Genomic DNA, 510,088 nt, shown 5'->3' on the forward strand with positions numbered 1-510,088 from the left:
ATTCAAATATCCGTCTGCAATCCAAATATATTTAATATATTTCGGTGGCCTGCGGTGCAGTCATCCGAAGTTCGCTATAAACACGGATAAGTTATATATCCGTGGCTTATTTGGGGTAATCTCATACCGCACATCCGCTTGGAGAAACTCGGTTATCGGTTTTCGCCTGAAGTTAATAAACTATATCGAAATATGTGAAACCTAAGGTATCTATTTCTTATTTGGGCATTCTCTTTTAAGCTGCAGACTTTTAACTAATTTAGCGATATTAACGTATTTGATTTTATCAAGCTAAATGAGTCTTATAGATGAACTTTTATTTATTATTTGTATTTTTCAATAAAAATATGGTTTCATTTAAAATATACATTAAAGTGGGTCCTATCAAACTCAGTCAACTTGGATCTAATTTAATACTGCTATCATTAATGTTATTCTAGGACTTGAATTTGAAACCAACTTGAAGATCTCACAACAATCCCATCCCAATCCAGTTCCTTTTTTATGGAGCTTATCTTGAAACATTTCCGATGTTTTACAAGCGTTTCTGAGCTTTTATGTTTCCGTTGCGCTGGTAATATATATCCAAAATATATAGTAACTCCGACAGGTGTTTCCCTAGACGCGGTTCATTAAATGTCATTAATGAAATCGTTTTTATCACTCATCGGCCCAGAGGCTCTTTTGCCATATGCTTAATTGTCAGCGAGATAAAGCTTTGATCCCAATTAACGAATTTCGAATGCAAATGAGTGGAGGAAAACACCCCACCAAAACTCACCCAACCGAACTAAATCTAAGCTGAACTGAAGATTTTACTGCGCCATTTTTAATAAGTTTTCAATTTGATTATATATTTTTGTTATACACCCAAATTGAGTCATAAAACTAAACCCGGCCCCAACGGTTAATTAACTGTATTTGAATTTCGATTCGAACCGTTTTGGGGATTTGTTGGGGATTCTAGATCGCGGACAGCCAACGACCAACACCCAATTAGCCCGATTTTATATGTACTAAAGTTTTTTTTGTAGATTTTAATGTGAGTTATCAAATGGTAACTGTTACAAAAGAGACAGGCTACTTAAAAATTATATCAATTTTTCACCTTTTGTTTTGTTTTGATTTTCCATTTGAAAATTAATGTTTATGGATTTTGATTTTGATTTCGATTTTTGTGTTTTACGAGCACCGAGAGTGTGGGAAAACGAGGCGCCGCCTCTGGGCGCAGTTAATAAATATTCATTGCCAGCGATCATCAAAGAGGTTAATCAAGTCGATTTCGAAAGGATATTAGATGAGACATGTGAAGTGCCCACAAGAAGATCGCCGATCGCCAGTTCCACTCGGGTGGGGGCACACCACGCATCGAAAACGGGGCTCTGGAAAAAAGAGTTCCCACAATGAAGAAGCGCGCTTGTGGCACTTGTGATTTCTACGAATGTTACAACAACCACTGGGGCTTCCTCTTCTCGATGTTGCCCGTTGTGGCTGTGGTTGTTGTTGTGACATTGAGGGCGAATGCGTTTGGTAAACGACGTCGGCGACGTCGAAATCAGGTAAAAACAAAAGGTTAACACAAAAGAACAAACAACGAAAACAACTGACAACAGCAACAACGATTTCGCTTTTGGCCTGGTCCACAAAAAAAGGCAAGCAAGGAGGGCAGACTCATAGCCGGATTGTTTAATACCCTACCGGATTCCATGTTAAGCAAAAATATCTTTTTAATATAACTAACCAATTACAATAATTCTGTGAAATACGATAAGTATTATTAAGCTTGGAATAATATTATTAAATAAAGTAAAAAGCTTGGCCGTTAGGCTGTACGTTTAAGAGAGATTCGACTTATTTTAGATGGCAGAACCTTATATTTATTTGGAAATTTCTTCCCATTATTCAGTACTCTTTTCTGGTGCTTATTCAGAAGAAAAAGACACCCAGGCGAATAAACTACCGAAAAGCCAAACACCATGACATGGACACCAGGCGGATTCTCGCAGTCGAAGCACCGCTGTTCAAATCGCCTCAACTCCGCTCTGACTGCGACTCCAGCTCGAACTCCTCCAACTTCCTCCCCCAAGACCCCGTAGTGCCAGGGCTAACCTGCCAAAAACCCCGCCTCCTACATCTCAAGTGTGTGGAGGAGAACCAACCATCGCATTTTGTAACTCATGTGCGACATTAAGTGCTTTGGTTTTTTGACGACGTCGGCGGTGGAGAGTTGAAAAACAAAAGGAAAAACTGACCCGTAAGTCATCATAAATGCAAGTTTATGGCCACAATGAAATGATGACGGGACTCGCGGCTCGGAATCGGACTTGGACTTGGAAATGGAAATGGAATAGAGCTTGTCCGCCGGAGGTCGTCGGAGCAATCCGCTTTACCTACCGACCTACCGCTCACCGAGCAGCCACAACACCGCCGCTTCTACGAAATCACATCAAGAGTGTTCCCGGACCCTCGGAGTTCGACTTTGCCGGCCAGGCGGGCGTAACTCTTTATAGACTCGCATTTGTAGATCTATCTATTCCGCGGAAATCACAAAATGCTACAAATACTCGTACCCCAACTCTGTTTGCTTTTATTTCGTTTTCGGTTTCCCTTGAATAACGCCAACGCATTTTCCCGGCTTGCGGTTGGATATGGTATAAATATATTATGTTGTGAATCCATAAGCGATTCCTTGTCAATCATTTGCCATATTAAGGCGCCTCTGCCCAGTGGCTGATTCGCCGCCCACTTTTCTTGATCCTCCTCCTTGGCGGAGTTTTGAACGCTCGTTAACCAATTATAGCGCTAGGAGATCGATTTGATGGGACATCAGTAGTGGTCTGGATAGGATACAGTGGGTAAAGCGCCAGTAAATCTATCATTCCCAAACAAAATCATTCTATAAATCCAATTTTTAACATAGTAGTTAGTCATTAAGAAAACTGAGGTAGCAACTGCATATTGAAAGGCACAATTTATAAACATTTTATTTTGTTCCACTAATCTGTTGACTATCTAAACCACTGCCACTGTTAAAGATGATTTGGGCTTGTTAGTGTCCGAGCTCGAAGTCTTCCAGCGGACTGCAGTGACTGCAATGATGATGAATTGTGTGAATTTAGCACATTAGTCGCATCATCCGAGCAGAAGGACAAATGCAGCCGGTCTTGCCGATTCTGCACCGGATTCCCCTGGCTACACCCCGATACCAACCCGATTCCATTCCGACTGCATCCCGATGCCCCCAGATTTCCGGGGAGGGTAATCATATCGCTGGACTGTCGCTCCGCAAAGGTGGGCAGCAACTAGATCGATGGCCAGTCAGGGTCTCATACTCAAAGTCGTAGTCGCAGTCATAGTCGCGGATTTATGGAGGTAAATGCATTCATTGTGAGTTGTAATTGCAATTGATCTTGATTATGGAGCCTGTGCGATAATTGAGCAGCTTCAAGTCGGGCTTACTGCTCAGCGGTCAGCGGCAATGTTGCGATGTTGCTGCTGCGATGCGATTCAATTGTTGCACTTGACGTGGGACAAGCAGCGCGCATGTTGCACAGAACCGAACGTGCCTCAATGTGTTTTCCTCCATTGATCATTGATCATCCAGCCCAAGTGGGCGTCGCTCACAGAGAGCTGGGGTGGGTTGAAAAGGGGGGCCGATCCAGTCGGTCCGTTTAATTGATATACAGTACCTGATCTACTCACCCTTTACTTTCAAAGTTTCGTTTTCAATCAGAGAGAGAAATAACATAAGCTTACTGCAAACATTCATAACAGCGTTGATTTCAACTCAATTAAAAATGCTTTACATTTGTATGTTTTTTTTTTTAACACACCTTGCATGTGTTAAAATTTTGTATTTTGTGTTTATTACCTACTTATAAGTGTAATTGATGGCTTCTTAATGTCAACACAAATGTTAAATACTTTTTAAATGTATAATTCTGAGACGTAGTATGCCGAACGTAAGCAAAATTTCCAGGGTCAGCATTTCAATAAAAGTACCATCCGATTAACAATACATTTATTATAACAAAAGGAATGCAAATTTCGTCGCCAGAGTCATAACTATAAAATAATTCTTAAATATTCTATTTTTTCGCTGTGCACCGTCTCGGCGAATCGAATTCAGCTAAATTCACACAAGAGTTCATTAGAGTTGACGCTTGCCTTAAAACTGACACACGTTACATTCGAGCCTGACTGGCGATCGTCGTGGAATTGGGTCCCTAGTGCAATTTAGTGCGGCTAATAAGCAGCCGAGATGTCGCTGCAACTCAGTTGCGGCTAAAATGCAACCAGCCGACATTTAAAAGTCGGGCTCAATCTGCTGCCGATCGATGGCGAATCAAACTAATCATTCAAAATTCAACATAGGCCCCGACTTTGACTCCTTTTGCCTCTTAGCTCTAAGCCAACTAAACTCCGCGCTGTTCGGCTCAAATTGTCATCATTAGGAAAAGGCAATCGCTACCGCTCAGAGCCACCGTACCGTTGAGCCACCGCGCCACTGAACCCACCGAATCCACCGATTCCGCCGATGAGCCACCGCTCCCTGCCTAAATTTGATTTCTTCCTGCTCCTTTGTGCGCGCTTTTTGCGCCATCAAACGCCGGCGACAGTTTGTCAGATTATTATCAGATTGCACTGGCTCACTTTTGACTTTCGAGCAGCGGCGGTCTAGGAGGAGCTCATTCGGGCAACAGAGGCGTCGCCACGAAGGGATCTGCTCAGCTGACCCAGTTCACCCGCAGGATGACGCCCATGTACGGCGCGCACAGAGAATAACATTAATATACTATATTAAAAAGTAGCAAAGTTATTCCTTTGAGCTACTAAGCTTGTTCCAAATATATTGGCAAATTAGTTCGTTGCAAGTTATGATCTTCAGATACAAAAACAGCTTAAATTCGAATTAACCCAGCAAGTATTTCTCCAAGTGTACCCAGTTCAGTCCGCCTGAAAGTCGCCGCTGACTGTCAGCGATTGTTTTGCTCCCGCGCATGCGCGCGGCTCTCTTCAAACGAAATCACATCGAATGTCGTCGCATGCGCGTGATCAACGTTGTTGATCTCTACCTGTGTCCCGCCCCCTTTATTGGGTGCTCCCCCTTACCCACCGCCCCTGATTGTCGTGGCATGTCGATTTTGGATTTTGGGTGCACTGAGTCCACACAAGACTCTGAGTCCCTCGCTTCAGGTCGCTTTCGTTTTAGGGCTTTTCAATACATTTTTATGGATCTCTTTGTTGACTCTTGTCAATAATACCCTCCTTAGATTTCGGGTGGGTGGGCTCTGCTTGCTCTCGAAATGCTGCGTTTTGAAATGTTTACAGTGCTGATGGAAAATCAACCTGTTGGAAAAACGTCAAGGGGAGGAGAACGATTTCCCAAAAAAGGCTGATAGATTTTTTTAAACATACTACCTTCGAAACTGGGTAAAGTTTTTATATTATCTAACGCATTGATTTATTTTCAATTTGGAACTACGCAAACTGTGAAACTGAATCCGCTTACAACATCAATCTCTATCAATATCACTCTACAAAATGTAGTCACACTTTCCTGTAAGAGCATTTTTCATTCGGCCACTCATCGCAAAGGAATTTCGAATTCTTTTCGGTTTTTCGGCTTTTACGAGCTTTTTTCAAGTGAATTTCAGCGCCTGACGCGAGAGACAATGGTTTCGGTATTGTTCAGAATCCGCTGCTTTATGTGGGTGGCTTCTGTCTGGCGGTACATCTTTCCCGCTCTCTGTGGGTTTTCCAGTTAACTGCCCATTTTGGCCCCAGCCCCGGTTGGCGGCGTATGGGAATCGTTAAATTAAATCGCTGTCGTTTATGAGGCTGGTTTTCCTTTTGGGCGCCTCCACTGCCGCCTGATGAGGCTCGACCTCTTTTGGGCCTCAAATTTGTCAACTTGTAGTTAGTATATTTCTCCGCCGCTTTTTAGTTGACCCCCTGCGACTGCGTCTGTTGTTGCTGGGCCATAAAATACTTATGTTTTAAGAATTTTACGATGCCGACATCGTCTTGTGTGTTTTTCTTGTACTTTACCTTTACCTTACCTTTTTTATACTTTTTTTGTGTTTTTAGTGAAACCGAAATCTGACCAGATTGCCACCGGTTTTTGTGGAGAGATTTTTATGCCTACTTGTGACCGATTTTAACTGATATTGTCAGTAGTTGCTTCCGCTCGATTTTCCCTTTCTGTTTTCGCTGGCCGCTTTTAATTAAAATTTCATAAAAATGCCTCGCACTTAGCACTTGTCTAAGCGCTGGACTTTCCAAGTGCCCTCGGCTCCTTGAGGTCCTCCACCTCCGGCGATTCCCGCTCCTCCACCAGCAATGCCTCTTTGGAACAATGGCGGTTCGGGGCTTTGATCTTCGTGCCAGGCCTGATCGGTAGCCAGCACCACCAACAACAGGAACAGCACCACCAGCACCACCGCCGCCATCAAGACCAAAATCCACAAAAGGTTTATTATTTATTGTTGGCCCAGAATGGGCGAAGCAGGGGCGGCGAACAGAGGGCGTTGGCGGCAGGAGGCTGGCCAAGGAGGAGGCATCGACAAGTGCAGTCCATGCTGCAGCTGCAACTCGCAAGTTGCAAGTTGCACGTTGCCAGTTTGCCAATTGCACCACGAGCCATGGCTACTGGAAACTACGCACGGCAAGAAAAACTTATGCGATTCTTTGGCTTATTAAAAAGGAATAACCACAGTAAAAGGAACATTCTTATAAATTGTGCATTCATAATCAAAATGATAACAAATGTAGGCCTGTTTCCTAATAACAGTAGTACTTAAGTTAAAATATGTTCTTTATATAGCTATTATTTTAAGTGCACAACGCTCGAAGAAAAACGGGAGCCAAACGAAAGAAGCCAGCAAAAATCTCGGCGTGCACTGGATCGTAACGCCAGAGAAGGGGGCCAAATAGTGGAAAAGGAGGCGTAACCAAGGGGGGAGATCAGACAAAACGTTTTACAAAACGTTCGGCTTGAGGACGTTCAAATAAATGCACTCAAAAATGCCCAAATGCCCGCAAACAAAATAAATAAAAATGTTATTGATATTTAGCGAGTGGTCTGCTGAACCCGAGCCCCCCTGGTCCCCACCGTCATTCCCACAGCGCGTTCTGTTGCATCCCGCAGCCATCGATGGTCCCCTCTTTTTTTTGCTGATTTTTCTTTTTCATGGCGCCCAACGTGGGGCTGCCTTTTTGTCCATGATTTGCTAGATAAACACGACTGCAAGCGAATGCCGCTTTGTTTTCGGCTTTCCATTTTTTATGCGCTTGCGGAATTCAGGTAGTAATTCCCATTTTAATGCATCCCCCTTGCTGCAGTTGGCCTAAAAATTTACTTTTATTCCACTTGGACGTAATCAATTCCTGGCCCACGAATGGGTTAGTCTCGTTTAGTGGCGATTTTGGGGCAATTATGGCTTTATTAAACATCGCGGTGAAAGTACTCTACTCCATGGTTAATAGTCCGTTGTTATTAGTACCCCAAATCATTATTTTAATGTTTATGTTCTCTGATCTGTAAGGCTATTAAATTTATGTGCTCTAAATCAACGACAATTATGATGATAATTTACGTCTTACTATATTTCTTTCGAAAAGTCATACTTTTATGGCACCTAAAGTGTAAGACAAAGAATTTACTACAAAATAGTCTGTATAAAGCACCGTATAAAACATCTCAATCTGGGATTTATCTAATCTAAAATGTAAGCCCGGCTTAGGCAATTAATTTGCCTGCCCGCTGAGCTTGCAAGACTTCACCAAACGTAGAACAGAAGACTTCCTTTGAGCCAGGTTTTTATTGCCATATCGGGAGGAACACACGATCTCGTGTCATCTATGGCATTTCCGAGGAACTCAGTGGAGGAGCAGACCTCTTGAGATGCACAACATGCGCAGTCAACAAATTTGCAGCAACATCAACGCCATCTACGGTGGGTGTTGCCGCCTCATAAACATCTATCATCGCACAAAGACCTGCGGATCCCTGACGGTGAGGGGGAAGAGAATCTTCTTAGAGTGAGGCACAGAGACGGAGAATTGCTGCCCGCCTTAACTGTCAACGACGATTAAATATACATTTGCATAAATTAGCCAAAGTATTCTTCTTCGTGTTTCCAGGTCGAAAAAAGGGTGAAAATAAAAGAGCAGCCAAGTAAGCCAGCCAGTCAGTCCGAAGAAAAGAAATCAAATCGAATGGAATGGAATGGTATGGTATGGAATAGATCGGAATCCACTCAAATGAAATGCGTCGAAATCAAATGCCGTAAGAAATGCTCCCCAACAAAACGCGAGACCCCGAAAAGCCCGAGCTCCATTGTTGAGCCTCGGCAGCAGCTGTCACATAATTCCGCTATAAATTCTTATTCAGTTTGGACTAGCTGTTGATTTCAACACCTTAGATAAGCGCTCAGCGTTGGAGCGCCTCTTATTTCGATTTTTCTCGTTTTCCTATGCCATCCACACCGCTCCACGTGGCTCCGTCACCCCCGCGTCGGCGGACTCCTACGCCTGCGCATATAAACTGCTTGTAATACGCGGCTATTAATTTAAAATTACAGTTTTACAAACCCCGCAGCATTCAAAAGCCGCAGAGGGGCGAAACGAGGCGAAGCGGAGCCAAAATATATATGAAATAAAAAATGCTTATGGGAGTTTTGAGCAAAGCTTAAGCGACGATTATATACCCTAACAAATATGGCATGGTATGGCATAAAGTTATGAATTCCTGTCAATGAAAGTTATCTAAAAATTACAATTCCATCGCAGTCATTACTTTGCGCAATCTAGAAACGGAATCAGAACTAAGCAGATAAATTTCATGGCATGACAGATTGAAAGTACCTGCTGAAAGGGTATAAATAAAAAGAATTAATGGCTTACGCACAGATTTACAAGGCCCCGGAATCGATATGCATAAATGCATGGAAGTGAGTGGCGATTGGACCAGGTCTGCAGACCGAAAGACCGGAGTTTGAAGAAACTGTAGAGGCCGAAGGGCAGGGAGCGGAGGCTTGAAAGAGCTGCCCGAATCTGCATCTGAATCTGAATCCGAATCCGAATCCGAGTCGGTGTCTCGGCCACTTAGATGTTTGGGCCGCGATAAGAGGGCTCGCACAACTGGAGGGAGTTAACCGAACAAAACACAGCAAAACATACGCTTAAAAATGCATTTACAGTTAAACTCAATCAATTTTCAATCAATTTCATTCAACGACTCGAAATTTATGAGCGGACATAAAAGCGGTGCGCCTAGGATGCTCTGGGTATTTTCTCCCATTTGGCTCGGCATTGAGAGGATGGGACAAGTGGATCCTTATCGATGGCCATTAAAGGTCCTTGGGCTTCCTGTGTGTGGCATCTGCCGAGGGCTACCTGTTGTCACCCGCTGTGCGTGGGAATGCCAATTAAGCGGGGAAGGAGAAGGAAGCAGGGTCACCAGGATGAGGTCACCACAGGCAGCTGCGGCTCATTGAGGCAGGGTCAATTAAACGGCAGCTCTTTCACTCAATGCGGATGCCAACGTGACCTGAAACCGCTAACTGTTGGCCAAAGTCAATTGGCCAATTGCTTGATTGGCTACACTAAGCCACATGATAAGTAAACTTTCAGTTGCAGCACTTTGAATATTAAACTTATTAAAAAATTAGATACATATTTTTAATATAATTTGTTTATTACTTATTTGTTTTTTCAATTTTATTGTACCTATTGCCATCCATCATCCACGTTGGCCAGTGTAATTGGCAGTTGATTTTAGCCACGCACTTGGCGGCTGCTTCAGAAGATCTTAAGATCTTTCTCTTTCCGACTCATTTTTCGAGGCATTTCAATTGGCCGTTCTATGAAATTAGCACCTGTCTCTCCGCTGCACAGCGACTGTGGCCCAATCCATTTGGAATTCCGCAAAATCATTATGCCCCGCCACATTCGATCCGATTCGCTTCGATTCGGGCTGGTTGGGGCTGATTCCGAAAACCCTAATAGAGCAATAGCCGATCCTCGTCCACTATATAGTACGGTATAGTATAGTATAGCATACTCTGGCTCATTGTTCGCGTGTAATAACTCCTTCAATCGATCGATGGCGATCGCAGCCAGATCAATTGTTGCCGCCTATCGACGCCATGGTCATGGCATGAAAATTGCATGCTTTCTATTTCAGATGAAATCAACTGACAATGGGCCAGCGTTCTGCAGCCGAGAACGTGGAGAAGCGAGGATCGGGAGACGGGAATCAGGAATCTGGAATCCGGAGACCTCAGCCATGGCAAACACTTCAATTGAGTGCGCCTGGCCATTGTTCTGCAGTCTCTCACCGAACTGACGAACTTTCGCAAACGCTGCCTTTGTGCAATATTATTAACAGCAGCAGCAGTGGCTGCAGCAACTGCAACATCAGCAGCAGCAGCAGCAACACGGCGGCAACAGCAGCAACTTTGAGCTCTCAATCGAGCGTTACAATTTTCACAATCTCGCAGCGATTGGACATGCAAGTGGGGCCAAGGAGTTGCATAAGCTAGAGGCCAGCGGGGCTCAAGACGGGCCAAGATACCCACCAACCCACCATGCCACCATCCTACCATCCCATCTCCTCATCCTCAAAATACTTCTTTGCTTTCTGGATACTCTTCAATGCAGATACAGTCAGATTTTAATGCCTTTCAAATTGGCGACATTCTGCTTTCTTAATAAGATATATTGAAGTTAAAGTTGCGATAGCTTTCTTTAAGCAATATATATATTTTAATAATGTTTTTGATTTAAGTGTTATATGACAAATAAAAGACCATTATCCCATCTTTGTCGTAACTCTCATCTATAATATCCCAAAACTGATACGTGATATTAAACAAATGATTTCATTTATTTATAGAGTATTACGCGTATCGTTCAACTAAGCTCTCCATGTCCTCTTGTTATATGATCATGTATGAAGATCCGAATCAGAGTGCAGACTGCAACGGAGACTGAGACAATCGCAGCCTGGCTAAAGTTCGCAACTCTCGCCTGAATCTCGAGTCTGATCTTTGCCGCCATTCAAGGTGTCTGCTCCTCCCCAATCTCCTGCGATTTCTAGAGCCCCCCGAAACCCAGTTTCCCGGCTCTGAAGATCTGCATTTGTATGCGGGCATTAAGACAATTTATAGCCGCTAATGTGCCAAGCAAAACCCACCACACAATTGGCCAGAAGGGTATGTGTATGTACTGACGAAAATTATAATAAAATGTACAAAATAAAACACATTAACAAAATTGATATGGTTTCCAAGAACATTTAACGCAAAATAAGTTAGTATAATCCAAAAACATTTTTGACAAGCTAAATAAAAGAGGGTTGGACGATTGGACGCTTTCGCAGCTCATATCTTAAAGATCAAAGACTGTTCCCATAATTTTTTCCAGTGCATCGAATGAGTGGCCCGCGGAGGAGTATATGAAGTAAAAGCTAAGAGATCAGAGATGGAAACTGAGGAGAGAGGCTGTCTGGAGCAGCTTCCGTTCCGTATCATTTGTCTATTTAGTTGCGGGGCCTGCGCTTTTCCGATTAACTTTTTGTTGAACTTCATTACCTGGCGAAAATGCAATAATCGAGAGGGGGAGAATGAGCTAATGGCATATCGCTGGAGCTGTGTTGCTCTGATGCTGTGGGGGAAATGGACTGGGCTACCAACTCTCTAGCTGGGCAATTTGTATCGGCAATCGGGGGCCGTGGAGCAGACATGGACTCATATGAAGATCGCCTCCGTAATGATTAAAAATCGTGCACTGGACCCAATCGAAAACAATATTCGCTTACAAATTGGAACAGTGCCACGTGAAACACCTGCGAAGCCAGCGATGAGGATCTGGATGTGGATGTGGCTGGGCAGGAAGTTGGCCAGCTACTGGGCCTACTCTTGATGAGGCTTCCCTGGAAGGGTAATCAAGGTAGCAGCCATTGATGCGATTATCCATATTGTTGTCTACCCCATACTCCCATTGATGATTGCGAAATTAATTTCACAGGGAGTATGGGAATTCCATTTAGGAGATGGGTGTAAAATGATATATGAGCAATCAGAAAGGGGCTAGTTTTTAGTTTAAATTCTCTTAAATATACATAGGTAAATTGCATTGTTTATTTTTATTATGCTTTGCAGATTAAAATCTTAAATACTAGTTAACAGAGGTCAAGTTTATATATCCCATCAATTGATATGATGCTTTGTTTAGCCATAATTTATTCACATACCCCGCTACCCAGCGGTCTGATGGAAATCCCCTTTGATCTCTTCCCTCGATCCCGGCCACTTTGATTGCCATCCCCAGCTGAAGTGCTCCAATTGTCTAAAGCACTCTCATGCATTTTTCCTTTGTGTGTGCGTGTGCAGTGTCGCATTGCCATTAATTTCGCTTACAATATTAATTACCATCAAATTTCTCATTCCGCTTATTTGTGGTCGCGGCGAGGCGAATGTGTGGCAAAAATGATTTTAGCCGCAGATTCATAAAATATCTGTCCACAATGGGGTGGTGGTGGGCTGGCTAGTGGTGCTGCTGGCCAGACATTAAGTATGCGCCGTGTATGGCCCCCCGATATGCATATATCTATACATATATATATATATATATAGAAACCCCCCTTTTTTTGCAACCCACTCATCCTTGGTCAGGCGTTGCTGTTGACATGTTGCCGTCGCTTGTTGTTGCTGCCGCTGGCATTAAATTAGTTGTTGGCATCGGCGGTGGCAGCTAATGCAGAACACCGCCCCCTGGGTCCACATTCCCCACCTGCCAGCCCCACCCCCCTTGACCCACTATGCGCTCCATCAACCGACTAACGATGCACTCAATTACAGCGACCAGTGCGGTGACGTCGCATAAATTATAGTTTATTTATTTTTATTTTCATTTTTAATTCCGATGCGGCGCTGCTCTGCTTTTGTTGTCGATTGCCAACAGCGGTGTGTATAATAGCTATATGATAATTGCTACGATTTTCTCCCTAAAACTATTTATTTTCTATTAAACAATTAACAAAAAGCTATAATTTTTAGTGGCATTCAATTCTGAACCCATTCAGACCACTTAAATCGCAAAACAAAATTTTAAATTCTGCCTAAGAGCTCATAGCCATTTGCCATATTGTGTAAAATAAATAATTTGTCCAAATCGGAATGATGTTTTGGTTTACAAAAGCTTTTTAAGTAAGCCTGAAATCACTTATTTTCTGCTTCATTTTTCACTTCATTTATTTAAATATGCAACGCAACATCACAACTCGAGTAGCTACCAATAAATTAGTATTTAATTAATTTTATGTACACACCAACACTTATCTGCTTTGTTTGTCATTTTCGCAGCCAAAAGAGATAAATTGGCTAACATTATTGGTCAGTTATAGAAACCAACGTTCTTGCTAGAACTTATCAGTTTTATTTTGACCATTAGTCAGCTGTGCGCAAATTGCGATCGCGCTTTTGAACCGAAAAACCAACTCGCACCGCCGACTTACAAACACTTTATGAGGAACGACAACTGTCTGGGGTTTCAAGCTGTTGGCACGTAGCACGTGGGTTCAGTTCGCCGATTCCCCTTCGATAAGCCACCGCCCCCCTGGGGCACCATTAAGCACCACCACCACCCTGCTCCACCCGCACCACCACCTGTTGAGCACCACCAAGTTCGGCGGAGTTGGTCGAAGTGTCACCTGCATACAGTGCGGCTCATTAACACGGCGTCGTTTGATTGACCAAATTATTATGTAATTAGCCGCCGACTGACCCACATCCTAGCAGGTGTTGCGGTGGTGCGGTGGTGCTGGTGGTACTAGTGGTGCTGGCTCTTATCAGTCTGATTTATTCATGTTTCTTGGAACGTGTTTTTTGTCGGCACGTCGGTGACAGGAAGCCAGCAGTACAGGGACTCGAATTGGGAAAATCGCCGGCTGATTGGCAAATCCATATACTAAAAGTGAATAAAAGTGAATTATTCCAGCGGGTGAATGTGTGGCAATAGTAACTCAATCTATGGGTGTCTACAACTGAGTGTCGCGCATTTGTTCATGCTCATAAACAAATCAGCGACTTATGAGCGGATTAATAAAATGTTATACTTACATGTTTTTATTACAAGCTGCATACTGGTAAATCAAGATAATTGAAATTTAATTGTGATTTTATGTTCTCTGTTCATGTTTATTTGAATTTTATGGCAGACTTTATTAAAAGAATTCTTGAGTTAATGAGTGCATGTTGAATATTTACAAATGTAAGTTATCTGGTTATTAATAATTGTATTATTAATTAATACAGCAAAATGAATTAAATGTATAAATCTTTGAAAATGATCAACGTTCCTCTCCTTTAAAAGCGTATATGCCCTTATAAGCCTATCATCATTCCCTAAGTGCTCAATTTGTCATTTTCAATGAATGCCCTATGAATAATGTCCATAATAAACTCCCCAACCCATTTTAATGAGTTCAGTTTGCTTCGTTTATTTACTTTGCAAGTTCTCATCAGCCAGTCTCTAGGTTAGGATGTCTCTAATTGGCATCTTGTGGGAGTGATCTATTCAATTAGCATCCAATTGATTCTTTACGCGTCGCCCACCTCAACGCGCCTGTTGATCCTCCAACAAAGCGGTTCCAGCTATTTCTGGCACCTCTTCTATTTGCTATCGCCACCAGCACCCACACATCGCGATTTTGTAGCACTGATTTTCGAGTTGTGCGACTTGCGTCGATCGAATTTTCGCACCTCTATTCGAGATTCGAGATTTTTGCCAAATATTTGGACTGCTCACGTCCAATTTGATTGAAGCCCGGCGAAATGTTGGTCACTCACCGGGGCTTTCACTACGCGGATTGCCAAATGGCCAGGCCAGTGGTGGTGGGAGTACTGATTAACCATTGCACTGGGGCTGTGGGCCATAAAATTATGACACGATCGGCGGGCACCTACTTAGGGTTTGTTGACAGTGGCCCCGGCACACTCCCCTTACATAATGAGGGAAGACCGCTTATTCATACGATTTGACATTAATTCAAATCACGTCCTTACCCACTATTTTCGATTTCGTTTGAATTTTCTTTGGGCCGAGCCTCCTATAAAATGATTGAGTTCCATTCGCTGAAGGCACAGTCAATCGACAACAGTTCAGCAGACAAAGAGTAAGCTTAGCAATTGGATAACCCCTCAACTCAAGCAAGGAATCTCTCAGAATGAAGGTAAAGATGGAAGGAATTTTTAAAATATTATAAAATACGAAAAATATAACTTGAAATATTCAGTTCTTCGTGTGCATCTTGGCTGTGCTGGCTGTGGCCCAGGCTGCCCCAGGTCTCCTGCCCCATGTGGATAGCCACCATGGTTACCACCATGAGGAACTGCCTCATCTGCTGGACGCTGAGATCCATCATTCGGATGGCATCCATCTGGGACACAGTGCCGCTTTGGTGCACGATGATCACCATCTGAACCACCATCTGGATCATCATTTGGATCACCACCTGGTGGAGTCGCTGCCAACCACAGTGTACCATCATGAGCCGCTCCACTACCACTACGCTCGCCTGCACTCCGCTCCGGTGGTGCACCACCATCACCATGACACCCATGCCGCCGTGGTGCATCACAGTATTCCGGCTCACTTCGATGTCCACAGCCACTCGAACCTGCTGTCCTTCGCCAAGCACGCCCTGCACGGAAAGTACGGAAAGGTCAGGATCACCGAGACCCATTATTGAGAGATTCCAAAAACATCCATTGTCCATAAAACCTCTGACTAGCCAAACGCTCCCTCATGACTCATAATTTATTAGGTCAATAGTTAAGCTAACGACAAATAACTCGATTAAACGGGTGACAAGTTGAACAAATAAGCTCAGGATTTTTGTAAAAATAAATATCTAAGTCAATTGTTAATACAGATTTATTTTGACTAACGTTGTTTTAATGTGAACCTCCTTTCTGATTTGACTGATTTGAAAGGAATCTTAGGTATTTAATCGTTTAAAACCAATGCACATAAATAATTTTAGCGTTCCTGGCATTTTGGCGTAATGAATATTTATTAAGTAGCCAGTAAAAGGTTTTCGCCCACCAACTTCTCACCTTTCTATTAATACTTAAACGCAACCCACCGGCTGGTTAGTGGTTAGTCACCCCCTTGCGAGATTTTCTAATATGATTTTGAATTTATTAAGCGTTAAAGTTGCTCACGAAATGTTTGGATAAACGGGTGAGAATCTGTGAATTCATCCAGCGAATAATTGGCCTAGCTACTGATACTTTCCCATTTTCCCCCGCAACACATCCCCCTTCAGCCGCAACCATTTGGGATTCATTGCATCCGTCAGAGCCTTCAACGCGGCCCAGACAATTTATCATCCACTGTGCGAGCCGAAAGTAATTTACTTGCAATTTAAAGATAAACAGGCGCGATAATGTCTACAAAGCATAAACGTGAGTTGACGCCTACAATCCGAGCAAGTCCCCTCTCCACCGAAAGGGGGCCTTGAAAGGGGGGATGTCCGGGGCAGCCATGGTCATACATCATCGCGATATCGCTGCCAAAGAGAGTGAAGGTGTTGCTGGTGCGGCTAGTGTTGCTGCGGTGTCGGTGGTGTTGCTGCGGTGTTGCGGCGGTGTTGCTGCTGCGCCTGTGTGCCTGCCTCACGCCATCCATTTGCCGGGGGAAGAACAATTGCAACGGCCGCTGCACGATGCGGCAGTTTCGAGTTGCAACTGGGAAACTGGCAAGCCGGCAAACTGGGAAACTGGCAACCTGCAACAGGTAACTTGCAACCTGGCCACTTGCGACGCAGTCGACCCTGACAAACAAACGCTGAGGGCGTCGTGCTCATGTCCAGAGCTCTCGACTTGGACCCCGGAGTCAAAGGCAGTGGCAAAGTGAAGCGCATGCGCAACACGTGGCCGAAACACCACTGAAATGTGGCTAAAAAAAGCTAAAGAGGAACCCTCCGACCCAAAACGCTTCCCCTTTTTCGCAGCCGAGTGCAGCCAAGCGGCTTCTGCAATTTTCCAGTCGTGCGCCATGGCAACGCGTGCCGAGCTCATTTTCATTTTCATTGAGCCGCCGGAGAACGAGGAGATCGGAGCTACTTAACTGGCTATGAGGAAATTAGCCTCGTAGCCAGGAGCTGAACTTTTCTGGCCTTTTCCCCTTTGCAACAAACTAAGCCCATCCTTAGATGGGAAAACCAACACAGAGAGCTATATTTCGGTAGGTTGTGGGACTAAGTTTAATATTTACATGCTTAAGTACTGTATTAATGTATATTAATAAGATATAAGGACTGCAAAACTTCGAAGAATACAAAACAACTTTAAATTAAAAGTAAAATAAGTTTGAGGCCGTTCAAGCATTTCCAACATTCCAATCTTAAAAGAAACTGATGTACTGATGCAATTCAATGTTTAAGTTTCTTAACAAGTTTTGCTAGAAATAAAAGAGGAATTTTTGAGTTGTTAAGTTATCTCTTACCTGAATGCATTTGTTGTCTGATGGAAAAATCACAACATGTTGCACTTGAGATTTAGCTGCAATTTGTTCTCTCAGTGCCGCGTTGACAAATATTTTGTACAAATGGCCCGGCTGTTGGCGCATTCGAGCACATATTCACCGTATTCACGGCAATCTGAATGGAGACCCTGCGAGGCAGAGGCAAAAAGTCGTGCCACACGAAGCCCCAAAACTGAATCAAATGCGGCACGACTCTTTTTGCAGTTAGTCGTGCGTTGAATGGGGCAACATTGTATACACGGCGATGGATGCGTCCGAGTGTTGCACCTTGCAACAGCTCAATGCCCACAGCTCAACACCTGCCGAAGTATCATAAATTCGATAAATCACACAATCTCACAGGGAATCAGCGTAGATGAGTGTCTAGGCTTCGAAAAAAGCTGTCAAAAAACAGTGATGCGTGTACACCCGCCTGGCTTTGGACTTGTGTACTTGTGTATTTCCGTTGACTCTGAGCTGCGATGCGGTCGCCTCGCTACGATTAAAGCCAGCCTAGTGTGGTAGCGCTAATGGCTAAGACACACAAGTCGCTGGGTGTTCGCCAACGGGGGGAATCCAAGGGGCACAGTCAGCTCCAGACAATGCCACAGTTTATATTGCAGCCTGTGCCTGGTCATTAGCAGCATTGCAGCTGCAACAGCAGCAACAGCAGCAACAGTTGCTGCAGCGGCGTTGCTGCGGTGTAAGTGAGGTAGCTGCAACTCCAACTCCATCGTCGTCTCTTTGGCAGCGTAATTGTGTTAAAAATTACTCAGGCATCTTAATCACTTTGGTAAATATTTTGCCAGAGTCGGAGAAGAAGGAGTTTTCGGATTCGGATTCGGACTCTTACAGACGAGAGACGCAACGAACGAGGTTAATGCGCTGCAGCTGCAGCAACAGACGCAGAATGTTGCTAGTTCACAAATCCCCCCATTTTTTTTCTTTAAATCGAGGCATGTGGGTGTGCGTGTATATCGGAAAGCCGAAACATGCAAACTCCACAAACGAGCCAAGTTTTCATTCATGAAATTGCCCAGATTGGCAAGGAAAAAAAGAAGGTAGAATCAGGGGAGTGCGAGGGCAACTCAAGTTGATTGCATGTTCGGGCTCAGTTCATTTTCAACAGCATCAAGGATCAAATGCATTAAATACGAGAACGAGGCCAAGTCGCTGCCATCGGATGTTGCTGCAGCAACATCAGCAACATCAAACAGCAACAACACATCTACTTACGTGCAGTTCGCCGCCTTATCGGCACTGCTCATCTGGCGTCCTCCGTCCAGGGTCCCAGCTACATCCCCAATCCCCCGGTACCCAGTGCCCAATAGCCAATACCCAATCCCCAGCCACATCCACATCCACATCCTATATACATTCACATCCAGGGCGGGTGGCGCACCTGCGGCAAACTGCTTTGCAATTATGAGATTTTTTGCGCTTCCTCTGCTTCGCTGCGAGGCCAGCGGCATGAAGTTATGCTAAACAAACCAGGAGCGGATTTAAGAAAATCTTAAAAATATCTTACGAGATAATAATGCACTAAGTAGTACGCCAAAACACGAGTGTATTCAATTCAAACAAATATAAGGCAATAAGGATAGTCGTTGTCTAATACCTCATACCACTTTAATTGCTAAGAGCTATTAGTAAAAACTTTTAATATGAAGAACGTTTAATTAAACTTTAAGCTACCTTTCATACTTATTAAATGATACTAAGGCACTCCAGCCCTGACCGTCGAAGGAAGAGGAGGAGTAGCCGATTGCCAGGTCGATGATGTTGCAGGCAGCTTCTGTTGCTGCTGCTGCCGTTGATGCGGCTGATGATGCTGATGCTGCTGCTGCTGCTGATGCTGATGCTACACTTTCTCTCTGTACAGCAGCGCGGCATCATAATTTAGACTGCAATCATCATTATCGTTCGAGACCAGCGACCCGAGAGCATTCTTGAGCAAAACGCCCGCACGTAGACATTTTGGAGGAGGAGTGCTGGACCAGGGAGCTGGGGGTGCTCGGAAGTTGGGTAGCCACTGGAGAATGGCCAGAGTTGGGGCCCAGCCTTGGCAACTGTCAGTCAGTGAGGATCGGACTCAAAAGTTGGACTCCGGAGCAGTCAGTGAGTCTATCATTCAGTCAGTCAGTCAGTCAGTCAGCGCAAAGTTGCCAGCAATTTGCTCAAATAAAAACGTAAAAACGAAATGCAGCAGCAACCCAGGAAGCTGCGCATGCGTCTCTGGCAGCATATAATTGTCTCTTGGGCAGGGACTCGAAAATCGAGGATGAGGATGAGGATCCACTGACGGAGCCACACAGCTGTGCCTGCCACTGTGCAACTCGCTTTCGGTGGTGCGGTGGCCGGTGGTGCAGTGGTGCCGCTTCTGCCATCCATGTCCGGCGGCAATTGTAATTACCGCAGTTGCGCCTCCCGTCCGTCGGGGCCAACGCCTTCGCCAATTTCACAGTGAGAACAATAACTTATTTACTAAGGCAACAGATATATATATACTATATATATACTAAACTAAATAGAAATCAATGAAAAAATGGTTAGGACAAGGTTTACTTATATTGTCTTTGATTCTGAAGACAAGAATATAAATATAGTGCTGTTTCTTAATTGTTGTAATATTCGGAATGTACTTACTTTTTTTCTGAGTGCATCACTGGACATATGCGCAGTAGCCTGGCATTTCAGTTACGCCTGCAGTTTGTTATTACGCGCATTATTTCTGCCGCAGCCCTTCGGTGTCCCATCCCATCCCATTGCATCGCATCGCATCCTCATTTTCATCCACCCATCCCCATCCGAGGTGGAGCCCCCATCCCATCCCCTCCTGATTGCGTTCAGTTAAGACTGGAGGGCAGAAGACATTTTACATTAGCTGCGCATTCCAAAAATCCGCTCCTCTAAAGCATTCAGCTTTCAGTTTTCGTTTTCGTTTCGTTTTGTTTATTTATTTTTCGTATTTTTGCGATGGAAGAGAAACTAATTAGAGTAGACTTAATGGAAATACTCGTAGTTATTCATAATTTAGTTAAACGTTAGCGTACAATGGTGGAACTACCAGGAGAGTTCCTAAAGACTTTTAGTACAATAATGGATTATGTTGTTGGGCAGCTAAGGATTGTCAGAGTGTTGAGGGAATTTTGGGGATTCGATGGAGGAGTTAAGGAAACTTAAACTAAACAAGCGTTTTTCACTGTACATAGCACCGTAAGATAAGATCGAACTTAATAGCACCTTAATCAAATTGGAAGATCGGATTGGGCTTGGGGTCATGGGCTCGGATTTTGGGCATCCACAGGGACCCAAAATGATAGCGTAACTAGCATTTGGAAGTGATTCGATTTGGTTCTCAACTAATATCACAATGTTGCTCGCTGATTCTCTCCACTTTCAATGCAATTTCAATAAAATTCTTTTATTATATACCATAGTTTATCTTTGATTTCGCAGTTCTTAGGACTAGAAGGCAAATGTAAGCTAAGAGTTGAAAAGTCTTTTGATCGATTAGCTGTCATAGTTATTGCTTTACTTTACATAGTTTGATTTAAAATTCGAAAAGCGCTATAAAAATACTTCTGAAAGCGATTCGTAAAATTTACTTGAGTTTAGTTAAGTGAGAAGATTTTTTTTAGTAATTTCAATAGTTTTATTTATTTAGGCGATTTTTCAAGTCTATTAAATGGAGTTTTATTTAAAAATACTTGACTGTACGCGATTAGCATTTAATGCTTAAAATTTTTAACTTCTTAGAAGCGTTAAGTTGAAAAACCTTATGACTACATTTTCTGTTCGTTAAAACGTACGTATTTCTGGTAAATATACTTTATTCATATATATGTATGTATATACGCCCTCGTTTGGGCTAACCTATGTCCTTATTGTTTATCATTAGTCAAAAAGTTGATTAGGCCTGGCAAAAGTCGCTCAATGTACAAGGCATAAGTTCTATCTTACAATATCGCAATTTTAGTTGTTGCTTAGATCTTACATTTGTTATTGTTGAGTATCAAAAATGTTTTTGTTTTGTTTGTTTGTTGTTGTTGTTGTTAAGGCACTTCCGTGTGACGGAAATATATAGCACTATATCTAAGTATAAATCTAGATCTATTTTCCCATGTATGGGTGCCTGCCTATATACATACAATATCGTTCCTGGTTTTTGTCAGCGGTCCCAGCTTAGTGCCCGTAAATCTCCGCCAGGCGAAACAATCACTTGGAGCTGATCCAAAGCCAAACTGAATTATGTTGATGGAAACAATGCATAAACCGGCGAACGGCGACAACCCTGCCCCGCTCGCAAGCGCCTGCACAGCACCCCTGACCACCCTGGCCAAACTTCAAACTCAAACTCGAACTCAATTTTCGCGCTACAATTACAAATGACGGCGATAAATTTCGCGAGCGGAGACAAAAGGAAAGTTGGATGGCAGCCATACCCCCTGAATCTGTATCCCTGCGCCGCCCCCTTGCAGACCCCCTCCACCCCATCCCCTGGACTTGTGGAGAGGAAGTGATAATAAACGCACGACACGCGCGCCTTGTTTAGAGATTTATGCGTGCCACAGAATAGAGCCGAGTGAAAATAGAGGAGACGCATAAAAATAGTATAGTCCCAATATCCGACCACTTGATGTCCACTTCAACAGGGTAAAGGAGACGTCTAGGACATTCATTTAACAAGGCGACTAAGACACTCTTCTGGCCTAATTTCTTAAGTTTTGATAACATCTAATAAAAATAATAAAAAACTTCTACCAGGAGGACCAGAAATTAACATTGGAGGTATGCATTTTGAAAGATGCAAAAGATCCAAGGCTTCTATGTTCTAAACGAAACCAATATACCTTCCCAAAAAAGAGGGTATATTAAAAAGGAGAAAAATGCGCTGCAAGCTGCAAATAATGTCGGGCGATGGCGAGTTGACCAAAATGATGCACGACCCTAGCGGATTATGCAATGCGGCATCATCACATCTAGGCCCGGCTAATACAGTTTGGGCCATAAGTCACCCTCCACGTAAACCCCCTCCGTCGCCCGTGAAAAGTGATGGAGTGCAACATGCTAGCTGCAACAACACGAGTTGGCTACTTAGCCGCAGTTTGTGGCTGCCCCTCGCCCTGATTTATTGCCCCAGAGATGCGAGACTCCTCCATTTTCCGCAGCCAACACAATGACTGTCAATTGGGGCATTTTCACTGCTTAATTACACCAACCGAGGGCGGTGCTGAATTCACGAGGGGGGAAGTGGGAGTGCCAACTGTGCCACGTCTGCAGTTTCGTGTTTGTTTTGCAACCGCACTTATTAAGGAATTAATTTAGTCATTGCAAAACAAGGTCAGACATTAGCCGCAAACTGCAATGCAGCAAGTTCCACCGACCCCAAGCCACCACCCATGGAACTCCCACGCCTGGACGGCCTTCTTCGTGTTTCGAGGCCATTAGGCCCCAAGAAAATTTCCATGCCAAGAACAAGGACTTGAATCGGTGTGGAGGTGTGGACTGCTGCTCCACCACCGCAGCACACCCGCATCCTCAGCGTGGGAAAAAGCAGCCGAAAAGCGAGAAGTGGGTGGGAAAAGTGGGAAAAGCGGGGGCTGCGTGCCAAAATGCAGTTTCGTGACCGGCGAAAGGAGCTGACTGCGCCTTGTAAGCGATTCCCATTGCCTAAAAGCTTGTAAGCCAGTTTCCGGCTCCGGCTGCGACTACGGCTAAAACAACGACTTCGTCTCCGGCTCAGCCACAAAAACTGTGGCGAAAGTATAGGGTTTTGGCTCGTAAAAAATATATGTCTGAAAAATCCACACCGCTAATCAGTGAAATAATAACCAAATTAGGTGGGCAGTCGCTGAGGGGATATGCTTGAATAATTTTAAGTTCCTGTAGAAATGCAAGAAAAACTAAATTTATAGAATGTACGACTCAATTATAATAAGGAAGTTAAGTTCAGTCAGCTTTATATAACAAATAGAAAGAAACAAATCCGCATTGAGAAAACCATAAATTATCCAGCTGAAAATAATATATATAACCAATGGAAATAATAACAAATTGCGTTGGCTTTAAATTCTGTTTTGTATGACATTGTCCATCATGTATAGACTTTGTTTTGTTTTATTTTGTGAAAAACGTTTTTAACTAAGTGCTAATCATAACCAACTAGAATAACATAAATTAATAATTTATTTAAACGTTTAGCTAAGAACTAATAATCAATAAGCGGGAGTCGGGGCTTTGTTTCATTTCTTTTTATAATAAATAACGAAAAACTTTAACTTGAAACATGTAAACGACCACGAAAGGTGAGGTGATTCCCACCCCTGGGGGCAGAAACGGGTTAACGAGTCCCCACTTGTGGGAGCGGGAAGGGGTGAGGTGTTTCCAATCCACAGATGGTTTATAAACTAAAGAAAACTTAAAAGTTTTTATTTCATTTCATGAAAACAAAAAGTAGTAAGGTAATAGAAGAGCAAGCATTAAATCAATTACAAAGGTAATGTAAATTTAACAGTGTTTTTGTTGAACAAAAAAAGGAATTGTTTCTTTTTGTCTTTCTTTTCCATTAAAGATTTAAGATTTCCATAGAAATGAGTTTGTGTTGCGTTCGTTTCTTTTTCTTTTTGAGCCCTAGGGAGAATTCTTTGTCTTTTGTTTGTGTTCTTGTGTAGGCATCCCCTAAACTAAGTTAAATTAAATATTAAATAAGGTAAAATTAAATTAATACAAATCGTTGTGGTATAAGTTTACATTCTGCTGAGTAATGTTACAAATAAATTAAGAGTTAATTAAAATTAGGAGTACAAAAGTAATGCCTTATCCAATGCGGCGTGCCTATGTAGCCTAAGTAGCGAGTCTAGCCTAGTAATTTCAACGTTGCTCAAAATGCTGAGAGATCAGATCATCGGGACGATGGATCTGACCCATATCTATATATGTATAGTGTAGTATAGCCTAGGTGTGGAACATGGAATTGCTAGCTGTATCGAAGATCCTGGCTATCTAAACTCCTGGGGGTTCAACGCGAAAGGATCTAGCAACTAGAACTAGTTAAACTTCTAATACGTTGGGTGGTCATGAGTGCTGCCCTCTAACTCCTTTTTTACAAAATTAGTTGATGGTTCTTTAGCCTATTTAAACTGTAGGTAGTATTAAGGTTCCTCAGTCTTCGCAGAGATTTCCGGTACAAGTACAAACTGCTCTAGTTAATATGTTTTCATTTCTTTTCCTTTTTTTCAGATATTTTTCTGTAGCACTAAGTTGGGCCTGTCAAATGGAGATTGGATAGTGGTTACCTAACAGGTCATAAATGGTCTGGATGCTGCTGCATACAGACACCGTTAGGCGCTCTCCGTCTTGACCACCAGTGGCATGGGTCCACCCAGGGTCAGACCCGGCTGGGACTTCTGCAGCAGCTCCTCCTGCAGCAGACTCATCGGATTCATGGGCAGGCCCATATTGAGGCCCATTCCCATGCCCATGTTCATGTTCATCTTCATATCCAGCAGCGAATGGGAACCGGGCGAGTTGGGCTCCTCGAGTCGTTCGTTGCTCCTGCGCGAATCGCGGCTCTCCTTGCCCTCACGTCCCTCGCGTCCTTCCCTGCCCTCTCGAGATCCTCCCCTGGAATCGTACCGCGTGTGGGTCCGCATGTGCCTGGTGATCATGTCGCGACGACAGGCGGCATACGGGCACTGCGGACACTTGTAGGGCTTCTCGCCGGTGTGTGTCCTCTGGTGGGTGGACAGGTGATCCGAGCGGGAGAAGACCTGACCGCACACCTTGCACGTGTACGGCTTGACTCCGGTGTGGAGGCGCATGTGGCGGGTCAGCATGTCGGAGCGGGCAAAGGATCGCCGGCACACATCGCAGGAATAGGCTTTGGCAATATCATTGGCAGGATTGCGGGACTTGTGACGCGAGGCCATGTGCTTGGCCAGGCGGTCGTGCAGCGAGAACATCTGTCCGCAGGTGGGGCATACATAGGCCACATCCGAACCGGGCGGCATCTCCTCAACCACGGGCGACACGTCCAGATTGTAACGCCAGGCCACCGTTTCCTTTGTTGTGGGCGAGGCCACATCGCCCTTGATTACCGGCACACCCACTGTGGTGGTGGGCACTTGCGAGTGATGCATCTGCTGGTGGTGCAGCGGATGCAAAGGCATCTCCATCTTGATCATGGCTGCCGCCGCCGCTGCTGCCGCTGCATGGGCAGCGTTCATGGCATTGGCATAGGGGGAATTGGGCGGTGGCTGGTGGTTGGGCGTGGCAGCGCTGGTGATGGGCATGTGACCCGAGTGGCTACTCGATGCCGGGGACAGGGCACTCATGCTCTCCAAACTGCTGGACGCACTCAGAGCCGGCGGCGGCGGCATCATACCGGCGGAACGGGACTCTTGAGAGGATTTCGAGCCGGACTTTTTGTACTTCTTGGGCTCCACTTCGTTGCGCATGCACAGATCCAAGGGTCGCTCTTGCGGCGGTGGCATGGGCTTCTTCTCGCCCTTCTTGCCCTTGGGCTTGGGACTGCTGCGCTTCTTGGTGGTGCTGGTAGTGGTGGTGGTGGCCACATTGTTGGTCACTGAGGATTCGCTGCGCGGTGGCGATGGCAGCGATGGCGGAGGTGAATTATTGGCCAACAGAGCGTGGGGCAAGACGTGGTTGGAGCTACTCTTGCGCTCCTGAGAAGTGGGTGAAGTCTCCGTTTCGGAGGCTATGGAAGATGGAGTGTGCTGCAGAGGCGAGGGATAGAGATCATGACGCCGGCGGAACACCTCATTCAGATATTTGGTGTGCAGGTAATAGCCGAACAGAGGAGATGGTATGGGGAAATACCTATCGTAGGGGCTGGGGATCTCAGTCTTGATGTCCACATGAAGCGGATTCTCCTTGTTCATCGGCTGGTTCTGGTCTTGGGGCATATTGCTCTGGGCGGCCTGCAGCTGCAGAGGACTCATGCTGATCCTGGGGCTGTCCTGGTCATTATCATCGCTGTGCGACAGCTCGAGATCCTCGCCGGAAATGTCCTCGATGTCTTGGTCCATTTCCTGTTCGTTCTCCTCGTCCTCGCTGACGGGCTGCTCGCTCTTGATGTACTTGCCAGCATCCCCATCACGATCTACGGAATCATCTTCCTCATCGGGCACGGACCCATCATGATCTTCATCCTGTTCGGCATCTTCGGCTAGATCCCCCTTCATATCCATGGGTTCCGCCTTGCAGGCCATGCCATTGGAGTGGGTCTCATTATTGTTGTTATTATTATTATTATTATTGTGGTGCAGCTTGTCCAGTACCGCTGAGAGCCTCTTGCGCTTGCGCTGCTTCCATGGAACCACTATGTTATTGTTGGCCACGCTGGCCTGATTGTTGTTGTTTGAGTGGTTGGTGGCCACCGCTGCAGCCACTGCGGCCGCAGCAGCCGCCTGCTGATGGAGGCTCAAGGCCAGCGGCAAGTGGTGCTGGTGCTGGTGGGGATGATGCTGGTGCTGCAGCGCATGAGGATGGGGATACTGCAGGCCACCGTAGTGGGAGTGAGATTGAGCCGCAGCCGCTGCCGCAGGATACATGTGGGGAAGATACTGCTGCTGGTGGTGGTTGAAATTGAGTAGCTGCGGCGGGGGTGCCGGCGGGGGGTGGGGCAGGGGCAGGTGGTGCGGGTGGTGCTGCGGCGGCTGCTGGGGCGGATTGTGCGGATTCGTGTGGTGACCATGCCCCATGGGGTCGGTGCCTTCTGCCATCGTCATGAGGTCAACTTTTTGCGGCTTTAGCGGCGGCTTCTCCTGCGGATTGGAGGCTCCTGGTTGGGATTGGGCTGGCTGCTCTTGCAGCTGCGAAGGCCTCGGCACCCCTGGCCACAAGATATCCAGCCTGCGTGGCCTGGGATTCTTCCTCGCTACCTGGCGGGACTTTTGGGACTGCAAATAAATAAAATGAACATATCTAAGATTAGTCATAGAAATAAAAACAAATGAAAACAAAAATGGTGTTAAAAATTAGTTGAATGAAATGGAAAATTATGAATTAGTCGTGCGGATTCAGGAGAGATGTGGTAGTTTGAAGTACAAATTTCAGATCGCCAAACACTCACGCGTGGAATAAGTAATTCTTCACCAAGAATAACTTTTCTGGGACACCTAACCTAAAAACCATTTTTACTTTGGTTAATTCCATACTTTTATGGACACTTTTTTGGGCACTTCTTGGACACGCTTGCCAAGAATAAGACACTAGAACCTGAAACCAATTAAAATCGTTGCAATTGCAACACTTTGTGCATTAATTTTTCAAGCTCATAAATTTCAATATTTATTTTTCCTTTTTTTTCTATACACCCACCACCATATCTTATTCAGATCTTTTTCACTAAATACAAGACACAATTGGCTGTAGTTTGGCAAACACTAAAACTTTTTTGGGTGCAGGATGCTTTTGGATTATAGACTTTTTGCGGAGCGGCAACGTTCTTCGGAGCGAAGAATGAAAGAATGATATTTTGCACGCCTACAATAGTCATCTCCTTCGCACCCGATACTTTTGGCACATTTCACGCAGAGCGTTGCCAGATCGATTTGGCTCCCTACGCTGGTCTGGTAAGAATTGGGTTACGTATTGCGTTAGAAACTATTGTGAAGGAGGGGAATTAAATTAAAGATATATGTTTTGTGGGGACAATCAGTCAAGCATCAAAATGCAGCAATTTCGCCGGCATCCGTTTGTGTGTTGGCTTTCAGTCAAACAAATAAATAAGATAAATTTTCTGCTGAAGCTGCCAAAAAGAAATAACGTAACGGGAAGACAGATGACAACAACGGCGGCGTTTACGCTGCGTTAGTTTTATGCGTTTGTCGCTACGAGTGGGAAAGGGACGGCTGTCTAACCATGGTGGCAGCGGAGTGGGTACAGTATGGCCAAAAAGGGTCTTTGGTGGGTACAGTCTCCAACTCCCGCTGTGGGAATTTTTTATGGCGCTGCCAGCAGATTTTATGGCGCTCAAAGTTTATGGGGCCTTTGGATTTTGGCGCTGCCTTCGCCTTGACCGGCGAACACCCCCTTTTTGTTACCCATCCCCACCCCGCTCCTAAGCTACTGGCACTGCTGGTCAGCGGAATCAATGAAGGAAAGGAGACAGGATGGCACGGGCGACAGTCCTGGACAGGATCGCATCGCATCGCATCTCGCCGTCTGGCGCCAACATTCGCAAATAATTAAAAGTTACCACACACAACTGGTGGCGGGGTGAAGGGGGTGTTGGAGCTATTGAATCCAAAGCAGTTGGCTCGGGAAAAGGACAAGGCACCACACAAACAGCAGGAACAACAACAACAACGAACGGCACGTCTGGAAGGACGTTTGCTGCATTGCGCTTATCCTTGTGATATATGAATATTGTGCACACACGCACGTAGCTGCGATGTGAGGTGGTGCTAGGGGGCGGGGAGAGTTGGATGTGGAGGGGTGGTGCAGCAGGGGGCGAACGGAGCGAAGCTTTGTGCAGTGTCTGCCATAAGCCGTCAGTTTACGGTGGGGTCTCTCAGTTGCACACTGAGAAAAATTATGTATGCCAAGAGCTATATTTTCAAAATACACATTTTTAGAATATTTAAATCTTTAAATTTATATTTTGCCAATAATGTGAAAACAAATTTTCTAATATTAATGGTTTTTACGTTTTTTGGTAAAGTCTTGAGTAATTCTTCGGCAATTTGAAAAGGTTTACGGTCTAATTTTATTTATTTTATATTACTCCCTGTTTTTTTCAGTGCACTCGCTGTCGTTGTCCTTCTGTTGGCAATTTGCGCCTACAACCAAGCGGAGTGGGCCGAGGAGCTTTGGCTAAGAGCAAGGGGCAGCAGGAGTCCGTGTCCTTAACGGTCACGTGTTTGCTTTACGTGTTGAGAAAATGAAAAGAGCCGGACCCGTCTGCTATCGAGTGTGTGTGTTGGTGTGCTGGCCAGCCGAGGAGAGGTGTTGATGTGCCAGCGACAGGACACCTGTGTCCATCTGCTCATCCTTCGGCTGACGCTGCAACAGTCCCCCTTTCACCTCTCACCTCCTGCCAGTTAGTGGCTTGCAATTGCTGTTGTTATTGTTGTCGCATATGTATGTCTGCCCCTTTTGGTTTAATGGAGTGCGTGTCCTTTGTCCAGAGCCAAGGACCCCGTATCCTCTCATTGGCGGCCCCTTTAAAGTTGTGTGAACTTTTTCGATTTCGCAACTTAAATGGAAAACGCTGTGAAAGTTTTGTACATATCATAATTCATGTTCTATTTCCGGGAATAGGGTCACCGCCACACTGTTTTCCTCCCCCTCCTCGCACTTTTATTACTATTATCCACCCGAAGGGCAATTAATATTCTTAATTAGGGTAATTAAACAGCGCAATGCTGACAACTATGCGAAAAACTTTACACCAGCAAATGTGGCCAACGGCATTGGCTCTTTTCCTGCTTTTCCTCACCGCCTCCTCAACTTTTTCCCACTTCTTTCGCACTGTCCCCCATATAACAGAATATATATATATATATATATATGCAGATGTATATATTCATGAAATAAAGTGAACAAAAAGCTGAAAAAAACATAAATTTTCACGCCAGTCGAGCTCTCTTCTGGGTTCTCCAAGGTTCCGCCGCTTTGGGGCCTTGTTAGCACGCGAAATCGGGGACCCGATTCATGGAGGAGGTGCAGCCGGGTGAGTGTCGAGATTTTTGATTTATGGTGGCAGAGTTTGGATAAACACAAGTGTACATATATCCGCATAAGTGGTCATACCCTTGCCAAGTGTTAATTAACTAGCCAAAGAAAATGGCACTTTAAATTGATAAAGTTGTATTCGAATGCAGAATTGATATGAAAACCGATCAGATAAGAATATGACTGAAAATGTTTTGCTGGTTCACCATAATCAACTTAAAATGAGTTGTACTTTAAGCCATTCATTCTTAAAAAGGTCAGTTTCAACTTCGCTATGAACTACCCCACAAATCTCAACTTAAATTCTCCCTTCATTTGTGCAACTTTTTTTTTTGGCCAAGCGCGAAAGATTACATAATGGTAGAATGGCAAAGACAAAGTGGATTTGTCAGGCGATGAAAGAGGTGGTGTGAAATTATGCTAAATGAAGTGCTAATTTTTGGCCACGGGTGGAATGACTTTGAAAGTGGCCGAAAAAAAATACATACAACGGGCATGGAAATGGAAATGGGAATGAAAATGCTGGGGGCCATCTCAGATTTAATTAAGCTTTTTCTGGAGTGTAAACATGGCGCTAACAAGTCGCAAGCCAAAAGACCAAAACGAGCGGACAGCGAAACATGGCTTGTAAGCAAATGTTTGGCAAAGTGGAACGGCGAATGCCAAGTGCGCGCTCGTAAATGATCTGAAAACTGAAAAGCTGAGGCGCTGAAAACCGAAAGCTGGAAAAGTGCAAGCCAAGTGCAAAAGTGGCTGCGAGTGAAGACGGGGAAAAGCGCTGCTTAATTGCGCCAAACAACGAACAATGAACAACCGTCGAACAACGACGGCAAACAACTAGGAAGCGTATTAAATGGCGCTCATTTGTTGTCAACAATGGCAAAAACGAGAACCCAGATTTGCCAACTCGGCTTTGTCATTATTTTGCTCGGCAAAACTGCGCCAACTGCCAACTGCGAAACTGACGGCGGGAAAACTGAAAATGTGCAATGCCATGGAAATATGATTCACGGCCCCGGTTTTTCAGGCAGTCGTCCAACAAGCATATAGGTGACCATTAAAATTTTATAATTAAGCGACGCACTTTGGCAATCGAAAAAGGGGTAACTTTATAACACTTAAGAAAAGGAATACGAAATGGGGTTCGAGAATGAAGTCCAAGAAAGGGTTGCAAATTGATTACTTAAGATAAATTATACCTTTTAAGAACATAAAACATTGCAATTCGACTGTCTGATAACATTTGAATTCATGGTCTTATTATAAGAGCCACTTTTAAGCATATAATTACTAAAATATTCCAGCAAATGGGGCTATCAGAATTAAGCTAGTAATTGCTTTACAATTTGTGCCAATTGCGTGGTATCAATTTTACTGTCCGACATCGTTTATGACTTGTTTATTATGCCAACAATCGCCAGCGGTATTCCCCGCTGAGTGACCACTGTATTTGCCTGGCATTTGTCACGCTTATTACACACAGCGAAACTTGATGAAGTTTTGCAGTAGCAGCCGTCAAACACATTTATACCCCCCACCTTTTGGGACCCAGAGACGCCGCGATAAGCCGCGTGCCATGTGCCTCCTTTTTAGACCCTCCCCCTCCTTCTCCTCTTGGATCCCCTTTGGAAACCCCTTTTTCAATCCAACGACAGTTCGCAGAGCTAAGCAAATAAAATTGCAGAAATTAAAATGTAAACAATTTGTTGGTGTGCGATTGCAGTTGTTGCTGTTGGTGGCTATTGCCACGCCTCCGTCGGGCTCCCCCGCCCCAAAAAAACAGCGGGCAACTGTGGCCATTAATCTGGCAAATGTCTCTGACGCCATTTAAGCCACACTTCACTGGAGTTTACTTCACTTGTCTTTGGTCATAATAAACGACATCATAAACATCAGCATTCAACGTGATATGCATTGATAATGGACGGCTCTTTGGGCTGTTGCAAGGGGGGTAGGGGGAGCACAGTGGGTACAGTGGGGGCTTCAATGGAGTCGCAACTTCAATCACAAGTGCAAAGACAACACCGGCCAACAGCAACAACTCGCTGCGCCGAAGGCAAACAAAGCATGACGGCGCAGAAATATGGCTAATAAAATAAAACGCCATTTGCTTAGCCACGACAAGGAACTCAACTGCTCATCAAACGAGAAAGGAAAAATAAAAAAAAAACAGCAAAAAAAGCTGGGGAAAACTCTTTGTACGCCTACAACAATCGCCGCTGTTGCTGGTAGCCAATGACAGCAGCAACATGTTGCTAAGACCGCCCCCCGCGGCAACACGAGCTCGCAACTGGCTGAAAAAGCTGCGATTGGATTGTTTTCATTTCGGAAAAACGCAGTGGAAAAGTGAAGGAGCTAATGAAGCGGAAAAACATGAACAACAATACTAAATTTGCCAGTGCTATTATAACCTGTTTATTTGTTCGTTATAGCTAATCTATTTGATTAAGAAACCAGACCTATTTATAGCAAATATATCAATTAAATGAGAATACCATTTGCATTGCTATAGTATCACCAACAGATCTTTGATCTCCATTGATCTAAATGTTCTCCATTCTGACTGTATTTCTGTAATTCCCCTCCATTCTGAACCCTGATCCGTAGATCTTCCATTATATTTCAACCTATTTCATTATCGCCTGGCTCCCCCGCCTTTTGCATTGCCCATGATGCGAACTCATTTATTATAACTAGCTTGGCTGGCTACTGTTGCTCGTTTGTTTTCAATTGGTGGCTCAATCTTTGTGTACGATTGTGAATCTGAATCTGAGTCCGCGCTTGGCGCACTGCAATTAAAATGATCACTGTAATTGGAAAACGACTGCGAATTGGCCCGGACCAAATTTGACGTCAATATGTGAGCTAACGATATGCTAATTAGTTGCCACTGCTACCGAGCGCAAGAGCCATGGACTCGGATCATTAATTAAGAGGGGCTCTGATCTGCGGATTGACGTGCTTGCAGGTTGCAGTTTTCAGTTTTCAGTCTGCAGGTTGCAGGTTGCAGCCTACGCCACCAAGTTGGCCAAGTGGATAATGCCAGATAATGGCAATTTCCTGCCACCAGGCCAATTGTTGCTGCCGTGCCAAGGAGCCACTGCAGCAGCAGCAACACCCCAGCAACATGCTGCCCCTGGCTGATCGCAGCTTAAATAAAATTACATTCAAATTCAATTGTAAATGCATTTTATCTGTTGGTTTTGCTGCTGCTGCCGTTGTTGTTGCTTTTGCTGCTGCTGGGGCTGTAAACTGCAATCATGTTGCACATTTTTCTCTGGCAGGCCGAGGTCCGATCTCGAGTCCCCAGCCTAGAGACGCTGGCCTTTTACAATCAAATGTAATTATTTTTGCAATATACACCTTCAGCTGCTTTTGCTGCCTGTGCCTTTGCGGCAGCAACAAGTTGCTTAGCATACTTCCGTTTGTGCCACAAAAGGCCGCGCCCGAGAACCTGGAGCCTGCAACCTGGAATCGGCCATATAACTCGGGCCAAAAGGGGGGATTCGGGATCGCGTGATCAAAGTCAATTTAGCTGCGATATACAGACACATTTGTTTTGCTGTTGCTGTTGCTGCGGCTGCTGTTGCTTCTGCCGGCGCAGCAACTTCTGTTGCACGTAGACCGGCCCAACGATCCTGTCGTCATCTGCTGCTGCCGCTGGTGCAGCTAAATTAAACCATTGCCGCCTTATCGTTGCCGACTAACTGAGGCGCCTAAAAGGGCCACAGAAATTGGGAAGGGGCCCCAGGAAATAAAAATAAATATTCAAACTGGTTTCAACACGAAACTGCAAAACCGCCTGGTCACACTTCGTATTGCTTAACTTTAAAGTCGTAGCTCTACAAATATATATCTATCCTCTGTTCACTGACATTAAAAGATCTTAACGACTTAAGATTATTTTTGCCTATAATACATTAACTGGTCAGACGGCGTAACTGCAATAAAGTGCACATTGGTCACACTTTTTAATTGTGTACCGCCTAGAAACACCCTCTAACGCGGCACTTCCTCTATCTGTTTTCTATTCTTGGCTTTGGCAAATGTTTATCATAATTAGGCGCACGATTTGCTGCTTAATCGCTGCATTAACATAAATAGCAGAAAAGAGCTGAAAACGAAATGAAACGTAGAGGAACTAGCAAGCTAAAAAAAAAAGACCGAAAAAATCGCCACAAGCGAAAAATGGTTTCTTTGACCAAACTAAAGATCCCTGGCTTATTTCATGCTAATTATATATGACCGGGCTCAAAATGAATGGCTGGAACGCCCGCCATTTTAGCCTAGACTAGAGAAGCGCGCTTCGCCTTCATTTGGAGTCGGAAATTATTTAATTTTAACCTCTGGGGGCCAGCAATCATCATTAAGCACGAGCTTCGAATGCCGCGTATTTGTTTTTTCTCTCCCATTTCAGTTGATTTTTGTTTCTCGTATTTTCTTTTACTTAAGATTTGAAGCAAAAGGGTTTTGGGTCACCGCCAAGGGGGCAAACCCACCGAGTCCGCCCACTCCACCTTCTCCTCATATCCGTTCGGACCCTCTCCACTTCGTTTATCAGTCAAAAGCGATCTTTGCAATTAGCCTTAAACGCTTTTTGGCTCAACACGAAGCCCGCCCAAGCCCCTAAAACCCCGAAAACCCCGAAAACGCCGAAAAACGGGCTGAAAACCCCTCAACTGGGTCACAGGTCCAGCCTGTCTCATCCTCCGTCCGTCACATTATCAGAACGAAATTATCGTATATCAACCTTCGGTCGTCGAGAATTGCAGCGCCTGCATATTTATTTTTAATCATCTTTGTGAAAGCAGGTGAAATTTTTGGCATTTATGAAAGTGCAGCAGCGTGACTCGGTTCAGTTCGGTTCGGTTTCGTATAAAAATTAATATAGATTGCAAGTGGGGATACGCAACGGCAACACAACCACATACAGCAACAAGTTGAAAGTTTCCTGAGCGTTTTGCGGCACATATTTCCCGTTTCTTTTTCGCTTTGTGTAAAATTTATTATGCCAAAGGCCGATCATTATCGGGTAGCCAAATTATATATGCGCGCGCGCACATGATGCGCATTAAGGGTTCCCAGTTCGCAGTTCGCAGTTCCCACATCGATCTGCTCGATCCGGTGGATCTGGTGGAGCTGGTGGATCCTCGCAGGTATCGCTCGGTTAACCGCAGGCTCTCCGGGGCCAAAACTATAAAATGTCGCAGACTATAAATCCACTTGGAGCAATAAATTTCTCAAAATGTCAGCGCAGGCTCCCGCATTAATTACAGACTCTGTTCGATGTTGCTGCTGCAACAGCCCAGCAGCGGCAGCAGCAACATATCGCCGCATGTTGCATGTGGCACACCAGCAACACCCGCATCTGGGGTCTGCTGCTCCGGTAATGTGAGCCGTTCCTTGGCATGTAATCAATAGTTGTAACCACCAAAAGTGCACCACCAATATCTCGGAGTTTTGCTGCATTTTTCTCAGTTTTCTTAGTGCTGTTTTGTGACCGCAAAGGCAAGTGCAAAGCATTCAATTTTTGCCCCGTTGACTGCAACAAGTTCTTTCAATTTGCGTTGCCAGGTGGAGTCGACAACAACAATAAAAACAACGAGAATAATATTAACAACAACACACCAAGCAACAGCAACAACCATACACAATTGCAAACTTGCGCGTGTTTTGGCTCGCATTTTGATTGCCTACAAGCCGTTGCTGTCACTTTGCATTATACGAGTCCAAGATTCCAGAAAGGGGGTTTCGAATGCGAGACTAAGGGGGTCTCCCGAGGGGATTTGGGGGAGCTTGGGGGTCGGCAGGCCTTTCGACGAACGTCAGGCGTTCAAAAACGCGCTCAAGTCTTGTGGAAAACGTAGCAAATGAAATAAATTTTTTAGATCGATAAGAAAACTAAAAGGGAATGGATAAAACAATTTTGTTTGAATTTAGAATCTTTTTAACTTTTAAGCTTCGATATGAACCAAGGTTTTTACAACGAGTCTGTTGCTCATTGGGAATTATTTTTCATGATTTTTCAAATCCAATCGCTTCATCATATCAATTCCTTTTCATTTAAACAAAAAGCATTTTTCCCTACTCCAAAGAAGTATTTCCCTAACAAAGTGCTGTCTTTTGAGTCCCATTTAAAATAATCTTTGTTGTCACAGAAGATTTCAAACAGAAGAAATGACCTTAAGCTTCCTTGACTATTTTTCTATTCAGTCTGCACGACGGGGAGCCCTTGAAAGTCATTAATTTTCAGCGAGCGATCAGAGTTTCAGGCTTTAATTTTCTCACTTTTTTTTTGGTTTAAGTTTTAGTTTTGGGGGGGAACCTGGCGCGATTAAAGCGCAATTATGCTGTGTTTGATATGTTAATTTCGCTGGATCGCTTGAAAGAACACACAATTATGCTGCTGGACCACTAATTTATGCAGCTCGTGTGTGCGAGATCGATTGATCGATGGCGAGGAGTCATCAGCGGCAGGTGTTAATTGATTTCATTCGCTTGTAATTTGACTCGTTTGTTTATGGCCCGTGTGTGTATTTACCGTTTGCGTACCGTTCCGTTTTCTCGAGCTCAATCCCGCATCCGTATCTCAACTCAATTATGGAGATATTGTGGTGACAAATTTCGGGCGCACAAATAAGACCAAAAACGAAAAACCAAAAGACTCCGCCGTTGTTCAATGGACGATTGAATGAATGGAACTGCGCCACCGCTGCGTGCGGCTGCGGCTTTTCTCCCAGCTTTTTGTTAATTAAGCTGTATTTCATGCAGCTGACGGATTTTATGAATTAAGCGCCGCCACCGACGAGACGCAAAAATCCAAAAAATCAAATAATCAAAAACAAAAACCAAAAACGCTCCGAAAAAATCGCGAAAAGCCAGCGAAAAAGTTCAACTGGCTGTATAAAAAATGGAAAAGCGAATGTGATGACACCCAGAGAAAAACGCGGGGCGTGTCAAAAGAAATCTCTCGCCAGTCGATGGATTACTTAGCCAGAGATTGGAACATTCGGACATGTGGAACGCTTTTCTGGCCTTAATCGCCACTGGACAACTCGACAGGCCAAATCGCAAAGGTCGCACTCGTCTGCTGCTGGCCAATTGAGCTGTTGTTGTGCGCTTGTCGTTGACGTCATGTTAATTTTTTTGTATGTTTTTTTTTCTTGTGTGTGCTCTGTGTTGCCAACAAATGCCGATTTTTATGGTCAGGTTGCCAGCTTTTGGAGGCAGCTTCGAAATCAGCAGCAACTTCAGGGGGCAGCCTCGCCAGCTTGTGACTTGCGACTGTCGCGAGCAATTAATCTTCAAAAGTGGCCAGGTCCAGCTGCACTGGCTTGTATCGTTTTATTTTCTCATTTCATGTTTTTTATTCGGACTCGTACGAGACGAAACTTGGCAATCCGTCTAGAGTGCTCAGCTTCACTCGCTTTCAATGGCAGCCGGCGATTCCTTTGGCGGGGAAGGTCGTCGTGACAACGCCCCCACCAGTGGTGCACCTGCAGAACGAAACACGAAGCCGCTCACGAAGGAGCCGATAGCTGAGATACAAGGATGCGATAGTTGGGATCTCACGATCTTGGAGTATCCCCTGCGTAATTCTGTACAATTTTGGTTTTAAGCTGCAAATCTATTATTTGTTATATATTTGTTCTACACTCCCGATATTTCCAGAGTTTTTCTTTCTATGATTTAAAAATCATTTTTAAGCTCAATTAAATGCGCAATTGAATGCGTTAATAAGCAATCGTGTGTTTAACGTGCCTTACATGGAAGACACTTTTCTAAGAACTGAATTTTAAAATTTTTGAGCTTTAAGATAAGTTTCTTAATCATCTTGGAGTTCCTATAAGTGTGAGCTTATCAATACTGGAATTTCTCAATATTTTATTTGTAAATTATTATATTCGGAAAGTATCGGATACTCGGATCTGATTCCACCACTGAATTCGGCTGAAAGCGAGCTCACCAAGAGACGACACTGGCTTGTGGCAAAGTTGGACAGCCCCACAGACGAACATGATCGATCCGAGGGGGATCTACCCCCTGGCCACCCCCTTCAGCCCCCTGCACACCCCCACCCCTGGGCTGTCCTCGTCGCACGCATTAAATTCAAAATGCGTTTCAGCTTTTTGTGAAGGTTGCCTGGCCAGGTGGAGTTGCGATCGCAAAATAAAGCGGCCAGGCCAGGGTTGTCATTCGCCGCCAAAAAAAAAATAAACTAAAAAAAAGAGCAAACTGCAGCAGCAGCAGCTGGTGTGGCAAACTTACCTCTTTGATTTAGACGGTGGCCGAGTCCAATCGCTGCAGATCTGGCATAGTCTGGAAAGAAAAAATAGCGAAGAGCAGGTTAGAGATTGGAGATTTTTCGGCGATGATGATGCAGCCGCCATGTGCTATGACAAATTGTGGCAGCTTGCTGGCAGAGCGGATTTTTCAGCTGCTAATTGCTGTGGTAATTAAAGCAGAACACAGACGAGCGCGGAGATCATTAATCAAGCTGGAAATAGTTGGCAGGCTGGACAAAACTCTCGGACCGGCAAGCTCATAAATATTTAATGGTCTAGGCAAATACCGATCGCTTGGTTCTCAGACTGCTTGGCGATTTAATGAAAATTTTAGCCAACTTTTAGTGGAGCTACCTATGTATATTGAATGGGTTTCCCCTCCCCAGCACCCAAACGACATTGATTGATTGAAGTGTTTTAATATTAGTTACAAAATTAGCCCCCCCGAAAAAGAGCGGTTACCACCCACAAACACGGCCAAATTAAGTGGGCGTGTCGGCCACCGTAAAAATTGGCTAGGGAAAGAGATATCAAACAGGAGGAGGTAAATGCCGCCGTCTGATTGGCAATCGAAGGCAATCTCCACGGCAGCTGATTGATGGGGGAAGCGTTTGCGATTGCCTTCAGTAAATTATAATTTCTACCGTTTTCTCCAGTTCTGCTCATTAATACAGTAGCTCAAAACAACGGCGATAAAAAACAAACAAATGTCAGGCTGCAATTGTGGCTACTGCCTTTTTTGGATCTGACAATTGCAGCTATTATTTGCTAATTTTGCAAGCAATTTAAGCAATTTATAACAAGTATTGTCAACATGATTTGCATCGAAGTGAGGGGCTTACAAAGTGCGGGTGCTTTGTTTTGGCCGCTAATTGGCATGTTGCTGGCGTAGCTGCGACATGTTGCAGGCGGGTGCAGCCGAGTCGATTGCCACCTGTTGGAATTAGGCATGCAGCACGACGTGTTGCGGTTGCATGCGCCATATGACCAGCAGCAATGTGACCAGTTTCCAACATCCAGCAGCTGTGCCGACCTTAACAAATATGCGGCCCAAAACCATAACCAAATCCAAAATCGAAAACTTGTTGGCACAATACGAGTGTTGAGTATATCTGTGCCACAGCTGCGCCACAACTGGAATCGCTGATAAACTCTGGCTCCGCCTTATCGCACCCCCACAACAGCAGCCAGAAGCCACTCTTATCTCACGAACCTTGGCCTCTTCAATCTTAAATCTGAATCTTTGTGCGTGAACTGGACCAGGGCACTCTAAACTATTCGACAACGCCTACTCAAAAAAAACCAAACCGAACCGAACTGAAACCCCAGATAAACATCGTTTTGTGTGCGTTATTGAAATTCGAATTTCAAATGAGCCACGCAACAGGGAAAATGTATTTCAGTTTTTTTTTCTTCTTTATTTTTTAGAGCTGCGGTGGGAATTTTTATATTCGAAGCTTTTTGGGTTATGGCATGCACATATCTGGAAACCGTTTGACTTTTGCAGTTTAACTTTCAAATGCAATTAGTTGCGGGCATAAATTACATAGAACCTCGGACTGACCAGCGAAAGAGCTGCTATTAAAATGATTGCCAGCGATGTGGCGAGGGTGACCACCTACTACAATCAACGAGGCGTGCATGCAACGTAGAAATTGATGCCTGGCAGCAACATCAGTAGCTGCAGCAACAATACAGCAGCGGCGCAAAATTAGCAGCGCGTGCTAAACAATTGCCCCAAGCAACAGTAGCTGCCACACAGCACAAAACACTAGAAAAAAGGCACACACCCACTCTGGCACACACCAAAGGCGAGTTTGCATATTGTTTTACCAGCAATATGGCGGCGTTGCAGCAGCAGCATCGGTGGCACGGCAGCAACATCGCAATGGTAATTGCAACAATTTAACGGTCTGTCGCTTGGCACTGCGCTTAAGTGTACCTTGGGTGCAGTGTCTCTGGCGAATCTCCACTTTTTTTGGCAGCCTACAACTTAATCAAAAACTAATTGCATTTGCATAGAGATGCAAGAGTTGCTGCTGCTGCTGATTCTGTTGCTGCTGTTGCTGATGTTGCTGCTGCTGCTTCTGCGTAGGCCCCTTCCACGGATGTGGTTTTCAACGCTTGGCTGTGTCAACTTTCAATCAAAGTCAACAAAAAAGTAAGACTGAAAAAGTGGCAGCCCACTGTGGTTTACTTTAACCAAGCCCAAAGTCAGCTTCCTGGCAGCAACCGCAAAAAGCACTGGCAACAACTTCTGGCTAGCGGGTGCTGGCCATCTCAGGTGGTCAAGTTCTGCTCACTCCGCTCAACCGTGGGAGCCTGGCCATAAAGAGTAAATTAAAAACACACACACAAATAATGCACACACGCGGAGTGGTATTCCTCAGATACTAAGATACTCAGATACCTGAGCATACGCAGCACACATTCTAATTTATAAGGCGGACGCCCGCGCAGGCTACGCATTTCCTCTGCGGATCTGCATTTCTGCACGAAAGCCAAAAGGCTGGACGGGATCTCAGACTGCAGACTGCAAGCTGTAGACTGCAGACTGCGTCTGATGGATCACCGTAGATAAGCGAATCTTGCAGATAATCGCATCACTCACTGGGAGTCGTCTCCTTTGCAGTCTGCTCCTCTGGCAGGTTGCAGTTTGCTGGCCCCGGAGACATGCAATAATTTTCAAACAGCAGACTCCGAGTAACTCCGCCACGATGATGATGCATGACAGTGACAGTGCGTTGTTGTTGCTGCTGCCGCTGCTGCTGTTGTTGCATGACATTAAGCATGTTGCAAACAGACGCTGCCACGCCAAACTGACAATGAGTCCTGCTGCAGCGAATTGTGGGTGCCTCGAAAATTAGCCACAAAGGTAGAACAGATAGAAAGGGGAGAGGAAAACGAATACACTGAACAAAATAAAGCCATGGTAGCTTTTAAGGTTATCTGACTGAAGAAACATCAAAATCAAATAGTATACAAGATATATATTTCAAGAAATGATTCTTTTATTAAATTATCTGTTCCTTGGTTAGCTGCAGAAAGATACCTAAATAGACCCACATTTCCTCTCTCTGCAGCTCGAAACTTATTTTCATGCTTCATCTGTAGCAGCAGCAGTCGGAGAGCAGTAAAAATAAGTTAAAAGCAAAAAAAAGGGATTCTTTACAAGCGCAACGAAAGCTGAAATGAATTACAACTTCTACGGCATTCCCGCGCTTTGTTTAGAGCGAAAAAAATCAATTAAAATTCATAGCTTTATTCACTCTTCCATTCGAATTTTGTTATTTATTTATTCTTTACTCTTTACTTTTTGCTGGGTTGGGGAGCCATGGCTTCTGCTGCCCAAAAAACGAAGGGACAGCGGCTGGCTGAAAATGAAGCTGGCGCCAGTCGAGTTGAGCTGATAAAAATCACGCCGATGCAGCATCAACAAAACTGGCCAAGATTTTCACTCGGCCTTACCTGTTTATTTCTCTGTGGAGAATGTGTGGGGGGGATAGAGGGGCTTTATGTCTAGCCACCGACGCAGTTGCAGGGGCAACGTCAACGGGGCCTCATCATTATCATCATTAAAATGTCAGTTAATAATTTCTACCTACCTCAAAACCCCCTGGCTGCCCCGTCTGAACTTTTTCGAGTGCCTTTACAGCATTCAAAAGGGTTTTCTGATGTTTTTTTTTGGCTACCTGGTGGAGTGAAGATGGTGTCTGTGGGTGGCCAGACAGCACCGCCACCTCCAACCCCTTTGACCTTATTTGGGGCATTAAGGCAGTGGCAGAGAAGGATAGAAGAAGAGAGACAGAGAAAGAGAATGAAAAAGAGTGCTGTTGGTCCTGTCGAGTTCGTTGCTTAAGTCTTTTGTTTTTGGCGGGCGCAGCGAGGAAATGTGAAAAATGCTCAAATTGCAGTGTGCAATTCGAGTGGCCCAAGCAGGTTGCTACTGCCGATGCCACTTCCAGCCCCAAGTTGCAAGTTGCTGTTGCACCTGCAGACAATTGCTAATAATTATTTATGCGGCCCAGGGGCAGCTTGCTGCAAGTATCTCCTAGAGAAGAGTGGCTGCCACTTTGGCATTGGCTACTGTGCCACTCCCCAGCCCCTTTTTTCTTGGCTCATCAGGCAGTTAATGACCAGTCGACGTGGTCATCGCCATACCCTGGCCAATCCATAATTATGCTGCCGTACATATAAGCACGTATACATATGCTGAAACACAGATAGCTGAGCCGATGCTTTGGTGTTTTTGGTGGGTGGAGTCACGCCTTCAGCCTCACGCTACCACTCCCCACTGCTTTCAGTTTTAATTTAATAATATTTTGTTACTTTATAGGCCGAAGCGACAAGCTTGTTTACAAGCTCCAAACATGCAACAACTTTAATAGTTGTTGGCCCAAACAGCAAACGGCAAACAGTAAATGCAGCGAAACAAGCGAAACGCAAGGAAATCAAACGTGAAAGAGATAGCTTAAGAGGCCAGAACTCCTTAGCACACTGGCAGCACAATGCGGTCGTAAGTTGTGGCATTTTGCGCACTTCCTGTCGCCTGTCGACCAAAGTTCCTTCTGTATCCTTTTCCAACTGCATGTGTGTATGTACAATATGGCTCCGCCAGTTAGCTCCCCCACTTTTGTGAAACTTTTTTGCCACACGCACGCACTGCAGTTGTTTTGCATAACGCCTTTAACTGCGCCAGTTTCCCCCGGATTTTCCATTTTTCATGCCATTTTGCATTTCACTTTCTTGCCAGCGGAGAACACTCCCCCAAAAGTAATCCCCACATACACACATTTAACTTGTTTCGCCTTTTTTGCATGCGATTAGTTTGGTAATTTGATTGCGCCAGTATCTGTATCGCTCTCCTTTGAGTTAAGCTGTTAAACTTTGTCCTTGCACTCGGTTTTTGGCTTTGCGTGCTTGCTAATTGAAAGGATTTTGTGGGAAATTAGTTACCCCCTCCCCCACCGACTGACACTCGTTTTTCCAGCACTCCTCCCATTTTTCCTACACTTCCTGCTTAGTTTTCTCGTGCCTGGGAAAAGACCTTCGGGTGCAATTAGTCGACTGGAAGAAAGGGAAAATCTGCAGCATCATCTAATCTAATAAAATCAGCTTGCGTAATAACTTCCGTTTTAGGTTCTGCTGTTTCTTCAATTAAATCAATAACCGGCTAATCAGTTTCGGGCCCCTTTTCATGCTGCATATCCGTTTTGGGGGCACACGGCCTGAAAATCACGATCATCATCATTGTCATCATATGGGCTATATGGAATTGGGATCCATCCTTTGCCAAGTCATTATCCCCAGTCTTCCCCGAGTTTCTGTTTCAGTTGTTTTCTGTTTCGCCCCTCGCAGTTTGTTCTTTTGGACCAGTTTGACAGGTGTTTTCTTGCCGCTGACTGAAGCCCGATTCTATGCGACGTCTGCGCTTCTTTGGCTGTTTATTTGTTTTGTTTAACCGTCGGTTTTTAGCCTGGCTTTTCGACTTGGCCCAGAGATTCGGTTTTTGATTTGGTTTGGCTTTGGTTTTGGGTTTCGGGTCGTGTGGCGGCGTCGGCGTCGTCGGCGTTTTGATTGCAAGCGGTTCTACTCGTATTTTAAATACGCTCTGACATCAGAGCCCCAGCAAACCCAAACCCCTCCCCACCATCCATGCGTCTTCTGGCATGTCTTCTCCTTTTCTTCGTCTGCTTTAATTATAATTTATCTGACTTGTGCCTTAGTCGGCATCGACGACATCCAGCGTGAGCGTATCTCAAAGTTTTTGACTTTTATCTGCTGCTGAATTGATGAGTATATAATAAGACTTTATTGGTCGGAAAGCGGCTTTCAGGAATTTCTTTCAGTCAAGTGGAATGGTTGTCTCCGTGCGATTCTCCATCTCCATCTCTGGATCCGTGGATCTCTGGACCTTAGTCCTCCTGTCGCCTGTCGTGGGTGTCGTTTCCCTGCGAGATCCTTTCCCGTTCTTTTTAAGCGAGCGTGAGAAACAATTGCTTGTGGTTTCTGTGGCAATGCATTGCTCTTGTTGCCGCTGCCACAAATTCTCCAAGTGAATTCAGCGAAAAAAAATACATATGAACAGGGAAGGTAAAACGCCTTGGAATTTCGAGACCTCAGCCCTTTGCGTTCCTGGGTCTCTGCGTTCTTTTTCTTCACGTTGTTGTCGAATAAATTACAAGCGGAAATCATCCCAAAGAACTCAACAGGCTTCCCTTTTTCCTGTGGTCAAGCGTAGTCACTTAAAAATTCAACGGGGGAAATGTATACTAGTCTAACTTAAGCACACACGTGCCAGCAAAAAATAAGACACAACCAAAAAAAAAAAAAAAAAATACAGCGAAATAAATAGAAAACAAATAAACAAACAAGAAACACATTTGTTAGACGAAAGCCGCTGGAAATATGCATAAACATAATAATAACAAGTCATTTACATATTCATCCAACATCGGATTGAAGCCTAAAACCATAAGTCAGGCATTGAGACCTAAACTTATTGGACTCACTCGCCAGATACTTAATATTTGTAGATAGACGAAAACTGTAAAAATAATCGCGCGACAAATTTATGATTAAATGTGTGTTATGCGGCAGACACTCCCCCTGCATTTTTTTTCACCTGCCAGCCCCATTGTGATTGTCATCGATTGGTTTGCATTGTTTTCGCTCGGGAGAAAAATCCGATTTGAAAAATGCCTTAGTGACAGTTTTTCTACAGACTTTTTTAGAGTGAGAGATGGGGGGTTTTGGGAGGTGTCGTTGTTGCCAGAGGCAACAACAAAGCGGCTTACACTTTGTTTACAATGTTGCCTGGCTATTTTACAGATATTTTTCTCCCCGCCGCCCGCCTTCTGCTGCTGCGTCAATATTGATCCATAAATAACAGATCCCCCGGACCAAGGCTTAAAAACTCCGGGGCCCAAGAGCGAATACCAAAAAAAAACCCAAGACCAACTTCGAACATTAGACGGCCAAAAGAAGAAGAAGAAGAAGATCTGGCCGAGCGGTCACGTCTCAAGTGAAAATGGTTTTTAAGTGGGCAATGTCTAGTGAAAATTAAACTGTCCCCTGGGCACGTCAACGCCATCATCACAACTAAGCCTTGGCCAAAAACTGACCAGAGTTGACTTGAGCGGAGATGAGCTGGACCAGCGGACATCATCATTTGGACCCTTGGATACCAGGGTCCCGAGAAGTCGCTAAAATCCAAATGGAAGAACAAGAATGTGTTGTGAGAATACTCTGATACCCTGTAGTGTGAAATTTATAATATAAATAAGGGATATATCATATTTAAAAAGTGTCTATAAATCAAAAACGTTTGTTTTTGCAAAAAGTTATCTACTATAATATGGAACCTAATCGAGCCCAGCTAGCTACTATTAGAAACGTTGCCATAAATCTACATTTATTCGAAAAGATAGAAACGACTTATCTATTGTTGTGAATTCCGAGTAGCCAATAAATAATATTACTTATAAAAGTAAATGCCGAATGTTATTCTAAAGAAATGTATGTGGGAGTGTAAGTAGAATTTATATACCATAAAGTTAAACTGGTTATTTCATCATTCAAGCAAAGTTTTAGACAGTTTGCTAATAAAGTAATTAATTTATGTATTTATATTTAAATTATCGGAATAAAACAATATATATACTGAGCACCACAAGACTGCCAGGTATCGTCAGAGGGAAAAATAAGAAAAGACCGAAAATCCCAAAGTGTCAACTCTAATTGCCTTTTGCTTGGCTTGAGCGCTGGGCTCGCTGGACCAGGTTCAATTCTTCCCGCCAGAAGAGAGTCTGCGGGAATGCAGATGCCTCACCACCACCATCAACACCACCGCCCCCGCCCCCAAAAAGTCGGGCTCTTTTGGTCAACGCTGGTCGTCAAATATTTGAGGTTGACTTTGGCTTGCGCTTGCGCAAATACTAATAAAATTTCGGTTAATTTTTTTAACTCGACACGCACACACACTCATCGCTCTGTCTGTCCGTCCGTACACACATACATATGTACATGCACACACTCGTATATTTTTATTTATTTGCTGTTGCTGTTGTCGCGCACTTGAGTGTAATGGATTTGTTGGCATGAAGATATTTCTTTATTATTATTATTCCGCTTTTTTTTCTTAACGCTGTCGCTTACTTAAAACAATTTGGAGGAACTTTCCTCCGACCAAGTGAAATGACAAACAGCAGGGGGTATTACATAAATTAGGCACTCGCCGCGATCCGAGATCCGAAATTAAAGTGCAATTCATATTTGAGATACTCGCTGGATTTATGGACGCCATTAGTTTGGGGGTGGGTGGTTTCGGGTCTTATTCGAAAATCCGGCATGTGGAGCTCGTAAACAAACATTACAATTAAGTTTTATGTGACAGACATTTGCGCTTATAAACTCAGCGAAAATATTGAACTGGCCCAGGCAAAAGCGAATTGCAAATTTTCAGCTGGAAAACTGGCTGTCCAGCAACAAACGGGTTTTCCACTTCATGAGTTGGCCTAATCAAAAAACTGCGACAACAATCGAAAGATCCGCACGTTGCGAGTGTCTTTTAGACTGACTCAGAAATAATCAGCTTTATGCAACGACCCGTAAATTTCCTAACTCGATCCCACCCACCCACTGACCACTCCAAGTGCTTATCAAACGCGCCTTATCATCCACCGCACCCAACCCATCAGCCACCCACTCAAAAGTGGGCGTCCGGTAAATAGAATTGGGTTCGCTTTATTTTTTTTCGAGGCGAGAAATTCATGAATTGCGACGTGAGCTGTGACGTAAATCGAAGGACAGATAGCCCCACCGGATCGGGGGGCTATATGTGCGTATATGGTGTATATATATATATAGCTTTTTCCCCGATAATGGACGACCATGTGCGGTGGGTGGCCGCAATCGCGCAATCTTCGCTCACGATTTTAACTTTGTTTTCGTTTATATTTTCAATAGTCATAGCTCATACCAAACACTCCGCACTTATTCATATTTACTTTTAATGCTCATTCAATCCGTAATCAGCGATCTATGTAGTCCAATGACGTTAATTGAAACTACTCGAGATTAAAAGTTGTTTTCAAGTACGTGCTGCGGCGGTGGCCATACCGAAAAAATAATTCACTTCATTGAGGACTGCGTGCGTTTGTCTGATATGCCAAAAAAAATGAAAATATAAAACAAAAATGCCCGCGGTGGGAACTCGGCTATCTAAAGAAACCCGCAGACTATCAAAACCACCGAGAATGTGGCGGTTAGTCTGGAATAATTCAAGGTCCGGAGAGATAAAATGTTCTTTAAAATTTAATGTCAAAAAGTGACATCCCATTGTAGTTGTAGGAATTTAGATTGAAAGCATTTCCACTTTCTGTTTATCGAAATTTCCAAAGCTCGATTAAGTAATCAATATATCCAGGAAGATGATTCTTCATGTTTCACATATTTGCCAGGTGTTTCGCAATCTAAAGTTTACATGAAATACATTTGTTTGAATTTTCAATAAATTGTATTCAGGCTTCAAGTTATGAATGGTAATTTCCTAATAGTTGACCAAACCAAACACAATAGTTCGACTTGAAATAAGTCTAGTAATATTTAGATCGAATTGGCCAGTCTTGGGTTCCGAGGAATTGAAGCTGAACTCCCTGCTAATCAAAGGGGTGTGATCGGATCGGAGCGCATCTTTGATATCTCCTCCTCCGCGGCGAGGCTCTAATGAAAAACAAAACGTTTATCAAATGCATGATAACGACGCATGTCCAGGGTTCCCAATCCGATGTGGCCCTATCAGATGTCGAAGTATCCACATCGATGTCGGAGATCGGCATTAACCGCAGATCCCAAAGGTGTTAAGTCACTTGGCAACTGTGGCAGACATGGCCGTCTTTGTTTTATTGTTTAACGCATTCCAATTAACATCTCCAATGATCTGTCTGATTGTGAGATGGCGATGGTGTGTCTCTTTTAACGCACACGTGATGATTGAATTTTAATTTTAGCCCGGCTTGGCAACTCAACTCTCGGCCAAAAGCTGTGACCCCTTTGAGCTGGGGGTCCACCTCCACGATCTCTGTGGCATTTTCTGAATCGGGCACGACTAATCCAAATCAAATGGCTTCTCCAAATCAATTCGTTTTCAATCGTTTAAAGTTAATTAACGCGCCAGAATTTTATTTCACTTTACACATTCCTCTTTCACTGCTCCCCAAAATCGCCTCCTTTGTTCTGTAACACGCTTTTGTTTTGCTGTAAATTTATTTTATGTTTTTTCCTTTTAAGCTTTTTGTTTTTTTCCCGTATTGTGTGCATTTTCTCTGTTTTTTATTTTATTTTGTATTTTTTTTTTTTTTTGTATTTCGCTCAACGTCTCAATTTCAATGCGCGCTCTTTTGTTGTTTGTATTAAAATTGTTAATTTAAGGCTGTGTCAGAAATAAATTAACCACTGAACCAGGGACCTTAAGTCGACCAAACACAGTATATATGGCGTTATTTTCTTTTTTTTTTTATTCCGCCCTGTTTCTAGGGAAGGGAGCCACCAGGAGCACCACCTAGGTGCTTTTGTGTGGAAAATGCAAATTGCCGTTGACATCGGGGTCTGAGAAATGGCGTCGTGCGGGTGAGACTCCAACCAGCGAACCACCTGAGACACCTTTGCCACCATCGCCCCCAACTGCACCACCGGCTGCACCACCGATGGCAACCATCGAGTGGCTCCGGCTGTTTTATATGCCAAATGCAGTGGGACAGCGGCAGACGTCGCCGTTCGTCATATAAGGTGCGGTGCGTATAAGTCAGCCGCGTTGGAGGAGCAGAGAAAAAATCACTCGACATATTGAGAAATGTGCAATAGCCTAATGCCCATTTAAGGCAGCACTTTTCATGGCAAGTTGCATTTATCGCCGCTCCGATCCGATCGGATCGGAATCGGAATCGGTTTAGAGCGATCGATCAAGCGTTTGGCTATTGGCGTTTGCCGTTTGCCAGACAGGTCAAAAGCAAACGGATTTTGGTCCAGCACTTGATGCAGTAATCTATGCTAATGGGCAAGTGTAAAACATCGCGGAGCTATTATCCCAGAACTGTTGTTTAAGGAACCCCCCGTTCCAGCCAACCGCATCGAGAAGATGCCTGTAAATGGTATAAATTACCAATGAATGACATACGATTTAATTGCCTCGACTAAGTAGCAACTGCCAGCAGCTAGCAGCAACCAGCAACCAGCAACCAGCAACTTGCAACTAGCAACTAGCAACTTCTGTTGCATACAGATCAGTTGATGTTGTTGCTGCCCGTGTCTCGAGTTGCTGGAATTAATTAATATTGCACTTTTGAAGCGCGTGCATACAAATTTGTCAGCCAGACGGCCAGTTCTTCGGCTCAGGTGTAGACAATTGGCATAGTTCACATAAAGAGAAAGAGGGAGTGCGCAGGCCAGCTCTGCTTTTGGCCAAGATGGGCAATTAAAATTCCCCGAGTCTGGCTAAAACTGGAAGTGGGAATCTGGAGCTGCATGCAACTGGAAGTGGGGAAACTGGGGCTAAGGGTCCTAGCACTATCTTTCCACCAGGCTCTATCTCACTCGCTTTTGTGTGCGTCAATTTGCCAGGCACACGATCTGCAGATCGGCGATGTCAAGTTGCTGCTGCGATTGACGTCAATATAGATAGAGTCAATATGGCATGGGAGTGAGATGAGATTGGGATGATGATGATGATGATGATGTGGATGATGCCACTGGAGGGGGCCCGTGCTGATATGGACTCATCATCAGTCCATCATTCATGGGTGCAATCGATTGCAGCACACATACATGCATATATAACATATAGCCGCCGATCTGATATTACGCTGAGTGTTATGGTAAACCGATCCTATTCGTAACTGGAGCTCAGCTTTTGACACATTTTGACCAACCAACCAACAACACAGCTGAGATGGCAGTTTATAGTGATTTTTTTTCGGCCAAATGACTAAGCCGTCGGCAAATTGAGCGATCTCGCGAACTCACCTTTAATTTTTTTGTAGGAGGGGAATTATCCAAGCATTATCCAATTTGTAGCTTTTGCCTTCGGGGTGGCAAACACATTTAACAAATATTTTTTAGGTTGCGTTGTGTAAACTCTAATTGCTAATATCAAAATATCACACTTCTTTTTATTTCATGTATTATTTGTGCTTATGCTGCGTTTGCGTGTTTGGCTTATTGTGTGTTTTGCGGCTTTAATTGATTTATATTACTTAATGGGCTGGTAAGACACACACTTTTCACTTGGTTTTAACTGATTTGGCGAGTTTAGTTTAGGGATTTCTAGGCGTTTAGATACTTTGCGGCTTGCCACTATTCGATTTCGAATTGCTGTTGTTGCACGCGCGATCGTTATTGTTGCAGTTGCAGTTGCAATTTGGACTGCAGTTTCGTGCTGTCGTGTTTCGCGGTCTCGTCGCGTCAACGTGCGAATAACAAATAACGAAAACGTACGAAAAGATTTTCACTGCAAGAGGTTGGTTTTCCCGACGTGGCGTCGTCGTCGGCGTCGGCAGAGCTTCGGCAGCAGAGACGGCACCACCGAACCACCAAGACCTATCCAAACCAACCACTGAAACTCTCTTCGCGGAGAGAGAGAAAGAGAGTTATTGTGTGGCGGGTTGGAGGGGGAGTCTGCAAGCGCACTGCGAAGATTACGTTGCGTTCGGTATTATTTTCTATATATTTCTTTTTTTTGGGTCCGAAAAAGACGCGTCTTGGTTTTTCAGCACTGAAGAATTCGCGGCAGCGCGTGCGGAGCGTCGATGAACCTGAACCGACACTGCCCAGCAAGAAACTGACTTCTGAGTAGAATCGCCACTCGTTCAGCGGCGATACCAGGCACCAATACCAGCGCACCGAGAGACACCCACACCGAGGCAAACAGGCGGCGGTATCTGTGTGTTGGTGCCGAGTGTTGGCCTCTCATTCGCCGGATAAAGTCGCGAGAGAGCGAGAAAGAGCAGCACGTGCAGTGGAGATTTCTCTAGTTTTTTTTTGTTCCGCTTTTCTCGGTGGGAGCTGCTCGAAGAGCTTCTCCTCCCACTCTCCGCCCGTCGAGCAGTTGTTGTTTATGGCTGCGTGGGCTTCTAATTGCTCAAAACTCTATGCCAATGGGGGCACTCGGCTGCATTTGGCGCTTTTGGGTCGCCAGTTGCGAGTTGAGCTCCGAATAGGCACCTCCCACTTCCACCGACTGGCGTTATATAACACCGAATGCGAAGATAAGCTAACGAAATCCGAATCCAAGCGGGTGTCTTTTCCACTGTCTTGCAGAAGGCGAAGGCAAATAGAAGCGGCGCTCGTTGAATCCTTTGGGGAGTTGGCCCGCTTTTAGGGCACTTCCGCATCCTTCGAGCAATATATGTCACTTAGGGGAGCGGATCTTAGCATTTCAATTTCATTAGAGTTTTAAAGTAGTTAGCAAATTAAGATACTAATTTAAAATAAGAACCTTTATTATTAGATATTACTTTGCTCAGCAAACTAATAAATTTGATTTCTGCGTTTAGTCCTTGATCGACATTAAGGATCTTCTAAGCTAATTCAGAATTAAAAAAGAGATCACACAACTATTTTAGTTTACAAAACAATTTCTAATATATAATTTATTAAAATGCTTGAATATTTGAAATAGTAACTTCAGCGTGTTTAGTTACAGTTTAAAACTCAAACATTCCCTAAATCAAAAATGTAAATTAAATAGATACTTTTTGATTGAAATTTAATTACTCTGGTTTTTTATAATTCTTGACTTTATAGTTATTTATTTACTTTTTGAAATAATATACTATGTTTTTTGTTTAATTTCGCAAAAAATTAAAGCGATATATATATTTTAAATATATATTTATTTAATTTTGGAGTTATGGAGTTATTTTTGTCTAACATGCATATAAGCCAACTTGCATTATAAGAAAATAGCAGTTGACTGATTTTGAGCCGCATTGAAGGCCCGGATAAAATCGCCGGATAAACTCTCTCACCTACACCACACACACATATCGCTCGCACACAAATACAGTTTCAGTCACTACTCTCTCTGCTCTCGCGAGAAACGAAATGCCGGCAAAACAACTTCACAGATACAATATCTGAACTTGAAATGCCGATGCACGAGAGAGAGAGAGAGAGCGCGCTCTCTCTTTGCACACCGTGTGTGCGGTTGTGTGTGTGGCGCAGCTGCCGAGGTGTCAGTGTATCTGTATGCGCCTCCATCCAGGTGTGTGCGTGCGTATGTGTGTGTTTACAAAACAAAACTGAATTGAGAAAAAACCAAAAAAAAAAAACAAAGCAAAAGCATGCCAAGGCAGCAACAACACAATTTGTGAATGAACGAATAGTGGCGCACTCACACACACACGCACACAGATACCCAACCCACACCACTATCTCTAAGTGTGTGTGTGATTGTGGGCAGGGAAAATAAACGTGGTTACGCGATTCGTACAAAATTCGTGGGTCTTTCGAAAAAGAGAAGCACTGCAAAGAGCCAAAAGTGAACGTAGGTGTTTGGCTATAAGTTATATGCCACATGCTTATAGGTATTATACATATGCACGTACATATATTTCATATGCTGATGTATCTGTGAGTTATTAAAATGAGACGGCGACAAAAGAAACGAAACCAAAATGGTGTAGGCCAAGTGATCGGAGATCGGCGATCGTCGAGATATATCCATAGCGATAGCGAAGGTGTTTTTTCATGGGGCATTGGAGGGGAAAAAAGGGAAAATGGGAAGCCAGCTGCCAACACAATCCGCAGGTTGACACCGCTGATTTGTTGATTAAGTCGTTCGTCGAGCTGGCGGCATTTTTTATACACCCGGTATTTTAGTGGCCAACAGGGCGTATTATTTTTCAAGCTGTTGTAAGCTGTTTGTAGATGAAATATTATATGTTTGGATTAGGCCCTATTAACAAATAGGTATAATAAAATTATTGTGCTAGAGTTACCTATCTACAGCATATAAAAAAAGGTTTGCATTTAGCTTAAAATGCTAATAAAATTGCTAGTCTTTGATGATACCTAAATTAGTATATTAATGAGACAGCTAATAATAACTCTTGTAGAGATATTTTAAGTACATTTTGAGTAAGCCTTTTGTACAATAAATTTATCGTATTACTTTAATTTAGTTGATAGATTCTCGTAGAATAGATTTCCATCAAATCCTTGGGTGTTTTAATATCTATAAAGTGAATCTAGTGGATAACATTAGGTCGTTATAATATACACATAATGCTTTGTATGTACTATTAGTACGCTAAGTACACTTCAGTGTCGCGAATGCCTACGCCCGAAAACGAAATAATAGTGTTCAGAAGCCCCTCAAAACGGCAATCAAGGTAAAAGTTCTCGGCAAAGATCTGCTATTTTTTCGCATTCAATGCGATTTGAGTGCAGCTGCAGGGGAATTTCGCAGCGAGATTCCTTCGCCTTTTGTGCTGGAAATCTTCCCACGGTTTGGCCCAGTCACCGTCGTTATTTTCGCCCTCTCAGAATTCAGCCTCCTCATTGTTGTCCTTGAGCCACCCCAGCAGCACCGCCGCCACCACCAACCCACCACCGCCGACCCACCCGATCGCAACCCACCACCACCACCATCCAAGTCCATCCGGGATCACAGACCCCGTTGTGCAACCCCCGTAACTTTTTGGCGGGAAATCTCCGTCTAACGTCTTTTCGCTTGAAAGGCGGCCCAGTCAAGATCTTAGCGAGATTTTGTGTTTTTTTCTGTGGCCTGCGGCAAAGGAAACACACCGCCGAACGGGAGTCCTCCATCCAGCCAAAGGAACGAGATCCACCCCGTCGGACGGCGGAAGTTCTTCTTGGACTCCTGCTGCTCCTTTTTGCTATCCAACGTGAGTCGGCGTTTGATTTGGCTTTAATTGGAAAAGATCGCGATGGGAGGGCACACAGGGGAGAAGCAGGAGGTCCGAAATATAGTTGACAATTTTAAGTTGAATACAAAGGGTACTGAAAAGCCATATAAAATTTGTGATTACTATTTTGACTAAAGCTAATCTCAATCTGCTCTTAAAATATATATTTCATATTTTATATATTTCTTATATATATTTTTCCCTGTGCATCCAGTATGATCGTCTGTGACTTTTCCATTCATTAGATGCACCGAAACACAATTTTCAATTAAGCACGCAAAAAACGCCAACATCCCGAGCAGTGCGACCAATGTCAGTCGCAATTTGCATTTGCAGCAGCAACTTGCGATGCGGCAACTACGCAGCAGCAACATCATAGTCGCAACAGCAGCAACACAAATGCAACAGCTGCCGGCGCAATAACCATAAAAGCGAATGACATCTCAGCACCTTGAGGTGACGCCAACGGCAGGAGATCAGAGGAGATCTGAAAATGAAGCCCAGATCGGGCCAGATACTTTAGTTGGGCGTTATTCTGGGGGTCAGACGGAGATGTCGCCGCTTATGCGCCAATTAAAAAAATCTAATTTGCATGCGAATGCGCGGTTTCTCACCTGTGAGATTCCCACGGATAAGCGAGCTCAGGAAAATTTCGTGCGGAAAGGCGGAAGAGTCTCATGATTTAGACCGAACAGCTGTTTGGATTTTAATCTGGAAAACATATAATATTTCTGCCAAGAAACGGAACAAAAACAGTTACAGTAAGCAGAAAATATAAATATTTACCTAAAAATGTATTTATATTAATATCGAGGTTACTAAACGTTGTTAAAAATATCAAAACGAATGGCTGTACCTTCACTTTGCGTTTGAAATCTTATTGGTTCCAGGTCTTTTAAAATTCCTAGAATTACTTAAAATAAAGAAATGATTTAATGACCTTTCTCCAGTTGAAACTGAAACAAATCTGCTTAAATCAGACGTATTTATTTAATATTATTGTTTTACTCGAAGGGAATTCCCCTACTTTTGTCCCCGAATTACTAAGCTTTCTGGGAAAGTTTCTTTGGCTCACATGGTGTGATTGATGATGCCACTGATGATGGCAAATTAAACTCAATCAAACGATTATAGATCCAATGGATGATTTACTATTTATTGTGGCTTCATTAATACTCAGATATCCTATAAAAAAATCAATAATATAGTTTCTTGGCTGCACACCAAAAGTAAGCTCAAAAGCATTTCAATATTTTCGCAAATTCCGCTCCTCTCTATAAGCATTTTTTGCGATCTATCATAACCTGTCCCGTCTGTTCGGCTTTTTAAGCAATTAAACCTTTCTTGCTTACCATTTTTCTAAAGTCTCTTTTTTTTGGCAACTTGGAGATCTTATCACGGCACTTTGCACTTCCTCCAACACACGAGTGCCTATTGTTGTAGTTGTTTTGGATGTTTTTCAAATTTTTTTTGTTGTGTTTTTGGTTTTGCTACCAACATGAGCTTAAATCACGCGCACGCCCCGAAATCTTGGCCAAGATCTCGCTTGGAAGACAAATTCGAAATGATTTACCTACAGCGATGAGATGAGTTAACCTTTACTTCTCTGATGAGGTGAGGGAAGTTGGCGGCTTGCGGGTGCGTCTCCATTTCATTCACAAAAGTTTTTGTCTTAATGAAAATCTCTTGAGTCTTGAGGCTTGAGTCTGTGGTGGAAGTGGGAAGGTCGCCTGGGATTAGTCTTAAAAAAAGAAGTTTAAACAAAGTTTAACGACATGAGTGGAAGGCGTACACAGAAGCCAATTCTGTGTTCTTGGAGCATATGGCCCTTGGTATTGCTTGTCTCAGTTTGTTTAATTGATTTTGTTGTTTGTTGAACGCAGATAAATGTTTAGTGGAGTCATTAAATCAAAGTGATTCCAGCAGTGTTCCTTTTACCTTCGCTAGAAACCCATGGTTACACGCAGCAAAAATCTTGTCATTGTTGGAAAAATATTTCTTTAGTGCATTAGTTAGGGTTCTTTTACTTCCCAAAAAATATAGAAATTTCGAAATTTTGATAAATTTGCATAAATTTTAAATCAATTTTTATTGAGGGTTGAAATTCTTTTTAGCTGATAAGCCCTTTTTGGATTGTTTTTCGAAACTTAGGACTACCTACTCTCTGAATCTATTATTTAAGAAAATATTATTTTCTTTAAAAAGGTATTTACAAAAAAGGAATTACATATTTTGAACATTCTGACAAGGGTTAGCAGCCTCAATCGATGAATAATCTTTATCCCAAAAAGAGCTACCATTATTTTCATTTTTTATTTCCATATTTATATATTGGGAAATAGCGCAAATTGAAATTAATTTAAAATTTTTATATATTTTAGAAATGTTTCGTTTTTACTTGTTTCTTATGTTTCTTAATGTGTCAGTGCGTATTCATTTTTTCTTTCGCGTGTACTTCAACAAAGTTTTCCCAATCGATAGCAGCATTTTCTCACGTCGCTTAAATGACTTAATAACCCAATCCGAATGCAACATTTTGTGGCCGAGCTTTAAGTTGTTGGTAATCGCTGGACTCCCCCCTCGCTGCCCGTTTTTGCCCCCCTCCTGCGGGACAGTAACTCGCTTCCGGTCTGCGGTCCTCCAATCATCAATGAATGAGTGAATGAATGAGTGAATGGGGCTATCGTGTGGTTTGTGTGTTAGAAATGCCATAAAAAATGCAACAGCGGCATAAAATTGATTTGATTGCCAAGAAGATGATCAAGCAGAAGCAGGAGCCGAAGCATCTGGTGGTAGGGGTATCTTCGAAGAGCCGGATCCGGAGGAGAATCCTACACCCGCCTCCAAGTCTAACTGATTTCGCCCATGGGCCATGGCAGGCAGGTTGCAGATCATAAAAACACCGGACCCCAAGTCAAAGTCCCAGATGTAGGCCGAACCACTTGGATGAGCTTGGATCTGAGATGAGTAGAGTGGAGTGGCTTCCTCAGATCGAAACTGGCAGTGAGATAGAGGCGAAGAAAGAGACAGGGATTCCGTCTACGACTGAGCTCGGCACATTTAGAGATTAACTGGTTTTATTGCCCGATTGGCTATAATATCTTTTATTTACGAGTCTCGGGCTAATTTGAATTTTCAACGTTTTCTTTTTTGGGCTCTTTGCCTTTTGGCGCGCTCTCTTATTTCTATGGTTTCCCACACTTTTACAGGTGAATGGGGGACGGGGCCCAAGTATTTTGTGAAAGATTTTTTGATCGCATGATTGTTATATTTTATTGATCGGCTTTATACATATATTGAAACGCTTCAGTTTTGGGGGCCGTCGTGTGTGTTTTTTGTGCGCGCCCCTTGGCCAGCTTCTTGTGTATGTTAATCGTTTATGCGTCCGAAGGTCCATTTCTTTGCTCTCCCATCGCATTTAATAGTTTAATTTTTATTTGAATGAACAGTTCATTTTATGCCAAGTGGCAAATGGTAGCCAACAGTATGCTTCTGCTTGTGGGAGTCTTTAAAAGCGTGTGTAATCCCCTGTCTCTTTTTCTATGTTTGGGCTCCCAAAATAAACATTATTTATGCTGAGAGCTGCCAAACGAAAGACTTAGGCAGCGAACTCGAATTGAAGTTTATTCATTGATGATGATGATGTATCAGTGTTTATGCTAAGATTAAGATAGTTTCAAAGATAGGCCAAAATGGAAGGGAGTGCTGTGTAACACTTGGATAGGCATAGATATTCTCCTCGCCCTTCGATACAATGGAAATTAGTTCCGCTCACTCGCAAAGCTCATCAACGTGGAAGTCCCGAGCCAGCTGGCAAGCTTTTTTTTCCATTCCCATTTCTGATTCCCAAACTGCGCAACAGCAAAGACTGAAAGAGATTGTTAAATTGTTCATTAGCAGGCGCAGCTGCGTTGTCTGTCTACCCTCCTTCTAGTTTTTTGTGTCCTTTGCGCAGCGAAAATCCCAAGGGAATCTAAAGAGGGAGGAAGATTGGTTCTTTTGCGTTCGGGTTGGGTGGTATGGGGTGGAAGGAAGGAGGAGGAGGACCTTCGGCAGTCAAAGACGCAGCCGGTCCTTGGTCTTTTTGTGTCCTAGTCCCGCCTCACGGGGTGGCGTTGGCGAGCCTCAGGATAGGTCCTTGAAACGGGATCTCTGACAGCCCCTTAAGTGCGCAATAAGCAATTTCCACGAAGGGTGGTGGCGGTTCGCCCGAGCGCCCCATAAATCTTGCCACACCTTTTCCCACTCGCAACTCGTTTTCCCTAAATGGGCAGCTGCCTGTTTGGCTGATCCTCAGCGACGGGGCTTTCGGTCCGTGACAGATTGATAAATATTTTCAAGATTTTCTCCAGATGAGCAGCATTTTCCTCGGGAAAAGGGGAGTCTCAGGGATAACCACCCGCCCAGCTGATGAGATCTGTGCACAGTAAAAATTGCTTCTATTTTAAAAATAAAAATATATATATAAATTTAATAATAATGCGAGTTAATTATAGAAATTAATATCTAAGTAATATACATAATTTATAGCTTCCTAAGCGTCTATTTCACTTTTAATTTTATCATTGCGAAAAACCACAATTCAATATTGGGCAAACTAATTAGACCACTCTAAACAGTGACTTTTCGATTATAATTGAATTAAATCGAGGTAAGCCGCACTGCTAAACAAGTACAATAACGACTTTTTTCACCGTGCCAAACCGCTCAGCGTATATATTTATGTCATTAAATTTAAGCATTTTCGTTTAGGCCATTCAGCTGGCCAACCTGTGATTAAGTTGGGCCCTGACTTGGCTTGGCTCGCTGTCTGTATTCTGTATTCCTCCTCCTGCCTTCCCTGCTCTCTTTTGGCCAATTGCATGTCCCGGCTAATAGTTGCAAGCTCCGCCACAAGAAATTCATATGAAATTATAAACGTTTTAGTTTTATTGTGCGTTTCGCGTCGACTCGGACTGGCCATTTGAGTTTGAGCCAAGTTGAGCCGAAATGGTAGAATGGTGGCGGTGGCGGAGGTGGAGTCCCCACATAGCAGTGATAAATGTTTCCTACGCCAAGGTATTTCACCCGCGGCATTCACAACGGCAGGAAAAAATCATACAAATGCAAATTTAATTGTAGTTCGCCGCATCCCAGTGGCACATAAACGCACAAATATCTCTCGGGGATTCAGTCTGGCTGGCTGCAAATGAATGCTTTCAACGTGGCACGCAATTTAAGTGGGCGGGGGGCCCGAGGGCATGGTCCAGAGTCAGTGGCAACACAGGCGGATATATATCCCACATATATGTTGTTATGTGCCAAAAACCGAAACTCAAACGAATTCATTTGAATTTCTTTAAATGTTGCCTCTGCGGCGATGTCTCTGTTTATGATTTGCCTAACGGTTTGCCAAATCAACTTTCTGCAACTCCACCTACTGATCTTTTTACCTTTCTTCCGAAACTTTTTCAGCGTCTAGTCGTTGGTCGATTAATTTTCGTTTTTTATTAATCTTTGCAGGACCATCCTGCATATGACTGTTTAATAGGTACTTCAGTTTTTATGAGAGTTGCCCATTTTTTTGTACCATCAAAAAGCACTAAACAAATTTTTATTTCAATATTAGAAAGGCACATCAACTTTACACATAATATAATTACAAGGAATTATAAAACTTTTTTTTTTAATAGCTATTAATTACTAACATTAAAGCCACTCTCGACTTTTCTACTGGCGTCTCCCACATGTTACTTGAAAATAGAACACTTGTTTCATTCGTAGCTCCTCGTAATTGCATTTACAATTAAAACCAAAATTACCTTCACAGCTGCTTGCTACAATTCCGACACCTTTTCCGCTCCAACCGCAAAAAGGATCAGATGCAATTTGGTTTCCGTGTGGCTCGTGTGTTTCCCTGTCAGCTGTTCTTTCTCAGATTTTCCTCGGCACGACTTCTGTTCCGGCGGCTTCGTCAACTACTTCAGCTTCTGCAGCATTATTCGCCCTCTGCGCGCCAATAACTTCTTAAGTCGGATCCTGATCCCACCAGCAGCTGGCCTGGAATTCTTCGGCGGCTCCTGCTGCCCGAACAAAGGATACCCTGCGGGGTCGCAGGACTCGCATGTTTGTCAAGAGGTCAATAATCTCAGATGGGGTGACTGCTGATTTCGGTTAGGGGAAGGCGGAGTTCATGCAGAAATCTTAGCTAAATCTAATTTGGAATTTTGCTAGAGGGGCATTTGCAAAATAAAATGTAAGTTCAGACGTTACTTTAACAATTTTATTAGTTCAATAACTATTTGTAAAATATCTTCCAAAATCATTTCATTTAGATGTCTTATGTTTATATATAACTTACCGTTTATATCATTACTGAACTTTTTACTATACTATAATTTCTTTCATTTTACATGGCAGATATTCTATTCATTGTTGTCCTTGTTGTCATGCATTAAATCTAAAGATTCTTCACCTCCTAATGCCGATATCCTTTGTTACCTTACACAATTGTATCTAGTATCTCACCGATTTTATCGCCCCATTCCGTGGATCCTGCCCCGATGTCATTAGCGCAGAATACAAATATGCAACATTTATCGATCAAGGATGTAATGCGGGTGAGATACCCCGCCCCGTCCCCCTTCCTTTGCGCTACTTGCAAGGGATGGGTGAGTGTCCTGGAGAAAACTGAAGAAATCACAGACAAAGTGTAGGTAGAAATCTAGGTAGTCCTGCGAAAGGTAGGAAATTAGATGTTATTGTATAAGGACACACCGGGCCGTAGATAATAACAATAATGAACAGGAGTAGCGCGCGCCAATGTGAACTGGGAACAGCTGATGATCCAGAGGGAAACCCTGGATGGATCATCTGACTGAGAGGATTCAGGTGCGGGGGAGTTGGGATTTTGTCTCAGTTCCTTTTTTCTTCCTGCTTTCTCTGATGATTTTTTCTTTAGCCCTGCAGCACGTGACTGCCTTTGGCGCCCTTTTTTTGTGCTGCCCCCGACAAATTATTTGAATGAGTTGTGCTGAAAGCGGAGATCGATCGGGTATTGGGTTTCGAAATCTGTTATACTTTGTTGCGCCCACACCGGAAGCAGAGTGGAACCTCCTTGCGGGGCTTCGCAGGAAAGGAAACCCGTCGATATCTGCATGCAAAGCCTTGCAACATCGGCAACATGATCAGTGCAATTTGGCGGAAGGGGGTTGTCAGATTGCCAGATTGCCGGCTATAGACTATCATCGGCCATAGGCTATCTGCTATATTCAGCCAGGCCCAAAGACGGTTATAATTGGCCCAAGGCAGCAACAATTTATCAACGCCGATTGCCATTTGTGTTGACAACTAACATTGTGGACACTGTGGACATTTGAGCAGTGGATCAGGAAAGGAATGGGGCACGAGTACTAGTACGAGTATGTAGTACTCCCTGGCTTCTTGCAATCTGTAGTTGGCATGAAGCGTGTTGATTTCGCACTTTACAGCTTGTAAAACCAGCAAAGGCAGTGGCCACTAGCCACATACTAGCCACGCTATGAAATTATTTATTTAATAATCGGACGGCGAGTCATGGAAAATGGAAATGGTCAGCAATTGTCGTTAGTTGCTACTATATGTTGCAGCCGCTAATTGTGCACGAAAACGCCGCAACATCACAGAATTTATTACGTTTCAATTATGTACATGGGCAAAATACGTTGGCACTGCCAATTGGCAAGGCATAAATCTCCAAAGAAGTCACTCTCTCCCTCGCTGAAAACTTGGCCCGGCTGTCAAATTAGCACGCCAACAACTTGGCCATTAGCAATAGGCAACTCTTTGGCCTGGCAGCTCTGATCTGGCTAATCAGCTGCCTGGCTCTTCGTTGCCTGTTTTCTGGTTGCCACAGCAGCCACACGTTGCATTTAGGCTGCCAATTGCAACATTGCGGAATATGGCAGCACTGATTGATTCCAAGTGGTCCAATTAGTTCTTATCAGCTTCTAATATTATCCAGTTTGTCATATCAACTTATTGATGCATGGAAATTGAACAATAGGAATATTATCGTGTTAAGCTGCATCAGGAGCACTTGCAGCTCCTCAGCAACTTTTAAACGTTCTGTACTACTAGAAAACTGAAGTAGACCTCATCTTCCAAACGGTTTTCCTGGGAGTCCAAATTAAGTTGAACAAATGGAGGGTTGCTTTCGGGTTGCGTATTTCATATTCAGCCAGCAGCGGCAACTTAAGCTGCCCCACCGGCAACATGCAACTTGTGTGGTCTGCTGCTGCTCCTGCCGCTTTTGCTGTTGTTGCTGCCCCTTGCAGTTGCAACTTTTGTCGTTGTCCGTGCATAAATCGTGTGAAATATCGCATTTCGCGCATTTTCGCTTCGTGTTAACGAGTGTCACATACGCACACATGAAAAACAATCGCCTGCAACAAGCATTTATTTGTCTTTTTGCTGTCGAATGTTGTTGCAGCAGTTGTTGTTGCAGTTGTTGTTGCTGTTGGTGTTGCTACTTGGTCTGGCAAGTGCTTGTTGCTGTTGTCGCTGGGCTTGCTCTGGGCATTTGCATATTGACAGCGTAGTGTGATAATGCTGTTGACATTGATATAGCTTCAAAAGTCTGGCTATAGACTGTGGGACAGTCTATGTTGCTGCTGCTGCCCCGACTATTGTTGCTAGTTGCTGGTTGCTGCTGCTGCAACTGATGCTGCTGCTGCTGCAACGCCCACCAAACAATTGACAGTCGACAACATGCCGGCGAGGCAGGCGAAAAAACTTACAGAAATAATGCTAAAACGAGCGCAGAATCTGATAAAGTTGCGGCTGTTGCGCATGCGCATGTTGCACGCCTACAAAATCATGTTGCACGTCAGTTGAGCGCGCTTTTTGCCCTCAAAATATTTGTGGCCAACTGTGTGTGTGTGCTGCGCTCATTTAAATTCTGCAATGATTTTTGCCAAGTACTTTGGCTTTTACTCCGTTCAAGGCCGCCTTTTCGAACCGCTTGTGTGGCATCCGGCTGGCTTGGTCTCGTCTGGTCCATAAGCTATATATGCTATATCCTATGTATATGCTGACAGACGGCAGCCGAGAAGGCGGAGTCCAGCCAGATCGGATTTCTAGTACTATGTTGTTGTATACTACTATACTACTGCTGGGCGGCAATTGATTCTTAAAAAACGTTGACAACTTACATGTTGCAGCAACATGCTGCCGCCGCGTTGACAAATTGGCTGCATGTAGATGCAACATTGCAGCGGAAATTGGAAATTACTTAAAAGAATACTGTCGAAAACAGAAAGCAGAGCAAACGCCCACCAAAAAATGGCCTTGCGGGTAATCCCCGCCAAATGGAAGATGAAGTAAGAGAGCCGAACACCCAACTAATAATCGCATAATACACGTACCAGGCTAATGATTAACCTGCATCATTATCGCTCCAAGATCTCAGATGCTTCTCTCCTGTTTTTTTTGGTTTTTCGTTTTTTTCGGTTTTTGCCCATCGAAAATTAGCTGCCGTATCTGCAGAAGCGCTTCCGAGTGGAGTTTGGGCTCTTGGATGGGCTGCGTCCAGGGGCAGGACAACAAAGCATCCTGCACTTTTACTCGCCCCATTCAAGCCAAACCAGGAGGATGATGGCCCCGAGGCAGAGACCTGCAATCTGGCTTTATTTTATGCGCGGAGCGCGCTTAAAAATGCAGTCAACGTCGCTTTGGATGGGGCAGACAGGAACCTGCCGCTTAGGCGAATGCCTCACGGGCCCCAAAAAGGCAAACGGCCCGACAACAACAGCAGCAGCACAGCAGCAGCAACAGCAACATCTACTGCGGCAGCAACAAATGGCATTAAAGAAAAAAAAAACATCACTGCGGGGCGAGGGAAAATTCACTGCATCCTCCCACTTTTTGCTGGTACGCGAATGTTGCCTCTAGATGGGCCTATTATGTTGCTGTTGCTGCTGCTGCGGCTGCTGCTGCTGCTCTCGATGTTGCTGCTGTTCGCCAATCATTAAATGCGTTTTTCATACTGCTGTTGATTTGGGTTTTTTACGTTTTATGCGGGAGTTGCCGCTGCTGCCGCTGCGATTTTTGATTTATGAACCAGCAAATGAGTTTGCGAAAGGAGAACAGGCAACACGAACGGACCGCGAATGTATATCAAATAAGTATACACCCACACTTCCGGCTGTAAATTGAATTGGGGGCGTGGCGGTGGAATTTTGCACCCCATGCTGCCAGCGGGCATTCGGATAATTATGCGCATGTTGCATGCTGTCCGCTCGATAGTTTTGGTTTGGCCAACATCAAAGTGGCAGTGCCAGGAGAACGACAGCGACAACGACGACAAATCGCTGAAAGTTACAGTTTAAGTTGCTGCCAATCACCGCAACAGCAACAGCTACAGCAACAACAGCAGCAACTGCAGCTGCAGCATCGGTGGAAAATCAGAATTCCAGCATTTTCACCTGTTGCTAAAGCTTGTGCAGCCTGACATGTGCCGCACATGCCGCGCTGCCATTTGTCTGCACTTTAATGATGCGCCACATCTAACTGCAACTGCAACAGCCACATCAACCATCTACTGTCTGCACGCAGAAAAAATCAAGCAGCCACTTAGTTTTCGATAAATTAATAAGCCAAAAGTATAATAGAGCAATAATTAAAAAAAAAATAAGACTACAGTTACTAAATGTAAATTATTATTTAAAAAAATATATTATAATATGTAAAAAAACAAACATAAAACATTATAAAACATAGATACTTTTGGATATTTTTGAACTGAATTGAATATTGAAGATTTATGGGGACTGGAGGTAATGGACAAAGTAGGAAGTAATCTGATGTACCAATAAAAATAACGCCTTAAATACCAGGAAATTTATAAAATTGTACGATTCAGAAACTCATTCGATCGCCATTCGAATTGGTAAAACCGAAAATGCATAGCTTTCCAGGAGTGCTACAATGTATATGCCAGAATTCATGTCATTCATCAATATTTCAGAATGCTTTCGTAGCACTTCGATTTAAAGCGAATTTTCGCGATAACATGCTAATGCTCCGATTGCAAATTAATGCGAACTTCTATCACTCATTTGCGTAATTAGCGATGCAGACAGCGATAAATAGAAGCGCAGTCAAAAAGCAGAAACAGTATCAAACATAGAGCAACATGCCACCCAATACCAAGGACACTACCGGAGTGCTTTACGAATCTGATGCGCAAGTAGACAGTGGATTGTCGACGGAGCTGAGCAATACGAAGACCACCGATGGCAGGAAACTGGAGCTGGTATGGTTCAATATAGTGTTGTTCCTGATCCTTCACATATCTTCGCTATATGGAGTGTGGCTGTTATTCACTTCGGCCACGTGGACAACTTTCGTGCTCTTTTCGCCAGCGGTTGTGGTGACCATTTTGGGAGTTTCCGGCGGTGCCCATCGTTTATGGGCTCATCGTACCTTCAAGGCGAATACACCGCTCAAGCTGATCTTTTTGTTCCTGAACACTTTGGCCTTCCAGGATGCGGTCTACTATTGGGCCCGGGATCATCGTGTGCACCACAAGTATACGGAAACTGATGCGGATCCGTACAATTCCAAACGTGGCTGGTTCTTTGCCCACATAGGATGGTTGTGCTGCCGAAAGCATCCGGAGGTTGTGGAGAAGGGCAAGCAAATAGATCTATCCGATCTGGAGGCAGATCCACTGATCATGTTCCAGAAGAAGTACTATCTGCTGCTGATGCCAATCATATGCTTTGTCCTGCCCACCGTTGTGCCCATGTATCTGTGGGGCGAATCACTCAATGTGTCCTGGCACGTGATGACCCTGCTTCGATGGTGCATCAGTCTGAATCTCATCTGGACGGTCAATAGCTCGGCCCACATGCACGGCATGCGGCCCTACGACAAGAACATATGTCCAGTGGATCAGAGCTTCCTCATATTCTTTCATGTGGGTGAGGGATACCACAACTACCACCATGTCTTTCCCTGGGACTACAAGAGCGCCGAGCTGGGCAAGTATTCGCAGGATGTGACCACCAAGTTCATCGAATTCATGGCCTATTTGGGTTGGGCCTACGATCTCAAGAGTGTCTCACTGGATTCGGTTAAGCAGCGAGCCCAGCGCACTGGCGATGGATCACATCCTGTTTGGGGATGGGGCGATAAGGATCAACTAAAGGAGGACGTGGGCGTGACCACCATTAGTCACCACCGAAATGGAAAGTAAACGACGGACTACCTGAAGACATCTTGACACCTAAGGCACTAACAGGCATAATGAAAACGAATGGTTGCCTTTCAATTGAATTTCGAATTAGGAATTTGATTATTGCTCGAGTTTCTCGACTTGAATATAACCCACTGACATTGATTCTTAATTGTATACAGCTTATTCTTAGTACTAAAATGTAAAAAAAAAACAAATGGTATACAGTACTGTTTTTCCGATAAAAAATAAAATAATAAAATTTACAAAAAGAAAAAAAAAAAAAAATTCGGATATAAATGAGATAACTTTCTTTAAAATAAACTGTATTAGTCTTCACCCTGTGACAAACTTAAATGAAAGGAAGACTAACAAAGACTACTTATGATATGGGAAAATAGCGAATGGAAAGTAAAATAAACAAATCCGCTTAGTTGACTTCTGGCCCCTCGAGAATACTTACTTTTCTCCTGGGGGACGGGACATTTGCATTTCCGATTCGGCACCGCAAAGATTGGAGGAGGTGGTGCCTCACAGCGGGCAGTTGGCCCCACACAATGCGAAAGGGGATTGCAAGGTGGGCAGACTTAACTAGAAACTGTAGATTGTCCGTCCCAAGGCCGGTTGAATTTATGGCCAGGTGCCAATTGAGGTGGGGGCCTATTGAAAAATGCCCCGTACTGGACACACTAATTAGTTTGCCCAAGACCCCGAGGCGAGTGCATAATTTAGGTAGCGAATTCCTTGGCCAGGCCTAAAACGCCCACACATCGGAGGAACTGGATCTTTCCTGGAAAGCATATCGGCTTGGGGCTATGCTAATACCTCCACCCTTCCTGGAAGCTGGCATCTTGCCAAGACACTCCTACTCCATATCCAAGAGATCGTAACCCGAGGTGGATCTGCTGTGATCCACATTTGCATAATTGCAGACCAAAGTCGGCGCTGACTTTCCGTCTGATTAATAATAATAATAATTCCCTTAAAAGTGATTTCCCTTTCCTGAAATGTGGAATACGAGGAGGATACGCTTAGACCAGAAGCTGCCCTTCCACCACAGACTCCTCGGCGGGGTCCAAAACAGTTTCGGGTAAGTCAACTTGGGAATGAGTGATTGCTGTTCGTAATATGATATCTTTTATAGATCACCGCTGGCGAATGAGGCTCGCTTGTCCTCAAAAAAGGATAATGGCATGTCGTAAGTAAATATCTTTACTGGTGAGGCACCTTATATAATACTTTACTTGCTACTCATAGCGACTTGGAAGCCTTCATCAATGTTTTAAAATGTGGGTTTGGTACTGGTTGCTTGGCCATGCCATATGCTTTTCTAAATTCAGGTTGGTTAGTTGGTCTTATATGCACTTTTGCCCTGGGCTTCTTTGTGCTATATGCCATGCATATTCTGGTATATTACTAACTCAAATATTTTAATAACTCCTTGGCTAAAAAGTTTTCTTTGCAGCTTCATCATATCAATAATTTGGGTGTCCAACATAATATGCCAATGATCAGTTATCGAAAGGCAGTGGAACTGTCTATCAGAAAAGGACCATCAATGTTTCATTACCTGAGCAAGCCCTTTGGGTCGGTTTAAATCAGCTATTAAACTAAACTAATTAGTCTAAACTTTATTCTTAAGGTATTTAGTGGATGTCCTGCTATGTGTCTATCATTTTGGCGTGGACTGTGTCTATGTGGTTTTCATTGCCAAGAGTTTAAAGCATCTGGGGGATATGTATTTGTGGGTATGGGATGAGAGGCTCTACATGGCATTGATAGCCTCTCCACTGATCCTAACATTTTTGATTCGGGATCTAAAAAGCCTTGTGCCGTTTGCAATAATATCCAACTTTCTTCTAATAACAGGTTTGTTATACCCCTTATATGCTAGTTATCTATTACTTAACTTATTCAATTGTCACCGTAGGCTATTTTGTCATTTTAAACTACCTATTTCGGGATCTCCCTGAGTTTGAACATCTTCATGCCATTCAGCCGCTGAGAAACTTTCCCATATTTTTTGGCACTGTACTTTTTTCCATTGAATCTGTTGGAGTGGTGGGTTTGTGTACTTCTAAGATCTCCTTGAAAATCTCACTCTCTGCAGATCCTTTCCCTCGGTCGAAGTATGCGAAACCCGAAAAACTTGATGGGAACCTGGGGAGTTCTAAATCAAGGCATGATCGTAGTAATTAGCTTCTATGCTATCTTCGGCTTCTTTGGATATTGGCGATACGGCGAAAACACATCCAATTCGATTCTGCAGAATATACCTCAAAACGATTTGTGGGTATTTATAATTTATGATTTTTGAAGTTGAACTAGAATCCCCTCTCTCTTTTGTAAGCTTTCCAAAATTCGCGACTGGCATGTTTGCTCTCGCAATATTTTTTAGTTATGCCCTCCAAGGTTACGTAACTGTGGACATTATCTGGCGGAATTACTTGGAACCGGAATTGGAGGACAGATATTTACAAACGGTGGAGTTCCTTCTGAGAATTGCGCTGGTTATCGCCTCCGTGCTGGTGGCCATCCAGTATCCGGACTTTGGCCTTTTGCTATCCTTCGTGGGATCCTTTTGCTTGGCCCAACTGGGTCTGATCCTGCCGGGAGTCGTGGACATCTGCCTTCGCTATGAGGAGGACTACGGTCCTGGCAGGATCTTTCTCATCCGATCCATGCTATTCATTTGTATGGGCTTGGCTGGCGGAGTGGCTGGTACAGTGGTAACCCTACAAACCCTCTACGCTCGCTATCCTGTTGTAAAAAGATAGTTATAGCTGCTGTATATTTTCAAAAATAAGTTGTTAACTAGTGCAGATAAAATTGTATATATTAATAAAAAAAAATTTGTATAAATTTATTAAAATTTCTCAAAGCTCTTAAGTTCTTTCTAGTATTTAAAGACGGTCATTTATTATAAGCGGGTTTTCGAGTATTTAACAACTTTTTTTTTTTTTTAATTTTTTTTATTATTTATTGAATCTTCCCTTTGTGTTAAGAGACTAACAATAAGTGTTCAAATCTTAATCTAACTTAATTAACTTTCACTTAGTGATAGTTTTTTTTTTTTTTTTTTTTTTTTTTTTTTCATTAATGCCCTAATAAGTTTATTGCTGGGCTGGGAGGTCGTTGCGGTGCAGCCGGCTTTGACTGCATACTCGGATTAGTTTTCTTGCGAGGGGATTTGTATGGGTGGTCAGCTTTTCGTTATACTTCGTTTTTTTCTCAGCTATTACTTCGATTACTAATTTGATTTTTAGGTCTCTGTGTATGTTTTCGTTTCGAAGGTACCACGGCGCTCCAGTGATAATTCTCAGAATTCTTGTCTGTGCTCGCTGAATAATGTCTATGTTACTTCTGGATGCGTTGCCCCACAGCTCGGAGCCATAAGTCCAGATAGGTTTTAAGACGGAGTTGTATAGAAGAGCTTTGAACTCCAGACTAAGTGGAGAGCGAGCATTTATGAGCCAGTGGAGGTTCCTTGCTTTAAGTTTAAGATGTTTCGATTTGGCTTCTATATGTTTGCGCCAAGTGAGCCGCCTGTCCAGATGAACTCCCAGATATGTTACCTCGTCGGCTTGTGGAATGCATATGTTATTCAAGACCAGTGGTGGGCATGTTTGTTTGTTTAAGGTAAAGGTAACCTGCTTGCATTTTTGAACATTTATTGAAATTCTCCAGTCGGCAAGCCATCGTTCTACAGATGTTAAGTGTCGGGATAGGAGTGCCGTGGCTTTTATTGGGCATTTCGAGCGACTGAGTATCGCGGTATCATCAGCGAACGTGGAGGTTGTTAGATTGTAGTCTATGGGGAAATCCGCCGTATACAGGGTGTATAAGATTGGACCCAGTACACTGCCTTGCGGCACTCCAGCTTCGATTGCGCAATCGCGTGAAGTGCTTGTATCGCATCTTATTGCAAACACTCTGTTATATAGGTATGACTTCAGTAGCTTATGTGTGTTTTGGGGCAACAGCTTGATTATTTTAAACAAAAGTCCATCGAGCCACACTCTGTCAAATGCCTGCGCGACGTCTAGAAAAATGGCTGTGCAGTATTCTCGATGTTCAAAAGCAGTACGAATTTCTGACGTGATTCGGTTGACCTGTTCGATGGTTCCATGTTTTTCTCTAAAGCCAAATTGATGTGTTGGAAGTGTGTTGTTTATTCTAAGATGAGGGCTAATCCGAAGGAGTAGCATTTTTTCAAACAGCTTTGAAAGACATGTTAATAAGCTTATCGGTCTATATGATGATGGCTGCGTTTTATCTTTTCCTGGCTTTGGAATCATTACTATGGTCGACTTTTTCCATTTTTGAGGGAAGTATCCAAGCTTGGCGATTGCGTTGAACAACAGGCAGATGTGAAGAATAGCACACTTTGGGAGTTCGATGAGCATTCTTGGAGTTATTAGGTCGTAGCCAGGCGATTTTCTTGGGTTCAGTTGCTCTTTGATAACCTTTGCTAGTTCACATGGTCGGAATTCAAAGGGTTCTTGAGGATCTAGATTGGCTGCTATTAAAGGAGGGAGAATAAATGTGTTGGTAGAGGGATTTGGTCGGAATACATTTTGTAAATGGTCAGCGAAAGCACTGGCTCTTTCTTCATCACTTCGAAACCAAGTGCCAGAGGGACTTCGGAGTGGCATAATTGGCGCTATTGGAGTCTTTAGGTTTCTGTGAGCTCTCCAAAGAGGGTACTTAGTGCTGGTGGGAGAGAGTTGCTCGATATATGAACGTTGGCTGTTTTTTTCCTCTTGTTTGAGAGCATTGGTAAGCCTGCGTGTGGCTATCTTAAGCATGTGCTTAGTAATTGGTGATCTATTAGACTGCCAATCCCTTCGTAGGCGTCGTTTATCTAATACCAGCCGCTCGATTTCGCGATTAGTTTTGATGTAGTTTGGTTTTGCATACGTCACTGGCGGGGTTGAAGCCTTTGCAGCCGAGACTAAAATGTTTTCAAGAGTTTCCGTTGACTTGTCTATATCCTCCTTTGAAGATAATGCCGTCGTTAGTTCTATGTGTGAACAGACATACTTTTGATACCTTGGCCAGTTTGTTCTAAAATTTGTGAGTCTATACGGTGGGTCGACGATGTGGGGGCGAGTTAGCATATTTAGAAAAACAGGTGAGTGATCTGATGATAAATCTGCTAGTGCTTCGGCGGTGACCATGTTGCGGGGGACATGTTTAGTAATTGCAAAATCGATCAGGTCTGGGATTTTTCTTGGGTCTGCTGGCCAGTATGTAGGCTTACCCGGGGATACATAGTCTAGCTTGTTTTCTGGCTTCGTAAGCGCATTGTACAATTGCTTACCCTTTGGCGACACAAGTCGAGATCCCCAATGGGTGTGCTTGGCGTTATAGTCACCCGCTGCGATGAACCTGTCACCTAGTGTGTTAAAGAATTCCATGAATTGATCCTCAGAGATTGGAAAGCGCGGTGGGCAGTAGACTGCGGCTAGAGTCGTTGAACCATTGTTGAGTTGTAAGGCTATGGACGTAGATTGTAAGTAGTTTTTGTCAAAATTGTTTAAGTGGTGGTGTTTTATGCGATTTCTGATGAGTATTCCAGTGCCTCCATGAGCTTTACCATCTGGATGATTTGTACCATAGAACAAGTATCCTGGTATATGAAAATTGTTTTTATTTGTGAGGTGCGTTTCTGATAGTAGCATTACGTCGATGTTTTTTTCGTAAATGAACTGTGTGAGCTCTTGTGTATGCCGTGAAACGCCATTTGCGTTCCACAGAGATATCCGTAGGGAAGCCATTATGGGGATTTTGAAGATACAAGAAGTTGAATCAGGATATTTTGGTTTTTCATGAGCTCTTGCAAAGTATTTTGCATGAACGTCATGAAGTCTTTCATGCTTTGCTGTAGGGATAGCATCATAGCTTCGATGCCACTTTGTTGTGTTTGTTGGATGTTTGTCGGTGTATGTTCGGAATGAGCAGTTCTTGTCGGTGGGGCGGGCACTTCTAGTCCGGATTTTAGGGCGCTAGCGAAGGAAATTGTTGGAGTAGTGTTTGGGACAGTTAGGGGTGGTTGAAGAATCGGTTGCGGTGAGTAGAAATTGACTTTGTTGTATGTATGTGCTGTGGCAATACGTTTGTTTAGGCGGCTCTTCAATTCTTTGTACACCACACAGCCTCTGTAGTTTGCAGTATGTTTTTCCCCGCAGTTACTGCATTTCTTCACAGACTTATCGTCCTTGTTTTTGGGGCAGTTTGCGGTAGTATGAGGTTCGCTACAGACAACACATACGGACTTAAGGGTGCAGTATGCCTTGGTGTGGCCGTATTCTTGGCAATTAGTACATTGAACTGGATTGATACGTTTGTGCGGCTCCTCCACGGTGATCCTCCGATGTAGCAAGTACTGTAAATTGTATATTGGGTGCACTTCGTTTTTCTTTAGTGCCTGGAGCTCTGGTTCGAGTTCTATTTTGAATAGTGGCTGCGGAACTTTGTCTTTGTTTAAAATATTAATAACTGTCTTTGCAGAAAAGTTTTTGGCCTTCAGAGCCTCAATTATCTCAGCTGGTGTCACTGTTGCTTCAATGCCCTTAAGTACTACCTGTAGCCCTTTGCAACTTTTTAATTGGTATGTGTAGTAGTTTTTACCAGCATCATTTAGGTATTTAGTCACTATACGGTGGTCTGCTTCTGTTTGGATCTGTAGTTTTATTTCATGAATATTTCCTTTTTTAAGTGGGATAATGTGGAACTTGCTGTCACCAATCAAAGCAACGAGTTTATTTACAAGTGCATTTGTACTTTGTTCTCGTATGAAAATTGGTGGAGGCCTGGTCTTTTTTGGCTCCCCTACCGTTTTTTCGTTGGGTTGTTCGGTCGCAGAATCAGCCAAGATAGCATATCGGTTTGAATTATTTACTGCAGAGTTTTCATTGCCGTTGTTGGTTCGATTGATTTTGGGTTGATTACCTGCCTTATTGTTTTGAGGGCTGAGCTTTCTCTTGATTTGGATGTAGCGATCCATGCCAGTCTGCACAGTCGAAATCGACTTCTGCTTTTGTTTTGATTCTTCTTTACGTGCATTATTGTTGTTGCAAACGGTCAGTGCTGCTGAATTATTTACAGCTGGCACAGCGATAATTAGTTGGGCCGCTGACGAAGTTGATGTTGTGGCAGTTGCCAGTGAGGTCACTGCACTCGTTATTGCAGTGTTACAGTTACCCGGGACGGTCGTTTGGCGCTGCGAGAGGAGCGGGGTAGGAGAGGCGGTCTCTTCGCTCCACGACTTGTGAGCCGAAGCAGGCAGAGAGGGAGAGCAAGAACGCGGTCTGTCGTTCGCTGAGGGCAAAAGTTTCGAGTTAGTTGAAAGTGAGGGTGCTCGATCACCGATTTGCGGTGAGACGAAAGAAAAGTATGCATTGTTGCGTTGTAAAGAGCGCCGGCGCTCGTCTTGTTCACATTGTCGCTGAGAACGTATGTCGTTTTGATTCATTGTTCTAAGTCCACATATAACAATTACCAGAACAATATGGAATAATTATTTATTTTAGTAAATAATTACTATAGTCAATAATTGTTAGTTGTGCAAACTGCACTTTACACTTTGTGTTTAACTTTCACTATACTGTTGTAGTTTTTAGAACTTGCTATTCGTAGCTTGAAAGAAACACGTCTCCACCCGAAGACTGTGGAATGTCTACTGTATTTAACAACTAATCAGGTTTATTTTCTTAAAATCCAGTCACTTTGTGAAAGACGTCATGTCTTTACGATATTCATTTTTGGTTTTTCCAACAATACAGACACAACATTCGAACATGGGCGATAAAGGGTAATATTATTTAATCACTCTTGACAATTGATAAAACAATTTTCTTTCACAGAGGTTTTGATCCTTATGAAAATCGAAATGTGGCTCATCCGATATCGTAAGTTAACCATTTAACAATCATTTGGCGCTTATATATGATATTTGTTCTACAGTGATATTGGGGCGTTTTTTTCGCTTCTTAAATGTGTCGTTGGAACGGGAGTAATGGCCATTCCACTATCCTTTAATTATGCTGGCATCGTCACTGGCATTATCCTTCTAGTTTCGGTATGCTTTATGCTCATCCATGGAATGCAGATGCTGGTGAGTCTTACTTAGTTACTCTTAAAACAAGTTATATTTTTGCTGTTTTTCATGCTTGAAGATTATTTGCATGATTGAGTGCTCGCGTCGAATGCAAATTGGATATGCCACTTATCCAGTCGCGATGGTATACTCATTTGACCAGGGACCCCGGTTCTTTAAGTATATCTCAAAGGCCGGAACATATATAGTCGATGGAGTATTGGCATTCTCCCAATTCGGAGTCTGTGTCGTGTACAATGTCTTTGTGGCTGCCACCTTAAAGCAACTCATCGACGTTAACTGGGGAGTGGCAGACTTGCGAATCTATATAGCCGTGATCGCACTCTGCCTCATACCACCGTTTCAAATACGCAAACTAAAGTACCTAGTACCATTCAACATTTTGGCCTCCATACTCATCTACACCGGATTCTCCTTGATGATGTACTATCTGTTCGTCGGCCTGCCTCCGATAACGGAACGCAACATTTTCTTTGGTCGCATCGATAAGTTACCTTTATTTTTTGGTATTGCCCTCTTCTCCATCACATCGGTGGGCGTGGTGAGTTCTTTTAAATTATTCTTTATTATTATTTTTCTAAGTGCTGCAAACGCTCGTAAACGCTTTCCCAGATGCTGGCCGTAGAAGCTGAGATGGCCAAACCACGGCACTACCTCGGCTGGTTTGGAATACTCGATCGGGCAATTTTGTTGGTTATAATTTCATATGTGACTTTTGGTCTCATGGGATACTGGCGTTATGGCGACGATACTGCTGGTAGTATTGCACTAAATATTCCCACAGACGAAGTGTAAGTTAAGCTCTAACTACATCCACATGATTCCTCAATATTGTGTAATCCGCAGACTTTCGCAAGTTGCCAAAGGGTTTATTGCCTCGGCCATTTTTCTGACCTATCCGTTGGCGGGATTCGTGATCATTGACATTATAATGAATCACTTTTGGAACAAAAATGGAGATCTCCCCAACGCGGCTTTAAAGGAGTCTATCCTTCGTGTATGTACTGTGGCTCTAATCTGCATAACCGCGATAATTGCTCCCAATCTGGGTCCTCTACTGTCGCTGGTTGGAGCGCTTACCATATCGCTGTTGAACCTGGTATTTCCCGCACTAATCGAGATCTGTCTGTACTATCCGCCGGAGTATAACTATGGCAAGCTAAAATGGGTACTTGTGAAGGACATATTTTATGTGATTATTGGCATTCTCATCTTGGTGCAAGGCACCGTCTTCTCCATCAAGGACATGATTTCGGAGTGGGGTGGTGGTGACACCACAACTGAAGGACCTGAAACTACTGCGGAGGCCACTACTGCTAACATGTCCGCTCTTACCACGGCGTTAACCGCCGCTCCCCCAGATGCACCCGGTTTCAGATTTCTCTAAAAAGATAGACTTCTTCAACCATGTTCATCAGAAATTTGCAGTAAGCTCGAAGCTTCGAGCGCGTTTTACAATTATAAATAGTTTATTTTAAATCTATTTTCTAAAAAGTTTACTTATTCGGTGTATGTATTCTAGCCCGGCCTATTAATGTTCACAAGTCGGCTTGACGGATCAAAACGCTGGCCTTGTGTCTGCAGTTGCCTGAATCTTTAAAGACCTGAGCTCGAATTCTTGGCGTGGCATGTTAAAGCCACCTCTCTGGCTCTCTGGGCAGCGGGCGCCAGCCTCGCAAAGGTCAGGCCCACCGCCCACTGATTTAACCCCCACCTGAGGCCAGGCACAAGCCATTATCGATGGTGATGACGATATGGCGTTGGCAGTGCGGGTAATTCCCTCATTAGCTGTGGGAGTTTGGCGGCGGCAGCCTGGCATGCGGCATGTGGCAAGTGTGCAGTAAGCGTCGGCAGCCGGCAACCTGCAACATGCAACACACGACGACGGACAACCTGTTCCAGCTGCAGCACACGTCTTCTCGGATGCCGGCCACTCGTCAGCCCACTTAACGATGTGCTCCGGAATTTATGCCGATATGGTAATGCATCCACGCTGCGACTGCGACTGGGATTGGGATTGGGATTGCGATTGGGACTGGGACTGAGACTGGGACTCTGAATCTCGAGACTGCCTCATTATGCCATTGATGGACTGCAGTTGAGCATTTGGATTGCGTAATTTATTGTTTTGGGTCGTTTCGGCCCGATAAACTGGTGTTTTGCTGTTGGCCGCCGCGTCCCGTTGCCACTTCGATTTCCAATCCAAAAACGGTCAACGGGTCCGCTCGTCATTTGTGTGGCATTTTTTGCCAACGCCTGGCTGGCCGGTCTCACTTTCCGCCGGGGGATTGCCTTGCTTTGGCCATTTAAGGATCTAATTAGCTACGCAGTCGGCATGCAAAGCCAGGATGATGATGATATCTACGGCGGTTTTCCAAGGAAATCCCCAACGAGAGCCACACGTGTGCGCAGGCAGTTTCAAAGTTTCAAAGTTCCTATTCCTATTTATGTTTATTTCAGACCATCGAATCCCTCCCAGCGAGGAGGTCACAAGGTTAAGCAGTTGCCCCAAAGAGTTCTGCGTATACGCAACCAAGCGTCTCTTCTGTGATTGCAGCCAAAGTGCAACAAATCATTTCCCATAGCCAGTTTGCAGGAACAACAAATCCAACAAAAAAAAAATACGAATCAAAATAATAGCTAGGAGTATAGAAGAGAGATCTTCGAGGCAGCCAATTTGTGTTCCGTTGCTTTGCCGTTTGTATAAATCAATTGGCAATGAGGCAAGTACTGGGATGATGCTCCTCGGGACTCGGAACTCGCGACTGCCCGCTGTGCGTTGTCTATCCTATAAATTGCACCCCCATCCACCGACCGACCAAGTGCATCGAGTGCATCGCGTCTTCCTCCTTCTGCGCCTCTAATGCGTTATGTGTGTTTGGACTATGATTTTTTCACTTGTTCGCGGTGCGTGCACTGCGTCTGTGATTGGTCTATAAATTACTGGGTTTATTGCGCTGCAAGGTCCACGCCCCCACCCCCGCATGACACTGATCGATTACCCCAAAAAAAAAAAGAAAAAAAGGAAAAATAAGAGAGAGCCCTTATCGCCGGCTCGCAAATATTTGCCCATCGAAACGCCCGTTTCCTTTCGGATATCTCGAGGCGAGCGAATGATGTATTTGCCGCCTGACGACTTTACTTTCGATTTCAATTTGATTTTCGGTTACCGGATCGACGGCCACTTCGATTTGTGGTAAAATATTTGCACAACTTCGAGGGTCATTGCTGGGGATAATGGGCGATAAAGAAGTGTACAAGTTTGTGACACATCCTTATATTAATAAAATTATATATGTAGTGATTCATTACTGAAATGTTTACTACCCATGAAATCCAGGCTAATCTTTCCAATTCCAACTTATTGTTAACGATATGATTAACTTAAGAATTAATAAGACATTTAAGGCTTCCTTTCTAAAATCGAAATCATGACTAGGTTACCGAGTTAACAATCCGTTCAATTGACAATCTTCAACAGGACTGCTCTGACCCAAAAATCTATGCCAAAATGCAACACAACACAACAGCAACATGTAATGTGGCAGCAGCAGCACGCCGCAAGAGCGGCTGCCGCATTAATATTAATTAAATAAACGTTAATTCAGCGCATTAATGCGTAATAAATAATGCTCTTTTGAGCTGAAATTAATGCATAAAACGCTACTTATCGCCGCCGCCACGCACTTATCTGTGTCAACACAGAGTGCCACAAGATGTGGCAAGGGGGTGGAGTGGTGAATGGGGCGAAGGGGGGGTGCAGGATGAGGGTGAGCAGAGCTGCAGCAGCGGCCATCGCGCCTGACAAACATATTGTCAATAGCCTCTAGATCCGCATGCACAGGAAGAAATAAGGAGTATAAATAGTAGCAATATTTAAACAATTATAATAAAATTAAAAATCTATTACATTAAAAATATCTATTATAAAAATATGAAATTAATCTATAGTTGCGGTATTGAAATTTTCAAAGCATCTTCTTGATTTCTAAAACGTTTCTGAGGCACTGAAAATTCAAAATGTCATTGCCCTATGGTGTCAATGGTGTCATGTTTTTAAAAGTAAAACAACTAGGCTTTTTTTCCCAGTGCACCTGGCTGGCCCACAGCGATGGAGTCATGGAGTCGGATCGAAGTTGGAGCTGGAATCGACGATGTCGTTGGCGCGTTGCAATTACATGTCTGTGACAAGAATTTTAAATGAAAATCGCTGCGTAGTGCGCTGGACAAATGATTCAAACTTTCGCGTTACGTGTGGAAAATGTTTAAAACTGAGCCGAGGCCACAGACCGAGCTGCGATCTCAATGGAGGCGCCATGCCAGGATTGGAGCTTTGCTTTTTTGTCCGCTTTGCATGCCCAATGGCAATGGCAAGGAGTCGCCAATGGAGCGGAGTCGATTCGCTGGCGACGCATGAAATTAGAAAGGCATTATTGCAAATCTCTCGCTTTATTTATCAGCAATTTGTCAGCAAGTGTGCCGCGGCTCAGATTAAAGTGCCAGCCGCCTGTCTGTCCACCTGTCCATCTGTCCGACGATTCCGTCCGCGACTTTCTAATGCAATTCACCTGACACACGCACAAATCGCCGCAGGACTGGCCAGGTGGAGAAGGTCCGGTCGCGTCCCGATCCCAATGGGGTCAAGTGCGTCCGCCAGTGAATTCCATCATCGATTAGCGCAAGTTCAAAAGGAGGCAACTAAAGTTAGGATAATAATTACTTCAAGTGGAATATTTAATATTTAACATTTAAGATAATGATTTAGTTGAGTATGGTTTTGTATTTCTTAAAAAACAAAAGAAAAATATTAAAAACAAATTTTAGTACCATGCTAAACTTGTATCCTTAAATGATTTTGACAATGTTTTTGTTTAAAAAACATGTTGTAGTAATCCAACAACTTTGAGCAAGAGCAGCCGAATGAAATATTGACATAGGCAGGTCGAACTGCGTTTCACAAGTCCTGTTTTTCTGCCAAGCCACATAACTCAGTTGAGCTCTCGAAGCGCCCTTCGCGCAGTTAACAAATAACATCAACTTATTAAATAAAGTTTCAATTCGGATTCGGCGAGAGGAGCCGCAGCTACCGTGCTGGGTTCGCCAAAGGAGCAACGAGGGACCCAGGGTAGCCAGGGAACCCAGGGATCTGCAATAAATCATCACATCGGCGGGAAATGGAGGGGAGGGGAGCGTGCATAGTGGCCATGGGTAACAGACGGTAACTGCGGCCAAGTTATGTGGCTTCATTGTGGACAGAATGAGCGCTTTTAAGCAGACAATTGCAGCCTGGGGCGCAGCCACAACAGGTAGGAGAACCAGCAGAGTGGCATGTTCTCGGTGATAGGGGATGTGGTAGTGGTAGTGGCAGAGGCGGAGGCGGAGGCGAAGGCGGTGGCCTTTCCGAGGCAACGGAGTGGGGCAAAACACTCTCGCCCGGCGCACAGTGCCTCCCACTACCCCTTGCTATTGTGGCAACTCCCGTTCCCGTCCTTGTCCACTACACATTTTCGTAGGCCGCACTGCGGGCATAAATCATTCGGGCCTCTCGAGCTGAGGCTGCTCCTGCTCCTATGCACTCAGAGAAATATACTAGTACTAAGTAAGTATAATAAACACAATTATAATATAACAATGTTGCTCTTGATTTCCTATATATACATACGTACAGAATATCTCCAAAAGCTTCTTCATCAGTTACTTAAACATGGATAATACCAAGCTATTAACACATTTCTTTCAGTGTAATATCCCCCCGCTCTTTCCACCTCAATCGAAATCACCCATAGCCACCGACTTGCAATATGAGTTAATTTTTGCAGGCCGGGCTCAGTAAGGAGTTTTGCGTATTTGTCAACTGCAAATTACAGCGTTTTTATGCCTATTTCCCACACAAAAAGGCTCCTTGGCCTGCCATCTATCGTTGCATGTGGGTGGATGTTTTGCAAATTTATGGCAAGCTGGCATTATAAATTTTCTATTAACCCGAACGCAGGAATGGCCCAAACCAAGCCATGTAAACTAACCAGCGGCAGCTCGATTCGTGAGCAGAGATTTGCATTGAATACCGGCGGGCAAAGTCGGAAAGTGCGTTGATGGGGCATTATCTGTTTAAGGCTTTAATTTTATTTCTTTTGCCAAAAATGTACGCAAAATAAGTGCTGGGGGAGCGCCTTCTATGGATTATGGGTCCTCCTCCAGTACTTCGAGAGTCGCATGGTCGAGTACCGCTTTGCATCCAATTGACTTGAAAGGAGCCTGCATCTCATTGAACCCGACAAATTGGTCATAATTTCAGCCAACTAATCCCAATAAACATGGCCCAAACATTGTGCCACATGACATTAAGCTGCCAGCCATTGGCCATTGGCGACTTACGTTGCCTGTGCCAGTGAGCCAGGTAAGTAGCCAACTAATAAAATGCCATTTATCTGGCCATCGATCGGGCAGGTGGATTGGCTAGCTGAAACTCCTGCTAACTTGGAGTCCGGAGAAATGGAAGTGCGCCCAGTCGCACAGAATGAACAGAAGTGCAATTCGAAAAACGAACCTGCGATTTATGCGACGAGTAAATGACGAGACAAAAGGTTAATCAGTTGCTCATCAAAGCGATTTACTCCCATGAAATTTGCCATATTCAATAAATTCAATATAAATGAAAAAGCGAGAGGCTTAAAGTCATATTACTCAGCCATTATTAGTTAATTTCTCAATAGTTATATTATCTCATTTGTTAAAGGCACTTGCCGAACTGCTCCTGATTTGCATACATTCCTACCACACCGCCTAGTGGGAAAGTGAGTGGGAAAACCAAGATCCGAGAGTCCAAGAGTCGTGGAGTTGGCACACACACGCAGAGTCGTGGGTCATTCTCGGCTCAATCAACGGGTTTCTGATTGGTTTCACACGCTGCCCCTTATCGATGAGTCCGACGGGCACTGTGTGTGCGTATCCGCCAGATACGAGATACTTCGACTCCGGCATGGGCACGAACTTTAAACTCTTGCTGGGTAAATAGTAATTTTTCAATTGTGCACACACACACACACACACACACATGTGTGTACCCCTTCGCACTTTGAAATCGATTGCGTCACAATGCAAAACGCTTATCGCTGCAGTTGGAGTGCGAGTATCTTGTGGATACGAATATCGCCCGGTTATCTTCAGTGGGTGTAATTTTCTCACGGTTCTGTTTCTGTTTCGGTTGCTCGGACCTCTGCTCGAATTGAATTGCGTTTGCACATTTGCCTTTTCGTGTGTGTGTGTTTTCTTTTTTATGGCCACTCTGCTCTGCCTTTTTGCCAACACACTTTTTTGTGGGTGATTGCGATTACGACGCTCGAGAGGAGGAAGAGCTCTCATTTGTGGAGTTCCAGCACCTGGATAAATATCTTATCTGGCCATGGGTTAAGTTTCCCTCGCTGCGAAGCGAAGCGCTTCGCCTTTCAGCGCCTCATATCACATATTAATTTGATTTCAGCTCTCGCCGCTCAAGTAGCGTGGGAAAGCTCATCGCCCGGGGCGTTTCAAATGCGAATTGCTGTTCTGTCCGATCGCCAAAACACCGCTATCAAGTGCTGAATTGTTTGTCCCCCGCAAAAAGATAAAGAAAAGCAGTCAACCACCAACGCCGCAAATCTAGGCGATGGGAAAAGTCAACAGGACCAAGGTTGCGTCGATCCAAGGCCCTAATTTAGGTCAAAGTATTGGGAAGTTCTCAAGACTTGATAATTTAAATATATTGGAGCATCTTAGTGCAGATTTTAATGAATCACTGTATGTTATTTATTTAATTATGTTGTTGTGCTTATAGTACTTAGAAGAACCACCACAAAACTTATAACAGAGCTCCTAAATGTTATGCACTGCAAATGATTGCTATTATATCAAAAGAATTATACCTAAGCCAAGAAATAAAATATTTAAAAAATAAAATATCTTTTTGTAACATTTTCCTAATTTCAATGTTCTGAATTGTGTTTTAATAGCAAACTGCATGGTGATTGTTTATTGAAAAGTCCAATAAGCAAATCAATATGTGCCCAAAAGTATGCAAACTTTTCTTTCAATTTCGTTATATCGCAAACTTATCATAAACGACCTTGATTAAATATTTCAAAATGTGCCCGACATAAACCCACCCATTTAAATGTTGCATTGCAAAAGATAACCCAGTAAGGTAAGTAAGTAATAAAAGTTGATTGTTTCAAAAAGTTTTATTATTTTTTTTAATGCCATTTTTTTGCTGCCCCTTTAAAGGTGGCAGCGGATCTTTGTGTAATTGGTAATATGTCATGATTATTGAATTAGGGCGTCGATAATGTACAGAGTAAATCAATGATAAAACAAAATAATTGAAGAACGAAAACAAACTTCCGCTGCGTCCGTCTATCTTGGCTTAGTTCGAGCAGGAACTAATTACGACTAAGTTGTTGTCAAAATCACTACGATACAAAATCACTTCTACAAGAATTCTCTAAGTAACCTTAATGCCACGCCCCCTCGCACCAACGCAACTCCTCGGGGGCGTGGCACCGACTAAATCGAAATACTTTTGTTGTTTGATTGCTGATACCCGCTATGGGGTTTATGGATGTGAATATATATAGATATATATATATATATATCAGGGATCGAAGCGGATCGAGTTGGATCGGTGGAGGGAAAGGACGGGGCGGGATAGGATAACCAGAGGGCGAGGCGGGAAGTTTCGGAGTCCTAGAAAACTTGGGTTAGCCCTAAAATTAGTTAAAAACTTAACTTAGACATCCCTGTGCTTAGAAGAGTTTCATTAAAGACTACGTTAAATTAAATTAGCTCAGTGACCGTTGCTGAACTCGGTGTGGAATTCGATGATGCTGACATAGGTTCCGGCCACGAAACCCACCACGCCGAACAGTATCAGTCCGGAGTTCTTCCACAGCCGCCAGTTGAAGCGCCCGTATCCGGGATCCTCATGGTACACGGCCAGCTCAATGGTCGCCGGAACGATCATGCCCAGCGTACTCAGGCACACCGCTCCAATTAGCGAGATGAAGGGTCCCAAGTTGGGCAGAGCCACTGCGATTCCGCAGCACAGGAGCTGGAAAGGAAAAGGTTTTCGGTTAGAAATGAGGTCTCTTAACTTGAGATGAATTTTCAAAGCAGTTAGTCGATTCAAATTCATATTTAAAATCTACTGAGAAAGTAGAAAGCTAAAAAGTTGTTCGATCAACTTACCACCAGAAAGACACGAAGTCCGTATTCACAGATGTTCTGCTTCTCCGGACGGATCTTGTGCTCCAGACCCTTCCACAAAATCGTGACGGGCACGTAGAACTGCAGGGTGAAGGTGAAGAAGATGGCGATGGCAATCATCAACTTGACGGATTGGGCCAACCTGGAAAACAAATGAAAGAGGAGTAAATACCCTCGATCTTCTTATAAGGAATAGTAAGAAACCTACTTATCATCCAGGGGCAGATTCAGCGTAATGCTGGCTTCGGTGGCCGAGCCGTACTTCAGAAAGCCAAAGAATCCAACCAGGGTGTAGAGGGCAATCACCAGACCCATGCCGAAGTTCAGTACAGATGGGCAACCGATGAAGTGGCTGGGGTTCTTCATGTCGTTCTCCAGGGACATAACTACACCGATGCCCTCCAGCGCAAAGATCACGGTGCCGAAGAACAATGGCCATTCGGTTACACTCACAATTCCAGGACGTTCCACGGGTGCAGGAAGATCGGAGAACATATAGATGAAGGTGATCACGATGCCCACGAACATCAGGATGTTGGCTAACATCGAGAAGGGCGTGAGGAACTTCAGGTTTCGTATCAGGCACATGAAGATCAGCGGTGCCGACACGATCATGATCCAAACTCTAATGCCCAGAACCGTTTCCATATACACCCGCACGACCTGCTCCACATTGTTGGCGACGAACACCAGATAGATGCAGCAGCAGCCCAGCAAATCGATTACCAGAAACGTATTGACCATGAACCGGATGAAGCGTGACCAGCGATTCAGGGCGGGTGGTCCGTCGAGGAAGGCCTGTTCCGCCACATCGGCGAATCCCATCATCGGAATTTTGCGACGGCGGCACAGGATGTGGGCGCATTTGACCAGGATGTGAACGCAGTAGGTGCACAAGGTGCCCACCGCGAAGGTGGCCACCAATCCGAACCACAATCCAGCGTGGGAGAAGGCCATAGGCATGGCCAATATCCCAGAGCCCAGCGATCCCTTTAGCAAGTGTACAAATGTCTCGAGATCCCTGGAAAAATTATGATTAATTTGTTTGGGATCTTATTGAAATAATAATCTACTTTCAAGACTTCCGTACTAAGACTATATATAGGAACACCACTTTCCACTTATCCTATATCTGTGTATTATGATTTTTTCGGATTTAGACTAGCTAGATAGTTAGTGAAATAGGTATATACAAAAAGTATACGCTTTTATTATCTAAAATCAGACAGAGTTCTCGACATATACTGAAATAAAAATAGATCACTTTTGCGTTGCCAAAAAAACTATTTCAATTAAATTATTGGATGCATGATGGCGTGATGCACTGCTGCACATCTGATTGTGGTGGAAATTAGGGATTTTCCCGCAAGCCACGTCAATGACGTAGTTATTCAATTAATCACTCATCTGTATACTTTAAAGTATATCGCACCGAATATTTTTGTATATTTTGGTAAATAATTATTCTAGTGAGCTGTTGAAAAACTGCAGTTCACAGTTCTCGGCATTTTCCTCTCACGCAATTGCGAAATGCAAGGCCTGGCGGATGCGTTTTTCTCTATCAGATGAAAAATCGGAGGGCGGAAGGCTGGGTGGATTCCTCATTCCACTTGCTAAACGAGTCGAGCAAAACATTTGTCGGCGCTTTCGTTTTATTAGCTCGTTCGCCCGAGATTTTCATCTGCGATTTTACTTATTTTTAGTTTGGAAAAAGTAGTTTGCCAAAAACGTCCAAGGCCAATGTCAATACAGTTGCATTTCCGTTCTTTTCGCTTTAGATCGATGCTAAGTCAAAGTCATTAGATCGGTTAAAGGTCAATGACGCGAATGGTGGTTTGTAATTAAGGGAATTAGTCATCGAGCATTTAACGACTTGGATCAGCTGCTTAACGGGGGTGCCAACAAAAATTGTGTACGTTAAGGTTTTGAATACTAAGTAAGGCATGATATTACAGCATATGTTTTAGGTGCCAGCAAAAATCGTTTAGCAAAGTATGTTTCTTGCTCACATGTTAAATTAAACCTCTTAAAAACTGTTTAAAATTTAAGTAATATTTTCAACAATTACAAGAATATTTAACGGACAGATTACAAAGTCAGGAATTCTCCCCAATATATCTCTATAAATTAAAAATTCCCTTTTAATTTAAATAGAGTGTAAAAACACCGAGTACTTACGATGTGGGATGCTCCACCTTGCGGTGCTCGAACGGATTGTAGTTGCCATCCTCGGAGTCGTCGCCTTTTTTCCGAGAGATTACCAACGGAAGCGTCGATCCTGCCGCCTGCTGGACGGGTACGTCGGCCATGTCCGAACGGATGAACCTATCCGAGGAGGAGTACATTTCAAACATGGTCGTGGAGGACTCGTTGTCGATGTTCTTGTACATCGCGATCGGGTTTCTTTAGCCGTAACGCAATCGAAATCGGATTCAAAGACAACGTGGCCGATGGCTGTGGCATCGACCAGACGAATGAATCGATTCGTCCCGGCCGTAGAATCTCGATCTCTATGGGATCTACTCTCGTAAGAGTCGGAAATAAGAGGTGATACTCACTTGGATTGCCCGCCTTTGCCGCCTTTGGGCTTCTCGTTTTCTCCGTAGCCCGCAGTGACCGTCGGGATTTTCTGCAACGAGAGGAAAAGCGGCCAGAAAGAAAACCAAAAATGAGTACGGATCGTGAAAAGCGTATAGAAAAATCATAGAGAGCGAGCTGTCATTTTCGAACAGCAGCTAAAGTTATGTAAAAGCTCTTCGCAGCTGCAGTGCGCAAAAAGGAGGAACCAATGAATTGTGGCCCAAAGGCGGAAAGCAAAAAAAATACGCAAAAACAAGATCAATGAACAAGTTCAATGCAGTTTTATGACACAAACGAAATAGATAATCTATTGCTTTAACTACGGAATAAGATTTGTAACAGGTGGCGTATGCGCGATATTTAGGCTTTGGCTGATTTAGCACGGTTCGTTGACTTTGCCACCTGCTGGTCCAACGAGGTGGTCATGACGCCGGATCCGCTGGTGGCCACCGGTGGCGGTCCGCCTCGTTTCAAGGACATCTTCAGCTTATGGCGTGACAGGGCTGCGCCCGAAAGATGCTGCTTCCGACCGGAACCGGAAATAGTGCCTGCGGAGCCACCAAAGCTGGAGAGACCCAAACTCTGTCCCTTCTCCGTCAGCTGCTCGCGACGCGGCGGCAGCGGCGGCTTTCCAGCGGGGGCGTTCAGCTTGAGGTCTTCCAAGGTCAGGCTGGAGGATGGACGTTCTTTTCCAGTTGGGCGGTGGGCGTCACTGGGTGTGTGTGTGTGTGTGTGTCCGAGTCGCGGGAGAAATCTCAGCGCGTGACTCGTGCAAATGGCGACAAGCAACTGAATCAAGGCGGACAGCCAGCGATGCAATGACGGCGACAAACAAAACACCGCCCCATCGCCACACCACCGTCAAAAACAGCAAAACCCAACCAACCAACCCAACCAGCCACCCACCTTTCAGCGGATTCTCTCTATAAATGCTCTTGAGTGGGATCATACATTCGAGTATTCCCAGACAGCCAGCAAGTTCACAATTTGCATTATTTTCCTTTAGTTTTTGGGTGCAGTCGCCGCATGACGTCACAGCATAATTAAATACCTCTCTCCCACACGTGACGCAGTGCGAAAAATCGTGGAAAATCAGCGGGTCGAGGGTGAGAGTTTTTTGAATAAATTGTTTTTCAACGCTTTCAAAATAAAACGACCGCTGGGCAGCGTTGAGACTAATGAGGAAACTGCGAATTTGTGCAACAAATACGTGCTAAAAGGCACAAAAAATGAGCACAAAACAAAGCATTTGCTTAATTGTCCGCTTAATAGAAAACGCGATTTGACAAACTTTTTTTACTTATTTTAAATTTTTCAAATCAAATTTAATAGTGGCGCCACCTAGGGGATGTTAGCAGAAGTTAAGGCTCTGGCTGTTAACTAGCACACTGCTAACAGAAGAATGATAACATGACAACGGTTAACAGTGAACGGGTAACATTGTGACTTAAGATCAAAATGCTAAATGTCAAATATAATGTAAGTAATGTAAAATACATGTAAGTAATGTTGCAGAAGTAAAGCAATTTCCGATTAAATAAATTATCATTTTTAATTTTCTGTAAATTTTCTCATTTAAGAGGAACTTTGAATGTTCGAAAAATTTATATTAAAAGTCCAGGTAATAAAGCATAAATACCACCAGACTTTAACCACAAAACTTGAATATTCAAAACATTTTGGGACTTTTCTACGCTCATTCATGCTTGATTGATTACCGCCCGCCGAGTCTTAAATCTGCCCAAACAAATTTTAAGAGACCGATTTGCGCACATTTGCTAACAATTTGTACATGCAGCCTCTTTCCGCTTCGAAAAACATTGAACCCATATATTACTCGCAGAAAATCGAGTGCGCAAATGCAAAGGCAAACAAAAACGCGGTCTTTGGATTACGGAAAGTTCGAACTTGAAATAGATAGCAAAATAATTAGACAGCTGCAGTGCCAACTAATTGCGACAAAGCGCCATTCAGTCAGTCAGTTAGTCAATCATTCAATCGCACACATTGTACTTTAAGTTAATGTTCAATTTATCTCAGTACAGAGAGCAAAAAAATGTAAATACAGGTGACAATCTAGGAAACTAAATATATCTAAAAGCCTCAAATCTGCTAAAATGATTGAGATATGCAAAAAATAAAAAATTAATTGTAAACTTTTTGTTCAAATTTATAATTTGGGTTACTAAATCCTTGAATATCAATGTTATCCATTTTTCCATTGATAACGATTATTTAACAAATATAATAAATTAATAAATGCCCAATAAAATGACAAATTTGAAATTAATTGTTTAAATTTGAAGAAATGGTAGGTTTCAACGAAAAAGAACACCCTTAATGCATTAATATATACCCGTTTAAGTTACTAGATCTATTTTGTGACTGCATCGATAGTGGACCAATTTGCTTATTGCGTTGCACTTTTTTATTGCATTCTAATATCGTGAGTTTAGCAAACTGCAGCAAAAATAAACAGAAACGTGTCGAAGGCAAAAAAAAAGTAAACATAGTTGGGCGTGGGGCATTTTTTTGGGGGGGAAAAAAGGGGCAAAAAAGGGAGGAGCCGCCCCAGAAGCACGACACGTGTCACTGCATCGACTCAAGTTCAGCAAAATGGAGTCAAGTGTAGTTAACATTGCAAAGTGTGTGACGAATGGGCGCAGAAATAAGGGGCGCTGAATTGATAATGAGCGATTGATAAGAGCACGGGGCAAAACAGAAGGCTTGCTAGCCCAATTTCTATTAGCACATTTCATATATACTGTATTAATGATCTTAAGTCAGTTATATTCGTCTTATGCTGTCTGAAATCCATTTTTATTCAATGTCAAATATAACCGAAAGCAATATAGACTCAAAGCGAGCGGGTTAATTATAAAATTCACCTTATTAGACGCCCATAAAGCCCCACCCACAACTAGTTTCGCACGCAGAAAGATAATGCCCCCAAATACCAACAAATCGATTCGCTGCTTTGCATTGCCGCCCAACACGAAATAGTTATCTCTTCCAATTAGCCACAGGCAAATAATGCAATCATGAATGTTAGGCTTATTTAATAATAGATAATAGTGATTTCTGGAACTGCGCAAAACACTTGTGTAACCTGAATAGTTTGTATGCTGAACAAAAAAAATTTTACAAAAAAAATATACAAAAGTGCATCAGTCACTGTCATTCAGCAAAAAAATCGCTTAATTTACGGCAGGTATTTCCCGATTTCCACGCTTCTCCCAACCGATAATGATACGGTTGGGAAGCCTATTAATTAGGCTCTTCTTATCTGGCCGAGAATCTCAGCGGCACTTACAGCACTCGCGAATTCGCCGAGATTGGGTGACTAATCTGGCTAGGGTGACGCCTTCTTCCGGACATGACAACCTGTGGCATTTGAACCACCCTTCCCCTCCTAATAACCCTTTATTTCTACCTGTGCAACTGAGCCATTTCGTGTGCTTTCCTAATTAAAACTGTCAATTGGGAGGGATGTAATGGCGAATGTAGTAGCCCCCAACGAACTCCAAATGCGCTGCCCCAACCTGGCGTGCCATTGAACTTATGTAAGCGAAAAAAGTGGAAAAGTGGATGTGGAAAAAATGGAGAACAGAGCCGAAACAGAAACGCAATAAAACGAAACTGAAAATGGCAAACGACAACAAATTTCAGTGGAAAATTTTTGTTAGCAAAATGTGAAGCACAAAAAAAATGCATTGTGCAGTATGCAGTTTGCAGTTTGTGGTATGCAAACTGCGAGAATTTAAGCGCTGAACTCGACATCACGGGAAATTCACGTGTCCGAGGGTTCAGTTCCCTTGAAAATGTCGCCAGATCTATTTATTCCCCCACATTTCCTGCTAAATGGGTGAAACACCCCTGGACTGCAACCATGGCGCCTGCAATTTCCGATATTTGCCGATAAGAAACGGTATATGGGTCATGCTGCACGGATCTCAACGAATCACGAGTGCCCTACCAAGTTAGGTCGATCAGTCCCATGATCGCGATGGGGATACAAATGTCACTGGCGAATTAAATGCCTTGCGTTTCATGACATTTCCAATTTGCAAGTACAATCAGAAGATTGATTGCACGCTTTCGACTGACCGATAAATGCAAAATTAAATTAAGTTGGGCACTTTAAAAAGTATCAAAGTTCAGAGAGAGGTTTTATTAGTTTCTATTTGGCTTTACGTTTTTAAGATGTAAAGATGTAGCAAATTAGAAATAGTAATAACTTTAATGACCCATCAAAGTAAAAGATACAAATTGAATTTGCTATTAGATTTTAAGCCTACAACACACATATATTATAAGAATGACTATTATATGCAACTGAAATATAGGTTTTTGACATTTAAGCCTAGCTTACAATAAAACTGGTTACCTCAAATTTATGAAACATATTATGGAAATTTCTGGAAATATATTATATAATTTCGCCTCTTATCTAAGAGGCTATCTTATCCAAGTATTTGATCATCATTATCACTATAATGAATTTCTATTATAAAACCCACTTATAAGCAACTATTTCTAGATGCCAACTCAGTTAGTTACTTAAAATTGCATTAGAGCTTGAAATCTATAATTATCATTCATTGCGAAATGTTCCTCTTGAAAGTTCCACATAGTTCTACAATTTCAATTGATTCCAACGCCAATCCAGTTGGATAGGCACAATTACAGATCGATCCAAATAGCCCGTAGGTGTTCGAATCGAAATCGGATCAGACCAATCGGTTGTCGATTTTTGGAACAAAGCCCAGCGATTGTTATTACCTGAAATGTTCAGGTTTCGGTTCGGGTTTCAAGTGCAGTTCTGCCGCAAAATGCAAGTGGTGGGGTGACACGGAGCGAGCAGTTTTATGCTATATTGTATATAGAATGTATGGTTGTAGCTACAGAAGCTTACCCCTTCATTGCAGTGGAAAGTTACCGAGTGCGAAACTAAAAACCCAGAGCTCGAATCGGTGCCAAAACCAAAGTGTCAAATCAGCGAATTCCGCGCAGTACGATTTTTTTAACTTTGGCGCTTGCGCAGCAGCCGAAAAAAAGAAATATTACACGAACTCAAAATTCGCTGACACAATGTAGGTAGGGGCTATGTGTTCCAGTCATAACCGGTCGCCCGAATGCCCTACACTCAACGCAACAATGTCCATTGTTATTATGCCCAAGTCCCGGCACACATAAAAGTGCAGCTCGGCGAGTGGAAAATTCCACTGGGTGCCCTGAAAATAGGCAGCAACCGGAGGCACAACAACAACAACAAATTGTTAGGAAAAGCGGGTGGAAAACTGTTTGGCCTGTTACTCATAACAACAACAACAGAGGCGATAAATAAGCAAGCGGCCAAAAAGGAAAGTACAAAGAAATGAAATGGAGGAATCACCGAAATCATCCCCGAAATTAGACTTTACTTTGTTATCAATCCAAACAAAACATTAGCCCACAAATTTGCATAAACAATCATTCAAATGTAAAGCGCGGCGAGCAACGATCGATCAATAAATAAACAAGGCATTAGTGGGTTAAGTCCCGGGACTTTCGAGCCAAGTGCGGGAGAAAAGGTGTCACATCACATGTCCGTGATAAAAGCCTTTATGCCAAATTAATCAACGGAAAGTTTCATAGTCTACCGATGATATGCAAAAATCGAAATGCGCAAGAATCTAAGAGATTTAACTTAGGGGATTTTAATCTTTAACGTGCTTAAAGACAGGAAGTGGGAAATTTAAAATTCATATTATAATTTATCCTTTTGAGATCATTTAGACAGTTTCTTGGTAGAACTTAAAGTCTTGTCTACAGATCTAAAAAAGCAAAAAGCAGGATAACAAAGGACCTTCTCTTCAACTTTCCAGAACATTCTATTATGCTAAAGTTATGCGCCCTGAACCCTCAAATTGCAAAACATAGATACACAGCTATTTATTTCTATAAAAATCAGAAAGGACTCATAACTTAAGATTTTAAAAGAATGGTTTATATACCAATTAGAGGGAAAGAACAAAAGTTTAAAAATCAATTCAACCATTTGAGGTAATTTTCGAAGTTAATCCCCAACCTATTTGATTTATTTAGAAGAATTACTTACAGTGTACTCGGTGGGCGCCAGCGGCGTCCGCGAGTCGCTCTTATGGAAACTCATATTGATGGTAATCCTTGATTAGCCGATATCTCTGCGGATGCAGGATGGGGCCGTTGGGGGTTAAGATCCTTGGGCGCGTAACGAGAGCACCGCTCGAAAAGCGAGGCTGGCTTCCAAGCACTTATTACAGATACAAAACAGAATTGAATGACAGATTTAATAGCAATGATCGGGACACGTCTCAAAAGTGTGGTATTGGAGTTAGATTTGGATTTTGAGTTTGAATTTGAGTTGGAGAATAGAAAATGCAATATTACTAATGCAACTTGCGAGAGAGACCGTGACCGCAACTGATAATCAAATCGCCGATTTTTACTAGCTTCGAATTCGATCAATTCTTTCTATTCTTTCCGGAGTTCAGAAGTTCCGACAATCAACCGCACGGTTTGACAAACAGAACAAGAATGCCAAACCTTAGCGCTATAGCGACGAGTAATACCCCCGATTCCCAGACCGATTTTCCCGAAGCACACGCTGAGCGAAAGAGAGAGAGTGAGGGAGTGGGAGAGAGAGAAAGAGCTCGGGAAAAAAGAGAGAGAGAGAGCACTCGTCAGCGGGCATTTTCCGCTATAACGCTACCGCTGTCGATTTGAATCGAAGTTTCCCCCCTGATTTCACTGATATACCACCACTTTGCTGTTTTCCTTGAGGACAGAAAAGGGAAATCTGGTGATTTTATGGCGCACAGGTCGGCTACAGAATCGGTTCCGGTCGAGTTATTGGCGCGGACTTATAAGGCTCAAACATATACCTACATGCCATACATCACATGTGGCAACCGATAACGCGTATTAATTCTATGATAAAGCCGCAAAGGTAAAACGGCATAACTTCGAATTTAATGACTCATTTCAGAACTAAACCGATTTTTATTAACGAAAAATGATTTGCTTATCAATGCTGAAATAATTGGTGCCCAGCAAGCTTAACAACTAAAACTGTACTTTTTGAATTACATATTATTTAATTCCAAGCTATTTATAAACCTTTTTTGATATGTACAAAATGTTTTCTTTTTGTAATTTTTCATTAGGAGCATTTTATAAGCTTACTAACAAAACCTGCCAAAAATGCAAATGGCGAGAAAAAGGAAGTATTTTTTTCAGCGCTGCAATCTGGTGAATCAGTTTTCCTATGCAGATAAGAGCAGATAACCGATGGCCGGAAAAACTGGAATCGCTAATTAATTGGCGATGCGACAATTCCATGTGGACTGCCTCAATTGGCCGCCAATTGAAACGTGCGACCCCCACGAGAGTTTCGATAAATTATTTATTGGCTCCCGAAATTGATTGCCAAAAATAAGTGGCCAAGGGCTCAAGAACAGCCAGAAAGAAGTGTGGATCAGTCATTTGCTGAAATTAAAATCAATTTGATTTCTGCGTCGCATTTATTTATGGTAACTCGAAACGTGCGCCAACTGCATGTATGATATGTACTTCTCGTCAACGGTCGCTCCAGTCGCACTGAAACCAGTTCAAAGCGGTTGAATTCCTTGCGAATTATGGTCGTGGAAAATTTTGCAATATATCTGCAATTGTTTGAATCGCTTGTCGAATTCACTCAAACTTGACCGAGTTCTGGGCGAAATTGTATCTGGCGACGGATTCGATTGAGTCCACCTTGGATTTGGGCTCAAGGCGAGCAGTGGCCGTGCACCTCGATGCGAAACATAATTGAGATGTGATTTATTCATGCGTCAATTGAGGTATTCCAATTAGAAAGCCATGTCGCATTTCTTAAGGGATTGTTTTCGTTTTATTCAAATTGTAACTGACAGGAGTATTTGTTGCGCGAAAATGGTTGCCTACTTTTAGGACCTCTCGAAAGTGGCGCCACCTTTCGTCTGCTTGCGAAACCGCTTCGCTCCTCAGCCACAACCACACAACAGGTGGCGCATATGTGCTTCTCCTGCTGCTGACATTGCTCATACGCCCCCCTAAACAAACTGAAATTAGCGCAAATCTTAGCTCGTTTTTCGCGTGAAAAAAAAACACAACTTAATTTGTGCGACCTCTGCTGCCGATCACCACGGATTTAGCTACTTAACTTATAGAAAAACATATAAATAACAAGTGCAGCTTTCTCGGCAAATTCAGAATCAAGTCGTACTTGAGCGCTAATTTAAGCCAATATGAATCTGTGGCCGTTGTCGGGCGTGTTATTTAAGCAATTTGCATATGCAAAACTCAAAACGCACCCTGAAATTGGATTACCAGACGGGTTTCAGTCAAGACAAAGGTACATTGGCCATAATTACCTGAAATAAATACACTATAAAAACGCAAGCAAAATGCAAGCTCATTCGAAAGCGGAACGCGATGAAAAAGTTGGGTATTACCTAAGCAGCGCACTCCTTCCTTCCAATTGATATGCAAAGCACACACATACTCCATATATATAAAGCACACACAGTTCATCACTCACAACGCGTACATCCTTGGTCCATTCACAAAAAAACACTTGCGGCAAAAAACCCCCAATTAAGTCAGTTTATAATGCGATCAAGCTCAGGTTGTTGACTTTGAAGCCGACTCGCTGTCGATCCATTAATTTTCAGCAGCAGTTGATGAAGATGCATCGCTGGCACAATTCTCACAGCACTTTGTATTTCACACATAATATTTTTCAAAAGCTCACCTCTTGAGGATATAAATTTCCTTGATTTTAGGCACTAGTAATCATATGCAGCACAACCAACGCACTTAGTTTCCGACTTCAAACTAATTGTCTTGACTAATGCGAGCTACCAAGAAAGCAACTGACAATGCCGAATGGATAAGACTTCCCTATCTGGATGGGTGTATCCACAAAAAAGATTGAAAAATCCCAGGGCCAGGGTACAAAGTATCCATCCACCTGTGCGCTCAATGACGCTATTATTTATTAACTCCTGCAGATAGAAAGATGTGAGGACCCGCTTCCGACTAAAAGTGCTAGCATGTTAATTTAATTAAAAATCCATGTATTCCCCGCCTGATTAGGCCATGCAAAAATAGCCAATTGCCAGATAAAGCCAATAAGTAGCTGGAACAATTTTAGATATTTCTATAAATACAGGGCGCTCTAGAATCACCCTCTTAGTGATTCATAGACCCCGCCCTTTTATCACAATTCCGCGAAGCTAACTGCTTATTCAAAGCGCTCCGAGCTGGGTAAGTGTATAACCGATGTATAACAATGTGGCAGCCAGTTGGCTATCTCCACGCGCTTAACTAATGAGCACTTATGTCTAAGTACACTTGCTGCCAATGTCGATTCTATCATTCTGCGCTGATCCGCTCCATAGACCAGTCACTCTTAGGTAACATTCACTTAATGACAGCCCATCCTAAACTACTATGTTCCGAATCCGTAAGCAAACAGGGGAGCACCCACCCACCCGATAAGGCTGTCCTAATATCACCCGCCTTGTTTACACCCACCTAATTGCAATCTCAAGTGATATACGGTGGCAGTGCTGCAAATAAAAAACCCATTTCCTCTCTTATTCTAACATTCAACCAGCAAACCACTGAACTTGAAGTGATATCCTGATTTCCTATGATTTATCATCTATCTGAGATTTATCTGTGATTTACAATTCGCAAGCGAATTCGGTTTTAATCGACAGAATGATATCAATAAAAATATTGATGTGAGTGGTAAACATTTCTATAAAAAAGAAATCAATATGGATAGTTTTGAAAGCTAACAATTAATCAATCAATCTTTTGAGCTCCATAACATTTTGAAGTGGCAGAGTTTAAAGTTTAATTTAAGCTAAGAATATTTTTATTTAGTTTGCTTAAATAAGATAAATCAACTGTGCAGGTTATTTTGCTACATATAACCAATGACCATGACTTTTCCACCTAAGTTAATTGATTTCTGACTTATCCACGATTAGCACACGATTTCGAAAGAACATTTTGAATGACCGTAACCGAATTCCATAATAATCTGAATCCGAATCGATTGCGCCAATTGGGTAATCAGTTTGGAAACACTCTCGGATATATAACGCTTACGAGGCACTTACAGTATCACAGGCTGTGCCCGATCCGCTAATCACGGCTAACGTCATTGTTTCAATAAAAACGGAAACGCGTTCAATTAAATCGAGTATACGCCGCGTATGGCGACGGAGTTGTTTGTAGAGCGATTGGCGGACACAGAATAAAAGCGCGAATCTGGCCAGACATTCAATTTAAAACAAAAGTTAACAGTCGGACAGTGAGGCTCTATCTCGATCCCAAAGCTCTCGGAACTTGCTCGCAACAGCCCCGCCGATCTGCACCGATCTCCCCGTGAAACAATCGCACTTGGCAATGGCACTGGTTAAGCATGAGCATTAGCATTGAGTCAGTTGCTCGCCTGAACAGCTCGGGCTGAATGGGGGTCAGGGGTTCAGGAGTTGGTGGGTGGGTGTAGTACTATGTTTAGACTCTTTTTTATTGCAATTCCATAGCCAGACAGCAGAACGTGAGAATCAACTGAACACCGGAGACAGACGACATATGTCGGCCGATAAAGATGTCAGCGATCTTGTAGGCCAGTGCACACGCAGTACTTGGATCGCTCTTATCGGCCAGATAAACCCAGCATAAGGGGGAGTTATATTTCGTTAACGCTTTTCAGCTGATGGCTGATAATACGGCTAAAAGCTTAGTGCTTATTTTTGGCCACTTAATGCGGCTTATACCGGAACCGTACGCAGACGCATTCTTGTTTCTCTAGTTTGCTAGATTATATTTTTGAATAAATGAAGGAAATAGTTAAATGGAGAATGCAATTTATATTATGAGCTTTAGACATCTATGAGTTTAATAATAAATTACACAGAAGAAGTAAACATCACGAACAGCAATATATGTATTTTTCTCTTAATATTTTATATAATTGATCTTGAAGATATTTTGTTAAGGCCACGTTGAAGATATATGGCCGAAAGCTATTTGAAACTTGAACCCACACTTACGTTCTCTGGCGTCGACATGGCAGTTTGCGGATTTGTCGAGGAAACCGGCAGACCTTGCACCTTAAACCACCACCACGACGAACCTTTCACCCTGGCTAAGTCGGGACCAACTAAACCGATCGCATCCACGGATTATCCCATGGTAAGCTCTTTTCACGCAGCACTGGAAACTGTGTCACCCTCAATTCAAACTTCCTTCGCCGGGGCAAACGAGCTGAGCCGAGCTATAATGCCAACCCCAATATAATAATAATAATAATAAATCAGCACTCATCAGTGGCGCAGAGAGGTGTCCCAAATGGGATTATGGGATTCGCTCTTTGGTGCGCAATTCTTCGTGATTAAGCCAACGCATAGTGCCTAAAACTGTTTAGAGCCGCAAATTGAGAATAACAAAGCAATTTTTCAATTGAGCTGCCACAAATTTACACGCCGCTGCGATCCGTGATATATGGGTGGGCACAGTATGCCATATTCCAATCTGAAAGTAAAAGTTGGGGAAATTGGCGAGGCCAAAGGGCAGTCGACCACCTGACCCATTCGAGGGTGACATCGGCTCAACAGGGAAATGGAATTGTGATGTGAGTGGTGAGGAGATCTCTGGACGCGCGGCACGTGTTCTTTGTTGAGTGACACCACGCGGGGCAGCGCAAGTTCAGGGCGAAATCAATTTTCCCTTGCCCGTATTATGTGATTGTTACCCCTGGTGATGCTCTGCAATGCACTGGAAAAAAATTATAAGCCTTAGCACAATTTTCAAGAATTTATTTTTAAGCAAACAATGTAGTGCATGAAAAGTGCAGCAAAACTAGCTGTTCCATTGTTTTTTAACTAAGAGAAATATATAATATAAACATATAAAAAGATCCCTATACAATAAAGCATTCCACACGTAAATTTGAGCCCCAAATCATAAACCAATACATAAGTTTAAGTACTTTAAAATTATTTAACCCTAAAAAATGGTAACAATAAAAGCTTCTATAAAATACTTCCAGCTTAGCAAGATTTTTATCACACATTATAATATTTAAATAAGGTGCGTATATAATTTGACTCCCACTGTAAGCGTCAATATTCAACAAATTAAATATAATTTCAGTCAAACAGAGTGCTTTTGTTTATTTCGTGTATTTTTACACCTTATTAAATGAATTTCGCATGCAATTATCACACCGCATCGCTATATTTATCCACAAATGCGTTTGCCTTGCCTGGCCAGATTGGAAATATGTCATTTTCATAATGATGGCTAAATACAAATGCTTAAATCTAAAAGCTTTTTTTCAGGCACTCAATCAAATTAGTTTTTTCACCTCGAAAACATTGAAAACGTCATGGGAGATTTTCCTTGGTCATATCAGAATCAATGCTCGGCCATATAACTCATATTTTATGGCTATTTAGGTGCGAATTGCCAGCAATTCGGCTCGAAAATTAACACAAATGACTAAATTGCCGCTATCCATTGATCGAAATTAGTTAACCAACAATCTGTTAACCATTAGAGTGGATTCTCCAACGTCATTCCAAAGAAGAAATGCTGAAACCCAATTGGCAAACGGCCAACCAGATTACCTCTGACTTAGCCGAGCGTCATAGCCAAAGTCAAGATTGGCTAGACTAACGACTACGTCAGAGCCCGTCCATATGGCAACCGGTTTTATTGATATCCAATATATATATGTATATATCGGGTTACCGATCTCTGCGCAGCTATGCTCCGCTCTGCTTCACCGAGGGATAACTGGGTAATTCCCAGGCACATGCGGCGTATGCGCAATGCTGGCGAACTAATAAAACGCAGGAAGGCACGCGGCCACCGATCGAAATTTCATTTGGCCAAGTTAACAGGCTGTCGCAGAATGCTCCGCTCCTCCCCTGAAATCGGCGAAAAACCAGTTAACTGGCGCTGAGAAAGTGCATTAAGCCATCGATTCGTGTCCCCCGCGCTTGCAACAAAAAAATGAAAAAAAAATGAAAAAAAAACTGAAAAAAAAACATGTTAATTGCCAGTCGATCGAAGTGTCTTGCACTGCCTGCAATGGACATAGTAGTTGTTACTGGTTACTGGTTCTTTTGCCGTCTTGCCATAAGCCAGAGAATGTCCCGGCCAAATATTTGGCAACGTCTCTTAACCAAGGCAGAAAAAGTGGCCCACAGATCATGGAGATCGCTGGAGGGGACTGGGAAGGGGGGAACTGGGGGGTCTTGGCGGTATTGGAGACAGAAAGGAGCATCTCGATGGCGATGGTTACATGAGAAACACGTCGAGTGACAATCATAAAACGCTCAAAAACGGTTAACCACTGATGTTTGGGAACAGGGAAAGCTGGTTAAGGAAGAGCAGATTCCAACTCCCAACAGAGCAATCTTGCTCCAATCAAAAGGGTTAGGCCATAGATCTTACTCAAATTTGTATTTCAAATTTGAAAAGTAGAATGCACGGGCAATAAACCACATAGTTCGTTACTAAGCAAAATGACTAGCACAAATATTAGTTGAGCACGTTGGTCAAGTAATTAGTGAGGACTTCGATTAAACAAAAACAGTCTGGAGTTCCAGGGACAGTAAGATAAGATATATATATAAGATATATAGTATATATACTGGAAATTAATTTGTATATTTATCCTTTGATTTAGTTGAAGATTGAAGCATGAAACTTAAAGAACTAAAAGAGTCTTCAAATGTTAGTAACAAAGTGATGTAATCCTACAAATTAAACTATATAAAAGCATTTAATTAATCTTTGCTAATTCCAGGTGATTCCTAGAGATCCAAATGATGCACAATGGCTAACCCAGCATCCCTTAACCATCCTGATAGCCCCTTTCCACCGATTTCAGATGGCACTCTGCAAGTGTGCAAGAGGTTTCCCTGTGTGCCGCTAAATGTTGTCTGTGTGAAAATCGCTGTATGAGTATCGTTCAGCGTTTCGCGCGATGCTTAAAACTGGTGACCCACGTTGGGTCTGAGTTAGTCGTTAACGCGCGGCCAACACGATCACATCGCAGACCCAAACACAACCACACCGGACCCAAACTATACACCATATAGCATATGCATAGGCATAGTATAGTGTGCATAGTGTATAGTGTACATATTATTTAGTCTGGTATAACAAGTGCGCGGCGTTGCGAGATCGGCGTTGATTTAGATTTATGTTTTGATTCTTTCAACGAGTGTTTCGGCTAATTGCCAGTTGCTCAAAGTTTGATCAGCCGTCATATTCGATTATTCAACAATTTTGCTGGTTGGAGTTTGGATATTAAACACAAAGAATTGCAGTTACTATTGCTGAATTGAAATAAAATTGTGTTTTATTTTTACAACCACCGGTAAGTGAGTGATACATATTTTGGGGTTAATTAGTCAGCGGAAGTCGCTAAGCGCAACTTTTGCAAATTAGTAAGTCGGGCACGAGTGCACAGATCGTTGAGTTCACTTTAGCTAAGTTAAGTGATCTAAGACCCAATTAATTGCAGTTAAATTTAGCCATCAAATGCCTGACGCAAATTATTGATCGAGTTGCCAAAATTTGCTCGCGAAAGTTTAAATTGCCGTCAGCTATTCAAGATATGAGACTCAGCTCATTTTGAATATTTGCACAGTAGATACACTTCTTGGCAATCATAAAGTCTATATATATATCTTAAGATAAGTTGAATACACAACTTTGTGTCAACAATTTCAAGTCCTTTCACAGCGCTTAAGGAAAAATGTAATGCTACAACCTATCTATATCTTAATCTATATAATCATCAGTGGTCATTGCCAACAACCAACCATTGATATTTTACAGATAATAATCATAAGTGATCAAGTCTTTGAACAATATTAACAATGCATAGCTATAAGTCCACCTACTTTTGTTTGATTTGCAAGTTTGTTTTCTGATATGCGGCATAAGAGTGTGATAAGGAACATGGCTTTCAAGCCACATCACTCATACGTCCAGTTGGTCAAGCTGATGTGTGGCAACACACAAAGATCACTGACTTCACTGACATTTGCACTCCGCTGATATTAAATTATTTAGCTGGCTATTCTTGAAGAAGATTACCAACTACAAGTTAAGTGAATGGCACATGGATGTTAAGAAAATTACTGGTTTGAAAAACTACTCTTTCAATTTCAAAGCGTAAAAAGGCTAGTTATGGAGCTTTACTCAATTAATTAATAAATTATTTGATTTTTTTTTTAAGTACTTTATAGAGAGATAAATATTCAACAGTTGCATTTGATAGCCCATTTTCCTCACTATAATTTTCTCTTTAAAAATCGTATTATTTCAAACTCTACTCGTTTTCCTCTCTCTTTCGCTCACGCAAAATTAATTATCGCCTTGCGTGGAAAATTTCATTAAAAAACTGGCACTTGCAGTTGTTGCGCTACCACATTGCGATCTTTAAAAAACAGTTGGCTGACAAAACTTTTCCAGCTGCTCGGAATGTAGCTATTGCCAAGAACTTTTCCTTTCCCAAATTCACTGCCAGACGGGCCAAGACGGTGGAAAACTGTAGTTTCGAAAACGAAATGATAAAGCGGAGCAAGGCCGACGTCTTTTGGTTAAAGCCAGCCAGTTAGAAGTCGTTTGGGCCAAGTCAAGAGATTCCAAATCCACGAACAAAGCGGCTAACCAGAAAGTCGCTGATGCTGACAATTGAAATTTGTATTCCGCTGGGGAGCAGCTAAGGCCAAATACACTGGCCTGGCTCATTGAACTTGGCTAACTCTCGCGAGTCTAGACGGCTAAAAGCCCACAACACAACAGTGAGTAAATAAAAGCACAATAAAGCCCAAAATAACAAAATAAAAACAAAACAGAGAGCTGGGAGAGTCGCGTGCCGCTTTTTTAATTGATATTCCACAAGCGATTTATCGTGGGGAATTCTTGGCTCAGTAAAATTTTCAAAACTATAAATTTTTAGGCAGCTGCAATAGAAAGGTCTAAATCATTTTGCGGCCAAGTCAAAACAAATTGACAAATTGCAAATCGGCACAGTCACAAAATTAATTTATTAACATGATGCGAATCCAGTTAAAACCGCCTGCACTTCATTAGTAAAACAAACTAAGGGGATTTGTTTTATTTTAGCATAGTTGGAAATAAATTATGGAAATTATTTCGGCGAATTCGGTTTTGCGTCTAGTCTAGACTTTGTCTATTTTTGGTGGTGATACCACCAATAACGCGTAAGCCGGAATTAGACTATTAGAAAGTTATCTGAATAATGACATAATTAGTAAAGAATTTCCCCAACAAATATATGAAATAATTGAAATTATATATATTTCCTAAAATTTCATAGTTTTTCCTATGAGCACATTGCGCATACGCCCAGTTGTGCTCATTGATGAATACTATTGTTTTTGAAATCTTTTCTATAGGATTTTCAGAATTTCCCACTAAATCATTAGCTATGCAATGCAGCAATTATTCCATTCATAAATAAATTATTTAGCATAGTTTTCCCATGTAGAGCCATTACTCATGTGTTCCCAAAAGTCAATTTAGTGTAATCAACGTCAAGAGCTGCCCATGGATCGGTTAATGACTTCCGCATATCTGAGACTTTGTCAGAGTTACGGAGAAAAAGCTGCCGTACTTAAGATTATGCAGAGAGTCATTCAGGTTATAGACCAGATCTGGGTGGCCTATAAGGCAGATGGGGAGTCAACTCGACTCGGACTTGCATATCATGTTATATGTCGTCCGATTGCAGATATTATCAATGAAAGGCAATTGCCAGAGGCACGCTCGTTAAACGACCCATTGAGAACCGGAAAAGTTGGCGTAATGTGCCAAAATTTCCATATCTTTTGGACAGATGAGATTATCTTAACTGGAAGCCGTAAAGTCTCAAATTGTCCGTTGTCACACGAATACATATTTTTTCCAATTAAGCGAGGGGCGGTGGGCGGTGGCGAACAACAAAGTCCGATTCTACAGACAAGTGACACTAAAATTGGCCTTTGTTGTTCGCTTCTATTCTATTTTAGCACGTCTCAGAACGCCGCACGATACTTGTAATGCCCAGGTACTCGTAATACCCGTAATACCCTAACATCCGAAAGGGGGCAGAACGCGGAATTGAGGCAGTCGGATTCGAAAATCGGGGCAATGATTCGCTGGCACTGAACTTGACATTTGCCGCAGTCTGCTTTCAATTTAGAAATATGTCAGCGGCGCAAACTATTTTCAGAGCAACGCGCAGCGTGCACATCACGCACTTGTTGCGCCACAAATGCAGATACAGATACAAATGCAAAACGGATATAGATAAAGATACAGATACAGCTGTAGATATGCGGTAGATTTCGAAGGAGTCACTATTCTTTAAGGGAGTGGGCTTTCGAGCTTAATTTATTCTAAAGAACTTATACTCCATTAATTAATAAATATTTTTGCTTAAAAGTCATGACCAAGAATGGACACAGCAATTCGGCTTACGTCGGCGATCATCCGGAGAAATTGGAGCTGGCGGAGAAGGGTCAGAAGAACAAGGCCGTAGTTACCAAGGATCCCGACTACAATCCCTATCACCATCGCGATGTGGAGCATCCCACCACGTAAGCGAGGATCTGAAGATAATTCCTGAAAATATACAATATAAAATATGATATTTTTAAGGAACTCGGAAACCCTGTTCCATTTGCTAAAGGGTTCGCTGGGCACAGGAATTCTGGCCATGCCGAATGCCTTTCGTAACTCCGGTTATATTACTGGATCCATTGGTACGATTGTCATTGGTTTCATTTGCACCTTCTGCATTCACCAGCTGGTCAAGGCTCAGTATGAACTGTGCCGCAGGAAGAAGGTGGGTTACGCACAGATCCTGAAGTTAGTTAATCCAGATTAATACCTACGCTATCTCCATGACAGATGCCCAGCATGAATTATCCAATGGTGGCGGAGACGGCAATGGGTGAAGGCCCAAAATGCTTCCGGGTTTTTGCTCCCTACATTGGCACAGTGGTTAACACCTTCCTGCTAATCTATCAACTGGGCACCTGTTGCGTTTACGTGGTCTTCGTGGCGTCCAACATTAAGGCCATTGTGGATGCAGTGGCCGATACCAGCATCGATGTGCGACTCTGCATGATCATCATACTGCTGCCCCTGATCCTCATCAACTGGGTGCGGAATCTTAAGTATCTGGCTCCGTTCTCCACGCTGGCCAACGCCATTACGATGGTATCCTTCGGCATCATCTGCTACTACATCTTCCGCGAGCCAGTCACCACAGAGGGCAAGGATGCCTTTGGAAAACCCTCGAACTTCCCGCTATTCTTCGGCACCGTCTTGTTTGCGCTGGAAGCCATCGGTGTAATCCTGCCCCTGGAGAACGAGATGAAGACCCCGCAGAAGTTCGGCGGCAGCTGTGGAGTCCTCAACGTATCCATGGTGCTCATTGTGTTCCTCTACGTGGGCATGGGTCTCTTTGGTTATCTCAACTATGGATCTGCGGTGCTGGGTTCCATCACACTAAACATGCCGGAGCACGAAGTGTAAGCTACAAACTAACAAGTTATATCCTAATTATACTGACTATTAAATGTGTCTCCTTTAAGGCTTTCCATGTGCGTCAAGGGCATGCTGGCCTTTGCCATTTACATAACCCATGGATTGGCCTGCTATGTGGCCATTGATATCACCTGGAATGACTATGTGGCCAAGCGCCTGGGCGCCCAACGGAATGCCCTGTTTTGGGAGTACGCAGTGCGAACTGGCCTCGTCCTGATCACCTGTAAGTCTGATATTCCCTAAATATATTCTTTGACAGTAATATTCATGGCTTTCTTCTCCGCAGTCCTCCTGGCAGTGGCCATTCCCAACCTGGAACTGTTCATCTCCCTCTTTGGAGCACTGTGCCTCTCCGCTTTGGGTCTGGCTTTCCCGGCACTCATCCAGATCTGCACACATTGGTACAATACGAAGGGTTTCGCAAAGGTCTGGCTGGTGTTAAGTGAGTGTGCTGATTAAATAGCCATAGACATCTATTTACTAACCAAAAATCCTTGCAGGCAACTTTGTGCTGATCATTGTGGGCATCCTGGGCTTGGTTATCGGCACGTATACCTCACTCAAGGAGATCGTGCTGACCTTTTCCGAGTAGTTTGCTTATGCGAGAACCTAAATCCGCCAGCGGGCATTCCAATTCAAGCGAAAGTATTATGAGCAATCGAAAGATATTGAAATCTGTAAACACTTGCAGCGCAGCACACATGACAAGATGCAGATGCAGATACAACTAGGGATATAGTTACAGTTGAGCTGAGATCCACTGTTTATGTGTAAAGTTATACTCTGAACTAATTGTTGTGTATTTGTATAGAATTTAACAGATTTGTGATATTTTAAGCGTCATGCCCAAGAATCTGTACAACAAACGTGTGTATATCATATATCTCTTTATATAGTAGATAGCTTCTTGATAAGTAGTTTAGTGCACAGTCACATCTTTTTAAGTCATATTTAAAGTACGATAGCAGATAACCACAATAATAAACACATTTTGCCATATTAAGATACGCCATGAGGAATCTATTGCAGGGCTATGTAATCCTTAAGTGCGTTGCAAAGTCTTCTAGCACCATCCACCAACTTTGCCTTCGGATAGAAGGCGATGGACAGGCGGAAGAACTGTTTGCCACTTTGGCCATCCGCAGAGAAGCGTGTTCCTCCTATAAAGTAGATCTTATGATTCTCCACGCAGTACTGGAGAAACTCTCGGCAGTCCAATCGATCCGGTAGCCGCACCCAGATGAAGTATCCGCCCGTGGGGCTGACCAACTTGCAGCAGTCGGGCAACTCCTCTCGAAGCACCTGCGTGGTGGCCAGCATTCGCTCCTTATAAGCCTCAGAGAACACAGCTATTTGCTTTTGGGCCAGCTTCAGCTCAAAGAGACTGCCCACAATCCCTGACGTGTAGTTGTTAAAGCATCCACCACTATTGGCAAATCCACTTCCATCTATAATAGGTTTCAGCCGCGGAGGAACCTCAAGCCAGCCCAGGCGAACTCCAGGACCCAAAATCTTGGAGAAACTACCATTGGAGATAACATGTCCTGCGAAGTCGGCATCTTTTCTGTCATCATAAGACAACAGGCGGCTGTGTTTGGGCTTTTCGCCATAGCTAAGAATATTATAAACATCATCGCAAACGACAAGGAAATCATAATTCCTAGCAAGTTTCACGATTCCACGACAGACCTCTATAAAAATCATACATAAAATGATGAAAATAGTTTAAAAGTACATAAAATACTCAGGAACCTACCTGGCGAGAATAGAATCCCCGTGGGATTATGATACGTTGGTATCGTATAGTAGATTCCCCAGAACTCCTTCTTCTTCGATTGAAAGCGTCGCTTGGAGACCTGCTCTTCAAGATCCTTCAGATCCACGCCATCATCGTTCAGCTTTACGGGAACTATGGTCAGAGTGCTAAAGTGTTTTATACTATCTAAAGCAATCATATAGGTGTACTCATCCACGAATACGAAACCCTCAAAGTCCAACATTGTGGACAAAAGTAGGTGAAGGCCATGTGTTGCTCCTGTGGTTACAATCAAATCCTCACTGAAAATCGAAACCACGATATTAATAAGATATAGAATAAGATCGGAAAATCATATAAGACTACCAATTGACGGGACTTTGAAACATTTCGGTGAAATAGGTGGAGATCTCGCGTCGCACCTCGAATGTTCCACTTGTTGGTCCATATTGGAAAATCAGCGACTGATTTTCCCGCTTTTCGCGTTCCTGCAAAGGGAACCAACCAACAACGGTCGTTATTAAGAGGGTATTGCGTAAGAGTCGTACCCACCAGACAATGATCTGTGGCCGTCCGGAAGCTATCACAGTTAGCGATCAGGAGATCTGTTCCTGGAGCACCCACTCCGAGATTTAGGATGTCCGGAGCATACACATTCCAATCACCGCCATCGAAAAGGTGCTTTAGCTTGCGATCTTGACTGGATTTCAACATGTTTAACGTTCTGTTCTTGGCATACTTATGCCTTATCTAAGCGATGTGTACTTGCATTTATTGTACAAAATGTGAATAGATCTAACATTTTAGTGCTCGTCATTTCATACCTATTAGTTGTAGCATATGGAGGCACGATGTTTTCCAGATTAAAGAAAAGCTATCGGATGTTAGCACTTGCCCCAATATTAATATGATTCAGTAACTATTGTAATCTATTATGTCTTTTACGTCATAACTAATACATATATTTGTTTTAAGATATGTATAAATGAATAGAATCATTACAACAAAAGTCTTCTCAGAATAGTAATCTTGTCTATTCTAAGTTATTTTTTAAAAGTTTAATATAGGGTATTTTACGTTCGAGTGTCGATAGACTAAGTTTATTTATACGCGTTTCGATGCGAATGTCAAGCAATCCACTTGCTATTTCCATTCCCATCGAAACGCAAGCATCAGCTGATTGCAAACATTACTTTGTTTTTGGAAAACTCGGAAAATCGTATTGTAACTTCATTGGAAAGACTATGGATAAACCCACAACTAGCGCTGCTGCCGCTGTGGCTCAAGATTCCAACCTTCTTCCGGACTCCCCACAACACGGACCTACGTTGTCCAGCGCCTCCAGTTTCGAGGCACTGACGCGACACGACCCCAATCTCAGTCGTTTGGCCACGAAAATGTTCAACAAAACGGAGGAGTACATCACCCACGAACTGAACGCTCCGCTGGAGGATTACAAGCTGCTGGAGGAGATGAACAAGGCTACGATTGCCAAGTACAAGGATATGCGGCAGATTGCCGAGAATCTGAATACTTCGACCAGTGAATTGAGTCTCAAGTTTCAGCAATTAGCTCCGATGATGCAGCAAATCGATGAGATTTCCGACACCGTCGACAAGTTGGAGGCAGCGGCCTATAAACTGGACGCATACAGCATAGCCCTAGAAAATCGCGTCAAGTGCGTGCTGCAAAGGAAATCCGGAGGCGGTCATGTGGCACAATAAGACTTCTCCATTAAAAGGGCTTTATGGTACACATTTATTATATTAGATTCTATGTCAACCAAGTAATAGTTTAAATATAATCGCAATTATGTTAAGGAATATCAAGGGAACTGAAAGAATGGGAAATGGTGAACCAATCATGTTTATAGAAACTAAGTAATATGGTACTCACTCTTGGCCACTGTGCGTATGGAACGAATGAGGTTTAGCACCTGATCCTTGGCCGTAGGTGCTCCAAAGTCCTGCTGGCCCGCCTGTCGTCCCCAGCCAACTGAAAAGTGTGCCAAAAAATTGAACATCGTGGCATTGGAAGCAAAAAATTTATATGGGAACTTACACTTGGCCAGAAAGCGCTCCTCGTGCAGAATGCACACCGCATTCAGGCACAAGAGTGAGGATTCAATCAGTGTCCACAAAGTAAACATATTTGCGCCGAGTTATTACTATTTACATCAAAATAAACCAAAATCACCAATAATTGTTGACGTCAGTGATGCCGACTGCCATTCACTACGAACGCAGAAACAGCTGATTGTTGATGCTCGGTGTGAATGGTAAATGGTTATATGAAAAAAATATGCGCGCCAAATAAAAATTCAAATCTGGATCTAGTACTGATTTAATTATTTACTTTATTTAATATTAATCTGCGAATTTATTGAACCCAAGGCAGCACACCCAATGCACACTTGGGCCAATCGGTATCTGGAAATAGCAATTACAGTAAGAGCGACAATTAATTAATTTTCAAAACTCATAACTGTTACGTCAAATTAAAACTTACGTTTGTCTAATTTCCAAACTCCCCATTCTGATGTATGCTCCTTGCCTTGAGCTGCTTGTCCCAAAAATTGTTCCAAATAGTCTTGATTGTTGCTCTCCTCTTCTTCCATGGCTTCCTCCCCATAAAATTCTTCCAGCGGTGCATCGCAGAGTTTGGTTAAATCCTCAGCTTGCGTCTTGGTGTATGGAGGATCTGCGAGCGGTATTAATCTAAGAAAATGTTTATCTTATTATTCCAAAACAATAAATATCCAAAACAAATGTATGCCTACCCTTTTAGAATGGGCGCTGAGAAATTGCTAAATGCAGCGACACGCTGCTTAATAAAATCGCGATCAAAAACCAAAGACCTGGACTTTTTGGGATTATCGCCAAAAATAAGGGTAACCGAGAGATCCGCATTTGAGTGTACTAACAGACTGCGCATTGTCTTTGAAATTTGATCCGTGTTTAGGGTGGCAAAGACCGCTGGTTTCAGTTTATCGTTCTGGAAAATAAAGAATATTTAGTGGTCATCGTTTATTTATAATTATTTATACCAACCAAATCCAGTTCGGCTTTGTACATGCGCTTCATGCGGAACAGCATCCCAAAAGTTTCCAACATTTTCTTTGCCCAGTAGCTGGCTCCCAATCGCCTTTGGTCCGACTCGTTTTGGTTTTCAGCCAGTTGAACTAGGGCCAAAAAAACCTTTTCGGTATATCCCTGCACGGCCAATAGACGGAAGAGTCCCTGTGTGGCTGCAATGATGGCATCCTCGTCGTCGTCGATTTGCAGGCCAACGCCAAGGAAGTATTCCATTTTAAGCAGGCATTTCGTATATATGTCCAGCAGATCCTTCATCGATGAGGATTCCTTTTTGACCAGCGCACTTAGATCACCTAACACAGCACTCAGAATTTCTTTCGATGTTTTCGCCTTCTTTCTGGAGGAGTAGACTCGAATCTTATTGAATTCAACACTGGATTTTAACTTGCTGATGGCCTTTAGTTTCTCAGCTCCCTTGATATGGCACTCAAGGGTCAGATCGTAGATCTCCAGTAGATCTGTCACAGCCTTTTCAAACTTAAGCTTGTCCTTGCGGTGCAGCTTGCCAGCATCCAAATTGGACATGGTTTCCATGTGTGGCAACCAGTAGTAGTTGCGCAGCCACTCCAGACAATGAAGCGAGGTGTTTCTCAGCACCTCCACAGGCGGCAGCTCCTGTCCATGGGCGCACAAGTGGCGCAGATCAACGATGAACGACTGGAGGCCCAGTTCCTTAGCCGTTTCGTACATGCTGGTCATGTTGTGTCCCTGGATAATGGAGGACATAAAGTTGTAGAATCGTGTAAAGGCACTGGCATAGGTGTCCTGTATCTTGGCGCTGCCCTCCTTGTCCTCCAATTGCGCCTGAACGAGCACCGATGTGGCCAAAACCGCTGCCGGGCAGAGATTTCCTCTTCGCAGACACCAAATGCGGATTTTACTGAGTGCTTGACGCCATGTGGCTGGTGTGTTGGACTTGCCAAACAACCATTTGTACGTTGTATTAAACTCCAGCCTAAAAATTTAATGTTTTTAGCAACAATTTTGGTTTGTTTCTACTTTTGGTCTACGCACGTGTCTCGCCAAGGAGTGACCACAGTTCGTTGTTTTACATTTGGAGGCGGTGTGACAGGAACAACTTTGGCTTTCTCCGGTTTTCCCTTTCCAGGGCTTTTCTTTTTTGCCTCAGACTTTTCCTTCTTTGCAACAACCATGGCAATTTAGTCTGAATAAATTTATACAAATTCCGTGCGGAACAAACCGCAAACAAAATCCCAACAGTTGCAACAGTGATGAGCTAAATGTAGCTATACAAATGAATCCCTTGCACAAGCCTTGAGTTGGCGGACAAATAATTTAATTAAGAAACATTTTACTCGTCAAGGGTTTCCAACCTGATGTATTTTACTAATCCTTGTTAGCTCAGTAAGTTTCTATAATATTTTTCTATTTATCCAAAGAAGCCTCTCTTTTGGCTATTTCTAGCCATTGCTTCGTTTGCCAACACTATCGACGTCCAACAGCTGATCGCGCCAACAAGACGCAGCCGGTTCTGTGTGAATGGTGAAATAAAATTGGAGCCAAAAATAATATTTTCTTCTTGTTCGATTGTTAAGCTTTTTCCCGCGCCCACGCCATGACCAACAGCGCTTGATCCAATTTACCAAAAGGGACGATAATTATCCTCCGAAAACACTGAAGTTTACCCAGTTTCAACCCATGTACGAGATCCATCATCCTGTCATCATCAACAACAACTACAACGTGGTGGACATACTGCATCCGGAGAATATCGAATTCGATGGGCCGTCTGCGGCGCGAAAGATGATAATTGGTTCATTCTCGATGTTCGTGATCTTCTCGTACCTGCAACTATTCTACATCCTGGTGGCCATCTATCTGGCCCTGCATCACGCACACCATTGATTTGAAATCTCTGAAGGATCATGTATCACTTTGTATCCGAGCAAACGCCGGAGTTGCGGCTCTCGGAGGAGGCACTAGTCACAGGCCACGTGACGCAGTACCTCAAGAGCTTCCAACTGGATGCTGTCCGTTTCGTATACGATCGTCTGTCCAAGCATGAATTCTGCATCCTGAATGATGAGAGTGGCCTAGGAAAAGTCGCCACGGTGGCGGCACTTCTAAGTGCCCTGCCACCCGCCAAAAAAACACTTGTCGTGCTCCAGAACGATGAGCAACTGCTCACCGGTTGGCGATTTCATTTGGACACTCTCACTGACCTCCAGGTGTACATCATTCAGGGGGTGAAAGGTAAAGCCTAATATTTAAGTTGATTTGCTTTGTGATAAGTTCTAAAGAATGTTACTTAAAATAAATTTTGTATGCATTATTTGTAAATGAATCACATTTAAGATTAATTCTTAATTCGTCTTATCGTAATTTCACATTATTACGAAATAAGGCAGTTCCATTTAAAACCTATTCAACCTATTCAATAAGATTACTTCACTAACCCCTTCACTTTCTGCCTTTACAGATACCACCGACTCCCCGCACAGCGTTTACCTGGCGAAATGGAGCCAACTACGGAGCATTGGAGATCTCAGTCGCCTCAAGTTCGACTACATTATGGTGGATAATCGGGGGCACTCGCTGAACAACAACTTTTGCACTTCCATGCTGCTGAAGCAATTCGAGGGACGGGTAAACGTTCTTATCTCCAGTGTTGACATTACGGTGAGGCATTGCATTCATAATTCAGTTTATATAATTTTAGCTTATGTGGTTTCTCTCTCTGCAGTCTGACGTAAGGTTGCTCTACAATGTTCTACGTTTGGGCGGCCGATTGGAGCATCAGTACAAAAGCTTTGCGAGCTTCGATCGCAAATTCCACCTGCCAGATCCGAAGGAAGTATTCAGCAAGCGTATAGATCTCGAGGAATACTACAAGCAGCGGGGATTCCTCAGCGAGTACATCAAGTAGGTGACCCAGCAACGATCAGTTTCACTGTTGCATAAGACCGGAATAGTCAGTTGCATATTAAATTAACTTATATAATTTGTAGGGACTTTCGTCTGCGTCGTTTCCGCCATCAATTCGACAAGTCGCTGCCTCTTGTCGCACCGGAGCAATACAAACACAATCTGAATCTCTGGTTGGCCTCAAAAAACAGCCAGAGCACAATAAGCGGCTCAGAGGTTTGCTCTACAATCGCTTCCATAGAACACAATCCGGCTCAGCAAAATAAAACTGGTCTATTTGAAGAATCGGACAGTGTAGATGATGTGGCAATGTCACCGCTGATATTCGAGTCCTCCGAATCTGACGATGAACCCCTAACAGTAGAACCTGGTGCAGATCAAAACCCGGTATTAGTTGTATCCAGCGATGATTGTGAGATTGTAACACCTCCAAATACTCCGCCAAATCGAACGCCGTCATTAAATGAATCGCCAAGGACGAAATCAAAGAAACAATATAGCAAGAAAATGTCGCCGCGCAAAAAAGCTGATCTCACCGATTCCGAAGAGGATGATAAAGCGATGGATAATATGCCGCCAAAAAAGAGAACTCGTGCGGCCACCGTTCATCTAACACCCAAGACAAGGAGACTCAATGTTCGAATTTTGAGGTGTTCCCTAGATAATCTAAGCACCCCACCACCGTCTAGAACCACTACTGCGATCGTAACACCGAAAACAGAGCCCTCAGCTAGAAGAAAAAATCTGAAAAAGCGCACGGTGAGCCCAGTGGATGTGGGTCGTCCAGCCACAAGGGGAATGCAGCGCCTAACACGATCCGCTGAAACAAAACTAAACAGCAAGTACTTGAAACACCGCGCATTGGATGATGTCAAGCGTAGCGCTCCAAGGAGAGTCAAGATTGGATGTACCCAAAAGCTCAGGAGTAGCAAACGAATAGTGAAGCAGGAGCCTATGTCTAAAGCCGAGCAGGAAAACAAAGAGAAGACGGTGAACGAACCTGCTCAAGAAACTCCGAAACGAAAGCCTGGACGTCCGAGAAAATGCAAAACTATGACTGAAGATTTGGGGAAGACAACGACTAAGCCGGATTCAAACTCCTTGCCATCTACTCCTCAAGTTCTCAGTGGCAGCTCCTTGTCCTGGGAGTACATGCAATGTGCTCAGCGAATACCAGACAATTTGGACGCCATTGAGTCGCCTGCTTTCCGTGTGCCCTTTACACCTCAACAAACTCCAGTGCTTCTAACGCTGCCGTCTACTCACAACTTGCTCAACGACTCTGAGGTGGTGGCAATTCCGCTTCACAAAGAGCAAGTTGAGACAGTGGTGATCAACAGCTCCCACGATGAGAGTTCGCCGCAGGATCCATCGCAGAGTCGTCGCACCAAGGCTTTGAAAAGAAAACGCAAACCAGTGACGTCTGTCAATTCAAGTTTTGGCGGGGGATTGGGTCTACCACCGGCCAAGAGGAGTGCCAACAAATCTCCAGATCTGTTTAGCATATCCTCGGATCACTCCCAGATTCCGCTGGCGCAACCGCGACCTTCGTCGCCCTTCGAAGGCTTTAAGATCTTTGGCTCTGAGGTGAAGCAGTTTCAGCAGCAACACGCGAATGTAAATATATCAGTGCCAAAAAAGAAACGAGATCGCTCGTGTTTGGATATACTAGAGCAAATGTTCGAGCCACGACAACAGCAGTCGACGAAAACTAGTCCCAAAGTCTTGCCAACCTTGCCACTGACCCAGAAGGATGATGCAACGCCCACCATAACGCAGAGGAGAAGAACCCTGCTGGAAGATGACTTTTTCGAGATAACGAACAATGGCCAATTTGGCAGTCGCATGCGGTTGAATTCCTCTGGCGAGGTCTCGCCCGTGCAACCGGATCAGCCGTCCGTCAGGTCGTCGCAGGCCAATAAAATCACCAATTACTTGATAGGTTCCGGAATTACCCAGGAGCGAACGCAGCCCTCCAATGGTAATCGCAACTCCATTGTCGCATCGCTGCGCAAGTCACCCAAATCTCCGAGACAGGCTGCTAAATCCACGCAGGCCACGAAGCTCACACGCTGGTTTGGCTCGGTCTTCGGCGGAGTAATCTCACAGACCAGCTCCGTAGAATCGGTCAGTGCACCAAGTACGCCGGTCAATTCATCCACAAGTGCAGCTGCGTGTCAAACGCGATCGGCGAGAAGTGGTGGAGCATCAGGACCGACCAAAAGAAAGCGACTGGAACTGTTCAAGTGATGATCAGCAATCAACTAAAATGACAAAATCCAATTCAAATCAAATCCAATCATTGGAACATGAATATATAACGTATAGTACGAAATCAAAAGCCAAGCAAAAGTTAACAGCATCCAAAAAATGGACGAATGACTATTTAGTAGGTTGTAAAAACAGTCTGAGCCATTAACTAGCCAATTTAGTTAGAATTCTACGTCGTGTGCCCATTTTGAATTGTACTTTACCATAAAATTAAAAAGACACTGCATAATAGCGTATGCGTATCTTGTAAGTAGTTATAATTGGTAAATTATTAGTTCAGAAGTTTATCTAGTTTCTCATTGATGCCAATAGTTAGGCGTGTTTTTTTTGTTAAATTATTTCAATACGCATTCAGAGTGTATTCAACAATTTTAAAGCAACGAAAGATATCGTTTTTGGAAGCAAGTACCATGTAATTTTGTATCATCATTAAATAAACGAATGATTAACATTTAAAAATGAAGTGTTGTGTGTTTTATTAGCAATTAAGATATTTGTTAGGTAAGTCAATTAGGTCCTTCTATGCTATCCTCTCTGTTTTCCGAATATTATCGTTAAGTTGTGCATCACCGCCTGGCGCTGGAACTCCAGTTCCCGCCTGCACATGCCGCCCAAGAGTGGTGGACACTGATACTGTATGTTCTCCTGGGCCAGGGTATCACCATTCGAGTTCCTGAACGTGAACTCACTTATTGATTGTACTGCAATAGAGATTTATTTACGATTAGCGAGGGCAACCATATTCACTTCCGCCTAATCTTACGGCAGTAGAATCCGGCAAAGAAGCAGGTCTGATGCGTGGACTTGATGGCATAGGCCACGGGCGATACTCCGGGCATTGACTTGGTGACCACGTACTTTGCCGTGGCCGTATTCAGCCAGTATGGCCAATGGGATAGTCTCTCTGTGTATTGCACCGTGTAGCGCCAGTCGTGGGCGTGGCCATGATCAGCGAGGATCTTGAAGTTTAAACTGTGTGTGATGGGGGGAAATACTTGATTATCGTATAAACTAAAGAATGCAGAACTTGTAGCTGCTCTAGTAACTCCGTTTGTATGGATCGCAAGTTTGAAGAAAGAGTTTTCCTTACATGGTGGGATTGAGCAGCCGCATCTTGTTAAAATCCGCCACATACTCCCAGACCTTTTCCGGTTGACTCCGCTTGATAATGCCCTCGATCTGGTACTTCTGATAGCCACTGGAGAAGACGAAGACATAGAGCAGCAGGGCGGCGACGAGGAGCACCGATGCCCGCTTAATATTCGACAGGCGGGGTGTGTGCATCATGGATTTCAGACGTCGACTGGCGATTATTGTGTGTATATGGTGGACTATTCGAATTTCAAATGAACAACATGTGCCACAGAATTCACCACAAAGATTCTGATAAACAAAAAGGGATCTTAAGTACAGTGGCGGCTGGAAAAGGGTATATATGTATATACTACTTCTTTCGTGGGGAGTTTTGTTGGTAAGAGGGGTATACACTATAGGGTTAAGACTTTCGATGGATTAATAGTTTATTATGATTAAAACGAACTGGATTTACGCCATACGAGTATAGCCTTAAACTAAAACATTATATGGTTTATATGGTCTTGATATCTCGTATTTGAACATTTCTTATGTTTAAGTTTGGGTAAAATTTAAAAAAAAAAATTAAAAAGCAAACTAAGAATGTTCCATTGAACCGAAAATATTTGAATTCAAAATTTAGATGCTTGAATTTTTATAACACTTGATTTAGATCAATACCTAAACTCTTGGCAAGGCATTACTTCTGTATTATTATAATTATTATTATATTATATTATTATTTATAATTAATTGTATACTTTACTATAATAAATGAAATGAAACTTCATTTATTTATAAGTTAACTGCTGTCACAGAACCTCCATTTCAGCTGTTTTTTGCAGGTCAAAGCTCTGGAGCGCAGTCCCTGGTGCCCCCCTCCCCCACACACCAATTAACCGGCAAAAAATTTCAAATGCTGCCTAACACTGGCACTAGAACAAAAGCTTTGGCGAATGGCGAAAGCTGCGCTGGCAGCTCGTCCATATGATCGCCACTCTCGATTCAGTTTATAAACAACGCTCGACGGCTGCAGTTGCAAACGGAGAGCGCGAAATCGACACGTGTATAGCATACCCATAGGACCACCGTCAGCATTAGTAATTGCTTATCACAGTGTGGCAGATCCCTCAACAACTCGTGCCACCCCCCGCAAATTGCCGGCTTACGTAAGCCAATTGTATTCGTTTTAGCTGAGAGAACATCAATCAAAATACAAAAAAAAAAAAAACATGCGGCTACTGGCCAGACACGCGATTCGATTGCTGGGTCAGGAGAATCCCGCGGGCGAGGTGGCTTCAATTTCGAGAGGAGCAATCCGGCTGAAGGCCACAACCGGTTACCTCAATCTGGCCACGGCAAGTGTTCAGCCATTGGAGCCGGAGAAACAGGTGCAGAGAAAGGTGAGTACTCCATTTGGTGGGCACAAAGTTTCCATATCGATTTCGCTAATCGGAAATTCAATCAGAATTCGCCACTCACGGATTCCTTTGGCCGACATCATACCTATTTGAGAATTTCTCTAACGGAACGCTGCAACCTGCGATGTAAGTACAGCCAACCTATGTTTTCGACCCTTATCAGTTTGCCCTGTTATTGTTTTACCTATTTGATAATACTCGTTGTGAAGTGGATCCCAGCCTTGATTGAATAATGTGGCGAAATTCGTGTCTTACACACCCACAACTGCGGTCAACATAATAGTTATGGAGTCCACTCATATCACCAATTTGTTGCCAAATTAGAGCATATGTTCTAATTTCATTTGGGGATTGTATTGTAATCAGCTAATTTTGGCGACATTAACTACGTTTCTGATTTCGATTACTGATAGCAAACTTAACTTAGATAACTTAATGTTCTTAACTTGAATTCGAGAAACTTCCATGCTACTCTACTTATATTAAATTCCAATTTGAAAATTCGATTATAACTATAATGATGTCATATTTTCAGGCGACTACTGCATGCCCGCTGACGGCGTTCCGCTACAGCCCAAAAACAAACTCCTGACCACCGAGGAAATCCTTCGTCTAGCTCGAATTTTCGTGGAGCAGGGTGTACGAAAGATCCGCTTGACCGGCGGAGAGCCCACTGTGCGCAGGGATATCGTGGAGATTGTGGCACAAATGAAAGCTCTACCCGAACTGGAGCAAGTCGGAATTACCACCAATGGCCTGGTGCTGACCCGCCTGCTGTTGCCGCTCCAGAGAGCTGGTCTGGATAACCTGAACATCAGTCTGGACACGCTGAAAAGGGATCGCTTTGAGAAGATCACAAGGCGAAAAGGATGGGAGCGAGTGATAGCCGGCATTGATTTAGCAGTCCAATTGGGCTATCGTCCCAAGGTGAACTGCGTCCTTATGCGGGATTTCAACGAGGATGAAATCTGCGATTTCGTTGAGTTCACCAGGGATCGTCCGGTAGATGTGCGGTTCATAGAGTACATGCCTTTCTCCGGAAACAAGTGGCATACAGAGAGGCTCATTTCGTACAAAGATACCCTGCAAATCATTCGACAAAGTTGGCCAGACTTCAAGGCCCTTCCCAATGGACCCAATGACACCTCTAAAGCCTATGCTGTTCCGGGATTCAAGGGTCAGGTCGGCTTCATCACCTCCATGACGGAACACTTTTGTGGAACCTGCAATAGATTGCGACTCACTGCGGATGGCAACATAAAGGTGTGCTTGTTTGGCAACAAAGAGTTCTCGTTGAGAGATGCCATGCGAGATGAGAGTGTTAGCGAGGAACAGTTGGTGGATCTCATTGGAGCAGCAGTCCAGCGTAAGAAGAAACAGCATGCAGGTGAGTTGCGAACCCGAATCAAAAGTAGAAAGTCTTCAGACCTTGGTACTCCTTCGCAGGCATGCTCAACCTGTCGCAGATGGAGAACCGGCCCATGATACTCATTGGCGGCTAGTAGACACACCACACTCTCTCCCCTCTCCCGTTGCAGATGCTGCGCCAAGACTCCATCATCATCTTCATTCTTATTCGTATCACCACGCATATCATTCTTCAAGGCTGCAGCTCCAGGCCCGAAATTACAGCCGACTCACCCATGTCGATGGCCAGGGCAAGGCCCAAATGGTGGATGTGGGCGCAAAACCGTCGACCACAAGATTAGCTCGTGCAGAGGCCACTGTCCAGGTGGGTGAGAAACTCACCCAACTTATTTCTGACAATCAAGTGGCCAAGGGAGATGTTCTGACCGTAGCCCAGATTGCTGGCATAATGGGCGCTAAGCGAACTGCCGAACTGATACCTCTGTGTCACAACATCAGCTTGTCCTCCGTTAAAGTGCAGGCCACTCTTCTCAAAACCGAACAATCTGTGCGGCTGGAAGCATCCGTTCGCTGCTCCGGCCAAACTGGAGTCGAGATGGAGGCACTAACCGCAGTTTCAGTGGCCGCGTTAACTGTGTACGACATGTGCAAGGCTGTTTCTCACGATATCTGCATCACAAATGTCCGCCTGCTAAGCAAATCCGGCGGAAAAAGGGACTTCCAGAGGGAGGAGTCCAAAAATGGAATAGTTACAGAGGTCGAATGAGGTGTTCCTCGACTGACCGGATTAACCACGCTACGGGGAATGGAAAATAAACTACTGCTTACTTGATTTAGCCACAAATATTAAATTAAAAGACTTATGAAGCAAGAATACATAAGTGTAAAAATGTAAATGAAATCACTTACTTATAGGAAACTAATTTGAAAAAGGGTAGTCATATAGTTTATATAGTTTTTGTTTCCAGTCAATTGCCAGATCTTGAATGAATCACAAGACACATGACTAATTTCAATCTGAAGTTTAAGGTCTCTTTAATTCGTGGCCAGAGTGGGTTAATTTTAAATGAGGGAATTGATGGATAGTGTTGGTGTGAAGGTGCGATTGGAGGCGTGTCGCGAACTGCGCCTTACAGCTAGAAGTACATACAACATTAGAAGTGTTCAATAAACGCGGATTATCGCTCGCAAATCCTGGCAGAGTTCCCTCTCAACATAGACAAAATAAATACGGTGTGGTGAGGTAATAAATCGCTCCTAGTTGAACACCAGGACATTACGGTTCTCCGCCTTGTCCTCCGCATCGTCGCCCTTGGCTCCTTCGGCGACCAGGTGTTCGCCGCGAATCTTGATGTTGTGCTCCTCCTTGAACTTGTTCAGCTCACTGCCCTTTTTGCTCAGGTCATTGGTGACCATGTTTATGGTCTTGGCGATGAAATCCTTGTTCTCCACCAGCTGTGGCAGCACCTCCTTCACGGTCCTTTCGCACAGCACACCGCCAATTTGACGAAAGCATTTCCGATCGGGATCCGCCGCCTCCAGAGTTTCTATCACAGTTCTAGGGATGATAAGGGGCTATAGCATTGTGTCTGCAGGGATTCTCCCACTTGCCCAGAACCACAAACAGACGGGTCATCCATCTTTGGGCCCCTGGTGACTCACTTGTGTTCCCTCAAATCCATTTCGAGCGTATTTAAACTGTTGACCAAATTGCGCTGCTCATTGCGCAGCTGTTGGAACTGGGCCACAATGGCCTCCTGGCTGAGTGCCGGCTTCGCCGATTCGGTGCTCATTGCAATGCTCGCTACCCAAAAGGACCCCTTCGAAATCTAGGCCGGGATAATCGCTATAAATTTGCGATAATCTGCGATTTTCCTCCAAAATACGAGACCGAACACGAGGACTATGCGATAAACGTCCTAAAAAATCCCAAGCGCGTAATGACAGTAAGACCGTAAATGTATTGTGGAAAAATGGCGTAACTGTAAAAGTAAATATAGCACATACAATACAATAAAGACAATGAAATTCGTCACTACTTAGACGACATATGTTGCTTACGTTTCGCGGTGAATGTCATATTTGAACACACGTGCGAGTTGTTTCTAACGTCGTTTATTTTATTTAATGATTTTTATCTGATATATAGCTATATAAAATCATGCCGGCAGCAGTGGCCACAGGTGTGCAATTCGGTGGACCGTCCAAAAACAAGAAAATAGTGTTCGACGACGCCGGCGAGGCGGTAGTTAAACAAAACAAAAAGCAGCACCCACAAAGGCAAAAATTTCAAGGCAAGGAACAGGTGAAAAAGCCGCAGAAAACTAAGTTTGGTGAAGATGGAAAAGCGGAAGGTGCTAAATCCTTCAATAAGAACCACCAAAAGCCGGATTTTGCAAATAAACCACAGAGAATAAAGTTCGGTGACGATGATGAACAAGTAGCTTCCAAGTCCTTCAACCAAAATCATAAAACTGGACCAAAACCCCAGAAAATCAAATTTGGAGAGGATGGAGAAACAGTACATCAAAAACCTTTCAACAAAAAGAACCATAAACATAATGGTCAAAAGTCGGACTTCGCCAATAAACCTCAAAAAATCAAGTTTACTGATGATGGAGAAGATGAAGTAATTCCTTCTTCTTCCAACACAAAGACGAAACCGGCCAAGAAGTCACAAAAAATCATGTTTGGAGATGACGGAGAGTCCAAGGAGAACTTTAAAAAGCCTCAACGAATCAAGTTTGATGAGGATGGAGCTGGGAAAAATGTATCCGACAGCGATGGAGACAGCGATGAGGAACTGGGTGACTCCATTTCCAAAAAGCACAACAAATATCAGTCAAAAATAGATGAAGACGAGGAGTCCCAAAAGAAGTGGTACCATGTGGTATGTTAAAGCTAAACTGAAATCGTCGAAATAAATCATTTATAGTTATCACTATCGTATCTTAGCATCCCGACTATCCGTCCACCGACGAGGTGCTGGACATGAAGGAGAACGATCAGCTGGAGCTGTACAATCTCTGCAAAAATTCCTTCGAGGCGGAGAAGATAACTTTTAATAAGCGTAAGACTTTTTCGACTCGGTAATTTGAACACCTGTTAATGCTTTTATCTTATCTTTAGGTAATCCCTCGGATGCTCGCTGGTTGCAAACCGCTCTGCACAAGGGTACTGCAAAGGATCGGGCCAATGCGGGCGCCCTTCTGGTGACAAGCAATCCACTGGGCAATTTGGAAGCATTGAGCACTTTAATTGGCTTTTGCAAGATCTCCAACAAGGCCAGCAATGATGTGATTGCAGTGCTCACGGATTTGTGGCAGGAGGTGCTGCTCCCGCCAAACAGAAAACTCCTGGCGGTGCACACACGTGGTGCTGATTGGAAAAAGCTGAAGAAGGATGAGAATTTGCGCAACGAACAGAAGCGCCGCATTTACGCGTACTGGCATTTCGAGAGCGAACTGAAGGACCAGTACCACGAGTTCTTGAAGAACGTTATGCAGGGCCTGCAGACTGGGCAGGAACACAATAAGAACTCCTCTATTGTGTCAGCAGCCAGGTTGCTGGCCTATGCTCCCGAAAAGGAGCAGCTGCTGCTAACCATGCTGGTGAACAAACTGGGCGATCCCATCGCCAAGATTGCCTCCAAGGCGTTGCATCACCTCAGCGAGGTGGCCCAGAAACATCCGAACATGTGCGGTGTTATTGTTGCCGAAGCGGAGAAGCTACTTTTCCGTAACAACATTTCAGAGCGAGCGCAGCACTTTGCACTGTGCTTCCTCTCCAGCATCGCACCCTCTGGCCGGCCCGAAGTCTGCACCAAGTTGGTCAACATATGCTTTGCCCTCTTCAAGGTTCTCGTCCAGAAGGGAGCCGTAAATAATAGGACCATGCAGGCCATCCTGCGATGCTTGCAAAAGGCTATCGTGGAGGCTAAGCCAGCAAAGGATAGCAACGGGGAATTACTCACCAAGGAAATGCAGGACACCATCTACCGATTGGTCCACTTGGCAGACATCAGGGTCGCCGTACAGACTCTTGGCCTGCTGCTGCAACTGGTTGCAGTGAAAACTGAGAAATCGGATCGGTTCTATAATGCTTTGTATGTGAAGCTGCTGGATCTGAACCTAATTAATGTGGGTAGTAAAACGGCGGCTCATCTACTGCATATTGTACATCGTGCTATCCACATCGACAACCATGTGGCCAGGGCCCAGGCATTCGTGAAGCGTCTGCTGCAGTTGACTCTATACGCTCCTCCCCACATTGCAGCTGGTTGTTTAATCGTCATCCACAAGTTGCTGCGCATGCGCCGTGAGCTAATTGGAGGCATTGGAACTTCTGAGGAAGTGGAGGAAGGTTCCAAAGTGGCTCTACCAATCAGTGCGGATCTGGACAAGTTCGGTAGCGACGATGATGAGGTCTACGAGGATGTCAAAGATGAGGCGGATGATACTAAAGACTCCAATCCATTGGAAGAGAAGGCAGAAAATGATGTTAAGTCAAGTGCATCCTCCTGGCATCATGCCAGTGTGGCTGCCACAGAGGCCAAGGTGCGGGATATTGATTCCTGCAAGTACGATCCGTACCATCGAGTGCCCGCTTTTGCAGGAGCTGCATATGCGCTCCGCCACGAACTGTTGTTGCTGCGGCAACACTACCATCCCACCGTTCAGGTCTTTGCGGAACAGATTCTTCAGCGTGAGTATTCCATGCGGTTTCTCTTTATATCCTTTTGTAAACCCACTTCACTTTCATTAGAATCACGCATTGATTACTATGGTGATCCGCTCAGAGATTTCGGACTGCCACACTTTTTGGAGCGTTTCGCTTTCAAGAATCCGAAAAAGCTGGAAGCTTCACAAGCAGCAGAAAATGCTACCGTGGCACACAAGCGATACATGGCTCACGGAGCGCGAGGAAGACCAGTGAAATCGCTGACCAAGGCCAACTGCACCGAGGACGAGATGTTCATCTTCAACTTCTTGGAGCATAAACGCAAACAAGCGGAAATTGTGGCGCAGAACAAAAAGCAGAAGGAGGTCAAGAAGGACGGCCCAGAAGAAGGAGATGATGGCGAGGCTGGAGAGGAATACCTGAAAGAGGGCGAAGTAGATGACGATGAGTTCGAGGCCTATTTGGATGGGTATTTCGGCAAGAAGTTCAAGGAGGGTGTCGACGAAGAGCAGAATGAAGAGGAGCTGAACTTCCTGCAGGAGCTGGGCGGCGAGATGAAGAAGGATAAGTCCAAGGATAAGAAAAAGAAGAAGCAGTCCGACAAGGCGGAAGATGAGATGGACGATATTGATGACGACTGGGGTGATGACGACTTGGCAGAAGACGAAGATGATGAAATGCAGGGCGAAGATCAGTCCGATGATGAAACGGGCTCGATTGATTTGCAGCCACTTGATGACGACGACGATGGTGATGATGACGATGATGTGGGCTCGATTTCAGAAGGCGGCCCTGATGACAGTGATTCAAGCGATGATCCTGAGAGTCCAGACGAAGAGGATGACGACGAAGATGCACCACCGAGATCCAAAAAATCCCGCAAAGACTCCAACGACATGGTGGGAGGACGGAGCTTTGCCAAAACACTCAAACAGAGTCACGGTAAGATATCGATTTGAAATTCAATGGAGGTCATAAGGTTATTAATATGTACTTTTTCAACATCCTTTAGATATGTCCTCTCTGTTTGCTGCCGCCGATGACTTCTCTTCGCTGCTGGAGGAGACGGCCAAGGTAAAGGGTCAGGGAACCAGCAATGCCGTCTTCAACAAGGACAAGTCCTCCGACAAACAATTGAAATGGGAAGAAAACCGACGATCGAACTCGAAATCCTACAAGGGCAAAAAGTTTGCCGGCAAACCAGCGGCCAAAGGCGGTAGACCGCAGAAAGCGGGCAAGAAGCGGAAACACTAAACTAAACTCGATTATCAAACTCTATTCCATTTAAGTGGTTAGATTTGTAAATATCTAAAGGAAAGATTAAACCCAATTTTTATTAAGTTAAAGAAAGTGCCCTTTGCTTATCCATTTGAAATGCTTTATTTTAACTGCATTTTGATATTGGTTTTATGTACAGACTTTGGTGACTTAACCACTAGCAACTTGATCTTCATCCACTGATCTTCAAAGTTTATCAAACGCCTTCGATTGTTTGGATAACATAACTATCCCTATATAGTATATAACGCAAAAATCGAGTTCAATACGATTTGATGATTGCTTTGTTCTTACATTTAACTAGTTGTCCCCCATCGGTTGTTGCGTCCATTGTAAGTAGATTGGGCAGATTCTATGGTCATTGATAGTTCCAGTGATCTTAAACTACGACGGATTGCCAATGATCGCACCCATAAAAACTAACTCATGCCGAATGAGTTTGCTTATAAAATGTAGGGTATGTTTAACTTTTCATATTGCGACTTTTTGGAGTTATTGGGCTTTACATTTGTGTGTGTGTTCTAAGGCAACTTGTTAGAAGGCAACTTTAATATAAATGTTATTTGTTTTATACTAAAATTTACACCATGACCTCAACCATCAATTTGCTTCTTTATCCAGCTCTAACGCAAATTTATACAGTTCGATATGTGAATTGGGTTAGGGGTTAAGGGGTTAGGTTTATGTCAGCGGAGGGTTTAGTGGGTGCTCTTAAAAACTGATCAAATGCGGGCATTTATTTAATACAAAATTAAAACAATACAAATCAAGCGAGTTTAAAATAATGTAATTGTTTTAGTTTTATTTAGATTTCATCGCTATCCATTGCTTTATCTTATCTAGATACAGGTTTCGCAAAAAATTAAAAAATATACAATCAAAAATACTTAACAAAACAATTAAATCTTGGTTTGCCATTAACAAATGTCTACGACTATTCACGATTCCCAATAGTTGAGTTTTCTGTGCGAAAAACGCTTTATTTTCGAACACGATCTCAAAAAGAACTTCGCAATTTCATGTGGAAATGGCTTTTCGGGCGATCCTTCTTTATCCCGATAGTTTTAACTGAAATGATTTGAATGCAATTAGGTAACATTGCCAAGCACAATTCAAATTAAATGGGTTAGCTAATTCCTATTGAATTTGGCAATACATGCTTGGAAGTATTTTTTAGTTAGTTCAGGGACAGTTTAGAATAAAGTATATAACTTAACATAAAGCACAACTTAAAGGAAACTGTGAGTGTGTGTGTGTATATAGGGAATCGTAATATCTTTCTCAATTTTGTCTTAAGCCTAATTTTGCACTAAACTAATTGCAAATCTTATTATCATATTAGTTGGTTGTTGTCGGTATTTGTTTTTGTATATCTTAATCGCACTAAGATCAATGCAAAAGTTGCCTTTGTTATATTCCCGTTTTTGTGTCTGACTTTTTACATTTAAGCTATTCAAATAATTAACTAGCACAACAAAATTGCATATTGAATACACCGACCGCCCTTCTAAAGATGTACACGTTAAGTTGATTTTCGTTTTTCGTGATTGAAAAAACAATAAGCGAAATGAGTTCTGAATCTTAACCTAATGAATAACAAACTTGAAAAACTTTATTGACAGGATCTTTGGTGCGTCTTGCGGATCCTTCCCCCTCATGCTCCCGATTGTTGGTGAGGGGGGCTAGTGGGTTTCTTGCGGGTCGCTGAAACCCGCTGGTTCTTCACCCTCTGTTTTGGCCGGCGTCTGGTTGTCGTTGTCCTGAATGGGCCATTGGGTCGATGTGTGTGGTCAGCTGTACATACGTGGCCTCCTGAAGTCGCCCTCCCACTGCAGCACCGCTCGCAGTTGCTCCTTTCCCTCGTTTAGCGGCTCCTCCTTGATTTCCACCACCTCCACATCATCGCCGTCGTCATCCTCATGTCATTGGAACTGATAAAGTTGGCGCAGCGCCCGCGCCCTCTCCGGCTGCACTCGTGTTGGTGGCCGCGGCACCTTGGGCTCCCGCTTGGTGCGCTTCAGTTGCGCCTTGGGTCGCGGGAACGTCAGCGGTTTTTCGTACGCATGATCAAGTTTTTCCTCTTTTATATGGGGCAGGCAGTAGACGCGACGCGCCTTTTTGAACCGAATCTTAAGCACCTGCTGCACACCATTGATTAGCAGACAGAAGTGACGCCAGCTGGCCCGAGTCTTTCGCCACGATATTGCTGTCTTACTAAATCCATTGAAATTCTCATCTCGCTTGGTGGTTCCAAAGGACGGAGGCAATGTACGTACGACTCGCTGGGTTCGCTTCGGAATGCGTGCTACCGTATTGACCGTATTGTCACCTGGCGGCGGCAGCTGCTGCATTAGTACGCGCAGGGACGCCTTGCTGTCCTCATGCGTAGCGAGGGAAACAGGTTGTATTAGCTGGCTCTCAGTGCGACGTTGCTGGCGCGTTCTTGGCCGTCGGAAGGTCGTTTCTGGTTCAACAGGAATCGGAGCTGCTGGAGGTGGCATGTACTGCCGGTCCTCCTCAGGCAGAGGTAGTTCGGAGTAGTACTCCTCGGGAAGAGGCAGAGGCGGCTCATACTCGTCGAAACCGTAGAAGTCCGCTTGGACCTCAAATGCCGGGTCAAATCGTTCGTGCACTATCTCGTCGTCGGTTGGAGCAACTGTCGACGAAAACGCGGCTGCATTTTTCCAAGATTCTTGAGTCGCGACAGTCGCTTCCATGGGCTCGCTGACTAGGGTTATGCCCTCATCCTCCGTCGACTTATCGTGCGTGAATTCCATTTGTTGCTGATCGTCTAACATACCTGCCGTCGGTTGCTCCATAGTGTCTTCGCTGAGGTCCACAACCATCTGTTGCGGCATTATGATATCCACGTCCGGATCATTTGAGCCGTACTGCAGCCACTCGCTGTCGAGAATATCTAACACTGTGGGCCGATCAGCCGGATCCCGCTGCAGACACCAGCTAACCAAATGTCGGAACGCAGGACTTGCACTTTCCCAGCGCACAGAACGCTGATTAAACGTTTCCCGGCGCATTCGCTTGCGAAGCTCGTGATGGGCCGCAGCGGAGTGATCCACATCGTCTTCGTTCTGTCTGTACGGCCGATGACCCACCAGCATGGTATACAGCGTGGCCCCAAGACCATATACATCCACGGCTGGCGAATAAGTGACGAGATTCGCATCCGCGAGCATTTCAGGCGGAGCATAGTCCAGCGTGTAACGCGGCTTGTCCTTCCAGCTCTTAAAGCGATTATTGTAACTATTGGTAAAGAATACAAATTAAATAGGGGAAAAATGAGATTTAGGCCAATAGCATTACCAGGCGCTGCCAAAATCGATCACTTTGACAGTCCTATCCTCTCCGTTCTCGAACATTATGTTCTCCGGCTTCAGGTCACCGTGTATAAAGTTCTTGGAGTGTATGTGCCGCACAGCCATGACCAGCTGCAGAAAGATCTCCCGACACGAATCCTCATCCATGCCGAGGGATGCGGTCAGCTCCGGGCCGGACAGGTACTCCATAACGATCCATGTCTCGCACTTTTCCCTGAACGTTCCATGGTAGCTTACGATGTTCTTGTGATTGGTCGTGTCGAGAGCGCACGAGATCAGCGCGTCGACCTCGGAGGGACGGAACTTGGATAGCGGTATTATTTTGGCCAAGAACACCAAATCCGTAGAGCTGTCCACCACAAAATGGCAAGTGCCATAGGCTCCGCTTGAAGTGCGGGTACCCAGTTCAAGATCATCTGGCCGACAGGGTATATTCTACAAGGACAAGGTCTTGGTATTAGTAGTTGACTATCAGATAATATTGCAATTAAACCAACCTGAAGTCCTGTATTACAGTATTGGATCTGACAGTGGTTATCCCGTCGCATCTGCTCCAAATGCTCTGGCGCCACATATGTGTAGCCGCGAAATAGTCGTATCCGGCTGGGCGGGGCATCGCATTCGGGATCCTCGGGCACTTGGTCGGTAAACTCGTTGCTGAAGTTCTGCACATCATCCTCGGCGGTGAGGGTGGGCTTATAGGGAGCCTTGCGACGCTTTGTCCGCAGCTCCTGCCAGTTAATGCCGTTGAAGAAGGGGTGCTCCTTGATTTCGCTGGCGTCGCGATGGTTGCCACCTAAGCGCCGCTTTGGATTCTTTTCCAACATCTTTAGCACAAAGTCGCGGGCGTTGGCACTGAACGATGAGGGGATCAACGGCTGCTCCTTCTGAATCCGCCGCGATATTTCCGACTGCTGGGCCTGGCCGTCGGACGTTGCGAATGGCGAAGCGCCGGTGAGCAGCTCAAAAGTGAGCACACCCACCGACCACCAGTCTACGGCACTGTCGTGTCCCGGCGGCCCCGTACGGATTATCTCAGGTGCCATATACTCCAGAGTGCCGCAGAAGCTATGCGCACGGTATTCATTCTCCGCGGTAAGGATCTTTGACAGTCCAAAGTCGGACAAAACAATGTGCCCCTCGCCATCAAGCAAAATATTCTCCAACTTAATATCTCGATAGATGATTCCCAACTGATGCAGTTGCTCCAGGGCCAGCACCACCTCGGCTATGTACACACGCACCCGGGACTCCTCAAAGTTCTCAGAGTGGTAGAGATGCGTGAAGAGCTCACCTCCATTGGCAAAGTCTGTAAATTTATAAGATTTAATTCGTTTTGTTCAGATTCCGATAGATGGTATTATCTTACCTAGCACGAGGTAAAGCTTCGAGGAGGATTGGAAGGCGTAGTGCAGACTCACGAGGAAGGGATTACGTTGAATGGCTTCCAGTACCTAGAAACAAAAAACAAATATTTTTTTCAAAATGTAAAGAAATATTTAAAAATACATTTAATTTGTTGCAATCCTGTATCCTCTTAAAATAAATGTACATATATTAATTCAATATATCCCCATATAACTATTTTATTTTACCCTTTACTTATAAGGTGTTCATAAAACATTGATAATTAACGTTTCCTTAAAAATCGCCTATCTCTTTCCCACGGCTTTCGCTCACTCGCTTATCACAGATCTTGTTGTTTTTTTTTCTATTTTGTTTTGAGTTTTATTTACGCCAATACAGTTTGAATGCATCAGTATGAGTATAAGTTATTTACGTGTTGTTGCCGATTAATGTTCCGCGTAAGAACGAAAGAGAATGGCATGTGAGAGGAAAAGTGAAATCAAGCATTTTGAAAATGAATTAATGAAGTGAATTCGTCTCTTGCTCATTTCTTTCAGATAAAAACGTTCACATTTCTCGTTCGTTTTAATAAACACCACGATGGCATTAAAAAAGAAAGAAATTAATTTTAAGTAGTTATCAAGTTTTAACGGAATAAAATTATTAAATATAATTGGAACCTGAATAGTAAGAAATTATTCATTAACATTTTTAAAACTAATAGTAACTAATATGCTTTAAATGTTATTAGAATTTGTATAAATTAAAATTTGTATTTTTGTAATATATTTTCTAAATTAGCAAAAATTTCCTCAATATTGGTGGCTACTGTTTATTCCTTTCTATTTTGGCGACTGCCAGACAAATTATAGACTTGTCGAATCGCAGATACCGGCAACGTTTGATAACTGGGTTAGTAGCACAACTATTACACCTTGAAACATTCAAGTGGGTGGCATTGGAGGAGAGAGAGAAAAGGGTAACAGAGAGACTCGAAAATAGCGCATGAAAACAACGTTAAAGCAGGGCGCCCCAATTGTAAATTTGTTTAAGTTATCTGCGGCTATGGCGCCTACACCTGTTTGCAGTTATTTAACGCCGTTTTGATCTTTCTCCCTTTTCCATTTCTATTTTAATTGATTTACTACGACTCTCTCGTTTCCGAAAAGAGAGAAAGAGATAGAAAAAAAATAACAGAAAAACCGGTTGCACTAGCCAGTTTGCAACAACAACTTCCACTATTGATCTGAGCTGGATGCTCTCTTTAGCTCTCCCGATTTCATACACAAGAACAAACATCAATAAAAAAAAATTACATTACATTAATAAAGGCATCTAGAAATTACTATTTTTTGGATAATACATTAATAATAAAAAATGTCATTGAGTTTACACCTTTTCATAATTTTTATCATTTGAAAATTTAAACTTTCGAAATTTTTTTTTGCAGTGTACGTGTGTATCCTCTCTTTGGACTGTGTTGGCTTTTTGCCGGTGCAACAAGAACAAGTTGCTATGTGGGTCACAAGAACATCTCTCTCCCTCTCTCCACCCACTTTCCTCCTTATGCCTTTTCCCGTTTACTGGCTTCTTTTTCTTTTCATCCGATTCGCTACCGTAAACTGTACGTGCGACTTGAAGGTTGTCAAATCGGGTTTAATTTCAATAAGCTGCACTTTATTGTCGTCATTAAAGTGAAGAGCAATTCAAAGTAAAAGAAGCCGCAAAGCGGTGTGATTGCAAAAACATCACGCAGCGGTACAGGTAACGGTAATCGAAAAGTAAAAGAGCTACCGACAAAAAGAAATGGCTTGATTAAACACGTTTGCGGTATTTTTCCTTGTTAAAAAATGAGTAAAAGGGCTTTCTCGCTTTGCAGTTTGCGTCAGTTTGTATTAAGCTTATACACAAAAATAGTATGGTTAGTTTTCAAAAATAGGGCTAATCGTGATAAGAATGATTAAACACTAATGATTTTTTTATTGATTTTAATATAATATATTTAAGTCAAATATTTACCACTCTCTCCACTTACCACTCTCTCCGTTTTGGTGTGTTCCGCGGTTTTTCGCTTCTGGACCACCGTTATCTTATTGAGTACCTTCATTGCATACAATTTTCCGGCATCGTGTCTAGTTAGCTTGCGCACGAGGAAAACCCGCCCATAGGCTATGAAAAATATGAAAACATTGCCAAGTCAATATTTGATACATTTTGTATTTGTATTCCAATAATATTTTACTTACCACCTGTTCCTAGAACGCGTATGATTTTGAAATCATTCAGACTAACGGCCTCATCACTGTACAATTTTACTAAAAAGAAAGAAAATCACGGAGATAAGCATTGTAATCGGGCACCAAAACAACAAATTCATACATATATTTCCAAACTGCACCTGAACTAATCACTGGCTACTACAAACCAAATTATTTTGCTCTCTAAGAATGATAATGAATGAGAATGAATTTGTACTAGTACATACATGTATGTACACACATACATATGTACATAGATAGTGCACTAAGTTTTGTAGGGTGGGCGATAAAAATAGTTCTTCGCATTGTGTACTTAACACATGTGAAACGAATTATCACATTTTATTTTTATCGCCAGCGCAGCACGTGCCAGACACTTGATTCCCTCTTGTTCGTTGCCGAAAGCGGGCAAGTGGAAAATGCTACACATGATTATCAGACTACCTATGTACATACATACATATGTGATATGTAGCATTATGGCCTTATAATTCCATGGGCATGCCGGTCTAACAGAAACTTTGTTGACCACAGCATTTATTTTCAGGGACCAAGGACACGGCACGGAACTCTGCCATTTGGGGGAAGGAGAACTTTTCTCTAGACATACATATATTTCAGGCTTCTTTGGGGGCATGTGCCACAAGCCATAACAGTTCACTGGCCCCAAATGTCTGTCCCAAAGATTGCACTGTTTACGATTATTGCACGAAGCAGACAAAGTTCGAGGGATTTGCAGGCATTAAAAGTGAAGCTACTTAATATCTAATAAGTAAAACAATATAAATTATTGTGCTATTAATAATTATAGGGACAGACAACAGTGTTTATAGCTTTTGCAACCCATAAGTTTAGTTTAGATTAACTTTATTAACTATTCCATTAAACTGTGCAGACGTGTTTGAAAGTGATGCCTTTCCAATTTACCCTCACAAAAGGTTAGTTTGCTCCTTGAAGGCATTCACCTGATCTGCCATTCAATTTAATAACCGCAATTATTCAGCTTCAATCGAAAAGCCTGTGAACGCTGTAATTCAATTAGCTTGACATTAAATAAAACGTTCCCAAATGACCAATTCGTTGAAGCAAACATCATCCTCAACCTGCCGCATTTTGGCAATGAGTCAGTCAACCCGACGTAAGCCCACCCATTCAAACCATTCCAAACCGTCTGAATATGTGACGAATATTAATGTAAAGTTCAGAGCCAGTGTTGCGAAATATTCCTAGCCACAGCAGCTTGCGAAAGTGTCCTTGATCCCCGAAGGACCTTATTCAGAGCGCGTCTGTAACATTTGTACTCTTATTATTATTTCAATATTAGAATCTTGATTCAACCCTCGTGCAATGGAGCCGTCAAAATTTCGCGTTGTTGTGAAATCAAGAAACATTGACACAGAACTTCAGCAGGGGTTATTGGTATCGAGAGTTGTGCCTGCTCAACCGAACCTGTTGTATTATTATTTGGAAATACAACTTGCTAACAGCAAATAAATGTAATTTGCGAAAAACACCAGCCAAACGCACGGAATGACGCGTGCCGAAATTCTTCAAGGGTGCATCGAACCCAGGACTTTTTCCAGTGGGTGGCAACTTTTCGCCGAAATTATTGATTCAACAAGAAAAACTGAAGGAAAAACCCTTTTCCTTGGCACCCTTGTATATTTTGCTATTTTTGTTCTTTTTCATATATCAAATGGAAATATGGAATTTTTTAGTCAGTATTTAAAGCAAGTGCGAATTTTCTTTTGTATTTTTAAACCGTCCTTTTTGAAAGCGTGTGTGACGACGTCGAGCAAATAAATTGGCCTTGATGTGGCATTATATACTCTGGCCAGGTTCTTAAACTTATTAACCGCACAAAAAAAATGACTAGGCAAAGTTTAATGAACGCAGACCGAAAGAATATGAATAATAATACGCAAACCGCAACAAGTGGAGAACATTCTGATAGCAACAATTTCGATTTTCTATTTTTACTTCTCATTGTCAAGTGCAAATTGTCGCATAAGAAATGTTTAACCCACTTAAGAGTAATGTGTATAATGTGCTGGCGGTAACTGTACGAGGATATCGATTTAACTGATAAAAAAAAGTGAAAGGGGTGAAAATTACACAGCTGAAAATGCAACATTTTAATGCATTTTTAAGTAATTCATAATAAGATTAAATGTGGATATAATATTTTATAACATTTTGCTACCGTTACTTGAGATGCATTCTGTATTTTCCTCTGTGCATTGCTAATTATTATTGTTAATTTACAAAAGGGTGGGGTTTATAATACATCCCCCCCTCTCCCACCACTAGTCGGTTGCCGTGACGATGTTCTTGTGATAATTAACAGCAAACAACAAACACTGCTCACGTATCAATTTGCAGGCAATTATCAAGGAGGCTAACTCGTTGCCCTATCTTTATGTACATATGTACATACACACATATGTAAATATGCTCGTTGTTCGGCGAGTTGCATTGCCAAGTTCAAGTATATAAATTGCCTACAAACAACAACCAACCGTTTATGCAAACAAGCATGTTTGTGAGTACAGCAAACGCTCACAAACAGCGATGCACGCACATTTGTACAAACAACTGACATGGTCACGACTGCACGGCGATGACGAAAAGACTGGCACAGTGGTTCCTTATGATATTTTGGAAGATATAAGACAGATATAAGAACTATTCAAGAAATAGTACATCTTAATTATCGAGATAGTTAGAAACTTTTCAACACTAACTTGTATATAGATTTATTTTATTCGATTTATAAACAGCTGTTTTGAAACCTCTCTTGTTACTTTTCACTCCAAAATCGCACTCTTTCAAGTCTAATGTACTCAGTAAATATAATTTATTTAAAAATGCAACCGAAAGGTGTTAAATCTAACAAATAACAAGCAGCAACAATAGGTTTTCGAACCACGGTTGTCAAATTGGACATTTGGTGTGGTGAGAGGTGAGTACGGCGAGGTTGTGCGATTTCAGGGGAGGTCAGTAGTTTTGGATTTGGCCCGAAGAGCGAACAAAGCCGGGTTGAGTTTTCTGGGTAATCGTGTCAAGGTTGAATGCATGTGCTCCACTTTAACAAAGGACGATAGAGACGGCACTCCATCCGGCATTGACCAGCCACCCTCTGCCGACATTTCAATAAAACCTTGAGACATCCACCCGGTTAAAGTTATCAATTATTCCACCACACTACCATATTTGATAAGCTCAGTGGCAGCATGAAATATTCACTGCAACTTGTAACTAATTTTCTTATCTAGCATGTGCTTGCAGTTGGCCCGGTCTTCTTTATCACTATCATTGAGTGGAATGACTCACCGTAGTATTTCAGATCGGTGACCACCTCCAGGTCCCGTTGATGGGCCTCATTGTCCAGATCAAGGGGTGTACTATTGCTGGTGGGCATGGCGTAGGAGGGCGTGGTCGACGAGGAGGCCTTCGAGGCTGCTGCTGCCGCTGCTGCTGCAGCCGCCGCCGCCGCAGCAGCTGCATTGTTGGATTTGGTCTTGGATAAGCTGGAGCTCGATTCATCGATCTCCATCCCGTTCGGCTCATCCTCCTCCATGTCCTGGTCGTAGTACTCCCGCTCGGGGTAGCGCCCATCATCGCTCTCCGCATCCGATATGCAAACAATATCCGCCACATTAGTGGTGGGCGGGGATGGAGGTGTGGGCGGTGATATGGTCTCGCGGTAAGTGTAATCCCTTGCAGATGCTGACGTGGTCTTGCTGTTGCTATTGGTGTACTGACCGTTGGTGGCACTGATGCTGTTGTTGTTATTATTGTTGTTGTTGTAGTTCAAGGACTTTCCAGAACCAGAGCCGGATCCCTCCGTATTCAGTTTGGACTTTCTGCCATTGGTCAACGTTTCTGAATTGCTATTCTTAAGCGTTTTGCCCTTGCCATTGGCTACCAGCTGGCCATTCAGATGATTCCGCACCATTTGATCTGGCTCGTCGTAGGCTAGTGACTCCGATTCACGGGGATGTTGATGATTCTTGAGACGCGACGTACTTGTACCGCTTAAGATTTCGTAGTTTTGTTTTTGCAGGCGACTCATGGCTAGATTCTTCCGTCAAAGATGCCGTTAATAATGCTCTACGTGCTCCTCACGTAATCAATGGATGATATTCCAGCAATTAACAAAAAAAAATAAAAAGGTCCAGGAACTGATCGTGGCGCATCGTTAAGCTGGAAAAACAAAAATCAAAATAAAGACATTTGTTCGAAAATCGATAACAATTTGTAGACAAGCATTAGACTTTTTGACACATTCTAATATGAGCACTGACATAAAGTTGTAATTTTGGCTAGCTAGACTGTTTTATTGTTCTAATATTGTTAATAAGAAACTGAATTATTTATTACTGAATTATATACAACATGTTTATACGATAGAAATTACACAATTTAAATACTAAATATATGAATGCATTTTTTGAAATTTATTCCGCAACATGGTTTGGCTACTATTGCCTTGAACACAGCTGTTTCTTATTGTGTTTCATTTAGGCAATCTTCACCGTACCTTCCGCATGCCCATTGACCATTTCTATTCCCATTTCTTCATCCACAATATGGTACAGTTTCAACGCAGGCGGGAGTAATTTTTCCGCTGTTAGCGGACAATTGGATTGGGAAACTCATTTCTGAATAGAACACTATTTGGGAGTTCGACTCACCTCGCGAAAGAATATAAGCGCAATATTATAATGCAGACGAAGAAATCCGAATTGGAGTGTGTGTGTGGGTGGATCTGGGTGGGGAGGGGGAAGAGTGTTGGATTATGCGTGCGGCGGTAGCGATGTGCAACACTGAACGTTCCAATGATAATGTGCACCGATTTATGCAGCACTGGCGTTGGCTTAAATATTATTCAACCAATTTGGTTGCGGTTTCTTTTCATTCTTCTTTTTTACTTGTTATATTCCGTGATTATCACAATCTTTATCAGTCGCGCATTTTTCACTTCCACAGTTAGTCTTTATTTTTTTCTCAATTTCTTATTCTTCGCCGTTCTCTTTGCCCACAACTACGTACACATATGCACACTCACACGCTGGCACTTTCTGTATCGGCTGCGTTTTTAAAGCGTTTTTGTTTTCGTCCGCTGATTCCGCTCCGGCGACTGTTGCTCTCGATATTCAATGGATTTTCCAATTTCCCTGCGTACGCTTCGTACTTGTTTTTCAATGGACGATATAGTAGCGTTTTGATATTGAGATTATATGTTTTTTATAAGTTGTTTTGTGTTACACGAGATGGTTTTTACCGCCGCTTTCTACTCGTTTACGCACACACACATTGAAACGCGGGACGCTCTCCGCCATCTGCTTTGCTCTCATTCGTGAACACTTATTAGGTACGGACCACCTTGATGGCAATCGCGTCGATTTCCGTTAAACTCGATCGGATCGGTTTAGTTTAATATAATACAATTAAAATCAAGAGAGCCCTAAAACGATTAAGCCGGATAATTGGCTTTTTGTAATTTGAACACACAGCACCGTACGTAGAAATTTTCCCTTTGCTTTTGTGTCACTTACCGTAGCTATCGTTATCGGTAGTGTTGACAAGAGAGCAAAAAGCGTGGTGTTGGACAGCAGCCGTATATCGGTTGGCAGGGATGGTGGAGAGTATCGTTTCATCTAATATTTACGGGATATTATATTTTGATTAACAATAAACATCAATAAATAAATAAATAAATAAATGAATAAATTCAATGAAAATGAGAAAAACTCGTTAATCAACATAAGAAGTTTAAAAATTATCTAGTTTATCATTATATATATATATAGTTAAAACATATATGTTATATATTTTTATAACACCATGAATTTCTGTTTGTTTTTATTGAACTATTCAGTAAGCTGCACGGACGTAAATAAACCTTAAAAAGTAACCATAATATTTGACAAATTCTTCCTCGCCAAGTCGGGAACTGTGCATCCATCTTTCGGATAACCGACGGGCAGTAGGATGAGCAATTTTTCATTGACGGGTCGCCCGAGCAGGGTTCTCAAGGCTGGACCGCAGTTCAAAGGAGTGGTGACCAGCGATGAGAGTCCTGCCGCTTGAAGGGCACACAAAAGGATCCCGGCCGCAATCGATGTGGATATCTCGTTGTAGTAGTGCCTCCTCCTTCGCTTCCCATTCTCCGACAATCCATACGTCTGCTTGAAGACCAGTATGAGGTACGGCGCCTCGGTGAGATACTCCTTGACATGATTGGTTTGCAGGGGTCGCAGATCGGTGACCCACTGCGGATGCATCCTCTGGCTGTAGTTGACCAGCTCCTCCTGCTCCACAATTTGCCGAATGGATCGCTTGAGTTCCGGTTCCTGTAAGACGCAGTACGTCCAGGGTTCTGTGTGTGCGCCACTGGGAGCTGTTCCCGCCGCCCGAATGCAGTCCTCTATCACGCTGAGATCCGGTTTGGGATGGCTACTAAAGGAGCGAATGCTACGGCGTCCACGCATAAGTTCGTAAAAGCGTTTGGCTCCATCAGGGTTGAGATTCTGGCCGGGAACGAAGGTCACATGGGGCTTATCCTCCAGGGATGGCTGCAGTTCATCGTCAAGATCTGCCAAGTCTTCAACTGGAAAATGGAATAGAATAGCTTTATTTTCACCTTGGATTATTTTAAAATTTACCCTCCTCCTCGACTTGTTCATCTAAATTATAGGTTTTTGAACCGCGATTCCCTTTAAAAAACAATTTTTTTAGGATCCATATCAGCGCCAGACTGATGAAAAAACTTGGCCAATGCTTGAGTAGCTTGGAGCTGCTGATTAGTTCGTCCACATCCATGGTGCTACAAAATGTAACTGCTTTTGCGACGGAGAGAAAGAGGCTGCTGTTGCTCTCGGAAGGGCTTATCACTTGGTTAAGTGGGTCAGGGCTATTACTGATAGCGATGGATGCTGGTGGATGGGCTTTGCTTTCCAGTTCAGTTGCTGTTCCGGCAGCAGTAGGCGCAATGGCTGCCCTTGTGATGCTCGCACATCCTCGGTTGTCCCTGTTCGTGGGCACTCCTATCCGACTTGCATTTTGGATTCTTAGGCATCGGATTTGGCTCGCCCGGTTTTCGTTTTTGGGGCGGAATCGGTCGGCGTAAATTATTGAGTGGAATGGCCTTGTGGTGAACCAATTGGCGCTTGTGCACCTCCCTCAGAATCTCGATTATCCGCCACTTGGCATCGAAGAATATGAAATCGGGAGCAGTGGCTAGCTCGGTACGTATCATATCGCAAAGCATCTGCACTTGCTGGCTATTCGCGGACTCCTGACCGAAAGGTTCCTTCTCCACCAAGTGAGCTGGTTGTTTGAGGGATTCAGAAATATCTGAATTTTGCGGGCAGGATACGGAATTTGGACTAGATTGTGGTAGTGTTTCCCGACACTGGGGTTCACAATTCGAATTTTCGGGTATCCAGGGGCAGGTAACTGGGCTTTGAGAGGATTCAACTTCCGGCTTGCAGGGACAGTTAAACTCGGTGGGTCCTAAATCCTTTTCATTGGCGTAGTACGAAGATTGGCTGGACATCTTGGAGTTAGAATGATGATGACTGGTTTTATCCCTAATGTTGTGTATGTTCTTTTGTTCCGATGGCGAGAGTGCGACTTTCTGTTCCTGATCCTCCAACCCGCTGACTTTCTCCTTTAACGGAACTTCCGTATCAGCGACTTTTTCTGCCTCCTGAATTTCCTGCTCCATGCGATTTTCTTTCTTCGGATTTTCTTGATCAGGAATTGGTTTGATCTTCTTGTTTGGCAGATCCTTAGGGTCTTTTTTCGGCCTCTTGGTTAGAAGATTTCCGGGGAAACCGGCCAGAGGAATATCCGTGAAATTGGTCAACTTTTGGCACAACATCTCTGGGCTGGCTATCGGATTTTTCAAAAGTTTTACGGCGGCGAGTGGGGTGGTTCCACTGCCAGGAAGATCCTTGTCGAAGTAAATATTAAGATGTGGCACCAGGAAAAGAAATTCATTGTAGTAGGGGATTGAAGGAGTCATTATCTCTCCACACTTCCTTCGGGCACGTTCGATAATGGTGTATTCCCGCTCAAAGAGCATCCTTAGCTGCTCCAGACAGGATCTCAGTTCCGAGACGCTTCTTCCCGGAAAAGAGCGCACCATTCTGTTGTAGCAGTCCTCGTCGATATCTTTGTTACCATAGTAGCGATTATTTCGGTTGTATAGGCTATTATGCTTGCTGTAGAGACGTATAAGCTTCCTGACATCATGGTCCTCCAATGAGATATGGTTTCCATTTGTCTCACTCTGATTCCTCGCCTTCCTGTCTCGTTTGCCAAACAAAAAAGAGAGGAATCCCCTGGATTTCTTGGTTTTCTCGATGCTATTGGGTGTTTTTGGTGGATCTAGTGATGCCAAAGCGGGCTTAACGCCTCCTGTCGACTGGCGGTCGCTGGAACTGATCCTGGAGGAGTGGAGATGCATTGGCGTCACTAGACAACTCGAAGCGGAACGCTTGAAGTAACAGTGCCTGTGTTTTAGTTCCATCCTCGGCGATCTGGCGCTTCAGTAGCGTCACATTCGGGTTGACCTCGCTTTCAACGATCTTTGGGTTCTTTAAGGGCAACAGCATTATAATTCAAATAAATTTTGTACCATTATCTGGAAATAAAACTTTTGTAATCCTGACTATTTTTTTTGTTTACTTTTTTGAAGTGAATGAAAGTGTCACTGTCAAGTTTTTTCAAATGAAGATTATATCAGTGAACAATTTTCGAAAATTTCATAATAAAAAATATATAAAGTCTGACCAGGATTTTAAAATAAAATAGCAACTAAAATAGGGTCGCATTGCAACTCTATGTACAACAATTTTTTTAATTTGTTCTTGTTTTTAGAACATAAACAAGATAAAAAAATATTAAAGAATTTTACAAAGTTACACAATTGAACAATTCCAAAACAACCAGGCTTTTAACGGTTTTTAACGAAATACTGGATCAGCTGTTCCACGCTGAAAACTTTGCAACACTGCGCAAGAGAAAAAAAGCGAGAGCAAGGCCTTACAGTAAAAGAGCGAGCGAGAGCGGCGAAAACAACCAAAATAAAGTTACGTGAAATTATAAATAAAAAATAAGGAAATACACGTTCAGCTGCCGACCAGCCAAATACAACAAAGCAACGCTGTAAAAACTGACAACACATTTCAGTTTATTTCGCCTCGTGCCATGTGAGCAACTTTAAATTGATGTCGAATCGGAATCAGTGTGCGGGTGGTGCTAATTAGCGGAAGACGGCAATTTATTGAACGCGAAAAAAGCCCCACAATCCAACTTCCATTTCGACACGAAACCAACCGCCCGCCAAATCAAATCGCCGTCGAGTTGTGTGCATCAAACGAATGTGCGAAAAGTGCAGTAAATCAATGTTTTTGTGAGTGTTTGAAGAAGAAGACGGAAGGAGCGCCCACAACAAAAGCAAAGAGAGCAGGGCCTAACGGGACATCCGAAACCAAAATCTATCGGCCCTACGACACTTTCTCAATAGCTATAGTTTTAGATTATATGTTCATATCTCGAAAGATGGACGAGGTCTTTAGCCTGCACATGGAAAAATTGGACGTTTACGACGGTTAGTATCTAATTTGCAGGAAGTTCTACTTAAACGTATTCACATACATACGTAGATGATGGAATCTGGGTTGTATTTCTGATTAATGAGTTCATCAACTTTCAAGGAAATAAAAGTAGTAGTAGTAGTAGTAAAAGCAGCAGAGGCATTCGGTATGAAATCACACTGATATAGGTCAAATCATAAAAGACACTTTATTTGATTCAAGACTCGCATGATTTTAGCTGTATGAATCATGTCGAAAATAATAGAAATCACTACTACTAAATATAGATAAACACAAAATTAAGAGTCATTGCAAGACGGATACAGTGATTAGATGTTACAAAATTGATTACAATAATCTTGGCGACAATAGAGACAAAAATGATAAAAAAAAAGTATGTGTTAAACAAAAGTAAAAGAAAAGTACAACAGAAACAAGTATTTGGTGAGAAATGATAAAAAGTAACCAATAATAAAAACCATTTATGTAGGTTTATAACAAGATATTGTTCTCGTCAGCTCATTTTTGTCGTAAACTGCTTGTCCTTGTAATAGAATTCGAGTGATTACACCAATTTAATCGAAAAACTAAAATAAACATGGTTAACAACCATGGGAAATGGCTTAAAAGTATGAAAATATAAGAAGGTAAATCAGTAGCAGCTCCTCGTTAGTCATTGTCCTTGGGATCTGGTCCAGCAAGAATCTCCTGGATGATACGGTGGCCGTCCTCCGTTTTCTCGCCCTGAATGATCAGGTCTCTTAGCGTAGATATATGTTTTTCACTCGTCTCGATCTGAACCTTAAGAGCATCGTTTTGCTTCCTCAAATCATCGATGCGTTTCTTGCGTTCCTCTGCCGATTTCTTGGTCTTTTCGCGTGTGCGCTGTACAGCCTGTTCCGAGAATAGTAATAAATCAATAGTGGGCATCTATTTTTGGGGACTTCTGGGGGCCACAGCAACATGTTTCCCAATCTTCACTCTCTGTTTACATCCAATTCTTAAACTTACCTCATTGTTTTTCTTTCTTTTTTCCTTGTACACTGGATCGTCTGTGTGCGGACTCAATGACGAATCGCTATTTTTGCTGGTCGACGCGGCAGTTCTCTTTTTGGCCGGCATTATCTCCGTGATAATTCTAATATTTATTTAGTTCAAATTGGATCGCAATCGGACCGAAATGCAGAAGAAAACACAGCGATGCGTTGTTTTGTTGTGAAATTACACGATAAAACAGCTGTTCAATTGCCATCCCAGTGTTGCAAAATGCGCTGCCTACACTGCCCAGCAAACAAACAGTTAGCGGTATTATTTAATTAAATTAATTGCATGTTGAAAATCAATATTAAAACTCACCCAAAACTATAGCCATGGAATGCTATTCAAAAACTGTCAACCAAACACTTTATTTGGTTTGCTCAGACTTTCACTTTTTAATTTCTCAACTGTTTATACAATTTATTTGTAAAGACTGATTGCTTGTACGTAGATGTAGTTTAGTGCAATAAAATTAAATGAAATGTAATACGTAATAGTCAATAAATGTTTTAAATAAGCAACAGTTAAAATTGCCAACGTGTTTTTTCCAACACTCCACCCAATAAACAAAGTGTGTCACAAGTATTGGCTGCCGGAGCTTTACAGTACTGGATTATTTGCAACCGGCTTATTTTTGCACAAAAGTCTAGTAAAATGTCCTCGCCAGCCCCCAAATCACCGGAGCTTTCGGATAAAAGCAAGAAATACGACAGACAAATCAGGTGGGAGCGTTTTAACTGATAAATAAGGAAGCATAGCACTGATGACACCTATTTAGGCTGTGGGGAGAGCATGGACAGACGCTTTTGGAGGCGGCCACAGTATGCTTGGTGAATGTTACGGCCGTCGGCTGTGAAACTTCCAAGGGACTGGTGCTACCCGGTATCGGAGGCTTCACTGTGGCCGATGGCAGCACCGTCAAGGAGGAGGACCTGGGCAACAAGTCGGTAGACCATCACATATTCCCTGACCACCATTATAAAGCCAATTCTTTCGTAGTTTCTTTCTGGATTCCAGCTATCTGGGCAAATCTAAAGCATTGGCTTGCATGCAACTTCTCCAGGAACTCAATCCCGACGTGAATGGCGATTATGTCGAGGAGAGTGCCGACTTTTTATTAGCCAACAGGCCGAACTTTTTTGACAGCTTCGATTTAGTGATTGCCTCCAATCTCAATGAGCATACTTTGCTTCTCTTAGCCGAACGTTTATGGGAGCTTAACGTGCCATTAATCTACTGCCGATCGCTTGGCATGCTGGGCACAATACGCTTGCAAATACGGGAACACTGCATCGTGGAGGCGCATCCGGATAATCGACAGTTTGATCTGCGTCTGGAGCATCCATTCGATGCTTTGCGAGACCATCTCGCCGGCACCGAGGTGACCAGTAAGGTGCCCTGGCTGCTGGTGCTCCACAAATACCTTAATGTGTGGCAGAAACAACAAGCGGATGGGACTCAAACGCCACGAAATTACAAGGAGAAGAATCAGTTGAAGGAGACCATTAGAGAGGAGATGAAGGCGGATGAGGAAAACTACGAAGAGGCCATCAAGGCGGTCAATACAGCCTTTGGAGCGGGACAGGTTCCCAAAAGCCTCAAAGCCATTTTCGAAGATGATGCCTGCGAACAGTTAAACAAGAAGGTTGTTCATATAATATAAATTTATACTTATACTATACTTTACTTTCATGTGCATTTCTTTTTTACAGAGCAACGTCTTTTGGATCATGGCCAAGGCCCTAAAGCACTTTGTGATACATGAGAATGAAGGCCACCTCCCTCTGCCTGGCGTTCTGCCGGACATGACTGCCAATACAGACTCCTACATCGCCTTGCAGCACATCTACCGCCAACAGGCGCTGCAAGACGCCGACCAGGTGTATCACAAGTGCCAGGAGTACCTTAAGCAGTTGGCTTTGCCTGCCGACAGCATTGATGAGAGAAGTGTGCGTCTCATTTGCAAAGAAGCAGCCGGACTTGCGGTCATAAGGGGCACACGCATTGCAGAGGAGTACGAGAAGAGCAGTCGGCTGCTACCACTAGGTAAAGAACTATCGATCAATTTGTGTGGTGGAACAACCATAAATGACTAGCCTTCCTTGCCTTCCAGTTGAGGACAACGAGCTGCAAGGCAACCTCACGGCATACAACTTTGCGCTGCGCGCCTACGAGCGCTTCCTCAGCGAGTGTGGCAACATTCCCGGCGAGTGCATCGTGGAGCAGGACATTGGACGTCTGAAGAGCATTTCCGCCAAGATGTTAGGCGATTTGGGCATGCACGCCACCATCAGCGATGATGTTCTGCACGAGATTTGTCGATACGGCGGAGCTGAGTTGCATGCAGTGTCTGCTTTTATTGGTAAATATTCCACTTGGTTTATGGGTTGACCGATACCATACTTTGCTAATTCCTTTCAGGTGGCTGCGCTGCCCAGGAGGTGATCAAGATCATAACCAAGCAATACAAGCCAATCGATAATACTTTTATATACAATGCTATAACCACAGAAAGTGTCACATTGAAGCTATAAACAAATGGTATTTTCATAGAAATTGTACATTCTTTTTATTCTTTGTCCCTAAATAACTAATTAAATTAGTCAACAAACCTTCTACTACTAACAAATTCGATTGATACATTTACTTGGCTTTCTTTATAACTGAAACATTGTATTTTTGGGCATAGAACCTACCGAACATAAAGAGAAATGGCACCATATAGGCAGCTCCGATTGGGGTTAACCATTTTCCGTACTCACAGCCACGGAATACTAATTGTGATGCCCAAAAGAGGATAATGGTAAACTGGACCAGCTGCAGGCCAGTTAAGTAGCGCTTCCACCAAAGGAACTTCTGGAATCGAGGACCCAGCACACTCAATGCATAATAGCTGTACATAATGACGTGCACGAAGGAGTTTATCATGCTTGGGAAGAAGACTGCATGGAATATGCGATATTACTACTAGGATGATAATATTTTAACGTATGTGAACTCACTGGAACCCGTCGGCAGCCATTTGACATAAATCCAGCAAAACAAGAACATGGTGCTATGGTGGTACACATGAAGGAAGCTCAGCTGGTTCCATTTGTGGCGCAAGATGAAGAAAGCCGTGTCTGCGAATTCCAGTATCTTTGAGATGTAAAACCACCAAAGAGCTGCCGCTATCTGCATCACATTTCACGTTCATAACTTCTCAGTTCTCAGTTGCTTGGCCAACTCACCCGGATTTCATGTGGATCATGGCTCATCCGACACTGCTGACATGCGAAGTTGTAGCCAAGACTTAGTGATGCCGTGAGAAACTCCAGGCAAATATAACCATTGAGGAATATCATTGACAAGCTGTGGCAAAACAAGGGCACTCTCAACTGCAGCGGCTTGAACCTGAGATTCCGAGTGGCCAGTGGTGGTTTGAAATGGCTGTGGAAATGCTTGGGCTCGATCTCACCTGGCTGTCCATTTGGGCGCGTAGCGCACCATAAGTAAATAGATGGCCAGCAGGGCGATAATATTCCATGGCGACTTGACCAGTGGCCAATTCTGCGTCCGTTCGTCCGCCAAATCCGCGAATGGATACGAATAGCTCTTAGTTTTCGTATCATTGCCCACCGACGTCGTCATGGCATATGTGCTCCAAGATTGCATCAGATCCGACTGAGTAGGCTGGTCATCCCAAGCACGACTGTTATATACGGATATTGATCGCTCCGTTGATGCGTTGATATTTTTCCCCAAAATTTAATTAGATGTCGCTGGAGCATAAACTTTGGCTAAGGTCTAGGTTTTACCTATAACATTTTCACTTAGCATTTTACGACTGTATTTTAATTGATATCCAAGGTCGAGCTTTTATTAACTGTGTCAATTTGTTTGGAAATTAGTATAAAAATGCACTTGGTTCGTACAACTAAAACAAACAATAGAATTTAAGCTATTTATAGGAGTGTTATTGCTTTCATATAGGTTTCTTGGCGACTGCTAATACCCTGTACTTTTGCATATAGAATTTCCCGAACATAAATAGGAAAGGCAGGGAGTAGATTCCCATCGACAGGGTTATCCACGTGCCGTACTCGCATCCCCGGATTAACATTTGCAATGTCCAAAAGAAGATAATGGTGAACTGGACCAGCTGGAGGCCAGTTAGGTAGCGCTTCCACCAGAGGAACTTCTGGACTCGAGGACCCAGCACACTCAATGCATAGTAGCTGTACATGACGATGTGCACGAAGGAGTTTATCATGGCCGGCACATAGGCTACATGGAAACGGAACGTATTGGATTAGGGGGATCAAGCCAAGCAGACACTTTTAAGGCACTCACTCGAACCCGTTGGCATCCACTTAATTAAAATCCAACAAAAGACGAACATGGTGCTATGGTGATACACATGGAGGAAGCTCAGCTGGGACCACTTTTGGCGCAGGATGAAGAAAGCCGTATCGGCGAATTCCAGGATTTTCGAAATGTAGAACCACCAAAATGCCTTTGTAAGCTGTATCAGCAATATTATTAAGAATTTGCGATAAGATTACATCATATATTCCCAAATAGGTTGCTCCAACTTACCCGCATTTCGTGCGGGTCAAAGCTAACCCGACATGGCTGACATCCGAAGTTGTAGTCAAGATCCCTGGATGCCGCATAGAGTTCCAGGCAGATATATCCATTTAGGAACACCATGGCCAAGCTGTGGCAGAACAATGGAGCTCTCAGCTGCAGCGGCTTGTGTCTGAGATCCCGGATAGCCAGTGCATATGTGTAGTTGTTCTATGGATGAAGGGTCGATCTCACCTGGTTGTCCACTTGGGCGCGTAGCGCACCATAAGTAAATAAAGTGCCAGCAGGACGGGCACAGTCCAGAATGAATCCACCAGTGGCCAGTTGCGTGTCCGTTCATCCGGCTGATCCGGAAATGGATGAAAGGAGATGCCAAGTGATGCCATCGAATATGTGCTCCGCCGAGAGCTAACAGACTAGACTACCTCATGTGGACTACGGAATTGCGGCTTTATACCTGATCTTTGGTGACTTTTTTTTTTTTTTTACAAAACTGAGTTAGAGCATTAACTTTTGGGAAGAGGTCTGCGGCTTACATCCAAAGGTCAAGACTTCATCCGGTGTGTCAGTTTTAAGCCCCATTTGCGAAACAATAAAAATGTCACACGTGCATAAGCTGCACGAGAAATTTTCTCGTTTGCAGCTTAGAGCCCGCCGCCCAGATCCCAGTTTCCGCAGCCCGGATCCCAAATTCCGCAGCCCAAATCCCACAGCCGAGATCCTGCAACCCGCATCCAGCAGACCAGAAACTCCAGACAAGTGTATGGTTTATGAGAAATATTGACCTGGTTTTTTATTATTGGTAGCGTCTGAAGCGGCGCTCACGAACCACATAACGCCTCACAATGCGGCCACCGTCACTACTGCGATTCCTGAGGCTCCGTTCGCCCCGCTCGTCTCTTCGTTCCCTGCGACTCCGTTCACCACGTTCGTATCTTCGTTCCCTGCAGCGGAAGATGATAATCCTCCTGCGGCGCCTGTGACGCTTCTTCTTCGACTTCTCGGTGGTGGTGGTGGCAGCCGTAGTGGTAGTGGTGGTCGTCGTGGTGGTCGTTGCGGAGCTCGTGGAGGAGGAGCTGTTCGTCGGCGAGGTAGAGGAGCTGCTCGTCGGCGAGGTGGAGCTAGAGGCCTGTGAGGTCAGGACAACCAGCGTGGCCAGGACGACCAGGGATAGCGCAAGAATAGGTCGCATGGTGATTTCTCTCCGTATTCTGGATGCCATCAGTCACCATGCCGACTTATTTATAGCTGGTCCAGATCTCCTGGTGTTTGCTGGCCAAATATGTAACTTTCTCTGGATTTTCCAGCTTCAGTTCAAAGCTGCAGTCGTTTTGTTATTTTGTTATCATTGTTTTAGCACAAGAGAAATATGCAGAATGAGATAATAGTTATATAATAAGCCTGAAAGTACCAATTATAATTAGCTTTAGTACTTGCCCTATTTGTACTAGTTATGAAATATTTTTTCGCACTTTAAAGTTTATGCAAATTTTAAGAACTTTTATTTTATTTATTATTTAGCAATTAACGAAATAAGTATTTTCCAAACACCTTTCACATTTAACTGGGCGTTTGATGTTTTTCCGATTAAGATAGTTTTCTATCAAGGGTATACTTGGTTCGTTAGAAAGTATGTAACAGGTTTCCGACCTTATAAATTATACATATTCTTGATCAGGATCAAGAGCCATGTCGATCTGAACGTGTCCATGACCATGTGCGTCCGTATGAATGTCGAGATATTAGGAACTATCAAACTTGAAAGCTGAGAAAGTCACATTATTCATGCAGATCCCAGAGACAAAGATGCATCGCAAGATTGTTTCTGGATGTTGCCACGCCCAAAAACCGCACAAAACTGTCACGCCCACACTTTTGAAATTTTGAACTTTCTAAAGCGTTCTATATTGTTTTACTTTTTACTTGTTTTTGACGCCCTTTTTTACGCAACAAAATTTATTAGTTGTACTAGTTAAAGCTTTTTTATAGTGGAATAAGTATGCTTTACATATTTATGTTTAAAACTACATATGTGCTGATTGTCTAGAATACTAGTACTACTAATGAAAAAGCTTCAAATATAGTAAATATTTTCAAATATAAGTCAGATAATAACACAAAATTGGTACATCAACAGGATTTATTTTTAGTAAAAAAAAAACAGCAAAACAATGCAAGCCGTTTCTAAACTTTTTTTTAGCTGATCTTGCTTCAAATTCCTGGCGTCCTGGCCACGCTGGTTGCCCTGTCCTCGCAGGCATCAACATCGCCCACGAGCAGCTCGTCCACTTCGCCCACGAGCAGTTCCTCCACTTCGCCCACGAGCAGTTCCTCCACCTCGCCCACGAGCAGCTCCTCATCGGACACAACGGCTACTACCACTACCACGATCACAACCGCCGCGACCACCACCACCACCACAACTGAGGAGACTAAGAAGAGGCATCGCCGCAGGCACCGCCGCCGGAGGATCATCATCATCCGACGCGGTGGCGGTGGACTAAGGCGCCGCAGAGAGCGTGGCGGCGAAGAGGATGGTGGCCGTGTCGTGAGGCGCTTCCGTGTGCGCGAACGAAGATTCAGACGTCGTGATGCCTTCTTCTAACGATACACTACTGATAAATGACTCCAATAGTAATTACTTTCATGCAATACAATAAACAGCATAAATATGTATTTGGATTAGCTTTTGGCCTTGCACAATCCTATCTTTTCGAGAAACCAAGGAACACATAGTATATTGGCTTTGGATATAAAATTTAATACATAAATTTAGTTTTGGTGCTAGAACGGTGGCTTGTCGATGCCGCACTCATCGGGTTTCTTGAAGACCAGCGCATATGTGAGCACCGGATGGACATTGCTATCCTCGGAGGCCGTCGAGAGGAGCGAGTGCGTCGATGGACTCTCCATGAAGAGCATCTCGGCGTCGAACTGACTCCAGCGGCCCCGTTTCAATTCGTTCTTAACGTATTTTAGCTGGGTGTTGATCTACGCAAATTTGGATATTTGAAAACATAAATATTTTAAGATATCTTCGTATAGGTTTAGATATAATTACCATAGGCACTAGCAGCGGATTCTGTGCGCAGTTGAACAAACCAGCCACAAATTTTCGCAGACTTTCCGGCTTCGGTTTTCCATTGAGAGCCTGATGAAGGATAACACGAATTATGGCCCGTATCTGAAAGGATTGAATTATATGAATCGGTAGGTTTGAACAATACGAATCAACTCGAATCAATACCTCTGGATGCTGACAAAGATATTCCCAGTTTCCGAGACGCAGTTGTTTTTGGATTCGCGATATGGAGCTGTAATGCTTTATATCCCGCGATTCCCACTTTCCAAGATCCCAGACCTTGGTGAAATTTTGCTTATTCCGATGCGACATTTTTCAGATTTTTATAATGGTAATGCTTTACAGTAATTTGGATGTAACTAAATAGTTTTATTTAGGAAACTAAAGTCAAAGGAATGTTGTTAAAACATTTAATTCAAAAGCTCATAAAAAACAGTGAAATTAGGCTAAGCTTGAATAAATTGAAAATTTACAAATTTGAAAAAACCGCCAAATTGATTCGAGAAAAGTGAGCCATATTTTATTTCACGTTTTGCAGCAAGCAAAAACGGTCACACTGCCCGCACAAAAGAAAATTTTCAACGAAAATTGTTCGAGATTTCCGTTTTTAATTAACAATGATGAATTAATTAACGCTGGAATTAGCACAAGCTGTAACTTCAGACATTTTCTCGGATCCAGGGCAATAGAAAGCGATGGTAAGATGAGTGTATATGACGGAAAAGTGGACTTTTAATTGGTTACAACTGGCCAACCGGCTTGCCCGGAAAAATGAAAAGTCCGCCGTAATAATGGACCAAAAATAGACCGGAGCGCAGTGACACAAAAATAGCCACGACATGTGCTCCCAATGGTCTTCTTATAAGCTGTCTCCTTAAACCATTGCAGGCTGTTCTGGGCGCCCAATTGGTCATCAGCTTGGTGATGGTCAGTGTTATCCAGAAGTTGAGTCCACACTACTCCTTCGCCAAGTGGATTCTGTGCCGCACCGGGCTCTATCGTTACCTGCATCCCACGGACGATGAGCTGCGGTCCCGCGGCGGTGTGCCCAAGGAGAAGCCGCCGAAAGGCGGTCGAAATAAGCAGGCAAATGGTTCAGGAGGAGCAGCACAGTTCCATATACCGCGCAGCATAGAGGTGGAGCTGTTGACGTCACCGGTGTTGGAACGGGATGTTGTCCACCTGCGGTACTTCACCGAATATCAGTGGCTGCTGGACTTCAGTGTCTACACGGGGATCGTCTACGTGGTCTCCGAGGTGGGTAAAATCCGACTACTGTGGTCCAAGTTCTAGCTAATTTCGGTTTCTCGTCCATAGCTGTTCCACTTCTACTACCCGCTGCGCCACGAGATTAACTTGAGCATGGTGTGGTGCCTGCTGGTCATCTTCTTTGCCCTAAAGCTCCTATCCTCGCTCACGGTGCTCTACTTCCAAAGCGAGGAGTCCATCGGAGAGAGGTCGATGGTGATTGTAGCCTGTTTGGTTTACCTGCTAGTTGCCATGGTCGTGCTGATCGTTGACGAGCGCATTCTGGAGACGGGATTGGAGGATGCGTATGCGAGCTTTAATGCCAGCGCTTCCAAGTTCCTCACCGAGCAGGGCCTGCCATCATCGTGAGTTCGCCCCAGTTCCGAGTATCTCCATTTATTTACACCCTTTTTTTCTTATTTTTTAGTGGTCCCGCTTCCAAGATCGTGGTCAAGTTCTTTTTGGCCATGGGTTGCGGCCTGCTCGGCTCACTGTTCACCTTCCCCGGCTTGCGGATGGCCAAGATGCACTGGGACTCGCTGAAGTACTGTCGCGGCAACCGGTTGCTGCAAGTGCTCCTAAATCTCAGCTTCGTGCTGCCCTTTATTCTGGTTATCCTGTGGATTCGGCCCATTAGCCGCGATTACCTGACGGTGCGCGTCTTTCAGGGCATGCAACAGCCACTGTGAGTAGTTAAGCTACATTAGTTTTAACTTCAAGTTAATCCCGATTATTTTTGCAGGCTGAAGCCACACGTTTTTGAGACACTTCGCCTGCTGCTAGTGATCTTTGTGGTGGTGGTTCGTTTCGCCTTGATGCCCATATATCTGCAATCGTACCTAAATCTGGCCCACGACAAGATCATGGATCTGCGCAAGGAGGCCGGTCGGATCACCAACGTAGAGTTCAAGCAGAAGGTGAGGCAGCCATACTCAATCTTTCATGGAGTAACACCTCAGTTTTTCTCCTTTACAGATCTCGTCAATTTTCTACTATCTATGTGTTGTGACGCTGCAATTTGCTGCCCCACTGATCCTATGCCTTTATCTCACGCTTATGTACAAAAGTCTGGGCGGCTTTAGCTGGGCTGGTATTTTCCGCGAGAGCGTTGTCCTGCAGCACGAGTGTGTGGCTAGCGAAACGGAAGGAGCTGCTGGTGCCCTTTCCCAAGGAGATGGGGACTTTAATATTATTGAGTCGGCGCAATCGCTTCAAGCTTCATTTAGCAGCCTGAAAAACGTAAGAATCCTTGCTCTGCACGTCAATGCCAGTTTTAATCAAAGTTTCTTTCAGGTTTTCTCCACGGAGGTGTACAAGGGTTTCCTGGGCTTTGCCACCTGGTGGAGCTACTTCACCCTGTTCGCCACATCCTCGCTGGGCATTGTCTACCAATCATATTTCAACAAGACCTAGATCCATTTAAATCCCCGTAGTAGTATGACTCTGTTCTTTTGTAGTGAATTTGTGGCGCTCACGAAATTAATATTAGTTTCAACCCCATGTGGCGAGTATCTTGATTTACAATATTTTTTGTAAATAATACTACCTAACTCACGAAATTAATATTAGTTTCAACCCCATGTGGCGAGTATCTTGATTTACAATATTTTTTGTAAATAATACTACCTAACTCATTGTTTATAAAGTGTGTTATAAAGACTTTTAACCAGGCTGCCCGGAGAGTAACCAAAGTAATTACAAAAATAAATAAATAATCTAAAACGGAGATATGTTATCAAAACTTGAAGGAATGAGTGCCTCATCGTGATTTTTTGTTTTGCAATATTTCAAGAAACGTGCGTTGGGTTCTGTTCTCATTTAATATGTAATTCATACAAATCTATAACTCGATTCTACTTGCGAATTCGTCGAGCAACAAATGATATATTCATATATATTGTTTATGGGGCAATTTCAAAACACCAATTTATTGAACCTCAAAGGTTGCGTATCAAGTAACAGGCTATATAATTATATGTAGAAGTATATCGTTTGCATATCTCCAGTGGTAGTGCTAAATAGCACAGTGGCCGACATCGGAATAGATTATCGCTTAGACCTTGGCAATGCCAATAACGCCGCAGCCGATGCGGGCACCAGCGTTGCCCGTTGACTTGCTCAGCTCGTGTCCACCCTGGCCAAGATCATCGGCATCGGCGTGCACGACCACGGTGCGTCCGATGATGCTGTCGGCGCCAAAGAGCGTGATCTTCGAGTCGGTGATGTTGACCTTGGTGGGGCAGTCGCCGGTGGCCTCAATGTTGCCCAGATCGCCCAGGTGACGGTTCTCGTCGACGGGAGCGCCGTGCTCCTTGCCATACGGATTGAAGTGGGGTCCGGATGACATGCAGCCGTTGGTGTTGTCTCCAAACTCGTGCACGTGGAATCCATGCAGACCCTTTGCCAGGCCGCACACCTCACCGGAGACCTTCACGGGCGTACCGCTGCTCTGTGGACGGGATGAAGGGGTTGGGTTACAATTAGGCCAACGCTTCAGATTATACTCGAATACTGATAAGACAAAAGTTGTGTATAGTAGTGAATGATTATGATAACTAGCGTGGCCAACTTCATATGATAATAGGTTATTATAGAAGTTAACATTTGTTAATAGACACACGTCAAATGGAAATATTTATAGGCGGCTTAATAAACATTTGGTTATCTTTATAGATTAAAAACATAAATTTCCTCGACACTAAAACATAACCTGTAATTAAGTTAATAATCGATTAATTGACAATTGACATGGCTGCTTTAACTTGGATGTACAAATTAATGATGAACAGCATCATTCTAATTATTCCAATATTCCTAATGATTATTTTAAAACAAACATTTGTTGATATTTATCGATACTTTACGAACAAGTGATGAAATACCTTTATAACTTAGCCGCTTTTAATGACCAGTACTAATTTCGTGACCTTTGCTGTAGGTACTTGAGGGCACACATATGTATGCGCATTTTTGTGCGGCTTATATAAATATAAAGGTGCAATTGCTGGGTGACTAGGCGTAAACTCAAATCGGACTTAATTCAAATGCTTAAAAGCATTTAAAGCAGCATATTGAAGTGGAAGAGGGAGACGCGGGTGCTGCCGGCTATTTGACCTTTAGAACTTCTGTTTTTCGTATATTTTGACGAGCAGAGAAGTTCAAATGATTTTGGATTCTCACCTCCTGTTCGAAGAAAACCGTGCCCTTGGCATCGCCGTTAATTACGCAGACAGCTTTAACCACCATTTCGAATGAATTAATTAATTTATCAAAACGAAAAATGTTGAGAACTTTCCAGGTATCTTCTATGGTGTGACCGTAGCAGAGCAGCTTAGAAACACCAGGGAAACTTTTACAGTAGTTCAGTTGTGCAAAAGTTCTGTTCACACTATTATCCCGTTACTGGAAGTATAATGCTTTGGAAAATATAAAGCTCATGTGTTTTGCTTTTTTTAAGGCTAAAAGCTACAAATGGCAAAATTTTAAAACGGAACATTTGTAGTTACTGCACAAATGGCGTTCACTTTTTTAAACTGTTCAACGAACTAGTGGTTCACTTGGAAGCTTTCCATTTATTCCAATGACAGTGGCGGGAACTATTCAATTTGCTTCGTTTTGCATAAATAAAAAGCGAATCCGGGAATTCCCCAATAAATTCGTATCAACTACTATTCATTGATCTAATTCACCTATCGAGTGTTGATGCCAGATCAAAACTATTAAATATTAATAAACAAAATAAATAAATAACTTCGCTAAGAAATTGAAACAAGAAAGTTTACATTTGATTTTTGTTTTTTTTTTTTAATACACAATTTGTCCAAACACTTAAATGGGATTTTCTTCATTAATAAGAAATAATGTGCTATCATTTCAATCTTTATATATTGTTATTGTATCCGTAAATTTGTAGATATTACTTATTTATTTTCATCATTTTTGTTTTTGTTTGTATTTTAATAATTTGTATATATATTAATATAGATATACATATATATATATACACATATATATATATATTATATTTAAATCGATATAGGTAAAGGTATGTAGATAGGTAATATTATTCATTCGCCTGTTTGTTTGTTTGTTTGTTACTTGTGTGGTTTGCTTGCTTGTTACTTGATTTTACCCAATTTTTTCACGCTTCTCGCACAATTCGGTCACATAGCTATAACATCTTAAACATCATAATCATCAATCATTACAATAATCAATCGCATATATCTAGATAATTTTGCTTTGTTTGCTGCTTTACCTTGTTGTAAACTTAAAATTTATTATATTACTTAGAGAGTAGCGTCATCGAGCATATTGAATTCGTCAGATCTAGGGAATAAAGTCGTTACTTCGAATCGGTTTTCGAATTTTCAAAAAGTGTGCTTGTGCAGTCGCCGCCGTTGAACGGCTGGCATGGCCAACATTTCAAACACAATCATCTCACAAAAGTTGCTATTTGTAAAATGTTCCATATCAATTTACATATACATTGCTTCGCGTGCGTTCATGTTTCCTAAGTTCTCTGTGTGTTGTTGGGGGTTTCGCTATTTAATTTGATTTGTATTTCGGGGTATTGGTTGGTTTTTGATTGGCAAATTCAATATACAAGATGGAGATACTTTTTGTTTTGCTTTCTAATCGTTTACACCCATGGGCCTCACTATTTGCCCTTGTTCTGCCGGTGCTTCTGGATCCGCACGCATCAGAGCACTTCCGACACATACTTGGGTCGCTTGGCCACGGTGGCATCGGTGGCAGTGGTGACGCACTCCTCCTCGCTGGCCTCAATGTGTCCGCTGTAGTCGGTCGGCAACTCCTCGTAGATAATCTCTGAATGCTGTTGCTGGGCCACGGCCTGCTGCTGATGCAGCGTATGCGATGCCCCGCCGCCCATCACATGGTTCCTCTTTAGCGCTAGCAGAGCTCCAACACCGCCGCCTCCGGTCGCTGCGCTTCCCTCCACATGCGTTTGTGGTGTGGCCACTCCAGAGCTTTGATTGGTTACGTAGTACGGACTGCCACTACTGGAGAATATGAATAAATGATTAAAGAAATGCACTGAATTAACAAGTTCCATGTTGTGCTCACCTGTACTGATTGGAATTGTTTGACAGTGTCTGCTGCTGCTGTTGCTGCTGTTGGTGCTGCTGTTGCTGGTGTGCATTTTGAGAGTTGTAGATAATTTCTGCAAGATAAACACAAAGATTACAATCAGATTGAGTGCAGAAAACTTTCTCAAAGTTCTATTCCCAAGTCGAGTGAGTGAAGAACAATACATTAACAACTCCAGTTTGGAATTGAATGAAACGGATTTAAATTAAGCAAAACAAACCGGCATCAGCAGTGCGCTGTTCCAGCGAAATGCCCGGTGATCCAGGTGCTGATTGCAACACAATATCTTGGAGCGGTGAGCTCTCGCGCGAATTATCTGTGGGGAGAAGACAGAAAGAGGAGTTCATATACGACGCAATGCCTCTGACAAACGATTGTCACTTACCCATGTGACTGGGCGAGACTGGCGCCGAGCGGGGCATCCCGTAGGGAGGGCGGAAGCCCTGGCTGCTGCGCTGGCGACGCTTTTTGTAGCTATGGTCGATCAGCTTGGCACCGCTGTCCGGATCAATACGCCAGAAGGAACCCTTTCCGGGTTCGTCCTGGGAGCGGGCCACCTTGATGAAATACCTGCAGGATTTCGATTGTGTAGTTAAAACTATTTCGGCCAGCAATCCCATCGAGCATCATTACCTATTCAAACTGAGATTATGACGTATGGAATTCTGCCAGCCCTTGTTCGTCTCCTTGCGGTAGTACGGGTAATGCTTGACTATAAACGAATAAATGCCCGAGAGCGTTAGCTGCTTGTCCGGAGCGGCAGATATGGCCTGAACGATGAGCTGGGCATAGCTATACGGCGGCTTCTCGTTGTGATTGTAGCTGGCTGTGGAGGGAGTCTGGAACAGATCCTGCTGCAAATGTTCATTGATCGTTAGTATGCCTGAGTGCATATGGTCTAAAAAGGTTCACTTACTGTATTGTTGTTACCGTAGTTGTTGTAATTATTGGGCTGATTCTGAATGAAACCCTGACGTGGACTAGCCGGACAACTGTTGGCAGCGCTTATTGTACCTGCGATGACAATTAAACAATTCAATTAGAATTAGAATTAGAAAATTCGGTTTTATGCCAGTTTTAGATTGTCTCCGTAATCAATTTAAAACGGCTGAATGTAGTCCACATTAAAAGATTCAAATGGTATATAGGATGAAATTCCACTTGCCAGTTGGTGATAGGTAGGGGCTCTTCTGCTCCTTCTTGGGTATGGATATCTTGAGCGGTGAATATATGCCGGGTCCATCGCCGGCGATTAGGTGGGCAGCTGCTCCAGCTGGAGGGGCCACAACGATGCTGCCACTACGCTGTTGCTGCTGGTGCAGGGCTGTGTGGTGGAGCGGGTGGTGTGGTGTGTGCGGGAGCGGGTGGTGCGCCGGTTGTTGCTGCTGCTGCTGCAACGGCAGGTGGTGCGCTGGCGGGTGGTGTGGATGCTGCTGTTGCTGCAGATGCTGCTGTTGCTGGTGATGATGCAATTGCTGCTGGTGAAGTTCGTCCCTCGGTGGCGGTGTAATAATAACGTGTGCTTCACCACCAGCTACTCCTCCACCACCACCACCACCAACGACCAACGATGGCGAATGACCGGCAATTGCATCCGATGAAGTGGCGGGCACATAGCTCTCGAACTCGATACGAATCTCCGTGCTCGGGAAGCGGAAGTAGCAGCTGCAAATGAATATGGTGAATTCGATTAGAGATAAGTGTGCATAAAACGATATATTGGAAAGAATGATTATAGAAATACGAAGTAATAATAAAAATACTTTAGTCATAACAATAAGTTTTGTGTTTATATTGTTCCGCGATTCACGTGCTATACCTACCGCTGAGGCAGACGAAGCGGATCCACATTGCGGCGCTGCAGGAAATCATCCACAAAGATGCCATTCTTGCTTAAGCACTGGACAAAGAAGGCTCGCAGCTCCACATCGTAGAGCACCTGAAAGTGTTTGCGCGACACAAGGTTGTTCTCGGCGACGTTGAAGTGAACCAGCGACGTGGACGAGTTGCGTCCGATTACTGTCACGGCGTCCGTGATGGGCAGTACCTCCTGGTTGAAGCGTAGCTCTCCATATGGCGGGGAGGATGATGTTAATGTCGATGCCGCATTGGCAGAGGGGTTGCTGGTGTTGGCGGAGGTGGTGGAGGATGAGGAGGAGTTGCTGGTGCTACTGGTGGCAGGTGGGTGGTTTGCTGAATTGTTGCTGTTGCCGGTCAGCTGGTCGGCGCTGTTGTTGTTATTGTTGCTGCTATTGTTGTTGTTATTCAGCGCCGCTGTTGCTGCTGCTGCTGCGCCATGATGCAGCTGCAACATGTCCTTGGCAATGGCAACGGTGGCGGCGTCGGCAACACCACCGCTTGCACTATTGGTGGGTGGGTTGTTCAGTACGGCGTGTACGGTAACAATGTTGTTGTTGTTGTTGTTGTGGCTGCTGGCAATGCTGTTGTTGTTGTTGCTGTTGTTTGTGGAGCTGCTATTGCCGGTGGTTGTTGCTAGTGTTGTGGTTGTTGTTGTGGTAGTGGCGGCCATTGAAAGGTAAGTGCCTAACTTGTCCTATGCTCGCTTAGTGTTGTTGTTGGCCTGTAAAATGATCGAAATGAACGGTTGTTAATAAGTTTGTTTCAAAACTCTTCGATTAAACGATAAAATTGGTACCACGTTTTTCACGCTTTTTCATGTTTATATCGGCATTACATAAATTACTTAAAAATGTTATTCAAATTCGGAGGCTTAGTTGGAAAGTAATTTTTGAAATTAAATGAATATGTAAATATTTATTACATTCCTATCTTTGTTTATTATCTTTTCTTTATGGACACTCAAATTGCACAACCTGATATTAACATCATAATTTTTTGGGTATCTACATTTATTTGTTTTCTTTTAATGCCAGCCTTTGCATGGTCTGCAGTTAAAGTTTTTTACCCATTGACTTTGCACTTTGAGAACTATGTTGCTTTATTCCCGCACTGATTGTGCCTAAATTTTTTCCTGCTTTTTCGTAGCTTTTCACGCGCTTTTCGCTCTCTTTTCGCTTTGGCCCCAAGGTTTCTTCTTTTCGTCAGCCACAAATTATTTTCCAAATATACCCACGCACACACACACACAAAGTCACACCGTTGCTGTTTCGGTTTTTGCTTTACTCTGTTTTGCTACCGCAGCCGCACATACACAATCACACCTTCGCACCGCTGTATTTATGTATGTACATGTATATGTACATACCTCGGTCGGCAACAAAAACAAGCGCCGATTGAAGCAACAACAAAAATAATAATAATAATAACACAACTACTACTACTCGCCGCGGAAACTACGTGAGTAAACACACATACACACACTCTATTTACTGATAAATAGCGGGCTCGCGCTTGCGCTCTCTTTGCTTTCCCGGGAATGGAAAATCTCCGCTCTCCAACTCCACACTTATATCGGTAACTCCTCTCTCCACAAAACCCAAACTGAGCTTGCGGCCAGTGTTGCCAACAGGCGATTACATGCCACAAATAGCGAATAAATCATTCAAAGCTGAAAAGAGCTGCATTAAAAAGTTGTGTCCATGTGACACTCGAAGGAAAAGCGCCCAAAAATGAAACATTGCATATGTATGTACATATGTACATACATGTAACATAAATGTTTCTATAATGGTATTCATTTGTATTGTTTTTTTTTTTTTTGTTACGTTTATTTAATTCGTTTTACTTTTATAAAAATTTTCCGGCTAAACAACTAATTTAATTTAAAATTAGTTTTAAAATTTAAAATAAACAGATCTATTAAAGGGACACGTTTTTCTACTTATAAAGGAAATTATTTATTTTTATTTTGTACTAGTTGATTTTGAAGACGTTTCGATAGAATGTAAACAACAGACTGTTTGCCAGCCACCACTATTAAACTTCTAAAACCCTTTATTATGCACCTGTGCAACAAATGGAGAACGATCTGTATCTTGAGTTTTCACTGGCAAAGGGGCGGTGGGGGGTGGGGGCAAAAAAAGGCGACTTCTTTTTTAATGCGGTTATTAACGAACGTTGGCAACACTGTTCCACTCTCTGACTTGTTTGGCTCCACTTGGCACCAACACACGCATATACACTGGAACTCGCGCAACACACACATGAACGGATTGAGAACTCTCGCACTGGCAGGCCCCACATGGCTCCCCCATCAATCGAAATCGATCGAGCTTTTATGCATAAACATGCAAAACGAAACCAAAATAAAATTAACGAGAACAACAAAAGGCAAACAAACGCCCATACATACAGTCATATATGTAAACACACGCACAACCACAGCCACATATAGATTTGGCGAGTGCATACATACGTACATGCTCACTCGTAACGGCAAAAGACGAAAGAGAAGCACAATAAATAAATAAAAACACCAAAATACACACAACCACACACACACGCGCAAACGACGCACGTATATATGTATGTGGCGTATTGGAAATGCGTAAAAAATGCCGCTCGTTGATTTTTCAGCTAGCAACCGACTCCACCTGCGCATACATACATAGGCACGTAAATACAAACAACGGATGTCTTGTTTGTCTCTTTGTAAACACACACAAAAAGCACACTTTTCACAACGTATAGCTGCTGCTCTTTGCTTTTCGCTCGGCGATTGCGTAAACTTGCCGCCCGCTTTTTTCCCACCTAACATCAAAATATGTACACACACTTGAGGCCACCCATACCTTTACTCCTGTGTGTGTGCGTGCGTGTATGCGCGTGTGCATGTGTGTTGGATGAGCGTGTTCCAAAATAAAAATCTTATATTTATTTATATGCCATTTAGCTGACTAAGCTGATTTTCCGCTCACTCTGCTATTGATTTTTATTACTACTAATTCTCGCTCTCTCCTTTGCTGTTTATATTTTCGCCGTTGGTTATCAAACTCGAACTGTTTTTGTTGTTCTTTTTTTTCAGTCTTTTTTTGCACACAACACGTTTTTCGCTGCATGTTTGTGTGTGTATATTATTTTTCTGTTCGTCTTGTTTATTTTTATTATTTTGCGTACCTTGTTGGAAAAAATCGTTGGCTGTTGCAATTTATGAAATCTCTCGATATGCACGTAACACTAGTAATTGGGCAATAATTTAAAGCCGATTTGTGCACTTTTTCAGCGATTTTAATGCGGTTTTCCCGATTCTTATTGCTTCAGCGCGGTGAAGGAGAAGAAGAAGAGATCAGTTCGAGCAAAACTCTGGTATCGCTGGCGCCTGAAATCAGGCATGGCCCGTTCGTGGTCTGGCAACGCCAACCAACAGCTGTTTTCAGCCGCATTTCGATTTTGTAACAGTTTGCACATATATTTGTTCTATTTAATTTTTCAAATAAAACTATCGAAATGCAAAGTCTAATGCGTTTGCTGAGCACAACGCTGACCTTACAAACGCCTTTTCGCACGGCTCCGGCGGGCGTGGCTCTGCTGCAGTTGCGCGGCAAAACCAAAGTGGTGGAAAAACCAAAACCTGGTGCCGGACAGCAATTCCGACGAACTGTGCACTTTCCGGAGGAGTACACCGTCGAGCCGCTGAAGATCACCCATTTGGCTGGCCGGGATCCCGTCTCCGGGCGCTTGGTGGCCAAGGGCATTGGCGGTGGCATTAAACAGCAGTATCGCTGGGTTAAATGGGTGCGGGATGGTCCCACGGAGGGCGCCCAGGAGGAACTGGTGCTCGAGGTGCTACGCGATGGCTGTCGCACCGCCAAAGTGGCCCTGGTGGCCGTCGGCGATGAGCTGAAGTACATCCTGGCCACCGAGAACATGAAGGCTGGCGATATCCTCAAGACCTCGCGCTTTATTCCTAGGATTCCTGGTAAATTCACTTACTGAAACTCATCGGGAGTATTAAACGTTTTCTAAGTAATCTTTTGAGTATAGTCTTACAGTCCTAAACTGATCAGGGAATCTAGAAATTGTACCAATATATTAAAAATATAATTAATTTTTTTGTATAATCCCATAGTGCGCCCCAACGAAGGCGATGCCTATCCATTGGGCGCCTTGCCCGTGGGCACCCGCATTCACTGTCTGGAGAAGAACCCCGGCCAGATGTGCCATCTGATCCATGCCGCCGGCACCTTCGGCACCATTCTGCGCAAGTTCGACGAAAAGGTGGTGGTGCAACTGCCCTCGAAGCGGGAGTTCGCCTTCCAGCGCACCTGCATGGCAACGGTTGGTCGCCTGTCCAACCCGGAGCACAACAAGGAGCACGTGGGCAGTGCCCAGCGGATGCGGGAGATGGGCAATCGACCACGTTCCGGTCTGTGGAAGCGCAAGGAAGGCAAACATGGACGCAAGATACGCCGACTGCCGCCCATGACCACCATATCGCCACCGGCTCCGCCCAAGGAGGAGGCCATCAAGTTGACGCTGCCCCTGTGAGGTTCTTCCTTTAATTTCTATGTGTCTCACAATATACAACTAGAACTAGAGCTACAGAGCTATTTGCGCGATTTTTTCATGGAGAAACCAGTGCCGTGGAAGCTCTCCGCGTCGGAACCGTCCGCATTGCCAGCTACAGCATCATCTTCCTGGCCCCTATCGCTGATGGGTCGAATGTTGCGGTCGAAACGGATGAGTCCAAACTGGAAATCATAGTCCGGGACGCCGCGGGCTAGCACCTTCTTCACGACCGGCGTTTCCAACTGGCTTTCCTTCTTCTTCTTGCCATCCAGACGTACGCCGGAACCCTTGAAGGTCTCCACAACCTCTTCGAGTATGGCGTTGTTTGCTCCGACAACTTCGCCGCCAACAGTTCCAGCAGCACCCTGCTGGCCAGAGCCCGAGGCCTGCGTTTCGGAGTGATCCTTGTAGCCGACTGGCGCCTCAAACTCCACATTCATGTCGCACTCAATGATGCTGACTGCATTGCCGGGCTTTGTCTCGAGGACGCACAGTTCGTAGACCTTCTTGTTGTACTTAATGGCTATGACATCGCCCTTCGTGAGGCAGGCAAAGTTGCGCAGAGCGTTCTCCAGCACCGCCTTCGGATTGGTGATGTCCAGGAAGTCGGTGCTGTGCGGTTGAAACTTTGAGAAGGTGGCCACCGGCAGCGAGACACTCTCGATGTTTAGTATGTCGCCCTCCCCCAACAGCAGGTTTTCCATCATCCAGTGGGGTAGATAGCATTTGCCCTCGTCGGCCACAAACTCGAGTACGCCGGCGTGCGAGGATCGCGATTTCTTGCCGTTGGTGAGCTTGAACAGCATTGGATACTCCACATTCAGGCGGGTGAGCGTGTCCAGCGCCGAGGGAGGCATAATGACTGTGAATGGAAAGTGCTGTTCACATAATTTCTGGCCAGCCTGCTCACTCGCAACTCACTCTTTCCGCCCTTTTCCACGTCGGTTCGCTCGTTTCCTGGCAACATGGATACGGAAAAGCACTTGTAGTTGGGATGAAAGTTGCGTCCCTCCGGGAACATCATGTTGAAGCCGCTGAAGTGGAACATTCTATGTGCGCTGGCTCTCTGTGCCTATGGATTCTTTTCGATTTTAACTACCTTAAATACCCCTTTATTTTTCAAGGGGGGCAGGCTAGAATTTTAACTTTTGTTTTTATTTTTTTTTTTCTATTTTGTTTGTCACGGCAAGGACAGTGTGACCAGAGCATCGCGTAGCCGTTACGTTTTCGCGCACATCTGGCAGCACTGTGTGGTTGCGGCACAAGCTAAGTTGTGGCATGCACACTCGCTAAAATCCCAAGCGCGTGGCGTACAACAAAAAGTAGCAATTCGGAGCTATCGCAGTGGCGAGTTATCGGCACATCTCTAACAAACCCAGCAAGCCGGTGGTTGCGCGCGACTTCGTCCCGCTTAAAAAAAAAATTGAATAGACGGGGATATTGATTCAAAAAAGTGCTGCTGATCAAGTGAGTACCCATTTCGGGGCAGCAGCTCCAACTGTTCTCGCTGCTCCAAATCGGCTGTCAGCAGCTGCGGATCAACTGCACCACTCAATCCTGGCGAGCTTTTCTGTGCGCGTGTGTGTGTGTGTGCAGGATATGCTGCCTATATCCTTGTGTATCCTTTTAGTCTGGCTGGCGCCGCGTGTTTTTCGCGTGGGTGTGCTCAAAAAGTGTGTATGTCAGTGCCCAAAATGATTGCCAAATACTTTTTTCGAACCAAACACACAATCCAAAAGACCGAAACAAAGCAACGAATGCAAAATGTTCGAATAGAAAAATCAATAAGCTAGCCAATCGATTGGTTGGCGGGTCCAAAGGCGGGGAGGTGGCCAAGTGGCTGGAAAAAGTGTGCTCCAGCTTCCAGGTCGTATGATCTTTTACGCCATAGAGAAATATAGCAAAATTTATTGTTTTTGCCAAGTACAGTTACATTTTAAATTTTGCAAAACAGTTTGACAGTCACTGTTTTCGTGTGCAGCTGTTTTCGAGTCTCTGTTGTGGTTGTTATTGTTGCTTCGCAGCTGCAGCCACACCAAAAACAACAAGAACAACAGAAACACCGAACGGAAGGTGAAAAGAGCGAGAGGATGCGCACTCTCCCGCTCTCTTGTCTCTTCTGGCAGCTTCCAGACACTCCCCTCGCCATCATGCTGCCCACTTTCTCCGCCTCTCTTCGTCTCTCTCCTTAATTTCCCCACAACAAAATCCATCTTTTGTTGTCTTTGTCTTACCTTACCATGTAAAACGTATTAAAATGGAAAGAATATGAAATTCCAGTGACTCACGAGCTGGCTTCGAAAAATGAAGCCTAACTTAAGGCGTCACTTGCATCCTTAAATTTTGTTGGAAATTCATTTAGTGACACAACATATTCCAGTTTCCAAAAGTTTTTACCTATAAGTTGACTTACAACGATTTCTGTTTATCATTTTAAAGATGACCTCTTTGCAAGAATCAAAATGTTGTTTATATTGTACTTCCGCTATAAACTTATCAAAATTATTTATAAAAATTTTTGGGTAAATCCACTTTTTGTTATCATGATACACTGCTTTGCAAAGCTAAAAAATCCTGTAGAATGAAATTAACTGCTCTTTTGAAAATGCAAATTAGAATACCTTCGTTTATAGCCAAGTCGCACTGTGATGAGCAAAGTACTGAGGGTAGGAGAAAAACTCCGGCATCTTGTTGTGTACAGTTTTTGCGTCTGGGAACTAAATTTAACCAGCGAAATAGAGCAGCTTTCCGATAAGCATTTTAACTTTAAAATAGCCCAACGACAAAGCAGCAAAATTCCCAAAAATCTGTGTATACGCATGCTGCAGAATTTCGAAAAAAAAAACATTTCGTTTTTCGTAATTTCCGAATATCAGATCTTTGCGCTTACGTCAAGCAAAGCAATTATACATTTTTTCTCAGCACAACGTGATATCACGACGTGTATTTCGTTTCGGATTGCTCTGGGTCATGAATGAGTTTTGGGTTCAAAGTGGGCGGTGGGTGGCAGCAACCCCGCAAGGTCATAGCGAGTACACACTCGCCGCCGCACGGAGTGATTTCGATTCAGTGCATCTTTCGGTCGGATGGCCATTGGTCGAGTGACTCTCAAACTGCAGTTATGAATTTGAGTTTAGATATTATATGAAATGATGACCTATTTTTAACGAGATTCTATATCTAAATATATCTAAATATCTTCAGAAGTATAAATAAACTTATTCTAGCTACTTTCTTTGATTTAATTATCATAAGTAAGTTATGCCCAATTAAACTGTATAAATAGTTTAAAACAACTGCTTAGCTTTCAATATTATGTATTTTCGAGTGGCTTTCCCAGCCTATTAATACTAAAAAATAGTAATTCAATCGATTTCAGGCAGTTCCCAGAAATATTCAATAGCCATATTTGCCGGTTGCCAAGTGCCCAAAAAAAATGTATTGAATGGGAGTGGAATTTCTATAGGCACACTGCACAAACATATGTATGTATGTATGTACATACATATATGTTCATACATATGTGAAATTCGATGAAGCGTTTTTTTTTTATATTTTTTTTGTGCACACGTTTTGAATATCAGCCGACAAACTCGTGATTCCATTTTCGGATCGCGTGTGATGGAAAAAACCCAATAAAAACAACTCAGCTTCACAGTTTAAACTCTTTTATGAATGCCAAGAAGTTCGAGTGGAAAGAATGAAAGAAGGAGAGCAATAGGTAAAAATTTGCCAAACGAGCTTCGCACTCACATTTGTTTACTTCCAGAACTTGTACAGTCACACGTGCCAGAAACGTTGGCACAAGTACAGTGGTCGCTCTATAATAACGACAGCTAAAAACTTAAAATAAATAAACTTAATGTGTGTGAAGAAAGCACGAAGTTTGAAATAGAAGTCTGCTTAAAGTATGTTTAGATAATTAAATATTATTAATTAAACAATTAAACGCGAATTCTTCAGCCATTATATTATATTGATAAATTATAATGTTTTATCATTGGAATATCTTATGTGCAACGAATGCTTTTTAAGTTATTAATGGCTCTTGTACTTCCTGGAGCTCTAATTTCTCACACATGCACCAGTCAGCGTCGTGTGTTTTTGGGTTATTGCAGGTATTCGTTAATTACCAGAGTGCATCCCCTTTCACACCTGAGCGCATTTCCAATTGGATTGGGCTGCGTCCATTGAATGGGAAACGAGCTGATCCATGCACTGTGGTTTTTTATGCGTTTTGTTTGGCAGAAATTCGAAATGATGGCCTATCTTCACCAAATTTGGTTTGTGTTACTCTTTTCTTCCCCCAAGATAATTCACAAAGTTTCAAGTGATTTGGTCAGCTTTCATATATCTGCCATATAAACGATCTGGCCGATATGCCATAAAAATATTTACCTTACCAAAAAAAAAAAAATGTTGTATCTATATTTAATTATATTATATTAGCATCATATTTAGCATCAAGAATATCTGAATTAAAATCATTCACATTCATTAAATGCGTTGACTTTGCTCCGCAAATCGGGCAACATTGGCAAGAGTTACATCCTGTTAATATGTTTAAGACTTTACCGTCTATTAGTGTCATTTGACCGACATATTTTACAAATATTTTAATTTTGTTTATTTTATGCAAATATATGTGCAGATTACAAATCTGGGTATCCAAGTCTTCTTTTTCTGCTAATATAAGCTCTCGAGTTTTCTTAATAAATTCAATTTTTAAAGGACAACAAAACCGTATAGATTGTGGCGATCTGTTGATCCAAATTATTTTTTTTTCATTGTCTACTAATTTTAATGGCACTAGTCTTTTCATAAACTAGTTTTGGTCGACCAACTTTGTTTGGAGTTTTCCAATCAAAGGACTTAACTTTTTTATTTATCAATGAAATACAACATTCATTTAAATTATTCTGACCAATCCTCAGAGCGACTATTGTTGCTCCAAATGTCTAGCAGCTCTGCATGCCCAAACAAGTATTCATCTACAAAAACGTAATTTTTTCAAAAAGGAACAAAAAGGTGCATATGAAACTAGTTGTATAATATAATACACATGCTAGTTAATAACTTGCCGTTAAAATTCTTTTGAAGTGGTTTGCCATACAAAAGTTATATTCCACGAAACACAGCTACATTTGTTAAGTTGACTGTAAAAAAGGTACATAAACAAAACACGATACAACTACACAAAAACATATAACATACACAAAAATTTTACTGAACTACAAATCTACATACCTGGCCTACTGTTTTCCATGACACCACCTTAAACTTTTTAATTATCTGAGGAAATATTAACCACAAATGTTGCAAAATTATTTGCCGCCAATTTTGTCTTACGCATGCTATCGACAATCACCTGTCTTTGAGAGGTGGACAATAAGCCAGTGTTGCATAAAAAAGTAAAAATCGACTTTTTTATCTAATTAGACTATCCTAAATATAAAGAAACTATAAATTTTTTTATTCCGTTAACAAAATTTTTTGACTTTCTGCCAAAAAAAACACATAAAAAACCAGTGTGCCATGGGCACAGTTTGACACTCACTGGACTGGAGTGGGTGGCGTTAATTTGAAACGAGTTAGCCCGGATTTTTGTAACGGTGGTGCGACCTTGAACTTGCGGCAGCAACCACCCCAAAACTGAAAACGTGGGCCCACTGGCTGGCGGCTTCGGGAAAAACAACAAGTGGGACTCACTGAGCGTGCAGAAAATGTCCGCTTTGAGCCGCGATAATTCGCCCTGTCCGTCGGTTATTTCAACTCATCCGTCCTTGGAATAGTGCGGCAAATTAAATCAATATTAAAGGCAGTTTACTGCTTGCAGAGCCAGTTGCAATTGCAGTTGGTAGGCGGCAATGTCAAGGTCGCCAGTGATGCGTCCGGTGCATTCGTGCAACCAAAAGAAGTGCACATAATCGGTATAAATTGATAAATTGGCACAAGTTTCTATTGGAAAATAATGGAAGAAGTATAATATTGGAAATATTGGAATATAAATATTCCACAGTTAAAGAAATCAAGCGATTTGAACGTTCAAATTCATAAGTAACTTCATTATCTGCAGAAAATTGAAAAGTGCGCTGTGCGAATTTCACCATCGAATGTAAAGCTAAAAAAGCTCCATACTTTTAGACATCTTTATAGTTGCTTTAATTCTAGAGTTTTAAAAGTAGCTTCTATATAAGAAAAGATTTACCATTTCATCATGCTTGCTAGTTGTTTCAAGTGCACTAGACCTGTGCCAGCTGTTGTTGTTTTGCAATTGGCATTCAATCCATTTTAATTCCATTTCCATGTCATGTAATGGCAGTAGAATCCAACCGCCTTCCAGCCACCCACTGCCCCCTGATTCCTTCTATCTGTTCGGCCTTAACGGTTCATTCCAATTACTGCCAGGCAATAACCGTAATTATCCAATGGGCTAAAATGGATTTACTGCCATTGGATGGAAAATTGAAAAGGCGCGCGTTCAAATGATTTAAATTTATGAAATTTAAGAACTAATTCCATTGGTTTTGTTAGTCTTGTGCAAAAGTAATCGTACAAATTTGTATTAACCAATAAAATCACTATAAATTTCCATCTGCGCCTCTGTTCAATCGATTCCACTTATTTCACAATCAACAAAAATTTATTTGCATTTGCAGTGCCCGGCAAACTATGCACAATTGCGTGTTTGCGTATTTATAGCACAAAAGTTCAAAATACGCCGCTAAATTGGAGTGGTGATTACCACAAACCCATGATTGTTTCCTAACCATTTCCATTGTGGGAATGGAAATGTGCACCCGGTGGGTGGTGCTGGGTGGTGGGAGTTTGGGGCTAAAGCGATGACAAAGCACGCAAATATGGAAATTTCGCAACGAAGCGTCGGCATTAAGCGCTGCGACCTTGCCAAGACGCGGTGTCAGCCTTTGTCCTGGTTACTAAACTCAACCCGCTGACCTCTAGCACCACCCACCAGAAACCACCCAGCACCCACCGCCTTTTTGCTCTTGTGGGTGGGTTTTCTTGAGGTTTTCTTTGTTTATTTGCCTTGGTCAAATGTGGGTCTTGGTGTGGGTCTTGGCAAGTGGGAAAGGAATATGCTATTTTCTTGTGTTTAGTCCACAGTTTCTTAAGGACCCCATAGGTCATAGTTAAAAAGTTTACGATGTGTTTGGCACATGTGTAAATATTCACGTGGTTAATAAAAAGCACATATAGTTTCTTTCCCATCTAAAACAAATTTTCCTATATTCCTATGCTTGCTAATAGTAAAACATATATATTAAAACCATCTTAAATATTAAAATCCTTTAGGATTTTATACACTGTAGTGTATTTAAAACAGAAAGTTACATCAGCAAATTACGCAGTCATCTTTATTGCAAACAATGAAAGCGAATTGTTTGCTGCATTTGCATTTGATGACAACAATCTGGACAATAATAACAATAACAATTACAATTTCAATTGCGAATTTTCATTTGAAAAGATCGAACCACGCGGTTCTAGTTGTATCTGGAAAAACCAAATGAATGAAAACTAGAAACACACAAAACAATTGAATTTCAATTGAAAAACTCAACGAATGGCTGTGTGCTGGATTTTACTGGTTTAAAAGTATCTAAAAGTTAAACATATCGAAAGGTATTGAAAATGTTTGGAAATGTAATTGATTTTAGGTACCAAATTTCAGCAGATGAAACTGGATTTCGTTTTGAATTTTTGGGATTGCATCAGTTATTTTACTCAAATCGTTATGTGTGCTTAGTCGAGTAGGTTTAGTTTTTGGCTAGCGGGTTGCTAAAGTTAAAAAACAAGTGCTACTGAATTTTCCTTTTAAGTGCAATAAATATTTTTCGCTTATTTGCAGACATGGTGAATAATTCTCTATGGTTGAAACAACTGTGCTACCCCAAACGTCAGGTAAGAATAACTCCATCTAATTTGTTTGGAATATTAATTTAGAAATATATTTGTTTTACAGTTTACCAACTCGACACCTCTTAACTCCTACTCAACATAACAAGAAACTTATTATAATTAATTATTAACAAACCAACACACAACAACACTATCCACTTACTCCACGACATCAACAGCATTTTCGTTAAATCTCTGAACGAAAACACAACAATTGCTAGAGGAGATAGCCCGGAAGTTAAACTGGACAACAAGTGGAGTTAGTTTGGAGTGTGGAATACCTGTGAATACTTTCCAACATTGAGCATCGAATTCCAGCGGCAGCAGGAATTTGTCAGGAGAAGGATTTTAATTTGGATTATTGTTCGTTTCGTTTCGTTTCGGTGTTTCGTCCAGGATTTGTAGGATTTTATTTATTTATTGCCTAATTTATGTTAGAGCTGATCCTCATATCAGCTTAACAGATAGAGGCTCCAAACCGAAGGGTTTAGTCAGAGAGAGGAGTGTTTATAGTGCAGGGTAATTAGTCACCTAAGTATCGCATCTTCGCAGTTCCAAGCGGCGAGTTGTTGCCCCATTTTCATTATGAAAATAACGACAATGAAGTTTAAGCGCAAATATGGCTGTTTAGAGAATATTTGAAAAGAATTTCTCACTTATTAATCAATTTGGATTTTTGTTTCGACCCTCATTTGTTACGTAGTCTTGTATTTTATAAGTTCCAAACGATTGTTTTGCACAACTCAAGTCATCCACACCCAGTTAAATCCGCACCATCCAGTAAAATACATTTTGAGTTCAGTTTCTCGAGTAGCAAGAGGAGTAATCAGTATTTAGTTAGAGTTGAGAGAGTTTAGTGGCTTGAGCCGAAGGGTTTTGAATAACATTGAACACCGAACCACATTGTCGGCATCATGGAGAGCTTTGCGCCGGAATTACTATGGATGGTAGTCATCGGCTTCCTAATCGCCTTTGTCCTCGCCTTTGGCATCGGTGCCAACGACGTGGCCAACTCATTTGGCACCAGTGTCGGCTCCGGAGTTCTGACCATCCGGCAGGCATGCGTGCTGGCCACAATTTGCGAAATTTCGGGCGCCGTATTGATTGGTAAGAAAATAAATGCAAAATATTATAATTAAACTATAATAATCCTTATTCGTACAGGCTACAAGGTATCGGACACGATGCGGAAGGGAATCCTGGAAGTTGGCCTATACGAGGGCGCCGAGGAGGTACTAATGCTGGGCTGCGTGGCCGCTTTGGCCAGTAGCGCCGTTTGGCTGCTGGTGGCCACCTTTTTGAAGCTGCCCATTTCGGGAACGCACAGTATCGTTGGCTCCACCATTGGATTTTCGCTAGTGGCGCGCGGCGTTCAGGGCTTGAAGTGGTCTACTTTGGGAACAATCGTCGGATCGTGGTTCATCTCACCGGTGCTGAGTGGAGTTGTGAGCATCCTGCTCTTCCTGGCCATTCGTCGCTTCATCCTACGTGCCCAGGAGCCGCTCAAGGCCGGATTCCGATCGCTGCCAATCTTCTATGGTGTGACGTTCTTCATCAACGTTATCAGCGTGGTGTTGGACGGGCCCAAGCTGCTCTACATGGACAACATACCCACTTGGATAGCACTGACCGCTAGTTTTGGTCTATCTTTGCTGGTGGCATTGCTTACGCAGTTGGTAGTGGTGCCTCTGCAGCGGCGCAAGATTGCCAAGCGACTGCGGGCCGAGAATCCTGTCAAGTTTAATTTCGAGGACTCCGTGGGTGAGTTATTTAGTGATAAGTGTGCTCTACGTACAGCGAATGTCGATTCTTATGTAGATATACATAAAAAGTGGGTTTTTCTCGTAAAAATAACATAATATACACACACACAAACATCTATTTCAGTCTATTCAGTTTATAATTTCGTATATATAGTGCTCATCAAAAATATGCTTCATTTGTTGTTTAAACAACCTCGAATTAACAATCGCAAGTAATCAAACAATAATGTAGAAGAATATTTGCTTAAGCAAAACGCGTCTGAAACATCTTTCAACGATTTTGCTATAAATACTCCGGTTTCATCCAGACTACGTGCAATAGTCACGCCAAGCACAGCTACATATAATCCAAGATGCGATCGCAGATAACTATCTTCCTCGCCATCGCGGCTTTCGTTTCGACTGTCTGGGTAGCGTCTGCCCAGACGCCCCCTGATCCTGCTACTCCTCCTGCCACTCCTCCGGCTACTCCTCCTGCCACTCCTCCGGCCACTCCTCCGGCCACTCCTCCGGCCACTCCTCCGGCCACTCCTCCGGCCACTGATCCAACTACTCCCGCTACTCCCCCGGCATCCGATAGCAGCACCACCGCTCCCACCACCCCCACCACCCCCACCAAGAAACCAATTGGGAAGAAGAAGACCACTGTCCACCACAAAAGAAGGATCCACAAGGCGGGCAGACGCCGCACGATCCGCCACTCACATGGAGGCAAGAACAGCGACCGCAAGAAGAGATCCCGACGACACTAAAGTAGAAACCCAATCGCGAATCCCCCAGGCATAACAGATTTGGCCAGACATGTCTTGACTTTTGCTCCCGTGCTCTTCATTTCCTATTATTCTTATTTTTATATTATACCCCCAAGATTAAATGACGCATTGATATTCTCAAAAGAATACCTTTTTTTTGATGCCTAAATTATCGCATAGTGAAAGGAAATTTATGCATACTAGTTTTTGAACATATGTATATAGTATATTCTCGATCTGAATCACTACTAGTCGAAGCTAGACGGACATGTCCGTCTGTCCGTCCGTCCGACTGTCGTATAAACCTCGAGATATTGTGAACTTCAACTGATTTTGATTGATGGATGAAGATTCTAGTCATTCCAAAGATTGAAATGCCCACCGCGACAAAGTGTCGCTTCTAACGGGTATCTGATAGTCGAGGCACTTGGCTTAATGGTTATTGCCTTGCCTTTTTCCTACAAACTATAGTGTCTGCCATTAACTTAATTTTTTGACTTTTTCTGGACTAAAATAGTCAAGCATCAAAAAATATTTGAATGAAGTATTGTTAGTTGAAATAAATAAGATGAAAAGATCAAATTATATTATATAATTATATATATAATTAATTATATATAATATAATATATATATCATATATATATATAATTATATATAACGGGTATACGGGTTAAGATATTTTAAAAAATTAATGTATGAACCTTAGCTTGCATTTAAGTAATTCTACTTTTAAATAACAAAATCTTGAAACTCTTTTTATAAAATAAGCATTTAATTTCTTAATAATATGATAACAACATAATAATAGTAAAGTAGCAGTTGGTTTAAAACGGTTCTTGTGGGTCGTTCTAGTAGATTTTCAGGGTCTGCGGTGTTCGAAATGAGGTGTCCTTCTTAGTCCCGACGCGATCGGTTCTTCCTCTTCCCTTCATGTGAGTGGCGGATCGTGCGGCGTCTGATCGGCTTGTAGGTTTTCTTCTTGTAGTGGATAACGGTCTTCGGCTTCTCACTTGGTTTCTTGGTGGGGGGAGCCACGGTGGTGGGTGCGGTGGTGCTGCTATCGGATGCCGAGGGAGTAGCGGGAGTAGTTGGATCAGTGGCCGGCGGAGTGGCCGGAGGGGTGGCCGGAGGAGTGGCCGGAGGAGTGGCCGGAGGAGTGGCAGGAGGAGTGGCCGGAGGAGTGGCAGGAGGAGTAGCAGGATCAGGGGGCGTCTGGGCAGACGCTACCCAGACAGTCGAAACGAAAGCCGCGATGGCGAGGAAGATAGTTATCTGCGAACGCATCTCTAATGGATTCTTTAGGTGTTGTGCCTAATGTGCTCTTGTTTAGCTGAAGCCTTAGTATTTATAGGCAAATTAGTGGAAGATGTTTCTTTGTTTGCGCAAGCTAACAGTTTATTTGTGCGTGCTAAGTCGCAATTCGCCATGTCATTTGGAAGTTTTTTGAATCTAGGTTATTTATACAAAGGTTGTAGCTAACTTCTGTAGGCTTTTCATAAAATATTATAAACCTTGTTTCACATGCGACTTAAAATTGAACCAAATAATGAGGCCTTTGTTCTTCGAACAAATGTTTGGCTGATAATAATATCAATTTTGAATTCTTCCAGAATCTTCCCCGTCGGGAAGTCCCAAGAAGCAGCGTCGTCCACTGTCGCTGGTCAGCGAAGGAAAGTCACTGCCTGCCATCGCAGAAATAACCGAGCTGGTCTCGTTGAGCGACAACTCGCCGAGGACCTTTAAGTTGGCTCCATTCGGACTGGCGGCCAAGAACAACAACGCGCTTGGAGAGGAGTACAAGATCGATCCGCAGCTGATCAAAAAGGCGGAGGACCTGCTAGGCAAGGCTAGCCTGGACAACACGGATCTCACGATCACCAGTCTGAATTTTATCGACGAGCAGCAGCAACAACAGCAGCAGCAGCAAAATGGACGCAAGTTGCAGGAGTGCTTTAAGCGGATGCAGTCGCCCAAGGAGGAGCAGAAGGTACTACCAGTGCTAGCTGGCTAATTTGATTGCTTTGCCTAATCTCCATTCCTTTCCATTCACAGAGCAAGACGAACCCCATTGGCACGGACTTGGAAACCGTGTCTACCAAAGCCACCAATAACAACCTTCAAGTGGTGGAGAGCGGCGGCAGCCTTGATCTTATGATCAGTTCCACTTTATCGCCCAATTCCAGCAAGGTTCCTCTGATCGAGAGCAAGGAAGCACTGAATGAGCAGGAGGAGGAGCTGAAACGAACGACGGCCGGTGGACGAAGAACCAGTGGCGCGGAGGAGACTCCGGAGATTTCCATGCTCTTCTCGTTTCTGCAGATCCTGACAGCCACATTCGGCAGTTTTGCGCACGGCGGCAATGATGTGAGCAACGCCATCGGCCCACTGATTGCCCTCTATATGATCTATCGCGAGGGATCGGTTATGCAGCAGGCCGAGAGTCCCATCTATATTCTAATCTACGGCGGCATCGGCATCTCTGTGGGTCTCTGGCTGTGGGGACGACGAGTCATCGAGACCATTGGCAATGACCTTACGAAAATTACCTCATCGACGTGAGTGTTCATTTCCTAATTTCTTATATCCTTTCACAATTAAAACCTTAACTTCAATTCTTTTTCAGTGGCTTTACTATTGAAGTCGGAGCTGCCATCACCGTACTGCTGGCCAGCAAAGTTGGCCTGCCCATTTCGACTACTCACTGCAAGGTCGGTTCGGTGGTTTTCGTGGGTCATGTGAGTGCATCGGGTCGCAAGAAGAGTCAGCCGAAGGATCAGAGCGATAAGGAGGCCCAAAACGAAGTTGCGCCCACGGAGGACGGCAGTGTCGATTGGCATCTTTTCCGGAACATTGCCTATGCCTGGATCGTAACGGTGCCGGTAACGGCGCTCCTCAGCGCCGGAATCATGTACGTGCTGTGTGCCATCGCCGTGGACGACATGGGTGGGGCCTAGAGATGGAACAGAGATTGCCATTCAATTATTAATTGTAATTGCAAAACCAAAATAATGTTTCGTAATTGTACAAGTTGAAAAACACAAAACTTAATATTAAACACGCAAAAGGAAACTCAAGAAAAAGTGGTAAAATCTTAACTAAATTACTCGCCTAACTAAAGCATTGTATTTAGCTCATAGAACGTCTCTGAGTCTAACTGATATTAATATTATTTAATATGTCTGTACGCCAAGCAAGTCGTGATTTGATTTTATATCTATTACACCTCGATTAGTTTATACCCGAACTTCACATTACTTAAAATGCATTTGAGACTCATTTGTAAAGTTGATCCCAACCACTCAAGTTATTTTACACCAATTAATAGATCAGAGCAAAACACTTGAATAAAATACAAACTATGTAAGACCAAATTTTATTTTATATTCTCTTATTTTCGTGTCAATTCAAATTGCTGTCTTTATTTACAATTGGTACACTTGGTTCCCAGTTCGGTTCGTAACTATTCAAAACCTTATGTGTAAGGCTCTCCAGTCCGATTTAAATTAACATTCCATTGAGAGCCAGTTCGTAAAGTATTTCACTATGTAGTTATACGGAAAATAAATACGAAGTTATGACACAGAAAAATCTTTTATTTCAATACTTTAAATAACCACCAACATACATCCTTTTCCCTAAAAAATTAGTATTTTAAAAATAAATGGTCTATATTTTAGTGAGCCTCTGTATTAATAGCCTAGTTTTACAGTGCGAAAATGTGGTATTGATCTTTGTTTAAACAACCCAAATTTACTAAGCGGCTGTTTGCTGTTTGCTTTGGGAAAACAAGTCTGAGATCTACCATTGATTTGGCTATATATACGCCAGCTTCGCCCAGAAAGAAGCACATCTGTCATAGCAGTCTAAAACATTGTTAAAGATGCGATTCCAGCTAACTATCTTCCTCGCCATCGCGGCTTTCGTTTCGACTGTCTGGGTAGCGTCTGCCCAGACGCCCCCTGATCCTGCTACTCCTCCTGCCACTCCTCCGGCTACTCCTCCTGCCACTCCTCCGGCCACTCCTCCGGCCACTCCTCCGGCCACCCCTCCGGCCACTCCGCCGGCCACTGATCCAACTACTCCCGCTACTCCCTCGCCATCCGATAGCAGCACCACCGCACCCACCACCGTGGCTCCCCCCACCAAGAAACCAAGTGAGAAGCCGAAGACCGTTATCCACTACAAGAAGAAAACCTACAAGCCGATCAGACGCCGCACGATCCGCCACTCACATGAAGGGAAGAGGAAGAACCGATCCCGCCGGGATTAAGAAGGACATCTCGTTTTGAACACCGCAGGCCAAGTAGATCGAACGACCCACACGCAACTTGTTAATCCTAATGTTACTTTGCTCTTATTAAGTTTGCAATATATAAATTAAAAACATATTTAAAATTTTGTAAAAAAATTATTGGGTTTGGTTTTTTAAAAACTATGTTTAATTTTTGAAATAAGCATGAATCCCAAATAAAATCCATGCAGAAAATAAAGCTAACTTATGGATTATACTTAGAGGATTATTTAGTACTTTAGTAATATGCGGTGGACTAATAGTTATAGTTCAATAGTTATTATTTATTATTGTCATAAGCTTGCACTTTAGCACACTGGCTTTCGAGAAATATATGCTTATGTTTAACATGGCGGATGAGTAATATTATTTCTTATTGCTTGTATATTTCGAATAAAACTTTTTTTAGTCATCTTTTCATTGGATCGGTGAAAGTCTATAAAACGCGAGTAAATACTTAACTTTAAGATTGTTGTTAAATATAAAACATATATCAGCTCATAGCTCGCAGTAACTTCGGGCCAGAAAGATGAAGAAGACTTTTTGGCTTAATCGAAATGGCCAAGAAAGCCCAACAAAAGTTTTGTTTCATGAGCGAAAGCTTTGGTGGGAAGCTTTTTAGCGCGTGGCGCGCGAAGAAATCGGTAGCCGCAACTTGGAATCAGTTGAGTTTTAAGCTTCGATGCGTTCGGTTCGTTATTCGGCGTGATTCTAAAAAAAACCCGGTTTGGTGCACTCTAAACTCGCAACGATCCCAAAAATTCGACATTCGGAGTGCTAAGTGCTCGGATTTTTTGACCAAAACATAATTGTGAGAATTGAGAAACTTGCTTAGTGTCATTTTTGGATTTACACATTCGGATTTGTACTGAACACACATTTCTGGCGATTAAAAGGTAAATGGGTTTGACTTTTGACCTACAAATATATATTCTATATATATTTGTAAAAACTGGGTGGGCGGGCAACTTCCGTTCAATATCCGGCCCTCCTTTCTATTTTCCACTTTTATCTAGGCCCACTTGCAGTTCAATGGATTTCCACAAGTACAAGTATTACTTAATTTCTTTGCTTAATCCGATTTGCGTGCATTGAACTTTTCATCTTTGGGTATTTTTCCCTGTTGATGTTGTAGTCGCTGTTATTGTTTTTTATCTTTTTTTTTTTGCACCAACTTCTTCTTGTGGTTGATTGTTTTTTTTGTTTCTCCATCTCAGTCTGGCGAGCCAAACGGCTTGTTCTCATTTTATTTAATGAGTTCCCCGGCATTTGAGCCTTTGTTTTGCATTGTTCGAAACCCTGTTTGTTCAATAGGTTTAAAACGTTTCAGTAATTCAAGCCGAAGCGAAATTATTAGCAAGTGGATTTGACTTTAATGGGGTATTCTGATATCGTTTTAGTTTTGAATGAAATGTTTGGTAGCCAAAGTGTCTGTATTTAGGTTTTTGTAGTTTCTACAAGAATACAGAAAAAGCACGATTGATTGTTTATAATCCACCAAATGTCACGGCAATAATTTTCTAATATTTTTACTACAAAGGTAATGTTAGAAACCTGTCAATTTCTTACCTCTATTATCATAGTTAATCAAAGATGTATTTTCTCGAAAAAAAAGTAATAAGTAATAGCTTTCTTCCGTTGGAATTCCATGCTGACCACACAATATGATTAACTCTTTAGCCAAATTAGAAACCAGTTAAACTCCAGCCAATCGTAGATCGATGTCAAAATTTCTGAGCCCAGCATGTGTGACCCATTTAGGTGGGTCCATCAGCCACCTGCTCGATCTCCCGGACAGTTGACCGGGCTCATTATCCGACTACCAGCTAGCGGTTTTCCAACTCAAAAGCGATTCGCCGACACCTGAAGTTCGAAGACCCATTGGCAAACCATTTGCGAACCCGAAAAATCCAAAACCAAAGCCCAACCCAAACCCAAACCCAATCGCCGCGAAAGCCACAAAGCCAATTCTGTGCAGAACAAAAGCCAAACGGAGATCGGAGCCATTAAGCCTGGCCAAGAGTTTCCAGTCGGCCAAAAGTCATTAAAGACAAAAATCTATTGAAAACGGCAAACAACACGCCTTAAAAAATACCTTGGCTCTCGATGATGGCGGTAAAAAAAAAGTATTTCTGCAGTTTTCGTGTTGGCCAGGTGGTATGGATGTATAGATGCCATGATGCCCCGTCTCTAAGCCAGCACCATGTTAGCCATGTTAATTACGCGCTTATCAGTTCGTTACAAACGCTGGAGTTTCTCTCCATGCCAGGAGGAGAGTCCAGCACAACCCGCAATTACGGACGTGTAGTGTCCAGCTCATAGGCCAAGTCGAATTCCACAGGCGTTCTAATTTCTTTGCTCTCTTTTCGCTGCGATGAATCAAAATTGTATCTATCGGATGCAAGGCTTCTGTGTATGTATGTACTGTAATTACTGGATTCTGCATATGAGTACATAATGATAACCCTCGAAGCGATCCATTCGCGCTCCATGCCAGTTGGCTCACTTTCTCCTCCTTTTCACGGATGGGGCAGCAATTGGTGGGTGTGGTCACTCCCCCGATCCCCGCAAGCATCGATTCAATTTGACAATCTATAAAAATATTGATGATAATATTCAGATTGTATGAAAGCCAATGGAAGCTACAAGACATGCAGGTAGAGCTTGGTTTTCATACTTCTCCACATTCAGGTATGCATCCAATTTAATTAAGAAAACCATTAACAATATCGATCATAAAGCGAGGTTTGGTTACTTTTTCGTGTCAAAAGTTTTCTTTTTATATTTAATGTACAAACAACATTAAGTAGAGCGGATATTATGTTACTTAATTGTGTATTTCTACATTTAAATAAGTATCAGCTAAAAATCCGGAGCACTTCCAATTGAGTTGAAAATCAATTAATTCCTATGTAATTTGTTTTGAAAATGAAGTAATTTCAACTTTATCTGTTTTTAACTGCCATAAAAAAGGTTATTTATACATATAGTATGTTACTATTATAGGCTATGAAATGTTTTTTAATTCAGTCTGCTTGATATTTTGTTGTTAACAATCTAGAGGTAATTTCATCATGCATAACCAAGCATAACCAAGTCACCTGCATAAGCATTAAAAATCAATAAACTTGTCAACCGAAAATGGAAACTAAATGCACATTTTCCGTTTGCGTAATCTGCCGAAGAAGCCACAAAAAAAAAAAAAAAAATGGCACAAAAAACAAAGACGAATGCTGTGCCGAAAAATTTGATTTTCGAAAACTTTGAAAAAAAGGTATTGGTGAATACGATGCCACCGAATAATGGTTACTTTCTAATGCCGTTTCCTGATGTCCCATGGTTTTACTAGGATTTCCTTTTTTTTCCATTTTTTTCCGCTTTGTTGGTTTGCCATGGACATTATCACCCCGAAAACCAAAAACTCACTTGACAGCCAGACGCCGCTCCGCAGCCCCCTGTACCTGCACCACCCCTTTTTCCACATTGTCATTGAAGTCCATCGACTCTGCGCAGACCAACTGCATTTCCCACTCAAGACAACATTTCATAAAGTTTATTAAACTTTAACCAAATTGTTAAAGCGCCTCCATTCCCCCACCCCTTCCCCCCACCGCATCGCATTCACTTTTAGTGCTGCTGCTGTAGGCGCTCCAAACGAGTCCGTCAACTTTGGCCAGCCTCGGACCAAAACAAACTGCCACATTGGCCGAAGTGGTTGGCTGGAACGCATTGGTAATGGTAATGGTAATGGCTCTAACCACTCGGTATCGTAGTTTTTGTTTTTCCTTGAAGTGGCAAACATTTTCCACGAACACTCCAATCCAATTCACTCCACTCCATACGAATCATATTCCATTCAGGAGCAGTCGGGCGGGATTTTATATGCATTCGTGTCCGGCGAACGAGAATCGCAAATTAATTTTCAAATTGCGTTAAGTGTCAAAAAGTAAAATCTATTAAGCGATCATTTCCTTTAGAGGAAAACGCAATGGGGAAATGCAAGCAAATCCAAACTGCATTATGATGCAATCGAAGAGTTGCAATTTGATATCAAATTTTGGTATTAGTTAGGGGGACTTATTATCCTGCTTTTATAGGTATTCAAAAAATATTAAATGAAGCATTTTAATATTGTTTTTGAGTTCAATTAATGATTAATGTTTTTATTTTGAACAATTCTTTTCTTCTAGCAATCAAATCTAAATACCAATCCATTTTACTTATATGACTTAACTATACAAAGCTAATTATTTATTCATCATAAAGTGCTTAAACTAAAAGGATTCTTAAGAAACCAAATTGTACTTAATGGTAAAAGAAAAGTTCATTACCTGGCACGTAATTTCTTTAATGTCAACTAACCTGACTATCAGTTAAAATCGGCTAAATCAGACAGTTAAAAGAAAGCTATTTTCGTTTCGAAAAGTTAATAGCAATTCAAATTCAATATATATATCTTATTATTCAAACCATTTCTTACCATATTCTCCTTTGACTTAAGTTTAAGCTTGCACCTCTTATTCAAACACATAGATCCCAATCTTTAGCCATATAAATAAGCTGCAGGTTGAACCAACTTACTCTCATGCAAGTAGACAATACCATTCGAACAATAAACAAAACAAACATGCCAGTGCATTTGACTTAATTAGGAAATTGTACAAGTGCATGAGCTGAACCCTCTAACTCCAAAGGCAATTGCCATTAGCCACATTAACCGCATTTTTCCATTCCGCCAGGCAGCGATATGTCACCACTTGACTAGCCGCCATTTCCATTCCATTTCCCGCCCTCAACCACGAAGTAGTTGCTTCAAATGCTGCACTTGCGCATTTGCATTGAAAGTTGTTTTGGTTCGGTTCCAATTGAAATTGAAAATTCCATCAGTGAATCGCGTTTCATTCAAATGGCAGGGAAAAATGTACTGATTTGGTATTGAAATTTTTCAAAGCGGATGACATTGAAGTTGAGTAAAATGTCAGGGGTTAGCAATGGGTTTTTGTGTAACTTTTTGTAAAGTCTACGAAAGAAGTCACTTGTGGCTAGCAATGACTGAGGCAATTTACTCCAAATTTGCTATATTTATTTATTACCTCATTTTTGGCCACTTTGGCTTCGCAGAACAAGTTTAAACATTTCGATTGTGAGATCGAAAAACCTTAGCTATATATATGTACATATATTCGTGGCTAAGAGTGAAAAGAATGCGGCAATAATCGCCAGCAGCCAATAAACATAATTGCTCGACGGTTTTGCCAATCATTTCGTGGGCGTGTCTTAGCATTTTTTCCTGTGAATTTCCATTTGCAACGATTTATTTCATAGAAATGCAATTGAAAACGGCCGAAACTTGCATTAAAAAATGCCGAAATGTCTGGGACAATTGGACATTGCGCATACGCCCGGTTGGCCACAATTTGATTATGGAAGTGCAATTTCAGTCGTTTCCTCATCGAATCTCCTATGCTATTTATAACACACCCACTTTTACCTACACGCGAAATAATAACACGCATATCGACCCAATTTCAATACTATCTTTTATATATATTTTTTTTCCTATTTGAAAAGGCAAGTGGAACGAGTTTTTTGACTTGATCCAATGACCTCAAACCGAACGAATTCAAATTGAGCGGACCAAGTAAAAAAGTTCACACCTAAAAGGCTTTGCTGCAAAAAGTAAAAAGCCACGATTTATTTGGGCCAAAATGCAGGTAAATAGCCGGCGAATAAGCCACATTTCGATCGCACTCCACCTTAGTTTCTGTTTCAATTTCGGTTTCCTGTTCAGTTTTACCTTGCCCAGCCCAGCAAATCGACTCTTGTGCCCATTTTCAATGCAAATCGCATTAAGGCAAATGTTGCAAACGGCAGCCAGCAGCTTTTGCACACACGCCACAGGTAATTTGTAACAATTTCTTAATGACCAACGTGGCAGAGAGGCACAAAAAAGCGAGCAAACCAGACTCGAAAACGGTGAAATTAAATGAAATTAAATGTTATTGATAGCCAAGTTGCAAATGCAGATATGCAGGAGCCATATTGGTAAGCTTATATGGCTTACAAGGCAATTTTTTAAAGGCACCAACAAACATTAAAAACAACATAAATGGTTGATACAGTTTTAAAGCCAAAATCTTCAACAAACTAAATGGCTTTTTTCATCACAAAATTTAAGCAGCGCTTCAAATTTCATAAACTTTGCCTGGCTAAAAATGATTTTTTTAAATTTACAGCGAAATCTTTAATAGCTGAAGCTGATTTTTGAATAAAATTACGGCTGCACTTAATAGTTTAGCCTGTCATATGTATCATAAATATGGTTACTCCATCACACTATTATTAACTGATTAGTGTGGCACTTATTTCATTTTGTCTGCAGTTTGCGCCAATACCATGCATCAGACTAAGTCAGCTATTTTAACTTAATTGCCTATCGGTATTATTAAGTGGCTAATAAGAGAGTCCATATTGGCAGCACGGATGGCTCTGTGAAACTGCTAATATACATTACGGTCAATTTGCGTTGCTAAGCCGCAATTGCCGTAGACTTTCGTCGGATGAAGTTTGTTGGCTTTATGGGATTTTCATTTTGCATACTCCTCACAATCTCTTGCCAAATAAATCGCATAGTTTTGGCCAATCTGAAAGTGAAAGAGGGACTGTTTAACTTTTTCAGGCTGCTGCATTTGCCAAATAATGCTTTTGTTTAAGAATAGTTTATGCTTTTAAAGAGTTATTATCTGCGACTTTTAAATGTAAGAAAAGATGAGCTAAAAAACTTTCCCAAGTTGCTCGTGGGAAAATAAATAAAATTCAGACTTTAAAATCCAAAAATATTATAAACTTATACATATATAAATAGTTTATATTATACATATATATATTTAATACAATTGGTCATTAATAAACTTATTTTGTTGTGCTCTATTACAGGTTTGTAAATCACTTTTTTGGTCTTGAATGAGCTTAGCTCGCGATTTCTCGGCGCAATTTCTATTTTTAATCGAGGCTCAAGTATGTACGTACATATGTGGGTAGGGATTTTAATGCAAATGAGCATCGACAGACAAGCAAACAAATCTAAAATGCTAATTACGCAGGTAGAAATCAAAGTTCGGCCAGCAAATGAGAAAAGGAAAGCCGAAAAATGGCCAAGTCTTCGGGCCAACGCGACTGCCAATCAATGTGACTATTTGCTTAATGGAAATTCAATTTTTGGCCATTGCAGACGGATTGAGATTTATGCCAAGTATCTGCGAGCTTTCAAGTTCAATGCAGTGGGAAATTTCAATTAACGAACCAAAAAAAAAAATGCCCAAAAAATAGAAATTGGCCACTTGAAAGCGATTCACCGCCGTGGGCACACGAAAAATACAGAGGAAGCGACTGATGACCAGATACAAAGATATCTATGTATTTGTATAGATACAAAGATACAACGAGCGGTCTTGTCAACCAACCTACGCTTTTTCTGCACTTGACCGGCTAATGGCTTTTTTGCGTTTCATTGAGCCAAACAAACTTAAAAAAAGAAGAGAAAAACTGTCCAGCATCTTGGCTTTTCACAATTTGGCAGCTTGTTGAAAGTGAAATGTGTGAAAATGGCTAATTAAATGCACGAATGCCCCGCAACAAGTACATCATCTTCATCTTCGCGGCCTGGGATAATGTGATTTGACTAGCTCACGTAGCGGGGTTTCACTATATGGCTAATTATGAAATTTCAGTTTGTTTTTTGTTTTGCCGCCTTCTTTAGTTTTGGAGAGCAAGTCATTTCCGTCGGTTTATTGAGTGATTTTTACGACTGCCGATCCCCGAAAAGCAAAACTTGAAAGCGCCATTTGTTTACTTCTGTTTCACTTTTCTTGTTCTGCTTGTGGATCAACAGCAATGTTTAATAACGCTCAGCACGTAGCTTTAATTACGCTTCAAGTTTGTTGCCTGAGTCTTTTGTTTTACGACTAATTTAAGCCACAAATGGTTATCATAAAAGTGGTCGACCATAATTGGGTTTATGGTTTTGATTCAATGCCCTGTTCATTTGGTACACAAACCTACATATTTTAGAAATGCTTAGAAAGGGCAATATAAACACAAAAAATTGTGTTAGTATGGTAATCTCTTTTGTGTTATTAGAACTTTAAACGCTTTCTTTATGCAATAATCTTTACAGATACCGGATTTCGCAATAAGTGGATTCGCTCTTACAAAATTAAATGGCGAATTCAGTTCGTAATTTATGCAAATCTCTTGAACTCATGCCCCAACCGTTGAACTCGAATAAAAAGAACAAACTGAATAGAAAACCAAACCTCTACAAAATTTGTCAATAATGAAATTGATAGATTGACAGTCGGCAAGAAAGGGAGAAATTCTGTGAATACCAAATGCAAATCACCATTTGCATAATGTAATTTTAGCGAAAATTATAGATTCCTCAACAGGTTATACACAGTCGTTGGAATGCAAGCAAAAACAAAAGCCAGCCAGCAGAAAAATTAAAATCAATTCTAGCACAGATCCAAAATTTTTTCTAATCAAAACTGTGTCAAATCTTCAAGAATGCGCCGCAGAATTACTCAGATATTTCAAAATGCAACAAAAAGAAAAATATTTGCTTTAATCAGTTGTCTCGAATGGCAAATCGAATATTTCACTGCCTTCTTTCGGTTTTTTTCTTTTAGACATTCTCAAAACTAATTGGGCCTCCGACTGCATAAATAAACGCGAAGCGGTCGTTTAGGTTCATTGACTTGGATTTTAATGCGATTTCATGGTTCGGACTTATAACTGTGCCACCTTTCTGAAGTCGATTAAGTTTAGTAACTTGGATTTTTAGAAAAGTATCAACTGTCCGCAGTGGGAAAGTTTCAGGTGAAAGGGCAGTCAGAATCTTTTATATGTGATTTTATATAAAGTATTATGCAAATATCACATAATTTTAAGTGCAACCTTGAATCGCACGAATGTTTAATGGCATATATCTTGGCAAATAAATCACTTTAAATAAATAAATATTCGAAAAATATAAATCTTTGCTTACGCAGCGTATTCATTATGCCCCGCATTTGTTGTCGTATATTTGGATAAATATTTATTTGGGATTACTTGGGATTATTTCGATATACTAGAGAATAATTCCCCCGAAAAGCAGCAATTTGTGTATATTTATTTATTATTTATTTAAGTAATGAGCGAATCGTTTTTTGGCGTGGCAAATTCACGGGGCTTGGTTAGCTTTGCAGTTTATAATGGAATATATAAATTTTAGCCATGGAATGGTACTGACAGATTCAATCTTTTCTGCTGTTGCTTTTGTTCTCAGTCAACTGATCTTTGTTATTTGGGCTTGTTGTGGCGTTGTTGCGGTTAGTAAGTTGCACTGTTGAAAATAAAAGTGAGCGCCGTCTTCTTAGAGGCTTTTGATTGTGGTTTGCCGTCTACGTATTTGTATCTGACAGATATTCAATCTTCATCTTTGCCATCGAATCGTTCGTCAAACGTGTTTTATTGTATGAGATACTTGCGCTATTTTCTGCGTCTTGTCTTCTCATCTCAAGTGGGTTCTGATCCCCCCGCTCCACCCGCTCCTCAACTATACATATACCACGTATTTATGATCGTATTGGGTATGGGTACGTGTATTACCTGGGTCTGGGCCTGGGCAGTCACGACATTTGAACAAGCAACCCCATATTGCCGACGACGACAGCTCAAGGTCGCATTCCTTGCAGGTGACGGAGTCTCGAGTCGTTTGGCGATTTGTTTCACATCGGCACTCGATGTCTGCAGCAGCTCTCCAGGTCTTAGGACTCCACTCCGAGTATCTCTATTTCGATGATGGCTGAGTGGGCGGACAAATGAGTTTGGGTTTCGGCTACCGATCCGCTGCTCAAGCCAAGAAATCCCATGACAAGTGCTTAGGAATCAATCAAACTTTGTCTGCATTCGTTTGGAGCACGTGGAAGTACTTAGCTCGGCTTAGTTCCGCTTGTAGCAATTCAATAGAATATATATTTAGATTTTTTGTATGCTTTTCCTAAGAACCTCGCCTTTCACACATTTTCTATATGGTTTTTATCATAAAATCCTACAATTTTCTTTGGAATTTTCCCTCATTCATTACGATGTGGGTGTAGATCGTACAGACAGTTCCTGTTCAGAGTTATAGGCATTGCCATTAACGCTCCCAGAGAAAAACCGAAGACAAACTAGAGTCGGCAGACTTTGAGATTCCATCTGCACCTAATTTATGATGAAGAGAGCTTCTTTTTTACCCGCCAGCAATGGCAATAAACAGGAGATGCCAGTACGTGAGGAGTACGACTAAATGAAGTCACGACCGTTCAGAGAAGAATTGTATACATGTGTGCAGCATGTATTTATGTGGGGGATGGGTGGTGGAGCTCCAAGTAGGGTGTGTCCGCTGATCAGCCTCCAGGCGGGGGAATCTCGCCGAGAGGCGCAGCTCAGTGGGTTAATGGAACAGCTAAGTGAGACGGAAGAGAAATGAGGATCGCGCTAAATGAGGATCTACTAAAGTCAAATAGCTGATGATTAATTCAAATGTTGAAAATTATTAACCACAACGTGTTTTTAAGCTTTAATAATAAAGATCCATTAGGAGCAGCATAACTATTGCTTTGAACACATTTGACTCAAATCATTATTACTTTAAGTTAATTTATAATTATCTTAATGTGACTACAAGCTGTGCTTTCTTTATTAAGCAACATTTGTAAAGTTAAAAGTTAATTGGAAAAGGCGAATGATTTTGGGTGCGTTCCAGCCAGCGGGAGTTGGTCAGGTTAAGGTGAAGCTGCAGGGGCATTGGGGTGGCTAAGTTGAGGGTGCGAGGTGAAACATGGATCACATCTCTTTATGGCCAGTCGTCGGCTTCTCCTGTCCGATTGAATCGCTTGGCCACGGTTCGGATTTGGTTCGTTTTTGGTCTTGGTTCGACAGCCCAGAGAGTAAAAAATAACTTAAACTTTTACTTTCACTGCCAATTTGACTGAACGAATAGGCCTCGTCTCTCAATTTGCATGGCATGTGGACTGGATGAGATGGGGGGCAGCAACTGAGGTACCCTATGGTATGGTATGGTATGTTATGGTATGGCTGAACAATGTTATTGTGTGCTGTATCTAAGACTTATTTGCAAATGTATCTGGCGGCAATTTAGCGCGCAGATACGAGTGTGCATCTCGAGGGCCCCTTCGCCCAGTGCATTGTCTTCAGTCGTCAGTCTCCAGTCTTCAGTCTTGCGTCTTTAGTTTAATTTCATTTTCACAACAGCACCGGCAAAACAACATCTTCGGCTCACCTCTGCCCAAGTGTTCAGCTCACGTGTATATTCACATGTGCTGCAATCTGATCGTCACGTCGAGATTTCAGCCGCAGCAGGCAGCAAATGTTAATGATGAGCATTTGATAATAGCATTTGGGTTCGCGAACCAATCTTCTACTCTTCTCCAGCTTAACTGATGTTGGACATGCTGCTTTAAGTTGTTTACCCGATTATTCGCATGTATTGCGAATGTCGGGAAAATGGAAATGGTCGTTGACTGCTCATCAGCTCTTCGATTCGGCGAAAGTTTTTCCAAGTGATTTAGGATCGTAAAGAGGAAAAGAGGATGCACTTTGTAACGAGGAGAATACATATTCCACAGAAATAAATTTAAATTTAGTTAGTTAGTAGATGTATGAATGCAATCCAAGATCACAAAAAAGTCAAAGTTAAGGCAGCAATTAAAACTCAATAATCATACAGTAGGGTAATAGCTGAGCAATGTTATTTTCGTTTTTCTCGGGCTAAGTTAGTTGGCTGGCAATTCTGGCCTTGTTCTTAATAGAAAAGCGCTGTTTTTGCATATATTTTCATGGCACATGCATAATTAAGCCGTCGTCCACGGTGCTGTGATATCGGGTTCCACTGCTGACCGCAGTGACGATGATAACCTTGCGTGAAAAGAATACAGCTGCATTGAAGTTCGTTGCCTAAGTCTTTCGTATGCGGGCAGCTCGGAATTCTAATCACGTAGACGAAAGCCTAACGAAATTGAAAAACAAAGCTAACTTTCTTTCCGTTACTCTCACTTTGCCAGCGCTTATCTGGAATGTGTTTATCTTGCATCTGCATAAATATGGAGATGCGACATCGAGCATTTCGTAAGACTTAAATGCGTTTTGGGCCATGTTTTCATTTTCATTCGGCCGTGTTTATGTTGGAAATCTACCGATCGGTTCAACAGATCGGAGTTAAAGACGCGTGTGCCTACGTAATCGCCTTGACACGTCTTCTTTGGCCAGGTGAAAGACCCCAAGATACGAAAGTCACCCGCGGCGGTGTGCTGACATATTGATGTTGCCTCTTCCACGGCAGTTTGATGGTAGCGCACAATAGCAGAATTCAGCTCGAATGGTGTGTCACACTCTTGATACCACAATTAAGTTGGTAAAAGTCACCAATCTGAGCTGATATACGAAGTGAGTTGAAGATGCAAGTGCCTCTATGAATAGAAACAATGAATGGGGAAATAAGATGAGGAAGGGAGATTTGGACCAAAAAGATAATAATTACATATCGGAAGTTGTATCAAGACACTATAGACAATGCAAAGTAATTCCAAACAAACTTCAGACAAAAAAATGGTAGTAAATCAAGGAAAGAGTCTATAGTTTCATACATAAGCATAAAAGTTAAAAATGAATTGCAAATTGCTGCCATATGTGGAAGAATTTCTTAGTACACTTTATGATTTGCGTTCAAGTACTTGTACTTGCAATAAATTGTATCTGTCTGCTTTTTAATTATAACAATGAACATAAAACGCTGTGAATCGTAAGCCAGATCAACATACTCCAATTAGCCGAACAAGCTTTGTTGTAAGAAAATCAAAATCAAATTAAGATTCCGACCAAAACTTCGCCTCGGCCTCCGGCTGCGCCGCCAGGCAATAAATTTGATATTCAAAGTAAATTTTCAATTTCTACGCGAATAGATATTTCCATAAATAAACCGCATAAATCAGAGCTGCGATCGTTGAGCTGACGGAGCTGCAAAGCCAGCTCGGCTCATTAGTAATCAAAAGCTGTGCAGCTCTGCGCCAGACTGAGAATCGCAAAAGTGGAGAATCTGAGACATGGCTATTGAATTCTGGCCGAGAGCAGAGACTTGCACAAATTGTTGCACAAGCCGCGCGGCAGCGATTCGTGGGCTGTAAGTGGCTGCTTGCCACTGGAGCGATGTCGCCAACGCATCCAAGTGGCCTCCGGCGCCGTTTTGTCTATACATCACTCAAAGAAAAAATGTTGGCATATTTTTTATCATATTTCTCAACATTTTTTCAAATATTCCATATTTCTTAACAAATTCGAGATAATTACTAAATGGTTTGTTCGAATGCATACAACATTTGTGAGATAAATCAATCATTTTTGTATAAAGCCACTATATTTGGTTCAGTGTACTTACTCCCTGGGGACCGATAGTCAAGACTCTCCAGACCACCGAGCACAGAACCCCAGTTAACTCGTCGACTTGGTCTTAATGGCCATTCGGTTGTGCTGTGCTCTGTGTCAATTTAAATATTTTAGCCATTTCATTTTGTGCCGCTGACCGGCAAAAACACTCGAGTGTCGCTTGTCGAACGGAAAAAAGCCTTCAAAAATTTCTACTATTTTGCATTTGAGCAATGAACAATGATCACTGTTTCAGTAGTTAACAACATTTTTTACGCTCTTCGCTGACAGTGTTGATGTTAAGTGGATTTCTTAAGATAAAAGCAAAAGTAGTGCTGCCAAAGAAACACATAAAATTTTTTTAAATTTTTGGCAGCAAGAGTGTTGAATATGGTATGTTATTTTAATTTAGATTGATTGGTAGTACAATTATATAAGACCCTAAAAATACTTTCCCAAATTTAGTTTATTTGATGTATTTTCGCAAGTAATTAAGTATAGGCTGTATTTAACACCTTAGCTTTATCAAGTTATAATTATTATTAATTAATTAGCAAAACTATCAAATGCTACACATCGCTTGAAAAGTAATCAAATACAAAATCCAGTAACTAACAAATATGTGAAATATGTTGCACATTGAGCAAAACGTGTTATATTCATTAACAATATAGTAGCAAATAAATACGAGTACAAAAGCTAAGTCAATTTTTGGAAAGTTTGTAAATATTTAGTGTTCAATCGGTTAGTTTAACTGGCTTTGCTTGAGGATTTTTTGACCTTGATCTTGGTTCCGCCCACCGATGACTTTTTGCGGCCATTTAATTTGGCCTTGTTGGAGGACAAAGGCGCCGGCTTGGGCTTAACTACCCTGGCCTCGACCCGAATGTACAGATCGTAATTGAAGTCGCCGCAAGTCTTGCCTGAATGAGAGATCTTGATTAAATTAAGGTTATTGCTATTATAATACCTATACTAACCACAACACATTTCCTCGCCGCAGGACTCGCAGGTCATCAGTCGAGTTTCCACAATTCCGGATTTATTCTTGATTTTCTTGACACAATTGTTGAGTGCAAACTCCCGGCGATCGCGAGCCTCGGTCTTTAGCTCCAGCTTTCCCATCTCGACCATGCGGCTGAAGTACTCCTCCTCCTGCTTATTCTTGGGCCTCAGCGTGGTCAGCATCTTCCAATCGATGGGCACCGCACACAGTTCCATCAGCACCACATCCTTCATTTCGCCGGGCACCGGATCCGCATAGGTGTACATCGCCTCTCGCTCCCCGTTGGCTCGTAGCAGCTTTCGCATCTCCTTTTTGGGCATCTTAAAGGCGTAGTCCTTCTCCCGGATCTTTATCTCCTCGGCGCGCACCTTCACCGGTCGCATCTTGTAGTCGGGCACCTTCTCCAGCAGCCGTTTGAACTCCTCGACGGTCTGGATATTGCTGCGGCTGAGGTCCAAGACGGGCACCACCGTCTTCTTTTTGGACAGCAGGTCGTCTAGTTTGCTCATCTTCACGTGGTTTTGTTAACTAATATTTAATTGAAATTATTCCTTTAATTTTCTGAATATTTATGTACTTGTTTTCCCGTTTAATACCTTGACAAATCCTTTGCTAGCTATCGATTAAACATTGCCGGTTGCCAAGCAATTTGACATGTCAACTTTAAGCCCATTTCTATGCCAGCTGAGTGACTAAACTTCCGTTTCTCTCCTTTCCAGATCCACGAACATCTTTATTCACGTGCCGAAGCCACAAGTTGTTGATAACTCACTGGGCAAACAACAAAGACGACCCGAAGACCCAAGAAACCCGTCGTCGAGCAACCGAAAACTGAAAACAAGAAACAAACAAACCCAAAACTCTTGGCTGGCATTTCATTTGCTTGGATCGCGTTACGTGGTGCGGTTGATGTTGGTCGTCTGCACGCCAAAAAGAAAGTCACGACAGAAACGAGATTTCCAAGATTCTGCAACGAAAGTCAAAGTTACAAGTTTACTCCAAATTCGAGTCTTTTTGGCCCGGTTCAACGTCTTTGCAACACATTTTCGGTGTCTGCCCGTGTGTGTGCCACTTTAGAAAGTGAAAATCGAGTGCAGTCCGCTACTTTGTCTGGAATCGAATCTGAATCTCAACCCATCGGCGGCTGCAGTTGAAAGTGAATTTGTTTCGGGCTGCAAGTGATCACCATTTTCGTGATTTGATTTTTGGTGTTGTGAATTCATCACTATCGATCAGTAGTAGCCCGGGGTTTTCGGCTACTTGAATCCACTTCACATCCATCGACAGGAGATTTGACCGGCAAATCGGAGTGGCAACAATGGAGGCCGAGGAAGTTACAAAACTCGTCGATGGCGTGTATCGGGTAAGTTTTTCAATTATCATTACAACATTTCTTATTTGTTTTATTAATTAAAGCACTCTTTGAGTTGTTAATTGCCAAGGCAAATGGCAGCTAATGAGGGTTTATGCATTCTATTGCTGTTTTATGTCATATTCATTAAACTATCATATATATGAAAGGGAATGCAATAATGAAGATTCTTTTTTTTTATGCCTACTACTTACAAATCGTCTATTAATTCACTTGGGGGTCATATCCAAACTTATGTAACCCGACTGGCGCCTAGGTACTAACGTACCTGTTCCATGAAGGCCATTTCTATTAGCCACTTGAGACTAATTCATAACAATGTTTATGTTTTGGAAAACAATTTACAACGTTAAACGTTTTCTTTTTGTAATCTAAATTTATCGCCACACGCGATCTCCATAAGCGGCAGCAAATGAAAGCAACCAAAATTAATCTACAAAATGAAAACAAAAAGCCGTGACTTGAACGTATTTCTTGCATGCCCTTGAAATGTTACGAATATATACAAAGATTGTGCACTTAAATATCCAATTACTAGAGAGATTAAAATATTTTTATTTGGCTTTAAACCGGTAAAGTGCTAGGATCCGAGATTTTATTGGCAAGCTTTAACTACCACTAAAAAAAAGGGTGCTTAAATCATAACCAGAAACGGAGAACCACAAATATTTGCAGATAAAAATGGCAAGCAGCATTTGAAAGTGAGGTTTTTCTTGTCGGCTGTAAATTTGTAGCCAAATTTGGTCACGACATACGGTGGCTGTGTTATGCCTTTCGGCATACATTTTTGGCCATAACATATATAAGCCCGTATAACCAACGGAGCAAACCAGTTCAATTTTGGGTTTTGATTTGTTTGTTTGCGAACCAACTGAAATCTAACGCAAATCCTCCCAAGTCGACGACAGACGCGACGACTCCGCCTCGAGAGTTTGCCAAGTTTTGGCTTCTCTTTTTCTTGTGTTTTTTTGCATCGGTTGCATCTGCCCGCAGTTGAGGTGTATTGCACATTTCGCGCATCTATTTCATTATGTAACTTTTGGTCTTTTTTTTTGTTTTTTTTTTTGTTTTCTTTCTAGCAAAACTAGCTGTTGCTGTTTTCTGCGGTTTCTGCCGCTTGAAATTGCGGAAATTTTGTTTTTGGGCTCGTTTCCTTGGCTTGTTGCACATGGCTGAATTTTCGCGACCACCATTTGCATTTTTCCCCAGCCTTGTTTTTTTTTTGTATTTTTTCGCACTGTTATTGTCGCAGCTATGCAATGTGAATCGAGTAAATAGGTGCCGCTGGCTGCTTTTAATTAGTAGGCTTGCAAACGGGCTAGTGCAAACGAAAGACTCAGGAAACGAACTTGCTCTGTCAATGGCAGGAAAAAATCGGAATCGGAATCTCAATGGCCGCGCATCAATCAACTAAAGACACTTCCTCAACACACACACACACGCACACACACCGACCAGATTATGACTTAATTCCCGGTGATTTATGCGCAATTGTCTGGGCTGAACTGGTCTTTCAATCGATTTATTATCTCAACATTTGATTTTCACATTTTTTACTGTTTTATTGCATTCATTTTGCCTCGTTTGTGTGTTAATAGATCGCCTGTCTTTCGGCCTGGGACTCTGTGTGAATTCACTTCTGGTTTGGTCTGTGCAAGTTCTTGAACGGGTGTCTTAATTAATTCGATACCATTCGGTTTTCGACTGGCTATTCTAGACTCATTAGCAGACCTCCTATGCTTATCGTTATATAAAGTCGTTTTTGGCCTTTCTAAAATTGGCACACTTAAACAGTTTTAATGGGGGGTTTCTCACATGCGGGTTTGCAAATGGAGCAGGAATGTTTGCTTTTACTAAACTGTGTTTTATAACTACATTTAAAGAACTATCCTCCCCTCATAAATGTTCTGAGTAAAAGAATGCAAAACATGTAAAAACACCTAAAATTATATGTTTCGAAAATTTATCGTTGTCTTCGTTACATTTTTATGTTCAAAATGATTAATTAGATCTCTCATGTGCTTAAATCCGTATATATTTCACCAGATTTATTGTAATTTTTGCAACTTGTTCAATTTTTTGCCGGCAACCGTAATAAATCTTTTGCTCCGTTCAGCCATAAATCTTGAATGGCAAACGAGTAAGTTGGTTGAGAAATTTAATCAAGATATGATTGCTCAATACATTATGCTTTTAAAAAACAACACACTGTTGAACTAACATATTTAATCATGAGTAATAGAAATGAACTTATGTTGTTTTATTCTGATTTTTTGGCTGCGAAATTATCCCACACACAGAACTCGTCGAAAAACCCCGAAAAACAACTCGTTCTCCTCTCACGCGAATCCATTATTATTTTTTCGAGTGAATAAAACCGCAAGTTGGGGCTGTCAAGTCGATGTTCAAAACGCATATCATTCCAACAGCTGCCAGCGAATTTGCCAGTGGCGATGAATGCCTTCGGATTGTTTGTCATTCGCTTAGATTTATGGCACATTCCCCGCAACATAAATCGAAACTGAAGCCGCTCCAAGAGCCTGCTGCCATGATGATCGGATCAGAATGACATCCAGCTGACCACACAGCAAAAGCCAACCTGCTGGGGGGGCGATAAAAAGTGGCAAGGAGGCGAAGCCCCTCAAGAGTTTGGCACCCAGTCCCACTATGGTGCCCATGTACATATGGTGGGACGTTGGTGTCCGATGTGCCCATGCCGATGCTGAAGCTCCGGCAAGAAATGCAGAAACAAATTAAAATTGCAGCCACCTAATGCCCACAGACAGTTGGTGGTGGGGGTATGGGCATGGGGATTGGAGCTGTAAAAAAAGGTGGCAAGTGTGCACTTCGGACCTGAGAATGGCCAACTGGGAACTGGGAACGATTCACTGCAGCTGATTGCCATGCTTGAAAGGCATTTCTAAGGCTGCTGCTGCTGTTGCATTAGAGGGGGCGCCGCCACTTGGAACGATGTCACATCGTCTGGATACAGGAGGGGATCGGGGGCCCACAGTGGGATGTGACCATGGCAAATGGAACTGGGTTAACGTTCGACTCGTCGGAAAGAAGCCCTAGCAAAGCCAGCTGGGTCCATTTCTCATGCAGCTCAACTGAAGGGATTGATTTGGTTCTTTCATTAAAAAGATTCAAATAAATTAGATCGTTGTTTTATAACTTAATTAAATGTATTTTATAGATAGTATGAATAACCTGTGGCTATATTTTTAAGCCCAACCTATGTCAACACTTGTTTTTTCCGTTGCTCAGGAAGTACCACTTGTCATGTCCTGCGGCCATATAGCCATTGCTATCATCAAGGACATCAAGTCTTCGCTACATTTTCATTTAAGCTGTTTTTTTTTTTCCAAGTGCCTGGGAAGAAGTCACGCAAGCGAGAATTACGTTCGTTTAGCATTTTTCACGCACTTTGCGTTCATCTGTCAGTGGAGTGGAGGGTTTTTCTAAAGGGGGGATGGGGGTTACCTACAGTTGGGGCTACCACTCCCCCGAAAACTTGCCCCTACCGCCCAGAAAGAAGGCGTGACTGGTTGCGCCTTGACGCCTTAGTTGAGGTTTTGTCAACAGTTAACTTGGCTTGCTGGCAAACCTGTTGCGTGTTGCCTTTTGCATTTGTTGGTTTCTAATTGGCATAATTGCGGCTTACTGTTGTTGTTGTTTTTTTGGGCTGGAACTGCATTCTCGCATGCTCTGAAGTGGGTGTGTCGTTAAATTATGGCCTAACCCGTAAGAGGCTCTCCACAAATCCCCCCATTTCCCTGATCCGCGCTATTAATACGACACCGGAAGAAATTTGTGCAGAGAAAGTACCGACTAGAAAGTATATATGCTTAACCTATAATAAGTGATAATATATATCTTAAAAAACCTACAATTCCTTAACTATATCTTAACTGTATTTATACATATATGATTTTTACAATATATTTTATGTGAGTTCTGCTAGTTTTCTCGCCGTGTACCGCCCAACATTCCGCCTCGTTGGCGTTGTTAAGCACTGGCGAGGCTTTCGTGTTATGCTTTGCATTTAGTATCTGTTTTAATTAAAAAAATTATACATGTGTGGCGCTCACTGCTGGCGATTTATGTTAAGCGACGATTAAAGACCAAGTCACTCGGGTTTTGGGTCTGGGTTTTCAACAGGGTATTCGGAGTACTAAGTACTGAGTATGCTGGGCAACTAGCGACTACCTCAATTAATTTTGGGTTAAGTGTTGTCGGTGGGTCGCAGATTCGCGGGCGTGATAACCGATTGCGTCATCTTTGGGCCAAGAGTGGGTGAGCAAGATGAAATGTTAATTGCTGGATCGAACGAGCCGGAATTTGTTAAGCAGTTTGGACAATTACACGGCCAGATAGCCATCGCATTTAAAGGAAACCTGATTTGTACTTCGGCAATTTAAATTGCGAGTTGTACAGGGTTTGAAATAGGACTTCAAAGACTTGTGTAAACTTTTAAGGAAATGTAAAGCCGTCACAACATTCATAAATTCAAATAGTTGTTAAAAAATCCTAACTTGAAAATAACAAAACAAAAATAATTACTATAAAATTACTATAAACTATATAAACACTTTACTTTGCTCACTGATTTTATAATCTGTTGTCATAATTTCATTCAAGGGTATAATTATTTTACGAAACCCTAAGGTAAATCCCAAATAAGTATTACAAAAATCAATCCGTAGGCATTGATTGCATTAACCGCAAAATGTGCACACCACAAATTATAGGAAAACGAAACAATTAACATTGATAAACCCATAATCTTCGAAAACGCACTTGAATCCACGAAATTGCTTGGCTATCTGTATCTGTGCGTGTTATTAAGGTATCCGTATCCAAATTAAACAAACTACGCTGAGGTCAGCAGAGTCAAGTGCACACTTGGCTAAAATAAACATTAGAAGATACAGCAAAATGCAGCTTTACGTGCAGCAGATATCTGTATCATCGAGTAATGCTTTAAACTAATTCAGCCAGCTAGTAGATCATAAAAGCAAAACCTCAGCACACCAAGTTGAATCGTTAAAAGCAGACGACCTTGCAGCTAAGTATCTGAATATCTAAGTATCTCGAGCGCGAGTGCTGACTCGTTTCGATTCCCATGCCTTGCTGCCACATTTGTGGGCAATAAATTTGAAAAAAGTAAATACATTTGGCAATAACCAAATAACCAAATGACACACATGGCACAAGCGAAGCGAATTGTTCCGCACAGAATGCGTTGTTTACAAGTCGGTTTTTGACATTTTCTTGCTAATTACTTTGGGGGCCATGGAATTCGGTAGTCAATGGTGGACGGAAGTGATTCGAATGTATCTCTCCGCTATCACGAGAACAACAATCAATTATACTTATCCCTAGCATTGGATAATGATAGTTCCTAGCGAACATTTCAAAAGAGTGACTTTCGAACAATGCGAATGCTTTGTGCCCAAAGAGAATTCAAATTTTTTGTCGGTTTCGTATTTCTTTGGGCTTGCGTGTTAAGTGTTTGGCATTGTCTGCTCGCCAAACTCGACTTTTGGCCAAGCCCAGGACCAAAGTGTTTTCTTTGTCATTATTTATGGTGTTTTATGGTGTCAACAGACCGGTGATGTCAACTTCCCTTCCACATGGCAATCCATACACGTCATCTGGCCGTTGTAATGCAGCTTCATCCCAAAGTTCACATCACGAATTGTATGCAAAATCTGTGCTCAAGTGCTAAGTTGTTAATTAATTGTTCATCGTTTTGCATCTACCGACTGATAAATTGATTGATAAAACAAATGACTCATGTACAGATATAGATTCTTATGTAAATAGGCTTTGCTGTTGGGAAGTTTTGCGAATGATAAATCACAAGATGAAATCTGGCAGTAATTGTTTTCTTCTTTGTAAACTTTTTACTATTAGACACTAAACTGCAATCAATAAAGTGCAATTTTATTATTTTTCAAGTCAAACAATTAGAGAGTTAAATAATAACTTAGTTTTGAAAACTAAGATAGTACTTTAAGATTTATCTACCAGCAATATTTGGCGATCCAACAGATAACTTTCATTTTGTACATATTCACCGCTACTAAATCATAGATGAGAGATTACTAAACGAGCAATTAGCATTACGAGTGTGTTTAGTTGGCTACACGGAACTAATGATGTCGCTGTGCCTGACCACAACATTGTCTCAAATCAACTTATACAACCCGACTTTTACTGCCAGCGGCCAACCGAGGAAAACCATTAAGCCAACTTATCGTTAGGAAAAATGTTTATACCTAATGAAATTGAAATGTTGGTGCATGCCGACCAGTAAATTGCATTTAATTAATCATATGATAAGCTAGTACACACTATATATACTATATACTATATCCATCGATCTCTTTTTATGAATTGCAGAACATACTGGATAGATTCAATCCGGGTGCCAGGCAGCTGATCGCAGCGGGCAAAAGTTACCTCAAGGCGTTGCACGGTGAGTTCCAGAGCCATGTGCTGGTGCTGGTCTATAGATACCCCATTGTAAAGTAACACCATAATCGACTGCCGCAAGTGCAGTACAGTTAACTAATTTGCAATGCATTCCGTGCCATTTCATGCAACAGGTGCCGCAACCGCCTCGCGTCTATTCAATGAAGCATTGGCCAAGATTGCGATGAACGCCCAGCAAAGCGGAACGGGCGATATTGGTAAGACAAGCCCCACATTAGACCCGCAAAATCGCCAAAAATAATAGATATCACATATTCTGTACAGGTTCAGCTTTGATGAGCGTTGTGAATGTGAACAAGGAGATACAGGATCAGCAGATGAATATTGTAAGTTAACTTAAGTTAGTTTCAACTTAACAAAGCCTGTAAACATCACTTCTCTGTAGCTGAAAGCCTTCTACGTGGATCTATTGGTGCCATTGGAGACAAATCTGGAGAAGGACACAAAGGTGGTGCAGCATGAGCAGAAGAAGTTCCTGCAGCAGCACAAGGTGCGAATGGAGAGCTATCAGAAGGCCGTCTCCACGATGAAGAAGCAGCGCAAGAAAAAGGCCACGCCCGAGAACACCGAAAAGGAGCTTAGGGTGAGTGGATACCATATATGGATATAATTGATCTCAAGAGCCACCAAAAAACCTTACTTTCCCACAGAGCCTTCAATTGCTCGAGGATCAGAAGAAAAAGCTGGATGTGTTCTGCGATCAGAGCTACAAGAATGTGAGTTCATTGGCTGTCGGACGAATCTTGATCCACCCATTCGCGGAAAAGAATTTTGTACTTGAAAAAGTGACGGATCGATTACACTGATAAAAAAAGTAGTGGAAGTTGTCAGAAAACTAGCTGGCTTTAAATGTATTATAATTCCAAATTTGTTCATGATATCTATCTTAAAGTTCTGATTTTACAATGCACTGCAAAAGACTTATATAATTTTAGAAATGATCTATGATTTGTTACCGTGTATAACTCTACCACTCTTTCCCACTTCCGTTCCGGACGAAAAGGCCATGACACAGGAGCGACGACGGTACGGATTCGTCTTGGAGCGCCAGTGCTCGATCGCCAAGCACTGGATGGTCTACCACACCACCGGCAAGACGGTAATTGATAATAATTTCGAAAATTGGCAAGAGATTGCCGCTTCTCGTGAGATCATTCCACCGGCCGCCTATGAAAGTGGATACAGTACCAGCAACGGACACAACAACAACAGCAGCAGCAGCGGCGGCAACAACAACACCAGCGGCAACATGCGACGCCTGGTGAGTCATCACACTGCCCATCCACGCCCATTGTATTCCCAAAACGATCCCGATCGCCGATTGGGCGCTAACCACTCTGTTAACAAACCATGAGGTTATTCTGGATGCCATACAAACAAATATAAACGCTTTATAGAATTTAGAAGTGGTTAATATATTTCAATAATCCTTACATGATTCCTTTGAACAGGAACGAATTAAGGACGGCGAGGATGACCACCTCCAGGGACACGGAGCTCAGCTAAAGAAGTCGCGCAGCATCGATGCCCCCTATGGGGATATGCGCACCCTGCACGAACGGGAGAACCTTTCCGGATTGGCCGGAAATGGACCAGCGCACTATGCCCAGAACTCGTTGCCACGCGCCAAATCTGATTTCAATCTGGCTTTAGTGGGCACTGGACAGAGCTCAGGTGGGCATATAAGCATTTGAACATTTTTTGAATTCCATTTAATATCTCTTCCATTGACAGCCAACAAACACAAGATCATTGAGGAGCAGCTAGCCACTCTGGGCGACGATCAGCGCGGTGACCAGCGTCCATTGGTGAAGGCCCTCTACGCCTACATGCCCTCCGGCGAGAATCAGTTGTCCTTCGAGGAGGGCGACCGCATTGCTCTCGTGGGCGGAAAGGCCAAGGGCTGGCAGTTCGGTGAGAATCTAAGGACACAGCACTTCGGCTGGTTTCCGGTGGCCTACACCAATGCGGAAGTTGCAGAGGCGACCACTTCCGGCGGCCGGCGATACGAAAACATGCTGATGAGCTATGAGCGAAATGGAGGCGGATCAGGATCCGGTTCTGGTGGAGGCGGTCTGCGCAGCTATCAGCAGCAGCAGGATTACGAGGCGCAGCTGGAGCTAATGGAGAGCCATGAGGCAACGTACCGCAGGCGAAGGAACCACAGTGCCGAGGAGTCATCACCCACGCGAATGTTCGGCGACACAATCAAGCAGCAAAAGAAGTACCGCCCCGGATCCGGGGCCAATCCACGCCCGGGTCCGCCACCCACACTGCCCGCTCCGGTGCCCAATGGTCCGCAGAGCCAGTCTTCCAGGATGCTGAACAGCTCGCAAAGCTTCTGTGCCTCCAACGGAGGAGTGAATGCGGCGGTGGAAAGACGCAAACAAAAGCTACTAAATGGTGTTCAGGTGGGAATATTTTCGACTTTATAATACATTATGTAATTGGTTTTAATGGCAGAGCTCTAAACATCCATCGGGCAAGTCCGGAGTGGCGGCCAAGACCTCACTGCACAGCAGCAATGACAGTGGATTCGCCAACGAGCCTCCACCACAGCCGGAAGTTGACTATTCGGATGAGGAGCCAGCCACACAAAGAGTGGCCATTCGGTAGGTTTTTAATGGAACTTTGCGTGATACCTTATAAGACGGACCTTATATCTTGTAATCTATTTTGAAAGATAACGTCCGTTCCATAAAGTATCATCAAATTAAATATAATATAAATGGAGCGGCTTGGAGAGCAAGACTTTAAGTTAATTGTAAATATCAAAAATTCATCAGACTTTCGTTCTCCAAGCCACCAAGCTACCTGTCACTAATCCCTATCAACATGGCCCATTAAACTAAAGTCCTTGTCATGCTATTTCATTACGTTTTATGCCTGATTTATTTAGAGTGCCTTATTTGATTGACTTTATTTATTTTCGTTTGCTTTTCTTCCGCTCTTGTTTGATTCCATGTATCGCCATTATGCCCTGTTGTCATCCCTTGTGTTAACCAACCAAATATGCACCCACAACACACACTCAAACACTTCGAAACCACACCCTCCAAAACACACACTTCAAACTATGCCACACGAATCCGAAATATAATAAATAAATAAAAAGACGCCGGGCGGACACCAATTCGCATACCAACACGGTGCCGAGGGATGTGGCCTCGTGGACGTTGAACCGGAACTTCCGGAATAGCGTCGATAGTCAGATCGACGACAAGAGCCTGCACCGGCTGAGCCGGCAGAGCGGAGGAGTGGGAAAGATGCGATACGATCTTATTGCCTCCGATGACGAGATTCTGCAGGCATCCAGCGCCGGTCTGAAGCGCACCAAATCGTTCTGGAAATTTGGCGGCGGACGCAATGGCGAGGATATACTGGCCGGCATGTCTTTGTGGCAACACCGCGACCTGGTGGCGGCACCAAATCTGGAGGAGATGCGCGATCGTGATGACTTGGAGCGGCGTTTGGAGGAGGATCGCAATGGCACACTGACCAAGTCGCATAACTCCAGTTCCTCGCAGGAGAAGCGCGAACGAAAGGACAGCCTGACCAGCACCGAATTGTATGGCGATGAGGATGAGAATATCTACGGAGTGAGTCCACAGCAACCGCCACTGCAGCAACAGCCGCAGCAGCATCAGCAGCAACAGCCGCAGCAGCACAGGAGCAGCTATACTCCCAAATCCCGCATGAAGATCATGAAGACCATTGAGATTGACATTGAGGAGCCAACGGAGGCGGAGCGTATGAGCACCATGCGACGCGGTCAGTCGCAGGATCAGCAGCAACATCGAAAGTTGGACAAACAGGTTTCCGGCACCGGATCCCAGCACAAATCCCTGACTTTGAGTCGCACCAAAAGCAACCAGCAGCAGCAGCAGCAGTTTCCACACTCCACGGATGAGGGTGAAAGCGATGAGCACGGAACCCTGAAGCTCAGCGATGTGAACAACTTCTTCGACGCCGAGGGCAAGAACAACAGCCATGGCCATGGGCTGGTCATGAAGACGGTGAAGCGACAGGACATACTCAAGCAGTATTATACCAGCGAGGATGAGGAGGATTCCGATGCGGAACTCAAGTCGACTAGCTCCGATCCGTACGATTGCATCGTAATCAATGATCACCTGGTGCGCAAGGACGACAAGATGCGGCGCCATCACCAGCAGCAGCATCAGCAAATGGAGTTCCACACCTTCCGCTCCTCCACATCAACGACGGCGGCCAATACGCTGAAAAAGAGCTCCTCCAAGGATCAGGACAGCACACTGACCCGCAATTCGACGGCCAGTTCGGGAGCTCCGACGGCTACCATCCTGCCGCGAACACGTCTGCTCAAGTCCTCCGCCGGTAATAACATCGGCAACAGCAGCGCCACCTTGGAGCGGAACTCAAAGGGCCTGGCCGGAAACAAGAGCTACGGACCATGGTACGACTTCTGGGATCAAGAACAGCATGGCCAGAAGTCGGCGAGTGCCAAGCTGAAGTAAAGAAAGGGTTAGGGATCGATGCGTGTATAAAATAATACAATAATTTCGCCGTCTTCTTACCGGATAAGAAAATGCGCAGAGAGAGAGAGAGAGTGTGAAAGTGGAGGGAAAGTGCGGCTGGGGAAAGGATAAGTTCCGTAAGAGTGATCCCCAGCATCCCAAACCTTTTCCAGTTCGCCTTGTCTCCTCCTTCCTTCGAATTAAGCATTATTAACCCTGTATAATTTCTTAGTTTAGCCTAAGGCAAGTTCTGTTTTGTTTGTTTTATGTACATATCTTATATATTACTCTTAAAAGCTATTGCAATTTTGTGTTTTTGCCAACGATGGCAATGGAAAAATGCCAATCAATTTCTGTACATGCCAGAGGAAACTTTCTAGAACAAGGACCTCTCCATTGAACATTCAATCCTTTGAGCTTCGGTGCCTGCATGCATATCATTAAATGTATTTTGTTTGAGACTAAGCTCACGCCCTATTTCGCCATTGATTAGCCGGAATAATGCAAAAATGTCAATTGGTTTTTAGCAGGCGCGGTATATATCGCAACTATTCCATAGATTACTGACCTGTAGCGAGCCCGTGTATCCCAGCTAGCCCCACCATTCCCCGTATTAGGTTGTTTTTCCAGCCGTAAGTAGAGGTCCCAAGGATTGGGGATCGCATTCCTCATCTGGACACGTCATTGATCTTTTGCAGAGCCTCCCAGTTCGCCACGGTCAAGTTGCGACACACCAAGACCAACGACCGATCGGCACCGATGATCTATCGGAGTGTGAACAAGTAGCAACGACAGCGGAAGGTGGAGTTTTCCCTGTGACCAATCGACGGTTGCCGGATGAACCGGAAGCTCCAGCTCCAGCCACACCACACCACACTCTTAATCACACCAAACACAAACGAACGCAATCTATACAAATCACACTTTTATATAGCGCATATATGTACCATTCCATACCACTTAAAGGCATTGTCACTTAGATCCTCCAGTTGCTTCTTGGCCTGGATATTTGGTAGTCATTAAGTCGTACTGTTTGTTAAACATTCTGTTTGTATGTACTTATATGTTAAAGTTCGAAATGTATATTCCGATACCTAATGATTAATAAACCTTATATAGTTAACTATTGTACTGGAATCTGTGTGGGACATTGAACTGAAGGTTTTAGCGCGCATTTGTGTTGGAATAGATTTTATTGGTTTTTATAGTTTTGAAGTATTAGATAAGTTGGAAACCAAGAATGGTCTATACTTGAATGCCCCTATTTCCATCCGGCACTTGGCCCCTAGCATAAATCCTTGGATGAACAAAGTTTAAGCCAAGACTTAGGGTTCCACGAACTCGATCGATTTCTGTCGCGGATTCATTGGTGAGCAAAAGAATCACCTGTTTGCTGGGGCCTTTGACTGGTTTTACATTAATTACCACCACCCAATCGTGTATCGGGATGGTAGAGGAGGATGGTATCCACATTTGTGCACGAGACCTATTGTAGACGTTGTGGAAAGCATTGTTTTGCATTACTGTGATGCCTCCAAGGCTGGGCAGCTGTTCCAGAGCCAAAAAATGGCTTCTGTGTCGAGTGAACTGTAGGAAAATGGTCAAAGTTTAGAGTAACGTTTTCCAGGTTAGTTAGGCAATCGATGGTTTTGCAAAGCCAATCTGCATGGGCATTCCAGTTCGACGGAGAGCACATATCCTTCACCAGATGCCCAACTACTCGCATTAGGAGTAGCTCCTCCCGAGATCCAGTGAGTTCCACTCTCCTATAAAAAATTCTTCCGCAATCCGTGAAGACATTTCGCAAACGAGTGCAAGTGTGTGCAAAGTGCAAGTGATCCTCTGCGGGTAAGAATCTCAAAATACAGGACAGGCAGTCATTGTTTAGATCCAGCAGTGATAACTGGCGAGGCATTCGAAAAACTTTTATAAATTAAACAAACAATAACCCAGGACCCAGACCGTATTCTTGTACAAACGAAATACTTCCTTCAATGTAATAATATCAGCACGATAAATTTAAACTTGAAACATACTTACAAACATACCTCAATTGAATGTTGTGGTATTTTAGTTCAGTATTTGAGTAGTTTTTAATGTCAGCTCAGGCGTTAGTGCATTTCCACGCATTGCCGGCTGGTTGAGTCCAAAAATAAACAAATTCAATTGGAGCATTCTCGTTTGGAAGGCGTCGGATCAAAAGGATCGCCTACCATGAATGGGTCCTGGAAACTAATCCTGCCCGTGGGCTTTGTGCTGTACTCGCTGCCACTGTTCCTGCGGGTGAATGGCACATCGGACTATGTAATCGACGAGGAGTTCCACATTCCGCAGGGATTGGCCTTTTGCCGCAAGGAATTCGATGTGGTAAACGAGGGATTACTACTAATTTGACCAAGGAGATCGTAACCAGTTTGCTTACAGTGGGATCCTAAGATAACAACATTTCCGGGCCTCTATCTGATCGCCCTGCTTCTGAATCCCCTGAACCTGTGCACAGTGACGAGTCTGAGAATGCTCAGCCTAGCAGGTGCCGGAATCAATATTCTGCTGCTCTACAAGATCAGACGGCGCATCCTGGCCGGGTCGGGTGGCAACTCATATGCCGCTCATGAGGCTATCACGATGTCCGTGCTTCCGCCGCTCTACTTCTTTAGCCACCTTTACTACACGGACACCTTGTCGCTGACCATGGTGCTTCTGTTCTACAACTATTGGCAGCAGGAGGCGCACCTGCCGGCGGCGGTCTTCGGGGCTGCCAGTGTGCTCATGCGCCAGACGAACATCGTGTGGGTCTGCATGGCCACCGGAATGACTGTGCTGGACACGTTGGTCCACCAATGCGTCCGCACTGGGCGCGTTCCCAAGGAAAATGTTCGACTGATGGGCAAAGAGGTGGGTCATTGTCTTGTACATACATGGTATAATGGCATAAGCATCAGAACTTTCTTGATTTTTCAGTTGTGGCTTCAACTCTTTAGCAGCCCCCAATTGCTGTGCAATTGCATCCTAAGTATCTTGGCCAAGTGCTGTTTCTACGCGTCGATCATTCTGCCGTTCGTGGGATTCCTCTTCATCAATGGTTCCATTGTGGTGGGCGATAAGAGTGCCCACGAGGCCAGTTTGCATGTGCCGCAGCTCTTCTACTTCGCCACCTTTGCGGCTGGCTTCGGGATATCCAACACCATACGACAGTTTCGTGCGGCAGCGGAATTAATCCGAAGGAACCGCTTGTTGTCCCTATTGGCGTTGCTGCTCATACTGGTGGTGGTGCACCTAAACACCGAAGTGCATCCCTACCTGCTGGCCGACAACAGACACTATACATTCTATATATGGAGCCGACTTTATGGACGGTTCTGGTGGTTCCGCTACGCCATGGCGCCCGTTTATCTGCTCTCCATTTGCGTACTCTTTTGCGGACTGCGTCACATGCCGGACAGCTTTAAGTTAATGTTTCCACTTAGTCTCTTCCTGGTGCTGTGCTTCCAGCGACTCCTGGAGCTGCGCTACTTTCTGGTGCCGTACATTCTGTTTCGACTGAACACACGGCACACTCGCAAGGGTTACGCCGAGTGGCTGGAGCTCGGAGCTCATCTGCTGCTCAATGTGGCCACGTTCTACGTGTACTTTACCAAGGAGTTCTACTGGAAAAACTATCGCACTCCTCAAAGGATCATCTGGTAGTTCCGTTAAACGGCATTCCTTAACAATTCAATAACGTCTTGGGCATTTATGAAATAAAACAGTTCGACATTTTCAATATTGCTTTTTATTCGATGCATTGCTACTTGAATACAAAATTGCTCTACGTTTTAGTTTTAAAATCTGGGCAGAGTTCTCTGGATAAATATTTTAGGGTAGTAAGTGTAAAATAGTTTATAAATTGTATGTGTTTTTTTTTTTAATCTGTGTACAATTTGGCACTTGAAACTATATGAATAATATCATTTTAAAATACCATTCGAAATCATTAAATATTAAACATATAGTTTCCGAGGCAAGATGTTCAGCAATGAAATGGGACCACCCTTGAACGTAAATACACGTATAAAATGTTATTTGATATATATGTTAAAACTTACAAGCTAGCACAATTGGACATCAATAGATAATACTGCCGAGGCGCATACATAAAAATACATTTGATAAAATCGTACACTTTGAGCATGCTGAGAGAAACTAGACAATCTATAAGTTAATGATAAGTAATAATGCTGGTCGCGTTGTCGAATGCACAGAATGCAAAACTAGGCAAGAATTGCTACTGACTATGGTAATTAAATGAGCACACACTTTAAGCGTTGCGGCTGCAGGCCAAATTGTGATCTCAGTTTGGCACACAACCCTTTAGAAAACAATACTCTTCGAGTCCTCCCGCCTAATCGAAGGCCACCTTGCGTGTGAACGAGGTGAGGGAGGAGATCTCGCTGGGATTGGAGTCCGATGGCAGGTGACTGAACTCGATCTCCTCGCTGGCAGCTGAGGCCACTATATTCTCATTCGACTGCGTGGTCTCGTCACTGTGGTGCATGGCGGGCCATTGCTTGTGACTGGGCGCGTACAGGATGAGCAGGGCAAAGATATAGATGTTCCACATGCCGTAGACGCCGGTCAGGAAGGCGGAAGTTGGCTGAATTGCCACATTGTCGTTCCAGTCCCACTGGCCCTCGGCCATCTGACCCATAATGAAGCCGGCGACGGTCAGAGCAGCACATACAAGGGTGGCCAGCATCAAAAACTTGAAGCGGTAGATGAGACCTGAAATTTAGACATAATTGAGATTTAAACTTATTAAAACTGGATTTCAATATAAGCGTATTAAAAGCTTTAGTTTGTTTTCAATTCAATTTATTGTTTATGCTAATTTACATCGGATGATGTGAATAAATTTGGAACGGCATGAGTTTAGTGTAGCTTCTGGATACAACATTGAATCATAGTTAAAACTTTTTTGTCATACCTTTACTTTCATTTGCCTCACGCTTAAGAAATATTGAGATAAGTGTCATTTTAATAGAACCGCAAAGCAGGGTAAAAGCTTTTGAGTAAAAATATACTATTCCGGCCGAATCTTCAACATGCTGGTCTAAATTCACTGAAAAAACGTTTCAAAATAAACAAGTGTGTCCCGCAAAACTAATTAAGATATGAAATTTAAGTATGGGAGACGCGAAATGTGAGATATTTTTGGTTTTCGAACATGTTTCAATGTCTAAATCATACATGGTTTAATCTGAATATCCATTGGACTTAAAAATGGATATCTTACCTTCATAATGGAGTCGACGCGCCTGGGACATCGAAGGCAGCGAGGTGCGCTTGTCGCCAATATTCCTAAACACCTTCCATATCATGTAGCACAGAAAGAGGAAATAAATGGCTGCCGAAACTCCGGCCAGAACAATGAAGGTCATGGCCACCTTAGCGCCCAGCGGCGTTGTCCAGATCGAGTAAAACGGATTGCGCAGCTGCACGCCCCTTTCGCAGATGTCGAAGACGAACAGCGAGATGCAGCCCACCACGACGGCCGAGAGATGTTTCCAGTAACGCGAGCGAATGGTCGACTTGTTCGGAGCATCCTGAATGAGCATGTGTTCACCCGCGAAGACCAACCAGAACGTGAGCAGCATGGCATAAAAGATGCCTTGGCGAATGTCACTGAGCAACAGCATGTACGGCATCTCGTAGACCAGCGACAAGTACTCCAGCGGTAGGTTGAGGAAGGTCAGAGCGGCTCCCAAATAGATAAGCATATACTCCAGCAGGGCGGGGGATCGCTGCAACAGATGCACCCGCCTCCAGAACCATATCATGATGCCCACTACGAAAGGAAACAGCATTGTCTTGAGCAGCAGCCAAATCTGGGTGAATCCTCCGTTCTGATGAATAGCTGTCAACGTGAGATCGTGCATGTGGCCGAACTGCAGGTTCATCTGGCTCGGTGTGTCCAGCGGGAAACGCAAGTTCAGCAGATAGAAGCTGTGGTGCAATGCCCCCAGTTCGAACAGCGGGATCATGTCGCATGAGTACAGCGTTTCTGTGGGACCCACATGAGAAGTCACACAATCCAAGTAGCGATGCTCCACGCCGTGGGCGTACAACTTCCAGCCGTTGTCGGGGTCCCCCTTATTTCGGTACGCCAGACGCATGTCAATAGTCAACTGAAGTTCCCTGGGCGGCTCCCTTAGCTCCGACGACGAATCATAGCCGAACTCCACCTGTAGCACACCGATCAGATTCTGCTGCCAGCGGGAGTAGTCCAGGTCGCGCAGGTCACGAGGCAGCGGCATCTGGAAAACGTGCACCAACTCATTGGCCATCTTTGTTGAGTCCTGCTCCACCTCCTCTCGTGTCACTGGGATGCAGGCTCCTGCGCCGCGTGAGTACAGCAGGAAACCGGTGTCATTCTGGCGGGCATGATCTTCGCGGCATAGCGATCCCAGCACGGTGACATGGCCGGCGGGCAGGGGGGCATACAGACCGCCCAGCAGGAAGCACAGCACCTGGCAGAGCAGCAAAGTTGCCACCAATATGGACAGCTTGCGGCCACTCAGATTCTCCAGTATGGTGCCCGACATCTTGGTTGCTCGAGGGTTTGGAGCTCACTGGATTAATGCCCTACGCTGGATTTGTTTACACAGTTGGGTGGGCGTAAAGTAAACAATCTGCTGCACTTGAAAACAATACTTCAAACGCGCCGCCGTCGCCGCAAACAGAAAAAATGCACAACCGAATCAAGACTCAACAAAGCAGTGTGACCTTGCGCGGATGATTCAAAAAGATACGATTTTGGTACTTAAACAAAATACCAACATAAGTATTTGTTTGGTATATTTAGTTTTGCCAACAAAAATAACGGTTCAGTGAAATGTTAATGAAATATTGTTAATTTTATAACTTATGGTGCTGTTTTTTGAATATGAACTATTATTTAGACATAAAATTATTCAATTGCAACATATTGGAGCTGAACTGGTGTACAGCGGAAGTTTACAGAAACAAATCCTCTTCTATGAATAGAGTGCTTCGTATTTTTGAATGACACTTTTCAAGCAGTTAGTAAATCGAAAACATTTGAAATTCTCAAACCGCGGAAACCGAAACCAAATGCGCGGGTGACGATGACGTTGCCCCATCATCGCGTTGTTGCTATCATCACGGCGGCTCCACAAACAGCTGTTCCGCCTTTCCAGCTGATATTGCGACAGGTGTCCAAAGAGTAAACATTGGGTGAAATTTGCAGCGGGCGGGCGGAAAATGCGACCTCTTCAGGTGAGTGCTACAAGGCTGAGGTGCATTATCAATCCCAAAGAATACATATTTTCCAAAATCTTAGCGTGTGCGTCAGTTGCTGAGCCTCGGGACACGGATTCGAGGCAAAAGAGCACTCCATGGTCAGCAAGAAGCTAGTGTCCAGAAAGGCGGTCGTCCTGTATTGCGATTGAGTCTTTTGGCAGCCGGCGCAGGCGGCCTGGCTTACGATGGGATAGTAAACGACTTCACCTACTGCGGCGCCTCCGTGCGATTTGTACGATCCTTAAAAACAGCTGGGTTGATAGCCGCTGACTATCTGCGGCTGGACGAGAACGATCCAGAGTACGAAACAAAGGTGAAGTTGCTGCACAAGAAGAGCGCCGAGCGACTTCTGGAGACGTGCCTGCTCAACGGCGGTCTGTACATCAAGGTGGGCCAAGGATTCGCGGCCATCAATCACATACTGCCCGTGGAATACACCAGCACGCTGTCCCTGCTGCAGGATAGATGTCTGCCCACCACCCAAGCGGATGTCCAAAAGGTCTTTCGCAAGGATTTTGGCCAGTTGCCCGAGGATATATACCAGGAGTTCGACTATCAGCCCGTGGCGGCCGCCAGCTTGGCGCAGGTATTCAAAGCCAAGCTGCCCAGCGGCGAGCAGGTGGCCGTCAAGGTGCAATACAATGATCTGCAGAAGCGATTCATCAGCGACCTAGGTACCATTATCTTTCTTCAGGACATTGTCGAGTTCTTCTTCAAGGACTACAACTTCGGGTGGATCTTAAATGACCTGCGTAAGAACCTAGTGCTGGAGCTGAACTTTTTGCAGGAGGGACAAAATGCCGAACGCTGCGCCAAGGACATGAAAAAGTTCAGCTATGTCCACGTGCCCAAGGTGCATTGGTCGTACACTAAAACGGTGAGTTTTCATAAGTTTTAGACATTTGAAAATATTGTAAATTGATTAACTGGATGCTTATCTTAGCGAGTGCTCACTCTTGAGTGGATGGATGGATGCAAGATCAGCGATCTGAAGACGATTGAAAAAGAAAAACTCAGCTTAAAGGACATCGATGTGAAGCTCTTTGAGGCCTTTGCTGAACAGATCTTCTACACTGGCTTCGTGCACGCCGATCCTCATCCAGGAAATAGTGCGTTAACTAGTGAAAACTACCCTTGAAATGTTTTAATTTATATATCCTCACTTTTTTTTAAAGTTTTTGTGAGAAAAAATAGAAAAAACGGGAGTGCGGACATCATCTTGCTGGATCATGGACTTTACGAAGAACTGCCTCAAAATGTGCGAGGTCCACTCTGCGAGTTCTGGGAGGCCACCGTTCTGCGCCACGAGAATCGGATGCAGGCCGCCGCCGAGAAGATCGGTATCGGTGACTACATGCGCTTCGCCGAAGTGCTCTTCCAGCAGCCCATACGGAATCGAGGTGGTCGCATAAGCGGCAAACTGACGCAGGAGGACATCGATCACATGCAGGAGATAGCCAGGAACAACTTCGAGCACATCATGGGCACCCTGAAGGAGATGCCCCGAAGCATGTTGTTCGTGGTAAATTTTGTAGCTATATATACACACTTGTTATCAGCTAAGATACATATTTACCTATTGAACTAGGTGCGTAATCTGAACACAGTGCGTGCCATTAGTCATCAGCATGGGGACGTGGTGAATCGTCCTCGGGTCATGGCGCGATATGCCCAGAAGTGCCTTTATATGCAGCACAATAGAAGGTCTCCCGTGCAATATATCCGTTGGCTGAGTGGACGCATATACTTCGAGTACTGTCTGTTTCTGTCAGCCTTCAAGCTGTATCTCCTCGACTGGTACTTCAACATCCTGTACCTAGTTGGTCGGGCTCCTGCCTCTGCGAGAACCGTGATGAAAGAGATAATGCAGCCTCCGGAGCCTGATATGTTGAAATAACCACGCTAACCGTTTGATTTACGCCTAAATCATAAGTTCAAAATGTACTTTTGTATGTAAATGTATACATCATTTTTATTCCACTAACTTATTCTCAGAAATATGTAACCTTGTAAGTGTTCAACTTGATAGGCGAAAATCCAGTCGAACCATGACAATATGAATGTAATTGTTTTATAATATGACAGAGAATAAGTTGGAGAATATATGTAGTTTTTATAGTGTGTAAAGTATTTATGCCTTTATGATGCTTTACTTTTAATTGGCTATTAAGGTGTAGGATTTCTGAATAAATTTACTAATCACTTGTAATGACTGCCAGTTACCAGCGAGTTTACTGACAGGCGGGAAGATTAGCCTTCAACAGTTTGGCTGCATCTGATCACTTCGGACACCCCGGGGGCATTTTCGATATACCAAGCCATGGAAATGCGGCATTCACCACTGGTGTTAAGCCGTAGTGTGCATGCCAGTTTGGGACTTTAATAAAATTGACGCTGACTTGCCCAAGGTTATAACCAGCCAGACAGCCAATCAGCCGGTTATTGGGCCACTTTCACTTCCATTTAGGCCCTCCCAAAAATTCAACAAATCAATCGGGGGTAGCCTGCCCGAAACATGAGTGCTGTCTAAATTTAAAATGCCTGAGCCATACTGCGGTGGGAACTGGAATGTCTTTCCGGTGTATCAATGGAATATTAACACCCAGTAATGCACACAAACACAACTGCTCCTGGGTACAGGTGTTCCTTTGCCTCGGAATAGGCACAAATGGGCGTCAACTACATATTTCCGGTTGTGTGGAGCGCCCTGACAGGCTGCAACATGCCAGATTCAAGCTAAATGAAACCTCCACCTATGGCCAAGCCCATGTCCTCTGTCCCATGTCTACGCCTTCGTCTCCATCGCGTCCCGCCGTAACACTTTCACTTATTGTGCCACATACATCGAGTTTCGTGTGCCGCACACAGAACTAAATTCAATTCAATTTCATTTAAAGTTACTTTCGCTGACTGACAGACAGCAAACGACCCTCTCAGCCTAAGCCTAAAACCCATCACAGTGGGCCACAAAATAGGTAGAAGCATTCTAAGTTGTGGAAAACATTTTATAAAACGCTGAACTGAAAGAATTCCCTTAGCACTGTTATTTTCTGTTTAGTAACCAATAATGAAATGAAACGAAATGATCCCACTGTAACCAACTGCCACCTTACTGGCTTCTGCTTAGTTGCGCATACGCCCCGTGCGCCCACGGCTAAATATGAAATTAAAAATCCATGTTGAAGTGTGAAATGCCTGGGAGCTGTCTGCCAAAGCCTCCACCTCTGAGGCTCGACTTGGAGCCCGGAACCGTGCTCGACGAGAAATCATTCGCCGACGAGTCGCAGAGTGGAGCAAAGGTCTCTAGCGGAAACGGAAATCAGCAGCTAATTAGAGAAAACGAAAATGAACAAAGAGTTCATCACGCAGGGCGGCACGCCTATAACCGCCGAATTGGCCACGGTAATTAGCAGTCATCCGGACTTGGACGCCATATGATCCTGTAGATTTTGTGCCATCGTTTAGGATCTGCGCAATTTGGTTTTCGGTACCGCAGCAATTCCCATGCGAGCCGAATGGCTACAGACGTCCTTTGTGTTTGGTGCTCCCAAGGAGGAGCTGGCCTACGGCCTTCGTTCGCCCCGGAACGCCACACGTGGTCTGTTGTCCGTCGTCCAGGGATTCGTTCTGAAGTATCTGCTCTTCGCCCGGAAGACCAGTCGCGTGGCTTCGCTTACCGAGTGCGTTTCCATTTCCGTTTCCGGTCTTCGACTTGGTTTTGCAGAGTGCTTGTGTGTGTTTTTGTTTCAGTCCGCTCCTGGCCACCGCCGATATGCAGAGGGAGGCCTTGTTCTGCGCCCTCTTGGAGATACTGCGCACCATCTCGGACAAGGGCAAGGTCACCATGGTGCTGCCGTCGGAGGACGAGGTGTTCGTGGACCACAGCGCCTGCTATTTCCATGATTCCGTCACCGAGAAGGTACGTGCCACAATTGCATAAGTCAACGTTATTGATCTAATAAAAGCAATACGTGCTTAAAATTATAAAAAATATCACATTTAAATTCAGAAATTGAAAGGAATTAAACTTGTAGTAAAAGGATGTTATACGATTTGATGCTTAAGTTATAAAACCATTTGCAGCTCTATGTTTTCACGCTGTCACCCAACGACGAGTTGGAATACTTTTTGAAGCGAAATTTCAAATACGTAAGACCCACAAAGTTAACTTACTTACTTGCCCAGCCATTTGATCAAACAGTTTGCACTTAACCTGCCTAAAAGTTTACAGAAGAGGAGACCCCAGGCACCCTGCTGTTTCTATATAGCGCCGTCCTCACGCGATCCATGGGAAAGTAAGATTGAGCCCAACTGTCCTGTGCATGCAAATGGCATTCTCTGGTTCCAGAGAACCCTTCATAATCCATTTAATTGTACCCCTCGGCGGTGAATACTTTCGAATGTTTTTGCAGGGTTCGAACGGATCTGGACTCGGCCAAATCCTCGCCCCTGACGTCGAGCAATCACGAGGAGGGATCCCTAATGATTGTCACGCTGCTGCTGACGGGACGTGCCACTCCCTATATCCATAATGGTGTTGTAAATGTGGGCGACGAGAGTAGCTATGTGGGTAGCGGATTTTGAAAGATTTTCCTAGGACTGCAATGGGCATACTTTGGTTCTTCCAGGCGGTTCCGCAGTACGGCGTTCTCAAACGATGTATGATTGGTCTCCTGCTTTGGGACATCGAGTCAGCTAGCGTAAGTGGACTTAAACTAGGAATTTCTCAAAAACCTTATTTCAAAATCTCAATTTACATTTCTGGCCTACATATATTATATTCATATAATTATTATTTTCATTTACTATTAAATCTTTTATTGTATATTAAATATAAGGCTGCGGTTAATCAGTCCCGTCAGCCGGGCTCGCGACTCAAGACGCCCAACTATCCCATCTGGATAACCAGCTGCACGGGTCACTTTGGCGTGATCTTCAACAAGAATCCGGATCTGTTGCGCAACTATCATGCGGAGTCGCGTTTCGATGTGAACTACTACAGCTGCTCCGGTCACCAGATTCTGATGACCATCGACAATCGGACGTACAACGAGCAGGCATTGGTCATGTTGGAGCGACAACCAATCACGCCGGAGAGTACCTCGATGTCCGGAAAGGAGGATGGCGCAACGTCGCCAACGACCGTTTCCGGTGGAGGAGGTGCTGCTGCCGGCGGCGGTGTGGGTGGCGCTAGCGGCGGTGTTGGTGGTGCTGCTAGTGGCGCTAGCGGTGGTAACGATGTGGTCGCCAAGGAGGAGTCGACGCTCAACACGCCGTTGCAGCGTCTGATTCGTACCAAGTGGGAAGAGGCAACTATAAGCTTTCACGTGCAGCCATCGATGTTGAGTTATCTTTTTAGTACCACACAGTAGAATGCAGGATCCAAAAAGCTATAGATACTCCTTTGCTAAAGTCAGAACGATTCACATTCAAGCGCAAGAGATATCATCAAAGTGAATAGAAGATCACAAGATCAGATCAATTAAATTAGTTTTTTAAAAAATAAAAATTTATTTGCCTATAAGAGATAAGATACATTTCCAATTGAATTTGAAAGTTAAAAATTAGTTTCAAATTAGTTTTCAAAGCAATTTCATCAGCTCAGATACTTAAGCAAAGAACTATTACTACATTTATTTTAAATATATTTTTGTTTAATTCAATAATTTTGTTAATCATTAAGCATGTAAGCTTGTCATGTTGTCTCTTGGTCTATGATATAAATCGACTTTCTTGGCGAATGACCAATGCAAAAATGAATTTCAACTGCTTGACATATACTCTATTGGATATAAAACGTTTTAATTCGCAAACCAAACAAGTAAGTTCCAAAAATCAGTAAGAACATCAAATAATATAACCAGAAAATTGAGTTTAAATAATTTTAAATATCTCTATTAAATCTTTTTGCATATTACCAATATAATAAGAGAAATCTGATACAATATATCTTTAATTAGTAGAGTTAGGGTTTCGAAAAGGCCCCAAAAATATATTATAGATTTAGTGCCACATATTGTAAGCTTGTTAGACGATGCACCAGTTTATTATTTAACTAGCACAAAGATTAGTAGAATTCTACTGTTGCTGTCTTTCCGATGGAAAAATCCGAATTGGTATTTTAAAAAGATACGAACGGTCGAAATTCCGAACCTCGAACCAAAAACGGCGATGGTAAATACACGTAAAATATTCAAAGTATCTAAACAAATGCCGAAACGAGCAAAGGCAGATTTATGAAATGGGGCCACAGCCTTCAGAAATCTGCCTGGATGAGGCCTCCCTTTACGAGAAGAGCGACTGCAGGACTCTAAACCAGTTGATTGATGCTGCCGCCTGAAGCCACTAGAAGATATAATATTATCCAAATCAATGTAGATCACCAACATGCTTCTATTTTCGATACTAACAAAGATTCTGTCAAAAAATAAACGAACTTGTAAACCTCTAAAAAACCCAAAATGTTACCATTTCTTGATATGAAGGAATAAAACCATTGTGTTGATTACTTTGAAAATTTTTAAGAAAAGTTTATCAATTTATTGAAAGGTATTTGTATTTTGTTAAAAAATGATTGAAGTTCCTTGCTATTTAGCCCTGTCAGGTTTAAACATTTTATGTTGTAGTTTACTTGAATAAGAGAATAGTTTTAGACGTATTTTTCGGTATCTGTAGTATTCATTGAAACATTGTAAGATATTTTTTGAAAAGGTTTAAGTTGCTTAACTCGAGTTAGCATCAAGACTCGGTTGTTATTTTATTTCCGTAAGATTTTGTAAGTACCTAACTAATGTCCTTGCGGCATATCGCATTCCATATTCAATTGTATAAATTGTATAAATCTCGTAATACCATTTGTCAGAGTTTCTTCCCCATCCCTGCGCATCTCCCTGCTTTAGCGGGACTTGTAAAAATTTGGTTACAATATTTGGTGATTAGTATTTACATGTAGGCGATTTCAGTGCAGTTCATAACTTGAATATAAATTTCTATATAAACTTAACTTAGCATACTTATGAGTAGTAAAAAGTGTTGCTTTGGAAACCCGTTTCGGACGAAAAACAAAACGCATATCTTAGGGATACAAAAGTGTACTTCTCATTCGACAAAAAATCGTGCAGCATTTAGGATGAAATTGATTTTGCCAAACTTTTTGAAGCCATTCAGTTCCATTAGAGCAGGATCCATGCCCCTTACATTGTTTAAACATTGTATGTCTCCTTCGTATCCAATTTTTATTCCGTGCAATTTAAGTGAAGCACGCGATTCAGTTTGCTTTCGCCGGGGCAGGAGGCTCATCCGTGCACGACTTATCTGTGCCGCCTCGAACAGCCATCCATATGTCGGCATGAATTATTAGAGCGCTTGCCCCGGTTCCAAAACGATTCGAGGAACAACCATTTTTTGTTGACACCTTGCCCTAATTGATTGTTGATGTGGTTCAGACCCTGACCTCGCACGAATCCAGCTGACGGCCGTTGGAGGTCCTGGCTGGGATTGGGATTGCTGAATGCAGAACTTGAGGGGCTTTTTCTTTGGTCTAGGAACATCTTATCCAATTCGTTGCTGATGTTTGCTTTTATGGCTGAGAATTCCGTTTCAACTTAGAGCGTAAAACATGTTTAATCTTAAATTATTTACAAAGTAGTCATGGACGCTGCGATATGATACAATAGCTTACTTAAGGTTCGATTAGGTGTGCGAACAAACAAAGTCTACGGTGCAAAGAATTATCATAGGTATGCGTGCGCTTAGAGCCTAACTAATCATATGATTATGATAATAATGTACACCGACTAATGATCTGATCAATTCTGATTGGTATCTCCGTGCGCCGGATTGTACCTGTACAATCCGTCTGAGCCACGGTCAAAATGCTAGCGAGCCACCGTGAGTACGGCTAGCTCCTAGCTAAGCCTAACTAGCTAACTACAGTAAATATCCCTATGGGCGCACCAGTAGCCTATCTATGTGCTCCAGGTTCGTGTTCTTGTAGCGCGTCCTGTTCAGCGCCTGAGCGGGTGCGTTCTTCTTCGTCTGCGTGTGCCACGTGAGAATCTGGAATGATAAATTTATAAATAAAAAATGTAGTTTTACTGGAACTACTCACATCTCTGCACTCGTCCGCCAGCAACTCGATTTCCGCATCGTCAAGTGGTGCCAGGCTGCGGAGGAACCCATCCTCCTCGTATCCCGGCTTGAAGGGCATCTGGGCATTGGGTCGCTCCTTCAAGAACTTGACGCTCACTGCAAATCCAGCCATATCCACTGGATACTTGCGTCCTCCGATCCAGCCATCGTAGTAGCCCACCAGCTTGCCCGCCTGAATAATGGGGCTGCTCACTCCGGTCTTTGTGACCAGGCCCACTGGCCACATGGCCACCTTGCTGATGTAGCGCATCTGTACGGAATAGATAGAGTTTATGTAAGAATTTAAATAGTTTCATTCTTTTCTGACTCATATAGTTAAAGTTTCTCTTTGATTGGAGTATGAATACTTGAAGTTGAGCCTGTTTAATTATATTTTTTTAAATGATTTGGTATCTACCTATTTAACTTTAGCACATTCATTTCAATTCTTTAATTTGCTATACAAAAGTGAAAACATTAGCTCGGCTCTAACCCCCATTGATCCGAAATGGGCATCCTTTGACCCCCAGTTCGTGTAAATTGTGGTTTATCCAGCAGGTGGGTCGCCCACCTGCTGCTCCTTGCCATTGGCTTACCTGCTCGAATATGCTAATGTCATAGGTGTTGTCGTCGTCGGCAAAGTAGAGCACTCCCTCGGTGGCATGTTCGCGCAGATACTCGAGGCCCCGATTCCGATTGGAGACGCCACGCGGCTTGGCCTTCTTCGTCTGCTTGTACTTCTCCGGCATGGGCGCTACGGTTACCGAAGTGGCGCAATGGATGTGGAATGGGAAGTGGAAATGGGTGCGATGTAGTGACTCGTAAATATCACTTGAATGTGTCCCGGACATGACACAGCACTAGGGCGGCGATGGGGCAGGGAACTAATACTCACCCACCATGTACTCGTAGGGCACTCCGATGCGGTCCAAAGTGTGGCCCACCAGCGGATTCGTCTTGTTGGCGTCCTCGATGACCAGCCAGAGTAGATTCACCACATGTTTCAGCGTATATCCCAGCCGGGTGAGCTCCGCCAGCTGCTCGGGTCGTCGGTAGGTGGGCGTGATTATGTACAGGGGCGGCTGTGGGTCGAGTTCATTTGAGTTGAGTGTCATTAGGTTATCTAACGCAGCGGACTACGGGGCGTATGTATGTGTGCACTGCACTTAGACTGGTTAGGTAGGTCTAGATGGTAGTTGGATGACTAGGTGGCTGGGAGATTGGGTGCCTGCCTGCCTGGCTGAGTGCCTCGTTAGGTGCCACTGGGTGGTGCGTAATGCGGCGTGAGCAGCTTCTTTTTATGAGCAATTATGCAAATTAATTTACAGCCCAATGACTTGACTAGGCGAAAGCTAGCGAGCCACGTCCGCCCATCATTGCCACAACTCGGGTTGCCTAGGCTCTGGTTAAGCAATATGGGTCGCGTTTCGCTAGTCAAAGGCACTCGGAAAAATAAAGGTGGAGTATAACTTATAACAAAGTTAACAAGTTAAAAACTAAGCAACTAAAAGAGACTTTATTCAACGAAAAGTTCTTTAAGGCAGCTCAAGGCAGAAAAAGTTAAGCTTATAAATTAATTGGTATACACCCCCCTTTTTTCGAGTGTAATTCCCATCGTTCCCGATATGATGTGCCTGTGAACCACTGGCCCATTGAACGAACGACTGACGTTGAAAATAAACAAACTGGCGCATTCACTTCGCAAATTGTCCATTGTTGACACACATGCACCCACAGAACCACACCAACCCATAGCACCCACCCACATGCAAGGGGTTGGAAAATATAAATGCATTCATTTTGCAAAATAAACTCGGATATTCAAATGAAATGACAAGATATAGGGGGAATCAAGGGGCTAGGATGACATGCAAAGTAGCTGGTCTACCACAATATTAGCTTATTTCGAGTAATGGAAACCCTTTTTGATTGATTATACGGAATGTCATATCAAATTAATCAGACATATCATTATATCTTTATGCTTTTGAAGCCACTTGTAAATTGAAAATATTTTCAAGATTATAGTATTATAAAAAATTCTCCTAAGAACCTTTTGAAATATATAAAAACGTTCAATGACGTATTTACTTGTGGCTTATATTTAAGCTATATTATATTGCCACATAAAAAACTATATCTCATTCCTTGATAGGCTTGACCTTTGACATTGAGTGCTGGGCACTGGGAATCGCAGTTAGTGGATGCAACTGGCGCGTGAATATTTTCAATTGGCTTGCATTTTGCATAAATCTGGAATCTAGATCAACAGCCACCCCAGTCGCATTCAATGCTACTCACTTTTCTATATATATATTTTCCATTGCATTCAGCTGCAGCTGCAGAGCAATTTTCAAATTAGGCTCACGCCAAATGGTAAATGAGTATCTTTTTGTTTGCCACCAGTTGCAGTGTGGCACACCCGCAGTTAGCGCCGCTTGTTGGTTAATATAATGCATGTGATTAACCCAGAAATCGTGATACGGATAGCCGGCAACCAATTTGCACATGCTGGCCAACAAAAGTCGGTTAGATAAACAGCGTCATTTGTACGCCACAGCAGCGTCCCTTTGTGTTTGTTAGCGTGGCCAAGTTGGTTGGTAATATATTTCCATTTAGGACTTTAATGAGACCATAATTAACAAACTTGATTTGCAAAATGTGGAGCATATTGCTGCGCAGAATATTTGCATTATTGTTTGCATAGCTACTAGATATACGATCTTAGTTAAGATGCTCAAGCACTAGTTAGTTTTGTTTTTAGTTCTTGCCTTTATATTATATATAAATGATTACAACTAGCCAATTCTAATTTATTTATATTTAGTGCCCCAATGACCAGCGTCCATTTCACTTGTTGTTGGCAATTAGGAAATTGGAAAAACGGTGTGAGGAAAAGCGATAAGAGAGTGAGCTAAGGGTAAACTTTGCAGTTTGCTATTGAATGCGGGGGCAGGCAACAAGTGCAACGTTCAGTTATCGAATAATGAAAAGCAGCCAGACATGCACGCGTCAAGTGAAAATAATATGCAGATAAGATCGAAATGCACTTTCAAAGATTAAAACGGAAAAAAGTGAAATGCGGGAGAAAAAAAAGCGATAAATATGCTAAATTTGACTATTTATGGGTGTTGTGAAGATAAATGTATCTGTAAGTTTAAATACTGCCAATGATGTGGATTGTTAGATACATTACTTTAACTTTTTTTAACTCAGCACTGTACAATTCTTTTCCTTTTTGAAATTTAAAGAGTAATACTATAAATATTCAAGTTACTATTTGTTTCCCGAATTTTGTGTTTAAAGAAATCAATTTAAATATCATTTATAAATTTCAATAAATTCATATCACGGAATGATTTCAAAATATTTTCATATTTTTTTAAAATTTTGTTTTTCATATTTGCTATTAGCTCGATTTTAGGAATTTTTTCTCTCTGTGCATTTTTTACGTGCTCTGCTAGGACTTTGATTGTGTCAATATATTTACGGGCAGGGATGCGGCAACAAATGTTGGTCGAGTCTTATGGCCGTTTTCCATGTGGGAGGCAGTGGGCGTGGTTGCCGCGGACAGTTTGGCGCTTGTTTTGGCCGTAGTTCTTGTTGTCGCTAACAATTTGGTTGTGGCCAAGCCACTGGCTGTCGTTCTTGTTGTTGTGGTTGTGGTGCTTGTTTTCATGGTTGCAGTCTTTTGATGGCCACCCAACGATCCCGATCGCGATTCCGATTTAAATGACGGTATTGTGGCCGCTAATGATACCATGCGAATGGAGGAGGTGGAGGATGCGCCCACTTTTTGGCCCACACTGCCCACTGTGCCGGTTGTTGTGGTTGTTGGTGTTGTTGGAGCTGTTGTTGTTGTGGTGCTTGTTGTTGTGGAATTGTTAATGGTATTGAAGGAACTATTGGCCATTAGCAGGGAAATGGGTGACCACAAATATGAGGCGATGTATGAAGATGATTTCTCCTGATGCTACAGTTTGGTTCACAATAATTGGGTTAGTGAAGATCGAAGGAAATGGAGAAAAGAACACAGAGAAAACATTTCAATAGTATTTGCTCTAGTTTGGGAGGTGGAAAACAACAAAAGAACCAGCTGTCTCAACACAAAGTTTAACCCATTTATAGTTTATTTTAAAAGCACGTTTTACTCTAATCTTAATTCTACTTTACTCTTTTTAGCAGCTGACTTTTTATTTCGTGCTTCTACCTGTTTGCTTTGCTATCCATTTTTTATTGCACTTCAAACAAGTAATATATAAGTATAAATACACAATCTGTAGCTACACATGTTCTTCTTTTATTGTTGCTTTTTTCCTCTTCATTAGATATTTAGTTATCTTTATGGTTTTGTAGCTTATATCGTTCACTTTCTATTGTTATTTTTGAAGCAAAGTAAACAGTACATATTCCCACGATTTATTTTACTGGAGGCATTATATTAACTAGTTGCCAATTAAAAGACTTAAACTTACTTTCAATTTCCCATATCTGATGATATCTGATATCGATATCGTTCAAAGGCAAAAAATCATATTATGTGAAACTGTTATTACGGAATATGTGATGAAGAAACTTGTAGTGGAATATTGTGCAATAGAATACTGGCAACTTTCAATTAAACAAACATTATCCAAGTCACGCAGAGAAAAGGAGAAAACATATCTTAAATCCTATTTAAAGTTCTTCTACATACTCTTTTTTCAAATATTAATAATAATATATTAAATATATGAAGTACACTTTAAAATCAACTAAAAATGTGGTTCATGTCAACATATTGATGGCATGCCCGATTAAATTTCTAATTTAATTTTATAATTTAATGAAAATTAATTTTCTCGCAGTGCAGATATGTGAACTCACCTTGACAACCTCGCTGGCGGCGAAGGGTTCGCGGGATATGTGGTACTGATAGAGCGCCATGTAGATGCAGGTGGTCAGGATGAAAATGGTCAGGTACATTTTGATGGATTTGCCCAGTGACATCTTGCCGGCGACGGCCACGTTGCCACCGGCATTGATGCCACTGTACGTGCCGAGGCTGGTGTAGTTTCCGCCCTTCATCCTGGTCGCCGGATCTGCTCGCTGAATTCTCGTCCTGTTGCGCTTGCAGCCCGTGTTGCAGTTGCAGCCTGTGTTGCAAGTGGTGTTTTGATTTCTTGCGTTATGCTGCTTTGGTTTTTCCGTAGCATTCGTTCGTTTTCGAGTTTTTTATAATATTTTTGCTCTGGCCTTTTTTGTTTGTCAACTCCGCCGTTTCGCTGCCTTTGCGGTTTTGATTTATTTTATTCCATTCCATTTACTGACTATCTGCCTTCAACGCTGTGTCGAGCGGAAGGGGGCGGGACGGAGGCGGGAGCTGGGGGGCGGGGGGCAGCGCAAGGGGGCGGGACGGTCGACGATAGGGCGTGCTGCTCGGTACGCAATGAATTCTGAAATTGTATGGTTATTATGTTTATACTGGCTTTATCGCAATTGCCTCTCCATGTATCCATATGGGCATCTATATGTATGTACACATATATATATATATAAATGTACATAGGCAGCGATATCGGTTTTTGTTAATGGTTTTACTATCGTACTCCAACTTAGCTGAATGGCGAAACTAAAACTTACATTTCATAGAACTATTCGGCGCATGGGAAACCTGAAATGTAGCAAATTAAACAGAAGTTAGTGATGTTAAATAATACCTTATGACAAAGTTAATTTAAAATATATTTTTTATGTAAATAGCACAAGTTTTGTTGAAACCAAAATGGCATTAAAATTATTTAAAAGACTATATAATTTCTTATTATATAATAACGAACACATAATACCCCTATTGAAGTTGTTTATCAATAAACCGAAACATGAAAAAACCACTTAACTTTGATTGTTTTTTTTTTTTAATAAACATGTCCAACATATCCATCATTATCAGCTCTTCGTTTTTCGCAGGGGAATAATTCGTAAAAAAAAAAAATTAATTTCAGAAGAGATAAGACGAAAAGCATTTATCTAAGTCACTGATGTTGTGTTATCATTTCATTGCTGTGCGTTTGAAAAAAATAAGAAATTGTTCGATACGGTTTCGAAGTAAACTTTGATTGATTTGTGTTTTGACTTTAGGGTTTTAATTTAATTAGCTCTTTGCGCAGCATTTAAAGCGCTTAAAAATAAGTTCGGAAAAGCTTACAGCTAATGCAAATGCCAAAGCCAAATTTGTTATCAGCTATTGCTAATTGTATTATGATAGCTTATCTCAAAAACGATTTTTAGTTCGTTTTGAGTGCAATAGCTTGTTAAGTACTGAATTTTAAACATAGTTTAAAAATGGGTGTGAGTGCAGATGGCTTTGTGATAGTTGCAAATTAACCATGAATGCGTACATTACATATGTATGTATGTACCGATTAAAGATATCCATGTTGCATACCTAACAAGTGCATCACTTTAATAGTTTCCATTTTACCTGCTCTTGTGCTAATCTAACTTGTGCCCAAAGCCAGGAACTCCTGCTAACCCTTTCGACTCCACTTGCCACACTACCATTGTAATTTGCGCAAAGTTGTTAACAACAGCCTGGGGAAATGAGTGCAAGGGAAGAGGGGTGCTATCAGCTGGTAGCGGAAGTTGTTTTCCCGGCGACCTACAAGCACATGCACTTATATATATATACATATGTACATACACATATAGTAGTACGTATACGCCTGGGGTACGCGCACTGGCGATTCTTACAGACTTTTCCAATTATGATGGGGCGCGGCTGTTGGGTTCCTCGCGTGTTTAAGCGTTTTTTAAAAACCATTTTCGCCGTTTTTTTTTGTTTTTGATATGAAAGTTCAATGGCCAATTGGAAATGTGCTGCGCTTTGCATGATTCCAACAAAGTTGGGCGCCGTTTTGTTCGTCGCTTTAGTTGCATTTGGTTTCGTTCTCGACTTTGTTCTGTTTTGCATTATTTTTCAATCTGTATGCAATTAAAGTGTGCGGCCGCGGTTACAAAAATCAATTTGCAAATCAGTTGTTAAGCTGTTGTTAATGTTTAAGTGTGTCTATAAGATACATAAATATATATGTATAATAAACTGTTAATTTAAGCTTAAACACAGCCAAATCCAGTTTAATTTGATATAAAGATATTTCCTTTTTTATTTTTATTTTTACTCATGTTTTTTCGAAAAATACTCAGAAGTTAACACGTTAGCACGTAATAATTATTACTAAATTCTCAATAAACCCTATACAGCTTTAATAAGTAAGCAGATGGTTTGCATTAAATCAATTTATCGGACATAGTGTTCCAATTGGAACATATTTTGTTTTTATCTATACAGACTTATGTATGATGTTACAACATAGTAATAATTGCTTATAGGTATACCACTTATTCGACAGAGTTTAGGGAAGTACCCACAATTTCAAATTTATGCTTGCAATAAATTTGATTACTATTATTATCATAGATTATCAACCATGCGTACAATTTTATGAGTTCTTATCGGAGGCATAATATAAATTTAGAATTTGGGGCTAGATATAAGCTATATTAAGTGTTTTCCCTTTTAAACTTTTGTGAGGTGTTTCGGAAATAAATATTCGGTTGCTTGGCTGTCAACATACTCGATAGTATAGTGGTTAGAATAGTTCTTACAAGAAATGTATTTTATTTCACTGTCATAACATTTTCAATGAATTTGTAACATGCTAGAAAATCCTCACAAATTTCAACAGAACAAGCCATTTTAATAAATCTGAATGCATTGTCCAAACAAAACAGAGTCGAAAATGCAATTATCAACAAATACTGCAAATCTCTTTGTGCCCGTTGGCAGAAATTTCAGACATTTTCTCGGCTTTGGTTTTTAATGAATAAACAGGATGACCGAGTGGGGGGAATACGGATATAAGGATGCGGAAACAGGATCACGAACCATGGCCGCTCGCCCGGAAATGGGAAATCATTTTAGCCAAACGTCAAAGCAAGAGCACAAATGAAAAATCTGGACGGGCACAATTTAATGTCAGAACTTAACCCATTTACATGACAATTCCAGCACACCGATACCAACAAATAAAGCCGCAATGGAAATGGAAACAACTGGATGTACATATACATACATACATATATGAATGCATCCCAGCCAGACGGGGCTCATTTAGTGGGCATGGTTAAGTGCACTGCGCAAAATATTCATTTAGTTTTATAGAAAAATTACAAGCAAGTATTGAAGTGGTTAAAAAAGCAGACAAACAAGTGCTTTTTATTACACTTCTTAACAAAACTTCTAACTATTTATGTTCACCTTCATTAAGTTTATTACCTTCATTAAGAATTATATTACACCTAACAATGTGATTGAATATTAAAAAAGTTTTGAAAGTGCTTGCTTTTAATGGTACATTTTCCTGTGTAGTCTGGTGTAGTGGGCGGTGGAGTGCGAAAACAAAATACCGCACAAGTGGGTGCCAAGTGCTGACGCAGGGAAAGCCGGAAAATGGTGGCTGTGGGTGTGGAAGTTACGAAATGGAGCACTCTGCCATGGCCAGGGTTATGGAGAGCGACGTCGAGGAGCTGCAGCGAGCACCAGGCACAGGCTCTGGAGCACCCGGATGCCATTCGAGAGCGGTGCCACGACGTGTCCTTGAATGGACGCAACCACCCACAAACACAGCTCCACAATGGGCGGCACAGTGGGTGGCGAGTGCTCAAACACAATGGGGCACAAATGTCAGAGTGCAATATCACAATATTTTATTATTATTTTTTTTTTTGTAATGCCAGAATTAAAGATGTTGGCATTTGTCACGTATCGTTGACAGCTCATCCTCATCGAGCCTGACTTGTGGCACAAAATGTTGATAATAAACAATTGCCTTTTTGAAATGCTTTAGTACAAAGAGAGCTAAGCCTGAGATTTAATAAAAAAAAATACAGAACACCATATAGATTAATTTTAAATTAAGTATTGAGTAATATCTAAAAGTGTTTCAGTTACCAATAAACAATCTAACAAAAGTAGCCACTTGACTTTTACTAGAAATAAATTATACAAATTTCAAATCTTAAATAACAATAACTTTTTAAGTCCATTTTGAAGAGATATAACCAAAGGACTCTTTAAGGATATACTGAGTAAAACAACATTGCATACTTATACCCCCATCACGCCTTCAATAATTAAAGTGAAAACACGCTATGAACGGCTGAATTGGAATTTTTCTGGCATGGCGGAATTCAAAGTGCTTTTTGAATGTCCGACCACTAGCTCGTTTTGCGGCAAGGACACGCATTTGGGAGTTATTTCGGAAATGAAAGTGCCTCCTCGCCTTTATTTCTATTTTCCATCTCGGGTCATTTTCAATTTCGGCCATAAGCGCCAAATGAAATAGCCCACTGTGGAGAGCCATCAAAATGACGCCGGCAACGCAATTTCTCCTTTTTCATCATTGTATTGGTGCCCAGAGTGTTTGTTGGTGTGCGTGTGCGTCTGTCTGTGTCTGGCTAAAAACAATTGCATAATACTAGGGGCATGTGCATTGGGGAGCCGTGATAACTGACCAGCTATTTCAACCATTTCGGTTAATCGTTTTTTAAAGTAATTCTTACTAAAATTACCTGTTGAGATAACAACTTTGCAGTGTATTTAACTAATTGTTGTTGCTTAAGCAGCGCATTTAAGGTTTTCACATATTTAATGAACATGAGAAAGTATTTTAGGTTTCTCTTATAACTTTAAGAAGAGGAAAACTTTACAGGCATGCAGAAAATGCATATTTCTTTTAATTTAGATGGGAACATTCAGCACACCCTTTTGAGAAATATTTTCTTATTTATTTAAATGAAATATAGCTGTTCTTAGACAGTTCACTTTCCAACAGAAAGAAAGAAAATATCTGGGAAATATTTGCTTCAAAAGGGCAGAGTTGAAGTGGCAAGTTGCTCGCATTTTGATTTGTGTTGCAAGCTTAGGAGGTGCTTCAACTCGGACTTGACACATCGGCATTACCCAAGCGCATGGCATTTATCTAAGTGCGAAAGGGATTTCCAGGATCGAGCAGGATTCTTTCGAGCCAACAGCGACCACCCGCCAGAACATATTTCAAATTTAATGGATTAACGAATGGATGGAGAACGGAGGACGGAGGTGGCCCCCGTATCTGAATGCCTTTATGGTCATGTGAGTTATGGTGCATAGAGCCATTTATATCCGGTTTGGTGGCAGCTCTCAAACGCAATCAATGGAAACGTGCCACAAATTCTTAAGAGCCGCGCTCCGTTGCTTCTATATATACATATATATATATATATATACTTTTTTGGAGTTCCCTGCACTTCGTGCTTGATGAAGTGGGAAAGTAAGTGCATGTATGCCATCCATCAAAATTGATGTATTGCATGTGCATACGAATATAGAGTCTGCGCTTTTAAAATTCACATTTTCAACACATTATTTTTTTTAAATATTATACAAAATTCAACACACTAACTAATAATCACCGAACAAATACAAGTACCAACCGCGTTTAATAGTCGACTAAATGGTTGCTTACTAAAAATGATTCTGGTTATTCTAAAATAACCCACCAGAATATGATACGATCTTATTTGGTTTTCGCTAACATGTGTCAAATCCATTGTTCACACTGAATATACCATGAAAATTAGCACAATTTTAACACTTTTATTTAGTATCTGCTATATTTAGCTTTGCCTCAGAGCCCAAATGGCAAAATTATCAGTAAACCCATTTCTCAAAGTTTATTTAAACTTCACACAAGGTGTGTGCGCTACTTCGTACAGTGGTTTCCATGAACTGAACAAAAAAAAAAGAAAAGGGAAACCTCTATAGATAAGCTTCGTTGCAAATTACCCATCAAATTGATTAATAACCACATATGCTACATATCGCATAACGGTATGACAGAGATTTTCAACCATAAATGAGTCAAACAGTGGGGCATTTATCAAATCATAGCTGCCACACAACCATATACATATACACCTATTCAGATCCAATTTTCCCGAATAAAAGGAAAAGTGTGCCTCGCATAAAATCAACTTTACAGCACATCCATAAAATTTATGACAACAAATTAGTGAGCTGCGACTAATGGCACATCCAGGCATGTCTGGGTTGGGCTCGATTCGATGAGCTATTAGGCTAATGCCAATAAAGGACACAGTGGAGAGAATAAAGGACATTCGGAAATACTTATAAACATTTCCGTAGGAAATTCGTATTAAAAACTGCAGAAAAAGAAGTAAGTGGTATACAATTTTGATATTAACTTCAATTCAACAGTGTATATTAAGTTGTCAGTTAATTTCCTTAGCATTAGCATTCACTAGTTTTTAGTTGTATCATCAATTAACAACTAAACAATTAACAACAACTTAACTACAAGGTCTAATATAATTGATATATACACAGCTGTTCAAACTTTCGAATATTTTCCTAGAACTTTGAGCAACTTTAGAACCACTGTGGCCACCAGGTACTCCCAAATTCTAGGCCTATCCGCCGGGAATCATCAATCGTTACCGTCATCAATCGAACTTTGTGGGTGGTGAATGGGTGGTCATAAGTTGGGAAAACTGTTGCGTGAATTTGGGTGCGCCTTTGGTTCTTTTGTTTTTGTGGGCGCAACAGCTGATATAGTAAGTTGAAGTTCGTCCCACAAGAATTCTTTTGTTGGTTAAACTATTTAAAAGTTATAATCAATGGTGTGACTAGAACTTTCTTCGTGATTTGCATGTTAAATCACATTCACCTTTCTTTATCAGCAGCGACAAAAAAAACACTTAAGGCAATTAATTAGCGAACAAGCCAATTTGTGGTTTGATTCCCACATCAATTAGTAATCAGTTTTTCAGTTTGATTTTATGGAAGAAAATCACGAGAAATATTCTCGAAACTTAATGAAAATAAACGACCCAATAAATATATATATGGAAATCGAAAGCGGTGACTACATCATACATACGTGCTCTTTTTTTATCATGCAAATATAATTGATGACTTTTATATAATTTTACGCTTACTCATTACGAAATAGATTTTTATGGGTAATAATTAAACAAAACTAGCAGAACATATGATTATTAATGTTCTTTTGCACTGGCGTACAGTTCACACTAATTAAAACTACTGATAAGAGTTGAATTTCCTCAAGATAAAACACATTAATTTTGTGTATGCGATAACAAAGGAAAAATTGACCTTCTAATTTCGAGTTCAAAATCTATACATTAAAGTCACTTCGTCACTATTCAGATTCTTCGTTTTCTAAATACCCTAAAAAGTCGCTACTACTTGTCTGTCTTTTTTTATGTTCCCTGTAATTTCTCTCGAACAGAGAAAATAGAATAAAATGCAATAAATCAAACCAGCTCATGTTTGTCCATTACCTGGCAAAAAGTGCCAGTGCCTTATCATACTTTCAAAATGATATCCTTTGAAAGGGGAGCAGACATGGCTGGCAATCCTGGGATGTGTCCAGTGTATAATCAAATTGAGTTTACAAAAGATTTTATTCTGGCTAAAATTGCTAAATGGAAAGCGAATAAAAAAAGCACTGTTTTCATTCGGTCTTGCTCGAATTGAGATTGCTCCAGAGGACTTGGGTGAAGTTCATGGCTCTTGGCCAAAAGGAAGGAGGAAAGTGAAAAACTGTCCAAATTGCTAATTAAATTACAAGGCAGGGCCAGAAAACAATGTGAGAAATGGCAATGCGGACACGGGCCCAATAAAATTCCAAAACCAAAAATGGGTTGCAGTTAAAATAGCATTTTCCCAGGGGGGTGGGGGGTGGTGGGTGGTAGTGACAACAGCTGAGCTGCGAAAGTCGCAAGCAAAACAGAGTAAAAAGCGCATTTCAGGATTCGGAACCGGGGGAAAATGGATGGAAAATGGGGGAAAACACATGAGTTGGCTGAAAACGAAAAAGTAGCCGCAGAGGCGCCGGCACTTGGCGCCGGATTTCCTCGATGATGACACACACAAACACAAAAAAAAGAAAAAAAAAACTTAAGAAAACACACACAAACTTGTAGCAACTTTCTTTTCAGTTTGTTTTCCTACTTTTGGGCGATTTTGTGCTGCTCGGCCGCACAAAACTTGCCATTCTTGGCCGCAAATTCAATTTACGTTTATTTGCGAAAATATTGCCGCTGTCCTTGGTGTCCTGGCTATAGCCACGCCCCTCTCCACCGCCCCTTTACTCCTGTGAAGCTCCTTTTCACGCTCTGTTTTCTATTTTGCAGCACACTCACACACACATACGCATGCACAGTTGGCATTTTTAATTTCCATTGCCGTTCGAAATTGCTTTTGAAATGGAATTTTAAAAATTTAATTGCCAACAACCCAAGGAAGATGCCTTCCAGCAGCGTCTGCGAGTCCTGTCCATTAGAGCAACTGCTTCGCCAAATTGCCAGTCACCGGCTGCACAGGGAGAAAAACTTTAACGAAATTTGAAACTATTTCTAGAAGAATTCACTTATTGGAAAGCACAAAGGCAAGCAATAAGAATGAGTAGCATTATTTAAATTTTTACCTTATGTGGTTATATTTCATTAATAAGGATATTATTTGCTATAAGTGACTAAAAGATAGTTTCTTTTTAAGTTTTAATACAATTTTTCACCGTGCAAAAGATGGCGTTCTCGTTTTCGTTTCTGTGTCATGTTTGTCAAATTGACTGAAGTGAAGTCCTTTCGCCTACAAGCCCACCATCTCCCTGCTCCCCTTCTTGTTAATGTCCTGTCCGCTCCTTGTCGCTCCTGCTTCTGTTCCGTTCTGTTCTGTTTACGCAGTTGTTGGTTTCCTTGAGGCCACTGGCAGAAAAGAAAGAACTGAGGATCCCAGCGAGTCTGGAAAAGCGAAGAGGATAGGAAAATGCAAGCCATGCCTATGACTTTTACGAGGGATTCTCGATGAATAATGCGGTAACTGGTTAGGAAATCCCACTTAAAACTAATTGAAATTGGGTTGGCCCGACTTTTTGTAGATTGAAAGCGATAAACACACACATTTTTTCGCCCGACTTAAGCATTATTCATAAAGTAAATATAATAAACATGGAAATTTAAAGGTAGCTTTTGCGAGCAAAGTTGCAACTTCTTTTTGCCACTTTTTTGAGCTGCCTGTCAGAACTTCAGGAGTCAACGAAGTGTGCAGGACATTTGACAGTTCGCTGAGAGTAGGATTTTCCTGGTGAAATGCAGGGTAGCTGGAAAATCACCGCTAATGAGTGCGGACTTTCCACTGTGACGCATTTCAGCCGAATTTGCAGCTCTTTGAGCCAACCACTCGACGTTCTCGCGGCGGAAAATGAATAATAAAATGGCAATTAAGCCACAAATTGATTGATATGCAAATCTATCCAATTACTGCGATGGCATATTTTTAAAATGTTTATCAAGAAATGGTTGGCAACATAAAAAGTTATTCGCTCGAATGGCGAGCGATAAAAAGCCGCGCATTTCATATTTTATATCAAAGCATTTTGTTTCATATAAATGGATTTTTAAAATTTTTATGCCGGCAAAACGTAAACAATAAAAATTCGTATTAAAGACATTCCAGCGTTTACGGGTTTTATAATTTAATCTACGCCATTGTTAAATTCGGTTAATTGTTATTAATTGCTGCTGGTTAGAATATTTAAATAAATTACTGTCATTTAATTATATTTTAGCACATCAGAGTTTAGTTTTTGTAATCGCACAACACATTTGTATTTACAAATTTACAAATTGAAACTACCATATGGCAGTTTAGCTTTAAAAGTGATTAATTTTAATTCCGCGCAAACTCGCTGCGAAATTCACTTTAATGGGGAACAAGCATAAGTTGGACAAAAGCTCCCCAGGCGAGGCTTACACAATAAACCTTTTTTTAAATAAACAAGAAGGATTTCAACGCAATCCTAATTGTCATAATCACGAGGGGAGACACTTGAACGTCCTTTGCGGCGTCAAAAATTAAAACGTGACACAAATTACTCGCTCGGCCTGCGTCGCCGCCGGGTGTCCTTTGCCTACCTCCTCCTTCTCCTCCTCCATTCCCTTTCCCACTCACTCAAATGTCATTAACCAGGACATTGGCGTCCGAGAAGGATGATGAGTGCGGGGACTGAGCACTGGGGTTGGGCCCTGCCTGTTCCAACCGCACTGCGCCTGTCCCGCGGGGCGCTCCTCTGTCCAGGATCTGTCCCAATGTCCGCGTCTCAGTCGGTGTCCGTGTCAGTGACGATGGATGTAATTCCTCATGCGCGTACGCCGGCAAAAGTCCATGGTCACGGAAAGAAATTGCACGGAATTTCTAATTTAACGGACAAACCTACCAAAAGCTACTAACTACTACTACTTAACTACTAACTATTAATTTAGGCTTCGCTTTAAATAGCTAGCTACTTATAACCTACATTCAAATTATTTCATTCCTTTTCATAGTTTTCAAGCAGCAAAGGGAGCTTGAATTTAAAAAAACAAAAGTTAGTTTTGCCCATTAAATTATTTTAGTAAAAGATCAAGCTCTTCTCACACGTAATTTCTGCCAGTGCACGTCTAGTACAAATAGCCACCACCTGCTTGTGCCGCCCCAACATATTGCCGCACCTCGGGGAGCCTTTGTTAATCATTTTGCCCTCTGCTCACAGATTTCGCACGCACGCACATGGGCGCGGAGCAGGGGGATTGAACGGAGGTGAGGCTCCAAGTGGGGGGCACTGGGCCAACATTTGCATATGTGCCTTCCAGAGAGATAGGTGCATCATTATCCATCCACCTGCCCAGGGCCAGCTCAGCAGCTGGTTTCTTTTGTGATGATTGCTGGGCTGTAGACTTGATATAGAACTTCAAGCCCTTAAAGAAGTCCTCTTCAAAGGAAGCCAATGACATTTCAAGCGAGGGACTCTTGTTCTGGGTCAGCAAACTAATGAAAATCTGATTTCGTCTAATGTTTAAACTTATCCGTGGACCAAAAACTTTAAAGCATTCCCATATAGAAAGCTGCTTAACAATTCTTTATCATTTCCACATGTTTCTTGTGGTCTAGTTGGTAAATATTTTATGAGGCATTCGCCTGCAGGAAACATCTTGGAAAGCTACAAACAAATTAAAAAGAACATGACACAAAATACAGGAACATATGGAAAACTAACCACTGGAATGCTAATAGTTTTAAATTGTGTTAGACTTTAGATTTTTATTTGTCTACCCTAAATCTTCTAGCTTAATCTTGTATATCACCTAATAGTAATAAAATTAATATACCAAAACACGTAATCTGCAAAAGATATTGAATTTATTTAAATGCCCGACACTCAAATGCACTACAAATTTATGGGCCATATAATCAAGTGTGGAAACTTGCGTTCTCGAACCTTAAGCACTGAACTTGCCACCATATGTTTTCCCACTGAGAGGAAGTTTCACACATGCTTGGCCACCCCCCTCCCCCACACACACCCTAAGACGCCTTTGAGCCCTCCCTAACTTTTCCACAGCCCCTTTCCCGCCCACTTTGTTCGCCCACTTTTTTCACAACCCATTAGCAGCTGCTCACGGCGACGAGCAAGGAAAATCCAGCACCCGCTAATAGAAAATATCAAGCAATCGGCACACACATGCGAACTTAGCTCCACGGAAAAAAAATTAATAAATAAATAAATACGTATGTATACCGCATATAATATATTGTTAGTGAGCAGTTTTGACAACTCAAGGCTAAGACTCGGCTTGGTTTTCAGGTAATATGCAAATATATGATTAATATATTGAGTGAAGCCAGCTTCGAAGTTACTGAAGAGCAGCAAAGAAGTATATTAACTAACTTAACTTAATGTGGTTCAAGTTGTATATGGTATACAATATTCATTATTTATTATTTCCTTTGCTATGAGTAGTTATAAAAAAGGGCAATAGAATCTAACAATGTTTATATGCCTCCTAATTTCAATGTTCATCATTTTATGAAAATATTGGTTTAATATTAAATATTAATAAATAATAAATATTAATAACTCTGAATGTTTTCATACAGTTACAAACATTTTCTAATATTAAAAAGTAGTAACTTGTTCATGATTAAAAAGTGCTCGATTGGAACTGAAAATGTTTTTGTCGTATTTTTATATTGTACCTATCCATTAAGATACTATTTTTTGACCCCTTGTTCGATGGCAACAATTTAAGTGCAATCAATCATGAAAGTGAATATGTTTGAAATAACAATAATTTATTTTCCAACTAGTGTTACTAACATTATTTCCTGAGGTGAAATGCACTCGGTGCCTAAATAACGCAAATCAAATGGTTTTTGGTAATTGGGGTGGGGTGGGGCATGTAGCACTCACTATATGGCACTCACCTGGAACGTGGAACTCCACCTCGCCATTTGGCTGGATACCGGAAATCTCTGTTGGCTGCTCATCAAAATCGGGGGATACAGCCACTTTCGGTTTTTAGTGCCGACTTAAAATTGTGTTTGTATTTCTATGGATTTTCCAGACTGTCTGGCTGGGTTTTTCTTTCTTTTTATTTTTATTTTTTGTTCAAAAGAGCAAATGTTTTGCAGAAATGGAAGTACCCTTATGTGTCCCTGTTGTTTATGTTGTTGTTGCTGCTGTTGTTGTTGTTCCAACGGTTGCCAAAGCAACAACAAAAAAACTTGGCCAACAGGAGCGGCTGAAAGCAGAAACAACAAAAACATCAGGTGTGAGGAAAGCACACACACAGACACACATACACATGTGTGCACACATAAGGCAGGACTCGCCAAGTGTAAATAGAGTAATAAAAAAATGTAGGGAAATGAAACAGGAAAAGCAGGCGGAAGAAAAATCGAAGCAAGTCCTGCGACAGAAAGAGAGAGCGCCACAACGAGCAACAGAGAGTCAGAAAGAGAGAGAGAGAGAGAGAGAGCGAGTAAACTTTCGCCTTTTTTGTTTATTTCACAGGCACACACACACACGAACGCACGCACACACTTTTCCAGGATGCGGCTTTTTTAAATTGACCGACTCGATAAATTTGCATTTCTCTTTGCCTTTGCCACTCATTTATTGCTCTCCCTACTTATTTCGGTTTTTATATTCAGCGTCATTTTTGTTATTTTTAAACACGCACTTTGCGCAACTAACTGTAAATGTACCGCACATCACCCACACACGAAGTCTGCAACTGGAGTCTTTTAAATTTCTCGAAAGAATTCGCCAAATTCAGTTGCATTTGCCCAGCAAACTTGTTTATATCGGTATATTGTTTGCTGGCCTTTAAGCCAATGTCCGCTTAGTTTATTTAGCACTTCCTATTTTATTAAAAATTGAGACGAACCAGCTGCGCGGACGAAAATCGAGCAATAACATAGAGCGTGCTTCGCCAAGCGTTTAAATACACTTTTCTTTTGGGGTCGTTCGAACTCCCGCAAGTTCGAAGCCTTGGGCTCGATGCAACAACAGTGCGCAGTGGTTCGACTTCTTAACATTCTCACGAGTTCTGTAATCAAACTACGCTGTTAGCCTCTAATGTTAAATAAAAAAACTCATTGAAATATGTTTTCTTGTTGAATTTTAAAATACATTAGCGTGGATATCTTTATTTAGTAGAAATACTTTTTTTTAAAGATATATATCTTTGATTAACAAACATTGCATTTCATATAGATTTATTTATTTTAAAACTCACTACAGAAAATTGTCTGTGCATTCTGTCAAGTGTCTGCTGTAAATGTTTGCTAACAGCAGAAGTCTGCGCACCCGCTGCTGTTACTTGCGTGGGGGCAGAACTGTTGATGGTGCTCTCCCGCTTTCGCAAAACAGCTGTTGGTTCAGCATTTCAAGTTAAAGAACAATATTCTTTCGAAAGCGAATTAAACATTAATTGAAGCCTGTAAATTAAATAATATTTGATTTGGAATTATAAAAGAAAATAATTTCTCCAGACAAGAACAAAACGAAATGTATTTCATTTAATAATTGAATTAATTTATTCAAAAATTGAACACTTTGCACTTGGTAAAAAAGCTTATAATTAACTTAAGGCTGCAACAGATTCATCGAAGTATCCTAAAGCTATCGATCCCAAAGTAGTATGTAAAATCATCAGAAATAGAAGGCCGATGCCGCAATTCCATCAACATAAATTGTTCATTGCAGTTCTTTGGATTGGCCGATATGGCAGTTTGATAAAGAGTACGACTTAAATTAGCTACCCTATGGATCGATGAAGGAAATCATGATGTAACGCGTGCCATTGGTCACTAGCAGCCCCTCGTGGTAGTGGGTCAGTCGCCCCGGGTGCATCAGCATCCATCCCTTCTTCGTATCGGTCACGGAGCAGTTGTACCGAATAAATCGACAGCCACCGCCCTGATAGTCAATACCCGCCCGGTTCATCGCAATGTTGATGGTGTACGTGGAGGAGTCGTGGTGGGGTCGCAGAGATGGCTGTTCATCCGGCCGATAACGCACCATGAAGTTCATCAGTGCGCGTGGAGGCTACGAATTAGTGAGAATGTTAATACAAATTCCTCTCAAAATGATAATTCTTTAACTCACATTGTGGAAGTAACCGGTGAAGGCGCGCTCCTGCAGCGGACGAACGAACAGTTGGAGAAATTTGAGGTAGAGCCGTTCCAGGCCCACCTGCTTCATGTGGATGTCCCTGGTGGGCACCGCCTCGTATCCGCCCTCCAGCCGATTGTCGCTGTTGCTGCCGTCCGACCAGCCGTTGTGCGCCTCCATGATGGCCACCAAATCGTCGCAGAACGCGTCCGACACGATCTGGAACCAATAGACATCCGGGCACGGCTGCTGTATCTTGTTGCTCTCGTTCAGCTGGAGTGAGTAGTTCGGGTGTATGTACTTCTCCGTCCAGTCGACCTCGTTGCTAAACAACGTATAGAAGTCCGGACGTGTCACCGTCGTGTTGAAGTCATCGGCGTTGACCAAGTGGCCGAATATGCGCAGATTGCTGGCGTACATGAAGATACCCTGGACAGAAGAGTGGACACATTAGTATATTAACCAATTGAACACGATGTTCGTTCAAACACTTACCGCATTCCGTAGTGACTCGCACATGGCCATGTCGGGATCGAATTCCTTGTGCTTGAAGGAGATGGCATCGAAGGCGGTTTTCTTCACCAGATATATGCTCGTTACATGGGGCACGTTGAACATTCCACTGCAAATGATGGATGAGTTAGTCAAAACAGTTTGAGCGATAAAGTCGAGAGCGGAATGATCTCGATGTCCAGCGGATTTGCAACAATGTTGCGAAAATGGAAAGTGACGTCGCACCGCCGAATGCCCCACCAACTAGATTCACTTAATTCAATAAAAAACGCTCACATTAGAGCGAAGTGGATGGCGTTCTGTTTGGATGTCGACAGTGCAGTTTGAAAACAACATTCACCGCAGGCGATCGGAATCGCAATCTCGGCTCGACAATAATGCCTCGTGGCATCTGTAATCTTCATCGGATCGTGCTCCTCTGCCTATGCTTTTTGATTTTCGGCGATCTCATCTACATAGCCGCCCAAAGTAAGCGATCTAAGCTATATTAATTAGGCTAAACATTTGATATTTTTACAGGAAGCACTGCGGGAAAGACGGAGCGTCGCAACTACACGGGCAAAAAACCCGTGGTCATCCAGCACCGATCACAGGATGCAGTTAACTATTATGATCATGAAAATGTGAGTGGCTCAAGGATAAAATACATTTGATTTCTAAATAAATACGTGTAATAATATTTTTCAGGGCGCCAAGATCATAAAGTCTTCGCATTTCGAATTGGATTACACCCTGGGACGCAAGATCACTTTCTTTTGCATGGCTCAAGGTGAGAGTTAGTTAGAAGAAGTAACCAGATACCAACATTTTTGATATTAGGCAATCCTCGACCGACCATTACCTGGTTTAAGGATGGCGCAGAACTCTACCAGCACCGATTCTTTCAGGTACACGAATCTCATATAGAAGCGAATATTGTTAAATCCAAAATGGAAATCGATCCAACCACCCAAATGGATGCTGGTAAGTTTATTATTAAATGTATATTTGTTTTAAATGAATATATTATTACCATTCTTTTCAGGTTTCTACGAGTGTCAAGCGGACAATATCTACGCCATCGATCGTCGAGGTTTTCGCACGGACTACGTTATGGTTAACTTTTAAAAAAAACCCACTTTTCACCCATTACGAAACAGTAAAGCTGAGATCTAACTATAAACTACAATGCTTTCAATACAATTAAATAAAAATATTTAAAAATACATTTTTGCGTTTCGGATTATGGAAATTTTAAGTCTATTTCAATCCGACCTTTCTGCTTCCTCGTGTGCATCCATGTGAGTATCTGTGAGTGCCAAAGTACATAGGTGTGTGTGCGCACAAAGCCGACAAATTGACTCAATTACCCAATTCAAGTGATTTTTTTGCATTTATTTTATTAAAATGTGTGAAAGCAAACAGAGGCTTTTTCGTTCTAAAGTGTTGAGTGCTCTATAGCCTTCAAAAAGGCACAGTGGAACAAATAAACATTAAGCAATTCAAAAAATGCTTCTTTAAAATAGAATAACCTTTTTTTGAATCGATGTGCTTCTTGCACTATGTAGTATTGAATGTAATCGAAATCAATCCCATTCTATCTACAATATAAAATAGTTATATTATATAGATACTTTTATATGCATATTGGGGAAAATATTTGAAAATCACAATCCAGTTCCTTTAACTACTTTCCCTGAAGCGTACTATCGTGCCATTGCCACTGTAAACTAGACCGAATCCCAGCAAGACACATGGAAAGGGGTGCCATGGCCTACGATGGTATATCGCGAGCGATATCAGCAAGCGTCCAAATCAAATCTAGCTAGGGAATTGAGTGAAATGTGGAAATGCGGCGATGAGAAATGTGAACCCAGAATGAAAAAGCCGCGAGCGGCGAATTTCGAGAGCAAACCAAACGGTTTAAATCCGCCGGACAATTGTGGCAAATTAGATGAGCTGCGCAGAGTGGTGCAGCTTCTGGTCGAGTGGATCAGTCACCGATCAAACGAGATTCGCACAGCAACGCCAGCAGCAGCAGCAGCAGAAAAATATAGCGATAGTGATCATCTCCGACAGCAGCATTATCCATTATCCGGAGAGTCATGCAGGTTAAGTGCCTGATCGTCTGCCTCGCATTGGGGCTATTAATGCTGGCCACGCCCATTTGCGAGGCGCGCCGAGGGCGTGGACGTGGACGAACCAAGTCCAGGGTGCAGATCGGACTGCCAATTACCGGAAAATATCGCGATCCGGAGTCCGATCAGTACTACAACAACAATAATGTGAGTGAAGGGAAAATTTGCTGGAGTTCTATATTAATTACTGCACGTTTTAGGGCGCCAAAATCCTTCAAGCCTCCCACTTCGATCTTGAGTACGTTCTGGGCCACAAGATCGCGTTTTTGTGCGTGGCCAAGGGCAATCCCCGACCCCATATCACCTGGTACAAGGACGGAGCGGAGATCTATCAGCACCTCTATATGCACGTCCACGAATGGCGCATCGGCGACGACAAGGTCAAGTCGAAGATCGAGATTGACCCTGCCACACAGATGGACGCTGGACTCTACGAGTGCACCGCCGACAACATGTACTCCATCGATCGGCGCAGTTTTAAGACGGATTTCTCCATTGCCTTCGACTGATCGCAACAAAGCCATTATCAATCTTATTATTTCAATTTTGTTGCACTTGGCAAAAAATAAAAAATAAATTTGAAGGATTTCTTTGTGGAATATAGCCTTAATTTAAAGATAAATCTTTTATAAAGAAAATCTCGTTTGAAAATGGAATTAAATACTGTATCTACAAACTAAAGAAAGTTTTCCTACCTTTCAGTTATGAGAATATAAACCCTACAGCTTGCACTTACATAAGTTCCCGCTTCACAATGTCCACGTAGTCGTGCGACCTGGCATAGTAGCCTCCCTCGGAAAGAGCGCCCCAAAAGTTGCTCCACAGCTCCTTGTGCTTGGAGAAAATCGGAGCCACAAATTGCCTGCAAGGATATCAATATAGTTATATGGAGGAAAGGGATTAAGTAGGCCTTGACCTACTTGTTCAGCCTGAGCAGCTCCCGTAGAACCTCGCTATCGTCGATGTGCGCATCTGCATCCACGAAGAATATATAATCACTCTGGTGGAGTCGAGCCTTGTCCCTGGAATGAATAAAGCCACAGTTCTTCAATACAAACTTCGATATGATATGCTATGAAATAATTAATAATTAATCATATCAATTAATTTTAAAATAATTAGTTATGAAACTTACAGGGCCAACTGCCTGCCTTGGCGTTCATCCAACTCGTCAGTGGAGAGAGCAAACTTGGCAGTAGCATACTCTTTGCCATATTTGTTAACAAACGACTTGATGTCATCGTCGTGAAATGCAATATTGCTGTAGATGAGCAAGTGGAGTTTTTTCTTGGGATAGTTTAGGCTCTCGATGCCCTCAAGAAACTGGTCAAAGAAGGGTACGGGTTGCGTGACCATCAGCGCTAGTGAAATCACAGGTAGGTTTGTCTCCTAGAAAATATATTGTATATTTAATATAAGCATGTGTATAAGCATATTTAAAGTAACTTACTTCCAAGTCCAATAGATTTTCCTGACACAAAAGGCAGACGCCATTAAAAGTCCTGGCCAAATAATTGCCATATGCATTCAGATCCACTTTGCTAAGTCCATTGCCATGGATGATGGCTGGCGTCGTCATGAAATCCACGTTCTGCAAAACGCCCTGATTGCTCTCGAGATCCACTTTAAGCTTCACATCGTTCTTGGCACCATGTAGGTTTTGGAATAGGCGCGATTGTACGTCCAGCTTTAAGCCCAGCTTGGTGCGTTTGGTCTCGTCGAGGAAGATCTTTGTAAAATATAGCTGATCATCGGCAGTGTCTTCAATTGGATCCTCCAGCAGAGCGAAAACTTGTGGTGCATAACCAATGAAGGCGCCCGAATTGAGGAATCGCGAGGCCTTGCCCTCCACTTCGGGATAGTCATTGGCCAGACTCTTGTCGGGCCAGCAGTATTTCTCGGCGGAGAAGAGTATCCTGGCACCAGCCTCCTTGAATTTCTCAAAGATCTCATCCAGGGTGGTGGTGATAATCACATCGTAGCTAAAAAGTACACCTTTATTATTAATAAATCCTTTGATTTTTTTATTGAACTTCAAACCTGTCTGTGAAGAGTATGATTGTGTCGGGTTCATTTTTATACGGAGCTATAGCTTCGCGCAGAAGATTAAGCTTGAATCCGCCGCCGGGCTTTTGCATATCTCCTCCTTTCCATTCCTCTCCCAAGCCAAGGGTGGTCACCTTTTAGAGATTAAATATTATATTAAAATCTAACCAGTGATCTAAATAAATCACTGACAACAAACTGGACTAACAAGCTACCTAAAATCTATAAATATTATATATACCATATACAAAGCACCCAAAAATATATAAAAATCTAAAAGAAATCATATCTTTTCCATTAAAGGAAAGCAAATCACAAACATCATTCATATAGCAACGCTGCGGGATTAAATATCTTGGGTCGCACAGTTCTTTAAATACAAACAAAAATGTACATATATAAAAATTCAAAGCAAAAGGGGAGAGATCAGGTTCAATCCATAAAAAAAGCCGGCTAAGCGAGCTTATCAGCACATTTTGTTGTCGTGCACATATATTTTTTTGAACAACAAAATATCTAAGCCGGCCGACAATACAAAAAGTGTCACCGATAAGCGAAATCTCCCACCGACTTGTAGTGTAGAAAGTTCTAAGCTATCAATAGACCGGGATCCAATCCCAATGTATTGTGCTAATTACCACCGGCGACTGCACCGAATCTCGAATCTCCTTGGCGTACGTGATTTCAACATGTGTGCACTATATGTTGACTAAATGTTGTCGTTGCCCCGCAATGTCCAGCAGCCAATCTCGGTGTTCCACATCAGAAAATCGGACGCCAACGCCGGATGCTCGGGTAGCGGCGAACCGGCACAGATATATAGCTAGTATACTATATGCTAACCAGACATTTTAATAATACAATGTTGCCTAAGTGTGCCAAGCCGCCGGGCAAGTCTTGAATCTTCTAAGACAATACAAGCAAACTGACATATCGCCCAGTTCTTATCTATCATAAATGCTATGTTCTAGCTTATATACCAGTTTTTATGGAAATTCGATTGTCTGAGAGTGTCGTCACATTAGGAATTCATCAATAAAAACAATCAAAACTCATTTGCATATGAAGAGTTGTTCGCAGATGTTCTATTAAACATACAAGTTTGCCAAAAGTATATGCATAACTGTATTTAATGTTCTCTAATTTTTATCCCAGATGGTGGCATGTTTTTCTTGATGAACTGTCAAGTTTCTAGGTTCTAACCGCTTTATAATTCTTTTTCCAACGCTTCTCCGCAAACCACAATATCTAAATATAGCAGATCATAGATTTTAGATAGTCAGTGTAAAACAATTTCTTGTCTTGACTTTCAAATGCTCTAATTAATACGAATCCTACATTTAATAGTCTCACCTCAATATCGTAGACGCGTGCAGATCGAATATATCTAGTATAGCCATCGGTGGGTTCAGTGGCCACAGTGAACACTTTGATTTTGTCTGTAAATTAAGATCAAGTTATATATATATATATGTATGAATCAATAGTAATCAATCACTTTTTGATTATTTTTAATTAAATTAAGTTAACTTAAATTTAATAGTTTCTAATATGGCTCGTTGAACTTGCGTAAGCTCTACTGTATTCTAGTTTTGGGTTCTAATACAACAATAGAATATAATAATAATAACAATAGAATACAACAAGATTATATTGTATTGTCTGAAAGTCATTAAATTATAACGACTAAATGTTAGACAACAAGTTGAGCTTGTTTAAAGCAGTTTAATTTCTGAATGTGTAAACGAACTTGCTGTTTGAGAACCATTTTGTATCTTTCATCTCAGATGCAGATGCATCTGAACACTTGAATCTGCATCTGTGCTCCGTTTCCGAGCAATTCCAGAGTAAACGACCGCAGCATCAAAGCGAAACGAAAACAAAAGCAAATTAAAAGGCAAGGAGAGATGTGTGGGATGGTATATGGATCATAAACAAATTCTCTGAGCTATGTACTGCACATACACAGAAAAAAGTAAGGGGAAACTACATTGAAATAGGCATTTCAATTTCACACTTTTTATGTTTTGAGCGAGAAAAGGATGCTCTAGTTTCTTATCAAGAATGATAAGAAAAACCATCGCATCATATCCCTTTTTATCTCTGTGCATTTGTGGCATAAGTACGGCAGTGGAATGCACTTAAGATCGGAAAATATGAAAACATGAATGCAATATAATTTTCTATGGCTGCTGATGAACGCATTCTAGTTAGAAATTAAAATCAAACCATTCCAATTGGACTCGGCGTCTCCTTGCGACGTCACGGCCAGCAGCAACAACAACAAGGCGCTTTGTTGTATTCTCATGATGCTGGACAACTACCTCTAGCTCTCTCTCTCTCACTCGCACACACAGTGATGCACTCGCTATCGGTGGTTAACAATTTTTATAGAGAACAGTACGTTATACTAGTTGCATTTTTTTGTAATAAATGCTAAGGAAATCAAAACACTTTCCGCTCCACAAAATATTGGGAGTCCCACCCGCAAGAAACTCAGAAACGCGAATAACAAATGTGTGGCCGCGGCTAGGCCGTTAAAAAATATCGCCTGAAAAAAAGAGCCTAAAAAATCCATCAATCCCAAAGTCAGCTGTTGTGAAATAGGCCTCTCACACTGTTTTTTTTTTATTATTAAATGTTTCTAGACTAAATGAAAAATAAAGTTAAAAGGTTATTTTATAAGTTATTTAAATATTGATAAGAAAAGTAAAAAAAAGTACTTCACACCAAATTAATGTCAGCTGGTGTGAAATATTGCTTCCAGAATGTTTTTGTATCAGATTTTTGTATACTAAATAAAATATATAAATGTAGTTTCATTTTGTTAGTAATCTTAGTTTAGATTAAAAGCAACAAAAATCGCATATTAAAAAATATCCCATACTTTCGAACCCAATCTAAATGGAAAATACAACCGTATCTTCGCCGAACTACTTTAAATTTATTTAGGAAAATATTCAAGCGCATACTGTTTTTAAATGTGGGTGTTTCTAGAGTGAGTTCACATAGTGCAGTATGCGTGTGTGTCTATGTACAATTAACTGGGCTAAAGAAACAAAAACGCGTGTCCGTTCGGTCCGCTCGCTTCGCCATCGCACCATATAAATTGAGCACATATATTGTGTATGTATATATTGTCTCATTGAACAGGTCGTATCAAAAATAAATGGCAGAACCCAAAACGAACTCAAACCGATCAAAATATTCGAAATCTTCGTCCCAGAGAGGTGGTGGTATCAGTTCCAGATGACAGACTTGCACTCGCAGTTTGGACCATAGTCTACAGCATGCCGAAGCCCTTCGAGTAGTTGATGGCCTTCATCAGGCGCTCCTCCAGCTTCTCGCGGCTGCTGTACTCGGGCAGGAGCAGTACGTTGAAGCAGGTGTGCGATGTGGGCAGACGGTCGCTATCCGGACCGTGACGCGTGATTAGCAGACGCAGGCATTTCAGGCCGCCAACCGGAACACGCGCCGATCCCGTCGTGAATTCGAGCAGCTTGTGCTTGTCCTCGCTGGGCATCGCATGCACTATGCTCCAGAAGTCCTGGATGTACTGGCTATTCTCCGTGTAGCCGCCCTCGTACACAGTGGAGTTTTCCAGTTCCACAAAGTCGAATTCCTGCCGAAGGTTTCAGAGTTCAACAATCGAATGTATTTCCTTAATTGAATATAGCTAGCTACTCACCCGACTGCCGCAGACCAGCATCTCGATCTCCTCTGGCCGGAAGAGCAGCTTCAGTGGCGATTCGTCCGTGACCATTTCGAAGCCCTTGCGGAAGGCATTGAACTGCTGCTCGATATTCGTGTTGAGCAGGAAGTCACTGTACAAGTTGACAAACAGCTCCTTGTTGTGCTGCCCCACCAGCACATCCTGGCCGTTCGGCAGCAGTTCGTGCTCTACCACATCACCGAAAACATCGCTGTAGCTGATCTTGAAGGTCTGTTCGAATACCTCCTCCATATCCTGGCCCTGGTAGTGCAGCATGGACTTCAGATTCTTGTACAGCGTCGGACTCCAGTCGCTGAGGTCGGCGAACGTGCCGCGATAGCCTATCAACTTGCGGTAGACCACCATGGGGAAGTTTACGGCCAGGGTGACGTTGTTATAGATCGCGAGGCCAATAATTATACCAATCAGAGTGAACTGGGCTCCGTTCTCAAATGGTGTGGCATTGAACCTGCATATGGATATATATAGTTCAACTGAACAGACATATCCCAATTGAATACCCACCACATATTGTTGGTCTCCTCCTGCTGTATAAACATTCCAAAAGCCGGGTTGAATATCTCCTCCACGATTAGCTGGAAGAACTCTTTGGATACGCCGCCTTCGTCGATCCCCTGCTCGCCGACAAACTCCACCACCAACTGCTTCTTGAGATCCTTCGGATTGCTCATGGCCACCATTTCCAGCTAGGGAATTAAACGTGTATTAATGACACCTGTTAACTAGGACACTAAAAACCATTTGTACACACCCCAATGAGCGCGTCGTTGATGAGGTGGTCCCTTCGCACCGTCAGCTTAAGATCCGGCCGAGGAGTATCTTCCTGTCCTACCTGGCCCATATTGTTGAGGATGGAGTGAAGGGAGGAGTAGCGCTCGCTATACATCCTCATTCGGCTGTCATAGTACAAGGCATCCACTTTGGTTGACGGCGTGAGGATAAAGGCATACAGCATGAACGAAAAGTAGTTTGCGTGACCGGAACCAATCTCGCTCTCCATGGCTAACGTCTTGTAGGACAGGTAGTCGTGGTGCATCTGAATGTTTTCACTGAGCGCCTCGTTGTAGAACTCCTCAAGTGGTATCAGTGGTTTCCGGCAATCGATTGACGACACCTGCAGCTCCTTCTCAAACTGATCCTCGGCGAATTTGGGCATGTGCGGCTCCAACAAAGAGTTGTAGGCGAATAGGTCGTCCTCCACTACTGCGCTGCCAGATGCGGTCGCCGCTTCCGCTCGATCCTCCAGCGGCACCCGACACGACGGTCGTTCCAGCTCGCTAGCCAGAATGTTCGCGTAGAAGACAATCTATCACATTGAAGTTAACCAAAATGCATTACAAGCCATATTGCATAATAAACCCCACAATTACCTTCAAAACTTTGGTGACACTGATTATGGTTTCGTTCTCGCGCATGGATTCCTCGTCCAAAAGCACCTGTAGAGTAATTTGCTGCTGGCAGGCTGCGATCAACGAATGCAGCTGATCCGAACAATGAGCCGCCCAGATCCTGGCCAGGCGCGTCTGTGCCGGCACTGGCATGGCGGACGCCGCGTGACACAACTTTGGCAGCACCCTGTCCAGATAGTCCATGTCTACCACACTGTTCTTGGCTAAAGGGAAATGAGAAAAGCTGTAACTTGAAGAACTCCAGGCATACAATTGAAAAACTCACTATTCGTGGCTAGATCAAAGCAGATGACCAGACAGTGAGTGACCCTTTCCCAATCCGTACGCATGTAGATCACCCAGTCAGACAGCTGAATAACGCTGCTGGTAAGCTTCTCCGTGATAGCTCGTATTTGACAGCCAAAAAGGAGACTCTGCACTCGTCGCAAACCGGGCAGATCCACGAGCGTGTCGCTGCTTTGGGATGAGTACACATCATCGTCCTCTTCTTCGACTTCTGCAGAAGCAGTGGCGTTAGCCAACGATTCTGATTCTTCGTCCACCTGTTGTGTACTGTCTTCGTCCTTATCGTGTTCCCCTTCCAAAGTTCGTAGCTGCTCCTTGTTTAAAGCCCCCGATGAATTGGCCAGCAGCTCCTGGAGACTACTAGAAGCCGCTGGTTCTGCGCTGCGAATGAAGCTCTTGCCCAGTCTATCTACGCTGGAGAACACAACGCCGATTGCGTGGCAAATCCTGTCGTAACTGTCAGCCGCCCTACATTCCTCATATAGCGCTATCAGACTGTTGGCATCCAAGCTGTGGACTGGCGCCAGGGTGGGTGTACAAGGTTCCGAGTCGCCGGACGAGTGTTCAGCGCCGGCGATATCCAGTTGCGGCACACTCTGGGCAAGATACGGACTGGATACGGGCACTACAACGGCAGCTGGCGTGGACTGCGATTGTCTGCTGGTTGTCGTGGTGGTGCTGGCTGAGGTAATTGTGCTTGTCGAGCTGCCGCTGCTACTGCTGCTGCTGTCGTTCGGTGAAAGCATGTCCACATCCTGGGGGCTAAAATAGGGAAAAGTTGAATGGAAAGATAGTATAGAAAACCTTATCGGTGGTCTGGAAACTTTACTACATTGTTTCATTTGTTAAGAGAACTCTTACCTGCTGGTCTCCGATGTGAACGACTCGCAGAGCTGTGCATCCTGTGAAAAGAGCTGCAGAGCTCGGGCGGCCACCTCGTTGGGCGTCATGGGCGCCACCTTGCCGCTGGAGGCGCAATTGGCATTGCTGCAGTTGGCGTTCCCACAGCCGGATTGTAGTTGGTGGAAGTATCGCTTGATTAGGCTGCGCACCGCCGAACGCTTCATTTCGGGCGTGGCCCGCCCGCCCACCGCTCCAGCTGCAGATCCTGATGCACTGTTGGGGGTCAAAACAAAATCTGATTTAATACGCCACAACTTAAGTAGTTGAAGTTATTCACCTGGAAACATCTGGCAGATGCTGATCATCCTCGCGACCCCCGCCTCCGTTCATCTTCGCTGAAATCTGCGCTCTTTACGCCTCCACCGCCGCCGCTCTTTCTTCGTTTGCCGAAAGTGATTCTGCTTCACTCTCAAAACGTAAAGGGTGCAAAAAAAAATCGATGTTGATGTCCCTTTTCTGTGTCGCGGCTCCCTAAAATTCTTATGCTGCAGCTGCTCAGCCGCTGCCGTTGTCTCTGTTGCCCGCTCGTCGAGCGCTGAACGCCGACTTTCTTGCAGTCTGATAGCAATACTAGCAAGCTCGGTAATTCGTCAACGTTTTTAAAATTTTGACTCTAATAGCGTAAGTGTTTATGAATGAAGCAGGCAGCAACGAATATTGAAAATCATTCTAAACGATGTGCTATCGATAAGCTGGTGATATCGACAGCACACCGATAGGCACATTCATAATCGGACAGTAATGTTAGGCACTGTCGATAGGCGTCGGTTGGAAGTTTGCAATTTTAAACGTGATTGTGAAATTGCAAGGGATATTATGACTAATACTAATAATAATCGAACTATCGAAAAACTGTTTGCTCGCCAGTGCTGTGAAACACCGGCGGTCTTATCAGCTGTCGACGTATGAAACCAATAACACCGTGTCCGTGTTATCGGACCTATCGTTCCTCTCAAAAAAAAAAGAAAAATAATACGCAGGAAGAAAATACTGGATTCCGTAGCCGGACCGAATGCAATGAGTTAGTCCGACCAGCCGGAGAACCCAATCCGAGTCCCAAGATGACGGAGCAAGAGGATTTGGCCGCCAGCGGAGGTGGCAATGCGACCACTGGCTCTGGAACCAATTGCCAAAACCAACTGCAGCAATGTGTGCGTGGGAATGTCACCTGGGAACTGCTGCCCGTGCATCTGCGATCGGTTCTGCACAACAATCAGCGTGACTACGAGAAGTTCGTCTTTAACTATAGTCTAAAGAATCAGCTGAGGTTCCGGGGCAACCTGGCCGCCAAGGTGTTTCGCCGGGAGCAGCGCTACTACGAGCTGTTGATACAGAAGAGCATCAATGGATTGGGCGCATTTCCCTACCACCTGGCCGATATCGTCACTAAGGGCTTGAGGGTGACGCCCTTCAACTACTATTTGGATGTGTTGGGTCAGCTTTTGCAAAGCGACAAAAGCTACGATACTTTGCCCAACTTTACGGCAGCCGACTGTCTGCGTGTCTTGGGCATTGGCCGCAACGAGTACCTGGCCCTTATAAGCGATCTGAAAACCCACACACCGCGCTCCTTGATCTTCGGGTCGCGGCCCAATCCGCTGGACTTCCTGCCACGCTTTCCGGTGCGCATACACATCGAGCCCTGGTGGCGACTGGACATTGGCTATGTCCTGGAAGCGGATATTCGCTATCTGTCGCCCGCCGAAAGAGGCCTGCTCGATGACTTGATTGACTTTGGTGCCCAGCCGGCTGGAAAATGCGATCACGAGGTGGTGCACAGCCTATACCGGAAGGGTTTGATCTACTTGGATGTGCCCATTAGCGGGGAGGACAGGATATCCATTCCGCCGCTGCGCAACTTTGTGATGAATCGCGTGAGCGGGGACTACTTCGAGAATCTGCTGTACAAGATCTTCGTTAGCGCTGATGAGCACATGACCATTGCCGAGTTGGCACAGATGCTGCAGTTGGAACTGGATAGCGTTAAGCAGGCCATATCGTTTATCTGCCGTCTGGGTTTCGCTCATCGCAAAGAAGACCTCGTCAATCAGACGAATCATTCCAGCTGGGAGGGATACAACCAGCAGCAAGCGCCAGATACGCCGCAGATCACACCGCTGAACTACAATTTGCATACCAGTAGCAGCTTCGAATTCGACCAGAGTCCCAAATCGCCAAAGACACCCAAGGAAAGGGAGAAGGACAAGGATAAGGACAGCAGTTCCATAGGCTACCTCTCCTCGGACGGCAACACGAGTGACTTTAGCTTTGCCAACCTGAATACGACACCCCAGGAGAGGGTGAACAACAGCGATGAGCAGGAACTGAGCTCGGAGCTGGAGCAAGAGGATCTGTCTGCTCCAAAGCAGGCTGCACCATCGACTGCGATATCAGCCGCTGTCTTGCCAAAAAGCGGCAAGAGGGTGGGCTTCCTCTTCGACTCCACGCTCACCGCTTTTCTAATGATGGGCAACCTGTCGCCCGGCTTGAAGAATCACGCTGTGACCATGTTTGAGGTGGGCAAGCTGTGCGAGGAGAGCCTAGACAGTTTTCTGGCTGAACTGGAGCAAGTTTCGCTGCTGGATGCGGAGGGCGAAGGCGACGTCTCGCGCTATTTCGCCCACGCTGTCATTCTGCGTTCTACCATTTGCTCACTGCGACATTTGCTGCCGGGCGGCTTGGATCTGCTGCGACTGGAGTGCCTAGAGGGCTTGGATCAGCAGACAAGAGATCGCGTTCTGGAGAAGAAGTACAAGTTTATAATAGCCGCTTCGCCGCTGACGGCGTCGCTCAGCCATACATTTAGCATTCCCTACTTCGGCCAATTCCTGCGCAGCTCCGATGTGTCGCCCATGTGGAGCAAGCTATTCTACAATCATATCACAGGTAATCTTCTTAATAATGTTACCCCACTAGTTATTCTCTAAATACCTCTTTATTCAGGCTATGGACCGCCCAGCTTGCTTCTCTGCCGAGGAACTGTATTGAAGACCTTGCCGCGCTTGTTCCTGGGCTATGGCAAACTGCTGGTGAACATCCTGCACTCAGATGCGTATGTGCTTAATTCCGAGAATTTCCGCAACCTGAACTATCAGCTCAAGAACGGCTGTGTGCTGCTCCAAGGCTACGGAATCCGCACAGCCGGTACGCTCCACTATGAATCATTTCCGTTCCAAGCGGCAGACACACGCCAAGCGAAGTGGGCTGCCCATCGGGCCGTACACAAGCTGTCCAGCCTTTTGGACCTGCGCCAGCAGTGCGGCTACATAACATTCCTGAACACTGGAGTGCCGGATCTCGGTTGCGAGGACTACGAACTGCAGGTGCGTCTGAAGCCAGCGCAGCGTCAGAAACGAACCTCAATTGCAGCGCCCAGCAAACCGAACCATGTGCCAACGAACGAGGTGACAAGCTTTCAATTGAAGAGTCCGGATGAAAACCACTTTGCGGCCACGCCGGAACATGGTCCTGCGAATGAGTTCACTGCTCCGGATTGCAGCCAAGTGCTGGCCAGCGAACTGGCCAAGTGCAGCAGTCGTGCCGATCTGGTGTCGCAGAGTTCCGTGGAGATAGAGGAGATTTCGCCGTCGGTGGTGCAGGAGGAGGACGCCACTGAGGAGTGGACCTTGCTGGACGTTAATTTTGGTGTACCCCTATTCGATGTCGATACCAATACGAGAATTTGCGAGCAACTGGTCCAGGGACTCTGCAGCGATGCTAATTTGGAGGCATTGCCCGCGGCAGCCAGCCAGGCACAAGTTCTCTTCCTGAATTTCGTGCAGCAGTGCTTGTACTTCGAGGACGATCCAGCCAGGCAGTCGGTGCAGGCAGCACGGCCACTTCCTCATCCCAGAATCAACCTGGCATTCGAGAATGGACACGTGTGCCACTGGAATGGTCGCTGAGCAGCGTACGCCTCAATGCATTCCCCAAGTATTCCGTTTACTTTCCCAGTTACTTATCAGTTTGTGTACAGTTGGCGGACCTATTTAATGGCAAACAGATTTATATTTATATATACGTATATATATCCGCTAACGCATTCACATAAGCTAACCAACCATCAGCCAAGTAAGTCAGCATCGCAGTCTGAAAGTTTGCGTTCGTTTTTTTATTAGTTTTGTAAGCTCCCAGGGGAGACAGAAAGATAAAGATTGGCTTTGTGCCCTCCAACCATATACACATATTAATTTATGTCTGAATAAATGCAATTTTAAAACTTATTTCTACTATTGTTTGTTAATACTTGTCGAGATCTTATCTATTAAGAATTGTGAGTTATCAAAAGAAGGGCATGGACATGATAAACTTTGATATCTTTTTCTGATAACTTGTTTATTCTTTAATAATAGAATATCTAAATAATTATTTGGCTTATTGATTATAAAAATATTTTTTGGAAAATAAATTGGTATTGGTATATAGTTAATAAGATCCTATCATCAACAATTTATTTAAAAGTTAGGTAATATTTTTAAATTGTTATGTTTATTATGCTTATTGACAATTTTAAAAATTGTAATGCCGTTAAATTTCGCCAGCCCTAGATTAACATTGATAGTTTTTATTCTGTTTCTAAGGCACGGTCACACTCAGTCTGATTGGCACAACAAACGAAAAAGTTTGCAATTCCAGGGCGCTTTTTTTTGCTTCATCCAGCAAGTAAATAATACAAAATAAAACCAAATTCTTGTGCGAATGCAAAAAGCAGCTCGCGGAGCAGAGAATAGTGCTATAGAATTAGTGAAATGTGAAAAATATGCTAGTGAATGCAAAAGCGAAACAAGTGCACAAATTCAGGGAAGAGAAGACAAAAAAATTGGTGGAGTAAATGCCAATACAAAAAGTGAGAGACACGCGCATTCTTGCTCTCTCTGTCTTTCTCTCTCTTGTTATCATTTGCGCGGCAATTGTTATTGTTTCGACCATTTGACAATTGTCCAGCCTAAATACTTTATTTTTATGCAAATTATAGTATATTTATGTGAATTTCTTATGGGATATGTGTGAATACACCTGTTCGCGCGAAAAGCGAGAGTGATTGCAAGTGTTCGAATTAAAAATAGCGTCATCGTCGCCCATTGAAGGCCACCTGTCGAGTGCACTGCCTGCGGATATTTGTGGCCAGTGAAGCGTGAATCTGCAGAAAGCGCTTCATTCGGCGAATTATGCGATTGTGTTTTGTGTTCTGCTCTGTGTTATTCAACGGGTTAATTAGCTTCTGGCCAGGCCAAAACAATCAATGCGGAGAGCAGACCGTCGAAGAGAGAGAGCGAGAGAAAAATAACTAAGGGGAGGGCTGCTACCTTTTCCTTTCATTGTCTTCGGTTCATTAATAGCGCAAAAATATCTCGACTTAACACATAATCGTGCGTTGTGTTTGCCTTAGAAAGCCAGCTGTATTTATTTTTAAGCAGACATTCATTTTAATTGTTGCTTGGAGGAAAAGTTCGGTTAATAAAGCTAACGCGACAACCCTGAATTGCTCTGGCAACTCCCAGCTGTTTGCTTACTCTCCATACACTTTGTTTCAGTGCTGCTAACTAAGCTATTTTCAAGCCAAATCTGGCAACTCATAAAAGAAGCTCTTTGCTAATTGTAAAATTATTATTTTAGCAACATTAGAAAAGTAGCATTGGTCAGCGAAAGAAATAAAAATAAAAATTATGTGTATTTTAATTTTACCTGCAAAGACTTTAAAGATTAAGGCAGTACGCTCATTAATTAAAAAGTTAGAGCTTAGCTATTAATTCGCTAAAAGTGTAGCCAACAGATGTCAACACTACCCTCTCTCTCTCTCTCCCGCTCGCAACGTCACTGTTGGTTTGGGCCAGGCTAACAACGCACACCTGCGACGCTCATTCTCGACTGAATTGCCGTGAGTAAGCGTTGGGTTGAAAAAGCGAGCGCGTGTCGTGAATCGGAAAATCGAGACAAAGATAAAGAAAAGTTCATTATCACATGCCAGAAGAACAGCGGAATATAAAGCCGTTGAACAAGTGAAAAACGAAAGGGAAATGCAAGTGAAAAGTCCAATTGGACCCTGCCCTTGAAAGTGTGTATGTGTTGGCCGCAACTGTCTGCGCCTTTGTGTGCGTTTGCGTGTGTTTGTGCGTGTGTGTTCGGTTCCTCCAAAAGTGTTCAATGTAAAAATAAAATATCCGATTAGATTCTCGAGCACAACAAAAGCAACCTTGAAAAGGCAGCCAAGAATCTGCCTTTCTGCTTTTCGGCTATTTATATCCGTTTGGAAATGCCCGACAAGTTATCCAAGTGTCCAATCGGAAAACGCACGTCGCACAATTGAAAACCTCTTGGCCATTTACCTATTCAACGTGTCTCGGTGTTTCCGTCTTCACTTGGGCGTGATCACGCATCCTTAAAACGAAAATAATAAAAAGAGTTTCAGTTCTTAAAGTTACACTTGCGGTCAAAATAATAGTTGCATGATAGTTGTCTAGGCTTCAAAAATTCAAGTACTCCACATAGATTTAAAATCAATAGATACGTTTAATATGTGACAAATCAATAAGTTACAAAGTTTTCGAAACATTCTATTCAAAATATGAATGAACAGTTATCTTATCCATTATTATTTCGACTGCAACTGAGTGTCCTTTTTACACCTCCATTCGTTAGGTAAAAAAACCAACCACTGGAATTCACTTTACGCACAAAAAGAACTTTAGAACGCAGCAGGATGTGGAAAGCGTAGGAAAAAAAAGGTAGTAGACAACACGCAACGAAGGCCGGAAAAGGTGGAAATGACTCGCTAATTAATTAGCTAAGTAGGCAAAGGAAAAGCGGCGAAAATAGGTGTACCTTCTAAGTCAACAATAAATTCCGATTTGTTGCAAAATTTGTACCGAGCCAAGGCTTAAAATGACATCATACGCAAATGACACAACGACAGCAGCAGCAGCAGCAACAACGGCGACATCTTCCGCAGCAACATCATCATCGGATGGCGCAGCAGAGGCGGCAACTACAGCTGTCGCCGCCCACCAATCAGCTGTGGGGGGCGTGGCGCCATCAGCTGATTCATCCAAAGTCAAGAGCCGCGACAATTTGTCCATTGGCCACGGCCAATATGCCGATGACGATGGCAACAGCAGCGATGGTCGCGAAAAGGCCGACACAACACCGGAAAATATCAAGAAAATCTCCGAAATCATTGATAGTCCAGATGGCACGACCTCGGCCAACTCGCCCATACCCTCCCCGCGACATGTCCAGCTCAGGAATCCCATGAATCCCGGCTTCGTGGGCCTCGGCGCAGCCATCGATGACTCCTGCGGCAAGTTCTGTCTTGGCAAGCCGCCACCATCGCCGGCCGAGAAAGGTGAGCAATAGGGAGATGTACAGTGTTACCTCCTTAATAGACAAAGTGCTTAATTAACCAGGCTTTGGGTTTTCTACTTCGAAGCCATATCATGTTGTAAATTTTAATTCAATTTTAGTTATAATGTTGATAATGACGTGGTGGGTTCATCTGGGTTTACAAACTCAGCTCTTTACATTTACGATGACTAGGATTATTTCTGCAGATAGGGTTGTAGATTTTTATTAACTTTATTGTAAAAACTTGTTTGAAAAACGTTTAACATTCAAACTGCAGAGTCTATTATTGACATGTATGTAGTATTTTTCAAAGATCTTTAACCTGAGAAATCTATTCGAGCGTTTTGTTAACACTTACTCTAAACTTTAAAAACTTGTTATCCTTATATTGGTATTGCAATATCTTGGCCAAGCTGTATAATTTAGATTGTATTGGTAAAAGATACAGCGGCAACCGCAAATCCCGGCGACAATTGATGGCTAATTTAGCCATGGTGGTTTTTGTTGCTCTTGCTTTTGTTGATCCAGGTTGCGGCTTGTCTTTGCTTTTTTCTTTGTTAATTTGAATTTTTAATGAAGTTATTTTGTGCGAGTCTCTGGCCACGACTAAGCGCAAATATTTATTGCAATAGTCATGCCTGGCACTCACACACACCCTCAAACACACCTCGTTGGTGTTTGTTGCTCCTCGGTTTGGCACAGTGGGCCGCGTTTGGCTGAAAAGCAAGTTCTTGATTCTGGTTTCGAGAAAGTGGAACGGGATCAATAGCCTGCGAAAGCGGCAAGTGACATCAGCTGCGCGGTATTTCATATTTATGGTACTGTGACACCAAAACTATGGAGTTGCTAATCTGGAGTTGAATGAATATATGTTTCTCCATTCGGAATTCCCGGAAGCACTGATTTCAAACTCTATTTGTATGCCACTTCTAATGGCAGCAGATAAAAGTTAGGAAATTAAGGTACTAATTTATGAAGACAATTAAGAATTTCACGAAATATAAGAACTTTATAATTAAAACTTTAGTTTCTTATTACATGCAACATAAATTAGATGCATAAATTTCACATGTGATGTTTTGTGCAACAATGCTACGCACAACATTTAACAACAATTATAAATAGAAGCAATATAAAATGTTAGTTTAGGCCTGTTTATTTTTTCTTTAATCGCATGTTTACAAGTTCAAAAACATTGATTGATTTATCTGTTCGGCATTAAATGTTACTCAAGTGTTGCAACTAATTTCCTATTAACTTGGCTTGATTCCAAAACTCAGCACAAAACAAAATTTAATGCAAAATGCAAATGTATGTTTAACCAGACAAAAGTGGGTTTTTAAATATAATGGCTTTCGATGCGAATTTCCAGACAAGGCATGTGTTAAAGGTAAACAACTTTCGTAGTTCAGATACAGATACAAATTGTATATTTCTGCACCGAGTTCTGTTCACATTTACATCGCTCGACTTGCCTGCAATCCTTTGTTTTCAATTAAATGATTTTACCCCATATTGGCGAGCCTGATCGCAGTAACCTCCGATCGATCAACGCCCGCAGCTGTGGAGCTGAGTCATCCACAACCACTTCCAGATACTCGGACGCAAATCTGCTTCACTTTTTTTGGAGTATTCGGTTGTATTTTTTGCCAACGAGTTGCGTGCAAGGAATGAAAATGTGTGAGATAATGACGGCGGCTGCTATAATTGTGTAAGATTTGGCAAGCGCTGCGAATTGAAACCAAAACTGATAAAATAACATTGAGAAATGGGAGATTTATGAAAAACAAATCGCGTCACTTGATGATGAAGGGAAAATCGAGGGTCCGCGGGCCTGGGAATTTAGGTTTCATTTCAAGTGCCGCTGACAATGAGTGCCAAGGTATAAAAACCAACTCGGCGAATAGAGGGTATTATGTCACCAGCTTAAATGATTCATTATATTGTAATGCCGCAGGATATTCGAAAGTGTTACTCTTTGCAGCGGTCTTTCAGATTAAATTGGAATATTGAGTATGAAGTATATTGCTTATAAGTAAACACCCAGTCACGTGCCATTTTATAGAGTTAATATGAATTCCTTACATTTTGTTTGCGTTTCTCATTCGCACATACCAATCCAATCAAAATTTGTGGCATTAATTGTTGGCCAGCGGCCAAAAATCAAACAGATTCGGAACAAATCTCTTCGTTTTGGCCTTGTTCCCAAATTGATTATGATTTGGACACGCCCAATTAGTTGTATTATTCAATTTGTAGGCTCTTGTAGACCTATTTCAGCAATTTTGTATCAAAATATAAATTTAAAATTTAGAGTAGAGCACAAAAATCTAATAGTATGTTTCCTACTGAATCGCACTTTTTGTGATGATCGTGATCAAATCGTCAATTTGCCTTTGAATGTAAAAATACTTGATTACTTTCTGGCAAAAATGGAAAACAAAAATCTAATTGATTTTCTTTCTTTCCAATTTTCTGCTTCTCAAGTGTATATTTAAATGCTCGGTAAAATCGAAATAATCGCCGATAACAAGACACAACAAATGGCCGCCAGTCGATGACCTCATTCGCAGATGACAAATGATGATCATCAGCGATGGCTTTCACTGGTGTCGCCGAGCGGCTAAGAAGTATAAATAAATTGTTAATAACATTTATTTAAATGTGAGAACCTGACGAGCTGTAACTAAGAGACCACACAACGAAAATATATATAATATAAACAAATTGATTGCTAATGACGTAAGCTGCAAATGCAATTAGCGAAGCTAATTGAAAACCAATTGGGCAGCGTGAGAGATTTGGTTATCAATTTCCGTTTTGCATTCGCTCGATTATGTTAGACTGCACATTTGCCAGTCCAAAAATGGTTTAAATCAGCAGGCGGTCGCACAATTTCCCATACTAGACTTTCCCAAAACAACAACAATAGAAGTTAGCAAGCTGACCGACAAAAATGACCAAACAAAAATATATATATGTAGCATTATTTTGCTTTATTTATTGTAAAAAGTAAAAGCGACTACACAACGGCCAACAAATAGGAGCAAACAAAAGACTTTTAAACTCGACACACGGTCTATTCCACGGCAATGGGCAACAGTAATAATAATGGCAATAATACCCGACATTTGTGTGTTGTGCCAACAGTTTTCAATTGTTGGCCCATTGCAAACGCGGCGACTTATAAAAAACGCGGCAGTGTGGATCGCAAAAGGGTGGGGAGAGGGGGGTGCTGAACGATAACTCGATAGAAGACATTTTTTTAATGGCCATGCACAGTGGGCAGCGTAAATACCGTTAGTCAGTTGTTACCAATAGCGGTCTATTGTCTATCGACGATTGCCATATACTTCCTGCCAAATTAGATTGCAAATTTTGTGATTCAACAAGCGAATAATGTGGTTCTGGCTAACTTAGAACTTTACTGCCTAACTAACTAGCTATCTAACTATTAGATCTAGTTAATATAAGTTTCGTAAACCATTTGTGCTCTATTTACTATAAACAATAGATCACTTAACTTTAGGACTTGATGACAATAGATGCTTAAGATGTCGCAGTTTCACAAAGTATGCTATACTATATTAGGCTTAAAAATGTTTAAGAAATAGAAAATATTTTGAAATAGAATAATTATGTGATATAAATATGAAGTATTAGCCAAGTTTGTGGGAAATTGAGAACAAAGAAATTATGCATTTCCCTTTATGATTTCGATTGAGCACTTGCATCTGAGGTTGATATCTGAGAATCTTGTTTTGAGATACAATTACAGTAACAAGTTAATTTATGTCAATAAAAGATTAATCCGGAAAATGCTTTCTGTCAGTACAACAAAAATATTGTCCATTTGAGCATAGTAATTTTCTGCAGCGCTGCACAAGATGAAAAACATTAATTTGAAATGCTTAACTAGTAATTACTTGGGTGTATTACTTGCAAGCTATTCGAATTCATATATCTTCTTTTAATTTCAAACCAAAGCTAATGATGATACATTATCACCTTGACTCCCCATTTAATTGCCTATCTGCATACTAATATTAATGGTTACCAAAGAAATGCTTCGTGACCGAAAACTTGTGCAAAATAAGGCTGTGAGATCTATGGTGAATATGGATAAGGTATTTGAAATATATTTTAATGGCAAGCGAAACGGAAGTTCCACGGCCAGCAAAGTTTGGCAGAGCGTAAAAGTTTTGTGGGTCTGCCCAGTGGAACAAACGCCCCATACCACATACCACTACATAGCATATAGTTGGTAAAAGAACCTGCAATTGACCGAAATCACCGAACTCTAACCTTCACTTGCCGGGCAACCGACTGCCTTATATAGAGTACGTGTGGAAGCTACCCATCCATAGATCACGATTCTGAGAGGCGGCCCCCTAGATGGTTGTATGTGCTTGTGCCACTTCGCGTGGCAGAGCTGAAAGCAAATTGTTTGATTTTCTTTTTGCCCGTACTTTGGCCGCGGAAATGTATAGAAATCGGCTGGCGGAAGCGGTGATGGATTTCCCCCGGCTGCAGGTGGGCGTTTCGCGGCCCTTGAATCGGGTGAACTTCAGGGAATGCGCCATTTGTACAACTCGAGATTATCATCCGGGATGCAGGTTGATTGCCTTCTTCCTTATATGTCTCGAAGCTGGAATATCCAGAACACAGATGTTACTTTGTCGTCCAATATTTGAGAGCTGCATAATTAAGTTGGTTCTTAACTTCGACGGTTACTAAAACTTACTAATTGGACCTGTTCATATTTGGAAGACTTATGTTTATTAATTTCTTGCTACTAAATATACATCATTTACCTCTGATCCGCTCCTGAATTCCTTCGTTTTGCTGCACTTCATCCATCTCCATTGCTCGTCCGCTTGCCACTTCAGTTGAGTTCAGTTTAATTTACGCGAGCAGCTAGCAGCTTAGTTTCGTTTTCACCGCTTAAACGCTAATAATAAAAATAATAATATTAACTGTAAATAAATGCTAATTTAATTGTGTGTCTGTTTGCTTCTTTTCTTTTCTATTCCATTGCAGCAGCTGCGGCACAAAGCAGAGCGAACCAGCAACATGGCACTCCGCCAGGCAACAGCAACAGCAGCAACTCCAATCATAAATCGGCGGCTGATGAGGAGGAGAACTCGAGCGAGTCGAACACAGCCACGAAGGCATCGCTGGCCTTCACCATTGATCATTTCGATGCCTCCGAGAACGATTCTGCGGCACAGGCGGCGCGCTACAAGAACATGATGGAGCGTTTCCAGAATCGTCACAAGCGCGGTGCCTCCATGTCCAAGCTGGAGACGGAGAGGGATAACACGACGGCCACATCGAACAGCGGACGGCTGTCGCAGCGGAGCAGTTTGGATGCTGGCAGCAGCATGGCGGACGATGTCTCCTCCCTGACAGCAGCCACGCCCAGCAGCGAACAGGCGCCACCGGTGCAGGTGAAGATGCGAGTGCGGGATCGTAGCGCCTCCCGGGTGCGAGATGCCTCCAAGCGGCACAGTTGGTCGCCCAGGAGCTCGGCCAACGCAAGCGAAGCTGTTGCAGCACCTGCAACCAGACCCGCTAGTCGCTCGAAACTGCCACCTCCGCCGGCGGCGACCAAGGGTACCTCCAACATGGTGGCCAACCGCACGGCCAATCAGTTCACACCTCGCTCCACCGCCATGCAGCTGGCCCTGCGCCAGGTGGAGATGCTGTGTCCACAGCCACCGCTAGCGGATGGCAAACCGTCGGCCGAGAACGATGCAGTCAGCGAGGCAGGCACCTACACCCTCGACGGGGACAACTACACGGAGGAGCAGAAGGATCTCATGAACATCGATAGAAATTTGAAGGAGGCGGCCGCCAAGCAGCGCCCTAAGCAGTTGCCAGTTAAGTCCAGTCGGGGCAGCAATGTCCTCGAGGTCAACTACTACCACGAGACGCCGCTGCAAGAACAGCTGCCACAGCAACTGCCAGCACAGAGGAGTTCCACAGGTCAGGAAACTGATAATAGAAAGTTGTAATTTGCGTTTGATGATGAAAGATTTGTGTGAACAGAGTTCAATGATTTCCTTAATTGAGCACACACTGATTACCGTTTATTTTTCCGCAGGTGCCTATCTGGATCAACTCAAGAGTCGCGTGCTGCGTCAGCAGGTTCCCCTGTCGCCTCCAACTCCCCCGTCGCCGGCGGCGGATATGGGCTGCTTTACCAGTGTGACCACCAGTGGAGTGCTGGCCAAACAGCGCGCCTTGGATACCCATCCGAAGCTCAGTCGACACTCGCACAGCTTGTCCACCTCGCAGATCGACAGCTCCGAGTATGTGAGCAATGAGGCTAAACTTAGGCACACGCAGGCCTTGTCCGGATCGGCCACCGATCGCCAGAAGGCCGAGTACCGACTGAATGTGTTCACCACCAGCAACAATCAGCAGCACCAGTTGCCGGATACACCCACCACGCCCACGCAGAGCTCGGAGGCCGCACTGCTGCAGACGGCGCAGACCAAGCAGGATTGGATCCAGGAGTGGGCACGCAATGCGCGTGCAAGGAGCCTGGCGCAGGATGTGAGCGGCACGAGCGCCGCTCGCCGGAAGCAGCAGCAACAGCAGCAGGCACAAGCGCAGGCACAGGTGAGCTAGTCAACCGGATTTCGGGCGAGCTTCTTTGATAAGTTCATTTATGGAAAATCCCATTTCATTGGCACAATCTTGTCTGGCTAGTTTGCTGAATGAGTCACCCTAAAAATTCAACGGAGGATAAATGTGTTTTATTTTTTAAAGAATGTAGAATAGAATGTATGAAAGATTAAGTTCTATAACACAGTTTCGTTTGAATAGATCTCTTTATTAAGATGTAGTCGCAGTCATTAGAAATGTGATTTAACAAATAATAAGCCATATTTGCTAAGTTCAAGTGACGTTGTGCTATTTAGCTGGCATTGTTTACCTCATCCTATTAACAGATTAGATTGCTAAAATGATTCATCACAGTGATCAAATGGATAACAACAATGTGAGATTTTTATATAATATTAAAGTTATTGTTTAAAATTTTAGTTGCATTATTTTAAGAATCGATTTTGTGAGATAAATTAGAGGACAAAGTTAAGTTCAGCTAAAATTTCCAAAAGTTTGCAATACATCTTACATTTTACATTTGCCTTACATATGATGTAAAATATACTCGATGTAAAAAATATAATAGCTAGCACATAAACCCAGGCATAACAAATGAAGAAATTAATGAAGCTCACTTTTATGGGCTTCATTTGTAATAAAATAACTAATGATGATGCATTACAATTAAATTTACTAATATTCCTTTTTCTTTAATTTCCAGCAACTAATGACGCGCAGCTATAATTGCTCCGACACGGGTGGCGATTCCTTGACGGACGACAGCCTCAGTTTGTACAACCAGCAGCGGCAGTATGCGGCGGCAGCCAAGCTCAATCGCAATCTGGCGGAGCGGTATCGCCTACTGGGCGACTGTGACTACGCCAGCGATCCGGCGCTGTGCAGCCATGGCGGTGGTGGAGGTGGACAGGTGCTGGAACCAGGTTACAAGCCACCAAAGAGTCCCAGCAAGATACCCTCGCCGCTGCACACGCTGGGACGTGCGCGCAGTGCCAGTCGCTCGCGCCCGTCAACAGATGCATACTTGGAGCAAACGGCTGCGGCCATTAGTAATCTCCAGCATTCACTTTCACGCAGAAGTTCGGTTAAGTCCCCGGCTCAGAGCAGTCCGCAGCATAGTCTGGAATCAGGAATTGGTGCCGGAGCAGGCGGTGGCTATAGACGATCTCCGCTCCATCGAGCGCTCATGACCAGCAGCATCAATGAGGCGCAGCTGCAGCTGCTCACCAGTGGCGAGTATCTACTCAAGCAATTGCGTCGCCGCAAAAACTCCCTGGAGTATGATCCTGGCCAGGAAGTGGAGCATGTTGAGCCAGCAGCTGCCCCCTTGTCGCCGCTGCGTCGATCGAGTAGCTTCCAGCAGCAGCAGGGTCAGCCACCAGTGCGTCAGGCGCGTCCCAATTTCCAGAACCTCTACACACCACCCGCTGCCCGTCATGCCCACGCCTTGAGCACCGTTCACCAGCAGCAGCAGCTAAAGAAATCCGCCAGCAGCAACAATTTTGAGCAGGCTTACAGCGACTATGACAACGAGTTGCAATATTATATTAACGATGAGGATGAAATGGGCACTACTGGCGCTTACTACTCCAGCAACGAGGAGGAGGAGGCTGCGGAGAACCACGAAGATCAGGGCGCCGTGCCGCTAAGTAACACGCGCATGAACAAGGCACTGCTGATGCGGATCGAGAGGAGCAAACAGAGGGTGGCTGGAACACAGGCGCCGGCCAAACCAACATCAGCACCAGCGGGAAAGCTAAGCATGGCACAAAGCGGTGCTGGCTTGGTGGCCTGCCCCAATACTCCCGAAATGCCTCGACGGGGAATCAAGAGCGCTCCCAGGGCAGCACCAGGATCGGGTAATCGAGTCGCCCGTCAATCAATGCCCAGGGAGACGAGTCTCAGTCGACTGGCACAGCAGGTGCCCAGTTCTCTGGCCAATGCTAAGAAGCAGCTGCTCCAAACAGCCAATGCTGGTGTCACCTCCAATCCGAGGGATCAGCGTGTGCAGCCCAAATACATGGACATTTCCAAGTACAAGTCGGCGCAATCCAACAACTTTTTGCGTAAGAACGATGCCAAGAGCACTCTGAAGCCAGCAGATCAAATGAAACGAAGTCCCAGTGCCTCATCCATGGGTCTGAGTCGCGGCGAGGTTACGCGAGCCAGTAACCGGAGTGTGCGCAGTGCTGCCTCCGCGATGAACACCAGTACAACGTCGCTGGGTGGCGGAAATCCAGGATCACGAAACTCGTCTGCAATTCGTCGCGATGCGTCAGGTAAGTTAACATGCCCACATGCACTCCCATTTCAAATAATTTGCTAAAAATTAATTCCTATTTAAATAGTGAACAAGCAAAAGGAGGCCGAAATGGCCATGTGGAAGCGTCGATCTACCTATGATCCCATGAAGGCAGCAGCCGAGGATCGCCGCAAGAAGGAGGAAGCGCGGCGTGCCCAAAACGAAGCTCAGCGACAGATCAACGATGACGTTGATGAAATACCTTTCGAAAGGTAAATTATATGGGCATTACTTGCCAAAGTTTTTCTGATAAATAGCCCGCTTTAGGTGACTTTCCTTGTGTTTAACCCCCAGATAATAGATCTATAGTTACAAATATGTACTTTATAAGAACAGCAAAGCAAGGTCCTAATTTTAAATGAAAACTTGATAATTTAAAAGGTTTCACAATCTTGAAAAGTAAAATATTTACATTTTTTGACAGATCATTACTATTCTCCATTGAGGAGTTCCTTTAGAAGGTATTACTTAATGAAATAATTACGTTTTCTTATAAATGTAAAGCTAAATATTCCAATAGGTTCTCAAAAGTTTCATCCTCTTAGATTAGAGTAGATCAACTTAAATATATAAGCTCTTTAAATAGTTTTTATATACAAGATTAGGCCGTAGAGGTCTAAATTTTAGCATACTATTTTGTAATTATTTTTAACATACTTTCAATTATCTGAATTTGATTTATATCCTTTACTTTGGTTCTTTTATTAGCTTAAGGTTGTGGGTAATCTCGCGGCTAGAGGTAAAGGTGCGTTCTGGAAATAGACAACTATTTTAGCAATAATTCAACTATCTCTCATGACTCACTTCTAGATGAAACTTATAATTTTTTCCTAATTTGTACTTACATAAGTAGTGGCCAAGTGACGAGTTCAGTATTGAATTTGTAACGTAACACCGCTCAGTAAAATCGGATGTATAGGAACTATGTCGTAAATGATCCTGCGCATTCTGTACTTATGATTTTGCTAATTGATTTCTTCTCTTTTAATTTCTGTACACCCCAACACACAACAAACACCAACACTACCTATCAACACAACGAAAACAATCCAATAACCATCGGTAGACCATCACGCTCCCACTACCGCCGTGGACAGTTATGACCAACGGATGGTGTGCTAGTTACCGATTTTTGAGCCATCAACCTACCACTAAACATTCAGTTGACTATCTTTCCACGAAACCCAAAAAAGAAAACCAAATACTTTCCACTACAAAAACATGCCACACGATCTAACATGGTGCAAGCAGCAGCGTCAGCAGCAGATTGTATCACTAGAATCCACATCTAGTGTCAGATACAATCGCCGAATCGAATCGAATCGAACAACGATCATTTTGAGAACGGATATAACTCGCGTAGTATCCACACAGAAAAAAAAACGATTTTCCAATGCAACGACAACTAGAATGAAATGTTTAGTAACGACAGCCAACCCGAAGCCAAATGTGCGGCTATCATTTGCCAATGTAATAGAGCAATCTTTATCAAAAATGTCGTAGTATTATTGTTAAATATTAATGCATACAATTCAATCATTTCGTTGTTGTTCGCCGTTGTGCAATTGTCTCGACCAATTTGTTTGTTCGTCAGTTCGTTAGTTACTTTGTCTTGTGCGGCTTCATTTGGTTTTTATTTGGCTGAGCAACGAATTCGACCAATAAAATGCTTTCGAAGATTGAAAAACTAACCGCATCAATTCTAACTTCATAAAACATTTAAAGGTCTCCTCACTGTGATTACGAAACATAATCATTTTGGGTGCATTCCTTACTAAATTTGCATTAGTAGCGCATCAGAGAAATTGAAAATGAGGTGATAAACCATTGATTAAAGTGTTCTATGAAAATATCGTATTAAATATGGGAAGATTAAAGATAACTTTAACTTTAGTCTACCGAAAGTTTAAGGTTCCTGTTTAAATTAATATGCTTCTTTAAGATGTTATATTTTACCTAAATTTAGATTGCTCGTTGTCATCAATTACGATTTTTTATACCATCACTGAATCAATTGGTTATTGAACCCCAATTTGCAATTTCCGATTCTTTCAAAATTGTAAAATCGTCCGTTTGCTCTGGCAACTTCGAAAAAATCTTCATTATTCTGTAAATTGCTGCAACCCAAACTACTTAACCAACCATTTAACCAAACATTATTAGTTCTCAAGTGTACAAATGTTTGTCCCGTTTATTGCCTAACCCAACATCGCATTCAACATGCCACTCCTTAACAAACCTAACCAACGTAACCCACCTAACCCCGAAACCCGCTAACCACACAAAAGTCAGTCAGTAGACCAAGCTAACACATAGACAACTATTAAACGCTTTCTTAGAACTCGCTAGTATAAAACTCACCTGAGATCGAGAAAGAACACACTTCACATGCCATTCAAATTGATTGCATTCCGAATTGTGCATCTATTCAAAATAATCCTAACCGCCCCCAATGCGAATGAAGTTTTAACTTTAGTTCTCCATACACAGTGTACTGCGCCCAGCCAACAATATGACCATCACGAGCGGAGGCAACAGCTACAGTGCTCGAAACTCCGTGGAAAACGACGCCTGGACGCTTGGTGAATCCTCCGAGTATGGTGAATATCCCGACGACTACGATGAAAACGATGAGGAGCACGGTGATGAGGATATTGACTACGTTGGCCAGGAATCCGACGATGTTTTCGAAACGGAATCTGGAGAGGCTGCAGTTCAGGGCGCACAGTAGACAACTAGGCAACTAAACAAAACACAAACCAGCAACAGTGATAAATAATTCTATATATACATAACTCTATATATATATGTATAACATATTGTATTTCTTAACGATTGATAAAGCGAAATACCGACATGATTTTCCCTTGGCTTGTTCGAACTATTTAAATGAAGTTTTGTATTTTGAAAACAGATGATCATCGAATAATGCAATAAACTGAACACGCTAAGTAAAAATGTTGCTTCAGCTTTGTCCACATGCTGTAGTGGAATATGTTTTTTTTATGTTTAAAATGTATTTTATTGCTGAAATATTCAATTCATGAGTTAAATTCGACAAACAAACGATTGTTTCCAAAAATAAGTTGCAAAAGCTTGAAGGATTTCTAAAATTGTACAAACGTAATTTTATAAATGAAATATAAATATTCTAGCATTGTCGACTTTGGTGCAAATAACTTTAATATTATATGGCAAAATACTCAGATGTGTCCTAGGCTTTGTGAAGAGTTTGAAATGACTGCAATCAAGTGCTAAACGAAACAATGTAATTTTAAGAATTGCTTACCCAAAACATCGGTAAAACTGACCAAGAGGAATTGAATTGTTTTGTAATCTGAGCTAACATGAAAGCCTTCGAGATCGGCTCTTTCTTTGCCCCAAACACGATTTTAGTTTGTTTTTGGTAAGAATTTGTAGTTACTCATTAAACTCATGTCTGTAGGTTTTTATATACATATATGCGAACACACGATGGAAGGTAGCTTACATAACAAATTATGATACTGTCTAGTTTTATATATGCATACAATACACTAGCCGAGTATTTCTTATACAGACTAGTCTAGTAATATGTAAAAGGAGCATATGTGGTATTCGCTTTTAAACAAACTAAATTCTTAAATTAGTTATTGTTTCAAGCAAACCGAATACGATTAAATGTCGTGCAGTGGTGTCGGTGTCCATAATTGCTCGCTGGATTTTAGTTAATTTTTAAAAACAATTGTATTCTTGCAGCTGCTTTTCTAAACAATAACTACAAATGCCCAAGTCAGCTTAAGCAATAGACAATATACTATAAACAAAGACTTCTTTTCTAAACAGCAAATGTCCAACTAAAAATTCAGAAGCAGTTGACACGTTTTTAAAAATGATTATTTAAAATAAACATGTATTTTAAAATAACAAAATTGTAACGCAAGAAAACTAAGAGTTAACCGTCTAAAACGTTTTTAAAATTGTATATTTTAGGATTTGAAGCGAGATGAATGAATTGTGTTTTGTATTGTGTCCTATTTCTGGTTATTTTATTTCTCCAATAATTTTAGATAAACCAAAATAAACGATGACAAAAATAAACAAATTTGAAGAAACAAAAGTGTTGTTTGGATTAAAAATATTTTCTGGTTCAACGTCCTCTAATAAATTTGAATGAGATTATGCGGAATGCCAAAATTATAAACAAAATCGCAGACTTTATATGAAAACGCAATCCTGCTTTCTCTCTATCAGTTTTAATTTATTAATTTTCGGATTATTTTTTTTAGATTCGGACTAAAAAAATATTAAATATTATCCATAGAACTAATTGAATTCATGACCTAAGTGTAACAAATGTGCTGGATACGAGTATATGTATGGATATTTTCGATGAAAGTAAACAAAGTACGAAAGTGGAATTTGTAATATGCCGACACAATATTTGAATAATAATTTTAATTACAAAACGAAAACAAACAATATTGTTATATGCGGGAATGTCATAATGAAGTGTGGGTGTTTCTCCAGCGAAAAAGTTGTTTGGTTGAGAAAAAAAAAGGAAACGTCAATTAGGTTTCGTATAACACTGAAAACGGAACCAAAAAAAATTCAAAAAACTGTTGACTTTGAAGTCGAATCAACTTGAAAGATATAAAAAAAATAAATTCAAAATAAAACAACACTTTTTCCATACATTGTCTAGATTGTTGATACATTTTCGTATCGTTGAATATGAATATGAATATAATAATGTAGAAACGTAAAGTGGTTTTATTGATATTTGAAGTGTTCTAGTGATTTTTTCGGTTATATGAAAAATTATACCCAATTTGGTAATTGGTAAAATGTAGTTCTTCATATCGGCGTCTCACTGTTAAATGGACATCAGACCCATTTGAAGTTACAAAAGTTCTTGGCTTATTTGCTGAAATAGGAGGAAAAGTGAATGGGAATTTATCTCACTATTTATTGCTTTAAGCCATTCTTTTTTTCAGTGCGGCATGCAGCTAAATTTTAATCCATATTGGTCACTGAATATAAAAAAAAAATTCATTTGAGGAGGGGAAGTCACGACGGCAGCCAACAAAAAGTACAATAAAATGAAGCAAAACTAATGAAATTATATGAAATAGGAATGTACACAACAAGTTTGAGCTGAAACCAAACAAACACAATTGCCATAAATATTTTCCATAAAGAAAAACAAAACGAAACAATTTCACGGTGGAAAAAGTACACTTCACAATCTGTAAACAAATGCTTTTAAATATTTATGCAGTTTGGGTAATAAATAAATGGATTTTTTAGTTTTCCTGCAAGCGAGAATCCGTGGTCATAATTTTTCAAATGGTCAGAAAGAAAAACAGGAAAATAAATGATTTTGTAATTAAATCAATTAGGATAAACTGTGTAAGTGCTTTACAAAAAATTACACATTTTGTGGAAATTTTCAACAGATTTCAGCAACACCTTTAAGAGTTATAAAATATTATTAGACAGAATGATTTGTTAATTCCGTAAATAAATAAGCCATTTTCTGTTGCCTCACCTCAAAAACGTGGAAAAAGAGATATGGAAAACTTCTAAAGAGATGGCCAAACAAAAGCCTATTAATTATTATGATTGTTATTAACCTTTGGATTGTGCATTACTGGCTGGCTACCTCATCACATGAAAATTTCGAATTTTAATTTCCGTTGCCATTCAAAAAATGTTTTGAAGTGCCCGTGAGTTTTCCAATTCTCGCCGTATTCTCGAGGGGATTTTCGGTTTTTATATAGAATTTTTTGGGGTTTAGTTTGGCACTTAAGAATGGCTTTATTTATGGGCTTTTATCATTTCAACTTTCTCAGGATTTGTGATATGGCCATAAACAAATAATGCCTAATGTGCATTAACTCATAAACAATGCAAATCAGTATTTACGAAAAGTGATTGAAGGAATCGCTTGAGACTCTTGAACTTATTTACCACCACATTGCCACTGGTACTTGAGGCCACTTGGCTCCTCGTGATAAATGGCACTATATATCCATCGATCGCATTTGCCAATGCCCCTCCATTTCTTCTCAGTACGTCAATGAAGACTTCAGTACTCAAGTATCCCAGATACATTTGTCATTTGCTGCCCACCAATTATAAATATTGGGCATGTGTGTGCATATATCATTAATTTATGGAATGTTGTGCTCGATTGACAACTTGCAGTACTTGAGATTATGTACTTAGGGCGATGGCATGGAATGTTTTCAAAGTGATGTGCAAAAAAGATATATAGATATATTTCTAGGCAGCAATCTTGAGTTCAATGCTGCGGATATGTTCGCTTAAAATTATAATACAAGCTTGGATTGTACACATCATACATGGGATGCTTCATAACGATGTGTTTGAAGTGCCATCTTTCAGCGAACAGCGTTAGCAACGAGATTACGTAACCAATCAACAAGGCCACAAAAGAGCTCCAGAATTTTTGAATATTCATTAGGGCCTCCTGTGGAGCAAGTGCCTCCGCCGGCAGATGCTCTATGGCATCCTTGAGCCACTTGGCTATCAGACCTGTGGAAGATGGCAAATGAGATTCATACAGGATTCAAATGCTCCATACTGACCACCCTCCGCCAGATGTTGAATGGAGGCATCTACCCGTGGCTTCAGAGCCGAGTTCTTCTCCATGGCCAGCACTACGGGCATATGGAGCACACATTCCTTCATGATGTGGAGAGCGGATCCGGATTCGTCCGCCACTCGTAGGTAGCGCAGATAGAACTCGTTGTCGTAGTAGGCGCACTGGGCTTTGGCTATGCGAGAGGTCTGCGAAAATAAATAATATTTTAAAAAACTGCTTAAAAAACATATATGTACAATTAAAAAATATAGCCATGACCCTCTTTCAAATGCAAAACAATGTTATCCCACAAAGCCATTAAGTCGCCGGAATACTTTTCATATCACACTAGATTATTTTGCGAACTTGATGAATTAATACCGTTAAATTAAAAATGTTGCCAAATACGCTTATCACATAGATAAGATATTTGTCGTTGGAAACAAGTTGGAACTGGTTTTTGTTTTTCTATCTGGTGGTATAAAGTTCATTGCTACAAAAATGTTGATAACAAGAGCGGTTATAAATCATGCAAGTTTATACGATTTTCCCTAATTCTGAATGGTTGAAATCGAAAATGAATGGTCTAATTAGTCTTATACTAAAATAGTAAATACTGGAATAGTTATGGTATTGATTATTTAAATACTTTAGACTTACCAAATCATCGCTGTAGCCGACCACCTGCATCTTTTCGCCAACTTTTCGAGCAACCTCATCATTGGCATCCAGGAAAAACTGCCTGTTCTCATTTGCTCCGGCAGTTGGCGGTATATGAGATCGCAGCAGATCCTCCAGTGTGTCTATAGTAACCCTATGATCAATATTTAATAAATTATATCTGATATAACTCAAGAAGATACAAATATGATAAGTGCTTACCTGGCAGCTGGATTGGCCAAAATGGCAGTGAAGCTGGCCCTATATGTGGCCACCAAAAGGATGCAGTAGATCCAGTACCAACCAGTGAGAACCCTCAGGGGCCAATTTCGTGGCATTCGTGGTAAAGCCACATATAGGAGCATACTATACGTGAGCAGGATGCAGTTGGCATAGCCATCGAAAAGATCCCTGGGCATCCGATCTCCTTTAGATGGACGATACCGACTGATGGCGATGCGAAAACTAATGCGACGATAGATCTTTGGATCCATGGGCACGCTGCGATTTGGTCGTAGGCAGCGAAAAAACTCAGAGGACACATTTCCGTTGATAATGGCGTTCAAGAAACTGATGGCATAAAAAACAGTGCCCACCACGAAAAGGGAGAGCAGAACCCCCGCCCACATTCCAGCGCTGAAGGGCAGGATGAATGTCTGCCAGGAGTTGTCCGTCGAGGATTCCGGTGTGAGAAAGGTCAGGCATTCGAAATTATGCGGCGCACTTAGCTCCACCAATTTTAGGTACACCTGGAACAGATGCAAATCCCCAATGGCAAAGCGGGCACTGTGCGCAGCCTGTCCAGATTAAAATTTTAATAAGTCAACAGTTTCGGTAATGACATATCCTAATCACATTCCAAGGACTCGTTTTAAGACCCACTTACCACCTCATCCACAAGCATAGAGTCAATGTGTGTCCCATTCTGTCCATATAAATCCGGATTACCACCTCCATAGGCAGTACCATCTAGCTCCCAGTCCATGTTCTCCGTTTGATTGGGCTTGTAGTAAACGGGCTTGAAGTTTAGTGCCTTGCCCAGGGCATTCATAATCTCAACCTCGACTCCTTGGAAGCTCTTGCTCGCATTTGCCCATAGAACCATGGGCACGTGCTCGGAAATGGCCACTGGCAAAGACGTTCCTGCAAGATTTAATAATATTTTAAATAAAATTTTAATAAATTCCATATATAGCAACTGTAACTCACCGAATAAGTTGCTTGTTTTGTCCGCAAATAAAATCCTTCCATTCACACCTTTTCCCAGCTCCCAATTAACAATATTCTTCATTACTAAAACGCCACTCAAAATGCCCGGAAATGCTATGGTAGAAATGGTATACCTTTCAAAAAATAATAATCAAATTTAACAACCATATTTAAGGGGTATTGCTTAGTTCACACACTTGTTGTCCAGCTGCCTTTTGAGGAAAATGGCACCGATAAAAACGCTCCATAGGTGAATCATATCGCTATCAAAAAGTCGCGAATCGTATAATAATACAAACTTTTTCTGCATATTCAAAGATCTATTATCGTATATATAGCCAAGAAATCGTTGCACCTGCCAGCCATTTAGGATGGTGATTACATTCAGTTCACAATCACTGGATTTGATGGCCTTAACAAAGAGTTCAACTTGTTTGGATGGTCGCTGCAGATCCTCACTTTCATTGGTACGCATCACAAAGAAGGGTATTACTCGTCGACCCACCGATTCGAAAAATATTCGATCGTATATGGGATAATGCAGATCATCTGTGATAACAGCAAAGCATCTCTTCACATTGGCTACCCACAGGATTTTCTGTAGCAATATTTTCAGATGCATCTCGTAGCTACCGAGTGGTGAATGGTTGGCAATGGGAATGGGAATTGAAGTGGCCAACGCCAGGGATATGTTAGCCACAATCAGAATCCCCAGACAGCGCATCCTTTCGCCGCCAAACGCAAACTGCTGGCCACTTGTCCGTTCCGGCAGTTCGTTAACCTGTTTACCGGAACGAACCCTCCGAGTCCTCATTGCATATGCAGATCTAATTAAACTTGTCCGAACTCCGTGAACCGGGAGCCACCGGACTGTCGGTCGGTCAGTCAGCCAGTCAGCCAGCCAGTCAGTCACTCATCAACCTGATTTACTCGCATTCCGAGCTTCCAGCGGACACAGGGTTAACTAATTAAAGTTTTGCGGCCCAGGGGTTAATAAGTTTAACCAGATAATGTGTCCAAGGTTGCAGGGAAACCCTTTTTCATTTGGGCGCTGTAATGATATATCCTCAAAGGAGTTTTTACTGGCTACCTTTGGCATTTTATGAGATTATGTTAAATATGGGTTTTTTGTTTTATAAGCTACATATTTTGGTTTTATAGCACAAACTATATAACCAACTTTGAAGCAACATAATTATGTAGCTGTTGTGTGTTGCCTTACGAATTTAAAGAAATAAAGTTCAAATGAATATATATACCTCATAACACATATAAGGATTTATATAGAAGTCTTCTGATTAGTTTGTGATATTTTTGTGATATACATCCCAACCTGTCTACCAGATATAGTCATCCGCTGTAACCAAAATAAATGACCTATATCCTAAGCCGGATGACCTAATCAAACAGACGATCAATCAATACCTCTACCACCCGACGATAACCTCTTCCAGCCAAAAAAGAAACCAACTCACTCAAGAATCACTCAGTGCGAGAAGAAACCCATGTGGCAATCATGGCATGGGTCATTAAATTCCATTTAATCGCTACGCCACTGATTGAGATCTGTGGCGAAAGTTGTTACTGCCATCCGATGTTGTCACTAATTCGATGACTGCCCAACGACCAGACAATTGGATCAGACCAATTTATCATAAGGCCATAACTAATCCGTCCGTCGGTCTTCATTAGCAGAGTCACGAGATCGGAGGACCGACTGACCACTGGATGATAGGAGGTTGAGTACCGTCGCTGATGAGTTGCTGCAGTCGCGAAATCAGCAAATTGCGATCATCCGCAGTCAAGGCTCGGTCCACGCTAACGATATTGTAATGCGGACGACGACGTGTCACTGGAGACATAAGACGCAGTCCGTCCGTCCGTTCTGTCCAGTCCAGTGCGGTCCGGTCCGGTCCGGTCAGCCGATTAAAGCGCCCAGAAGCCGCATTCAAATACCCATTAATGTCAGCTCAAGTCAGCCAAAGAGTCGCAGCCAATCAGCCTGCGGATGTGATGGGTGATGGGATGCGGTGTGGGCAGGTAACCAGTGGCCAGTTACTTACTCACCATACACCCTAGCCATATATCCATTCCCGTTGTTCTGCGCTTTATTGTCGTGTAATTAACTTTTTCCGAATCGTCCGGATTTGGAATTGTTTGCACATAATTGCAATTTAATTATTTTCTCTCGCTCGTTTTCCTTTTCATGTTTTTATGGATTTATGTTGGTCGCGCGGTCTGCTGGCCATTAGCTTGGTAACAGGTAACACCAGGCCCTGCGACCAGAAGACTAATGCCAATATACCGGGCTCAGAACCATAACCACCAACATCCACATCCACATCCATCCCGAGTCCAAGCTGGCAGGCAGGTAGGTAGCGCAGAAATCGATTTCGGACGCCCCCGGACCGCTTCCCATGTCCAAGTGTCAGCCGGTGCCGGGTTTATTCGCTGGACCGACACTGAGAGAAATCGGGAGAGGTCTGGATTATAATATATTTTATTTAATAAATAATACATTTATTTTGAATAAACACGAAAGATACATGTCAAATGTTTGTTATATATTTTGAGGTATTTTATCTAAAGTAACTTTAAATAATCCATTCTAATTTACTTTCTTAAAATTCCTAAAAAATAGATGTATTAATATTATTATTATTTATTATTATTTATTATACTGAGAGTATTAATTTTAGATGCTAATTTAAGTATATGAATAAAAACGTATAGAATGTATTATAATGATGTAAGTTATTAGAGATATAAAGATATAATATATAATATCTTTATAATAATATATGTATATATTTATATAATATAAGCATAACAAGTAATTTTCTTTGGCTTGGGAATGTTAAATACTCATAAATTAAATATTTTAGGCTTTCTGAAAGTAAGTTCTTAGAGCTATAAGGATATAATTTATAATATATTTATAATAATATATATAATTATATAATATAAGCGTAATAAGTGATTTTCTTTGGCTTATAAATGTTAAATACTAATAAATTAAATAATTTACTCTACTATTTTTTCCAGTGTAGTTCCTAACGAGTGCATCGCATGCGATGGGAAGGCAGAAGAGAGGTAGAATCAGGGTCCAGCCGAGTGGAAAACATTTTGCACTTTTATGGCCCAGATTCACTTGGTCCACGATCCATGGCCAGAAATGGAAGCAAAAACAACAGCAACAACAACTGGGAACTGGGCTTGCCGTTGTTTGCATTGACACATTTTCTATTTTTGTTTTCCTTGGGAGATTTTCTCAGCAGAATTTATGGGTTCCTTGAGGTTTCCTCTTCGGCTGATCCCCGTGCACATGAGAGTGCGAGGACTCGAGGATTCGGGGACTCGTTCATTCGATATGCTTCTGTTTTAATTCCTAAAAAATATTTTATGCGAATTTGGCAGTTTATTGTTCTCGGCTTTGGCTAACAGTGTGAAATGTAACAAATTTTCCTCATCATGTGCGTGTGCGTGTGCCGGTGTCCTGGGAAATAATTCAACAGTTTTCCCACCTTCTGTTCGTTCGGCCGGGCAAGTTTTCCTCTTCAGCAGCAATTTTCCACTGATTTATTGCCCCAGCTGTGGTCCACCGACCATCTTTATCTAGCTGCAAATGTGTGGGAGTTTTCTTGTTGTTCTTCTCGTTCCATTTTCTTTTCTTTTTTCAGCGAGTTAAGCCCTTCAGTTACTTACAGTTTACAGGTTAGGAATGATATATATTATCAAGTCCAACGAAAGTTTCACTCTAGTTCATTGACAAAGTTCGGTTCACACGCTGGGGAATCAAAAAAAAAAAAAAGAAATATATGTACATATTTATATATCTTCCCACTTCTGATTAGTGAATCAGTTTGGAACTGGTTTAATATGCAAATCGAATTTTGCCAACTTTATTTATTTTTCGTTTGATCAATTTACGCGTGTCGCTGGCTAATTTATTCTTTAATTGGAACATGTCGATGACAATTTATGTAATCCACTTAAAATATCAATGCTAATTTAAATTACACTTCTGAACGGATGTTTTGATCATCTGTTTAATGAAGTTGGCCTGAGGGAAAACAACTGAAAATAATTATGTCATAATACTAAAGCTTTATGTGCATAAAGTTAAGTTTAACTTAAGTTTCAATTTAATGAGATGAATACTATGTGTTTATTTTGAGATATATCTAGCTAAGCATAACTATGCCATAACATATTTCTTATAAACATTATGACAGTTTAGTTTAACTAGCAGAAGAAATGATTTTTGTTTATATAAGCCTGATATGGCAGAATCGTCGATATGGTCACTAATCAGCAATAAGTAATAGTGGTATATATATGTACATATGCATAAGTACATATACATAGACTACATATACATACATATGCACCGAATCTAATCAATCTGTATGGCAGACAGTATTATCTGACCAAACTGGCGACTATTTGAACTAATTTCATTATCTTAATGAGGACGTTATTAAATTATTCACGTTTACCAAACGTTCCATTTTCCATTCCATTCCATTCGGTTCAAGTCGATCCAGTTCGATTCGATTTGATTCGAGTCGAGTTGACCACGTTGTCCAATCAACGAATCTATGCACAAACAGCGCACACGGGTCGTATACGTATTCCGGCTCCATTCTACTATATTATAGATAACTGTGCTTGTGTTTGTGCTCCATTGAATAAAACTTAATCAGCATTTAATTAAATGCACAGAGAACAAGGCAACTGCCATGTGGATGGGCGGGGGTTGCGGGGGTGTCGAAAGGGGTGGCTGGGTGGTAAAAAGCGATTTCGTTGATTATGTAAATCAATTGAGCAGCGAGATAAAAACGCGTATTTTTTTTCGCCTCCCATTTCGTTTTTGCTTTTTGCTGATAAATCGAAATCGTTCTTTGGCATTATTTTCCGTTTTTCTTGTCTCGTTCCTTTTGAGCGTTTTTTTTTTTTTTTTTGTTTTTTACTGGCGGCTTTCACTGGTAATTGTTTTTTATATAATCACTTTGTCCGTCGCTGTTTGCCTAGCATTTCATTCCATTCCATTCCATGTTATTTTATTTCATTTTATTTTATTTTTCCGATAGAACCATTGTTTTGTGCATGTTTAAAGCGCAAACCATGACAGCGAGCCTCTTTTTATGCCCTTTCGAAAAAGTGTTTTCCACTTTTGAACCCTTTTTGAAAATTTATTTTCAAATATATTAACAAATTCTAAAACTCCAATGTGTTGTAAATGTAAAGCTGCACTTAGTTTAAACAAATTTAAATTGTTTATCTTAAAATGAAAGTGTATTTTCAACTTCGTTTGATCCACTACTCTTTAGCTCTTGTTTTTATATAACAATAATGGAAACTAGAAAAGTGCTTTGATTTGCAAAATTGAGACGGGTAATAATATGCGCTCAGTGGAGTCCAGATAAATGCCCCAACATACATACATACATATACATACATATGTATGCAGATATATATATAAACATATATATGTACATTTAGATTTAGTGCTCCATTGAGCAAATTGTCCACAGGCTAAGCGTATAATTTCAGACAATCCATGCAAATGAAACTTTTTAAATGGATCCGCAAATGGACAGTTGTCAATTCGTTTGTTTGTTTTTTTGTTTATGTGCATAATGTTGTCCAGTGGGGCAGTTACATAATGCCACATTATTCAGAAGTGCAAATTCTTCTTGTCAGTTATGAAAATAAGCAATGTAGAATGGGTATGTAATTGCAATCAAAAATGTTTCTAGAAAGTTCTTTAACAATGTAATAGGTGCTTAAAAAGTTTAATTATTTATATTTATTTTTGGGTATTGATTTCTTTTTAAGTACTTACATACAAGACGAAAAGTATGCTTATCACCTTGTGGAATGATAAGTTCATACTTCCGCAAGGAAACAAAAAACTGAGTCATTGTTTGATTTTCAGAACTCACATATTGAATTGCTAAAAAAGTTTGCATGGCAACACAAAACCCCAAAAATTGTGTCAAATATTTAAATAGATTTTTTGTTTTGCCAAAAATTATAATTGCTCTGTTTTGCTGACATTTGTTTTGATTTCCTAATCAGCAGTGAGTTGCATGTTTTCCATTCGATTTTTTTCTCTAGGTTCAATGTTTCGTATCATTTTTCAAAAACGCAAACATGCAAGTCAGTGAGATTAGCATTGAATGCAATAATAATTTCTATTGCACCTTTCCTTATTTTTTTTTTCCAACCTACGTAGCTGGTTTCTAATTGAACATAGAATTAAATAGAAACGTTATTTCCAGAACGATTTTTCGCATGGAAACAGAATGTTGAGTCAGCGTCAGATGTTCAATAAAGTTGAATATAAGCTCCAAAGTTTCGGGCTATACGTAAGTGGATTTCACCCAGGGAGTATTACTTCCACTCACTGCTTATTTTTTTTTTTTTTATTTATTTTTTTTTTTTTTTGAGGGACTTGGCTGACGTGTTTTTCAGCACGAAGCCAAGATGATGAAATTATTAAAGTCGTTTTAGCAGAGACAGCACACATCGCGTCTGACTAATGCGAAATCGGTTGCTATGGGCCACATTTAACTAGGAAACTTAACTAGGACTGATGCAATCCACTGGAAATCTTGAAAAAAACCTAACCAAGGAGATTAATTCCACATAGAAGTTAGCAAATTTCTTTATATTTTGTTTTTTTTTTAAATCATTGATATATGATCACTTCCGTTGAAAATGGCAGTGATTCACAAAAAGAAAACATAATGATGAGTTTTTCACGTTACCATTATCTTTCTTAAAACTTCATGTATATATGCATATATATTTTTTAATTATATATTTGTATTTTATTACCTTCATAAGAGCTAAATTTTTAATAAATAACTCTTTTTTTCTTTTTTTTTTTAATATTTTTTTTAATTTTTTTTTTTTTAATATTTTTCTGCAACAATTGAAAAACCTGTTGAAAAACACACAGCGGATGAGCTTATTCCCAGATTCTTTTCCACTTTTCCACTAAAATGGGAGGCATGAAATTCGGGTGACACACTTTCCGTATCGCAAGCACTTTTCTTATCGCTTGCCATCGAGTATCATATTTACCCAATGATCTAATCAGTGAGCCATAGCGCTTCTTTGTTCCCCCCGAAAAGTTGCAAAAGAAGCAGACACTTTGTCTACGCGATTCGGGACATGTTCGTGTGTGGATGATTTGGAAATTGGCGGGTGGAGGGCTGGTGGGTGGTGCAGGGGCGCTGAGGAGCTGAGGAACCACGCCATTTCAGCGTATCTGAAGTGCAAAATGCTCGCGATAAAACACGCGACCTTGCCCAGTCACAACACACACACAGCACAAAGAGCCATAAAACGATGGAGTAGAAGTAGAAGTTGAGCTCCACAAACATACATACACATATATATGGCAACATGACGCATATTTCCCTTAGCACCGTTAAATATCGATTTAATATTCTGCAAATATATTTACACAATGGTTGCGCGGCTCACCTGTTACACAGTTTGGGCTAGAAAAATAGCGAAAATATCATTAAAACCTATGATACCTATGTGCTATTCCATCTTATAATATTGCAATGTATCTTTAAGCTTGCCCACAGATTATCTGTAATTAAGTAAGATTTATATTTGAAATGCTCGTTTTCCCACTTTGAACGCAACTGTAGTTCTTCATACATATATGCACAAAATCAGTCAGACGAATTGTCGTCGTCGATGTGAGTTCACCTGGGGCTAGATAGGTTTGCTGGGGGGAGGCAAATGGAACCACCTCACAGAGGGTGAGAGGGAGAGAGCTGGCTAGCTAGATAGATAGAGAGAGAGGGCGAGAGTGGGACTCTTTGGGTCAATACTGGTTGCGAAAACTGTTGACTGATACTTAGACGGTCGCAAATTGCCTTGTTTTCGTTATCGCTGTTGCTATCGTATTTAACATCTGGTAGACAAACAGGCGACGGAACGACCTCCATTGCGAACCGATTCCAAGTTATAGGCTAACAAAGGTTGCAGTACCGCTAGTTTACAGAATCGCCGTTATATAACGAACGCATTTCATCGTTTCTTTCAGCTAGAATTTAACGTTACTCGCGAATTCGCTACAGTTGATTACATATTAACATACACAAATTTAGTAATGCATTTTTCTATTTCGTAACGGTTTGGTGAGTTAAACAAAAAAAAAAAATAATAAAAAAAAATAAGAGAAGGACCATCCATCTATTAGCGCTACTATCTGACTTTTTCCAGCACCCATCTATTTCAGTACTTTGTGATCGATGTCAAAACATCGGCGACCTCAGCGAGAATCGAGTGACAGCGGGAGATTTTGGAAAAACCCAAACATTAACTCATTGTGGAAAATTTGAGGATAATTTCGAGGTCTCAGGTATAGCTCGGATACTCGAGGGCTAGGAAAACCAGAACCTGATGAGCTAGCTCCTGGCATCAGGTAGAGTTAATAGGACAGGAAGGGCGATTTTTAGGGGCAGGGGGCACTTTTGGGCTGATGAAATCATTTAGGGAAATCTTTAAAAACCGTCTGGTCGCTTGGAAGCAATTCCATTTCGCTACGCTCTGCATAAATTACCTTCATCGAAAGTTCGAGTCGAGCGACACTCGATATTGCTATTTGTTGTTATGCTAAATCTATTCAGGTCTTAATTTAATTGATTTACTGCGACATGACCCGGGAAGCGAATTGCAGCTTGGTCTATTTTTGGTTATTTGACCAAAACCAACTTCTGACCTCGACAAAGTCGAACTGCTTGAGCTCTCGCTACACTCGGAGAAATATAGTTACAAAATAGGATTAAAATATTATGCTTACAGGTTTTTTTGGCAGTCACGCTCTCACAATTTTTCTTAAATTTTTCTAGCATGTCTAAGCATTGTTTCCTTCATGTATTGAAGGATAAGTAAGGACTTAGAGTTCAGGACACAAAACTCAGACACAGGCAACTTTTGACCTTCGTAGCACACGCAATTTCAGGGGTGATTAGCGCTCAGATGTTGGGCACATGGCACCTACCACCTCCCGAGTTTCCCACACCCATTTCCCGTTCGGTTCTTATAGCTATACTCCTATATACCCATACCCATTCCCATTGCCAGTCGAGAGTTGATTCCCCGGCTAGACGAAGGGGCTGGGTCAGAGTTGAGTGCTAAATTGATAAATTGCCTTGATTGGAAAGGAAGTTGTGAGTTGCTTGGGGTTGCATTGTTTTCCCTCGTTTTCCTGCTCTACGGCTCCGTTTTACGGTGTCCATTTTCCGCAGAGCTCCAGCTGGGATGTGGCCATTAAAGAGTACGAGTCGAGTCGAGTCGCATCCCTAATTGTGAAAGGGGGTGAAGCTAAACCATCGTTTCCTCAATCTCTGTTTATAATCAACTTGAACTTGGAAGGTTACACGTCAGTGGTTTCTCTACCATGAGTTTATAATCCTATTTGTTGCTTCCAGACGCTCTAATAAGTTGTCATCAATGTATGTACATAGTACATATGTATGTACATCGTTATTATATGTGTTATTTCCTTACTTATGGCCCAGGTGACATTAGTCACCTTTTCATTATCAAAATCGATCATACGAGCTCATTAACCAGTCTTCTTTGTTAAAGTTTCTTCTTTTTTTTTTTATTTTTTTATTGTGCAATATAAACTGACACACTCATTGATTTAAAATTTCATTTGGGCTAGTCATTTCATATATGTAAGATTGAATTTGTATTGATAACAAGTAAGTATTTACTAATATCAGAATTCAAGTCTCTTATGGACATTTGAGTGCAATAATCACAATACATGGAAATGGGCTAACGATTTGCATAATGGCATGATGAGGGGGGCGGTCATCAAATTCCCAGCTGAATCTTGACATTGTTGATGGAATCAGCCATGGCACTCTGATTATATAAACTGCCGCTCTTTATCTCCACCATTGTTGCAGGTCTCACATGACAGGTGTGTCATCATAGTCAGAATCCCCATACCAAGCCATACATATGTACATATGTAATGCTCTAAACAACGTATCAACTTTGTGTATCAAATTTTTGCATAGTTTTCCATGGAACGAACTAATCCACGTTCATCAACCGAAAGAGGTGAAAACGGAGAGGGAACCAGGGATACCATTGGATGGATGGCGGAAAAACAAAGGGGTTGGATGTGGGGGTGGTGGTGGAGAATTGCCACCCAGAACACATGTATGTCCAGTAATTTCATCATTTCTACGTTTTCTCCAATTTCATGAAACTTTACGTAGCCGTCTAAAAAAAAAAAGAAAAAACATAAAGTAAAACATGAAATAGAGAGGCAGAGAGAGAAAGGTAATACGAAAAGAAGAAAAGCAAAAGAACTCGTTGCCAAGCAGAAAATGAACTATTGATGGAAAAAAGCTGACGGCGAATGCACAACACAGGCAAAAGGCACAAAAGATACAAAAGATACATGGCATGACTTTGTAGCAGATACAAATACAGGCCACCTTCTCTAACTGAAAATTTCTGAGGGCTTCAGTTGCAGAAAAAATGTTCGTTAAGGTTCATTTCGACTAAATACGCAAGAGCAAGGTATATCTTTTTATTTTATTTCAATATTTAATATTATCTTTTATATTCGGTTGAATATCTTTTAGATCTAATCATCACTAACTGTAATTTTGTATATTTTATGGTAATTATTTATGGTAGCTACTAATATAAAGTCACATATGTACATCTCCTACATTATACACACTATTAATAAACGTAGAGATAACAAGCTCCTCATTCTGCAGGCTAAGGATTTAAGAAAAGTATCTTTAAGATGCAGCCTAGGCAGTTTCACCTGTGTAGGTGCACGTACGTGTGGGTGCAGCTGTGTGCAGAATAAAACAGATGATTGCCCATAAGCAAAACGAACAACAACAAAGGCCGGCCGGGCTCCAAAGAGCTATCTATCTCACTCGCTCTCTCTCTCTCTCTCTCTCTCTCTCTCTCTCTCTCTTTCCCTCTTTCTCTCTATCTCTGTCTGTTTGGGGGGCCTCTCTTCGCTCTGTTGCAGCAGCGAAACAAAAAATAAATAAATAAATAACCAGCTAAAAAATAAAAGAAGAGAAAGACCAACAACAAGCAAACAGCAACACAAACACTTACTGCACACACTCTCGCAAACACACCAACACACCAACACTAGCGCACACACACAGTGGGGCACAAATGGGAAAGATATGAAAATGAAACGTTGCCGTTGAGCAACTTGATTCCAATGGACTTGGCTCACTCAGTGAGTGAAAAACGGCAACGGCGCACAAGAGCCGTGTGTGCAGGCAATAAGAAAAAAGCAACAACATCAGCAACAACAACAGCAGCAGCCACAAACAACACGGCAGCAGCAGGAACAGCCAACAACAACAACAATAACAGCTGAGGCAGCAACAAAACCCTAGGCATAATACATATACTTACTTACCTACCTACCTAGCTGTATCCAAAGATATATATGCGACTATCTATCCAACTTGCCACATACATAGTTGCACACAAACAGCGGGCGCCAAATGAATAGAACAAATACTTCTTTTTAGTTGCACATGTAGAAAAATATATATTTTTAATTGAATTATGTATATATATTTAAATATATGTAGGTTCTTAAATTTTTAACATCGAATTAGATTTTTAATTAAAGTGTTTTTGCCACCAGAAGTAAACAAAACAACTGAGTGCGTTAAATAAGTTAGTCGATTTATAAAAACATGCTAAAAATTCGATAACAAACGGCAAAAGGTTGTCCACTTTGATACACAGTATAAAGTTAAGGAACGATTAGAAGTAACTGTAATCAGACGTTCTGCATTAATTTTAAAATAAAGTGCCATGACCGATAGAGTTTAAGTAAGTTAACCACCCATAATATCCGTTGACCGATAACGGTTACTATTCCACCGATTTTAACACCTGCGATATATTGACATCGATAATCAAGTTGATTGCATTTGAAGGTTATGAATTCAGGATCGTAATGATAAATATTTCATAAGGAACTGATTGAATAATTTCGAATACTAAACTACAAATACATAATACATAAGTAACGCACTTTCGTAAATATATACAAATAAGTATATATATAAAAATAAGTTATATGATTATTTATTTGTATTTACAACCAACGAAAGTTAAATAAAGTTAAGCTCATAGGCTCGATTTTATCATTATCAATATTATTTTGGCCCCCTTTGTACTGCTGCATATATGTATGTATGTGTGTGTGTGCGTGTGTTTTTGGGGGGCGCGTTGACTGCGCGAAACGAGTTGGAAAATCAAGATGCACATATTCGTACCTACGTACGAATACATGCCTGTTCGTATGTATTTCACTGGCTGCGCTTGGAGCTGCGCTGCCCGCAAAGACGTCAGCAGAGGGCAGCGGCTGATTTTGTGTACACAATGCAAATACACATACTGTTGCACATAGTGGTGGGGGTTGTGGATGGTGCAGGGGGGGCAGTGGGAGGCTCGACTCAGAAACATATGATGAGCGAAACAGCTGCAAACTCGTCGAAAGAGCAGCGGAGAGCCAGTAAAATTACTGCAAGTTTTGAGCAGAGAGAGAGAGAGACAGCGAGCAGTGCAATAAATGCATGAAAACCAGCTAAATAATATAGCAAACCATTAATTAACGTTCAGTGCATTTAAAAATGCAGCAAATAACTATAGTTATGGCACTTTTCAGCAGGAAAAGCCAATAAGAGAGCCTGTTCCAGTTAATTTGTTTCGCCGACCAGCTACAGCTGAGAGCAAAAGAATCAGCTGTGAAAGACGAAGTGAGTGAAAATTGGAGCTCTAATTGGTGGATGAGAATTTCTTTTAAAGAGAACCTAAGAGCGCGCGTTACACGTGAAACTCTCTTGAGTGGTTTACAAAAACTGAAAGAGCGCACGAACGTACAACATTTTTCACTCAAACGTGTTTCAAGCGAAAGAGATTTTTTCATACAAAAATTATTACAAAATACAGATTATTTAAATCAGACGTGAAAAGTAGCAAGAGAAAAGAAACTCATTTTGCACATAAATAAATAATAAATAGGCGATTTATTTGCATAGTTACTTTTTGGAGTTACTTCTATAAAGTAGAGGAAAACTTCTGGCCAGTTTCTTCTGCGAGTTCGTTTGCATAAATCAATTATGCATCTGTGGGACACTTTTCCCGCAGACATTTCAATTCAATTGAAATCTAATTTGTGCTCTAATTTTAGGCATTTTCTTTCCCCAAAGAAAAACTGCCAAATCGTTTTCTTTTTTTCCTGGCGGAAAATTGTCGCACACCATCTCGTTCGCACTCGCACATTCATTCGGTCACGTCGCCGGTGCAAAGGAAACTCTGGCCGCTAGGTGGCGCCACGCATGCCGTTTTGTATCTCGTTTTTTTTTTGGTTTGCGTTGAGCAGATACTTTTGCAGCTACTTACTTTTCAGTTGAAAATTACTTATGAAAGCAGTAAATATTATTTATTTTATACAAAAAAAGGCCTGCATTGTATCTTAATGAAATAAATATAAAATTAAGCTACTTCTGTTTATATACATTTTTATACATATATTTCTTACCTTAACATTTTTCTATTAAAACATTATCACAAATTAGAGTTTTTCATTTTGATTTAGTTTATATCAACATCTCCCATTTACGAACAGTGCATATCCACGTCAGCGATTTGTATCTGCAAAATGCGAATGATTTTCGCTTTTCAATTGCAAATCGTCGTTATCGCAGTGGATCGATCAAACACCTTTATCAAATTAGCTTATCGCCATTTGTTTTCCATTTCCATTTGGCTGTCATAAATTACTTGCCAAATTCCTTGGCATTAACTTTGGCCGACAGCCCGGAAACATATCTGTGTACATATGTATGTACATACATACATATATGTATCTGAATCTGAAGACTTTCCGGGCACAATGAACTTCCCGAATTTCCGCTCGTCATAACTTTTCTACTTCTATGTTGCCTTTTTTTCTCGAACAATCCGCGAAAGTTGATCTCCTTGCGATGGATAGATAGATAAATGGATAATTTGCTCAGCGCTTCAGGTTTTCCTCTTGGATTTTTCACCTGCTCGTTTCGGCGAAACATTTTGGCAGGGCCTCCCCCACCTGGAAAACAAAATAAAAACAAGCGCAAAGGAAAATCAACTTGTTCTTGATAATTTTCTTGGGTTCTGCACACGTTCAACGATTTTCCCCGCACTCGCTCTTCTTATTTTTTTAATGAAAATTTATGCATACATATGGATGGATGGGTGTGTGCCGGTGTGAAAATGTGTTGTGTTTAGTAAAACTAATTTAAATTTACAAATTGCCTTCGAGGGGGCCACAAGAGCGAAAGCCAAAGCCAAAGCGTAAACTTTTGTGAAAATTGCTTTCCCGGAAAAGCGGAGAACACGCCGAGGGAAAGTTCTCTATATGTGCTGCCATGTATCGCAAAGTCACAAAGGCAACGGTTGGGAAAGTGGATTTCAATCTCACAGTTGATTGATTTACCTTGCGAAATTTTTCAAATTTCAATTTTCTGCATTGAAGTCATTTTGAACTGTTCATGAATAATGATGGGAAAAAAATTGCAAATTGAGTAATCGAAATAAGATACTTTATTCAATTGAAAGTGGGGGATGCTATAATGTGAATTAAATATAAGTAATTAGTAGAACTTGTAATGGGGATTTATATTTTATAAATTGCCAACTATATTTTCTACATTTTTTGTTGAAATTATAGAAATGACTAAACAACAGGCGTCACCAGCTATCTAAGCCAATATCACCTGAATCACAGTTCTTTGTTGTTTATTTTTTAAGAGGCTCCTTTTTGACAGTTTGTTTCTAATCAGCTCGGGCCACGCCCCATTAGAGGCTGGGGCTCGCATTTCAAAGATTGCGAAATTTCAAAGAGTGCTCAGGTTTATCAATGAAATCAGTTTCAAAATCCGTTCAGTTCAGTTCACTTCGCAATTTGGCAAAAAGTCAGGGGCCAAAAGTCAAACAAAAGAAGTTCTCGTTTCAATTCATTTATTATCTGAACAAAACACATCTACATAAAGCTAATGTGGCACGAAAGATATCCCAAAGATACACAGATACAAGCACACATGCGTGCTTCATGGAATTTCATTTCAATCTGAAAGAAATTTGATTTTATTTATTTGAGCCAGCATCACAAGAAGACAAGTTGGATATCTGCTTTTCTACAGCTCAGTTCCTTTATTTTTTTTTTTTTTTTGGTGGGCGGGGCATTCATGAGATACATTTCAATCTACGTGCAGCATTTTCAGCTTTGGTCAGCAAACAACAATGCCGGGCTAAAGCGAAGGAAGAAAAAAATCACCATCAAGATGAAGATGGCAGGAAAATGCATTCAATTGAAAGGAAAGGACACACAGCCATGGATCATGATATGAATATGAAATTATCTCACATCCCACATTTTCATTTGCTGATGAAATGCTCGGGCTGGAGTTCATGAATTCATAAGAACAGGTCCTCATATCAAAGAGCGAGCATAAAATTGAAATTGAAATTATGATGAAATTCGTCACTGAATCGAAAGAAGATATTTATAGATTTAACACATTACTTGTGGGAAAATGAAAGTTCGTGGAATATGATTTTATGCACGGAAAATGAATGACAAAATGGCATGTACATATACATAATTCGTAATGAATATATGAAAGAAATGAAAACACAATTACCAAATGTAATGAAATGTTTCACATTCAGCTTTATCAATAAAATGCACACTGATTAGATAAGCGATATAGTAAAATATACAAGGAAACAAAGACAGCAATCAGAAAATATTTATTATTTGTGAAATTAAACATTTGTTATTGTGTTAACAAGCGATTTATTGAATTTCTTTTAATATGAGCTCGAATTTCACCAGATTTGTAAGAAAAGTATATATTTAATTTAGTAACGTTTTTTATTAAACAACAAACGTCTTTAAAGTATAAAATGTAAACTTTCAAGACAGTCATTTTATAAAAAAAAAAATAATATAATAATAATGGCCTGATTTTTCACACCTTTTTCAATCAAAGAAGGCTCGTTTTTCAAATAAATGTGCTGTTTTATGGCACAAATTTACTACCAGATTAGAATAATTTAATTGATTACATTTTTTTAGAGTCATTATGGTTTAAAAATAGCATTTTTATGAAATTGAACCGAAATTTATTTTTACGAATAACCATAAAAACGGGCACAGAATATTTAACTTCGTGCGTTACAAACAACTGAAAACTAAAAGGAAATGCGCACAGACAGCGCTTTTATTAAATATTTAATGGAAGTAACGTTGGGCACAAAGAAAAAACTTTGATTTAATATTCCTCATAGGGATTTTCCTGCGACTTGATGGGTTTTTCTCTCGAGATTTACTTTTTGGTTGCCGAAGCGGCGAGCGCTGTAAAATTTGCATTCGCATGCTTCCGTGGAAAAGGCGAAAAGGAAATTCTGAAGATACATTCGTATCTTGTAGCTGGTATCTCTCGTATCGTTTCGTATCTTTTTTTGCGGCCTGGCAACAGCCGCTATTTGCAGCATTTTGCAACTTGCAACTGAGTTTTCGTTTTCGGAGTGGAAAATTTTTTTTTTTTAGCCTGCCAGTAATGCCGGGGTGGATTTTTGTTGTTGCCTCTTTTTCAATTCACTTCGTTCCATTGCATTTGTAGTTGTTGTTGTTGCTTTATTCGTTTCCTTGCGGGAGAACATTTCCAATTTTCATCCTTTTCGTGGTTTTCTCTCAATTTCGGGGTTTTGTTTTCCTCTTTTCGAGTCACGTACGCCGTTCGGTATATGCCTCTCTCTCGCGCTCTTGCGCTCTCGTGCTCTTTCGCCGGCTTGAGCGCGCATGAGCGAGACGGCGGACGCAGAGATGAGTGAAACAGCTGTAGCGGCGATGAGTATAAAAGGCGGCGCACCGGCGAGAAATTCATAGTAGCTTCGAAAAAAACACTGAACACAGTACACAAGAAAACAGACTCTCGCAGCCAGAAAATCAAATGAAGCAGCAGCAGCAAAAACGTGCATAGCCAGACATTTTCCACTGCTAAAATTTTACAAATCCAAAAAGTTCAATCATTCAACACAGTTTCACGAAGAATTCTATGCTACTGACGTTATATTTTTAAACTAAACTAAACATTTAAATTTGCCATCAAACAAATGCAACGGACCAACGCCATTTAAGTGATACAACAAAACAAATAAAAGTTTAAACAACATAAGTGCTGTGATTTCCACTACAAAACAACAACCAACCAACCAACCAACCAACAACAACAACAACAAATGTTAATTTAAACTGCAACCAGAACGTAAAGAGGAAGAATTAAAGCAATCAGCAAGAAAACAAACAGCAAATTGTGATAAATTAAATAAGCTTAATTAAATTGTAAAAGTGATATACAAAGAAGGCGACAAAAGCCGTCGGAAAATTGCGAGCGAGCGAGCGAACGAACGACTTTAGATTCGATTCGACTTTCACACAGAAAAACCGATGAAAATGGATGTTATTGCTCGGGAACAAATCATCTACGGTAGCCTGCAGGGATCAAACAAAAATAAAGGTAAGTGTACCGAAAATTCGGCGAGAAATACGTGTCTGTAGGGAAGAATCGGGAAGGTTCCAGAAAGATTTTAAAACTTAAAACATGTGGTTCGCAAAATGCAGTATATCAAATTTTGTGTATCAAGCGTACATATTTTTAAATGTTTTTTGAATATTTAAACTGTTCTTGAACTTGTGTATAATATTAATAAAATAAAAGATGAACAACAACTGCTTTGCAAAGCTCCTTGAAATTTCATCAGCAATTAACTTTGTAATTTACATTTACACAAAAAAATGCATAAAAAATCAATTTGCAATTACAAAAGGGAAAAATGACATAAAAAATCATGTTAAATTGTTCGTCACGTACGCAAATTGCAGCAGCAAAAAAACAAAAAAAAAAAACTCCCAGCAGCAATAAAAAAAATGATTTTTCGCTTTCTTTTCGCCTCTCCGGCCCTCCGTCTTTTCAACGTTGCTTTTGCCTTTGCTTCACATTTGCGTGCTGCGCTTTGAACTCTCGTTCGCTGTTGCCAAGCGTCTGTTTCCTCATTGCCTAGTTGTTTGTTTTTGACTTCCGTTTCGTTATTCCTCATTTTTGCCAGATGTAGCAATATAATATTAGAGTCACATTCGTCACTACATTTTTGCACTCCACGCAACTGAATTAACTGTGCAGTAACAGAGAGTTAGGAAACATTCTACCTCGTTTTATTACCAAAACCTTTTACTTATCAAACATTTTCCTCTATTTCAATCATTCCAGATTGGACCAGCAGACTGCCACCGCCGTCGGCATACACTCTGGACCTGATGTCCAAGAAGGCCAAGACGACAACCGGGGGCAGCAGCAATGGCAGCAATGCTACCGCCACATCCACAACCACATCCACATCCAGCAGTATTAAGCACAAGCAGCCGGCGGGCAGCAGCAACAACAATGTTGGCCAAAGTCAGAGCAAGAAGACAAAGCCCAGCGGCAGCTACAATAGCAATAGCAACTACTACTACTGCGCTGCTGACGAGGAGGAGGGCGGTAGCAATGACTACGCACTGAGCAACTACGATAAGAAGGCCGTCGAGGAGCTGTCCCTGCGACTGCTCGACGAACTGAGGGCGGCCAAGTCGCGTCATTTGACCTGTACGGAAGTGTCGCTACCCTGTGATCTCACGCCGAGCGTGGCCCGGGAAATAATCCGCGTGTCGGAGAAGGAGCCCCGCGGCATACGCGGCTGCACCATCTACATTGAGTTCGAGGATGAGCCGAAGAATTCGCGTCGCATTGCCTCGATCAAGGTCGATCCGGATACGGTGTCCACATTCGAAGTGTATCTGACCCTCAGGCAGGATCATCGCGGCTGGACGTCGCTGCTGCCGCAGTTCATGAAGAGTTTGGCCCGCACGATCACCATCAGTCCGGAGTATACGATCACCAAGAATAAGCTGTACTCCGCCGATGGCTTGGGCGCACGCAGGAGCTATAGCTTCGGCAGCCACGCCCACAGCCCGAGTGCGGCCATCGCCACGCCCACCAACTAATGGTGATCAGCTTGATCTGTCAGATATGCATATGTTCGTATATGTGTCTGCGCGTAACAAAAAAAAAAAAAAAAACACCACCCCTGTGATGATCGAGAGCAGTAGTTTGTTGCAGTTGAAGTGCAACAACGAAGCAAGTATTCGAAGCCACCCCACCTACACCACACACACACACACACACCTTTAATACACACACACACACATACATACACACATACACATTAGGGTACGCCAACCACACTCTCATACTAATACTATATATGGGACCGTAAGGCCCGATTTTTGTAATTGTGACTCTCACCACCATTTTACTTAGATGCGTAGTGCTATAACAAATAACTAGAGTTTTAAGTTGTTTCTCCTTTTTCAAAAACGCAAAAGCAAGAAAAACAAAACCAGGCGGCAAGAGCGGAAGAAAAGTAAAGAAAAAACCAACATGAAATTCAAAGACGGCAGCCCCACGAATCAATCCCCAGAATCATATTTCTGGGGCATTCGCTTTGGGGCTCGCCGGTCGACAACTCATGAATATGTGATACTGTTTAAGATGCTAAGAGTTTTTTGCCGGATGCACCAAAGTCCGGCAAAAGACGTTGATAAAATTACACATAATACACCACAAGAAAATACACACACACACAAACACCCCATACACAACAAAAACCACAATACAAAAGAACAGATTTTTTTAAAAAATTGTATGCTATATAGTAATAAACAAAGAACAACAAAACAAACAAACTTGATCTTGGTAAATTTAAAATTTAACTTTAAAACTGAGAGAGATGAGGGCCTCGAACTGTGAAAGAGGTAGATGAACACACGCTCCAATTTTAGTTAGACGCAGCTTGCTGCAATAAAAATTTTTTAAATTATTAATTAATATTAATTAAAACCAACAAATTTTAGGATTTTAACAAATTTTTATATATTATTAAATGTATAGCGCGTACTACACAAAATACAAAATAAATAAAAACACAAAGAAAATCCACAACAAAAAAATAAAAACCGAGAATAAATTAAACTTAAAAAATCAAGCATAAAATTTAAGGCAATGAATATCTCAGTAAATGTGAAAGCGTAAAAAATTTGTAAAATTTTTTTGTCTGTGTAAAACTCCCAATGCGATATGAAAACAAAAAACTTAAATGTAGCTGCAAAAACAAAATCAAGAAATCGTCAAATAAAATGTGAAAATTTAATTAAATGCAATGCGATATAATTTGTAAAAATTACAATTAACGTAATGAGGAAAACTTAATGTTCTCACAAATACATTAACACACCATTCACACATCCACACCAACATACAAACACACACGAAAGTATCTATTACCAGCAAAAAGTATCTATCAAAGCGAAAAACCTATTTATTACAAAAAGAGAGAGAGAGAGAAAGAAAGAAATAAACAAGCAAAATACGAAAAAAATACATGTATTAATTTTTTATTATTAAAACAAAGCAAAAACAAAAATATATTGTATTTAATGTTAAGTTTTTTTATTGCGTAAAACAACAAAATAATTGTGAGAAATTTGTAACCAAAACAAAACAAAAAAAAAAACAACAAAAGCAAAAACATTTTGTGAAAAAAAATCCATACCACACATACAGAGCGAAAAACAAAGGCAAAAAAAAATTACAAAAATAAACGCATATAATTTTTCCTGCGCTAGCGGAAAATAATTGTGGAAAAAATTAAAACAAAACGGCTTTCTTTTCTGCCAGCACTGCTGGATCCCAGGGGCGCTCCAAAGGGGCCAAGGGGGTGGGTGGGCAGGGGCGGTTCAGCTTGTTGCGGGTGCAACTTTCTTTCAGCAGCCACCGAACCACTGAAGAGCGGCAACGCCGCTTGCCGCACAACCCGTTACTGCCACGGCCATGGCAACTGCACTGCGAGAAAATGGGCTCTAAGTGGCAATGCGGTTAAATTATGCACTGAAAGAAATAAGGAAAGAAGTACCACAGAAAAGCGAAATACGTTCAACAAAACCCAATTTCCATTGAATTTATATCAACATGAAATGGATGTTTTTGAAGCAAATTTAAATACATCCATTAAGGATTGTTTTTCATACAGCTGATAGCTTTATATTATAACCTTTTGTTTTAAATTAAAAAAATAAATTAATTCAGCAAATAAATAAAATAATTGCATTTACAACAACCAGATTTCTTCTTAAAGTTGAAATTTAGTTGGGGGCTAGTTCAATGTAGTTAGATTTATGTATACTTAAAGTTTTGGTTTTTAAAAACTATTAACTTCGAATATTGGCTGTGGATCATCCGGTTTTTTTCAGTGCACCGCTGCAGTAGTTACACAAACGGCAACGGCAACAATCGCTGCCTCGCGATCAGCAGTGGAAGACAATTGGGCAACCAGTTTGGGCTAGGCTTACAACTTGTTGTTGGGCCTGCGATGGGTACTATGAACTTGGCTGAAAGCCGGCAACGCTGCAATTGGCCAAAACAGGCTGAGATGTTACCCCAACCAGAAGTGCGCAGGAATATGAATAAATCACAAAGTCTTGGGCTTGACAATAATTTGCCATAAAAGTAATCTTTAAAGGTCAAAACATGCTAAAGATGTTTTTTTTTATCTCAAGCTATTTTATAGAAGTACATGGTAAAGTATTAAGTACATACATATATAGCTTTTAATATATATTAAGCCTTATTTAATTAGAGATAAAGGCTTAAGCCAAACTTTCAATGTAAAGGTAAATAATAAGACAAACTTTTAACTATCTATATACAAGATTTTAATGAAATAATAATATAACTGATTGTTAGTATATAACTTTTTAGCATATATGTATCTACATCATGTACATCACTTAATATATTTTATACAAAGAAACTAACTGTGATTGTTCTTCTCGTTCTTAAGATTCCCAAAGAAAGCACTGTGTATCTCATAGATATTTCGCAATTCGCCTACCTCAATGAAGGTGATTTTCCCTTAATTCGCATGCGGACTGTAATTGCGACAAGACGTGTGCCATATTTCGCCAGAACATCGAGTGTAGAAAGTCATTTAAAATGCTGTCATTCTTCTTGTTATGGCGAGAACATCTAGCATCCAACTCAAGTCATTACCAAAACGAAAAGGAAAGCGGTCCAGGGGGCAAAACCGCCAGGCATTTTGACAATTTTTTTTTTGTTTTTGGACCCATTGCGATATTCGGTCATTTCCCAGAATAGAAAGCCGAAATGAAAAGGGTGCAAGTGTACGTACGCGCCCGTTGACAACAATATTTGAATAAACACTCATAGATCGTATGGGAATATATATATATATGTATATATATATGGTATATAGTATAGAGTAGTACGTGTTGGTCGAGATGTACGCGGTGCGGTTATTGTGGGGTTTGATGGGGCGAAACTACAATCAGTTCCAATTAGATGCGAAAATAGAATTCAATTGTCACGTCATAAAAGATTTAATTGAATCAATTTCACGTCACAATTCGTTGGCGTTTTTTTTTTTCGGAACATTTCGTTATATTTTTAAGTCAGTTTGGCATATTTTTATTCGCATTTCGTATTTTTATACGAATTTTGAACCTACGAGACTCTTTTGTTTTTCCGCCGAGCTTGAGATTCTCAAGGCAATTTAATGATGCCCGATGACGCGTCTGGCGCTGATAATTTCCTTGACATTGTAATTTATTGGTGTTTTTAAAAATATTTTCGAGATAGTTTTCGCATCCACGATAACACGTTTCGATTATGGACACCACGCGCTTGCCAGAATTCCAAGTTGACCACATTTTCGCTGCGTGTTTTTCCATAGTTTCATTTATATCTGTTTTATTTTATTTTTAAGGTTCCTAAGTTAGAATCCAGAACATCTAGCACATCTGCACGGTATTCCCCACAAAAAATTCCGAACTTTAAGACCGGAGTCTGTCGCATATTTGCTGTATTATTTAACCCATTGTTTGCTCCTGGCTTTGTTTTAAATTTCTACCCTACCCACCCCCCCTCGTTGTTTTCCCAACGCGTTTCATTCTAAACTGAATAAATAGATTGGTGTGTCACTTTTGTCAACAATTTGCATGCATATTCTCCAATGCGGAATTTTTGCTATTGAAGCACACAAATGTATCTATATTTGTAGACATTAACAGAACAAAAGTGGCAGCAAATAAAAAATAAAAAAATGAAATAGCTCGAAACACAAAAAAGCTGGCAAATATTTGGTCAAGTCCTCTGGTTTATGTTTTTGAACAATTCCGCTCTTGGAACTACACATCCCACTTTTGTTGGCTAATTAATTTGAGTTTTTTCCTCAATTTCTATTTTTTCTTTTTTTGGAATTTCTGGCCATGGAAAGTCTCCAGCTTTATTGGATCTTTGGCACGTGTGGTTACCCCCTCCGAAAAACTAAAAAACGGTTCGATTCAAAAGAGATTTGCGCAGTCAAAGTTTTTTGGATTTGTCACATCAACTTCGGTCGTAGGTGGACTCGTTTTGGACGTGTTCGTTATTATTTTTTCAGCGGCACGTGGCTGAGAGAAATTTTCGATCGTTGTCAGGGGTATTAGAATATGTTCTAGCTGTCAGAAAATCATAAAAAATACAACAAAAAATACGCAAAATAGTCTTCAAAATTTGTGCTATTAATTAATTTCCTAAAAAGCGTCGTTCTTGCTTTGGTCATGGTGAAAATTGAAAAATCTGTTCCAAGAACTGGTATATGTTTGTACTTTTTTGAAAGTACATATAGGCATCGAAGAAGCTCAAGTAGCCTAATACTTCATAATTTGCTTTTTGGCATAGCTAATCTGCTTGCTTATACACATTTGACAGAACAAACACGATCATCTGGTTTATATACTCAGAAACTAAATTGAAATAATGATTTTGTAATCTAAAAACTTAATGATAGTTCACATATATCACTATTCTTCATTTTTAACATAAGCTAGAAATTATTTTTTTTTTTTTAGATTTTTTCCCAAATTACCTAAGCTGTTTTCTGCACTAGTGTTAAAAAAAGAAAAAACCTACCATGCCCACCTGACTTGACCCAATTTAGGGCGAAAAAAGAAACCCTAAAACCCCTAACCCGAGACAATTGCACTGGCAATCTTCTCTTATTACTAAACCCCGAATTACAGCCTGCTTCCATATTATAATGCCATCAATTCCATTGTAGTCGATTGTTAGACGCTGCTGTTTTGTTTCCCCTGCCGGCCCTCAAAGTGTCATTATTCCCAACAGTGGAGTGAAGAAAAACTTGACCCGTCCGCCCGTTGTTGACAAGCGAGCGGGAAAAGATTTGGGAAAATCGGAAAACTCTAGGGAAAATGTGCCAGAGGGCAAAATCCTCAATTGTCATGTTTCTTGACAATTTGTCTATGGGCAATCACATCAACCGATTCATACCATTCATATGGCCAGCTACATGTACATCCGAGCATCCATCTCTCTTCTTTGACAGTTTCTATGACCTTCGAATCTTTTCAGCTCTGCTCATTCTTTTCGCCGTCGAGGGTTTCGTTTCCCTTCCTTCGCCCAGCCTCTTCTCCTTCTTTGTTGTAAACAGACCACAAATAGATCTTACAATATATTATTTCGATTGGACACGGCCGCTCCTCCTCAGATTCAGATATAGATTCGCCCTCTCCCTTCCGCGCACTCGGCCCCTCTCTTTCCCGCCCAGTGAACGTTCCAAGCTGCGGAAAACGTTCCGATGAAGGCACCTTTGCTTGGTGTCCAAGTTCAGTGGGCACCAGCACAAGTGCCGGCGAAATTATAGCAATCTCAATACCATGTTTTGTATTTGCTGGACGTCGATAAATAATGTTTAGGAACTATAATTTGAGTTAAGTTGCGAGGCCCTCAACTTTTTTTAACCTAGCCTAGTCACGACTTTCCACGCTAATAGCGAAAAGTATCTTTTCAGCTCAAAGTATCTATGGATAGCATGATAGATATAGTTTTATATGTTTAATATCTTCTATGTTAGTTGTTATCCTAGGTCCTAGGTAGTTTTTTTTAAATTATTACACATCTAGCACTATTATTTTGGACTCTGCAGTGCGTGTAACAAGTGCCTGTGTGTGTGTGTGTGTGAGTATCTGTGAGGTGTTTGCCTGTTTGCATTACGAATTTTGTTTTTCAACTTGTGTTTTTTGGCCCTCCGCTGTTCTTGCTGCTCTTGGCTATGTATTTGTATCTGTATCTGTGACTCAAATGGTTTTCGGTATCGCTTTAGATTTGGTTGTTTTTCGAAAACTGATAAGCGTCGTTGTTACCAACTGTGAGCCAAACCGTCGACTGTGACAAACAAATGTCGGCCGACGAAAGCGGAAATGCGAAACTGGGCAACAACAGCAAAAATATGAAAATCCAAAAACAACAACGGCAGCAAAATAAATGTCAACAGTAATTGTAGCATTTCCAAGGTTTTCACAATATGAATGATAGCTGCACGCAGACAATTACATAAATAAAATTACATGTGTGTAATTACACTGTCAGAAAATTTACACTTTTCTTAAAAGAATTGCAATTGTTTTAAAATACTGCAGAATTACATTACTAAACCCTTTTAATCCATTAACACAACTACAGCCAGTCTAAAACAATTTAAAAATACTTTCCAAATGTTACAACAAATTTAATATTACATTTTGAACTTGCTTGACTTTTTCGCTCTGCATGATTGTGTTTTAGTATTTGTTTGTACACTTTCCATTTGTGCCTGGCTTGGCAACAAAGCGACAATCACAAAAGCAGAAGAAGCACTAGCAACAAACAGCAACAACAACAACAACCCTAATGAACGGCGAAGGTTTCGTAAATCGAAGCAACAACAATACAGTACTTAAAACAAAAAACAAATGCAAAACACCAGCAACAACAACAAAAGCGGTGTAAAAATTGTGAGTCATCTGCAAGTCGGTGCATTTTATTCCATGATTTTAACAGACGGGGGTAAAATAATAGTGCCACTTCGTTAAATTTACAACATAGTGTTTTGAATTTTTTATAAGAAAGGTTAATCAAATGGTTTAATATACGTATTACTGATTTAGGTTTGCTTTTGGCTTATTTTTTACCATAAAATAATTTTTTTTTTTTTTAGAAATGTGTTATTCTTCTAAAGAACTATATTGTGTTCTTTTCATTTTTAAATTAAACATGAAATTTAAAAAATACAACATAAATTGCTATTATCTTGTCCGCTGCTGTGTGAGAGTGTGCGTGTTTCGTGTTGCCAGGGGCTCGATTCATTCAATGAGCCAACTCCAGCGACTACGTCAGCAGCAACAACAATGAGAACAATGCATAAACAGCAACAATAGCAAGAGCAACAATAACAACACTAACAATAACCATGGGCCACATGTGCAAAAATTGTTGTTTAGCATAGAAACAAAAGATAAACAAGAAGCAAGTGTAGCACAAAAGGAGCGAAGGTAATAACAGTTGAGATGGGAAAGCAGATAAGTGGCAAGAGGAAGAAGAAAAGTCATCAGCGAGGGACTTGTGGAAAATCGAAGCGGGAAATGGAAGGGAAAGCAAAAGGAGCGACTACGTACACAACTATACGGTGATTATCAGATTAGAGCGGCAAAAATATCCGTAAGCCCCCTGGAGACCATTTCAACGCTTGGCAAAAATAAACAAATTTTTCGAGAACAAGTATCCGGCAGATACATCTGAATTGCCACGAAGTGGCCACAATGCTGCGGCGGCATTGGATCGTTTTTGTTTGCTGCAAGAAAGGCAATTATTATGCGAATATTCAGGCAATAAAAAATGTAAATTTTTTCCCTAGCTCGCTGCTTATCTAGCTGGAGGAGCTCCTATTTCCCCGCCCTCGACTGTCGTTAATCCCCCGAAGATGAGCAAAAAGATACAAGATACATGCCCGAGGGCCAAAAGCTCAACGCTAATTAAATAATAGCAGAACATTCGTTGTCTTGTCTAAGGTACATTGTGTACATGTGCATTTGTATCTGTGAGATACGCTTTTATCAACAAAGAGAAATGCTCAAATTGTATGCGAATTTTTAGTATTCCTTTTCGGTGAGTCGTTTGTTTTCACCATCTCGGTTTTTGTCACAGTTAATATGGGAATCAAAAAAAAGAGATTCGTGACTGAGGGCTATTTATTTAGAAACTTCCAAGGCAAAAACTTAAAACAAAAGTAATTCCTACATATAATAAAATACTTCAGCTTGATTAGATGTTCTTGTCTTCATTTATTTCTTTCGCCTTCAATGCGGGAATATCTATTTTCGTAAATGAAAAAAATAAGAAGAGATTATCGTTGGTTGGCCATATTTGTCTTGTGCGGATTAAGATTTAAGCACTTACTGTGTAATTAATTATTTACACGTCCCAGCAGATATCGAAACGAGACATCATCTGCATAGAAACCCGTCAGATCTGTCAGCTTCCCCGGTTCTTACGATTGTGCCTGGGTAGATTTTTATCGCGGAACAGGTTCCTTTGTGAGCAATAATTATTTTTTTTCACGGATATTTTCGCTCTCAGGAAGCATTGACTCGTCTGAGGTCATTCGGGATGTAGATATATATCAGCTGTACTCGCATTAAGATCAGGTTATATCGCCGATCGATGCATTTAATGGGATAATTACAATGTTCGGTAAAGGAATCATGTGTTTTACTACACGATCCATATAATTTCCTTTTAATATATCTGGGATAGCTGGTTTAAATAAATTTGCAATTAATGTTATCTAAATTTAGGTACATTTATTACTCAAGAGTTTTATGTGTTACATATATAACTTAAACTAAAGTTGATGATATTTTTCCTAGTATTTGTATAAATGGCTTAATTAACAGAGTAATTAACGATATTTATTATTTCATAATGGCATTTTATCCTAAGCTCGAATTTTCCATTATTAGCGACTTCTAGGAAACCGCTCAAACAATTTCATTTTCAATTGCTGAAATTAGTGTACGAGATCATCTATCGTGACTGATTCACAATTTGAAATCCCTTAGCAACCTTTAGTGTAATACTGTGATATTTAGATGGCATCTTCCCGGGAATTCAGATAGCATTTGCACAGCAACTGCAGTGCTGCATTGATGCAGTGCAGCACATTGTGTGCACGCGGCAATCCACCAATGCCAAACCACTGAACCACGCAACCACCGAACCACTCGACAACACTCAATGACTTTATTTTAATTCGAAATTTGCCTCGAGTTGCGCTCTTTTTTTTATTTTTTTTAAGTTTGCCCATTGTGTCTTGGTTTCCATCGGTGAGTTTCAGTTTTGCAGTTTTTCAGATGGGCATTAGTCATCCTCAAAGCCACAGTCATCGTCTCCATTCTGGTGTGCAATTTGTCTTTTGTTTTTCCTTTTTTTTCTTATTTTTTTTTTCGTTTTTGTTGCAATTTTCATTTCAGCTGCTTAAGTGTTAAGGTTGCCGATTCTTAGTCTTCAACCTGTTGTCGTTTATTGTACTTGACAGCAGCCATCGAAAGGGCAAGCAAACACATATTTCGCAAAGCTCATTAAGTTTGTTTTTTCCACCGGCTGTTTTCACTCCCCCAGATCCCCTGACCCCCCAAAAAACCCCCCCTTGGGATATTCGAACCCGAACTGTGCTAAATTTCGTAATCGAAAGTTGTTTTGATGGCTCGACTTTTGGGTGAGCAGTGCTTAGTCAATGATATTAAGTAATACTTAGACACGACTGTGTACCGCCAAATGCACACACATATATATTCTTATTTTTTCTATTTTGAAGCTAGTACTAGATACTTGGTGTAGTCGAGGCCTCATTTGCATGTGCCCGTCCACTTGGAATTGAAATTATATATTCTGAGCCCCCCAGCGAGTGTAAACATTCGCCCCAAGTTGTTTATGCAAGCTGCTGTTGGCATTAGTCATACTTTGTCCACTATACAGATACATATATACATATATCCCATATAGATAGAGCGAAGTTCTAGTTGCAAAGGTTTACTTATTATTCTATCTTCCGATAGTAAGCGCAACGGGGAACTGTTTCAGAAATTCAAGAGGGAATCCAAAACCAGGAAGGTGATTAGAAATAGGAAGCATTGGCGAATCGCTTGGAAAACAAATACACGTACCAATGGGCATAGTTAAGTAGGTAAATATTTATAGGAAAATTGGCACATGCTTGTTAGAAGGCTTAAGAAGTTTTAAAAATATTTATTCTTAACCGAATGGCAGAAAAACAGTTAAGATATTGAAAGTATCTTTAATTTGCACGGTATATTCTTATTATTATTAAAAAATATTTATTCTTAACCGAATGGCAGAAAAACAGTTAAGATATTGAAAGTATCTTTAATTTGCACGGTATATTCTTATTATTATTAAAAAATATTTATTCTTAACCGAATGGCAGAAAAACAGTTAAGATATTGAAAGTATCTTTAATTTGCACGGTATATTCTTATTATTATTAAAAAATATTTATTCTTAACCAAATGGCAGAAAAAACAGTTAGGATATTAAAAGTATCTTTAATTTGCACTGGAGATTCTTTTTCCTATTAAATAATATTTATTCTATGCCAAATGTTAGAAAAATAGCTTACATATTATACATATCTTTAATTTGCACTGTATAATCTTATTTTTATTAGTGCATGGATTCTGCAGAAAATGCTGAGCCAAATGTTTCTAATTATTACATTACTCGGCTTACATGAAAGTCACCTACCTATTAAAAAAAATGTCATAATCAGCTAGTAATTTAATCTAGATGCACGACCTATCCCATCCATTAGCTTGAATTCCCACATCTCCGGCACACAAAATCTACTTAAAGTCGTTACTTTTCGCATTCGCAGCAATCTTAAGTACAATTATATATAAATTATTTCAGCGTGTAATGAGAACTTTTTAAATAAGGCGATGATGTCAGCTGAACTTCAGAGTGAATCTTTTCCTTGTTCATAATTATTTGAAAGCAAATGACTTTCATATAATTTCCATATATGTATGTGCACATAATGCACTGAATATAGGTCCAGTTGGCCCGATCGTATCAGTAGTAGACACAATTTTGAGTTGTCATGGCCATCGAGAAATCGACGGCACAATGATGCGGCTATATCAATTAGCAGCTCCCCTACTTATCACCCGCCCAGTTTTAAATTGCCAATGGTCGGGTTGGTGGGGAAATGCGAGGTGGGAAATGCTTCGGTGGAGTCACATGGCGAACTGCACTAGAGAAACCATTCTCTGCCCGTCTGCCAGGTGAGTGTGATCGCTGCAAATATTTACCCAGGCAACTGCAATCGTCTGGTTTTGGTTGTGGGTTTGGGTCAGGTGGAGTGCACTTGGCACGTGTTATCAGTGAATCACAGGTCTGGATGTGGATACACTTGGCATGCAAAGCGCATGGCGAACCCCACCTTTATACCGCCCTTACAAAGCAAATAAAACAAATCGCCAGACAGATATAAGCGGCTACAATTGCGGGTAATTCAATAATAATGCAGCGGGGGTAATCTATGTAGCAATTATAGAAAATATATAACTCGAATGTATAATTCAGACTTAATTATAAAATAATAATAGACTTTTGCAACTACATATCTTAAATTGATAATATTCTAAATATGAAGAAGTGCACATAGAATACATTTAATATATTATATTATATTATTTTCACTATTTTGAATTTAAAATGAAGAAACCCTTAAAGACCGCTTACAAATTGATGTATTTATACTTATAAAATATGTTTTAGATAAACATTTCAGCATGCCAAGTATTTGTTTGCATGATGATCAATAAAGAAGTTTCTAATATTGCCAATAAAGGTAATTCGATTCTAATGTTTTGGCCATAGCTGTGCAGACTTTAAAATAGAACGCACTTAAATTGAGTGCGAATTGTTAGAGGCACTTCTACTGCCGGTAAACCTATTTTCGATTGACGTTACCGAAACTAGACCCCTTTTAAAAAACAAACTTACCAACGCGGTCTGGCCGTTCTTATCAGGCGGAGGAGAGACGTTCTTATCAAGCTGGCTAGCTACTTCAAAACACTAACCGATTATAATTCTTATCAGCATTCGATTTCTCATGGCCGGACTAATTTCCAGACGTTCCGTCTTCTGCGAATTTGTTTACGCCGAATATGCGAAAAGAATTTGGTCAACAAAGCTCTCAATTGTCTCAAATGAAAATAGAACTTCCCTCGAATTCGAATCATTCGCAGAGATTCACAAACAAGTAACCCGATGCCACATACCACACTCACTTCAATCGGTCCGATCGAATGCAATGAATAATCGAAACATTATCGAACGGAAACGATGTTGTGATCACTGATCAATGATCATTCAGTGGGAAGCCGCTCAAGTGCGTTAATTTCGAGAGTGAGTTTCATTTACACAATGTACTAAACTAAAAAAACCGAAAGTCAATTAGAAATTTTATCAAAACATAAAAGCAGCGCGTTAAAAGCAGAGCTAATAAACTAAAGCCCAGCTAAACTAACAAATAAATTTAAGGGCGGATAAGATCAAAAGTAGAAAAGATAATATACACGCACTTTAAGATAAGGCGAGCAAAGAGTTTGGGCAAAGGAAACACAAACATGGATAAGCCGAGACCACAAAGGTGGTAACAGAACGAAGAAAGGCAACAATGAATGTAATTTATAACCAAAGACAAACAACATTTGTTCGTTAGTGCAGTTAATAGAAATGATTTGAAAATAATACCTTTTATTTTCGTTACTAGTTTAAAATCGTGCGATATTCACGAAGGCCAGACAGTTTTATAGTTTTAAATTCCAAAGATATACTTCTAATGTGGGAATTACCAAGTGAATACACTCCCTAGTGATAAGATCGCAGTGTCCCATATGAGGAGCGTGTCCAAGTTGCTTAGGATAAGATAACACTCGGTATTATGTTTTTTTTTTATAATTTTTTTTTTTTTGGTCTGGCGTACTGAAGTCATAGCTCCCAGTTCGCAAATCTCGGGATGGAGCTTTATGTTCAGGGATTTCCAAGCGATCTGGCTATTTTAAGCAGATCTGACTGGTGGTGGTGGTGACCCAGAGCAGGTTCATAACTCTCAGCTCATTGGCAGCTAGCTCTTAACCCCGAAACGCCTCGTATGTCAGCTTCTTAACCTTACGAGCCGTCGCCGATTCTTCTGGCCATAACTCTCTTACATAACTAATTTGCGAGCCACGTTGTCACCGGACGCCATATAAAAATGTCTTGTGTAGTTAGTCGCGGTTCGTTTTTTTAAGTTGTTGTCGGGTTTTTAAGAGCACTAGTCGGTCTTTTATTTTTTTGTTTTTTTCTTTCTTCTTTTTGCCGATTTGTTTTTTATGATTGCTCTGCGACTGCGAAGGCGGCGACAACTGATGACGATTGTTGCTGTTGCTGCTGCTGTTTGCATTACATGAAAATGACCTACAAATAAATTAAGCTCTCAAATTGTTAATGCAAATATTGCATTCCCTGCAATCTTCTTTACTATTATGTTTAGAATTAAATAGAATTTTATTAAGTCAAGCAATTAAATTTTATTTTTATATACCATTCTTATCTATACTTCATCATTTTATAAGTTTATTTGTCTTAACTAAATTCGAAGTAGTAAGAATAGTTTTTAAAGGTAATTTAAAGTTGTGAAGAGTATTCAACTTGTTGGCACTGCAATAATTCAAAATACCCTTACGATTTTAATTGCCTTTGTTTATTCGCAGCTCAGTCAGTTATTTAATTACGTTTACTTGTTGCAACGCAACAAAAGGGCGGTGGAGTGAGTAACGGCGGCGCAATCCTGATGCAGCTCCTCTGGCGAAACATGAGGCAAAGGCAGCGGAGCAAGCCATTTGCATTATTAATTTAATTGAAAAACTTGTTAAATTAAATATTTAAATGTCGCTGTCCTCGTCTCGGCGGCAGTTTCAGTTTCAGTTTCAGTTGCACTCGCAGTCGACGTCAAACAATATGGCAAATGATAATATTAATATGAATAAATGCAAATTGAGTTACATGCTCGTGCAGCGGACCGCTGATTGTGGCACCAGATACATAGATAGATAGATACAAAGATAGTTGCGGGAATTGTGCGGCTTGCCATCCCACTGGGGACATTTATAGAACATTGCTGCAATTAATATGCTCGGACATCGACTGTGGGCAGTGGAGCCACTTATGGGGCATAGTGAGAACAAAGCGAGACTCGATTCATGGGATTCCACATCAAGGGAAACAGGTTCAGGATTATGTGTCCATAGATATTTTGTATGCTTTCACAAGCGAAATTTAGGATGCGAAATGGCTAATTAACAGCGAATCAATTGTGTTTTGTGGATTTATGTTCCTAGTTTTACTTCAAAAACTGCTATTCTTTGTTTATTTCTGCTATAAAACGTTCTTTGGGCGCCCTAAAAAAACTGTTGTTCAATCAAGTTAACAACTCCATCATAACGCGAACAATCAATCTCGCCCGCTGCTCCGACTGCCACACCTGTCCCACAGCGACGTTCCAGATACAGATACATTTAAAGATACAGATACAGATACATTGGCTTGGAATTAGCAATTTACGAGCAGCCTCGCCCGATCCAATGGACCCCCAATGCGAATCGATCCCGGCACACGGTCTACTGATCAATGCCGTCTCTATTTTTTCACATTTTTTTATTGCAGTTTTCAATTTTCATTCGCGAGGTGTTGTCGCTGCCATTTAGATTTCAGCATATTACGATCGAGACAGCTAGATAGATAGATCCAGTACGTAACGAATCGCTACTGGAGAGCCAGACAGACGAGACGTGTGAATTTCAATAGTTCCACTTGCATTGGGGCGATAAGTCGCTATACCATGTCCCATATACATAGACTCGCGTCTATCTCGTCTATGGTGGGGCTCAGAACAATTTTTTTTTTCAGATAGGGAGACCAGATGCCGTTGGGACGGGTTAGCCAGGGATCGTTGGGTTGTCTGGGGTCTCGAATGGAGGAGGGTCGGCATGCGTCCCAGGTAGAGGTTGTGCATATATTTAGATCGCTGCTCGTGTCGTGTCGAGTAAATATTTGCAATTGAGTCTACGATTTTTTACTATTTGTTTACAGACGTAATCAATAAAAATTCGAAATAGCCCCGCACACTGAAACAAACTGAGTGTACTTGAAATGGCAACACAATTATAAAATGCAACAACAAATTTAAATATTTATGAGTTTTCGTCGTGCCATGCTTAACTTCATTCTTTCGTATGACTTCTGTTTTTATTATTATTTACATTTTCTGTTTTCGCATTTGTTTTCGTTTCGCCTGTTCGAGTTTTGTTATTATTCCAATTTTCGAGCCAGACGCAATTTATAGTTTTTATGCGTAGCATTTTTTGGTTGTTTCATTTTTAATCTTCGTTTTTGGGTGAAGCCTACATTTGGATACCCTACAAAAAACATATTTTTATCAGTAGTAAAAGCGAATTGAGAAAGTTTTATATTATCGTTCATGTGCAAAAATTAGTTTTGAATAATATTTTTGTTTATCGCGAGTATAATCTACTTATAGTAAATATGGCGTATTATTTGTTCTGCATTTTGTGGACATTTGATGTTAAAAACAATATAATATAATAAAATGCTGATAAAAACACAACTTCACTTTCAAATATCTAAAAAGCATTCCAAGCCTTTGGGCTAATCTGCCAAATGGCTCCGAGGACTTGAAACTCTTGAAAGTTTTAAAAGCAAATATCTTTAAGTATTCCGAGCGAAAGAAAGTTTTCAATTCACATTCGAGATCCCTGGACAACCTTAACCCCCCCACCGTAATTGAATTTTTGAATATTCTCAAATCCAATTGGGAAACGGGACAGGAAAAGTGTTTTTCTGCCTTTGCGTTTTTCGGGGTCAAAGGGTAAAAAAAAAAATTTATCAGCTCAACTGGAGACCGCAAGCGAAACTCAACTTTGATGACTTTTTGTTGTTCATAGTTTTTTGTTTGTAACTTTGTTTTTTTTTTTTTTTCATTTTTTTCCACCAGCCAAACAGTTTTTGGTTGTATTTGGCTTATTTTTTTTTTTTTGCTTTTGGGTCTCGCCTTAGAATATTTTTTTTTATTGCGCGTTGGCGGGGACAGATAGCGAAAGAGACGGGTATAGAGGGCAGTGGGAAAGAGAGGGCGACTTTGGTACAGGGGGAGCGGGTCGCAGACAAAGACGACAACATTTTCGGCACACCTTTTGCCATTACTTATGGATAAGTGTGTGCCTGTTTATGTGTGCACAACTCATAAGCATCGATGTGGCCCAGGTGTGTGTTTGTTGTGTGTGCGAGGAGTGTTTGCTTATCTCGGCTGTGTGTTGTCCCCATAGGTGGCATATATAATATATACACACATACGGGTTTTTCGCGGCGGTGTGGGGCGGAGGGGGCGTGCCAATGGGCGGCTGTGGGCGGAGGCCGTATTCTTTATTTGCATAGCAATTTTCGTAGCTGCTCTTCCACTGCGGCGACTTCTTTTTCTTGTTACTTTTTATGTGTGTTTATTTTTCAGTTTTATGCCGATACGCGAAAACGAGAGCGCCGAAAAGTAAAAATACAATCATAAAAAGTAGGCAACGAGGCTCGTGGATGAGGTTGCACCGAAAGAAATCATAAGTAACTACGATTCAACACTGATTCCAGTGTTAGTATACTTAAGATACTTGAACTAACTGTTGCTTACAATTTTAAGGATCTACTACTTAAGAACATAAAAGTACTTAAAAACAAATATTAGTAATGCAATGTAACTAATTGCATTAGTATTTTCTTTAATTTAGTTTATTCTATCCTAGCATAACTAATTTCACATTCTAACAATACAGAACAATTAGTGTTGAGAAATTTTTGTTGTTGTGCAAATTATTTCGGGGTGTGTGCCGTGTTTCAGTTCGTATAATAAGTCTAGTACTATATGCTCAAACTTGAACTAGGCGGCATTATCAGCATCGCACGTGTCGTGTTCGCCAAAGGTGTGGACGGGGCTGAGGTGGGGCTCACACCTTTTCCCATGCAACATACATACATACATGCATATATACATATATAGATTCGAACATTTATAGCACCCCCATCCCTGACCAAAACGAGAATGGGCCGCCACCTTTGGCCATTCGTAATATTTATAGAAATAATCAAAAATTCAACACGAAATCAATAATAAACGTAGAATTTCATGCCTTTCCTTTATTGCTTCCTCTCTCCAACTCTATCTCCCTATAAAAATCCCCCCCACCATCCCCCCACTAACCGATTCGGTTTCGCACTCTCTCTCCCGACGATTGCCGTCCCTTGTCAGCTATTATTTATTGCGTTGAAAAGTTTCATTATCAATGTTTTTTTTCTTTTGTTATTTACAATTTACATAAGGCATAAGGTCTGGGACTTGCAACTTTGTTGCGGCTTCCAGTTTGTCTATACATATATATAGATATAGGTATGTATTACCCTGTAACGTGCATATATACAGCGCAGCGAGTTGTAAAGTTGTGCCCCACCAAACGGCAGCGAGCAGCAGCAACAACTGCCAGTGGATGTGGCATCAGTAACACGAGGCACACCATCAACAAATACAGCAACAATGACACAAATGGCAGTGTAAAACTTTTTTTTTTAGTGATAGCCATAGATGTTACCAATGGGCACTGTGGCTGCCAAAGCGAGTAATAACAATCCGTGGAAAGGTTATATTGCTTCGTGTGCAAAAGGAGTTATCAAGTGGTCTTAAAAGCACTTTCAAAGATTAACTGTTTTAGTTTATGATAAACGAGAGTTGCTATGGAAGAAACATAAAAATTAAACGTAAAGGAGCTTATTATTGGAGAAAACAGTTAGTGTTATTGAACACCAATTAGCCAGGTTACATATGGTAATAGGAAATAGCCAAAGATTTACAATAATGAGTAGTAGTAGTGAGCGCTTTTGAACTTATAAATATTGTATATTAAGATGTTAAAGTTATCTATTGGTATTGCTAACTTTGTCAAGTATTAGGTATTAGTTAGCATATAAATCTGAAGGAAAGAGTTAAGTTTGAATTTTGGTATAGTACTTTGTAAAGCTTTGATCCTGTAATTGGTAAAACAACTTAAAATTGCAGAATTTTTCAACACTGTTTTTCAAACACCGCAGCACTTGACAGACTTTCTGAGCCCACTGTGTCTAAAAACAAAGTTAGCAGAGCAGAGCGAGACCACAAAACTGAAAATGGGGGGATCTCGTGGGTTTGGGGGATTGGGGGAAGTAAGGCAAACAAAACAAATGCCATGAAACATTTTAAAATTCAAATCAACGCGATTTCTGCTGTTTCCTTATTTTATTTTGCACAGTTTTTCGGGGTCTGGCGTAGTTTTCGTTTTTATTTTAGCCAACCAACCAGCCAGCCTGCCTCTGCCTTCTTTATTGTTATTATTATTTTTTTCTGTTTCTTTAATTTCTGGTCACGTATTTGTTTCGTTTCGTTTCGTTTCATTTTTGGAAACAATATTGTGTGCCATGACAATAATAAAAGTCGTGGTCGAAACGGGACGGGATGGGACGGACTTTTTGCGCTGGTTTTGGTTTTTGGCTTTGGTTTTGGTCTGGTTTTTGGGCTTGGGTTTGAGTTTGGTACCCGGCATGGATGTGTTTTGAGCCGAGCTCGGGGCCTGAATGTGCGGTCGGAGCTGAGTTTCTGTAATTTGAGCCAATTACTGGGTGTGGGGATGCCTGGCGGTATGGGGCTTTTGGTTTGCCAACGCTATAACCCATATCTACATATATATACATATGTATCTACATATGTTATATGAGGAATAATGCGCGGGGCAGTGCAAGGTGGAGCAGTGTTTAGATGGAGATGGACGGAGGTACGGATCTGGATGTGGACAAAAACCAAAATTGAAATTTATTTTTGGCCAACGGAGAGGGGCAGCACACCACTCAGTCACATGCAGCGGCACACTTGTTTTGTTTGCTACACTTTTGGCATTAGGGGTTCGCATACGCTTTCCATTTAATGGGGGGGGGGGGGGGGGGCATTATATTGAAATAACAAAACAGATCGTTAAAATTGATAAATATATTTTTAAATATTTTTTTATTAGACATTTTCACGGCATGATGATTGAAACTTAATTATGAAATATTAGGCGAAGTTACCAAAGAATTAAAAAATTAAAACCAAAATTAAAAATCTGAGACTGTAATACTATGAAAGTGAAATAGCTTGAGTGTTGTATTTTATATTATTTACACCACCCAGTGATGTTAAGATACAATATTATGTACGGATGTACGGATTCTTCATTTATTCATTTATATTATCATTTAATAAATAAAAAAAATATTTTTTGTACATATTAAATACAAGCTTAAATCATTATATTGTATTAATATATATACAATTATTAATATCTAGCCAATGATTTGTTTAATGTTTTTAAAGTAATATATATAGTAAAATTGTTGTTTTATTTTTGAGTCGAACTAATGTCCCGTCAGTTGACTAAGGACAACGCCAAGAAAAAAAAAATGAAATAATAGAAGTGGCTGGTTTGGACCACCCAAATACGTCACTATATATATATATACATATATATATTATCATAATATCATTTGCTGACTCTAGAACCTTTAAGGGCATTTGCAACTTCGGTGCAGCTTGTCTTTAGAATCCTCATCTGATTTTGTGTTTTTATTTTGCAGCCTGTGCCTGGTCGCATAAATCGTGGTCCTTCTATTGTGGCCTGCATTCACGCCCCCTTGACATCCCCATCCCCATCCCCATTGCCCCATATATGTATGTATAGCATAATATATAGCCTCAATCACCACTCCTCCATCCTAACCGCCTGCTTTTGTGTTTTTGCAAAATGGGAATACGTGATCTTCGCATAATAATTACTCCTTGGCTTGGCTCTTCAGTCTTTTTTATTTGGGCATATAATTCTTAATGGCTATGGCACATTTCTCTCCCATTTCGTGCATTTAATGATTTTTTATTGTTTTTGCTTCTTTTTTAACATTTTGGCTAATTTGATTTGACTGTTCTTCACATTCGTTATTGTTCACTTTTGTTGTTTTCCAGTGCTGTTTTGCTGGCTTTTTTGTTAGCCCCTGTGACTTTAATAGGTTTTTAATTATTTTTCATATTTTTTTGAAAAAATTTTTTGTGTGTTGTTATTAATAACGAAACCAGACAGCTGCGGGAAATGAAAACGCAGAAGAGTTGAGTGGAACCTTTGTTCGCTTGGCAACACCGAAAATCCGTGCAAAAATAAATTTTTTGTCTCGGAAAATGAAGTCAAGGGTATAAATGTATATAAACAAACAAAATATTGTGGTGCATACGTGTGTATAAAAAATCCCAAAAATATTTCCTGATGATGTGCTGAAATGTATCCTAAAAATACAAAAATATCAAATTATTTTCTTATTATTTTGTACACATAATTAAATTTTAATTTAAGTGGTTATCCAATACAACAAATGTATAATAAATTGTTTATTATTTGCGCGGTTTAATGATTTTTAGATCAATATTTTGCGTGAGTTCAAACATAAAAGCTTTCCACATCGAATTTAACTGAATTAAATTGATACAGATTGCCACACTTGCTTACTAAAATTGTTCGATTTTTATTGACATTTATTCAGCAAATGACTTTTTGATTGCTTATCATTATAAATAGCTACAAATGAACTACATCCATTTTTTGATTGGTGAATGTCAGCAACACCCAAATGGGAATATTTAAAGAAATGTAAAAAATTACATTTTTATGGTTCGTAATTTATTTCGCTTGAAGAATGGAATTTATCATTACATTAGGTTTAAAGTCACGATAGCCAAATAAAATTTAAATTTAATTAGCCTGAAATTGTTTAATACTTTCAAAGTTTCTATCTTTACATTTTTACGACTTTGTAGTACATTTTTGTATCTAAAGTGGGTTATAAAGAGTTGCTCAGCTAACGAAATGCTTACTCCACAAATTAGTTGCAACTCAATTGGAAGAATAATAGCAAATAAATTACATTGGATGGGAAATTGAAACGAAATGCTGAAGAAATCTCAAATGCGTCAGCATTTTGGTAATAAATTGCACTTGGCCAAGACTTCCTTCCATCGAAAATAGATTTATTTATGAATGTTGCCGGATGGATGGACAGCCGGGCAGAACTTGCATCCCATTCCCATTCCCATCTGCGTCTCACCTGATTGGTGTCCCATTAGGGCAACAAATTAGCTCTTGGCCAGCTCTCTTGGCCATTCCCGGGTTCCGGGCCCGGGTTATTTACGACCAGAAGATGCAATCCCCGAGCAGATCGAACAGCATTTGTGCATTTTGCTTTGCCATAAATCATAATGGCAGTGCAAGTCCCCCACTTTACTACTTTTATGGAACTGTGCACAGCAAGAGTAGTCGTTTTACAACACGAAAAAGTTAAGAACTGAAAACATAAAAGATATTCTGGGATGTTGAAATTATATATAAAGTTCAGTATATTTAAGATATTTTCATAAGTTTTTTTTACCTTATTCAATGCCAGATATAACATAAACATTGGTTTACTTTGGTATCCTTAAAATAGACAAATATTTTTCTAATAATAGTGTGATAAGTAAAAGTTGTGAAGGTAATAGAATATATACTCTAAATTTTTCTGTGTGTAATACGCAGTAAGCTGTCTTACTTTCAGCTGGCGGCGAAGGCTTTTGCCTAATTGATTTACAACACTTTCAAACCTTACTCAATGTTGGAGAGTGACAAATGCAGGGCTCTGTCGCTCTGTTGTTCTTATTACTATTATCTTTATCTGGCGACTTGTGGGAGATGTTCTTGGTGGCGGAATGGGTTGGAAAATGGGGTTGCAGGGGGTTGGGGCTGGTCGGTCCGAAATGGCTATGGGGATGGGGTTTCGCTGGGGGACTTGCTCAATGCTCGATTGCGCGACAATCGCAATGGGACCATATATATGTGTTTCGCAGCTTATCATTCCCTGCATATACGTACTAAATGTACATACATATATGTTTGTTGGGTGTGTGCATATGCTGACTCCCTGGGGTCGCATTGGAGCGTGAGCACTTTGCAAAAATAATTTATGGCAAACTGTTGATTGCTGACATGGGGCCCCCAGAGCAGCAGCCGCAGAAAAAACAGCAACAACAACGAATACAAGGCACAAAAAACTAAAACAAGACTAAAACAGTAATATTAACAGATGTGTAGCAACGAAAGAAGATAGGCGCGCACAAGTGCTATAAAAAATAAAAACAATGATACCCCAGCAAATTATCAGCAATATTAAAAGAAACAAGAGCAATGACAGCCACATCAGATAGCTAAATGGTATCAACAACTCTAGCAAGAGCAACATCAGCAACAGTAACATGAGCAACAAAAGAAACAGCAACATCTGGAACAAGAGCAACATCAAGAGTAACAGCAACATAAGAAAAACAAGGCAACTAACACTTAAAAGCGAAAAGCAAGAAGATCGGCATATGTACGATAAAAAAGGACAACAATAATACCCCAGCAGTTTATCAGCAATTTTAAAAGAAACAAGAGCAATGCCAGCAACATTAGTTAGACACGCAAATGGTATCAACAATTCCAGCAAAAGCAACATCTGTAACAGTGGGAATATGAACAAGAGCAACATTAACAGCAACATGTGGAACCAAAGCCACATTAACAGCTAGAAATGCAAAATGGCAGGAGCAACATTAGCAACATAAGGAACAACAGCAACACTGCGGACACAAGACAACACCAATGGCTTTATGGACAACACTAACAAAGAAAGAACTGTTCAAACAAAGTAACAATAGCAACAAAGAGGAAGAAAACCAACAATACTTGTAAATAACATTATGGCCCATACAGCAGCAACAATAGTTGCTACAATAACAGCAGCAACATTGTAGCTACAGTCGTAGCCCTCATTTGGCAGTGTCTAAACACTGAAAAAAATGTATCCAAAAATAAAAATATATCAATTTGTTTGAAAAAATACCCATCTTTGTGCTTAACTTGCTTAATTCTTTTTAGTTTTTTCGATTTATTTTTTACTAGTGCGTCAATCAGTCCCATTATTGTTGGATACGCGTCTAGAATTTATCATTAGTTTACGCGATGTACAAGCATACAAACTATGTATATATATGGGATTATATGCCATATAGATTAACAATTGTAATCGCTGTTGTTGTAGCTGCTGTTGTTGATTTTGCCAAGCGAATCGAAACACAACGAGCAAAACAATAAGCTAACAGCAACTGTAGAGGCAGCGGCAGCGGACAACTCGGGTGTTGATGTGTTTTCGAAAACATTGCGTCATTTCCAGATGGCAAGCTTTAAGCCAATTGCCTGACACCCCCTCCCCCTCTCCCCCCCCCCCCCCCCCTCACAGCGTCGAGTGCCTATCCCCAAACCCCCCACACAGCCACGCCCCTGTGCAGTGAGAAACACAGAGACCAAGTGGCAGACGATCGAGTTGGGTTCGTAGAAAAACTGCGCCAATTCTACGAACTGAACTTGGGGATGTCGACGCCTATATCGGAAGGCAAATGGCACTATGGATACTGATGTTTTGCTTCGCCGGGGGCAGATAACTTACCACTGAATGCTAAATTGCAGTGGGGTAGGGCCAGTGGAAGATGATTGGCAACGACCTTAAATAACCTACTGATTCTATAGTAGCTAGCGTCTTGAAACTGTTTACTTTCGAAACGAAACTGATGCGAGTGCAAATATTTACCATGTGTTCGAGCTTTTCTTTGATCGCCTAAAAGCAGTAGGTGGGTTGCTTTTCTTTTGGAGGCGGAAACCTACGTCAATGCGGGATCAATGGGTTTAAGCACTGGCATTGTATTGCTTCATTTATCACTTTTAACATTGCCTAGTGCAAACAGACTGTTTGTGTTATAAAAGGAACTAATTTATCACTTATCGTCGATCAATGGGAAAAATGAATACAGTACAAATACGAGCGAAAAGCTGCGGCTTTTCACAAATAGCACAAAGTACATTTGCCCATCACAAATAAATAATAATAAAATTAAAGTTAATAATCGATAGTACGAAGACTATTCGTCATTTTGTTTACCGTGCAGTCATGGTCTATTTATATATATTCTTTTGGCAGGATTTAAGTGTTGTTAATTGTGAATTAATAACTATTTACCCATTAGATGTGCAAATCAAGTATTCAATTTGCGTCATCGGTACCTTCACCCAATTGCGCTAATGATTAAAATCCAACCTTAGAAATTCACTAAAAACGAGTGTGACTGAATGCAAACAAAGATCGGAAGTCTATGCCATCAAGAACTATCAACAATAATAACTTTTTCAAAGAACCATTCGCATATAATCATTTATTCAAGGCTATAAAAGCGATGCGTAAACAAAATGCCCTAAAAAAGTTAAATTTGCTTAGGGCAATCCATAAAAGATAAATTAGTTATTATCATTTTTTTTTGTGTATATTTCCGAATTGTTTATTTAGCAATTAATGTTTGCTTTGTGGGGCCCCTCCTTTCAATTGCCTAGTTCTTTAATACAGTTGAGAGCGTTTGTGATTTATGGACGAGACCCTCGACGGGCATGTGAGTGTGAGTGTGAATGTGAATACGACTATGAATATGAATAATCGCAGCGAAGGCGAACAACAGGCCTCATTGTTCTGGGCGGTAGTTGCTCAATAGGAATAATTAAGCAATATTCACAGCACAATCGAACCCTTTTACACGATCTACTTGCTAAGGATAGAAGTCGCGATATTGCGCAATAAGCGGGATCATCAAAAGTTATTGCATTACCCCAATTTGTTAGTTTATTAACAAATAGAAAGAAACTAACTTCCATATTCATTTATTTCCAACTAAAAAACCAACAAATTGATCATCATAGTGCAGCCATTACTCCTCTGTGAATAAAATTCAATTTGAATGGAAATTTGCCCTTTCGAGTTAATAAAATTCATTCGTTTCATTTTCAAAATGAAATTCAACATTTCTGCATTTTTATTTGGAGCCCATAGTCGCTCGTTTCAAATTAGTTATGCATAACAAAAATTAAGATTTGCACATTTCATGTTTCATTGTTTTCTCCTTTCCAATTCGTTTTCTTTTTTTTAGACTATTTACAGAATTAAGTTTATACACATGGATTTGCATATGCGATAAAAAGTTAATTAAATTTACATGTTGTTACGGCTTCATTTATTTGCATTACATGTAGACATTTTGCAATCAATTCGCGTTTGTTTGTTTGTTTGTTTGTTTGCTCTTTCCCATTTATGCATAAGATAACAAGGCTTAATTGACTAAAAAAATAAAGGCACCTGAGTTCAAAGTGTTATTGCCAAATGTAAATATAATAAAACGAAAATCAAAAATATAACGCTCGCTGGAAATCAAAATACGATAATCATAAAAAATATATATATATTTATAAACGTAGCATATATACACATATGTATATGTATATGGGTGTGTGCATAAAAATACACTGTTAACGTAAAGCATTTATAATTAATTCAATTTAATTAATGGTATGTTGTTTGTTTCACCCCTAAATCAACTGCACTCCTTTTTACTGACTGACTGACTTCGGATATACTCACTGATATCGTTCATGTGTTTATAAATGTATATAGATAAAGTACTTATATGGTCATTGTCCCTGAATGAAATGCTCATGTCACCCGCTTTCTAAACCCCTCCCCTCCCCCCCAATTAAACCCCCTGGTTCTACGAATTCTTGGCTCTGGTTTTGACCAATTGTTGCTTTGCTGACTAGTGCGTTGGTTGTTGCCTCTGCCACCCCTCCCCGTCTTCGTTTGTCTACATTGTTTTTTGGTCGGATCTATCCAATATCCAAAATCCCGATCCTGGCTATTTGCTAGTTTTATTGCATATTATACAACTGCGGTGGCTCCTTGCTCGCTGGCATCCCATGATCGTATTTCCCCAGCTCGGCTTCATACAGCAGATTGTTGATCAGGTGCTTCACCACTATCTTCGACTTGGACGTCTTTAGTTTGCGTATGGTTATGGCCACGTATTCCCCGAATACACCATATTCGTCCACATGATTGGCACTCAGTCCGCCGCCCCCGATCAGAGGCTTGGGGGGCGTGGCAGCGCTGTTGTTGCTGCTGCTTGAGCTGCAGTTGCTGGATGTTGCTGTTGGGTCCAGGGAGGTGTTGTTGTTGTTGATGTTGTTGGTGTTGCTGCTGTTGCCGTTGCCATTTGACGTTGAGAGATCACGATCACGATCACGTTTTTGTGCCATGTTACTGGAATGTTGTTGCTGTTGCTGCTGCTGCAGATGCAACGCTTGTTGCTGCTGCTGCTGCTGCTGATGTGGCTGGTGCTGCTGCTGCTGCGGTTGCCCGTTGCAGTGGCTCAGGCTAAGACCGTGATTGTGGCTAAAGTGCTGCTGCAGCGCCTGAAACGCGAGCTGGCTGTGGTTCATCTGCTGGTGCTGCTGCTGCTGCTGCTGTTGATGGCCAGCGGAACCGATCGTTCCCGCCCCCACCGCTCCGCCCACCACCTTGATGGGCGTCAATGTCAAAGCGCCCACAACGTGCTCCACGCCCATCGCCTTGCGTTTGCGGTGGTTGTACGTTAGGTCCGTCGGCCTGTAGTAATTTATGGGCGACGGCGTGCTCGTCCGCCGTTCCAGCATCCCCAGCTCCGATTCGTGTTCGATCTGTTTGGTTTAAGGCAAAAGTAAGGAAAAAACGGGGAGATACGTTTGTGTTTTAGACGGTGTTGAAAGGTGTACACTGCGAAAGTATCTTAAAGCTGAATTACGCTACACAATAATCCAACAATACAAATATATCTAATATATTCCAAATAATTTATATAAAATTCCAATCAATACTTAGTACTTTCAATGAAATTAATTTATTTTTTTTTTATTTGCAATCTGTCTTAAAATCAAAAATGAAGTCAATAGTATTTTTGCAAATGCCTAAGCTATAATAAATTGAGATTTTCCCAGAGAATCTAAAAAGATTGCGAAGGATGAGCTTTTCCCTTCGTCAAGTAAAATCTGTTCAACATTTCATCAGCTGCATATATTATTTAGCTAAAGATGGGCCGGTCAAAAAATACCGGAACCTGTTTCGCTATACTTATATGTACATCTATATATTTATAGTATCAACGTCTGACGAAATCATCGCTGAGTTGTTTCATCAACTATTTGCTAGAAGCGCATCGCTCTGTATACTAATGGTATAAACAATTCTATTCATGGGCTTGCCAAGTGCCTGAAGGGAAAGACGACTGGGACATGTGGGTACTTTGATAAGCCCCCGAGTTGAGTAATTAAATTAAATTGTGGGCACAACCTTGTCTGGGAAAGTATCAATAGTTAGAGTCATCTTAGTCGGGCCATTTTGCAATCAAATGCAGCTGGGGAAATATTTAATATTTAATAGTATACTATTAGGTTTCTAAAATTTGAAACAAAACTCCCAAGTGATTCACATGCCTTTGACTTCTAGAGCTTATCACTAGCGATATACGGATGTATTGTTTATCTGCCTTAGCAACACCAATGACCTTCAAGGACTCAAAAGTTTGGACGGTCAATGTTCAAGTTGTGGACGTCACAGTGATAAGGTTCGTCATCGAATTAAGTTAGTTACAGAGTTTTCTACACTGCTGCCCTATCGAATAAGTAATCTAATCTTACAATTTGCTTGGAAAGTATAATCGAAAAAAGGGCAAAAGATGTGGATTCTTAAATAACTGCCAATTAGATTATATCATTAATAAATGCCTATATGTGGACGTTACAACAACTTTTAGGTACTTAATCTACACATATAATATTATTATTTGGCTTAAAAAAATATGATTTTAATTATATTAAGATATGATATGATCCTTATCGTTATTTTTACTAATTCGAAACACATTATTCAAAAGTCATTTCGTTTCCCAGTCCCGTGTCAAAAATGATTTACTAATTGCACCCACACACCACTCGACTTGGCACTTCAGAGGTTGTGATATAAAAAAAAAATGCAAAATTATCCCCCCAAAAAGTAACTTCAACCTGTCAATTCAATTAAAGTGCGATTAACAATCAACGGAGGGTACTTACAATTTCTGTTTTCACATCCTCGGCGCTGATGTTGCAGTAATTCTCGCCATCCAAATCGGAAGAGGAACGTGTCTGCGGAGATCGAACAAAAAATCTAGAATTAGCGTAGACCGTAGAGTCAACAACAAATACAATTATGGCAGTGTGGAGAATTTGCCAGACAAATAATAAAAAAAAAAAAATACAACAAAACATAATAATAGTAGTGGACAGACAGACGCAAAGCGAGAAACGCGAGAGAAATAGAAAACAAATTAGAATAATAATAAAAAGCAAATTCAGGCTCAAAAACACACACAAAAGTCGATGCAGACTCGCCAGTCGAGCCGCTGGCGATTAAATTAGTCACGGCGGTACATGGTGCCCAGAGGGGGGTGCTGGTCAGGGGGGAGCGAAGTGGTTTAGGGGCGGGGGCGGTACGGGCGGGACAGCAGCCAAGTCAACACCGAAGTGGACCAACGGGTGGACAGACTCACAGACGGACGTGAGACGAGTGACCAAAAAAAAAAATGACAGACGAAAAATATCACAAATGATGGGGAAGTCAGCAAGACATCGACGAGAGAATACCCTAGGTCTCAAGCTTTAAATATGTAATTTCGAGCAATAATTCTGGGCTTTTGTTAGTTTAGTAAGCATTATATTTAGGTAAATATAATAACTAAGAATGTATTTGTTTATGTAAGTCCTATCATACAATTATAATTCTAAAAAACGATATTACCCTCTTTTTTCAATGATTTTTTTTGAAAAATATTCGAAACTAAAAAACCTCAATTAAAAAACCAAAAAATAATATTGAGTACTTAGAAAATTAAAGGAACAGTACTTCAAGAAAATTATAAATATAAATTCGAACTAATGGCTTAGATATAACAGACATATGTATATCAAAAGTAAATTCGTATGGGATTGTAATATTACCATTACTTACGTAAGGTACACAAACTTTATTCGATTTTGCTGGTCAAGGTCGCCTTATCAGCGTCTTAGTGGGCCGAAACAATGTGACTAATACTGCTGTTTGCTTCAATATACGTTAAGATAATATTGCATCTATTATTTATTACTTAAGATTATTTGGTTTCCGGAAAGACGATCGCACTATGTAGCCTATTGGGCATCTTGGCAAGCGCCTCTTCGGAGCTTCGGTGAAAGCTCGCTGGGCAGCTGAAGTTGCCCGATTGCTGGACGAGCTTCTGCCCAAAAGTCTCGTACTTTTTTCGGGAGAGAATCGGAATCAAATACAAAAACGAACGAGCGGGCGAGGCGACATAGGAATAACGAAACGCAGTCCAGCAACTTGCTATATTAATATTGCTACGTGTGTGTATGTATGTATGTATGTGAAATCATATTGGAGCTACCGCTGCTTGGGGGCGGCGGAGCATCGATGCGGGGCCGAGGGGCGTGGCTCGGTGCAAAACGTGGGGCCGTCGATTTCTACGGCTGATGCAACACACATGTGTATGCATTATGGATATACATATTTATGTGCATTTGTAGGTTTGGCGGTGTGTACAGCAGAAGCGGCAGCGCAAATCAAAGCCAGTTGACACACACACACTGGCACACTAACACCAATACAGCCTTATCAAGCGCAACGCAATAGCAGCTACCGAGCACAGTGGGCTTAATCAAGTGTGTGCAAATCACTAAAATAAATAGGGCCTACAGAACAAGACAATAACAACGAAACAAAATCTTCTATAATTATGAGAAAATATTTAAACATTCATTAACAGAACAAATACATCAAGGAACATAATCTTATAAAATTGTAAAAAAAAAAATATTTCGTATACGACATGTAGTCCTATGCATGTGTTGAAAAAATTACTCATACGCCACGTATCCTAACAATTGTTCTTCTTCTTCAATCTGGTGAATATTTGCCGCTACGTCTTTTAAGTGTTTTTACAGCCCACTATAAACATATGTTTAAAAAGGATTGTCTTCATTTTTTAGATTATAAAAAAAAATTTGAGAAAAATACTCATACGCCGTGTACACCAACCAAAAATTCTTAGCACTTCTAAACCTCATTTGCCCTTCTGGGTGGAGTTTTCCAACACATATATCCTCATACATCCTCATACATTTGAAATAGTTATGTTCGTTAGACATATTAACGGAGATTATGCAAAATGTTCCTAACCTCAAAAGGCTTTAAAAAAACTCTAGGCTTTGTCCCACTGTGCGCCACCGGTTGCGCCGCTGGCGTTGACGAACCGCTAGACAGCGACGGCGGGCGGAGGCGGCGACAGCAGCAGCGCGTGTGCTGTGCCTGGTGCCGCAAAACAAGTCAAACCACTGGCACTCACACGCGCTCACATGCAAAGCTCCAAAGAAATACGACAAACAAAAAAAACAAAAAACTAAAGGCCGAGAGACACATGCAAAATAGGTGGAGGTATACACATAGTAGGTTGGCCAAAGAAAAAACAACAGCAATAGCACCACTTACCACAGCCGCCGAGGAGGATTCGATCAGGCCACCGCTGACCGCCGCCTCCTCGAGTTCCAATTCCCGTGTGGTATCCATATCGCCAGCGGTATCCACATCCCGCTCCCGATCTCGAGCGTTTGCAGCCGCCGCAGCGGCAGCAACGGCGGCCACAGTGGCCGCAATACGAGCGGTAAGCTCATCGTGTTGCTGCTGCTGCTGCTGCCCCACCTGCAGTATGATGTCCCTGTCCACCAGCTTGTCCGCCTTCAGCTGCTCCAGATCCAGGCTGTGCATCAGGGCTAGCTTTTCGTCCACTTCCGTTTCCGTTTCGGCATCTTGATCTTGATCCTGATCGCGATCCTGATCCCGCTCGCCATCGAGTATGAATCTAATGGCCTCGTAGGCAAACCACATGGGCTGATAGATAACGCCGCGACTTCGTCCGCTCAGGACCTTCCCATGCTCCCGATGGAAGGAGCTGCGCAGGGATTTGATCTTCGATCTAATCGATCGGATTTCCGTGCCATATTTCTGACTCAGGAGCTTGAGTGCCTCGTATTTGGTCTGTTTGATGTGGTAACCTTTGGTATTGGGATCCCAAAGGACTCGCTGCCGGCGATAGTCCTCGATGAAGTTCAGGATCGTCGAGCGCGACCATTCCACGCGATCAGCTGGTGCGGTTGTTGTTGCTCCCGCCGCCGCCGTTGTTGTTGTTGTTGTTGCAGTGGGCGAAAGGGGGAGTGGCAGCGTGGCAACATCGGCTATCAAAGCAATGGCATTGGAGTTGGCATCGAGCTTGAACTGCGCTGCGGCTGCGCTGCTGGACATTGTTGTTGTTGTTGGTAATGGTGAAAGTTTTCGCAGCCTGCGCGGGGGATCGGGGTGGTGGGTGGTTGGTGGTTGGTGGGTGGTGTACTGGTGTGTCGGTTGTATGGTTGTGTTGGTGATAGGAAAAGGAGTGAGAGAGAGAGAGAACGCAACGCAACGACGCGACGAAAAAAGCGTCCACAACACGTTGCTTTTGACTTTCGACTGGCGGCAGCAGCGGCGGCGGCGAGCGTAGAGCGTTCGTTCAGCTGACCGTGTTGTATTTGTGGCAGCGGCAAGTGCGGCGGCGGCAGCTCAGCTGCACTTTGTGCGAGAGAGAGCGAGTCCCACGGAGAGCGAGAACGAGCGAGCGAGCGCGAAGCGTCAGTTGTTCAGTTGCGACGTCCAAAATCAACGCTAAAGGTAAAGGTGTGCGACTCTGTCTTTGCCTCTCTCTCTCGCACACCCGCTCTTCTGTATGGCTGTGTGAGTCTGTGTGTGTGCTGCAGCAGGCGGGCTTTTTGTTTTTTTTTCGCGACCTGTTGTTGCTCGCTTGATAATGGCAGGCTTTGTTGTTGCTGCTGCTGCTGTCGCTATCAGCTGTTTTATTGCATGTTGTTGTTGTTATTGTCGTCGCCACCGATGTGCGACGTGGTGTTGCTGCGGCTGTTGTAATTGTTGCCCCTATAGAGAGCACACCAACAAAAGGTTCAGCTGTGTTGTCTATTGGTATAAGTGTTGGTGTAATTATTATTATTGTTGCAGTTACTTCTACTAAAGCTGCTCTTGTTGAAAGTTCTCGTTAGAGTTGCTATTGGTGTACCGGTTGGCGTTGGTGTAATTATTATTGGTGTACCTTTTAATCAGTTACAGGTGCTTTTGTTGGTGTTGTGATAGCTCAAGTGGTTGATAGTGGCGTTGTTGTAAATATTATTTTCAATGTTTCTATTGTTTTCGGTTTCATTACCGCTGGTGTGCTCCTCTTTGTGCTGCAGTTGTGGCATCAGCTGTTGTTGCTCCTGCTCCGCCTTGTTGCTGTTGTTGGTGAATCATCTGATATTCCAGCTGGTGTTATCAGTTTTCTTTATTGCTTTTGTTGCTGAGGTGAGTTGTGTTGCTGCTGCTTTTCTAGCGATTGTTGTTGCTGTGGCTGCCACTGTTGTTGCCTGTGGCTTTTGCTATTACTGCTGTTGCTGCTGCTGCTGCTGCTCTCTCGTGCTTTTCTTTTTTGGTTGTCGCCACTTCGTCGACGCTCGTTCGCCGCTCGTCGTTCGCTGTTGAAATCACGATTTGTACTAATTTCACATATTTAAACTGTGTGTGGCATGCGCGCTGCTCCAAACGGGCCGGTTGCCGTTGTTGTTGGTGTTGCTGCTGCTGTTGGCCGTAAGTTCGTCACTTGCTCTTCGCTCCCCCGCCCCTTGGTCCGCACACCTTTCCGTTCGCTTTGCTCGTGTCGCGACTTGCGATCGTTGCTGTTGCTGCTGCTGCGACTGCCTGCTGCTGCTGTCGTCAACAGCCCCACGTTGCACAGTGGGCTCGATCCGATCGCTCTGCGCATGTGGCAGCGGTTGCCAAACGGCGGCGACCATGAGATGCTGGAAAGCAACGAGCACACTCACTACCATCTAGGCAACAGCCTATTTTTAAACAGCGACACATGGCACAGTGTGCCGATTGCAGCTTTTGTGTTGCAAGTAGGGGATCGTTGGCAAAAATCACGTAGAAAAAGATGGCTTTCATTGAAAATAAAATAAATATAAATCTTGTGTTTATGGTGCTTATAAAAAGTACAGGATGAAATCAGATTTATTTCAATGCAATGTTATAGTTCAGTTGTTGAAAGAATTCGAAAAAAATTAAACAAATAATAGATTGAATATTTAAAAAATCAACACGTCAGTAAATTGTTAAAATATATTTTTCTTCGAGACATATTTAAGTGCTTTATTTTGGACATCAATTATGAATAATTTTTTCCTAAAACAACTTTTGCCCCACTGTGCTATTGGCCGCTAAAGCTGTAAATATTGTTGCTGCCTGTCCTCTCAGTCGCCCTCTCTCTCTCGCACTTCGCTCATCAGCACGGTTGAGAAGTTGTTATCGTTGCCACTGTCGTTTTTGCTGTTGTTGTTCTTATTATTGCTGCTGCTGGACACAGCAAAAATAATAACAACAGCAGAAAGCTCGAAAGCACGGTAACAAATTTAGCGAGTCAGCAAAATAACAGAAAAAGAATCGAAAAAGGAATTGCACTTCACGGAGAGTTTGGACGTTTTCGGGCTTGTCTTTCAGCTATTCTGTTTCATTGTACCCTTCCACAAGAGGTATAGCCTCTTTAGCCAGCTAAAAAGGTCTATTTTAAAATGGTACTTGCACGAATTTTTTATAATAAACTTAATATGAGAGCTAGAATAGAATTTTCGTATATTTTTGGAGAATACTTTAAAACCAATGTTTATTTACATATGGAAATGAATAATGAATATACTCAATCTTTTTAAAATTGTTTGCCGATAGGGTATTAGTTGTTTCGATCTTAATCGGGTACCTTTTTTTGTCTGTTAATCGCAAGGTGTCGCTCACGTAGGCAGCACTTTGATTTTGCATTCGCCTGCACTCCCTCTCTCCTTCTGCTGCGCTTACACACACATGCATACATATATGTCTTCTCTTTCTCCTCTGAATGGCGTGTACTAAACCACGTGCGAATATAATGTATAATTTCACCGAATTTCCGTGTCTCATACGCACGCATACATACACATATTTGGAGCGACTTAAACGGACTTTTCTTATCAGTTTTGCATTTCGCCTTGCACAATCGCTCCCTCTCGTTCTTGCTCAGCTGCTTTGCATTGCGGAAGCTTATGCGTCTTCTTCTCCTTTTGCTGTCCGTCCTAACGGCTCATTATCAAGCTGAGGCGCTGCCGCAGTTGACGGCGCAGTCGCAGCCGCAGCGACGTGTTTGCCGCACCTACGATAACGGTATTAAGCTGACATTACCATGCACCTACCTCGACAAAAAACCGGTTCTACGGACCGCTGCATACCCTGCAGCACAAGAAGTTAATAAACACTGCCACTTCGCTTACGCTTAAATATGAAAGATTTTCATTTAAAGATTGATAAGTTGTGTGGTAAATATTAGATATTTAAAATATATATTTGCTTACATTAGCTTGATAACTTTTTACTTTTCCAATATACATATAAAAAAAAAATAAAAAAACTTTCATTGTAATTGTTCCGTTAATTGCTAATCTTTCTATACAGAGAAGTGTATGTACTTAGATAATTACTTTTTAATGATTGAATTATAAATTTAGATACTAGGTACTTGAACAATGTTGGGCATCATTTAACATAATTAATGTATGGTTAATAGTTTAGGTGACAAATTGTGCGATGTATAAGAGATCGCTTACTCATTAATCCCAAAGTGTTTGCATTTCCTTAGTGGCCTTTGTGGCAATGCAAGTGCGTCCAGGCCAAAGTAGTGTGATTAATCGCCATTAAAGTCGGCGAAAATAACCTGGCCTGCAGCGTGACTGCGGCACATTAGACCCCATCCCAAATTGGCCCGGACTGCGTCAGGCAGGCAAACGAAACGAAATGAAACGACGCGACGTCAGCGATGTGGCGCAAAGATTTTGCATTCAATTCTCCGCTGCGAGTTGACAAATTGACGTTCAAAGTTGTTTGCGCAGCATTTCAGTTGCAGTTTCGGTTGCGTTGCCTGTTTTTCCGCCTCTTTTTCTTCTTCTTTTCACCCGCTTTCCATCCATCCGCTGACATTCAGGTTCCTTATTACGTTATGATTCTCGACGGTGCGAGAGTTCTCCCCACTTCGCTGCCTTTAAATGTGATTGTGCGATTGAGTGCGAATGAATGATACTGCATAACACTGGCCCACAAAAGTTATCATACCGATGAAGAAAAAGTTGCACGGGCCCTAGAAAGTATGCAACAATTTTGAGTTACTGCGGAAAGCCAAGAAAGCAAAACTTCGCAAATTGTATTATTATAAAAAATATATTTATTTATGTATATATTTGCATCAATATATAAATTATATAAATACATATAAATATATAAATAAATAAATAAATATACTTATATAAATAATAATTGTTTAGTATGGTTGACTTTGTTGCACAACTTTTAGCAAATATTGTTGAACCATTACAAAAACAAGTTTATAAAAGGTATACTTACTAGTATTTTTCAATTGTTTAACTTTGCTGCCTTCAATGCTTTATACCAATTCATAACTATGTACAAATACGACCGCATACTTGCTATCCGCACTGTTTCACCAAGAAATATATAAATTGCAATTTCTGTTCCTGCTGCTGCTGCATTATTGTTGTTGCCAATTCAGTTTGTCATTGCCATCTAAAATGCATTGAGCTGTCACATTAGAGCAGCAACTCGATACGTCAGGCCCTAGCCCCCCACCCCACCCCCCTCTGCACACATTTCCAACGCCCCCCACCCAGCTGTCCATTAGGGGAGCTCAGCGTTTTCCTTGCAGTCAAACACTTTTTTTATCAATCAACTTTGAAGGTGTTACTGCAGTGGATGTTGTTGCTGCTGTTGCTGCTGCTGTTGCGGCTGTTGCTGCTGCAGCAAGCGTTTGTCGTTGCGTGCACTTTGGTGGAAATGGCTGTTGACGTTGGCTATATGGAATACTTATAAGTAAAAATACATATTTTTATTCAATTTGCAACATAACGTCGGGACGTCGCCACTCCGGCATTGTCTTTTGTTATTTTTGCAATTGCCCTGGTGGCACCACCCCCCGCTCACTGTTTATCTGACGATGTTTTTGCGCCCCCCTCCTACCCCCCGCTCATTTTTTCAATTATGCATCGCAGAATGCTTTTCTTTTCTCTTCTTTTCCCGTTCCCGTTCCTTTTCCTTTCATTTATTTCTCTTTTGCAGCACCTCTCCCCCGGGGGCAACTGTTCAACTGTTTAGCCTGTCGGATTAGCCACGCAGCTGTCGCCGCGCTGGAAAAGCATTTCCCCATTTCCTCGCTGCCGCCGCAGCCAGTCGCCCTCCAAATGCAGTGCCAGTAAGTTGGCCAGTTAATGCCGCCGTGTGGCAAAGTCTTTCTGGCCAAGGTGATGGGGGAAACCTGGTACAAGAAAAGTTAAGGCTGAAAATAGAAACATAGGAATCGAGTATAGTTCATTTTTAAATAAATTTAACTAAATTACATATAAAAAAGGGTAATGAACTAAAACAGACATTTGTAAATAGATAATGTTTATAGTTAATACTTTTTCATTCTTTTACCAATTGATACAGTGGTCTTGCAGGCCATATTAACGCTAACTAAATTAATAAACGAATACATACTATAAATATGTAACTTTGTGCTCACTGATGATAAATTTTTGGCTGCATTAATTACACAAAAAGCACAGAATTGATGTGAATATTTTTTGCGCTGTGTGCATTTGCTTGAGTTTTGCCACTGATGCGTATCTGATGGCCAGCCTGGTCGATCCAGTCCGGACCGAGTTGGCCAAGTTTAGCCGCGTGCTAACGGGAAGTCGACGTTGAGTGAGCGGCCAAAGGAAGTGCATTTGAATGAATGCACATCTGATAAAGCCTAATACCCATAGACAGGCCGCCCCTCCGCCACCCTTCGCACCACCACTACCCACTCGAGTGGTCAGCACTTGGGATCGGTTTAATTAACTTTTTGCTTTTGGCCGATTTGCGAAGGCTGGCAGCCAACGCCAACACAAAACAAAGTGAGGCGTTCTGGAGATTTGCGGCTTTCATTGGCAACTTTGTTTGCTCATCGGCGATTGAATTACGTGTGCTTCAAAGAGTATCTATCTATCTATCTATCTAGCTATCCGTAAAGTAAAACAATATACATCGAGTTCTCTAAAATGTAATTAACGAGCTCGAAAACAAAAAGGTTGCACTTTGTTTGGCTCTTTATCTTTAAAATCGATAGAATGGCTAAGGGGCATTTGAATAAATTAGTATCAATTATATGTACTAGAGCAGAAAACAGCATACGCGGCTCTGTATTAAATTACATCATCCATGTAAAGGCCGAACCCTAATTACGAAATCCTCTCAACATCCAAGGGTCGTTGCTAGGGTAAAGTCCTCCCAAGACGCTTATGGGCAAGGTCCTTGCTGCAGAGATACTGGTCCATCGTTCCAGCGTCGGAAAGTTTCGGGCATTCATTTAATTAGAATCCAAATCATTTGATAGGTACAAAGCCCTTAGTCATAGTGGCTCCTGTCCCCCGGGGACTATTCTATTGACATTGTTCTCAAACTTTCGCAGTGGCAGTGGCATGGAATGGGAATGGGTTCGAGTTGTTTTGTTGGCAAAGTTTCACAATATTTTTCTGCTGAAAAGATGTTAAAGGGTTGCCCGGGTCGGTCGCGAAGGTATCGAGTGGTATGGGCTGGTAACTTGGTCCTGTGAATGATAACGGTGTGTATGTATATACATTCGTCGTCGACACCCTCTTTCAATTTTCGCATAAAGCTTGGCTATTACCCGAGGCCCCGCCCACCAACTGGCCCGCTCATTGTTCACTGTTTACTTTGCTACTTTAGTTCTTAGAGGAAAGTTCGGAAATGAAGGCGGAAAGGCTACCACCCACGAAAAACAGCAACCACAACGTGTACACATCCATTTCGCGTCTCCTCCCTCGAAGATCTACACAGCATTTCCACACCCATTCCCAACCCAGCGCCATTGACACAACTCCATCATTAAAACTTAAATGACCTTCCTGTGGGGATGCTGCTGATGATGATGATGATGATGAGGAGGAGGTGGATTTCTTTTCGGGGGTACGCTGCTAACTTTGACTCCTGATATCGCACTCATTCGCTCACCCATTCAATTTCCACTCTCCCATCAGCTGCTGCTGACATTCTATTACTGTATCTTTCAGAACTATCTTCATCTGTATCTGGACACGCATTAAATGCTTTCTATTTAATGAGTTCTCGCCGATTTCCCATCCCTTCAGAGTTGCACAGCGAAAAAATGTTATATGAATAACTCTTAAATCTTGCATACTAACACTTATAAAAACATTTTGAAATATATTTCATTTTGGTATTATATGAAGTTATTTTAAAAGAGTTCAAAATATTTTTAAAAATCACAAAGTAAACTTACAACTTCAATTGCTTAATTTTTATGCAACAAACTTATTTTTTTTTAAATAGCTTCTGTTGCCATGTGATTTATCGCAGTGCACATTGTGAATTTACATGATTCGAAGCTCTGGCTGTTTAATTGCCTGGACCAGGATACGGACACCGATATAGAAACGGACGGAGCAGGATCCGGCGCATATGGTCGGCTGGCGATGGGCTGGTCAGATCTATCACACAAGGTCTTTGACTCATTTATCATGTGTCAGAATGTTTAACTAAATGGCACTTTGCCGAAAAAGTTTTGTGGGCCGCCGTGGAGGGGGGTGTTTGCTAAGTAGTTAGTTTTAATAGTTAGCCACTCGCCGGCCAACATAAATAACTGGCCACGCAAGTGGGCCGCTGGCCGTTATGGTTTTCGACCCGCCCTCATGGCCAAGTCAAGAAAGTGCTAACAATCTTCGAGATACTTTGCGGACGTTGTTAGCGTGATGAATGAGCCACCGAATGTGGCGCATGTGGAGTGGGTTAGATGCAGATGGAGATAGGGAACGAAACAGGACCAGCACTTAATTATATGCAGCACCAGTTCTGAAAAGCAAATGTTTTTCCTTTCTAGAACTAGAAACCTAAAGGAGAAAGTCTATAGAGGTTTTGCTAGCTTAAACAGTTAAATTTGGATTTAAACTTAGTGTTTTAAGATTTAATAAGCATATGGAATATATTTCTTAATTACAAGTACATCTTTCTATACTTCACAATTTATGTATTTCTTTGTTGAACTTCTATAATTAAATGTGTATTGATTGTTTTCAATTCAGAATATTACGCAATTCAGCATCTGGTATAATAAAATAATTTAGTCAACCGGGCATTATACCACTTCCGTTCCATCAACCTTTTGAATTGCATCTGCATAGCCCGATATTATCCTCCCCTAATGATTTTGCGTTCCCCTAATGGACACGCCTCACATCATAGTTGAAGGATTCCCGCTATGACATTAAACATCATTGATGGCTCCTCATGTGCGAAACATTCGATTGAAGTTGAAATGGAAATTGCAGGCGCTTCGAGGGCTTTAATAGCATATAGCATATAACATATAGCATATAGCAACCCTCATCCGGAAATCGTTAAGGTCAGGTCGATGGAGAGGGGGGAGGGGAAAGTGGAAAGGGTGGCGGTTGGTGACAACTCGCGAGCTATGGAACATTTTTCGCTGTCGGGGTTCGCTTGATATTTGCATCTCATAGAACGGTCAATTGAGGGTTCGCATCGTTATCAGATGGTTTTGGCATGTCGAAAAAAATACAACATTCCGCTGTGCCATTTCCCTTTACAGTTACCGATGCACAGCGAGAAATAAGTGGGATCTCATAATATATTGTTATAAGAGAAAAGGAATTTAGCGGATTTGAGATTGAAATAGTCTATTACGGCTCTTAATACATTATTCAAGTTTTTCTTTCTATTTCTTAGGGTGTTATATCATTTAGTTTGAAGTTTGAAATATATACATATATTATTCTTAACATTTGAATATAATAAAGTTAGTATAGAGATCCTATCATAAATTCATTTTTTCGTCCTTATTTTTGCTATGATATTTTTTTGTTGCCATTCCCACTGCCATTTCCATTTCCGCCTGGTGGCTCCTGCCGCCTGAATCCTGAATCTCGCCCCGTCCCCTCCCCGCCACTCGTCCCTCGCACATCGTTCGCAGTGCGTAATATCGTAATATCCTGCTCCTGCTGCGTTTTATGCCTGTCCGTTCATCCGTCCGTTCGTCCGTCCCGAGGGTTGTGCCCAACACTTTCCGCAATAAGTGTATTTACTTTTGGGCCTCGGCGATGGGTTTCGCAATAATGGATTTCATTAAGGCGCGGCCAACTATTCAGCCTCCTTTGCTTCTTCTCTCTCAATGTGCTGGGTGTCCTGACATGAACGCCAATTCAAACTACGCCATGCGTAACAAATAAATTCATTAAGCGCAGCCAATGCCGCTCAAACATTATCATCAATGGGCAGAGGCCAACAAAAGGAGCAGCCTTCAGGAAGGGGTGGGGGGTTACGGGTATGGGGAGGAATATGGGGTATGCTGGGGAGGTCAACGTGGTTAGTGGCACCGGTAACCGGCTGACTGAATGATAATAACAAAAGCCGCTCGGCTTGCCACGCGTAATTAAGTTGCATGTACGAGCGTACACTCAAAAAAATAAATTGGCTGTTCACAATGTAAAACATTTAATGGTATTTTGAAGACTTTGAAGTACGCAGAAGTTCAAATCCTCCTTAAATCTACAAAGATTTTAATGGGCTTCTTTGAATTCCTGAGCAAGTTGCTAGCTCTGTTGACATTTTTCCGAGTGTATGATCTGCCCTTAACCCTCAACTCTGCCAAACCTGCCTGGTTCAATGTTAATGATTATGGGTAGAACCGAAAAATAGGCAGCCAGCGGCGTGGCGAGGTCCTGTGACCAGGATTAACGTGAAATTGTCAAGTGTTCCGTTGCCGTTGTTGCTGCTGCTCTTCCGGTGCGGCAGCGTTTAATTAAAATGTATATGAGCCGTGAGCGAGTGAAAGATGAGGACACATTCCGGCAAACAGAGCGTTTCATTTGGCAAAAGGGGTAGTGGGGAGTTGCCAGCGACCGCAGAGCAAAACTTATGGATGCCCTGCGATCCGCAGAAGCATCATAAATTTCAAATTAATCAATGGGCTTACGCCCCAATGTTCTTCGCACCGACGTGGGGCTTACACTGAAAATTGAAACTTACGAGGCAACCGGAGGAATGCATAAATTCCTTGAGCCCCCAGATTTGCTCCTCTCATTTGCGCGGGCTTTCTATGACAGCCTGACACTTTTCCGCGATGGATGGAATGCCTCTTGTGGTTCGGTTTTTGCGGTTTCCCCCGCTTTTCACCGCTTTTCCCGGGCAGGGAGTCGACTTGCAAATTGTCGGCCAGTTAACAAAACACTTCTTTAATTGGGGTCTCCAGGGTGATGAAGTCAACTTAAATGCGAATTTGAAACTGCTGCTAACCAGTGTGAGAATTTTGATTGTGAATTAAATGTTTTAAATAAATTCATTTTAATTAAATCGAGTACAGCAGTGGTCTCATATTTCGGTAACTATTTTTCTATGGAAGATTCTTCGTAATTTTCGTAAGCCAACTTTTTCTTAAAAAAATCTAGATTTATTTATTCAATAGTATGGTAACACGCAGTTAAATAAATTAACATCATTTTTTCTAGCAACTAACAATATGTCGAAAGACATACAAAAACAAGAAAAGAAGCGTTTCTTTCTGTTAAAAATCAAAATATTATAGATGCTTCAAAGAATTGATATAATCTATATATCTTAAGTTAATGTCTAGCCCGCGGCTGACATCACCTCAAAAACTGAAGATTATCTGATTACTGGCACTCCTCCAGACGCCAAGTTCCCAATTTATGCCGATGATCTAATGCCATCAAAGGGGCTAACTGGTACTGGTACGTCTGTCTTTGGCTAATTTGGCAAATAAATTTTAATTTAGCTTAGTAATAACCCTAAATTGTACAATTTTTCGTATGCACCGGTGTTATCAGCCATTTATCTCGAGAATTATGTAATATTAAATTGTATTTTAAAGACGCTACGCAATCGAGATGCCGTCATATTTGTGTACCACCTAGAAAAATCAGAATAACCTTTAGAATCGCACCTGGGCTTGGTCGGTCGGCTTTTTTTTTTTGGCTAATTGCGGCCCTTGTTTTGGCTGCCCTCAAACCGGGCTAAATAAATGGGCGGCTCTCGGTGGGGATTCATTAGGGCACAAAATTGGAATTTATTGCGGAGATTTGAACACACGTGTGCGTCGGGCCAAAACGGAAAGAAGCCAAGAAAACCCTTTGCCGGCCGCCGACAAGAGCAACAATAATGGCGTAATGGGTTAATTAGCCATATCCAAAGGCACAACGATGGCCCTAAAAGCCTTTCAGCTGGCCAACAAAAAGTCAGCAAAGTGTTACAAATATCATACTTAACGGCCGGCAAGAAATCACCCAACAAAAATATACAAAAAAAAGGAAAAGAAAATACAAAAAAAAAAAAGGGAAAAAATATAGAAAAACAAGACGCAAAATAGCCGAAAAGAAAAACACAACTCGACCCGGTAATTAATCAGGGGTAATAAGCGCAAAGTCAAAGGTAGAACCGCTCGTATTTCAAGCGCGTATCCGTGAGATACGCAACAGTCGGCTCACATGCAAATGGCCAGGAAGGGAGGCAACCTAGCTGGCCAATAATGGATCTGGAAATGGAAAAGCCAAGCGGCCAAACTAAAAAATTAAATGTATTTACATAACTCCCACCTCCGGCTGTGCGTTTTGGGAAATGCCAAGCGGCAATGGCCCGGATAGCGTTTGCATTTCTCATAATCATAATTTACGCCAAAAAGGTTGCGAGCCAAACAGCTGACCTGGTAGTAACGGTCGTCGCACAGTGGTCGAGAACGCAATTACAGTGGGCTCACCATAATTATCTTAATTATAAGGCATTCAAAAAGAGTTTATGGGCTTGGCATAATGCCAGGACTGGCTTTTCGCCAATTAAAAAATAATTGAAATGTTCTTCTTTGGAGACTTCCTCTCAAGATAGGATGTATCATCACATTTTATTGTTGAGTATATAAAAAAAATGGTATAAATAATTCTGGCATGACAATCTAACATTAGTTTAAATTTTTAAAAATATTTAGTGCTAGATATATTCCAAAGTCATTATACTCTTTGAAATATTTTTGTTTATTTCTTTTAGCTAGTATTTGCTATTTAGCTTTATTTAGCTATTTGATTTGCAACCAAAATTGCCTAATAAATGTTTTTTCTTATGACTTTGAATATTAATTTTGAGCATAACTTACACAAGGACACCCACTGTGGCAAGTCCACGCATATGCGTGATAATTTCGCGCCTCGAAGGCGGCTGAAAATGTTAATTAAATGATTTTCCCAGCCAGGGTTCGAATGGAAAACAAAAAGCAACAAAAGCGGCGATTGTGGCCACCGACTACTGACCACCACCATCAGTCGATTGGTCGGTGTTTCGGTGGTTTTTGGTGGTTGCCAGCGCCGGAAAAGTGGCTAGAATTATGCATTACCAAAGGCATTTGTGGCAGCAGCGGTATATATTAGCGCCCAGATAGCAATCGGGTCCGTGGACTGCGGTGGGGGGTATGGGGTTTTTGGCCCTGGGACCGGGTCAAATGATTTTGCATATCGCCGGCCGTTGGTAAAAATGTCATGCCCAAAATGGGGGAGGTTGAGAACGGTGAGTGACGACTGACAGGGCCTCGAATAGGGACGGCTCACGCACAATCCAAGGTTTTTTCTTTGTTTTTTTGGGCAGCTAACTAACCGCGGGCAGGTGATATAGCCAGTGGCCGGTACCCCGCCCGCACCTGCCCTGCCCCGCGCTTCACACGTCAACGCAGCAAAGCCGAAAATTAGTTAACATTTTTTGGTACTTGATGCCCTACACCTGCTCATTAGGCCGGGTCCATTTGCTCTTCCTGACAGCGTGAGAAGTGGACAGGAACGGCGGGAAATTCAATTGTGTTTTATAATCTTAAATAATTAAGTATTGTAAACCTTTTACATATGCAATATTCCATATTGAAAATCGAAGTCATAACTAAAAATTAATTAAACTGCTTAATTGCAATGCATGTATCTGCCAACTAGCTTCACAATAAATATAATTCAATTTTGGTCTAATGGTTATTATTTCGTAAGGTACAATCGTAATGAAAGTGCTAACCTTTCAAATATACAGCCTCTTTTTTTTTTGGCCCTAAAAGATCATTAGCCAAGCTGCTTAGACAACATTTGAGACTTGATCGATGATCGATGGCCTCGCTTCGATGAAGTTGTCTTCGAAACAATCGTTGTAAATGATCGTGGCATCCATGGAAATGTACATTAATCTTAATTGATGGATTGGGAGGAGTATAAAAGTATCCCAGGACTACTGAAGAATGTGCGGAAACGTCTTTATGTGCGACACTCTCAATGAGAACAAATTATCGGCTGGCTAATTGAATAAATGACATTTGATGGGAATTTTTTGGGCCTGCTAACTGCAATTTGATAATAACATAAATTTGTTGAAAAAAGAAATCGTGTAGAATTCAAGAATAGCTATATATTTAAGATCGTGAGGGATATATTGTTAGGCTCTCAATTCGAATGAAAGTGTGGGAAATTGTTAGGTCACGTTGCGCATTTGAAGTACATTTGTAGCATATTCATAAAGTTAAATTGGTTTCACAACACTGGGATCGTGTGTGCCCATATTGAAATTGAGATCACGTCACACGCTAAACATTTAAAAGTGTAATGCATTTCAATATAAAGAATATAAATATGTCGCTTAAGAAATCGTGAGTACCAATTATAATTATTTAAGGTTCGTATAAAAAAATGGTAAGCCATGCTGCCTAACAATTAGATTCAAACCTTTTTGTTGGAATTCAAATTTTTAAATAGTTCAACAGTACTTACAAAAACGGTATAATATATTCATTTGTTTCATATAATCGTATCTTTTGCCTGCTTAAATTAGAGTATAAAATAGTCGTCAAAGGGAATAAACAGAAGCACTTTTACCCCCCCATAATTTATTTTTTCGATGGAAGAAATGGGGAGAATTGGAGTAACTAAGGGGCGGGGCAGGGGCGTTAAACGTACCCCACACTCATTATGGACATTTTCAACTTCTGGTTGAGTTGACGAGTGACTGGGGGTTGGGAATAAAAGGGGGGGGGGGGGGGGGGGGGGGGGGAGGGGGGCAGAGAGGTTGGAGGAGCTGCTTCTGCTGTGGCATTTTCAATTGTTCCTAATGAGTGCCACAAATTAATTAGGTTACTTCGTTACGCTGCCTCCGTCGACATTACATGACCATCAGGTTTGGTGGGTCTGCTTTTTCGGGTGGGTTGCCCCACCACGACCACGTCCACGTCCACATCCAAGTCGCACCGATGTTGAGCAGTGATAGTTGTCGAAAATTAGCATAAATTTCTCTTTCATTTTTTTTTCCTTTTGCTCTTTCCACCGTTTTACCTTGTGCGCATGGAAAATTGAGCAATTTTCCGACGTTTTTCACGTTCGTGCAGCAAGAGTGAATTATTAATTTAAAATCCCCTTATCACGGAACGGAAACTTCTATTCACGTTGCGATCTTATCGCGCATAATAGATGGCCAACGAAAACAAATCCCCAATCCCCAGATTCAAGTGCTCTCCAACTCGGGAACCTATCGATTGCCAAAGATGACGGCACACAACTTGACCGCAACCAATCCGAATTAGTTTCGGATTATCTCCTACACAATTGCACAAGATAATTGAGGTAGCAGGACATACAAACATATATCAAACCACTCGGATTTTGGCCCAAGGAGCTGAGGAAATATATCAAAGCCTCAGGTACATTGTTCAAAACCACATAATTATAAGGCTTAGGATTAACTCGGCTATAATTCAAGTAAATCGGACCGTGTTTTGGGAACTCGAGGGGTAAGAAGTTAAGAATTATCCTTAAAACCCATGTTTTCTTGTTCTTAAAAATATGGAACACGCATTTTAATTGTAGGCCCATAAATCCTTAGAACCCAAGTACTTATAATACTCATTCCATATAAGTATAATATGAAGCAAACCTATATTTTGAAGTAGAATAAAGTATTATTTCTCCTTCGAGACTTATTAAGACCATTTCCATTTGATATGGGTAGAACCTGGCATTGAGATAACTACTGAGCATTCTGCCATTTGTCATGGCTCAACTTTACTTTAAGTTATTCTTACTTACTTACCCCTTTTTCAGATCAAATCAAAGAGCTTCTTCGAGAAAATCCTACTTTCAGGATAACTATTCACAAGGACTATTTGCAGAAAGAAACCCCTTTGCAACATTTTTAGCCTTTGGCAAATGTGAAATGCTAAAATTTGACTTCACCCAAGTATCAAGTATGGGAATCAAAAATGGGCACAACGAATTGAGCTACTTATTTACGCATGCTCACTGAGAAAAAAATATGAAAGTAAAAGAATTGTTGATAAATTAAAATAATAAAAACAAATCCAAAGATTTTTTACAGGAAGCTATCGCTAGTAACTTTTTTTCAACAATATTTGCATTTTTTTTGGCGTTGTAATTTTTAAACAAAAGATTAGCTAATGTTTGAATTCAAATTTTGTCGCAGTGTCTTACCTTTTTTCCCTCCATCCTTTGGCCAAATAGTGGGGATTATTAGGGCTTAGTTGTGTGTGAGTGTGGGTGAGTGTGTGTGAGAAACGGGTGGGGTTGGGTAAACCGAGAAGTGGGGAGGGGGGGCAGTGTGTGAGGGCCAGCACAATTACACATGCAAAAAGGATACGACTAAGCGGCTTATACCAACGCATCCCGAACGTTTCGAAATGAAACCAAATGTGGCAGTCAGTTGCACGGGGTTGGAGGGGGGGTAGGGGGGTTGCCTTTGGAAAATGAGACGCGCGGTGCGGGGGTGGCTGCGGTTGCCGGCTTGGTAAGCGCCCTATTATGAACAGAAAAGTAACGCTAATGAGTAAATCAAGTGCACATGTGTGCCGTTGAACTGGAATACCCCTCTTAGCCACTAGCCCCTCGCCAGCAGAAGAACCCCCAACCCCCTCTTGGAGCACCACCGCCCCTGTTTCGGATCCTTTGAAGCTGCGCCAAACGGCGTGTTGAGGCATAAATAAGCGCCTTCTTTGCCACTACCTCCTGTCTCGCTCTTGGGTCTCCTCTCTCCCTTCCACACGGTTCAGCCAGCCACTTGGCGCTGTTTTAATAGCTAAATTATGTAATCATGATGTGTGATACTAGCACACACACACACAGACGCCCACACATGTCCTCGTATTTATGCAAATCCTACCGTTACTTCTTACAATAAACTTTTACTTTGTTCTACACGGCGCAAAAACAGGAGGCAGTGCACTATAACTATTTTTTTGAAGATAATTTTTTAGATCATTTATAACGTTCTGTAGAATCTTAAAATAGTTTTATATTTTCTTTAAAATAATGTATTACAAGAAAACATGCTTTGACAAAATTAAATGAAATCAGGATCCTAAGTATTTTATTTTTTCTTCCTTATAGTTCTGCAAGTTATTTATATCTTTTTTTACATATTAAAACTAAATTTATATATGTTCCTATTGCATTTTTCTCAGTGCAGTTTCCACACCCCTCGTCTTTTTAATTTGAAATTTTTCATAATGAGCAGCGCAATGGGTGGAATATACGATGGCTTGTGGGTGGTTTGGGGGTTCTCAGTTCGGGACGTTTGACGTTGCCATAGTGTGAAGATTAAATTCTACTAATTAGAGATGCCAAGTGAATGTTCGCGCATATGTGTGTGTGTGTGGGTGTGTGTGGGTGGTTAAGTATGGGGATATGTGGGTGGTTGGGGGTGCTGGTTAAGTAATGGCGTTGAACCGAAACCATCAAAGCAGCCAGCTTGGCAACACAATTCCCCTTAGAATCCCGCCAAGCCCTCGACTCATTATTGATATGCCAAGCGTAAGAAGTTCAAATCCTAGAAACAAACTACAAAGAACCATTACATCCAAAGTAAACCAACACACACGCCTTCTCTTCCGGGTACACATTTGTAATTTCTTTGGCGCCATTATAATCTTTGGCTTCCACTAGTCAACGGCTTTCGAGAGCATGGTAATCTGGGTTTCTTCACGAAATCAGGATTATGATAAGAATGTTGGTTAACACTGATAACCACATAAAAAAAGCTCTGTTTGCAGAGCAATTTCGCAAGCTGGAAAACGGATCCTTAAAACAGGAAACTAAATATTTAAACTATATAGCATACTTTCGGAATAATAAGTATTTTATTGTTTTATTAGCTTTAAAAAACTTTGTATTGCTTGCTCAGTTGTCCTTCAGATTTCATTCATTTTCCGCTTCATTTATATACATATGTTGCTTTAAAATCCACATAAACTGTTTGATTTGAAAATATGAACTCCTTCGCACTTTATCAAGATCCTTTGCGTGGGGAGGTCCTGAAAATATCGGGAAATCAGATCGGCATGAGTATGGTTCCCCGGAAAGTTAGTTTCTCGGATCCGATTCTGCTGCGGCACATCCTCTGTCTGGTGATAGTGGTACACAACAGTTTTCATCTCATCCTCTGCTGCAGGCAGTTGAAATTGTGCAAAAGGACTTCCGTTCCGCCGAAGCAAATGGAGGGCATTTTCTCGCAAGAAGCCTTTCAGGTGGGTTCTTCAAAATTCTTTTAATATATTTACCAAAGGTATTAATATATTTTTACTGACAGTTGAATTTTCTTGCAGGCCTCCAAGGATAAGCAGCTCCATGCTTCATCCCTTGAGATATTCAATATAGCAATAGATACATTATATAGCTGCCTTGATCTGTATCTTTGCACTCTGGCTGTCCTCTGGAAATTGACGGTGGGATGGTATCGCTATGCGGGCAGCACTTGGCTGAATGTGACATTTATGACTGTGTTTTCCACCTACTTGGTTGTCCGGAAGTTGCCATCCCTGTTTTACGAGAAACTTGTCCTGGATCCCAGATACAATGTGGATCCTGAAAAGACACCGCCCTTGTTGGGTTTGATTTGCGCGCTGGTTTTTGTCGTCGTTTTCCTACAGGCAAGTTATTCTAATTTTTCGAAAAATATACATTCTCGATTTCGATTTTCCTCAGGTTGCCGTCATTCCGCTGACTGCGATTTTCATGGCCATTCATATGCTAAGTGAGTGGTATTTCACACTATTCGTTTGGCTAGGTCTGGTGGGTTTGTCCGTCCTGGTATTGGCATTTGTTGGACTGTTCGGAGTGCCCTGTTTGGGCAAGAGTCGCAAAATGAATAGTACCGATATGGATAATAGCTTGAAAGGGGTACTGGACGACTTCAAGTTTCCTGGCCGGGTCTATATGGTACACACCTTCCATGTGGGTCGTCCGACGGCCTGGGTAATGGGATGCTGCTGTTGCCTGCGTTTGGATATCCACGATAACCTGATGTGGAACCGCGGTTTCAGCTCCGATGATTTCGACTGGGGTCAGATGGGTGCTGGTCTGAATGACGAGCAGTTGGCCGCCTTTGTGGCCCATCAGTTGGCCCATTGGAAACTGTGGCATGTGGCAAAGGGACTGGCATTGATCTACTTTTATCTCTTGATATATCTACTGCTCTTCGGAATTTGTAACAGGTGGATAACGTTGTATGCGGCCGCGGGCTTTACGACATTCTATCCCAGTTCCGTGGGCTTTTGGCTGGTGTACAAGTATCTAATGCCCATCTATCATGATATATCCACTTGGATAGTGTTCTTTTGTATACGGCACTTTGAGTACGCCGCCGATGCCTATGTCAATCGCCGGGGTTACGGACCACCGATGAGGGCCGCTCTGCTCAAACTTTTTTCGGATGATTACGAGTTTCCCTATGTGGACCACTGCTACCTCATGTGGCATCGCCTACGCCCATCGATCCTGCAACGCATCGATAATCTGCAGCGATTGAATATGACCAATGGTGTCTCCACAGCATGATAACTGAATGCCTTTCGATTAAATCACAAATATAACCCCTTCTTCCTGATTTAAAGTATTTCTTAAATTGCATCCTAGTTATCTCTTGAATGTAAGTCCTCTACCGCTTCGAAAAGTCCTGAAAGAGAACAGTTCCTGCCTGACAGTCCTGGGATTTAACTTTAAGTGTACGGGTAGAGAGCAGGGGAAGTTTCCTGTCCCAGCCGAAACTTTTCCGTTGTGTTTTAATTAAAATTCGTTTCAAATAAGCCGCTGTCACACCGCTCCCCCCCTCACCCGATTTTTCTCTTTGGGTGTTAAAAGCTAATTTCCCCTCGGTGCGAGGGTTGCACAAACCGCATCTGAGACTACGAAAAGTCTTTAAACTTTGGAAATTAATATCATAGCAAAGCTTCCGAAACTAGAAGACAGACTTTATTCAACTAGTTTTTGTAGTAGTTAAGACATATGTACATATTTGAACGGCAAACTTTAAAAATATTTTGTAGAAACAACTAACATATTTATATTTTCAAAATTTGATAAAATATTTTGAAGTTATTTGGGTGATGAAAATTGACAAATTTTGAATCTGAACCATCTGCATCTATTGAGCAATACGATTATGGATATTGTTTACGGCTTTTTTGCACAGGTTCCCTATTTCGCGGTGCGCTTTGAATTTTATGCCTTTTTTATGCTCACTTTTTGCGGGAACACAGACTTTTCCACCTCACTGTGCGGCTGCTTTTGAGCCCACTCTGCGTTTTCATTGTCTCGGTAATAAAAACTTGCGTGTTGAAATGCCAAAACTCCCACGGAAATCCCCCTTTGGCTAGCAAGATATTGAAACATTTGCCACGCTATATGTATTTAGTATTTTTTATAGGTAAACACGGCTGGTGTCTATTTTTTAACGACCGCCCGACAGAATTATATTTTATTTTTCCCTCAATATTTATTTTAAATGCCTGTCGACGACATTCAAGTTAATGTGCCACCAGACAGTGTCAGTCAAACAATAAGTGGGAGTAACACGACCATCAAATACCCTTTAAAGTGGTGACATAAGTTTTACTTTGTGGTAAGAACTTACTATTTTACTTTACTATTTTAAACAAACTTAAAATATTTTTAAATTTACAACCATTCGTTGATTGTGAAATGTGGCATACCCTTAGGAATAATATAAAATTTATAAAAATTAAGACCCAAATAAAAAGCACAGCGATCGTAAACTTTTGGTCCTCGACACCAACTGGCAATTGAAATCGCTTACATTCGGTGGGTGGTGGGTGGTGAGATGGGTGGTTTGTTGATTGGTGGGTGGTGCTGTGGTTGGGGGTGCAAAATGGTAAGTCTCATTTATGACCAGAACGAGTAGAGAAAAAATTGCGGGTCTGTCGCATTTTTTACCGCCATCCTTCTTCATTTTCCACTTTGCTGCCATTTTGGAACGCAACTTAATTAGCCTACGACTTTAAACGGATTGATGGTTGCGAACGGGGACGAAGTGCAGGGTATCTGAGGGCAGATAGAGTCTGCCTCTGAGCCAGTTTCCTCGCTAAATCAATTACACAATCAAACGGCTGACAATTTTCAGCTCACAGCGAGGATGGGTGAAATTGGATGCCTGCCATTTTGGGTACACCAAAAAATATATATTTAAAAGTTTGTAAAAGAAAAGAAATAGCTTAAGGTAAAGGGATATTGATAACACTTCGCTTTCAGTCTAATTTATGGACTTTTCCAGCACTAATATATCCACACGTTCTTTGATGCACTTGTTGTAGCACATTTTCGTTCTCTGTAGCACATTCACTCACATGCAGATAAGTGAAAAATGAAACATAACAGAAAGGGGGAAGGGGAGGCTGAAGAAAAGGGGCAGTGGGGCGTGGGCGTAATGCAGACGCATGTGGATGGAAGAGGTCCTGCGATAAATGCGTTCCTTTACAATTCACTCTTGACAGCAGCCGCCTGCACCGACCACCACCGCCCGTGGCGCCCCCTAGCGGTGACAAACGGAGCTGCCTTCCTGCACCCAACCCCCCCTTCCGGCACCATCATCCTGGCATTCACTTTGATGTTTTACTTTTACTGCCTCTTGACGCTGGGGCTTCTGCTCGGGCTCTATGATGATTTCTTTCCTGAAATTATATTTTAACTGCCAGTCAGCCTCGGCAGCGCAAACAAACCACCACACACCACCCACCACCGCCTGCGCATCGTCTTCCCAACCACCCACTCTTCTCCAGCAGACTCAGCTTAACCACATGGGGCTGGGCATGTGCATCATGTTGCTGGGCCATAAAAAGTAATGACAGCTGAAGTTCTCCGGCTCGATAATGACGAACGAGCAAGGAGGATGATGATAATCACGATGAGTGCAAAAAGTACGGCTGGAAATGAATTGGACCCTCAACATCCCCCACAGAGCTGGGCAAACAGATTGTTATACCAACAGATTCCAGCTTAAGCCAAGTAGTTCCCAGAATTTGGCCCAATAATAGAGTTTTTCTGCTTATATTATATGTATATATAAGCAACGTATTGTATCTTGAATATGGTTGCTATACTAAATATCAGCACTCATCTACAAATGTGACGAAGTACTAGAATTAAAATGATTAAACATCATTTCAATATTTGAATAAGATTTAAATAAGAACCAGTAAGTTGTATAGCCTGTTGCTCAGCCGATAAAAATAATAGAAAACTTAAATTTATAGCAACAAGCCAAACAAAACCCTTTCAATCACCGACAAATCGTGTTTGGAGTGGATCAGGGTGTCTAGGGACTGGAGCTACCAAATCATTTCCGCTACACTTGCTCATTCTGGCCAACGCTCAGGTTTAATGGGTGCAATGCGGTGCGCCGGGAATAACCAGTTCCCACATACCCTGTAAAACAATAAAGCGAATAATATTTATAAATCAGACCAAGAAGCAAAGATTCAGAGTAGTAGGTACTTGATAAGTGGAGTTTTGAAATTTGTATTTATTTAAATATGAATTATTTATTTTTCTAAAGTTTTGTTTTTATGTTCTCCTTAAATACTAGCTATGCTTAAAACAAATGCCATTTTCAATCGAAAGGGTATAGTGATGCGTGTCCCTTTGCTGGCTAGTCCGCCATGAGCCATGTGAAAAACATCTGCCAACGGATGTGTTTGGCCATATCCGCCATATCCGCCCGCAACCCCGGAAAAATCCAACTGAATCGCTGAGATAAACCCTTGGAATGCCTCTGTGGCCGTCCGAACATACATATGCACACACATATCATCATTGTATATAGCCGCAGGACGATCTAGCCTGACTATTCATGCGTTTCAAATTTTCAAAACACTCAAATGATAATCGAGACGAGGCCGAGAGAAGTTGGGTGCGCGGTGGAAAAATCGAGGAAAATCTAGCCAAAGGCTGATGAAAAAGCACAGCATGTTACATTTTTAAAGCGTGCTGGCAAACAAGTTGCGGTCCATTCCCCTTGCGATATCTTCACGGCAGGGTGAAGGGAAGTGGAGCCACAGGCAACACCTGTTCTAATGGCCAGTTACCGGAGAGGTTGGGAATGGAGCTTATTAGGTGGCGGGATCTAGACACCCCGAAGGTCTGTTCTCGAATAATCGCATTGCCAACAATAAAATCAATCAAATGGCAAACAGTACTTTGCTAGCTGCTAAACGAATAAAGAAAAAAATATATTAGGGTTGGAAAACCATATATAAAGCAAGTATAAGTAAATGATAAGCTGTCATATTGAAACAAAAACAATTCGATTAATTGAATCAAGCTAAACTCGTTAAAGATTGAACACTATTTTTATGGAACTTATAGTCTTGCTTCTATCTGCTGCCTATTGATAACCCTTACTATTTAATCATAAATTTCTGTAACTCTTTTGAGTAATCTCTCTCTTGAAAGTACTGATAGCACCCAGAATATTTGCTTTCAAGCATCAAAATATTGACTCAGACCAATCCCAGTGACAAGCTGATACACAATGGCAGTACAGTTGGCGTTGTGTGTCAATTAGAAAGAAGCTTTTCTGTACTCCTGTAATATTATTTAATTTATGACAAGTTCCATTGTTACAAAGAGCTCCTACCTTTCAAAAGCGGCCTCCTCTGTTCGTCAAACACACTCACAAACTCGGGCAAACATCAGTAAGCGGAAACCAAATTAAACAACTCCCCATGTGGTGGGGGAACTTCAGAGGGGGAGGGGCTTGGGTTGGAGGAGTACTTATTCGTAAGCTGCCTTTTGTTCGTCACGTTGGCGTCGCGAAAGTGCCAAAGTTTTTCATTGTAATAAATATTTTAATTTTGAACTTGAGCAATTAACCCGGCAACGCATGTGGAAAGGAATGGAATGGATGCCACCTCGGTTGCTCCATTGTCCTGGCAATTGCGGATAGGGATACCACCCACTCGAGCCCTTTTTTCTTGTCACCCAAATGCGAGCGTAGCGCTCTCCATGAACATTATGAACTTAAGCCCCCGGCAAACAACAATAACAATAAGAGTCTGAGACACATGCCAAAGTGGTTAAGTCGTCGGAGAAATGTTGGCGAAACTTTTCGGGGCGACGCATTTAAATGATTTTGCATAATTCAAATGGTGGCAAACTTTTCGAATCCGACGAGGACACAAAAACCCTAGAAACAACAACAACAGCAGCAAAATAAAATGCGTTACGAAACTTGGCCCCGAACTTGGTAATATATTTTCTTTAATTGCGCACAATTAATCCTTTTTATGATGCTGCCTGCCCATCACCCCATTCCCCGCAACCAGGTGAACAGTCAGGGGTGGATGCTCCCCAACCACCGGGATGCCGTCAACTGGAAATGTACACAAAGGGCTTAATTATAAAAGTCAACACACGGCGAAAAGCGTTTCACAAAGAAGCTCGGGGGTTAGGCACTCTCTATATCATCATCATCATCCGCACCCGATGCACTCGCACCCATTCACAAAAAAGCCCAAAAAAGCAAGAGCTGAATCTGAATCCGTATCTGAATCTGAGGCCGAACAAAAAAACAAAAAAAAAAACAAGAAATTCGTATGTAATTAAAATGAAATCCCCTTTTTACGACTGATGTGGATGGCAAAGATTTTTACGGTTATTTGTTTGGAAAAAATAAAGAAAAACAGGAGGCCGGCAAAAGGCAGACCTGCAGTAATTCAAACAGCGAGCAAACCGGAAAATGTGATAAGTTTTTTCATGTACAGCGCACATCATAACTGTATGCTAACCTATAAATAACATTATAACCATAAGAAACCACATATAAGTCCACATTCATTTAAGTCCAAGGGAAACCTTCTCTCGCTATTCCATGAGAAACTGACTTATACTTTTGAAACGCAGCGTATTATATGTATTTGTAAGTACACAATTTTTTGTTGATTAAGCAGAAAAGGGTTAGGCGACTGACTGCAGACTGTTAATGAATGTTGGGCAAGACTTTCGTGGTAATACGGGAATCTTCTTGTTTTAGTTAAGCAAAAGAAAAGGAGTGAAAGACATAATCTTGAAAAAAATATTGGAAAGAAATCCTTTTCAAAGGCTCAAAGGGCCTCCTTTGAAATATCATGCTATCTGTATTTAGTCAAAAGAACAATTTCCCTTGGGGCTTAATCAATTCGGAAGGCACTGCAAGAGTATGCAGACTTTTTTTCGGGTAATTAAAACAATGTAATGAAAATTGTACATATCTTTGCATAACAGATTTATGACTAGGGAACTGAATATAAAAATGGGGTTAAGTTGTGCACTGTGAGCAATGCATAATTAAGATAGAATATTTAGTATGTTGTAAGGAAATCTGTTTTAATAGTTATCATGTATATAATCTAAACAATAAATCATTTGGATATTAAATAAGTATTTGTATCTTTATAATAAAGTATGTTGATACAGTTTATAAATAGAAAATAAAGTTTTTGTGTTTTATCTAGTTTTAGTCTTTTATCTATATTTTATTTAATAGTCTAGAAAGGCTTAGTCTTTTTTTGAGTCTTAGAAAAATCGAAATAAAATCTGTAAAATTTTAAGGATACTCCGTAATTAAAAGGACACTTCAGATAACCCTTTTTGACAAGTGTTCAAGTCCACATAGTAGCAGTGTGCCAGTTCTATTTGCCAGTTTTAATTATTGTCCGTTTTTATTGCAGTCCGCAGATAAGGTCCGACGACAGGGATATGGCCTTCTGTGGGTCGTTCTGGGATTGGGTTGGGGTTCTTTTGGGTGGCTGTCAGTGTCAACGCAGTCATCGTCACCCCCCCTTTTCCAACCCACTCTCTTAGCTGGTTTTTCACCACTCGCAATCGCAGTGCAGCATCAGCTGGCGATTAACTTTTCAAATGGGAACCCTTTTTCGCGCCGCTGTCGGCGATATGCTAATGATGACCACCGACCGACCTCCATGCCTTCGCCAGTTCATCTACATGTATCTGCGGATATATATATATATATATACATATATATGCACAATCCCCAGCCGATTTCTGGGCCCGTGTCCGCCATTCGGTGCGGTGCCCGCTGGCTGTGATGTACACTTTTTGTGTTTCATTATTCGCCACATCCACATCCACATCCTTCTTCTCCTGGAAGCTTCTGGTGCTGCTTCTGTTCTGTTCTGCTCCGCTTTGCTTTTATTATTTTCAAGTTTAATTAACTTTCGTGTTGCTTTCAGCGAGCTGGGAGCAGAGTACATAAATTTCGAGTGTTGCCCGTGGCCTGATGGCTGATGGCTTTTGGCCAACTGGGGAGCGGAAAAACGTTGGCGAATGGATGGAAATTTGATACGATTCGGTTGCCAGCAGAGGCGAAAAGTAACAACACAGCAGTCTGCGGTTGAGGCCAAGTCAGAATTGTGGTTATTAATAAAGGAACGATCGCAAAGCACTTCATTTCCATCAATTTGATTTTCCGTGTTTTTTTCGCTTTAAATTTAGCTATTCCCTTTAACTAAAATAAAATTTAATATTCATTTACCATACTAACATAATACAAAAATTGTATATATAATGAGCCACTCCTTCTCTTAATTTAACCAACATGCAATATAGGTATTTAAAGACATATATTTATTGTTACTGGTTAACAGTATTGGATATAGATGGTGCTGAATTTAGGTATTCCATTACAAACATTCGCAGAACTAGACCCACTTGCTCCGTAGTATTGTAATCCACGTTTTTCTCCACATCTTCCGCTTGATGCCAAACTGCTGGATATCTATTGGATATTAGATGTATGACCGGAACGTTGAGCCTCGTGAAAGGCAGGTGGTCATCAGCTACATCAACACCAGGCTCAAATTTGAAGAGTGGACGTTGCAAGCGCAGAATGCCCGCCTGGAATAGCTTCTGCTCCAGCTGGACAAGTCGGTGGAACCAGCCTGAAGTATCGAGAATGTTTTTCTTAAAGACCACATCCTTTGCTCCAATTAGATCCGGCAGCACGAAGAGGTCTATCTTGTCAAGGAAACCGTGCTTCTCCCACAGCTCCGCCAAGTGTCTGGAGCCATATAACGAATCCTCTTGCGACCATTCCCCAAATGCCTCCTCACCGTCGAAGAAGACCAGCATTAAACTGATCTCGGAGCGATGAAACTGGTTACTCAAAATTGTAGCCATATTTAACATCAAAGCACAGGGAACTGCCGAATCCGTGGCGGCCATAAAATCGAAATCCTTGAAATACTTGCTGTCATAGTGGCAACCAAACATTAGGTATCTTTTAGCTCGAGGATTCTGACGGGCCACAATATTGTGGAAGGTTACGTTACTCATAATAGGCACTTTCTGCGTGAAAATATCTAGCTCTACGTTCCAGTTAAGTTTCTTCAGGTAATCCACTATGTAGTTTCTCACTTCAGAATGTCCCAGTGTGCCTACTGCCCTCTTAATCGCAATCCTTTGCACATTCTGGCGAAGATTTTCAGGATCGGAGAGTCCGGCGATCCTTCGCATCTGACCAAGATTCAGTTTAGTGGGCTCATATCTTAAAGTTCCATTGCGGCCCACTGTTAGAAAATTCGTGTGAAACGATTGACAAATGGCTATAATAACAGCTATGATCGTGAGACAGATCAATGCTATGAAACTGCGCCAGCAAGGCATTTTCCTGAACTGAAAAGCTGCGGTTTTAACTTAAACAATAGTTTTCCGCTTTAAATGGCGATTTGATTCGCTTGTCAAACTTCAAAAGAAGGGTATCTGTCACGCTTATACACTTTAAGACTATAAAATTAAGATCGGCTAATTCAAACATTGTTACATCAGTTTAAAACTAGAACTACCTCGAAAGTAGTATATGTTTGTAAAGTAATGAAAATAATTTTATAAGTTAAGTTTACTCGTTGAAAAAGGAAATATGTAACTGTTTATATATTAATTATGACTTGTAGTATCCTCGTTATTCAACCAAGTGATACCCTTTGTTCTGCTCAAACTCATAACTTTAAAACGCTTGGACTTTTAATTGCATTAAGCCTAACCAATTTTCCATGCACGAGTAAACAAAAAACTTCAGGAAGAGATCTGGATCTGGATAATATATGTACATATGTATATACTTATTCGATCGATTCTGTGATAGGGCTGTAATTACCCGACATGGAATGACTCAGTCAGAGTAATAATCGCATGGACGTGAAGCGGCTCAAGGCATCGCTGAGATCCAAGAGAATTACTTAATGCCATAAGGCAACTGCTCGACAAGTGCTTACGTAATTCCGCATGATTATATAATATAATAAATCGCAACACCAACACGAGCCACATCTATCGCATTCTGATGATTAATTTGGGGAGGCGAGGAGCAGCAGCAGGCCGAGTGGAAATCGACTTTGGGCTGCCAGTCAGTCTGTCAATTAGACCTTAATGTATTGTACTTAAAGTTATACGCAATTACGATAGAACTTCATCGAGGGAACTGGTTTTCAACTTCTGTCCCGGCCGATAAACAAATGAACACATAAGCCGAAACAGCAGACACTCCGATTCTCAGACAGTCAAACCTCACTCAAGTGACTGCCAACAGCGATGGCGAAATAAAAAAAAAAACAAAAAAAATCAAATTTGGGCCAAATCAATCTAGTCGAAGTTGATATACACTTGTTAGGTGATCTTCACTGTGTAGTATAGTGTGCAGAATTATACAGAAGAACTATAAAGTTAATATGCAATTTTAGTTGTTTCTAAATGTTGTTTTTACCAGATAATAAATAGGGGTTAAATGTACTTAGCATTTGCCACTTTGCAGCATAGTTTATGTAGTTCAATGCTGCTGACTTCAACTGATAAATTACTAGTTAAATGTATTGGCCATAAACCAAATTTGAAATCACTCGACGGAAGTAAAGTGAATTTACTGTGGACCTGTGTCTGGGTCGCTTTTAGCCCTGCGGGTTCTCTTTATATACATATATATAAATATATTTTTTTTTTCGGACCCCATCTGTTCACTCGGACTGTCTGTTGGTCTTGAGATTTATGTCTGCAAAACAATCTTCCAGTCAAGCTAACAAACAAGCATTGTTTACCAACCCCGGCCGGTTTTGATACCCTAAAGAATGGGTCTCCCAGGCATCTAACACAATGAGCAACTTATTTCATTAACTTAGTTATTAAATGGCAACTTTCTTACTGGCAAAAGTAAGGCATTAATCATTCAGGCTGATCTTAGTTAAAAAATATACGATAGATTTTCACAGTTTCTATTATTTTGTCTATTTTTAATTCCCCATTCGCCAGTCTGTCGTTTATTTATGTATTTAACATAATCTTGAATATATTAGCACACTTAGCTGCAATGCCATTTTTTTTTTTGGTTATTAGATAGCTTGTGGTCCCAATCCGTTTAGCAGACATATGAATATTCAGAGGTTTGTCCGGCGCCAAGTTTATTTATCTAATCCATTTATTGTAGCTCTAAACGAGGTATTTTAATTGCTCAGGTTGTGCTTTTTAACTTTCGAACCTGATCTCCTGAACGCCAAAGGATTTCCTCGCCTTCGGATTCACTTCAACCGCAACGAAACTGCCGTCCGCCTCTCAATTGGATGCGAGGGTTCATCATCGCCGCCCTCAGCACTCGCCCGGAATTATCTCCGCCCCACCATCGCCCAACCCAGAACCACTCCGATGGGGATTGGGTGGGGGTCGGCACACTGCGGATCGAATGGGGTCCCAAAGATCCAAGACCGTTCGTTCGGCCAGGCTGCCTCGAGATTGAGTCAAAGATACGGTGGGGCAACACGCGTCCGTCGCTGGATGTGATTGCTGATACCCTTTACAAGGAGGGTTCGAATAAGTAGGAGTGAAGTTTTAAGTATGCGTGTGTGCATTATATAGGTAACTCCATTTGAACCTATTATAATATAATTGTTAATTATTAATACTTGATTTCTACATTAAGATAATGGCTAATAGTTGTTACTTTTACTATTTGCTATTAAGTGTATATTTTGGATACTATGTTAATTGAGAGAAGTTATTTCTTATTTACCATGTTTACCATATCCTTCTATTCTTTTTTTTTTAGAATGTGATGATAATGTTGATATCATCCAAGTATTGAAAATTGGTTGTGATTTTAAGGTATTCCACTTGAAGATGAGATAACAAAGATTTATATTATAGTTAAGTTACATTTAAGATATATGTTTAGTTATGATATAGTATATTATATACTATATATAAGCTTTATATTATAGCTTATATAAAAACGGTGTGGAAACCGCTTTTTGCAACATTGTCTTAATATGAACCTATGAACCTAACCTATATTATTGATCTTCAAGGGTATTATATGCTTCGTATGCTTCCTTGAGATGGCCCCTTTTTTTGTCTTGCGTCATTTTGGGTCGCTCGATCCCCAAGCGCTGCAGGCTCCTCGCTACTCGCTCCTCGCTCCTCGCTCCTCGCTCCGAATTCGGAGTCGCAATCGGAGTTAAAGTTGGAGCATGAGGAAGAGGAAGAGGAAGCGGTCAGAGGCAGCAGAGTTGTATGTATGTACGTGTGCAAATGGTAACCGAGATTATACAGGTACGTGTGCATGTGTGTGTGCGAAGGTGCGGCTGCTCGCTGTGGTTGTTGTTGCTTTTATAGGCGATTTATAACGTTGACTTCGTGTGGTGTTTTTTTTTCGTTATTTTGTTGATCATTTTTGTTGTATTTTTTTTTGCTGCTTTTTCTTTTCAGTTGCTTGCTGTGGTTAACTTTGTTGTTAGTGCTTTTGTTGTTGCTGTAATGGCCGTAGCCTGCGTTTTGATTGCAGTCAGAGTTGCTGTTGTTGTTGTTGCCTTTGCCTTTTTCATGCCATTTAAGTCTTATTTATGGTTCTCGTTGATGATCGTGTTGATGGTCGTACTTTTTTCCATCCATTTTGTTATTGTTGTGTTGTTGTTCAGCGTTTCTTTTTACCATTTTTCCTTATTTTTTCTGTTTTTTCTTTTTTTTTTTGGTCTTGAGTTAACCTTTTTTTCGACTGCGGTACTCTGCGTCTGCGAGGGAGTTTGATTTGATATGGGTCATGCCGGCGCATTATCTATCCACGAACATCATCCCCGGATCGTGAGACCAAGTGCGTGCTGTCATCCCCTAAGGTAAGGTATCGCCAGGTACCAAACTGGTAATAAAATCGTTAGAGAACTGACCCACTGATCCAACGCAAGATGGTAGGGGGGATATCATACCAAAGGCAGGTACGATATACGGTATAAATTAGAAAACGAATTAGCACCTAGACTTGTTGTCTTGCAGCCACACCTGTATGCTGTGTAAAAAGTATTCCCTTACCAAAATCTAAAAAACCTATAAATCTTAACTCTATACAAAAAAAGTCAATAAAACTTTACTTTAGATATAGATATCCATATTGAAAAATGTGTATTATAATATTTAAAAGCCAACAGTCGCCTAATTTTAAAGTTACTTGTCTTACTTTACTTTATCTTTTGGGTCAACATACTTGAGACTTACCTATATGTGCAAAGTGCATCTGAAGTCTCGTAAGTCTGGCCACTTTGGTACCCTGCACTTCACTTTAATGCTTGATTTTTAACCTTCTTAGCTCACCTTTCCACCTGCCCACCTCCCTTTCTCTGCAACTTCATCTTTTGTTGCTGGGTTTTCTCTTTTCGCCAATGCAACGACTTGCATACAAATAAACTAATGTGTGTTTGTATGTATGTATATTTCGTTGCTCGTTGTGTTTTACCCCGACAATATTTTGTGCTATTTTTTCTGGTATAATTTATTTTTATTTGTTGCGCTGTTAACTGCGAAATGGGTTTGCACGGTAGTCCGATTCGGAGTGGACCAGCTCAGGTTGCTGCACTGAAAGAAATGCATGTGTCTGTGAACTTATAAATAGGGAATTGGGATTTCAGGAAAATTTTATTCCTCTCTATAAAAACTAAACAATCCATTTAGTCTAGTAGTTTTGTTTATTACAATAAATGCCTTATGAATGAAACATTTTTGTGAGCTTGATAGGCTCTTAAATTTTTTATTGCTTGTATTTTTTTTCAGTGTTCTTGCTGCTGTTGCTGAAGGCTTTTCTTTCTCGTTTGATTCGTTTGCTCCGCAATCGCAGGAAATCAATTATAAAAAACCTTTGCTGTTCGGCTTCACTGGCCACGTTAATTCGTGAAAAATGTTTTTTCTTTTTTTTTTTGCCTTTTTCCAGGTCTCAGCTTAATGTGTTTCTCGTTTTGTTTTCGCTGCCGCTGCATTTGAAAGAGTTTTCATTGTTTCTCGGATTGGAGTTGAAAGTGTTGCTGCTGCTTGGGTCACAGTGGCTTTTTTTCAGTTACTTTTTTTCATTTTTTTTTTTTGTTTTTTTTTTTTTTGGGCCATGACAAAGGATTGCGCGGCAGCGGAAAAAGTGCAATAAATTTTACTATGCTCGGTGCCGAATGTCGATTTCGTTCAATGATTTCTCCCCACGGCAGCGACAACTGCCGCCTGCCGCCTGTCGATCGTCGACCTTTATTTATGTGCCTTTGATAATGCGTTTTTAAATTCAGGAAGTCGCAGTTTATGCTGCCTCCCCATGAACTTCCCCCTTTTTTCTCGTTTTCCGCTCGATTGCTGCAGGGGCGTAGCCCCTGATTGGCTTCCAAAAAGGGAAGGGGGGTTTCCTAAGAACGAGGCCTAAGGTCCGAATGGGTTGGAGGATTTCCAACGAATTTCCCGGAAGAAAAGCTAAGATTCCGACATTGCATAGCTACATAACATAGATTATAGAGGGTCTAAAGAAAGGTAGTAATACCCAAAATTTATTTTTGATAGAATTTGAAATATATGTTTAATATTTTATTAAATGAATTCGACAAAGCAACAAGCCATCAATTCAGTTTAATTATTCACATCCATATGTCTGTTTTAAACCATTTAAAGGCAGCTTTAATTGGTGTCAAATGCGTCTTGTCTTTTCATAATTGTATTGACATTTAGGTTCACTGATGGCTTGTTAAGATATTGCTGTGCCCAAATGGCAGAATATATTGGAATATTGGCTTCAACTAGTTATAATTAACATCTTATGTATGTCCAGCGTTAACAATTTGATTGATGACAACAAATCCGACACATAAAAAATGGTTTGTATGTAGATTAATGGGAGTACTTAAGCAAATCATTTGTTCATTAAGTCACCTAATTTAATAGTGACAACTCATTTTATTTAATGCTTTCCTGTTTAACTACTTTCCTGTTCTAGATTAATAGGTATATACTTATCTTATGAGGAATATTTTTCAATTCTGGTGGACACATTTTTAAATGGAATCAATATATTGCCGAGGAATTCACACGTCGGGCACTTATGGATTCACTACATCCAGATGGTGGATCGTGATCGATGGCTCGACAATATCTATCGCTGAAGTTTATCACTTCGCCGAATGTGGACAACTTACTGCCCATAACAGGAAACGGTAATGAGAACCATTCGAAAGCTCTTGTGGTTCCCCAGTCAGACGGACAGACAGACAGCCAGCTAGCTAGCTCCAACTGGTCCATCTGGTAATGGCGATGTGGCTCCAAGTGCACTCAGCTGTGCTCCACTTCAAGAACCATGAGATCCCAGAGATCTCGGATCTCGAAACCTATGCCGATACTGTATGTAAACAATATCAAGCGGCGAACGCGACATGAATTTATGAGATCATTTTTGAAGTTAATTATGCCAGGGCATAAATTTCACAGACACACACACACATCTCTGCCAAACAGATATAGATATGTATATGTTTGTATATGGCATATAGCTATTGAGTGCAAAAGCCCTCCATCTACAGATGCTGTCAAGATTGTTTCTCGTTCTTCGTCTGTTTGTTGTCTGCTGGCGTTTCTCTATTGCCTTCTTTTTTTTCACGTTTCACCAATCATAATAGTTTTTATCTTAAAACCCATAAACATGTGCATAAAAAATACACAAAAAAAAGGAGTTTGGCAGAAATAAAACCGAACAGAGCTGGATGGAACTCGTTCCTAGACCTAGGTTAGTTCTCCACTCGAATCAGATCTCTCTCTACGGATCTCAGCGCCTCCATCCCCGCCATACCCAACATCCCCACTAGTTGGCCAGAAGACCCAGTCCGTCCGTAGTCTTTTCTTTGGTAGACCTGTTTCGTGTCATAGATTTGTTTTATGTTTATGGTGTTTGGGCCAAGTCCGGAGACTGTGGTGGCTGTGGGGGTGTTGGGGGGTTTTCGAACCTCCAAGTCACCACCACCGACACCGACTACCAACCAAAGTGGTTCGGCCAGCCAAACAACAAAGAGTCTGTCCCAAAGTCCAGCCAGTGTTGTTGCTGTTGTTTATGAACAAGAAGTTTTGCGGCTATGGATGTGGTTTGTGGTTTAACTGCTTTTATGGTAACACAAAATAAGAAAATCAACGAAAACAACAAACAAACCCGAAAAAAAGAGAAGAAAATTATAATAAAACAAGAAAGTTGCTCGAAGGGATAGATAACCGAAGTCCGTATGCTCTTAGTTAAACTCTCTAAAAACAAAAAAATTAATCAAGATTTGATTTAGGTTAATTCAGTTATGTTAGTTAAATTATAATTGCTGATTTCTAGTAGATCTGAACAGAGCAAATGTATACAGTGCACTTTTCAACACTATGGTGGTGCACTTCGTCACTAAGCTTATTTCCATCCAGAGTGTTGGTTATAATTATAATTTATACGTAATATTTAAACGTGTTTACTTTCAATTTGTTTTAATTCGTGTTCAAACACTTCTGGCACTTAAAATTTAATCAATTAATGCAATGTAAAAAAGTTTACCGATATACGAACTTCTTCGGGCACTTTGCGCAATTCCTTTATTTTCGTCTGCAAACTTGGCGTTGAATTTTGAATGCTCCGCTCAAAAGGGCAATTCAAAACAAACTAAAAATCGGCACCAATAAAAAACAACAATTGCAGTGGCAGCAGCATCGACTTTTGTTAAAAAGTCATCAAAGACCAGCAGAAACAACAAAAACATTCAGTTGCTAAGAGTCACGATGTTTGGTGGGTTCGATTTCATATACCCTAGAAATGTACTCGAAATTAATCAAAGATGGTTTTAAGCTTTTTAATATTTTGATTTTTTTAAAGATTGAGAGATATACAAAGCAATAAGGAGAAGCAAGCGATAAATTTTTAAATTTAAAAAATATTTGAAAAAATGATTTCATTAATATATATTATTTAAAATTAGTTCTGCTAGCAAATTTTTATTTTAGCTTAGCAGGACGCAGTTTTTTTAGAAGGTATGCTAGAGTTGATTCCTTGGCTTAGCCTTCCTATCTTGTTTTCGCTGGATTCAAAACCAGTTTTGGCTTAAAGTCTAAACTTTATTTACAATATTGTTTTCTTTTACGACGTCGTCGCTGTCGACCGCGATTGTTGTTGCTGTTGTTTTTGCTGCGCTTGTTGGTTTGACCCAAGCCCCTTTTTGTAATAAAGAAACTGGTATACGAACAAGGCACAGCCACACATCCACTTCAGCTACAGCTCCAACCCGAACTCCAACTCCAACTCCACTCCACGGAGGAGGAGTCCCCTGGATGCTGCCTTAAAACCCAAACCCTCACGACAATTTAGCCAATTTGATGTGCATCTTAAAAAAAAAACACAAAAAATTAAGAAACATTCGAAGCAGGGGGATATGACCAAAAGACGATTTCAGTTTTCAGTTTGCATAGGATACGGTGCTGTATGAAATGGGATGACCGCGCAGATTTGATTTCCTAGAGAGCCCTTTTGGTGTTGATTGGTCCCGTGTGGTTTATCAATCATTAAGAGTGACCGTCGGTCGGTCGGGGCAGATCGTAAAAGTCGGCTCTAAATGCCCGAACCCGGCCTCTAAAAGGCCATCTACAAATAGCATCCCATAAACGGAACCCAAGAACAAAGCATGGCAGACCGTGCAGTAAGAGTCCATACTTATGGGGTTTTATGAATGCCCCAATCGGATGAGTTACAGCCTCGAAATGAGCCATTTGCCCGCTCATTTGATGCACGTTTCAGGTCCCAAAAAAAAAAGAACCACTTCGAAATTGGAGTTAAATCATCTTTTCTCTCCCTCAGCTTGTTTTTCTTTTGGGTGGAAATTTATTTCCTAATTGGCCAGCTAGATGCGTTCTAATTTGGCCAGGGGAACTATCTACGGCTTTGACCTTAAGAACAGCAATTATCCTTTATTGAAGGTTTGAGCACTTTGCAACACTTAAATATGTTGCCATTTGATTTTCAGATCAGATGGTCGTAATACTTTATGTGTCCAGAGTCCTCAGATAACCTAAACAAGCTTTCTTCAGTTAGTAATACATTTTGATTTGTCGCAGTAGTTGGGAAGTAGTTTCGCAAAGAAAAATCATAAAAATAATCTGTAAGATTGGAAAGATGCAATTACCATCTTAAATGACTTTTGCCAGAAAGCACCGAGAATCCACTTAGATGAAACCACTAGAGCATTGAGCACCACTCAACTGGGTGACCTCAACCGCAACGTGGATAGCTCGGAGATGGGCGCAAAACAAGAATGGCAGGAAAAACAAGCGGAACCGAGGAAAACAAGGAAAATGTCAATAGCTTAGGCAACGACATAATTTGCTTTGCTTAATTTCTGCTACGTTTCGGTATTTTTATTGCAATTTCTATGTTCCAGTCGTTCGGTTAACCGGAGGATGGGCGCCGAATCCCCAAGAGCAGGAGGCGTGTTCCGCTGCCAGCATTCTGCAATTTGCCAATGTGTCCGGCCCGGGTGTTCACAGGGTCCGGAGAATGGAGAATGGAGAACGGAGCCCACCCTTTGGGATACGGCTGCGGTCGGAGTGGAGCAATGTAACATGCCAAATGTGTCCCGGAATTTAATTAAACATTTTCTGCGCTTATTCGTGTATACTACGCTTCACCCTGCGTCCCTTCAGTCGTTTTTCCCGTGCATCACTAGTTCTCATCCCTTTGGTTTCTCGGACATAAACTGCAAAAAATGCATCTAAAGTTGGGAGATACAGTTGGAACACAATATTCCTTTAAAACAAAATGATTAACAATATATCAATATGTAAAAATGAAGCCTTTTAAAGGTCTTTAAACATTAGTTTATATACTAGATTTTATTAACTAAGATTTTTGTATATAGAAAGATAGAGAGTATCTTATTTTGTATATTGTATCTCAGTGTATAGCCATCAACTTGGTCGTCAGTGTCCTGTCCGAAATTCTTGTCCGGGGGTAGCTTTTACTATTGATTCTGGGAACGCCTCGATGGGGATGGCCGGCCAGTAAATGGCAAGGTTATTGACATATTTTAACAACTATTTGCAAAAGGCTTTAGTTTCACTTCTATTTCACATCCGCCGCACCCCCTTGGCCCTTTCACGCATAATTGAAGCAAGTGCAGAATGTCTTCATCCTTGAGGTCCTTTCCTCCCGCTCGGATTCCCGACTCCGGAATTGGAATCCGGCTTCGGATTCGGACTCGGACTCCGTTTGTTTGCTTTCATGTTTAAATGTGCTCGCGGCATCAATATTTGTATCCTTGCAAATATTTGACATTTGTCATGTAAATAACGTTATTTCAATTACTTGATGTAAACGAAACGGACAACAGCAGCGAAAATAGAATGGGCAGGAAAAAGGGAAAATTTTGCAAGAAAAGAAGGTACAAGATCTAAAAGGGATTGCCATTCCCCTAGGCTTTTCTTATTTCCATTAGACAAATGACTTTGAGCGACAATTTTTGTTGCAATAAAGGGTTACATTTAAATGAATTGGTTAAAAAGTTAAATTTTTATGAATATTTTAAAGATTTGTACTATGAAAGAACAACATACAGCACTCTGCTAAAATTTCCATTACAATTGCGTCAATATTATTGGCGGCAATTCAAAGCCATATTTTTCTCGAAAAATATTCAATAATATTGATGTCCAAACAAAAGCCACGCGATACTCGGAAATTTGATTGTGCGCTTGCAAAATAACAAACAGCAAACAGAAGTTGTTTGTGCAAATCGGCAACTTGGCGAAGATGCAGATGTTCATAGAAATGAACACGGAGCGTTCCAGGGTGCAGAAGAGAAGATATCAAACCCCTCTCAAAGTCAAGACCCCCTATCCAACGACCATGTCATGTAATCAGCAAACGCCACTGCAAAGTGGAGCGCAATCACAGCTGACGTCTGCACAAACACCTATTGCAAAGTTGGCCAATTAACTAGAGAGAAAATATATTTAAAAAAGTAGTTAAACTCTATTATATTAGTATCTTACATCTTTCAACTATTAAAACATAGCAGTATCTATTCTGTGTAAAAGTATCTTAAGCTATACAAATATTGAAGTAATAAGATATATTTCCTCTTTCTATTGGGATTTAAAGGGATTCTCATAAATTTAAACTCATAAGAAAGGTACGCCTCCATTTACCTTAATAGTTAAATTTAATCTATATTCCCAGTTGCTTAATACTGCCGGCAATAATATTCCATTTTTCCCAAAAGATACCTTCAGTCAGTTGTCGCTGTTAATTGTGTGGAAAACAAAATGAACAGCCTTCGCTGGGATGCCAACGAAATTGTTTTAATTTAAATCCATTTTCCATTGGACTGCCTTGTCAGGGAAATTAGCAAATAAATGTGCTCGAAATTAAAACAAATTAACAACATTTATTTGCGACTGTTAAACTTGGTCATTTTGTGTGGGTTCGGGAATTGAAAAACTTTTCTACCCAACAGTTGAAAAAAAAAAACCAAACGTAACGAAATGAAAGTAAACCAAATCGAAGGCACGAGTGCCCAAAGCAAATGACATTTTTTGCCCCACAGTTCCGCACTTAGAGCAATTGCTGCCGGGATGATGGGCGTAAAGTGGCAAGCGGGGTGTGTCTCTTCTCTCTATCTCAAAACAAAAAAAAAAAAAAAAAAAATGCAAATTTATTAGCATTTAATTTAAAAGAGAAACAGAAACAAACAAAAAAAACAAGAACAGAAAGGAACAGCGGAGGATTGGAGAAACGAGAATTGCCCGCATTCGCTGGCCCACAACACAAAAACCCGGAACCCAAAAGGCCCCGGAACATCGAAACATCGGGACTCTGAAGAACCGACCCTCATAATGTGCACAAAACTTTGCAACAACAACAGCGGACCGCAACAACAAATGCGGCATATAAACGAGCGCATAATGAGCTCAGTAGAACTTCCCGCCATGGATGGATGGATGGATGGGAGTAGAGCGAAATCGCATTTAATACCCCCAAATGTGCACTCGAAAAAATAAAGCATTTCGAAAATCAATTCAGTATATTTTTTAGAAAATTTTAATATATATTTAATATATATAATATTATTATCGTATGTGGATGAAAAAGGACTTACAATTTCATATGGTGCTCTTCGTCACTACGTGAACTGCCTTAAACTTTAAAACTCGCAATGTATTTTAAGTACTGTTCCTAACTTACCTACTTGAATAAAGAAGCAAGTACCCACTGCACTTATAAAAATGTATATTCTTTTTGTCAAAATGTCACCAATTTCTCCAAGTGTAAAAGCTAAGCCGCGAGAGGCGCAGGGGATCAGGGGCATGGCCCATATATTAAACACGCCCCATTCCCAAGGCGGTTACTGCCTTTTTTATGCTCCGTGCATATCATGCAATTACTTTCCACTCAAATGTCAATTTAAATTGAAGTTTTATGCAAAAACCATACTCGAAATTTTTCGCCATCCTCGAAGGAACAATGCCAACGTCAGAGGGTCCTGTTTCCGGTCCTCCTCGTCCTGATCCTGCGACAGCTCCTCGTTCGTTCCTGGCTTTTTATGTATTAGTTGCACATTTCGGAAATTAAGTTGAAATTTATTAGCACATCTTTGTCGACGCTTCGGATTGCTTTGCCAAGCACTTCGAGGGATTTCTTCAACGAGCTGTGACGAATCCGCATAGCCCCTTTTTTCAATCGGCGTGGGTGTGAGTTTTCGAAGCTGATACTAATGTGCGTGCGTTGCGGCAAATGGCGATACATAAATTGCCAGACCAAATCTCACAAATAAGGTGTATTTTTGGGAATGGGAGAAAATTTTTGCAAAATCGACAAATAATCGCGGGGTAAGCAGTTGGAAATACGATTTCGGGTTTGGTAAGTGATTCCCTAGTGGTTTGAGAATTATGGTGTTCTTAAACACCCGCCTGTTGTTTTTTATTTTGCAGTGAAAGATTAAGAAATAGAAAACAAAACAAATCAAGATGAAACAACTCATATTCGTATAAAAATCAAAGGAAATCAAAGCAAGCAATTGAACTAGTTATAAATAATTTTATTTCCCATTTTATTTAATCGCCATAGATTGACAGCTTCTTTAACATTTTTTTCAGTTCGTTTGAAAAACAGTCAATTGATATACAAGCTCGCAAGTAGCTAACTATCTGGGCCATTGGGCACATCTGACAGTAGTTACTGACTACTTCAAAGACTAGGCCCCAGCGATTTTCCCGCATCAGTTCAATTAATTAGCCAACTTGGATGGCTCTTAACCATTCGGCAGGCACATCAAAGGAATTACCACAGTTGCTGAAGTACCAAACAGAGAGAGAGAAAATAAAAAGAGAAATTATCAACCTCATCAATTAAGGACCTTCGGCGGCTGTGAAAAACTCAAACATATGTCCGATTCAGAGCGGCATCAGTGGATCCATGCAATCAACCGATGTGCCCTGCTCATTGGAACGTAGCGCCCTTGCAGGCAGGCAAGGATCTGAAGGACCCTCCACTCGGGACAGACACAAGGATGTCGATTTCGATTCCGATTCCGATTCTGATGCCGATTCGGATTCGGGACCGGATACGGATACGTGATCCCTTTCCATATGTGGGCTGGGTCCTCGTTGCGGCAGTGGCGTGTGTATTAGTGGCTCGATATTACACAATTTCCAATCGCATCAAGTCGTTAAAAGTTTCGATTACAAAACGCGCTTTACAATTTCCCGCTGGCGGTGGTTTTTTTTTTATCCTGTCGGTGGGTTGCGAAATAAAATAAAACAAGGACGAGACCGAACCAGACCAGAACAAACAGCCACTACAGTGGGCAGATATGGGGTGTGCGCAAACAAATATTGAAAGTGGCATTAAAAAACTTTGCCAACGCTGATTTTATTGCGATGAATTTGCGCTCAAATGGCAAATCAATGTGTTTTCCCTCTGGCAGTCAACTTAATGGTCCCCACAATGCTCTCTACACACACACTAACACACACGCACGCACACTCACATGATGCTATATATTCCCATATATCGATGTGAACCAGTCTGAAAGCCAGTTGATGTTCTACTTGGCACTAGATACGCTAAAACGGGTGAAAGTTGCCCGGGGACAAAGAAATTGGCGGTGATTGTAGGAAATAGTATACAGTTTATAGCTCATGATCCGCACTACCTGTAGTAAAATCACTGTCACTCAGGTAACTGGTCATATAGATAATTGCTCGCAGTGTAGAGCAAATATATAGAGTGCCACAACTATACGTTTTATTTAATGTTTTTAAACTTTTTATGGTATCAGGAAATTAAGTGCTTAAATCATTGCGAGCCTATTTGTCATGAAAAGTCATGAAAAAGTAAATATTAATTTTTTATTCTAGTAATAAATGACACATAATAAAACGTATCTGACATAAAAATGTAAGCCCATTAAAAGTGCCATTTCATCAATTTTAATCTTTGACAAAACGACATTAAAAGCTTGTGAAATTTATGATTGCACCAGATGCACATTAAACATGTTTAACTACTTTTTGTGCTAATTTTGAATTATTTACACACACTAATCAGCAGTTAAAAGGATGCATGAGCCGTCAGAGAATACGCATTTCGAATAATACCTTATCAATTGGGATTCATTCAAGTTGGGGGGCAGCATTGGGTAATCGCATTACTTATATATGGCAGTTAGTTGCTGTTCATGTTTTTATGTGCCACATAATCGCCATTAATTTCCATTTTGATGTCCTATCGTCATTTTTAATGCCGATGCTTTTAACGCCACACTATATATCCAATGGGGGGGAAAAAAAGCGAGGCACTCGTGATAACAACTAAAAGCGGCAACAAACTATGGACATAAAAAATAAACAAACATTTTACTACTATTTTCGCTCGACCTCTGTCGTCACCCCTTCTATTTTGTTTTTATACGAGCTAGAACTGAATTTGATGCATTGATTTTTCGATATACAAAACATTCTCATCCGTTTTATTGCCACCACCCCAGGGTGGCTCTTATTCGTGCCCCCCTAAAAGGCACGGCCACGCCCCCTCATCCAATGCCACCTGCCACACAAGAGAGAGCTTTTCGTTGCCTTTTGTTTTTATAGCGACATGTAATGTGATTTATTGCCTGTTCGGTCCTTAAAATAAATTCCTTTTAATGGTTTTTTATTGCCATCAGTAGTTGGCGTCAGCGTTAATGTTAATTAAACTATTGTACCGACTTTGTGTGTGTGTGTGTGAGTGGGTGGGTGCACAACTATGGGGGAGGATGTCTCCATGCAGCATGCTGGGGCAAAAAAACCCATAAATCGCCGACAAAGGAGCAGAGAAAAAAGAACAAGGTTAGTGGAGATTGCAAGTGGATTGGACCATTGGAGTGGCGCTTTTCCGCAGAGTTTGCAGTTTGGATTTCCATTCAGGTCTTGTTCTATTATATACATCCGCTCCTTTTTTGCGTTTGCAATGATTTGGGTGGGATAAGAACTTTGAAAAATATGGGGCGTTGTAGGGTCATTAGATTAGAGCTATAAGTGATGGCCAAAACGTTCCTTTGAGGTAAGTGAACAAAGATAAAGGGCCAATGAATAAATACCTGGTGAATACACAAAGTAGGATGTTTATTGCTCATTCAATCGTAGGATAGGCTAGTTATTCGAGTACTTACAGCATCCGGATTTTTAGATATTTGAATTATCTTACAGGAATAGATCAATTTTAGCCGGAACTGATTAAGATTTATATCTAACATCTTAAAAATGTTTAACCTATTTTGAAAATATTCCTACTACCTACCTATAATATAGAACTCATTCTTAGATTTTATAATTAAATCTAAAATCTTAAGAAGCTCTCCGCCTTTCATCTCCGCAATTGTAATGCTCATCCGAATTAATCCCAAGCCTTTTTCAATTTTCACTTTCAGCAGGAAATTACGGTAGCTACTTTATTTCCTTACCTGTTTTCCTCATTCCAAGGTTGTTAAGCCGGAACTGTTAAAGATTTATGCTTAATGGCATTTAAAAAATGTAGAAAAATCTTTATGCGCCTTAGCCTTTTTGTTGCGGCGTCGACTTCAGTTCCGAATTCCAGCAATCTTCATCTCGGGCTGGCGTTAAATCCAGGAAACCCCTTTAAGGCATTTTCCACCACCTTTTCCAGCCGAGGACAGCTCATTAAAGCCATATTAGTCGTTGGTGTAAGCCTTATAAACAAGCGGCGGCTTTTGGGGCTTACCTCCGTACCGGCCCCCGGGTCACCCCAGCACACCATTTTGGCCACCGGACTCCTGGGATTATGATGTGTTGATATACAGCTACTACGATGCTGGCCATCCAGCTGGTGTCCACTTGATGTCCATTTCCTGGCTTTTCCCTATTGTCTAATTTCCCAGCTCTCTATATGTGCATGGGTGGGTAATCCCGTCTTCTCAGCTCGTTTATAAATATTTAACGATTTAAGTTTTTGCGTCAAAGTGTTTGCCATGTTCCCTCCCTGCTCGCCGGGATATTGCGTTCATGATAATTGCGGTTCTGGTTCTTATTCTGTCCGGGAATACGGAATCTGGGAACAGGGATCTGGGATCCGGGGTCCGGGAAGTCAGTGCTGTTGTTTCGTGTCCGGGGCCCCAGCTGCGTTTAATGGCTTTTCGGAATTTAAACAAGTCGCGTAATTTTGGTTTTCTTTTTATAAATCGCTTCTCTGTTCTGGTACCGCCATTATCCCCCGCTAGGGTTTCAGTTTCCGCTGTTCGCGGCCCTACGATTGCAATAAATTTGTGATATTACAAACATTTTGTTTATTTCAAATTTACTTTTTATTAAAATTTTTGTACTCTGCCGCGGCCTCAAAAAAGAAAACCTGGCGGAAAACGCAGTGCTCGGGAAAATTGTTTGCGGTGGATTATGTGATATTTACAATGAACTGGGGCCGTTTTTCCCGATATTGAGAGCCGTGTGGCTGGGCATTTGGGCATTTTGGGGGGATGGGGCACATCTGGCCACCTAAATGCCACATAAATCGCTAAGGAGTGTAAACAAATTGCGCTGATCCAGGGCGGAGGCTAGGAAGAAATCCAATAAGTAGTTCAGGGAATTTATCATGTTTGATATCAAAGCAGATTTGTATTGATTTTGCATAGCTAGAATTTTCGAAGTTTTTCATTAAAATGAATAGAATACATGAGATACTTTGATTTCGCCATTTGTTCCGTTGGATATTAAATTGAAAAAAAAAAACTGGTTAAATAATTTAATTAAAAGTGAACTTGTTAGCATTTAACTTATGCTGTGTTTCCCCTTTTACCCCTGCATATTTAATCCTTTTTAATCTACTTACCTCGCCCTCAGGACACTTTGGAAAATGTACTTTAGAGATTTGTGACAACTCTATTTCCAGCTGTATGGATTGCTCGTTAATTTTAATTGCCTAACAGTGCATATAAATCTGGCCCGTTCCATGCCAAGTTTGTCTTAGTTTGGATTTTATAAATAATTCAGTTAGGGGGATGGAAAATAGTTTCGCCGCGGATTACCTTCACCCTTTTGCAGGCATCCCCCGCCCGGAAAATTTTCCATTGCGATCCGCAACGGATTTCCCACCGCAAAGCGGACAAATGCCGATTTCAGCACTCATCGTCATCGGTGGGCAATTGTTTATAAACGATTGGACAAGGTCAAAAGCTGTTAATTAAACAGATGGATGCCTATACATTGAACGGCAGGGGGCATCGCTATGAGTTGCCTTTAATTACGATCCGCCACAGACCCGTCGGCTGGAGTCCGGCAATTATTCAATCCCGCATCGCTGGTCCAGCCTAAATAATGTTGTAATTTACAAAAGTCCCAGAGAGAAATAGAAACGAACGAAAATCAACAGAAAATCGCTGCGTTTCCTTCGATAAATAGCCACGTTTGGGTCAAGATGTAAAATAAATAGTGAAAAATAACAAGTCATAAAAATGATTTATATGCAAAGTGCGCGCCACGAGATGATAGCCCATACTTTGGCCTTTCTTTACTATTTTTTTTTCGTTCTCTAGAATAAGGGGATATGGTATAGTGGTATAGGGAGTATAGGTATATCTATAGATGGTACATATGTACATAGGTGCCAAGCCCAGCTGAGCGAACAAAGGTTCGGAACCGGTTTGTACGGATCCAAGCCATCGATATACCGATATTAGCAACCATTTATGCATGTCGACTGTTTTGAACAAATAGTCAGCGATCTCGGCCAAAGACAATGGGCCGCAATTTAACTACCAAAATACGCCAGCGGTTCCCTTCTCCACCCCACCTGTTTACTTTGTTGCTACTTCCCTCATTTTCATCACTCTTTTCTTGGTAAGCACGCACACACACGGTTTTCCTTTCTTTCTTCTGCGGCTTGTATGTTTGCCAGACCTTCTGTTTGTCGTCAGTCAGGCGATCCAGAAGATACTATATAGGGGATATATGTAGTGGGTTTTGGGGGCGGGGTGCGACCATCGCAATGGGACATCACAGGCCAGCGAGATGATCAGTCGGGCTGGGATGAGTGCGTGACCAACTGGACAAGCCGACCGAATCACGGGACACCTTGCGTGACACGCAGCTAGGTTGATCTCAAATTTCATGCATCCTTCATTTTTCAAGAGTTCTCAACACAAGCTAAAACGCAAACTCATCGGCGTGACTGTGTTTTATTTTTAATGCTCTCCAATTACTTTCACTCATGTTGTTGATACCATCTAGGAATCGTTGGTTATAACACCAATTTATTATTGCCAACTCATTGGGATCCTTTACATTTTTGGCAACAAGCTTAACTAAATATAGTTTTATATATGTACTTTGAGAATATTAATCTTTCTGAGAGATGGAGAGCTCCTAAGATACCCATTCTGATTGCACAGGATTCCATCATTGTTGTTTATCTTATCATATTGTATTATATGCTTTACAATAATCTATCCTTCCGCGATTAGTGCCTTATACCTTATACCATTTTTTGTATAACCTGCAGTCTATAGCATATGTACCTGTATTCCCGATTATAAAAGGAACCTTTGTGCTATCAATAGTATGGATATGCGCGGTCCTAATGGCCACTATCGATCACGAAGCACGCCCATCCCTGAGGCGAAAAAAGGGACCTGATTTCTCTCTGTTTGTCACACAAATGAAGAGTTGATGATGAAGATGAGGACGATGACGTTGCGGATCGGATCGGGTCGGGGGAAGATCAACTCTCGAGACCTCAATCAGTCGCTGAGGGTTCGGAGCGGTGCGGACAGGAGCCTTCACGTTCGAACAGAGAATCAGGTTCGGGATTGGGTTTGGTTTTGGGTTCGGGTATGGGTTCCTATTTTTTTCCCTCCAGAATCTTGTCTGTCACGGTCTGAGTCTCTCGTTGAGGGGCTCAGCTGAGGGGTCTGGATTGTCTGGGCTCTGGGATTGTTATAAATAGGTACCCTTGGCCTGTCGTGGGTCTGGGGCACGTCACCAGGACTGCCAGCACAATGGACACTTGTGCTCAGTGGGTTCTGGGCTTTGCTCGAGGCCTGTTCCTTTGTTCGCCGCTCAATGTGTGCAATGATTAAATTAATTATGTCGGGCAGGTAGCTACCATTTCTATCTCGAAGATTGGAGATTCCCATAGAAAGCCAGCGTGCGTGAAGAAAGAAGGACATTTGATATTTTTGACACTTTTCGGGAACCTGTAAAAAATTACAAGAAAGGAAAATGGGCAGACGCATAAAGAACGCGCTGATTGCGGATCCTAATGCCAATCTCTATGGATGGCAGTTGTGGCCAGTGTTGAACTAGGTAACACACATCAAATGTACCTAGAGCTGGCAAAATGTATAAAAGATACAATATTTAATAATGATTATTAGACATCATGAAAAATATTCTATTAATAGAAAGCTTAATTTTTTAAATTTAATTTTTAATTTCTAACATAAATTCCATTAATGGTTTTCCTTATAGAACTTTCTAATTTAACTAGCAAACTAAAAGATACATTTTTTGTATCTTAAGGTAAGCAGCTGTGAGTACTTTCAGGTACATCTACCTAGATACTGCTCATCTCCGATGGCAAGTGCTTCCACCTGGGCAACAATTGAAGTGTAATTTATGACAACAATGCCAGGCAGAGGCTGTGAGTGAGTCCTGCATTGTGGGATCGCTATTGTGGCCGGGTCAAGGCCCACGACCCCGGCCATCCAATATCAACTGAACCCCATGACAAATGCACTCGCCCCGATCGGCGAGATAAGCCCTTGATCAGGTTGCCAAACACTTGCAGTCCGTAAAAGAAAGCCGATACGATTTGTATTCGTCGTTTTTTTGTTCCTCGGGTTCAGGGTTCAAACTCGGTATTGGTATTGGGATTGGGATTGGCACTGCCATCCGATAGAGATTTGTTAGAGGTCTGGCCCATAATTGAATGGCAGCAGATCGTTATCTGGTTTTTCATTTTACTTTTTTTTTTGTCTCTGATATTGGGATATTTGTCTGAAGAGCAGCAACAGGAAATGTGCAATGCACCGAACTGGGAATTTGGCAAGTGCATTGTCCTCGATAATAAGCAATCTCTAAGGAGATCATCCTTCGTCGACTTCGCAGTTTGACGTTTCCCGGTTATCGCAGAGCTGTCAGTCGAGTGCCGAACAATCCAATTCCAATCTTTTATCTGTCAAGCGTATTTACCATCAACGCAATTCACTATTCCGCAAATCAATCCAATATTGATAGCTTCTTTAAATATCCAGTTTCATTGCAGCGCAAATAGATATCGAATTTCCATTAATATAATTCGTGTTCAATGTTGTTTTTATTGAATAAATAATTGGTTTTTTCCTATAATAAGTCTCGGATTTCAATGATTTTACGAGCAACAGCTCAGGTTGTTTTTAAAGAACATAGGTTTTTGAAAAATACATATATTATATATATTAGTGACTAATCTTTAGTATAAATCTAATCTTTATATAAAATGCACTTTGTTTTGCAACGATGTTTATGGTTACTAAATATTATGACTTACTTTGAGTTAGCCAAAGCCGCTTTTATTGGACAATTTTTTGATGGGCAAAAATACATTTTAATAGTTGCGGTAAATGTCAAGCGTGTTTGCTTATTATCGATAGCATTGTTGATTTTCGTGCACGCCCAATTAGGCGTATGTAAACAAATTCGAATTTGTTTACATGCACACATGTGCATTGTCGCTTGTTCCGTGCAAATGTCAAATGTGAGAAAAGCCATTAATCGCAGCGTTGAAAATAGAATCCAACCGCGGCCCACTGCATTGTGGAAAGTTTCGTAGGTTGCGGCCCCAAAAATACAAGCCAAAAATACGGGCCAACGTAAGGAAAAAGTACGAAAATAATAATCGGAATAAATGCAAAACTAAAGCCAACAAAACCGTCGAAACGGCAGCGGTGAAATCCTCGCACACTTTGCAATCAACACAAAGCCAGATGAAGATGGTGGCGGTGGGAGGAGGGGCCTGGGGAAAATGGAAAAACACACCCATGGAAGGGGTGCACTGGAAAAAACATCGACATCTTAAAGTAACTTAGATGAATATATGTTATATTTCAACAAAACAAATTGTAATACAACTTTGCCAAATTATTACAAATTATACAATGTTTTCGAACTTGGGGGTTCGTTTAATTTTATATGTATATATAGCTTATTGTAAAATATAATTAAAATTGTAATATTGTTACTTCAATATTATTTGAAGATTTTTTTAATTTTAAAAGGGCTGTTAGCTATGAACATATATATTTCTATTATTTAGTTTCATTTAATTTATAATTTCCTTTCATAAAACCTATATGTTTTTCTGATTTTTCTATTTGCTAGTTTTGAGTATGGCAATAAATCTCTGTCTCAAAATAAAAGCTGTTGACAAATAGTAGGCATACCTACGCATGTTTTGGAAAAGTGTTTTGAAAGCAACTGTTTATTTTTTCTAGTGCAGAGGAAGGATGAAAACAATTTCTCTCGTTTTGATTAGACGACGCAAAAATTGTTGGACGTCGGCGCGTAAACAAGAATCTGAATTGAGGCGTTAAGACTGGCAATCTTGTACGCCCCTCCCCCAACCACCCCCTCCAACTTGGCATTACTCAATCCATCCTGCACCTGCCCTCTCACCCCTCCACCCCCCCTACCACTTTTCCACGGGTTATGTACCATATAAACCTGGCGGACGCCATCAACCACAACAACAATGTGCGAATGAACCCATATATCCGACAAATTCGGACGCGCGCAAATAACAGAAACAAATTTAGTGCGGTTTTCAAATTTATTCTAGTGCCGCCCGCCTTTTGTTCCGCTCCCACTTCCACGCCCCCGCGAATCAGACGCCCCCCTTACGCCCTCATCCTTCTATTCAATTCCGTTGCGTTTCTTGTTATTTTTGTACTTAAATAAAGCGCAATTTGCGCGTTTTTTTTCACCCGCTGCCAGTGGTTTTCTGGTTTGTTTTTCAACGCTTGAAATTTAATAGATTTGGCACACATTCGAGACAACATCATATTGGCAGAAGCCAATGGAAAAATGTTAGTACTCATATGGGATAGGAACTTTAAATAAAATTATAGAAGTTGTAAAATTTTGAAGCTAGTTCAAATTCTTACTTTAGGTGCACTTCATCACTACGTCAAACGTAAACGTAAGATATTTGCTTGTTATGTGTGCTGCAAATATTTCTGCATTATTGTATTTTTGAAATACTTTTATGCAGAGGAAGAAGTTTTTTAAAATATTTCAGAAATAACAAATATTTTTGAAAGGGTTCAAATAGGAGTAAACCAATATTTTCTTTCAAGTGTCTAAGCTTGCCATTAAAACATAAGTTTACCCGTTCTGCTGTTTTAGCTGCTAGAAAAAAAATTGCTCAGCAAAAGAGGGGCATTAAAAACAACTTGCCACGACTAACTTTATTCAACTGGCATAGTATTTCATTGCCCATCAAAAGTTGCCAACAGGTGCAATAACTTATGCGCGTTATTAATGTCCGCTCCAACTATTTCCTTCCACTCGATTTGCTGGCAAAGGTAAAAGGTGAAAAGATTCGCAACGAATATTTGCCACTGGCCCATACTTGATTTGCATTCAAAACAAAAATTCTTTGCATACATAAATAAAATCGCTGGAATCTCGAAAAAGCTGAAAACCAACAGCGCGAATCGCACATGTTTTAATAAACAAGAGCATATCCCAAACGATTTTTCGATATGAATGAGCAAATGAATGAATTGAATGAATGGAAATGAGTATGAGAATGAACGCCATCTGCAAATACGAGTAGAGCAAATAAAATTTGATTTGATTTTATTGTATTTATTTTCTGTATATTTTTTCGCACACGCATTTCCATTGTTAAGCTTAAAATCTGCACATGCATTAAGGCCTGTTGTTTTCTTTTTTTAATGATAAATGTGCTGAATACAAATGAATGCGAGTGTGTGTATTTAAGAAACCTATTTATTCAACTGATTGTGGCTTATCCCTTTGACAGCAAAGAAATTTTGAGTAACAAAACCATTTGGTCTGCCAATAGTTTGCCACGGCGATTCTCATTTTAGTTAAGCAAGCATTATTCAGAGCCAAAAATCTGTACAATTTAATTCTGTTTATCTAAGCTTCCTCTTCCCTTTGTTTACAACGAATTTTGTATAAATATGACAAAATCTGTGCAAACTGCACAGGTTGTCACATTGGGTAATCTCTAAAAATAAGACAGCATTGTAATTAGATTTAATTCCGTTTCGTTGCCCAAATGAGTTGGCTCGTCAGAAGGCCTTGGCACTATGCTAGTCTAGGCACGTGCCCCTATCTTGGCCTCGTCTTCATCCAAAACACCTCTATGCGGACTCTCCATTTTCGGATCGAGTCGGGCGCCAAACTGTACGGCCTCCGCAGCTCATCGAGCCACAAATTAAAAAAATAAAATAATAAAATATGAAAAATGGTAATATATCCAATTAGAAGCAAACACAAAATGCAAATGAAGCAAATCACACATATTTATCATATTAAGTGTGCTTTACTATATGCCTAATGATGTTCAATTACCTCTATGAGGGTCGTAGACACAGAAATAAATATAAATCTTCCTTGTTGCAAAAAAATCTCTATTTTAGACATCATTCTCTGTGCAATCATAAATTCATTCAATCCAGGAAGAAAATCAGCAGTCGCAGCTGGAAAAATGTCGAAGCAATTTCGAAAGCGATTTCAAAATCGTCGCACAAATCGATCCAATGAATTTCAAATTCAAGAGGCATCCACTCGCTTTGTTTACAAACAGAAGAGGTGACCGATAGGGAAACTCGGGGCTCGAGAGGTTCGGTCTGTGGGGCCAACGTAGATACATCCGTCGATTGGGGCATATGACAGCCCAAAGTACTCCGTGCATATTAGATAAAATTATAAACAAAACATGAAAAGGCAACGCTGGAAATTTGTCACTCCCCACCGTTCGCGTTTGCTGAGCCCCAAAAGGGGTGGGGGGTGTGGTGATAGATCGCGCTTTTTGTTGTCTTGCCATAGCTGGGGGTCGACCTATTCAATATGCCGACACACGCGCCAAACACCTCCTACGCAGGGCCCCCAATCGCCATCGAATGCGGCGTAGTAGAAGAGACCCGCAATCAGTCAGATTTGCCGGCGTGACACGGACGAACTTGTAGATATTTAAATAAAAAAAATATTAACAACAATTTATTATCCAACTAGCATGGGCTGGGTAGGATAATTGAATAGTTGTGGCATTGAAAAGTAATATATATATAAATTTATATATATTTATCTACAATCCATCTACCTTAATTACCTCACCAAACTAATAATAAGATAGATTTGTCATTTAATTTTAAGTTTTCTAATATTTTTAATCTGTAGATATGGCTTAGTATCATAGAAGCATAGTTTTATTGGCTCAACGTGGCTTTATTTTAGAGACCCCAGCCCACTCGATGAGTGGCGTCCATTGTTTTCGCCCCGCTTTGTTGTTGACGAAACGCAACGATCTGTTGAAGCTTGCCAAATGGATGACAGACGAGCGGACGGGCCTGCGGGCTGCGGGCTGCGATACAATCCGATCCAGATACAGATGCCGATTCAGATCCAGATCCAAAGCGAGAGACCCATGTGGCGACCACTCGATCGTCGCATGATATGTGTCTCTATGAAATAAAAATGGGGCGAGATGAAGTGGTAGGAATGGAATCGCACTAATAGTGGCGATTGTTTAGGATATCAAAGGGAATCTCAGTTGTTGAGTGATAAAGAAATTATTTGTTTATTTGATCAAATAAACAAAGGCGCACTTGGGCCATTGCTGTGTTACACACCATTATACATTACATGTCAATTATATTTCATATTTTATTGCTGCCAGAGTCTTTTTTTTTGTTCCTGACATCCTGCTTTTCAAAATAAAATAAAATATCTATTTAAGTTTTGTTTGTTTTATCTACCTGAGTATTTATAAATAGTGCCTTACATATATACCCTTCTATACCCCTTAGTTTTATGTCAGCTGCACGAGTGCGATCCTCGTTTGGCGCATTTGCTATTCGACTTTGCCTCTGCACATTACTTTTAATCACTCATCATATTGTTGCTATTGTTGCCATTGCTTCTTATGTATCTTTGTTGTTGTGTTTGTTGCTCCGCTGGTCGCCAACTAATTTGCATATTAATACCCGCACACACCAGAAGCAGCCGACTTATCTAACACGAGCACACAGCCACACAGCTGCGCCTATTTGGAGTCGGGACTAGGGGCTCCAAGCCGAGTTGGTATACTACTATGTATATAGTATAGTATACTACGCTATGTACATGGTATATGGACTCGGCTGAGGTCTGGGTCTTTGAAGCTGGGGGCTACACACATATAGAAGATAAGGAGCTCGCCAGCGATCGTTTGTTTATACTTCTCCCTCGCTCTGACCTGCAGTCGAAAAATATTTGGGTCAATTTCAATGATAAATAAATATAAGATTATTAATATGATTAAATTCATAATTAGAGTGTTGGATAAATTTTCTTAGAATTTTGTGTCTGAAGAGTAGAAGATGAACCTTATTGCCCTAAGTTAAGTTATATAGAAATATAGAAATTAAGCTAGAAATTGTTAAGAGTACTTTAATATTTCAAATATTTAGACAATTTTTGAATAGTTTCAAAATTGTATTCTAGTATTTATGATCTATATATTTATGTTATTGTCAGCCTTTCTTGAATTTTATGTTCTATTGTTATGTATGGAAATAAGCTTGTAACGGTAATGTTTGTTGATCTGTTTTCCCGAAGGTTAAAAAATATTTAAAATTCTTTACGTGTAGACTACTTCAAAGTGTTGCTACTGTTTTCCAGGGCTGCCAAATCAGCTGGTAGCCCTGGCGCTGTCTGTTTTGTTTATTTTGAAAAGAGCCCCCCTTTGCATGGTGATGTCACAAGAATAACAAATGTTTTATTTTTTCCTCTATTTTGTATTTTTTTTGCCGCTCGCCTCGACGACGGGCACGTTTACGATCACATCGGGGCGTATGTTAATTTTTGTTTTGTTTGCAATCTATTAAAAAAAGCCAGAGAAAAAATGATTCCCACTTTCAGCTTGGAGCATTTAAATACAACGACCAAATTAATTCGTATGCCATGTTTGGCGCCTGTTTATGTAAACCAGCTTTGTCTTTTATGCCTGTGCCGTTCGGGCTAAGAAAAACAAACAGCTAACTATACTATTTTTTACCATGTCTCTGTGGCCCACTGAAGATCGCGTTTGAAAGAGGCCCTGCTATGGGTTAATTAATGATCAGCATGCGCCATCCCTACATGATCATTGCCGCCATCTGTGGGGGAAAAGTGGAACTAATGGTAAATCGATTATTTAAGCAATCTTCTGTAATTGATTAATCATAATTATGCAACGCTTGCGCGGATAGATACACAACGTGAATATTTATTGAATGTGTTTACATATCGTCGTAGGTTATCGACAGCAAACAAATTCTTTGGCCGAGGGGCATTTAAAAATAAGTAAACAATTTCTGAAATGTATATTTATGTGTCACAAAAGCGTGGGTGTTGAAATGTTCCGAAACAGGCCCACAAAGAGACATTAAGAAAGTCTCGTTAACATGCACGCGAGATTCAGTACTTAAGGAAAAGCGTCATCCAAGGGTCAACAGGGTGCAATTTATACACCTGCACTAGTCAGCAGGCAAAACCTTTTTGTTCAAGGAACTAAACAAATATTTTGTAATATGGAGACGTATATGTTGTACAAACTATGTAAATATATATAAACACTTTTAAGCAAATTGATTACATATTAACATATCCTATGTATTTTCAGAAAAGTTGTGCTCCATAGTATGCATCTGCTCGTACTTGTCGTGACGCATTTTATTTTTTGGCACACTTACCATTTCTCAATTAAATCAAAGCATTTTAAAGAATTGTGGTTTTAATGAACCCACTGCCAATATATAGGAAACATTTTACAATTTAAATTATATAGACGGGTATTATATTATAAAGAAGACATTTCAACCGACACCTGTAAGAAATAGAAATTGATTCATTCTGCAAAACATTGATGCGATGTATTTTACAGATCGTAAAGATGCTGAACTCAAATTGCCATGCAAATGGTTTATGCTTTGGACCTTGAATGAAGTGCATGGTGGGATTTTGTCAGTCAAATCGAATTTGTACTAAGAAGACCTTGCCATTGTTGTGGCTTTTGACAACTTTCAAGTTTGTTTCAAGGCCAAAAAGCGGGAGCTCTGGAAAACCATTGTTTTACAATTATTTTTCACTGCACTTTTACGATCATTTTATAAGCTACTACAATGTATTTGTGTACAAGTTATTAGAAAGAAATAATGTAATTTTACACATTAAATATTTCTGTACGACACCCCATTCAATAACTATAAGTTCTTGTGGCGCATTGTTATTCTCCACTATTCGAAAATATTTAGAAAATATATAAGTGCTGTCTATATGTCTGCGAAGACTATTTGGACCGATAAACTGATTGACGCAATTCCATTCCGCACGAGAAGGTTTGCTGATCGCTGCGACTTGTTGGACACATGGAGGATTGGCATAATGAATGACTTTGTTTACAGCCAAATGTATCTTATGGATTCGCACGCGTCGAATGGCAATTGGATGGGCCAAATGGGGGAAATCGGGTGCAAAAAACTTTCAGATTCTTTTTTTTATTTTTGGTGGGATTTCTAATGATATCAATAAAAAGAACTAGGCCATGATAAAGAAACGCTCGCCCCGACTGTTTGTTTATAATTGTTTATACGTTTTGCAGACCGAAACAACTTTTTCCAGATAGCGCGCAATCTATTTCCATGGGGCACCAGATGGGCAAGGACGGATTATTATGGCGGGGCGTTTACGGGGCCTTGAAAGGCACACAAACATCCCGTAACACACACTTTCGCATATAATTACACTCTTACTTCTGCACTGAGCGAAATTAACTTTAGTTTACGCAGAATTACGAAGAAACGGAGTTACAGCTACTTTGAAGTAAAGTGCAGGCTTAAAATATGTCCATAAACTAAATCATAAAATTTACCTACAGGTCTAGTTGACAACTAATATTTTTATTTCTATAAGAACGATAAGCATAGATATATTTTTCTCCGTGTAGCCAAACTCACACTTGGATTCATTCACATTCGTTGCTTGTATTTTGCAATTAGATTAGAGAATCCAAAAGACGTCGCAATAAAACATGAACAACACAACCTAAACCGGCAACAGCAACATAGCAAAGCAAGAAAAACAAAAACATTAAATGGCGATTAAAAGTAATTTAGATAAAAACACACCGAAAGCAGCAAGAACAAGCGAACAACAATGAAATTAGCAGAGTGTCTTGTTATGCCTTACAAAAAATAGGTTGTGGTATCCGCAAATGACTTGGCTAAGACAATATATTATTTGCTAATGGATAAATATTGCTAAATTTAAAGTGGAATTTGTGATTAGGAATTGGTAAGCGTTTAATCATATATGGTCTTATGGAGCGAGAAATCTAGCAACTTTTGAAAATATAGGGATGAGAATGTTAAGATGGTTGAATAAGATGGCCAGAAATAGAAAAAAGTATCTTCTAAAGATGATTTACTTAGAGATATTTTTTGTATAGTTTAAAATACAAAACTATAGACTATAAATCTATATTTATTCCAATAATTATCAGGTTTCATTTTTCATTTCTCCTTACATTAACAAACATCTAAGGAGTAATTAGATTTTTTCCGCTTCTTGCAATACGTACTTTTAAGGGAAACATGCTTCGTTGCCAATGGAAAAGTATCTTTAGCAGGACCAGGAAACACAGTCACTCAGTTCAATGGAGTTGGAGGGGGCTTTGCAGTTGGGGTTTGGTGTTCTATGTGGGGACCGGTTTGGTTTGGTGGAGTCAAGAGTGGAGTAGACTGATAATGGGCGCCAGACTCGCTGACTCGCAGACTCGAGGCGACCGACGCGCTTAACTGATTTAGTTAATTGTATTGTTTTTCAATTAAAGTTCGTATTAATTGAGCAAACAGCGACGGCAGCAGTGGCAGCTTGGCCTGGCGTGACCCGTAGTTCCAAAACGGCGATAAGATAAAACCGTGCAAAGACGAAATCCGTGAGCAAACAGCGATACAGATACCAAAACTCCACTCCGAAGTGGGGAAACTGGGCAGTTGGGTGGGGCACTGAAGTAGCGCCGCTTATGTTTGCACATTGATAAGCTCGATGTGAAAACATAAACAAATATTTATGCGCCTATTAATGCCCATGCACACAGGCCCTGTTCCCATCTAAGCGTTTATTCGTACATATGTATATAAGGCCATGTATCTGGAGTTGGTTGTCTGGTTCTGGTGCCTATCTGTATCTGTGCATATTTGCAGCCGTTTGTGGAAACACTTAATTTGCTTATTTACTGCACAAATATTAACACTACAGCTTAAGAGCCAGAACAAGTTGATCTCGCAGCGGCGAAGAAAGACCAGTTGACAATCAGAATGTGATTAATCTCGGGATTAACGTCACGGTTTTTGCAATTTTAAAAAACATACGATTTCACTTGCTGTGGTATTGTTCTATAAATAAGTTTCAATGAAATACTACTACTAGCCTGTTGGCTTAATTGGCTAATTTATAAACGGATGTAAATGTAAAAGGCACACTTTAAATATATAATTATATCCTTGAAGAAGTAATTATTTTCCCTTGGTTAAATGTTGCATAGGTAATTGTTGTTATGAGCACCGAATATATTTTTAGACACGTCCAACAATAACAATATTAAACCAGTTATTTTTTGCTAATAATAATATGAATTATTTTAGCGAAACATTCCCACCAATTCAAAATTCCACGATATTAATGTGTCTCTTTATTAAACATTTTATATTCATAAAAACCATTAGAGACAATCGGCTGATAAAAGCTCTCAATAAAAAATGAACTTTTAAAATATCAATTGACTTTGCATAATTTTAAGTGACATGCAAATTAGTTAGTACAAAGATCTGGTAATGTTTTAAATTTAGCCGAGTGCCTTTTAATGCTGTGTGACAAATCGATTTTGATGGCCAGCGATGTTTATAAATACTGAGATAATTTAAGACACCAGAGTTCCCCAAACAGCAATTCCAAATGGCTCGTAAAAGTACAAAAGTTTGACAATTTGTGAGTGCAAGTCATGGATGCTCAGACTTAAGCTGGTTGGAGTTGGATATTTGATTACTTTGCTCCGGTAACTCGATGGTTTGGCCAACTCCATGGGTTCGGAGGTGGGAATAGAAGGCGTAGGTCCGTCCGCAATGGAGTGTGTGTGATTGCAGGGCAGTTTGTTTGGGCTCTGCTATAATAACAATAAAAGTGGCTACGAATTCGAAATCAATTAACGCAGAGTGCTACTGGGCATGACAAGAGCGTCAATATTTGCCCCAAAAGAATGACTGACAAATAAACAGAATGAAAATGACACTCGCACGCAGTCTAGTTTTTGTGCGCCCTGGCCGATGGAATTGACCCGTTTGGTCAGCGGAAACGAACCGAACCGAACCGAAACCAAAACAAGTCCCTGTGCCACGCCTATAAATTTTCAGTATTTGCTTAAGCAACTCGTCGGATGTCACAAATGTGTCAATAGCCAAAAAGGAAAGTTACGCGTTCATATTGAACACTCAACTACTCACTCACTCAACTCAGCCGCCCGTCGTCGAATCTATTCAACGATTTTTGTTCATCTGCCAAGTTTTTCCTCGAAGGCACAAACATAAGCAAAGTTTTCCAAGAAGTTTCCCCAACTTTTCTCTGTTTACCGCCGAGTGACATGCTAATGTGGTCAGTCGACACTGATAGCATGACCATGGAGGCCTTGGTCTTGGCTTGGTCAACATCTATTTACCATCTGAATGGGTGGGTTGCAGTGTGGCCACTGCATTGTCCCTGGTGTTGGCCAATATCGAGCACATGAATTTGGATATTAGTGTCGCCAGAATATGGCTGACATGTTTATTCGGACCCGAGACTCTGGCCAAGACGAAAAATAAATAACTTGTCTGCTCTGTGTGTACAGAATTCGGAGTTGCATGACACGCTATTGGCCTAAATAGTTTTATTTTAATTCAGTTACGATATCATTTTGTTATCACAGACATAATTTGAATTTAAGGGTGTAATATTCTTACCAATATAATAAATCACGATTTAGTTAACGTGTTTCTTTGGGCACAACAATTTTCGAAGAGTATACAAGTTTTGTAATTTTAATATTTAAAAAAATCTTGATACAAAATAAGTAAGTACTTAATTTAGTTATAATATAATTAATGCAATCAGTAACACATTTAGCACAGATTTTAATGTCTAATTCTGACCTTACAAGACACAGCTGTTTAAAAGTCAACCAGTTTTCCATATCTTTCGGATACACCTAAACAACTACCTATTCGGATACACATATGAGCATGTTGGGAACTTGATTTTCGCCATATGCATATACATTTACATTTATTTGAGTGTTTTGGGTGGCCGTGGGCCTCGTGTGGCGCATATTGATAAAGAATATGGGCGGCGGGCGGTTGGAACTCCGATATTAATGGAATTTCTAAATCAACGGATTTGCATTCCATTCCGCAGGAGCGAGGACGACAGCCCAGGAGCCCAATTCATTCATTCAGGATTAGCTGAAGCGCTCTCTCTTACATTTCGGGATGGGCTGTAAATGTGGATGTGTGCACGTTCAACGAGCCTCATCATAAATCTTTGGGCATTTTTACTATGCAAGGACCGAAACTGTATTTTAGCCAAAAGAAATTAGAAAAACTCCCGGGCAGGGACTGAGTTATTGCTTACCTGCTGCCAGGATCCTGCTTCCTGTGTGTGTGTGTCGGCGGTGTCCTAGTCAAATTCATTCATAAATTTTAACACCGCTTTAAGTTGAGCTGTCAGGCCGAAGGTGCGAAAGAGAAAGGGGCCCAAAGCGGCACTCGGCTGGGCCATAAAAATGTCGCATTATTTTATGCCGACACACGTGCGAGTTCTGCGAAGGACACTTCCGGTATTAAGGAGACCAGAGCCTCAAGGATGCCGCGTGGAATCAGAAAGACTGCCGGCCTAAGTGACTCGCCTCTTTGTGGCCAGCTCCATTGTTCGGAGAATTTGCATAGAATACGTGGACAAGGTCGCTCCCTGAGGAATCTGAGCACCTGAAAGACTCTTACCTGGCCGATGGATTGTGCAATCGAAACTGGAGCAATTAACATCCCTGCTAATTGAGTCCGCTTTTGCGAAGGTTATTAGGGGAAATCTGCTTATGGCTATTATGTTTAATAGGATTTCGAAGGAAGCAATCCTAAGTTTATGAATTTTAAAACGACTAACAGGAAATGCATCATAATTAAGTGTTTCAGTTTCGAGAAATTTAAAAACCAATAAATATATAAAACCAATACTAAGGATAGTAAGAAAACAATAAACTATTAAAATAGAAAGGTTACGAAAGATTTAAAAACTTAACCCTTAGTTCAACAGCAGATATATTAAATATCTTTTGAATGTTTATCTTGTTTTGTTTGCTATACTTTAATATTTAAAAGTTTCTGTTGGAAAGGCCATGACATAAATGCGATTTGCAGAATGCTGATGGACTTATGGTATATTGGATATTGCTTCCCTCAGATATCGAAAGATAGACAGACTTTGACATGTTTCAGGTCAGCGCATTTGCAGCTGCGAAATATCACTCGAAAATATTCCATTTGGCGTGTCAATCATGCGGCGCTTTGATTGCCATGCAATATAGCAAATATTTTGCGTATGCAACAAATTTGCGCAGAATTCGCATTTCGCTTGTGAGGGATAACGGCACGCAGAACGAAAGGATATAAAAAAAGATACATAGATACATGCCCGGCATGCAAATATTGCCATCCTACCAAAGAAATCTGCAAAATTAAATCATTTCACAGTGACAGCGAAATATGAAATCAGAAATGGAATTACAAAAACTGGCAATACACCAGCCAGGCACCTGCAGTCGCAACGGAAACGCGGGCAAATTGAATTGTGTCGCCCTCGGAGAAAATCACCCAGGTCCTTGGCCCCTCGACCCCCTTCGGGCATCGTCTGTCAGTGAGTTCTTGAGGTGAAAATGCAATTATTTATTAGCAAAAAAAAGGCAAATCTAAACCAGGCACACTGCAAAAACTAATCAAAGGCGGAGCAATATAAATGTAGGAAGGAAAATAGTTAGGGCTCTAATACAATAATCAAAATGTCGTATAATTCCCAAATAAGTCTAAGAAACTATTTACATTTCATCTTAAAAACTATTACTTTATATTGTGTATGTATGGATTATTTAATTCATTCTTTAATTAAAACATAATTGAAGCTTTATTATTGTTTTTAGAAAGATAAACCATCCATGATGTTTTTCTAATACGGTTTTCCCAGGCTGTGTTTTAATAATCGTAATTAACATAAATTTTTATTCAGAGCTCATGTGCATAAAATAACTGCTGTGGGTAAATATTTTAGCATTTGTTTTCCGTGCATCCACCACCCGTATCCACATATGTATCCTCCCATCCAACCGTTCGGTGCGGAAAGCCGGAGCGAATCCGTCCGTGTGTACATGACGCCAATCAAAACATGACGCACGGCCCACAGAGGGCGCCACCGTGGCCCAACGCACGTAACGATTTTGTCGCTCTGCGGAAGCCAAAAGGAAAGGGACGGGTGGATCGGTGGGCCAACAGGGCGGATGGGTGATGGCTGACACGGGCACGTATGTAGAATTAGTTTACGAATTGCTGCAGGATACGTGGGCCAACATTTTTCAGCAAACCCACCATTCACAACAACAACAACAGCAGCAGCGGAAAAAGGGCCTGCACGAAATGAAGGTCCTTGGAGTTGGGTTAGAAGTAGACCCAAATGGCACAGTGGGTAACTTGTCAAATAAAGAACCTATCGAAGTTATTTTGGAATTTTCGTATTCAAAGCCATCCGGGGTGCGCTGAACCCAAGGTGCTGGCGATATGAATCTTGGCCAGGTTTGATTTCTTAGATGCTTTCAATGGGGGGAAGTTTACGTAGGCGAGTGTTTTTGACTGCCAGTATGTATGGAGATGGAACAATTTGATAATATACTAACCCATAAAAAAGTGCGGGAGGGTTTCCTAAAAAACGAATAAAAGTACATAGAGTAAATATATTAAAGTAAGGAATTTAACGATTTTCATTTAACATTAATTTCAATTATTTACTTATATTTTTAATATAAGTAAAGTGAAACTCGATACATTTCCACTGTGGCCAGTCCGAAAAATAGACAAGTGGGCCAAAATGGATAGATAGCATAGTTGCTTGGCAGTTGGGGGAATTGGCTGGGATTTCGGTGGCAGGGCTTTAAAAGCGGGCAAGATGGGGAAAGTAGGGGCATTACGATGGGGCAGAGAGTGGGGAGGCGCCTCGAGAAGTGAGCAATTTGGAGTGCTTGTAACGCGGCGTCTGCCGACAAGCGACGCAACCTGAGGCACACAAATTTTGGCAGCTCTATTAAGCGATGCCGCTCCGGATCCGTATCCGGAAAATCCCCCCTCCCCCCTGCCAACTCCACCTTTGGGGAGGGGAAAAACCCCAGAAACCCATGCCCACCTTTTACCCGAAACTTTTTTTGTGTTTGCCTCTCTCACAGTTCGTTGATTTTTCTGGCGGTGAAAAGGGGTAAAGGAAGTTTTCCAAGAAAACTTGGCCATATGTGTGTGTGTGTGTGTGGATTTTGAAATGAATATGCATGGGCATGAAGGGGCGTGGCTGGTTGGGGGGCGGGAAAAACTCTTAGCAAAAGTAAATTTAAAAGTTTTTATGCGCTACTGTCGGCGTGTCCGCCTTGGAGATATGTATAAATATACATATATATATATATATGAGTGGAGTGCGCACTTTTAGACAAGTTTTCTAGTTCTTTCCCGTTACAAAGTCCCCCGAAACCCCTTTTTTCGATGCCGTAAAATGTGCGATAATTCACATAAGCATTCTTATCATGTGTGCGTGTGTGAGAGTTAGTGTGTGTGTGTGTGGGCGTGGAAAATGATTTGAGAGTGTGCGTCTGTGTGTGTTAAGTGCGTGTGTATGCGTACTTCCTGCGGAAAGAAATCACCTACCGAGCATTTAGGCAACCGAAGTTTTCCCGGCTCACGTTCCACTCGAAAGCCATTACACCGAACCCATGCAAAAATATTAGTATCTCAATTGTCACTTTATAAATCATATTTCAGCATAAAGTAGTTATGTTGGGAAAATAAATATATACAATTATTAACTCAATATTGTTTATTGTTTCGGAATGCATTTTACGAGCTATTTATTTAACGTTTGTTCCAAAATCAACTTAGAAAACTACTAAATGTTAATAACAGGGTATTAATAAAAAATATAACGGCCCCATATGAAATATTTGCATAAAATTATGAAAACAGTAAAGTGTTCCCAAAACACAAATAAATGAAACTTATATATTTCTAGGAATGCAATGAAATTAATGCACAACCAGTACACAGCATTTTTGCCGATAATTATTTTTATCGATAAAATTTTTTCGATTTATTGAATTTGGCCTTTTGTATATAATATAGTTTGCAAATAGTTTGCATATCAGTAAACTGATTACCAGTGAAAAATGCCGAAATCTTCCTTTCTAGAATGCCTATAAAAATCGGTGGAGCTAACAAATCACGAACATTTTTTTTCCCAGGCAAAGAAATTCTAACATGGTTTGTAGCACCTGGCGTTCTTACTAACATTTTCGCACGTACGCATCCGAAAACCATTTAAATAACGCTCCATCATCTAACCCACCCATGGCTTTGTGGAAACTTTTACACGGCAGCGCTGTTGCTCCGGGCTGCTGCGCTTCATGGACTCCTGGATGGGTTTTCCACCCAGCTTTTCCACCACTTTCCCCCTTTCCACCTAACCCACAGCACCACACCCGACCGCTTTTCCCCGCTTAGCTGGCGTTGATAAATGCACGGAGCATAAAAGTTTGAACAAACTACTTGAGTTTTTAGGCAAATTTTCGCCCCGAACTAGAACGTAAAACGTAGCCAACTACTTTCCACTTTACCTGGCGGCGTGCCACGCCCCCCTTTTGCCGTACCGCCCCACCGGCACGCCCACTACAAATCGCTGGGCCCATTAGAGGCTTGGCAAAAACGCCGCTAAATGCGACGTGAATTATTTAAGGCACGTGTGTTGTGCAGAATGCGGCAAATTCGACAGTGAAATGCATTTATTATTGAAGATATTGTCGGAGTCTGCGGGCGGATGAAAAATAAAGGGGGGGTGGTATGTGAGGAAGTAAGATGGGGCGGCATCCTTTGGGCCAATTATGTGGGTGGCTCTTGGGCGAAACGAGAACGGGCGGCTATACGTTTTGATAAACGTTTTACAGTTTGAGAACTTTTCTTTTCTGGCCTGGCACGTGATTGGAATTACGCGTGTTCCGCCCTTGGCCCTCAGCCAGAAATATACACAAATCCACAAAACACTGGGTGCCAGGATGCCAGGATGGCTGGATGGATGGTGGCTTCATTGGATGACTCCCATGTGCGGCAGTGTGTGTATTTGAAACATGTTTGCCAGTTTGGCAATCGACAAATGTTGCACACACTGTGAGAATTAGCATAATTTAGTTTTCCCGCTCGGGGCGTTCTCGAATCTCAATCCGTCGCATCGCATCACGATTATCGCCATTGAGTGAGTGCAAAGCACTTCAGTTGGAATAAATCTCCTTTCATTCGGAAATTACAATCGCATTTTCCTCGAAATTGATATTGATGAAATGTATACCACTCGGTTATATAACGTGAGTTGTATCCATTTCATTGAATGTGCCCTAATTTAATATCAATTCATTAATACTTAATAAATAGATGGAAGTTTCCAGACCATACAAATTGAGATATATATCCTATGTGTAATTATTTCCTCCCAAAATATACAAATTGAATATTATCTTAGTGATGTATTTATTTGCGGAGTAGTAGAAAATGGAATTACAAAACGGTTTTTCAATAGATGTGTTTTTTACATCTGACGATTATTTTAGGGTCTTCAAATTGCACCTGAGAAAAAACCTACAGGTAACGAATCAAATCATAAAAAATAAACAAGGAGAATCTTGTTAATTTTGTTCAATTATATTGAAATATTCGATCTAGTAAGTTAATATTAATTAGTGCCCAAAGAAAAAACTAAGTAGTGCAGGCTTTTTCTCAGGTGTGTCTAGGGCTTAATTGTCCCTATTTGCTCAGTCTTCAATTGGCAGCTGGCTCTCCGGCACCATGGACATGGAGAATCATCTCAAAGGGATCCCACTCGAGGTCGGACTCGTGCTTGACCCGCCGGCGAATGGGCTGCGTATGCTGCGCATGGTGCATGGCCAGCGGCGGATGGTGTCCCTCCTGCTGGTGGTGCTGCACCAATCCGATGGGCATGTCCTGGGCGTGCTCCACCAATCCAGCTGGCGGCTGTGGTGGACGGTAGTGGTGCAAGTGCTGCGACGGATGGTGCTGCGGCTGCTGATGGTGGTGCTGCTGCTCGCTAACGATCTCCTGGATCTGTTCGCGTGTCTGCTCCCTCTCATCGACCTTCTTCAGCAGAATCTCGCGCATGAAGGACATTCGATCGAAGTGCTCCCACGTTGAGCGGAAGGATTGGTGGGAGTATTGGGCGTGGCGCTCCTTCTGCAGTTCGTCTACGTAGCGCTGCTTGATGATTGACCAGCGCGTTTGCATAAGAGCTGCAAGGTATTAGATGTTTTGGGAGAGTATGGAAACTTTTTAAAATACCCATAACTTTTAGCTATATAACCCTATTTTAATACCATAATTGACAGGACCTTAGTAACATCCTTTTTGCATAGTATTAAATGAGTTTGCTACATGCTACATATATTCCGATGGAATATCTTTTTGATCTTTTCAGATTAAATCTACTTAGAAGGGATTTACTTACTCGGTGTTAGACCCATCTCCATGGCCGCTTCCTTCCAAACCGCTGAGGTTCTGCTCTGTCCCTGTCCTTTCTCACTCCGCTGGCGTCCAGCCCACAGCGATGGACGCGTCTTTATGGCATCGATGATACGACCGCGCATGCTATTGTGCAACGAACTCGGGCGGCCCAACTTTCGCGGCGGCGTAGCCACCGCCTCTGAGGCCACAGTGGCCGGTGGAGGTACCAGGCCCGTGAAAGCGGTATATGTCATCCCATGACCTTGACCATGGGGCGGCTGAGCGATTAGATGCGGCAGTTGAGGGGCGGTGGGTGTGGCTGCGGTCTGCAGCCAGCTGAAGCTACCACTGGGTCGTCCGCGACCATGGGTGGCGGTGGGTAATGGCGGAGGCGCCACTGGGGCAGCAGGTTCCTCCCCCACACTTGCTGCTTCAGTGGCTGTGGATGGGGCATCGGAGGAGGTGCCTCCGCCACTGCCGCCGCTCGACTGAGCGCCCACGATCTTAGCCACCGTAATGTTATACATGAAGGACATGGGCTCGAAGTGCTCCCACTTGGTGTTGAAGCGATCCTTGTGGAGGATCTGGCGGTGGACCAAGTTGTGATAGTGGTACTTCATCTGACTCCAGATCGATTGCAGCTTAACTGAAAATTACAAATAAATATGGTAAAAATTTTCATTTTTAGAGAATATGTTCTAAGTCGTGTTTATTAAAACTTTCAATAAATAGATACTTTTTACTTCACTGTGTCTATTTCTTCCATTCATGAATATTGTAATATCTTGGTGGCACGGTGCAGATAACTAAGCTTAAAGTAAGCCACCCCATTGCATTCATCAAAGTACATTCCACCCGTCAATTATTTTTACTGCGAGTGCTTCAATTTGCATTATATAGTGGCGTAGGCTCCTCTATTATTCCAAACGGACACAAACCTTTACTTTCTATCCAAAATGCCCTTTGTCTATTTTTAGCCAAGTGCAGTGACGTCATTTAAGAAAATAATTAAATAACCCTTCAAGAACATTGATTCAACGTGGATTTTTGTTATCGCATTGTGATTGAACCTTTAACATAGTTTTTTTAGCCCCCTTTAAGAAACACATGCCGACGCCACTGAATGCACTTCGAAAGAGCCGGGAAAGGAGAGTGCGAAAGGCAGCAACAAATGGGCACCGCTAGCTAGCTGGCGAATGGAGCAGTGGCGTAGTGTGTGAGGGGGGATTATGTCGGATGGGGGAATGGGTCGCAAGGACTGGTACATTCTTGGTGGGCTCACCTGTCGGCACATGACCGCCGAACTGCTCGGCGATCTCTGTCCACATGGGCGATGTGACGCTGCGGCACATGTGCAGCTTGTTGTTGGAGTCCCAGATCTCCGGATATTTCTTGATCGCCTTCAAGAGCTGGGCCCGATTCACGAACGGATCCTCCTTGGGCATGGCCACACCGAAACTGGTCACACTGGCACTGAATGATACCGTACCGCGGCAACGATTCCAAAGGCGATGTGAAACTGCGCCGGCGGAGCACAACTGCGTCCTTTGACATCAATTATCGGCGAATAACTGAAAGTAGAGTTTGCAAAAATATGCGAATTGAAAATGAAAAGGCACAGCGATTGAGGAAAATAGAGAAAACGATGACGGCGACGGCGACGCCAGCTTTTCGTTGTTGTTGCCCCGATGCCGAAGAGATTGGAAAGGCAGCGAAAGCGTACACGAGATGAGATACACAAAATGCAGGCGAGAAGAGAGTACAGGGAGAATGTGCAAAAAAAAAAGACATAAGAAGGAAAGAAGAGTCAGCAGCGACGACGTCAGTTTTACATACAAAAGTCTCCGCGTGTAGGTGCTTGTATCTGTGTGAGTGAGTAAGTGTGTAAGATGGCAGGGCGAAAAAGCAAAACAGACACAAGCAACAAGACCAAAGAGGAGACAGACAAAAAGCAACAACATAGCGCAGCAGCGGCAGAAGCAGCGAAGCTCAGAGCTGCAAAAACCGAAAAACAACAGAGAAGAAAAGCACTGAAAGAAGAAGAGGAAGATGGAGGAGGCGGAAAAAAGCAGCGGGCAGGCTGCCCAAAAGAAAGGCAACGATAAACAAGCTACCTCTCTTTCATCGGGGGTCTCCTCTCTCTCCCACTCTCTAACTTGGAGCCACCGAAAACGAGAGGGTGTTGTCGGTGAAGGGGTGAGTGGGGAACGAGCATTAGAAGCAGCGAAAAGCGAAACAAAAGAGCAGCGAAGAGTGCAGAGCAAAATGCAGGTCCGCAAAACGGAGAGCAGAGAAATCCACGATGACCGAAGTCGGCTGTCGGTCGAAGGGGTCGGTGTGCGGGTGTGAGGGGGAGCAGCGACAGAGAGAGGGAGGCAGGCGGAGCAGACCCGGAGTCCGAAGCCCGGCTGTCTAAACCGGAGACCCAGCAACAACAGCACCAACAACACCAACAACTGCAACAACCAGGGCAAACAACAACTGCATCACGAACACGCAACAAAGTGACGAAGCAACCGACGAACAGTGGGACGCATTGGAGCTGGCACAGTGGGGCCAACGGCGGGTGGGCGATAGTAACGCGGCAGTAATGGTTTATCTGGCTAGAAACTTGTTAAGAATAACATCTTTAAGACTAATAGTGATTGCGAGTGCAAGTAAAAGATTTAACATTTTCGTGAAATATGCAATTTTCAATATTTATCTTCATATATTATGATATGGCGCCATAAGATAGGCAACACATTTTTCGCATATAAGGGGTAGATTACGTATACGTCTAGTTGTCTTCATTGTATTAGTAAAACTCAATTAAAACTTGTTTTTTAATTTTTTGCTATGCACTTAATATTTACAAATATGTTATATTCAAAAAACTTTTAATGTTTTTCATAAGTGAACTGGGCGTATACGTTATATCCTCATTGCATGTGGATGGCGCAGAATAAGAATAATTAAGAATATATATTTTTAAAATTTTGTGCATGTTCAATATAGGTATATATCGAGACATTGATGTTTTCTGACTTATAAATTAAGTTAGCCGTTTTTTCGCCAAATTGAGTTGGCATTGTGCAAAGAAGTGGCATCACTGGTGGTGGACTGTTCGGTCGCTTGCTCGGTTCGTCTACGTTGGTCGTTTTGGGCGCTGTGCGTGTGTTTGTGCGAGTGTACGTGCAATGAACCCGCAACTACAACTGCACACAACTGCAGCACGCACACTCGCACACCCGCCCACACACACGCACGCCGCGACTGCATTAGTATTGGCAACGATTCGTAGGCGCTGCAGCGCGCTGCGTTCATTTACTCAGTGCCCCAGACCCCGATGCCGAGCAGCGACCCACAGTGCAGCCCCCACCACCCACCGCACACCTTGCCACACCACTTGGGCACCACCGCCCGCCACCACCCCCTCAGATATCCGCATTCAGCGGGCGAGAACGAGACTGCAAAACAAACAAGATTCAGCATAAATCAGAGGTGGTCAACTATTTACATAGTGGGGATGTTTGTATTCGGGAGCGGATTTGTGTTACTTAAAATAAACCAAAGAGCGCCAATTACAGCGATTTCAAAACTAACAAATAAAAACCAAGGGAAAGTTTGGTTTTAATGCTTACAACACTTTATTGGACCACTGCCAAATTGTTGATCAACGAGTTACTGACCTATCGCATATAGAAACAAGTTTTTCTTACGAACAAACGCATGTTTTTTTATAACTGAGGCCTGGATAATATACAGCTTAAGATATGAATATTAACGCTTGAAATCAAATTGTTATGCGTAAACTATAAAAAGATCGTAAACTCGGTTTATGGACGAGACATTTATATATTTAAGTACCCAATATTTACACGCTACTCGTTTTAAGACACCAATTAGAAACTTTGATATCGTAGCAAAAAAAAAAAATTAACCCCCCCACATGGCGATTAATTCGGGGCCATAAAAATATTGAAATAGCTGAAAGAGCTCACACACATATAGTACGAAGATATATCATCTAAAAACATCGAAGATGAAAGTCACTCAAGAATCAATTCGATTAGTGCCAATTGCTGTTATACGATGCGACTGTACGAAATGAGTCCCATTTGCCGGCATAATTTAGCAGTGAATTGGGGTCGGATTGGGGATGGGCCACTTATCCGTGCCCCCGCTTAATTATTCAACGACAATGGGCAATTGTCAATGGCGACTCTATCAATCCGGGATGGCCACTCCACAGTGCCACATCTCCGTGCATCTGTAATGAGGCCGTTAATGTTTTTAATGCCACCCATTTTATTGGCTACTGTTGCGAGCTATCTTTGTGGCCATGGATCCGTAAGTACATATATCTGTGAGATGCGTAACTATGAGCTTCTACCACCGAGCCGCATAATGAACGCACACGCACTTTCTTATCGGCCGAAAAAAAAATAAAATAGGGAGAGGGACGGCGTCTTTAATTTTTATGGCAGCATAAATGGTCCACCGTAATTTGCTAGATTAGAATTAATTTGAGTCGCAGTCAGGGAAGAAGCACTTGCGAGTACAGTGAAGGCAGCCCTTGGATGGACTGTTCAAGTGAAAAATACAACAAGTTTGTTATAAAAAGTAAATTCATATAATTATTTAATATATTTAATAAGTATACAATTTTATCTTAAGTAATAGAGTTTTTATGGTTGAGTTTATAGAACAAAAACTGTAATTACATTCCCAACCTTTAGTTACATTTTTTGTTTGATTCGCTACTTTGTAGAAACCACTGTGTCTAATAATTCTGCGGACTGACAATGCCTGTGGACAAACTTCGACAGTAAAAAGTAATGTATCTGGGGATGGATTCTGTGCGGGTCGGCCGCACATCAACTGCAGGCAGATAGAGCGTCTGCTGGGGCCCGGGTCCCAAGTTCCAAGTTCCTGATTGAGGTCCAGACCCAGGCACATCCACAGGCACAGGCTCCAGCTCCAGCTTCAGCTCCACATCAATTGTCGTTCTGCGGATCGGAAGGCACCACCGTGGACCATGGAGCTGGGGCTATCTGCTGTCTGTTGCCTTTGTTGGGTTTTTATTTTCATTTATGCTTTTTAAGTGCTTCATTAAAATCGCGTACGGCAGCGGGGAGCTGTGTGGCGTGGGGCGGGAAGACCTTTGTCAGCGTCATCATCGTGGCACACACAAGCAACAACAAAAAGTATCTTTCGGATACATGTCCAAAAGCAAGGAAAGAAAGCAACATGGTACGAACCAAAAAAAAAAAACAAAACGCCAGCGACGACGGTGAAAATAAATAAAAAGAATTAAATCCAAACATGTTTTTACTCGGTTCACTTCGTGGCTCTAGCTGTGCCTTAAAATAAAAAAATAAAAAAACAACGAAAAATCAGTGGAAAAAGGCAAAGCAAATCCAACTTGAATATAAATAATAATATAGTGTTCGATTTAAAATCGTTTGATTCTAGTGTGATGTACCGCTTAGCAGTTCACCAAATAATTCGAGGCGTAATCTAATAATAAGCCTAAATAAATTAAATTTAATATTTAATATATTTATTTAATATAAAAATTAGTAGATTATATCTTATGGGTTAAGTTAATATTAAGGATTTGTTTGATTAAGTTTTTATATTTATATTTATATATTTAAATGAACAAACAATATTTATTTCCTATTTATAGACCAAGCTGATTTGATTTGATTTTATATTTTATATTTATATTTATATATACATTTATTTTTCCAGTGCCTCGGCTAAAAACTCCAACTCCAATAGCAGCTCAAACTCCGGTTTGAAGCCTATGCCCCCTGCATCTGTATCTATATCTCTGGGTGCCTGTGTGTGTTGTACCTCCGACTGCGTGGCAATAAGTGTGCCCCATTCACGGGGCAATGCAAAAAAAAGAGAAAAAAAAAACACACAAAACAGCATTAAGCATCTTGTTGTCCTTTTTTTAAGGTGCGCATATAAAGAGGCCTTAACAGCCATCCGACCAGTCTTCGGACCGTTTCCCCATCCCCGGTTCATCACAGTGGATTAACTCGATGAAGAACGGTGTCAAAAAAAGGCATGCATGCTGCGGATTAGGATTATGTGATATGTGGGTGATAGTGGTAAGCCCCACTATAACAATCATATAAGAAAGAAGAAACAACATGAAAGATATAACAGTGTTTTTGCATGGGAAATAATCTTCTTGAGATCTTTTACTAGTTCGTTTTGATTTTGTTATTAAGTTTTTGAGCTCTTTAGCCCTTCTCGCAGTACTTTTATGTTTTTCAAGAAGGGTTATAATATAAATAATTATAAATATGTATATTTTTATTTATAATATTGAATATAAAGCACAAAGCTATTATGCTGACCATTTATATGAACTCAAAACTGAACTCCACAAACGAAAGCTGCTAGTAATGGTATGCTATGGGAAGCAAAGCTTAGCGGACCACTCGTGCTGAATTATTTATGAGCGCAAAACCCTGAATATCGCCCACAGTGCAATGGCACCGATTGCCAACGTCAGAGATAACAACAGCAACAGCAACTCCAACAGCGACAGCGGCAGCAACAGCAGAGGATCGCATTTAAGGCGCAGCATCTCGCATCCGAGGAGCGAATCCATCCGCACTGTGGGCCGCGGGACGGATGGAGTCGCATGGAGTCGCATGGAGTCGAGTGGAGTGAGTTCGCAACTCCTTTTCATCCTCATGCCATGTGCAAATCACATACAGTAGCAAAAAATTTCGACAGTTATTTACGATTAGCACAAAAGATACGAGACATGACATGCGCTGAATGGAGCTGGGGACAGGGGCTCGAAAATGGGCATGGGGCATGGGGCATGGAGTATGTGTGTTGGGAACGGGCACTGGGGCATGGTTGAGGGACTGAAACTGGGGACAGATCGGACAGACTCGAACCGGGAACCCAGCTTCCAGATACAGATACAGCCCCAGCTTGGACCTACGCTCCCCATCTGTGCCGGCTACTGTTTCAGCGGATACGTGTTGCCTCAGCGGGTGTCGGACCACAGATCGCCGCTCTTCAGGTATACTGTATCTGAATGCAATATACAAGATACAGTTTTAGCCAGCGAAATATCACCAAGAAAGTATCTAGCATATAAGTTAAGGAAGAAGTATTTCAATGCCCACTCTATATATAAATTTCTAAAATAATAACAATTAATAGAATACTAGTTTGATTAGTCAAGAAAGGTGTTGTTATATTTGAGTCGTACTACTTATGCGACCATGACTGTATCTGCACACACGAACACACTCACTCGCAGATGTGAAAAAAAGAACATAAAGTACGCACACTTATGCATACGGGACAATGGCGATGGGGGCACATTTGTTAGCCGAGCTGCCTTTCTCCAGCGCCAAGAGCTGACCTATTAAATGGGTAAACTACTTTGTGTATCTCCATCTCTGCATCTATTCGCTGATCTAAAATGGGCCATAAAACGTGAACTTCAATGGTAAAACTCGATGGGATGCGATCCGAGTTATAGAGCTCGAAATTACAGGGCCCAATCTATTAATGGATCATTGTCGTGCATCTGAATTGGATTGCTTTAGAAGATCAGCAGTGTTTTTTCTAGGGGGGCTATAATAAACATACAACATCATATCGTTCTAGTTAAGTTCTAGCGTCTAACTAAAAAGTGTTTAATAAATCTTAACTATTTCCCTTTAAAATCCAAACTTCAAGCTTCAGAGGACGGAAAAAAGTCAACCCAAATCGCTGGTCACTAATTGTGGCTGTCTGACGCTTTATGGGATTTCATTAGCCGCTTCTCAAGCGGCAGTCATTAGACCACTTGGCCACCTTCCATCCAGAAGGTTCCGTTCCGGAGTGCAGGCGAAATTTATGGACCTCCTTCGCCCTCCGGCGAATCATTTGCAGAAACTCCTGGAACTCCGGGAGCTTGCAGCTCCTGTCCTCCACTATCCTGACTATCCTATCCGTCCTTGCCAGTTGGCCAGTTGGCCATTTCGCTGTTTGGCCGTTTGGCTGTCAGGCAGCTGAATAATTTAGCTGCGATAATAAGCGGCTGTAGTGCAGTGTCCACTGGCTGGCCAGGATCGCATTTGGCCATAGAAAAGTCGCTCTTGGCCGGGGAGTGAAAAAAGCAAAAAAAAAGAAAAACAATTTATCGAGTCGTGCGTCCTGTTGCGTGCCATGCAATTTAATTGCGGTTTTCGGGGGCGTGGCAGGGACGCCTACCGCCCATCCCATACCATTGCTTCGCCTTTGCGTGCATTTTAATGCACTTTATCATTCGCCTGTGGCCCCGTGTTTTATTATTTATATTTACTATAATTTTTCCGAACGGCCGGCAATAAAAAAATAACAACAATATAAGCATGGCACAGTAGCGAAAAAGTGGAGAATCGGGGTAAATAGAAGCGCAATAATTATAATTAAATACATTTTTACGTGCCATTTTGCCGTTCGCAGGTTTTTCCTTATGCAAATAAATAATTGCGTACACCTTTTCCACGGCGTGTTTTAAAACTAAAAGCCCAGCGGAGTGAAATAAAAATGGAACATAAACCGGGGAAAAAGTGCGGAGGCAATTAATAAAGCCCCGGCTACCGGAATGAGAAATAAAAGCCAGAATATCTATGAATAAATCAGCTGGCTAATACAATCTTAAATTCAAGCGTGCTTTTAAAAAGAATAATAAATATATAGATTTAAATTTATTATATGTTATATATATTATTATATCATTAGACTGTAATAAAATTTATTTATTGATTATCATAAAAGAAGTCTTATTATTAAGAATCATTATTATTTGAATCTTTCTTAAATGCTATGAATATTTAAATAAAATAATTAAGAATTTCCTAAGGATTTCTTACAACTAACAATGCTACCATATATTTTTTTTCTCACAATATGAAAGTTTCCGGAAACACTAAAGACCATATTTTGGTAACAATTTTGCGCTGACACATTTGATATGAAATTTGATTAATTTCGTCACCTGATGGCACTTGCTGATAAGCCATTCAAATTAAAATGATTGACACTAAAATTGCCTTAATGAATCATTAAATACAAATTACACATAATCGGTGACATTCTCCCCATCTATTTCCTTCTTTTCCCGCCGCGAGTTTTCTTCTGCTTTTCTGTAATGCCTGAGTGAGTATATTTTGTTTTCCTCATGCAGGAAAACGCTCCGTCATTCTGTCCCCCTCAAAGTTTTTCGCTTCGTGTTATTTTATTTAGGTTTTCTTTCAGTTTGTATTTTTTTTTTTTCGATTTTTATTTGATGAATAAAATTGCGTGCCGATGCACGAAGGCGAAACACGCATTATGGATAAATGCGAACGGCAAAATGAACAGGGAATAAATTCTAATTGCGTGCTTTTGGCATAAAATCAAAATTCGTTATAAAAATGCGAAAAGTGAAGGAACACAAGGGAAGCACAACACAATCACACAAAACACCAAACAAAAGGGCAAAAATTGCTTGCCAAATATGCCCAGATTGAAGTCAAACACAAAGACCCAAAACAAAAACTTCTCAGATATTTATTGGATCTTTTAGCCGAAGCATTACTGCACTTAAGTGGCTAAAAAAACAACATTTTGCTTCGTACTTACAAGATAGAGAAACAAAAGTAGTTTCGCTTGGGAAATAAAAATAATATTTATAGTTTTAAGTACTAAAATATTTCTTATAATGAAAACATTTCAACTTATAAAAAATTTATAAACTTTTTTTAAGTATTACTTTGTATTTCCATTAGTTGTTGAGTTTATAGCCTTAAGCCTTAGTTTACATAAGCTACTACTATAAAATCAACTTTAATTGCAAAGCTAGCTAATCAGTTTAATATATGCTAAGCTTATAAGCAAATAAGCCTATCCATTGGTTATAAAAAAGTTTAAAAAAAAGATTTTATATACGTACATATGGATGTACATCTTTGTTTTTGTTAGGAAAATACGTGTGATATTTTTTTATTTTTTTTTTATTTATCATAGCCCGATTCTTAATATTCCCATGGTCGGTTATCCCTTTCTATAGGGATAGGGTATTGCGAAAAAATCAGTTTTAATAAACGTGTCAGGCAACAAAAAGAGGCAACGGTAGCAGCTATATATACACTTTATATGTATATATATGTATAGCCGTGTGTGTGCGTGCATGCAACGCATTAATTATGAATTTAATTCACCCAGGCCTTTGGATGTTTATGGCAAATGGGGTGAGTGGGGGAGGAGAGGACTGCAAGGGGTTGGGGGACACGCAGGCAAGTGGCAAAGTCAACAAATGTGCAACGGACACAATTTTCTCAATGCACAAACACGAGGCCAGCCCGCGGCAAAATGGCCTGGCCCCTTCCCCATATATTAACCCCTTCCCGGCCTCTTGTGCCCCTTCAGCTCCATTGCTTGCCACAAGTTGCGGCGATGTCTTCGCTGCCTTTGCCACTTTTTCGTAATTTTTCATTGGAAATATCGCGCTACGCAGTTGATTGCAGCATTTAATTAAAGCAACAGCAACAGAAGGAGCAGCAGCAACAATTTAAGAGGGACACCACCAAAAATTAACACACTATCAAAAAAATGTTTAATGTATGCCTTAAGATTAACATTTATTCATTAAGTGCAGTTGAAGGCAGTTCTTGTAAATGTTACAAGGTAATTAAAGCGGAATTATTTGCAAAAATTAAATGTTTTTAGGCGTTCATCTTTTAAATCCTTCTGTTTTTTCAAATATTTGAAACTTTTCAATACTTTTCTACAGTTTTGTATAAGCAAGTTTAATGCTACTCATTGTTTAATACTACTCAATTAAATGTCGAAAATCGATTTGATAGCAGTGCACTTTTTTTGCAGTGCACCTCCAAGAACCGCATCAACAATTGCAATTATAACAACAACAGCCAAAATCAGAGAAGGAAAAAATAAAATAAAATCAAAGCGAAAAGCAGCAGCAGCAACATCCTGAGGCAACAACAAAGCATAACAACATGTTGCCGAGATATTTATGCGCAACACTTGACAGATTTATTTATGTGAGGTTATGTTGGTGTGTTGATTCCACTCAGCCGCATATATATACATACATACACATACGTTTATAAGTTTGAGTTCCATGCTCAATCATTCTGGAAATCGGACTGGAAGGAGGATGAGGCGTAGATGCATCAAAGAGATAACTAAAAATTTTCGGTTTTAATTTCTACACTCATATATCAACTTTGCCAGATACATATAGATTCGCTTCTGAAAAACTAATGAACACACTCGTTCATTTATATTTGAAAATATCAATCATTTTTTGAACAGGAGATGTGTGTGCAGATACAGGATTCACATTCATCTGTGCATCGCTGTATTTTCGTTATAAAATGTTAAACAACTGATAAATGTGTTTTCGAGCCTTGGAAACAAATAAATTATGGAAAAATTCGTAGTTGCACTTAGGCCAATTCCTAGTAAATGCTTATCCCATGCTACTTTTTAAAAATATCCCAATCTAGTTCATATTCTCATTGCATGTTCTATAAATTCCCGAAGGTTTGCTTGTCTAACCATCACATGTCGAAAAGATTAGCCCCATTTTCCATATTTCTAGCACTCGATTCGGTGGATAAATCCAACATCGATGGGGCTGGTGCATTGCGGAGGCAGGGGCCATAAATCAATTTACATTTTCTGGGACTCTTCCTCTTTTTGGCAAGTTAAATTTTAATTAAAATAGAATGGAATGGATTCGAATCGAATCGAATCGAACCGAATGGAGTGAAAGCAACCGCAGCCCGAAATGTGCTGCCCCAGTTCGGTGCGTGGATAGCGACAATCTCCCAGATACTTTTCCGTTTCGAAAATAGCTGAAATATCTGCTCTAGTCCGTGCATCGCCCGTCCGATTCGGATACAACATAATTATATTGGAAGCTGGCCCATAAATCAAAGGCATAGTGTCGGCACACAGCAACTGCAACTGCAACTCGGTTGAAGAAATGGAGCTGCGAATGGGTATGGCCATCGAATGGTACACTGAACAAAATGTGGGCACTGTTTCCCAAATAGTAACTAGTATCATATCTTTCTCTGTGTACTTTCTTGTACTAAAGACCTTAATCTCCCTTAAAACATCGTTTAAATTCTGAACTTTCATTTATTATCTTACATATAACTTAATTTTTCTTTCATACTATAGTTATTTAAATTTATTTCTCCCTGTGCATGTTTCGTGGTAACGAAAAGGCAAACGCTTGTGTGGGCGTAGCGGCCGAAGAAAGAACCTCTCCACCATTTGGCAGCATGTGGCAAGTACGCGAACGCAAACGCTTCACTGCAACTTGTAGCTGCAGATGAAACTGAAGATGATTTATGCTGCATTTGTCTGTCTGTCTGCAGCATGTGCTGCATTCACCCAAATTCATTTTAACCAAGCCCAATAAATTGAAACAATATTTATTTTTCGATGCGCTGCCAACATATTTATTACCGACGGATAATAAAGGCACAAGGCATTTTACTAATGAATTAAAATTGAGCCAACAAGTTGAGGAGTGAAATGTGCTGAATTAAGTTCTGGTTTTACAATTTAAAGTAGAATATTTTCATTATAAAAGGGCCTTATACATATGAGGTTTTACATATATTCATATTCATTTAATGTTAAGTGTTTGTAACATTTACTTGTATATCAAAGTGAGTACTGGTATTAAACTATTTGCCACAAGAAGTCCGCTTTTCAGCTGTAAGCAAACCCCATGGCAATATGCATACAAAACAAATTTAATAAAAATATAGTTCATTTGGTTTCTTATCTGCCGAAAATGACCTCCAATAAAGTTCGCATTTGATGGCACACAAATCAAATGTTTTTAAATGAAAACTACGTATGTACGGGGCACAAAGCCAGTCGTTGTCTTGAGTTTGTTAAATGATCTGTGGACGGCGGCCCCAAAGATTTCGAGTACAAATTGGTTGCCAGGGGGGAGAGGGGCTGGAGGATGGGGTCAGCGAAGGTCAGCGGTGTCGTAAACCGAAATTTGTTATTTATACACGAGCGTTGACACAGAAATCGGGCAAGTGCCATAAATTATCGCATAATATTAACATACAGCCACGTAACGAGTGCCACATCTCGTGCACTTTATGTTCTGGTATTGGATTACATAACGCCGGTTCGCTTGAGTTATGATTGCAGCGATACGAGGCCGAAAATTCCATCCCGGCCATAGAAGTCGAAGTCGTAATATTTCATATTTTATTGGGATGAAATATTGTTGCATCATCAGCGCCGGGGAAAGTCTGTCAGAAACTAGAGACCGCAAACCATTTCCCGATGAGTTATACTCCTTGTGCTGCCTTTTCGGGGTCCACCATATGCTCACTGACCGGCAATTTATTCAGCGATAAGAAACTATGGTTCTCATTTGCATTTTGCTGATGGCATCTGGTTAACAAAGTCCGGAGTGAACCTATCAAAAACCTTAAGATTGGACTTTTCTCGTACAAAGAGAGAAGTGGCTTTAATATTTTAACATATCGAATGGTCACAAAAGATAATAACACACTTTCTGTCAGCTTCGTTATTACAGATTTAATAGGCCATAATTAAATATTGTTAAATGGCTTTGAAATACCTATTTCATCAGTTGAAACTACCTGAAATGTCAATATTTAACAACGTGCCTGTGCATCAGACTCAGTCATTTAGACTCCTTGCCATATTCCGCTGCCACTTTTCACCACCAAAAATGAAAAGCGGCGTTTCCCTTGGCCATAAACAGCTATCAAAAAAACACATTCATCGTTACGGGCATAAATGTCGCGCAAGAACATACTGTAATCAATGAAAAGCAGATTAAAGTTATTGCCATGACCGATTCTCAAGGCAAATGCTCACCCGGATAACAAAAAAAAAAAACTATGAAAGAAGGACTTGCAGAGCTTTTGTTTGGATACCAAGGCGGGGATTACGGATTACAGCCGGTTGCCATGGTCATAAACATTTTTATTACGCCAGTATATGCCCGTTCAAATCTGAGCGGGATTGATCCGTGCGATTCTCACGTTGTAAAAAAAAATGAGTAAAGAACTTTGTTCTTTTGAAACCGCCCCGACTTATTCACCAAACTTACAGCTGCTGGCCAGAGAAACCTATTCCGGTGGCATGCGGTGTAAATTTCACAAAGCCGGAAATAAATCTTAGTTATGCCTCGGCCGAAATCCCTCAACAATGGAAGACACAATGCAACTATGAAACTCAAAAACTATAAATTGCGTCATAATTTTGCGCTGGCAAACAACAAAAGGGGGAAAACGGCGCTGGAAAATTGTGAAAATCTTTTTGGGGGTTCAGGTTGAGGAAAATCGTGAGCTAAGCGATCATCGTCGGGGTGCAGCAAGAAGGTTGTTATTATCGCCAGGACCCACCCATTTCACCCATTTAACCCATATGCATTCCCATGCATTCCCAACCCTCGAGAGTCGCGACTTTTATCATGCAAATGATAGCGCCTTTCGCCGATCTTCCTTGAGATGATGGCTGGCCTGGGAAAGGGCTTTATTAAATGTCTATAAATCAGCGAGCGAAAATTGTATTGTTACGCAAATTTGGCTTTCACCTCCTTTAGAATTCACGCGTTGACAAAAGGTAATTGTAAACTTGTTGCCTTTTGTTGGGCAGCCAAAAGAAGAAGTCCCCAGAAATCGCAATCTATCAATAAAGTTGTCGGGTGAGTTCTTGACAATGGGTGCACGGGAAAACAACAAACAAACAAGCGATGCCCGCTTGAGACGTGAATTTTCCAGAGGGTTTCCACACAACTTTTCCTCACAACATGCAGGCCATTGTCTTCGCTGCGGTTTCCAGTTTTCCTCGTCGCTCTCACATTACAGATCGGGGAATAATGCCTGTTCCCCCCTACCCCTGAGATATTTATTTTTTTATTTAATTTTTAAGGGTCCTCCTTTTAAGGGTCTCGGTCCGGATCCCCCTGCAGTTATTAATTACGCATCAAAAGATACCGATCTGCAATTTGTATCGGAAGAGGCCTCCCAGTCCAACTGTGATTTGTAGCCCTGCCTTTAATGGCTTTTATCTTCGATCTTGTCCCGATGCAGATCCATTTGCATATTATGAAATTATGTAAATGGCCCCCCCAAAAAATAAAAAAAACACAGGCCCAGACAATAAAAACAGTAGTCGCCTTCGCCGCCCAAATTATATGAGAATTAATTATGGCAATTAGATCTTATCCGTTGCGGTGGGTCCTCCGTTCAGTTGGCGGTGGATTATACAAATTTTAATTAAAAATTAGTTGGCATAGTTGACGGCCATCGGCTAATGATCATGGTGGCGTCTGTGGGGAAAAACTACAAAGGAACGGATATGAAAATATGAAAAAGGGGAAATCAATTGGAATTGGTCATGGAATCCATATCACCTTGGGGCTTCGGTGTTCTGAATCTTATGTACCATTTAAAACATTAGTTTTTTCGAGTTTCATTTCAAAATGCGAGTTCCCAGGCATATATTCCCATTTAATAACATATATCTCGTAGAGTAACTATGATATCCCAAACCAATTTATTTGTAAATGAAGGAAAATGAGGGAACGATTTAATTGGATTTTAAAAAGATTCCAACAGTTGAAAACTCTCGAAGATCTCGTGTACAAACAGATAGTTATCATTTGCAGAATAGAACCTTTAGTAGAATTGCTAAATAGTTACAACATAAAGTACTTTCCGGAATAATTACTGTGCAATGCAACTATGCGGCATACGACTATCCAGATCCAGATAGGTATTATTATAATCCAAGTCATGACAAATTAAATTAGATTCCTCTCATAATCCCGCATTATTTAATTAAACCATATCATAGACGTTAACAAAGACAATTGTTCTTTCGGTTTTTCCGGGGCATAGAGCATTTGGTTTATTCCCAACTAGAAAGATTCAAGCGGTGATCATACTGCGAGTGAAGCATTTTTCGAATGCTGCGGAAAACAAAAGGCGAAGCCAGAAGGGAAAAACGCCAAGAATGAATCTCATTTCCCGTGGCATCGGCGGTCTGGGAAGTGGCCAACTCGGAATCTCCAACTTGGCTAAATGGGAACTTCGCACCGTGCCACTTACAGAAAATATGTGGTAATTATGCTGCCAGTTGCAGACAAACAAACAGAACCGCCAGACTCTGGAGTCCGGAGGCCGGTGGACAGAACACAATGTTGTAAATTGTGCAGTTGTCGAGTGGATTCTATTAATTGTTCGGTTAAACGTGAATTTTCACCGGAACCATCGGCAAGTTTTTCATACGCTGCCAGAGAAAGGGATTGCAGCCAAAGTCGGAACTGCAGCTTTGTCCGGAACATTCTTATACCCTCGAATTGGAGACTAGCAAAACAAACTAAACAGAATTCTTGCAAGTACTGTTTTCAAATGCATACAGTTGAATTTTAATATTTTTAAAATATTTTTTGAAATTTCAATTCATTATTCATGCATATTTCCTTATGAAGAGGTATGCACTTAGTTTAAACAAATTTCTTGAACTCCTTTCCTGGTTGTTTTTGATCTTTGTTGTGGCGTTTTGTTATGAAATGAGTGAGAGGCAGCGAAGTGAACCGAACCGCACCGCACGGGCAAGAACTCAGCTGCTCGAACCACATACCAAGATACCCCATCCCTGTGCCGACTCCCTTATTCCCGGCTACCTTCTTCCCGATCCCCCTTAGGCACTCCGCTCCTGGAACCCAGTGTCCAACTCCAGCTCCAATTCAACACGGTAGAAAATAAAGCTCAGGTGAACTTCCAAGATAAAACATGATTCTTTACCTGCTTATATTTCACTTTGTGGCAGCATAAGCTTACATAAAACCGTCTATGTAAATATGTAACTACTTTTCTCTCAGTGCAAGCGCTCAGCTGTTGTCGTTGTCGGTGTCAGTCGGTCGCCTGTTCGCTCGGCTGGCTGGTTACTATAAAGTCTGTCGATCGGCGGTTGTTGCTGTGTTGCGGGTTTCCGGTATGATGCCCATTTACAAAGGCTGCCGCGAGAAAGGCAGCTACAACTTGAGAAGTTCTAAGGTTACAAAAAACCGACAGCAGCAAGAAAGCAAACAATAATGACAGCGACAGCAAAACGCTGATGGGACAATGACAATGCACACTGGGCCATAAGCCCACGAGAATGGCTTGAACTGGTTAGCCGAAAAGAGTTGAGGATCGGAATAGACTATTGTAGGCATATTTATGATATTAGGATCCTAACAACCAAGTGGGCTTATAAATATATCCTCAGTAAGCAATTATGATATTTCTTTGCCAGTTTATAACTTTATAACTCAAAACTATAGCAATTGTTATAAAAATGTAAAATATTTCTAAAACCTAAAATAGCTTTCTACGTGTTACTGCCTTATTGATATTCATTTTCTTCAACTTAAGAGCTAGCGCTTTAGAGTAGAAACTCTATTTATATACATGGACTTGTACGAAAGGCAACATTGTTTCTGCCCTAGGCTTTGAGGCGGTCTCTTTGAGGCAAGTTCAAGACATATTCATCCAATCAGCTACTTAATTTACTATCACCTCGATCTGTATGTTTTCACTTGCCGAGATCAGAGTGCGGCTGGATGAAAAACCAAATAAAGGCGAATAAATAACAAGAGGCCAACCACAGTGACAGGAACAAAGACAGAGACAGGGACAGAGACAGAGACAGAGACAGAGACAGAGACAGAGACAGAGACACTGACGACACAAGACAACGTCAGGTCAGCTGAGTGAGACAGGCGACCGGCGACCAGCAGCTTTAATTGTGCCAAAGCATTCTGAGTACCCGTACCCGCACCCGTACCTCAGCCAGTAGATAGTAGATAGTTCTTTGAGCAACCCGTCAGCCAGCAACAGCTGATTCCGAGGGGGTTGGTACTCAAGGGGGCAAAAGGGGTCTCTGGGGTCTGGGGTCTACTGTCAATGTCATCATCAGAGCCCAAAACCAAAACGAGTATCAAAAGCGGTAGCAGGCAGCCACTACGGTAGCCGCTGACGTTGGCAAACTGAATGTGCTGGCTCTTGGGTTACTCGGGATCAGTGCTGGCCAAATGGCTACTTTTGAGTTGGGAGATACTGGAGAAGTGGTTATTTCTATCAAAGAGGTGCATTATAGGATTTAAAAGTATATCATTCTGTTATGAAAACCCTTACTCATTGGAAATTAAAGTTAGATCATCAATTATTATTATGATTTTAAATATCTGACTATGATATCAATTCATCAATTCACTGCTTTCGAAACTACGAAGTACAATGTTATATACCGATTTATGAGATGTAGTATCTTATATATGTATATCGATTTTCATGTTATTTTATTAAATTTTAAGCTAGTTCCCGCTTGCCAACACTATCTGGGTTACCTTTGCTGAAGGTAAGGGAGTACGCACAGCAGTACAACAAGCTGATGAGGGACGGAGGGCAGGAGAGATGACGCTGTCTTCTCGGTCGCTGCTGGTACTTAAGTTTATGATATGAAGTGCCACGTCCCCTGTCCCTTCGGAGTCCCCTTCTCCGACTTCCCCCCTCGGGAACTGAGAATCAACCTTCGCATTGTTGTGCAACAAAAGCGTTGAGAACTTGTTAAAAAATGAGTGGAATTTCGCGCTGCATTGCACTTGGGGCACCACCGCCAGCGAAAAGGGTCTTGCTTGTTTATGTGGATGTGACCGAATCATGCGGGCCAGGATGCCAGCTGAGGCCCATCCAGTGGATGGATGGGTGCACTGGGGGAAAAATTAAAGCCTACTTTGGTACTATTTTAACGGATTGTCTGAGGGGCAGAGAGCACAATTTGTTAAAAACACTAACACTTTACTACTCCAATCTTAATTTAAATAATTAATATGTGATGTAATGCTTTGGTTCTTGTTGCTCAGCTTTGATCTTTCTTTCTCTGCATGGCTGTTCACTGGATGTGGATATTCTCCGATCCCTTAAAACGATCCCCATCTGCACAAGCCGCTGTCATTGTTGTTGCAGCAGCTCAAGAACCCGAAAAGGGTTGCACCCCAGCCTGATGATACGGCCACAACCACGACCACGACCCATATAATAAGCTTGATAAAATCAACGCTCTTGTTCCGGCGCAGAGAAGAATAAAAAATGCAGCCATAAAACAAGTAATCTAGAAACAACTACTAGGCACACGGAATACCCATTAATAAATACGTTCATAAGTAGAGAAAATGGAGGTTATAAAATTGATACATTTAAAATGTGTACATTTACAAGAAAGCAACCATAAAGTTTTTCTTTTGTAAGATTGATTAGCAAATAATAATAAATGCAGATTCAAAGTTAACAATGCCCGATATTTTCCAGAATTTTGTATCAAAAATATACCCCGTATTCCTCTGTCCAAATCCATTTACAGGGTAGGGATATAAAGCGTAGGATACAAATTGTTTTCATTGCATACGGGAATTAGCCAGCGCCTGGGGGCAGAGGCTCTCGAAAATCTGGGGTGGATGAGGCGATGTCAGGACTGCGGACTTGTCTGTCGGCCCATGAAAAACAATTTGGAATTTAATCTGTTCCAGAGGAGCTGCGCACCGCAATGGCAATGGCAATCCCGCCGAATCCCGAATCCCAAATCGCGAATCGCAATCGCAATCGGCATCGACGTTAGCCTGTTTTGTTGCCAGTTTACTGGTGCTTTTGTTTGCTTGTTGTTTCGCTTTTATTTTTGGGTGGATGAGCCCCGGCTTATGTGCAGCCAACTTGAAGTTGAAGTGCAGGGAACTTGCAGCGGGATTAGTGTCACAGGAAAGTCGAGAAGAGCGCTAATAAGATGGCAGTTCCGCTCCCCAGCGACTTGGGCAGATTTGGCGCAGGAACTTTTGCCGGTCTAGGGGCGAAAGTTTGAAGGATTTGCGCAATTTCCTATAATTGAAGCAAGCCGCCGGTGGAATCACATCATCATCGTCCTTGATGCTGTCAAAGCATTCTGTAGCTTGCTCTTGTTCAGCCCGAGCAGAAACTCCGCTCCATCGATGGCTTTGCTTGGCTGTTGGGAAAACTGCCAGAGTGGCAACTTTAATTGGATCCACGTGAATGGGCCGTGAAAGCAGACTTTTTCCATGGTTTCTGCCAAGAACAAAATAGAAAGTTCGCCATCAACTAAGATCAGCAAAATTGATAAGCTTTAAACTTGAGATGTCTTGCCTGCCATTCATTTAATAGAATATAATGGGACATACAAAATAGATGGGTTTCTTTCTGGAAAGGAAAATTATACCACTCAAGTCCGCCGAGCTTGCAATTTTCAAATAATCTCATTTTAACAAAATGTGGTTAAAGTTTAGCTGAGGAGATGAAAAAGAATAACTTTTTATACTTTTTTATTTGAAAAAGATAAAATTTCTCTTCATTTAGTGATGAGAATTTAAGTAAGGCCGTTAAAGGAGTACATACTCGAGCATTCATCTCCCAATGACCCACTACCCACTTAACTGGGTAAATATCGACCATATGCTCAATGCCAACGCCACGGTCATCGGATCCACTGGCCATCAGCTGTCCAGAGCCCAGTAACTTGTTCTCCAAACGGGGCATGCATCCACACTTACCAGCCGGCCATCCATCCGTCCATCCATCCATCCATGCACCCAACTAGTAACATGGCAAACACTTCTTTTGTTTTGTGTACTATTCGTGGTATGTTAATTTTGAAGAATGCCAGCGGTTGGGGTGTCTCCATTTCTGTGTTGCCAAGTGAAAAGAGCAGAGGAAAATACAAAAAAGAGCCAACGCACGCATAATATATTGTATTTTAGCCGTGCCCGTGACCATGTCCAGGGTCGTATCTTGTATCTCATATCTTATGGCTCGTATCTGTATCTTGCGGATCTCTCACACACACACTCACACTCCCGCACACCCGCAGCTTGTGTGTAGCAGCTCCAGCCTCAGTATATCCGTTCGTCGTAGTCGTTAGCTTCTGGTATTTTATGCCCTCCATCGCCTCTTCCTTTCCAGAACACCTTGCCCTTTCTTTCCCAACATTTTCTGGCCTGTCGCTTGGACGGCTTCTGTTGTTAAGTTGGCATTAATGTGTAGTCGTTTGTAGTTAATTCGTTGCCTGTCTCTTGCGCTCCCCGATCCACTGACCCCGCAACCTCAACCTCCGCCGTCCGGAACCCCCAACCCACATCTACCCTCTTCAGCTTTTTGGCCGTTTGCGCCCGGGATGTCTGCACTGAATGACTCTAAATGTATCTGTCCGCTGCAAAGTACCGAAAAAATATATTACACTTTACATGAGCCGAAAAAAAGAAAAGTAAGGAACGAGCGGAAAAGACGACAAAAAACGCACCCAGATACACAAAAAACAAATGCCGAAAAGAAATAGATGGCAAAGGGGTCATGATAATAGAGGAAACTTAAGAAATACACTGCAAAAAAATTATATATGGAATCAAATGGGATAGAAAGGGCTTAGGATATTATAATATAAATTCTATAAATAATGTAAATTAATATGCATTGGAAAGGTCCAATAATGGAATATTTTACAGTACTGAATATTAGTATAACTAATGAATTAGATTTTAGCTAAAACATTACAAATTCATTTAACAACTAAAAATATTTTTAGATTGTAAGAGTTGGAATAGATTAATGACGAAATATAAAACATTAAAACAAATTTAACAGATGGAATACTTAAGAGATGGCCTGTTGTTTATAACTAATTCGATTGCACAGTCTTTATAGTTTTGCCAACTGACAGAGCTTCGATCATACCCACTACCCACGCTGTCTCAAGGGTATATCTCTGAGACACAAAAAATAAAAACGATTTGCGACTCAAAGTGAAATTAAATGAAAACAGAAAAAAGCATTTCCTCGACCGGGGTGATTTGGTATGCTCGCTGTCCACCAGCTGAGACTCATTATATGTATATCCCATGCCATATAGTGCTGGCCAACTATCATTTCCACTTCCCATTCGTCCTCGTTCAGTTGACTAAGTGTACAGAAATTAGAGCAGGTTTATCTGATAAGAGTCGGAAATTCTCCCCTCGCACACACTGACTGCAATCTATTGACGGACATTTGGCATTGTTTCTTTCGTTACCCCCTCTCGTTCAAAGTAGATTCTTTTCGCGTTTTTCTTTCGTTTTCGTGTTTTTTGGTGGTTTTTCTTTCGCCCCAAAAAATTTCGTTGAGCTTGGATTGCGTTAATTTGGTAAATGTTTTGACGTTCTTGCAATTAAAAAGGCACAGGGTGACTGGCGGACATACTGGCGAACGGACGGACGGACGAACGAACGGACAGACAAACGGAGAAGCGGACGGACAGGGGCCCTTCCTTCCGTTTGGTTTACTTTGTTGAACCCGTGACACCGGGCGTCTGTTTTACTAATTAAAAGCAATGTTCCAGAAATGTGTTTACCTGCTGCTAATGAGTATCCACAATGAATTGCTGTCGTAGATAGTCAGTTCCTCCAACTTTATCCGCCGGTGGCCACCGCCAGGGAGTTTCTATTCTATCCACCAAATGTTTCGCTGCCGCATTGCGGATTTCATTCTATACAAATGTATATTAAAATATATACTATGTATGTATGTGCGGTCAAGGAGCGTAACAGCCGCAGGACTCGTTTTTGCTGGCTGTGCTTAAAAGCGTTAAGATAAGGGCCAACACCAAGGGAAACGAGTTTTTTGCGCTAAAAATAGCAGTTACATTATGTAAGTTACATGGTAAACGCAGGCTGATCCGAGCGATCATTCCAGGTGGCTTTTTAACGGAATTATCTTGCCGGTTAATTTAATTATTTTTGCGGTTTCCCTTTTATCGGGCTGTGGTGCCAAAGGTGTAGTAATTTTCATATTAATGCGGGAATTAATGAATTGCTAATGGAGTTATTCATACAATCTTGTGACCCGATGACATGGGTTTAAATATTTTGAAGGTAATTGAGTATTTCATTGACTTTGTCACACTGACAACAGATTTTGTGTAAGTAAGGGTACAAACTATTGTATATCTAATCCTAATCTCCCCAAGTAAGGATCCATATAAAAAACTAAAAAAGAAGGTTACATGTGGAGGGAGGTAAGAACCCTTGGCATATGTTATCCAATCTAAGCATCAGCAGATTCAAAGAAAGTTGCTGCAATTGTGTTGTCAAAACTAAAAGCACCCGTACATCTCGGGCACCATAACTTTGATATCTTATTGGCCCCGAAGATTATCTGTTACCTATCCAATTGTCCAACCCCCCCCGATGGCAGAATATCCCAGGCGAATGGTAAAATATGTACCCGGCAGCTGGAGCAGCTGTTTGAGTGCCAAAGTTGTCATGGGGAAAAAGTGCATAAATATAAAAACTAAGGACGAAAAGCTAAAGAAACGCTTCCACTCAGGTTGGCATCTTCATATTGGTTTTCCTACTGCCGCTTGATTTTTGGTTTGTTTTCTTGGCTCAGTTCGTTTCAGTTGCTGGCGTTGCAGTTTCGGGTGCCAGTTGTGGTATCTGAAAGATACAAAATATGCTCAGCAATATACCTTTTTCAAGTTTATTGCATCGCGTGTGTGTGTGATTGTGTGTGTGGGGCAGCTTGGCCAGTGCCTCAAACTCGAACTCAAACTAAAACTCAGAAATCAATGTGTGTAACGAAAGGCAGCAGAAAATAAATGTTCTGTGAAGGAATTTCGACGGTTTTTGCTGCCGTGTGTGTCTCTGGCATATCCATTGCCATTTCCATTTCCATTCCCATTTCCCTTAGCAATGCCAAACCATTTACTCCGACGGTCTCGGTTCGAGCGGTTTCGGTTTCGGCCTTATTTGTTTGCCAGCTTGTGTTTATACCTTTCGACTTATTTAATGCCTTCACTTCAAATGGGAAACAGAACCTAAACGAACCGGCAAAGGGCAACGGGGAACAGACAATGGAAGTTGTTTTCTTTTGTTTTGTTTATTGATTTAAGTTTATTGCATGCACCCGAAGAAAAGCCCTTCAGGCGATTGTACCATAGTTGGAAAACCAAATGTATCTAACAATTCATTTACCATTCTAAACCTAATATTATGACTATAATGATGAATGAAATTAGTGATATATGCCATAATAATACAATTGAACTAAAATCACCTATACTTCTAGGCTCTGTATTTTGATAACTAACCTTAAGTAAAGTAAGTAAATAAACAGTCATACTATTTTCTGAATCAGCTTTCAAAAATGTTATATCTCTTTATCTCAGCAATACAATTTCCATATTTTAACCATTATAGCAACTAACTACTATGTAAACATATTTTCTTTTCTCGGCAGATTCGTAAGATCTTGCCCTTAAAGTGTTAGTCAATTTCAAATAGACCTTGTTCAACTTCCTTTTAAAAAAATACCAAGATGATGTCAGATAGTCAGTACATCTGTTTTCGGTCTTGTGTTTCCACGAAATGTTGCAGACTGACCCTAAAAATATCAAGCTTTAAAGCATACCGCTGTGGGAAATATGTTTGACCCACAATTTCTCACAGTGTGCGCATGAACGGACATCTACAGGAAATAGGTGTAAGTTTTCCTCTTCTTGTTTTCGTTGTTTTCCCTGTGTGTTTTTTAGTTTTTTTTTTTTGCCAACATTTCGTTATAATGCGTTTGTTTTGTCTGCCGGCCGGTCAGCGATGGGTGTGGGCAGGGGCTGGCGGGGGAGCTCGGTGGTGGAGGTTGAGGGGGCGAAGGACGGGCAGGGGTCAGCCAGGGGGCGGGGCAGTTGCAATTGCAGTTGCAATTCATGCAAGAACGACAGCAACACGACCGAGAAGCAGAACGAACTCAAATGTGAATACGTAAATGGTAATGGAATCATATGTTATGGGGGGCGGAAAAGTAACATGGGGGCGTGGCAGCAGGCAAAGCACACAGGGAAAAATTTCAGCCTACCTTGCAGACTATTTCTTAACTAATAATAAAAAAATACTTAACAATAAATTAAAAGAAAATATGAAAAATTAAAGATTCATATGTTTCTTTTTACATTTTTATGATTTATGAAAGTAAACTGATATATAATATGTTCTGATCAGAAACAGCTATAAATTTTGTTGCTGTGCAATTGGAGCAACACAAAAACACAACAGCAACACTCAGCGAACAAGCGCGCAAATAATAAGTTGGGAAATTCTGTGAAAGCAGCAGCAACAATAGCCCCATGCCGAATGCATAAAAGTATAAACAATTGACAGATTCATAAATATGCAATTTACTTCACTTTTTATTTCGCTTGCTGCATTTCCTGTTTCGGGTTGTGTTGCTGTTTCTGTTTCAGTTTCTGTGGCGATGTTGCTGTGTGTTTTGTGTGTGTTCTGTGTTTTGGTGGGCACTAAAATTACCCAACGGCAACCAAATGGCAACACATGCCCATAAATTAGCATTTAGAAAAAAAGGAGGAAAACCGAAATAAAAATGGAAACGACCAACCGACAGCAGCAGCAACAACAGGCCAAAATGCAAAGAGAAATGTAATTCATTCCCCAGCAACAACAGCAACCAGAGCAACCAAATGGACCGAAAGGCAGAGGAACAATCAGGAAACATGGGGCACAGTGGGTTAAAAGCATGCCATTAAATGCCAGATATCATATATATTATATATATTTTTAATATGCAAATTAATACGAAAGGTGGCTCATTAGCAAATGTGTAACCTATGCTTAACAATTAAATGTTAAACTAAATATTCATATTTAAAATCCAAAATACCTTTAGTTATTACTATTTTAAATATTAGTGAGTTTTCAAAATACTTATAACAATGTCGAACAAAGTTCACTTAGAACAGTGAGTTTAGTGTACTTGCACCACTGTAGATATCCAACTACTGGGCCGCACATCCACCGGCACACAGAGAGAAAAAGCTTATGTAGATTTAAGCTTAATTCGATTTGGTTTTGCTGCCTTTTTGTCTTCGCTTTGAAGTAAAAAACCAAAAATAAATTGGACTTATGCAGCAGGAGCGGCAACAAAAGCGGCAAGTTGGCCAATTTGCGGCAAGTTTACGTTGCCGGTGCGGCTCCGTTTCGTTTCGGCCAAAAAGAGATAAGTCGGGTCAACAACAACAAGGGGCCAAACTGCTGTGCGGTTTAACATGGCCAATTTGACTACGATTTCGGTTTTTGGTATTGGGATTGAGATTCAGACTCTGGGTCGCAGGAGGAGAGTGGGGGAGAGGCTGGATCCTGGTCCGGATAATACTCGGGTATAATTTAGCTTACTAAATGGCCTTCTAAGTGCGATAAAAGGACTTTTTATTAAAATTTCAAACGGCTGTCCGGCAAGGACAAATCCGGAAAAACGAAGAACTTACGGGGGGTTGTGGGTTTGCCAATTGACTTTTATTAAGAGCCCCAGTGCCTCCCCCCCCCCCCCCCCCTCCTCTCACCACCCCTTCACATAGCCCGGCTATTTATTATGTCAAAGTTGGAAGCGCTTTTTAGTTTACAGCGATTGCCTTGTGTTTGCTCTCCGATTTGTGGCGATTTCTTGTGCCATCGTTTTAGTTTTGTTTGGCTTAGAATTTTATACTTATGCGTATTTTATATGGACAAAGGGGGGATATCATAACATGCTTTATGAAGGTTGTTCATAGAAAGGATAATAACTATATTAAAAACACCCCAAGCTACTTAAAAGTTCAATTTATAAGATTTCTTATAGGAACTTGCTATGATTGATCTATAACTTAACTTTCCTCTTTGATAACTTTTAATTTTCATTAAGTGTTGTATTTTATGCTATGCTTTTACCATTTAAAATCCTATCCTATGTTAAATCCTATTGAATAAATTCACAGTATTGTAGCTAGCATTTTCTCGCAGTGCTGGCCTCGTCCAATTGGTATTCCATCAGGGCGTGCCATCATGCATTGTCATTACCCGAATCGCGGGGCCTTCACCTCGCCCGCGCCAAATCCCAGCGAAATAACCAAATTTAATAATAGCGTGAAAAAGCATTCACCTCTTTCATATGCAATCAGAGTCGGGAGTCAGACAAAAACGGCGGAGCTGCAAAAAAGTAAACTAAATTCTGAATAATGATGGCCACGCGGAACTGAACTGAACTGAACTGGAACTCGAACTCCAACTGGAGCCCAATCCGAATCCCAAACCCAAAAGCCAGATCCAAACTCCGGTTCTCTACGCTTTCTGATTACGCCGCGTAATGGTGGGAATGGAAATCGGAATGGAAATGGGATTGGAATGGAGATGGGGCTGGGGATGGTGATGGGGCTTGGAGGTGGGAAAGGAAGTGGGTGAAATTTCGCCAGCTGAATGCTGAATGCAAATCGTAATTTGGGGGCTTAACGTTTGATGGGTTTTTAATAAATGTGCAAAAGGCTGAAAACGAAATCGCACAGATTCGCTTGCCAGTAATTTAATGATTGACCCCTGAACTGGCTGCAAAGGAAATGATCAAAGCGAAATTTATGTAAAGTATGGTTTTCAATTGAATACAACTAGTCACTTTGAAGTACTTATAATACCATTTAAAATGAGATTTTTGAATAGCAGCAGCAATGATAAGTAACATATTTTAACTAATTAATAATGAGAATGATCATTCTATTGTATTTTATTTTTATAATTAAAATTCCAATCATAATTCGCAGCTTACCACTTGATGTGCATTTAATGAGCTCGTGAGAGTCAGCGGAGTGCCCCACTAGGAAATTTGTCAGCTAATCCAATGTGGGATTGACTTGTGACTGGACCCGAAACTCCTTGACTCAAACGGAAGCTGGCTAATAAGGGGATTCCCCGGCTAGCTGCGATTGTCTGTGCATGAATCATGCGCAGCTTGGACATTTATGGCCTCAATTTATTTGATAAATTTCACACGCACGTTATCAATTGGCAGACGACAGTGGCTCCCCTCGATGGTGGGCAATAAATTTTGACGGATTAGTTCGCTTATGAGTGTCATCGGCAAAAGGACTCGAGGAATCCCTTGGCATCCAAAAACGGAGCGAGTGGGCGAAACTATTCGCCATGGGATAAACTGTAATAATGGCCATTATTATTTATTTTTATTTTCCTACCCGCTGTGTGTGCGGCGTATCAATTTTCATAAAATATCGATGCCTGGTTATTGATAACCGTGGCTAAAGTCATATTACTTCCCGGTGCTCGGTTCGCTGCAGACCGGATCCGGCGTGAAAAAAAAACCCTCGGATTGATAAATTTTCAGATTTCAGGCCTGCTCAGGCCGTGCATTTGTCAATTTGGACGCAGCTCGGTGGAGCGACTTCTGATTCCCCAGATTTCGATACCGGGAGAATTCATCTATGCCATGATTTCGGCACAAATGAGATAGTTATAAAGATTATAAAATGGGGGGTGGAAATGGAGGTAAAGCCATGGGATGGGCTTGGGATTGTCAGAGGGAATAGATTGCACACATTTAAACATTTAAGAAAGAGTCTTCATCTTGGAAAATAAATTACCAATGATAGATTCTTAAAATCATTTTATTTCTACTTCAATGGTTTTAATATCTGCTCATTGGGGGTATATTTTTTAGCTGAATAATATTATAAAAGTTATATTATATAATTATATTATATATATTATATTATTATATTATTATAATATTAGCTTTTAATGCACTTGAATATTTTAAGCGTAGCAGGGGAGTAAATAAACAATTAGTTATCCCCATTGTTGAACCCCTTAATGAGCATTTTCCAGCACACCATAAGCTGCATTTCACCAAATCATGATAATTGCTCCAATCGAGACAATTTGCCGAAGCCAATTGATTAATTAATAAGGTGCTCGAGCTTATTCGAAGCTTGGAATAGAAACCGGGAAATGATTTTGGGTGTGCCGCCGGGCCACCAGTTCTCCTCCAGTTTCTGGGCTTCCTACATAATTTAAAGCTAATTAATTTTCCTGGCGCAGCTCATTCGAAATACATCAATCAAAATCCGAGTTGGGGGCTAATTGCATTTACCTGATGACGGTTTTCATTTTGGTACCGCCCCTTCTTCAGCTTTTCCATCAATTGGTGACAAATTATTCACGCTGTCATGTGGAACACTTTTCCTGTGTGTGTGTGTGTGGTGTGTGCTTTGCATTGGTTTTTGGATTTGGCTTTGAATCGACTGAATTTGGGGGCACATTTGGAGTAGTTTGTTGCCCTCAAAATAAATAAATAGAGGTGAAAGAAAACGCTGATTAAGTATTATAATTAGTGGTTTGTTGGTTTTAATATTTCCCGTTTATTTGAATGGCATCAATTACCGAACACAATCAAGAAATTACGATTTTTGTTTTGACTTGATGTTTGAAGGGAACGTTGATGTAGACTAAAGCTAATTAACACTTTAAAAAGGCGACGAGTAATTACTTATGTATACTAAGTTACAAGTTTAAAACAAGCTAGTAATTGTGATATTATTCCCTATATTATGTTTCCATATTAGTAATGCCCAAAATGATGACATATTTATGCATGAGATACCATTCTTGGTACTGAACCTTATTTGATATGCACCTCAAATCCTAGTTCTTTTTTTTTACACCTAATCCAAGTCATACAACCCTATTCAATTATTAATTTCGATGTGTTGCCCTCTGGTGACCCACAAAGAAGACGTCGAGTTAAGATGGCTTGTGGATAGATAGGGTCTACGAACGTGTTCGTCTGGCCCCTCGATATGAGAATTATGGGACACGTTGCTATCGCCAAAATCTAATGCCTAATCCTCGAAATTAATTACCTTCGCTGCACCTTTGCCGCATTTCATTCAGTCTGTTTCTATGAAATTAAGCGAAAAGAAAGAAAATTCCATGTAGCTGAAAGCGATCCTAGTGCCCAGATACGAGTAGCTCTCCAGACACCGTACTTATGCCCGTGCACGTTCCACGGTGAGAGCATCAAGATAGTGTGGAAAAAAACGTGAAGGCGGAGGCCACTTGACGCTTCCTTCGTGTACACACTGTACTTGCACTGAAAAAAGAAATGTATGAATAACAGAGGAGTTCCTTTCTATGTACATAAGCCACGGTCTCTTGAAATATTTGCTACTTCCATAAGATATGGTTATTATAATAAATATATATGCAATTTATAAAGAAATTCCATCTAGAATAAGTACAATTATAATAAGGATAATAAATGCTATTCAAAGTGTTAATGGTTATTATATAACCATGTTTTTGAGTGTGGATTTCTTTCAAGTGAAACCCTGTCTGTCTATGGCTTGGATTATAGATGACCCAGGCATCGTCAACTTCATCGTCATGTAAATTTTTGAAATATAATTGGCCTAATATTTTAGCCTGTCCGCCGTCTGTTGGTAATACCCGGTCCCAGACACGTACTACGAGTGTGGCCCGAGGCCCCTGGGCCACTCGCACTTGGCTGGGTTACTTGGCCCGAAAGCCCATAACACTCGTACTGGCACTCATGCTGCAGGCCATGATTTTTATCAGTTTACCTTAGTTTGTGTTTGGCCAACGCACCCAATTTTCCACGGAATATGGGTGTAGCCCGTTGCCAGTTGCCTAATGTGGAAACCTCCTTCCATCCTCGCTCGTTTCAGCCCAACCCAACCCAGCAAACCAACCATACCGAACCGACCAAACTAACAAACAGAAAACGACACAATCCGTGCATTAGCCAAACTCAAACTCAAACTACGACTCCAACTCAACTCCATGCCACTTGTTTGCTGAACTTTTGATATTTTCCACAACCAACTCCGATAGTTGCCAGTTGGGATCCGCGAACCTTGGCATTTGTCTCGTCGATGGTCGATATATGTATAAATGAATCTGTGGAGCAGGTGCTCCACTGCATGCCATCCGCAGTCTGGGAATATTCAATCTAGCTTTTTGCCTGGTCCACCAACTATAATTATTCATTGACAGAACGCGAAAAAAGCCATTTATTGCTCAAGAATTAAACTTATGCTGAGAAAATGACTGAACATTCATATATGAATAACGATCATGATTTTATCAGGATTTAAGACATATCTTTTTTCCTGTAAAACAAAGAAACATTTTAATTCCGAAATTGGCATTGCTTTTTGTAGCAGAAAACATTCCCAGTTTTCAAGGAAAATACACCCACGTTCTCATTATATCAAAAATACATATATTCTTTATTTGTTGGTAACTGATGGCAAAGATGTCCAAGTCATCGCGTAGCTTCAAGTTCCCACCAGTCAGCTCCTCTTCCGTGTCCTCGGTTTCCGGCAGCGAATCGGGGCTCGGAGGATTGGAGGACATGTTGCACGTGACAAAGGTGCGAACTTCCCAGGTGGACAACGCAGAGCCTTTCTTGTACGGCGATGGGCCAAAAAAATCGAATTCGGATCTGCAGAAAAAGGTCAGTACACCCGATCCGGAAGAGGAGGTGCCAATGGAGCCACCATTTGTGGCATTGGTCAGCAATTTGCCAATGGAGTGCACTGAAGGCGAGTTGCGGAAAGTGTTCACCAGTTTTTCGATCCGTTCTCTAACCATTCCGAAGAAGGGAAAGCGACCCAAGGGATTTGCGTATGTGGAAATGGATTCCCGGGAGGATCTCATTCGACTGCTCAAGATGGATAAGCTCAAGTGCCGTGGTCGTTGTCTTATGTCCAAAATAGGTCAATTGCCACACGAACCACCGACAAAGGCAGCTGGAGATGGTTTTTTAATATTTACTGGACGTTCAGGCAGCCAATTTGATATAAACTCTAGCCATTATTCGGCCAGTATCAGTGATCTCAGCAGCATCGATTCGCCAATCTCAGCGAGGAACTCACCATTGCTTCCGGAAAGTGAGTCGTCCTTTTTCGGCAGGGATAATCCTATAAAGAGGATACCTAGTAGCACTGAGGAAGTGGAACGCCGCATGGAAATTCGTCTTCAGAAACTAGCCGAATTCGAGAATTCTCAATCGGAGCGAATTAAGAGTGAATGCGAGGATGATCCGGATGCCTTCATGTCCTGGAGCGATGCCCTAGACGAGATTAGAAAATCTGAGGAAATTTAGTTTTGTTCACAACTTTATATCAGTTGAAATTAATTCCTCAAATCATACCGAATCCTAACCATAAAAGCATGATAATTGAATATTCAAAATTACAAATGCTTGTGTTTTGTAATAATTGAACTTAAATATTTTACAGCACTTACAGAATATTTTTGGCATAGCCAGAACAGTCATTAACTGCTGCTTATGAATTATTAAAACAATAGAGTTTCGATTTATTTTCCGTTTAAAACCTGAAGCCGGGAAACCCGTCCAATGTGCACAAGAATTATGGATCCAAAGTGAGCTAATTAACAAAAATGAAATGCTGTTAATGAACGGTGAAGTGCTCATTTGCCCCATGGCAACAGCTGCAGGTTACCAAAACCAAAAAAAAAAATTAAGTGAAATTAAAGGAACACAATTAATCAACAATATTGACTTAAAGCTGTCAACTGAATTAAATTAAACTGATTTATTAAGGTGGCGACAGTTGGGCGATCGAACCGCTGACCTCTAAAACGCGATGGCGACTGTGATTTTAACCCTCCGCCACCCAAAAAGCCGTCCTCTTTGGACCAACAAACAAAGAGCCAAAAAACAATCCAGTAAGCATAAGCTAATTGACCAACTAATTAGCGCATTTAATGGCTGCCATATATATGTACTTTTTGGTGTATGTGAATAAAATACGGTCAACGAAACAAGAAAGACAGACTTGCTAATGAAATTAACGTAGCGTGGTTAATAGTTTTGCCAAATTTGGAAAATTGTTTTCATTAAATCGGTCGGCTTTAGTTTCCAGTTCTGCTCTTGGCGTCATCTTTCTCATGCATTATCTTTATTTCTTTATTAATTTTATTTGTCTGTTAATTCCCGGTCTGCACTTAATGACTCGGCCCTTGGAGGCACGATTTTTGCCAGCGGAAAATTACTCATAGCCCCAGAGACACCATGGCGATGAATAACTTGGCGTCATAAAAATCCAGCCCACTTTGAATCACCGAGAGTGGAAAATTCGGAGTTTGTGAATACATAGATAGGAAACTAGGCTACTAATTAATATGGGAAACATTTTTCATTAGCTCTGATACAGTTCATTTTGGATGGTAAAAAGCTGTTGCTTTACCTAAAAGGTTTTACTAAAATCTTAAGTGTGAATTAATGTAACAAACTCGTTTGATTTACAAACACTGTTAATAAAATTAGGATTGCTTTCCAAGTCCTTGGTTCATATCACTTTAATCTTGGCTTTAAGGTTCCTCATAAATTTCCATGCTCAGACAACTGATGAATCCAACTTATTTTCAATTCAACTTTATCTAAATTTATACGTTTCTCCGTTCCAGCACTTTTGTTGCTTCAATTCATCGACTAATTGCTTGAGTTCGCTTCAATTAGACTGGCCGTTCTTCTAACAATTCGGCCGGTTGCACATAAAATGTCTGTCGACGGCTTTCTCCCTTTTGGCCCCGTCTATCCTTTTTTCTTGCCCTTTTCTCTTCTCCTCTCGACCTCTGTCTCTTCTCATTAACTCAACGGTGCGGACAGCCCTTTCAAATTTGGTCAGAAGCGTGGCCAGAACCGCAGTGCCACTCTAAGCTTCATTTTTACACGGCAAAAAATATTCCAAATGAAAACCATAACCACAGTTAAAAAGCTGACTTAAAAGTATTTGATCAGGCTCTAAAAATATATATATTAAAATTAAATTAAGTGGATTAAGTAAGTGAAAGAATACAGTCATTATAAATAGTTGCAAAAAGGGACTATAAATTTAAAATAAATATAATATATATGTTTTTCTCCTTGTGTACATTCAACTACCGGACCAAAAGCCAGGGGCCACGTCCGGAATGCGGAATGTTCTGGCCATTGCCGTTGCCAATTTCCGGAAAATGGCAATGGGCATCACGAGCAGCTGAAGCGCCGGCCGTTGGGCGTAAATTAAAATTAAATTCAAATGGAAAAGTGTCGTCGCCGCGACCTGGACTCTGATCCGCAGTCGGAGGCAGGGACAACCGGCGACGGTGTTGGAACGGGAGGCAGAGTCGTGGGCATTGGCCATTGGCACGTCTGTCGGTTTATGCAACATTTTAGCAATTATATTCGCGTCGGGCGACATTACAACGGCAATTACACGCAGGAGCCACAGAACATGCCCGTGGGCGGATGGCCACGGAGTTTGTGGGGGGTGTGGCACTCCGTCCGGCACTCTGGCATTCTGGCATTCCGGCTTACTGGCATTCTGGCATTCCGGCGTCCCTGTCATCGTCACGTGGAGCGGCAACGTGATCAACTGACGCACGGCTCTGATGGACGACAGTCGCCGCCACAGAGGGTCCTGTCATTGGCAGACTGGCTAAATGTCTGACTGCCTGAATGGCTGGCTGAATGGGCCACCGGCCGGTTGACTGACTCGGATGACAGGACATGGAGTGCAGGACAAAAATATTTCAGCTTAATAACTGAAGTGACGGCACTGAGCAGTTCCATTCGCACAGGGAACAGTTTATATCTTTTAAAAAACAAGTTAAAATCCCTTGAATGTGTATTAAGTTTATGTCGGTCGTTTTTGTATTCCTTTGAGTTTCGGACAAATAATTATAAATGTATTAAAAGGAAAACATTTAGCATTCATATTAAAAAAACGCGACAATTAAATGCCATATAAATGGTTACTTTGTTGGCAGATAAGTGATGTTTTTATGAAATTCCACTTTAATAATGTATATTTAATTATACGTATTCTGAAGATAAACCAAACACAGTTATTATTAATTAAAAAACGAATTTTTTAACTTAACAAACTTTTTAATATGGTAGAGTATACCAAACAAGGATGTTCAAAAATATTAATTTTGCCCGTGTGGGTGTTTTTCTGTGGGGTTTGGGCAAATGAAATAAAATAAATGAATGGAAGCAATAACCGACCGACATTACATAAAAATCTACTTGGCCAGGACACATAATTTGTGTGTGTGCGACGTGGGCCTATTTAGGTTGGTTGGTTGTGCGTGTGTGATTGTGTGCGGAATATGGCCGACACTTCCGTTCGACATGTTGCACATGTTGCTCCCGTTTCCGCTCCGCCCAACTCAACACAGTTCGGCACAACTCACCTCGTCTAACCCACCGTCAACGCCCACTCCACACTGGGAAAAAAATTACATCAATTGTTTTTTTTTTAATAATTATATTGGGTAAAACCTAAAATATACACTAATCTATTTTAATTAGAACTTGTGATTACAAGTAGTATCTTTATCATTATAACTTAGTTTTTTAAATATTTTTTTTTGGAGATGAAGTCCTAGATGTTCTCTAATTTTCCCCATTTCTTCGAGTGCATACCGACCACCTCATATAAAATACAATATTACTGAGTCGCCATATATTGTTGTTGTCGCTCGGGATGTTCCTGTAGTTGTTATTGTTGGTCACGCATGGTGTTCTTGTCGCTTGCTGTTTTTATTGCCCGGGCTTCCTGCCATTCCCTTGTTTCATAATTAATATCCTTTCACACATTATTATAACGGAAATGAGTGGGGATATTTTTATTTTATTTTTGCACACACACACACATACAAACACTTTTTCCATTTTATTTTCGCCCGTATGTGTGCCCGTGTATGTGTGTATGTATGTCCTGCGGTCGGGCAGCAGGAGCTTGTTAAGCATTTTATGCGTTTGGTTTTTCATAAATTTCATTCCGACACAACCCAAACAAGAAGTGTGTAATTAAAAGCTCATGAAAAGTGATTAAAAAGTGAGTTGCGGCTTCGCTCGGTGTCATATATTAAATGTTTTCGCCTCCACCCCCCCTCATAAAGTTGTCAAAAACACAAGCATAAAAAAGGAAAATAAAATATTACAATTTTTCAACCAGCTGATGCTTGACTTTATGGTTGGGGAAAAAAAATGCAGAGTGATGAGTTTGATCGATAAAATCTTAAAATGTGTTTTTAACTTTTATGTAAACCAGATCTTCTCTATTACAAGGCCTAATTTACATTTTGCTCTCAGAAGTAATCTAGAAAAGTCAATGCCATCTTGTAGAGCCATTTATGGCGTTTTCTCATGGATATCAAACTGGTTTTTCCCCAATTTCCGTCAATCAAGAAAACAAGCAAAGCGTTTTAACGCGAATTGGGCTCTAACAAATTACTACCAATCAACTAACAGGTTTGAATCGAATTTGGATTTACAAGGGCGGCTTATTCTCATTAGAAAAAGAATGGGTAAATGTTGCATTGAAAAAAGAACCACTAAACTTGTTTTTTTTACAGACATAGAAATGCACAACCATATATATATACATATATATATGTTGAAAATGTCCAGCAAAGTTGACCAGCTGAAGTGATTGATCCTTTTTCTGCCACTTACCGCAACCGCAACATTTCCCAGAGTTTCCTAGAATTCTCTAGGCTCACTCATATATTGTGGGACCTGTGACGCATTTCGTTGGGTGGGAATGGCTCTTTGGGGGACGACATTTACGGATTAGCATTTAAGAACATATTTATGGTATGCATAAAGATATTTAAAGTGTCCTGCTGCTGGCAGGCTTTTCGGCCGATAACCGGCTTACACGCATGTCCCCGCCAAGGATGACGCATGACTTAATGCCACGGATTTCTGGTGGGGCAGGATGGTGTTTTCGGACTCCGTACGCCGAGCCACGGACTACGGCCAACGGAGTGCCGGATACGGGAACTATCGCACATGCAGGCAGGCACAGGGCACAGTAACAGGCACACGAAACGGAACGGAACGCATGAGTGGCATTCCCGCGTCATTTCCATACGCGACCACTTCGCCCGATTCGCGTGTTGCGTGCAATTTGCGTGTAATTCTTGAAAATTCTGGAGGAGGTGGTTAAGGAAAATGGATGGCGTGGGGCGTTTTCAACTGCAGCAGTGTCCTTTCACGGTGCGTGTGTGTGTGTCATCGCTACGCGCGGCACATAAATCATAAGCAACAACGCAAACTGCGTCGCTGCAAACAAACAGAGGCAGGGGAAAAGCTAAAAAAAAAATGAGTTACTGAAGTACACAGGAACGCATCGACTATCTAATACCTCTCTCACATCCTAAAAACATATGAAAAAAGTTATGATGGTAGATTATGCACCTAGCTAGTTGAAAATTATCATTTATGTTGTATATATTTACCAATATATACTTTAAAGAGCAGCAAGTACAGTAAGGTAAATGTAGCGAGCATATCCTTTTTACCACACGAACAAAGGGTATGAAAAAAGGACGCCAAAGTGAATTGCGTAATTTATGCTGCGCAGGACGCGCAAGGAAGTGGCAGAGTGAAGGGGCGGGGCGAGAAGGCCGGAAGGAAGGAAGTGAACACGGACGCACTGTGCCAGGGATGACTGTACCACCGGCAGAGCATGCAGTTTTCCACCCAAATGGAACTCCCTTCGGGAAAATGGCTATTCGAAGTTTCAGCTGCGACGCAATAAGGAAAACTGCGATTGTCTTTAACTCCAAAGCAACCCTCCTACCGAACAGAATCCCATCGCTTTGTACTTTCCCCCGGTAATCCAGCTTTGAATTCAATCAAAGGAGGGTGAAAACTGAAGGAAACTGCGCAGTGCGTCGAGGAAACTCCATCTCGAAGCCCTAAGCGGAAAGTTGCCGTGGAAATCCTGAGAAGTTACATATGTTGTGGCTGAGTTCAAGAGATGATCTTTATCGTAAATCCTTTAAAACAACAACCAGTCCTTGAGCAACCTTCGGGCCAAATGGGAGTTCTTCGGCTTATAGAAATATATTCGATGAGATAAGATAAGAGGCTTGCAATTACTACAAGGTTTTTCCTTTATAACCACAATTTATTAATAATATTCTTATAATCTTACGAACTACAAATAATTTGTATACATTTTACAATAGTATGCATGCAAAATATTACAAATTTCTGCTTAACTCTAACTAATTCATATAAAATAACCAAACAATTTAGAACGAATTATTTAGAGCCCAATTCAATTCATGATAGAATATAAAAATAAAGTTCAAAATATATGAACGTAGATGGCAAAGCTTTTGCTTTTGAAAGTTAAAAGCACCTTAAATAAGTGCCTTGGCCATGTACTTTGTTACCCACACATTTTTCATTACTTATTCTCTCCCAGTCCAATCCAATCCAATCCAATCCGATCCAATAGAGCCCGCCCCTTGGTTGCGTTTTATTTTCACATTTTGCTGGGGTCGCTCTGACACACACAATAGTGACAGGTCGGTCAGTGGAAAATATGAATACCACTTGAGCATGTTAACCCCGAAAGGCGTTTATAAAACTGTCCAAGGCTATTAATATCAAAATTCCGCACACAGAGCAACCGCCTCGGGGCGGCAACTGCGCAGTGTTTTGGTATCGGTCGGAACGGAGTCAGGCGAAAAAAAAGTAAAATTGAGCAGGACACTGACACGGACACCCAACTAGCGAAGTCCTGGTCAGCCTATCAAGCGCAACGGACGGACGAAAGCGACAAACGGACATACAGAGAAGCGAACGGACGGACAGTTGGATAGACGGACGGACACGGACAGGCCGAGAGAGAGTGGCATGTTTGGCGTCCATGAGGCGGAAATGAAAGCGCCTGGCAACAGGGCGTATGGGGGGTTCTCGGTCAGTGGACGGAGAATTATCAACAGGCAAACACACTCACACACTTGCCCAGATACCTAATAAAAACGAGAAAGAACGCAGGATGCGGTAATTCGGCTAAAGGATACTCATTTTTCATCGAACTCAAAGTTATGAAATTTAAACCATACAACGATGCATTCCAACTTTGTAACTAGTTGTGCATTTACAAATGCAGCACTTTAAAGTACTTTTGAGACATTTTTCAAGAACTTTCTTAACAATTATATATATCCTTTTTGCTTGTGAGTACTGGGTATGAGCATATCCTTGGTCAACTCGGCCACCGCCTGAGGGCAACTCCGTGTTGTCGGGCGGAAGGCTTTTGTTGGATAAAGCTAAATGCCGGGCCCCTGCCGCCATGTGTCCATTGTTATTTATGATTAAAAGCGCAAGGACTTGCCGGTGGGCGACCACCATTGCGCCCCCACATATTTACATGCGAACCACCTCCTTTCCGAAGCCCGTTTGTGTATGCTAAACATAATGCTGCATGTGTCCATACATGTCCATCACTTAATCACGCCACCAAACACAACCCACCAACCTTCGGATCGCGAAGGATATGCTGGAAACTTTGAGAAAAATATAAGGTTGTCCATTCTTGATTACTCTATAACTTTGATTTTGTTTAAGGATTTTGCATTTTAAGGATATAAGTCCTTTAGTTTAGATCCATACTATTCATAAATTCGCTACATTAATATAATTTGTAATGCCCTTTAAAGCAAAAAGTGTCCAATGTTCCGGATCGTGTCCGAATTTAAATATGTAGTGCATGTCAGTTTACGCTTTGTTAGTGAATCCTTTTTCTGTTTGAATGTTACCACCTCTGCACGTTTTTAGAAAATCTTCGGGATCTCAACCTAAGCCCGCCTGTCAGCCGAAGCTGAGTCCTTTTCTCGCCCGCTCAGTGAATAATATGCAAATGGGTTACTTTTTATTTATTTTCGTTGGGCATTCCTTTTGCATTTCAACCGACTCGCTTGGATGATTCACTATATACATGTTTATAGGTATATGTATGTTAGGGTCCGCATTTCAAGATTTCCCATTATTATGATCTCCTGCTTCGGCTCCTTTGGTCCTTGTGAGTGTTTTTTATGATGCCTGGAATTCCGAACGAAGAGAGTGTATATAAGGCTGATGGCATCTTGGGCTTGATACGACTGTATATATAATATAACCAATTCTGATCTGAGTTTGCTTAGTTGGGAACGCTCCAAGAGAAATAGTGTCTTCTGTACTTATTGCTCATCATTTGAATTGCTATAGGGACTGTGATTACCAGGTATCTACCAGTCGTGTCCTTCGATTAGAGGGTTCTTCCTTGTTTGTTTTTACTTTATTTGCAGCAGCAGCAGCAGTTGCCAGGCGGCATCTGGGTTGTCCTGCATGTCCTTCCGCCATTAAGGGTGGTTGTTCCGCCACAGGCGGTTAGTTAGGCTTTGTTCCCTGCCCGCCGCCGAATGGACAAAGCATTTTATTTGAGCTTTTTATTTTGCTCAATTCCCTTTTTTATGCGCCGCATTGCCAACTCCTTTTTCCAGTGTCTTTGTGTGTGTGTGTTTGTGTGTGCGAGTGTGGCCTTTGTCCTTTGTTTGCGAAATGTGTGTCAGTGCGTCAGTCGGTTGCCAGGCACTTGGTTCGACTATTTCCGGTTTCAATATGCGCACTGCCTTTGCTTTGCCTTTGCCATTGCCATTGTCCTTGCCGAGTGGTAATGGTACAGTAGGTACAAGTCCTTCGGCCCGCTTGCTCCATTCCGAATTCCAGTTCCAGTTCCATATCCAGTTTTATTATCCCTTTCATTGGCACAAATTAGAAGTGCTCCTATGCCGCTGGCTACATGTTATTAACTTTTGCTATGCCTTGTCGACTTGTCGACAAAAAGGTGTCAGCGTTGTGGGGTCCTGATGTATATATATTACGACCACAATATATATACATCGCACTTTGCTGGCATAAATGAATACGTTGCGCCAGGATCGATCCTCCTCACTTCCCTGCCTCCACCCATCGAATTGACAGCTGGTGAATGAGTCCTTGCGATGACTTCAATCCAGAAAATACGAAATTCAGATGTGTAATGAGCTGGAAAACTACTTTGTGCGCTGTGCTGAGGCACCATATGAATAAAAGGTAATATTTTCAGAATAACAAAAAGCTGGAAAACAAAAGACACGGGTTAACTTTCCGGTGGAGCGAGATCTTATTATTTTGTTTTTCTCGAAAGCATCAAACCAGTTGGGGAACTTGAGATGTTCCAGTAACGTGACAAGAAGATCGGTTAGGATAATTATTTGCCTGGAAGGCAGAGTGTTTCGAATGTTTCTTTGTTACGAAAGTTGTTAAATTAAGATTTCAAAATCATCATGCTTAAGTGATACATCGTATAATATAACTAATTTTAAAGCTCAATTTTTCCTCTCTCAAGATCTGTCGATGCATATGATTACCGCGGGAAATTCATATTGCTCCGAATTCGATAGAAAAGATTTATAGACCCGATTATACCGTTGATAATTCTAGCTTTCTTTAAGTCAATTCATGCTGATCGAATGTGAAAAGAACGAGCAAAATCAGAATCAAAAATCAGTCAACTAGACAAGATCACTTAATCAGCTGGGTTGCAATGAGATTGGAAATTGAGCAGAGCGATGTATTAGATGGGGCTCGAAATTGGAGCACATCGATCGATCCAACGATCACTCGATCCGATCCATCGATTCGTGGATCCAATCTTTGTGCCAAAGCGATTTCATGCACGACAGCCTGCGATCGCAGAGCGATGAAAAGAAATCATTGAGCTGGGGATCCCGATCTCTGGTTTGGGTATCGTAGTTGATTGCCTCGCCTGCTCCAATGTCCACGTATCCCTCTGCGATTCCCCTCCGATTCCGCAGTTGGTGGGGCAATTGCCGGCATGCCATCAATTAAAGTAATTTAAAGGAATCAGTAACGAAGGCAGCAGCAGCAGCAGCAACATTGTAGATATTGCTCGAACCGGCTAAAGAACCAATGCCCGTAACTAGATCCATAAGCTGAAAATCAATCAGGCGGAAAGTCAGACGGACCAAGGAAACAACAACAAAGCCCAACAAAACACAGAGCGGTACGGTGCGGCATAAAAAGAAGCCTATTAGAAGACAAGCGGCGGCCCAAGGCGAAAACAACAACTGGGCAGTCCGACAATCGAGAATAACAGCAACGAAACTTAAAATTGGATGAACTAGAAAGAAAAAACAGTAGCCACGAAATCGATTGAAGAGCTAAAGACTTGGCGATTGGAGCGCTCCAGCTCGAGCTCGAGTCTGGGCTCCATTTCGATGACGGGTGACGAAGATGTTGTTGTTGATGATGATGATGGGCGATGACGGTGCACAGTGGGTCAAGCTACGCAAAAGGAGGGATTAAAGTTATAAGATACACGGAAAATACTTCAAAAAATGGTAATCCTTCGACATAGAATGCAGCAAAATTTAGAAAAATATATATTATATTGTTATTTATTTTTAAGATATCTCAAAATTTAAAACACTTAAATAATATTTATTTAGTTTTTTCTTTAGGCCAAGAAACTTTTTAAGAACTTTTCCCAATAGACAAGACCCACTGTGCATGATGACGAGGGCTTTGCTTGCAAGGCATTTACTTAACAATAGCTGCAGCACTGTTGAAGAAAAAAAATGAAACAAGAGCAAAAGTCATCATTAACAAACAGTAGCCGAAAGAAAGAGTCGGGTCAGAAAAGCGGTTGTGGAAGTGGTTTGGTTTTCGGTTTTCTGCATTGGATTGGGTATTGGAGATTGGGTCTTAAGTCTTAGGTCTGGTTTCTTCAGACCAAACTACGACGAATCAATAGACAGACACGATTAGAGTGGATAAGCGTGTCTGTCGGCTATAAAAGTGTAATATCTGTAACTCATTAATGAAAGCAATTTTGGGCAACTGACGATACTCGGCCGAATAGCGTAGACCACGGCATAGATACACACTCTGTGGCTCAGCTGGACCCGAAATTATTATGCTAAACTGCGAGTGTAAATCCGTGGGCAGAAACACAAAGCCAGCGACTTAAGGGGGACACAACTCTCGCTCGTCCGAGACCGACTGGTTCCAATCAACTGCCACTTAACTAAATGACTCTGCGTCTTGAAGCCAGTCAGTCGAAGGTGAAGACGAATTCGAAGAGCCGGACAAAAGACCAGACGGAGCCTCAAGACCCAGAGACTCAGAGCGCAGACTGGGACCAGGCCAAAATCCCAAAGAACTTGTGTCCCGGTGTGAGTGCTCACCGATTTTATCACGAATGACTGATGAATATGCCATTAAAGATATACGAGTTCGAGTACGGGTATGAGTATGAGCCCTCGACTCTCGATTCTTGACTCTCGATTCTCGAATCTCGAATCCATATTCCTCAGACACCGACAGATAAATGACCAGCTGACCGAATTGAAACTGATGTGTTATTGGTTCTCGGTCGGTTTCTGTTGCGGACCCCGTAATTGCGGACCCCGTGGGGTTTTTCGAATGCCCTGCAAATGGAAATCTCTTCAATCTGTTAGAGCAACCCGTCCCGATTTGTGATTGTGCTGTTTTCTGTGCAAGGTGAGGTTGTTTGCTTTGGCCCAACCGCAGGCAAACACAGTAAAAACAACCTAAAGGGGAAAAACAACGTCCACCTAGAGGTAAGGGAAAATAATCCAAGGGGAAGTAATGGAAATCTATTCACTCTTAAAAATCCAGGGTCAATAAATAATGCACTTACTTTGAAGTAGAGTCAAAAGCCAGGGCAGTACTTGCAGTACCATATTTATATCGTTCAGAAATCTTAAAATATTTATACAAATAATATTCAAGAAATTTATTTAGTGTTTAAATTCTTGATATTTTAAGGCAACCTAACCGACGCTTTTTGGAGTAGGGCATCGCCTCTGCATCTGAATCCGCTCGTAAATCACTCGAAAAGTGAACTTAATATCGGGCCAACCGCAGGCCTCACCCCCTTCGGTCAGTTTATGATTGCTACACTAATCACGGCCCACTTCGATGGGCCCATACCTCCCTCCGCTCGGGGTCTCTACATGTGGATGCACTCGGGAGGAGACTGGGTGTGGAGCTGGCTACCGTGTTTTGCGGTCCACCGCGATTGTCTATCAGCTCGAGTTTGGCTTTTCTTTTGGCCTGAGCCATCGCCTCCATTTACGAGGCACCCCGCCCCCCAAAAGTGAAGATTTAGGTTTTATTGTCTTGCTTTTTTGGAACCCGAGGGCCTCAAAAGTTAGAGTGTGCCATTAATTGTTTGGGCTCTGTGTTTGGACGGAGGCAACTTTCCAAAATTTGGTTAGTTTTTTCTTTGATAAATGCTCAGCTCTGAAATATTAATTACACTTGTGTTCGGGTGTTGAATTTGCTTGGCGGCCATTTCCTCGAAAATTTATTGAAAACAAACTCGAGGCGCGACTCTCCCTTTTTCTTGAGATTTATGCCATTGTTTTTATGTGTTAGGTACAGTCGCAGCGAAATTGGGTTGCATAAGCGGGGTTATCCATTAACTTGGACGACTGACTACTTAGCTCAGCTTTTGCGCCAGATGGCAGTTGATGCATTGCCTCCAACTGGCAACCACTTATCATAATTTTTCCTTGTTTTGGATGGCGAAAAACACCTACGTTACACAGAAATGTTAACTTGTTTAGATAAATATGATTTAAGGAACCGATGAACTAAATACTGTATATATTCAGTATGCTACAGTTGAATTTGAAAGCTTGAATCCCATTTTCGATTCCCGACCAAATCACTCCATTAGCGTTGACATCATCTCATGACTAACTCACTCGTTTGTGTTTATAGATCAAATCCAATTCCCCAACTTCGAAGAGAGACCAATAATGACTTAACTTATACAATAAACGCACAAAGCAGCGGCTCATGAATCATTTATCAGTCATCGGTTATCAGTGTAGTTCAAGTTTCGAATTCAGGCCTTGAGTTAAAAAGTAATTTTACTGCTCTGTCAGCTTCACGTTGCCACCACTCCCATTGGGTTTACTAATCAATTCGGGTGGTTGGGGGCTATGTTAATAAAATTTCATTCATTTTGTGGCACATTGGTGGAAGCTAGAGGATACAGTTGGGGAAATCGTACATCGACAACGTGTCAAATGGCGCAAGAGGATATTGAATGCCGCAAAGTCTCAACGCGTTTCTTTCAGTGCTCTAGTTGGCAGCATACAAAATGTTTATTAATGCTAATGAATTCTCTCGGCCAGCTGCTGTCCTCTCATCTCATCATTCGTAGCCATTTCTCTACACCGAGCGAAATAGTTGGGTATGCCATTATAAATTATAGTCTTGCTATCATGAACTTAAAGTTTAAAGTTCTAAAGTTATATTACAGATTCTGCCAAAATTAATTCTAATTTTTCATTTAAGATGCTTTTTATGTTACTTTTGTTCTTACTTTATTGAGTTTCATAACGAAATACTGTTGTTTTTTTTATATTTGGTCAGCTTTAGCATTTTTGCTAAATTTATAGATTTTTTCCAGTGTAGCTATTGCTGTATCTATGCCTGTCCTTCTATCTGTGCACTCGCATTTCGTTCATTTGGCTGGCTTCGTCAATCAAAAGTTTCATAAGCTTCAATGATGAAAGCACTCCGTTGGGGGCCGTTGTCCACTGTCGACGATGCTGGTCCTGCCTCCTGTTGCCAAGGTCCTTGGTGCTTGGTCCCTGGTCCCGGGTCCTTGCATTGGTCAATTACCAGAACGGGCTCCGAGGGCAATGGTCTGGGGGCATCATCGAGTATGCAGCCAAGTGTAAATGAGCAAAATATCACACTGAATTGTAGAATAGAGGCCTCGGGCTGCAAATGAGCTGATCTACTTGAAGCGAAGCTGGGCTGTTGCTTCCTCGGGGGTGGAATATAATTCCCAATTATGCGCACTTCAATCGAATGCAAAATAACGTTTTCAATTTGAACGCCTGCCGCACAACTCTTGACTGCTGACTAATTCGGCCCCTACCCTCAATTGTTTTTCCTGTTCGCCCCCACAATCGCCGCACTTTCCACGTCTTCCATGTTTAATTATAAGTTCAATGCAGAATGTTGCCGCCACCCGCCCAACCGAATTTCTGCCTGGGATTCAGCTCCTGTCTGTCAGTCAGTCAGGCAGTCAGGCTCTCCTGGAAAAGGAGCGTCCGCCTCCAGGGAAATTTACGGAAACTGCCGTGCTCAAACACTGGGTAAATATTTTTTAAAAAAAATTGGGACAAAATTTTGATGTCAAATAAGAAAAAATCTTCTTAAAAATTCAAACATTGCAATAAAATCTAAAATAATATAAAATTAATATCTTTATTCAATACATAAATAAATACATGACAAATATATTTAATTTATAATCATAAATTGTTTTCTCAAACATTTCAAAAAATTTTAATGCCAACCCTTTTTTTAATATTTACTTTAATCTTGAACTTTTCTACTCACAATAAAGTCAGGCCCACTGCTACTTAGATGTCCTCATGCCCACATTGCCATCTGCCTTCCACCGCCATCCCCCCCACATCCTTTGAAGCTCATTTCGAACGTGGAGGAAATATGAGGAGATGTCGAGGACCTGGAGGGATGACGATGGCTGCCACGTTGACTGGCAAGTGTTTCGTCTAAATTGAATATTGATTATGAAAATAATAAGCAAAAATTGCGTAACTTTCCGCCTTGGCCTGACAACACGAGCATGAGCCGAAGAGGTGGAAGAAAATTAGGGTGGTACAATAGAAGCATACGCCAGCATCCAACTTCCTTGAGGGGGTGTTAAGCAGGGGGGGGGGAGTGGGAGTGGGTCGCGAGGAGCTGCTCAAGTGTCCATTGATTGACTGCCAACATGGCGTATACGTAATAAGAGCGTTTTTGTTTTTTTCGGGGTGGGCGGGGCTAATCAAAGAGTGTTAATTTACCCAAAGGACTTGCTAGGAACAACACTTTTGAAACAGAGAAAAAAATAATAATAAAGGAAATTATTTTAATAATTTTATAAATATATAATATATGAATATTTATGAAAATGTCGTACTACCATTTGTTAGTAAACCTTAGTTGTAATGTTGAAAGTGATACCCAATGATTAGCCGTACAAATTCACTATTAAGCTTTGTTCAAAATAATTTCTATGCAATTACAGTATTATTTTTCTTTGTGTATTAGTCCATCCCCGCCCCAAATTCGCCTCATTATTGTACTTATTCGGCTTTGTATTCGAGTTGGTCGAATCTCATTTCGGGGCGTGCCAAATTGACGTTTCGTCCCCGGCATAATTTCGTTATGAAAAACTAATTTGAGCCAGACTCCCATTTTCACCCCACCCATATTGCCTTTTCGCAGATGAGGCGACAGCTGCTCGAAGTCCCGCGTCCCGCTCCTTCGTTTGGCTATTAATAAATTAAGCAATTAAATGCGCCGAACGCTTTGTTTGTTTGTTTAATGAAAATCTAATAAATCGCTTCCGTGTCCGAGGAACTACTGCTAAACAAATGCGATTTGGCCACAGTCACGTGCGTAGTGCATAACTCTCTGTTCCGATTTGTCCACGCCCGTTGGTGTTATGGCCCCGGACATCTGTGGCCCAAGTTGATATGCAAATGCCTAATTAGCAGTATGGACAAGAAGGTGGAGCATTTGCTGGGGTACAGGTGCTCTGGGAATGGGTGGATTTTAATGAGTTATCTAGCTGGCAGATGGCTCCTTTATCGATTATAGATTAAGTGGTCTTCGTTCACCAATTCCACTTAAAAAGGATTTACGACTAATTTACACATCTTGATTGAATACGAAATGCGATTATTGTGTTTGCTATTTCTTAATGCCACTTAACCATCGTTTACTAGTTATTAGCTATATATAATGTGCTTTTTGTTTATGTTTTTTTATAAACGGCACACAGTAATAGCAATTAATACACCTCTATTTAAAAAATGTATATTTTAAGCATAATTTTATTTTTGATTTATTGAGCTCTTCAGTATGTTGAACTCTAATGTAATATTAAGCGCTCAAAACTTATGACTGTACATTAATTATAAAGTTTGTCGGCTTGGCAACCAAAAATAATCTTAGTCAAGCCTATGAAGAAATAAATATCCTAAACTTAATTAAGAAACTTTCAAGGATTTCTCGGCTGCCTAAGGAAATTGACAAATTGATATTAACAACCATCGGCAGCTCTCGTCAAATATTTTATGAGCATGTTTCGCTGTATCCAGCTTTTTATGGGTCGTGCAATGCTAATGGGCTTATGTGGGTGCTAAAAGCGACTCATCCCGTTTAATAGGCCATCCGAATAAGGATAATTAGATGACTGGGTCCCGGGCCTGGTCCTCGGCCTCGGCCTCAAACGGCTTAATCGTCTTGAGTTTAACTCGACAAATAACCGGAGGCCAAATGCCATAAAGCTTAGGTTTCGCCTTTCGTCATGTTATTTATACTTTTTTACAACATTTAAATTGCTACGAGCTAATTTCGAAATTGCCGACGTGGCAGCCCAAAAATCCAGATGCAGGGTATTGGGTTCCATCGTAAATATCTCCTCATACGAAATGTCCAAGAAATTCTGAGGGGCGTCGTAGAAGAAAGTCAATAAAACTTTAAAATAATTTCTACTCAATTTGAAGCTCGGAAACTCTAGAAGCCCATTTGCATGGGGAATCTGGCAGAGAACTAAAACTCTCAAGATCTCAATTACCAAGAAAAGATATGGAATATGGGAAATCGTTGGGAAAGGGAAAATGTTGGGATGCAGAGGGGTTGGGAAGTGGGCGTTTTTAATGAGCGCGCCGCAGGGGAACAATTAAAAAAGCGTAACGTGATCAAAATTTCAAATGTCTTTTTGGTCCTTGACGTCTCTGTCGCCTCTTAGGCTTTTTTGGCCATGAAATTAGGCAAAGTGCTGTGGCAAAAAAGGAAAATACGGAACCCATAAAAAGAGAGAAACTGCTCCGAACATCAAGTTCGTAAAATTTTAATGAGTTTCATTTGGTTTTTCTTGGCTTTTAATGTTTTTCGCCCTCGCCCATTCGCGCTGCCTTCCATCGCTCCCTATGTGAAATGATGCGAAAAATGTTAATGTAAATTTATATACGAATATAAAGCGTTGAGCAAGGAATAAATGCGCTTATAAATAAATAAATTAAGTCAGAGCGCAGCTCTAGTTCCACGAATTTATCTTTCTTACAACGAAATACAAATTTGTGGGCAGCGAGCTTATGGAACAATTTAAATTCTCATTGCACTCGTTTTTGTACAAAACCAAAAACACAGTCAAAAAAGTATACCCATTTTTGCTAGATCATAAACACATGCGATATCAAGCATTTATGGATCACAATGGCTGGTAATGAACCAGGAATCGAATCGAATCGCATTTAACACTCTTTTAGCTCCCTGATAATTTTCCAACCCCCCAAAGCAATTAGGGGTTAAGGGGTTATGTAGTAATTTGTTGTACGTGGATAATGAAAGTCGAGCAGCTTCGAGGGGCGGGACAACGCCCTCGTCAAATGTCAAGTGCATAATTAGCATCCGACTTTAGCTGGAAAATGCCCAAATGTCGGTGCGAGTGGTGCGACTCGAAGAGGAAAACCAGCAGGGTATGGTCAAAAAACGATGGCTACGTGGATGGGGGAATGGTGCGGAGTATGGTGTTGTGTTGATGTCACTAAATACAATGGGAATATGGGACAATGGATCGATGAGAGCTGGGGATGCGTTGGACCTTTTGACCAAAACTGACAACACACAATGACAGAGGGTGAGGGTTCGAGTCGGGTTCCAGTCCAGAGTCCGACAAATAGACCAAAAACGCTGGCCAAAATGAACAGCAACATCGAAGCAGCGACAAAGACAAAAGGTTAATTACAACAATGCCAGCAGCAACAATAACAATGGCAATCATGAAATGATCAAATTAATAAAGAGCAGCACACAATCGAGAAACGGACCGAAGTCGCAATGCCAAAGGGGGTGATTAGAGCACTGGGAAATGGGTGAGGAAAAGTGTATGGGAAAATTGCAGTGGAAAAATTACAGCACAAAATGGAAACAAATGTTCGACGAAGTTGGCAATAGAGATGGTATTTATGCACCATTATGTAACATAAACGCTTTTACAATTAAGACAGTGGGTTGCGTTTATTTAAGCAGCTTACTAAGAGTTAATAGCTTGAATAAAGTGACTATTTTAAGAATTCACTGCCATTTTTGTGTATATTTCTTTAATTTGTAAAGTGCTAATATTACAAATAGACATACAAATAAATATGAATACATCAAAGTTTGGCAATTCAGCATGTTCAGGATATCGAAACTGTTAGAAAATTGACGAAAGTCCCATCCCCAAGTACCGGCGACTGCATGGAAATGAAAACAAACATAAATATAATTTATTTGCGTGTAATAAACCACAAAACAAAACTCAAGTCTCTAAGTGGCAGTCCCATCCCCATCCCCATATCGGTCCCCTTTCCGCAAAAGCACCGCACCATGCCATATACCACCTATCATACTCGTATAGCATCCCATCCCATCCACCACGTTTCAATTTCGGACAGCTGCTCTATCCGTAGCCTGCAGCTCGGCTCGGGAAATGCGGTAGTCGAGTGGAAAGAAAATAACAAAAACATTTGATTGTGAAAATTAAAAAGATGATTTCTCACACGCGCTCCCTGTCGTTGGCAGCGGCATCATCATCATGAAAATCATCATTGCTGATGGGTTCGGGGATGACGGCGGCAAACGCTGATGATGATGGCATTGGCACAGTGGGATAGCCAAAGTGTGCACCCTGCATGCAAAGTGAAGATAAGTCACAAGCCGTTAAAAGACCATTTAATCGAAGTTCGGACTTCTTCATAGAGTTATTTATTCCTAGAATGCATTAAATGCTTTCCTGCATGGTCACACTTTCTCGAAAAAGGTGACCAGCTGCATAAGGGAATCAATCTTAAGAGGCTAGACCACGGTTAATCATACACCTTCCTTATTTAGGCTTATATATCCTTTTAGTTATGAAAAATTTCTGGGCATCCTGAAATTTTTGCAATATTTTTGCACACCAACTTCCACTGTGACTGCGATCTGATCCGAGTGGTCTTTGTGCAGCAGCCGACGCGAAAGCAAACATGCAGGGAGCAGCGTTGTGATGGCGATGGCGACGACGTTGCATGTTGACAGATAAACACAAACAACATTTGGGATGAATAGGTAACGGCCGTGGCAACGGCAACGGTAACGGTAACGGCAATCCCGGCGAGCACCCCATTAATGCTTATTACACAACAACAGACGTCCGTGCCCGGGCCCGTGATTGCGTGCCAGAGCGATGGATTCCGGGATGTTTCTGGCGGGGATCTCGTCAGCTCTGCAGCTCTCCAGCCCGGCAGTCCTTTCAGGTACCAGGAGGTCCTGCGCTCCTTGGGCGCCTCAAGTGTCGAGAGCGTGTCGAGCGAGTTCTTGTTTACCGCTGTTGCAATTGTTTTCGCCGTCATTATAATCGCTACGCTGCGTTGTTGTTACGCCATACCAAACCAAACCGAACCGTACTCCCCTCACATGGCCATAGTCATCCGGGGAAGGTCCTTCGCGTGGTCCTCGTCCTTATATTCATCGCCGTACCCCCACTCGTCATCCTCGTCCTGTTGAGCGCTCAAGTGCTGTGGCAAATTCGTTTTGAACGCCACTCCAGGCGCCCGTTCGGATACGTGAGGGCATCCCGCTGCACTCGAAGAAACTAAACAATTTAAATACAATTAATGCGCTTAAAATTGCTAAGTAACCAATATGGCATTCTTAAACTGCTCGAAAATTACCATGCAAAAAATTACCAATATATTTTCACTTTCCAGAAGATGCAGCGAAATTTGTTTAGATTTTATGATCATTTATTAGTATATTTTATTTTTTCACATATTATGTAATGCATTTTTTCAAGTGCACTCTCCAGCCCTGCTTACCACGGTCCACCCTAAAATGTTCGGCTTGCATGTTGATTACACACTTACACTTACTCCTGCTAGTATGCGCCCTGTCTCACACAAGCTGGCGAACTATGCGCTTTCAAGCACTTAAGAACAGAGTTGAGTTGCAGGGAAAATCGGGAGATGGGAAGTTTGGGGGGGATGGGTTGGTGATCCACGGGGATTGATGGGGGGAAAAACAGGGGCCTGCAGAGGAACGTGGGAATGGCAATGCAATTTGTCCCGTGTAGTCTCGTGTCCTTCGGCTGCAGTTGCCTGCACTCGAGTCCTTATCTTATGGGATTACATTAAAATGTCTTCGGGACGCTTTGTGAAGAATCTGAATTGGTGGGCGTAGAAGGGCGTGGGTGGCGCATGGTGCACGGTGCTCGGTGCATGTTCCTCGTCAATCTTCATTTTGCCCCCCAAAACTGTTTGCCGACAACACCGCAGCTTGTATTTCAATTCGAGCAATGGCCAGCTGGGATTAGAATTGCCAATGCTGGCCAAGTTAGCAGTTGGCATATTAAGTATACGTTCAAAAAGCTTCCATCCATCTGGATCGAGTTACTTGGGCACCAGACATATTTTGGCAAAATATCTTATAGCTGTTCTAACTATAATGTAATTTCTTTCAAATAGAGCCAGTTAATCGATTGTCTATATAATAATGTATGAAGACGTATTTATATAATCATAGTAATTATTATGTAATATTTTATTCTATTCTATATTCTATATATTGTACTTTTTCTGAGTATTGTTCTTGTACTAAGTATCTTGAAGGGTAGACCTGTGCGTGATTTCATGCTATTCTGTGGGATTTACTTTACTCCCACCCCAGAACAGCCCACCAGTTCAATATTACCTGCTCCAGAAGTGGACATTTTACTCCTAATTGGATAGTTACACCCACACGGCGAACATAATTACTTTGGTGGAGCGGCAAAGGCTACCTGCAACTAATGTCAACCGAAATGAGCCGAACTCGAGAAGGAAATGTAAGTAAAAACGCTTTCGATTAGCTCTCATTTGGAGGGCCCTCATAAGGGTGCATCCAGGTATGTTTCGTTTCATTTCGTTTTGGGCAATTAAATGCAAAGAAGGCCGGGCCGCAGCCCAAAAAAGGTGTCACTCGAGTGGTTCGGGTCATTTCGCTGCCACAATGGACACTCTTCTTTTTTGTGGGGCGCTAAGAGGGGCAACTGTGGACGCAGGGAATGCCAAATTGGATCAGGCTAATGCTCGGCAACTGTCATGTGCAGTTAGGCAAACATAGCATAAAATACACACAGCTGCACTGGGAGAAACTACTATCGAAAATTGTTCTCTGGATGGTAAAATCTCATCAAGCTATGTCTTTCGTTTTCTTATAAAGGATAATTGAACTTGAACATAATAAATGGTATGATATTTTCTAATATATTTAATGTATATACATGGACTTTTGTCCAGTGTAGCCACATACACACTGTGTATGACACTTGACGCTGAAAGTTAACGCACGCGACGCCATTAGGCGCAAGTTGGCCTGCAACGGCAAAACACCTAACCTCACTGCCCCGCCCCCTTATTGCTTTCCGCCCCCTGCCTATTTCTATTTCCATTTCCATCAGGCGAGCAGTACGACAACAACAGCAATGAAAGCAAACCGAAAGAGCCAAACAACTTTGAACATTTTCGACAAACATGTCACACATTAATATGCGCAACGCACCGCCCCCGCCCTTTAGTTATAAGAATAGGGGCGCGGCACAGTGGGCACTAAAATATATGACAATAAGTACTTGTTATACACCATATTTTATTGGGAAATATTGTTTTACTACAAATTATTAGATCATTTCTGATTTTTAATATCAGCACCTTTTCTTTTTCGTAATTCCGCGAAATTCGGATAATGTTACTTAATTTTTGGCTTACCTTCTTATTTATTTTTGGCCATTTTTTAATGTTTCTTGTCCCACTGTCTGTGCACTTGACACCACATGAACGTGAGCACTATTCGACCTGACAACAAGCCAAGATATCGCTGTCGTTCCTGTCCAGTAAATCCACTGAAAAATTATGCTGAAAAACTGTTTCAAAATATTACAAAAAATGAAAAAAAAGAATAATTATAATTAAATTAAAAACAAATTATAGTTTGGACATATATAAAATCGCAGCTGAAAAGTAGCGAGTTAAATTGGTATTCTTTTATATACATATGCCCCATGTTTAACAATGTATGTTTCATATTTTTCAGAATATATATTAAGAGGAATATCTTTACTTCTAAATCCAATCAATATCTCTAGGTGTACCTCTGTTTTCTCGACACTGTCGCGGCACCACAACATCGATCGAAATCGAATCATACGGCCGTGTATTTCTTGCTGTTGCTGCTGTTGTTGTTGGTGGGGGGCCCTTCAATCAGCTGTCAAATGAAAATGTCAAAATATCAAAAGTGAAAAAGGCAAAGTAAACTTAGGCCCGGGGTCTCGAGCACATTATTGTGTTTCTTCCTCTGCTTCTATGCTGCCAGCCTTTTAAGAGGTCTCCTGTTCTCTCGTCTTGTTGTTTTTGAGTGTCCATATGTGCGCTTGTGTATATCTCTTTTTGTTTTGAGTGTTTGGCATCGGTCGTTCCGTCAGCCGATTCGTTAGTTTCGTTAGTTTGTCATGCAATCAGTCAGTCATCCACTCGTCGCGTCTTTCCGTCACTCAGTCAGTTCGTCAGTCAGTCGCCTCAAAGTGGCCCTAAAAATGGGAGAAGCCTACCACAGTGGCAACTGGCATTCAACACATCAGTTGATCGATTCACAATCGGTGGTAAGTGTATGCAACAATAAAGAAAAAGTTGCAATAAATAAGAATTTTTTGAAACTTTAAAAAAGTAAAACAGTTATGTAAAATCCAATGAATCAACTTTTTTTTGTATTATTTCTTTCAAATATACACTTGTAGCGGTGTCTTTCTTATGTGAGCTCCACTGTATGTACCGAAAGCAGGCCTATATAGAAAGAAAAATCAACAGATAGAAACCAAAGACATTTCGTGTCTTTGCCAGCACTAATACATATATGTGGGTACATATACTGGGTACTTTGTATACTTTAGATATATGTTTATATATATATAAGACTGATACCTTCGCATTGAGGCTAGCAAGTTGACGCGTCTCTGTGGTGCAAGGTGTTTGCCATTAAACGGCTGGATAAACAAACACATTCGAACTATTCAAGTCATCGTCGAGTTAGGGAACCAACCGGGCTCACAAGGACACAAAGGCGCAAACTATCGTTTCCTAATTGGGTTTTACGACTCATAAACAAAGGCACACAGGGGACACTATTTCACGTAACTTAGGTTCGGAAAATTATGTGTTTAAACGGTAACTGTGTGGGGCAACTTTACGGTTCGAGTGTTTATTCATAATTTATTCGAGTTTTTAGTGTTGGTTAATCTTCATACATGAACTAAAAATATACAAAACCAGAGCCTTTCTATTGAAAATGGTCTTGTATAGATTCTTATTCTATATCCTTGATTACTGATGTGGTTAAGCAAAGTCCTTTAAGATATTCTACCAACACCTTACGGCAAATTGAAAGTGTTTGAAGCTAGATGAAAATCAAACAAAATCCGGTGAATAATGACGTTTGGTCTTTGGTGAAAACATGACCGTGACAATAATCGCATTTCCAGCGGCTGGCTGGCTTCCTTATAATTCGGCACACCTTAGCAGCAGGCATCGCAAATCAATGCCTCCGAAGAAACTCACGGGCCAAATGAACCGTGCGAGCCGAACAAACACAAACGAAAATGGCCATAAAAGAGCCTAGCCGTTGTAAGATTGTGCGGTTTGTGTGTTGGACACCATTTATGGGGTCTGCCCCATTGTACTATCAATATTTGTGGCTCCGGCTCCTCTTCGGTTTATTATTTTTGGCTTTGTGCATGGCATTACCACCGTTTTACATATTCGGGGTGTGTGGGTGTTGGCGCTGCTCGTGCTCTTAACGGGTTTCTCTGGCTTTAACGGTTACGGCCGCTCTTTTACGACACTTTTTATTGCTATTATTAATGCCCGAATCTTCCATTTTTGGCCGGTGCGATCTTTTGTGTTTGTCCGGGCTCGGGTGTTACCTTCAACTCGACTTGATTGTGAAGTAATAATAATCGACAGCAAGCTGAATGGTATCATTTGGTTTGTATCTTCAAGTGGCGAACATCCCTTGGATACAGATTTCTAATCGCTTTTTTTACACATTCAACTTTATTCGATTGGGAAAAAGAAAAATCTTCAGAATCGAAACCAGTTTGCCGCAGAAGTGGGAATCTGAAGGTTGGTCGTTAAACAGCCTCACGAAAATGCTATTTTAATGCTAAGAAAAACCAATGATACATATGTATACCTACTTTATTTATATAGCATACAAATTTATTATACGATATATATTTAAATTTTGAAAGCACACCAACACTTGCTTCTAACGAGCTTCATGCCATTTCAAGTAATATTTCAATCAAATTCGCGTCGCCGCTCCAAATTACAACATAATTTTCAGATCTTTTTGCCTTTTACAATTTCCGCATTACAAATTAATTTCTACGACCCTCCGACCCGCCACGCCCCCTCTTCCACCCACATACCCGAAAAAATGCCGCCCAATAAACGGTGGAATATTAAAAAATTGAAATCTGTTTAATGTGTTTACTCGACCAGCGCAGGGGAAAATTTCATTAAAAGGGAAAGCTCCGGCCGAAGGATGCGAAATAGGATGTGGGAGTGGGCGTGGCGGGCCTTGCTGGGACGGGAGGCGAAACGGGTCGGGGGTCAGGCGGATGGGAAATTGTGGCGACTCATGGCGCAATCGTCAATTATGGCCAACAAGGAAAGCGGAAAAAATATTGTGTTCGATAATCAAACCGAAAATGTGCACAGCTTGAGTCAAAATAACGAAAGGGGGAAAGGAAAAACGATCTAAAAGAGCGGAAAAAATAACAGGGCAACAAAAGGCCCAGAAAGCGTAGGAAAAATCGACGAGGGGCAGGACTTTTGAGCAGCAGGATATGCGTACATGCGACTTCCCCCTTTTCTTACACACCCGATTTAATGACCAGTACTTAAAAAGTAGGAGGGTATATGGTGTTTTCGGTCAACTTAATATATGCCGATATAAGTTGAAGTAAAGGTGGAAAGCATTGATTTAAAAGATCTAGTTCTTATATATATACTTGTTAAATTGTTCTTAAAGATACGTTTGCTTAGGCAATAAAATATCAACCTTTGCTGGCATAGAGTATATCTTAACAGCTTTAAAATTTGACAAGCTTTAATCATATTGTGATTACATGGTATCTTATGGTCTTATACCAGTACTTTATAGTTTTTTCGGTTATTTTCCCAATTTTTTTTTATCCGTTTTTTTTTTGGCAATTTGCCACCCGCCGCACGCGTCGCCATCGCCGTTGACTGAGTCGTTGGCAGGCCCATAATTAAATTACACATATTTTAGTTTGGTGCGTGTGTGCATGTGTGCAGGCCTGCTGACTTGCTTTTCCTTTCCATTGTGCGTCCTGTTTGCCGTTCAGGACCGCCCGCCTCCGCTTCCCTCCCCTCACCCAACCCAGGATCATTTGGGCATGACTTAGACATCCGGAGAAACCGAAAAGTTGGCCCTGAGTTTGAAATTAAATATTTTCGTGCGCAATGTTTGCGCACAGAAAAGTCTGTAATCACCGAAATGTGGCCTAAGTTATTTATGTAATTGCCACTTTTTGTTAAAAAGAATTCTATAACTTATAATTCCAACAGATATAGGCTTTGCTTTTTACCAAACTTTTTTAGCATTGCCACCACTGGAATTAAAATTTCCAGAACTTAAAAAAAAATAAACGATTCAAAGTTGAAAAAGATGTTGGCAGATTGGAATTTATGCAGAAATTGAAACTTTATTCATTTCACCTCACATCCGCCAGCACATAAACCAAATTTGAATAGCCAAGTTGTTCATTTTAAAAGATGTAATAATTTAAAAGATTTCTGGTTATTTTTCATGACTTCTTAGTGAGCGTTAGTTAAATTGATTTTGAAACAATAAACCTACTGTTTTATAAACATAGCTTATGGGCTATACTCATTATTTATTTATCGACTACCTAATGAATGCCATTTCTCGCTTTCGGACATTCTCAAGTGGTCCTGCAGTAATCTCTCCAAATGATCGATCCAATGGGTTAGGAACAGCTGCGGGCTGCGAAATGAGATGAAATCGAATCTCTGACGACTCACTCGACCGCAGCTGGAATCGGAATTGGACGTGGAATTGTGACCTTGAATATGCGGCACAAGCACATGGGCAGGAGCGGCAGGACTCGGATTACGAATGCGCTGCGCGTGACTTCCAGTTAAGTCCTAATTATGTCAGTAACTCATACGAGATTGCAAAGGATTTCTGGGAGGACGAAGTGGTGGGAAGGGGCACGGCTGCGTGCCTGACACGTTCGCCGCACGGTGGTGACGCAATTTCCAAAAGATTTGCAACCGTAATACACAAAGGTGGCCCGATGTCCTTCGTTGCAGGATACGCTATACTCATGTGTGCTATACGCTCTATGTACGCTATATGCTATATGAAATCAGGGGTTGATGCGCCACCCATTGGAAGCCATTTGAAAATATCTGAAAACAACTGCGGCAGCCGGCTCTCGTCACTCACTCGATGCCCAAAACAGATTTTACACTGGAAAAAAAAGCTATAAAGTGTAATGTGCTTTGTATGTGTGTCATTTTTAAGGAAGGCTTTTTCCAAAAGATTTCTAAATACACTCATTTGGGTAAAATTACCATTTAAAATGTTGACAAAAGTATAGAAAGTTTGAATAAAATTTGTTGTGATAAAATCCCCGATTTCTCCGAGTGCACCTATTATAATGATGCGTTCCAAGCGGGCGTCGGTGGGCGAACAACCCCCGTATGAGCAGGACCTTCACTCATTCATTCATTCATTGTGGCATTCAGTCAGTGAGTCAGTGGGAACCCGGCCAGCCCACTCACCCAGTTATGAGTGTCCTGCGTCGTTTCGTCCTGGCCTAGCAACAAGAGAAAAATTCCACTTCGTGCCATAGGTAAAACGTAGTGGAGTGAACTGAAATCAAATTGGTGGTGCGTCCGATGCTCTGATCCCGAGATGCATCCCCCAAAATCGTCAGTGTTTCAACCCCCGATTTGATGATTCACAGCGGTTGCAAATGCCGTGGAAAATTCCAAGCGTCCTTAAATAAATACGCATGTATGTAATACGTAACCTTCGAATGCGGAAGTAGCTTCAAATCTACTTATCATTTTGATTAAATTAATTTTTTGAAGTTCTGGTAATTTTTTTAATTAAATATTCAGTTTATTTATCCAGAATTTGTCGATTTCGTTTTCATTGAATGCACTTTCTTGCCATTATTTAAATTTGATTATTAATACTTTACTTATTTAAGCCAAAACTAAGAATATTATACCAACGAAAGAAATATAAAAAATTCTCTTTGGTGGTCGCAGTGAGACAAGGATTCACCTGGGGAGTGTCCTTCGCGTTTCAGACTGATTACGAAACCAAGACGGCAGCGCCACCACTTCAGTACTTTCTGTTACCATAATCATCTTAATAATTTCACAACTCATGTCTTTATTACATTTCCACCCATCTTCCGGCACCGCCACCGCAATATAATTTCCCATCTCTCAGAAGAATTTTTTAATTTCAACAGAGCAAAGTATCTTATGACGAGGAACCGGCGGCTCCAGAGGCACCAAAAACCCAACAAAAAAATACCCGAAAGGGGAAAGAGAAATTGTATCTTCATGCGTGTGCCCCGCGACGCGTTTTCATTCCCTAAGTAGACGCATTTTATCAAATATTTTCCATCTCGCGTCTTCGCGCCACGTAGTAATTTAACCCCTCAGTGCTTTTCGTGAAAAATATGACTGGAATAAAGCAAGAACCTCCCAGCAGGTGACCCATCAACCATCGACGTTGAAAGGGCAGCTTAGCTAATTTCCAGAAAGACTCTCAATCGGGCGTAAGGATGAAAATCAGTGCACGGGGCGGCACAATGTAATATCCCCTAATCCTTCCGAGGCAACAAATCAAGTCCTGTGTTATCCACTGGGGGTACGCCTTGATTGAAGTCTTTACTCAAAGACCTACGTACCTAAAAAGGATCTAAGCCCTCTTAGTTCTCAATGAGCCGCAGTGAGAACTTTGATTGAGAACGCATATTACCCAGTTTTCTTTTAGATTTACGAAAAGAAAAAGGAAAAGCCTTATAAATGAATGGTTCAACTTAAAGTTGTGAGAAAGAATATTATACAAATTATTATATCTTTTATTGCACAGTCCTGACGAACTTAAAGATATTCCCCAAGCCATCCCCATTTGCATTTTATTATTTTCTATCTTCTGTCGATATATCATCCATCTGTTACCAAAAATACTTGTCGTTGCGCTTGGTAAATTTAAGATATGTGTATGTTTTACACCCGATATAAAATTATTTCCAGCATATTTTCTCTGTCACATTTATGTGTTTCCTCTTAGTACTATGAAACAAAACGGAACGATGTTCCCTTAAAACGATTTCACTTTTCAGATTTAAATATAGAACGGCCTTCCAGCAAAACTAAGAACAGGTTCCGTGCTGCACCCGCACACATGTTTACGAGCCAAACTAATTTTAGGTTCCATCCAGAACGACGGAAACATTTGAAGGTCTCCATCCTTCATCCAGTGCAGCTGCATGAAATCTTTAATTGGATGGCGTTGGGACCGATTGCCCCGAATTAGAGCCCATTCTCACAGGGGAAGTTGAAAAGGGTTGGATTGTGGATGCGATCCAGTCCCGATTCCCACGCACCAAAAAGTCCACAGTCGGTGTATGAGGAAAATAAGAGATTATTGAAATGGTTTGGCAATCAATTGTTAACAACTATCTTTTGTTAACCTCTTTTGTTAACATTTCCAAATGGAGAATTAGCAATTGTTGCTAAAGAAAATTATGTGGAATATTCCAAACTTACTATAAATACTAAAACTTTTTCTATTTAAAAAAATTGGTGTATTTTCTTTAAACACAATCCATTAGTATATTATTATATATTTTATTTATCTTTATCTACAGGTATGTAATACACAATATTAAAGTTCTTAACAGTACTAACTTGATATACGTAAGTAAACATAATAAATTTGTAACTATTAGCATGCCATATTAAGTGATTCATTGCTATATTGCGAATTAACCTTTGTCAAATCAATAATGAACTTAAGAAAAGGGTATTCCCAGATTCGCTCAACGAATCCAGTAGTTACGTATCTGTTAGAAACCTTGCTTGTATTGAGATTGAGATAGATTGCTGATCGGTGATAACCCCCGCCTGGCAAATGACAACAGCCGGCAGTTTTAGTTGATCTGCCGTTGAGCGCGCGAGGTTCCAAATCGATGCATGCGATTCAAGTGCCCGCCGGAGGTTCGTCGCCTGCTGCTGCCTCCTACATTCCCTGCGTGACCTTTGCCCCCGATCAAAATGAAACCGCAGTGACGGAGCAGAGGATAGGAACGCTCGTGGCCGAGCGGACAGCCCAGCGACGCCTCTTCTACGGCATCGAGGTGATGGCCAGCGGTCCGAGTGGCCGGCCAACCTGCCTGGACTTCAATCACTTCCTGCCGCTGCTGCCCACCTTCGTGAGCATCGTCTGGCTGAGTCAGCGGTACTGGGACGTGGAGCCAGTGGGTCAGGTGGAGAGCCTTCAGCTGGCCCAACACCTGGCCAGCCGCATTCCCGTGCTGCCCCATGTGTCCGCCTATCGAATGAGTCGGCAGCGACTGGATCAGATTTTGGACCTCAACTTTAGCAGTCTTTTGGCCGTTCGAGGAGATCAAGTTCACAAGGATCAGGATTTCTCGATTAGCTACCCCATGGTTGAGCAATCCAGACGGCAGAGGGGTGGTACGTAAATTACTATCTATCTGTTATCTTAAGTACAAAATAATCACTAAATATACTCTTAATTACTCTAACAATCGAAACAGAAAAAATATCAGTCTGTGTGGGTGGATATCCAGAGGGTTACACTAGTTTAGGCGACATGCCCCAAAATTCAGCTAAGAACATGGAGTTTCTAAAGGCAAAGGTGCGTTGTTGCTTGTGCTGATATATATATTATATATATTATATTATATATTTGAATAGATTGATGCCGGAGCAGATTGCATTATCACACAACTATGCTACCGTCCCGAGGTCATAGTGCAATTTGTGAAGGACTGTCGAGCAGCTGGAATCGCGGTGCCCATTGTTGTGGGACTGATGTCGCATGAATCCTTTCGCTCCTACTCAATGATCGAGCAAATAGCCGGCGTCCATCTGCCAGATGATTTGCGAGAGCAACTCGATCAGCTGCACAGTGCCCACATGAAGGATATGAAGTCTGACCAGGATCTGATAAGAAGGTTCTTTGTTAGCCTCACAGTTCGAACGGTTCGTCATGTTTTGGACGCCGATGTGGGGGTTTGGGGCTTCCACTTCTTCACACTCAACCGCTTTAAGTCCGTCCAGGCTGTGCTGCAAGAACTTCGAGATCTGGATCTGTTCAAGGATGCTGAAAAGGATACGAAAGGCAGCGAAAAGTGATCATATGTCAGAAGCTAATAAAATTAATTTGCAAAATATCCTGGTATCTGTGTATATGGCTATGAGTTCTTTGTTTTTAAATAACAATCGGCAGAGGGTGACTTGGTTAGCCATTTGCCAGGATCTGCGCAGCTTCCAGCTCCAAAAAGTGCGTGCCACCCCATTGGCTTGACCATTTACAAGCTGCAGTGGAACAATAACCAATGATGTGACTGACATACCTAATGACCAGTGTTCGAGGTCTGCAGCTGGCCAAAAACGGAGTGTGATGAATGGATTGGGAAACCCTTTACCGCCGCCCTTCCTTTCATCTTTCATATGCGAAATTCTGCAGCTCCGGTGCGTCATCAACGTCAGTCAATGTGACAGGCGCTTCAAATCGCAGACCAAGAAATGCGTAAATATTTCTTGATGGTTCTCATCCGGAATAATAGAACTGTTGCGTCATCGCACCTTCCAACGGGACTTGCCATTTGGAATCAGGGGGTTGAGGCCCCGCCTCCCCCGGCACAAAGACGCACTGAAAGGTCCTTTTTTGACAAAAGCAGCATTTGACATTTGTAACTTGCGGTTGATCGGCCATGGAGAAGGGATAAGTGCTAGAGGGTACACGTAGAAAAATAATTGCAATGAAAATGTAAAATTAGACTAAATTTTTACAAAATATATATAAGTCTCAAATTTTATTAGAAATACAGAAACAACATCTTAAGCATTAAAAAACATTTAAAGTCGCTTTTATTTGAAGAGAAACCACTTATTTTTGATAATGGGTACACAATTTGTTTAGGAATTTCCACTTCGAACTACCTAATCTTTCTTTCAGTGCACTTCCAAGGGGTTGACTTTCACCGGGTGGCCCCCAGATGACACTCAAATGGAATCGGGGCTAAAAGGTTGTGCTGCCACCGCTTCAAATCCGACGCCTGCTTCTTATTTTCGCTTATTTTCGCAGCTGTCGACTGGGCCTGAAAAATGATTTGCGAATGCGAATTTTCTTCCTTTTCTTCCGGCTTTTGGATTGAGTTTCTCGATGCCCGGGGGGTTGTGGGGGGGGGGGGGGGGCTGTAACTCCGCTTTGCAATTATTTATCGGCAATTAAGCCAAACAAATGACGCCGTTAGAATAGGAAATGCGCACATTGCGCATACGCCATGTCTGTCAGTCAACATAACTCTTGGGATTTTCGGTTCGTTTTGCCGGCTTTCTGTGCGATTTGAACTTTAAATTTGGCGAGTGCTTTAAAGAAAGTCTAACGATTGTGTACATACACTGTAAAGTGGTTTGTAATACATAAAATATATGAAATAATTAAAATAATATATATAATAGTACATATTTATTGTTACTTGTTTGAATGCATTTAAATTTTTTACGTTTTTGATCATTTTATGGTATAAGTATATATATTTTTTTTGTTTTTTTTATACTTTTTATAGACAACAAGTGCAGGTCATTTTGCTTGCAACTGCCCCACTGTTTGCGGCAAGCAAAATTGTATCTGGGGAATACGCTCGGATCGATCGGTGAAATGCAATTTGTGCGGCTCATTTGTTTGCCTTTTCTTGGCCCCCTTTTGTTTGGCCGTTTCTTCATTTGCCATGCGTCGTTTAATTTTATTTGAAAACAAATAAGCGTAAAATGGGGAAATCTACGATAAATGAAACCAAACAGCGAGCCTATAAATCGATCAGCAAGCAGGGGCAGCGAAAAAGATTGCCAGCGTTAAACTGGATGAAATGTGCTTCGACTAAGAGAAATCCTATATTTTTGCTTGCTACACTCTGATCTATATCTTAATTTTAAATAGATATTATAAAATTTTCGAATCTGTCGGATCTAGTGTATTTTAAAATTGCTTAACTGTAGTTTATTATTCTTAAATACAATTTAGAGAAGAAATAGCAATAAATATACGGATGGTCACGTTTCTCTGCCGCAATCGCAGCGGGCAGAGCTAGTGGCAGAGGAAGAAGCAGCGATCAGCTGGACGAACTGAGTTCAGTTTTTAAAAATAATGAAAAATTTAATCACAACCACATAGACATAGTTCTTGAGCGCTGAGAACTAAGAGATCGGCTTTCTCTTGAGTGATCGCCGCTAACTCAAAAGAGTCAAAAAATTTAAAAAAAGAGAGCAACAATTTTCACTCAATTGCTCTTAAATTGGCGTGAAGATCACTCAAGAGCGAAGTAAAGAGAGTAGAGTCGAATAAAACAAAAAGTACATATACCATTCATTCTACAAAGAGCATATGGCTTGATATTAAAACATATGTTCACCAGTTAAAAACTGTTTTAACATTTAATAAAAATGTATAAAAATTTACTATGTATATTAAAAGAATCTTTCGTCATATCAAATAATTTACAAAATCAAACAGTAGTAATTGCTAGACTACAGAAGTTTTGTTACATGACCTTTGACCATTAATCACTGTTAAATATTTAGTTATTTATGTTTTAGTGTGCAGCAGTCATTGTCTTGAACATTGTGCTTGTTTTGCACTAGAATCTTGCTGCACCGGCAACATTGCTAATTGGCGACCTGCCCCACCGCAATTAGCATACTCCGTGTGCGTGTTCGTGTGCGCACTAAATTCGCCATTCGTAGATACAAATACAGATACATTTGCAGATACACGAACTGAACGCATGCAGAGGCGAAAAGCTCAGGCAAAATTTATGGCAAATTGTAACAATTTTTAATTAAATTGCAGCAAGACCAACATAAGGAAAGTGCCACACACACACACGAACGGCGAGTAATGAGGCTCTGGAAAATCGGGTTTATCTGCGGACTCAACGTCAGTTGCCATGCGGAAAATGTAAGTTAGCTTAACTTAGTGGTTTATTAACTGCATAATTTAGTCATGCCGTAATAAAAAATTTGAAAATATCTATGCCTAATGAAAAATAATTCACCTACTCATATTTTTTTTATTTTAAAATTAATATAATTAAAAAAAAAAATTTAAGATAGATACACAAGTATTTATATTTATGTATGTATGTACATACCATATGTACATATGTACCGGCACTTGTCCGGCATAAAAGTGTGTAGATTCTGGCGGCAATATTTACCTTCTGTGGAACGAGACACGCACACATGTTCCGTTTGGCGGTATAATTTATGGCCAGACTCAAGAGCGATCAAAAATAAAATGATTATTTTCAGAAGGAAGCAACAGAAATAATAAAATCGAAGCGCTACGCAAATTATAAACAAACGTCAACGAAGAGTCAGCTACGAAAACATCAACAAGCTACGTAAGCAGCCCCATTGCGATCCTATAATATCAATTAGGATATACCGTGGAATCGCAAGGTGAAGGCCGTTGCTTTCACATTTCTAAAGAATATCTTAATTAGCTGCCAATCTATAAACATTTGGTTTTACCTACACAATGCTAAGAACTCACTCAAATCCAAATGAGTTTCAAAAGTTAATGACAAGTTTAAATAAATTAGCATTTCATACAGCCCAATATGCCCCACTTACACAATTTTGAAGGCAACCAGAACACGATTGCAGTGCGCCTTTTGATCTTTTTTCTCTGCTGCATTTCACGGATAGTCAGATAGTCGGATGCCCAGATACTTGCTTCTACATATACGTACATATACATACATATATGATACGAAAGGGGGCAGACTTGTGTGTGGCCTGTCAGCGGTGGAATTGGTAAGAGAGATGCGGCAAGTGAAAGACGTCCGCAGAATTGGCAAACATAAACCGCAGGCGGCAGGCCAAATCGGAAGCTGCACCGAAATCGAAATGAGTGAAGAGGAAATCTCGACCCAACTTGCGAATCGTAAATTGAATTTGGCATTCGGATCGTCCATTAGCTTTTCACACAGCCACTGACGCAATTCGCACCCGTTGCCACCACTGGTTGGCCATATAGCTTTCGTTTTGGTTTAAATCTCGAGATGGCCGTGCAGCGAGCACACCTGCTTTTGCCAAAATAATTAGTTCCAATATGTGCATAGGCAACAAATACGAAAGGTAGCGATTTTTGAAAGTTTGTATATTCGGGATTTACAAAGCGTGTTCATAGTATTGTATTTTAAGTCTAGAAACTTTTAATTCAGCTTACTTACATAATTATATTTAGTTTCATTGGATTGTACCTGGCCTATATGGTCATGTCCTTGATGCTTGTATTAATAAGCCGCTTGAATTCTGAAAAATTGCTAACATTTTTTTTCCATTTCAAGCGGAAACTGCAAGTCGGAAAAAAACGCTTGCTGTTCAATATCGCGATGGGAATCGCACATTATAAAATTGTAATTTCATTTCATTTTGCCGCCTTGCGCGCTTACGTAAGGCCCATAATATTCCCCTAACAAAAACACATTATTAAAAGGTGCACCCTAGAGATGTAACTAGAATTCAAAATGCATATGAAGCTAATAAGAAATACCTATTTATAAATACAATATTTTGAACATAGCAGTAGCATACATATCTTAAATTTTTGCTTTGCAAAACATTAAATAAATTTATTCAACATTAATCAATGTCGTATTACGGAGTACCAGGAATTACAGGATTTTCAGGACACCCTTTCTTTTAGCCAGCTTATAAAAACTGACATAGGTTTTAAATGAAAACCATGCACATCTCTAGGGCCAACAGAGGGGGGTTTCCATTTGGATGGAGGGGGGATAAACCGACATTTGTGCCGCCTTTTTGCCTGCAATTACACGACCAACAGCTAACTGCAAAAAGTGCTAGAGAAAATACAAAAAAAAAAGGCAGCAACAAACGCTAAAATAAAATCGCGCCAGACAAACTGACGGCACCGTGTGATTTTATACCCGCTGCGGTTGAACTGCCATGCATGGGCGTAGAAAGGGGGCTCCTCAAAAAGTAAGTTGCCTGCAAAAGATAAGTTGGCAATGAACAGGGATTTTGAAGCTATACATATATATATCTTTATTTCTTTAAAAGTTGCAAAAGCTAATATCAATATATAGTGGGTACGCCCATGTTGGCATTAAAAGGCGGTCTGTAATAAAGAAAATTGTACAGCATGTCAATAACGAACATATGCCCTACGAGAAATATTGGCAACATGGAATTACTAAATGATGTTAAATTTTAAATGCTAAGTTACTGACTTTATTACAAGCCTGCAAACCCGTTTTCATGGTTTCCACATTCATAAATTTCTAATTTTTACTTAGTATTTTTAAATAGCTTTCTATAGAAATTATAAAAAGTTAACTATTAATCATCTTACTTTGCAAACAAAAGATTATTGTATATAAAATTTATATTTAATGTTATAAAAAATATCATAAAAAAAATATACACTTATGTTTTGGCTCAATGCTCTCGATTTCCTAGCCCATTTAAAGCGAGTATAGGGCATTTGATCTTCGGCTTGTGAGAGGCCATAAAAAAATCGGTCGAAAGAGCGATCAGATAGAGATCCGTGCAATTGCAGGCCAGATCGTGGCACTTTTCACAACATCGAATGATTGATGATTAGTCATCGACCGGTTTCTCGACCGTCGATCGCCCAGCAACAGCGACAGCACGCGAGTTGAAGGTTCGGGGCGGATGGGTGATTAACTGAGCCACAGCACCGGACAGGCCAGAAAGTATTGTTACTCACCAGTCACCAGGCAACAGTCACCATGGCCCACAGCGATTTCGAATCGAAGATCGGCTGGCCACAGTCTAGAGTCGAACTTTAGCCACAATTATCACTGGAGGCGAAAAAAAACAAAATACAAATAGCAAAAAAGATTGTAAATGCCATCAAATTTTCGGCTCAAAGTTAACTGATCAGTTAATGATGATGAACAGCAATCTGTCAGATATATCATATATTTTTAGAAACTCTGTAAAGATTTTATTTCAAATCAAACCATTTCATTTACAATCACGCTTTAAATGCATGCCGCTTTTGAAATTAATTTATTAAAATTTAAATTTTCAATTTTGGATGAGTGTGCCAGCGGCGCCCACGTCATGGTGATTGGGAGTGACGCCTGGTGTCTTTATCGATCCTTCCGGACATGTGTCGCTATAAGGCGGGGGATTCCTTTGACATCGCCGCCGAACTATGAACCGCACGTGTCGTCGTCCGATTTTCCGTTCTACGTCACGGTTTCTTAATATTCCCAGGTTCTTTCAATGGCGACATCGGAGCAACGTGTCCCATTGCCATATGATATGGCCTACGTGACGTCTGCTACTACGTGTGGCGATCAATTGACCAATTTGGGTAATTGTACTTTATTCTAATTATTGTATGGCTACTTTTGAATGAATATAGGTAGCTGAAAATTGACTCATGTGTGAACCCAAATACGATCTTGACCACGTTACAGCCAACTAATCAGACTGTTTATCCTAATCTTCAATAGTTTATTTTTACATATGAGCTTAGGCCAATCCTGATCTTGAAATGATCTTGATGATAGTTCACTGAAAATACATCCAGATTATAGATTCCGATGGAAACCTCAAGAATAGTCGTCTAAAACAAGAAACGATACCAGTAATTAAACAATTGCAGTCCAATTGATACACACGCTCATTAATTAAATTAAATTGTGAAGGAGCAACAAACAATGCACGCGAATGCGATGACTGATGTGAGAAGTCTGCACTGAAAGAAAAACTATATAAGTACTTACAGTATGATTATAATAATATTATAAATCGTATTTAACAATGCCAATGCAATTGTCAAACCTTCTGCAAAGTTTTGAAAATTATAATTTTTCTGAAATTTAAGCCTGATTAGTGACCATTGTTTCTCTCAGTGTTGCTCTGTGCACCACGAAGAGCTCAATCAATCAGGCCAATTAGTTTTAATGGCCCATTGCCCAGCGGAGTCGGCACGTCGTCTCAGCAATTAAGGCCAGTTCCCAGCCAATGCAATTGGAGCTCCTTCTGCCGCAGTATTCCTAGTGCGATTTGGGAAAAGCTATTCAACTTTTAAATGGCACCCGAATTTTGTTAAGATATATACACATACTATTAGTCACCATTTTAGCCATCATTTTCGTCGGTTTTTTTTTAGCTGTCGTTGACCTTGGTTAGTATGCAACAACGATCTTCAAACGTGCTACTCCCGAAAATTGATCAAACAATTCAACAGCTGTTCGCGTGTGCTAATCGAAATTTAACGGCTTGTCAACACAATCCCGCTTCTGTTCAGCCTCAGTTGATATAAAGGTTTATAACCTTTTTAATAAATTCGTAGTCCAAATAACCTTTTCATTCGTTGGGTTGCTGGTCTGGAATTGAATCATCTGGTAGAGATATCCAAAGTTCCAATAAAAAGTTCATCAATATTTAAGGTGTTTTTCTAGTTGATTATTGTTGAAGTAACATCTATATTAACCTTTTTAACTCTAATTTCATGCCCTCTTACGATTCAAGCAACGCTATTTTAATAAGCAAGTAAGAAAGCAATAATTTAGTTATTTGCTAATAATGACATACAACTGGAAGAATATAAATGTTTACAACTAGACCGCCTTTAGAAAACACAAACGAGTGAATGACAGAATTGGGCTGTTACCCATCTGCCTTTGCAGCAAACAATGGATAGCTGTGCCATTCTTCTCTGAGTTTCGGCTGTCGGAGATCACTTTCGAAATATTGGCGCACAAGTGGTGTCCTGAAATATTCGAAATCGGAGCCCACGTCCTGGCCAAACCGGAACCTCCCGCTGAAAGGATTGAGTAAAACAATGGATCGGTTTTCCAGAATCAGCTGGCAGCTGTAATTTCCGCACGTGACTATCATATAGTTGAATGAGAATAAGTTGGAATCCATATGAATTCCGCTTCTTAGCAGCTGGTTTTTCGATGATAAACGCATTTGAAAACCAAAATAATATATTCAGACCGATTTCCGGTTCCGTTATGTGTTGGAAAATTAGATGATTTTGACTTTTATATTGCAATTAACCTTCTTACCGGAAACATGTTTTATTACTTTCAAATTTAATTTTATGGTTTCTACAAACATGTGAATTAGTTTTATTACTGTGTCTTTGTACGATTTGAATAGTTGCAGTGACTTGACTTCCACAGTAGTCATATTTAATTCAATAAGAAGCATATGAAAAGTTGATTATACTATATACTTTGTTAATGTTCCTATCCTTAAATTACCAAATGTGTTCTTCAATGGGAATCGTTACCAATCCACCTGTGGGCACCAGTAGATCGCTGCCACAAGATGTTATTAACTCGCTCGCCAAAGAGATAGTAAACGAATCCCAGGACCATGATAAGGACGAAGAAAATGACTCTCAGCTGCCAGGCGATGCCGCCCAGAAAGGGATACACCCAGATGCCGGTCCTGAACCAGACGATATGTATCCACACCAGGTATCCCACCATGAAGGCACCCAGTCCAGTGAATCCTCGACTGCGTTTCGGATATTGATGTCGTGTGATACCCAACTCCACAAAGGCGTAGATCACGACGAAGGTGTGCATGGTGTGGTTCAGCCAATTGGGATAGACCAAGTCCAACAGCACCGGATATATCGATTCCCGATCGATGGCGAAGAGTGTCCAAAAGGTGAGACCCACCGTGAGGGCCAGAGGTACGGCAAGGGTGGCGAAGATGTAGTCTCGCAGCTTCCTCAGAGATCTCAGTCGCAGGAGGTCAAAGGTCAGCGCCAGCGTATAGTAACCCAACTGCAACAGGCCGCACAGAAACGTCATGTACTTAAACTTGCCCCCAATCGGTGGCTCCAGGCGCAGGGTCACCGCCACTTGTGGCAACTGGGCATACCGCAGGTCGAAGTAGATGGCATAGGCCAGGTGAACGGTGGCGGACAGGTGGAAAAACAGGCGAGCCCTGCTCGACAAATTAAGTCGCTCCATTTCCGGATAGATACTAACGCATTCGTCGATGGAGCTATGCTAATGTGGTGCAAATCGATCCGGCATAGGGAAATAGCCTATGACCGAAACGGATTGGCTAGAAATGTTTTTGTGGAATAGTGATGCAAAATAAGCTCTTAATTTTAACAAGTTGGGTGAGAAAGCTTAAAGAAGGTTCATTTAAACAAATAAATAACATATGTTCCTATTTGTTTAATCTTTTCAAACAACTATTTGAAGAAAAAACATAAATGCAGTATCTAGAACTAATAAAACGTATCAATTTCATCGTTAGTTTAATTATTGACCCACTGCGGAACCAAAAAGTAATGCGATGGGTATTGACTCGAATGAAAATGGGGAGTTTGCCGTTATAACTACAGGAGTGCGACCTTGGACACAGCTGATTCGTTTGGTCAGAGGTCCTCCAATTTCAGGACCAGATGTTGCGATGGAAAGGACGAACCGCAGGCAATCAAATGGATGTGTGTGTTCCGTAAATATTTGTTTGTTTTCCTTTGTCGGCTGTGCAGATCTCAGTGATAATTAGTCAGGCCCATCACCACCATATGGCCGTCGAAAACCATCCGTAAATAGTTAAATTACCTTTTTGCCAAATTCGATTCAGCCATCTGACGGCGAAAGCGAGCATAGGTAAAACTATTTGTTTGGCAGGGACTTGATAATTACTAATAATACTTTACAAATATAAGTATATAAATTACAAGTATAAGTTATAGCTCAGAAAACTGAATCAACCAGGAAGGCGAATATTATAATCTATTAGCATTGCAAAATTAAGCTACATTTTCAAGGACTTCAAGCTTGTTTTTTATTTTTATTTTTTAATAAATCTAGCACACTTATCGCTAAAAACTAGCTCTAAAGTAAGTCGACATCTGTTTGATTAGTAAGTCTTTGCTGTTCGAATTTGAGTCTGATAGTTAAATAGTGGTCTGTTACTATTTATAAATTCAATTTAAGCGTCTGTCCATGGTGATAACCAAGTGGATGTCGATAAAAACGAAAGGAGTCGCAAAAACTCAGTGCCGTGACGAAGGTTTGGATCTTCGGTTGCCTGCGAAATATATATACTATATAAGAACGTTGTGTGCCCATACAATTATGATCCGCACTGCCCAGACTAATTGGTGCAATGTTGTTAATTTTTTAAAACCGTTGTCGGACACGTTTCGCTACGGTCATTGCGACAGAGTTATTTAAATATAGGCAGACGTTTCTGGCCGATATTTTCGCACATGAAAACGGGTCTACAATATTTGACAGTCAAACAAATGTATCAATCCCTTTAGGACCGAGTGTTTCAGACTGTTTAGCACTTGTTTGAACTCTGATTTTGGGTGTGTTGAGTGCAAGTACACTAAGAAAAATCACTTCAGTTTCAGCAAGAAATCCGTTTAATGGTGAAAGATAAAAAAGTAATGCCGAAACTATATGCATTTCAAGGGCGTACATATATTCCACAAACCCTTTTACTCTAAATTTTAAAGGTTATCAAACATAGCTAAGCAAATTGTTAAAGATCTTTATTTTGTTTACCCTCAAAGTTTCAGATTCGTACATAATTAATGTTGGATCATCTTTTCACTGTTCAAAAGCTTTGTAAGCACTAACCCCAAAGAAATTGCCACGTCTATAGAAAATTTCCAAAGCCAACCAAAAGCTACCGCATAATATATGTATAACTCAGCGACTTTGAGATTCAAATTCTGGGTGCTAAGTTCACCCAACCCTTTTTCTGGTCGCCAAGAATTTTCTCTAATGACTTAAACGCGGTAACCACTAAAACATTTACAGCGCATACGGTCCTGTTGTTCACTTCTCACCACCAAGGTAAAAACCACGACGCCCCATAACAACCCAACCACCACCCATTTTCCACCCATTTTCCATTCCCCCTTCGGCACTTAAAGGTAAAGAGTCGCATTTTTGCGCAAATTTTCCCCGAAACCGCAAGTAGAAAACTCATTAGACGCAAAACGTTTTGGCGGAAAAGTAGGCTGGGAAATTACACGATGGCTATGCCATCGGTTGTGGGAGCAGCTTGGCTGATCTACTTCAGAAAATGTACATATATGTCGAAAATAGAGGTGGTTTAATATTTAAACTACAAATGAAAGAAAAATGTGGTAAAACTTATGTAGTATCTGCAGTACATAACTAAGATATAAAAAACATGCATGTTCATTTAAATACTTTTCATACAATCATCGGAAAATATACATTTTATTGAATAACCCTATATATGTTTTGAATTTTCCTCAGCCTTTACTTTTTCCTGATGTTTCATGAAAACCCCACACACGATTTGTGTTGTGTGTGTATTTTGCAAATTTGTATCTTTTAAGAGGGCTCATGGTAATATTTGGATTGCGTGAACCTGTGTTATTTGCTTTTCAGTTGTATGATGTTGGGTTTTGATCGGGAAGGCAAATGCTTTGCAGACTTTGGGATTTGCAGACTACATAGACACGTGTGTTGCCAAATAAATCCGCCATAAGCCCTTTTTCCTTGTTTCTTTATTTTGTATCTTTTTTTTAGCGAATTCGACTTATCCCTTTTTTGCATTCGAGCTCGCATACTTAAATTTCGGTTGGAAATATTTGAATTTCGGTTTTTTCCCCTCGGCACATGTCGCCTAATTCCGCAGTCAGGACATCACTTTGTTGTAACATTCATGCAAATTATGTGCATACGCAATTGTGGTATGTAAATAACTCCTCAATATTGAATGCCTCCTATTGGTGAAAAGTTTACGAATTTTATTTACTTTAAAAGGAAGTCACTTGAATAATACTGCATGCAACAACAAGATATTATCAAAATTAAACACTTAAAACATGTTGAAAATTCTCTGAATAAATATTACATAGCTTTTTGTATTTACTTCGAACATTTAATAAACATTCGATGTCTCAAGGCAAATTGACATGCAGCTTAGATTAGTTTGGCAATGAGAATCATTGCCGTCCAAGGAGCTTTCCAGCAGCCCTTCAAGGACCTGGCCAAAAGCCGGCTGCAGGATGCAGCTCGCAAAGGTCAGCCCAAGGACAAACAACCAGCAAGATGAACAAAAATCCAGCTTTCCTATTAAAACCGATATTTAGTGCCGCACGCAGTGATGCCAGAAACGAGAAGGAAACAAGGAAAATCCTACAAAAGGACGAGCTCTGAATCGGAGATAATAGCCTAGCTATTTTCTAGCTAGCACTTTACAGTGGAAAAGGAACTAACATTTTTAAGGTTTAATTTTTATATAAATACTACGTAAGTTATCAACTTTCGTGTATTATATTGTAATGGCTTAGAAACAAAAATAAAACAGCTTTTAAGTAGCACATATGTACTTAGGTTAAGATACATAGTTTGAAATACTTTATGGCATACATTTTAAATAGCTTAATATTAATAAATAGTATATAGCTAGGAAAACTTTTTAAGAGCTTATTAATAATAATAATAAGCTACTTTCGTAGAATTCGTCCAAGTTTTTTTGGGATCTAAGCTACTTTTTCCAATGACAACACTGAGTCGAATCTGCGGAATGGGGCGTGGTAAGAGTATTTGCATTAAATTATGCGACGAGCTGCGGAAATGTTTGGCATCAAATGAAGAAGGACTGGAGCTGCTGGGGGGGGGCAGATGGATGGAAAATCCGTGATGGAGGCAGCGTTGTGCTGCGCACCGTTAAGTGCGGCGGAAGCAATTTCACTCTTCAGAACAGCGGAGAAAACCAAAAAGGGAAATACAAAAATACAAGTAAAGCAGCCACGACATCGCAGGAACAAAACAAAAATGTAATAGAAATCCTTCAAACATCTGCGAACCGCTCACTTCACTTCGCTATGTGAGCACCATCCCCGCACCAAAACACACAGCATCCTTTGGTCCTGTTTTTGAATACACGCGTAGGTGGGCACTTGTGTACGTGTGTGTGTGTGTGCGAGCATTTGTAATTGTTTCCTTTTTTGCTTTACGAGTTTTTCATGTATCGCACAATGTGTCACCGACCCAACCTCCAACTCGTCCACCATTTCACTAGCACAAAAATATTAGCCTTTAAACTTAAAAAAAAACATTTTTCAATTTAAGTGAATTTAATCTTTTCTATGTTTCATAATTGGAACTCTTGTTTAAGTTGCTTCTGAATTAGCTATATAAAATATAATGAAAAGGTGAATTTCTCTAAGTGTAGAACATACATCTGGCAACTGCCGCCTACCACTGCACTTTAATCGCTGTCATTAAGGCGGCACGTTGGGCGCCATTTACGTATTCATTCCACTTTACCCCACCGTTTGCCGGCTTTCAGTGTACAGTCCTTAAAAACTTGCAGGTTCCCGGTGCTTATTTTTGGACCTATTCCATAAAAAAGTACATATAATAAAACACATATAAATGTAAAAGACTAAACCTAGCGTACTTTTAAACAATACAGTAAATATAATGTATACAATATAGAGAAATACATCAAATCTACGCCGACAAAGCAATCTTTTTGAGTTTAGCAACTTATCTTCTTGTTATACAAACAGTGTAATTTATTTAAGAACTGGCTCCTTGCTAACTGAAAACACTGCTAGAACAAATGTGACCTTTTGATGTGCTCCCTCAAAATAATTATGTTCATTTGTATGGCCAAGCTGTTCGTCATCTCCGGTGGTCATTACACCCTTTCTCGGTTGCCATCGGCAAGTAATACCCTCTTGATGGCCGACATCCAAACATCCCAACATCCCAGCATCCCACCTTCCGTCCGCTCAGTTCCGGGTGGCATTAAAACAAATCGACATTTTTCGCCAAGAGTAAACTTTATGGGGCCATCGGTGGATATTGTCCTATCGTCCCATCAGGACACTTGGGCATCCGGGTGTGCCCCAGCTCCAGCTCGGGATTCAAGAGTGCTCGCCCAGCGGCGACAGCATTTTTCTCTTGCGCTTATTAACATAATGACCAAGGAGATGAAAGGGACATAAGGCCAAATGGCCAACGCAGGCAGTGAACCAAGAACTAGGAAAAGTTGTCAAATAAACCAGAGCGAAGCGAGTGCTGCTCGGGCAATATTTCTACTCATTATGCTAATAAGTTCACACAAAAACCAAGGCTGGAAAAACGAAATGGTTCTGTGGCAGTGGACACAAATCTCAGGAGTCGTCTGTGGACTAAATCATTTGCTTAAGGACTTTAAAACCAGATTTTTCTTCAGCAAAAAGGATATATTGAATAGTATGGTATAGAAGAAATACAAAATTATGGAAGCTACATGGCTGAGTTTCTCCCATTTCCATCTGGCCGTCGAATGTAGCAGCTGATCTTTGACTCCCGATCTGTTTTCCATATGTTTTCACTTATAGCAATTCTTTCCACATCCCTCTTGGATTTCCATGAGGCAGCTGGCAACACATTTGCATTTGATTCCTATCCGGAGCATTATGTAACTACTGTTTATTGGACACAGGCCCCTAAATGATACATTTTATTAAACATTGTGACTTAAATTAAGCGGCCATACTTTGGGCCATTACGCACGTGCAGTGCGCAAAAATATAGATCCATAAAAAATATATTTTATAATTTTTCATCAAAACCTCTTTATATTATTTTGTTGATTAAAAGAATTTCTAAGGGGCCTAATCTGATTAATATTTCAGTATTTAAGAGCCTAATTATTTCTTATTTATCTTAATTATCTAGTCTTACTTATCTAGTTAGCTTAGTTTTAAATTGAAATTATTTATGATATTAAATGAATACCAATTTTTTCATCATATTGGCTTACACATTCTTTGAGTGTACTTTTTATAATGGAGAACACTTTAAAAATGTTTTATTCATTGCCTTCAACTTGATTCCAGCTATTTATTTTATGCTTTCTCCCTATCGAACCATTTTCGAAAACAACAAGTGTTTGTAATGGGGGACCTAATCTCCCCAAAGTATAATTAAAGCCTCCCCAAAAGACCCAACATTTTTCGGTTCCGCATTCCATATGGAACGCACTTGACTGTATCGTTTGTACAAGATCATCATTGGTTCGTACCCCATTCAGGGATATTCATTACAAGATCACCAGAAATCGATTCACACGAGTGTTGTATCATTGAATCGCATTCAAAATGTTATATTATTATTATTTTTCAGCCCTCTTAGGAGTATTAATAATGTTTCGAAATATTATTACAAGTTTTTAACGTTTTCAATGCCGCTGCCCAAAAACTAGCTGCGCAAATAGCAAACAACCAACAGTCGTAGGTGCTTTTTCTGTCGGCTGGGATTAACTTGCCATGAATTTCAATTAGGCAAAAGGGTTCCAAATAGGCCAGTGGTTAAAAGGGCTCTGAAAATGGGAACTCATTACGCAGGCAGGCAAACAGCGGATTCGGATTCGGATTCTATGGGGTGCTCCGCAGCTCTGAAAGTTGCCGGTTTCTTCCCAGCGAACCGAGGAGAATTCGCTGTGCTTTGTGGGACAAAGAGCAGAATGAACAAACAAGTCCAGCGGTACTACTTTAAATAATAAAGCATCGCAGATAAAGACGTCGGGCTGGCGGGGTGGGGTAAAAATAGTAGGCACAGCACAAAAACAATATCCAAATATCTTAAGCCCAAGAACAACCAAACAGGCCATCCAGTTTTTCTAGCCCAACCTTTTTTAAATCAAAACAAACCAGCGTGGAATGAAGAAATCCAAGCTAAACGTAAACAACGCAGCGGACGAGGCGTTAAAAAAATAAAAAAAAATATATATATATATAAAAAAAACTTAAGGGGAGTGCCTGGGGTGTACGGGCGGTATTGAGTGTGTGTAACTCCAGTAGTGGGCCTCACCACACTAAAAGCAAAAACGAAAAAATACGAAAAAAACTGAAAACCAACCTCCGACAACCAGTTTGGCCAGTTTTGGCCTCTTCGCCTGCAATTTTCAGCACAATAGCCGACAATCTGCAGATCTGCATCTCTTAGCGAAATGTCCCATAATAGTTGGCTAGTCTTCGAAACAAGCTGATAGATAAATTAAGTTGGTGGCATTAAACAATAAGTATCTACTCAAAGTGGTTGCAAGTTTCAGCCTGACAGACAAAAATTAACTCTTCCAAAGACTTAATATATTTTAGGGACAAGAGACTATAGATCCTGAAACTTTAAATTTCTAGTGTCTACATTTAGTACATAAAATCTATTAGGTATTATTTTTTTAGTTACTGTATATATTTAGTATAGAGAACTATAACTACTTTAACTCATATTACAAAAGTAATAAGCTCTTAGCCAAAATGTCTGAAGAAATGTAGTTTTATATGTACTTATAGTTTTAATGGCTGGAATGAAAAATTTGGATGACTTGCTGGTTAATAAGAAGTACTTAAGCGTAACGTTTTCTGATTCTGGAGAAAGAAGTATGAAATAGATCGTAGGATATGTTATATCTACATATATGGTAAACTTATGAAAAATATTGCTAGTCATCATAGTACGGTTCATTTGGTTAATAAATTTTATAAGCGACACCGAAAGCCAAAAGAGGGTGACTTAATTTATGCTTTAGCCACAATGGTTACTGTCTAATGCCGATTCAAGTTGGTAATTTTCCATAAAAGTTTCACTCACACACCAGTAGCGTTTCACTGGCAAAAAACTTCTCCGCTTTGCCAACAATTATAACAGCTGACTCAGCAGCTGACTGACGAACCAGACCGGGCCAAAACCAAACCCATCTTCAACCTCAACTTCAACTCGGAGCTGGGCTGTCAAAATCATATGGCAAGACCCGAACCCATCTGAATGCCTCTTTATCCATCCGCAACAGAGTTGGCATTTCGACTTTAAAATTTAAAAATAGTTAGTTGTTTCTTAACTGAATTTAAGTGTTTTTAATTAAGTGTGGGATTTGCATTTGATAATAAATATCTATATATGTTACATGGCTTAGAACCTCAGCTGATAACCAAAAGAAGTAATTTTTGAAATATTTTTTAATTATTTATATATTATACAAGTAAAGCTAAACTTCATATTTTTTATTATTAATTTGGCTAGCGAATGGTAAGATTTCTAGCCATTAATATTCGTCATCACTGGGCGGCGGAAAAAGTCGGTTTCTAGAGCCAACTAACTCTTACCCTGCCCAAAAGCTTTCTCCCGTGTCACGTCATGTAGAGAGCATAATGGCACCCAAACTGCGATTGAGGGGCATCGAATGAGTGTGGGACTGGGGGGCTTGGAGTAATTACCGGTGAACCCAACCGAACCGCAGCACCAAGACAAAACTCCACAGCTCCACAGCTCCAAGTGATCTCCGCCTGACAGCTGACGCTCGTACCCAGAGCGTTGACTGATTTATGAAGACACTTTTGCAAGTCGCCCAACGTGATTTTCATAAACCGTTACGGCACTGAGTTTTTACATGTCTGATGGAGTCGCTTCGCTATGCCACGACTAATTGAATACCCTTACATTGAGAACTCAAAGGAGAGCTGCCTTTTTATTAGGAATTTTTAAGTATTGGAATATTCTAAATATTGAGTATAATGTATATATTTTGAAAGATATAGAATGTTATCAAACAAAATTTATTTAGTATCTCATATTTATATTTATTCAATATTAATTTATAAATAATACTTAAAACATCACACATCCCAGTAATTCTTTCAAATTTTTGTTTAGATTTATATGCATTGGATTTAGAAAAGGGCATGTGATAGTGACTATTGCAGTTTAGTTGGCTTCCTCAATTTTTGCCTATTGTCGGCTTACGAATACTTACTGATGTGTCCCGTACATTTTGAGCCATGTTTGTTGCCAAGCACCAAAATAGCTGCCTGGCTTGGCTGGCTGATTGTCTGGCTGTCCACGGCTTTGTCTTGTCCCTGGTTGTCTTGTCTCTTCTCGACTTGGCTTGGATTGGTCTGATGGGTCTAGTGAGTCTAGTGGGTCTGCTTGGCTTACCTCGGCTCGGTTCAGTTCGGTTTGGGTTGGTTTGGTAACCATGATCGCTAGATCTTCCAGCTGCTTTCGAACGAACCATGATGGCCCAGTTGCCGGTTGTACTGTAGTTGGGGTCTGGATGCGGGGTTAATCACCAGCGTAATGGTAATGATCGTCTTTGCTGCTCCAAATCAGCTGATTGCCAATGTCCGATAATGATGAGTAAGCGCTTTCAATCCGCTAAGTTCGCTTCCAAATCGCTTTTTACAATCTGTTCTTGAGTCTGCAAAATGGTTGGTAAAAATTGTAGCAATGAAACAGCTAAAGATGAAAGATTTCTAACATTTAAATCATTTACAATAGCAATGAATACATGTTTTTTTTTTGGGTTTTTCTATGGGTTCTTTGATTAAAGAGTCAAAATTATCAACAAATTCAATAATATTAGATGTGTCAAACCAAATTCATATTGTTGCTCACACAAAAGACACTAACAGCATTAAACAAATTCTGGAGCTGCATTCAAAAGTAATTTTATAAAATTAACATAGTGTGTATATACGAATCAAATGCAACCAGAAACTGCAATGCCGTCCTCTAAGCTAAATTACCAATGGAACCGCCGGCGGTATCTGCTTCACCATGGTGGTGACTTTTCCGATGAGGAGGAGGATCCCAGGCTAATGGGCATCCTGCGGAGAACCAGCTGCCAGCGTTATCGTGAACGACTGCGTTCGAACCGCCTATCACAGCTCCTCCATGGACTTTCCATCGTGATGACGGTAGCACTGGGGGTTGTCCTGATATTCTTCCTCGGAATGAAGATGTCCACCGAGCAGATGGATTATCCCGAACCACGTGGGGAAGACCTTTGGTTGGGTTTCCTTAGACTGCTTGGCTTGGAGCAGGAGGATTACCTCTCAGGAGACTTGTATATGCATAATAAAGTAAGGACATTGATACCGTTTACTTCAAATAAAATCATGTACTTATAATTCTACCCAACTTAGAATACTTTCTGCAGTCCCGAGGCTCTGGACTTGGGGGGGATCTTTCGGTATATGGGCAGGGTGGTCCTGAATCAGGAGCAGGCACTGGCTCGCATGGAGAAGGCGCTGAGCGGTTCGGGTCGTTTCCGGTCGGTGGCTCTACTAGGACCTCCGGGCGTGGGAAAGACTTTGGCGACAGATACACTACGCCAGTGTTTTCCCTGGCCGAGAAATGCTCACTCCTACTCCTGGAGCACCCAAGTGCCGGATGAATCGAGTAAATTCCGACTGATCCGGCAGTTTGCCGATGGACTTTCCGAGTGCGGTGTGAATCTGCTGATCATCGACAATCTGACGACCTGTGATCACGGACTGGTGCCCATCTACAATCGATTGCTATTGGAACGGGAGGGCGAACCAAAAGGGAATCAAACGGTCCTGGTCATTTACGTCTTCAATCTGGAAACAAATCTGTACTGGGAGCAGTTCGAGTTGCTGCAGGAACTGCCAGCGGAGACGACAATCGTAAACTTTCGGTTCTTCAATGAGTATGATCTTCTGGATTGTCTGGCCAGTGAGCTAAAGAATGAGCGCCGTATTCTCACCAGCAAGAAGGAGTCCTTTGTCCTTCAGGAAGCTATGAAGACCGTCCACAGTTCAGGATGCAAGCGCCTGCGATTGCTGATACTACAAAATGGAACAAACGCATAAAATTGATATCGTGTATGCATCTCATCTCTCAACCAGCGACATTAATACATTTGTTTATAAAAAATATTAATAAACATGCATTAAAAAAAATAAAAGTGACTTTAAACTTTTAATGAGCTGAATGCCTAAATTTTAGTTTGATTTTCATACCAATGGTCTTTAATCAATATCAATTTGCAAATGCTTTACAAACGAGAATCTTTTCTGCCAGCCCGCCTGCAAATTTTGAAATATGTGTCTCTCAGAAATGCAATGCAGATAATTATTTTAGCGTGAGACACACACGAGATGCATAAATAAAAGTACTGCACCCATTTATCAAAACAAAAACTGGGAGAAAAATGCAAAGCAAACAAGCACCAAATTGCATTGCTGTAAAGCATGTTTTGTGTTTGCTTTTTTGTAGAATTTTTAAACAATTTTTTCTGTTTGGCGAGCAAAACTTCTAGGCCGTCGAACGATGTCGTTGCCTTCAAATTGCCACTTTGAGTGCACTTCTCTACCGAATATAGTTGACTTTACATGAAGAATATAAAATTTATAACATAAATCAAAATATATAAAAAAATGTTATGCCATTGTGTTAGAATATTGTATTATATTATACATATTATAAAAAAATAAATAATTCAATAATTTTAACTTAGGGCAAATAAAAAGTATCTTCTGGAATAAAATATGGAAAACTTAATTTTCTAAGATGTTGAACTTAGGGAATTACCCAGTCGGCTATGCCTTACAATCAACTTCTGTTGCAATGCAAAACGCACACGTTTTCGGCGCAGTGCGTTTCGCCTTTGCATCCGAAAGATACTTTGATGCGAGTGCTAAAGTGTGAGTGCGGTAGCAAGAGCCAACAACCGCATCGAGGCCATGTTGCACTGAAATAAAAATAAATACAAATAGTGTACTTAAGTGAAATGCCGTACTTCCAGTTAATTATTACGGAACTAGCATGATTTAATCCCTATGCGAATAAAAGATATTTTCACAACTTAAACTCGTTCATTTTTCTAGAAAGCTTTTTCTAAAAGCTTTGGTAATTAAATCAGATCTGATGAATACAAGTGATTTCAAATATCATATTTTTTTCTCAGTGCAGTGCCAGCGGCTTTTGTAGTTCATGAACGGCCAGCGAACTCGGCGTTCAGCGTTATAATCAAATAAGATTCGACTGCTCAACAGTTCGTGGCAGTTCGACGGAGGAAAATGGCAGGTAAAGGGGTAGGAAAACCGGGAGGAGGTCTGTATCTGATATTTTGCTGTTTTTCTTTTTTTTGCCGTAGACATTCGACTGGTCACGTAAGCAGCCAATTCATCGGAGCGGTTTTAGTTTTCGTTGCAGTTACATAATCCGCCGATTGATTTAGTTTTTGGCTAGGCGGAAGATGGGAAATATTGGACACCGCTTTTGGGGAAAAATCGAAGGACAATGTCAAAAAGTTGTTTTCCCATCTATCAATTCAGGCAACATCAACCGTTGAAAAGCTACGATAAAAGTTGTCCTGATAATCATGAAATATAATAAACAAATTTCTGTAACTAACTACCAGAGACTCCCCAACCATTGTCTAAAGTTTTCTAATAATAGTAGCTCATGGTTTCAGTTTCGAACAAATTTTAATTGGTGGCAAAAGTGAGTTTGCATAAATCGGTCAGTGTGGCCAGGTTAGATGAACCACCGAATGCGAACACTGTACTGTTGATCGATTGTTCCACTAAAATGCAACCCAATATGGCAGCCTTGGTTGCAACAGCAAAAAAAACTAGACATGCGAAAGCGCCCAAAGTGCTGCAAATGAATCGCAACTCAAATAAATTAAAGAAATGCAACAAGCCGACATTGTTAGCCTTCGACAGTGAGCTTCAGTTGGCTTCAAATGCAGCCACGTTGCATGAGGAGACAAAATAAATTAAAGAAAAGCCGACGACGGCGACAGAGTCGTCGACTGAGATTGGGATTGGGCCTACAGTCAAGAAAATTATCAGGCACTAATCAAGACAAAAATAAATGATTTTCTGGCTGAGCATGTAGTCGATATTAAACTCAGATGATTCTAGGGTGACTCCTTGGTAAAGTAACCAGATTTGCATTTAGTATTTACTTCTTTTTTTGAAGACTGAAATCGAATATTAACATATCAACTTATATTTTTTCTGAGTGTGGAATAGATACGCCGGCAAACAGGACTTCGATGGCGACAACGCTCCAAGCGCCAATCGCCAATTGCACAGCAAATACAACTGACCTGGCCAGTGGAGACCAGACTGGGCCAAAAAGCGGACAGGTAAGTGGGGTTCGAGTCGAGTGGTGGATGGGCTGCAATCAGCAGGCGGCGGAGAAAAGTTCTCAACTGGGCTGGGAACAAAATCGGAGAAGGGAAAGCTGCCACTCTCTGCATCCGTATCCATGAGATACTCAGGCCATTTAGCCGCACAAAATGTTTCTAATCTGTGCCGCCGTTGACGCTGCCGATAAATACATCCCGTGCTGCTGCTGCCTGTTCGCATTCCCATTTGTGCACAGAAAGAAAAAAGATATGATTATATGCACTTAAATTGAAAATACCATTAGGCTTCCTAGGTTAATAGAGCCGATTATATTAGGATGTGATGTACTGCAGTGACTTAAGATAACTCATAATTTCTCACAGTGCACTCCCATTCCCAGTCCCATTTCAATTGCTATTCCCATTCTCATCACATCGCAGTACCGTCTTCGTCTCTGTTCGTGTTGGCTAGATTAAATTTCAATTAACACTAAAGATAGTCAGTCGTACGCGTACACGCACAAATGTGGCAGCCAGCAGGCAGAGTATCAGTTTTTCAATTAGATTTCGCATTAATTAAACGAACACAGCCAGCAAGAAGATGCTCGTTCAGTTTGAGGCAGAATTGCGATGGCAAAATGATGGTACGATGGCAGCCAAGAATCTGGAATCTAAATGAGCAGCAGGCATTTTAAAACGCTTTTCCCGGCCATCGAAAACAATAAAAGTCTCGCCTACTAATTATAACTTGCTTTCATTTCATTTGTTTTTCTTTCAGTTAAAGTATTCAAGCAACAGAATCAAAAGAGTAGCCAGTTTAAAAGCTATTTTACATACTTTGGGCTCTTAATTAAAGTAAAATCCTTAAATGGCTGGATTGTGTCTCAAGTTAAACCAAAGCTCGCATGCTACGTTTACTTCAACGTCATGCGAGTTGACAACCCTGATGATTACATGTATTTGCTTATGGTACCAGAGACACGCACATAAAGCATAAATTATACACATAGTATACCTATTTACTGCCAACAGTGATGCGCCACTAAAATGGTCATGCTTATACACTATTGAATGTTAATTCAGTCCAAGTTCTTGACCACATAGTAATGGAGTTAAAATGTTGCACACCTTTTTTAGTAATAAAAGATACTTAATGCTCTCATTTAATATTTATTCCATTCTATGCTTTTTAACACCTTCGCATTTTAGCCTCATCTCAATATATAGAGATCAATAAAAGTTGGCTAGAAGCAGCACTGTGAGCTGGTAAAGTATATAATCGAAAAGGTGGGCGTAAAAGGACGAACAGTCAGTAGGGAAAAATCATTAAATTAACATGACAAATGACAAAGAGCTGATAAGACATCCCTGCATGCATGCATGCCACCCACCCATTTTTTTTATATATGTACATATATGTATATATTTTATCGGGCGCATGGCGGTGGGTGCAGTTCCGTTGAATGGCAGTCAACACAATAATAAATCCGTAAATATAATGGCCAAGGATACTTTGGTAATTGGGCGAGCTTATGCTTAACGGCGCTTTAATTTATGCCCGAGTGTCCGTGTCCGTGTCCGCGGCGTTGTCCGTCCGCCAAAACACCCAATGGCCACACAACCGCCGGACCTTCCGCCGGCCATTACCATTAACCACTCGGCAAGTACATGGCTCTGGCTATAAAATGTCGCGGTCGCCGTCAATTGTTTACGATTATGACTGCGTTCTATATAGACCATATGCATATGTACATAGTCCTGTGTGCAAGAGGGGCTATGCTACGTGTATGCTCTAAACTTTAACGGGCATGTGTTCAAAAATGCCGGCTTGGTCACCCACTTAACAGTGGGACAAATATATAAAAAATACATTGCCAAAAATAATCTAAAAAATCTACAATTATTTATAATTTTAAAAGAATTGATTTAAACTTATTTTAATCAATTGTATCTTCCTTATTGTAATAATAATAATAATAATAATAATTTGATTATTGAGTGTGTTTTGCCCACTGTCAATCCTTAGGGACAACCCGCCGATGCCAATGGCGAAGCGGAAACGGAAGTTGGAACACATTTTGTTGTTTTGGTGCTTGGTGGGCACTCGTCTTTTTATTAGAATATTAGCCGACGTAGTTGCTGTTGCGCTTTTTATGAATGCTTTGCATATCGTAAAATTAAATGAACGAAAAATGTTTACGTATTTTTGGACTCTTTTATTACACTGGTTTTTAGGAATGTCGTGGGGTGGCCGTGGTGGCACATTCTATTATCGCATTCCGGGTTGTCCCCGCTAATTTGAATATGGTGATAAGCAGGGTAAAAAGCACGGCGGAATGAAATCTAGCATCGCCAGAGTTTTCCACCTTGGATTCAATTAAAAGTCACCATCCCACAGGAAAATCCATTAACCCATCCATCTGTGCTGTCGCCAATCCCAAATCCTCGTGGTCCCACTTCATCCTGGGCATTGTTTACTCTGAGTGGCAGCAATTAACAAAGAGTCGATTGCTTTATTACCTTGGCTCTAAAAACATCAAGTGTCCTTCTTAGTGATGGGAAAGTTTCAACATGTTTTTTTTTTACCTCAATATTCTGTGAGCACATTAGGGATACAAATTTCTAAAATATATACATTTATAATAGCATGTGGCTTATAATAATTCACAGCTTTCGCAGTCATCCATTCTGTAGCTTAGTAAACAATGTACACATTAATTAGTAAATATTAAAAAATATATAAAATTCATAAAGTATGTGGCAAGTACCCTCACTTTTCCCATCACTGTCCTTTTTCCCTTTGTACAACTGCGAGCAAAATGAGAGATATATACTTTGTTAGTGCGCTTAGTAGTTTCGTGTTCATACATAAATTATGTTAATACCATCAAACGAGAGTAACTAGCCATAAAAACACCAAATAAAGCCCTGCAGAGCGAGCAGTTAGTGGACACCAGTCACCAGGTGAGGTGATGACGGACAAAAAGGCCAACTGGAGTATGCGGACAACATGGCAAGCGGACAACATGGATGGGGAAACGCATCGCTTTATGGGGTCGTTAAAAGGTCCAGGGACATAAAACCCATGAAGGAAATTAAGTTTTGCGAGGCGGACAAAGTGAATTCCTGATCGACACTTCAAGCTGAAGCCGTTCCAGTCCATTGTACGCCTCTGATGATTTAAGTCCCCATTTAAATCATTTAATAGCAAAAGTAAAAAGCAGAAGCTTAAAAATATTCTTGAATTATTGACGCGCTTTTAAAAATGTGTAAGCAAAATCAGTAGCCGTTGCATTATTAGTTGCAGTAACTTCATTAATGAAACAGCCTATTTACTCTTGCCAATATTGCCAATTTCTGGAAGGACAATTTTACCCATAAAAAACTTGAGTGTAAATTTCTGTAATTAAAACAAATATTTCTAAAGACCGCTAATTTTCCTAACTTTGGAACAAGCAAATGTTGGATTTTTCTTTAGGTACTTCTTTTCTTAATTTTTGGAAGAGGGCTTGATGATTGATATCCTTGTTAGAGGAAACACATAAAAGCCTGAAAAATAGTACTTTAATGCATTTAAATGGCTTTCCTTTCAGGACATGCTCCTCAGCCCAGATTAGTCGACTGCCATTTTTTGTTTTGATTTTTCTTTTGCTCAACTCTTCGGCGATACCTTCATCAATCATTTCTCGCGAAAGCAAACACTGTCAGGTCCCGGGTCCTGTGTCCTGTATCCTCAGTTCTGTGACCTGGCTCCCGGTTCGGTTTTGGCCTGGGTTTGGGTTCGGGTAGCGCCTGCAGTGGATTAGGCAGCGACTACGACGACATCGGCGACAGTCGACGTCATCCTATCCCTTCCGGGTTAACAAATGAATTTCGCGCGTTGGCCTCTTGCGACTTGGAAGGATTTCCACGCACTGAAACTCAAACGGATTGAACGGAAGTACATAAAACTAAAGACCCTCGAATAAGACATACCCTGTTGTTTTGCAATAAGTCGTTGGAATGCAATACAATCAAGTTTTTGATATATATGATATTATTCCAGGACCTTCACCATTTTCTGGTGAAATCCATTGGCTTATTTTTCATACCTTATGTATGTGTATTCGTATTTCGATATACCCCAGATCCTGACGAACACTGGGTACTAAAAGAAAAAATAAGAAAAACTGCGAGTAAAGGGATAACCAATGACTTTTACCCCACGTGTGTTACGCCCCGTACGTCCGTACTGAAGTTCATTTTAGTCGGCGAACTGTGAAAAGGCAGCCAAGCACGAAAATAATAACAAATTCCTGAACAAAGCTGAGTGAACTGAAGTAAAGTGAAATGTTTTTTTATGTAATGAGCGTAATAATCAGAGAAACATGCGAAAGGATCTGCCACGTTTTTGTTGATTGATTCGAGCACAACAGCGAAAACCTTATTAAACCTGAACACCCCAAAAAGGGTTTTCTTTTCTATCGTCCCCATCGCTGCAAAATCAAAGCAGAGTTAACCAAGACAATAAAAGTGGGGGAAAACCCATTGACGACTAGGTTTTAAGCCTTGTTAAAAGAAGGGGCGATTCCAGCCCATGATGGATGAGGAATGCAAACAGATTTGGTTCCGAAACCATTTTCAGCCTGTGTACTGAAAGTATTTGTTTTACAAAAAGCATTCAATGGCTTAAAGTGCGTTGAATTGAAGTCAAGTCTTTTCACTTATAAATGCCACTCTTGCTATATTTAAACAGATTTCGGGCTCATGCTAATATAAATGGTAAGCAAACGTTCTATGTAATATACGGAAAGGTTAATCCTCCAATGCCACTGAACTACTCTTTTGCTGCTGCGCCACCGATAAATAAGAATAATGTGCGGAATCCAGCAAAGGAAGCCTCCATAATGACCATGAAAGAACAGTTTATGGTTAAATAAAGGCACAGCGGCAAAACTCCATTTTCTAGACACAGTGTCGGTCGTTACTGTAACGCCCCCTTTTCCCTCCGCCCATCTATATGTATGTATATGTGTGCCACCCGTCGGCGGAAGGCCCCCCTTGGTTATGCAAAGTAATGCAAAATTGCGATGGCGGCCAGCGTCAGCAGCGATTCAAATGCAAGTGGTCCACTTACACACGCCATGTGCACAGTGGTCCGAAAGCTTTGAAACCAAAGTTCAAACAGTCCAAGGTTCTTTTTTGTAGTCGAAAATAGAGTATCAAAATTAAATAGTCTTTTATCTAAAATTGTGAATAATTAAAAGGAATCTTTGAATTGTAACAGCAAATGTAAAGATTATAAGGTAAATAATTTAATAATTTTTAAACAAATTTTCAGGACAATCGACTAATGCCACTTTGCAAGGTTGTTGTTTTTCCAGCTGTGCGCTGGGCTAAAATGCACGGCTATGTGTGTGCGTTTTTTTATATTGGCCAAGCTTGATAACGCATATTTTTGGCTTATTTTGCAGCTTACTGCTGCGGCAGCAATTTTGCACAACTGGATGTGTGTGTGTTCATTTCCTGGAGTCGCCAAGCACCAAGGAGTATGTCAGCTCTACATATGTGTAAATGTATAAAGGAAATAAGAATCAATAGTCTAGCTCAATAAATGTATTCCTCGAAACTAAACTAAAACTTAAAAAATGCAACAAAATATATATAGAATTTACATTTTTTTTTAATGACAGAAGATACCGTTTCAAGGGTATTTAATATTCGAGCTGTCTCCACTTTTGGCTCTTCACACATCATTTTTTGTCGCTGCGGTTTGCCCTTCGCAGTCCGTCTGCCGATAATCACGCCATTGCCCCATCAGCCGGAAATGGGCGCGCCGCCATCTTGTGTCTGCACTATGGATTTGTGTGCACGTGTGTGTATGTGTGTGTTCATGCTGTGTTCAGTGTGTGTGTGCATGCCCGACGAAATATGCGTGCAAGTGGCATAAAGTGGCAGCCGGGCGGCCATCTTTTGGGTTGCCAATCTGGTGCCAAAGTGCAGAGCGTATATTGGATTTGCCAATCATAAACTGAAGCCAACTGCATAATCTATGCACCATTGCAGTCACACACAGACATCGCAAATCGGATGCGGGCGTATGGAAATGGGATTGAGCAGTTTTCAAAAATACTAGGGCCTCCAAAAAGCATGCAACTGTGTGTGCTTTAGCATTCTAGATGGTCTCATTGAAATCGATATATGGTAACTTCATTTAAATATAACTTCAGAAATCCTTAAAATTCAGAACAATTCAAAAAAACATTAAAATAATAAATATTTTTAAGATGTTATAGTTTGTATCATTCTGCATACTTATAATCATATTTATACCGACTGCATTACCATTGTTCTAAAACGAGAAAATTATAAACGAAAGTCGAAACCAAGAGGCAGCTTTGTATTCTCCTATCTTCCTACCACTATTTTAGTTTCGAATAATAACAATAACTATCTTTTATATCTGCTTAACAGCCAATGCCGTTAAAAAAGCAAATGTTTTTCTCAATTGCCACGGCCATTGTCATGACTGTTATTATATTTGCAGCTATTGTTGCTGATTTTGTTGCCAGTGACGCTGCAGGATAGTAGGTTTTAAATAATTCCCTAAAATCTAAGTCTAATAAACCAAATAGAAGCAAAATATAAAAAAATATTTATAAATGTATATAGTTTTTAAACGATTTTAGTTGATATTCAAAGTACTTAGGTTGCAAAGTAAGCTGTAAATTTCTAATAAATATAAACCTTAATTTACCCTTTTCCTTTATAATATTCATAATATATATAATAGTTGCTTATGGGGAAAAAATTGAGCAATAGTTTTAGAAAAACTCGTATTTTCTTTTTGATTCCACTGGCTCTTAAGGAATAGGGTATTTTACCGTGCGGCACAAAAGTGTGATTTTTTGATTCCTTGGATGTACCCTCTCCCTTTTTAGTGCGAATTTGCCGACGATGTTGCCTTGCCAAAAACAATTCCCACTGAATTTTTACTGCTGAAATAATTTTTAATTTACATAAATGCCGCTCGCTGTTCACATTGTCAGTGTGTGCAGTCGGTTTGCTCTTTGGCTTTTGCCGGTTGCATTCAACATACAGAAACGAATCCGGAAGGCAAATGAAAGCGTCTCCGGCTCGATCTTTGCCTTTTTCAGACCCACATTGTGGGTGAAACACTCAGAAAATAAAGCCCACACTCTTGTGAAAAATATATTTTCTGTGGATATGGCGTTTTACAGATGATTTTTTCGTACGAACTTTAAGTGCAGCTCTCCCTCAAGTTGGCAGCTGCAATCTTGCGACACATAATTCCGGTTAATATTCGCATGGCGGCGACACAGCAGCCCCAAAAGGAAATTAGTTCCTGGGCTCCATGTTTTTATGAGGAAGTGCCATATCCAGATGCAGCAATTTTTGGAGGATGGAAGCGCTCCCTGCTCCAACCACGTCAAATGGTTGGACATTTATCGATTTGCTGGCCAAGGATTATTTGAGCTGCCTTGGCATCGCCATCTCTGGTAATCTGTGCTGCTTCGCACCGAAATTATCTTCATCGCTCATACGCCGCGTGGCTCGGGAAATGCATGAAAATTGTCACTTATATTCGTGGTAATTGTTGTTGCCTGCCTGCCTGTTGTCCGAAATGATAAATGACCGAGCAGCCCCCCGTGCTCCGCCATTCACAACATTTGTCCAACGCCCAACGTCTACATAAATGTATATCTATTAGCATTTATCTTGGTCTCGGACCCGGACAAGTTTCGCCTGACTCAAGAATTAATCATGTGGCAATTATGCTGTGGCAACAGTTCTTCCACAGCATCCATTTGCACACACATATACTATGAGGCTCCTTTGGCCATTTCCTCTAAGGGCTATCTGCGACATCGTCGAATTGCCACCCAGTGGGAAGCTGAACTAAATCATTGTGTCAGAAATTATGCCATGCCTTTATAGCCTGCTTATTTATGTATCAAAATAAAGCAGCATGGATTAAATCAGGTATGCCAGCTCTACGTCCCAAAATCGATCCATACTGTTTTGATAAATGCTCTATAAAATATTATATATATAAATGCTGCTTATAGCGTTAGAAAATCAAATTTAGTGGGAAAATTTTCAACTGTAATACACATAGATTTATAAACCATACATAAAATGGTGCAAGTTTGCGGAATATTTGGAATGGGCAGTAGATGACACGCTTTCCTAGCTAGAAGGTTCCGAGGTCTCGATCGGAACTTCCTTCGCAGTGGGCGCAATGGAGGACTTGTCCGGCAGGAACTCAATCGGGCGTAACAGGTGCTTCTTGCAGCTATTCAACTGATCGCCGTTATCCTCATCGTCGGAGGACACCTCACTGCCACACCTCATTCTGACGGGCAGCTTGACCGCGTCGATTGGCAAATGGCCAAGGCAATCGAAACCCACGTAGCCCAACTTATAGCTGGCCACGGCATTGGCGAAGTCCACGGCTTCGGCCAATCGTCTTTGCCGCACAAAAGCGGCATAAATGAATCCCGCCGTGAAGCAATCACTGTCGCCCACCCGATCGATGATCTTTTTGGGCTTGTGGGCTGGCACTTCGAAGTACTCCCCTTCCGTGGTCATACATCCTGCTCCCAGGCTGCTCCACGGCACAATGATGCAGGGTCTGCGGATCCTGATGTCCCTTGGCATGCGCAGTAGCCCATTGACACCCTCGCAGGCTTCCAACGGCGACTTCCAGCCTCTGGACTCGGCTATATACTTGGTGACGAACACATAGTCGCACATGGCAATCAGATGCACGACCTGTTCGAAGGAATTGAAAATCTGCAAGGATACCACTATCCGATCCCGCTCATCCCGCCCGTTGTTGTGATCGAGGATTAGGCGTATCATATCGCACGTTTCACGTGGACTCCGTGCCTCAAAGTTCACCCAGCCGTATTGATCGAGATCCAGTTTGCGGAAATCCGCTGCCGTGACATACGGAAATGGTTTGTCGCAATACACCACCGTGCAACGACGAGTCCAGCGATCTTGGACAATGGTGGAAAAGGGCGGACTTTCGTCCGTAAATGTACAGTGGCTAATATCAATGCCCCGCTGCTCGAGATCATCCAGAATCATGCGATAGGTGGGATTACGGGTGAGCACACCGAACAACTCCACATTGGCGCCCAACAGACGCAGGGCCGTACTAACATTCGACGATCTTCCGCTGCGCTGAAGCATTCCATTCTGGGTGCTGCACCTGTCGCACTGGAAGTCCACCTTCTCCATGGTGGTCACGTAGTCCACTTCCGTGCAGCCGACGCAGAGCACGGCCTTCATTACACTGATCGCACACCATTGCGTCATCCTGGCGATTGTCTATAGCTCTGATTTCGAATCCAGATCCTCTTCTACTTCTTTCTTCGATTCTCCACCCTTAATTTAAATCTATCATAATTTGTTTTTTGATTTTGAATAACTCTTGACAAACTATTGAATCGTTAGGTATGGACTTGTAGATCTCAGCTACAATTTGTTATTATTGTGGAGTGGAAAGCATTTTTAATCTAAATTTCTATATCATATCTGCCAGGTACTTTTTGGAAAACTGATTTTAAAAAATTTAAATTTTAAAAGCGGTATTCAATATGACTCAATATGGCCACAAACTGAGCTGGGCTGTTGGCAAAAAGACGGTGTTGTGCATCGGCACAACGACCATTGACTTTGTCTCGACCATAAAGCATTTTCCCGAGGAGAACTCACATCAGAAGGTCATTGGAGGCTACTGGATTCGCGGTGGAAAGGCCTCGAACAACTGCACCGTTCTGGCGAATCTGGGGGTCAAAGTGGAGTTCCTAGGAATGCTGAGCAGTTGGAGTGTGTTTCAAGTTCTGGTCGATGACCTGAAGAGTCGGGGCATCATTATCGAGAACTGTCCAACTTGTGACCAGGGTGCTCCCTTCTCATCCGTGATACTCACCAAGGCGACTAAGACGCGGAACATTGTCTACTGCAATAATAACTTTCCGTACGTTAGCATTGATGATTTCCGGAAGCTGAACCTTAACCAATATGGATGGATCCACATTCGGGCACTATACTTTGATAAGTCGTTGCCGATGGTCAAGGACATAGAGGCATACAATGCGAACCGAAAGGACAAGATCGTGCTATCGATGGAGTTTGATAATAACCTGGATGACATGTGGCCTCTGATGGATTACTGTGACTATGCCGTATTCTCCAAGAAGCTGGCCCAACCGAATGGTTGGGTTTCTCTAGAGGATGCCTGCATGCAATTGGACGAGCGATTGCGTATGCGTTGGGGCCTTAATCTCAAGCGACCATATGTGGTTGTTCTTTGGGGTGATCAGGGTGCCGGCATCTTGGATCTCAATGGCAACTTCACCCACGTCAAGCCCCACAAGCCCAAACGCATCGTGGACGCCTTGGGAGCGGGAGACACCTTCGTGGGCGCCTTCATCTATGCGCTCTATATCCGGGAACGATCGGTTTCAGTTGCCGTGGACTTTGGCAATCGCATGGCCAGCTACAAATGCACGAAAAATGGGTACGATCATATTGCCAATATTTTACTGCCTCCGATATTGTGATTGGGTCGAAATTGAATTTATCATTTGGAAAATTTTGGAGAAAACAAAACAAAAGAATGAGGTTGTAGTTTAAATAAAAATACCCTCTTCGTCTTATTTAATACTTTAATCTCAGCCAGCATTCAATGGAATCGAATTTCTGAAAGAGAAATGGCACAGAGAAACTATCGCATGCTTTTCACCCCTTTTAAACCGAGCATTTATTACGTATCCGCACCGATGGTAGATAATACAATAATTACCCTTGCAGACGCTCGGCCAAAAGTGTATCGACCATAAATTATGGGATAAACACACTTTCGTGCTACCGCCTTTTAACCGGAATTTCCAAATTGATTGCAAAACGAACCTGCAATGTCATTTATTTTTCCTCGCCAAAAAGGTTTCAAAAGTTTTTCTTTCATATACGTGTACCTTTTGTTGTCTACCCTTGGTCACTTGAATTATGGCCAGATTATTTAAATAAATAGGAGCCGTTCGTTCACCAAATGGGTCATTTCATATACCTACGAACAGCAGGTGACCAAACTGTCTCTGTTTCGAGCCGATAAATAAATAAATAGAAGTAATGGATTGCCTACAGATTATGCAAATGTGGGCCAAGGCAAATTCTTAATTAGAGATTTACCGAGTCGAATTCAAATCTAAATCAATAAGCCCCTTGATTTTTGAACTTTGCTGCCGCGCAAAAAATGGCTGTTCCACAAAAAATTCATAAATATTGAAAAGAAAATCCTCGCACCACAGCAAGGGAAAAAGTCAAATCGAATTATGTATAAATTTCTATGTACAATCCCGTGATTTAAGGAGCCGAGTGGTCAAAATGGGCAACTGGCTGCCGTAAACTTCACTTTTGCCGCTTGATTGAAACTCATTTATCATCATAAATTAGAATTGGGTGGGGGCTTGGAAGAGATTCATCATACTCCCGGCAGCGGACTGTAATCTGGCTCAGATTGAAAATTAATGAGGTCATCAGGCTCTGTATACCCAAATAGCTGTGCCAAGTAATTTAGAGCCAAACGGGCGTTTCTCGCTGTTCTTCCTTCAAATTGTTATTTTTCTACCGTAAATTTTATGCTTTTTGTTGCCATTTATAAATTCACTTAACAGCGGGCCCAGGATTCAACCACCAGTAAGTCAAGTTCCGCATCGTATAATCATCCCCCTGAAGCCCTCTAAAAACTGGCATCTGTGATTTTTTGTACTGAGATAAACCATTTACAGATTTATTTCATATCTTAAAAACAATTTTACGATTTGCTACTATAATTAATTGAGTATAATTAATTAAAAGCACAAATGCTGGGGGAAATGAGATTTTTATAAAAAGTGGTTCCAAAACATTACTTCAAGATTATGCAGTTTATATTTTTCATGCCAATACTGGCTTTAAATATATAATTAAAAATCTCTTCAAATTAATAAACCACCCATATATGATGCAAGGTCATTGAAGGTCATCACTTACAATGTTGTCAAGTCCAAGAGCAGTTTGAAAAGCTCATTTTGAAAAGCTTCCGGTTTATTGGACAAATACGCAACCAGAGCTGTGATTATGCCGCAGTCCGCAATTTTTCAACATTTAATCAAAGTAAGGACATCGAGACCCCCGTCGATGGAGGAGATTGTGACGATGGGGTTGCCATCGTGGGACTCTGCCCTTCGTGTGCTCTGACCGGACACTTTGGCGATTGGGTGACTTGTTCTCCCCTGAATGATGAAAACCCGGTTCAATGTCCTCTATATGCTAAGCCCTAGCAAACTCTCAGCATTATTATTCATTTTTAGCCAGAGGGTGGCTTTCAATTTGATGCCAACTTGTCCTTGATTGAATAGTTAAGTTTTGCTAGAAGTGCGTTTCATTTTCCTTTCACCGCAAAATTCTATTATTTCCGCCTGAATTTCAGTTGGTATAATAATGCGATTGCTAGCAAGTTAAATGACAGCAATATGAAAAACAAAACTATCAGACCCGGAACATATTTTGATTATGTCAAAGAGAAAGGCAGCAATTTGGATTTGAAATGCGACCTTTGGGGTCACTACATTGCTTTTGTATGGCTGGTACTTCAATTTACTTGTCACATTTCCGCCAAAGTCTTGCCCAACTTTTCTCATTTCGGTTGTCGCTGTTGTGGATGCTGTGATTCATTTCTATTTCAATTGCTACATCAAAAAAAAAGGACTTCCGTTTCCGCTGGCGCAGCTTGAAGCTTGCAGCCAAAAAGTTTGCGAATACCATTTCTACGAAAGCTCCTTTAGCGACGATCCACACAGACATCGTTGTTAAAAGAATTCGATTTAGTACCAGAAATATAAAAAGTTGTTTATTTCTTATATTGTATACATATTATTTCTTTTTACTAAACGAGTAGTTAATATTTTTAAAGATTAAGGAAAAATTCGTAGTGGAAGGTCGAAATAAGATTTCAAACTCTAGTAGATCTCTTTAATCCGATTACCAAATTAAAAGTTGTATGTTTTTGTATCTTAAGGTATTTGCTTCATTTTTGCAAAACTTGTAAAACTTTTGTTACTTAATAGCCTTTAATTTGGTTTTTCGGAGAAACTACACTGCGTATCCTTGCCTAAAACTTAACGAAAGTATTCTCAGCGGTCAGAAAGTCAATAAGATATCAAACCCTAATTTGCATGCACGATGATTGTGTAATCCGAGCGGAAACCATTCCACCGTTAGACTAAGCCACTTAAACAGAATGCTTCATTTCCCCACTACGTGGTATTGGGCCACGCTGCGTATACGTAATTAATGGCCCTGGGTCTTGATGAACATGCGTCAATTTACCCAACCTAACCATTTCGCTTTGAAAACTCTTGGTTTCTTAGCCCAATATTAATTTCTACTTGTTTGCTGTTGATTAAGGACTCTGTTGTCCACATCAATGAATTGTGGTAAAGTTTGAAACTTAATAAAACAGTGTAGAACTTGAATATGGCAAAGTTAAAATTGAAAACAAAGAAGGTTTGCTTTTTATGTTTTTTTATTTTTTATTTATTCATATTAAAAATAGGTAATATTGTCGTTGGCTTTTCTAGGAAACCATCTTTTCAGCACAACTATAACCAGCAGTCCTTAACTCATTGGAATGACAGTTTGCTTATGTAGTGGCAATTTGAAAGCAAAGTGGTAGCGGGTCTGGTAATATCCATTATTCGATTATAGGTAATCGTACCCCTGACTCGAAGACCCTTCCTATTCTCGGTTCGATACGCTACCCCTAGGTAATGATATACTCTGTGCGGATACGACGGCGGTTACCTGGGATGTTATTGCACACAATTGTAAGCTATTGACATTTCAATTGTCTTTTATTATTGCCAGGACCGAGGACCCAAGACTGGAAAAGGGAGTGATACCGACGACCCTCATTTAAATTACAAAAAAAGAAGGGGGGAAAAACAAAGAAACAATGAGAAAGTAACACACGCATGCAATGAAAGCAAAAATTTGCATAATAATAGCAATTGCACTCGCTTCAGGTATTAAAGACCCTGTCCCCGACCAATCTTCAACTGGATTGGAAATGCGGAAAAAAGGAAAGAAGTAATGCAAAAAAAAAAAGAAAATGCCAGGGAAGAGGAGGTGGTTGTAGAGAACGGAATAAGCAAAATGTAGGGAATCCAATTTTCACCTAATGTCGGTGGCAGCTTCAATCCGAGTACATCAACGTCCCTTCGATTGAAACGACTGCCATTTCCATGAAATAAGAAAATAGTCGCAATTGCTTCGAGCTACTTTTATTTTGCTTTTGTTATTTTTTGTTTCAAAGTATCAATTTGTGTATCATTAAAATAATTTGATTTCCCTTCCACTCGACAAGAGTGCGACCCTAACCGAAAGGTAAGGGGTTTCGACTTTGACTTGACGACCTCATTTGGTACGCATTCAGCTGGCAGGGTTTCCTTCCATCCTCTCAAAAATTAGGACCTTCCCAGCGGATATAGAAATGGGTTTTAGTGGCATCTTAGATTTTTAAGGCGATTGCTATTGGTTTTTGAAATTTAATTGGAACAAAAATGTCCACAACAATTTCATAACTACCTTGTGCTACCAAAACTGTTTACATCTTTCACTCGATTGTATTTCCAACGATTAAATTTTGCAATATGGAATTTATGAATGGGTAACACATGGAACATGGGCGGAAAACCTAAGAAGGACCCAGCATCTTCTCGGGACGCACCCACTCGTTGAAGTCCTTTTCCGATATGCCGGCGTTCAAGGCCTCCACCTTCAGAGTAGTTCCATTCTTGTGCGCCGCCTTGGCAATCTGGGCCGACTTGTCATAGCCAATGTGCGGATTGAGGGCTGTCACCAGCATTAGCGACTCATTCACGATCTTGGCCAGCTTCTCCTTGTTAGGCTTAATGCCTTTGACGCAGTTGCAGTTGAAGCTGATGCACCCATCAGCTAGAAAATACACCGCAATAAACTATATATTTCCATTATTTTATTTAGAAACTTACCCAGCAGTTTGATGGAACGGAGCACATTAGATGCAATCAGTGGCTTGAAAACGTTCAGCTCGAAGTGTCCATTGGCACCGCCAACGGAGACGGCCACGTGGTTGCCCATTACCTGGGCACAGATCATGGTCATGGCCTCGCACTGCGTGGGATTCACCTTGCCGGGCATGATAGAACTGCCCGGCTCATTCTCCGGCAGAAACAGCTCGCCCAGTCCGCAACGTGGTCCTGATCCCAGAAAGCGTATATCATTGGTGACCTTCATCAGGCTAACAGCCAAGACATTGAGCGCTCCATGCACCTCCACCATGGCATCTCGGCAGGCCAGGGCCTCGAAAAAATTGGGCGCCACCACGAAGGGCAATCCACTGAGCTGGGCAATCCGCTTGACACACTTCTCGGCGAATCCTCGGCGGGTATTCAGTCCAGTTCCCACGGCTGTTCCACCCAGTGCGAGCTGATAAACTCGCGGCAGGACCGCATCGATCCTCTGCAACCCGTTGGTCAGCTGCTGTGCATAGCCACTGAACTCCTGGCCCAGCGTTAGCGGCACTGCATCCTGCGTGTGGGTACGTCCGATCTTGATGATATCCTTCCATTCATTCGACTTGGCCTGCAGTGAATCCCGCAGAGCGGTAACCGCCGGTCGGAGATCCTTGGTCAGCGCAGTGGCCACCGCAATGTGAATGGCCGACGGGAAGGTGTCGTTGGAGCTCTGCGACTTGTTCACATGGTCGTTGGGATGCACTGGGTCCTTGGTACCAATACGTCCGCCCAGCAGCTCGATGGCCCTATTCCCGATAACCTCGTTGCTGTTCATGTTGCTCTGGGTGCCCGATCCCGTCTGCCAAATGGGCAGCGGGAAGTGACCCTCATCATAAAGCTTTCCAGAGATCACATCATCCGCCGCATTCGAAATGGCCGTGCTCAGTTTGGGATCCAAACCGAATTCCTGGTTTGTTTCGGCTGCCGCCTTCTTCAGCATGCCCATGGCCTGGATTATCTGGCGCTGATCAGGGTAGCATTGGGTATCCAATGGTTAGGATGTCATATGGGTTTAAAGGACAACCAAGGAACTTACCGGCATTCGCTCCTCCTCGCCGCCAATGCGAAAGTTTATGAGGCAGCGCATCGTCTGGGCGCCGTAATAGCGATCCATGGGCACCTCCATGGGTCCCAGGGTGTCGCTCTCTTGGCGCGTCTCAACCTTCTTGTTGGAGCTCATCCTGGTAAAATCAGATATTATATTTAGTAGACAGTACAAAAAATGCTCTGGTGTCTAGTTGGAATAATTTGACAAAAAACCGAAGGAGATTTCGTTTAGTCTCCTTAAGTTTTGGGGTCTTGTTAGTTCGATGGTTTCTTCAAATTTTTGCTAGTCATTATTATATACCTGCATGGCAGACTGGCTTGGGTGCACTGAAAAAAACGCTAAAGTACATGTAATTTATAAGAGGATTATTAAATTTAAAATCTTACTAAAAATGCTTATAGGCGATTTTGGTAAAGCAATACTCGAACTTATAGTTCCATAATATATTGGGAAATTAAAAATAATTTTTTTGAAAGTGTACCCCTTACATAAATTGCCTGTAGTTTTCGTAACAATTTAATGGAAGGGTGTGTGAGTTTTCTTTGTTTGATTCTAGTGGAAACCATTATACTGGGAACACACGGGATTCTCCTCGAAAATTCGTTATATCATCATGTATGGCACTGCGAGCAGTTTTTTTGTTTGGGCCATGGCTTAGACAAGTTGGCTTAGACAAGCTGACATGGCCGACAATCGATGTTGGTTCGAAACGACTTTGCTAGGCGGGTGGCTGAAGTGGAACAAATTAATTTCGTTCGTTTTAATTATTCCTCTTATTCTGTTCTGCTGCGAAACGCTCGATTCTTATTTTCCTGTCCGTCATACAAAGTTGCTATTATTTGAGGGCTATTAACTCGCCGGCTCTTAAGGTCAAACGTGTACGCGGGAATCATGGTTTAATTATTTAAATGAATTCACGTTGGGATTTCGCTTTTCTTTTCTCACATTATCTGTCCCAAGCCCGTAAATCATGCACATCATGGCGATTTTTTATTTTTTTTTTTTTTGTAGGTCTTGTAGTTTCTACTTGAAAGGATTTGCCCGCCCTTCGGAGTTACTCATCACTCAAGTTGGGTGTGGCTCCAGTACACGTGGGGATTAGTATAAATAACTAGGGGTCTTAATATATGAGATATGGAACTAATTGGAAATATAATATTCAGTTCAATTTCTTATCAAACCAGATGCATCCAAGTGAAGCAAGGCGGAAGTAAAGCATTCTGAGCGGTAATATTGGATTACAAGATATTTGTACGCAGTATCTGAAGTCAACTGTTGACCCCGGGGCAAATCGCGTGTATTCTGGCCGCTTGAAACTTCACACCCTGGCCGGGCACACGAATAGCCGGAGTCTCCCTGTTAGCCGATTTTCATTATAGTTCTTACCATATCCCTGCTGCTGTTTCTTGGGCCCGTCCAGCGAAGTTCTTTCCTCTCTTTTTGGTTTGGCGAACAGCACATGGGCACGCAATGTTTCCGCTGCAGCGGCAGTCTAAAGTGTCCAATCAAGTTTTTGAAATGAAACCTAAATAACATGTCATAATAAATAACCTTCAAGCGACCCGGGGGCCTGCCAGTTGACTCTGACTGCGACTCTGGTTCTGGCCAACGAAGAAATCCAAAATCCTGTAATTACAACGTAAATCCAAAATGTCTCAACGCCGCACAGCCGTTGCAAACTCACCCAAACAATCAAGCACACTCACACACACACACACACAAACATATACACACACACAGACACACTGAGAGGGCCAAAGGAAACTTAATTCATATATCAAAAAGTTTTTCGGACCGACCAGTGGACGAGAGTAGCAATTTACGCGCAAGTAGCCGGTCTCCACTACCAAGACCAAAAACGCAGACCAAGTCCAAGACGAAGTCGATCACTGAGAGAAAATTCAAGAAGTTGTGTTTGGAATTACAAGAAATTCAATAATATTCCTAATTATATATATTTAAGCTTCGTGTAACTTATTATTAATATTTGAGCACAAAATATTTTAATATATAATGTTTTTTTAATATATAATGTCATTTTAGTATGAAATAAAGCACATTTTTAAGATAAATTATATTAAAATATATAATATAATATATAATAATATATAATTATACATATAAATATATATAATAATATACTTGTGCAAAAACTATACACCAATTTCGTTCCGTGTAGCATACATTGTACACACTTTACAGGCAGCTCCTCGATTTCGGGCTTGGATTTCTGTAGGGCGCCGTGCGGGTGGTCATCCAGGATCCGGGGGAACTGGCCCAGGAAAGCCGTCGGATACGAAGGAGGCGGTTGGACTGCCTTCTGGGGGTCTCGACCCGGTCCTACCACCACCATCCGCCTGTCGTGTCGAATGAGAAACACAGCAATTATGCAATTTGATAATACTTCATTCTCGGGTAATAAATATTAATTATTTTTTGCGAATGTGATTTCGTGTTTCGTGCCCTCACCAACCGCCCAACCTCCAAACCAATCCACTGGTTCCTCCGCTAGTTTGCGGAGATTTATGGGCCGCCTGCCAGCAAACGAAATGAGACGGATACGTTTTCCATCTTTCCCCGATTCCATTCGCTCAAGATGATAGCCGGCAACACGGGCTTTCATGTTGGACACGGATTCGGATTTGCCTAAAATTTCGTGTTACTACAATTGCACAAATGTACAGGAAGGATATTACCGATACCACCCGTATTAGATTCCACGTTCTGTCTGGGCTTTGTCTCTTGTTCAGTGAGAAACTACTTTTATTTAAAATACTTCTATGGTAAAAAGATTGTTATATTGCTGGGTATATAGTACGATACCATAGCTATAACAATTCTGTACTTTCGAAACTATTTACATTGCTTAATGTGCAGCAGCAATTATTTACTTTGTGGAATAATGCTAAGAATTCGGGTCAATGGGGCGGTATTATTGTAAATTTCTCTGGAGCATGTTCCGGGCTAATATACACATTTGGCGTTAATTAATTTACCCAGCTGACTTGGCTGGCTCCTCAAAGTCAGCCATGGTAACCATGCTACACTTGCGGCCCAAAAACATCCGTGTGTGCGGTTGGCCATATGTATGAGCCCGGGGATTGGAGTCCGCCTCCGATCTCCGCCCCTGGGTATGGATACATTGTTGTTGTCGTCTTTCGCAGGTTGGTTGACTTCCAGGCCGTTAGCTTTCATTTCATTTCGGTTCGGTTCGGTTCGTTCCATCAGAAATCTCTCGTGCATAAGGAACATTTTAATTTTGAAAGGGACTCCGACTGCTGACTCCGGTGGAAATTGCCATAACATCCACATATCACACTTGCACACAGACTTACCGAGCCATATAAAAAAAGCATATATATATATATATGTATAAATAAATATAACAGAGCTCGGCAAAAGGAATGAAAAAGTTAAATTGAATTGTGTTGGCTCAGTATACTTACACACGTTCGCATTACTTTGGCTACTGCCATTTCAGTGCCAAACATTCCATTCCTGGTCCTGTTTATCCTGCACTTGAAGTTTACGCAACTTTTTCGCTTAGTTCTTGGCCTGTTTTTGCAGGAGCTGCGAGCAAACTGACAAAGTTGCAAGATGTGCCCAAATTGCTTGGGCAGCAGGCGAAAATTGGGCTACGAAAGTTATAAGAAATTCAGCAGAGGCAGGGTAATGGAATATATATTTTGAAACAAAGACTATTAGTTAAGATATGTTGATGGCAAAAACTGATCCTAGATAGATTCGGTATTTGTTTAGTTCCAAGCGTAGGTACTATATATAATCACTTCACACACACATACACATATGTGTCTGCATCCTTTTGATGGCCAAAATAATTTCGCGTTCGTGGTGAAAGGAGCACAGTAATTTCCCACGCACCACATAACCCAAATGACCAAGTTGTCGCCAGTAAATGGGCCCCTGTCACGTCATAGGTCTGCCATATTCCCGTCTGGATGGTTCAGTTCGGGTGCGGTATAGTGTTTGGCTCTGGTTTTATGTTGGGCTCGGCTGCAGTAATCAATTTTAATATACCTCCCGAAGAGGGCACAAATGCTTGGGGCCCATTGTTCTGGGCCTTGTTAATAAGCTCATGTTGATATTGGTGGCCACATGAAGCCATACGTCGCCACGGCCGGCACATCAGTCAGTCCGTCTGTCAGTCAATCTGGCATTCAGACAGGATATTGTTGTGGTTTCGGTCCCTTTATCAATATCTGCTTTAGTGGTAAAAGGATTCCTTTACAGTTTGTCACTATAGAGTAGCAAGTAGTCGAATTATAATTATGTGAAATTATATTAATAATTAATTACTTAAATAGGTGTTTGAAGAAACTGGATTAGTACTTTTAGTAAAAGGAAATTTAGTTCAGATAGATAAAAAACTTATACAAATAATGATTACAACTTAAAGATTCATTTGTATCTCAAACTAACTAGTGCACTCAACTGGAAGTCATCGAAATTAATAGGGCTACGTATAGTATCATTGCAAAGAACGTTTTTTTTTATGTCAAAAGTTTGGAGTCTTTGTTTGGTTTGATTTTTTTTTCTAAACTCAAATTTAATGGAAAACCCTGAAATAAGTATATCGAATTGCCTAACGAAGAATGAAGTGGAAGCCCGGGAAAATTTCTAATTCCGGCTCCGTTTTGGTGATGTGTCGTTAAACTGTGAAAGACCGTAAAAAAAGACGGACCATAAAAAAATGAATGAGTAGAGAATGGATCAGAGACTCCAAGCGATTGCCGGCCACAAATGAACGGGGCGCAGGCGAGTAAATCATTTTACAATGGGCCAAAGGCTGCCAACGGCTTTATGGCACCCATGAAGGACAATCAAGTAATAGCCGGCGATTTTTACGATGACACAGAACTACATAATAAAAGATATATCAGCTACTGTCCGTCCGCCCATTCAGTCGCCCGGCAAAAAGCGGCTACGGAATTCAAAAAGCTCTGCCTCCTAGTGCCTAAATCGTTACATTTGGCACGCCAATGCCGGCGATGCATGTTGGCAATCACTCTTCCGCCAGTTGGACTCCTCCGACATTTTCAATTTTCCATCCCGTTTCCCTGGCTGGTGCGTTTTCCCTGTCAGCATATCGAAATTGACGCACAGCACGCGAGCCAATAAACCCTGTCAGTCTGGAAACATTATGCATGGAGTAAGTCCTCAAAATCACACGCCATCGCGAATTACTTTTGGAAACATTTATCTATTTATCCGTGAGATTGCTACGGATAATATTTTAAAACTTTACTAACCTAAAATTTTACTAAAAAACTGGTTTAAGTAACATAGCTCCTATTTTATAATAATTCTAATAATGTTTTTTGGGTAAGATAATAGTAAGAACAACTCCTTCAAGGAGATATAGTTGATCATAGATATTTAAATCAGAGATATTATTCAACATCATAAATACTCCAATTTGAAATAAGATGTGACAACAATTATTTTCGAAATATATATTCAAAACAATCATGTATAAGTTCAACAACTAAAGAAATTAAAAAACTTCAAATTGATTCGCTACGACATCACGGAATCGCGCCTATTTTAAATGAACTTTTCAATTTGTCACTTGTTTGGCGCTTTAATGTTCTTGGTTTTTGGAGGAAAAACCTTTGGTCGACTTGATTGACAGTAATGACATTTTCACGATTCGCCGGGCGGAAAACACTGGAAAGCTAGTGCGCTAGCACGACAACCGACAGCTAGCAGCAGTCAATAATAAAAATTGCATGTTGAAAACACATTTGGGATTCCGAGAGTCACACACAGTCATTCTGTTGCCAGTCGACCCTGTCTCCGTCGCCGTATCCGCATCCCCATCCGTATCCGAATCCAAATCCGTATCCATATCCATCGCAGCGGAAGCAACAGCAAGCGAAGCGCTGGAGCGGCGCGCTTGACACTCCGTGCCCAGTGGAATCGGGATTGGGAAAACCCTTTTAGTTCCTCCTTTGGGGGTCGGGGGACTCCAGTTAATTTATTTTCGGTTAATTTCTTTCGTTAGTTATGTTAGTGCCGCCCGCGTTTCCGTGAAAACCCATGGCCCCTCATTTATTGCACATTGGCAGGAACTTTGTGATTTACTTGACTACAGTGAGCAAAAAAATGGGGGCAAGGACATGGCAGAGGTTAATTCACAACTGGGCTTTTCCGGTGGCTTATTTAGTTAGTTTAGCTACTATTTACTTACTTTAAGTAAGAAAACATTATCTAAAAATATCCAAGACGCAATGGCTTAGGCATTCAAATTGTAATGCCATTCAAATACCCATTTCTTTTTTAGGGTTTGAACTATAAACTTAGCTCAACGCATCATCATCATATAAAACTTTTCTATCTTAGAAAACATTCAATGGGTTATAAAAAAGAGCTAGCTTTATCCAAAACCTCCACAGAAAATCAAATAAAGCATGAACAAAAAATAAGCAGAAAATATATATTAGCAATAATTCGAAACATACATTTTTTTATTGCCGCTCGCAATCATTTAATCATCTGGAGTCATCAGTTTACTCTGGCCAAGATGTGATGAAGTGGGGGGCAGCAACTGGGATTAGGTGGTGTCGAGTGGCGCAGGGTGGTGCGAAGCGCCCTTCGAAAGGACTCTGAAGCCAGGCAGTGGGAATAGCACATTTCGTCGCGCTTCCCCATCGACCATTTGACACATGTGTCACTTGCAACCGTTCCGCTTGCCACTGAAGTGATAGTGCTGTCAGATCAGCAGTTTTCCAGTCAACTCTAGCCAGTTTAGTAGTTTGAAAAGAAAAATGAACAATCATTTTAAAAGCGAAGTTTATGGAGCTACAAAATCCTGGTAGTTTTTATGTTTATTGAAAATAGTATCCGAAAAATAATGAAAGCTATTCTACATATTTAATTCTGAAGCCAGACAATTATTTATATTGGAAACTAGTCCCATCTTCATTAATTATTATTCTAAAAGTTTCTGAATATGCTTTGGACTTTTTATGATGACGTATTTCATGAAAAGTCCAATAAAATTCACCCCATAACTTAATTTTGAATAATTAACAGGCTTATCAAACAGAAAAATTACCTGCGTTTAATAGAGCACATATAATCCTTCTCGCATCTCATAAAGGTTTGTATTAACTAAAACTAGCTACATATAGTCCAGATTTGACACCGAAAAAAATCAGCGGCAACTCTGGCGACTGCGAATGGGACTGCGAATGGGCCTGTGAGTGCGACTGGAGCTGTCGCTGAGCCTTCGGTTGACAGCTGTCAGTGTCAGTTTACATAATTTATAGATTTCAGCGCATAAAAAAGTCATAAAATTTACAATGTTGCTTTCAACAAAAACACATTCGGGCGATTCCTCTGATGCCTTATTTTTATGAGGCAAGACATCAATTTTCGCACAGCACAGCACAGTCTAGCCTGCCTATAGCCACTACACAAACACACACACACACAACTATGCCATGCCCCATTTATATTTCTCAATTTTCCATTCCTCGAAGCAGGAGGAAAAGATTGTTTGTACTGCCATCGCCATTGGCATTCGAAATGCTTTTGATTTATTTGTATTTATGTGATTCCTTTCTCATACTCAACTCCAGCGATAAATTCTCGCACTCAACAAAATACATAAACGATTTATAAGTTGCAAAAGCGGAGCAAACAATAACTAATAAAGCGCAGCGGCCAGTGACAACAATGGATTCGGATTCGGAATGGGATTGGGATACGGATTCAATCCAAGGCGACCCAAAAGTAGCTCGAGATGGCACAGAAGTGAGGATTTCGATGCTAAGTCCCTCAACGCGGCATAAATCTTTAATGGACAACCTTTCGCACTTTTTCCCGTTGGATGTGATTAAGCCGGGAATGGACTCTTTATGGGAATTCAGCAAGATATAGTAGCGAGTATGCAGACAACCATCTTAGTTCTATTACCATTAAACTTCTTTTTCTGTATTATATTACTATTATGAAAATTAAGTTAACTATATGATGAATCCCCCAACCAAAAGTTTTTACAAATATAAGTTGGCGGCGAATATACAGTAAAGAACTACAAATCAAAAATCTGTCGAGCAAACGAATTGCAAAAATAAGGGAGCCCTACGAATTTCAACTAGTAAGTTACTTGGAAATCTCGCGCTGCAATTATCCCTTTGGCTTCTCAGAATCATAATCAAAATGGCAACAGATGCAGCTGACAAGGATAAGCCGGCGTACTCGTTCTTCTTTGGTTCGATGGGAGCTGCCTCGGCCATCATCTTTTCGGCCTTGGGAGCGGCATATGGAACGGCCAAGTCGGGCACTGGCATTGCAGCCATGGCCGTAATGCGACCCGAATTGATCATGAAGTCGATTATTCCGGTGGTGATGGCTGGCATCATTGCGATCTATGGCCTGGTGGTCTCCGTTCTGATTGCCGGATCTCTGTCGGATTCGTATACCATTCGCAAGGGATACATCCACCTGGCCGCCGGACTATCGGTGGGTTTCGCCGGATTGGCGGCTGGATTTGCCATCGGGATTGTGGGTGATGCCGGAGTGCGGGGCACTGCCCAGCAGCCACGCCTCTTTGTGGGCATGATCCTGATCCTGATCTTCGCCGAGGTACTGGGTCTCTATGGACTGATTGTCGCCATTTACCTATACACCAAGTAAACTGCTAATTTTTTCAGACTAAATAATGTTTTAGCCCTCTTAAATGGGCAAATGTAAACTGAAATGTTTAATAATAAATGTTACAATCTTTTCTAGTATTTGATCACAACTAACTTGTTAGTTCATATGAATTTTGCTTAATACCCGGACTAAATCATACCTGTTTTCTAACCAAGAAGCAATCAAGATTCCCCTCTGCCACAGTCCTCATTCACTAAAGTCGCCTGTGACAAATCTGGGCCAACTTAACAATCACATCACACGAACGCAGAGCCACTGACAAAGTTACAAGCTCCCCCAAGGAATTTGCGGAATATGTATTCAAAATGCAAAGCAGCCGAGCTGGGGCCACAAATAAAAACGCCATGGAAAATGGAGGAGCAATTGAAGCCCCAGCCCCGCAAACAACTCCGTCCCTTCCGCTCCAGCGGTGGCAACAAATTTCCATTTTAAGGAAAACGAAACAACATCGTGCTAAGGTTGGGGGGACTTTCGAAAGTGTCGCCCTTTTTAAGCTCGATAGTCGAGTCGAGTCGAGTCGGCTCATATTTTCCAATTTGTTTAATTGAAACAAGTGGAGGGTAACGAAAAAAGGCGCTGAAAGGCAATGGGGAAACCACTCAAAGTGAATAAGCAACCGCAGGTTCGATTTTCAATACTGAGAATGGCTTTTGCGGTCCTTCGAGGTTATAAATATCCTAAAACCCGGAAAGTAAGAAGCATTTTCACAAATATGTAAAGGTTATTTAACTTAAGAAAAATAAGTGCTTACTTTAAAGGCACAACAAGCGTTTAAGCAAATCCTAAAATTATAAAAAGCAAAAACGGCAAGTTAAAAATATGGTTAATTATCTTATGGTATATTCAAATTATATTTCAGTGAAATGAATCCGGCCTTAAAATATAACAGAGTTTTCCTTTAGCAAAGGATTTTTTCAGCAATAATAAGAATTTTTATAAATCTACCATAAATATTTCTGTAAACAAAAAACATAGTACGCCCTTTTTTGAAGTGCTTTGATTGGCATAACATATTCATTTTCATTCTACATCTTTTCGATTGTTGAATTTCAATCCGATTGAAGCAATATGGTTACTGCCGCTTTAAGTGAAGAGCCCACGTACGCCTACTTCTTGGGATGCACGGGGGCTGCAGTTGCGATTATATTCACGACCTTGGGAGCGTCTTACGGAACAGCAGTTTCCGGTGTCGGAATCGCCAAGATGGCGGTCAACCGACCGGATATGATCATGAAGGCCATCATTCCGGTCGTAATGGCGGGAATTATTGCGATCTACGGATTGGTGGTATCCGTTCTGATAGCCGGATCGATTGGCGATGAATATACGATGGAAGACAGTTATGTGCATCTGGGCGCTGGGTTGTCCGTCGGACTCCCAGGACTCACCGCAGGAGTAGCCATTGGAATCGCAGGCGATGCAGGAGTCCGGGGAACCGCCGAACAGCCACGCCTTTTCGTAGGCATGGTCCTGATCCTGATCTTCGCCGAGGTCCTGGCTCTGTACGGCCTCATTGTGGCCATCTATTTGTACACTAAACTTTAGGTACTTCCTACTTATGTAGCTTGTTTATATAACATAATATAAAATGTTTATAAATGAAAGCTAGCTTGCAAATAAAATACATAATAATTTTATTTATAATATTTAAGCACATATAATATACCTCTAATTATTTGTATTTAAAATTATAAAAATACACTTCAATATGCACCCCATCTAAACATATTATTCCCATTTTCGAAGCTAAATTAAATGTTTAATTTTTTGGAAAATGTAAATGAGATTCAATACATTGTTTTTACTCACAACCGATTTTTTCCGTGTTAATTGAGGGAAACCATTTCCATCAGCCCATCAAAGGGCAATCAAATCAATAGGCTGGGATGAAATAAAACCGAATTTCCCTTCGAAGGTGTTGATATGTGAAAAGGTATGCGTTTCAATTTACATTTGAGTCGCTGGCAAATAATACGTTTTGTGTACGCACGTGTGACATTTTTGCGAACTTTCCTCTTCGAAGGGAAGTGTGTTTGCATAATAAAATATGATAACGCAAAATATCGATTCGATTCAACCGCAAATCCCTTGAGTTCCAGACATCGAAAGTAATAAACGAAAATTTGCAATTTACTTACGGATTCGGAGGATTTATGGTTCACCTTCCTGAAGATAATTGTTTTCACTTCCGCTGCCATTCAATGAACTTTTAATGCTGGAATAACAGTAAGTGCGTGAGCAGTGGGTGGTACTCGGGTTCACTGGGTTGTTTTCACTGGGTGGGTGGTCTTAGGACCCGAAAAGCGGAAGTCCCTACACCCCCCAGAGGCACGCCCACTTCCCACCGCCCAACTGACAAAGTGCTTAGCGAAATGGGTTTATTAAATGCAAACACTTTGCACAAATGGCTGGCAAACATAAATAAATATGTATTTAGGAAGTAATGTGCGGGGGGGAATTGAACATGTGGAGGAGGTCCTTCCAGGAATTAAATCAAACGTAAGCCATATAAAATAATCCCAAGAAATATGGAAATGTTCTCGTTATAATTAAAGAAAACCTCGAGTGAAAACCCATATATTCAAAGTCCACAAAATAGACTTTCATTTATTTTATTAATAGTCAACGGAATCGAATTTCTTTTGTACAAATGCTGCATGACCTCCATCGAAATCAAATATAAATCAAGAAGCGGTTTGTCAAATCCGCAGACTGGCCCAGAAATCCTCTCCTGTCATACATCAAACGTACATCAATGCCAGGGACTTTTGTTTGTGGGAAAATTTGGGAAAACCATTTGTAAGCTGGTTATGCTTGAGGGGCGCCGATTTATTATTGCCGAAAATGTGGTTTCCATTAAAGCCGCACACATCAATTGTGGTCGAGAGAACGGTCGAAATGGCCAGAGGCCATTCACTTTAATTTTAATGTCCCTGGCAGATTTGGCCATTTGCCTTCCATTTTGGAATCTTTATTCATTCATTCATTCATTCAGTGAAGCAAACACTCATTGACCAACTTGCTCGTTTTCGCATCATCATTATGATCAGCTTAATATGAATCGAGTTCTGAAGGAAAATGGGATTAGTGACTAAATGGAGAGGGTTGTGAGTTTGCAGTATAAGCTGCTCTTTAATAAATATATCTTAAGCTTAAAATTATTTAATTTGTTTATTTCTTAAATGAGTGCTAAGAAAATCTAGTACTTATTTGCATTATTGCATCTTCCTTAGGGTAACTAAGATTCGACTTCTTGGCGACTTTTGCCCAGAATGTACTAATTTCATTTTCGTATTTCTGTGGCTGAGTATCCAATGATTTGGAAACAATTTATATATTGTATATATGGCCGGAGTTTGGTTTTCGGGATATGGGGACGGTTATATTATGCTGTGCGGCAAGGACATTTATTTGTTGCTGATTTCATTTTCGGATTCCGACCAACTCCAACCGCTGCTCTCAATAAATACGAAATAAACACTAAATGTGTAGTTGGCTGCCTTCGCTTTTCCGGCCCTGCTCCTTTTCCTCCTTTTTTTGTATATATATTTATATATATATATATTTTTTTTGCTGATTGAAGCTTTTCCTGTTGGCAACACCTCAGAGGTCTGACTTTTGTCCTTTGCTCATGGCATGTTTGTCCTTTGCCTTTCCGATTCCACGCCCCCGAATTCCGAGCCCCGAATCCAAAGTCCTGAATCCCATGAATCCCACTACCACTACCACTCCCAATGCCAATTCCGTTCGCAATCCCAATCCCTGTCCCATTCCCATTCCCACTCCCCTTCCATTCATCAGCGCGTGCTTGTGTTGTGTTGTTTCCTTTGCATTGAATTATTTGTCTCCTGTCGCACAATTTTCCCCAACCGCCGGCGAATTTCCTCTGACCTCTGACCTCTGATATCGTCCGCCTCGGCATTCATATCATTCGCTTTTTTTGGGCGTGTTGAAGCGATGTGTTAAATATCTGCCAAATTGAATCGCGATGGCAACCAGCAGGTGGTCGTCAAACGATTTTGATTTAGTAAGCTAAACACACATGTCCAATATCTCAGCAAATCCATACAAAGAACCTCAGCTTTCCTTATTGAAAAGTATCGTAATAAGTGATATAAATATTAAGTGAAAATATTCTTAATTCCTTCGCTAAGTTTAGTGAGCGACATTCACTCTAATGAAGTCTGCATTTTTTGTACCATTCTTGCGAAGCTTTGAAAATCTGGTGCTATAAATTATTATTACGTCAATACGATTTCGGTTTCTTTTGTTAAGGTCTTTGGGAATTTCATTTTGTCCCAGAATTTTCACAATGGAAAAGGTCAACCGAGCGGTCAGAGCAATCCAGTGCAATATCCGTGCTCAGCAAAAAAAAATGGAAAGCCTGCTCCAAATCGAGCAAACCAAAAGTGATTTACAGTGGTGTCGGTTGCCCTTTGAAGGCTTTTAAATTTGATGAAATTGCAGTAAGTAACTTAGCAGCTTTTGAAATTAAACAATGCAAAAAGAAGGATATTTTATCTAGATTTTATTAGGATTTAAAAATCCTAAAATTTTTTTTGGGCTTTTTGAAGTTGTATTTTAGAATACAAAATTAGAATTTTAAAATTCTAAAACTATTTATGGCCTTTTTGAAGTAGTGACAATATTATTGAGATTTAAAAATCCTAAATCTATTTATGGCTTTTTTTAAGTTGTGACAATTGTATTAAGATTTAAAAATCCTAAAACTATATATTGTCTTTTTGAAGTAGTGACAATTTTATTAAGATTTAAAAATCCTTGTGACAATTGTATTAAGATTAAATAAACCTAAAACTATATATTGTCTTTTTGAAGTTTTGACAATTTTATTAAGATTTCTTTCTTGAAGCTGACAATTTTATTAAGATTTAACAATCCTAAAAGTATTTATTGACTTCTTGAAGTAGTGACAATTTCCACTTGATTTCTATCGCGAACAGCACTTGCATACTAAAATCCATGTGGAGCCAAATTTGCAGTCAGTAAAGACAGTGGCTGCGAGTCAATCCAGGACGATTCGCTCAAAATCAAATTTATTTGCCAACCGCACAGAAATTATGAGACGGCAGGAGCGATGGTGCCCCACATGTGCGTTTTATTGCATTCGCTATGCGTTCCAATTGCGTGATTCGCCCGGAAAGTGGAACCCCCCCATATTCCGTATCCTGAACTAGGAAGGGCATATCCACTGGGCTCCCCCTCCATAACTATTAAGGGGCTCCACGCCCCACAATCTTCGGCAGACAATGGGCGGATGGCTTTTGTACGTTCGAGTATTTTTATTCATTCTATTCCGTTGGCTTTTTTTTATTTTATTTATTTATTTCGCTCGCCGCATGTCCACCCTCCAAACGACGCATTCGAACAAAAATAAGATTTTTATTTTATGCTCACAGTATGTTGTAAATCTTGTCGCTGCTGCTGATGAAACGAAACGAAATTAAGAATTTTTTTTTTTATTTGCTCCTTCGCAATTTCTGTAATAAAAGAAATGCCAACCGGGATGATGACGGGGATAGCACAAGACAGGACAGCGCAGCGCAGGACGAAAAGGAGCGCCATGGAACAGGACGAAGTGGGTTGTGCGCTGGTTTCTAGGCGAGTGCCGAATGCCATCCTGCCCGTTCCGACATTTCATTATGAAATCATTTGGTATTTATTATTTCGTTTATGTGGTTCCATTTGAGATATTGCCTTCATTTGCCGCGTTGTTAATGGCGACCGTTGAGAAATCATCAGAGCTGCTTCCGAAATTTTGAACCTTAAAGATGTGAGTAAAATTCCAGGGCTTAATTGGTGGTCCTGACTTTCTTAATATGTAAGGAACAGAAATAACGTAGAATGAAACTGTTTTCTTTTTTATTAAATTTAAGTGAAGCATGAATAGCTTTTGAAGCTTTTGAATACCTGCTAGGGTAATTTTTTGAGTGTACCGTGAATGAACAGAATGCTGATGCTCAAAAGCATACTTTCGAATCGGATGTTAATTCAGGGAAACTACGGCGTTATCCTGCATACACAGGGGAATTCGCCTGCGCATTCCCCCCATCAATCTTATGAAATCCCGCATTCCCCGCTCTTAACCCTTTTCCTCGTCCATTAACCCACATTCTAGCACCCCACAATGCGCCGGGATCAGTCAAAATGTTTTTGTGTAAACACGAAAGTTCGACCAAGACCTCCATCGTCCTTGCCCACCCACCCACCAGCCAGCCAGCCAGCCACCCACTTAGTCATCCCATCTAGTAGTGACCCCAGTGGGTGGCGCTGGGCGGACACACTGCTCGGTAATTGTGTGCGCCTTTGTTGCCGTTGCAGCTTTTGCACTTTACTTCCTTCTTTCGGCTTTGTTTTTCGCACAGTGAGCAGAATAAGTGTACCACTCTGCAGCTGGAGGGGATTGGGGTTTTGGTCCAGAGATGCCCATCCTGTCGGCGAAAAGGTTGAATATATCATATCGTAGCAACGTGGTAAAAGTCATTAATAAATATCCAAAATGAACATTCAATATGTGTGATATCTTAATGTATTATAAAACCACAAAATTACTCTTACATAAATAGTAATAAATATTTTAATATATTTTTTAAATTCTTTTTATTTTTTGATCAAATAGAAGACGCTTCCTTAGGGCAAGACTATATTACTCACTCATTTGCCGGCTGGTATTACACGGGTTTTCCAGTAGGCCGGCGGCATCACTGGTCGCTGGATCCGGGTGTTTGAACGGCGGACAGCTCCGGCTTGCTACTTGTCCGGACTTTGCTTGCCTTCCGTTTTGTTGGCGCTCCCTTTGTTGCTGCTGCCTTACACAATGACTTAAGCTGAAATGTCAATTGGATGTGCATGGCACGACCAGAATCATCGGGAGCGGGAATGGGAGTGGCACAGGCAGTGGGCTTGGGATTGGCATAGGAATAGGGAGCTGGAGCTGGAGCAGGACCTCGCCGACCATGGCCAGCAATGGGAATGAGTATGATGAAAATACACCCCGGGGTAAACGACGAACGTAACGCTGAAAAAGTGCTTGTGACAGCAAACTCTGGTCCCAACCCAAGCCAAGCAACTAACCCAACCCAGTCCAGTTAAGTTCCAGCTCCATCTGGGAGCCAAAGCACAGAAAATCCTTTCTTGAGCTAATAGAATTCAAACGCATGAAGGCTTTGAATAGGTTCGTTTTCGAAGGACGCCGCATTGACGCTGAGCTCCGGCCATTTTCCGAACGGCAAGTGGTCGGAGGTGGAAAAGTGAAAGTACGTGACACCACAGTGCGCTTGGTGGGCGAGGGTTACTCGGAAAACCGCATCAGTGCGCTTGGTGGGCGAGGGTTACTCGGAAAACCCCATCAGTAAATTAGTAAATCACACATAATCACATATATTCTTACAAATTGAATACATATTAAAATTGAAAGAAGCATGAAAGATATATTATATATTTAAAAAATTCGTAGCTTCGTTCTTAAGAAAAGGATTTACTTGTACCAATTCTAATGCTAATTCTATACCCAAAAGTACGGCTTAGAATGCTGCCCCTTAAAGACATAAGACATCAAGATCTTGTATTTTTAGAATCCACCCTCGTTCGCCTGGAAGAAGATGTCGTTGACGTGGCCAGCACAGGTCGGGTAACTGGAGCTGAAGGCTGGACAGGATGGGTAGGACTTCTGTGGAGCCATCCTGTGTATAGTTTGTTTCATAAGTTTCGCAAAAACCATTAACGACGCTCCACAGCGCTCCCCCGGCAGCTACTTCGTTGAAATTGAAAAGAAACAAGTGAAAAGCTGAAAACTTTTAAAAGTTTGAATTCTCAGCGCTTTCGGTCGGACCCACCTCCTTTCTTTGGATACTTTGTGTGGGCAGAGCTCCGAGCTGCTCATTTGGTCAGCAACACGCGTTCTGGGACTTGTCCACTTCTTGACGTGACTGGAACCTGAGCAAAATTGGCAAAAGGACCAACAAAATTTGGAATTCGTTGCCTCGTCTCAGCATTTTCTGGCCCAGCTAATGGCTGTGAAAATGACTAAGTGAATTTCCATCAAGGAGAGTGAGGTTTTGAATTCAGCACGGGTCAGGGGTAACTAATAGCATTCACCAGCGAGTAAAGAAACATGAAATTTTAAGCTTAACGATGCGCAGATGGCCAAAAGTGGGTTTTAATAAAGGCTTGGCGTTCTATTAACATAAACTTTTAGCTTAAAGAACTTTCAGTGTGCTGCACACTTAGTAATACCACCGATTGGTATAAGCTGCATAGTTAAGTAGTATATTACTATTAATATTATTAACTAGTCAATAACAAGAGGGGTGTCTTGACAACTGTGGGAACCTGGCAAAATGCTATGTGTACTTACTTTCCCGGCCAAGATAAATAATGAAACGCATTGCGGTTTGGGCCGCCATTTGTCTCCGTCATGGGGAATGGATAATATGTAATGCAGTGGACGGTCGGCGTTGTTTGATTTCTGCATTATTCAGGTACAAAGGTATGGGGCTCAATTAAATGGGCGTCGCGGTTCTACTACCGCATTGTCATTAGCTTCTTGTTCTGTTCTGCATTTTCAAGTGAATATCGATTTAGTCAAACACCAGCGAATAGCAAATCTCAAATAGAACTATAATAGAATTTAAGATGGTTTAATATTAACTGGAAATACATCATAAATGTCTACGCGCTTTAAATTATTATTAAATAGGTGTTAAACTACTTACATTAAATTAAATTAAAGAAATACTTAAAACTTATGATACTCAACAGTAAGTACTATCCATAGAAGAGGTTGAATATCATAGGATAAGAAATTTAAACAGATGGCATATATGAGCTAGAAGTGCTTCTTAAATATGTACATGCCGTTCCATGATGCAAACAAATCACCATTTTTAGCCCGCCAGTAGTTTATTTAAATGTCCCAGCTCGTATACGGAATTATTAAAATAAATTTGTAATGCAAAAAGCCTGCAATAAATTTGGACACCCGCAAACACATAGCCATAGCGCCAGGGTTGCCATCGCCGCAAGCTGCAAAACAGCCAAATATAAATAGGTTGTGGGTAGTGACAGGAGGGGATTCGTGGGTTCGGTGGATTGGTAGGATTCGGAGGATTCGTGGGCTTAGTCCTGGCTGAAAGCGGTGGCTTTGGGTGGCAACTGGGCCGCTGATGTGTGCTTGTCGTCGGCACGGCAAAGTACTTGAAGAATTACACACAATGCATGCATTATTCATGCTTACTTCAGAATTTGCGTTACAAAGTAAAAAATGTTGTAAGGACACTTGTGCCATGCCAGGCAAGTCCTCCTGGCCACCCAAAGGCAAGCAGGCAAGCAATCCCGGCGAATGTGGAGTGCGACCAAAACACGAGCAGGAAGTGTGAATGAGAAAGCCGGGCTAAGGAGCACTCGTCGCCACCAAAAGGAAAAGTGCAAAATATTCGAGGTAAGCGCAAAGCGCACAGACCGCTGATAGATTAGAGTTGCTGCTGGTCGTTGGGCTCGTCGAGGTGCACTGGAAAAAATTTTGGTACAATCTCAACTTTTTTTAAATTAAAATTTCATTTAACTCAAACATGTCAAATATCTTTGCAACCCGACCAACCATTAAAAAGTTAAAAGCAACTGTTGTAAGGAGTATCTGATAGTCGAGTCACACAAATTTAACACTCGAACTTGGTTTTTTATGCTGTCAATTAACTTGATTTCTTAGTTTCTTAGAAACTCGAAAAAAATAATAACCAAATTATGGTTGGTACTCCTTTAAGCTACTAGTTTCTTGCAGTGCATCCTCTACATGGCATGTAAATTGCGTCAGTTCTTGCGGTGACTTGGAAGGGGCGACACCGCCAGCACCAGGGGACAAATGTACATAATCATGTCAGATGTCAGCCGAAACGAAACGAAATGAGTAACGAGTCGTCCAGGAATCCAGAAATGCAGAAATGCCAGCAGGCCCTTTGAT

The 510,088-nt window shown here is 41.5% G+C and overlaps 66 protein-coding genes and 5 long non-coding RNA genes across 91 annotated transcripts; 38 read left to right on the plus strand and 33 right to left on the minus strand.

The window, feature by feature from the left end:
* Window positions 1-15,135: 15,135 nt before the first annotated feature.
* LOC6605197 (histidine-rich glycoprotein) lies at window positions 15,136-15,892 on the plus strand. The gene is made up of 2 exons (XM_002030000.2): window positions 15,136-15,238; window positions 15,302-15,892. The coding sequence occupies exons 1-2, from the start codon at window positions 15,233-15,235 to the stop codon at window positions 15,755-15,757; spliced, it is 462 nt and encodes a 153-aa protein (XP_002030036.1). The 5' UTR covers window positions 15,136-15,232; the 3' UTR covers window positions 15,758-15,892.
* A 7,705-nt stretch (window positions 15,893-23,597) lies between these two features.
* On the minus strand, window positions 23,598-51,337 carry LOC6605201 (transcription factor btd). The gene is made up of 3 exons (XM_032718508.1): window positions 50,544-51,337; window positions 38,506-38,556; window positions 23,598-27,458 (listed from the first exon to the last, which is right to left on the minus strand). Exon 3 carries the CDS (start codon window positions 27,285-27,287, stop codon window positions 24,879-24,881), a length of 2,409 nt encoding a protein of 802 aa, XP_032574399.1. The 5' UTR covers window positions 27,288-27,458; window positions 38,506-38,556; window positions 50,544-51,337; the 3' UTR covers window positions 23,598-24,878.
* Window positions 51,338-65,582: 14,245 nt separating this feature from the next.
* LOC6605203 (acyl-CoA Delta(11) desaturase) lies at window positions 65,583-67,082 on the plus strand. Its single transcript, XM_002030005.2, has one exon. It carries the CDS (start codon window positions 65,601-65,603, stop codon window positions 66,663-66,665), a length of 1,065 nt encoding a protein of 354 aa, XP_002030041.1. The 5' UTR covers window positions 65,583-65,600; the 3' UTR covers window positions 66,666-67,082.
* A 569-nt stretch (window positions 67,083-67,651) lies between these two features.
* On the plus strand, window positions 67,652-69,647 carry LOC6605204 (proton-coupled amino acid transporter-like protein CG1139). The gene is made up of 8 exons (XM_032718145.1): window positions 67,652-67,734; window positions 67,789-67,842; window positions 67,902-68,052; window positions 68,110-68,231; window positions 68,287-68,513; window positions 68,575-68,705; window positions 68,755-68,933; window positions 68,995-69,647. Exons 1-8 carry the CDS (start codon window positions 67,652-67,654, stop codon window positions 69,419-69,421), a joined length of 1,374 nt encoding a protein of 457 aa, XP_032574036.1. The 3' UTR covers window positions 69,422-69,647.
* A 4,676-nt stretch (window positions 69,648-74,323) lies between these two features.
* On the plus strand, window positions 74,324-76,249 carry LOC6605205 (glutamate transporter polyphemus). The gene is made up of 6 exons (XM_032718143.1): window positions 74,324-74,460; window positions 74,513-74,557; window positions 74,613-74,763; window positions 74,825-75,307; window positions 75,379-75,557; window positions 75,613-76,249. Exons 1-6 carry the CDS (start codon window positions 74,390-74,392, stop codon window positions 76,151-76,153), a joined length of 1,470 nt encoding a protein of 489 aa, XP_032574034.1. The 5' UTR covers window positions 74,324-74,389; the 3' UTR covers window positions 76,154-76,249.
* Window positions 76,250-83,038: 6,789 nt separating this feature from the next.
* Window positions 83,039-96,834, minus strand: LOC6605207 (proton-coupled amino acid transporter-like protein CG1139). 4 transcript variants are annotated; one of them, XM_032718140.1, is made up of 7 exons: window positions 92,995-93,135; window positions 92,684-92,857; window positions 86,562-86,632; window positions 86,182-86,328; window positions 84,212-85,024; window positions 83,986-84,145; window positions 83,039-83,848 (listed from the first exon to the last, which is right to left on the minus strand). In XM_032718140.1, the coding sequence occupies exons 2-7, from the start codon at window positions 92,735-92,737 to the stop codon at window positions 83,585-83,587; spliced, it is 1,509 nt and encodes a 502-aa protein (XP_032574031.1). In that variant the 5' UTR covers window positions 92,738-92,857; window positions 92,995-93,135; the 3' UTR covers window positions 83,039-83,584. The 4 variants fall into 4 exon arrangements, with proteins under 4 accessions (XP_032574031.1, XP_032574032.1, XP_002030045.2 ...); XM_032718141.1 differs by lacking the exons at window positions 92,684-92,857; window positions 92,995-93,135 and adding an exon at window positions 96,759-96,834; XM_002030009.2 differs by having other exon boundaries at window positions 92,684-93,138.
* On the plus strand, window positions 95,714-100,817 carry LOC6605208. Its single transcript, XM_032718144.1, has 3 exons — window positions 95,714-95,892; window positions 97,631-97,839; window positions 100,463-100,817. Exons 2-3 carry the CDS (start codon window positions 97,660-97,662, stop codon window positions 100,589-100,591), a joined length of 309 nt encoding a protein of 102 aa, XP_032574035.1. The 5' UTR covers window positions 95,714-95,892; window positions 97,631-97,659; the 3' UTR covers window positions 100,592-100,817.
* LOC6605209 (proton-coupled amino acid transporter-like protein CG1139) lies at window positions 100,684-106,231 on the plus strand. The gene is made up of 7 exons (XM_002030011.2): window positions 100,684-101,038; window positions 104,120-104,273; window positions 104,335-104,521; window positions 104,587-105,212; window positions 105,276-105,451; window positions 105,515-105,670; window positions 105,729-106,231. Exons 2-7 carry the CDS (start codon window positions 104,122-104,124, stop codon window positions 105,818-105,820), a joined length of 1,389 nt encoding a protein of 462 aa, XP_002030047.1. The 5' UTR covers window positions 100,684-101,038; window positions 104,120-104,121; the 3' UTR covers window positions 105,821-106,231.
* Window positions 106,099-107,810, minus strand: LOC6605210 (uncharacterized protein YER152C). Its single transcript, XM_002030012.2, has 4 exons — window positions 107,537-107,810; window positions 107,351-107,472; window positions 106,985-107,286; window positions 106,099-106,919 (listed from the first exon to the last, which is right to left on the minus strand). The coding sequence occupies exons 1-4, from the start codon at window positions 107,696-107,698 to the stop codon at window positions 106,249-106,251; spliced, it is 1,257 nt and encodes a 418-aa protein (XP_002030048.1). The 5' UTR covers window positions 107,699-107,810; the 3' UTR covers window positions 106,099-106,248.
* Window positions 107,811-108,129: 319 nt separating this feature from the next.
* LOC6605211 (biogenesis of lysosome-related organelles complex 1 subunit 2) lies at window positions 108,130-108,807 on the plus strand. Its single transcript, XM_002030013.2, has one exon. The coding sequence runs from the start codon at window positions 108,229-108,231 to the stop codon at window positions 108,706-108,708; it is 480 nt and encodes a 159-aa protein (XP_002030049.1). The 5' UTR covers window positions 108,130-108,228; the 3' UTR covers window positions 108,709-108,807.
* On the minus strand, window positions 108,719-109,213 carry LOC6605212 (immediate early response 3-interacting protein 1). Its single transcript, XM_002030014.2, has 3 exons — window positions 109,046-109,213; window positions 108,881-108,979; window positions 108,719-108,818 (listed from the first exon to the last, which is right to left on the minus strand). The coding sequence occupies exons 1-3, from the start codon at window positions 109,131-109,133 to the stop codon at window positions 108,763-108,765; spliced, it is 243 nt and encodes an 80-aa protein (XP_002030050.1). The 5' UTR covers window positions 109,134-109,213; the 3' UTR covers window positions 108,719-108,762.
* Window positions 109,214-109,315: 102 nt separating this feature from the next.
* On the minus strand, window positions 109,316-111,233 carry LOC6605213. The gene is made up of 5 exons (XM_002030015.2): window positions 111,094-111,233; window positions 110,035-111,034; window positions 109,764-109,978; window positions 109,493-109,701; window positions 109,316-109,413 (listed from the first exon to the last, which is right to left on the minus strand). The coding sequence occupies exons 1-5, from the start codon at window positions 111,231-111,233 to the stop codon at window positions 109,364-109,366; spliced, it is 1,614 nt and encodes a 537-aa protein (XP_002030051.1). The 3' UTR covers window positions 109,316-109,363.
* Window positions 111,234-111,556: 323 nt separating this feature from the next.
* On the plus strand, window positions 111,557-111,968 carry LOC6605214. The gene has a single exon (XM_002030016.2). The coding sequence runs from the start codon at window positions 111,739-111,741 to the stop codon at window positions 111,943-111,945; it is 207 nt and encodes a 68-aa protein (XP_002030052.1). The 5' UTR covers window positions 111,557-111,738; the 3' UTR covers window positions 111,946-111,968.
* LOC6605215 (protein suppressor of underreplication) lies at window positions 111,945-115,699 on the plus strand. Its single transcript, XM_002030017.2, has 4 exons — window positions 111,945-112,293; window positions 112,520-112,719; window positions 112,784-112,962; window positions 113,049-115,699. The coding sequence occupies exons 1-4, from the start codon at window positions 111,966-111,968 to the stop codon at window positions 115,213-115,215; spliced, it is 2,874 nt and encodes a 957-aa protein (XP_002030053.1). The 5' UTR covers window positions 111,945-111,965; the 3' UTR covers window positions 115,216-115,699.
* LOC6605216 lies at window positions 115,682-116,876 on the minus strand. Its single transcript, XM_002030018.2, has 3 exons — window positions 116,327-116,876; window positions 116,000-116,208; window positions 115,682-115,937 (listed from the first exon to the last, which is right to left on the minus strand). Exons 1-3 carry the CDS (start codon window positions 116,521-116,523, stop codon window positions 115,762-115,764), a joined length of 582 nt encoding a protein of 193 aa, XP_002030054.1. The 5' UTR covers window positions 116,524-116,876; the 3' UTR covers window positions 115,682-115,761.
* A 444-nt stretch (window positions 116,877-117,320) lies between these two features.
* LOC6605217 (molybdenum cofactor biosynthesis protein 1) lies at window positions 117,321-119,995 on the plus strand. Of its 2 annotated transcripts, none has more exons than XM_032718138.1 (4): window positions 117,321-117,713; window positions 117,779-117,857; window positions 118,267-119,118; window positions 119,270-119,995. In XM_032718138.1, the coding sequence occupies exons 1-4, from the start codon at window positions 117,543-117,545 to the stop codon at window positions 119,863-119,865; spliced, it is 1,698 nt and encodes a 565-aa protein (XP_032574029.1). In that variant the 5' UTR covers window positions 117,321-117,542; the 3' UTR covers window positions 119,866-119,995. The 2 variants fall into 2 exon arrangements, with proteins under 2 accessions (XP_032574029.1, XP_002030055.1); XM_002030019.2 differs by having other exon boundaries at window positions 119,178-119,330.
* A 114-nt stretch (window positions 119,996-120,109) lies between these two features.
* On the minus strand, window positions 120,110-121,035 carry LOC6605219 (probable prefoldin subunit 2). The gene is made up of 2 exons (XM_002030021.2): window positions 120,762-121,035; window positions 120,110-120,657 (listed from the first exon to the last, which is right to left on the minus strand). Exons 1-2 carry the CDS (start codon window positions 120,890-120,892, stop codon window positions 120,357-120,359), a joined length of 432 nt encoding a protein of 143 aa, XP_002030057.1. The 5' UTR covers window positions 120,893-121,035; the 3' UTR covers window positions 120,110-120,356.
* Window positions 121,036-121,169: 134 nt separating this feature from the next.
* On the plus strand, window positions 121,170-125,129 carry LOC6605220 (uncharacterized protein F23B12.7). The gene is made up of 5 exons (XM_002030022.2): window positions 121,170-121,989; window positions 122,055-122,169; window positions 122,229-123,803; window positions 123,864-124,721; window positions 124,792-125,129. Exons 1-5 carry the CDS (start codon window positions 121,261-121,263, stop codon window positions 125,031-125,033), a joined length of 3,519 nt encoding a protein of 1,172 aa, XP_002030058.1. The 5' UTR covers window positions 121,170-121,260; the 3' UTR covers window positions 125,034-125,129.
* Window positions 125,130-125,832: 703 nt separating this feature from the next.
* On the minus strand, window positions 125,833-137,555 carry LOC6605221 (chromosomal serine/threonine-protein kinase JIL-1). Its single transcript, XM_002030023.2, has 8 exons — window positions 136,695-137,555; window positions 135,331-136,203; window positions 131,986-132,054; window positions 131,775-131,908; window positions 129,762-129,846; window positions 128,890-129,701; window positions 128,379-128,827; window positions 125,833-128,318 (listed from the first exon to the last, which is right to left on the minus strand). The coding sequence occupies exons 2-8, from the start codon at window positions 136,070-136,072 to the stop codon at window positions 126,980-126,982; spliced, it is 3,630 nt and encodes a 1,209-aa protein (XP_002030059.1). The 5' UTR covers window positions 136,073-136,203; window positions 136,695-137,555; the 3' UTR covers window positions 125,833-126,979.
* Window positions 137,556-137,832: 277 nt separating this feature from the next.
* On the minus strand, window positions 137,833-141,123 carry LOC6605222. Of its 2 annotated transcripts, XM_032718216.1 has the most exons (3): window positions 139,020-140,909; window positions 138,669-138,829; window positions 137,833-138,613 (listed from the first exon to the last, which is right to left on the minus strand). In XM_032718216.1, exons 1-3 carry the CDS (start codon window positions 140,537-140,539, stop codon window positions 137,907-137,909), a joined length of 2,388 nt encoding a protein of 795 aa, XP_032574107.1. In that variant the 5' UTR covers window positions 140,540-140,909; the 3' UTR covers window positions 137,833-137,906. The 2 variants fall into 2 exon arrangements, with proteins under 2 accessions (XP_032574107.1, XP_032574106.1); XM_032718215.1 differs by lacking the exons at window positions 137,833-138,613; window positions 138,669-138,829 and adding an exon at window positions 141,059-141,123 and having other exon boundaries at window positions 138,833-140,653.
* An 8-nt stretch (window positions 141,124-141,131) lies between these two features.
* On the plus strand, window positions 141,132-143,133 carry LOC116801018. Its single transcript, XM_032718217.1, has 2 exons — window positions 141,132-141,622; window positions 142,712-143,133. Exons 1-2 carry the CDS (start codon window positions 141,556-141,558, stop codon window positions 142,759-142,761), a joined length of 117 nt encoding a protein of 38 aa, XP_032574108.1. The 5' UTR covers window positions 141,132-141,555; the 3' UTR covers window positions 142,762-143,133.
* On the minus strand, window positions 141,792-142,755 carry LOC6605223 (CCAAT/enhancer-binding protein gamma). The gene is made up of 2 exons (XM_002030025.2): window positions 142,620-142,755; window positions 141,792-142,502 (listed from the first exon to the last, which is right to left on the minus strand). The coding sequence occupies exons 1-2, from the start codon at window positions 142,728-142,730 to the stop codon at window positions 142,278-142,280; spliced, it is 336 nt and encodes a 111-aa protein (XP_002030061.1). The 5' UTR covers window positions 142,731-142,755; the 3' UTR covers window positions 141,792-142,277.
* Window positions 143,134-143,208: 75 nt separating the features above from the next.
* On the plus strand, window positions 143,209-145,202 carry LOC6605224 (nedd8-activating enzyme E1 regulatory subunit). Its single transcript, XM_002030026.2, has 6 exons — window positions 143,209-143,368; window positions 143,425-143,589; window positions 143,646-144,291; window positions 144,359-144,692; window positions 144,760-145,008; window positions 145,068-145,202. The coding sequence occupies exons 1-6, from the start codon at window positions 143,301-143,303 to the stop codon at window positions 145,178-145,180; spliced, it is 1,575 nt and encodes a 524-aa protein (XP_002030062.1). The 5' UTR covers window positions 143,209-143,300; the 3' UTR covers window positions 145,181-145,202.
* Window positions 145,203-145,230: 28 nt separating this feature from the next.
* Window positions 145,231-146,276, minus strand: LOC6605225 (elongation of very long chain fatty acids protein 4). Its single transcript, XM_002030027.2, has 4 exons — window positions 146,104-146,276; window positions 145,877-146,039; window positions 145,649-145,820; window positions 145,231-145,588 (listed from the first exon to the last, which is right to left on the minus strand). The coding sequence occupies exons 1-4, from the start codon at window positions 146,274-146,276 to the stop codon at window positions 145,290-145,292; spliced, it is 807 nt and encodes a 268-aa protein (XP_002030063.1). The 3' UTR covers window positions 145,231-145,289.
* Window positions 146,277-146,468: 192 nt separating this feature from the next.
* On the minus strand, window positions 146,469-147,617 carry LOC6605226 (elongation of very long chain fatty acids protein 4). The gene is made up of 4 exons (XM_002030028.2): window positions 147,450-147,617; window positions 147,225-147,387; window positions 146,979-147,150; window positions 146,469-146,912 (listed from the first exon to the last, which is right to left on the minus strand). The coding sequence occupies exons 1-4, from the start codon at window positions 147,599-147,601 to the stop codon at window positions 146,611-146,613; spliced, it is 789 nt and encodes a 262-aa protein (XP_002030064.1). The 5' UTR covers window positions 147,602-147,617; the 3' UTR covers window positions 146,469-146,610.
* A 394-nt stretch (window positions 147,618-148,011) lies between these two features.
* Window positions 148,012-148,536, minus strand: LOC6605227 (protein new-glue 1). The gene has a single exon (XM_002030029.2). The coding sequence runs from the start codon at window positions 148,435-148,437 to the stop codon at window positions 148,012-148,014; it is 426 nt and encodes a 141-aa protein (XP_002030065.2). The 5' UTR covers window positions 148,438-148,536.
* A 678-nt stretch (window positions 148,537-149,214) lies between these two features.
* LOC6605228 (protein new-glue 1) lies at window positions 149,215-149,865 on the plus strand. The gene is made up of 2 exons (XM_032717984.1): window positions 149,215-149,256; window positions 149,416-149,865. The coding sequence occupies exons 1-2, from the start codon at window positions 149,215-149,217 to the stop codon at window positions 149,818-149,820; spliced, it is 447 nt and encodes a 148-aa protein (XP_032573875.1). The 3' UTR covers window positions 149,821-149,865.
* A 2-nt stretch (window positions 149,866-149,867) lies between these two features.
* On the minus strand, window positions 149,868-150,699 carry LOC6605229. Its single transcript, XM_002030031.2, has 3 exons — window positions 150,463-150,699; window positions 150,277-150,399; window positions 149,868-150,206 (listed from the first exon to the last, which is right to left on the minus strand). Exons 1-3 carry the CDS (start codon window positions 150,607-150,609, stop codon window positions 150,000-150,002), a joined length of 477 nt encoding a protein of 158 aa, XP_002030067.1. The 5' UTR covers window positions 150,610-150,699; the 3' UTR covers window positions 149,868-149,999.
* A 146-nt stretch (window positions 150,700-150,845) lies between these two features.
* On the plus strand, window positions 150,846-153,286 carry LOC6605230 (transmembrane protein 161B). Its single transcript, XM_002030032.2, has 7 exons — window positions 150,846-150,995; window positions 151,186-151,554; window positions 151,615-151,910; window positions 151,973-152,230; window positions 152,288-152,462; window positions 152,521-152,784; window positions 152,839-153,286. Exons 1-7 carry the CDS (start codon window positions 150,993-150,995, stop codon window positions 152,956-152,958), a joined length of 1,485 nt encoding a protein of 494 aa, XP_002030068.1. The 5' UTR covers window positions 150,846-150,992; the 3' UTR covers window positions 152,959-153,286.
* Window positions 153,287-153,438: 152 nt separating this feature from the next.
* LOC6605231 (superoxide dismutase [Cu-Zn]) lies at window positions 153,439-154,923 on the minus strand. The gene is made up of 2 exons (XM_002030033.2): window positions 154,726-154,923; window positions 153,439-153,994 (listed from the first exon to the last, which is right to left on the minus strand). Exons 1-2 carry the CDS (start codon window positions 154,789-154,791, stop codon window positions 153,599-153,601), a joined length of 462 nt encoding a protein of 153 aa, XP_002030069.1. The 5' UTR covers window positions 154,792-154,923; the 3' UTR covers window positions 153,439-153,598.
* Window positions 154,924-155,322: 399 nt separating this feature from the next.
* LOC6605232 (dual specificity protein kinase splA) lies at window positions 155,323-161,856 on the minus strand. Of its 3 annotated transcripts, none has more exons than XM_032719221.1 (9): window positions 161,695-161,856; window positions 158,481-159,238; window positions 157,823-158,322; window positions 157,574-157,671; window positions 157,291-157,508; window positions 157,043-157,227; window positions 156,878-156,973; window positions 156,634-156,730; window positions 155,323-156,569 (listed from the first exon to the last, which is right to left on the minus strand). In XM_032719221.1, exons 2-9 carry the CDS (start codon window positions 159,185-159,187, stop codon window positions 156,248-156,250), a joined length of 2,223 nt encoding a protein of 740 aa, XP_032575112.1. In that variant the 5' UTR covers window positions 159,188-159,238; window positions 161,695-161,856; the 3' UTR covers window positions 155,323-156,247. The 3 variants fall into 3 exon arrangements, with proteins under 3 accessions (XP_032575112.1, XP_032575109.1, XP_032575111.1); XM_032719218.1 differs by having other exon boundaries at window positions 157,291-157,511; XM_032719220.1 differs by lacking the exon at window positions 161,695-161,856 and adding an exon at window positions 159,584-159,672 and having other exon boundaries at window positions 157,291-157,511.
* Window positions 161,857-161,938: 82 nt separating this feature from the next.
* LOC6605233 (39S ribosomal protein L2, mitochondrial) lies at window positions 161,939-163,115 on the plus strand. The gene is made up of 2 exons (XM_002030035.2): window positions 161,939-162,496; window positions 162,647-163,115. The coding sequence occupies exons 1-2, from the start codon at window positions 162,025-162,027 to the stop codon at window positions 163,063-163,065; spliced, it is 891 nt and encodes a 296-aa protein (XP_002030071.1). The 5' UTR covers window positions 161,939-162,024; the 3' UTR covers window positions 163,066-163,115.
* Window positions 163,048-164,281, minus strand: LOC6605234 (ubiquitin fusion degradation protein 1 homolog). Its single transcript, XM_002030036.2, has 2 exons — window positions 164,008-164,281; window positions 163,048-163,948 (listed from the first exon to the last, which is right to left on the minus strand). Exons 1-2 carry the CDS (start codon window positions 164,132-164,134, stop codon window positions 163,125-163,127), a joined length of 951 nt encoding a protein of 316 aa, XP_002030072.1. The 5' UTR covers window positions 164,135-164,281; the 3' UTR covers window positions 163,048-163,124.
* Window positions 164,282-164,447: 166 nt separating this feature from the next.
* Window positions 164,448-177,111, plus strand: LOC6605235 (sodium-dependent phosphate transporter 1-B). Its single transcript, XM_002030037.2, has 7 exons — window positions 164,448-164,553; window positions 170,957-171,009; window positions 171,071-172,113; window positions 172,171-172,767; window positions 175,134-175,510; window positions 175,576-176,078; window positions 176,147-177,111. The coding sequence occupies exons 3-7, from the start codon at window positions 171,921-171,923 to the stop codon at window positions 176,475-176,477; spliced, it is 2,001 nt and encodes a 666-aa protein (XP_002030073.2). The 5' UTR covers window positions 164,448-164,553; window positions 170,957-171,009; window positions 171,071-171,920; the 3' UTR covers window positions 176,478-177,111.
* On the plus strand, window positions 173,078-173,668 carry LOC116801172 (gibberellin-regulated protein 14-like). Its single transcript, XM_032719222.1, has one exon. It carries the CDS (start codon window positions 173,123-173,125, stop codon window positions 173,519-173,521), a length of 399 nt encoding a protein of 132 aa, XP_032575113.1. The 5' UTR covers window positions 173,078-173,122; the 3' UTR covers window positions 173,522-173,668.
* LOC116801173 (gibberellin-regulated protein 14-like) lies at window positions 174,260-174,850 on the minus strand. The gene has a single exon (XM_032719223.1). The coding sequence runs from the start codon at window positions 174,805-174,807 to the stop codon at window positions 174,418-174,420; it is 390 nt and encodes a 129-aa protein (XP_032575114.1). The 5' UTR covers window positions 174,808-174,850; the 3' UTR covers window positions 174,260-174,417.
* Window positions 177,112-177,370: 259 nt separating the features above from the next.
* On the plus strand, window positions 177,371-177,911 carry LOC6605236 (platelet glycoprotein Ib alpha chain). Its single transcript, XM_002030038.2, has one exon. It carries the CDS (start codon window positions 177,404-177,406, stop codon window positions 177,791-177,793), a length of 390 nt encoding a protein of 129 aa, XP_002030074.2. The 5' UTR covers window positions 177,371-177,403; the 3' UTR covers window positions 177,794-177,911.
* Window positions 177,912-178,489: 578 nt separating this feature from the next.
* LOC6605238 (brain-specific angiogenesis inhibitor 1-associated protein 2) lies at window positions 178,490-205,783 on the plus strand. Of its 4 annotated transcripts, XR_004361911.1 has the most exons (13): window positions 178,490-178,710; window positions 193,007-193,650; window positions 200,068-200,143; window positions 200,274-200,357; window positions 200,425-200,486; window positions 200,546-200,743; window positions 200,811-200,876; window positions 201,164-201,421; window positions 201,612-201,834; window positions 201,895-202,571; window positions 202,624-202,772; window positions 205,184-205,288; window positions 205,355-205,783. XR_004361911.1 is itself a non-coding variant. In XM_032719819.1 (12 exons), exons 2-12 carry the CDS (start codon window positions 193,606-193,608, stop codon window positions 204,654-204,656), a joined length of 3,219 nt encoding a protein of 1,072 aa, XP_032575710.1. In that variant the 5' UTR covers window positions 178,490-178,710; window positions 193,007-193,605; the 3' UTR covers window positions 204,657-205,783. The 4 variants fall into 4 exon arrangements, 3 of the variants coding, with proteins under 3 accessions (XP_032575710.1, XP_032575711.1, XP_032575712.1); XM_032719819.1 differs by having other exon boundaries at window positions 203,276-205,783; XM_032719820.1 differs by having other exon boundaries at window positions 205,184-205,783.
* LOC6605237 lies at window positions 191,730-193,011 on the minus strand. Its single transcript, XM_032719823.1, has 3 exons — window positions 192,884-193,011; window positions 192,262-192,815; window positions 191,730-192,204 (listed from the first exon to the last, which is right to left on the minus strand). The coding sequence occupies exons 2-3, from the start codon at window positions 192,794-192,796 to the stop codon at window positions 192,032-192,034; spliced, it is 708 nt and encodes a 235-aa protein (XP_032575714.1). The 5' UTR covers window positions 192,797-192,815; window positions 192,884-193,011; the 3' UTR covers window positions 191,730-192,031.
* A 984-nt stretch (window positions 205,784-206,767) lies between the features above and the next one.
* LOC6605240 (putative Dol-P-Glc:Glc(2)Man(9)GlcNAc(2)-PP-Dol alpha-1,2-glucosyltransferase) lies at window positions 206,768-208,419 on the plus strand. Its single transcript, XM_002030042.2, has 3 exons — window positions 206,768-207,023; window positions 207,081-207,551; window positions 207,618-208,419. The coding sequence occupies exons 1-3, from the start codon at window positions 206,871-206,873 to the stop codon at window positions 208,341-208,343; spliced, it is 1,350 nt and encodes a 449-aa protein (XP_002030078.1). The 5' UTR covers window positions 206,768-206,870; the 3' UTR covers window positions 208,344-208,419.
* LOC6605241 (protein wntless) lies at window positions 208,412-211,422 on the minus strand. 2 transcript variants are annotated; one of them, XM_002030043.2, is made up of 3 exons: window positions 209,929-211,422; window positions 209,620-209,754; window positions 208,412-209,417 (listed from the first exon to the last, which is right to left on the minus strand). In XM_002030043.2, exons 1-3 carry the CDS (start codon window positions 211,235-211,237, stop codon window positions 209,038-209,040), a joined length of 1,824 nt encoding a protein of 607 aa, XP_002030079.1. In that variant the 5' UTR covers window positions 211,238-211,422; the 3' UTR covers window positions 208,412-209,037. The 2 variants fall into 2 exon arrangements, with proteins under 2 accessions (XP_002030079.1, XP_032575713.1); XM_032719822.1 differs by lacking the exon at window positions 209,620-209,754 and having other exon boundaries at window positions 209,929-211,421.
* A 285-nt stretch (window positions 211,423-211,707) lies between these two features.
* Window positions 211,708-214,164, plus strand: LOC6605242 (uncharacterized aarF domain-containing protein kinase 5). The gene is made up of 5 exons (XM_002030044.2): window positions 211,708-211,931; window positions 211,996-212,832; window positions 212,899-213,064; window positions 213,131-213,477; window positions 213,544-214,164. The coding sequence occupies exons 1-5, from the start codon at window positions 211,917-211,919 to the stop codon at window positions 213,850-213,852; spliced, it is 1,674 nt and encodes a 557-aa protein (XP_002030080.1). The 5' UTR covers window positions 211,708-211,916; the 3' UTR covers window positions 213,853-214,164.
* Window positions 214,165-215,219: 1,055 nt separating this feature from the next.
* LOC6605243 (inactive ubiquitin carboxyl-terminal hydrolase MINDY-4B) lies at window positions 215,220-217,472 on the plus strand. The gene is made up of 8 exons (XM_002030045.2): window positions 215,220-215,357; window positions 215,421-215,635; window positions 215,706-215,874; window positions 216,039-216,104; window positions 216,180-216,250; window positions 216,368-216,521; window positions 216,584-216,655; window positions 216,794-217,472. Exons 1-8 carry the CDS (start codon window positions 215,301-215,303, stop codon window positions 217,325-217,327), a joined length of 1,338 nt encoding a protein of 445 aa, XP_002030081.1. The 5' UTR covers window positions 215,220-215,300; the 3' UTR covers window positions 217,328-217,472.
* Window positions 217,473-218,460: 988 nt separating this feature from the next.
* LOC6605244 (galactosylgalactosylxylosylprotein 3-beta-glucuronosyltransferase P) lies at window positions 218,461-238,439 on the minus strand. 2 transcript variants are annotated; one of them, XM_002030046.2, is made up of 9 exons: window positions 238,422-238,439; window positions 237,457-237,773; window positions 225,708-225,738; window positions 224,952-225,520; window positions 223,576-224,058; window positions 220,981-221,167; window positions 220,682-220,839; window positions 220,066-220,356; window positions 218,461-220,013 (listed from the first exon to the last, which is right to left on the minus strand). In XM_002030046.2, the coding sequence occupies exons 4-9, from the start codon at window positions 225,150-225,152 to the stop codon at window positions 219,900-219,902; spliced, it is 1,434 nt and encodes a 477-aa protein (XP_002030082.1). In that variant the 5' UTR covers window positions 225,153-225,520; window positions 225,708-225,738; window positions 237,457-237,773; window positions 238,422-238,439; the 3' UTR covers window positions 218,461-219,899. The 2 variants fall into 2 exon arrangements, with proteins under 2 accessions (XP_002030082.1, XP_032574059.1); XM_032718168.1 differs by lacking the exons at window positions 223,576-224,058; window positions 238,422-238,439 and having other exon boundaries at window positions 237,457-237,770.
* A 775-nt stretch (window positions 238,440-239,214) lies between these two features.
* On the minus strand, window positions 239,215-246,836 carry LOC6605245 (procollagen-lysine,2-oxoglutarate 5-dioxygenase). Its single transcript, XM_002030047.2, has 10 exons — window positions 246,556-246,836; window positions 245,680-245,765; window positions 244,321-244,460; window positions 243,731-244,262; window positions 243,416-243,669; window positions 243,201-243,302; window positions 243,017-243,142; window positions 240,146-240,272; window positions 239,645-240,079; window positions 239,215-239,584 (listed from the first exon to the last, which is right to left on the minus strand). The coding sequence occupies exons 1-10, from the start codon at window positions 246,632-246,634 to the stop codon at window positions 239,300-239,302; spliced, it is 2,166 nt and encodes a 721-aa protein (XP_002030083.1). The 5' UTR covers window positions 246,635-246,836; the 3' UTR covers window positions 239,215-239,299.
* Window positions 240,313-241,368, plus strand: LOC6605246 (immunoglobulin domain-containing protein oig-4). Its single transcript, XM_002030048.2, has 5 exons — window positions 240,313-240,631; window positions 240,683-240,786; window positions 240,851-240,932; window positions 240,983-241,126; window positions 241,188-241,368. Exons 1-5 carry the CDS (start codon window positions 240,541-240,543, stop codon window positions 241,268-241,270), a joined length of 504 nt encoding a protein of 167 aa, XP_002030084.1. The 5' UTR covers window positions 240,313-240,540; the 3' UTR covers window positions 241,271-241,368.
* Window positions 242,107-242,866, plus strand: LOC6605247 (immunoglobulin domain-containing protein oig-4). The gene is made up of 2 exons (XM_002030049.2): window positions 242,107-242,427; window positions 242,481-242,866. Exons 1-2 carry the CDS (start codon window positions 242,248-242,250, stop codon window positions 242,787-242,789), a joined length of 489 nt encoding a protein of 162 aa, XP_002030085.1. The 5' UTR covers window positions 242,107-242,247; the 3' UTR covers window positions 242,790-242,866.
* A 412-nt stretch (window positions 246,837-247,248) lies between the features above and the next one.
* On the minus strand, window positions 247,249-251,318 carry LOC6605248 (ubiquitin-protein ligase E3A). Its single transcript, XM_002030050.2, has 8 exons — window positions 250,934-251,318; window positions 250,615-250,869; window positions 249,734-250,515; window positions 249,430-249,671; window positions 248,811-249,365; window positions 248,564-248,745; window positions 248,015-248,507; window positions 247,249-247,948 (listed from the first exon to the last, which is right to left on the minus strand). The coding sequence occupies exons 1-8, from the start codon at window positions 250,984-250,986 to the stop codon at window positions 247,610-247,612; spliced, it is 2,901 nt and encodes a 966-aa protein (XP_002030086.1). The 5' UTR covers window positions 250,987-251,318; the 3' UTR covers window positions 247,249-247,609.
* A 245-nt stretch (window positions 251,319-251,563) lies between these two features.
* LOC6605249 (protein FAM91A1) lies at window positions 251,564-254,879 on the plus strand. Its single transcript, XM_002030051.2, has 2 exons — window positions 251,564-253,542; window positions 253,600-254,879. The coding sequence occupies exons 1-2, from the start codon at window positions 251,718-251,720 to the stop codon at window positions 254,559-254,561; spliced, it is 2,787 nt and encodes a 928-aa protein (XP_002030087.1). The 5' UTR covers window positions 251,564-251,717; the 3' UTR covers window positions 254,562-254,879.
* Window positions 254,880-255,225: 346 nt separating this feature from the next.
* Window positions 255,226-271,031, plus strand: LOC6605250. Of its 6 annotated transcripts, XM_032717508.1 has the most exons (8): window positions 255,226-255,318; window positions 257,296-257,998; window positions 263,038-263,985; window positions 264,104-264,624; window positions 265,334-266,909; window positions 266,979-267,144; window positions 267,641-267,677; window positions 269,423-269,618. In XM_032717508.1, the coding sequence occupies exons 2-8, from the start codon at window positions 257,539-257,541 to the stop codon at window positions 269,516-269,518; spliced, it is 3,804 nt and encodes a 1,267-aa protein (XP_032573399.1). In that variant the 5' UTR covers window positions 255,226-255,318; window positions 257,296-257,538; the 3' UTR covers window positions 269,519-269,618. The 6 variants fall into 6 exon arrangements, with proteins under 6 accessions (XP_032573399.1, XP_002030088.1, XP_032573400.1 ...); XM_002030052.2 differs by lacking the exons at window positions 267,641-267,677; window positions 269,423-269,618 and adding an exon at window positions 267,999-268,382; XM_032717509.1 differs by lacking the exons at window positions 267,641-267,677; window positions 269,423-269,618 and adding an exon at window positions 267,999-268,382 and having other exon boundaries at window positions 263,041-263,985.
* A 1,131-nt stretch (window positions 271,032-272,162) lies between these two features.
* On the minus strand, window positions 272,163-276,548 carry LOC6605252. Its single transcript, XM_032717510.1, has 7 exons — window positions 275,588-276,548; window positions 275,391-275,524; window positions 275,068-275,324; window positions 274,404-274,978; window positions 274,182-274,335; window positions 273,526-273,727; window positions 272,163-273,472 (listed from the first exon to the last, which is right to left on the minus strand). Exons 1-7 carry the CDS (start codon window positions 276,202-276,204, stop codon window positions 273,219-273,221), a joined length of 2,193 nt encoding a protein of 730 aa, XP_032573401.1. The 5' UTR covers window positions 276,205-276,548; the 3' UTR covers window positions 272,163-273,218.
* Window positions 276,549-292,385: 15,837 nt separating this feature from the next.
* On the plus strand, window positions 292,386-295,145 carry LOC6605253 (protein scylla). The gene is made up of 2 exons (XM_002030055.2): window positions 292,386-293,017; window positions 293,768-295,145. Exons 1-2 carry the CDS (start codon window positions 292,948-292,950, stop codon window positions 294,538-294,540), a joined length of 843 nt encoding a protein of 280 aa, XP_002030091.2. The 5' UTR covers window positions 292,386-292,947; the 3' UTR covers window positions 294,541-295,145.
* Window positions 295,146-302,658: 7,513 nt separating this feature from the next.
* Window positions 302,659-303,251, minus strand: LOC116801054. Its single transcript, XR_004361749.1, has 2 exons — window positions 302,885-303,251; window positions 302,659-302,799 (listed from the first exon to the last, which is right to left on the minus strand). It is a non-coding gene; the product is annotated as an uncharacterized LOC116801054 (long non-coding RNA).
* Window positions 303,252-319,551: 16,300 nt separating this feature from the next.
* Window positions 319,552-327,217, minus strand: LOC6605254 (homeobox protein cut). The gene is made up of 3 exons (XM_002030056.2): window positions 325,154-327,217; window positions 322,687-322,758; window positions 319,552-321,276 (listed from the first exon to the last, which is right to left on the minus strand). The coding sequence occupies exons 1-3, from the start codon at window positions 325,961-325,963 to the stop codon at window positions 320,470-320,472; spliced, it is 1,689 nt and encodes a 562-aa protein (XP_002030092.1). The 5' UTR covers window positions 325,964-327,217; the 3' UTR covers window positions 319,552-320,469.
* A 381-nt stretch (window positions 327,218-327,598) lies between these two features.
* Window positions 327,599-329,722, minus strand: LOC116801036. 2 transcript variants are annotated; one of them, XR_004361734.1, is made up of 3 exons: window positions 329,371-329,722; window positions 328,494-329,038; window positions 327,599-327,678 (listed from the first exon to the last, which is right to left on the minus strand). It is a non-coding gene; the product is annotated as an uncharacterized LOC116801036 (long non-coding RNA). The 2 variants fall into 2 exon arrangements; XR_004361733.1 differs by lacking the exon at window positions 327,599-327,678 and having other exon boundaries at window positions 327,944-328,638; window positions 328,707-329,038.
* Window positions 329,723-343,080: 13,358 nt separating this feature from the next.
* Window positions 343,081-345,363, plus strand: LOC6605257 (CAAX prenyl protease 1 homolog). The gene is made up of 3 exons (XM_002030059.2): window positions 343,081-343,406; window positions 343,485-343,808; window positions 343,864-345,363. Exons 1-3 carry the CDS (start codon window positions 343,149-343,151, stop codon window positions 344,713-344,715), a joined length of 1,434 nt encoding a protein of 477 aa, XP_002030095.1. The 5' UTR covers window positions 343,081-343,148; the 3' UTR covers window positions 344,716-345,363.
* A 6,418-nt stretch (window positions 345,364-351,781) lies between these two features.
* LOC6605258 (glutaminyl-peptide cyclotransferase) lies at window positions 351,782-352,856 on the minus strand. The gene has a single exon (XM_032719416.1). The coding sequence runs from the start codon at window positions 352,831-352,833 to the stop codon at window positions 351,802-351,804; it is 1,032 nt and encodes a 343-aa protein (XP_032575307.1). The 5' UTR covers window positions 352,834-352,856; the 3' UTR covers window positions 351,782-351,801.
* A 24,511-nt stretch (window positions 352,857-377,367) lies between these two features.
* Window positions 377,368-382,028, minus strand: LOC116801254. 2 transcript variants are annotated; one of them, XR_004361887.1, is made up of 2 exons: window positions 381,824-382,028; window positions 377,368-378,460 (listed from the first exon to the last, which is right to left on the minus strand). It is a non-coding gene; the product is annotated as an uncharacterized LOC116801254 (long non-coding RNA). The 2 variants fall into 2 exon arrangements; XR_004361886.1 differs by lacking the exon at window positions 381,824-382,028 and adding an exon at window positions 379,262-379,346.
* LOC116801253 lies at window positions 379,356-380,460 on the plus strand. The gene is made up of 3 exons (XR_004361885.1): window positions 379,356-379,803; window positions 379,868-380,073; window positions 380,129-380,460. It is a non-coding gene; the product is annotated as an uncharacterized LOC116801253 (long non-coding RNA).
* Window positions 382,029-390,070: 8,042 nt separating the features above from the next.
* On the minus strand, window positions 390,071-392,778 carry LOC6605260. Its single transcript, XM_002030062.2, has 3 exons — window positions 392,356-392,778; window positions 391,078-391,719; window positions 390,071-390,862 (listed from the first exon to the last, which is right to left on the minus strand). Exons 1-3 carry the CDS (start codon window positions 392,516-392,518, stop codon window positions 390,378-390,380), a joined length of 1,290 nt encoding a protein of 429 aa, XP_002030098.1. The 5' UTR covers window positions 392,519-392,778; the 3' UTR covers window positions 390,071-390,377.
* A 29,377-nt stretch (window positions 392,779-422,155) lies between these two features.
* On the plus strand, window positions 422,156-423,226 carry LOC6605261. The gene has a single exon (XM_002030063.2). It carries the CDS (start codon window positions 422,270-422,272, stop codon window positions 423,128-423,130), a length of 861 nt encoding a protein of 286 aa, XP_002030099.1. The 5' UTR covers window positions 422,156-422,269; the 3' UTR covers window positions 423,131-423,226.
* A 1,846-nt stretch (window positions 423,227-425,072) lies between these two features.
* On the plus strand, window positions 425,073-425,404 carry LOC116800912. Its single transcript, XM_032717453.1, is given in 2 exon segments — window positions 425,073-425,283; window positions 425,286-425,404. Coding segments are annotated over 2 exon segments (330 nt in total).
* Window positions 425,405-452,279: 26,875 nt separating this feature from the next.
* LOC6605265 (methylenetetrahydrofolate reductase 2) lies at window positions 452,280-453,509 on the plus strand. Its single transcript, XM_002030067.2, has 3 exons — window positions 452,280-452,787; window positions 452,871-452,971; window positions 453,031-453,509. Exons 1-3 carry the CDS (start codon window positions 452,280-452,282, stop codon window positions 453,469-453,471), a joined length of 1,050 nt encoding a protein of 349 aa, XP_002030103.1. The 3' UTR covers window positions 453,472-453,509.
* A 7,836-nt stretch (window positions 453,510-461,345) lies between these two features.
* Window positions 461,346-462,382, minus strand: LOC6605266 (androgen-induced gene 1 protein). The gene has a single exon (XM_032719608.1). It carries the CDS (start codon window positions 462,342-462,344, stop codon window positions 461,634-461,636), a length of 711 nt encoding a protein of 236 aa, XP_032575499.1. The 5' UTR covers window positions 462,345-462,382; the 3' UTR covers window positions 461,346-461,633.
* Window positions 462,383-471,720: 9,338 nt separating this feature from the next.
* LOC6605267 lies at window positions 471,721-473,061 on the plus strand. Its single transcript, XM_032718359.1, has 2 exons — window positions 471,721-472,240; window positions 472,304-473,061. The coding sequence occupies exons 1-2, from the start codon at window positions 471,863-471,865 to the stop codon at window positions 472,991-472,993; spliced, it is 1,068 nt and encodes a 355-aa protein (XP_032574250.1). The 5' UTR covers window positions 471,721-471,862; the 3' UTR covers window positions 472,994-473,061.
* Window positions 473,062-483,337: 10,276 nt separating this feature from the next.
* Window positions 483,338-484,726, minus strand: LOC6605268 (ketohexokinase). Its single transcript, XM_002030070.2, has one exon. It carries the CDS (start codon window positions 484,588-484,590, stop codon window positions 483,454-483,456), a length of 1,137 nt encoding a protein of 378 aa, XP_002030106.1. The 5' UTR covers window positions 484,591-484,726; the 3' UTR covers window positions 483,338-483,453.
* Window positions 484,727-484,813: 87 nt separating this feature from the next.
* Window positions 484,814-485,899, plus strand: LOC6605269 (ketohexokinase). Its single transcript, XM_002030071.2, has one exon. It carries the CDS (start codon window positions 484,872-484,874, stop codon window positions 485,838-485,840), a length of 969 nt encoding a protein of 322 aa, XP_002030107.1. The 5' UTR covers window positions 484,814-484,871; the 3' UTR covers window positions 485,841-485,899.
* Window positions 485,900-488,779: 2,880 nt separating this feature from the next.
* On the plus strand, window positions 488,780-489,605 carry LOC116801209. Of its 2 annotated transcripts, XR_004361850.1 has the most exons (4): window positions 488,780-488,966; window positions 489,028-489,086; window positions 489,187-489,282; window positions 489,345-489,605. It is a non-coding gene; the product is annotated as an uncharacterized LOC116801209 (long non-coding RNA). The 2 variants fall into 2 exon arrangements; XR_004361849.1 differs by having other exon boundaries at window positions 488,783-489,086.
* A 319-nt stretch (window positions 489,606-489,924) lies between these two features.
* On the minus strand, window positions 489,925-491,651 carry LOC6605270 (probable fumarate hydratase, mitochondrial). Its single transcript, XM_032719354.1, has 3 exons — window positions 491,413-491,651; window positions 490,332-491,340; window positions 489,925-490,275 (listed from the first exon to the last, which is right to left on the minus strand). Exons 1-3 carry the CDS (start codon window positions 491,554-491,556, stop codon window positions 490,016-490,018), a joined length of 1,413 nt encoding a protein of 470 aa, XP_032575245.1. The 5' UTR covers window positions 491,557-491,651; the 3' UTR covers window positions 489,925-490,015.
* A 7,795-nt stretch (window positions 491,652-499,446) lies between these two features.
* LOC6605272 (V-type proton ATPase 16 kDa proteolipid subunit) lies at window positions 499,447-500,139 on the plus strand. Its single transcript, XM_002030074.2, has 2 exons — window positions 499,447-499,549; window positions 499,599-500,139. Exon 2 carries the CDS (start codon window positions 499,612-499,614, stop codon window positions 500,086-500,088), a length of 477 nt encoding a protein of 158 aa, XP_002030110.1. The 5' UTR covers window positions 499,447-499,549; window positions 499,599-499,611; the 3' UTR covers window positions 500,089-500,139.
* Window positions 500,140-501,099: 960 nt separating this feature from the next.
* Window positions 501,100-501,708, plus strand: LOC6605273 (V-type proton ATPase 16 kDa proteolipid subunit). The gene has a single exon (XM_002030075.2). It carries the CDS (start codon window positions 501,178-501,180, stop codon window positions 501,652-501,654), a length of 477 nt encoding a protein of 158 aa, XP_002030111.1. The 5' UTR covers window positions 501,100-501,177; the 3' UTR covers window positions 501,655-501,708.
* The last annotated feature ends 8,380 nt before the right edge of the window (window positions 501,709-510,088 follow it).

Source organism: Drosophila sechellia, chromosome 3L (genome assembly GCF_004382195.2).
Source record: "Drosophila sechellia strain sech25 chromosome 3L, ASM438219v1, whole genome shotgun sequence".
NCBI classification, from domain to species: domain Eukaryota; kingdom Metazoa; phylum Arthropoda; class Insecta; order Diptera; family Drosophilidae; genus Drosophila; species Drosophila sechellia.

Coding starts and splice junctions, on each gene's coding strand:
- LOC6605201 (XM_032718508.1), bottom strand. CDS start 27,287: ATGACGATGGCAGAAGGCACCGACCCCATGGGGCATGGTCACCACACG.
- LOC6605203 (XM_002030005.2), top strand. CDS start 65,601: ATGCCACCCAATACCAAGGACACTACCGGAGTGCTTTACGAATCTGAT.
- LOC6605204 (XM_032718145.1), top strand. CDS start 67,652: ATGTGGAATACGAGGAGGATACGCTTAGACCAGAAGCTGCCCTTCCAC. Junction 68,514..68,574: donor CAACTTTCTTCTAATAACAG/GTTTGTTATACC, acceptor TTGTCACCGTAG/GCTATTTTGTCATTTTAAAC. Junction 68,706..68,754: donor CCATTGAATCTGTTGGAGTG/GTGGGTTTGTGT, acceptor CACTCTCTGCAG/ATCCTTTCCCTCGGTCGAAG.
- LOC6605205 (XM_032718143.1), top strand. CDS start 74,390: ATGTCTTTACGATATTCATTTTTGGTTTTTCCAACAATACAGACACAA. Junction 74,764..74,824: donor TCCATGGAATGCAGATGCTG/GTGAGTCTTACT, acceptor TCATGCTTGAAG/ATTATTTGCATGATTGAGTG. Junction 75,308..75,378: donor CCATCACATCGGTGGGCGTG/GTGAGTTCTTTT, acceptor ACGCTTTCCCAG/ATGCTGGCCGTAGAAGCTGA.
- LOC6605207 (XM_032718142.1), bottom strand. CDS start 87,063: ATGTCCTTGAAACGAGGCGGACCGCCACCGGTGGCCACCAGCGGATCC. Junction 86,633..86,985: donor CCACCTCGTTGGACCAGCAG/GTGGCAAAGTCA, acceptor CTCTCGTTGCAG/AAAATCCCGACGGTCACTGC. Junction 86,329..86,561: donor GGCAAAGGCGGGCAATCCAA/GTGAGTATCACC, acceptor CTCCTCGGATAG/GTTCATCCGTTCGGACATGG.
- LOC6605208 (XM_032718144.1), top strand. CDS start 97,660: ATGGCCGAAAGCTATTTGAAACTTGAACCCACACTTACGTTCTCTGGC. Junction 97,840..100,462: donor CATCCACGGATTATCCCATG/GTAAGCTCTTTT, acceptor TGCTAATTCCAG/GTGATTCCTAGAGATCCAAA.
- LOC6605209 (XM_002030011.2), top strand. CDS start 104,122: ATGACCAAGAATGGACACAGCAATTCGGCTTACGTCGGCGATCATCCG. Junction 104,274..104,334: donor GATGTGGAGCATCCCACCAC/GTAAGCGAGGAT, acceptor GATATTTTTAAG/GAACTCGGAAACCCTGTTCC. Junction 104,522..104,586: donor AACTGTGCCGCAGGAAGAAG/GTGGGTTACGCA, acceptor TCTCCATGACAG/ATGCCCAGCATGAATTATCC.
- LOC6605210 (XM_002030012.2), bottom strand. CDS start 107,698: ATGTTGAAATCCAGTCAAGATCGCAAGCTAAAGCACCTTTTCGATGGC. Junction 107,473..107,536: donor CGGCCACAGATCATTGTCTG/GTGGGTACGACT, acceptor TTCCCTTTGCAG/GAACGCGAAAAGCGGGAAAA. Junction 106,920..106,984: donor GGGGATTCTATTCTCGCCAG/GTAGGTTCCTGA, acceptor TGATTTTTATAG/AGGTCTGTCGTGGAATCGTG.
- LOC6605211 (XM_002030013.2), top strand. CDS start 108,229: ATGGATAAACCCACAACTAGCGCTGCTGCCGCTGTGGCTCAAGATTCC.
- LOC6605212 (XM_002030014.2), bottom strand. CDS start 109,133: ATGTTTACTTTGTGGACACTGATTGAATCCTCACTCTTGTGCCTGAAT. Junction 108,980..109,045: donor GGAGCGCTTTCTGGCCAAGT/GTAAGTTCCCAT, acceptor CACACTTTTCAG/TTGGCTGGGGACGACAGGCG. Junction 108,819..108,880: donor CATACGCACAGTGGCCAAGA/GTGAGTACCATA, acceptor CCATTCTTTCAG/TTCCCTTGATATTCCTTAAC.
- LOC6605213 (XM_002030015.2), bottom strand. CDS start 111,233: ATGGTTGTTGCAAAGAAGGAAAAGTCTGAGGCAAAAAAGAAAAGCCCT. Junction 109,979..110,034: donor ACAAAGCCGAACTGGATTTG/GTTGGTATAAAT, acceptor TTTATTTTCCAG/AACGATAAACTGAAACCAGC. Junction 109,702..109,763: donor TCAGCGCCCATTCTAAAAGG/GTAGGCATACAT, acceptor ACATTTTCTTAG/ATTAATACCGCTCGCAGATC.
- LOC6605214 (XM_002030016.2), top strand. CDS start 111,739: ATGTACGAGATCCATCATCCTGTCATCATCAACAACAACTACAACGTG.
- LOC6605215 (XM_002030017.2), top strand. CDS start 111,966: ATGTATCACTTTGTATCCGAGCAAACGCCGGAGTTGCGGCTCTCGGAG. Junction 112,294..112,519: donor CATCATTCAGGGGGTGAAAG/GTAAAGCCTAAT, acceptor CTGCCTTTACAG/ATACCACCGACTCCCCGCAC. Junction 112,720..112,783: donor TCTCCAGTGTTGACATTACG/GTGAGGCATTGC, acceptor CTCTCTCTGCAG/TCTGACGTAAGGTTGCTCTA.
- LOC6605216 (XM_002030018.2), bottom strand. CDS start 116,523: ATGATGCACACACCCCGCCTGTCGAATATTAAGCGGGCATCGGTGCTC. Junction 116,209..116,326: donor CGGCTGCTCAATCCCACCAT/GTAAGGAAAACT, acceptor CATCACACACAG/TTTAAACTTCAAGATCCTCG. Junction 115,938..115,999: donor CTTTGCCGGATTCTACTGCC/GTAAGATTAGGC, acceptor TCTCTATTGCAG/TACAATCAATAAGTGAGTTC.
- LOC6605217 (XM_032718138.1), top strand. CDS start 117,543: ATGCGGCTACTGGCCAGACACGCGATTCGATTGCTGGGTCAGGAGAAT. Junction 117,714..117,778: donor AGAAACAGGTGCAGAGAAAG/GTGAGTACTCCA, acceptor AAATTCAATCAG/AATTCGCCACTCACGGATTC. Junction 119,119..119,269: donor TAAGAAGAAACAGCATGCAG/GTGAGTTGCGAA, acceptor CTCCCGTTGCAG/ATGCTGCGCCAAGACTCCAT.
- LOC6605219 (XM_002030021.2), bottom strand. CDS start 120,892: ATGAGCACCGAATCGGCGAAGCCGGCACTCAGCCAGGAGGCCATTGTG. Junction 120,658..120,761: donor ATGGATTTGAGGGAACACAA/GTGAGTCACCAG, acceptor TATCATCCCTAG/AACTGTGATAGAAACTCTGG.
- LOC6605220 (XM_002030022.2), top strand. CDS start 121,261: ATGCCGGCAGCAGTGGCCACAGGTGTGCAATTCGGTGGACCGTCCAAA. Junction 121,990..122,054: donor AAAAGAAGTGGTACCATGTG/GTATGTTAAAGC, acceptor ATCGTATCTTAG/CATCCCGACTATCCGTCCAC. Junction 123,804..123,863: donor TGCGGAACAGATTCTTCAGC/GTGAGTATTCCA, acceptor CACTTTCATTAG/AATCACGCATTGATTACTAT.
- LOC6605221 (XM_002030023.2), bottom strand. CDS start 136,072: ATGAGTCGCCTGCAAAAACAAAACTACGAAATCTTAAGCGGTACAAGT. Junction 132,055..135,330: donor CACCGATCTGAAATACTACG/GTGAGTCATTCC, acceptor CTTTCTTTTTAG/TAAAATTGTACAGTGATGAG. Junction 129,847..131,774: donor ACACCAAAACGGAGAGAGTG/GTAAGTGGAGAG, acceptor TTTTGTTTCTAG/GTACTGGAAGCCATTCAACG.
- LOC6605222 (XM_032718216.1), bottom strand. CDS start 140,539: ATGGAACTAAAACACAGGCACTGTTACTTCAAGCGTTCCGCTTCGAGT. Junction 138,830..139,019: donor GAACAGGGACAACCGAGGAT/GTGCGAGCATCA, acceptor TACATTTTGTAG/CACCATGGATGTGGACGAAC. Junction 138,614..138,668: donor TGAACAAGTCGAGGAGGAGG/GTAAATTTTAAA, acceptor TCCATTTTCCAG/TTGAAGACTTGGCAGATCTT.
- LOC116801018 (XM_032718217.1), top strand. CDS start 141,556: ATGTTCATATCTCGAAAGATGGACGAGGTCTTTAGCCTGCACATGGAA. Junction 141,623..142,711: donor AAAATTGGACGTTTACGACG/GTTAGTATCTAA, acceptor TCGACGCGGCAG/TTCTCTTTTTGGCCGGCATT.
- LOC6605223 (XM_002030025.2), bottom strand. CDS start 142,730: ATGCCGGCCAAAAAGAGAACTGCCGCGTCGACCAGCAAAAATAGCGAT. Junction 142,503..142,619: donor AAAGAAAGAAAAACAATGAG/GTAAGTTTAAGA, acceptor TTCTCGGAACAG/GCTGTACAGCGCACACGCGA.
- LOC6605224 (XM_002030026.2), top strand. CDS start 143,301: ATGTCCTCGCCAGCCCCCAAATCACCGGAGCTTTCGGATAAAAGCAAG. Junction 143,369..143,424: donor AAATACGACAGACAAATCAG/GTGGGAGCGTTT, acceptor ACACCTATTTAG/GCTGTGGGGAGAGCATGGAC. Junction 143,590..143,645: donor GAGGAGGACCTGGGCAACAA/GTCGGTAGACCA, acceptor ATTCTTTCGTAG/TTTCTTTCTGGATTCCAGCT.
- LOC6605225 (XM_002030027.2), bottom strand. CDS start 146,276: ATGACGACGTCGGTGGGCAATGATACGAAAACTAAGAGCTATTCGTAT. Junction 146,040..146,103: donor GCGCCCAAATGGACAGCCAG/GTGAGATCGAGC, acceptor TCGGAATCTCAG/GTTCAAGCCGCTGCAGTTGA. Junction 145,589..145,648: donor ATGGCTGCCGACGGGTTCCA/GTGAGTTCACAT, acceptor TATTCCATGCAG/TCTTCTTCCCAAGCATGATA.
- LOC6605226 (XM_002030028.2), bottom strand. CDS start 147,601: ATGGCATCACTTGGCATCTCCTTTCATCCATTTCCGGATCAGCCGGAT. Junction 147,388..147,449: donor GCGCCCAAGTGGACAACCAG/GTGAGATCGACC, acceptor CCGGGATCTCAG/ACACAAGCCGCTGCAGCTGA. Junction 147,151..147,224: donor TTGACCCGCACGAAATGCGG/GTAAGTTGGAGC, acceptor TTGCTGATACAG/CTTACAAAGGCATTTTGGTG.
- LOC6605227 (XM_002030029.2), bottom strand. CDS start 148,437: ATGGCATCCAGAATACGGAGAGAAATCACCATGCGACCTATTCTTGCG.
- LOC6605228 (XM_032717984.1), top strand. CDS start 149,215: ATGCTTTACATATTTATGTTTAAAACTACATATGTGCTGATT. Junction 149,257..149,415: donor AAACTACATATGTGCTGATT/GTCTAGAATACT, acceptor ACTTTTTTTTAG/CTGATCTTGCTTCAAATTCC.
- LOC6605229 (XM_002030031.2), bottom strand. CDS start 150,609: ATGTCGCATCGGAATAAGCAAAATTTCACCAAGGTCTGGGATCTTGGA. Junction 150,400..150,462: donor ATCTTTGTCAGCATCCAGAG/GTATTGATTCGA, acceptor CAATCCTTTCAG/ATACGGGCCATAATTCGTGT. Junction 150,207..150,276: donor ATCCGCTGCTAGTGCCTATG/GTAATTATATCT, acceptor AAATTTGCGTAG/ATCAACACCCAGCTAAAATA.
- LOC6605230 (XM_002030032.2), top strand. Junction 151,911..151,972: donor GAGCAGGGCCTGCCATCATC/GTGAGTTCGCCC, acceptor CTTATTTTTTAG/TGGTCCCGCTTCCAAGATCG. Junction 152,231..152,287: donor CAGGGCATGCAACAGCCACT/GTGAGTAGTTAA, acceptor TTATTTTTGCAG/GCTGAAGCCACACGTTTTTG.
- LOC6605231 (XM_002030033.2), bottom strand. CDS start 154,791: ATGGTGGTTAAAGCTGTCTGCGTAATTAACGGCGATGCCAAGGGCACG. Junction 153,995..154,725: donor CGGTTTTCTTCGAACAGGAG/GTGAGAATCCAA, acceptor TCCCGTCCACAG/AGCAGCGGTACGCCCGTGAA.
- LOC6605232 (XM_032719218.1), bottom strand. CDS start 159,187: ATGGCCGCCACTACCACAACAACAACCACAACACTAGCAACAACCACC. Junction 158,323..158,480: donor CCGCTTCGTCTGCCTCAGCG/GTAGGTATAGCA, acceptor ATTCATTTGCAG/CTGCTACTTCCGCTTCCCGA. Junction 157,228..157,290: donor CATAATCTCAGTTTGAATAG/GTAATGATGCTC, acceptor GAAATCCTGCAG/GTATTTCATCAAGGTGGCCC.
- LOC6605233 (XM_002030035.2), top strand. CDS start 162,025: ATGCAAAGTCTAATGCGTTTGCTGAGCACAACGCTGACCTTACAAACG. Junction 162,497..162,646: donor CTTTATTCCTAGGATTCCTG/GTAAATTCACTT, acceptor ATAATCCCATAG/TGCGCCCCAACGAAGGCGAT.
- LOC6605234 (XM_002030036.2), bottom strand. CDS start 164,134: ATGTTCCACTTCAGCGGCTTCAACATGATGTTCCCGGAGGGACGCAAC. Junction 163,949..164,007: donor CGTGGAAAAGGGCGGAAAGA/GTGAGTTGCGAG, acceptor TTCCATTCACAG/TCATTATGCCTCCCTCGGCG.
- LOC6605235 (XM_002030037.2), top strand. CDS start 171,921: ATGGAGAGCTTTGCGCCGGAATTACTATGGATGGTAGTCATCGGCTTC. Junction 175,511..175,575: donor CGCCCAAGGAGGAGCAGAAG/GTACTACCAGTG, acceptor TTCCATTCACAG/AGCAAGACGAACCCCATTGG. Junction 176,079..176,146: donor ACGAAAATTACCTCATCGAC/GTGAGTGTTCAT, acceptor ATTCTTTTTCAG/TGGCTTTACTATTGAAGTCG.
- LOC116801172 (XM_032719222.1), top strand. CDS start 173,123: ATGCGATCGCAGATAACTATCTTCCTCGCCATCGCGGCTTTCGTTTCG.
- LOC116801173 (XM_032719223.1), bottom strand. CDS start 174,807: ATGCGTTCGCAGATAACTATCTTCCTCGCCATCGCGGCTTTCGTTTCG.
- LOC6605236 (XM_002030038.2), top strand. CDS start 177,404: ATGCGATTCCAGCTAACTATCTTCCTCGCCATCGCGGCTTTCGTTTCG.
- LOC6605237 (XM_032719823.1), bottom strand. CDS start 192,796: ATGAGCAAACTAGACGACCTGCTGTCCAAAAAGAAGACGGTGGTGCCC. Junction 192,205..192,261: donor CGGCGAGGAAATGTGTTGTG/GTTAGTATAGGT, acceptor TCTCTCATTCAG/GCAAGACTTGCGGCGACTTC.
- LOC6605238 (XM_032719819.1), top strand. CDS start 193,606: ATGGAGGCCGAGGAAGTTACAAAACTCGTCGATGGCGTGTATCGG. Junction 201,422..201,611: donor GCGGCAACATGCGACGCCTG/GTGAGTCATCAC, acceptor TCCTTTGAACAG/GAACGAATTAAGGACGGCGA. Junction 201,835..201,894: donor GGGCACTGGACAGAGCTCAG/GTGGGCATATAA, acceptor TTCCATTGACAG/CCAACAAACACAAGATCATT.
- LOC6605240 (XM_002030042.2), top strand. CDS start 206,871: ATGAATGGGTCCTGGAAACTAATCCTGCCCGTGGGCTTTGTGCTGTAC. Junction 207,024..207,080: donor GCCGCAAGGAATTCGATGTG/GTAAACGAGGGA, acceptor GTTTGCTTACAG/TGGGATCCTAAGATAACAAC. Junction 207,552..207,617: donor TTCGACTGATGGGCAAAGAG/GTGGGTCATTGT, acceptor TTGATTTTTCAG/TTGTGGCTTCAACTCTTTAG.
- LOC6605241 (XM_002030043.2), bottom strand. CDS start 211,237: ATGTCGGGCACCATACTGGAGAATCTGAGTGGCCGCAAGCTGTCCATA. Junction 209,755..209,928: donor GCGTCGACTCCATTATGAAG/GTAAGATATCCA, acceptor ACGTTTTTTCAG/TGAATTTAGACCAGCATGTT. Junction 209,418..209,619: donor TGAGGCAAATGAAAGTAAAG/GTATGACAAAAA, acceptor TCTAAATTTCAG/GTCTCATCTACCGCTTCAAG.
- LOC6605242 (XM_002030044.2), top strand. Junction 212,833..212,898: donor ATTGGTCGTACACTAAAACG/GTGAGTTTTCAT, acceptor TGCTTATCTTAG/CGAGTGCTCACTCTTGAGTG. Junction 213,478..213,543: donor CCCGAAGCATGTTGTTCGTG/GTAAATTTTGTA, acceptor CTATTGAACTAG/GTGCGTAATCTGAACACAGT.
- LOC6605243 (XM_002030045.2), top strand. CDS start 215,301: ATGAACAAAGAGTTCATCACGCAGGGCGGCACGCCTATAACCGCCGAA. Junction 215,358..215,420: donor TAACCGCCGAATTGGCCACG/GTAATTAGCAGT, acceptor GCCATCGTTTAG/GATCTGCGCAATTTGGTTTT. Junction 216,522..216,583: donor TGGGCGACGAGAGTAGCTAT/GTGGGTAGCGGA, acceptor TGGTTCTTCCAG/GCGGTTCCGCAGTACGGCGT.
- LOC6605244 (XM_002030046.2), bottom strand. CDS start 225,152: ATGAAGGGCGGAAACTACACCAGCCTCGGCACGTACAGTGGCATCAAT. Junction 220,840..220,980: donor GCCCTACGAGTACATGGTGG/GTGAGTATTAGT, acceptor CGGTAACCGTAG/CGCCCATGCCGGAGAAGTAC. Junction 220,357..220,681: donor ACATTAGCATATTCGAGCAG/GTAAGCCAATGG, acceptor TATTCCGTACAG/ATGCGCTACATCAGCAAGGT.
- LOC6605246 (XM_002030048.2), top strand. CDS start 240,541: ATGCCTCGTGGCATCTGTAATCTTCATCGGATCGTGCTCCTCTGCCTA. Junction 240,787..240,850: donor ACTATTATGATCATGAAAAT/GTGAGTGGCTCA, acceptor AATATTTTTCAG/GGCGCCAAGATCATAAAGTC. Junction 240,933..240,982: donor TTTCTTTTGCATGGCTCAAG/GTGAGAGTTAGT, acceptor TTTTGATATTAG/GCAATCCTCGACCGACCATT.
- LOC6605247 (XM_002030049.2), top strand. CDS start 242,248: ATGCAGGTTAAGTGCCTGATCGTCTGCCTCGCATTGGGGCTATTAATG. Junction 242,428..242,480: donor AGTACTACAACAACAATAAT/GTGAGTGAAGGG, acceptor TGCACGTTTTAG/GGCGCCAAAATCCTTCAAGC.
- LOC6605245 (XM_002030047.2), bottom strand. CDS start 246,634: ATGAGAATACAACAAAGCGCCTTGTTGTTGTTGCTGCTGGCCGTGACG. Junction 245,766..246,555: donor CGCCGAGTCCAATTGGAATG/GTTTGATTTTAA, acceptor CTTAATTTACAG/ACAAAATCAAAGTGTTCACT. Junction 244,263..244,320: donor ATCATACTCTTCACAGACAG/GTTTGAAGTTCA, acceptor TGTACTTTTTAG/CTACGATGTGATTATCACCA.
- LOC6605248 (XM_002030050.2), bottom strand. CDS start 250,986: ATGAACGGAGGCGGGGGTCGCGAGGATGATCAGCATCTGCCAGATGTT. Junction 250,870..250,933: donor CATCTGCCAGATGTTTCCAG/GTGAATAACTTC, acceptor GACCCCCAACAG/TGCATCAGGATCTGCAGCTG. Junction 249,366..249,429: donor GTGTCACCAAAGTTTTGAAG/GTAATTGTGGGG, acceptor TCAATGTGATAG/ATTGTCTTCTACGCGAACAT.
- LOC6605249 (XM_002030051.2), top strand. CDS start 251,718: ATGACGGAGCAAGAGGATTTGGCCGCCAGCGGAGGTGGCAATGCGACC. Junction 253,543..253,599: donor ATTCTACAATCATATCACAG/GTAATCTTCTTA, acceptor CTCTTTATTCAG/GCTATGGACCGCCCAGCTTG.
- LOC6605250 (XM_032717505.1), top strand. CDS start 257,539: ATGACATCATACGCAAATGACACAACGACAGCAGCAGCAGCAGCAACA. Junction 257,999..263,037: donor ACCATCGCCGGCCGAGAAAG/GTGAGCAATAGG, acceptor ATTCCATTGCAG/CAGCTGCGGCACAAAGCAGA. Junction 263,986..264,103: donor AGCACAGAGGAGTTCCACAG/GTCAGGAAACTG, acceptor ATTTTTCCGCAG/GTGCCTATCTGGATCAACTC.
- LOC6605252 (XM_032717510.1), bottom strand. CDS start 276,204: ATGAGGACTCGGAGGGTTCGTTCCGGTAAACAGGTTAACGAACTGCCG. Junction 275,525..275,587: donor AAAAGGCAGCTGGACAACAA/GTGTGTGAACTA, acceptor ATTTTTTGAAAG/GTATACCATTTCTACCATAG. Junction 274,979..275,067: donor CTATGCTTGTGGATGAGGTG/GTAAGTGGGTCT, acceptor TAATCTGGACAG/GCTGCGCACAGTGCCCGCTT.
- LOC6605253 (XM_002030055.2), top strand. CDS start 292,948: ATGAAAATGGATGTTATTGCTCGGGAACAAATCATCTACGGTAGCCTG. Junction 293,018..293,767: donor GGGATCAAACAAAAATAAAG/GTAAGTGTACCG, acceptor CAATCATTCCAG/ATTGGACCAGCAGACTGCCA.
- LOC6605254 (XM_002030056.2), bottom strand. CDS start 325,963: ATGTCCAGCAGCGCAGCCGCAGCGCAGTTCAAGCTCGATGCCAACTCC. Junction 322,759..325,153: donor AATCCTCCTCGGCGGCTGTG/GTAAGTGGTGCT, acceptor CGATCTCCGCAG/ACACGTTCCTCTTCCGATTT. Junction 321,277..322,686: donor AGGATGTGAAAACAGAAATT/GTAAGTACCCTC, acceptor TAAACCAAACAG/ATCGAACACGAATCGGAGCT.
- LOC6605257 (XM_002030059.2), top strand. CDS start 343,149: ATGAACTCCTTCGCACTTTATCAAGATCCTTTGCGTGGGGAGGTCCTG. Junction 343,407..343,484: donor TCTCGCAAGAAGCCTTTCAG/GTGGGTTCTTCA, acceptor ATTTTCTTGCAG/GCCTCCAAGGATAAGCAGCT. Junction 343,809..343,863: donor TTGTCGTCGTTTTCCTACAG/GCAAGTTATTCT, acceptor GATTTTCCTCAG/GTTGCCGTCATTCCGCTGAC.
- LOC6605258 (XM_032719416.1), bottom strand. CDS start 352,833: ATGCCTTGCTGGCGCAGTTTCATAGCATTGATCTGTCTCACGATCATA.
- LOC6605260 (XM_002030062.2), bottom strand. CDS start 392,518: ATGCCCAAGGAGGATCCGTTCGTGAATCGGGCCCAGCTCTTGAAGGCG. Junction 391,720..392,355: donor CGGCGGTCATGTGCCGACAG/GTGAGCCCACCA, acceptor TGTAATTTTCAG/TTAAGCTGCAATCGATCTGG. Junction 390,863..391,077: donor GGAGATGGGTCTAACACCGA/GTAAGTAAATCC, acceptor AATACCTTGCAG/CTCTTATGCAAACGCGCTGG.
- LOC6605261 (XM_002030063.2), top strand. CDS start 422,270: ATGGCAAAGATGTCCAAGTCATCGCGTAGCTTCAAGTTCCCACCAGTC.
- LOC6605265 (XM_002030067.2), top strand. CDS start 452,280: ATGCATGCGATTCAAGTGCCCGCCGGAGGTTCGTCGCCTGCTGCTGCC. Junction 452,788..452,870: donor ATCCAGACGGCAGAGGGGTG/GTACGTAAATTA, acceptor CAATCGAAACAG/AAAAAATATCAGTCTGTGTG. Junction 452,972..453,030: donor TGGAGTTTCTAAAGGCAAAG/GTGCGTTGTTGC, acceptor ATATTTGAATAG/ATTGATGCCGGAGCAGATTG.
- LOC6605266 (XM_032719608.1), bottom strand. CDS start 462,344: ATGGAGCGACTTAATTTGTCGAGCAGGGCTCGCCTGTTTTTCCACCTG.
- LOC6605267 (XM_032718359.1), top strand. CDS start 471,863: ATGCAACCAGAAACTGCAATGCCGTCCTCTAAGCTAAATTACCAATGG. Junction 472,241..472,303: donor ACTTGTATATGCATAATAAA/GTAAGGACATTG, acceptor TACCCAACTTAG/AATACTTTCTGCAGTCCCGA.
- LOC6605268 (XM_002030070.2), bottom strand. CDS start 484,590: ATGACGCAATGGTGTGCGATCAGTGTAATGAAGGCCGTGCTCTGCGTC.
- LOC6605269 (XM_002030071.2), top strand. CDS start 484,872: ATGACTCAATATGGCCACAAACTGAGCTGGGCTGTTGGCAAAAAGACG.
- LOC6605270 (XM_032719354.1), bottom strand. CDS start 491,556: ATGAGCTCCAACAAGAAGGTTGAGACGCGCCAAGAGAGCGACACCCTG. Junction 491,341..491,412: donor GCGAGGAGGAGCGAATGCCG/GTAAGTTCCTTG, acceptor TACCCTGATCAG/CGCCAGATAATCCAGGCCAT. Junction 490,276..490,331: donor CCGTTCCATCAAACTGCTGG/GTAAGTTTCTAA, acceptor TGTATTTTCTAG/CTGATGGGTGCATCAGCTTC.
- LOC6605272 (XM_002030074.2), top strand. CDS start 499,612: ATGGCAACAGATGCAGCTGACAAGGATAAGCCGGCGTACTCGTTCTTC.
- LOC6605273 (XM_002030075.2), top strand. CDS start 501,178: ATGGTTACTGCCGCTTTAAGTGAAGAGCCCACGTACGCCTACTTCTTG.